The sequence below is a fragment of the Sminthopsis crassicaudata genome, chromosome 6, assembly GCF_048593235.1.
Source record: "Sminthopsis crassicaudata isolate SCR6 chromosome 6, ASM4859323v1, whole genome shotgun sequence".
In the NCBI taxonomy this organism is placed as follows: Eukaryota; Metazoa; Chordata; class Mammalia; order Dasyuromorphia; family Dasyuridae; genus Sminthopsis; species Sminthopsis crassicaudata.
In genome coordinates, this window is record NC_133622.1 from 167,285,131 (window position 1) to 167,777,845 (window position 492,715).

General features: G+C 36.0%; 6 protein-coding genes, 1 long non-coding RNA gene and 1 pseudogene across 16 annotated transcripts; 3 read left to right on the forward strand and 5 right to left on the reverse strand.

Annotated features, from left to right (window-relative positions):
• Positions 1-22,798: 22,798 nt before the first annotated feature.
• Positions 22,799-76,211, reverse strand: ABHD18 (abhydrolase domain containing 18). Of its 4 annotated transcripts, none has more exons than XM_074274825.1 (13): positions 75,994-76,211; positions 57,096-57,197; positions 56,256-56,340; positions 49,276-49,376; positions 46,246-46,324; positions 46,050-46,136; positions 45,413-45,438; positions 44,014-44,152; positions 39,170-39,259; positions 38,970-39,071; positions 31,400-31,787; positions 30,098-30,260; positions 22,799-24,418 (listed from the first exon to the last, which is right to left on the reverse strand). In XM_074274825.1, the coding sequence occupies exons 2-13, from the start codon at positions 57,185-57,187 to the stop codon at positions 24,367-24,369; spliced, it is 1,404 nt and encodes a 467-aa protein (XP_074130926.1). In that variant the 5' UTR covers positions 57,188-57,197; positions 75,994-76,211; the 3' UTR covers positions 22,799-24,366. The 4 variants fall into 4 exon arrangements, with proteins under 4 accessions (XP_074130926.1, XP_074130927.1, XP_074130929.1 ...); XM_074274826.1 differs by lacking the exon at positions 75,994-76,211 and adding an exon at positions 75,751-75,889; XM_074274827.1 differs by lacking the exon at positions 22,799-24,418 and having other exon boundaries at positions 30,094-30,260.
• MFSD8 (major facilitator superfamily domain containing 8) lies at positions 74,747-113,282 on the forward strand. Of its 2 annotated transcripts, none has more exons than XM_074274824.1 (12): positions 74,747-74,812; positions 83,565-83,656; positions 85,315-85,358; positions 86,521-86,761; positions 88,040-88,153; positions 89,645-89,789; positions 104,065-104,120; positions 106,201-106,309; positions 108,179-108,313; positions 111,457-111,560; positions 111,642-111,889; positions 112,923-113,282. In XM_074274824.1, exons 1-12 carry the CDS (start codon positions 74,781-74,783, stop codon positions 113,127-113,129), a joined length of 1,527 nt encoding a protein of 508 aa, XP_074130925.1. In that variant the 5' UTR covers positions 74,747-74,780; the 3' UTR covers positions 113,130-113,282. The 2 variants fall into 2 exon arrangements, with proteins under 2 accessions (XP_074130925.1, XP_074130924.1); XM_074274823.1 differs by lacking the exon at positions 74,747-74,812 and adding an exon at positions 75,960-76,555.
• A 13,008-nt stretch (positions 113,283-126,290) lies between these two features.
• Positions 126,291-146,123, reverse strand: PLK4 (polo like kinase 4). Of its 2 annotated transcripts, none has more exons than XM_074276766.1 (16): positions 145,866-146,123; positions 145,050-145,145; positions 143,566-143,661; positions 143,352-143,466; positions 141,413-142,436; positions 139,588-139,682; positions 137,353-137,720; positions 134,764-134,868; positions 134,086-134,188; positions 132,486-132,635; positions 130,527-130,660; positions 130,348-130,439; positions 130,074-130,221; positions 128,894-129,034; positions 128,234-128,340; positions 126,291-126,449 (listed from the first exon to the last, which is right to left on the reverse strand). In XM_074276766.1, the coding sequence occupies exons 1-16, from the start codon at positions 145,893-145,895 to the stop codon at positions 126,347-126,349; spliced, it is 2,907 nt and encodes a 968-aa protein (XP_074132867.1). In that variant the 5' UTR covers positions 145,896-146,123; the 3' UTR covers positions 126,291-126,346. The 2 variants fall into 2 exon arrangements, with proteins under 2 accessions (XP_074132867.1, XP_074132866.1); XM_074276765.1 differs by lacking the exon at positions 145,866-146,123 and adding an exon at positions 145,352-145,561.
• Positions 146,124-163,334: 17,211 nt separating this feature from the next.
• HSPA4L (heat shock protein family A (Hsp70) member 4 like) lies at positions 163,335-222,307 on the reverse strand. Of its 3 annotated transcripts, XM_074276768.1 has the most exons (20): positions 222,140-222,307; positions 221,183-221,349; positions 207,258-207,315; positions 205,153-205,293; positions 203,989-204,111; positions 200,289-200,388; positions 199,779-199,912; positions 193,851-194,095; positions 193,637-193,713; positions 192,441-192,592; positions 189,918-190,024; positions 182,530-182,663; positions 179,746-179,945; positions 173,572-173,667; positions 172,604-172,741; positions 169,406-169,531; positions 168,598-168,705; positions 166,900-167,019; positions 165,955-166,116; positions 163,335-164,045 (listed from the first exon to the last, which is right to left on the reverse strand). In XM_074276768.1, the coding sequence occupies exons 2-20, from the start codon at positions 221,287-221,289 to the stop codon at positions 163,851-163,853; spliced, it is 2,523 nt and encodes an 840-aa protein (XP_074132869.1). In that variant the 5' UTR covers positions 221,290-221,349; positions 222,140-222,307; the 3' UTR covers positions 163,335-163,850. The 3 variants fall into 3 exon arrangements, with proteins under 3 accessions (XP_074132869.1, XP_074132870.1, XP_074132871.1); XM_074276769.1 differs by lacking the exon at positions 222,140-222,307 and having other exon boundaries at positions 221,183-222,118; XM_074276770.1 differs by lacking the exon at positions 222,140-222,307 and having other exon boundaries at positions 203,989-204,107; positions 205,149-205,293; positions 221,183-221,532.
• LOC141546062 (synaptosomal-associated protein 23 pseudogene) lies at positions 185,280-186,007 on the forward strand (annotated as a pseudogene).
• A 22,942-nt stretch (positions 222,308-245,249) lies between the features above and the next one.
• Positions 245,250-272,165, reverse strand: SLC25A31 (solute carrier family 25 member 31). The gene is made up of 6 exons (XM_074276597.1): positions 271,739-272,165; positions 254,778-254,905; positions 253,155-253,272; positions 251,019-251,173; positions 249,659-249,784; positions 245,250-245,728 (listed from the first exon to the last, which is right to left on the reverse strand). Exons 1-6 carry the CDS (start codon positions 271,962-271,964, stop codon positions 245,531-245,533), a joined length of 951 nt encoding a protein of 316 aa, XP_074132698.1. The 5' UTR covers positions 271,965-272,165; the 3' UTR covers positions 245,250-245,530.
• A 9,472-nt stretch (positions 272,166-281,637) lies between these two features.
• On the reverse strand, positions 281,638-386,788 carry INTU (inturned planar cell polarity protein). Of its 2 annotated transcripts, none has more exons than XM_074275550.1 (16): positions 386,491-386,788; positions 353,356-353,873; positions 344,511-344,596; positions 330,905-331,108; positions 325,593-325,711; positions 320,062-320,151; positions 315,371-315,448; positions 314,807-314,990; positions 311,836-311,889; positions 309,506-309,568; positions 306,723-306,944; positions 296,253-296,741; positions 294,637-294,734; positions 291,754-291,943; positions 284,033-284,190; positions 281,638-283,421 (listed from the first exon to the last, which is right to left on the reverse strand). In XM_074275550.1, the coding sequence occupies exons 1-16, from the start codon at positions 386,580-386,582 to the stop codon at positions 283,310-283,312; spliced, it is 2,757 nt and encodes a 918-aa protein (XP_074131651.1). In that variant the 5' UTR covers positions 386,583-386,788; the 3' UTR covers positions 281,638-283,309. The 2 variants fall into 2 exon arrangements, with proteins under 2 accessions (XP_074131651.1, XP_074131650.1); XM_074275549.1 differs by lacking the exon at positions 386,491-386,788 and adding an exon at positions 369,961-370,240.
• Positions 386,789-396,772: 9,984 nt separating this feature from the next.
• Positions 396,773-419,258, forward strand: LOC141546801 (uncharacterized). 2 transcript variants are annotated; one of them, XR_012483422.1, is made up of 3 exons: positions 396,773-396,858; positions 417,783-417,891; positions 418,904-419,258. It is a non-coding gene; the product is annotated as an uncharacterized LOC141546801 (long non-coding RNA). The 2 variants fall into 2 exon arrangements; XR_012483423.1 differs by lacking the exon at positions 396,773-396,858 and adding an exon at positions 416,770-416,887.
• The last annotated feature ends 73,457 nt before the right edge of the window (positions 419,259-492,715 follow it).

Consider the following 492,715-nt stretch of genomic DNA (forward strand, 5'->3'; position numbering starts at 1 on the left):
AAGCCAAGGAATTCTAGGAATCAGTTACTTCATGTTTAAAATTAGGAAACACACACACTCTTTCAGGATATGAGGGCATAAAAAGATGTTGTCTAGGCTCTTTTTTTCATTAAGGGTTTTAAGAAATCCAAGAATTCTTAGATTCTCTCTCCTGGATCTGTTTTCCAGGCCAGTTGTTTTCCCAATAAAATATTTTACACTTTCTTCTATTTTTTCATTTTTTTTCTTCTATTTTTTTCATTTTTTTCAAATTTTGTTTGATTCTTTATTTTGATTTGATTTCACTTCCATTTGTCCAATTCTAATTGTTAATGAGTTCTTTTCTTCAGTGAACTTTTTTTGCCTCCTTTTACATTTGACCAATTGTACTTTTAAAAGAGTTGTTTTGTTCAGTGAATTTTTTTTCCATTTCACCAATTCTATTTTTTAAGAAGTTGGTTTCTTCAGTCAATTTCTGTGCTTCCTTATCCAAGGTATTAGCTTTTTTCTCAAAATTTTTATGACTCTCCTGCAATGCTCTCATTTCTTTTCGTCATTTTTCTTATATCTCTTTTAAGCTCCCTTTTGAACTCTTCCAAGAGTCTTTTGAACTGGAGACTAGTTCATACTCCTCTTTGAGTCTTTATTTGCAGACATTCTACTGTTGCTGTCCTATTCTGGATTTCTGTTCTGGTCTTCCCTGTCTTCATAGTAGCTCTCTATGATCAGAGATTTTTTGCTTTTTTTGCTCATTGTTAAAGGTCGAGATCCCTTAAGGAGTAGAAGAGATTGTCACAAGCTTCTTCTGCAGGATGACAGGGCTTGTGCTATAGGCTTCCTCACCGTGCTGAGTGATCTGGCTAAATCTTACCTATTACCTGGGGTTTAAGGGCTCACAACTTGCCTTCTGTGGTTGCATTGGAGGTCTCACAGCTAATCTGACCTTCTGAATCAGGACAGAACAACCAACACTGCTGGATTTTGGCTGAGACCCTCCAGCTAGATTCCCTACACTGGGCTTCCCCTGTGCCAGACCTCCCCATGCTCTGCCTTCGTTGGTCGACATTCCCCCCTACTCAGATGACACAGACCTTTCCTGATATCCTTCCAAGATATCTTAAGCTGGAAAATTATTACACTATGAATATTTGTGAGTTCTGTAACTCCACAATCCATTCAAAGGCTTGATATACTGTTGATTCTGAGGGAAGCCAGAAAAAGGTCAGGTAATGTTCTGTCTACTCTCTGCCATCTTGGCTCTACTCCTCTAAGGTTCCTTCTACCTTCAAATCTATGATCCTATAATTTTGGAAAACATATTACTGTCTTCTATGTATCTTTACCTTCTAGTAAAAATGATTTTTTAAACAAAATTTGTTGATGGAATGAATTTTTATAAATAAAAATAGATGTATTTCAAGAAGGAATAAAAATAGAGAAAGCTGAGGATTTAGTACTGAATTTCCCTAATTTTCATATCTAATCATAGAGAAAATAAAAGAAGCTAGAAAGGATTAAAACAAAACAAACAAACAAAAAAAAAAAACAGGGGGGTAGCTAGGTGGCACAGTGGATAAAGCACCAGCCTTGAATTCAGGAGGACCCAAGTTCAAATCTAGTCTCAGACACTTAACACTTCCTAGCTGTGTGACCCTGGGCAAGTCACTTAACCCCAGCCTCAGGAAAAAACAAAAACAAAACAAAACAAAAACAAAAAAAAAAAAAAAAAAAAAAAAAAACAGGAGAACCAAGATTAACATCATGTAAGCCAAAAAATGGAAAAGTTGACCTTCATCAAAGATAGTTGAAATATCAGGAAATGTGAGAATTGAGAAAAAGCCATTCAATTCAGCCATAAATAGATTTCCAAATAAACTCTCATTTGCAGAACTGTGAAGTGCTTTCAACAATCCCAAACCACTCCCATAGTATGAAAGCAGGTTTTCTTAAATTCATTGTTCTTCCAGTGACAATTGCAGATCATGGAATATTATAATTCCAGAAAATTCAAAATTGTAGGTGATACAAAAGGCAATGAATGGAAAGATACATGCCTGTTAGACTTGGGTTTCAGGATATTGCTAACAATTATTTTGGCATAAGAGGGGCCACAAAAACATGTACTCAGGAATAATTATAACTCCAAAAGGAAGAGGTATAGTTAAGTAGAAAGAATGAGAGATAACAGCCCAAGGTCTATGTTGGAATACAAGAAGTATTAAAACAAAACAATAAAAACAGTAATAATCAAAGATGAATCTCCAGTGCCCTGGAGGCAACTGGATGATTTACTGCATAGTTTGCTAGTATATACAGTCAGTATATGAATTAAACCTCAAACACCTACTAGATATGTGAGTGGGCAATTCCTTTAAGTTTTCAATCACTTTTCTTCATCTGTAAAATAAGGATACAAATAGCACTTGTTGTGCCACAGTTCCCTTTCATTATCCTGCCTCAGTTTCCCTAAATTGTTCTGCCTCAGTTTCCCTAAATTGTTCTGCCTCAGTTTCCTTGAATTGTTCTGCCTCAGTACCCCTGGTTGCAACCCCCCTTTTCTGCTCATTAGAACTGAGATAATTAGGGCTGTGGAGATCTGACATTCTAAAAGATCAGACTCCAGATGTCTTATCTCAGATATCTAATTGGCATTGTCTACATCTCTATGTTTCAGACTTCCTGGCTCTAGTTGGACACCTCCTAAGTCCTCCCAGTTTGTAAGAATTTATGGTTCTACCCCAATCTGTCCGAACCGGATTGATGGTCCTTGCCTGGAGATTCTTGCTCACCAGAGTTTGGACTCCAACCCCCCTTTGTCTACCTGAACTTAGAGCCATATATATGTCATTGAGAACTCACATTTGCTGCTGGATGCTTTGGACATCAGCCCTGGGGGCAACATGCCCCCAGCACAATCTCTTCCTCTCAGAAATCCAAATAAAATATTAAAACTCTCTAATCTCTACCTTGCCTCAGTTTCTCTGGCATTACACACTTAATTCACAGAGTTTTTGTTAGAGCTAAATGAGATAAATATATAAAGTGCTTTGCACACAACAATTTAGTGCTAATCATAAAAATAGATCATCAGTGGAACAGATTGGATGTGTAGAAGCAAAAAAAAACCTTGTAGTTTAGTATTAGATAAAACCAAAAATTTCATTCTTTCACTTTTCACCTGACAGACCTATTTTGACATCTTCATCATGCCTCCCAAAGACCTTTCCTCTTTCTTCCATCTACTCCCTTTTAAATTTCCTTTTGTATGCTGCCTTCCTCCTGTTAAACTCTAAGCTTCTTGAGAGCAAGAACAATTTGTTTGTTTGTTTTTCATATTTATATTCCCAGTACTTAGCACTGTGCCTGGGACATAGTAGGTGCTTAATGGTTATCAACTAAATGACTTAATCTAGTGGGATAAGTAATCATATTCTGACAAAAACAGAGGAAAACTTGATAACGGTTTGGCAGCAATTAGATTAAGACCAGCATCCACACTACATATCAGGATAAACTTTAAGTGACTTATATATAAGGTAAAATCACATACCAATTATAGGAGCAAGGAAGAAATAACCTTTTAGACCTATGGATAGAGGAAGAGCTTCATTATCAAATAAGGAATATAGAGGATAACAAAAGATAAAATGGATAATATTTTTATTATATAAAATTTTAAAAATTGTGTGCCAAAAAATCTAATACAACCAAGATTAGAAGGGAAACAGTAAACTAGGAATTAATCCTTGAATCATTCCTCTTATAATGGTACAATTTCTAAGCTACATAAGGAACTGATGCAAAATCATAAGATTGTCAAAAGACATGAACAGGCAATTCTCTTGAAAGGAAATCTAAGCTAAACATATGAAAAATGTTTCAAATAACTAATAATTAGAGAAAAACAAATTAGTTACTTTGAAGTTTTACCTTATACCTATCAGATTTGCAAAATGGACAAAAAAGGAAAATGACAAACATTGAAGAGGAAGAAGAAAGAACATTTTTAAGCACCTACCATTTGCTAGGCACTGCAGTAAGAACTTTACAAGTATCTCATATGAGAGGCTGTGGGGGGGAATTGCATTGTTGGTAGAACTTTGAATTGGTCGTTTTTTTCTTTCTTTGTGTGTATGAGGCAATTGGATTAAGTGACTTGTCCAGGGTCATACATCTAGGAAGTGTTAAATATCTGACCCCAGATTTGAACTTAAGTCCTCCTACTGTTAGAGCCAGTGCTCTATTCACTTCACCATTTAGTTGTCCTTGGTCAAGCTATTCTAGAAAAAAATTTTAGATCATACCCAAAAGTCACTAAATTGTACATATTCTTTGTCCTACCAATACTACCTATAGGCCCATACCTCTGAAAAAAGACTTCCCCAAAGAGAGCAAAGAAGAAAAAGACCCAAATGTATCAAAACAAACAAACAAACAAAAAACACAGTAGATTTGTTTTGAAAACTAAGGAGATACTCATCAATTGGGAAATTGCTAAACAAATTATGATATATAATGTATAGAAGACCATTGTGCTATAAGAAATGAGGAAACACTTTCAGAAAAACATAGGAAGACTTGTGTGAGTTGATACAGAATGAAATGAACAGGATCAGGAGAATACTATATAATAATATATAAATACTACAACAATCATATTGTAAAAATAAACACTTTTTTTATTTTTTATTTATTTTCTTAAAGCTTTTTATTTTTCAAAACATATGCATGGACAATTCTTCAACATTAGCCCTTGCAAACCCAGTGTTCCAATTCCTCCCTGCCCCCATTTACCCGATGCCTTCCCCTAGATGGCAAGTAGTTCTATATATGTTAAACATGGTAGAAATATATGTGAAATTCAATATATACATACAAATTTATACAGTTATTGTGCAGCAGCATTGTAGAGGGCTGGAACTCTGAGAGAAGTATGCTTTAAACAAGGTGTTAATTCAGTGGAATTGATGAGATGATGGTCCTTTAGTATACATATACTTAGTACTTAGCATGGTGATATAATGGTTCTCTAATTCACACATAATCAGTATGCTATAATGATGTAATTACAATAAGGTGTTTAAAGGCTGAGAGAACTGGAAATGAGACATTCCATCTCTGATCATCTTCCTGATGGCTCTCTTGCCTCCTGCAAGAGATCCACTAAGATCAAGGCTGGTCCTGAGATCCTCCAGAGAGTTAGTCGGGACATTACACTGCATAAGAAAAAAAGAAAAGCAAAATAAAATGCAAACAAACAACAAAAAGAGTGAAGATGTTATGTTGTGATCCACACTCAGTTTCCACAGTCCTCTCTATAGATGTAGGTAGCTCTCTTCATCACAAGACCATTGGAACTAGTCTAAAGCATCTCATTGTTGAAGAGAGCAACATCCATCAAAATTGATCATTGTATAGTTATACTTGTTGCTGTGTATAATGATCTCCTGGTTTTGCTCATTTCACTTAGCATCAGTCCATGTAAGTCTCTATAGGCCTCTCTGAAATTATCCTGCTGGTCATGTTTTACAGATCAATAATATTCCATAACCTTCATATACCACAATTTACCCAATCATTCTCCAATTGATGGGCATCCATTCAGTTTCCAGTTTGCAGCCACTACAAAAAGGGCTGCCACAAACATTCTTGCACGTGTGGGTCCCTTTCCCTCCTTTAAGATCTCTTTGGGATATAATCCCAGTAAAAACACTGCTGGATCAAAGGGAATGCACAATTTTATAGCCCTTAGGTCATAGTTCCAAATTGCTCTCCAGAATGGTTGGATCCATTCACAACTCCACCAACAATGCATCAGTGTCCCATTTTTCCCACATCCCCTCTAACATTCCTCATTATCTTTTCCTGTCATTCTAGCCAATCTGACAGGTGTGTAGTGGTTCTCAGAGTTGTCTTAATTTGCATTTCCCTGATCAATAGTGATTTAGAACACCTTTTCATATGACTAGAAATAGTTTCCATTTCTTCATCTGAAAATTCTTCATATCTTTTGACCATTTATCAATTGGAGAATGGCTTGAATTCTTATAAATTTGAGTCAATTCTCTATATATTTTAGAAGTGAGACCTTTATCAGAACTTTTGAATGTTTTACCAATTTCTTGCTTCCCTTCTAATCTTTTCTGCATTAGTTTTGTTTGTGCAAAAACTTTTAAACTTAATATAATCAAAATTATTTATTTTGTGAAAATGAACACTTTTTAAAAACTTTGAAACTCTGATTAATGCAATGACCAACCATGATTCCAAAAGATTACAGTTAGACAAAGAATGATACCTAGATCCTTGACAGAAAAGGGATATACTAATATGCATAATGTATACACATCTTTGAGTATGACTAGTGTAGGAATTTATTGGGGTTTTTTGACTATTTATCTATTATAAGGGTTTTGTTTTGCCTTTTTTTTTTTTGAGTGCTGAGTTAAGAAGTAGAAGAAGAAAAACAAATACTTGATTATTGAAAAGATAATTTTAAAACCAAAATGCTAGTAAAACTCTGATGCTAATTCAGTTGTCCCTAACACTTGCTGCAGATTTGCTGGGATATGACCTGTGCTGTAGGAGGACCTTAGTGAGACACAGACCTTTCCTACCAACCTCCTGTGTTGTCTGGTGCTTTATTCTTTAGTTGGTTCTGCCACTCCAGAATTCTTTTTGAGGGGTTATTTTAAAGTTGCTGGTAGGGAATTTGACAGAGTTCAGGCAAGTCCCTGTCTTTTATCATTTACTTTTCTAAAAGTTTATTAAATTTCTTAACATCATCTTCTTTTCTACTATATTTCTCCTACCTCCCCCCCACAGAGGGCCATTCCTTGTAATGAACAAAAAAGAGAGGGAAATCAGTTCAGCAAAACCAATGAACACATCAACTGAATCTAACAATATAACACATTCAGTGTTCCACAACCATAATCCCTCAGCCTGTGCAAAGAAGGAAGTGAATATTTATATTCTTCTCTAGAGAGGCTTAAGCTAAGGGAAATAATAAACTTGAGAAAACAGAGATTGATTTTGTTGATTTTCTATATTTTATAAAATGAATAAAAAGAATTCTCAGGATTTGAATGTTTCAGAAACATTCTGATAGTGCCATTCATTTAAAAAATTAATTATTTTGCTTATCTGAGGACTTAAGTAATTTGACATATTCATTGCTATAGAAACTCATTCAATATTACTCATTGAACAAATATTTCTGAAAATCAAAACGCTGTGCTGTGCTATGTACTATGAGGGATATATGAGTGATTACCTAAGTTATATTGTTTGTTAAATAAGTTTTTATTGAAATCTTTTTTTTTATATTATCATGGTTTTATCCCAGCATTCTTGCCTTCCAAGAGAGCCATTTTATATATCAAATAGTAGTTTTAAAAATAAAGAAAAACAAAAAGAAAAGATCAATACAACTTATAAATACATTACAGTGAAAGACTGAGAATAAACATATACAATGTACACCACCTGTGGACCTCCCACTTCCTCCAACAGAGGAGTTGGGAGAATCTTTTCATGTTTCCTTTTGACACAAATTTGTTCTTTATAATTTTGTAACTTTTTTTTTATTTGTGAGTTTATGTATTTCTTTCCATTGTTGTAAACGTTGTATATGTTGTTTTCTTTCCTCTGCTCATTTCATTTTACATCAGTTCATTTAGATCTTTCCATGATGAGATTCATTATTTCTTATAGTCCAGTAAAGTATATGTACTATAATACTACTATAAATATTTTGGTGTATACAGGGATTTTCTTCTTATCGACAGTCATCTTAAAGTATAAACCCAGTAATTGAATCTAGAAAGGCTATGAACACTTTAGTCCCTTCATTTGCTGAATACCAAATTACATTACAAAATGGTTATGCTATTCTGCAGTTCCTCAAACAAATGCTTATCATTCCACAATCCCTCCAACACTGTTGTCATTTTTAAAATCATTTGCCCCTTTTGAAGCATGTAAAGTTAAAAAAAAAAAAAAAAGGTTTGTTTTGTTTTGTCTCTTCTTAGTGCTTTAGAGTATTCTTTCATGTGGTTGTGAATGTTTTGCAATTCTTTTGAGAGTTATTTGTTCATATTCTTTCACCACTTATTTATTGGGAATTGGCTATTGGTTGCTTGAGTGTGAATGTCCAAGTGTTAATTGTTTATTTAGCTTGGATACCAAATGGGGAAATTTGATTCAAAGATTTTTTTTTTTCCCTTTTGAATTTTTCCTTTATTCTCCAAGATGCATTAATGTTATCTGTACAGAAACTTCAATTTCAAATAATTAAAGTTATTTATTTCATCTATTGCATCTATTGCAATTGCCTCTATATGAGAAGCTAGATGACTTAGAATGCCAGGTCTGGAGGCATTAAGCCTCTTCTTCCTGAGTTCAAATCTAGTCTGAAATTAGCTATATGACCCTGGGAAGTCACTTAATCCTGTTTGCTGCAATTTCTTCATCTATAAACTGATCTGGAGAAGGAAATGGCACACCATTCCTATAACTTTACCAAGAAAATTTCAACTGGGTCACAAAGAAATACAAATAAAATAACCGAATCACCACCAATTGCCTATATTCCCTTGTCTGGTTGAAAGTTAATCTCCTACTTATAGCTGTAAGACACAAGTGATCTGATTCTCTTTTAATTTTATATTTATATTTTATATTAAGGTCACATGTTTATTTAGTATGTGTTGTAGATACAGTGTAGGTATTGGTCTAAATTAATTTCTATCAAACTGCTTTATAGTTTTTCCAGTGGTTTTGTTTCTTGTTTGTTTGTTTTTATCAAACAGGGAATTCTTTCCTAAGTAATCTATATTTTCTTCTTCATTAAACTTTGAGTTATTAAGTTTCATTGTTTCTGATTGTCCCTTTTCTAATACATTTGATTGTTCTACCTATTTTTTAATCAATTCCAGATGGTTTTAATGACTGCTGATCTTTAATATAGTTTAAGATCTGGAAGTACTATAATCCCCTTCATTCCTGCTTCTTTTCATCATTTTTTTTAATATTCTAAATACTTTGTTTTTTCCAAATCAGTTTTATTATTATTTCATCATCCCTTTGATAATTAGATTAGAATAGATTTAGAAAATAGTCATTTTTATTATATTGCTATGGCCTACCCAGACCATTGAATATGCTTCTAGCATATTTAAATTGTTTTAATTTGTTCTTTAAAGAGTGCATTATAATTGAATCTATACATGTCTTTTATGTGCTTTGGTAGATTTATACTTCACACATTTTGTAATTACTTGGAATGGATTTCCTTTCCTATTAATTAATTAATCAGACTGTTCATTTATTTGTTACATAGGATTGCAGTTGACTTTTGAAGCCTTAAATTTTGCTGATGATATTTTCTCAATTATCTTTGCTAATTCTCCAGAATTTACCAAGGATATTATTATCAAATTGTAAAAATTATATTTTATCTCTACCCATCTTCAGGTCTTTCATTTTCTTTTCATTTTACTTCTACTTATAGTCTTCCAGAACTATATAAAAAAATAGTGGGAAGGATGCGCATCCTTGCTTTATTCCTGTCTACATATCACCATTGCTGATGTATGATGCTTGCTTGCTTTTGATTTTATAAAGATGCTTTTTATGAGATTTTTAAAAGGTCCCTCTATGCTTATACTTAGTAAAGTTTTTAGTATAAATGCTGTTTTGTCAAAGGCTTTTTCTCTATTGAAATAATCATGTAATTTTGGATGTCTTTGTTTTTAATATGACTGATTATGCTGATTGTTTCCTAATGCTAAATCATACTTGCATCCTTGATATAAATCTATCTTGGTCATAATGAATGATTACTTAGAAATCACTATAGTCATTTTAACAGCAATTTGTCTAATTTTAAAAAATTAATATTCATTAATGATATTGATCTTTAATTTTTTTACTGGACAACCTTGAATTGCCATGAGCAGCTCTTAGGGAAGAACTTAGTGCAGAAAAAAATGGGGAGAGGGGGGTGGTGTTAAGGGGAAAAGGGAGAAGGGGGAAGGCAACAAATATTTTTGAAAATGACAAAATATTGTAGAAAAATTTGGACAGAAATTCCAATTGTAGTAGACTACAGCTGATCAGGTTAGGCTGGTAGCTAAAATTCAAGATTGAATTGAAATGAGATGCTTATAATCCACTTAAAAGTTAACAAAATGATATTTACTTGGCAGTTGAAGGACATTTGGAGTGGAGAAAAGACATTCAGCTGAAGACACAGCAACAATCTAGCTGAATGCTACGTCCTTAATGGCTATGATTAGTCTGATGGTCTAGGCCTTTCTCTTTGTTTCTTTGTTTCTTTCTTCCTTTCTTCCTCCCTCCTTCCCTCCCTCTTTCCTTCTTTATTTCTTTTTCTTTTTTGTACTTGGCTATATCAACAGCTTGAGTTTTAATACCCTCAGCCAATTGTGTCTCAAGGATGATTTCAATACCTTTTAATAAATGAACTACTCCAGCCAACGTAGCTGGGGTATGGGAGGGTGGGGAGGAGGAGGAGGCAGCTAATATTTTTCCTACAACCCAAAGCTAACAATCTGTTCCATATGGTGAATGATTCCAAATCTTTGCAATTCAGAGTAGGTCTTCTAATGTAAAGAGGTGATAATGAAAACCAATAGCACCAGGGACATCAAGACTCCAGTACAGCTGATGACATTTCCTTGTTAAGAGCCAGGGTCATTTGTAGCAAGGTAGTTAAGAAGTCATTATTCCTTTGAGTACAGCCTGTCGTGCACAAAAATTAATAGCAAAGATTACTCATTACCACCACTACTCAATGTTCCTTAATTTCTTAGTCTCCATAAAAGTCTCATGAAATAGGAATTCGGAAGACACACTGAATCTTTTTCCCTTGTAAAGGGGATTGATAAAGGATTGTCCCTTTTAATTCTACAGAGAATGAGTAGAGAAATTTCCCCCAATTACCAGAATATGACAGTTCTCAAAATTTTGATTACTTCGTCCTTCAAACTCTTTCAAAGATAGAGTTGTTGGATGATCATTAGATGGTATAAATGAGGAGAGGTGTTATGAGTTTCAGATACTAAACAAATACTATTGACTTATCATGGTATACTACATTGAGACACATGATACTGCTCATTCCACTGCTGACTCAATGTTGCCTCCCATACCATAGCTTGAGAGTTGCAACTATCCCCTTTTCTAGGGCATGAGATAAATAATTTATTACACATTTACTATGTGCCAGATACTAGCCACTTGCCCCTCTGTGTTGCAAAAGCCTTCTATTCTGCCTTTCTCAGTAGCAGGGCTGAATGCTGCTCCTTGTGCCAGAGTAAGGGCTTCTATGGGCATCGACAATGACTTCTTTCACTTTAGCAAAAGGGTTGCTGCTGTCCTTTTGTCCAAGGGCCCAAGTAATGTCCCCATTTGCTGGGGCCAAGCACTCACTCACCTCTCAGCCCCTTAGAGGGACTGTGCCAGGGCTTCTGGAGCTTGAGGGTAATGTGCTGCCATTGCTGTATTCTACTGCAGTGATGAAGTCAGGATGAGACACATGAGATTACTTAGGCAATACCAACAGTGATGATTTGCTAGACTATGGCATAGACTTCAATTGTCAGTTCTCATTATTTCCAATATCCCCTCTCCCCTCCAAAAAAATCTGTTGACAATCAATTCCAACTTTTGGCTTCATGATTCTGGCTCCAACATCAAAAATGGAAATGTATTACACAGGATCAGTGCTCTCATGCTTAAAGAGATAGAAACAAAACAATAGAGGCAGTTCATCTAGGCCAGTGCATATGATATAGGTGCTATATATCAGTGACAACCATTAATATTTGTCATTTGGGGATCGATGACGAAGACCTATACTGGAATTTCATTGGATCCTTCACCTACTTGACACTAAAAGTCTCAGTGAGAAAGAGTCACAAATCACAATATTGTTTTCTTTTGCAAAATTATTTCTATGATTTGTTTTTTGAGTTGCTCAATGATTTATTATTTATAACTATTTATGATTCATTGTCTCCTTTTGAAACTCTTTTTTGATGTGTCCTGAACTAATTTTTATTACATTATTATCTGCAAAGAATGTGTTTATTTCCCCCTTATCATATTTATTTGCAATATATTTGTATCCTAGTCCATGTTCAGTTTTTGTAAACATTCCATATTTCATTCCAGAAATGCATGTATTTTTTATTTGTCCCATTTAGAGATATCAAAAGTCTTTCAGCTTTAGTTTTTCCATCAATTTGTTTAGTTCCATATTTTCCTTTTTGTTACCTCTCAGTATATTTGTTCAAAACCGAGAGGAACAATTCCCTTAAGACATTAGTCTTTATGTCTAAATCATATACCCACTTTAAAATTATGTCGGTATATGATATAAGGTGTTAGTCTATACCTAATTTCTGCCAGACCACTTTCCAATTTTCCCAACAGTTTTTGTAAAATAATGAGTTCTTGTCCTAAGAGTTGGGATCAAAAATTTTTTTTTAAATCAAATAACAGGTCAGTGTGTTCTTTTTTCCATATATTATGAGCCTAATCTACTCCAATGATCAACTTTTCTATTTTTTATTCAGTATCAAATTGTTTTGATTACAGATTTGTTGTATAGGTTGAGATCTGGAATGGCGAGGCCCCTTTACTTCACATTTTTTCATTGACTCCCTTGATATTTTTAACCTTTTGTTCCTCTGGATGAAGTCTGTTATTATTTTTTGATATCTATAAAGGAATTCTTTGATAGTTTCATCACTATGGCCCTGAATTAATAATTCAGCAATTAATATTTCTCCAGTAATTTAGATCTATATTTATAAAAAAGTGTTTTGTAATTGTGTATGGCTTGATAGGTTTTCAGATATTTTATATTCTCCATAGTTATTTTAAATATAATTTCTCTATCTCTTTCTGCTAGATTTTATTGGTCATAGACAAGAAATACTGACAATTTCTACAGGGATATTTTATATTCTGAAATTTTGCTGAAGTTTTTTAGTTAATTTTTGAGGGGTCTCTAGGAAACTATCTTATCAATTGCAAACAGTGATAGCTTTGTTTCCTCTTTTTCTAAACTTATTCCTTCAATTTCTTTTTATCTCCTGCCTTATCAAGTATTTCTAATACAATACTGAATGGTGATAATGGATATTCTTGTTTCATACCTGCTCTTATTGGAAAAAAATCTAGCTTGTTCCTACTACAGAGGATACTGCCTCTTGGTTTTAGGTAGATACTACTTATCATTTGAAAGAAAAGTCCATTAATTTTCATGCTTTCTAGTGTTTTTAAACTTTTTTTTTTTTTTTTTTTTTTTGCAGAGGCAATTGGGGTTAAGTGACTTGCCCAGGGTCACACAACTAGGAAGTGTTAAGTATCTGAGTTTAGATTTGAACTCAGGTCCTCCTGACTTCAGGGCTGGTGCTCTAGCCACTGCACCACCTAGCTGCCCTCTATTTTCTAGCTTTTCAAATTAGAAGAAAGGAATAGAAAAGTCTCATACCCTTCTCACTGAGTTCTAATAAAAATAGAAGGTCTCAGGTCAGGGAGATCCCAAATGATCATGAATTACAGGATCAGTCTTCTATAGAAATGAACATAGCAGGAGGCCCAGGATTTAAAATGATTTATTCTTTTGGAAAGTGGCCTTCACTTCTACTGATATCCACAACTAATAGAGGTAAGAATGTATCTGTCACCTTTTTTCCACTAATTTCATCATTATTATTATTTTACCTTTTCTTCCTTTAGATGAATCCTAGTATTACTTCTTCCTCCCTCCTCCCCCAAGGCTGGAGTTAAGTGACTTGCCCAGGGTCACACAGCTAGGAAGTATTAAGTGTCTGAGATCACATTTGAACTCTGGTCCTCCTGAAATCAGGGCTAGTGCTCTGATAGGGCTAGTGAAATAAAGCACTGTGCCACCTAGCTGCCCCCCAGTATTACTTTTTTATTTCTGTAGATTAATCCTTTGGTAATTTGTTTGATATGGCACTGGAATCACTAAATTAATTTAGGTAGTATTGTCACTTTTAGTATATTTCCTTAACTCAGCCTACTCAAAAACAATGAATTTTTCTCTAATAATTGAGATTTCTTTTTATTCCAAAAGTGTTTTGTAATTGCATTTATATACTTCCAGTGTACGACTTGGCAGGTGGTCTCTCAGGTAGTTTATGTTTTCTGTAGTTATTTTAAATGGAATTTCTCTTTGTATTTTTCCCTGCTGGATTTTGTTGGTCACATAGAGAAATGCTAATGATTTCTGCAGTTTTATTTTATATCCTGTGACTTTGCTGCATTGTCCATTATTGAATTAATCAAATTATTAAACTGGACTTTAGAGGGTTTAAGCAGCAGACTTGGATCCTAGGAACATGAGAAGAAGCATATGAATTGACTTGATTAGAAGTAGGGGAGGCTTCTAGACATGGGTCTTTTGGGGTCTTTTCACCTCATACTTCTTCAATCTGGGTGAGCAGAGAAACATTTTGTCTTGACTTTTCACTTCTGCCTTTCTTCTTTTTTTGAAGTATGGAGTAGTAGAGAGCAGAGTGATTTTTTAACTATGGGACAAAGGTAGATAGAAGACTCCTTTTCTGATGGACAAAGAAACAACCAGAAATCTTTTTCTTTCTACTTTTTTTTGCTGATATTTGGGAAATCTACATATCCTTGTTTAAAGAGAACAAATTGGACTCTAGAAATATAATACTCGGCTTTATATTATTTTGCTTAATCTTCATACCACTGTGTGGATATGTTTTTGTTGGTGGTATTCAGTTACTTAGTTATATTCTACTCCTTGTGACTTTGTGAACCTTAACATGTCAGTGCCATCTGGGATTTTCTTGGCAAAGATACTAGAGAGTTTTGCCATTTCCTTCTCCAGTGGATGAAGGAAAACAGAAATTAAGTGATTTGCTTAGGATCATACAACTAATTGTTATGTTATTGAGGGATTGTTGGGGGTGAACCCTGAGAGTGTTTCCCTTGACTTTTTGGGGTAATGGGAGTAAACTCTGAAATTGTGTTCCCTTTGATCTGTAAAAGAAGAGAGATGTGGAATTTCAGACTCCAAAAAGCATATGTTCCCAGACAAGTTAAGTGGCTTCATTCAGTTGGAGATCTTGGTCATCTTGGAGAGTTGGTGATCTTTTGGGGATAGCCCGGATCCTCTTCAGGAAATTCCAGGCTCTGGGAAAAAGCCTTCAAAATGATTTTATTCAGTGTCTTGAAACTCTAAGATAAGTATCTAGGCCTGGAGGTGTTGACTCTCTTTTCAATGGGAACCAAGTCTCAGACTGCCAATAAAAGATAATTTTAAACTCCTAATCTCTGCAGAAGTCCGAAGTTGGATTATGCTTTGCCAAGGGATCTGTCTTCTTGGCACAGTTGCCTGCCAGGATTCTTGTCTGCTGTGAAGACATTCTCTTCTCAGTGATAACCTTTGTTATTTCTCTAACAGGACCTTGCCACTGAGGAGTCTGTCTTGCTAGCAAAGTTGGCTTCTCAATACCAATGAAAAAATCCCTTTTGCCATTCAGACTTTTCAGTTCATGAATTCTTTCACACTGAACCTCCGCTGACCAGAGGGGATTCTCACACCTCAATTCTCTACCACTAGACCCGCATTAAGATGCCTTCCTGCATTGTTTCCTCTCTCAAAGTCTCATATGGAAGTGACCCTACAAGGCAAACCCCTCTATGCTCCCATAACCCTATTCCATCCCATCTTCTCCAATAGATTTTCCTTTAATATCCCCATTTTTCATTTATCTTCGGTCTTTCCCAGTCTCCTGCTTCCCTGCCTATAAACATACCCATATTGTTCTCTTCTCTCCCCCCAAAAACCCTATCTTTAATCTGTCCCCGCCAAATCTATCTAATCTCTCTTCTCTTTCAGGGATAAACTTCAGAATGCCATCCAAAATTATTGCATCTATTTTCCTCTCATTCTCTTAATTCTCTGCAGTCTGGCTTCCAATTTCACTTTCCAAAGTTATCAGGGATCTAACTGCCAAATTTAACGGCCCTTTCTAAATCTTCTTAATCTCTTTGTAGTCTTTGACACCATTGATTACTCTTTTCTCTTTAGTTTTTTTTTTGAAACAAACTCCTCCCTCTAGGGTCATCTGAGTCTAGGATCCTAGTGGCAGTGGAAAGACCTGGGCTTTTTTAAGCAAAAGTTTTTCTCATGTCTCAATGTGTCTGAGACCAACACCAATTCAATGATTTAAGGCTAGGTAAGAAATGAGACAAGAGGGGCAGTGAGGTGGCACAGTGGATAGAGCACCAGGGCTGAAGTCAGGAGGACCCAAGTTCAAATCTGGTCTCAGACACTTAACACTTCCTAGCTGTATGACCCTGAGTGTAATGCTAGAGAAACTGAAGCAAGATAGATTTGAGAGGTTTTATATATATATATATATATATATATATATATATATATATATATATATATATATATATATATATATATTATAATATTTTATTGAAAGAGAGAGATTTACTGGGATCAAATAGATCCATGGTTTGGGTCCTACGGCTGAATGAGACTATCTACAAATTAAGCAAATTAAACAAAGGCAGGGGGATGGAGTCCAAACTGTGGAGCATGGGAATCTCCAGACAGGAACTATCAACTCGGCTCTGACAGGCTGGACCATAAATTCTAACAAGCTGGGAGTTAAGAAAGTGTCTGGAAAGAGAAGAATGTCTGGAGTCCCCCTTTCTGAGTTTACACATTGACAATTTATAATCTCTGAGTTATACCAGTCTTAATGAACCAGAGCGGGGTGTTGCAACTAAGGGGATTGAGGTAGAATTAAGGAAACTGAGGCAGAACCAATTTAGGGAAACTGAGTCAGAACAATAAAAGAGAACTGTGGCACAACATAGGCAGGACACTTAATCCGAATTGCCTCAGCAAAAAAAGAAAGAAATGAGGCAAGAGATGGTCTACTTTTGAATAGAAACATTTGCAATTTGCACTCAGTCATCAAAATCCAAACAATGACCAAGGTAGGACGGGGCTGGGACCTATTATTGGCCAATCAGTGAGAGCCAGAGTGATTTGGGTTTAAAGGCATGGTCAAGTGGCTCCACTTGAATCCTAAAGGGCTTTATCAAACAATGTCTGGTTTTCTAGAATTCTATTTTAAAACATTATAAATAAAACTATATAGGAACTCATACCCTACATGTGGGTGCTCTGTCCAAAGGAATATAAATTTTGAGTACTGAAACCTCACGATGTCTTAGTTTTTGGATCCTAGATTTTTTTTCTCTTCCTACTTCTTTAATCTACCACTGTTTTAAAAACTGGGACAATTAACTTCTTTGAAGCATGTAGTTTCATTTGTGATTTCTTGAAATAGAACTTTGGAAAACCAGGTTTTGATACAGCCCATTGTATCCAAGTGGAGACACCAGACCATGCCACAAACAGAGATCACTCAGGTTCTCACAGATGATTGACCAATAATAGGTCCAGCCCAAGGCTCAAGTAGTCTTAGTTTGGGTTTTGAATGGCTCAGAAGAAGTGTAAATAACAATTGCTACAGTTCCGGCCAGAACCCCTAAGGGTCTTCCCCTCCCAGTTTTGTTTTGTTTTTGAATAGGCAGAGCAGGCTCTCTCTAGCCTCATTTTTAACTTAGCCTTATGTCACGGAATGGGTGTTGCTTTAGACAAATGGTGTGGAAAAGATCCTTAGCTTAAAAAGGTCAAGGTCTCCTGTTAGAAATGTTGATGTTGGGAAAGGAGACCCCAAAGATCTGGAGTCACAGACCAGTGTCACAAGGTGTCTCAAAAGAATTTGCAGGCTTGAACCCATCTCCTAGTCAAGGGGCAAAGTTTATTGTAATGCCATTACAAAAGCTAGCTGAATTTCTAAAAGAAATTTGCTGTGGAAACAAGCAAGGTGACACAGTTATCCAACTTTAAGTCATTGACATGCTAATTCTGTGGCCCACAGGTAGGAGGAAGAGTCTCTGGAATTTGGTTGTCCTTGACCAGATTATCAATCAGCAATGAATTGAGGAGTGGGCTATTCACTATCCTCTTAGAAGTTTGATCTATGGGACGGTCCTGAGACCAGAAACTATCAGATTTAATCAAATTGATTGTTATTTTTAGACTGGGAGTATGGGAAATCCCTGAGGCAGACTCCAAAGTCACAAGATTTAGGATTACTGACTTATTGTTAAAACAGAAACCCCCCTAAAATCAGGGGACCACAAAAATCATATTATACCAGAAGTACACTGAAAATCAAATATCAAGAAAAACTCATTTTTTTTTAAGGAATTTAAAAAGACAATTAAGGAATTGTCTTAAGGTTTCTGGCCAGAAGTGGACCCCATTCCTCTTCGAGAAGAGGGGTACCTGAGCACAGAAATGGGAGCTTTACACTTCCTTAATTTGGCACAGTCCCTCCCTTTAATGAGGGAAAGGAAAGGGGGAACCCCGTTGTCAGCGCATAAATAATAAGATAATCCCATGAGGCGCAGTGTCCCCTGTAAATGAATTTACAGGCCTAAAAACCTAGATTGATAAATAAAAAGGTTTATTGTAGGAATTTGGAAGTAAAGTTCAGTTAGAAAGACGCCAGGGCCAGAGGTGGCCGCTGGGCGGGCAGGAACCCCTACATGGTCTGAAGGATACCATGTGTTGGTGGGGAGGGCTCCCGCAAAGAGAAAACTCTGCTTGGCTCTTTTATACCTAAAAGATGATGGGCGGTACCCCCAAGTTCTTGGTGGGCTTTTCCATTAGCTCAGGTCAGGTGAGGGCTGGGGGAAGCTGAGCTGATGGTGGGGCTGGGCCTGGATATTCAAAAGGATGCTTTTGACTAGGATTTGTGAATCAAGGTCAGCCATGGGGGTTGGGCAATTAGAAAGGAATCTTAATGTATTCTGATGGAAGTGGGTATCTTCAACATAAAGAAGATCCAACTCACTTCCAGTTGATCAATGATGGACAGAAATAACTACACCCAGAGAAGGAACACTGGGAAGCGAATGTAAATTGTTAGCACTGCTGTCTATCTACCCAGGTTACTTATACCATTGGAATCTAATACTTAATGTGCAACAAGAAAATGATATTTACACACATATATTGTATCTGGGTTATATTGTAACACATGTAAAATGTATGGGATTGCCTGTCATGGGGGGGAGAGAGTGGAGGGAGGGGGGGATAATTTGGAAAAATGAATATAAGGGATAATATTATAAAAAAAAATTCTAAATAAATTTAAAAAAAAAGAGAAAAAAAAAAAAAAAAGAAAGGAATCTTAAAGGGACCTCAATCCCTTTCACCTTCACAGACCAGCTTGGTCCTTTCCCTTCAGGGTTGCTGTTGTGTCCTGCTTTCTAGAGCCCCCAAGTAGAAGTGATTACATATTCTGTCCCAGTGGAGAAGTGATGACAGGGGACTCCCAAGGATGGTGGAAAAATGGAGTCCATTTATTACAAAGTGTTTTCCCCTTTTATCCCTCATATCTTTATGTAACCAAAACAACACTGGGCATGCACCCAGTATATATTGTGCCCGTGGAACCACATGAACAACTTGCTGTTGTACACAGTTTGCTACCTGGTATCACTTTGCTCCAATCACAGCACAGGTTGTCACCGCCCCCTGACTTCTCAGGAAGGCCGAGAGCCCACAAAGGAGATGGGGAGCCATAGCATACACTGTCAGCAGATTCCCTCTGGGCTGATTTTCCCCATTGTCTGTGACCCTCTACAGGTTACAATCTTTCTGATATACCTGTTTTCCTTAAATATGCATAAACATGTTCCTCCTTCCTCATCATATATCTCATGTTCAAACACCTCCAATGGGGCATGTTGTTTAATTAACCTATTAAGCAGGGATAATTTGGTTGTCAGGTCACTGACCCCAATTAATTTGGGATGGGTCGGTTATAATCTTAAAGTTACTTAAAACCACAGGACTCTGGCTAAATCAAATTGTGCCCCCCCCCTTGTTTACTCACAGCTTCAATTGAGCACTTCATTTTTCTGTGGAATCTTAACCTTTCTTAGCCTCTCATTCTGAAAGCCTCTTGGTCAGTGGTCCCCACTGTCCCACACTACCAGACACTTGCAACTCTGTGGAAACCCAACTGTTCCGCATTTCTCACAACTCTCACAGTAAACGGTCACCAGCTGTCCTGATTTATGCCTTCCACTGGATTCAGATAAAACTGGCTGAAGACTGAAGCTGATGACTGCACAGCTCTACCTCACTTAAATCCAATTGTCACTCTCCTGATGTCCTTGGCTCTCCTCCAGAAGGGGTGCAAGCATGATGGTGTTCTCTCCCGATTCTGCTCCTACCTGGTTGACCATTTAGGCTACTTTGCTAACCATGGTGTCCCTAAGACCCTGTCCTGGCTCTTTCTCTTTCAATGCTATTTCACTTGATAATCTCATCAGAACTCATGGATTCAACTGTCATCCTCTATACTTATGATTCTGATTTGCCAAGCCTTAATCTTTCTTCTGGCCTTATTATCTCCAACTACTTACTGAATATACAGCTGTCTGTCTCATAGACATCTTCTGATTAAAATGTCCCAAAATTGAACTTGTTTTTTTCCCTAAACCTTCTCCTTTTCCTGCTGAGGATACTACCATTCTGCCAAGACACCAAGGCTCACACTTCTTAACACCCCACCAGTTCCCCAGTTGCAGCCAACAGCCAAATCCTCTTGGGAATGGCTGGAGTGGAACAGAGCCAGCTAGTCAGGAGAGTCAGGACACAAACAAGTTCTAATTAATTTCAAAGCCAGAGAAGGACTTGTAAGCAAAGACATCCTCATAAAAAGGTGGGATTAACATACTGGAGGCAAGGCAGTGCTTTATACACATAAAAAACCACAAGTGGGCTGGGCAGTGATACACTATTATTCTCAGTCTTGAGTAACATTTCCCTCAACAGCCTCCTAATTGGTTGTCTACAGAGGGTCACAGAACCAATGGGAATAGGAATGGAGTATCTGGTTTGGTTCATTCGGCATTTACGAAGGACAAGAACTGTGAACATGTCAAGAGATGTACTTACCACATTGGCTCTCAGGTCTCTGGGAAACAGGAAACTAAAAATCTTAAATCCCTCAGTGAACACTTGGTGCTCCATCAAAGAAATATCCTTTGCCAGAGAGTAAGATCATAATGCAAAGGATTATTGTTCTGCCATGCTCAGGGCTTGCTGGGTCTTAACTCTGGGAAACAGGGCATTTTAAAAATATTTTGATGCTGGACCATATCCTCACAGAGAAACTTGCAAAAGCCTTCTGGTGGTACCTCAAATCTGTCCCCTCTCTAGTCCATTTTCCACCAACCTGATGAACTGATCTTCCTAAAGAACCTCTCTGGCCAAGTCACATTGTCCCCCACCCCTCCAAACCAATTAACACTAGTGGCTTGAAATTATACCCAGGATCAAATATAAAATCCTTTTTGGTTCTTCTTTTTTTTTTTTTTTAAACAACTTACTTTGCAGTTAATGACACTGAGTTCCTTGCTGTTCTATGCTCTCCATCTCCCAAGCTGGGTTCTATCATCCCAACCCTTTCCCTTCCTCCTATTTTCTAATTTCCCTGTCTCATCTAAGTCCCTCCTTCTGTCAGACTCTTTCCCTCTAAGATGACTTCTGATATTACCTTGTTTGTACATGACTGTCTCTCCTCCCATCCAAGTGGGAGCTGAGAGTAGGGGAGTTTTCCCTTCAGCAGTCTTCCTTTTCTTTGTACACCAAGCACTTAGCATAGTACTTGGCCCACAATAACTGCTTATTGACTTGACTCTGTGAAATTGCTCTCCTTCAGTTAAACTGCTCACAATTTGACTTTGGCTTTCCCAAATCCAGCCTACTCCTTTACTAACTAGTTCTAAATATCTCCTAAATTTTTTTTTTTTCTTTAAAAGACCACGTTTCTAAGAAAGTCTCATTGTTTTCTCAGGTCACACATTACCAAGAATACTGGTACTGCTAAATCTTCTAATCCTGGCATAGGTAAATAGGGGAAAATTGTTTGGTTTTTTGGGAGTGGTAGTGGTGGTGATGGCATTATAGGGACACTTCTAGTTTTTCTAGATGAAGTCTTTTTGGTTCCTGCCCTTTCTTTATTGAGGGTTCAATGTAATACTTGCTTTTTGTTAAGTAAAATCCCAACAAAGAAACAAAACCATACTTTTAAATAGACTTTTATTATACAGTATAAACAGTTAGGAAAATCATATCAATTTGAAAATTACAGTATTAAATTCATATCCCAAATAAGAATGTACCAAATTTAAAAATTTCAGAATAAGAAATAATTGTAAACTATATTCATTAAAAAGGTCTATTCCCTGATAATCATGAAACACAGGACATTTTTCTTTACGAACAGTCTAAATGTGAATTTCTAGTATTATATTATTTATAAAGATGATCATCATTGTAGACAAGGATAAAATGGCATGGTGGCAGAAAAAGATAAGCCAAGACTTCCATGGTTAATTAAAAGGTAAAGGTTAACACTGGTTTCTTTGCATTCATTTGTCTAGTTATAAATATGGGAATATTTTTATAACTTCAGTTTAATGTTTTTTTCAAGTAAAAAATCCCATTAACACTGCTCTAAAAAAGTAATGTGTTTATATAACGCCCAGAGAAATCTTAAAAAAAAGGGATTATTTAATTACATGGAAATTCTGTTAAGACTTCTCTTTATTTGAGTAATAAAAACCTGAAATTTAAGTTTTCATGCAAAAAGCCATTAGAAAAGCACATTAAAACTTTTTTTTTTTTTTAAATGGCTGGGGAATAAATTTTATTTCATAAATGAGGAAATGAAGTAAACTCATTTTGGCAATCAGAAAGAATAAAAAACTTTGAATTTATATTTCACTAAAGCCAATCTTCCAAAAGAACTAAATTATTGGGTAACACCAGATGTAAAAATGAGATAATAAAATAATGATAACCACTTGATAGTAAATACCACCGTATCTCCAAAAGATATTTCTGTGGAAGAACTATAATTAACACACTGCTGCAGTAGGACAAACTCCAGTTTTTTCCTAAAAACTGACTGGTAATTAAGTTTTCAAAGTAATTTCATATTTGTTTATTGGCATTTTGGAGAATTCAAAATGAAGATATTTTTAAATTGTAAAGGCACATAGTTATTCAAATATTCTTGCAAGGCTTAGAGCTTCTGTTTTAAAAATTCCAAAACAAAGACAAATCCTAGGAAATTAGTAAATTTCCTAAATATCCCCAAAACTAAACAATATTTCTTAGAAGTTCTCTAGTCTAGTTTTATGTTTATTAAACTCAAACTATGTACTAATGTATATTACATTAGCACATACATATTAATGTACATACATTAAGAACCATTTATCCTACAACTTTAAAAGTTATTATTTTGATCACACTGATCACAAAACTATATTAAAATTCAAACTCTGAACTTTACAAATTACCTAATTTCAGGCATTTTCTATAAAATAAGTCAACAAAACAAAATCTCATGACAATTAAAAGTTGAAATTATAAAATCACAACATAAAAAATAAAGTTTAATGTGAAAATTTGGCTTAAATTACAGGCATTGTGGAAATCAAGTACAGTTTTTCAGTTAATTATATATTATATAATTAAAATATTTGGCAACAACTAAAAAGTCATTCAGGAAAAGAAAATACCAATGTCACAGTACATGGGGATAAAATAGAGATACTGTACCAAATTTCCTATTACCTTCTAAGTTTTGGAGTAGAGAAAGGTTTAATAATCATCATTATCAGGGTGACATCTGAAAAAATACTTGGTTGAAATCTAAGGGTGGAGACATTATCTGGCTTTTTTTCTCCCCATATTGGCTTAAGTTTCTGAGTATTAAAGTACTATTAACTGAGATTCAGTTTCTTATGGAATTTGAAGGTATTTTTGATAAGTCACAGGTATTGTTCAAAGATAAAAATCCTAAAAACGAGCTTACTAACTTTAACACAGGACAAAAGACGAATTCAAATGCTTTTGTGAAAATTTATACAATAAGCAGGAGTATTAAATTGAAAATTTTAATTTCATTTGTTCTTTTTACAATTGTAACTGGATATTCTATGAATTAATTCATTTAATTAGAATTAAACTTATATAAACACTTAAGAAAGCTATTTGTATTTGTTAATTTTTAACAAGTTTCCCATTAAAAATGATTCAAATATATTAAAAACATGTAAAAATGGAAATGCTGCTTAATTACAGATGCTGTAGTTCCCTGATTTTGCACACCAAAGAATACTGGATGAAAATTCCTGGTAAACCCTTAAACATGGTAATCATTCCAGTTATGCTCAATAAGCATATTTATGGAGAAAACGTTCAAATGCATCATAAATGGCTTGCCTAAAACAGAGTAAATGAAAAAAAAAAACAAACAAAAAAAAAAAACAAGCAATTAACATAAAATTAAGCTGTATAAACAAAGAAGCTCAAACGATTCCCACATAAAGCAAGGTTCATCAACTCCCTCCTATATAGTGAGTCAACCAAAACCACGAAGAGTACAGGGTCATAGAACCCTGGAAATGTACCACTATAATTGCAAGGAAAATTCAAAAAGTAAAATTGCAATAGACTATGTAGTAGCATCATTGTATGTTAAGTCATGACAGGAGGTGATTTAGTTCTACTATCATTCTTGCAACATTCTTTAGAGGTTGTACCCAAATGATAATTATGGTTATGTGTCCTCTACAAAGTGATCAATCCACATATACACATGTACATGTGTGTGTGTGTGTGTGTATAATAAACATGTGATTCTACACTCTTTAATGCTAAGAGTTTGAAGATTTGTTTCCAAAGGGGATGCTCAACCAATGGAAAATGGCTGAAGAAGTTATGGTATATAAATCTGATGGAATACTATTGTATGGTAAGAAAAATGAAAGGGATAGTTTCAGAGAAACAGAAAAGACCTTTATGAACTAAGACAAAGCAAAATGAGCAGAATCAGTAACATCAATATTGTAAAGATAATCAACTATAGATCAACACAATGACCCAGTAACATTTCAAATAACTCATGATAAAACATACTAGCCAGCCACCTCTAGCTGGAGAACTGAGGTATTCAGAGTGCATAATGAAACTTTTTCCCTCTCTTTTTTGCAATAAAGCTAATATGGAAATTTCCTTCACATAACTTCATAGTGGTAATGGGTTTTATATTTCTTGCCTTTTCAATGGGAAAAGGAGAGAAAGAATTTTGAAATAAAAAAAGAATAAAAAAGATTTGTTTCCTGATATATATATATATATATATATATATATATATATATATATATATATATATATATATATATAATATTTCCTGTTATAGATATATCAGGAAACACTACACACACACACACACACACACACGTTTGAATACTTGCTTTTGTTGATAACTTAATGAGAAAAAAAAATTTGTTTAAAAAAGATCCATCCTCTCAGAAGAGGATACACTGACATACTTTAGTAAAAACATGGAGGTAATGCACTGGCAGTAAGCTCCTCCCTCTATATACCCTTTGCAAGCACACTTGTCTTTTCCTTCTCCAGAAAGCAAGCTTTTTTGTTTGTTTGTTTGTGTTTGCTGAGGACAATTGAAGTTAAGTGACTTGCCCAGGTTCACACAGCTAAGACGTATTAAGTGTCTGAGGCCAGATTTGAACTGAGGTCCTCCTGATATCAGGGCTAGTGCTCTACCCACTGCACCACCTAGCTGCCCTCTAGAATGGAAGCTCTTAAAGATAGGGGCGGTCACATTATTTTCCTTATATACGCAGTGCCTGGTATCTGATGCCTATTTCACTTTTCTCAATATACACAACAAAATCTCCAATTACATTTCAATTATGCATTTGTCATTCAACTTTAGGTGATTCTATATCACACTGTAAATATCTTAAAATGGCATCATGACTTAAAAAAAAAAAAAAAGTACAAAAACCAGTAAGGCAAAACCATGAAAATCCACAAAATGTTCTCTTAATTTTTCAGTCTTTCTGAAGTGAGTCCATACCACCTCAACATTTTGCTGCTTTTGAATTCACAGTTCTGTTCACTCCAGGTTGACTGTCTAAATGTCATAAACATTGTACCTTCTGCTAAATGTACTCCTATAGCTTAGCAGTTTACAAGTGAACAAGCCTGCCATCTACTGGTAGAAGGAAGGAAATGGAGATGATTTTTAAAAAAGAGACAGCAAATTAGAATATAATGAATGAATGAATTTGAATAAGCACATGCTAACCACTGGCAATATTGATATAAAAGTGAGAAAGAAGCTTAAACTTGAGTATAAAAAGACAACACAAATGAGGGGAGATGAAGCTAGAATGAGCAAGGGGCCATGCCAGGGCAGAGGGAACTGGGGCCTATGGCTTCACTCAGTGTTTTTGTTTTTTTTTTTTCCCCCCCATCACTGACTTCTTCTGAGGAAGACTTCTGGTCAAGTCCCCACTCCCCTCCTTCACCTCTCCTTAATTCCAACTTCCAGATGTCTCAGGAAGGGCCCCAGGGAGGCTTCTCTATACACAACTCCATTCTGGGGAATTCTTTTAGCCAGATGTTCCACAAGCAGGAGCCTTATCTGCTACTGCCCCACCTGGCTGCCTTCCCAATTCCCTTTGTGTCTTCCTCAGGAGAATATAAGTTCCTTGAAGATAAAGATGATCTTACACATAGGCTAGAGCAAGTAAGCTTTTTCTGAGTCGGTCTTTCCTGATTCCATCCCCTCTTGTCTCCTTCCTACCCCCAGGGTTACTTACTGCCATTGCTTACAAATAGATCTACATCCCCTTCTTAAAAATTCTTCTATTTTACCCTGACTCCAGCTGTCTTCCCTTTTGCTTCCACACTTCAATAATACTTCTCTATCTATTACAACCTGGCTTAGACCTCATCATCCTGACACTAATACTTTTTCATTCCTTCTTCCTTGCTAGCATCTGTGCAGCTTTCATTCTTTAACTCTCCTTCCCAGCCCCCCAATATCTCCTCTGGGCTTCCATGACTTTCTTCTCTCAGTTTTCTTCCTGTCAGTCCTTCTGCAAGTGGTTCATCTCTATCAACAAGCATTTATTAAAAGTACTTACTATGTTATGTGTCAGACAGAGGATATAAAATGGAACATTTTTAAATACTTGTACTTGCTATCAACATAATTGTTTAGACCTTAGGTAAACTTTTATTTATAAACTTGTGTTCATAGATCCCAGACATGAGGAATCACAAAAATACATGGTACCACTTGCAATTGTTTAACATTTTAAAATTAAAATAAAACAATGTCAGTTCCAGCACAACACTGAAGGATCTCCACAATCAATCTAGTTCCAAACTACCTTTCTGGTGCTGTTTTATGCCACTCTCTTTCAAAGTTCTATTCCAGCCAACAGTAACACTCTAGTCCTAAATTTCCCTGTTCTATTTTCATTCCTTTATAAAATATACTCCCTCAATTCTACCTAACAATGTTCTCATTCTCCAAGACTGTTGTTTGTCCTTCATTTCTGAAGAGAGCCAGTGGCCCACAGGTGATACCCAATGAAGCACGAATAGGAATCAAGCGAAGCAGAGTTGCCCAAGGCTGTCAGTCCCTCTTTTTCTTCCAGAACCACCCAAGTCCAGCGGCAGGACAAAAGATAGGACTGCTGGCAATGGCCTAGGAGACAGCAGATAATGGCTCCACTGAATTTACTGCAGTCACTTCCATGGCCCTTGGAACAGATTGCTCTCGTCTGCTGGGGAAATCTTCCCTTGATTGGGTAGACATCCCCTAATTCACTGGTGGATTTGAGGTCTGTCAATTACTCAGTTTGGTTTAACCCACCTGCCAAAATGGTTTTAAAGGTGTGTGGTCACTGCACATGGTACAACTTCTTGGAGGCACAGGGGAGAGCAGAGTGACAAATGAACACCAAAGGGGAGCCCCAAACTGGGCTTAGCAGGTCCTCACACTAGAGGTGCTAGGCCTTCCTTAATACCTCCTCCAAGGCTAATCATGGGTGCTGGCCCCTCAAATTTCTCTCACATGTTCTATTATCCATTAGATTTTTTTTTTTGTGCCATACCCATCCTAGGGGCTGTAAATGACCTATAAATGCAGGACTGTGCCATATTGTGAAAATGTATCTTCTCCAGAACAACAACTCTCATTTAAAAAAACAAACAAACAAAAAAAAACATTTCTCATGACAATTTCCAGTTTTCCTAATGGCTAGCTACTGGTCATTTTCGATGTCAGAGATTCACATTATTTTTTGTGTTCAAGACCCCTAAGGCAGCTTGTTGAAGTCTTTGAAAAATATGCTCAGAATACACAGATTATAAAGGAAGCTAATTACATACACAATTGTAAAAATATTGAAAAAGCAAGTTTTTAGATCCTCTTACTAGAATTTCTTGAAGTTAACTCCTGAAATGGAGTGCTGGACCTGTTTACAATATTCCAGGTTGGCCTGACCAGCAAGCACAAAGCATAGGATGGATTACTACTTCCTATGTTCTGGAGAAGATACTTCACTCATCTAATTTAAGGTCACATTCATTTGTCATATAATGACAAAATACAACCACATCTTAGTAGGTGAATAACTGAATCTAAATAAAATGAATATTTTCTCTTAACTGAACTTCCACTTTCATTCCTCTCATTACAACATCATTCAATTGATAGCGCTCTCTGAATCTTATACCTAATTGCCAAATCTGGTGTTCTTTTCTCAATCCTTATCCTTTTGGCTGCCCTCTCTATACTCTTTGGCACTGATGACCACTCTCCCGGCTACTTTCTCTTCTGTAGGTTTTCAAACAGCCTTCCTTAGTTCTCTTCCTACTTGTCTGATGATGCCCTCCTCAGTCTACTTTGCTGGAACTTCCTCCAAATACTGCCTTTAAAGGCTATTTCATTTAACCTCCTCTATAGGTCAATACTCATCTCTATGTAAATGATCCTTGAATCAACACACGCAACTTTGACCTCTCTCCTTGTCCGAAATCTAGGACCATTCACCTGTTGGACATCTTGAACGGAACATCCCATAAGTGTCTCAAACTCATCATGTTTAAAACAGAATCTCTATCTTCATCTTTCAATTCCTGCCATCTTTCTGTTTTTATTATTGTTACAGGCTTCTTCCAAACCTGGATCCCCTTAATATCTTTCTTGTATTCAGCCCTGTCATTTTTACTTTATAGGAGAGCCCTCATGTCATCCTCACCAAGCTGTCACCCTGTTGCAGTAGGCTCCTATCACCGCTGGCTAAAACTTCCACAATAGCCTTCAGTTTGGTTTCCCTCTTTTAATCAGCCACCAAAATCATTGCTTTAAAATGTAGATCTGACCTTGTCACCAAGATCAAACATAAAAATGCCCGGCACTTCCTGATCCTCCTCGGACTCCTGCCTTCTCACAGGGCTTACTTGGACTGTGATGTGGCTATGCAAGCATGGCCACCTCTGCTGTTCCTACAATATGACAGTTCATTTTCTCTATCTCCATACTCTGGGATTTATTCACAACTGATAATCTCCCTGCTCATTTTTTACCTTTTGGTTATCCTGTCCTTTCTTGATACATGGCAGAAATCCCATTGCCTCCAAGTGGCCTCTATTAGGCCCTGGTGCTAATGTCTTTCCTCTAGTCTAGTCAATGTGCCCATAGACATTCACGATGTCTCCACATTAGAACATGTATTACTGGAAGCAGGGTACTGCACTTTTGCTTCTCTTTCAATCTCTCACACTTAGTACTATGCCTACACATAAGTGTTAATTTTCTCATCCAATATATGCTATTTCTACAAACATGCTATACTTTATGTCTTTGTTTAAATCACTGAAAAGTCTGAAGGTAAGGTGCCAGAGATTTGCCACTTGAAACCTTATCTTCTAAGAGTTAAAGAAAAATGTAAAAAAAAGAAGGGACAAAAAAGAATGGGAAGGAATAAGCCCTACAGAGACAGGATTAAGAAAAGAGTACTTTTATTTATACTAATTAAGGAAAAAAAAACTTATTTAGACTAAGGACCTCACCTGAAAAGTCCTTGTTTGAAAAGGTAAGCACTAATATGTCCCCCTTCTAGGTATCGAATTTCACATCCAGGCCAAATTTCTTGAAGGCTTCGAACTCCTGTTCGTGGAATATAGGCATCTTCTTTGGCTTGAACCACTATAATTAGACTTGGATCAACTGGGACTATGTATAGGGAAAAAAAAAAAATTTTTTTTAAATCGCTTCAAATACCTTTGATAAAAATCAGATATCCAAGATATCCAAGCAACTAACAGAATTCATTCTCCAAAGGAAAAATAGTTAAAGAACATAAACAGTTCCCAAAAGAAGAACTGCAAACTTTTTACAAAGGCATGAAAAAAAAAAAAAGTTACAATTAGGAACAGGAAGAATATAAACCAATACAAAACCTGAAATCTCACTGGTTAATTAATTAGCAAAGAGGACAAAAAGCCAATACTGAGATCCTGAAATCCTACTAGGCTAGAGTATCTGAGATATCGAAGCTAAGGAGCAGAGTAGGTCATAGCCTGAACTAGGAATCAGGAATATCCAAGTTCAAATTGGATTTAAGTATGTGATCCTGGGCAAGTGCCTCCACATCTCAGTTCACTTTCTCCATCTGTAAAATGGGAATAATAATACCTATCTCCCAGGGATGTTGTGAAGAACAAATGAAATATACATAGAAATTCACAAACCTTAAAGACTTGCCCAGAGTCATTCAATTAATAAATGTGTGAGGCCAAATCTGAACTAGGGTCTTGACTCTACCCACACCGTGCCACCCCCAACAGCCTCATAACAAGACCTACCAATAAATTTTTATCTTTAAGAGTCTCCTCTACATTCCTACTAATGGTCATTCAACCTCTCCTTAAGACATTTCTAGTGAAGAGGAATTCATAATCTGCTCATATATCATAATCCTGTTTTATGACAACTCTAATATTCAGGAATTTTTATTTTTTACATCAATCAATCATAAGTACGTGTTAAACAGAGTGTTTTCAATTCTGTAAAACTTACTCACTGGCCATAGTTTTTGCTTTTTAAGGCTAAGAACAAGTTGGATGTATATTCTTCACAAAGGTTTTTCAAATACCCGAACAGTTTCATCTTTTTAGACCATTACCCCCTTAATAACATTTAACATGTTATTACATACATGCTTATCAGATTCTGATATTTTCCTGAGTAAATGAAATATTTCCCAAACTAATTAATTTAAATTATAGAATATTTTGAGGTTTCTGATAAATTGTGTTATAAAAAAAAATAAAAAAACTACACACACAGATTTCAAAGAAAAAAATTAGTACCTGAGAAATTTGCTACATGAGTACATTCATCCATGACACCTTTCATAAACATTAAAGATTCCTTTTGTAGAGTGCTTCTTCTTTTTTCTTCTTTGCTTTTTTCTTCATTGAATTGATCTGAATGACTCATGGAGCTCCCATCTCTGCTTTCCTTAGTGGACAGTGTCTGACTCAGAGACTGAATCTTAGAAACATCTTGCAACACAAGACCTTCTGATGTGGCATTGAGAGAGGATTGATCCGTGTTGTGACACTGAGCAGATTTCATGCATAATGATTCATTAATATCTAGGTTTAAAGTTCTGGAAGCCAGATCAAAATCAGTCAGGTTGTCCACACTATTAGGGAAATGTTTCACAAAATCTCGTCCCATTTTAAAAGAATCTGTCTGAAGAGTTGAAATGGGAAGAGAAAAATAGGAGAAGTGAGAATATATCCTTAAGGAAGAGACCATTATTAACATGTCTTATTTATAACATTACTTAAAAAAAAAAGTATGAGGCTAAAGGAATTCATTAAAATCACACACTTTCTAAATAGAGCCATTGAAAATAAAGATTGAAATTTTATACCATTTATTCAAAAAACTACATGAACTCATACCATGCTTACTACATTACTACATTTCAAAAAACAAGAGGCAGAAACATCCTTCTAGACCCAGATGCAACTTAAGCAAAAAATAGAGTCATTTCTACCACAAATGTTTGTAAACACATTAATTCTTACAATAAAGCATATTCACAAATTGAAATACCTAGGAAGAATTGACAATAGCAAGTTTTCAAGTATAATTAATAATTATGGATCTGAAAATATCAAATTTTTGTATTTATAATTTTTGTATTTCCAGCAATAGAGGAACTAAAATTACAGCAAATAATGGCCATTGAGACATGTTGACTGGATCGTCTGTGGTGACATTCTGGGAAAACTTGGACGAGAAATGCACAGAAAAGGTAGGCATAGATGAAATGCAGTCTGCACCATAAGTGAGAACACATCAATAAGATTATAGATCAAGTATTTTTAAACAAAAAAGTTTCCACCTATTGTAAATCACCAGAAAAAAGTTAATGATGATGATAATATGTAGTACCTACTTGTGTATCAGTTAATATACTAAACATTTTACAAATATTTTCATTTAATTCACATAACAACTTTGGGAGGAAGGTGCTACTATCATATTTTAAAGTTGGGGGAAACTGAAGCAACCAGAGGTCAAATGACTTGCTCAGGGTCACAAAGCTAATAAATGTCTGAGACTATTTTAAACTCTGGTCTTTCTAACATTAGGCCCAGCATCCTATCCACTGTTACCTTATAAGAGTTTTAAAATTAAAAAACTTTTGATTGGGATTTAATTGTTCTTCAAACTCAGAGTCCAGTATACCTTAATTTACTTTACAATACCATACTCCCCAGAGTAACTCATATATAATGCTACTAAGCATCAAGTGCAACAGAAACAGGCTTAAAAAAGCTGGATACAACTTAATTCCCATTTAATATAAGAACAAGTTCTTTTTTAGGTATCAGATTTAAAGACAAGGCCATCGTTTTTGAAGTTGAGATGATTTTAGTGACTCAGTTCTTATCCCCTGTGCAGAAGAAGAAGGTCTTGGTATGGTAGAAAAGAAGAAGCAGTAGAATCTGGGGTCTGAGGATCTGCTATTTAATTCCAGCTGGGTTATATCCCAACAAGTGGAATTTAAACATGTTATTCTTTGTTTAACAGAAATCATTGAATTTTGTTGTTTTTTTTCCCAAACTTGATAGATAAGTCTATCTCTGATAATTAGTATCTAATTATAATTTCTTGCACAAACCACTTCATCTCCCTTCTTATAGGAATTTCCACTAGCTGTCTCCATGCCAATCTCTTTCCTTCTTCATCCCCAGCTCCTGCCTTTCTTAACTTTCTTCAAATTTCAGCTAAAACCTCCCTTTTAAAGGAGAAATTTCCCCAAACTTCCTTAATATTAATGTCTTCTCACTGGTGATTATCTCAATTCATCCTGCAAACACTTATCTTGTTTGCATGTTCCCTCTTTCATCTGATTAATAATTCCTTAAGAGCAAAGAAAACTTTGGTTTTACTTGTTTTTTTAATACCCAAACAGTGTCTGACACATAGTAAATGCTTAATAAATGCTTGCTGATAATGAGTTAAGAAAATTATAAGTTTCCAGGATACTAAGTAAAAATAATATTTATTAAAGTAATGAAAAAGAAACTGCATTTAGAATTAAAAATGTATACCAAGTTACCATGTCAACCACATCTGACAGCTGCTTTTAAATTCTCTGTAATTTGGAAACTAAACATAGGCTATATTTTAGGAAATTTCTAATATCTTTTAGAATATGCAACTATGGAGGAAAAATGTAAGATTCTGTGTTTATTTCACCAATGTCTCTTAAAAAAACAATTCATTCCTTCTCTCCAAACATAAACTCTAAAAGAGGGAGACTAAAGAAAGGGTGGAGTTTGGCATTTTCTCTGACTCAAGACACTTCCACTTACAATTTTATAATATTCAGGAATAAAGGAAAGAGCTATCTGTACCAAGAGAGATGCAAGCTGTTGCATTTTGTTTTCTTTCTCATTTTTTCTCTTTTTGATCTGTTTTTTCTTGAAAAGCAAGATAATTGTGGAAATAGATAATGAACATGTTTAACATACATTGAATTACTTGCCATCTAGAAGAGGGGATGGAGGAAAGGAAGAGAAGGAGAAAAAAACAAGGTTTTGCAAGAATGAATGGTGAAAATTATTTATGCATCCATTTTGAAAATAAAAAACCTTAATAAAAAATACTTAGCAATAAAGAAAAAATGGAAGTTCCCTTTAGGGAAAAAAAAAAATTAGGATTTTCATAAGAAACCATAGTGTAGAACAGTGTATTTCTGAGAATTTGACTGAATATTGATAAAGTTTTTCTATCCCAGGTGAGACAGAGAACAATGAGAAAATATTTCTTTTTTCTTTTTTTTTTTTTTTCTGAAGCTGGGGTTAAGTGACTTTCCCAGGGTCACACAGCTAGGAAGTGTTAAGTGTCTGAGACCAGATTTGAACTCGGGTCCTCCTGAATTCAAGGCTGGTGCTCTATCCACTGTGCTACCCTGCTGTCCCTGAGAAATTATTTCTTAATATCTTTTTTCTTCTTTAAAGAAAAGAGATAATATGCTTCCACATTTTTTATACAAAATTTTGTCATAAAAACGTCCACAACTGACTTAGGACATTCATACTATGTTGCCACACAGGGACCCACAGATACCTGAAGAGCATAAATTAGAAACTTCACTGCAATAGTTCTGTTTCTTCCTTTTGGAAAGCACAGGCCACATGGTACTGGGAAATTTATGACTCAGAATCGATTTATGAGAAAATTAAACATGTTTAAGGCAAGTTAGTAAGATATTTGCCTTTGTTGTAGTAAGAATAGAGGCATTTGTCTATCATTGTTTCTTTTCATAAAATCTAGGTGTAGCAGTAATGAAAAACAGAAGGATCAAATATAAATTTACTCTCACAAGTAAGAGAAAAAACCAATCCATACAAGAAAATGTGATAGCTTTCAGTGAGTAAAAGATTATTACAGAAATTTCCCAAAAGATCTTTACAAACATATTAGTTCATGAAATTCATTTATTTATAATCCTATATTATACATACCAAGACAAGTTCTTAATCCAATTTCTGGGTTCTTAGGTGGCAGCAACAATCAGAGAGTTCCTTTTCCTATTTTTAAAACCTTATTTAAAGGATTTCTCCAAGGCCTGACTGTATGTCTGTTGGCAGAAAACAAGCTAAGACAGGTCCTGTCAAATTAAGGATCAGTGATAATGGGGGCAGCTAGATGGCGCAGTGGATAGAGCACCAGTCTTGAATTCAGGAGGACCCAAGTTCAAATCTGGTCTCAGACACTTCCTAGCTGTGTGACCCTGGGCAAGTCATTTAACCCCAGCCTCAGGGGAAAAAAAAAAAAAAAAAAAAGGATCAATGATAAAAGTCTATGATAATATGTTCAATGATAAAAGCAGGTCAGCTAATGGCAAGGAGGCTTGTCGCCAGGTCAAAATCAGGATAATGAATTTTCCAGCTACAGTAACTCTGTAAGATGACCTAAGTTAGAAGGCTTTAGTCAGTCTAACATATACATGCCCTCAAAATGGCAGACTGACATAGTGTCCTCATCTATAAAATAAGTGGAAGGAAATGACCATACTAGTATTTTCACCAAGAAAACCTCAGTGTCACAAAGAATCAGAAACAACTGAAAATGACTAAACATCATTACATACAGGTATGTATATCAATTAGGAAGCACTATGCTAATATATATATTATAAGATACTCTAAAGTTACCTAAAGCAGTAAACTGCTTTGGCAGAGTTATTCTTCACTGGGATTTAATAAATTAGTTATTTACATATGATTAAAAGTATCACAGTATTATTTTACTTTACTATTCGTGGAATAGTCATGGTTAAGAGGACATTCTATAACCAAGTGGGGGAGGCAAAATGAAGCTGGCAGAATAGGAATAGAGCTTAATATAACAACCTTTTCCAAATAAAAAGACCTAAAAAATGCCACAAATTGATTTCCAATCAGGAAATCCACCAAATCATTCTTCTAGCCCCAGGAAACTTTCTGTACACAATAGGGATGGGACTTGGTCAAGAGCAACTATGTAGAATGTTTGAGCAACCAAGGACTCAAAGAGCTATGATCAGGTAGGCATGAGTGGATGCTACCAACTGGAATGGTGGAAGCAGCATAAGGATCTAAGTGGACTAAAGCTCAGGCCAGACATTCCTGAGAAGCACACAAAACCCAGCAACAACACAAAGCCCAAAGTCAGAAAGCAGACTAGCAGAATGAGCAAACAAAAAAGAATCCCACTCAAAAGGCTTATTATTAGCACAAGAAGTTCAAGGTACAAACTCAATTAATCAAATAGAAGAAGCTAATGAGACATTAAGAAAATTTTAAGACAAAGTCAAAAGTCTTAAAAAAAAATAGAAGAGCAGGCAAAGTAAATATATACAAATCAAAACAAAATTTTAAAAATACATTTTAAAAGTTCTAATTCATTGCATACCCTTTGATCCAACAATGTTACTACTAGGCTTATATCCCAAAAAGGCCTGGAGTGACATACATAAAATGATGTTGAGTGAAATAAGCAGGACCAAGAGATCATTATTTTTCTTCAACAACAATACTGTATGAGGATCAATTCTGATTGGCGTGGCTCTCTTCAACAATAACATGAAACAAATCAGTTCCAATTTCACAGTATTGAATTGAACCAGCTCCACCCAGTGAAAGAACTCTGGGAGTTGACTATGAACCACTACATAGAATTCCCAAACCTTCTATTTTTGTCCACCTCCATTTTTTATTTACTTCACAGGTTAATGGTACACTATATATATATTTTGTATTTAACATATACTTTAACATATTTAACATGTATTGATCTACCTGCCATCTGGGGGAGGGGAAAATTGGAATAAAAGGTTTTGCAACTGTCAATGCTGAAAAATTATCCATGCATATATCTTGTAAATTAAAAAAAAATTTAAAGGAAGAAAGTTGCCTTGATTTCACCTTCTCTTCAGCATATACAAAATTTAATTTTTAATTTACAGAGATTATTATGCTTACTATGTTTTAAGCTGAAACCATGGAATTTTTTTTTCTCCTAAAAAGGTTATTTTTAATGCTTCAATCAGTTTAAAGTGGTTCCTGGAAATAGGAATAACTTACTGAATATCGGAAGAATTTTCCTATAAAAGAAAAATCCATTCTATTTTTTAAAAATTAATTTTATAATTATATATAGACAATAGATATGCATGGGTATTTTTTTTTTTTAATAACATTATCCCTTGCATTCACTTTTCCAAATTTTCCCCTCCTTCCCTCTACTCCCTCCCCTAGATGACAGGCAATCCCAGACATGTTAAATGTGTTACAGAATATCCTAGATACAATATATGTGTGTAAAAACAAATTTCTTGTTGCATGGTAAGAATTGAATTCCGAAGATATAAGTAACCTGGGTAGAAAGACAATAGTGCAAACATTTTACACTCAATTCCCAGTATTTCTTCTCTGGGTGTAGCTGCTTCTGTCCATCATTGATCAACTGGAACTGAATTAGATCTTCTGTATGTTGAAGATATCCACTTCAATCAGAATATATCTTCATATAGTATCGTTGTTGAAGTGTACAATGATCTCCTGGTTCTGCTCATTTCACTCAGCATCAGTTGATGTAAGTATCTCCAAGCCTCTCTGTATTCCTCCTGCTGGTCATTTCTTACAGAGCAATAATATTCCATAACATACATATACCATAATTTAGCCAACCATTCTCCAATTGATGGGCATCCATTCATCTTCCAGCTTCTAGCCACTATGAAAAGGGCTGCCACAAACATTTTGGCACATACAGGTCCCTTTCCCTTCTTTAGTATTTCTTTGGAATATAAGCCCAGTAGTAGCACTGCTGGATCACAGGGTATGCACAGTTTGATAACTTTTTGGGTATAGTTCCAAATTGCTCTCCAGAATGGTTGGATTCTTTCACAACTCCACCAACAATGCATCAGTGTCCCAGTTTTCCCAAATCCCCTCCAACATTCATCATTATTTTTTCCTGTTATCTTAGCCAATCTGACAGGTGTGTAGTGGTATCTCAGAGTTGTCTTAATTTGCATTTCTCTGATCAGTAGTGATTTGGAACACTCTTTCATATGAGTGGTCTTAATTTGCATTTCTCTAATCAATAGTGATTTGGAACACTCTTTCATATGAGTGGAAATAGTTTCAATTTCATCATCTGAAAATTGTCTGTTCATATCCTTTGACCATTTATCAATTGGAGAATGGTTTGATTTCTTATAAATTAGGGTCAGTTCTCTATATGTTTTGGAAATGAGTCCTTTATCAGAAACTTTAACTATAAAAATATTTCCCCAGTTTGTTACTTCCCTTCTAATCTTGTTTGCATTAGTTTTGTTTGTACAAAAGCTTTAATTAAAAAAAAAAAATTTTAAAGTTCTATTTCCCATTAAAAAAAAACCAAAACAAAACAGAAATGCTTATTTTTCAAAGACAGGGAAGACATTATTAGCAAGAGGCAGTTTCTTGATAAACAGGATATGTCTTTCCTCACTACTCTGCTTCTTCCCACCCCTTCATTCTTTGCTTACGTATTAATTTTAGGTGGAATCATAGGATTGAGAGATGGAAAGACCCTGAGGATTACCTACTTCATCTTTTTCATATAGCTGATGTTGAGTGAGGCCCAGAGAGGTCAAGACATTTGCCTTACCTGTGTGAACTCAAGATCATACAAGCAGTAACCAAGTCAAAATCCAATCCCCTCTGCCCCAATTTAGGGTTATTGCTATTACATGAATGATTACCAGTTGACTGATTCTTTCAAAAAGAAATATCAACTTCATTTTCCCATTAAGAATTTCTAAATTTGACTAGGTCAAAAGTGAAGAAAGTTACATTTCATAAAAATCTGAACACTTACCCCACAATATTCAAGCATGTGAAAAATTTCTTCTTCATAAACTGTCTGTGTATAGTATTGTTTCTCCAACTCCCTCCAATTAATTGATTTACTTAGCACACCCTAAAAGAACAGTCAAAATTCATTATGCAAAAACCACTTCATTCATTATTATTTTTATATATTCAAAGTTGACTAAATATCATATGCGGTAACATTACCGTTGTAAAGACTCCAGAAGCAGTTGACCAAGAAAGACAAGGAATTAGTGGTAAAGGTTTAGGCCAATTGGTTACAGCTAATGAAGCCATCTGTAATAAGAATTACACAGTTATAGAATGTTTTAAAAAGGAAATCCTGCAATGAAAAAAGAAAAGAAACTATTTTAAATAAATATTAATAGTTCACTTTTAGTATTATATTCTTCCCCAAAATGTTTTCTTATGAAGATAATTTTCAGGGGTTATGTATTTGAGCCTTGTTCATTAATCCATTCACATATTTATTGAATATCTACAAATTGTATATTATTCTGTTATGTGGAACTTTTTCTACTTGTGACCTCTTTTAGCCCAAGAAATTTTTACACAACTTTTACTATTGGTATATAAATATATGCAATAGGTATACAAATCAAACATTTATTGGTAATGTCATAATTTTACAACCCTACATTTAGTTATGTCATCCCCTGTGGGCTTGCAATCCACAATTTAAAAAGCTTTGGAATAGGCAATGTTCTAAAACTACAAGTTGAAGAGAAGGTGCCAACTTGCTTTGGTAGAGTCAGGTTCTTCACTGGGGAGTTTTCTCCCTAGGTACTATATTTCCAAATGCCTCTTCATGATGTCGAGTTCATTCTGGGTTCTTGAAGGCTGTCACAGTACCTGAGAGCCTTCTCAGTGCCATTCATAGACTATATCTTCTCTTTCAATGAAGTGAGAAAGGTAGATTAGAAGTCAAAGTGAAAATTCTAAGCTGAGGTGTAAAGATTTAATTTAGTAGGTAATGGAATCACTGACACTTTTGAGTATAGAAAGGAAAGCAGAAAAAGAGGTCTATTTTAGAAAAATGCCTGGCAAAAGCACATAAAATGGAATGGAAAGAGGTAGGAGGAGATTTATTAGTAGGTTACTGCAGTAGTTTAAGTGATGAATCATGGCTTCAGAGGAGGACTGATTATAAAGTACTCTTTCTGCCTCTCAGCTGAGAGGCCATGGACTACAGGTCTAATATTTCCAGTTTGGGCCAATATATTGAATTGTTTTTTAAGTGACAGTTATGTTTAAAATGCATCAATTAAAAAAAAAACCTTTTAAAAAGTCCATCTCATACCTATTAGATTATTTAAAATAATAAAAGTGGAAAATCACCAATGCTAGGGAAGTGATGAGAACTGATCCAACCATTTTGGAAAGCAATCTTGAATTATATCCAAAGAGTTATAAAAAATTTGACCTAGCATTGACCTAGCATTAGGTCTATTAGCCAAGGTAATAAGAGAAAAAAGAAAAGAACCTATGTGCTCTAAAATATTAATAGCAGCTTTCTTTAGGGTGGCAAAGAATGAAAATTTAAGGGGATGCCCAATTGGTGAATGGGCCCAACAGGTTATATGACTGTGCTCTAAGAAATGATGAAAAGGTTGATTTTGGAAAATTCCTGCATAAAATAATTAAAAGTGAAATGAGCAGAACCAAGAGAATTTTGTAAATAGTAACAACAATACTGATAGACTGAAGAATAATTGCAAACAACTAAGTTATTCTGAATATGATAAATACTCAAATCAACTACAAAGGACCTATGAAGGAAGATGCTATCCACCTCAAAAATAAAAGTATGCATGGTATGGTTTTACAAACACACATCCCTGTGCCAAATGATGGTCCCCTCTAGTATGGTATAGGGAGGGGAGACAGTTCAGAACTTAAAATATAACAATAAATTTGATTTTTTAAAAAGTCCTGGTGAAGGGTAAAAATGTCATTAATTAGAGTGTATGCACTAACTAAATAGCAAACCTTATATAAAATATTTCTTAGCTCCAATAATTCTCTCCTCTCTAATGTCAATGTAACAGTCTAAAGAAGAGTTTCAATTGGGGTATGTGAACTTTAAGAAAAATGAGCCACAGCTATTTCAATAAAAATTGTTTCCTTCATATTCCTATTTGTCCTACTTTATGTATTTAAAAATATTATTCTGAGAAGAAATAATAGGATTTGCCAGACTGCTCCCCCCCTCCAAAAAGGCCCAAAGAAAATTAAGAATTTTTTTAAAGTTGTTTCCCCCATTTACATGTAAAACAATTTAAAAAAAAAAATCATTTCTTTTTTTAAGTTCTAAACTCCAAATTCTATTCCTCTTTCCCCTTCTTCTTGAGAGAAAGCACACTAATATAGGTTATACATGTGGAATCATGTAAAACATTTTTGTATTAATCATTTTTGTGCAAGACTCAAAGGAACAAAGAAAAATGGGAAGGGAAGGAAGGGGGGAAAAAGAAATAAAAAAAATAGCATGCTTCATTCTGTATTCAGACACCATCTCAGAGGGAGATAGCATTTTTAATGAGTACTTTGGGACTTTCTTGGATTAACTGTATTGCTGAGACGAACTAAGTCATCCATAATTCTTCATTATACAATACTGCTGTTACTGCATACAACAGAATTGTCTGTTCCAAAGGGAACATCTCTAACACATTTTTGATCTTACTATAAAGAGATACAGAAAGAACTCACACTTTAGATAACAGATTTTTGAAGTCAGTTTCAACGTCACATATCAAAGTATGACTATAAATCAATGAAAATAATTTATGTAAGGACAAAAATAGTCTATTTAATAGATAGTATAAGAGAAAAGACCAAAGAGTTTACAATCTGTTTCAAACAATGTTAAACAAGCCATACAAATCTGGGGATTAATGAGAAAACCAATGGACTGAGAATATAAGACTTGGCTTTTTCTAGATAAATAGGTATTAGTTAAAAATGAAAATCTTTGATCTTTAATTTTTTTTTAAATGAGTTTATTTAGAGGAGCAGCTAAATGGCATGGTGGATAGAATGCAGAGCCTAGAGACAGGAAGACTCATTTTTCCTGACTTCAAATCTGGCCTCAGAGACTTAAAAGCTGTGTTTCCTAGGGCAAGGCATCTAATCCTGTTTGCCTCAGTTTCCTCATCTGTAAAATGAGATGGAGAAGGAAATGACTAATTATGCTAGTATCTTTGCCAAGAAAATCTCAAATGGATCACAAAGAATACAATATGACTAAAATGAAACTGAAAAGTATTTTAGAGCATGAATGAAACATGCTGGATAAAGAGATACATCCAAAATATAGAATGAGACACACACTTTTTTTGGACTTAGAGCAAGAATTTGTTTTGCTCGAGTATGCATATTTATTGTGAGATTGCCCCTTTCCCCCTTTTTGGGAGAAGGAAAAGTTATACATTCATCTTGTAACTGGAGATTTCCTTAAAATTTTCATATGCTGTGTTAATAAATTATTTTGATATTGCTGTAGCTTTATTTTGACTACATAACAGGTGGGAAAAGCGTTTTTGCTGTATTACTTTTAAAAAATACTGCATTAACTCTTACTACCTGGATTTGTTATTCTAAATTATATTAATTACCAATAAGAAAAAGACCAAGGTCTCTCACTACATCAGAGGCCTTTGCCAGTCATGCTGATCTATGACTTGTCACTAGAGTTCAATAAATGGAGGATAGAATGAGGCTGATGACTTTGCAGTACTATTCTGCTTCACCTAAATCCAATTTACTTACAAATATAGACATCACCTTTCTAATGTTTTTGGTTCTCTTCAAAAATAGAGTATGAAACAACTACCACCAAGATGAAAAGATGATGTGCTAGATGATACTATGTCACTATCTATCAAACATAACTAAAATAGAATTTATTTGGTACTTTAAACAGATCTCATAACTTTGTAAATTAGATGCTACTCTTCTTCCTAATTTACAGATGAGGATACAGAAACTAAGTGACTTATTGAGGATCATGCAACTGTAAGAAGTATATCCCTAAGGAGGGATATAGACTGAGGCCTTCCTAACTCCCATGCCCACCACCTTCCCCTGCCCAATATAAAAAAGTAGTAGTGGAAGAAAAAGACATAGGTAACTTTTAAGTTGTTTCATTTCGTGTTAAATTTAAATGGGAATTATGCTCTACTTATAAGTTTTGTTACTTTTCTTGGAAAAATAGTCTCATAAAATGAGAAAATGTTTGATGTAAATTATTTTGACTCTTCACAATCTCTAATGCTTTATATTCAAAGCATTTCTCCATGTATTATCTCATTTGAGTCCTGCAATAGCCCAGTCACACAGGTACAACAAGTATTACTAAGGAATCCCCTTTTACAGATGAGGAAATAAAGTATAATCAAGGAGTTGAAAGACTGGTTCACTGTGTCAAAGAATGGATGAACTGGATGAGTTAATAGAATACCGAGGTTTCCTGCTTTATAGGCCAGTATTTTAATAATGCACTATAATACATGCAGTGCCTTTTAGGAGAAAAATCCAATAATGTTCATTTTTTCCATTTTTCTATATAACTTCACTCTTTAAAAATTATAATCTTGAATTTTATCTATATGGATACTTCCTTTACCCATGCAAATTACAGCTCCCCTATGACTTAATAATCTTTGTAAAAACAATCAGCAAATTATCAAGAACCATTTAAAGAGATATTTTCTTTACTAAGTTAGCAATGTATTTGGTGACCATTTTTTCATCCTGAAATAAATCTATTTTTCTAGACAAAATCTCAACCCTCAAACTTTAGCATATGAGGTAAATTTCCCTTTAAGAATTTTAACTTACATACACAATGAATGTCTTTATTGTTAATTATTATCAATTTTCCTTTGGGGAATAAGAAAACAACAATTCAAAGGGACTTCTTAGTGTAAAGTTAAGACTAGCTTTACCTAATCAATTACAATAATAATTGAATAAGGCCATTAAGTTTATAACATAATGAAATAAATGAAAACAACATAAAGGCTTACATGTCCTCCCATGGATATTCCAGTCATCCCCAGAGGTCCATAACCCTCCCTCTCTAGCCAATGCAAGAGAGCTGCAGACTCTAGAACAAGAGCCCCTCCCATCACAAAGAGGTCAGACACATTTTTCAAGCTTGACCTTCTATTCTCAAAAAGAGAGAGAAAGAGAGAAGAATGGGCTTATTTCACAAAATTATATTTCTAAATATAGCATTTAATTAATTAAATGTTAAGTAGATTAATCAAATGAGATAATATATGTAAAAGGCTTTGCCAGCTTTAAAGTACTCTATGTTAGCTATTGCTATTTTTAAAGTCATGTATAGCATGCAGCCAGAAAAACCATGGTTCCATTCCTGAGTCTGACATTAGCCTGTCTCATAAAACAGCTCTGGTAGCAGGGACATGTATTAAGGACTGTTACATTATAAGGGCTGTTTTTTTTTTGATTGCTATTGTTTGTTTAAATGTCAATTCTTTTAAATAAGAGAAATCAAACTAAAAGTAAGTTTTTAATTTTTGTTTTATTTTGAACAAGGATAAAATAACACTATACACAAAAGAGCTCTGACTATAGTGACTCAAGAGCTTACATTTTAAACGATTTCTCATATAATTTTTTGACCTGATTTATTTTAAAAGCCAAACTTGTAAAAGGAGATACATTGGAGTGTTAAGAAATCCTTGGTTCTATGCAATAAAAAAGTGTCTTTCTGGTTTATCTATAGCCAAAACCCCATATTTCAAATAATTTAGTAATTTTCATTTTTACATGGTTTCAAATCTCAGATCCTCTATGATGAGCTCCACAAAATACAAATTCTTCAACCTCTAATGTATTCATTTCCCATTCTTTTTTAATAATGAAGATTTTGAATGTAAAAATATTCAGTTAAAATTTGAATATTACTCTAAGAATAATTATTTAACCATTCCTATGACATCTGTCTAAAACAATGCTTTCTGGCAATACTACCTACATATGCTTTCTTCCCTCATGAAAAAATAGGCTACTTAAGTGCTTTTGTTTTCCTAGCACCTAACACAATGTCTAGTATGTGGTAGGTACCCTCTTAAGAAATATTTTTTCATTTACTCATAAATTCTCACTACAGATAAAATAAAATCCAGAACAAGCTTAAGACTTTAAATTCACAAAAAAGTCTTAACCTAAACACTTTAACAGGAAGGGTCCATTACTGCTTTAATTATAGTTTGCTAAAGTAAAAAAATTTCTTGCACTGTCTTTCTGCCCTTCTAGCACATAAAACTTTTAAACTATTCTACTGTTCTTTACTAACTATAAAGTGCTAGTGTTTTTTACCATGCAATCTTGTAGCAAGATAGACTTTACAATTGATGAAACTAGACAAAGAGCAACAAAGTGGAGCATTATACTTACACTTGATCTTTGGGTTTTCTACAGCCATTTAAGAATGTATGTCAAAGAAAAAGCTTACAGAGGATATAAACTCAATACCCTTAAAAAGAAAAAAATAGATCCATAAGCACAGTGGCTCATCTACTATTAAGAATCAAGAATTTTATCTTCAATTTGGGCATTATTACTTACTGGTTGCTGTCTAGAAACTCAATTTTATTAAGTTAAATACATCAAAGTTATGAACGTACCATTAAGCGCCTCCCCCTCCCCCCCATAAATGTTAAGGTAAGTACACTAATAAAAAAATAGCAGAGTAAGATTTAAACACTTCTTTTAGCATAACATAACACTTTCAGACATGTAGAAGGCCTTTTATGACAACTAAGAGAGCAGAACCATAAAAATTGGGCACATAATAAAAATAAAACTGAATATAATGAAACATGGTAGAAATTTAGGAATGATTAAAAAGTTATGATATACTATGTGTTGAAACTAATTTCTTCATGTATCCAAAAAAATTTCCAATAATTTTTTAAAAATCTCTTCGCACATGAAATTTATCCTATTTACTTTTTTTAAAGGGGCAGCTTTTTATGTACATTCTAGCAGATAGTCATGAAGAAAAAAAGATTCTTGATTATTGCAAAAGGATATAATAAGGGTTTTCTAACAACAAAGAAGCCATACATGCTTCTTTGATCATTGGGCGGGCCATAAGTGTTCGTCGTCTCCAATAATACTAGAGAAAGAAAATATAATATACTTATAAGAAAAAAAAAATCACATTACTGAGGTAGGATCAATTAGAAAATTATTGTGGGCTTGCTTATGATTTTTTTTAGTCTTACATGATCTCCTGTTCCAGCAAGATGAATGCACACTGGTCTGTATTTGCTGTTCCATTCTTTAGGTACAATGAATTGAAACCTATTTCAAAGATAATTGATAGTTACATTCAAGATACTTCCAGAAAAACATTTGAAATATCTTAAAAATAATAACTTGCTTATAAATGTAAAAGCCAAAGGCCAGATTTTGGATTTTAGAAACTTTCAGAGACATCAAGAACATCAACAAGATACCCTCCATCTTTCATTAAAAAGCATCCAATGAAGAGATAGCCATTCTCATTAGGCAGCCTATTTAGCTCTTGGAAAGCTTTAATGGTTAACAAGTTTCTTCTTAAATCAAGCTCAAATCTGCCTCACTACAGGTCACCCATTCAAGTGATTACGTGAAACTTTGACACATGGCTTAAAACAAGAAGACTGTAAAAGAAGACTCAGGTATAGTGAATAAGAAAACTAAATTTGTAGTCAAGCTTCAGTTCAAATCCAGCTATGCCACATAGGAAAAAAAATGTGTATGACCTTGGGTCTCAGTTTCTTGATCTGTAAAACAAGGGAACTGGACTAATTCTAATATTGCCTTGCAAATAGCAAAAAGTTTCAAAGCATTCATTAGGCACTTGGGGTGGGAAGGCAAAAGTCAAATCTCTCTTGCTTTATTAATCAACCCTTTTCTTTTTTCCTACTAGCATAAAACATGTAAATATATTTTCACTAAATATTCACAGGTTGTATCTAACTTATAGTATGGTATGATGCAAATGTTATGCCAAGCTAGAGCAGATATCACTAAATTGTTACATGATTTTTAGTAAACTCCAATAGTTCTCTATTGCCTTTAGAATCAAATAAAAACTCCATTATTTGTTATTTCAAACTCATTATAATTTAGACAAAATCTCCCTTTCAAACATGAGTCACCTATTCAAATGCTACAGCAAGGCTTCTTAATCTTTGGATTGTGACTTCACATGGGGTTACAAAATTATGATTTATTATCAGTAAATGTTTGATTTGCATAGCTATTTTATATGCCTACATACCTGGGGTCAAGTAAAAAAAGAGTTGCCAGTAGAAAAAGACTAAAAAAAACCTTGCGCTATAATGCAGCTCAATGAGCCTCCCTTGGCCTATTAAGTCCTAGCAGACAGGGACAAAAATTTATCTCTCGAGATGAATTAACTAAGAACACTGTGAATGGCTTAACTGCCCAAATCTCTCTCTCTCCTCTATTTCACAGCCTGACTTAGAAAAGTTGGTTACATTCAATGCCTCCATTCCACCTTCCATCATCCACTTCTTAACACCTAGCAATTTCTTCTAGGAAATCTTGCTGGATCTCTATGGGCTTAAAAATTTTCCCTCTTCCCCTAATTACCATGCATAAACTCACCAACTTATATATGATATCCTATTAGAATATCGAATTTAGGGAATGTTTTGCCTTTTAGCTTCCCAAAATTTAAAGCTTTATGTAAGCCTGAATTATTAATAATGGAAATCGAATAGAAAAAGTTGCCCCCATCTGCCTCTTCTGTTTTCACACTTTCTCTTTTCTCATAACCCATTTCTTTCCAGAACTTTGGGGCACTATCCTTTCCGTATCATATAAAACCTCTATAAATACCTCTAGAACTTATTACTTACTATTCTCTACGCCAATCCCTCTCTTGACATCATTATCACTTCAGTACAATGAACTAGGTAGAGGAGGAAATAAGAAGTCACAGAAGATAAAGCAAGTAAATATTGGTCACTGACTAAGTCAGACTATAATGACAATGCTGATATAAAGTTTCAATTTGAAGGGATGATCACCAAATTAATTTCTGGACAATTTAGTTTCTTCCTCTTTATCGTGAAACAGAGGAATCAATGACCTCTCAGATTAAATAAAGTTTCTCAAAAGAATAGTACTCAGAATAAAGGTTTATATCAAATTACCATAATCAAATATATAGGGGTTGTGTTATACACAAATACATGGTTTTTGCATTTTGCTACTTTCAAAATTGTTTACAGCAAGATTTCATTCTAACTGTGCAAATAAAACATTTTACAAAAACCACTAATACTAGAATCAAAATATTTTAAGAAAAAATAACATGAGCCAAATGAATCAAAATTTCTATGATGAGATAGGACGTTAAAATTTTTTAATGTATTTTTATTTGTTCTGCTAAATATTTCTCAGTTACATGTAAAAAAAAATTTAACATTCATTTTTAAAAAAATCTTGAGTTCCAAAATATCTCCCTCTCTTCTACCCCCCAGTGAAAAGACAAACAATTTGATATTGATTATATATGTAAAGGATGACATTTTAAATTCTGGAAACCCTTCATGCTACCACCACCTTATTTTCTACCCCATTCTATGCCTGCTTCCACTTTACAGGGCAGAAGCAGCCATAGAATCCTTTCTGAATTAAAGGGAGAAGTGACATCTTTCTCTTTGTCTAGCTCCTCATTAGCTACATCAATTCCCTGCTACAGCAACAGAGGTGGCAGCTAGGTAGTGGACAGAACCTGGAGTCAGGCAGACTCCTGTTTCTGAATCCTAATCCAGTCTCAAGACAGTTAATAGCTGCAGGACCCTGTGCAAATCACTTCACCCTGTTTGCCTCAGTTTTCTCATCTGTAAAAGTAAGCTGGAGAAATACACAAGACTACTACCTTTACCAAGAAAATCCCAAATGGGGTCCACAAAGAGTTGGGAACAATTCAAATGACTGAGTAGCAATGAGATAGTGATAATTTAGTCAAGGTCAGCCAAGCATTTCTAATTATATTATGTAAAAAGCATAATCAAGCAAATTAATGATAAAGAAATAGGACTATGGAGGAACGAGAATGAAACTTTTTAATTTCAGGACTCATTTCAGCTGTTATACTGGTTACAAATTACTCATCCATTCATGTAAGCAGCTCCTTAAGGATCTGTACCTGAAAACATGTTAGCCTATTCAAAGTGAGTCTATGTACTAATACTGCTAATATCTTTAATTCAGACCAGAATGAAATCTCTTACCTAGCAATAACAGATTCAATTGGCATGAGATCAGGAACATAATGAGCCATAGGAGAAACAAAATGTCCTTCAAGTATCTTACAGTCAGTTTCTTCTTCAACCTGGTAAAGGAGGAAAGAAATTAAAATGTGTGCTCCATCTTTATACAAGAAACCAATTACTAAAAAAAGTTCATTCAACAGGAACTCGCTTTGGCTGTGAGATATTAAAAAAATAATCTGTATTATGAATCTTTTCATTATTTTTTTTTAAATCAAATTTGATGAGGAATAAGGTATAGCATTCAGCTCACCAGTTCTTTCAGAGTTCTACAGAAAGGAACTTCATGGCAATAAGTAAGGGAAAGCTGCATTCCAGTTACAACCATGTAACTTCTGACTCAAGGGGGCACAAAGCAGGTTCATACAAACATAAGGGTTATAGCTGTACTACTCCAAACAGCCACCAACAACTACGTCACACAATTTCACTATAATATTTACCTCAATTAGTGTCAACCGAAGAAGAGGTATCTATTGGGGGAGGGAGGGAGTTGTGTGTGATATGATCTAATCATACTAAATCATCTACTGTAGTAACAGTAGAGAATGACCAATTCAATAGGGACCCTCATTAGACTTTGTCCTCTCTATACCCATCCTTTAGGCAAGGGTTCTCTAGACTAATAAAGAGAGGTGACCTGAATGGAATGAAATTTAAGTATTTATTTACTCTGTGCCAAACACAGGAAGATAAATACAAAAAATAACCCTTGCCTTCAATAAGCTTATATTACAACAGGAAACACTATAGGCAGAGGAGAGCTGACCAGGTACTTTCAGACCTTTATAACCATTCCCAGTCTTTTTATTTGGTGAGCTCCAGAACTACATTATCAGTGGCCCAGGCATACTTCACTAGATTTAGGCGCCTAAATCCCAAAACAAAACTCATTATCTTTCCCTTAAAACCTATCCCTCTTCTGAATAGAGACCATCTTACTAGTCATTCAGGTTTACAACCTTGATATGATCCATGATTGGTCTCCTTCACCCAGCAATTGTTGTCAAATCTTGTTTCTACCTCTCCTACACCCTTTGTACATATTCCCCTCCTTTTCATTTATATAATTAATACCCACATTCAGGCCCTTTTACCCTTCCTGTGGACAGCCTTGAAGTTGATTTCCTCACCTCCACTATTATTATTTCACTGTAATATATTCTATACATGGCTGGCACAGTAATGGGAAAATGATCATTTTAATGAGATGATTCAAAGCAATTTCAATAAACTTATAATGGAAAGAAAGAACTGCATTCAGAAAGAACTATGGAGACTGAATGTGAATCAAAGCATAGTATTTTCACATTTTTTGTTGTTGCTGTTTGCTTGATTTTTTCCCCTTTTTCTTGCACAGCATGATGAATATGGAAATATGTTTAGAAGAATTGTACATCTTTAACCTATATCAGATTGCTTGCTGTCTAGGGGAAGAGGAAGAGAGAGAGAAAAATTTGCAACAAGATTCTGCAAAGATTCTGCAAAAAAAAAAAAAATACTGAAAACTATCTTTGCATGTATTTGGAAAAATAAAATACTATTTAAAAAACAAAAGAAAAAAGATAATGATTGCTTTGAGTTTTCTTTTATATCAGTATCAATTTGGCTATATCAATAACTAATTATTGGTATAGTTTTTCCTCTTTTTATTGTCTCATTCAAAACCCAGCCCTAAAGAAGGAAAAGGCTGACAATGAGATTCACCCAAATGGGAGAACTTATTCCTAATTAAAGAGTAAAGAGAATCTAATCTAGGTGAATTCTGGCCCATTATCCAATTATTTAAGTGGTCTGGATGGAGATGATCAGCCACTATCAGAATAAGGTCTATCAGAACCCATTTCTCATTACATTAATTCTTTCATTGTTCACTAATCAGAACTGATTTTCACCTTCAGGGATGCCCCTTTTTCCAAGGATATTTAAACAGTCAGGGACCTCCATATTGAATCATAGGTTCCTGAGAGATCCACTGACCTCTACTTATTATATGCTAGTTCAATTAAAAAACTGATGATTAGTTATCAAGAAACTACATCTCTGACTTTTCATTTGTTTCAATTGTTGTCCTAACAGAGATCTGGCCATATTATTTCTCTTCTCAATAAATTATACTGGCTCCCTTTTAATTCTATGATCAAATTTAAATTGCTCTTTTTGCCATTTAAAAATCTTCATATTAGTCCAAATTCACTTTTTCAGACTAATTACAAATAGCTCCTCATTAGACATTCTCTGGTCCAATCACACTAGTTTTCTGATTGCTTCTCATACAATCAAACATTTATTAAGCATTGTCTATATTCCAGCCACTGTGCTAATAGGTACATCTCTCCATCTCGACATCACCGTAATGGAAATTCCCTCTCTCCTCATCTTTGTCGTTATGAATCCTCAGTCTTCTTTATCTTAAAAAGAACTCAAGGAACATGAGTCTTTTTCCTGCTTTCAAAAACCTTGGGCAAATTGCCTCATATTTCTGTAGAATGAGGATGAATTAGATGACCTCTAAGGTCCCTTTCAACTCTCATTCTATAAAGACTTCTGTTCAGTAAAAAGAAGCATATCACCTTCTTTGCAATAATACAACTTCAAGAAAGCTCTTGTTTTATTGCTTTTCTTTCACTGCTTTCTGACACCCTCCTTCACAATCTCCTCACCAAAAAAACCCTGAAGGAGGAAAACCAAAACAAACAAAAACCCTTCCTGCTGGATGGATCACAACTCTCTATTTTTTTCTCCCCACCCTCCCCCCTCTATTCTGGAATTATGAACTATGATCAGATTAGCTCTGTAATTGTACATGGAATGAGTGTCTTTGGCCTCATTCACTATCCTCTAACTTTCACAACCACTTGGATGTATCCTAAATCAAGTCCCTATTCTAAACAGCACTATCCCAAATTATTCAAATGTTGCAGTAATTTGGAAAATTCATCTGGAGGAACAAGAGGTTAAGAAACTTAAAATGGAAAATAGTACCAACTCTCAAATTGTACATTACAAAGAGGTAATTATCAAAACTATTTGGAATTGGTTAAAAAAAATAAAAGAGTTGATCAGGTGAACAGATTAAGAACACAAGATCAAAAGGCAATTAAATGTAGCATTAGTGTTCAATATACCCAAGAACTACAACTACTATAAGAAGAATTCACTACAAAAATTGGAAAGCAGGATGTAGAAATCAGATTTAGACCTACATTTCACACCACTATACTCAAGAAATTCCAAATTCCTCAGTTTTCTGCTTTCCTCCTAATTTTGGTTGCACTATTGAGCAAAACCCTTTTTAAATTAATATAATCAAAATCACCCATTTTATATTTCATAATGCTACTTCTTGTATGAGCCTAACTTTTTCCTTATCCATAGATCTTACAGGTAAACTATTCTATGCTCACCTAATTTGTTTATGGTGTCACCTTTATGTATTAATCCTGCACACATTTTAACTTTATCTTGGTACATGGTATATAAAATGTTGGTCTATACTGGTTTTTTCCATACTGTTTTCCAATACTCTACTTCTTAGTCAATACCAGATTGTTTTGATCATTATCACTTTAAAATATAATTTGGGGCCTGGTGTGCCAAGACCATCTTCTTTCACTTTTTTTTAAAAACTGATCCCCTTGATGAAGGAGTCCTACCAAACTCCTTTTATGACACAGACATGGTACTGATACCTAAACCTGGTAGATCGAAAACTGAGAAAGAAAATTATAGACCAATCTCCTTAATGAATATTGATGCTAAAATCTTAAATAAGATATTAGCAAAAAGACTTCAGAAAATCATCTCCAAGATAATACACTATGATCAAGTAGGATTTATTCCAGGAATGCAGGGCTGGTTTAATATTAGGAAAACTATTAATATAATTGACCATATTAATAATCAAATTAATAAGAACCATATGATCATCTCAATAGATGCAGAAAAAGCATTTGACAAAATCCAACATCCATTCCTACTAAAAACTCTTGAGAGTATAGGAATAAATGGATTATTCCTTAGAATAATCAGGAGTATATATTTAAGACCGTCAGTAAGCATAACATGCAATAGAAATAAACTGCAACCTTTCCCAGTAAGATCAGGAGTGAAACAAGGTTGCCCACTATCACCATTACTATTCAATATAGTACTAGAAACGCTAGCCTCGGCAATAAGAGCCGAGAAAGAGATTCAAGGAATTAGAGTAGGAAATGAGGAAATTAAACTATCACTTTTTGCAGATGACATGATGGTATACTTAGAGAACCCCAAAGACTCTGCTAAAAAGCTACTAGAAATAATTCAAAATTTCAGCAAAGTGGCAGGATACAAAATAAATCCACATAAATCCTCGGCATTTTTATATATCACTAACAAAATGCAACAGCAAGAGATACAAAGAGAAATTCCATTCCAAACAAATGTTGAGAGTATAAAATATTTGGGAATCCATCTACCAAAGAAAAGTCAGGAATTATATGAGAAAAATTACAAAACACTTGCCACAAAAATAAAATCAGATTTAAATAATTGGAAAGACATTCAGTGCTCTTGGATAGGCCGAGCGAATATAATAAAGATGACAATACTCCCCAAACTAATCTATTTATTTAGTGCTATACCAATCAGACTCCCAAGAAACTATTTTAATGACCTAGAAAAAATAACAACAAAATTCATATGGAAGAATAAAAGGTCAAGAATTGCAAGGGAACTAATGAAAAAAAACTCAGAGGAAGGTGGTCTAAGTGTACCTGATCTAAAGCTATATTATATAGCAGCAGTCACCAAAACCATTTGGTATTGGCTACGAAATAGACCGGTAGATCAGTGGAACAGATTAGATACAAAGGACAAAAAAGGGTACATCTATAACAATCTAATCTTTGACAAACCCAAAGATTCCAACATTAGGGATAAAAATTCATTATTCGGAAAAAACTGTTGGGAAAACTGGAAATTAGTATGGCAGAAATTAGATATGGATCCACACTTAACACCATATACCAAGATAAGATCAAAATGGGTCCATGATTTAGGCATAAAGAGGGAGATAATAAATAGATTAGAGGAACAGAGGATAATCTACCTCTCAGACTTGTGGAGGAGGAAGGAATTTATGACCAGAGGAGAACTAGAGATCATTATTGATCACAAAATAGAAGATTTTGATTACATCAAACTAAAAAGTTTCTGTACAAATAATACTAATGCAAACAAGATTAGAAGGGAAGTAACAAATTGGGAAAATATTTTTAAAAACAAAGGTTCTGACAAAGGTCTCATTTCCAAAATATATAGAGAACTGACCATAATTTATAAGAAACCGAACCATTCTCCAATTGATAAATGGTCAAAGGATATGAACAGACAATTCTCAGAGGAAGAAATTGAAACTATATCCACTCACATGAAAGAGTGTTCCAAATCACTACTGATCAGAGAAATGCAAATTAAGACCACTCTGAGATACCACTACACACCTGTCAGATTGGCTAAGATGACAGGAACAAATAATGACAAATGTTGGAGGGGATGTGGGGAAATTGGGACACTAATACATTGCTGGTGGAGTTGTGAAAGAATCCAGCCATTCTGGAGAGCAATCTGGAATTATGCCCAAAAAGTTATCAAACTGTGCATACCCTTTGACCCAGCAGCGCTACTACTGGGATTATATCCCAAAGAAATACTAAAGAGCAGAAAGAGACATATATGTGCGAAAATGTTTGTGGCAGCTCTTTTTGTTGTAGCTAGAAACTGGAAGATGAATGGATGTCCATCGGTTGGAGAATGGTTGGGTAAATTGTGGTATATGAAGGTTATGGAATATTATTGCTCGGTAAGAAATGACCAGCAGGAGGAATATAGAGAGGCCTGGAGAGACTTAAATCAACTGATGCTGAGTGAAATGAGCAGAACCAGAAGATCACTGTACACTTCAACAACAATACTGTATGAGGATGTATTCTGATGGAAGTGGAAATCTTCAACATAAAGAAGATCCAACTCACTTCCAGTTGATCAATGATGGACAGAGGTAGCTACACCCAGAGAAGAAACACTGGGAGGGGAATGAAAATTGTTAGCACTAATATCTGTCTGCCCAGGTTGCATGTACCTTCGGATTCTAATGTTTATTGTGCAACAAGAAAATGATATTCGCACACATGTATTGTACCTAGACTATATTGTAACACATGTAAAATGTATGGTATTGCCTGTCGTCGGGGGGAGGGAATAGAGGGAGGGGGGGTAATTTGGAAAAATGAATACAAGGGATAATATTATAATATATATATATATATATATATATATATATATATATATATATATATAAAAAAAAAACTGATCCCCTTGATATTCTTCATCTTTTGTTTTTCCATATGATTTGTCACTATTTTTTCCTGGCTCTATAAAATTTTTTTTTTAATTAACGTGGGACTGAATAAGCAGGCTAATTTAGAAAGAATTATCATTTTTATTATATTGTTTTGGCCTACTCCTTTCCAATTTTTAAAATCTGATTGTATTTTTGTGAAAAATATTTTATAATTGATTTCAAGTAGTTCTGGGGATTGTCTAGGCAGGTAGATTCCCAAGTATTTTATACTGTCTACAATTATTTTAAATTGAATTTTTCTCTCTTATTACTGGACTTTGTTGGTAATATATAAAAATCTTGATGACTTATTGTCCTGCAACTTTGCCAAAGCTGTTAATTATTTCAGCTAGCTTTTTAGTTGGCTCTCTAGGTTTCTCTAAGTATTATATAATAAACATCTAATGATTGATCAACAAATGAATTTAATATGCAAATACTATCCCATATAATATAAATCAGACTTATTCCTATGTTTTAATACTTATTATAGCTTAACATTCAATTTAACCTTTATATATATTTTCATTAAAATTCAGATTTTTATTTTGAATACCTTGTCAATGTATACTGGATAATCTCTCGAAACCATATTCTGGCATTTTTCCCGATTACCAATTATCTTTCTGAATTCAAATAGTCTATTATGGAACAAAAAAAAAAAAAAAGAGAGAGAGAGAGAGAGAGAGAAAGAGTTCAACTTTCCATCCATTATAAAAAGAACCACAAATATGATAAATAGTAAATAAAAAATAATTTCAAAATAGTTGAAACTGGGTCAAGATAAGCTTTTTATAAAAAACGTATTCCAAAAATTCCAATTTAGAGTTCTAAAAGTATTCTTAATTTTTAATTTCTAAATGCTTTCTAATAAACATAATTTACAATTTTGTGTTAACATTTAGAAAAGATAAATAAGAAATTTTTTGATTTGAAGGAGAATCACAACTATTCATGCTCTATTTTAATAATATATTACTTAAAAATATGTAACATTGGTTAAGCCACTTAGCCTTTGTTTTTGCCTCAGTCTCTTCAACTGTAACATAGGAATAATAAAGAGCAAGTCATTAGTAGGATTGTTGTAAGGTTCAAATGAGATAACTTACATAAATTACTTTTGCTAAGAAGTAAATGCCAGGTATAAGTAACTGATGGTGTTAAGACCCAAGCATTCATTTATAAGTACCCATTCCAACAAATAAATGACCTGATGTCATTAAATAGATGATCAGAGAAAATAGTCCTGGCCAAAAATATTATCTCCGAAGCCACCCTGAAGATGAAAGGACCAAATAATTCAAATTAAATTCAAATTAAATATTTACTCAGACTGGAACTTTATGCAAAATGACATTTCCAAATCTAGTCTGAACACCCATGGCAAGATTCTCACCGTTTCAGATCTTCAGGTCTTCCCCATCCTCTAATGAAAAGCTTGGTGAGGAATAGTCTTCGGTAAAAAACATCTAACTTGCTCACACCCATTAGGATAGATCTAAAAAGCAAACACAAACATCATTGTGAATTGATTTTATTTATGACACTTTTGAACATGTGAATCTTCTACTAACAAGTAAAAATTTTAAAGTTTTAAATTTCTCCTTGAGAACAAATTGGAAAAAATGCCATATGATGAGGAAAAGGAGAAAATAAAGAGACAACAATAGAAGAAAAATTAACAGATGACATCAATTTAAAAAATATTTGCTTTCATGGAATTTTGAAAGTTTATGCTGTTTAATCATCGAGCTTTCAACCCACAGAATTTTTGGTAAGTGTTGGAAATAATTCATCTTTTAGGTTTATTCCACTCAGTTAAGGATAATTTAAGGATACAAAAAGAATTAAAACCCTGCATTTCTAACAAAATGCTCTAGAAGGAATTGTAGATAGTATTTTTCTGGAGTTAGAAAGACCTGAGTTTAATTTGTACCTCTGACACATGCTGTAAGAATCTGGGCAAGTTAGCTAACCCCCCTCATCTCCTCTCGAAAAGTGAGAGAATAATAAGAACATCTCCCTCCTAAGGCTCTTATGAGGATGAAATAAAATGACAAATCTTAGTACTATAAGAAATGCTAATTTCTTAAAAAATCATTTTGTTTTTCCTTCCAATTTAAATTAACATTAAAGTAACTAGCATGTATAAGGCATTGAAGATAAAAGGATGAAAAATTACATGTCTTTGTCAATCAATCAATAAAGATTTATTAAGCACCTAGTATTGTGAGAATTAGATGAGGGTTTAGTTTCCACTTACAAAACTTAAGAGTACTGAAACTGAAACCTAAGAAGTGAAACTTAAAGAGAAAAATCATAATAAATTAGAATAAGAAACACTGTACCAGAGGTCATGGGGTGGTGATTCAGGGAATTGTGCTTTCTTGATAACCTGAATATGTAACCTCTATAGTACAGAACCAGTGGGGAAGAAGGGAAAGGACTTGCAATTCAGGGACAGGGAATAAGAGACTATTACTTTGGCCCTTCAAAGGTATCCCTTCTGGCTTAGAAACTTGATCTTGCAAGAAAGTAAAATAAGCAGAGGTAAATATTGAAAACTGTCTTTGCACATATTTAAAAAAAAGAAAGTAAAATTAAATATTTTCCTGGCTTTATCACCAGGCAATGTACTTAAGTGCTAAGGATTTAAAAGAGAGAGAGAGAGAGAGAGAGAGAGAGAGAGAGAGAGAGAGAGAGAGAGAGAGAGAGAGAGAGAGAGAGAGAGAAAAGAAGTCCTTTCCTTCAAAGGGAAGCTTAAGGGAGCCACCATGCAAACAAATATATACAAAGAAAACTAGAAGCAGGATAAAAAGGAAACAAGTAAAACACTAGAAATAAGAGGAGTTGAGGTTTCCTAATAAAAGGTGGGATTTTATTCCTTCAAAGGTCAGTAGACAGAGTTAGAAAGAGAGCATGGGTAATTTTTCAACATTGACTCTTATAAAACCTTCAATTCCAACTTTTCCTCTCCTTCCCCTCCCCTAGATGGCAGGTAGTCCAATATACGTTAAATATGTTAAAGTATATGTTAAATACAATATATGTATACACATTTATACAGTTATCTTGCTATACAAGAGAAATCTGATCTAGAAAGGAGGTAAAAAAACCTGAGAAGGAAAACAAAAATGCAAACAAACATTAACAGGAAGAGTGGAAATGCTATGTCGTGGTCCACACTCATTTCCCATAGTTCTCTCTCTGGGTGTAGATGATTCTCTTCATTACTGAACAATTGGAATTGGTTTGAATTATCTCATTGTTGAAGAGAGCCATGTCCATCAGAATTGATTATCATATGGTATTGTTGTTGAGGTGTATAATGATCTTCTGATGCTGCTCACTTCATTTAGCATCAACTTATGTAAGTCTCTCCAGACCTTTCTGAAATCATCCTGTTGGTCATTTCTTACAAAACATAATATTCCATAACATTCATATACCACAATTAATTCAGCCATTCTCCAATTGATGAGCATCCATTCAGTTTCCAGTTTACTGCCACTGCAAAAAGGGCTGCCACAAATATTCTTGCACATATGGGTCCCTTTCCCTTCTTTAGTATTTCTTTGAGATATAAGCCTAGTAATAACACTGCTGGATCAAAAGGTATGCTCAGTTTGATAACTTTTTGATCATAGTTCGAAATTGCTCTTCGGAATAGTTGGATTCATTCACAATTCCACCAACATTGTATAAGTGTCCCAGTTCTCCCACATCCCCTCCAACATTCGTCATTATTTTTTCCTCTCATTTTAGCCAATCTGAGAGTATGTTGTAATATCTCAGAGTTGTCTTAATTTGCATTTCTCTGACAGATAATTATTTAGAGCACCTTTTCATATGACTAGAAATAGAGAAAGAGAATTCTTAGACATCTATCACTGGTTAAAATTTTGCTATTATGTGATTTAACACACAGGAGTTAGCAAAGTTTTTCCCCCCCCCCCCCAAACAATTAACAAGTTCCCTAGTTGAACTCACAATTAACTAGAAGATGCCATTAAAGGCCATACACCATGATCCATTTATCAGCAGGCTAAATCTATGGAGAAGTTTGGCAGACTAATCCCAAAAGAGAGTTAGTAAGAAAAAGATTACACCATTGACTGGTGGGCTAACCTTAAAAGAAATTTAGCAAAGATCTACAACATGGGCGGACGTTTTATATGGGGAATATAACTGGGGGTTTGACAATGGCTTACTCTCACCTCATGGCCTATTCCCTAATGGCACCTTCCATTTGGTTAATTATGAGTTCTACTTGTCTCTCCCCTTGTTAACTGTTAAGCCCTTTCCTTCCAAACTCTTTGATAAATCTCATAATAAACAGCATAAGTATGTAATCTGTAATGAATGTCTGGCCATAGTTGCTCTATGTTGCTTATATGATACTATTTTTCAATTTATTGCTCTCTCAAATCTATTTCTATTTACTACTCGTGGTGCCTACTTTACCTCTTCAGAAGGAAAGGATAGTCCACCCTCAACTACCTTAAGTAGAGATAAAGCTGTGAGAGAGTGCTATTAGGTCAGGGGATGGATGCTATCTGCTCTCACCATGTCCCTGCTTAGGAAAGTTGGGAGGCATGATAAAAAGATAAGGCAATCACTGGTCACAATGGATAAATTAGAAACAGCATCCACTCCACAAATTTTTATAATACAAAGAACATCAAAACTGGATGGAACTAGAAGAATCTAATTTAACTCCATTTTATAGAATCTTAGCAAAGCAAAGTCCAAGATCACACTATTCACCTATGGTAGAAGCAGAACTAGATCTCCGATTTCCTAATATTCAGGCCAATTTTTCCAAAGTAACAACACCCTGATTCCTTTTAACAAGCAGAAATAATTGGCAAAGGAAAGGCACTAGAAAAGATGAAGAGGGAGGATAATCCAGATATAGGGAACAGCTAGAGAAAATGCCCGGAGCTAGGACACGGAGTCTTGTTCACAGAACATCAAAGAGGCCAATGTAATTAGGTCAAAGAGTATTGATGGGTATAATATTCTCCCTTCTTCACTATTTACACAGCTACCACCTACTCTCTATATCTACTCTTCCTACATTCTATTCTGCTGCAAAAGTAGTTTTTCCCAAATGCAATCAATGTCCTTTCACATCTCTCTCTGACCCCTTCCCTCTATTCCCCCTAATCTCTCTCCCATGTTCAATAAATTCAAGTGACTACGACTTCCAGGACCAAACAAAGTTCTCTGCCATTTAAAGCTTTTCACAACCTAGTTCCCTTGTACCTTTTCAGATTCCTTACTGTGTGGTACGGAAATGGTGAGGGGTCACCATTTAATAAAAAAAGCTGGAGAGAGCTCTAGAGAAAAGCAAAGTTTATTGTACATTCTCGCGAGAAGGGCGTCCCACTCCTCGAGTAGACTATCGAAGAGAGGAAGCGCCTCCTGTGGGCAGGACAGCACCTTTAATCCCTAACGCAAAACGCCCCCTCCCACCACTGACCCTCATCCTCATTGGCTGAGAGTCTTACATTCTAAACGCGAGATCTACCCATGAAATTGAACTTGACCAATAAGTACATAGTTGCCCATATTTGGATGAAATAGGGAGATGATATCATAGGAGGCCTACTCGAACTCTGAAGTAGATGAAGCCTTACTCGATTTTCACAACTTGTTTTGAGATCTCACCTCATCTCATTCATTACACTCTGTATATAGCCTTGTATGTAAATAACCTAGTTATTTACATGTTGTTTCCCTTATTAGAATGTGAGATCTTTGAAGGCAGGGACTTAAAAAAAAAAAAAAAAAAGAATTAGAAGAAGAAAAAAAACAACTCACTACTGTAACCTGGTGATATTTCAACTAGTTAGGAGAGGCAATTCTAAATTTAATGTTCCTTCACAGTATCATTCTAGGAATAAATATCAATTATTGATTTTCAAATGGAGTGTAGAAATGCTTCTTGAAATTTCATTTTCCAGATATACATTAATTTTTTTTAAATGCTATAAATGATCCATATTGGCCTTCAATCAGCACAAATTCAATTCCCTTTGAGCTGGTAGATGTCATCAACCACTAGAAATCAAACAATGTAAGATGCTGTTTGCTACCTCTTCCCAGCTCAGCACCCAGAAAGTTACATAGATGAGAGTGAAACCAGACAGCCCAGTAATCAGCAACAAACTTAAAAGGATTTATATTCTCTGAAGAACTCCTTTCTTATACAAATTTAAATGGCCCACATCCTCCGGAAGCAGGAAGACCTTTTCAGATACAAGTATTCTTGCCTATCCCGTTCTATTATTCTGTTTCTGTATAAAGTTTTCAGATTATGTTTCTTTGCAATATTACTTCTCTCTAGAAGCTGATATTGCCCGCCAAGACACTGTGGTATCTTTTCCTAATCAATAAAGCCTTTCTTATCACAGCTTTGAGTAGGTGAAATTCTTTAGCTAGGGACCCACCATAGAACTTTGGAAAGAGAAGGACTGCAGACCCATCCCTGGCCTAGATCACACCCTCATCAACATCAACAATTCTAACTACAGAAGCACAAAGACAATTATAATTGCTTCTCAGTCCAAGGAAGCAAGGAAAGACAGTGAAAGTATGGAAGAAAGGCAGGAAAAGCAGAGGAATCCCAAGACCTAGAGAACAGATTTGGAGGCTTGATTAAATCTGATCCTTCTTTGTTGCAAATGAATAATGTGCTCTGATTATTGTATCTTTAGAAGTTTGAGGACCAGATCTTAAGAGGCTAGAATGCTAGTTTAATTAAGGGGGACCTTGAAAGATTGTTTCTAATCTACTTCCAGACTTCAAAATTCCAGTAGTTGAGCATTCTTTTTAAAAATATGTCCCAGAGGGGCGGCTAGGTGGTGCAACAGATAGAGCACCAGCCCTGAAGTCAGGAGGACCAGAGTTCAAATTTGACCTCAGACACTTATGATTCCTAGCTGTGGGACCCTAGGCAAGTAACTTAATCTCAATTGCCTGGGGCAAGGAAGTCAGAGAATACAATTCTTCCACTTTAAAAGAAAAATACTTTTCTCTCGTTGTTATCACTTTCATTTCCCAAGAAGTCCCTTATCCATACTCTCCCTAACATTTTAGAAAACTGCAAGATAAATTACCTAACTCATCAGCAAATCCAACATAATGACCCAGGTAGTTTCCTGCATATCTGCAAAGAAGGAATATGCAATTCCCTCTCTTTTTTGGGGTCAAACTTGGTCATACAATTTCATAGCATTTGAGGTTAACTATTTGTAGTCACTTTCTTGGTTCTTCCCACTTATACTGTTTTAATTTGTAAGGTTTTATTGGTTCTGCTTACTTCATTCTGCATAATTTCATGTATGTAAATCTTCCCATGTTTCTTTGTATTCTTCATATTCACTATTTCTTTCAGTGCCATGCTACTGCACTAGTATACTAGATTCACATACCACAATCTGTTTAGCCATTTCCCACCTAATGGACACCTAGTTGTTTCCAGTTTTTTGCTACTTCAAAAATGTTACTCTATTGTGGTATATATGGGACTGTTTTATTTTTGACATCTTTTGGGTATATGCTTAACCCAGATCAAACAGTATGGCATATTAGTCACTTTCTTGATATAATTCCAAATTATGGAGTAATTTGGAATTACTTCCTTTAAGGGTAGCTAACAGCTCAACCAAGAGTGAAGCAACAGTGACTGCTGTCATCTTTGTCCAAGCCAAATACTGTGCTAAATTTCTTTTCTTTTTTATTTTATTTTATTATATATTTTTCATAATATTATCCCTTGTATTCATTTTTCCAAATTATCCCCCCCTCCCTTTACTCCCTCCCCCCCCCATGACAGGCAATCCTATACATTTTACATGTGTTACAATATAACCTAGATACAATACATGTGTGTAAATACCATTTTCTTGTTATGTGCTAAATTTCTTAATGCCTCGTCTCTCACTCAACACAGAGCTTAACTGCATCCATATAGAGGAGCACCTTCTACTAGATGTAAAAGGTGCCTAAAACTGATGTCAGAAACGCACTGAAAAAGGCAGACTGAAACACAACACTTCTCTATCTAATGGGGCCATCTGCCTTAGGGAACAGACCCCAAAGGTCATAACAAAGGCTGGATTATGTTATTATAGAGGACCATTAGAGATGTAGATTTCAGGGAAGGGGTTGCACTACATCAGGAATGGGGAATGTCTGGCCTATTAAGACCTGTAAAATTATGAGTTAAATGTTAAGCACAACAACCTCCCACTGCTTGAGTTTTAGAAGTTATTAATTTTGTATTGCCCAAGAATGGTTTTACATGTCCAAGTGGCTCTTGGTAAAAAAAAAAAAAAAAAGTTTCCCACCTCTGCACTACATGATCAGTGAGAAGTCTGTGGTTCTAAAAAAGAAAAGAAAAGCAAGACAGTCTTTCCCCTCACAGAATCCACCAGGGTGTGATTAAAATTTGTAAGATAAGCTACAAAAGTCCTGACTGCCACAGATGCACTCTAGACTTAATTTGCAGAAGGGAAAAATCTATACATAAACTTTTATTTTGCATTACAGTACCAGGCATTTGCTAAGAGCTGGGGATGAATATATAACCATAAGAATCAGTCAGTCAATATTTGTTAACTGCCTACTCCGTGCCAGACACCATACTAACTATTTAAGATATCTCAAGTGCCGGAACTCTGTCTTCCCAGAAATCAGCTGAAATCAGGATCACTAAACGTCTTTATTCTGGATCTTTTACAGTCAAGTTCAGGGAGTTAGGCCTAGCTGCCTCACACACACCTTCCTCTCTCAAAAGCCAGGAGAGACTGAGTCAGCTTCCTCGTCTCAGTTCCTCTTCCTCCTCCTCCTACACACATCACTTCCCCCTCTTTGTCCCACCAATCAAGTCAGCACAGAACAGCTGGGGAGGGTCAACCTTCAAACAAGTTAATAGGGAACTGTCCAATTGGCAATTAGTCTCACTGCTTCATTAATCAAGTGCATTGCTCAGATCTAGCCCTTTACACTCAAGGAGTGTACATTAAAAAAATGCTGAAACAGAGAAATGGCACTCAGTGTAGAGGCACACGTGGGAAATGTTAAGGTGAATGCCCTGAGGATGTTCCTTAAGATAGAATATCTGAGAGGAGTTTTACATGCTTACCAACTACCTTCTCCAACCAGAGAAGGAAAGGGGAGGGCAGGGGTATTGAGGAACTGTGTGTTTCAGAACTGAAGTCAATAAGCAGGATAATGAGTTTTTGGAGATCATAAAGTCCAATGGAAGAGAAGGGTAGATAAGCAAGACAGCCTTCCTTAATCCTCAAAGTGTTTACATACATTCTCCTGGAGGGAAAATAATATTTAAAAGGAAGCTAGAACACAACATTTTTCAGCACACTGAGTTTCTTACTGGTCTTTGAGTACTCATGATAAGAAACAAAATGTCCACTATAATTCCACTAAATCACTGATGAATGCAGGAAAGATTTATTTTACATTCTTGCAACAATGGGAGTCTAGCTTAGTAGACACACCTTTTAAAAAAATAATAGCTTTTAATTTTCAATATATACAAAGATAAGTTTTCAACATTCATTCACCCTGGCAAAACCTTGTGTTCCAATTTTTTTCTCCCTCCCTTCTCCACACACCCCCTTCCCTAGGCAGCAAGTAATCCAATATAGATTAAGCATGTGCAATTCTACATATATATTTCCACAATTATCATGCTGCACAGGAAAAATCAGATCAGAAAGGAAAAAAATAACCAAGCAAGCAACAACAAAAAAGATGAAAATACTATGCTTTGATCCACAGATTCCATAGTCCTCTCTCTGTATGCAGATGGCTTTCTCCATCACAACTCTATTGGAATTGGCTTGAATCACCTCATTGTTGAGAAGAGCCACATCCATCAGAATTGATCACCATGTAATATTGTTGTTGCTGTGTACAGTATTCTCTTGGTTCTGTTCACTCCACATAGTATCAGTTCATCTAAGTCTCTCTAGTCTCTCTGAAATCATGCCGCTGATCGTTTCTTATAGAACAATAATATATAGAACAAAATACATTCATATACCATAACTACTTCAGCTATTCTCCAGTTGATAGGCATCTGCTCAGTTTCTAGTTCTTTGCCACTACAAAAAGGGCTGTCACAAACATTTTTTTGCACATGTGGGTCCTTTTCCCTTTTTTGTGATCTCTGGCACTTTGATAAGATTTTGGACATAGTTCTATATTGCTCTCCAGAATGTAATTACATAGTTAGTCCCTGACTCAAAGGAGCAAAGAAGGGGGAAGGTAATAGAGCATCCTTGATTATTCCTTGATTGTTCCATTTATCCAATTTAATTTTCATAACTATGGAAAGCAAATAAGTGATCATCTATTTCTCACATCATGGTCTAGCCTATTTGGCCTAATTTGATAAGTTTTCTAGCCTAGGGATTTTTGAGGACAGAAATGGTATTAATGTGTTTCAAAGCACATAAAACTGAACAGTAAGAAGTGGACATAGAGCCTGAAGGCAAAGATCCAGTCTGATATTTCATTTTCTACATGATTGAAGCCAAGAAAATAGAAATATTGGTTCATCATTAATTTGTGTAAAACCTCTCATTATAGTATCTTGAAACATTTCAAATAAGAATGTTCCATAGTGTAACAAAAAAGAAATCTTGATTTAACTATGCATGGGGGAAAGGATTGTGAATTTTAAAATAAAAACATGAAGAATCAAAACATTTACTAAATAGTCATAAACGAGATGAGGTGAGATCTTTCAAGACAGTTGTGAAAATCGAGTAAGTTTTCATCTACTTCAGAGTTTTGAGTCCTTCAGACTTTGAAGTTTGAGTCAAGGGCATACTTAAGCCCCCTTCCTGCTATCCTCCCATGACATCATTTTCTCCCAATTTCAGTCAAATATGGGCAACTATGTACTTATTGTTCAAGTTCAATTTCTTTCGTAGTTCTCCAGTTTAGAATGTAAGATCCTCAGCCAATGAGGATGAGGGTCAGTGATGGGAGAGGGTATTTGTGTTAGGGATTAAAAGTGTAAACCTTCCCCACAAGGTGCTTTCTCCCTTCCATTGTCTTCAGGAGGGGTGGGACACCTTTCTCCAAGAATGTATAGTAAACTTTGCTTTGCTTCTAGAGATTTCTCCAGTTTTTTAATTAAATGGTGACCCCTCATCATTTCTGAATCACAGTCACAAAAAAAAAAAAAAAAAAAAAAAAAAGTAGCTACAATAAGATAGCTTAGCTTTTATAAAGCATTAGGGATATATGTATTATCTCATTTGATTCTCATTACAATCTAGAGATTCATACCATAGAGATACATACCATCATCATCTCCACTTTACAGATTAAGAAACTGAGACAGGTAGAATGACCTGCCCCAGGGGGGTTAAGCAGCTAGTAAATAGCTGGGGCAGGATTCAAACTTAGGTCTTCCAGACCCTCAAATCCAGCAGCATTCTTCTACCCACATCAACCACCAGCCTAGCTGTGTTACTAAAGTGATGCAAGTTTCTGGCCACGAAATACAAAGATCTTGTATCACTGCTCTTTAGACATTTAAGTATCAGACCTTTGATTTAGAAGGGTCATGTTACAAGTTAACCAAGACATGAATCTCTACCCCTCATTTCATAGCTAGTCCCTGCCCCAAGGGAGCTTTCATTCTAGAAGGGGGGAAGGTAATAGAAAAGTGGTTCTGGCTAGTTTTATCAGCCATCTTATGTTAATGACCTGGTATTCCAGCATACAAATCAGCCTCTGGTGTTAAACTAGACTTGCAGAAACAATTATATGGCTAACAATCAGACTATAAATAACCTACCTTTGTAGCCCACCAACCTCTACAAAGCTATAAATTAGGTGTCAAGAAAATAATAATCTTAATATTTAAATGATCATGAGCATGTAGTTTGTAAGAACAAACACCAAAATCTGAAATAGGTTTTAGAAAGAAATTTACTGGATTATTTAGTAGAATAGAGTGAGCTGGAAAGGAAAGTTTTATATCCAAGCTCTGGATGGCTTATACGATATAGAATTTAAATAAGGGGCCCAAACATGAACCACATAATTAAGCAATTTTGCTGGGAGGGAAACTTGAATTCAGAGAAATCCAAAACACAAGCCTGGGTAAATTCAAAACAAATTCTTGTTTGGATCCAAAACTTGAGGGAATTCAAAATAGTAATCTCCAGAATTCCTAGAGTTATCAGAGTCAAGTGACATTCTGGGCACAGATAATTTTTAATCATACACAAGGCTGGATTAATAAATTAATAATTTTTTGTGAATAATATAATTAATCATCTTTCCTAAAGGCAGTTTCCAAGACTGAAAGTTTCTACTTGCCCCCATCACACCTGTCTTAAAATCCTATTGGGTTCAGTTTTGGTTGCCAATTTTAAGGAGGGAATTATTAAGTTGAAGAATGTCTAGAGAAATGCTACCAGGTTAATGAAGACCACTGAGTCCATATCATAAAAAGGAATTGAAGGAATTAGTCACATTTAGCTTACAGAAAAGATATCTCATTACTTTGAAGAGGGAATCCCAAAACTCTGAAAAATCCTTAAAGGAGAAAACTTTCTTCTACTCTGCCTCAGTGAGGGGACTCCACCCCAAGCACCAACAGTTTCATCTTTGTTTGAAGTGAAGAATTCCAATAACTAGAGGTGTCCAAAATTAGAATGGGTTTGTCTTAAAACTAAGTAGGTTCCTTCCTCAGAAGGCTGTAACAAAAGCAAAAGAAGGACAATTTCTTTATTACTTATATTAGGGAACCCACTCCCATATGGAATATGCACTGGTCCACTGCTGAAGTCCCTCCCTTCCAACCATCAAATTCTATGAATTTTTCTATTAATCACATAAACCAGTAGTTCTGGGAATTGTGAAACTTATTTAGTACAAATATTATTTTTTGGGAAAAGCAGAAAGAAGCACAGTTCTACTTTATAAATTCAAAAACACTAAGTTAGATTGATAGATGGAACTTTTGTTTATCCCACTCAAAGCAGAAATGAAGCCACTCTGAATATGCAAATATGTAAACAACTAAAGAATTTATTTAGCTAGAACTTTTTCCTGAAGTTTAAGCATTCAAATCAAGCCTGAATCACTAATTTCTTGGGTTAGTAATAAATCTACATATACACTTGTAAAATCATCTTAGGCCAATGGTATCAAACTCGAAATTCCAATGGGCTGGCTGCATAATGACTTCCTATTACCTATAATTTACTATATTTTTATTTTATCAAATATTTCACAATTATATTTTAATCTAGTTGCAATGGCACTATGAATGTTATGGTTCCCATGCATAATTATTTCTGACATCTTGATCTTAGACTAAATTAATGCCATATGAATTAACAAGCCACTTCTTCCCCATATCAATTCTTTATAATCTAGCTTCTAATTCCACTCACTGTGTTTTTTCAAGATGACAATGTATTTTCAAAAAAAATATTTCCCCTCAATTACAACAAAACAATTTTTTAAAACATTTTTGCGAGTTCCAAATTATCTCTCTCCTTCCTCCCTGAAACTGTAAGAAATCTGATATAGTTTACACATGTGCAATCATGTAAAACACATTTGTAATACTGGTGATTTTATATAAAAAAACGACTCAAATAAAATGGAAGAAGAAAAACAGCAGGCTTCAGAATGTATTCATAGAGTATCACATTTTGTGATATCTTAATAGCGAAATCCTCAGACTTAAATTTTTTTTTCTCAATCTGTTTCAGACACTATTCATCACCCATTCTTCCCAATTTCTTCCTTTAACATCCACATAACTTTTGTCTTGTGAGTCTCCTCCTACTGGTCTGATCACTCTCAGTCTATCCTGTCTAATTAAGTGTGGATGTCCTACAATTTCTGTTCAGTACCCTTTTCTTACTTCTTATAATCAATAATATTCCATTACTATAATTTATTTAACCAATCCCCAATTGATCTGTAACTTTCTAATTCATTCCTACAACAAAAAATGCTGCCATCCATTTTTTTATCCACATGGGTTTTTTCCTTGTTTTTAATCTTTTTGGGGTATATATTATACCTGGTATTGGTATCAGTAAAGAACAGGAAGCTGGAAAAAAAATGGAGAACATATGACTCTACCTTGAACAATGATAAGTAGAAGAATCCCTCACTAAACAAGGGATAGAGTTTTGATAAAAACATCAATGAAACTATGGAGAAGTGGTTAATGGGGAAAATATTTACAGCAATTTCTCTGATAAAGTATATGTAAACACACACATATATAACTGATAGAAATATAAGAGAATGTTGGAGGGGATGTGGGAAAACTGATACACTGTATTTAGAGTTGTGAACTAATTCAACCATTCTGGAGAGCAATTTGGAACTTTGTTCAAAGGGCTATCAAACTGTGCATAATCTTTGATTTTGCAGTGTTTCTATTGGGCTTGTATCCTAAAGAGATCATAAAGGAGGGAAAGGGACCTACATGTACAAAAATGTTTGGGGCAGCCCTTTTTATTGTGAAAGAAACTGGAAACTGAGTGGATGTCCGTCACTTGGAGAATGGCTGAGTAAGTTGTGGTATATGAATATTATGAAGTATTAGTTGTTCTATAAGAAATGACCAGCAGGATGATTTCACTAAGACCTAGAAAGACTTACATGAACTGATGCTGAGTGAAATGAGCAGAATCAGGAAACCAAAGCAACAGCAAAATTATATGATGATAAATTTTGATGGACCTGGCTCTTTTCAACAAAACGATTCAGGCCAGTTCCAGGGCAGTAGGAATTGAATGTGGATCACAACATAGTTTAACATATATAATATATAATGGCTAGGGGAGGTGATGGGGAGAAGGGAGGGGAAAAAAATTAGAACACAAAGTTTTGTAGGGGTAAATGCTAAAAATTGTCCATTTATATATTTTGAAAATAAAAAGCTTCAATTAAAAAAAAAAAAAGACTGATTAAGGGGGGAAAAAAAAGAAATATAATAAGAACCATTTCTCAAAAATGACCAGAGTTTTCCAAAAGATTCAACTTACACTCATGAAAAAAACCTCCAAATTATTAAGAAAAAAATACAACTTAAAACTGAGGTGTTACTTCACATTCCAAAGATTGGCAAAGTCTAAAACAATGTTTTACTACTATGAGAAGACAAACCAATCACTAATAAATTGTTGGTAAAGCTATGAACTGGTCCTACCATTCTGGAAAACAACTTAGAAAAAATCTTATATGCAATAACATTTATAGCAGCATTTTTTGTAGCAACAAAAAAACTAGAAGGAAAATGAACATTTTGATTGCAGAATGATTGATAAATTACAGTGTATGAATACAATGGAATATTGCTGTACAATTAGAAATGAACTTAAGAATTCATAGAATTTGGAAAGTCTGTAACATTTATCAACCACAATCATAATAATGGAAAACAATCCAAAAAGACTTCAGAATTCTTAAGTTTGGCAGTGTTGACCAATCCTATAGTTTCAAAGATAGCTTTAAGTGTGAAATATCTCCCAATCTTCACTGAAGAATCAAATTTTCTTCCATCAAGAATCTTTTCATCTCCTCTAAAAGGCTATACTCATCAAAAGATTCCTTGAGTTTTCTCAGGATCCAAAACAATAGGGCTTCGGAATTGAATTAAGGAAATTTGATAATGTAAATTAAAAGGCAAAATGCCCAGCTTAAAGTCAATAGCAGAGAGAAAAGTTTAGCTCCCTTAAAAAAAAAAAAAAAATGCTTCAGTGCCAAGGAGTAAGCTCTTTCCTAGAACTGCATTTCATTAAGCTGAGCTGTGTTACTAAAATGATCCAAGTATTTGGCCATCAAGTATAAAGATCTTGTGTCACTGCTCTCTAGACATATTAAGTATTATAACCTTTGATTTAGAAGAGCCATGTTTTTGTGGAGATTTTTAACCTCATTTTAATACTATGCTTCATTTTTATTCACTTCTCACTTTTCCTCAATAGGCATCATCAAATTTTGGGGCTAAAGTCTTAATTCCAAATGGCAAACTCTTCAACAGTCCCAATTTCCTCATATGTCAAAACAGGATTGTAATAGACAACCTCCCCATTTGATTGTTGAAAGAAATGCACTGTGTAAATCTTAAAGTGTTATTAAAATTTGAGTTGTCTTCTTATGGGGAGTTGCAAAAGCAATAGAGACTCCCAGCAAATCAGAATTTTAAAATTATCTTTTTAAAACATAAAGGGGCAGCAACAAATTCCTTCCAGTACCTGTTTTTAGAGGCAACTTTTCCCATCAGCTACTAAGATTCCCCCCAGATAAGCTCATCACCTGAAATCTCAACTTGGAGACAGAGTTTGCTTTGATATTCAACACCTAAATTGCCTCTCCCCTCTGATTGGGGGGCTGGAGGGTGGAGCAATGAACTCCTCCCTTTAAGGAGGGCCCCACATTTTCCATTCGCCACTAGGCTAGGTTTCTCCAGGAACATTATTCTCTTTCCCTTTCCCCATCAGCTTTTTTTGGAGTATATATTTCCCTTGAGGGTTCTTTTCTGCATTTATAGCTCCAAGTTTAACATAGGGTCAACCAGTAAAGTTGTTCGGTATTTTTTGGTTTTTATTTTGTATTCTTTTTTTTTTTTTTTTGGCTGGGGTTAAGTGACTTAACCAGGGTCACACAGCTAGGAAGTGTTAAATGTCTGAGACCATATTTGAACTCGGGTCCTCTTGCATTCAAGGCTGGTGCTCTATCCACTGCACCACCTAGCTGCCCCTTTTTATTTTGTATTCTTGACAGAAAACAAGACAAATCAGGTTATGAAGGTTATTCCCAGGATTATGCAGTTAAGTGTCAGAGGCTAAATTTGAATTCAGGTCTTCCAGACTTCAGGTCTTTGCATTATCCATTGTATCACCCAATTACATGCAACACTTAAGCATATAGTAGGCACTTAATAAATGTTTATTGCTAGGTGATGCAATGGCTAGACCACCAGCTCGAGTCAGGAGGACCTGAGTTCAAATCTGGTCTCAGACACTTAATGCTTCCTAGCTGTGTAACCCTGGGCAAGTCATTTAACACTGACTACCTCATCAAAAAGAAAAGATAAAAAAGAAAATCATAAAAAAAAATTCATAAGTGTTTATTGACTAAGAGAACACGTCAAGGATAAAAAGGAGCTTGAGTTTTCAGTAAAATTATAGTACAAATTTATGGCCTCAAAGAAAACATTTAACAGAATCCTCTTTTCCATATTCTTTTGATTCCTGTATCTTTTGTGGCCATCACAATAAAGTGAAAAAACACAGCACTTAAACTTTCTAATGAAACAACTGAGAGATTGTTTCAACTTATTTTTTTGAACCACCAGCACTATGACTTCATTAATATAGAAAACTAGGAAAACTGTATCAACCAAACTTAGCACTAGCAAACAATCTAGATCAGGGATGAAGCAGCACAGGTAAAGCAGTCTCCTCCACTACAGAAAGGAGGAAGAAAGATAAGCACTTCTTTGTTCCCTGACTACAAATTAAAAAGGATAATTTCCAAAGCTAAGTCTGAAAACAAAAAACACTCTACTTTCTGTGCATCTCCGGCAGAGAACGACCTCTAAAACAATCTTGTGGACTGGCCAAGTTTATTTGTAAGACATCCTACAATAAATAGCTGGATAGGAGGAGCTTACCAGAAAGGATGAGGTCTTCAATGTTAGGTGTGGTTAGCAGAGGAATTGATAAAATCCCTGAGGCTGTCAGGGAGAAGGCACAGATAGAGATCAGTTTAGCTCCAAGGTCCGACTCTTTGGAAGGTCAGAAATCCAAGTTATGTCAAATTCCTGAGACCCACCCTAGCAATAGGTCTCAGGCAGAGTCACCGGACCATGTCCAGTCTATTTATTGGCCATTCCACGGCTGCTGCCTTCCTTTGGTCAGTCTACTGTGGCACTCCACCTTTTGGTGACTTTCTCCTTACCTGACCCATGGCATGTGGTATCTGTCCTAACTCCAATATGCTTACCAACCCCAGCTAACTAACTTTTTTAGGGTGCTAAGTCCTTTTCAGGATTTAGCCTGCCAGCTAAAAATAGGTCCCAACCTCATAGCTTCCTTTAGAATTCATTTTGTCTGGAATCTGTTCCTCAATTAAATCTGCTTTTTGCCAAAGAGAATTGTGAATTGTGAATTCTCCACATTAATGATCCTCAACTTTTGGTGTTTACCATCATCTCCTCACCTCAAATCACAATCATAAAGAACAAATCACTTAGAAATAAAACCCATTAAAATTTTATTTTGACATTAATTTTTAAGTATACATATAATTTTACTATCTAATAAAGAAAGCAAACTTGCTTACTAATGAGATGGATATGCTTGTTTAATTTTTACATAAAGAATTAAATCTATACATCTTTACATAAAGAATTAAATCTGCAGCTAGGTGGCGCAATGGATAGAGCACCAGCCCTGAATTCAGGAAGACCCAAGTTCAAATCTGGTCTCAGACACTTAACACTTCCTAGCTGTGTGACCCTGGGCAAGTCACTTAACCCCAGCCTCAGGGGGAAAAAAAAAAAGAATTAAATCTTCACCAGCCCTGAGGTTAGGAAGGAGGACCTGAGTTCAAATTTGACCTCAGACACCTAACACTTCGTAGCTGTGTAGCTGTGTAGCTGTGTAGCTGTGTAGCTGTGTAGCTGTGTAGCTGTGTAGCTGTGTAGCTGTGTAGCTGTGTAGCTGTGTAGCTGTGTGATGGGGGCAAGTCACTTAACTCCAATTGTCTCAGGGGAACAATTTTTGTGTGTGTGTGATTTCTAACACCTTTAATGGTTGCTTGTTTTTTTTTCGACTCCCCCCACATTCAGTGGCCCTCATCTGGAGTTGAGACTCAGTTTCAGATTTGATTTATATACCGGGTCCAGCACTAAGGCCGTTGCATCTAGCATCTGCCTGGCTTTCACAGGCAGGGCTCCTGGTTCTGAGAACTTTGCATGAATAGTGAGATCAACAATCTGGGGTTCTCAAACTACAGCCCGGTAGAGGACGTTTATGCAGCCCAGGTTATGGCAAATGAGCTGAGGGGCGGAGACAGAGGGTGAGTTTTTGTTTTTACTGTAGTCCGGCCCTCCCACAGTCTGAGGGACAGTGAACTGGCCCCCTATTTAAAAAGTTTGAGGATCGCTGAAAGATATACTACTGTGGGGATTAATCTCATTAAAACTCCTCCGGGGGGAAATCCATTTTAATTTCAATGAACAGATCAAAAAGAAACACCTATGGAGCACTTTTTATGGGCCAGGGAGAGTGCAGCCCCAACCTTTAAAGAACTTACAACCTGGGGGGGAGGGGAAGGAGAGTCAGTAGGCAGACAACTGAATACAAAGGAAGGCATATGCAGAATAGGAAATGATTATGAGAAGGAGCCAGAATTAACGAGGGATGGCGGAAGGCTTACGGTAGAAGGTGAGGTTTCAGTTGGGACGAAAAAGAAGCCAAAAAGACCAGTCACGGAGCATGAAGATTAATCTCTAAAGCGGCTGTAGAATTTATCTTTGCGCCGCACAAATGTGAGCGCCCTCTCTCCAGCTCAGGAAGATGCAGCGGCTCCCTATTGCCTGTAAAGGAATGCAGACCCTCGGCTCCCCGGCCGTCGCCCTCTCTCTATCGCAGATACTCGAGCTTCCCCAAGGCCAACTTGGGGGTTCCGTCCCACCTGAAGCCTCCATCCGCTCCCCCCCCGCACCCCGGGAACGCAGGAAGACCCCGAAGGAGGAGAGGCCTCCTCTCGTTCGGACAAGCCCACGGCGCGTGGACAGAGCGGGAGAGGAAGCCACGCACGGGGCTTCCCCTTTTCTGGGGCGAGAGCGCTCCCCAGGTAACAAAAGTAACACCGGGCGCTCAGATCCGCTTCCGACGAACTCAGTCCGGGTCCGAGCGCACGGCTGAGACTGGCCGCTGGAGGAAGCTCCGGAGACTCGCTCCCCTCCCCGTCTCCCACAGGAGCGAACTGAGAGCCAGAAAGAAGTGACTTACCCAAGGTCACCTAAGTGGCGAGAAGTGGAGCGTGGCCTCGGAGCCTCGGGATGCAGGGGAAGCCCCTTCCTCTTTCTCTCGCGGGCTCAGTTTCCAGCCCAGTGCAAGGACAGCGCGCGCCGTCCGGCACGTACCCTTCTCCCCATCCTGCCCCAGGCGCGCGCTCGCTCTTCTCCTCCCCTCCTGCCCCGCGCGCGTGCCCGTACTTCGCCCCTTCCCCCACAGACCCCTCGCGCCACTCACCTAGGGCCGGAAGCCTGGGGCCCCCTAAACAGCCCTCAGGCCGTCTAGGTCCCCAGTCTGGGACTCCTCCTTTCAGGCCCACCTGCCGCACCCGCCCACCACGGTGGGAGGAGACTGCGGTCCAGGCCGGGGGTGGGGCGAGTGTCCGTTTGGACCCTGCCGATTTTCCATCTAGGATCTGGCGGCGCCGCCATCTGGCGGGCTGCCAAGAAAGAGTCACGGGGTGGATGGAGGGGGTGGGGAGAAGCCTGGCTCTAAAGCCGGGCCCATCCTCGTGCGCACGCGCCCTAAGCCCCTGGCAAGACTAGTTTCGGCTGCCTACTTCACCCCGCTGCGCACGCGCCCCGGCGTCGCGGAAAAAAAAAAAAGCGATGAGCGCCGGCTGAAGGAGGGGCTCCAAGTGTCGCGAGAATCGGGCCCGAACCTGCGCTTTCTCCGTCTCCTCTTTAGCCTCAGAGTAGGGGGTCAAGCTCCGAGTTTGGGGTCCGGAGTTGGTCATGGCCGCCTGCGGAACCCCCGAGGAACAGCAGCCTTTGCTGGGCGAGCAGGGCCCGGGGAGCAGGTGAACCAGGGCCCAAGGGTTGGGGGTGGCGGCGCCTTCTGTCTCTCTGCTCTTTTTACACGCGGGGAAACCGAGTCAGGGCATGTAGTGCCTGGACTTTCTCTACTTTCAGGACGAGTCGGGCTTGGCCTGGGGGCAGCTTCGGTCTTCCAAGTTTAAGTTAACATTTTCCACGAACAAGATTTAGTTTTCTCTTACAACAAGGATGGGCAATCGCACAGAGCCGGCCTGTGTTGTGACGTTCGGAAAGCGTTATGTAGCGATCGGCACCCGCCGGCCACCACCTGCATCAGAGCAGCCTGGCCTTAGATCCCGAGTCAGACCCTGCACCTTCCCTCAGTTTCCTAATCTGTAAAGTGAGGACACTTCCCCTTTTAACTAATGAGATAATTTCCCAAATCTTAGCGGACGATACACATGTATTTTTGTCACATACACAATAGTAATATACAAGCATGCTAGGCGTAGCATGTAACAATGTAATATGTAATATACAAATATAAATGCTAGCTACAGTTTCTAATTAGTCTTCTGGAATCATAGTTGGAATCAGTGAACAGAATTTTTCTCTTTTTTTTTTCTGGTTCATTCCGTAGTTTTCCCCTATTTCTTAGTTTTGCAGAAATTATTTACTTTACATACATTCAGATATTCAGCTATTGCCCCGTAGATGGGGGCAGTTTCGAATTTTTGTCACCAGCAGTGTTGCTATAAATAAATATTCTGGGCTCTTTCCTCTTTTGTTTGCTGCCTCTGTATGAGAAAGAGGAGGAGGAGGAAGCTGATGGAAACCAATTCACCAACCCCAACTTCAGGAAGCCAATAGTCAAAGCCCAAGTAGAACCTTAGCAGTTTCCAGCTGAAAAAGGCCACATTAAAAGATGAAAACTTGGCAATTGTGCATCACTCACATTTTGATTTATTAAATTCAAAGCATGTTTAAACAGAGATTGTCGAAGTTCAAAGGAGACACCAAAAAGTTTGGGGTTCCTGACAGTTGTGTGAGGTGTCTCAAAAGAATTTGCAGGCTTAGGCCCATCTGAAAGTGAAGGGGCAAAGTTTGTTATGAATGTTAGGACTACTAAAGTGAACTTAGCTAGGAATCTAGAAGGTGAAGATAAATTTTTAGAACCTAGATCCGGTGCTTCTAGTCACTGATATGCTAATTTCATGGCTTAGAGGTAGAATTGAAGAGTGGACTGGTATTGAAGAGGGGACCCCGAAACTCTAAAAATCCTTAAAGGAGAAAAATCTCCTTCAGTATGTACTGCATTATTGAATTCTGTGACTTAGGTAGTATGAGACTATTGTCTCAAACTTTTGTTATTACTGACCAACAAATTGTCATGTGACTGCCACCAATGTTTATAGAAGTACTGTGACTCCCTTGGCTAAGGGACCTTAGGGTTATTGCTACATTCTCTGTAGGTGCTACACCCCATCTCAATGGTTGCTGTTTATTAGGATGAACCAACCTAGCATATTGTTTTTTGAATTTTAGCCATCAGAATCCCAGCACATAAAACAGCTGATAGAAATGGCAAAATGTTGGTTTTTTACACTTTACTGAATCTCCCTGGAAAAGGCCATTTCTCTGGATGCAATGAAGACTAGTAGTTTTACATATTTGAACCTGTATCTAGTCACACTGCTTACTGTTATACTGTGAAAATGATTTTTCCTTGAGTTATTTATAATCATATCACATTTAAATCGGTATGTGTTACTTTAAATAATATATTAGCATAATCACATCCTCACATATCTGGAACAAATATAGTGAAGCATTTAAATCGAATTAAGACTTTACCCATCTCAGGATTTTGGAAAATGCTTTTCAAGTTAGAGACAGCTAGGTGGCACAGTGGATTGAGTGCCTGGCCTGGAGGCCGGAAGCCCTGAGTACAAATCCAACTTCAGACACTTAGTAATTGTGTGACTCTGGGCAAGTCACTTACCTCTTCTCCCCCCCTCCCCCATTTGCCTTCAGATTCCTCATCTGTAAAATTGGAGGAGATAGCAAATCACTTCAGCCATCTGCCAAGAAAACTAAATGGGATCATGAAGAGTCATGTGAATGAAAGCTCATTGAACAATTCTAGATATGTGAGTTTTCTTGACTGTGGAAGGCTTTTAAGCACGGTATTTAAATTTTTTAAAAACCACTTTGCATTAAAAGATTTCCAAAACAGATTATACTGCACAGCCTTCTTAAACTGAAAAGTACTATTTTACCTTTTCCTTTAATGACCCCTTCTCATCTTTTGTGATTTTGATTCTGTTCTTTGTAACACAATTATGCCCTCGGGATCTATTAAGATATTTTCTCTTCACAATAACCTCAGATTCTTACTGATTTTTATTTGAATCTGGTTTTTTATGTGGGTGTTTTGTGTTTTTTTTTTCCTGGGGGTTTTTCCTTTTCAGCTCTCAGTGCTGTCGATGTGGAGTTTTTATGTCTTCCTGATTTTTTTTTTTTTTAAATCTGAAGATGGGAAGATCTCTCCTTACTTAAAATGTTTATCAGAGTCATTTGAGATTTTCTGTATACTACCATAAGCACAGGAATATGCAGTTAAATGTAATCGATTGGACAACGGTTATATTGAACACCAACAGAGAATGGATTGAGAACTAGCCAGAGCTAAGGGAGAATATAGCAGATTGGATTACATTTGAGGAATTGAATAGCATTTTGTGTTCCCAGGCTGTTCTCCAAACCAAAACTCACCTTTTTATTTTCCTATTCATTCTCTATACCTGTGACTCATTTAATAGTACAATTTGGATTCTTCACCGGTTGTATTGTTCAATGAAGGCAGTGGGAACCATGTGAGGGTCACAAATAAGATTTGCATGCAAAAAGTGGCACCAAGGAAATCATTAAAGATCTGTGGTCAGGAAAGGTATTGAACCAGGAAATTCAGTGGAAAAGAGAAGTCAGGTGGAAAGCCCTAAGGTTAAAAGATCTGTAGAGGGGAGGGGATTTCTCCCTCCATCCACCCAATATATCCCTTCCTTCTAGGAGTTTTTACTCTAATATAGAGATGAAACATAGAGAAGTGGGGGGCCTGGAGAAGAGAATTCGGGGAATAAGGGTGGAGACCAATGCTAAGCATCATATACAAGAAGTGGGGCAAAAAATAATTAAAAGATCTCACATGAATGAGAAGAACCATAGGGCAGACATTTGTTTCCATTCCAGGAGCTTGCAGTTGAATTGATTTGGTCACTACCCAGAGAGAGCAAGAAATGATTGTAGCTGTCAGAGGGTAGGATGCTTACTGAACTCCAATTTCATAGTAATGGTCATGTGAAGTCTGGGACTGGCTAGATACAATGTATATGGGAATTTTTACTCTCTTCCCACCAGTTTAGGTAAGGTTTACTCTAGGAACAAGTTCTGAAATCCACTGGATTAACCATCCTTGTAGGTTGTAGGGAATGGAGGCTTGGCCATTGGAGATCTTAGCTAGACTAGGAGTACCTCTGATCCTGATGGGAAGAATAGGGGCAGCAACTGTAATGCTGGAGAAACTGAGGCAAGATAGAGGTTAGAGAGTTTTTAATATTACATTTGAAAGGGAGAGATTGTGCTGGGGATGATGAGGTTTAGATATGGAGTACCCAAATGAAATTAGGGTTTAATTGAGGTCTAGTGGCAGGTTCGGGGTACAGGGAGTCAAATAGAGCTCCCCTGCAATCCCTTTGGATTTGGCGCAAGGATATGGAGTTAAATGAGGTCTAGTGGCAGCACAAGAGTCCCCTGTAAAGAAATTTATGGGCTGACAACCTAGATTGATAAAAGAGGTTTATTATGGGGTGTGGAAGTAAAGTTAAAGTCTAGTTATTAAAGTTGATGTAGAGATAAGAGGGCACTGGAAATAATGTTCCAGTGGGCAGAGATCCTTGGCATGCCAAGTGGAAGGCTGCCAGCTTTGGGACCTCTGCAAAGAGAGGACTCCAGCTTGGCTCTTTTATAAGGAAACATTTAATTAAAGGGGCCTGTGGGTTAGGAGAGAGTATATATCTCCTATTGGAATTCAAAGGGATGCTTTTGACCAGAATTTGTGAATCAAAGGTCCTAGCTTCTTGAATTGATAATGCATCAGCTAGGAGGGGTTGGGAATCAGAAAGGAATAAATCAATCTGAAAGGACTAGTTTCTTAAAGGGAACACAACCCGAATTAGGGGCATGCTGCCTCCAGGGCTGATGTCCAAAACATCCAGCAGCTAATGTGTGCTTCCCATGAAGTATACATGCTCGTGACTCCAAGCTACCAGGGAGTAGACTGAGGCAGGGGCAGATTCAGAGCACTGAGAGCAGGATCAGCGTTCTGACAGGATGAGGAGGAGCACCAACATTCTGATTAGTTGGGATAAAAAAGAACAATGACAGAATGGGGGGAGGCACTGGACATTCTGATAACTAGGGAAGGGCTAGGGTCATGATGTCTAAAATAGAAGATCTTTCTCCTTATCTGGATCATGATGATTAGGAGGGAGCTGTGGTGTTGCAGGATTGAGCAGAACAATTAGGAACTGAGGCAGAACAATTCAGGGAAACTGAGTGAGGACAATAAAAGGGAACTGTAGCACAACACAACAAAAGCAGAGGCCAGCTTACTATTTGTTAGAAGACCTGGAGAAAGGCAGCTTTTATTTTTCTGCTCCTCTTCCACTAAGGATTTATGGACAAAGATTACATAGGATGAAAAGTTTTTGTATGGATTGTGATCTGTGTTACAGTATTATGGGCATCCTAGATTAAATTTGGAAAGGACCATAACTTTTCATTTAGATTATTTTGTGTCATGGAGTCCTTTTGGAAGTCTGGTGACTTTCTTGGAATGATATTTTTAAGTTCATAAAATATAAGGAAGGGAAGGGGAACAAATATTTATTAACCACCCTTATGTGCCAAGCTCTGTGAGGAACATTACAAATATTATTTCATGTGGTCCTCACAAACTCTACATGCTATTGTTATCCCTATTTTATAGATGAGGAGACTGAAGCAGACAGGGATGAAGTTGACGGGGAGAGCCCTGAAACTCTTATTCTCTCACTCTGACTTTGGGGGGAAAGCTTGAGAAACTCCCTCAGAGAAGCTCTCCCCTGAGAGACCCACCCCAGGGAATCAAGATAAAGTGGTTTCATTCTATTATCTGGGTGGGACTAGTTGAATCCAGGACCACTCCTCCTGGAGATGGAGATTTCTGTCCAACTCTATTGAGTTGGAGATTAGTCCGGGGACACTCATTCAGTTCGAAGATTATTCTGATTTCATTCTGATTTCAACTCAAACAGCTCCCAGCCCCACCAAGAGCTACCCATCTAACAAGCTTCAATTCCTTCCAGAGGACCTAAATGCAGGAATCATGCCAAGGAACCTCTTTCTCTCCTTAGCAGTGTTGCTACCCCCTACCCCCTGAAAAGATTTTCTTTTCAACATTACTCCCTCTTTATCTCTCTCACCTATTTCCCTAACAGGACCTTATTTACCTCCCTGTCTGGATTTCTCTGCTAGAAATTTTCTCTTTCTCTGTTAGAGGATTTCTCTGCTAGATCTTTATTTCTCTGTCAGGACTTTGCCACTTGGAAGTCAGTTTTCCTAGCAAAGGCTAACTTCCCAATGCCAAATGCTAATAAAAACTTCTTTTGCCAGTCTAACTGCCCATAAGTACATAAGATAAAAGGAAGGGAAGGGAAACAAATATTTATTAACCACCATTAAGGTTAGAGATGGGGGTAAAGGGCTTAGAAGCCATGCAGGAGTTTGATTTTGATCCTACAGGCAATTCTGGGAGAAAGATTTACTGTCAGACCTGTACTTTAGGAAATTCACTTCCTGCCTGGGAGGATGGATTAGAGAGAAGAGAGTAGAGCCTGTACTCGAGGCTGCTTGCAATGGCTCCCAGACAGGGAATGAGGCCCACCACTTATTGTGGTGGACAGAAGAAGAGGTAAAATCCATGAGACTTGGCTACTAGTGTATTATTTGTTTGTTTATTTGTTTATTGCCTACTATTTCTTTGAATCTGCTTGACATTAGATCAGATGTCACCTGTAGAAATCCTATCCTAATATTCTCATGTTACAAAGCAGGTGAACAGAAAGAAACCCAAAGAGTAAGCTCAAATGAGATGACCTAGGTGGGGAGAAGTGAGCCAGATTCAAACCCAGGTGTTCTGACTCCAGATCTGGGGCCCTGTCATACTGGGTTTAATGATAAAACCACAGAGATCACCAAGTCCATCTCATATCTGAGAAAAAAATTATGCAATGCACCAGCTCATTTACCTCCCCTACAATTTATCCAGTGTTTATTGTATTTAGTTATTTTTATACAAATTGTTTCCCTTAACAAAATCTTAAGTTACTGTTTCATTTATTTCTTTGTATCTCTAGTGCTTACTTTAGGGCCCCACTCATAGTAGGCCTTTAATACATTGGCTAACTTTTGTGATGTTTGTCCCTGGCTTCAAACTCCGTCCTGATTCTAAATAGAAATTCCTTTTTCCCTCCTCCCATTTTCTCCTCTGATTTATTTAACCATGCCTTCTGCTACGGTTCTGAGACTCCTCACCAGTTATTGTTCTCTATTAGTGACAACTTCCATTGTGATATAGTTTGAGTTTGAATCCCACCTCAGATTTGGTCATAAATCAGACTTTTCTAGATAACACTTTGCCTGGGTCATTTAAGAGCCAGCCCTGGAGACTCTTAAGTTGAAGAGTAGTAGCTGATCTCGTAAATTAAATTAATCTATAGAGGAAATTTCCTCAGTTAGTGGTCTTTCACAAATTTGTGATTTCCTCCTGTCCCTACTTTCTATGGACCTGGAATGGGCTATCAAGAACATCTAATCTATATTCCCTTTGTTGACAGATAGACTTTTTCCCCTCATTGTTTCTCCTATGTTTAAATTTTATATCACTACCCCCCCATTCATGTCCACATGTGGTGGTTACATAAATATTATTTTCTCATTTTTCTACAAATCTAGCCAGTGGGATGTTATAGAAACTGAAGAGCATTATAGGAGTCGATGGCGTTCCATTCGCATCCTGTATCTCACTATGTTTTTCATTAGTGTAGGTAAGTATTGGGATGGGAAAGAAGGAAACAAATCAAGTCCTGTAATCTTTCTACTGTGTTTTAAGTGATGAATAATTTTTTTTCTTATCAAATTACTGATTAGGAGTAGTGCCAATATATAACTATAAAGTTAAATAGTTATACATGAAAATGAAAGGGCAGTATTTGGAGTGACTATTTTTAAAGTGATGTGTTTTTTCCCCATGTACTCTCTTGAGTTGACATGTACTAATTCTGATGGCTTCACTTGAAACTGGCTTAGAGAATCAATCAATAAAATATTTGTTACATAAAATAAAATATAGAAAATGCTGTGCAAAACTTAAAATGCTACATAATTGCTGTGATAATTAAGCTAAAGGAAATGGTTTCTGACTTCAAGGAGCTGATATTATGATGAGAGAGATAACATGTACATACCTAAGTCAGCAATAATGGAATGAATACAGGGTACTTTTGGCAGAAAAGACTTGGGAAGGAAAGGATGCAGAAAGAATCAGGAAAAGCATAGAAGGAGGCACTTGAGTTGAGTTCAGAGAAAGCCAGTTTTCCACAAGCAATAGTAAGGTGAGAAGGAAGAGCTTTTCATGCCTGGGGAACCACTAGTGTCAGCTCAATGCTGCCTATTCGTTTTTCTATTCAGGAGGAATGAATCTCTTCTGTCTTCTTAATCTCTTTTATGTTCCAAACAGTAATGTGTGAAAATCAGATTTCAAATAAAATTAAAAGTGAAGAAAATGACCAATAGCCTCCAAAATTCTGGTTTTTTTGTTTGTTTGTTTGTTTTTTGCTGAGGCAATTGGGTTTAAGGGACTTGCCCAGGGTCACATAGCTAGTAATTGTTAAGTATCTGAGTTCAGATTTGAATGCAGGACCTCCTGACTTCAGGACTGGGGCTCTATCCATTATACCATCTAGTTGCCCCTTTTGCATTTGTTTTATACTATCTTATGTCTTTTCTATTTTTGTTAGTTTGCAACTCAAACCCTTTTTATAGATATTTGATATAAAGTTGTTGGGCTTTTTCCTGTTAAATGCTTCCCTTCCCTTAGATGAGTTAGATGAGTTCTTTATCTAGATAAACTTTTCAATTTCACATGATTAAAATAATCTCTTATCTTTTGTAACTATTTCTATCCCATATTTGATTAAAAATTCATCTCCAACCCATGGCTATGAGATGCTTATATGACCTACTTCTAATTTTTTTAATGGTATGATCATTAATAACTAAGACATGTAGCCTTTTTGAAATTGTTGTAAGATACGATTTAAGAATGTTGATCTAAGACTAATTTCTGTTACACTGTGCTCCACAAAAATGAACAGCATTTCTGTATCAAAATTCTACAAAATAAATGCACAAAAAGCATTTCCAGCAGTATATTACACTTAAATTTTTAAGATCTACATAACATTGGGGATGTTTCCTCTGTTGTTTTCTCTTTTGTTTGTTGTACATCTTCTTGTCTGCCACTGGCATAGCTTTTGTGAATCCCCCTTAGTTCACTCAATGCCATGATCAGATATAAGAACAGAAGTCAAGTAGAGAAGGTTCATAATAATATTTCAAGTCTGTAGTACTGTGTACTGTGTTTGAAGGAACATGTTGAAAACTAGAACTATAAAATGACATGATTTTTGTTCACCTTTCACAGGATTTTCGATTGTAATTATGTCAATATGGCCATTCCTCCAAAAGGTTTGTAAGTCTCTACTTGCTTTTTGCTGATACGTGGATCGTTAAAATAAGCATATCAATGATTGGAAGAAATCATTTTTATATCTCCAGTGCCTTCCTCAATGCACAGAGTTGGCATTTAATAAATGTGTTGAATTAATCAATGTTTGTAAAATTGTATTGTCATTATATAAGGGAACTTCAGTGATCTTACTCTTTTAAATGTTTTTTTTTTCTCTTTTAATTGTTCTAGTGTTTAAGATTTAGAAAGTTCTAATTATGTAACCTAAATCCCTCAGTTTCTGTAATGTTTTGCTTTTGTATATATTCTCTCTTTATGGTATGTATTGTGTTTTTGAAGGCTACCATTGACTTTAAACCCCCAGTCTCTCAGGTTAAATTTTCCACACCATTCTAGATAGTGACCATTTCCTAAGCTCTTAACATTTCCTCTTTTTTCCTTCTCTAACCTAATCAAACTATCCATAGAGCCAGATTGTATATGTAAGGGTTGCAGAGTGAGAAGTTTCTATATTTATGTATATCACCATAAAGCTTGCTTATTTTAAAAATATAAATCTCTGAAAACTGCTTTACTATCTGAAATTCTATCAACTGCATTAATTTATCTCTGGTCTTACTCATTATGTATCTTTTTTATTTGGCTTCTTATGTTGCTGGAAATTACTGTGTGTACTAGAAAAGACCAGAATTAGTGACTATTATTTTTTTATGCACAATAATATGTTGAAAAGTAAATCTAATTTTATTCTTATGGATTTTAGAGATCCTTGAAGTCAGAAAGCTCAGCATCCTATTGTTACACAGTGACCTTCCATTAAAAAAAAAAAATTATTTCCTGATCAGAAAATAGTAAGGGTAATCAACATTTATATAGCACTTTGTAGTTTTTAAAGCAATTTATGAACATCATCCCCTTTGCTTTCCACCCACCCTATGAGGTAAGTATGATGGGACTATTATTCTCATTTTATAGATGGAAAGCTCAGTCAGAAAAGTAATACACGATTTTCTTAGGGTCATACATATATGTGACTGAGTTTAGATTTGGATCCCAGTCTTTCTGACTTCTAAGTCTAGCTCTTTATGCTGAGGTTTATGTTTTACACTTGAGTTTTAAAACAAAGCAAAACTTTATAATGGGTTGTATTTCTATTTGCAGATTGATCCCACAGCAGATACAAGCTTTTTGGGTTGGATTATTGCTTCTTATAGTCTTGGCCAGATGGTAGCTTCACCTATATTTGGCTTGTGGTCTAATTTTAGACCAAGGAAAGAACCTCTTGTGATCTCACTCTTCATTTCAGTGGCAGCCAATTGCCTCTATGCCTATGTCCATGTACCTTCCTCCCACAATAAATACTACATGTTGGTAGCTCGTGGACTTGTGGGATTTGGAGCAGGTAATATACTTATTGATATGTTATCTTTCTATTTATGTCGAATCTACATTTACTTTGACATTCGAAACTCTTCATAATTTGTCCCTGTCTAACCCATCAGATCTTAATTCCTATATGTCTTCAACATAGAGCTTTTCCTCTAGTCAGGGAAATCAACTTGCCTATTCCTATCTCTATGGCTGTTCTTTCTTCTTGGAATTGTCTTTACTCTTTTTCTTCATTCTTCAGGGACCAAGTTCAGTTTTTAGTCCTTCTTTTTAGTCCTTCTTCCACCTTTTCCATGCTACTCAATCTAGCAGTTTTATATAGTTTCTGTTTTATATGCATACCTTTTTTCTAAATTTTTTTTTCTTAGTTTTTAACATTTACAAAATTTTTATTTCCTTTTGTCTTTTTCTCCTCCTTCTTCCCTAAGATGGCAGTCTGATGTAGATTATACATGTACAATCATATTAGACATATTTCCACATTAGTCATAATGTCAAAAAAGAATCAAAACAAAAGAGAAAAGCCATGAGAAAGAATAAACACAACAAAAAGTGAAAATAGTATGCTTCAATCTGCTTTCAGGTCTTCATAGTTCTTTCACTGCATCTAGATAGCATTTTCCATCATAGATCTTTTGTAATTATTTTAGATCATTGTATGGCTGAGAGGATTTATCTATCTATCAAATTTTATCATCTTTGCCTTTTTTCTTCTGATTAGATTATAACTTCCTAGAGGTAAAATCTTATGCTGATTTTGTATCCCACACTAGCCCAGTGTTGAAGCATATGGTAGACACTTAAACAGTGCTGGTTGGAATTGTATGTTTTTTCTGTTACTTAGGGCATCTAGAGTATATAATAGAATTGATGTAAATTTGTGGGTTTGTGTGAGGTTCACATATTTGGGCATTTGTTGTAAAATTAGCTATAGCAGCTAGTGCCTTACCCATCATATAGTATGGTCAGTAAATATTAGATGAGCAGAAAAAGGTTTTTTTGGTGTTAGTATAATGACTTTTAAATATTTAATCTTTTTCTAGAATTCTGCCTTCACATTATTGAAAAGGAATGAATTAATAGTAACGTTTTAAATCTTAACCTCAGTGATATAGTAGTGCATTATAATATGCATCTAAAGCAGTTTTTGTGGACATAATTAGGGAACATGAACAGTTTTTTATAATTACTTCCCTTTTTATATAATGCTTAGTTAAAATGAATTTTATCAAGTAGAAACTACTTTCTTTTCATTTACATTTGTTTTTTTCCCTTTTTTTTTTTTTTAAAGGAAATGTAGCAGTAATTAGATCTTATATTGCTGGTGCTACTTCCCTTCAAGAAAGAACCAGTGCTATGGCCAACACTAGCGCTTCTCAGGCTTTTGGCTTTATCCTGGGTCCAGGTAGGCATCTGGTCTTTATTTATTTATTTTATTTTATTTTTTATTTTATTTAGAATTTTTTTTCCCACAGTATATATGCATGAGTAATTTTTTTTATAATATTATCCCTTGTATTCATTTTTCCAAATTATCCCCCCCCCTCCCTCCACACCGTTCCCCCGATGACAGGCAATCCCATACATTTTACATATGTTACAATATAACCCAGACACAATATATGTGTGTAAATACCATTTTCTTGTTGCACATTAAGTATTAGATTCCGAAGGTATAAGTAACCTGGCTAGATAGACAGTAGTGCTGACAATTTACATTCACTTCCCAGTGTTCCTTCTCTGGGTGTAGTTATTTCTGTCCATCATTGATCAACTGGAAGTGAGTTGGATTTTCTTTATGTTGAAGATTTCCACTTCCATCAGAATACATCTTCATACAACATTGAAGTGTACAGAGATCTTCTGGTTCTATTCATTTCACTCAGCATCAGTTGATGTAAGTCTCTCCAGGCCTCTCTGTATTCCTCTTGCTGGTCATTTCTTACAGAGCAATAATATTCCATAACCTTCATATACCATAATTTACCCAACCATTCTCCAATTGATGGACATCCATTCATCTTCCAGTTTCTAGCTACAACAAAAAGAGCTGCCACAAACATTTTGGCACATACAGGTCCCTTTCCGCTCTTTAGTATTTCTTTGGGATATAAGCCCAATAATAGCAATGCTGGGTCAAAGGATATGCACAGTTTGATAACTTTTGGGGCATAGTTCCAAATTGCTCTCCAGAATGGCTGGATTCTTTCACAACTCCACCAACAATGTATCAGTGTCCCAGTTTTCCCACATCCCCTGCAACATTCATCATTATTTGTTCCTGTCATCTTAGCAATCTGACAGGTGTGTGGCATCTGGTCTTTATTTAGAGAAAGGAGGAGTAACCAAGTCTTTATCTGCCTTAAGTTGTTAGGATGACCTCTGCATCTGTCAGTTGTGTTAAATGAAATCCAGTAGCTGACTGACTAGAAATTAGATTAAAAAAAAAAAACAAACATATTATCTAAAGTAAACAACCATTCAGCATCCCAAACCTTCTCATTTTTATTATTTTTATATGTTCATTAGAAACTTAATGTCTTCATTGTATTGCCTTGACTTCCTTTGTTTTTTGACCTTGTTTATCACTTCCTTTCTGCTGGTTACCTTATTTGATAGAGTTAAAACAGAAAACAGAAATTCCCTCAGAAATTCCTGTGTGTCACACATTATGACTGCAAAGCTAGTGTTCTTTGCAATGTTCTGGTCAGGGAGTCACAAAGAAAATGGCTCAGGAGCAATGTAGTCACTGGATTGCAGAGGATCTTAGAGGCTGTGTGCTTTAGCTTGGGAAAATGCTGAAAAATCTGATCTTTTTGACCCTCTCCCTTTTTACTTTTTAGCAGCCTAGCATGCATAAATCATCATCTATTAGCATAATTTTTACTGTGCTAAGTTTTTCAGACATGTTTTGCCGTGATTGGAGAAAAAGGAGTAACATGGAAAGCCATTGATCTTCAGGTGAACATGTATACAGCCCCAGCTCTACTTGGTGCCTTTTTGGGAGTTATCAATATTATCTTGATCTTTGCTATATTAAGGTAATTGAATAGAAATACAATTATGTTTTGTATTAGTGATGTTCTTTGTCCTTGTTCAGGGGGTGTGTTCTTTGTGGCTTTCAGCTCCACTGAGTCCATGGTTCTTTTCTTCACTTTTATCTAACATACATGCAGCCTCTTATAGCTTCCATTATCAAGTACTTTACACACCTTCTCTCATTTGCTTCTTATGACATCCCTGTAAAGTTAGTACCCAGATAGTGTTTGGCATAATAAGAAGTAAATTCAACTTGGAATTGAGATTTGGGCTCAAGTGCTGCTTCAGGTATGTGTTAATAGTATGACTGGGAACAAGTTATTTTATTTCTCATTTGTAGTTTGCCAATGTGCATAATTAACATGCCTCTTAGAGTCATCATAAGGAAAATACTCCCCCTATTATATAGTTGTTAATTGTTGTAAATAGCTGCCAGTATATAAATAGGGAAATGACCTGCCCTCAGTCACACAGTAAGTCAGTGTTCTTTGTAATGCTCTACTCAGGGGCTCACAAATAAAATGGCTCAGGAGCAATGTAGTCACTGGATTGGAGAGGATCCTAGAGGCTGTGTGCTTTAGTGTAGAGGGCTGGAGCTCTGGAGAAGTATACTTGAAAGAAGGTGTTAACTCAGTGGAATTGATGAGATAATGATTCTCTAATTCACATATATCTAGTATGATATAATGATATAATCACTTATACTCAGTATACTGTAATGATATAATTGTAATAGGGCATTTAAGGGCTGAGAGAACTAGGGACAAAGTCAGACTCAGACTGAGACTGGCAGACTGTTGGAGGAGATTGAGTCAGACTATGACAGACACAAACTGTGAAGGAGACAATAAAGTCTGTTAATAAATAAATTATTTTTATTTATTACAATAAAGTATTTTAAATATAAAAATATTCTTGTCCTTCCTCATGGTGACTATCTATCCTTTTGAGACCAAGGCCCTTCCAGAGGACCTCCAGAAAGCTAGCTCAAACATTACACTTTAGCTTGGGAAAATGCTGAAAAATCTGATATTTACTTCTGTCTTTTCTTTTTTTTAGTGTTTTTTGTTTGGTTTTTTTTGTTTGTTTTTTAAAACAGTTGAGTTTAAGTGACTTGACTTGCCCAAAGTCACACAGCTAGTAAGTTTGTAAGTGTCCTGAGTACAGAATTGAACTCAGGTACGTCTGACTTCACAACCATTGCTTCATCCACTGCATCATCTAGCTGCGCTTTTATTTTTTTCCCCTTTTCTGTCTTTTCTAACCACTGTTTGGCTATGTCTTCTGGGGCCAAATGACACACATTTAATCTTCTACATCAGAAAACTTCAGATACCTGAAGGTAACTGTCATAATTCTCCTTCATCTTCTCTTCTCCAAACTTAAGTGTCTCAGGTTCCTAAATCTCATCCACAAGTGACAAAAGTTTGAGATTCTTTAGTATCATGGTTACCCTTCCCTGCTTATGTTTTTTTGTTTTGTTTTGTTTTTAATATGTCATCTAGAGCTAAACATAGTACCCTAACTGTATCTGACTAATGCAGAGGACAACGTGGTTCTCACCTCATTTTTCCTGGACACTGGCTTTCTCAAGGTAGCATGAGATTATTTGACCTTTTAGATCCTATTGCTTGTAGTGCAGTAAGATCTCCAAATCTTTTTCAGATGAAGTGCTCCTCTATCCTGGAGTTGGAAAGATGATTCTTACAATTTAACTTTTTTAAAATTTGAAATAAAAAAGGAATATTTCTATATATACAACAGAATACTCAAAAAAGCTACCTCCTACTACTTGCTCTTTTTTTTTTTAAGTCTCTTGGTAAATTCCTCACATTAATTTCATAACCATCCCACTTACTTGTATTTCCTTCTGAATTCTGCTCTCATGCATTTTTATAAACAAAATGGACATTTTTGATCTCTAATTTTTTTTTCCTACCTCTGACCTGGAAATCTTTTATTTATTTATAATAGCTTTGTATTTTTCAAAATACATGCAAAGATAGTTTTCTTTTTTTTTTTTTTTAATTTTTCTTTAAATTTTATAATTATAAACTTTTTTTGACAGTATATATGCATGAGTAATTTTTTTTATAACATTATCCCTTGTATTGATTTTTCCAAATTTTCCCCTCCCTCCTTCTACTCCCTCCCCTAGATGACAGGCAATCCCATCGATTTTACATGTGTTACAGTATAATCTAGATACAATATATGTGTGCAATCCAATTTTCTTGTTGCACGTTGAGTATTAGATTCCGAAGGTATAAGTAACCTGGGTAGATAGACAGTAGTGCTAACAATTTACATTCACTTCCCAGTGTTCCTTCTCTGGGGATAGTTGTTTCTGTCCATCATTGATCAACTGGAAGTGAGTTGGATCTTCTTTATGTTGAAGATATCCACTTCCATCAGAATACATCTTCATACAGCATTGTTGTTGAAGTGTTGAAGTTCTGGTTCTGTTCATTTCACTCAGCATCAGTTCATGTAAGTCCCTCCAAACCTTTCTGAATTCATCCTGCTGGTCATTTCTTACAGAGCAATAATATTCCATAACCTTCATATACCGTAATTTACCCAACCATTCTCCAATTGATGGACATCCATTCATTTTCCAGTTTCTAGCCACTACGAAAAGAGCTGCCACAAACATTTTGGCACATACAGATCCCTTTCCCCTCTTTAGTATTCAAAGATAGTTTTCAACATTCACCTTTGTAAACCTTATTCTAAATTTTTCTCCTTCCTTCCCTACCCTTTCTCCTCTAGACAAGTAATCCAATATAAGTTAAACACTTGCAATTCTTCTAAACATATTTCCACATTTATTGTGTTGTATAAGAAAAACAGATCAAAAGGAGAAAAAAATGAGGGGCGAAAAAACAAGCAAATAATAACAACTACCAAAAAAAGTGAAAATGCTATTTTGTGATCCAAATCAATCTCCATAGCCCTCTCTCTTGATGAGAATGGTTCCTTTACAAATCTTGGAATTCTCTTAAATCACCTCATTGTTGAAAAAAGGTCAAGTCCATCATAGTTAATTATCACATAATCTTGTTGTTGCTGTGTTCTCTTGGTTCTACTAACTTCACTTAGTATGAGTTCATGTAAAACTTTCCAGGCTTTTCTGAAATCACTCTGCTCATTGTTTCTTGAAGAACAATAATAATCCATAACATTCATATACCATAATTTATTCAGCCATTCCCTAACTGATGGGCATCCACTCAGTTTCTAGTTCTTTGCCACTTCAAAAAGGGCTGCCACAGGGGTAGCTAGGTGGCACAATGCATAGAGCACCAGCCTTGAATTCAGGAGGACCTGAGTTCAAATCTGGTCTCAGACACTTAACACTTCCTAGCTGTGTGACCCTGGGCAAGTCACTTAACCCCAGCCGGGGGGGGGGGGGGGGAGGGGGGAAGGGCTGCCACAGACATTTTTGTACATTGTGAGTTCTTTTCCTTTTTGATAATCTCTTTAGGATACAGACCCATTACAGACACTGCTAGATCAAAGGATATGCACAGTTTGATAGCCACTATGCCCTTTGGGCATCGTTCCAAATTGATCCAATAGATCCAAATGATTGGATCAGTTCACAACAACATCAGCAATGTATTAGTGTTTCAATTTTCCCACATTCCCTCCATTTATCATTATTTTTTCCTGTCATGTTAGCCATGGTATAGAGTGGTACCTTAGAGTTGTCCTTATTTGTATTTCTCTGATAAATATTGATTTAGAACATTTTTTTCATATACCTAGAAATAACTTTAATTCTTCATCTGAAAATTATCTGTTCCTATCTTTTGATCCATTTATTAATTGGGGAATGAGTGTATTCTTATAAATTTGAGTCAATATATAGAGAATATTTTAGAAATGAGGCCTTTGTTAGAAACACTGGATGTAAAAAATTTTCCCCAATTTTTTACTTCCCTTTTAATCTTGGCAGTATTGGTTTTATTTGTACAAAAACTTTTAATAGAACCAAAATTACCCACTTTGCATTTCATAATGTTCACTGGTTATTCTTTGACCATAAATTCCTTCTCCACAGATTTGAGAGGTAGACTATGCCTTGTTATCCTAATTTGCTTATAGTATCATCCTTTATATCTAAGCCATTTTGACATAATCTTAGTATAGGATATTAGGTATTGGTCAGCACCTAGTTTCTGCCAGAAATTTTTATCTAATAGTGAGCTTATTCCAGAAGCTGGGGTCTTTGGGTTTACCAAACATTAGATTACTATAGTTGAGTGTTGTATCTTGTGAACATAACCTATTCCACTGATCCAGTTGCCCAGTTTCTTAGGCAGTACCAAATGGTTTTGATGACAGCTGTTTTATAATAAAATTTTAGGTGTGGCAGTGGTAGGCCATCTTTCTTGCACTTTTTTTCCTCATTAATTCCCTTGAGATTCTTGACTTTTTGTTCTTCCAGAAGAATTTTGTTATTATTTTTTCTAGCTCTATAAAGTAATTTCTTTTTTTTTTTTTTTTTAATTTTTTTTATTTTATTTTATAATTATAACATTTTTTGACAGTACATATGCATGGGTAATTTTTTACAACATTATCCCTTGCACTTACTTCTATTCAGATTTTTTCCCTTCCTCCCCCAACCCCCTCCCCCAGATGGCAAGCAGTCTTATATATGTTAAATATATTACAGTATAATTTAGATACAATATATGTGTGTAGAACCGAATTTTTTGTTGCACAGGAAGAATTGGATTCAGAAGGTAAAAATAACAGTTTACATTCATTTCCCAGTGTTCCTTCTCTGGGTGTAGCTGATTCTGTCCATCATTAATCAATTGGAATTGGATTAGCTCTTCTCTATGTTGAAGAAATCCACTTCCATCAGCATACATCCTCCTACAGTATCATTGTTGAAGTGTATAATGATCTTCTGGTTCTGCTCATTTCACTCAGCATCAGTTGATGTAAGTCTCTCCAAGCTTCTCTGCATTTCTCCTGTTGGTCATTTCTTATAGAACAATAATATTCCATAACATTCATATACCATAGTTTACCCAACCATTCTCCAATTGATGGACATCCATTCATCTTCCAGGTTCTAGCCACTATGAAAAGGGCTGCCACAAACATTTTGGCACATACAGGACCCTTTCCCTTCTCTAGTAGTTCCTTGGGGTATAAGCCCAGTAGTAGTATGGCTGGGTCAAAGGGTATGCACATTTTGATAACTTTTTGGGCATAATTCCAGATTGCTCTCCAGAATGGTTGGATTCTTTCACAACTCCACCAACAATGCATCAGTGTCCCAGTTTTCCCACAGCCCCTCCAACATTCATTGTTATTTGTTCCTGTCATCTTAGCCAATCTGACAGGTGTGTAATGATACCTCAGAGTTGTCTTAATTTGCATTTCTCTGATCAATAGTGATTTGGAACACTCTTTCATATGAGTGGAAATAGTTTTAATTTCATCATCTGAAAATTGTCTGTTCATATCCTTTGACCATTTATCAATTGGAGAATGGCTTGATTTCTTATAAATTTAAGTCAATTCTCTGTATATTTTGGAGATGAGGCCTTTATCAGAACCTTTAACTGTAAAAATTTTTTCCCAATTTGTTACTTCCCTTCTAATCTTGTTTGCATTAGTTTTGTTTGTGCAGAAACTTTTTAATTTGGTGTAATCAAAATGTTCTATTTTGTGATCAATAATGGTCTCTAGTTCTCCCTTGGACACAAACTCCTTCCTCCTCCACAAGTCTGAGAGGTAAACCATCCCATGTTCCTCCAATTTATTTATGATTTCGTTCTTTATGCCTAAATCTTGGACCCATTTTGATCTAATCTTAGTATGTGGTGTTAAATGTGGGTCCATGTCTAGTTTCTGCCATACTAATTTCCAGTTTTCCCAGCAGTTTTTGTCAAATAATGAATTCTTATCCCAAAATTTGGGATCTTTGGGTTTGTCAAAGATTAGATTGCTATTTTTATTCACTATCTTGTCCTGTGAACCTAACCTATGCCACTGATCAACTAGTCTATTTCTTAGCCAATACCAAATGGTTTTGGTGACTGTTGCTTTATAATATAGCTTTAAATCAGGTACACTTAGACCACCTTCCTCTGACTTTTTTTTCATTAGTTCCCTTGCAATTCTCGACCTTTTATTCTTCCATATGAATTTTGTTGTTATTTTTTCTAGGTCAAGTTTCTTGGGAGTCTGATTGGTATAGCACTAAATAAATAGATTAGTTTGGGGAGTATTGTCATCTTTATTATATTCGCTCGGCCTATCCAAGAACACTGAATGTCTTTCCAATTATTTAAATCTGACTTTATTTTTGTGGCAAGTGTTTTGTAATTTTGCTCATATAATTCCTGACTCTCCTTTGGTAGATATATTCCCAAATATTTGATACTATCGACTGTTATTTTGAATGGAATTTCTCTTTGTATCTCTTGCTGCTGGATTGTGTTGGTAATGTATAAAAATCCTGAGGATTTATGTGGATTTATTTTGTATCCTGCGACTTTGCTAAAATTCTGAATTATTTCTAATAGCTTTTTAGCAGAGTCTTTGGGGTTCTCTAAGTATACCATCATGTCATCTGTGAAAAGTGACAATTTGATTTCTTCATTTCCTACTCTAATTCCTTGGATCTCTTTCTCGGCTCTTATTGCCAAGGCTAGAGTTTCTAGTACTATATTGAATAGTAATGGTGATAGTGGGCAACCTTGTTTCACTCCTGATCTTACAGGGAAAGGTTCTAGTTTATCACCATTACATATGATGTTTACTGAAGGTTTTAAATATATGCTCCTTATTATTTTAAGGAATAGTCCATTTATTCCTATACTCTCAAGCGTTTTTAGTAGGAATGGATGTTGGATTTTATCAAATGCCTTTTCTGCATCTATTGAGATGATCATATGGTTTTTATTAATTTGATTATTAATATGGTCAATTATACTAATAGTTTTCCTAATATTAAACCAGCCCTGCATTCCTGGTATAAATCCCACTTGGTCATAGTGTATTATCCTGGGGATGATTTTCTGAAGTCTATTTGCTAATATCTTATTTAAGATTTTAGCATCAATATTCATTAAGGAAATTGGTCTATAGTTTTCTTTCTCAGTCTTCGATCTACCTGGTTTAGGTATCAGTACCATGTCTGTGTCATAGAAGGAATTTGGTAGGACTCCTTCAATCCCTATTTTTTCAAATAGTTTACATAGCATTGGAGTTAGTTGTTCTTTAAATGTTTGGTAGAATTCACCTGTAAATCCATCTGGTCCTGGGGACTTTTTCTTAGGAAGTTGGTTAATAGCTTGGTCTATTTCTTTTTCTGAGATGGGACTATTTAGACTACTTACTTCTTCCTCTGTTAATCTGGGCAAGCTATATTTTTGAAGGTATTCTTCCATTTCATTTAAGTTATCGAATTTATCGGCATAAAGTTGAGCAAAGTAGCTCCTAACTATTGTTCTAATTTCCTCTTCATTAGTGGTGAGTTCACCCTTTTCATTTTCAAGACTATCAATTTGCTTTTTCTCTTTCCTTTTTTTAATCAGGTTTACTAAGGGTTTGTCTATTTTGTTGGTTTTTTCATAAAACCAACTCTTAGTTTTATTAATTAATTCAATAGTTTTTTTTACTTTCAATTTTATTAATCTCACCTTTTATTTTTTGAATTTCAAGTTTTGTGTTTGTCTGGGGGTTTTTAATTAGTTCCTTTTCTAGCAATTTTAGTTGTAAACCCAATTCGTTGGCCCTCTCTTTCTCTATTTTATGCAGGTAGGCCTGTAGAGATATAAAACTTCCCCTAATTACTGCTTTGGCTGTATCCCACACATTTTGGTATGATGTCTCATTATTGTCATTTTCTTGGGTGAAGTTATTATGTCTATGATTTGCTGTTTTACCCAATCATTCTTTAGTATAAGATTATTTAGTTTCCAATTATTTTTTGGTCTATTTTCCCCTGGCTTTTTATTAAATGTTATTTTGATTGCATTATGGTCTGAAAAGGATGCATTTACTATTTCTGCCTTACTGCATTTGAGTTTGAGGTTTTTATGCCCTAGTATATGATCAATTTTTGTATAGGTTCCATGAACTGCTGAGAAGAAAGTATATTCCTTTCTGTCTCCATTTAGCTTTCGCCAAAGATCTATCATATCAAACTTTTCTAGTATTCTATTTACCTCTTTGACTTCTTTCTTATTTATTTTGTGGTTTGATTTATCTAATTCTGATAGTGCAAGGTTGAGATCTCCCGCTATTATAGTTTTGCTATCTATTTCCTCTTGCAGCTCTCTTAATTTCTCTTTTAAGAATTTAGATGCTGCACCACTTGGTGCATACATGTTTAATATTGATACTGCTTCACTATTGATGCTTCCCTTTAGCAGGATATAATGCCCTTCTTATCTCTTTTAATTAGATCAATTTTTGTTTTTGCTTGATCTGAGATGAGGATGGCTACTCCTGCTTTTTTGGTTTTGCCTGAAGCATAATAGATTCTGCTCCACCCTTTTACTTTTAGTTTGAATGTCTCATCCTGTTTCAGGTGTGTTTCCTGTAAACAACATATAGTAGGATTCTGACTTTTAATCCAGTCTGCTAACTGCTTCCTCTTTAAGAGGCAGTTTGCCCCATTCACATTTATGGTTAGAAGGACTAATTCTATATTGCTTGCCATCCTATTAACCCCTGCTTATGCTTTTCCCCTTTCCTTCCCTTTTACCCTCCTATCCAGTATTAAACTGGTAAACACCACTTGCTTTTCACAGCCCTCCCTTTTTAGGATCCCTCCCCCACCTTAAAGATCCTCCCCTTATTTTACCCCTTTTCCTCGAAATTACTGTATTCCCTTCCCCTTAGCTTACTCCTTCCCTTTCACTTTTCAATGAAGTGGAAGAAGTTTCACCATAAATCGAATATGTCTATTGATACACGCTATGTTCATCTCCCTCCTTTCTTTCTCTCAGATATAATAGGTTACCTTTGCCTCTTCATGAGATGTAGTACCACCACTTTATACTTTTTTATGATATAATCTCCTTTCCACCTCTAGTTTCTAAGACAAATTGTACATATGTTCTTTACATATTTTTTTGACAGAAGTATAGTTCTCAAGATTTCTTTTTACCTTTTTTAGAAGTCTCTTGAGTTCTGTATTTGAAGATCAAACCTCTTATGTAGGTCTGGTTTTTTCATCAAAAATAGATGGAATTCATTTATTTCGTTAAATGTCCATCTTCTTCCCTGGAAAACGATGCTCATTCTTGCTGGGTAAGTTATTCTTGGCTGCATACCAAGTTCCTTAGCCTTTCGGAATATCATGTTCCAGGCCCTGCGTTCTTTTAATGTGGATGCTGCTAGATCCTGTGTTATTCTTATTGTGGATCCTCCATATCTGAATTGTTTTTTTCTAGCAGCTTCCAATATCTTTTCCTTTGTCTGATGGTTCTTGAACTTGGCCACTATATTTCTTGGTGTTTTGATTTTAGGGTCCCTTTCAGTAGGTGATCGATGAATTTTCTCAATGTCTATTTTACCCTCTGTTTCCAAAACGTCTGGGCAGTTCTCTTTGATAATTTCCTGGAAAATGGTGTCCAAGCTCTTTTTTTCCTCCCATTTTTCAGGGAGTCCGATTATTCTCAAATTGTCTCTCCTGGATCTGTTTTCCAGGTCTGTTGTCTTTCTGGTAAGGTACTTGACAGTCTTTTCAATTGTTTCATTTCTCTGGTTTTGCTTGACTCCCTCTTGGTTTCTCCTTGAGTCATTCATTTCTACTTGTTCCAGTCTAATTTTCAATGATGTATTTTCTTCACTCACTTTTTTAATATCTCTTTGTAATTGTCCAATTGAGTTTTTATCTTCTATGGAATTTTTTTCCATTTTATCCATTTTATTTTTTAGAGAGCTGATTTCTTTTTCCAGCTCTCTAATCCTGTTTTCCTTGGAGTTGTTTACCTTTTCCAGCTCACTAATCCTGTTTTCCTTGGAGTTGTTTACCTTTTCCAGCTCACTAATCTTGTTTCTCAATGATTTGATTTCGTTATCCATTCTGTCTTTGAATGCATGGGATGACTTCTCCAGGCTCTCTTGCCAAGCTTCCCTTTCCTTTTCCCATTTCTCTTCCAGCTCTCTTGTGAGAGCCTTTTTGATTTCCTCTATGAGGTTCTTTTGTATTGAGGAGCAGCTTATATCCCTCCCAGGGGATACATCTGGGGACAGTCTGTTCCTAGTCTCCTCAGCATTTGAAGTCTGCTCCCTCTCCACACAGAAGCTGTCAATGGTTAGAGCCCTTTTGAATTTTTTGTTCATTTTGTCAGAGTAGGAATCAAAGAAAACAAACTGACAAGAGAAACAATTGGTCTGTTTTGTGGGGGATGGGGCTGGATGGTATTAATGGGCTTCCTCTACAGACTGGGGGTAGGGCAGCAGAGAGCCACTAACAGAACAGCAATGACTGTACTGAGTCTGCGCTCTGAGTCTCTGAGAACGCACCGAGTCAGTCCAGGTGGGGGTTGGGGGTGGCCGGGCTCTGAGAGACTCTGGCTTTCTGGGGTTTTAATCTTCACCTCCGGTGTTTACACCCTCTCTGCTGCTCCTGGCTTGCTGCCAAGACGGAGCATCCACACTGGGGCAAAAGCCCTTTCGCAGAAACGGCAGAGATCACACCCCTCCCCCTCTGGTCTGAGCTGTGTGAGCTGCCTGTCTTGCTCTGGCTGTCTGCCCTCAGTCTGCGCCCAGTCTGATTGACCCTCCCCCGAACAAACACAGACCTTTTCTGGCGACTTTCAAGGATGTCTTCTCTTGGTGATAATTTGTGGATTTCTTTCTGGGTCAAGCATTAAGTCAGAGGCTTGTCATGAAGTAAGTTCTGAGAGAAAACGAGGAGCTCAAGCAGCTGTCTGCCTCCACGCCGCCATCTTGGCCGGAAGTCCCTATAAAGTAATTTCTTGTCAATTTGATTAATATGGCACCGAACAAATAGATTAATTTGGGTAGGATTGTCATTTTTATTATATTAGCTCAGCCTACCCATGAGCACTTTATATTCTTCAAATTGTAATTTTGTTCATTTGATCTATACTTTAAAAATATTTTTCTCCAAAACATTTTATCTCTTTAGGTTTGACCCAGCATTCTAATCTTTTTTTTCTAAGATCTTTTTTGGCTCTTGATGCTGATATCCATTATGAATGGTGCCCTCCCAGCTTTGTTATGCCATTAGCAAATCTAATAAGTATGCTATCTCTGCCTTTAGCTCATTTATTGATTTTTTTAAAAAAATGTTAAATAATAAAAGCAAGGGCAAGTTCCCTCACCACATTGCTACAAGTTAGTGATTCATCTATGACCATTCAGCTAATTCCCAGGATACATAAATCACCTGAGTCACATTTATACATTTAACATTAACTCAAGAAATTTGTTAGATGATTTCTTAAACTTGGGTACATTGTATCTACCTCATTTTTGTAATCTATTGGTAACCATGGTCTGACGTTTTCTTGATGAAACCTCATTGATTGGCTGTGCTTTTGTTGCTATATTGAATTTTGACAAGAATTGAAAATCAGGCTCCCTGGACTTTGCTCTTTAGTTCTGAATCAGCTCTGCAATAATAATCTTTCTCTGTTATCTTCTAAGAATATTTGTGTCAGTTCAGTTCTGTGTCTAATAAGTTCAGTTCTTTAAATGTAGCTAGATACTCTTTTTATCTCCTTACTCCTCTTTTATTCCAGTCCCATATTTTCCATTTTTAGTCTTCAGGGTCCAGTGATCAGTATCCTAAACAGAGATAATAAGAATTTAATCATTCCTAAACATTATTCCTATTTAGTTTTTGATCCTCTGATTTTCTGTGTGTGTGTGCACATATACATTCATGCCTTGAGGGCAGCTAGGTGGCACACTGATCCTAAAGTCAGGTAGACCTCCCTTACTTGAGTTCAAGTCAAATTCAAATCCAGCTTCAGACATTTACTAGCTGTGTGATCTTAGGCAAGTCATTTAATCCTGCTTGCCTCAGTTCTTTATCTGTAAAATGAGTTGAAGAAGGAAATGGCAAATCACTTCAGGGTTTTTGTCAAGAAAATCATACAACTAGAGGCAGCCAAGTGATGCAGTGGATAGTGTACCAGCCCTGAAGTCAGGAGAACCTGAGTTTAAATCTGCCCTCAGACTCTTAACACGTCACGCTTCCTAGCTGTGTGATCCTGGGCAAGTCACTTAACCCCAATTGCCTTAGCAAAAAAAAAGAAAAAGAAAACCACACAACTGAAATGATTGAATAACAATAAATAGGTTTTTCAAATGAACAAGTTCTTACTACAAACTAAAAATCTTAACACTCACCAGCCTCTCAGCTTATTCTGAGTTTTGGCAGACTCAACATCACTTTTATAGGACAATGACACATTTTTATATTTGACCTCCTGTTTATGCTTTCTTATGTGTTCTTCTCTATAGCCCTTTTAAAAATCTAAATTGGTCAGTGAGGAGTCTGTATGTAACATGTAACATATATATCTTTATATTTGTTCATGAACTCAAAAAATCATTTATAGTCTCTTTTAAAAGACATCAGTAAACACAAAAGTTAATTCTGCTTTATGAATTGAGTGTGCTAGGGTCTTAACGTGGGATCCATGAATTTTTAATAATAACTACATTTCAGTATAATTGGTTTCCTTTATAATCCTTATTTTTTTTTTTCAATAAATTTTAACAGATTATTTTATATGAGGTTTATGGTATTGCCTAGCCTGCCAAAGAGATCCATGAGACAAGAAAGATTGAGAATCCTTGCAGTGTGCTTTATTAAAGGGAGGGGAGGGGAGAATATCATATGGAAGAGAAATCAGATTTGCAACTTATCAGTTATCAATTACTTATCAGTAATTGAACTTTTATTGACTAGACTTAATTGGTAGTGGTTTACAAACAATTATATCCATGTTCTCTACACACCTACAAGAAACTTGGACCATTTCCCAACTGTTCATATTGTCATGATTTTTCCCCCCCATTTTCCCCCATTTACATGTAAAACTTTTTTTTTTTTTTTTGGTTATACATCTACATTCATTTTTTGACACATGACATTCATATTTTCATATGAATCATGTTGAGAGAGAAAATTCAAAACAAAGGGAAAAACCAGGAGAGGAGAAAAAAACCAGTGTGTATTGATTTTATATTCAGTTTTCATAATTCTCTTTTTGGATGCAAATGGGATTTTCCATCCAAATTTTATTAGGGTTGCCTTGGATCACTGAACCACTGAGAAGAAGGACATCTATCCTAATGAATCATTGCACAATTTTGCTATTGCTATGTAGAATGCTGTCTTGATTTTGTTCCTTTCACTCAGCATCAGCCTATATAAATCTTTCTAGGTCTTTCTGAAGTCAGTCTCATCATCACTTTATTGAACAATAACTTTCCATTACTTTCATATACCATAACTTATTCAGCTATTCCCCAATTGATGGACATCTACTCATATTTCAATTCTTTGCCATGATTAAAAAAAAAAAAAAAAAAAAGGAGCTGCTACAAACATTTTTGCACATGTGGCTCCTTTTCACTCTTCTATGATTTCTTTAGGATACAGACCAAGTAGTGACATTGCTAGATCAAAATTTTATACACAGTTCTATATAGGGCTCTCCAGAAATTGGATCATTTTACAGCTCTACTCCCAATTTTTTCACATCCCTTCCAATATTTTTGTTATCTTTCCTATCATCTTAGCCAATCTGAAAGGAGTGAGGTACCCCAGAGTTGTTTTAATTTGCATTTCTTTTCTATTCTTGAAGTCTGGAAGACTCCCCTTCTTGAGTTCAAATTCAGCTTCAAACAGTTACTAGCAAATTACTTACCCAGTAATGATTTAGAGCATTTTTATGTCTTCATTTGAAAATTGTTCATATCCTTTGAAAGTTGATAAATTGGGGAATTACTTGCATTCTTATAAATTTGACTCCATTCTTTTTATATTTTAGATTTGAGGCCTTTTTCAGAAACTGTAAACATTATTTCCCTACTTTCTGCTTCCTTTCTAATCTTGGCTGCCTTGGTTTTGTTTGTGCAAAACCTTTTTAATTTAATGTAATCAAAGTTTTCAGTATTATATTTTCTGTACTAGTGAAATAACAGGCTAGGATTGTAAAGCAATTTACTTGATCCACACCAAGAAATGAATGTTAAAGTAATTGTGCTTTATAATAAAATGTTTTTTTTCTTTTAACTTTTTTTAAGTGAACATCGTGTGGATGATTCAGGAAGACAGTGTAAAAGCGTAAATTTTGACAAAGGTATTATTTAATTCCTTTAAGAATTTATTGAATTACAGCTCCCAAAATGTTGCTAATGATTCTGGTTGCCTGGAAGTCATTTATATTTTGCTTTCAGGGGCAGCTAGATGGTGCGGTGGATAGAGCAACAGTTCTGAAGTCAGGAGGACCTGACTTCAAATCTGGCCTCAGACACTTTTTTTTTTTTTTTTTTAATAGTTTTTATTTACCAGATATATGCATGGGTAATTTTATAGCATTGACAATTGCCGAACCTTTTGTTCCAATTTTTCCCCTCCTTCTCCCATCCCCCCCCCCCAGATGGCAGGTTGACCAATACATGTTACATATGTTAAAGTATAAATTAAATACAATATATGTATACATGTCCAAACAGTTGTTTTGCTGTACAAAAAGAATCAGACTTTGAAATAGTGTACGGTTAGCCTGTGAAGGAAATCAAAAATGCAGGCGGACAAAATTAGAGGGATTGAGAATTCTATGTAGCGTTCATAATCATCTCCTAGAGTTCTTTCTCTGGGTGTAGTTGGTTCAGTTCATTACTGTTCATTTGGAACTGATTTGGTTCATTTCATTGTTAAAGATGGCCATGTCCATCAGAATTGATCATCATATAGTATTGTTGTTGAAGCATACAATGATCTCCTGGTTCTGCTCATTTCACTCAGCATCAGTTCATGTAAGTTTCTCCAGGCCTCTCTGAAATCATCCTGTTGGTCATTTCTTACAGAACAATAATATTCCATAATATTCATATACCACATTTTATTCAGCCATTCTCCAATTGATGGGCATCCACTCAGTTTCCAGTTTCTGGACACTACAAAGAGGGCAGCCACAAACATTCTTGCACATACAGGTCCTTTTCCCTTCTTTAAGATCTCCTTGGGATGTAAGCCCAGTAGTAGCCCTGCTGGATCAAAGGGCATGCAAAGCTCGACAACTTTTTGAGCACAGTTCCAGATTGCTCTCCAGAATGGGATGTATTCACAATTCCACCAACCATGTATCAATGTCCGTGTTTTCCCACATCCCCTCCAACAATGCGCATTATCTTTCCCTGTCATTCTAGTCAATCTGACAGGTGTGTAGTGGTATCTCAGCGTTGTCTTAATTTGCATTTTTCTTTCTGATTAATAATGACTTGGAGCATCTTTTCATATGGCTGGAAATACTTTCAATTTCTTCATCTGAGAATTGTCTGTTCATATCTTTTGACCATTTATCAATTGGAGAATGGCTTGATTTCTTATAAATTAGAGTCTATTCTCTATATATTTTGGAAATGAGGCCTTTATCAGAATCATTGACTGTAAAATTTTCCCAGTTTATTGTTTCCCTTCTAATCTTATCTGCATTAGTTTTGTTTGTACAAAAACTTTTCAATTTGATATAATCAAAGTTTTCTATTTTGTGATCAATAATGATCTCTAGTTCTTCTTTCTGGCCTCAGACACTTAACAGTTCCTTTGTGACCTGAGCACACTTAACCCCAATTGCCTCATTAAAAAAAAAGAAAAAGTATTTTGCTTCTAATTAAAATATATTGGATCACTGAGGAAGAACCTTTGCAACACTATCATTGAAAAAGTTGCGGTTGACAATCTAGGCATGTAAACTTATTGCTGTTCCCAATTGAAAAGGGCCAGATTGTCCCTTTTCCTCAATTCCCAACTCCTTTTAAAACTCAGGGAAGGTATCAAGTATTCAGGGCCGTGTGGATAGGTGGATAGTAGTTTTGCAGATATTAATAATTTTAAAGTAAGTAAATTATTAAGTTAATGATAGGGAATTTTCTTAATCATTATAGTCTATGTCATAAAGTTCTTGAGTTCTAATCTTTAGTAGTATATGGAATTATATGTGATGGTAACATTTTAAAAGTTTAAAAAACATGGCTTACAATGATCTTTTCAGGATCATTTTTCCAGTTTTCAGAATTATTTTCAAGGTAGTTTAAGGATAGAATTTTATTGGGTTTTCTGTTTGTGGTTTCTGACATGTAATGATATAAATAAAAGAAAACTTTTTAAAATGTGGGAACTCTGAATAACTGAGTTATTCTTATATTTTGATGTAGCAAGCACAGATGCAATTCATGATACCCAAGGAAGCATTGATCAAGTTGCTGTTGTCACCACCAACATTCTTTTCTTCATCATCCTGTTTATATTTGCTCTTTTTGAAACGTGAGTTTTATTATTTGAAATTATAATATCCTATTTTGTTAGCAAAGCATTAATTCCCTTTAAAAGACAGTTTTTCTGATCATAGAACCAAAAATAAGTAAATAATAACAGGCACCAAAAATATTATTCAGTAAGAAAAACTTTGTTATTGTCTTGCCACATTTAGGAGGATAGGGGAACCTATCATATTATCTTCCCTCTTTATTCATTTTTCTTTTAGTATCTAATATTTAGATTCTTAAGCATTGGGATTAATGACTTGTAGTTTAATGCCACAACCTATAGGACAGGACTATTAGATCTAATATAATTGTACACCATATATTCAAAGAATAATTTTTCAGTATCACAATTCTCTGGGACACTGTAAACTGGGATAGGGATATTTCATAAACTTTGTATGTCAGCTGAATACCAACCTGGCCAAGCTGGAGAGCTTCATCACCAGAGTGGCTAATGGGGACATGAAATTTTAGGTCCCATCAAGTCAAAGATGGATTTCAATCTATTCCCCATACTTCAAGAATCTTAGGTCTTTCAAGTGTTCAGGGCACTTTCACAAAGAATATTGTTTTAGTCTCCAAAATCTTATGCTGATTGGATAGAAATATTAAAAGTGTTATGTTGTCTATCACCTTAATATTTCCTTCCTTTTGGGAGAGAGGAAGAGGACTGTAGGGAATGTTTTCAACATGGGCACTTTGCCTTTTGGCACACTTCATTAAATTTGATTCTTCTTCAAATACCCTAACCCTTAGTACCTCAGCCTACTTACCTCCCATGAGCTACTCCACTTCAGCCAGAAGATGATCATCCCATTGATCTTGCTATCACCTCCATATTCAAGAATTCTGAAATCCTCATATTGACCATAATTGCTTGGTTTTCCACTACTGGGTACCTTTCCTTAACCAATTCCTTGACCCTTATAAATGTTTCATTAAATGGTCAGCTTCTTCAGAACAAAAACTATATTTTGCCCTTTTATTTATCCACAGCACTTGACATAGTATTTCACACAATAGGTTTTTAATTAATGTTTATTGATTGATGTTGCTTACCTATCTTAAAAGAAAGGATTCTATGAGGTGAAGGGTTTGTTTGTGTTTTTTTTGGGGGGGTGACTAGTATAAATATCAAAAATCTAGTAATTAAACCTTTAAAAGTTTTTTTTTAAAGATGTAGGAAAAAAAGTTAAGCCCATTTGCATTTAGAAAATTCACTTAGGAAGAATAATTTTTCAGAAATACCTAAATAAATAATAAATGACCAGAATATATGAACAGGCAGTTTTCAGAAGAAATTAAAGCCATCTATAGAAATGTGAAAAAATGTCCTTGGGGATGCAGCTGGTTAATACAACCTGGACAGAAACAGTGCTGAAGTGGATTTCATGGCTGGCTCTGTAGCACAAGATGTAATGTTTGCCTGTAAACCAACTGAATTTACTTTAGGTCTTCATGAGAGACAGTGCTTTAGGTCAGATACACCAGATTTTCAAGTCAAGACAGAAAACTAAATCTGTATCATGTTATGTCCAACTAAAGGAAAAGTAAGAAAAGATAAATGAGAAGAAAATGGAAGAATCTCTATAGATTCTGAGGCAAAACAGTGAAATTATTTCTAACTCTAAAGTAACAAAAATCCATATTGATGCTGTTGAATGTGTAAAAAATAAGAAACAGGCTGAGGAAGATTGGCCAAATGATTAAGGTTGCTTGTTGGTCATGTTATCACTTAAGAAAGTTGAAATTCAAATGTACACGTCTTGATTCAGTTTTACACTGTCAGTTGTTTTCATTAATATTAAGTCTTTTAAATATTTTCTCTACTTCCTATAATATTATTGTCTTTATTTGGTCTTTCTAGCATTGCTACTCCACTAACAATGGATATGTATGCTTGGACCCGTGAACAAGCAGTTTTATATAATGGAATTATACTAGCTATTGTTGGAGTTGAAGCAGTGATTGTTTTCATGGGAATGAAAGCACTTTCCAAAAAGTAAGTTACCATATTTTTTGATTTCCATTCTAACCATTCAAACAAAAATATAAAACAATGATTCTCAATCAAATACATGTTGCTAAAGTATTTAGATTATATTTTATTTATACCTCTTTATACAAGTTTTTTAAATGTTATATTAACATTTATTTCTTTGAAATAAGACAAATTTTTTTTGTGAAATATTTACCTCATTGTCCTGTTGAATAAGTCTAAATCAGATATTGTACTTGTTTAAACTGCATGGGTATATGCCCATATAGTTTGAGAAACACCAGCATAAATTATTGGTATTGTGATTTAAATTTATGGCTTTTTTTTTTTAAAGGGGGAAAATTAATTGATTTTTTTTTAATATTGCATTTTATAAATAATTGGAGAACTATTTGAAACCTGCACATGACCTTGATGTCTAGGTATTTACAGATCATTTGAAGAGGAAATAATCACATCATATCAATAATGTAGTAAAAAATTGTATATAATGAAATGCTAAATATGTATATTAGTGAGTGCTACCTCAAACAGTTAAGTGCCTGGAGTTCAGAGAATATGAACTGGGGTGATAAGATGAAGATTGACCAGGGCTCTATAATAGTCCTCCAGAGGTCAGTAGTCCCCAAGAGAAACTACCTTTCCAATCAGAGAAAGCTGTGGTACAGCCACCATTTAGACGGTGAAAAAATACATGCAGTAACCAGTGGAGCTCATCTCTCCAGCCCAACCCTTTGCTCCTTTACCCATAATTGCTCAACAGTCTGTGTGTGCTAACCTTCCATGACTATGGCTGTGAAAGCTGTCAGTTTCCCCCTCCTTGTCACTCCCAGCCCCTATAACTAGAATCTGTGCAAGCAGAGTCCTCCCAGCTACCCTTCATATACTCATGTCTGCAGCCAGGCTGCCCCTTAGTGTGCACTCAGTACTACCACCCCACCCCATTTTTGTTTTTAATAAGAAAAGAGAGCCACAGAGGAGTTGAAATTTGCATTGCAGATGTCTCGTATTATATCTTAAGCAGATGAAATATTTGTAAAGCATTTAGCCTGGCACAAAGTAGGTGCCTAATATATGTGTATTTCCTTCCATAAGCCTATCTCCCTTCCTCTTTCTGTGGAGGTTGTCACCATCCTTTTAGCCTTCTGCGTTCAAAATCATCTCCTCAGCTCCTATCTTTCACTTCTGCTGCCTCTCCCATAGCTTGCCAAACCTTGTCCTTTCTACCTTCACAGCATATCTCACATCTCTTCCCTTCTTTCTACTCAGACACCACCACTACCAGCCAAGCTCAGGCACTTATTGCTGCCTCTCACCTGCACTGTTGCCACAGCCTTCTAATGGTCCCCCTGCCTCATCTTTCCCTGTTCCAGTTCATTCTTCGCTCAGCTCTTAAAATGTTTTCCTAAACATCAGACCGTATTACTGCCCAGCTCAGTAAATTTCAGTAGCTTCCTACTGACTTTAGGATCAAACATTATTTCTTATTTCATCCTTAAAGTTTTTTTTCTTTTACTTTTATAATATGCATACTTATCAATGTACTAGCATATCTATATAACATATATAATTACATATGCACAAACTCACAGTGTATCTTCAAAGATATGTTACTGGTAGGTTAAATGTGTAATCACAAAAGTTTGGAGATCACTAGTATAGGCAACAGTGGTGAAGGAGGGTGTTCTAGCAGAAGGAGCAGTATGAGTAGATTGGGAACCTCGCTGGCCCAAGTGTGAGTTTACCAGAAGTTGGGATGGCAAGTCATTTTTGGAGAAAAAGTTTTACTGTAAGTATATTAGTTTTGAGATAATATTAGAATATCCAAGAATAGACCTGTAATGACCAATCACTCTGAAAAATCCAGATGTCTTGGAATATCAGTTAAAAAAGTAAATCATGCTCAGAATAATTTACTTACCAATGCAAAAAGTACATGGATTATTTCTGGGAAAAATTTTTAGAGATGGAAGCATAAATAAAAAGTATGTTAGTTGGAGTTATCTTGATTCCTCAATCTCTTGTCCTCACACCTCATATAATGTGCATTCAGTTTTCCTTTTAAGTCTTTTGAATGTCTTTTCCATGTCCACCCACTGCCACAATCTTAGTTCCCATCGTTTTTCACTTTGTGCCTGGATGACTCCCTGTCTTCTTTTCCCCCGTTAGCCCATGTAAGTCACCTGCAAATGGGAACTGACAGTGTAGAATCAGAAGAGAAGAGAGCCCAGGATAGCCATGGGCAATGACCCCCACTTACAGCGAGACTGAGAAGGACCCGTCTGTCATGTAGGTGAGGAATCAAAAGATGTCAGATTGTCCTAACAGCCCAGAGGGGGAAGGTGGCAGGAGAGAGTAGTCACAGCACCTCCAGAGAGGTGGATGATGAAGGATGAAAGGGAAGAGATGGTTGTGAACTTTGGAGAGAGCAGTTTCAATTCAATTGAATCAAGAATAAGAAGGTTGAGAACCTAGAGGCTGAAAGAAGGCTAGTGTTAATGAAAATATGAAAGTTCAGAAAAGGGGGGATGATGTTAGGGAAAATTGTGGCAACTGATAAATGCTTGTTCATTCTGTGCCACTCACTCTTCACTGCCAAAAATGAATAATTTGTATTGTATTGTATTGAAAGGGGGATGTTTACTACTAAATGCAATGATAATCAGGTTAAGTTATGATGACTTGGAGGTAAAAATGGGAATGGAAATTTGTGCATCTACTGGTTCCAGTTATGTTAGGTCTCTTCTGCCTTATGGGGCTTTCTGCTGCAAAAGTCAGTTTTGGGCGGGGGAAAGTGGAAGAAGTGGCTGATTGAGGTGGCAAAATTATGTAAGCATCAAGTCTTTTGATTACATACTCTTATCCTACCAATAACACATTTTTGAGGACACATCCTGATAAGGTGCAACCCATGTTGCCACTTTTACATTTATTATTCACTTAAACTTGGGGTCCAACCAAGGCCACTTGGCACCTTTCCTCAGTTCCTATTTGTAGAACACTAGCCTAGATGAGAAAAATAGACAAAAATTTAGGTAGCCCAAACACATTGATGATCACAATTCACTCATTTTCCATTGGCTGGTATTTTTACTGTAAATTATCAAAATTGTTTAAATTAACGAATGTCTATTTTTCTTTCCTAGAACTGGAGAGCGTATACTTCTGCTTGGAGGATTCATAATTATTTTAATTGGATTCTTTATCTTGTTACCTTGGGGAAATCAGTTTCCAAAGATACAGTGGGAAGGTATTCTCTTGATTGTGAAAACTTATTTTTTCTACTTAAGCTACTTTTGTCTCAAAATAATGTCCTCTGCTTCCTTTTTAGATTTACATAATAATTCAATTCCTAATAAATCATCTGGAGAAAAGGTTATGTATTTTTGGAAGTTATCAACAGGAAATTCTAGTGAAGCTCCAACTGGCTGCCCAGTGAAGCAGTCCTGGTGTTTTTATACTCCAGTGATTCACTTGTCCCAGTTTGCCGTTGCTACTGCGCTAATAGGGATAGGCTATCCAGCCTGCAGTGTTATGTCCTACACTTTATACTCAAAAATTTTGGGACCAAAACCTCAGGTAAGAGAATTACAGAGAGACTACAGTTAAGAAGTCTTTTAAAACTTGTGATTTTTGCTACATTATTTCAAAATGGTCTGATTTACAAATTTCTAATATTATTTTACATTTTCAATCAAGAGAATAAACATTATTTAAAAGTTTTATCTCATGCTGCAGTTTTGCAAAATGTTTCTTGAAACTTCTGAAGTCAAAATCTAGTTTATTTGGCAAGAATGGTATAGCAAAAGCACTGTGTCCAAAGATCATTCTTTAGAGTTGATCTGGAAGGGAGCTTTGGGCCCCAGTTGTGCTAACAGTGAACTTATATATTCACTTGACTGTGAAAATGCATCCTTGTTTTTTAGTAACTACTACAAAAGACCACTAGATGGGAATGTTTCTCCCCGAAAGCATGGCATTTGTGTGCTTTTCTCCTGTGAAAGGAAAAGATAGTATTTGAAGAAAACTAGATTGTAGAATTTAAGATAAAATTAAGATATCATTTCATAACAAAATTTGGCGATATTTATCATCTTTAAAAAAAAAAGTCTAGAAGGTTATGCTTTTCTTTTTCTTCTTCTCCAACTCAATTTACAGGTGAGGAACATTTAACAGTGTTAAGTGACTTGCCCTAGGATCACATAGCTAGTAAGTGTGAAACCAAATTTGAATCCAGGAAGATAATTTTCTTTGTAGTCTGTCCTTTTTTTTTTTTTTTTTTTGTGAATTCAAGTGAATTATGAATAGTAAATATTATTTAAATAAACAATAATGATTTATCAAACTGAAGTGACATTGCTGAACTAATTAAAGCTAGTCTTTCATTCTGATGTATACCTGATGTATCTGTAAACTTGGTTAAATCATGTCAAAGGGAGAAAAAAGAAAATAATGGGGAAGAATTTGTTGCCTTAATGGAGAAGATATGTCTAGAAAAAAGAAGGAAGGAGGAAGACTTGACTCTTAATTGAATCTTATACTGCTGATATTTTTATTGTCCCCCCATTTTGTTAACAGAAACTAAATACTTTTCAACCTTTTTTCTTTTTAGGGTGTCTACATGGGCTGGTTAACAGCTTCTGGAAGTGGAGCAAGGATTCTCGGACCAGTGTTTGTTAGCCAAACATATATTTACCTAGGGCCTCGATGGTCATTTGGCATAGTCTGTGGAATCATTATATTAGCTATCATACTTGTGGGAGTGATTTATAAGAGACTGATTGCTTTTTCTATACGACATGGGAGGGTTCAAGAGTAAACTTAGGATGCTTAAGTTGAAAAGATGAAGAGCTTCATATCAAGATTGTATAAGTCTGGGATATTTATTTACAGAAAAAGAGGTGATTTTTATGAAAGCTCATGCTAATATTCTAAGTCTTATAATAGGTATTAAAAACAGGCTAAGTTTTGTTTTTCTTTGTATCATAGGGCAAGTTAATTCTTCTTAGATTGTATCAAACTTCCATATATGCAAGGTGAAACAGATTTATTTTACATCGCCCAAACTAATGATCAAACAGCAATATTTAAAGATTAGCAACATTCTTTTTTTTTCCCCCCTGAGGAAATTGGAATTAAGTGACTTGCCCAGGATTACCCAACTGCCAACATTCTTATAAGATAAAGCTGCACTTGCTTTAATAAATTAGTTTTGAATCAGGTTTATAATAATTTTGATTATATCAGTTTATTGATTTATATCAATTATTGATTATATTTTTTAAAAGACCACAAAGAAAATCATCTTCCTGGGTTCAAATAATTGATTATTTATAATAAGAGAGCTAGAACAAAAATGTAGAAACTACTAATTATAGTGTGGGTTAGAGAGACCAGCTCCAAATGTTCATACCACAAAAAATTTAGAAATGTATATTACTATAGATCATATTGTTGTTAACTTGTTTTAGTCATGTCCAACATGAATCCATTTGGGGTTTTCTTGGCAAAGATATTAGAGTGGTTTGCCATTTTCTTTCTCTAGCTTTTTTTTTTTTTTTTTTTTTTTAAACAAATGAAAAAACTGAAACAAGCTTAAGTGACTTGCACAGGGGTATATATATAGTAAATGTCAGAGCCCAGAGATGAACTCATAAAGATAAGTCTTTCTGACTCCAGTCCAGGCACTCTATCTACTGTACTACCTAGTTATACTGTAGGCCTTTTTCTTGTAGGACCACTCTTGGGTCTAGGTGACCTTAAGTTCACCTTAATTCAAGTCCCATCTCTGGTGCATACTAGCTGTGCTCTGGGCAGGTCTCTTCACTCTTAGGACCCCAGACAACTCTCTTAAGAGTATAAACACAGAATAAGTACCATCTGCCCCAGCAAAGGAAGTTTCCTTGCTGTTAATTCCTTAAGTCAATAAATGGCCCCCTGCCTCCAATAATACAAATATATTACATTACAAAATTAGTACTTTATTTTTTATCTCCCAATCCCTTTTTTGAATTCTGAACAGTGTATAAAAAGTATTAGGCTTTAGGCTAGTTACTAAGAGAGGCAGATTCCGGAAAAGCACCCTACCCTCCAGGCTCTTCCTTAGTAGAAGAGATAACACAAATAACTCCACATAGAGTTAAGTGCTAGAGAGAGAAAGAATCTTAAAAAAAGGCTTCTATGGGCCAGTCACTTCTGATTGAGTAAAATCCGAGTAGCATTTGATTTCATTTGGAGAATGGTCAGGATTTCAACTCAAGGCAGAGAAGGGGGGACTCCAAGAAAAAAAAAAAAAGTTTGAGAATAGTGGGGAATTCACAGAAGAGCAGGGCTCTGATTGGGCCAAAGGAGAGCATCAGCATTAAGAAAATTTCATGATGGTCTTTCCTTCTAAACAGTTTGGGGAGGAGGAGGGAAAAAGAAAGAGAATTTAAGACTGGAAATAAAATATGATTGAATTTTTTTGAAAAGAAAATGAGATGAAGAATAGTGAGGTTACTTTGGAACAAAGTTGTAGAAAGGTATAATTGCCAAGCTAATTAGTTTAGAATTTACCTGGTAAACAAAGGTTTGTCCAAGGTCTCATTAAATGATTCTTTAATTGAAATGTTGTCATAGGGGGCAGCTAGGTGGCACAGTAGTTAGAGCAACAGCCCAAAGTCAGGAGGACCGGAGTTCAAATTTTACCTCAGACACTTAACACTTCCTAGCTTTATGATCCTGGGCATGTCACTTAACCCCAATTGCCTCAGCAAAAAAAAAAAAAAAATAATGATAAAACTTGAGTTCAACTCTCTGAGCTTTATGTAAAAGTGAAAAGATGTTAATATTTTAACCCTTGCATCTCTCAGTAATAGCAAAGGGAAGAGAATTGTGGTCAGGTTATTCTTCCACATCAAAATGTGAGACATTTAGGAAAAGTCCTAAAAGTTCTTAGAGATTCAGACTAATAGTTTTAATTGCTGTCCTAATTTTATAGGTTTTACTATGTTTGCCCTGGATTTTACTGAATTGCAATACCTATGTAAGCATTTCTACCTCTACAGTAAATGGATATTTTAAAAGGATCTGAACAGCAAGTGTTAGCTTAAAAAGAACTCTGTGTATTGGCAGTCTAGGTTCATTGACAAAATGCAAAATCTTCAAATGGCTTTCCTAAACCAGTTTTCTACTATAAGCTCTGATTGTTTTTACTTCTAACTGTGATACTATAATTTGTCCTTAAATTGCACTAAGTTTAACTTTATTTCTTGTAGCTAATTCCCTCATCTTTTAAGTGAAGTTGTTAGAATCTTGGCTTAATTTGCAATTTTACTCAGGGAGCTATTTTTATCATCCATTGTGCTTCCCACATCAGAATTTCCCTTCAGTTAGGTAGATAGACCAGGTTGTGGTGACTCAGTTGGATTCTCTCACCAATTCCTTCTGGCATACTTATTATGCCATAATCCTCATTTTGGGCAGTGACTAATTCTAGAAGAAAAATTTGCCCCTTAGTGCTTAAAGGTGGGCACAAAGAACAAGGAGGCTTCAGGAAGAGCAATTAGTATAATTGTAATGATTAAACTAGATCTTAACTATGACACAAGTGTATCTAATTTGGGGTTTGGAAAACATACAGTCCTGCATTGAAGGGTATCAATTATTCAGATGTATCTCAAACTGATACAAAAGAAGCATAATTTTGATCCTCAAAAAATTTACATTCTACTGAGTATATTCTCACCAGTTATAAAAAGATAAACTGGAGTGTTTTTTGGAGTAAAAACAAAAATTGAAATATCTTGTGAATTTCAAACTAAAAGTCATGCATAAGTTCATTAGTTATTTACCAAAAGAAAGTAAGTGGCTTTGAGCTGGCCTTTTCTGGTACATGTCTCGTTTTATTCTTCATTATTAGATATATCTGATTCTTCATGATTCCATTTGGGATTTTCCTGGGAGACACTAGAGTGGTTTGCCATTTCCTTCTCCAGCTCATTTTATAGCTGTGCAAACAGAGTGAAGTGATTTGCCCAGGATCACTCAGCTAATGTCTGAGATCAGATTTGAATCAGATCTTCTTGTCACCAGGCCTGGAGATTTATCTACTGAGCCATGTAGCTTCCCAATACTATCAGTTTTAAGATTAAGGGTAAAAATTGAATTTGTTATTTTCATACTATTTGTAACATAGGGACAGACAACTTCTATGACAACTTTTTAAAATCTAAGGAACACTAACTTGTGAATTGTTTTGTTTTTTATCTTACTCACTGGGAATGTAAAAGCCCCTAACTAACATTGAGAGAAAAGGAAATGTCAGCACCTTTACTATTGTAGGCCATTCTGGAGAATCACATGATTTTCTTTGGCCAAGGAAATAAGTTGACAAGCCTGATGAGTTTCAAGGGGGACACATTCAGGACAAGTTGAAAAAAAGATGGTAGAAATTTATGGTGTTAAAAACTATTTCCAAAAGTAGATTAAATTATTTGAAAGAAAAGAATACTACTATTTTTTGATTTAATGTCTTAAATTATGAATTCTTATTATGTCTAGTTTGGATATATGTGTATATATTTATATGCAGTGATTTTTAAAGTCAGTGATGCCTCTTGTAAGTATATACTTATAATGTAATTATTCCAGAGCACCCTGGGCAGATATTTGTGTTCTGTTCATTCAAGGTGTTTTTGAGCATCTCTTTGAGTTTTTTAATTTGATCTGAGGAGCTGATGAAGATTTTTGAGCAGAGGAATGACATTTGCATTATGACAACAGAATGGATTGGCAATAGATATCACGGTTGAATGAAGAGTGAAAGCATATGAGTAAAAGCCATCAGAACTCTGGCTAATAAGGACTTCCAAAGAAGGGCAATGAAGGTTTGAGCCCTCTGAAGGGAGGATGCAAACTATAGATGCTATATTCCTTCTGCTGTTGATTTGTTTTGTCTAACTGTATTGTTCAATAAGGGAAGATCATTGAGAAGTGACAATAATATAAAAATATCAATAAAACTTTATTTTTTTTATTACAAAAGACTTCATTTTGGATCCTATTTGCTTGTTGTATATTAAGTTATTTAACCTCTTCTGCCTTCACTTTCCCCATCTCTAAAATGGAAATGGTAACATTTTTGACAAACCTTATTTCACAGGAAGTAAGGTATTTATCCATTTCAGATCATGTAAAAATGTGAACAATTAATAGGGATTCATTTTCACCTGTTACCTCTCCTGGTACTTGGCAGCAATGTGCCTTATCTCCTTCTCTCCACAGTCCCATGTTTTGTTTTCCCATCCCATTGAGCCTTCTGTAATCTCTCTGCTTCATAACTGACAAATTCTCTTACTCTTATTTAATCTCCCACTTTTTCCATTTTCTGGCACAAAAAGCTGAATACTTGTAAAAAGATTCCCAGCCAACCATCTCTGCTTGTCCTGAGTTATCCTTATGTCATTTGTTCAGAAGGAGACAGCATATTATTATTGCCATTTTTTATTTTTAAGGAACTATTTCTCAGTGAGCTATTGTATCTCCTTTCCCATTTGGCCAATTTTACCTCTTAAAGCATTCTTTTCATTAGACTTTTGCATTTCTTTTTGCATCACTCTCATTTCAGTTTTTTTCCTACCCTCTCTTATTTGATTTTCAAAATCGCTTTAGAGTTCTTCCATGCTGAGACCAATTTGTATTTTTCTTGAAGGCTTTGGATTAACTTTGCTATCTTCTGAATGTGTTTTAATCTGCCTTGGCACCATAGTAACTTTCTGTGGTCAGAATCTTTTTCAGTTGTTTGCTCATTTTCCCAGCCTATCAAGTGGCTTTTAACTCTTATCTAGGGTGGATGGCATGATGTCCCAAGCTTCAGGATTTTGTGCAATTGTTTTCAGAGATTTTTTTTTTTTTAATTAAAGCTTTTTGTTTATAAAACATATGCATGGGTAATTTTTCAATGCTGACCCTTGCAAGAAAATTTCCCCTCCTTCCCCCTCACTCCCTCCTATAGCTGGGAGGTAATCCAATACATGTTAAATATGTTAAATCCAATATATTTATGCAGTTATCTTTCTGCACAAGAAAAATCAGCTCAAGAAGAGAAGAAAAAAAAAAACCTGGGAAAGAAAACAAAACACAACCAAACAACAGAGTGAGAATGCTATGTTATGGTCCACATTCAGTTCCCACAGGCCTATCTCTGGGTGTAGATGGCTCTCTTCATCACTGAACAATTGGAACTGGTTTGAATCATCTCGTCATTGAAGAAAGTCACGTCCATCAGAATTGATGCTCATATTGTTGTTAAAGTGTATAATGATCTCCTGGTTCTGCTCATTTCACTCAGCATCAGTTCCTGTAAGTCTCTCCAAGCCTTTCTGAAATCATCCTGTTGGTCATTTCTTACAGAACAATAATATTCTATAATATTCATATACCACAACTTATTCAGCCAATCTCCACCTGATGGGCATCCACTCAGTTTCCAGTTTCTGGCCACCACAAAGAGGGCTGCCACACACATTCTTGCACATGTGGGTCCCTTTCCCTTCTTTAAAATCTCTTCGGGATATAAGCCCAGTAGTAACGCTGCTGGATCAAAGGGTATGCACAGTTTGATAACTCTTTGATCTCCAGATTGCTCTCCAGAATGGTTGGATGCATTCACAATTCCACCAACAATGTATCAGTGTCCCTGCTTTCCCACATCCCCTCCAACATTTATCATTATCTTTTCCTTTTAGCTAATCTGACAGGTGTGTAGTGGTATCCCAGTATTGTCTTAATTTGCATTTCTCTGATCAATAGTGATTTAGAGCACCTTTTCATATGACTAGAAATGGTTTTAATTTCTTCAACTAAAAATTGTCTTCATGTCCTTTGAACATTTATCAATTGGAGAATGGCATGAATTATAAATTTGAGTTAATTATATATTTTAGTTTTTGTTTTTGTTTTGAGGCTGAGGTTAAGTGACTTGCCCAGGGTCACACAGCTAGGAAGTGTTAAGTGTCTGAGGCCACATTTGAACTTGGGTCCTCCTGAATTCAAAGCTAGTGCTCTGTCCACTGCGCCACCTAGCTGCCCCCTATATATTATAGAAATGAGGCTTTCATCAGAGTCCTCAGATGCAAAAATATTTTCCCAGTTTATTGTTTCCCTTCCAATCTTGTCTGCATTGGTTTTGTTTGTACAAAAACTTTAACAATATAATCAAAATTGTCTATTTGGTGTTCAATAATGAGTTCCAGTTCTTTGGTCACAAATTCCTTCATTCTCCACACAGAGATCTTTCTGGGGACCTGTAGGTTTTCAGTTCTTCCGAGGTATGATCCAAGGAGAAGTATGTTTGAGCACTCTCTTCTGCTCTGGAATTGTGAGGAGGGTCTCTGTTCCATTGTAGCTTTAAGTTCTAATGTGCTAAAAAGCAAGGGAGTCCTTCCTCAGAGCTAGGAACTTCTGACCAGTTTGCCCTGCTTGAAGTCTATGGGCTGAGAACTCCTGCTGCAGCAGCACGCTGTCATTCCTACTAGTGCCCTTGCAGTGGCTCCCCAGGCCAGCTCCTTACTCTGCTGGTTTCCTAAGTCCCATTCACCCTAATGAACAAACCTTTCCTGCCAACCTAACAAGATGTCTTCTGTGTTTCTGGGCTGAGAGGTCTGGCAATGGCCAGTTGTGCTGTTGATTCAGAGGCCCAAAGCCTGGGGTTGGGGCTGTGCTGGATTTCCACTCTTGTGCAACTGACCTTTTCTTGCTGACTTCCTAAGTTGTCTTTGGCTGGAAACTAGTTCTGCTCTATCTTTTTGTAAGTTCTAATGCTGTAAAATTCAGACTATCCCTTTGGATTTGGGGGGCCACTATTTATAAGGTTAGAGTCCTTCCGGGAACAATCCCACTTCTGAACTGAGAAGAATTATCAAATGGGAGAGGCTAGACTTTCCCAGCTCTTATCTGGAAGTGATAGACCTCCCAACAGAGATCTTGACAAGATTTGAGGAGAATCTTCTCCCAGTACTGCTCCAGGATTTGCTGTCTTTTCGGAAAGAGCCAACCAGACAAACCTGAGGAAAGACTCATCCAAACCAGACAAGAAGTAAATGTACCAGAATTAGGACCCAGATCCCCAGACTCTAAAGAGAGGCTTCTTATTCCAACACTCTGCCTAGATTAGAAAAGGCATTGATAGCCAACCCCACTTCCATTCTTTCCTGCCTTGGAAAAGATGGTGTGAAAGTTGGAGAATGAGATTCAGATGGAGAAAAATAACAGAAAATGTCAGTCTTGGATTATATCTGTCATTAGCCTTTCAAAAACTGACTCCCAAATTGGGAAATTGAAGGAGTTAAAAAAAATTTTTTTTTTCAATATGTACACAGGCCATATAGGATCTCCTTTGCCATGGAAACAGCACATGGAGAGAAGTGTCCTAAGAAAGCCAGAATGATACCACTTTTAAAGGCCTAAAATAGTTATTTTTTGCTTTTTGTTTGTTTTTCAATTTGAAGAATGCAGCAGAAAAATCTACATTTGGCCTGTTCCTTTCTAGGTACATGGCTTCCTCTGATGCCAGGGGAGCCTACAGTGTGCTGAGTTTGCTATTTTAATGTTTGAGAATTGCAGACAGTTTCTATGGCCCTGGCCACCCAGTGGATTGATTACAGTTAATCAAAATGGATTTTATATGCAATTAATTCTTTGTTAACTTGTTTAAATATTAAAATGTATTCTTAAAAAATCCATGCAATATAACCTCAACCTCTGGTACTTTTGCCAAGCATAGTGCCATTATTTCCCAATGAACGCAGACACATCTATATTCAGGTTCCCCTTGAAAATGACTGGACAGGACAGGGAAGAAAGACATTATTGTATTAGCACATTTATCTCCAAACTGACATGGAAGAGACAAATGAGGGAAATAGGATCATAGATTCAAAGTTAAAAAGGACCTTAGAGTTCTTTTAGTTCAATTCCTTTATTGTAAAAATAAGGAAAATTTCCTGAAGACTTACATCTAATAAATAGCAGATTTGGAATTTGAAAACAAAACAAAAGCAATACAAATTGTGCTTTTGTCACCATCATTCTGAAGCTTCTTCTATTAATACTGCCTGTTCGAGTCTTTGTCATAGTCACTTCGTGGACTTGATACCTTGCTGCTGAATTTCTTACCTTTCTTATTGGAGACTTCAATGTCTCTGAGGCCTGTTGACCCCAACTCTCCTGACCTGCATCATCACCTCCCTCAGCCATTATTAGGGATGCTCATGAAGATTTTCACCCTGCCATTCTCCAATTTTCACATTGTCTTTTCCAAGGCAGGAAAGAATGGAAGTGGAGTTGGGTATCAATGTCTTTTCTAATCCAGGCAGAGTGCTGGAATAAGAAGCCTCTCTTTACAGTCTGGGGATACTTCCCTCCTCCCCAAGGTAGAAAACAAAAGGGAAAACCTCGAGAAAGAAAAAGCAAACAAATGAAAATAGTGTGCTTTAATCCCCATTCAATCTCCATAATTCTCTCTGGATGCATAAGACAAGGCTCATGGATGTGGATCAAAGCATAGTGTTTTCATCTTTTTTTTTTTTTTTTTTTTTTTTTTCATGTTTTTTTCCATTGTGATCTGATTTTCCTTACATAGCATGACAAATGCAGAAATATGTCTAGAAGAGCACTTGTTTAACCTTTATCAAATTGCTTGCTGTTTTGGGGAAGAAGGAGGTGGGGAAGGGAGAAAAAATTGGAACAGAAGGTTTAACAAAGATGAATGTTGAAAACTGCATGTGTTTGGGAAAATAAAATACAATTAAGGTTGAGGAAACAAACTAAAAGAACATTGTCTCATTTTACAGAAAACAGGCCCTTTATCAAAATCTCCCTCTTCTCTCTTCATCTGTCATTAAGGTGCTCCTTCACCCATCTGTCTCACATGAGGAAGGGGCCATACATTTTTCAAGTGATTATTTTCTATCCTGACTCCCTCAGTACATCACTTGCTCTGTTGCTTCTTTTCAATCTCCCTGTCAACTAATTTCCTCCCACCTACCAACATGCTTATATCTTTTCCAAACTGAAAACTTAATCCATCCCCACTAATTCTATATCTCTTAGCTAAAAGATCTTCAAAAGACCTTCAACATAAGATACCTCCACATTCCCTCTCCTCTCTCTCTTCTCCAACCTTCGTCATGCCAGTGAAATCACTTATGATCCCTTAGTTGGCAAATCTGATGGTCTTTTCTCAGTCCTCATTCTGGACCTCATTCTCTGGTTGTTCACTACTGACCCTTGATTTCTCTTCTCTTTCTCCTGCTTTTCCTCCTACCTTTTTGATGGATCCTCTTTCTCCTTTGCTGGATACCCCTCCATTTAATCCTAGGGGTCCATTGTGGGCTGTCCAGTCTCTTCTATAGTACTTGATGATCTCATCAGCTTGCATAAATTTAATCACCATGACCCCCACTCTCCTGTTTCCAAGTGCCTTTCAAACATCTCCAACTGGCTGTCCAGTGGACGTCTTAAACTCAGTATGTCCAAGTGGAACTCATTATCTTTCCCCCTAAAACTCCCTTCCCTCTTAAGGCAGTATCATCCCTCTAGTCCCTCAGGAGAATAACCTAGAAGTCTTTCTGGATTCCTCATCTCTCAGCCTCATATACAAGGCCTATTTTACCTCAGCAGCTTCCCTTCTTTCTTCTGACCTTGCTCCCATCATGTCACCCTGTTACTAAACTCCCTTGGCTCCCTATAGCCCCTAGGAGCAAATACAATGGCATTTAAAAAATAACCTGCCCCCTCCCCCTTTCCCATATTCTTATATCTTACTCCCCAACATGTTCTCTGATCCAATGATCCTCCATTTTTTGGCTCTGGGCTTTTTTTCTGGCTGTTTCCCATGCCAGGAACACTATTCCTCAATTTCATCTGCCTTCCTTCAAATTGTACCTTAAATCCAACTTATAGGAAGACTTCCTCAACCTTAATTCCAGTGCCTTCTTTATTTCCCACTTATCTTGCACATAGCCTTGTCTATACATATGTATTTGATTATAGTCTCCTCAATTGAGAGCTCCTTCAGTGTCTTTTGCCTCTTTGTATCCTCTGTGCTCATTATAATGCATGAAACATATTAGGCACTTAATATTTATTGACTGTCTCTTTCTCTACATTAAAATAGGACCATTTAAATTTTTTTTCACCTTACTAAAATTTTTTGAATAGTATTTAATTTTTCCAATCACATATGATTGTTTTCAGTATTCATTTTTGTAAGGTTTTGAGTTCTAAATTTTTTTTTCTCCCTTACTTCCCTCCTCTCCAAGGTAGAGAACAAAAGGGAAAATCTCAAGAAAGAAAAAACAAATAAATGGAAATAGTGCGCTTTAATCCACACTCAATCTCCATAGTTCTCTCTGGATGCATCCCGAGTCTGTTGGAATTGCCTTGGATTGTCTAACCCTAACCTCTGTTGATCTCCACACTCGTACTTTCTACTGCCTAACAGACATCTTGAACTAAATGTCTCAGACACCTCAAACCAATATGTTCCAAACAGCAAAAAAAAAAAAAAAAAAAAAAAAAAAAAAAAAAAAAAATTCAACCCTTCTTCCCTAATTTCTCTATTACTTTGGAGGGTATCACCAATCTCCCAGTCACCTAGGCTGGCTTATAATTTAGGTATTCCCCTGGAGTCCTCCCTTTAAATCACATTATTAGTTGCCGAGCTCTGTCAGTTCTATTGGGGGTGCTGGCTTGTGTCCATGTGTTAGCTTTGGAAAAATTCAAGCCAACAGTCTCCAACTCAATCAAGGGCATAGGTGCACAGAGATGATGTACCCTGCCAGTTATTCCTCTTAAGGGAGTTCTCCTGAAGTACAAATGAATGAAATAAACTCCCCTTTCATGGTAGAGAAGTGACTTTTTTTTTTTTTTTTTTTTTTTTGAGGCTGGGGTTAAGTGACTTGCCTAGGGTCACACAGCTAGTGTCTGAGACCACATTTGAACTCGGGTCCTCCTGAATTCAAGGCTGGTGCTCTATCCACGGCGCCACCTAGCTGCCCCTGAGAAGTGACTATTAAGTGTAAAATGATGTATTTTCTATAGGAAATAGTCACTCTCTTGGTGGGTTTTGTTTCTTTTTAAGTGGAAAATATTCTAAGGGATGTGTATTATGAAATGGCAGTGCTATAGAAAAGATACTAGGTAAACCTTTAAAACAAACTCCTCATAAATCCATATTTTTCTAGTTGAGGACTTTTAATTCAAATCCAACTTCAGAAACTTCTAGTTGTGGGATCCTTGGGCAAGTCACTTAATCATTCTTCAATTTCCTCATCTGTAAAATTAGCCAGATGGTAAACCACTCTAGTTATCTTTCCCAAGAAAATCCCAAATGAGATAACAAAGAATTAGACATGACTGAAAAACAAAACACCAAAGTGGAATTAGTAAAAATTATCAACTCCATTAGGATTCATTGTATATTTTCAGATTTACTTCTCAAATGATTAGCAGTTAAGTCCTGTTAATTCCTTATGTCCTTGCAATTCCTTCAAGTGTTATGATTCACAGTTGTGGGGGCTTTCTGCACTTAGGTGTGGTCCTTAACATAGTCCTATCAAAGAGAGACTAGAAGTGACTGGTTTCCCAAATTTAAGTTCCCACCCAATTTAAATTCTATTCCTTTTTAGAATTCTATTTTTGTCACTTTAGTGATTATTTTTTTCATCCTATGTGAGCCTTTCCAGGAAAATACTGCCCAATAAGGTTCCTCCCCATCCTTGTCTTGGAGAATGCTGTGTAAACCCAGCGATGCAATGACAATGAGAAGATTCAAAGGAAAAAATTCAAGGTATTTATCTTCTACTTGGTGTGTTAAGCTAACGGAGAAGATTAATAAGAGTTGCCATCTCTGGGGTATGATAGTTGAAGAAAGCTTCACAGAGAAAATGGGATTTGAAAATGAGGTCCAGAGGGCACTTTAGGAAAGGGCAAAGCAGTAGCAGAAGGGAGGCAACTGTCAGGCAATCAGGAGAAACACAGAACACTGTTCCTATTAAACACACAGAATTCAGAACTTTACAAATCCTTACAGCAGGAAGCAATTCTCTCTCTAAATTCTACTCTTCCAGTTGAGTTCCACAAATGATTTGAGATGTTATTGAGAAGAACAACAAAGTGGAACTCAATATTTTTCCTCCTAAACCTCCCTTCCCTCTTCCTGTTAAGGAAGCATCATCCCTCTAGTCCCTCAGGAGACTAAGAGAATTGTTTTCTTCTCTTTTTACTAAGAGAAAAAGTGCAAAGAACAGTATTCTAAACATCTTTTGTATTTCTATTTTCATAGTTTTCATGTAGTCTATAAAATTCTTTAAAAAAGAAAATACACATAAAACCATCATTAAAATATACTGCTTTATAGACATGGTTTTAAAAAAATGTACAAATCACTTTACTTTAAATGCCTACAAGAAAATTACAATAACCTAGTTATTTTTTTTTTTGACATGTCAAACTAAATGAACCAGGGCTAGAGTGTTCTTAACCACTGCATTTATTTGTTTCTTTTCTTTTAAAACAAAACACTTTTTGTAGGAATGTTTCATTAGAAACTTGGTGCTACAAAAATAAAGCTATACAAGTATACAATTTTACATTAGTTGTAACATATATACAGATTATGTACACGGTTAAAAATCTTTAAAACTACATTTTCCATGATTCTCAACATGCCTGAAAAAAAAAAACAATAAAAGCAAGGAAGCACCCACCCACCACACATACACTATACATACTTCCACTTCACAACACATACATAAATATAGACATAAATGGTGAGGGCATCAGGGAATTGTCTAAGAAATGGATACGTTGCCTTCTGACTTTGCAGCCTTGTTAAAATACATGTATTGCAGTCATATTAAAATCTTCTTCTGGAAAGGTCTGCTGGAGCAGCTGTACTAACATGAATAAAAGTACTAACATGAATAAAAGCACTTCCTTTCAAGCCAACAAAAACTCATTTATTTAATATATATCGTCCAAAAGAACTCTTAATCAGTGGGAACCAGAAGCTGGATTAGCAAACATCAACAGGATGGAAGACAGACACTGTAATTTCTCTTTGATGAATTCTGGTAATTTTTCACTTTCCCCATACCTAGTAAGGTAAGAAAGTTGAAGAAAAGATTGCTTACTACAATTATACTATATACTGAAAACCATCATATTTTTGCCATAATTCAATTACAAAAGGTCATTATAGGATACACTAATGATTAAAAAACAAAAACTAATTTTATGCAGTAAATCAGAATAGAGTACAAATAACCCCAGTCATGTTTCTGTTTCTATAGACCTGATACATTTAAATGATATTTCAAAGTTCCATTCTTTTCTTAGCATAATTCTTCCTTTGACCAACACAGAAACCCAATAGCCTTTTCTCAAAAATAGTCTGGGAATTGTTGTGAGTCCTTATAAATGTAACAAGGCTGGTCCTCAGAAAACACACATTCTCATCAATGAGTCCTATTTAGTTTGAAAGGATCTGTTTAAAATCTCTTTTGAGAAACTGAGATCATCTCTAAATCATGAAGAGATTCTGCAACAAGACTTTAGTACTGTTTACTAAGGAGGGAAAAAAAATCTTAAAGAATTTTTGCTGTTTCAAAAATAGACTGAATATCTTGTTTTCTTCTACAAAATTCTGTTAAATCCAATTTTTCTGTGGTACCAGGATTTATGTATTTCACTAAAATTCACTTAAAATTTCTTAGAAAGGGAAGCTAATCATATTACATATGCATATGTATAATATGTACACCTGTATAACAAAATCTGGAAAATCTCTCACTCCCCAAGCCACAGATCTTTTACAAGTATGGCTCAACAAAAATGTGATGGAATACTATTGTGCTGACCCCTCATCAGCATAATGACCCATAAGGATTTCAAAGAAAATAGGTTATTCTCCCTCCTGAGAGAAGTTCTGGAAAAGGCTCATGATACACAATGAATATATTTTGATTGATTATACATGTTTGTGATGGGTTTTGTATTTCTCATGTTCTCAAATGGGGTGAGAATCAGGAGTACAGTCTACAGAGTTAGGAATGGAGGATAAGAGGGCAGATCTTAATTGAACAAACAATTAAAATCCCACAGGTTTGGGGCCATAAATGTGATTATAGTACCAGGTAAACATAAGATGCCACATATCTACTAGTCATCCAGAAAGACTCATATGATTGCCTCCCTCTAGTCTATGTAATGGACTAATTAGCTAATGAGGTATTACTTCTTATTTGTCATTTAGTACAAAATCTCGAAATTATTTTCTAGCAATGATGACTTACAAAGCACACATTTGCTTACCACCAAAATACAATTTTCTTTTATTGAACAATACAGTTTAAGACATGAAAAAAGGAACAGATTGTTGTTTGCAATTTCTATATTCTCAAATGTAATGGGTAGAACTCCAACAAAGATGGAAACTATATAAGTCCTTTTAACTACTTTCTCTCATGGAAAAGAGCACATTTATCTAAATCTTTATGCTCAACTAGAGAGTTACAATATTAGCAATCAAGTCAACTCCTAAATGAAAGAGTTATTTTATTTTCAGCCTCTCAAGCATAAAATTTTAAACCTGGTCTATCAATTATTGGTATACAGTTGTATATTCAAGGATATATAGAAATAGCACAACAAAAAACAAAACAAAACCCACAAACCAAAATAATGAGGAGCAGAAAAGCCATCTCATCACATCAATGTTTGAGATAATATGTAAAATGAGAAAAGACTACATTATACTGATGTAGAATTTCTTAGTGAATGACATGCTATCAAAATTAAAATGACAATTTTATTCAATGTAACGGGGATTAGAAAACATTAAGAAAAATCTAGAAATTAGCAGAAACTCAAATGACTCACCTAGTTGTCTGGCCATTTGGTGATGTGTAACTGATAGAGTGCACTCCAGCCTGAACCACCAACTGGGATCCATCATTAAATTGAACCCACACAGCTCCACTGGTTAACTGGAAACAACATGTGTTTAGTATTATTCATAGACCATTAGGATTGTATTTACATCTCTGATAATGGTGTTTAGCAGTATAATATATATATTGCTAGAATACAGCAGGAAAAAACCCCAGCACCCAGGGTGACAAAAAAAGAGAAAACCCACAAAGGTATCTATGCTGAGTGTTCTTGTCTCTTAAAAAGGTTTACTCCTTTAAAACCCTCAAATTGGGGCACTTTAAATTTTAGAAAGTCAAAGTTAAAGACTAATCAATATTTAGGTTCCTTAGAATTCTAGAAGAATGAAAATGATAGGGAAAAGACCTCTTTTTCACCCTCTTCTTTTACACTTAATATTCCATGTGCTATTTAAAAACAAAAACTACTGAAATATTTCTAATTTTAAAAAAAAGTATCATTTCTCATGAAGAAAATATCATAAGGACTTAATTTTAGAGGGAAAAAGTATTTTTCAGTAGAGTATATAAGTATGATATAAAGCCAAAAAGAAATTTCTACGACTAAGAAATATTTTTAAAAATAAATTTTGTATTGGCTAATGCTCACCTGTGTAGCCCAACCAACATTTTTCACAAAAACAGACTTCAGAAGTTGGGCTGATTTTGGAAGATAATCTTTTGGGCTAGTAGAAGACCCTTCTGTTTCATGCACAGCTGCTGTTAATCCAGATCCTTCATATGGAACAATCTAGAAACAGGTAAAAAAGATTGCTATTTGACCACTGGAAACTGTAGCAAATGGCATGGTGTTCATGATAAGTATGATTACCCAAGGAACAAGACATTCAAATGCCACATTTTAATTTCAGGATAAGTTCTCCAAATTGGTAGTGTTTTGACATATCAGATATATTACTAATAACGTTTATTCCAGAACACTTAAGCATTTGGTATAGAGGCAAATGTGAATATTTTAAATTCGATGTTCAATAAATCTATCAGAAGATCTACATTTATATATATATATATATATATATATATATATATATATATTTTTTTTTTGGAGGCTGGGGCTAAGTGACTTGCCCAGGGTCACACAGCTAGGAAGTGTTAAGTGTCTGAGATCAGATTTGAACTCGGGTCCTCCTGAATTCAAGGCTGGTGCTCTATCCACTGCGCCACCTAGCTTCCCCAGATCTACATTTATAAAACAAAAATGTACCTGATTTTTAAAAGCATAATTATTTGTGTATGTGTGTATGTACATTACACACATATCCAATTAACTGAGAACCAAATAATTTGAAATATTGTAATGTTAATATTTTTCTTTCTTTCAGACCCAATTATCCAATAAATATTTAAACAAAACAGTTATCAAACTTATATAATATTATCTCTTGCTACAAAATAGAAGTCTTTTGTAAGAAATTGTCATTTCATTTTCATATGATATGCTAAGTAAATTCTTAGCTTTCCAGAAAAAAAATTGTGCATATAAGCTTAATCTGCATTATTTCCATTTTTTCTGACACTTTCTTAAGTGTAAACAATCAACAATACAATAAATTAAGCTCATTTGCAATGTCTTTGGATTTCTGAGGTGTAAATGCACACACTGGAAATATCTCAAATTAGTTTTTGTGACCAGTATGAGCCGGTTTCAGCACAGCCTTGATGGTAGCCAACTATTGTTATTTTAAAAGATAATCAGTCACATTGACTATATACTGTCAATAAGTATGTCACACTTGTACTTATACTGTACATTAGGTATATTAACTTACTGAAGGGCTAATGTTAGGTGCTTGGTTTGAAGATGCTGAGCTGTTCATCATCATCCTATTTAATAAAGCTGAATCTTTCACTGAAGAATTTGAATCCACACAACTTGGAGGGGTCATGGGCTGTGGGGAACTAGGATTGCCTGGCTTTCTGAAAAGAAAAAAAAAGTTTTCCAAATAGATTGCCCCCCCCAAAAGAAACCATATTGCTCACCTGAAAAGTTCAATTGTCAGTTACTTTTCTGAGATGTGGACCAGTTTTGCTCAGTTAACTTACCTTCCAATAATTATAGGAAAGAAGGGAACACTTCCACTTTTTGTTTCTTCTACTGAAATAACAGACTCCAGTGCAAGGCAAAGTCGATGTCCCTGTTTAAAAACAAACAACTTTTGTCACTACTTCACCAATGCTAAGACTGGAGCTATAAAAATGTATATGTACATATAGATTTGTACCTCATTAGCATGATCTACATATATTTTTATTTCTTCTTTCAAACTCTCAATTTCAGTTTCTCCTTTTAAAGTATATGATTTCCCAGATTTTTCAATCACATTAATTAAGTCTTCTGTTTTGTGTATTTTTGCTCCTAAAAGAATAAACATTTTAAAGCCTACTTTACAAAGAATTACAAGATTTTTTCATTGAAAGATCACATACAATTTTACCCCCAGGTAAATACAACGTTTATTTTCTGCTGGTCAGATTGTTAAAGCCCTCTATATCTTACTATCTATTTTTTTTGGACAGACTCCTCAAGTCATATTTGTTCCAAGGTAGTGTGCAGGTGAATCTGAGTTCTCAAGAACCATGCCAGTGGAGTAAAAATTCTGCCAAGTTTTACTAAACAGGAAATCTTCTTCAGGACAGGTCCACTGAAGTAACATGTTTATGTTGTCCAAAAACTGCATTATCCTGGGGAAGTGTAGGGACAAAACCTGTGAATTCTTTTGTTAGGGTACTCCCAAGTGAGGAAACTCCCTTTAGAATGGCAACTTCATTTTTAAGAGTAGTCTAAACCAGTAGTCCTCAAACTTTTAAAATAGTGGGCCAGCTCACAGTCCCTCAGACTGTTGGAAGGCTGGACTGTAGTAAAAACAAAACTTCACACTCTTCTCCGCCCCTCAGCCCATTTGCCATAACCTGGCGGGCCGCATAAACATCCTCAGCGGGCCGCATCTGGCCCGCTGGCCGTAGTTTGAGAATCCCTGGTCTAGACTATTAGACTGAATATAAAGGTACATAAAATTGTATATAATTCAAACATTTACTGATAATTTCACAATCCCACATTTAGTTACAAGACCTCATATAGGGTGTGTCCCACAATTTAAGAAGCTGGGGTATGCAAGAGTGGTATCAAATTAAAATAGAAAGATCTACTTGACTTCTAAAACCATGAATTAACATTATATATACACTGTGCTGTATTTTTTATTTGTTTTGTTAAATATTTTAAAATTACATTTTCATTTGACTCCTGTTGCACTGAGTTCTAAAGGAGTTGTGCAGCTTTGATATCTCCCATCTGGGGAACACATAGAGTTGCCCAGGGCCACATAGTCATGGGAATAGTCCTTACTAAAATAGAGGCAAGGAGATCAATTTTTCCGGCCCATCAACTCTCCCAAATTACTAGTCCTCTTTAGAGGGTCTGCTATCTGCATCAATGGATCAATAAAACTGTATCTTCTAAGCATTGCTGTCTTCCAGTGATCTGTTCCTACTCTGTATGAAACAGATAATCTCAAATAATGGACTTAGTCTGTGAAAAATAGCTGTTAAGATCCCTGACTCAATTCTTTTTACATAGAAATTAAGGAAATTTTGAAATGTATTTTAATAACATCTTACTTTGACTACCTCTTCCATATTGAGGGGATTAATGGTACAGCACCCCTGTAATCCACATCAAAACTTTTGGCCCTCTCTTAGTACCAGAATGGCAGTCTGAATTTTTTTCTTTCCTTTAATGGAGTGTGTACAGTACCTTACTGTGAAATCATACAATATACATACAGCTTATGCATTTCTGAGTTTCTAAACTTTTTTTAATGTCATCTACTGGCCTTTGAGTATTGTCTGAAGCGTCTGTAAAACTCCTCCCAAATTCCCATTTTAATTTCTCATGCCAACCTGTGATACATAGAAACTGCAATGGGAAAAATCATGATGTGAAAGGGATAATTGTACTTTTATATCACAAGCAAAAAAAAAAAATAAATAAATTAAAAAAAAAAAAAAGGAACTTCATTTACCTTACACATTTCAAATGTCAATAAATACTAACACATGACTTGAGACATGTTTGGTATGACCTGTATATAAAGTAAAATAGGATTCTATTTCATAATATAATAACTAGGTATAATCCTTGAAGGAAACAATAGTATTATTTTGAAGTTAATACTTACCATCATAAAACCAAACTTCAAAATCAGCATGAGGGGAATTCTCCATCAAAATGCATTTAGCATATTTTGAAAAAAAAGTGATTTTAGGTGTTTTAGATCTTACGAGTTGTACAAATCTGGAAGCATACTGATACTTTCTCCAGTATTTTTCTGCAGGAATAAAGGAAATAGAAAGAAATATTGATACTATATATTGATTACTGGGAAAAATATTACTGGAATTAAAAATAATACCTACAAAAGTCTTGGTAATTTCAAAATCATTACTGCTATTTCTATCAAAATATTCCTAGGTCCACTATTTTTTTGAAATATCGCATAATGCACTAAAATTCCAAAGCAGCTAATAAATTGGCAGTGGAATCTGTATTATAAAATTTTACTTTTTTTTTTTTTTTTTTTTTTAAGAACTTAGGTTTAAAGATTTATTTTTTAAATCAATTTTTATATTGCAAATAAAGAGGTACTGAGCTGAGAATCATTTTAACAATTCACTTTATGTGATTCTTTCATTTTTTTTTTTTAAATAGGATCCTCCTTTTACTCCTCCAATAACCAGCACATTTTACTATCAACATCAAGGCAACATTCTCCTTCCATCTGGACCAGGTCTAATTATTAGGAACTTCCTTCTCTGAATTGACATACCTTTCTATAACTTCTACCCATAAATCTCAGTTCTGCTCTCTGAGATCAAGGAAATAGACTTAATCCCTAACCACAGATAACAAACACACGTTCTCAAGTCTCTTCTTTTTTGGGTTAAATATTCCCTAGTTCCCCCAACTGAACTTTATGTGGTAGTTTCCAGTTTTTTCAATAATTCTACTTGTCAGTTTTGTGAAGTTAACCTTTCTGATAAAATCTGATAATTGAGTAGTGAAAAGGCACATTATTCAAATACTGAAATTGGGAACCTAATATCAGTAAATAATTAAGTGATCTTCACATAAAAAATTACTGAGTATCAGAAACATTGTATGAGGCAAATTTCTTCAAATCACTTCACCTAGTTATGATAAAAGTTGGCCAGAGATACACACAACATGACAATATGGGTGCACATAATCAATGTAAATGTAAAACTTATTTTATAAATATGTATAAGTATATGCCCACATATGTTTTAAAAATAAGGTTTTTTTTGAAACCTTTTATTTTTAAGCTGGTCATTTTCAGATTTACTATATACACATACACATTCTCTCACCCTCTCTCCCTTCTTCTCCCCCTCCCCTTTTCTCCTCACCCTTCTCTTCCCTTTAGTCTCCTCTCCTCCTCCACCCTCCTCCCCCAGCATTATATAAGCAGAAAGCTTCCTGAACCTGGCAGTCTTGACAAACCCAAGTTCAAATTCTACTAGGCACAAGAGTGAGACCTTGGGGGCTACTCCCTGACCCTGCTCCCTCACTTATAAAATGGGGTATTACCACTTACACCCACCTTACAGAACTACTATGATGACCTAATGAGATAATTTAACTAAATAAATGCAAGCAACTATTATTATTACTAATTTTCCTTTATTAAACAATGTAACCTTCCATATCTATACAGCAAAGATCTTTTAGGAAAAAAAAAAAAAAAAAAAAAAACATACCTGGTAAAGAATCAAAGTTATACCTAATCATGTCTTTGGGAGGAGGGAGTGGTCTATTATCAAGAGGGAAACCTTTTCCATCATTTGGATAATAAATTGTGATCTATGAAAATAAAACCAGAATTTCACAGTTGAGATTATAAATATATAAATATAAGGCCATAAAACTGACACAACCATTAGTTTCCCTACTAAAACTACAAATAAGTGTTTTTATTTGTAAACCGATTCAATAAATTATGCAAAAATAAATAAGTCAGTTAATCCTACATAATTAACCATCTTTGAATACAGATACAATAGCTTAAGGGTAACTACAGCAGATACTACAGGCAAATTTAATTCTTAAAAGTAGTTTATTATTTGTTAAAAAGATAATAAGGATGTGTGACCCATTTGTAATAAGTACCATCTTGAACCACTGAGGTAGTTCAGAGTTTAGCTGTTGAACTTTATCTTCAATATATATTAAGTCAAACTTAGAATTTACTCAAATATATCATATAAAGATTTAATCAAATTATAAAATAAATATATTTCTGAAACCTCAGGATCCTACAGAACAAATCAAGTGAGAAAATCTGAGAAGTGTTGAAGACATACCCTAGTTTTCCACTGAAAAGTGTTCCCCCCCCCCCCCCTTAAATGATTAAATGGCTAAGTAATAAAGACAGCTACCGAATTTCCATCACTGGAAACTTGAAGAACTTCTTTCACATATTCTTGGGAGGCAAATTCCTTTAGCAGCTCCACACATACTTCTTCTGTATCAAGTATACTCACCTAAAAACAATAATCAAAAGCATTTCTTTATGGCTTATTGGAGTGCCTTATCTACTTTACAAAGAAATTTACATAAAAGAGAAATTAAACCACAGCTTTATCTTACCATGGGAGACGTTAACATTGATGCTAGACTCATCTCTATGTGTAGCTGCTTCCTTGTTCTCTGTAGTAGCTAGAGAACCAACCTTTAAAAGAGGCAGCAGGAATGAACAACTGCACTCAGGTGTGAAACAGCCCATGAGAAAAAAGATGACAGAAGGAGAGGTGGAGCAAAGAGAACAAAAAAAAGAATAGCAAGCCCAACAAAGCAACAGAAAACAAAGAGCGTAGATGAGAAGTTGAAATAGAAAAAACAAGTGGATCCTGGACATATATTACTAATTAGAAAAAGAAAAAAAGTATTTAGAATTGTAATAGCCAAAATTACAGAATGAAGTTTAAGTTCATCTAAGATGACTTGTTTAAATTTTTATATTTAATATATATATATATATTTTTTGCTGAGGCAATTAGGGTTAAGTGACTTGCCCAGGGTCACACAGCTAGGAAGTGTTACGTGTATGAGACCAGATTTGAACTCAGGTTTTCCTGACTTCAGGGTTGGTGCTCCATCCACTGTGCCACCTAGCTGCCCCTACTTATTATTATTATTTTTTTATACTTATAAATTTTAAAAAGTTTACTTTGAAAAATTTACTTTTAAGTTTATTTTTCTGAGGGGAATCAAGTAAAAAATATGCAAGTCCCCCAAAAGATAAGTGGTCCAAAGATATGAATGATTTTCAAAAGAAATGAAAATTGTTACTACTCTAAGGGGGAAAAAGTCAAAATCATTAAAATAAAATATAAATGAAAATAACTGAAGTATCACATTACACCAAAGCAAACTGGCAATGATAAAAGACTGAAATGGTCAACATTGAAGAATCCACAGAAAGTGCATTAATATACCGTTAGTGAAGTTAAAAATTGATCCAGCTCTTCTGGAAATCAATTTGTAATTATTAAAGTGACTAAAATGTCCATAATCTGACATAGACACAGCACTATTTGGTAAATAATCTAAGGAAGCTAAAGAAAGAGGAAAAGTTTCCATTTCTAGCAAAATGTTCATAGCAATACTTCTTGAGCTGGAAAATGAAGTAAATGCCCATTGACTTGGTACTAGTGAAGCATATTGTAATATGATGATTATAGTAGCATCCAGCATTTATAATAATAGTAAGAGCTAACATTTATATAGCACTTCCTATGGGCCAAGGACTGGGCTAAATACTCTTACAATTTTGGGAAGTGGGCACTATTACAATCTCCATTTTATATGAACATCATGAAATAAAGTATGAAAAATTTGGAGACATTTATAAAAGACTATATAAAATATACTGATGCTGAACAAAGAAAGCAACACCGATGATGTGCACAATGACCACTAAAAAGACATCAGCATTCAGATAACCTAATGACCAATCTTGATGCTAAAGAACTGATTCTGAAACTTTTAGAAGCACCGATTTGTAACTGGGAACAGCCTTAGACATCATTCAAGTTCTATTGGAAGTTCTAAAATTTTTCAGATGAGGAAACTGAGGCTGGCTCAGGAAGGGTAAGTGATTTCCCCAAAGTCATATAAATCATAAATGGCAGAAATAGTATTGAAATTCAGGTCCTTTGATTCTAAATCCAATACTTTCTACTGCATGATAATGGAACACTGTGACCAGCTATATGAACTTCAAGTATAGGATGCCATAGACATGCTTATTGGTCACGGATCCATGGTTTGCTTTATTATTATTATTATTTTGTTAGAAGGAAGAATTCTAGGGGGGAATGGATTAGAAAATGAAATTGATATTTAACAAATAATTTCAACTCAAAAGTCTGATAAAATGAAACAGGTCTTTTGATTTAAAAAATATATTAACACCCAGCATATAATCGCTAATATTTCAGAAGCTGTTCACTGTGATCATAGTCATCTCTATGTCTTCAACGATTAGGACAAAGTAGGTGCTTCATACACATTTGAAGTGAATTTGAAAATTTTACATTTCCCATCACCAGCTGACAACCCAAGTCAAAAATACTCAAGACACAAAACCACTATTTCATTAAATATCTCCTTCATAACCACCATACCTTCATGTGGTGGTAGAGTAGCAATGACTATGACCTAAGACCTAGAATAAGAGAAGGGTAGAGCTATCAGAGACAAGCATCTTCAAGAGGTAAGAAAGTACTTTCTTACCTCTTGAAGATGCTTGTCTCTGACAGCTCTGGCCTCAGACACTTAATACTTCCTAGCTGTGTGACCCTGGGCAAGTCATTTAACCCCAATTGCCTCCGCAAAAGAAAAAAGAGATAAGAAAGTATCACCAGCATTGTGCTTTACTATGTGTTCAATGAGACATTGTGTCAATCTTTGACCATCTCTTCCAATCAATGGAAACAAATTTAAAACATGGAAAACAAACATACCACTGCTTTTTTCGTTTTTTGCCGGATGGGCTTTAGCCGATGGGCATTCAAAGGAGAGGTCATGCTTCGCAACGTACACTTCTGGTGGCCTATCTGGGGCTCCCTGCCCCTAGATCTGCTTGGGTCAGAAAGGGGATGTGAGCCAAATACAGTTGCAGGCTGGATGGTTTCAGGTTCATGGCGAAATGCAGGAATACATTTCATGGCATTTGGCTGTTTGACACAACAGGCACTGTCAGAAGCATCTATATCCCTGTTAATCATCCTGTCAGTCCATGCATTTCTCCTTGTGTCCTGCATATCTGGATAATCCTGGACATTTCTACTTGAGGTAATGTTGATGTGAGCAATGGGATCTCTTAACTGGGCTTAGAAAAAAACACACACACACACACACAAAAAGTTAAAATAAAACTGTTTTAGCTGTACAGTATGTGCACTGTAGGGAGTTAAATGTGGCAATCAATGGAATTTTAAAAATAAAAATAATTCTTATACAAGAACTTGATAATTTTTGAAATGCAAATTGTTTTTCTCTTCCCTTTTCTTTTAGTAACATTAAATAATGTATTTTTAAAATGCAGAATTGTACTACTACTGAATAAAGTGTTTTGTTCTTGCATTGCAAATGATGTTGATAAAAATTGTATTTCAAAAGGCTAAGATAAATGATAGCTACACAATTATGTAAATCTGCATTCCCCTCCCCAACAGCTGCACATGGACAAATTAATTCCCTTTTGGGATACTGATATGTATATGTATATTTATAAAGAAAAGGAATGGATTCAAAAAAACCACCACTGAAATTACATGCTCATTATATAGTATTTCTAATAGGTAATATAATACCCAGCAAGATCTCCTTCTTTCCTTCTGCTTCTTTTTTAATCACTATATCATCAGATTTCTTCCCATCCCACCCTTCTGGATATCTGTCCCTTTCTCAAGTAAAAAATACTCAGATCCCAGCTACCTTTCAGTCATTAATAACTGAATAGCAGATGCTTAAATATATGGTTAGATTACAGCAGAACCCATGACTACTTAGTGTACAGTTGTACCATCTGGGGATTAAGATGGTTATAGCTACTTGAAAAATATAATTGGGGACCCTATATATAAGTAGTAGACTCAATCTCTTTCCATATGTTGGGCAAAAAAAAGGGACACATCTTAACACTCTCTTCTATTCCCATTCTTGCCATTTACACATGTAGATTTTCCCTCTGTGCCCTGCCTTACCTATCCTGCCTTGGTATCCACTTCCATTAGGTATCTGCAATTGTTTTCTTCACACAACATCCTGGCTATAAGCTTTGAGCTGTATCCTCCTGTCTTTAAATTCCCTTTCTATTGGTTCATTAGACTAAAAAAATAGAACATTAGAGTTGGAAGAGACCTTAGAATCTAGTCCAACTCATTTTACATAAAAGGAAGTTAAGATTTAAGGAGGATAAGTTACTTCTCTTAAGTTGAAATGCTGCTAAATAGCGGAGCTGGGATGCTAACAATTTTTGGGGTTCCAAGTATAGGGTCTTTCTACATATATTCTCACCCCCAAATACAAGGCAAGGCAGGGTTTAGCAAGATGACATTTCACATCAAGAGTTTTGGGAACTTTAATGAATTCCAAATTCTATGTGAGTCACAGTTGGCCAAAAAAGGTCATGTAATTTTAGGGTGCATCTAGCGAACCAGTGTCCAAAATAGGGAGAAGATAGTTCTGTTGAGATTTGTCCTGCTCAAATAATATGCAATGCTGGTATGCACGGTAATTGCTAGATCTTGGGAAAGACACTGGTTGGATGATGATGGGGCTAGAGACAATGCCCTACATGAACTGGCCAAAGAAAATGAATAGTATTCAACTGAAGAGGAAAAAAACTTAGAACAAATATTTGAAGGACTATCAGGTGAAAGGGAGCATATACTTGCTTAATTCCTGAGGGCAGAATTAAAACTAATGGAACCATAGTACAGAGAGGTTACTTTACTTCCACATAAGGGAAATTTTTCTAATAACCAGAGCTGCTCCAAAGTGGAATGGCAGGCAGTGAGTTCATCTTTATGGGAGACAATAAAGCAAAGGCTGAATGGAGGCCTAATCAGGGATGCTACAGAATAGTGTTCTATGAGGCATGGGTTGGATTAGATGAATTCTGGTCCCTCCCAATTCAATTTTATGATTATAATTCATCGTTCTGCTAATGAAAATATTCCACAAATATTTACCATTTGCTTGCAAGTTTCCAAACCATTGCTGAACTGTTTCAGATTGAGATGTCTGCTCTGAAAGTGGAAAAGTAGATTTTCCTGGATGGAGAGGACTAGAGTGGAATAAAACAATGTTTGATAATTCAGCAAAAATTAATATTAAAATGTTTCATTTGAAAGAAAAATAATCTGCACAAGAGAATTTTTCTCCATTTCAATAAGCACTTATTTTATGTGTAATGTGAGGCACTGGGAAAGTAAAGAACAAATTGCAACAGAACCCACTTTCAGTGAGTTTATAATTTACTAAAGGGAACAAGAGACATTAATAACCACAAGGAATCAGGAAAATATATTTTGAAATTATATTGATTCTCAATAAAGAAAAGGACATAAAAATAAGGCTAAAAATAGGTTTTGGGGTTTTTTTTTTTTTTTTTGGTATGTCAAAAAAATTCTAACAAGAATGTGGAATATTTAGTAAATAATGTAAGGAAGTAGAAAACACTAAGAATTGGAGCAGAAAGGCCTTTGGTAGGAGGCACAAACTCAAAAAAAACCCAAGGTTATTTTGGTGTCTTTTTTTTTTTCCCCCCTGTGACACCTAGGAGTGAATGGAGAATAAAGGAACTCATTACCCTAAGGAACTGAAAGGATCAGGCAGCTTCTTGTCTGAGCTACTCCATGAACTGCTCACTTCCCAAAAGCATAGATGTTCCACTAAAATCTCATATTCTACAAATTCAAAATGGAACTTATTATCTTTCCCCATAAAGCCCTCCCCCCTTCTTCCTAATTCCTAACTTCTGTCAAGTTGACTATCATTTTTTCAGTCACTCAGGATGTCAACCTTGAAATCATCCTTCTCTCTCAATCCGCCCCCTATATACTTAATTATCACATCCTATTACTTTTAATGCTATACAATCTTTTGCGTCTGTCCCTTTTTCAGTGACATAGCCACTACATTTGGGGACATTCCAATTATATATTTAGCTGTTTGCTCTAACTTCAAATTCTTCTTTTTTGCTACCAAAAATGGTATTTCTAAATCATGGATCCGAACATGTGACTGAAGCGGCTGTGATTTCTTTCTATCTCTAAGACAAATACAATCTCCTTTGGAATTTAAAGTTCTTCGCAATCTGGATTCAATCTCTCTTTCCAAGTCACTCACAAAATACTTTCCTTCATGAACTCTACCTTCCAGCAAAAAATGTCCCCCTACACGACATTCCATCTTTTACTTCTATGCTATTATGGGCTTTCCCCTCATTCTTGAAATACTTTTCCTCTCATTTTTGTCTTTTATCTAGCCAACAATTGTATTAAGAGCCTATTATTTGTTGGGTACCCTGCTACAAAAACAATAGCTGTCCACAAGAAGTTCATATTCTAATTGAGGGATACAACATACAAACTAATAATATAAAAATCAGATATATACAGGATAAGTTGGAGATAATTTCAGAAAAAAGGCACCCACATTCAATAGGAACAGGCAGGTCTCTCTGAAAATGACTTCTTACAATCTGGTGGATCTATTGAAGGTCTACTTCAAGTGCCACCAAGAGCTACAATGGCTTTTCAGACCCATTTCTTAGTGCTTCCCATCTCCTCAAAATACTTAAGTATTGATTTTATGTGCATTTTATCTTTAATTATCAGTCTACAGGCTGTGCAATTCCCTCCAATAGCATATAAGCTCCTGAAGGGAAGAGGCAGCTATGATTTTTGGTTTTTGTACCTTTGAGTTCAGAACATAGACAGATTGAACAAATAAGCTTGTTGAAAAGGAATTATTGTATAATAATTACAAGAGAATTGAAAGAACTAATCTTACTGTGCTTGATCTTTATCAGGTCTTTCAAAAGAACCAGGAATATTTGAAGTATTTTCTTTAAATACTTGAAACATATTGACATTGCTGTCTGTAGGTGAAAACCTCTCCTCGTTTTCAGGCCACCCCCTTCTGTTGGGCTTTGAGAGGATATCTGCTGAGTGACAGCGTTCCATAGCAGGTGGTTTGGCTTGAGAATGACCACTAGAAATACCCGATCTATCAGAAGAATGGGCTCTGCGTAGGTATCGAGAATGTGGCCTTTCTTCAGCATCTTGTAGCAGTCTTCCTCGGCCACTATGATTGGTCTCTTGTCCCTGAATTCCCCATTGAGGACAAAAACTACTTCCATCACCAGATGAAAAATTACTCACATTCTTAGTCTTTGGAAATATAGTCATTTTATTTGGAAGTGGCTGACCAAACAACAGTCTTTTCTTGTCTGGTAAACAACCACTTATACTGGCACTGGAAGAACCGGTAAGTGCTGTAGAAATGGTAGCATGTCCACTATCTATGGAATCTTCCACAGTTCCCAAATCTTTAATTCTCACTGAAGAACTTCGACACATAAAAGGATGATCCAACACTGATGACAGACTTAAACGTTCTGCTGGATTTCTACGAAGCAACTGATGAATAAGGTCCTTGGCCTCTAGTGACAAAAAGGTTGGCATTTCATAATCTGCCAATACCACTTTATTTAATGTGTTTTTGACTGTGTCGGTGTCAAAAGGTGGTCTACCAATAAGTAATGTATAAAACATACACCCTAGGGACCAAACATCAGATTCAAGTCCATGCGCACTTCTTGTGGCAACTTCTGGTGAAATATAATTAGGAGTTCCACATAATGTATAGTGTTTTTCATTAGGCATTTTCAATTGAGTTGCTAGACCAAAATCAGCAATCTTGATATTCATATTACGTGTCAGTAAGAGATTGGAAAGTGTGAGGTCCCGATGTAATATACCGTGAGAATGAAGATACAACATTCCTGTGGTGATCTGGTGCATGAATTGTCGAACTATTCAGACACAAAAAAAACAATTATTACCAGAAAAATCCCTATTTATATAATAATACAGTAAAATAGTACTACAATAATACTAGTGTACAACACAGCATTACAGCTTTGTCATTGCTAACAATATCATACAAACATAAATTCTATTACTTTGTCAAAATGGCAACAAGAAATGAGGGAATTATGAGATCAAGAAATCAATTGTTCTCTCTTAAGGGATGCTGTTTTGGATAGAAATCACAAAACATAAATTTTATTTCCAACTTTCCTATTTATTAGTCATGTGTCCTTAAACCAGTCATTTATGAAAATAATATCTACCCTACTTTAGTGGATTGTGAGGTTCAAATGAGATATGAATATTACTAGCCTTAAAGCAGAGCAGATTTTTAAAAAAGTTGTGATGAGGATTACCTTCACATGATATAATCAGGGGACATTTTCTACATTTTCCTCCCTCCACCTGCATGACAGATCACACAGTGATAGGGTACTTTAAGCACTAAACCAGGTACTATTATGGTTTTCATGAACAGACCATGAAACTGGTTTAGAATATTTCTTATAAGAACATAGTCTTGTAAACATTTGTCTTATTGTCTTATGACAATAAAGCCCTCTAAAAAGTCCTTTTACTGATCCAAACAAGAAAATGAAATTGTTTTATTATCATGACTTTTGCAAAAATAACAACTCAAGATCAGTTAAAATGTATATTAGTCTTTAAGAAAGGTTACTTTAATATTTATTTTCTTTCTATGGTTAAATTTTCTCAGGGAATATATTCTTAAAGAAGATGTACTGGAAAATAACTATTGTCTCAAAACGAAACATATATATAAAATCTATTCTGTCTTCATAATAACACCCAAAATTAGTTGTGCTACATTACGTTCAATTTTATGAAAAACATACCTTCACTTTCAGAGAAAGGTTTCATTTTATTTTTCAGATATCTATTCATTTCTCCATTGTGACATATTTCCAATACCAGATACACGTAATTGCTATCTTCAAAATAGTTATAAAGCTGAAATACAGAAAAAAGAAAAGATAAGCTAATAAATTATTCCTGGAAGAAATATAATCCTCACTGGAAATTACTACCTTCATTCTGGCATCCTCTCACCTCCAGAATAGAAGGATGTTTCAGCTGACAGTGTATCTTCACTTCATTCTGGACCCTCTGGACCATTCCAGCTTTGTGCATAGCCTTTTTATCAATCTAAAAAAAGTTTTAACAAATGACAATGTTAAATTTAAGTTTTACACTGTCAGTAAAAATTGCTACTTTAAAAATGAAATATTCTGTTAATAGCACTGCAGTGATTGGAGTCAAAGACTTATCTTCTTGAGTTCAAACCTGACTTCAGACCCTTATTAGCTATGTGACCCTAAGCAAGTCATTTAAACGGTTTAACTCAGTTTCTTTATCTGTAAAATGAGCTAGAGAAGGAAATGACAAATCACTCCAGTATCTTTGTCAAGAGAACCTCAAATGAGGGCACGAGGAGTTGGACATGACTGAAACGACTCAATAACATTATATTAGATATATGTCACTGAAAGGTAAGTTCAGGCAAGTCAGTTTTAAATTTAGCTATCAGGTTAAAAAAAGGGAAATAACATTTTAGATAAAAATTAGAACTTGGTTTTAAAATAGGTTTTTCATTATTTTTGTTTTTGCTTGTGTTCTGGCTCTACCTTTTATGATCTTAATTTAACCAGCTGCTTTTCTCATCCCTGACCCACAAAAACTCTCCTTCAAACATAAGAATTCTAAATCCTATTAAAGATGTAAAAAGAAAACAAAAATCCCTCACTTTCATTTAGGAAAAAGATGACTCCAGATTTTATATAATATATATATATATATATATATATGTATGTATTTCTTGTTCACTGATGACAAGAGATTACTATTTTACTTGTTTCACCATAGCAAGAAAATAATTTCTTTGGCCTCAGTGTCCTCATCTGTATAATGCAAGTGCAGTACTAGATAATCTGTAAGGTTCCTTCAGCCTAAAGTCCTATATATGATTCTATGTTATCAGATCCAACACATCATTGTAAACAAGTGGACACTTAAATCAGCACTACGAATCATACACTGTAAAAAATGTCACTGAAACACTGGGAATACCAAAGACAGCAGAAAGAAGTTTAAAAGAGGACACAGATGGGGCCGCTAGGTGGCGCAGTGGATAGAGCTCCAGCCCTGAAGTCAGGAGGACCCGAGTTCAAATCTAGACTCAGACACTAACATGTCCTGACAGTGTGATTCTGGACAGGTCACTTAACCCCAATTGCCTCGGAGGGGGGAGCAAGGAAGAATTAGTAGTGCCATGTTAAATTTTAAATAAAATAGCAATTAATATAGGAGATAATAGAGATTCACAGTTTCACAGACAACCCTCTTCGCTCAGTTCTTTGGGCACGGAAACATTCATAATTGTCAGTAAACAATAGTAAAAATTAGAAACTAGGTCCTTAAAACAAACAATAGGTTTGCCACATAACAGCTACTTCTATCTGCACACAGAATGAACATTTTTGACACAAGCCAGGTTCATAGACTCCTTCCTCTGCGCCAAGTGCGCCGGCACTTACCATTTTGATCGCCACTTCTAGACCTGTGTGAATGGACTCCGCTCTGTAGACACCAGCAAAAGACCCCTTTCCAAGGAGGTTTCCAACTCTGAAATCCTTAAAAATTAGAGGAACAATTACAAAGAGTTGTCTACCAAGGAGAAGGAAGCTTCTCTGGAGTGATGGGGTGTCGGGTTAAAAGGACGCTCTTCTGGAGTCTGTAGAGGGAGAGGGGCACAGGGGCTCAAACACGGAGGAGAGGAGGGAAAGGGGAAGAGTTTCTGGGAGTGCCGGGCTCTTAACGCGACGCGATGGGGGCTCACCTCGATGGCGGAGGCATCCCGGGGGCAGGGCATGGTGCCGCGTAAAGCTGGGGCTCCTTCGACTGAAGACGACTAAGCACCCCTCGCCCCCCGCGGCGGACCAAGGGCCCGGGCCCCTGCTCCCGCCGCAGCTGCCGCCCAGGAAACCGCCATCCCCAGGGACGGGGGCGGGGGCCCCGCAGTCTAGGCTCATCCCAGGGCGGCAGCTGCGGCGGGAGCAGGGGCGGAAGTCCCGGGAGACTAGGAGCGCCCCGCTGGCCCACCCCGCGCTCCTGAAGTGGTCTGGTCCAAATAACATCCCCCCCCCGTCAGGTGGTCCGGGCCACATAATCTCCCCCGCCTCCATGAAAGTGGAAGGGTCCACGCTCCCCCTACCTCCTCCGAAGTGGTCTCGCCTGAAGCCTCCCCTTGCCTCACTTAATTGAACCCTCCCTACGCTAGTCCTCGGGTCTACCCAGGCCCTCGGACTCTGTCCGCCCGGCTCTTTCGAATCCTCCCTTTCCAAAGCTCTCACCTCTATCTTCTCTCCTATGTAAGCGGCCATGTTTCCGGGCTGTCACTGCCGTTAGTCGGGCTCGCTTCTTCCCGCAGTCCCTCGGAAGCGGCGCTTCAGGCAGCCGGCCGCCTTCGGCGCCCATCAGGCTCGGCTGTCTAGGCCGCCGCCCCGCGCAGCGGCGGCGGCGGCGGCGGGGCGGCCACCTCCGAGGTCCTGCCTGGACTTGGGCGGCACAACCTCAGAACCATTTTGAAAAATTCCGCCCGTTGAGAGAATGGGTGCGTACGTGCCGACGTATGCGCGCGCAGGGCGTGCCCGGGTGGAAGACCCGGAATGCGCACGCGCTTGGAGTCTCGCTGCCGGCCCCTTTCAGCTTTCGGCGCGTCGCTTCGGTGACCCCGAAAGCCGGAGTGATCTGGGCGATCCTTGGCGAAGCACCTCACTGGATTCCAGCAGAGGAGTCTTCTTTAGATTGTAAATTCACATGAGGGCACAGACTGCCACTCTGTCTTCCCAGCACTTAGCCCAATCCCTGGCACGCGGTAGGCTCCTAATCAGTATTTATGGATGCATTGACCGGACTTCTGGGACTGGAAAGTTCCTCAAGGACCTTGGCCCTTAGGACGCGTTTAATATTAGTTTTCTGATTATTTCTTGCGCCCTTCACATTTACGGAGGAGGAAATTGAGGCCCAGAATGGCATGGGGATGTGCCTGAGGTCACTCTGGTCAGGGGCAGGGGTAACATGGCTGCGAACCCAAACCCGAGAAACCTCTCCGAGCAGTGGAAGGGCCTAGCTCCCTTTGCGTCTCCAGCACCACGTGTCCAAAAAGCAGCCGCGTCGCACGACCCGTTGCCGCTGGCCCCTTAAATTCCCTTTACAGCGGTACGTTTACCTCGTTGCTCCCTCTGGCCGGCAGTTACGTCACTCAATAAACATTTATAAAGGGCGACTGTCAGGCACCGCCCCGGGCTCTAAAGACACAAAAAGACCCTGTAGTCCTGCACCTTAGTATCTTAAAGAGGCCTGCAGACATATCCAAAGTTCTAGACAACTCAAATCCCACTTTCGGCGGGAGGGACCTTTCCTGTTTACTCGGGATGCTCGCGGAATGGGCCTACTTGTTGCACAGGGTCTCCCTCTTTAGGGGAACTCCATGGCGTCTAAGGTTGGTGAGTTGGTTTTGCCTTTCTTTTCCCTGGAGCAGAGAACGTAAGCCCTCAATAAGCCCTTGTTAATGATATCTGTAAAGCATAAGCTTCTTGAGGGGTCCATATAGTAGGAATCTAAGAAATGCTTGGTAATTGACTCACATAAGTTGAAGAAACGAAAATTTTTTTTCAATGTATTATTTTCAAAATACTTGCAAAGGAGAGTTTTCAACATTCACCCTTGGAAAACCTTGTGTTTCAAATTTTTTTCCTCCCCTAGACAGCAATCCAAAATAAATTAAACATGTGCAGTTCTATACATATTTGCACATTTATCATGCTGCACAAGAAAGATCAAAAAGCAAATTAAAAAGTGAAAATACTATGTTGTGATCCAAAATTCAGTCCCCATAATCCTCTCTCTGGCTGTTGATGGTCATCTCCTATCACAAGTACATTGGAATTGGCTTGAATCGGCTCACTGTTGAAAAAACTTGATCATCACAACGGATCGTTACATAATCTTGCTGTGTACAATGTTCTCTTCTGCTCACTTCACTCAGCATCAGTTCATGTAAGTCTCTCCAGGCCTTTCTGAAATCAACCTGCTGGTCATTTCTTACAGAGCAATAATATTCCATAATATTCATATACCACAATTTATTCAGCCATTCTCCAATTGATGGGCATTCATTCAACTTCCAGTTTCTAGCTACAACAAAAAGAGCTGCCACAAACATTTTGCACACGTGGGTCCCTTTCCTTTAATTTCTCTTTAGGACATAAGCCCAGTAGAGACACTGCTGGGTCAAAGGGTATTCAGAGTTTGATAACTCTTTGGGCTTAGTTCCAAATTGCTCTCCAGAATGGTTGGAGTAACTGTATGAAGTATGAAGTAACTGTAATAAGTTTTAGAAAGTAGCCTTGGGGCTTAAGGATTAAGTGACTTGTCAGGTTCTCTGGCATTTCGGAGGACTACCTGAACTTGCTTCAGGCAATAAAATTGGCAAAGATTAAAAAAAAATTTAAAGGCATTAAGTTGCTAAGAAAAGTAGGTATGCAGAGAGCATTTCAAGAAAAAGGTGTGCAACAGCCAATATCCTTAAGTTTGCCTTTCATTATTAGGTTGTGCTTCAGCATACCTACAATTTCTTGGATTTACTGCCTTGAAATTTATATGGTGGCTTTAAGCCACTATATAAATGGCTTTAGGATTATAGGATTTGTAACTAGAGCAGTTTCATTTACATCATTTTACAGTAAGTTCACTATTTTTCCACAAAGGAAAAATGATTTGCTGAAGGTGGGAGCTGGCTTTGCTGTTCCTTAGGCGTCACCATTCCCCCTCCCATCCCCGAACTTGGCCCACCCTCCTTGACCCTTTACCCCATCCCTCCCCAAAACCTGGTTTCACTTCATTCAGTCCACAGCCCATCTTCTGCTTTCCCAGATCCCCAGCTGCTAGAATTTCATTACTTTTAGTTATTCCACCTATTTTGGCTGATAAATTTCTTGAGGTTGAGAACTTTGAATATGTCCTTGCATTTTTAGTGCCTGACACAAGGTGGGCTCTTAAATGGTTGTTCAAGATGTCTAGTTATTAGTAAATTTCAGTTCATACCTTTTGCCTTTTAGTCTAGAGATACTTATTTTATGGAACTTTTGCCATATGCCAGTGTCTGAATCCAGGTTTTCCTGAACTATTTTCTTTCCTTTAAAATTTTTACATGGAAGGTTTTTCAGATATGAAAATACTAGTAGTTACTGATACTACCTGAATCACTACCCATAGATCCTCTGAAGGATATTTCATTGAAGGAAAAATTTTTCTCAGTGCCTTTGGTCTCTATAGGAGTGTGCTCCTTGGAAAGTATATTTATTGACCTTCCCCTCTGTCAAGATCACCCCCACAAAAATTGTCCATAGCATGTTTCATAATCATGAAATAATAATCAGGTAGCTAGGAATAGCAAAAACAGCCCTGGCTTTGGATGCAGGACACACCAAGTTTGGTCTGAGAATTGGTGAACATGTGATTATGAGGGCAGAAACTAGACTTGTATTTGTAGTCTATCCCTCAGTGCCTAGTCTAGTGACTCAGATGTCTAGATTTTTCTGGATGGATGTTAAGATTCTAGCTCAAATTCTGGGTGTTTCCCTATTACTTTTGGGATAAAATGCAAATTCCCTATCCTATCGTAGTCCTGAAGATTCTCCTTGGTTTAGCTCTTCCCCACACTCCCTGTTTCATCCCCAGGTCATCTCAAGTTTTGACTTTTGCCTTTCCACTGGACCACAGAAAACTGGGAAACTTGACTTTTCTAGGCTCTGCCTTACTTAAATCCAATTCATTCAAAAGTCAAGACAAGACCCTCCTGGGTCACTGGTTCTCTGAGAGAACAGGGAAAAACAGGTGAACTGATTCAGAATAAGGTAAGCAGAATTAAATATTATAGCAATGTAAAATTATTTTAAAAGATAAACTCCAGTGGGAGGGGGAAGGGAATGAGTATTAAGTGCCTGTTTTGTACATACACTGCCCAAATGCTTTACAGATATCTCATTTGTTTTTTTCAGTTGAAGAAACTGGCAGATACATTATTCTTAAGTGATTTGTCCAGGGTCATGGCCAGATTTGGATTCATGTCTTCCTGACCTTAAGCCTACCATTCTATCCAATGTGTCACCTCAATGTCTATTACTTCTTGTAATGCTCAAGACAATCTTCAAAAATTTAATTGTTGTTCACATTCTGTGCAGTGAATTTCCACAAAGGGAATTTTTATTCCAATAGAATTCTAAGCTGATGCTGTCTCAGGCCAGTTATTTGGTAACTTTTGTTCAATATGGAAATGAAAAACTTCTAAGTCATTCAACAATCAAAAAGCAACTATTTTCATTAGCCATAGAAGGAGAAAAATATTAAGCATAGGTACATACTGAGGATACCCTAAATTGTAATCTGACAAGCAGCTCCTCTTCCTGAGTTACCCATTATGGTACTCTAGCCAACCATCGGAGAATCCTTTGAAACTCTCCATGGCTGCTTTATATATAGGAAGGTGAAATGTGGCTGGGATCAGCTATGTCAATCTACTCTCTTTGGTCACTGCTTCTGGGGCCCTCAACTCTACCTATTCTACCAGGGTCAACTGATAACCTATCTCCTGTCAGGTGCTGCAACCATTCCCGTTCTGGCATTCATTCATTACTGGGTCCTGATTTCTGCCAACCTGTTCTGGGCCAAGTGCTGCCATAGACAAGTATTTGTGCACTGCAACTGCAGAGAGCTGACCCTGGACCCCTAAGCTGCATATAGGGCAAAGATGCCATTGCCTCCTTGTGAGTATAACTGCTGCCAGAGCCTAACCTACTATTATCAGGAACTACTCCAGTTGCCTTCCTGTCAGTGGTCAGTTATACAGGAAATTAGTCCTTCCAAAAGTTGACACTGAAGAACCTAGGAGGCAAGATCTTAATTCTCAGATGTCGCATAAAGTTCCCTTTTTAACAAGCAGACTCACTTAAAAACCAATTTTACTGACAGTGTGAAGGATATAAGACTTGAATCTAAGATTAATGAGCCGAAACAGTACCTCCCTCCTTTAACAGACCAGGTGAAGTTTTGCCAGAAAGGGAGGACTTGGGAGTGGGGGTGGGTTTGTTTCATGTTTCAGGTCCTTCCAGCTTGTTGCCCTTTTAAAGGCTGTTTCTTTCTCTGCTATCAGCTGTCACTGGCCTTTATACTCTTTTCAGCTTCATGTTTTCCGAACTAAAATTCTCCATGTCCTACTCTCCTGTTCTTCTGCCCCATTTTACCATTTTAAAGCTGTAAGATTAAGATTAAGGTCAGCGGCTAAGCCTGCTCTTATTCTCTGAGATCACTTTAACACAGGACAAAGGGTAGAGTTAGGGGGAAGAAATCCTTTTTTATAAGGATCTTTCAATTTAAAAGATGAACGTTCATGGAGGCAAAGGATGTTGGGGGAAGATCCCAGTTCATGTCCAACATTTGTACAAGTTAGCACGAAAATCATTCTGCAAAAGCTAAGGGGCTTTCTCAAAATTATATTAGTTATTGAAAAGTCCAAGATGTCAGTCATTTGTTTCCAATCTGATTTTCAGCCTCATTAATCGATCAAAATTGGTCTCTTCAAAGTTACCAAGGGTCTCAAAGGCTCATTCTCATTGACTTCTCTGCAGCTTTTGATCCTTATTGGTCACTCCTTGATACTTCTCTCGGTTCTTTTCCCTATCTGACTACTCTTCAACCCCCTTGGTTGTTTATCTTCCAGTTCAAGCCCATTAAGGATGGGTGTCCCCTAAGGCTCTGTTCTGGATTCTAAATTCTTCTACCTGTATGGATTTAGTAACTAATCTCTAAGGTAATGATTCTCACATCTATTCCCTTCCAACCTCTTCACAGACCCTTAGTCTTGCTTTTCCAGCAGTCTTTCACACACATCTATAACTGTATGTCCCATAGACATAAATAAAAAATAGGACTACTTCTCTTTGCACCTAAATCCCACCCTCAGAGGGAAATGGAGAAACCACCACCATTCTCGATCCTTTAGGCTTTCCAAGGCCTGTTTTCATCGCTGCAGCATCTCTTAAACATGCTTTCTACCCTTTGATACTGACAAGTCTAATGCAGAACCTCATTACTTCATACCTGAACTGTGGCAGCAATGGATGGTGGTTGAGCTTTCCTCAAGTCTCTTTCTACTCTACAGCCGTGTACCACTCAATAATAAAATGATTGGTCCCTATGGCTGAAATATTCCCCCCTCCCATTTCTTGTCTTTTGCCATATATCTTATTATCTGCAGGAGACCTTTCCCAATTCCTACAAATTCTAGTTCTTTCCTATTTATCTTCCATATAGCTTGTTTGTACAGTTTCCCCAATGAGACTGAGTTTGAGAGCAAGTGACTGGGCATATAATAAACACTTAATAAATTTTTATTGACTATGTCAAATGTGATTTTCCAGAAAAATTTGGAGTATTTCATTAAAAAAAAAAAATCACTAAAATGTAAACCAAATTAAATAATTGAAACATAAACCAAAGTTAGTAGGGACTGATAAAAGTAAAAGTTTCATTCAGGAACTGACCAGAACCACTACAATAGCCATCAGGGCTGGTGATGAGTTAATTTTTTTTTTTTTTTTTTTTTGAGGCTGGGGTTAAGTGACTTGCCTAGGGTCACATAACTATTAAGTGTTAAATGTCTTGGAGACCACATTTGAACTCGGGTCCTCCTGAATTCAAGGCTGGTGCTCTATCCATTGCGCCACCTCACTGCCTCTGTGATGAGTTAATTTTAAGTGTGACTTTGATGAACTTGTAATGTTAAAAAACACACACACACACACAGTACTATAACAATCATACAATTTTAGAACTGGAAGGGATCTTAGGCTAACTTCCATTTTACTATTAAGAAAAATAGTCTTATTTTAAGACTTGTCTTAAATCACAAAAAGTTGAATTGTAACAAGAATCCCATTTGTTTTTTAGACCATTATACCATATTAATTCCTTCCTCTGTCTTAGATGTTGGGTGGAAAACCATGAGGGGTCCTATCAGAATAGAGTAGGGGTTTTTTACCTGAAGAATTCTAGAAGTTCTAGAAGAAGCAAGTACTTTAACCTAGCATATAAGCAGGCACTTGACATATTCTTATTAGAGAATCAATAGGTTTACATAGGGAGAGAATTCAACTGAAAGCTGTTTTAAACCCACATTCATATTTTATTCTTTTAAATTTAAAGTGTGTATATGTAGTTAAGTCTTTCAACAGCTTTTGTCTAAAACAAGAGCATTTTAGTGTCATAAATTATTCTGACGGGTTTATTATCACTCTGGATATTTGAGAAAGTCTGGAATCTGCTTCATGTTGGAAAACATTTTGTTGTTCATGAAAAGAATTTATTCATCTCCATCCCCATTTAATGACTTTGTTGGCTCTAATTTTGACATCTTGTTCCAAAAAAAAAAACAAAAACAACAACAACAAAAAAACTAGATATGGATGATAAAGCTAAGTTCTCTAAAATATTCAACTTACTGTTACTTTTGATGTCTTTTAATAGAATAAAGTTCTTAGAACTTAAGATTTTTGCCTTTTGCTACACATAATTTTAATGTTAATAAAATTCTTTCCTAAAAAGATGTCAAAATGGAATTCTGATACCTAGTGAAAACATTTTCTATGTTGTATAGGCCTTTTGCAAAAAATGTTTCTTATGAGACTGAAAAATTAGGAAAAATATGCAGGGAAAAGATGAGAATTTAAAAGCAAAAAGGGTCACAAATAGAGGAATATGGTTTAAAAAAAAAAACACCCAAACTTTTTTTTGGCCTTTATAATTGTTCAAACTAAGGATTACTTTTTTTTTTCCCCCCAGACTCAAACTTTTTTTGAAGGTAGAAACTTCTTTTCACTTCCCCCTTACTTCTCCTCTTATATCATCATCAAGCACCTGCCCATCTTACATTTTGCTAGCATCTATTAAAGATTCATTCAGGATGAATAGGATTTGGGAAAAAAGTACACATTATATTACAAAAATTAGTATGTGCATGTCTGGAATAGTGAAGAAATCATTGTATTGGAATATGTTCATGAGTTGCAAAAATGTGGTCTTTTAAGTGAAATCCATACCAATGTTATGATAGAAGGGCTAGAAAAAGCATGAATGGGGAGAACCTGAATGTGGTAGTGAAGAACTACTATTGCAACTTAAGGGACTGACATGACCAAAGAGATATTTTAGAAAGATCAGTTTGGCAATAATATACAAAATGAATTCAAGGAGAACCTGAAATTTGCTACATTAACTTATCAGAGGTTCTAAAATGTGAGGTGAAAGCAAGCAGAAACCAAACTTAGATATGGAAAAATGGAATGAGAATTTTATAAGCATCAAAGCTTTGTTAAGGATTCAATAATGAGAAAAGATTCCTAACATAGAAACCTAGATTAACAGCAAAGTTATTTTTGGTTAGAGCAGAGAAAAATACAAAATTGATGTGTTTAGTTTGGTACTTATTCAACATATGGTTACTAGCAATACAACTGGAGAAACTCTCACTATAGTTAGAAATAAAACATTTCAGTTCAGTTGGTCAGGAGATATGTTTGAGTATCTTCAGAATGAAGGGGACAAATGAAATTGTGATTAAATGATCTTTTCTGTGTAGTTAAAGATAGAGGGAAGGAGAAAGGACTAAAAATGAAACCAAATCTAACATAAGAATCATCCAATTTTATTTATATTAAAGTAGCAGGATGGAGTAGGGAATGCTTTTGTGAAAATTTTTGTGAGATTTCTTTCAACAAAACACAATTCCTGATCTGTGATCTTCAGTGCCTTGGTATATATAAACAATAAACTATCCAATGAAGAATTCCTAGGGAATTCAGACCCTCTCTGAGTTTAGTGTGGCTGGTCCCTGTTGCCCAATGTGAAGACTTTCCAGCTTGGCAAAAAGTGCTTGTATTCTAGAAGAGTCTTTAAAAATTGAGGATTATTGGGGCAGCTAGATGGTGCAGTAGAGAGCATCAGCCCAGAAGTCAGGAGGACCTGAATTCAATTCTGGCCTCAGACACTTAACACTTCCTACCTGTGTGACCCTGGGCAAGTCACTTAACCCCAGCCTCAGCCAAAAAAAAAAAAGGATCATTTTTACAGCATGATAAAACATCAGAATAGGATTTCTCTCTCTCTCTCTTTTGGCTGAGGCAGTTGGGATTAAGTGACTTAACCAGGGTTCACACAGCTAGGAAGTGTTAAGTATCTGAGACCACATTTGAACTCGGGTCCTCTTGAAATCAGGGCTGGTGCTCTATCCACTGCGCCACCTAGCTGCCCCAAGAAGAGAATTTTTAAAATGGTTAGTTACCATGCTACATAATGTAAGAAAACAATATATGTGAATTACTCAAGTAGACCATATTTCATTCTTCCTTGTCAGGACTCCCAAATAAAATCAATGAACATATAGAACATTATTAAAGGATAAAACCATAAAAACTCTACCTATCAACCTTTTATTTCTAAGCTCTCTCTTTTTTTAAACCTAATTTTTTTGATTGTGTGAGGCAGTTGGGGTCAAGTGACTTGCCCAGATAGGGAGTTTAAGTGTCTGAGGATATATTTGAACTCAGTTTCTCCTGATTTCAGGGCCAGTGCCCTACCAATTGCACTATTTAGTTGCTCCCACCATTTTATTTCTTATTATCATACAATATAACAAAGTGATTAAAGGGCTAGATTTGAGACGATTGAGACAATTCTCACACAGTTACAGTGTAATTGTTGGATATGAATCCTTTCTTGGCTTCAGAGTTCTTCTTGGGAAAAGGATCATTATACATGCACTACCTACTTTGTAGATGATTTGTAATTTTAAAGAACGATTAACATAATTTTTAAAATAAGTTTTTATAAATTTGAGTTATAATTGTCTCTACTACAAATTTATATCTGTAATATGTGTGTTATACATGTATGTGTGACTCCATTGAACTGAAATCAAAGTTTACCATGGTGGTCTATTAAAGACTATAGTAAACAATGGCCACTAAAGTGGTATTGAAAGGCAGTGTAGTAATTAATTCGTCTTCTGTTAAAAGTCTTACACTGACCAGGGCCTTTGGGAAAGAAAGAAATTTTTATTTTTCTTTCCCAATTAACAAAAAAGTACTTACTAATTTTGATTAACTTGTTATTCTTTGTCTATGAGATATATACTATGAAACCTAGAAAATTATTAAATACTATAAATAAAATTTTATACTTTTAACTTTCCAGTTAACAGCAGGTAAATGAAGCACCAAAATAGCAAAATACATACTGGGGATTGATTTTATCTTGAATTCATTTCTATGATGAAATGATAAATACATCCAAAGAAGATAAGAACTTACCTACTGGTCCAATAAACCAGGGTGATAGGTTGAAATAAGCATCCTAATTGGTTAGTTTTGGAATGAAGTTTGATTCAGAAACCAAATATTCATTGGCAATCAAATATAAACTTTTTGCAATAAAACTTAATATTAAAAAAAAAGTTAATAGTAAACTATCCTTTTGAACTTGGCCTATAAGAGTTTTAAAGATCAGATTAACAAAGAGGGAAAAAAGAATTTTTAGTAACTTGGAGATATTTTTATGAATTTGTAAAACAAAGCTTTTATATTTTTACTAATCAAATTAGTAACATACATACTTAGGAATTAAGTCAAGCAAGTACAAAATTACACATGAGATAATGAAGAAATGGCAGATGTTTCAAGATGGAGACTAAATGACTAAATAAGGAGTAGCAAAGAAGAAAGCTAAGAATTAAAGCAATGAGTTAAAAAGCTAAAATAATAATAATAAATTTTAATACTTCAAGGTAGCTGACATTCATCACTATAGATTTCCTCCTCCTATCTCCAGGCCCAAATGGTTAGGACTAACAGGTTCTTTGATAAAGTTTACAGTATTTATTGAGAACTCCCAGGAGGTGTTTTTGGCACTTACTATGAAATGTTAAGAAAATAGGACATGTTCCAAAAGCACCCAAAGATGTGCTCATTGCTGGATTCACAGTCCAACTAATGGACAAGCTACCTGTTCTGGGCTTCCTGAGCCCTTGTTTGTAAAGGGAAGGAGTGAAGTATGGGCACCTATATGTAAGCCCCCTTTTCAACTCTAAAGTTACAGCAACACCAAACTAAAAACAATTCAGGTTTTTTTAGTTAGGGATTTCACATCTAAACAAGTCCAAGGCAAAAAAGAGAATGAATGCAGAATTGTTTAAAAAAAAAAAAAATGGATAGGGAAGTTTAAGGAAATTTCACATTTTTCAAGACAAAACGTTATTTAAAATGAGAAGATGACCAGTTCCTTTTCCATCTTCATCAAGGGGTTCTCATGACAGATTCCCTTAACATTAACCACCTATCAACTTTTAGGAGGAGGTATATGAAGTCAGGGTAAACAGTCATGACTCTTTGGCTTCAAGAAGAGCAAGCTGGGCCAGAGAGCTATGCTAGAGATAAGACCCTAAATACCACACCCAAGTTTTTTTTTTTTTTTTTTTTTTTTTACTGTTAAAAAAAAATGTATATAAAGTGTATACAAGTGTATAAAAAGCACTCCAAAATCGTATTTGGTTGTTGTATCCTCACTAATTCAAACAACAATTTATTGTAAGCACAGCAGTTTGTTAACAAGATGATGATAATACCAATATGGAGAAATATTTTTCAAATATAAATAGCAGCAGCAAGGTTGAGATATAACATTGAGAGCACCTCTGCACATCCTTGAGTCCCTCTATCTCAATCCCAAAGAATATGTATGTTTTCAATGTAGAAAGGAAAACACCTAAAAACACTATTAAAAATTTAAAAAATTCATTGGCTTATGAATAATCAATCCTGAAGTACAGCCATAATCCTACAATTTACACACAAACAAAAAACAAGTAGAATTCACAAATGCATCATGTATATTCTAAGAACAGACAGAAAATATGACTGGGCAGATAGAGTATAATCTTTACTATGCACATCAATGTTTAATAGTTTGCTACCCTATTAGTCAACTACCAAAAGTTTAAGAACTCATTTATTCTTTTAGTTTTTAGAAGCACAAGTTTTATTTTGCCAATATTACTGACAAAAAAATAAATAGCCTCATATAGAATGGGGTGCATTTACCATCAAAATCTTCCAAACAAATCTGGTTGGTACTCAACATCTATAAGAAATAAGAGATGGAGTGTGTACCTTTCACAGTAAGGTTATAGTTAATTGCATAAAAATGACATGTCAAGTAGGCAAAATTAATAGTTTACATACTGGTTTCCCTCCATTATTATTAATTACACAAGCTTGACAGTGTGTGTGTTCTCACTTCTGTAAGGTAAAGACACAGCAAATTTTCAAACTTTGACACTGCTACCGTCATCAGGCTATTCAAGTTTTATCACAAAATTTTCCACGGGAAGGTTCTTAACATAGGTTTTCCAATAGATAGCACCTCAGGTACTTTACCAAGTTGTCATAGTAAGAAAACCATTCTCATACAAGTGCTTTCAAATGAGATGTCTTCTTACAAAATTTGGGCAAGGCATATAAAAAAATGCTCCCCATATTTACCCAATTGCTGGATGATTCATACTCCAGAAAGAATCAAGAACAACATTGCTGTCTTCCTTTTTCACAGGGGCAAAAAACCCCATATGAATAGAAATTAAGCTGCCAAGAACTATAGAACAATTGTAATTGCAATTAACAATGTAAAGTAAACAACCCCTTCCCACCATGTGATGCTGAATAAAAAAAATTATTTTCTCTTGCAGTTGGGTCATAAAGAAAAATATTGAATATCAACTATTTGGGGGGAAATGTTTTTCAAGTTCATTTATATCCATCTCTATTTCTAATAAATTTCTGCCTTCTATATTCTAGATTCTAAAATAGCGCTTAAATTTAGGAAAAAATGAAGCTAATAGAGTCCTTTTAAGAAGCAAAAACAAGTTTTAAAAATGCAGTTTCTTAGTGAATAGCAAAACAATCAGCATTTACAATACCTATGCAGAAGAAATGCAGGCTAATGTTTAAATGACTTATTGAGTTTTGGCTTCTAAATTTTCTTTTCTTTCTTTCTTTTTTTTTTTTTTTTTTTTTTTTTTTTTTAAGAAAAAAGATTCATATAATGGGTACAGAAAATTTATTCTTCTCAGTTCAAAGAAACTTTAAAGCATTTAAAAGAGATTATGAAAGAAAAAACCCTGTACACTTCTATTATTTATCTTAGTATATTTTAGGAATATTACATACACTCTGAACATGAGCAAAAAAAAGCAACATTAGAAACCTAAAGAAAGGGTCAATAGAAAAGTAGTTAAAAAGAAAAAAGTGATACTAAAATTAAGCAAATTATTCATGAGTAATTGAATATTAATATATTAACTAGTGTCTGAAAGAAAGGGAATTGGGAGATAATAAAAGCAAAAAAAATGCAGATAAGACTAAAAAATGCAAACAAAATTCTTTAAAAATGAAAATTATTCTTAACAAATAAAATCGTGAAGTATGTAAGAACTAAAAAAAGCTATAAAGGCAGAAGTATAAATTTCTAAGGAAGCCCAATTGCATTCAAGAACCCACAAAATGGTTTGGGTTGGGTATAATAGGATCTGTTCAAAGAATAAGTAGCGTGAAAGAGAAAAAAGATATCATACAAATAATCTTGTCTTTTTTATGGACTGATTAGTTGGTATAATAAGTTCAAAGAAGCAAATACATAAGACCTCAAAGATTTACTGACTATTTTACCTTCTACTACTCTTTGATTTTTTTTCTTTAAATAGAAATAAGTCAAAATCCTTCTTTTAAACTTTGGTGAGCCAATGAAAATTCTATTTATATTTAAATTTGTCAAATGTCTACAAATTGCCATTACTGACCTTCAGGTACAGATTCCTTGCAAAAATGGGCAAAACAGTATTTCTCTTACCCCACACTTCATAAAGTTGCTTGCTGCAAGCTTTTCTACCAACTTATAGCTTCAAGATGTACCCATAATTTGAAGGAATTAATAGAGAAGAAAACCAGAATTTCCAAGGTAGGAAATGTATCCTTCTTCTAACTATAGTTGCAAAAGAAAAAGCTCATTGTAAGTGAAAACTTGTGAATACTTAAGAGCAGCTCTTTTGGACTTGTTGATTTGGGGGCAATAAAGGCAGTATTTTCCATTTATTTTGCTGAGCTACCCCTTTTTTGTGAAAAAAATTTTTTTTGGATATTTATTGGTATTATAGTTATTATCCTGTACATTAGACTAAAAATAACTATAGTGGTTGCAGAATGAATTCTTAATCTACTTATTGTCCAGAAAAGAAGATAATTTTTTGAAATTTACTAAGTTTTATAAGCAATTTTCTAAATTATAATTATGATAAAACTAATATAATCTAAGAAGGCAAAATGCATTAGAACTGAAATTCTTTTAAAGGTTTTAAAAATCACTTTCAAAAGTGATCAATGATTTAAATTGTATCAAGTCACCAAAATTAAGAAACAAAAATATTCTGGAAAGTACAGTGATTGAATATTAAAAAGTAAATGGGCTGAAAAAGGGTAATACCTATGCAGCTTTCTAGTTAAATGCCTCATAAGCGAATTTCATAAATATTGAATTTTGAAACACTACCGACAACTTCAAATGTAAAGTATTAATATACTGTTTCTGCTAACAATGAGACACACCTTTTCCTAGTAATTTCATAAAATGTTCAAAATCTATTCTACCACAGTATAACATAATGTTTTTAATATTTGTAGAATGAGCAGAATCATAACTGTATATACCCTGACTATAACTACACAAATGCATGTATGCATACAAGTAATTCCAAACACACAAAACAAAAAACAAGGAAAGCCAAAGGTAGAATTACTTTTGACAGAGGTAGAAGGGGAGATAAAACAATTTTTTTTAAATTTTTTTTTTTACTGCCTATTAATATTCATTAGGTTCTACTTTAGGAAATAATGTGGGTTTTATTTAGGGATTTATTCCTTACATGCAAGGAAACATGTTAAGTTTATCATTAAAAATATACAAGTATTTTTCAACTACCAACACCAACAAGATAAGCCCAGAAAACATTCTAATAGAATGTAGGTCTTTAAAATAATTTAAATTGATTAGGGAAGGCACACAAAGTAGGATGGCCATGTCTAAAAAGAGCTAAGTGGAAACAATACAAATTTATACAATATCTTACTTTATCTTTCTCTTGGGTGTTTTAATGCTTTAGTTTTATATTACTGATAACTGGGTCCCTAGGGTTTTCTAATAAAGAACATTTTCCTCCTCTGGAGGTTTGATCCCTCACAAATTAAACACTGTTGTCTTCCCCCAAGGGGTGTTCCCTTAATCATCTACATTAAAATGAAAATTAACCTAGAATGTCTATTGCTTTGCCTTTTTGGTTTTCCTTTAAACCAACCAAAGGGAAATCAATCTTCTCTCCTTTTCCTCATAGGGAAGTCTTATCCTTCAATTTTAAAAACTGGTTGTCTGTTGCTCAGCATGCCCAGTTCTCCATGTCACTTATTTTGGGGGTGTTCTCAAAATACAGTCATTTAAGATCTGTTCTCATCTTTTCCTGTTCCATTTTAGCCTCATTTCTCTTCTTACCCCCAATTAATAACCACTAGGTAATTAGCTATCAGTTGTGTTTTTTAAAAACCAAAATAACCCCCAAAATAAGTTTTATCATTAATTCTAGTTTTAAGTTTACTAGACTAATGGCTTTAAAATTTTTAAATCTGACAATTTTGCTTTCCATTTTTTATTAACTAAAACAATTTGTATGATAGGTTCATTTTTATTTTGACAATCTTCTCTAGCACAGAAATAAAAAAGCATATTGGATTATTTGTCTTGAACTCCATATGGACCTATCTTACTATGTATTACAAATATCTCTATATTATAATTTAAAAAAAATCCCCAAGCATCTTACTATGTGCCAACAAAATTACATGAAAAGAAAAAGGGCCCATATAGTAATAAACTTTTGGGTAAATCAGAAGTATTGGTTACTGGTGGTATAGTGCTCCATCATCCTCCAGGATTTCTCTAGGAGAAATGATTTTATGTTTAACTTAATACATTCTTAACTACCAAGAGTGACTCTTTCTCAGTCTCTATTCCCAAGATCCAGATTTATTCAATATGAAGGTTACAGGCTGGGATGGTAAAGGGGGGGAAAGGAAAGCCTTGCTCTCTTCATATATGTATAAGGTGCCATTTACTCATAGGAATGAAACATGTTTATAAGTGCACACATATATTTAACATATGGACATACAACACACCGTAAGTCTAAGAGTAGCTGTCTGGTCCCTAGGATTAACCCCATACTCCTACTCTGACCTGGCAGTTTTGATTATCTTTTGAAGACTAAATTCTCCATGGTCCTTAGGTACTACTTTACAATAGTTCTTAAGTTCAAACCAAAACAAACAAATGGAAAATACAAGTGATTTTATCTGTTTCAAATATATAGTTTCATAGTTAAATAACTTTAAAAGGATTAAAATGAGATAGGTGGAAGGTGTTCTGAGATGTCAAAAACTCAGTGTAGACTTCTTAATAGTAAAAGAAGTCTGAGTTAAAATCCTCACATAAAATACCATGGCTAAAAATACTTCTTTTAGCCCAGACTACACTATAATAATAAAATAATCCTATTTTAGAGAACTAATTTTGAGAAATACTGAATATTTCCATAAAGACACTGTGCTCAGAACTTTTGATTTGCATAGGTATGGAAAAAAATTAAACATAGGAATATCTAAAACTAGATCCTATCACCCTAATGTAAATATCTACAATTACCTCAAACAGTTAAAGATTTTTTTCTGCATTTTTCCTATGGTATTAAAATCATTTCATTATGTGTTCACACTGAATTTGACGGCTTAGGTTTTGGGGCAGTACTGGGCTACTGGGGATTATCAGATGGTTAAAAGCACAGATATGTTCATAGAAATACTGGTATTTATTGGTAAATATTGGTAACTTACAGCCTCCTTCACAATTAATTTAAATTAGAAGCATCAAATTGGAGGGCCCAATTTTGAATGAATCGCATAATGGTAAAAATTATAAAGAAAGCTTAATTAATATTGCCAGTTTATATTATACAACAGTCTATACTACATACTAGTCACAAGACTTTCCAAAGACTGTAGCAGAAGGGCTTCCTTGTGCAGTGTAACAACATGAATCATCATGTTAAAGAGCAGTGGGTGAAGGATATGCCAAGAGTAGTTGCATTACTTCTCCCTCCCTTGGAAATATAAGCTCACTAGACATTTTTAAAAAGCTAAGTACCGTTTAAATCTAAAGAAAATTGCCAAGACCAGAGCAGCAAGCCTGACTAAGTTAGCAATGCTTTTTTCTCTTAACAAGGAAGTTGGAAGTTATTTTCTCTGGAAATTCTCATAGTCATTAAGCTAACATATTTTAGCAGCAGCAGCAGCATTATCTTGTCTTCAGCCAAAGCAGGTCAGCTTGTCTTCAGCCAAAGCAGATCATCTCTTGCAAAGTAAAAGTAAAATGACGAGCAAGAAATCAAAGCCATGTTTTTGGTAAAGGAAATATTATTGCTGGTGTCACCACAACTCAAAATTGTGTTTTCTTTTTGAAATTTGAGTTTTCTTTTTGAAATTCATGTTTTTGTTCATCTGTGTGACAATGACAAGAAAACCTTGAATTTCTCACAATACATCAATGAGATGGACTAGTTTTGTCAGCTAACCTCTTATTTGTTTTAATATTTAAATTATAACAATACAATAACTAGAAAAAGGTCAGTGCTTCAATGGCTTTAAACCATTTCAATTCCAATTTTTTTTTTCAAAAAATAACGATGCAATTAAATCTACACTTCTGCATCAGTAGTGCAATACAGTGTCCTTTCCTGAATAAAGGAGCTGAGGTTTATCCACAAGAGAAGCTTTAAATAAGGTAGATTGTTGCCATCTTTCTATCAATTCTGCAAGTCTGACATAAGATACATTGGGAAAGCTTAAACTGACTTATACAATCTATTCAGCTAAAGCTTCACCTAAGCAGCATTAATCATTGGAAATGAACATCAGAGGTGCACTCAATATAAAACACTTTTCAAAACTACTGCAAAGAACAAATGACAAAAATGGCTAAGAACAACAGAACATCTGTTGGGTGTCCCAGATGCAAAGAAGAATGGGCCCTGCAATTACTTGCACTGTCTGAATATGTGATGGAGACCCAACGCCTTAGTCCACTTCCATCTCTCCAGTAGAAGGTTTAGTATGTGGGGAACTTTCCTTGGCTGCATCAGGCTTACTTTCAGGCCCACTCTGTCCATTCATTGGTCCATTGTGTTCACCATTCGCTTTTGCTTGGTCTTCAGATACCTCCACTTTGGGTTTGGCCTTGTAAATGATGGGGTTACAAAAATTATCCAGCTCCTAATGGCATTAAATTAAGAGAAATGATTACATTTAATACTGAATATTTCATTAAAATGCTCTTAAATGCACTTGTGTGCTTTCCTTTTTTTAAACTTCTAACACTAAGTATTCACTACATGAGATGATATGTAACTGACACGTATAACAAGGTTATTTAGTTGTATTTTCATTATGCTTCTTCCCAATCCCATTCCCTTAAAAATTTTAAGAGTTGCAATAACATAAGTTTATAAGTTCTAGGGCATGGAGTAAGTTTTGCTTTAAATTTTTTATTCTGAACTTAAACACCAAATAAAGCAGAAGCTTCCATATACAGAGAATACAAAAAACAATTGGACACAGAACTGAGGTTCTTCATTATGTACAGCTTCATCTTTAAATATATAATGACCTCACCACATCACTTTCCTCTAGTGTGATCCCTTCTAGGCCTTCTTTCTGTTCTGCAGTTAAAAAAAAAAAGCTTCAACAATCATCCTCTCTTTATCTGTGAACAACTGATCCTTTACCACCTCCCCCCAAGTGAAGGGAAAAAACCAAACCCTTGAGTATTATCTGTATAATTTGTGACCAAATCCAAAATTAGGAGGCAGAATGGTACAATATATAGAGCAATGACTGATAGAGCCAAAGAACCTAGTTTCAAATACTATCTCATCTGCTCAAACAATCACTTAAAACCTCTTGGTTTTCAGCTTCCTCAATTGTAAAATGAGGAAATTGGGTTAGCTAGTATCTAAAGTCACTTCCAGATATTATATTACTCCATGTTTTTTCACTCTTCACCCTATTAATAAAGCTCCTGGTTTCTTATGCTCTCTTAGGTTTCTTTTCTCATTCCTAATTTCCAAATTTCTTTTGTGTTCCTCAAGCATATACTGTTTATGGGAAACATTTTTTTTTTCTCTTCATCAACCCATAAGAATTAGCTAACTTTTAAAAATTCCTTCTATGATATTTCTCGGGTAGTTTTTTCCAGGTCATTGTTAAAACTTTAGAAGGCAAGGAGGGGATGGAATTGTCTAATCTTGAAATATGAATTTTACACTTACCTTTCCCAATGTTCTTCCACAAATATGCTCCCTATTAATTTAGAGAACTTATATGTCATTTTAAGATTTTACTTCTTGGATATGAAGTGCCTTATACTTGATTAAAAAATGAGAAAATTCCAATGGGGAGGAAATGAAGGCACTTTCTCAAGAGACCAACATAGATACAGAGAGGTAATGACCAAATGAGTTTTTAAAAAACACCTAAAATCAGGGACAGGTAATAAAGAAATTAAAAAGCATGGCACAATCCTCTAAGAATGGTGAAAGGAATGCCAAAGCTGAAAATAAGTGGGAGGATGGCAAGGAATGCTAAGGAGAGCAAAAAAAAAAAAAAAAAAAAAAAAAAAAAAAAAAAAGCTTTGCTGGATTCTTAAAACTACATTGAGAAAAAACAGCTATATCTAAGAAGTCAAAGGACTGTCATTTTGAGTAGGTGAGGGAGAAAAGGCATCATTAGTCAATCTTGATTTTGTTTCATTGCCAGGGAGACTCATTTTTGAGCTGGGCAGAGCACAAGTGCAGGTTAGTAGTACTCTGGACCATAGGAAAAAAGCCCTTGATAACCAATGAGAAAGGAGTGCTTAGAGGCATTCTGCTGGGATGATAGTAGGGCTGTGAACCCTCTGACCCAAGATCCTTCAATGGACATTGCTTCCATTCCCCAGCTCTGTAGATACTATGTCTACTTTCTTTGATGGTCAAGACTGAACACCCAGTAAACGTACATGCCAAACCACTATACATAAACATAATTCCTCTGCTCCAAGCAAGTAAGAGAAGCACAGGGACTTGGGTACAGTAGTTTGAGACTTGAGGGCCCCACGTTACCTCCCTCCCTGCCAGGATCTTACCTTGGACTTCGTGACTATTTCTGCTACTTTCACCACAGGGTCTTGAGTGAGGCTTAATTTGTTCTGTGCATTCATCTTACTGTTCAACCAATTCATAGCCTCATTAATAAATTTTTCCACCTTTTCCATGTCAGCTGCATCTAAGTGATCATATTTTTCATCCTAATTAAAAAAAAAGACTATTTAAAGTACGAGGCAATCCTCAAAAATATATGTATTCCGATCATATTAATGGGCTTTGTGAGAAGACATGTGACAATTTAGGTGTGGGTGCACACATTTAAAAAAACAGTACTTATATTTTACAAAATAATATACAAATAAACACAAGTTGACAGTATCAATGTTTGCAGTGTTTGCAGCAACTGGAAGAGACAAATGAACAGGATGGGCTGGGACTAATTAATTAGGAAAGGCTTCCTGAGGAAAGCATGAATTGTTCCAAGTTTCTGAAAGGTTGGAAAATGGTGGGATTCTCTCTCTATGAAGGAAGATGTAGATCAGTAAGGAACACAAACTAACAAAGACATTAAAAAAAATAGTACGAGAAACCAGGTGATCAAGATACATGATATACTGAAATGACATTGTCCCATGAAGTCAAAATTGGTCTCAGCATTTTTTTAAAAAGGCTCTACACTCAAAAAACCTGCCGGTCATCTCTAAATCCAAAGAGAAAAATGTCATTGGCATTATGATGATGCTTGGCGTGCTAGGATTTATCAGTTTTACATGTACTATGCCAATACAAGAAGCCTAGCTTTAAAATTTCAGTTTGGCTTAAAGTAGAATCTTCTCTGGAAAATCTGTATAGGATCTTCTCTGGCAAATCTGTAACAATTTAGAGCTAATTTATAGATATTTGCCTTGAAAATTAATATGCAGGCTTACAAATAAAAATGTGATATCCCCCTGCCCTCTCCCTTTTCTTCACAAATGTGGTACCTTATTCTTAAATGCTTCTACCACTTTCATGAGTAGTTGGATCTTCTTTCCCAAGTCATTTAAAGCTTTTGGTCTCTCTTCATGTTCTATGTACCTAATTTGAATAGGCTGACCATATTTCTGTAAGCAATAGAGAAAGAAAAAAATTAAGTACATTTGAGGCTTTAAAAATAACAAAAAAATGAAGCACAATGTTGTGGCTTGGTTACCCAAGGGTAGCATTAACTTTCAAGATAAATAATAAAACCTCTTCATATAAGATAATTATTTCATTTAGTCTTAAGAGATCTCTCAATATTCCCTAGAATCAAGAAGGAAGGCCTTGGCAAAATATTAAGACATCCCTTTCTTTAGTTTCCTAGAAGGAACATAATTAGTAACTTTTGGTTCTAAGAAATCATCCCATTAATCAACTCAGAAGGCAGAGTCCAGAAAATTAACTGCCTAGAATTTCTGTATTAACATGCCATGTGCTTTTGAACAGAAGTCTAGGAAACTTTACTGGATAAGAGCAATGCTAAGTGTGCAAACTGCTTTTAAAACAACAACAAAAATCCCAACCTAGAGAACTTAAAAGTTAATCTATCTTATTGCACTCAAGACATAAATGGACCTTGCTTCTTACTGATTATATAACAAATTGTACTAGAAAGAAAGATTAACCACGGCTCTATCCTTGGCTAAAAAGTAAGCAAATACAATATAAAATTAAAAAAAAAAACCCAACTAAATATTCCTTCCAGAGTTTTATGCCCCCATGTAAAGGCCAAGAAGCCATAACAAATTTTATGTTAAGTAGCCTGTAATTCTTATTCAAACTTTTTTTAATGGAAAGAAGGTAAACTTAGAAGTTTAACCAAAATATATAAAGAAAAGGCTAATAGATGGCAAAATTACTCTAGATTTGTCATAGCAAAGTTGTGAAACACTGAACTACTACAATTTTTCCAATGTGTTCTACTTAACGACAAAGATCCCATTAAAAATAAATTTATTAATTTTTTTAAAAAGGCAGCTGGCTCTATTAAGATCCCAAGAGAAAGGTACCAGAAAAATATTGTTGATTAATAAAAAGATCCTGACTGGAATAACCTGAAATATCAAGATTCTATACTTTCTAACCAGAAATTTTTAGAGATGTGTTCTCTCTGCTTCCCTTCTATAATGCAAAGAAGCTGCCAAAAAAATCTGTCTACAATACAGGTCTGATCCATGTCCTCCTTTGGCTGGAAATTCTGCAGGAGTCCTTCCTTAGTATCATCCCAGAATAAATAATAAACTCCTTAATCTAACACTTAATAACCTACACAAGCTATCTCCCACCTGTAAAGTGTTTCACAAGTGGAATACCTCATTGCCGTTGGATACTAGGTCAGAGCACTGGCCTGAGAGTCAAGAAGACCCAAGTTCAAACTCCAACCCCACCTCATATTCTCTCATTTGTCTGCCTCTCTTGTCCTACGCACTTCCACAATTCCGATTTTGACTCAAGGATATGGACCTTTATCTCAGTCCAAACACTGACTAAAAGTCAAGTGTGTTGTTCAATTCTATTAAAAAACAAAAGATCAACACCAAACGTCACTCAGCCAGGATGGGTCAGGGATAGAACTTAAATCCAGGCTACCCTGATCCCAAAGCTAGTGTTCTATCTACTTTGTGTCTGTCTTCTAATGACCTAATAACAAACATTATTACCTTTAATTCATGAAGTTTATCCACATAAATTTGTTTTGGTTGATCTTCTCCATCTTCATAAAGCCAATTTTCGGTATCTTCCAACACTGAAGACAGTTTATTTGAATCCTAGGTCCAAAGTTTTTAAAAAATTGATTGAAAATGTTTCCTTGGAAAATCCTTGCAATTGCACTTCCACCCATAAATGATACAGAAGGCATGTTGCGTATGCCATTTTTAAGGTTTTAAGAATGGTGCTTTAGCATATCCCCCACCATTAATAAAGAAAACGGTTGATAGCTGTGGGGGGTCTAACAGCTATGGGGCAGTTATGATTTATGTCACATTATGGACAGATCCTATCTGCAGAAAGTTTGGAGAGAAAGAGGAGACATTATATTTTCTCTTAGAAGAAAAGAGTTGCTCTTTCCACTCTCTCAGACTCTTAATTCTGTCTCATCCTGGACTCACAACAAATCTTTGAATTTCTTCTTCTAAATAAGTTGCCTCTATAGAAATGGACCAAATTACTTGGCTAGCTGGCCTGAGACTCCGACTCCATCTGGAGGCACTTCTCTGGGCTTGTCATTCTTTGTTTTCTCTTGAGAAGAGACTCATTCTCAAACTCCTTAGCTAGCTTGTTGCCCAGACCCCTTAAATAGCCTACCAATCCTACAGTAATTTGGATTTGGCATCTTAATTTAAATATGAAGGTAATCATAAGTTTATTAAAATAATGATTTGTTTATAAATATGTACTGTTTAAAAACTTAAAACAAGTAAAAGAAAAAAAAAGAGGATAAAGAAACTCAAAAGGCTGTATTCTTACTTCTGCAGTGACAAATTTTTCATAGACATTGCACAGCTTGTCTCTGAAATCATACACATACTCTTCAACAGCATTCTTGGCATCATTTCTTTCTTTCTCTAACTTGTCCTGCATGATCATTTTTCCCTAGACAAAAAAAAAAATCCAGACTAGTTCCCAACATAAGTTCCATTTCAGTATTTAATTAACAAAATATAAATATTAAAAAAAAATAAAAACAAAATCTCCTCTCAAAGTTTATCATTTCTCTCTATGGAGAAGGGGAATAACATTTTTCATCATGAGTCCTTGGAAATTTTCTTGGATCATTGTATTATTATGTTTTAATTAATTAATTTTTGATAACACATTGCTTTATGAATCATGTTGGGGAAGAAAAATCAGGACAAAAGGGGAAAACCATGGAAGAGATAAAAAAAAAAAACAACAAAAAAGAAGTGAACATAGCATGTATTGATTTATATTCTATCTCCATAGTTCTTTGGAAGCATTTGAAATTCAGCATTTTCTGTCCAAAGTCTATTGGGATTGCTTTTGTATTATTTTGGATTAAGAAACCAAGTCTTTCATAGTTGAATATCACACATTCTTGCTGTTATTGTGTAGAATAATAGTTCTGCTTGTTTCGGTAAGCATTAGTAATATGATGTAATCATACTAATTATATTAGTATATCTTCTTACCTTCACATACCACAGCTTATTCAGCCATTCCCAAAATGATGGGTACCTACTCATTTTCCAATTCTTTGCTATCACACAAAGGACTGCGACTGCTACATTTTTGCACATGTGGGTCCCTTTCCCTCCTTTATGATTTCCTTGGGATACAGGCCCAGTAGAGACTCTACTGGATATGGGTATGCACAGTTTGATAGCCCTTTGGGCATAATTCCAAATTGCTCTCCACAATGGTTGGATTATTTCACAATCCACCCCAGTCTTCACACATCTCCTCCAACATTTGTCATTATCTTTTCTGTCATTTTAGTTAATCTGAGAGGTATGAGGTAAGGATCATTTTATTATTGATCAAAGTAGCCAAGGTTTTCATGGTTTCATGGTTAATCTCTACAAAATAGTTGTTACTATGTACAATGCTCTCCTGCTTCTGCTCATGTTAATTTATATCAGTTATTACAAACCTTCCTAGATTTTTCTAAAAGCATTCGAATTCATCATTTCTTATAGCACACTAGTGTTCCATCACAATCATATACCACAACTTGTTTGGTTCAACAATTTTCAATTTGTTGGGAATCCTTTCAATTTCTAATTATTTGACACTACAAAATAAGTTTCTATCCATATCCACCAACAATTCATTAATGCCCCTATTTTTTCCCACAGGGATTGTTTTCTTTTTTTCTTTTTATTGATTATATCCCCAATGTTCAGCATAGTATCAGGTATATTAACAGGCACTTAACAGATGCTTACTAGATTGGTTTCTTAGATATAATTACTGTAATTTTTAGAGGTTTTTTTTTTTTTTAATTTTGCTTTATTAGAGGCAAAGAGTCTCTCGAAAAATACGTACATGGTTCAAAAAACAACCCTGAAAAACAAATCCCTCAAAACATATTTACATAGTCCAGTAGAATAAATTTCCACATTAGCCATATCCAAAGTTCTAGGTCTTTCCATTTTAAGTTCCATACTTCTCCGGCAAGAGTTGAGTGAGTGGTGTATAAAACATACGTATGGTTAGCAGAAGTAGCAGAACAATGACTTTGCAGTCAGGAGACCTGAGTTCAAGTGTTATCTCTGGCATATATTGGTTGTATAATCCCAGGCAAGTATCTTAACTACTAGGTGGTCTGGTGACTCTTCCAGATTATAAACTGCAGACGGAGCAAAACTGAAGTAACATTGTTAAGAGAATTTCATAGATTCATACATTGATCTGAATTTGAAGAGGCCTCTTTAGAGGTCACTGAGCTCAACCTCTTCATTTTGTAAAGGAGAAAAAGCCCAGAGAGTTTTAAGTTACTTGCCCAAGGTCACACTAATAAGTATAAGAGGCAGGGTTTGAACCTAGGTTTTCCTGACTCCTGAGTCCATCCTCTTATCTGAATGTTCCTTTTTCAAATGAAATCACAGGTCCCTGTCCCTTTCTCTGAACATTATGGTGGTCACTCCCAGCTTCTCAATGGACCATGCTATCAAAGTCCATGGTTGGGAATTCAGAATGTAATGTTCCATAATCACCAAGCTATAGGTGGTAAGTGATGCTCCTTGTTTCAGTCTTTTCTACCTATTATGTATTTACAATTGTTCAATGTATTAATACTATTGAATCTATCCACTATGTAGGAGTACTTCTATGAGACACCACATTCAAAGGTCCAGCCCAGGGTATTCCACAGCCTTATTTCTCCATTAGTTTTGTGACTAGCAATTCCCCTGGCTATACACCCATAAGAGAGGAGAAGGCTATAGATAGTAAGAGAGCAAGAATGGTGGCTCCAAAGTGGGAAGTACTGGAGGGCACCCCACTCCCCCTCCCAACATCATTTCAGAGGCAGTTCCACATCTATCCAGCATCTTTCTCTACCCCCACTACTCCTCACTCACCCACGTCCCAGAAATTGATGGTTTCTTTACTCACCATTTGTTACTGTTAACTAGGGGTGATTTTCTTTCATAGTTTGATCATATCGTTCTACATAAAGGATTATGTCTTCCCCTATTAGATAGTCCCTGCCTTCAAGAAGTTTACAATCTTTTTTTTTGGGGGGGGTATTTGTATCTTAGCACTTACTTAGAACAGTGCCCAGTGCATAGAAGACACTTAATAAATCTTTATTAACTTGACAAACATGACAGTTATCAAGTCATGGAAGAATTGTTTCACTAGGAAGTCAGGGAGGTTAGAATCTAAATCCAGTGTAAATCTTGAAAATAACTAAGAAAATATTTAGTGTGTGTGTCTATATATATACATATATATATATACACATATAATCTTAAATAAATATTATAAATAATATAAACAAATAAATATAAATAATATAAATAAATAAAAACATTATTAGTAGCTAAATTTTCTTCTTAAAAATTGAAATCTAAGCAGTTAAGCTATGTTAAATATTTTTTACATATGGGGCAGTATAAACAAATTTCATAAAAAAAATTTCCAAGTTGAAATTTCATAAAGAAGACTAACAACTCTAATACTAATCTCAAGAGTACCTACCTCATTTTCTATATAACTGTTGATGAGATCTTGGCCCAACTGTCTGTACAGGGTACTCTGGATAGGCAAATCAATACTCTTGACTTTTCCTTTTTTAACACTCTGGGTTGCTCGATCTTGCTTGTCTGGATGCACTGGCTGTGAAGAGCAAAGTCAGATGAAAGAATATCTACTTGAGTCATTCCTGTCTAAACAAAGGAATAACCCTTAGGCAAAGAAAAAAAAGTAGATAAGATTTCCTTTAAACTGGAAAATTCTGCATCACTTAAAGCACCCTCCACAATACTGTAGCATCTATTTTTAAGAAATTTGTTTCTTTGTACATAGGTTACACTGAAATATACAAACAAAAAAAAATCTCCTTTTCTCACTATATCTTTCAGTTAACTTTCTCAGTTTCCAAATTACAGACAAGGTGTCAATAATCTATTTGGGTAAAAAATGTTCCTTATTGGGTGCTCCCTACATCAAAGAAATAAGATAGATGTATGAATTTGAGCTGTGCAGCAGTACCACCCTACCCTATCCATCGCCCCACAATAATCCAAACATTTACTTGACATTATATTAAATAAACTACACAGGTTATTCAAATAATAACAACAACAAATAAACACAAACATTTTGGAAATGTATGCCCAAATTTTACATTGCAAAGGGGACTTCCATTTTAAGCTTTAAAATTTTACTATAAAATATCTCAGATAAAACCAGACAGGACATGATCATAAAACACGATCCTATTTCCTTTTATTTTATCATCACTGAAAATTTTTGTTATTAAAACTTTAATACTAGAAAATTTTAATTATATCATTTCTTTTTCTTAATGTATTTATAAAAATAAAAGGTTATGCTATTGTCTTAATTCAGTCTCAATTTAACTGAATGAAAAGTAAGTTATTGGTTCATAATTCTCAATGTTCACTTACTGTATACACAGAGGAAAGAGAAAATGAAATACAAACCTTTGCCTTGGCACCCGTGTGATCAATTTCCTCTTCTGGGGTATGCTCAGCATGGCTTTTTTGATGGCCCTCTTCTTGGTCAACTTGCATTTTGTCCTAGGAAGGGGGTATATAAAAACGGACAGTACATATTGTTGCAAGAATGATTTTCCTTAAAGCAACATAATTATAAGTCCTTATGACATTCAAAAAGACTTCAAGAAGATTGACATATAGATACTATACTTTAATATGTATTTTTTTTTAAATAACTACAGCTACAGAAAAAGCAAATGACAAAGCCTATCTACAATGGTGCAATGACTTGATGACCCTATCATTTAAGAACACATTAAAAAAGAAAAAAGCTACACCACAGCCAAATTTCCAAATCAGAATTCACCGACTAGAGTAAAAAGCTGACAGGTACCATAACTATTCAGGTTTTATTTTACACTTGGAAATATGCAATATGGAAAATTAATATTTTTTTCAACAAATCCTAACATGGTCCAAATAGAAATGAAGCACGACAAAACTGCTTCTCTCTGGTGAGGAGGCCAACATTGATTGATGTAATTTGCCAATAATTTGAATATATTCTCTTATCATTCTCCTTGGGGACAAGTATAGTAATAGCAGGAAAACAATTAAAATGATATTAAAGAGAATAATTAAAAATTAACATGAAAGGGGTGCAGTTTATGTAGCCATATTAAAAATCTGAGTGATACTGCCTACTATCTAAGGGAGGGGGTGGAGGGAGGGAGGGAAAAAAGTTGGAACAGAAATGAGTGCAAGGGACAATGTTGAAAAATTACCCATGCATATCTTCTGTCAATAAAAATCTATAATAATAATTAAAAAAAAAAAGAAAATGATGGAGGTGAAAAAAAATTTGAGTCATAATACTACTATATAGCCCTTAACATTTACAACTGGTTGTACAAGAATTTCAAGGTCTTAAGTGTCTCTAGTGAAGCACTTAAGTTTTAATAACATAAAAATTGGCTGTGTCAAAGAACTGTTTCCAACACTCTTCATTAGATGAGATTATTTTGGAGATAATCTCACACACCAAAATGTGTGTGTGGTGTATATGTGTGTATTTAAGATGACACCACAATTATCAAAAAGTCATGGAAGAATTGTTTCACTACGAAGTCAGGGAGGTTGGAATCTAAATCCAGTGTTAATTACTAACCAACAAACCACTAACCCTCACCTACGAATTGAGAAGTGAGTCCTCAATTCACTATAAATTATATCAATTCTGTAAAAATCCAATAAAATTCAAATGTCAAGAATTCATGAATCTCAGATTCAATTTGTCCTTCTTAATATTTTTATGGCAAATTTTGGTTCCCAAATGGGTTTTTCTTTTTGCGTGTATTCATTGTTTCCCTCTAGCTGTGGTACTGTCACCTACAAGTCACTCTTAAAGTCACTCTTTTTCGTTAGTGCTTTCTAGTTTGACTCTGGTTCCCATCTTCATCCTTTGTTTTGGAGACATCATCCTCTACTCTTTTTCTCCACCTACTTCTCAAATCACACCTTTGTCTCTTTTGCTGCCAAGTATTTCCTTCTATCAGCTAACCATCTTTCTCTGTGCCCTGTTGCTTTCATCAATCTTATTCACTCCTTCATGCACCATTCTCCTAAATGGGATCACTATTTCTTATCTCATCTACCCACCATTAGCATTAATATGAGATTTATATTGGACTCTTCCTGGTCCTTCATTTAATATATTCTTTGTTATTAAATTTTGTTAATTTTAATCTTGTTTTTAATCTGCCAACACCCTAGTCATGGCCACCACTGCCTCTTGCCTGGACTTTTGAGTAATTCACAGGTCTTTCCACCTACACATTCTCTTCTAACTAATTTTCCTCACCGTTGCCAGTCTAATTTCCCTTATCTTTTTGGACCATGTTATGCAGTTCTAATGGCTTTCTACTCAGGCCACTTTCTTTGCCTAGTATTTAAAGCATTCCATTAACCTGGCACTAACTGACCTTCCATATTATTTCCTGATACACTCTTATAGTTTCTGCCAAACTCTATCACTTTCCCTTAAGAGTAACTTTTTAGCTCTCTTTAGAATTCAAATAGCCTCTAATCTGATTACTTCATGATATGAAAATTATCTACTCTAGTGAAGGAAATCCACCAGCAGATTTATGTGGCATACAGTTATTTTGATTAAAACAACAACAACAACAACAACAAGCAAAACCTGATGCATATTTGTACTTCATCTTGAATTAAAATGTACATAACACTTCTTACATTTTTAATGTCTGTATTTCTGTTTGCTCTGCTGTTATCACTGAGAGGAAAACTATTCCAAAATTGTTGCCATCCTTCCCTTGTACTATTATCTAGATGCCACCAGCCATCAAAAAGGACTATTTCAAATTCTATTCTTATAAAACTCCCTGACTCCAAATCCCTTTCATATTATGTACACAAAAAAGACATGCCATCATGAAGACTTATTCAGAATAGCAAGCTCTTATATATGTGACAGGCACTATGCTAAGAACTTTACAAATATTTCCTCATCTGATTCTCACAACAGTCCTTGGAAGTGTAAAACATAAAATACAATAATTTCGTCTTATAATTGAACTGAGGCAGAGGTTAAATAACTTGCCAAGAGTCACTCAGCTAGTAAATAGCCGAGGCCCTATTTGAACTCAGGTCTTTCTTGACTCGTGAGTCCAATGAGCTATACACTTATTTGCAATCACTTAATTGCCTTGAAATCTCTTAAGCCTTTATTTTATTCATATAAAATTTCACTCATTTGCTTTTGCATCAGGCATTTCCTTAAGTATTTTTCAAGTAGGAATCCTGAATTTGAGAGTAAAGGTCCTAATAAGGAGGGAGCTATTCTATTTTTTTCCCCATCTATTCAACAGTGCTTCATAAAGAAAGTCACTCAACATTCCTCTAAAAGCAATGCCAGTTAAAAGAATTTTTTTTTAAAAGATCACTGAGGCAGAAATTGCCCTTACTTGGTATATAAAGGAAACCAATTTAATATCTAGCTGAATCTAGTCAAATCAAGTCAACAAACAATTATTAAGCACCAACGATATTCCAGACATTGTATTAAACACTAGGGATATAAAGTAAGGTTAAAAATAGCTCCTGTTTTCAGTCTATGGGGAAGATAACTTGCAAACCAACCATGTACAAAACAAGATAAGATGGGATAAATTAGGAGAGAAGGCATTAAGGAGAATGAGAAAGGCTTTCTGCAGAAGGTGGGGCATTCTAGGCAGGGGGGACAGCCACAGAAAATGCTTAAGATTTTGGAGACAGAGTGTCCTGTACAAGCAGCAGTCAGGCGGCCAGGATCACTGGATCCAAGGGACCCCTGCTTTGAAAGGTTACTCCCAATATATAGTTTGTGTGAAAGGCCTCTCGTCCAGATGTCAGTTTAAGCAAACTACAATGTAGTACAGGGAGTGACTCTAAAGAAAGGAAAAAATGCAGGTACCCTGTGTACACGTCACGAATAGTACAATCTCTCAGGCCATTCTCATTTTAGAAGTCATTTGGACAAGCCTGGTTATCCTGCTTTTACATGGGGAGGCATTAGGGTAGAGGAATGCAAAGAGGACTGGTGTTCACAGAGAAGACACCTGAGCATTAATTATTAAAGGCTAAGTTACAAGCTATGCCCTCTGTTTAAGAAGCAAAGCAAAAAAAAATGCTGAAAAGGATAAATATTATCTGGAAAAAAGTCACTTTGGAATCCTACCACCTTCATTCATCCCTTGGCAATGCTGAAAAAAATGATTCTAATGCCTAAGAGTTTTTAATTGTTTCATACAGTCTTGTATATACATGTTTTCTTTTTGTGGACATTCTAGGCAAACAAAAACATTTCCACATATCAAGAAAAAGGGAGAGCTGTATATACATGGAATTCAAGTACTCATTATTTGTAACTTTTTTTTCTAACCTCAACATGATACTTGACATGACCGTGCTAAAACAGCCCTGACGTTCTGTGAATCTCCTTCAGGACTAACTAGCTTTCCTTTCTTTTTGCCCCAAACTACAATTTTAAGTTAAGGGACATCACAGTGTGTAAAGAATGGAGAAGGTCCAGAATGTAGACAAGGGAATAATTTTAAAAATGGATAGTGTTGTCATTTTATAACAATATTCTGTGATATATCTGCATCAGAACTGCTCTTTTTTCTCCAAATAAAATATGAATTTAAATAATAGTGGGTAGAAGCCTTCCATTATATGGAAGGAAGAATAATAAAAAGGAGTTTTCAAGAATTTAAAAACAAAAACCCCAAAACAAAAATCCTACAAAACAGACACACTACTTCTGTCTTCTGTGTATGTATATTTGAGTACTATTCACAACAGTTCCAGTAGCCTGAGGTTGTACTCTTCTGATTGCCAAGAGCTCATCACAGATAAATTGGCCATAATACACACATCTTAGTCACTATTCCTCCCCTTCTTGTTCACCACTTATTCAGGCAACAACAACCAAATCCACTTAAGATTCTTAAACTCTTATCTCCATCAAATTGCTTCTAATCACCATCTTTGTGATTTCCCAGGCAGGTAGTCAGGCTGCCACTTTCCTTTCCCATATATGTTATCTTTGTCTGTATAATTTCTAAGGTGACAGGTTGTCTCTTAGATGTTTTCTGCCCATGTATGTATCTCTCCAGTGCTTGGGACAAGACTTGGCATATATAGAAAAACCTGAAAAATGCTTTTCCATTCCTTCCAGGTCAAAGATGAATGTAACACAGGTCTATGATCCTTATTATAAGCATTCTAAGTTCTAATTAAGATTTATTTTTTGCTAAAATTTAACAGACTATTTTGCTAAAAAGTTCGTGGACAATTTTAATAGTGTAAAACCATAACATAATTTCCTTTTGGATTAGCAGGATCATAGGTACGTTTTTAAACTGTGCTAGTCAATTCTGATTTGTCATTTTTGGTGTCTATTTCAATTCTAGGCCTCAAATTTGTTTTTTAAAAAGGAAACCAAGCATATCTTAAGTAGTAAAAACATTTTAACAAATCAAAGGAGTGTGATTATAGTGGAGAAATGATTATAAAAGTTTCTGAATGGAAGTAGTTTTTATTTTAAAATAAGTCTAATATTACATAGGATACATGTCAGAATAAAATAATTAAATTCAGAAAGTCATTCTTGAGTCAAAAGTAAGTTAACATAACTTGGGACCCCCCCCTCCACATAACACTATAATATAGGCCTACTAAGAGGATGACATACAAACAAGTTACAACTTAAGTAAATCACATTAAATTTAGTACTTTAGTTTAGCCTAAGTGATGAGAAAAGCAAGAGATGGCAACATTATGTACAACAGCTGTCTCTGAAGGAAGACACTGCTTCTTGGGTTAGAATTCCCTTTTAATAGTTTTGTATATAGTACTTTGTATCAAGTGCTTAGCATACATTTGTTGGATTGACCACTTTTAGAAGTATTTTATGTTAATAAAAGCAAAATAAACCAAAATATCTTTAAAATGGAAGGCCCATTCTAAGCATTTACATTCAAGATGAAATACAAATGAACAAGTCCAAAAACCCCCTGAATTTTACTCTTAGTAATTACACATAGTGAAAAATCCCAAAACTATTTCCTCTTTGCCAAATGCTGCAACAATTGTTCTAAATGAGGAATAACAAAAAAAGGCATAGTTTATTTAGCACAAATCTAGAAAGTATGGATATATCAAATTCTAGTTTAAATATATCTACATATGTACTTCAGCATTAGTCATTTTGAATGAACTACATTTATTATGGAAGCTAAAAAGATAGCTCATTGTAAACTACATTGTTTTAACTGTTGTCCTTAGAAAGAAAAACTAGCTATGGTCACTATATATGGGATATAGGGTGAACAATCTAGAACTTTAAAAGAAAAATACATTATCCCATAAAAAAGTCTTAAAATTTTGAAGAAGAGAGATTTAAATGAATTGCTTCTTTGATACTGTTACATGGTAATTCTTATAAGCAGAGAAATTCTGCAAACTTTTAGCTCAATACTTCAAAATTCAGACTCTAAATAATGTTATCTCAAATGGATTGCTTTTAAAAGACTAAAGTATTGATACTAGAAATATTGTTTAATATAGGAGTGTTGAAAGGGCATTTTTACATACCATCTCATCTTTGCCTTCATTCTTAAATGATGATTCTGTTTCCATGGGTATATCACTGTGATCCCCTTCCAAACTTTGCTTCTCAATTACCGATGCACTAGCCACACTGAAGATACCATGGATATTAACACGTACTTTAACCTTCACTTTGGAACTGTCACCATCAGACTGGGGAAAAACATTCTGAATAGTGAAGTTCCCTTCAGGGAAAAGAAGGTTATAAAAGCTTTGGTCATAATGTGTTTAAAATTCTAGCATGTCTTAGGCTGACTCTGCAATCAACACAACACAGTCTGAGTTATTATTATTCAAAAACAACGCCGTGAAGATGGTAAATATCACAATCCTGGTATCCCACAAAGGCTTACAGATTCTAAAACTGACACTGTAAGGCATGAAAAAATCAAAAGAAGCCATCCCCAATTCTTAACATCTCTACTATGTTATAGGACAGCTAGAATTCAGAAACAACCCTTTTTCCATTTTTAAATTCATTCATTTTCCATTCAAAATTAAAATAGGATCAGACAACAGCCTAGCTAGCCAACTTAGTTATAAAAAGGCTTTGGGGTAGTCTTCAGTCAGGTCCACTGTTCCAAACCCTCCTTTTTAAGGAAAAATAACATTTCTCATGTTGCTCCCTTAAAATTTTCTACCCAAAGTACTAAGAAAAACTCAAGGGTTTTTCTATATTTTGTGGCATAATTTAAGATAACATTATTTCAAAGCAGCAAGCAATGAGCACATCTTAGATATGTAATTATATTAATATTAATTCTGTAATGAGATCGTTTGTACTAAATTCTCTCCAGTGAAAATCATTATGATAGCCATTTCAAATAGTTTTTAGTCTATTGCTTATATAAGTTAATTGAAATTCACTGACAGTTGACTTTTTTTGCTTTGACCAAATATTTCCTAAATGCCAAACAAACCTCCTTAAAATGAAGATTTCTTCTGTCTATAATTTTACAGAAAGGAAGTTTATTGAGACCTTCACCTCTACCCATATGTTTACAACAGTGACCACAGTATTTGACCAGAGTTTTGTTTTGTTTTTCCCCACTCTTGATTTTTTGTTGTTGTTGTTGTTTTTTCCTCTGACTTTGCTTTTTCATTCAGGCATTTTCTTTCTTTATCCCACAGAAACAAACATTTCCCCCCTTTCCCTCAGTTCTCTAACATTTTTTTTTTTTTGGTGTAACAGTATTCCATGACACTCATGGATCATGATTTGAAGGCACATTTTATCTCCAGCAAAATAATCATGCTATGAAAATGTCTGTACATTAATTTCTTATTGTATCTGTTAATCTCTTTGGGACAGTCTCAATATTGGAATATTGGCAATGAACAATTTAGCTATGGGCATGAATAACTTAGTGACTTTTGTGGAATGATCTCTAATTATTTTACAGAATTGCTGAACCATTTCATAGCTCTACCAATAATGAATTATAGTAAGAATTAGCAGCAACCTGGATAGATTCATGGACCTGAGATGACTCAGGTTTTAAAAGTCATATTCCTATGTTTATTGACAACCTAAAACATCTTTTTCAGGTAGTTGTTGATAAGTTTGTATATTTTCAAAAGAAAACTTTTTAATTATCTTTTAGTCTAACAGAAAAATGGTTTAATCATTTATTTTGTGTCAATTATTGATTTTGGAAGTCATACTTTATAAAAAAAATATGAAATTCTGTTAAGATTTTTCTCAAACCATGTTTCCTTCTAATTCTATCTGTATTGATTTCATTTGGTCAGAAACTTAATCTTCAATTCTCCTTTTTTACTATGACTTTTTAATATTCAGATTATCTATATAGAATTTACCTTGTTATATGTTCTAAGATGTTGTTTTAAAAGCTATTTTAAATCCTATCTAAAGTTTATATAATTTGAAAAATTTAAACTATTACGGTTCTCAAATACTATCTGTGAAGTAATACTGGAGGGGGGTTTCCTCTAGTCACAGAAGAGCAAAGCTGAAAAATATGGTGACAGGTTCTCAAGCTCACTAACATGAACTACAGGGTAATATTTTTATACTAATCAAACAGTACTTACCCCAGTTACTGCTAATCACAAAGTTGAAGTGAGGGGGAGAGGGGAAAAGTGTTAAAAATGCCAAAATTATAAGAAAGCAAATTCTGATCATAGGTAAAACAGCAATATATAACTATCTGACTACAGAACCTCAATTACTTTTTAGATGAATGGTTTCTTAAACTGAGGACATTTAAATAGGACATTCATAAAAAGGATGAAGATAACCTAAACTCAACACATGGAAGTAGGTGATATTTTACATATGAGTATCTACTCTCTCAAAAATAGTAAATAAAACAGAAATGCCCAGTGAACTTTATGTAAAAAAATCATCACTAAGACACTTTATTTTGTAAAAGGAGATGGTATGTGAAACCTTGCATACGCTATCAGCTATCAGGTTCCACTAAAGAGTTAAATTTTTTAAAAAAATTGTTTTTTCACCCCTTTTAACTTTTTTTGTGGCAGGGGTTAGATTTGGGCATTAAGGTAAAGTAAAGGTATACTTCTGAGTATATCAGAAGTAAAGGTGATGTAAAATCAGAACTTATCATCAATATATTTTTTAAGGGACATAAAATCTTCTTAAAGGCAGAAAGGACTTAAATTAAATATTGAAGGTTCAAATTTTATAGTCTTGCAGTCTTGAACCAGATCAATTTCAAACTATCAGTAATGATGTAAAAAATGTTGTCTTTTTCATAAATACCATCCTCTTGAATTCTCTCTTACCAATTCGGGGATCAGGATAAGGCACTTCATGTGGATTCGTATAATATGCTTCTAGTTCAAATGGTTCCTTCTTATGAAAGGTAATAACTTTTGAGAATGGAGCAGGATGGTTCTTACAGAATACTTCACATTCCCTAAAGAAAAAAAAAAGTTTTTTTTTTCTTTATTTTAAATGACAGATGCCCACAATCATAATTAACTATAGAAACCACTTACATTTTAAACTTTAAAGTGTTCAGCCATTGCAAATACCTGGTTATAATGATCAAAAACTGAAAGACTATACTAAATAACTGATATCAATGAATGTATATCTGAATGTTGATATTCATCATATATAAGATGAAAAAAGCCATAAACTTATCAATAGGAAATTCTTTATTACTACCAATCCCTTCTTCTTTCTCCACTTCCACATGCTAAGAAACAAACTAGTACCCAAAGTATTAGTTTTATATCTTTTAAATTTTTTTTCCTTTATTATGCAATGTTCTATAATTGGGAAATAATATTTCCAAATACAAAACAGATAAAGAATACATATAAAAGTATGAATCACCTCTACTCTGCACAGCTATTTTCTCTAAATAGCAAGCATTTGTATTGAGCTTTAATGTTTGAAAAGCACTTTACACATGTGTTATATCTCACAAAATATCTTGCTGAAACAGGTGTATTTTTTATTATTTCTGTCTTTTAGATAAGGAAAGTGAGGTAGGCAGAACTGAAATAACAGGGTTATACAGCTAACATCTGAAGAAAGATTCAAATTCAAGTCTTCCCTTCTCTAAATCTAACACTCCACCATCTTATGCTACCTTAAAGAATATATCAACATGTATGTAATACATATATTGTATTTAACATATACTTTAACATATTTAACATGTAATGATCTACCTGCCATTAGGGGGGCTGAGGGGAAAGAGGGGAAAAATTGGAATAAAAGGTTTTGCAAGTGTCAGTGCTGAAAAATTACCCATACATATATCTTGTAAATAAAAAGCTATAATAATAACAATAATAAAAAGAATATATCAACATGTTACTATCAAGATTACCTTAGATGACTGTATTTTTTCACCTTCTACATTCTCTTTATAATTTTTTAAAATTTATTTTATTTAAAGAAACATAATAAGAAAAAAGAAAAACAGAAAAGGAATATACCAAAAAAATGATACAAAAGAGAATACTATCATGTTCCCAATAGAACATCAGGGAGGATTCAAAATATGTAACAACAAATTATCAGTTCAAGAAAGTACATATAGGAAAGCACAAAGCAAGCTTATGTAGAAGACATATTCAGGAGTGTCCATCTTTTCTTTACTTTCTTGTATAAATTGTTCTTTTGTTCTATTGTATACCTTTTTTACTTTATTTTTTTCCTCTTTCATCTCCTTATCACCTCTAAGAAGGTTATAGTTTTAAGAAAGCATATACTTTTATATACCTATGTAGATATACACATACACATTGCTCACCCCTACCCCCACATACACATATTTTTCCTAAGTCTTTTGACTCTTAATTCTGCTCCTTGGTATTAACTTAATCTCTCTCCACCCATGAGTCCCTCCTGTCTTCTTCCCTCACCCTTTGCTTCCCTATCTGCCCATCCCTCCTCCATAATTTGTTTATAGATTTTAACATCAGACTGGAAAAATGAACAGATAAAAAAAAATCCCAATTTGTCATAGAAAACTATTATGATGCCAGAGACATTCAAGACACAAACCCAGAAGAGAATGATTCCTAAATATCTTCAAGCAAAGTTTCAAAGAATAACAGCTTGGGTACAAATTCAATTAGAATTTTTGGAAGATGTGATGGCAGAGTTTTTAAATGTTTTTAATCAATCAAATGAAAGCTATTGAGGAAAGCATTGGAAAGGAAATAACAGCTTAGCACAAGAAGTACAAAATTTTGCCCAAGCAATAAACCTCCTGAAAATTGGAATGGATCGAATAGAAGCCAACGACTCCTAAGAGACAAAAAAAAAAAAAAAAAAAAAAAAACAAAAACAAAAAAACACTGATACAAGTTCAAGAAAATGTAAAGTTATCTCATAGCAAAAACAACTGACCTGTAAACAAAAAAGAAAGAATTTAAGAATCTCTGTACATCTGAAAGTCATGAATTTTTTTTTTAAAAGAGCCTAGATATTTTATTTCAAGAAATTCTAAAAGAAAACTGCCCAAATCTCTTAGAAACAAAGAGAAAAGTGAAAATACATCAATCATCTTCTGAAAGAAACCTCTCAAAAACATCATAGCCAAAATCCAGAGTTCCAAGTCAAGGAAATAATGCTATAAGCATTCAGGGAAAAAAAAAAAAAAGATTTCAAGTGCCAAGGAGCCACAGTAAGGTTCACAAAAGACATAGCAGCCACTTCTCTAAAGTAACAGAGCTTGGAATATGGCATTGCAGAAGGTAAAGGATCTAAGTTTAATAACCAAAAATAACTTATTTAGCAAAATTGAACATAAACTTACAGGGGAAAAGAATGGACTTTTAAAAATAGGTAAATGCTAAGCATTCCTGATGAAGACCAGAGCTATGAAAAACCTCTGCAGTGTAAACACGGAGAATCTACAAGCAGTAAACAAAGAAAAAGAACTAATTGGGGGAAGTACGCAGGTGCCTGTTGGGAGCGGGATAAAAGGGGAAATGTGGAGGGTTCTGAATACGCATGTGTCAGGGGGACGCAGCCCAGAAGCTTATCTTTGACCAAGTCCGGTTTGAAGAGGATTGGAAGGGGAAAGGCGAAGTTCTCTTTATATCTCAGTAACTGTTTCTTTGTTTATCAAGAATTTTGATTCATTATGGATGATCTGTCAGCAGAAGAAATTCAGCTAAGGGCTCACAGGTGACTGATGAGTCCCTGGAAAGCACAAGGAGAATCTTGGGTTTAGCCATTGAGTCTCAAGATGAAGGAATTAAAACCATCACTATGCTGGATGAACAAGGAGAAAAACTGAATTGCATAGAAGGAGGCATGGACCAAATAAAGTCATGAGAGAGACAGAGAAACCCTAACAGAACTCAACAAGTGTTGTGGCCTTTGTGTTTGCCCTTGGAATAGGTCAGCAAATTTTGAGTCTGGCAAAGCTTACAAGGCAACATGGTCTGAAGGTGGAGACAATTCACCTGGTAATGTGGTTTCTAAATAGCCAGGTCGTATGACAAATGGTCAACCTCAGCAAACAGCTGCAGGAGCAACCAGTGGTGAATACATTAAACGGATAACTAATGATGCTAGAGAAGATGAAATGGAAGAAAATTTGTTTCAGGTGGGCAGTGTCCTGGGAAATTTGAAAACCATGGCTATAGACATGGGCAATGAGATTGATTTTCAGAACAAGCAAATAGAAAGAATCACTGAGAAGGCTGATACTAACAAAGATCGTATTGATAATGCCAATGCCAGAGCAAAGAAACTCACTGACAGTTAAAGATGTTGTTGCTGCCTTTATCTGGAAATTCTTTCATCTGCTACATCCTCCAGTTCTTCTGAATCAATCAATACTACCTTTCAGTGTTTGAAATTTCTTTGCCCCAACAACCTACTCTAAACAAAGAGAAGGCAAGGGACAGAGAAGTGAAACAGATTCTTGTCATTTGGTTTCAAGTTCTTGCTCTTTTCCTTTGTGAAGCAGATTGATATAAACAATTAAGTCTTCCCTTTGGGGTTCTTCTCCTTGGTACACAGGCTGAGGTTGCATTGTAAAACCCTTAAAATTGTTATACATTCTTCTTGCTCCATTCAAGCAGACTTCTGCTTTCAGGATTTTTAAGCATTGCCAAAGACAGCAATGGATGAGAGAGAGTATCTATATACTCTGGGGTAGGATAGGGAGGGTTAGAGTTTGGGACGATTATTTGTTTTTGCTTCTGTTATTCCAGTAAAAGTTCTATAGAAAAAGTTACATAGAAATGTCTAGTCATAACCCATTCCTCTGGGCAGGTGGCCCAACCTCTCAAAGCTCTCAGGGCAACTGCCTGATACTCTTGAAGTTGCAGAGCATGTGCCTATCTGCATCAGATGAAATCACAGGGCAGGATCAAAAACAAAATCCTTAAAGTAAGGGTAGTGATAAATAACTTTTTGGCTTCTTTTTGCTTTGGGAGATTATGATTCTTAAAACATTTTTTTTAATGAACAGAGTTAACTTTTTTCTCTTTTAGATAAAAGAACTTAATTTTTGTCCAAATGATTGCTATACAGAGATATGCTTTGTAGTCCCAGTTCATGCTGCATTTTCCAGAAACACTTTGTATAAGTTTATAGTTTAAAATTTAAAAAAAATTGTAGCATTAAAAAAAAGGACTAATTAAGAAGAAACTGCTTACATTCTAATTTGGGGAAAGGACATGTGTCATCATCGGGTCCATAGAGGGAATCTAATCACATAAAGCAAAGGATTAGTTCTGTTATATCTTCATGATTTTAATGTAAAGAGAAGGGAAAAAGAATGGAGAAGGAAAGGGGCAGGGAAGAATGTGAGAGAGATGAATGTTGGGGGAAATTGTCTCACATTTTCAGAATGCCCAAGACAAATGCCATACAAACAAGAGTATGAAGTGGGGGACACTTCTTGAACTGCCCTTTCATCTGAATTGGTCAAAGCAGAGAAGCATATATATATGTTTAATATATAAAGACATGTGACTCAATAGGAAAAATAAAAGAGAAAATGAAAAGGATGATAAATTGAGGGATTAGTTCTAAATAAAACAAACTAAAAATGTATCAAAAAAGTTTAAAGTAACTCTTTTTAATGTGGCAAAGAACTAGAAACAAAAGGAGTGCCCATCAACTAAGAATGGCTGAACAAGTAATGGATGGCTGTAACTGTAGTAGAAGATTGCTGTGCTATCAGAGAAGATAAAAGGGATGGTTTCAGAGAAACCAGAGACTTTTATATATTGATTCAGAATAAAAAGGAGCAGAACCAAGATAATTCATAAATTGATAACAATATGTATAGACAACTAACTTCTGAAATCTGATTTGGGTAATAAGCAACTATAATTCAGAGAACCATGATAAAGCATGCTTATCCACCTCCTGGTGAGAGGTGATATATTCACAGTGCAGACTGCAATATATTTTTTGGTACATGATCAATGTAGAAGTTTGTTTGGCTTAACTATATATATCTTAAAGGTTTTTTTTTTTCTTTTTCAATATGGAGGGGAAAGCAAGAAGGACAAGGAGCAACAGTGAGGCAAAGAAGCTGGATTTTTTAATTGTTTGGAAAAAAAGAAAATTTAGTTTAAAAAGACGATGTGTGATCTGCTAGTTATTTGAACTTCATTTTTCCAATCTATCAAAGGAAAGAATAGGACTAAATGTAAAAATTTTTCGAACATGAGCCTTTAGTATGTTCATATTTATTTATAAATCATAGATTTATACTGCTGTATAAATAATGTATTCTGTTGATTATCTCTAATTTATTCTAAATGCTTTGTTTTTTTGAACGAGATCTCCCCCATGAAAACTTCTAGAGGGAAAAAAACCCCTGTTTTTGTCTTTGCTCATATTCCCAGTGTTTAGGATAGTGGCTAACAAGAACAGGTGCTTCATAAATGCTAGTTGACTAATTGGATAAATTGGATTATCAAACTTAAAAAAAATTCTGAAAGTTAAAAAGAATGAAATGAAGAGGAAATAATATCTGATCCTAGATTTAATGGAGAACAGATGATGTTTAACTTAGTAGTGAAGTAATATTGCTCAAACCTGAGCAGCTGGGTGGATGATGAATGAGACAAGAGAAAGGCTTGAGAAAGATAAATTAAGTGGCCCTTGAAACAGTCTAAGTGAGAAGTGATGAGAATCTGAATTGGTAACTCTAAAGAACAAAAACAGAAATGAGACATGGAGAGGGAAACAAAACAAAACTTGGCAATGAATTGATTATACGGGGTGAGAGAGAATTAGGAATTGAAGACATTTAAGTTATAATCTAGAGAAAGGAAAAACTGGAAGGATAGTATTACTTTAGATGTAAAGTAGTCTGGAGAAGGAATAAAAGTAAAGATATAAAGATGATATAATATATTGCTTCAATCTATCCATGCCTGCTGATAAAATGCAACTTACTCTGTACTACTCAAAACCACTGCACTGCTCCAGAATTAAGAATCTGATTTCTGAGGGGCATTTTCCATAGCCATGCAAAGTGTATGCTGAAGATAGGGAGCATTTTTCCCAATGGGAGCTGCTGCTACAGGTATTTGAGTTGGGGTTACATTATAATGGCCACGAGAGATCAACACTCAGCTAAGAAGAGTAGGGTCCATAACTTGTATAGGAGAAACAGTGGACAAAGTAGAGAAGTGTTATAGAAAAGTATATTTTGTGGATATTAGTTTTGCTGAAGACAAATTTCAACTTTCCCATTTTCTGATTTGTTGATCACATAACACTTGGGAGGCCACAGACTAAGATGATTTCTCTGAGGGCTTATGACATACAGTCCTATAAAAGAAATTTGATGGGATTTTGCCAAAACTAGGACAGGTATATTTAAGCTGTCCTTAACAAATTATATTCTAAAAATGTTTATGAATGAAATTAAAAAACACTTTCCCTCAGAAACATTATATTAACCAGTCAATAACTACTAATTAAATGTTAATTATGTACTAGGCATTTGGGGACTAAAATAGAAGTCACTAATCAGAAGGAAGTCAAAAACCCAAAGAGAACTGATAACATAGTTGAGAGTAGAAACATTAAATAAAATACTATCCTCTCTCCAAAACAAAAAAACTTGGGTAAGGAAACTTTTTTTTTTTTTTTTTTGGAGGGGTCAACCAAGGAATTAAAGAAATGGCTCTTTAGTAAACTTGAAAAAATTTTAAATATTAAAATTTCACTTTTTTTTTAACTTTACACAGATGTAACTCATTTTGCACAATAGGAAATGTAATTTTTGTAAAATTTAAGTTAAAATTTAAACTATTAAAGTTTTAAGTTGGAAAACTTGCTACTTAAAATTTTTAAAAACCTGGGAGAAGGCCTATTTTGATAAGAAAAAAGTTTAAATTCAAATGTAACTTATTTAACTGTTTGAGAAATATAAAAATATAAAATTAGAATAATTAATTCACTTTTATGAGGTTAAACTTCTTTTCTTAAAATAGAACATATATATATATATATAATTAGAATAGATTTGACAACTTACATTTTGCCATTTTCTTATTTAGTCCTAAAACTCAAAACTTCTAAGTTACCAATGTCATTATTTTCTATTTTGTTTAACCCTTTTTCTGAATGGTCTGATTTCCTGATGTCTTAGAACTTAGGCTTAATTAATTTATCTAACCAATTTGTTAGTTGCTAAACACGAGTTTAAAGGCAGACTTACCCAGTTCCATCCTCAAAAGATGACTTCCATCTTAATGTTATTGAATAAGGAACAACATCTGTGATGGAAAATTCACGAACTTTAAAGGCTGGTGATAGAATTGCACACTGAAAAATAAAGCATTAATATAAGTCACAAGGAAAAAATACTACTTATGACTGAGTTATTTACAAAAAATTGCTTCAATAAAATCTAACATGTATTTTCCTTTTTTTTAAATTTAAAATTAAAAAAATTTTAGGTGGTACACATTAATATTAATTTTTTATATTATTTCCATGAGTCAAGTAGAGAAAAATTGGAAAAGGGAAAAACCATGAGAAAAAAAAAAAAAAGAAAAAAGGGTGAAAATAGTTTGTTTCAATCTGCATTCAGTCTTCACAGCTCGCTCTCTCTGGATGCAGATGGCATGTTCCATTTTTATTGGAATTGCTTTGGATCATTGACTTGCTGAGAAGAGCCAAGTTATTTGATCATCATACAATCCTGAAGTGTATTTTTTCCAAGTTACTTCTGATAAAAATTAGTCCTCTGTAAGAGGACAAGAAGGTCAATTTGTCTTCTTTCAAAACCAATATAATAAGTATTTTGGAATTTCTTAAAGGGAGAACCTGAATTTGACCAAGTCTTTGCTGTTAAACACTTGGAAACCTAGTAACTGAGGCTCAGAGAGATTAGTAAATTGTCAAGTAATAGTGTATTTCATGATGAGGATTCATCTTGACTCCAAGGCCAGTCCTCTGCACACTCTTATCACAAGACTTCTCAAAATGAGAATGTGACAATGGAGACTGAGAAACATGAAATCAGAGATCACTCCTACTAATTTTTAAGATATGACAAAGTCTAATAGGCATGAGATTTGAAGGAACACTTATAGTTGGAAAAATGACCAACCATTAATCATAACTCTTGAATTATACTGAAATAAATTAGTGAATTAAATAAATTAGTGGGCTCCAAAGCCCACTTGTCACTTTCCAAGTTAGTTAACTTTTGTCACCCTTCTAATGAGCTCCACTGGTATTTCCTCCTGAATGAAATATAAAAACTTCCTCTGCCTTCAATAAAACTGGCCCTTTCTAACTTCTCCGTTTTTTTATTCCTTGTCTCCCTCCCCACCTCCAGGTACTCTCCCCTCTTCTTTGTCTTCCATCTTTGCATCTTATATGTCACTAGCCTGCTTTTGTTGGTTCTCTCCCCATCCCACCCAGCTACTAGTCCCCTCCTTTTAAATTACCTTTAATCTATTCTGTACAAACTCTTTACCTGCTGAGTTAAGTATGAGAGTTTGCTCCTAATAGAGAAATGGTCCAAACTCTTGGCTATCATAACATGTCCTTGATTTGTCTCTATGTAATAAACAGGCTGGAGAGGAATTGGTAACTAGCTATCTGAACACTTATCTCCTCTTTTAGAATGCCTTTCATATTCTTCCAGTGCTTATACAATGCCTGGCACATAGCAAGTTCTTAATAAATGTTTGCTGACTGATTGGAATGTCATCTTCATCTCTTGGAATTTTATCCCTTTCTTTGCAAAATGGAAACAATAATCCATGTGTAGAAGCTGCTGAGAAAAATGTTTTGTAAACTTTAAAGTATTATATAAATTGGGATACTGCTCAAAATAAATTCTAGGAAAAATGTTCTGGAAGAACCATATGGATTAGTGATGAAACCAATGAAAAGTTAAGAAATATGCCCCAAGTCCACCAAGATCTGGCCTGCCTAACTCTGGAGTCACACTTTAGTGGCCTGCTATAGTGAGATTGCTCTAGTAATAATATCTATTTTGACTCTCAAAAGATTGGTTATTTCTTTGACCCTTTTCCATTGTAAAGATCCATTGTCAAGATGGATCACAATGCCTGATGGCCACCATAGGGATTAGTGTTTCTAATCTAGGGTCCAGGAACATTTTAAAACAACAGCTACCACACAACATTCTGATTACTTTACAGTGTGTAATCTTGAAAAACATAATACTTTGAGAAGGAAGCCAAAGGCCAAAAGGGTGACACAAATAGGGGGACTCAGCCTGTGCTGCCAACCTGGCAATCAATGGCTCTACCCCGGCATGGTTCATCTTCACAAGGGATACACAGACAGACATCCACTCACAGAGAATGCCTGTTCACAGGCATGCTTCCAGGCCCAGCAGATTGGCACCTGTTTGCAAACCCTGAAGAGAACCCTGAAGTGCCTTTCAGCAAGCAGCATCCTGGGAGAAGACCAGTACTTAAAAACATTCATATCTCTAGGCTTTTCAAGGTTTACAAAGTACCTTACATCATATCAACTCCCTGAAACAAACAAGTTATGCAGATATTATTAGCCCCATTTTACAGATCAGTAAATGAAGTTCAGACAGGGTGATGTTACCATGTTGGCACTAGGGTGTGAACTTGGGTCTCTAGTTTCAAACCAAGATCTACTAAGCCAGCACTGCAGGGAGCGAGGCAAGACCAATACCTATTTTACCAGAAATAATAGAAGAGGCCCCAGCTCCAAGCCCCTATACCTGCAATGCACATCCTCTTGCAACAGCTTCATCAGCATTTAATGTGGTGCTTATATCTTTAAGAAAGAACTTGGTGATCTGCTCCTTCACTGCAGGGATTCGGGTCGCACCTCCCACAATTTCTATACTATTTATCTCATCACGGCTCAAGTCTAGAAAAGAAAAGAACATTTTTTTTGGTTAGATTCTCATTACCTTAAAATATTTTTTTCTAGCATATAAAGGCAAACAATATGTGTATATATATCTACATGTATGCATCAGTTGGCAACAAATTATTCTTTAAAAATAAACAAAATACACTAATGATCTGCTAGACAAAGACCAAAGAGGAATAAAGGTGTCAAATGTGTAAACCAAAAATGTGGGCACACAGGACATTGCCTGGGATTTAAAAAGGATTACAAAACAGACTTGACTCCAATAAGAAAAGTCACAATTTACTATAATAAAACCTTGGAGAGGTCAGGTCACTTCTTGAAGACAGTCGTTATGCTAAACCCAATCCACAGGCAACTTACATTTGTACTCACAAAGAATGATGAATCAGAAGACCTGTAATATCATACAACCAAAATGCAAATAGATTTTAGTCATGAGAATTAGGGGGCCTGTGACAGAAAAGCACTGTGAATAAAAGATGACAACAAAGGAAGAGAAGAGTCATTGTTCAAATTATGATTTGTAGTTGGACTGGAGAGGACTAGATGAGGGAAGGAGAGACCACCATTTAAAATTATTTTGTTTTTTAACTAAAAAAATGTTACATTTACATATAAACTATTGTGGATGTCTGGCATTGAAGGCAACAATAATTTTATATGAAAAAATTTCAGAAATGTTTTAAAATAAAGGTGATGGTTAGTGACCATAGAAGTTCTTTTTAATATTATTTTCAAACAATTAGAAAAAATATTCAAGTTTTAATTCACAAATGTCATGCCTTTGTAATGTTGATTTGTTACCAAAACCATTAAAATTATTTACTATGAAATAATGCTTTTGGACATTATATTTACTTTCATAGATTAGAAAACTGAATCACAGCCTGTCCTATTCCACTCCCTACTACTCTCCTTAGAAGGAATAGAAATCTACCAAATTTTCATCACATATTTCTCTTTTTTTCTACCTACAAGTACTCACACTATAATAAGACAAATCTTAACATGACAATCAGAGTATTTCCAACCTACTTGCTTGTTCCATTACAGCTTTTAAAGGTGGTTCCACTCTGGCCAAGAGAGAAACAGAAAGCTGTTCAAATTGACCCCTGTAAAAAAAAAATTAAGAGTATTAGGCAAAAATAAAAGAATAAAAAGAAAAGAATAAGAATATGGTATTTTACAGTTTTAGAATGAAGAAATCAAGTGACCTAAATATCAAATTAGCAAATACTTTGAAAAGTACCTGTTCATTTTACTAGAAACATCAAGATCATTCATGAAACACTCAATGTTCAGTGGAAGGTCAGATGCATTAGCACTCATCAGTTTCTTTAGCTTTTCACATTCTTGGTATAAGCGCAATAAGGCTCGAGAATTATCTTTCACATTCAGTTTATACTTTGCCTTGAACTCGTCACAGAAGTAATCTACTAAAGCATCATCAAAGTTCCTGCCACCCAGATATGGATCAAAAGTAGTAGCCAAGACCTGGTTAATTTAAAAAAAGAAAATTAAATGTAAATTCAAGTAGCTTTGATTGTATTTGCCATGTGAAGAACAGTATCATTTAAAAATATTTTACAAATGTTCTCAAAGCGGCCATGTAAAACATAATTAGATATACACACAGACACATACACACATATGTGCATACATAAAAGTATATGAAAATAAGATATTAGGCTTAGATCAACATCTTAGAACATATTCCATAATAAATATGCAATTTGCATATTAAATGTCATATTATAAAAATGCTAGTAGATATCACATATATTTCATATAAAAGATGAATTTTTAACCATACAAGAAACAAAGTTTATTCCTGGAGAGATAATTCTGATTACATGAAATTTCTAACATCAACAAAATTAATGCATCCCCAGGATAAGGCATACAGTCCCCTGGGGAAAAAACATCTTTAAATCAAATTCCTCTAATAAGGATTTGGTATCTAAGATTCACAAATCAAAAGCCATTTTTCTAATAGTGGTCAAATGATATGAATCAAAATTTTTCATAATAAGAGATATGCTAATCAAAATTAAATTAATCAAAATCAAAATCACCTCACACTAACCAAAGATAACAAAAGAGAAGGAAATGGTCAGTGTTGGATGAGTTCTGGAAAGACAGGGCCACCAATTCATTGTTGGTAGAGCTGGATGTTAGTACATCTATTCTGGAAAGCAATTTATAATTATGTAAATAAATCCACACTCTTTGATCCAGGGATTCTTCTATTACTGTGACCAACTCCTTTATTCATGACTCCATTTGGGGTGTTCTTGACAAAGATACCTGAATCAATGTGCCACTTCCTTTTTTTGAGCTCATTTTATAGATGAGAAAACACTAAAGTAAAAAGGGTTAAATGACTTGCTCAGGGTCACAGAGTTTATAAATGCCTGAGGTTAGACTTGACCTCATGTCTCTTCCTCATTCCAGGCCTAGCATTCTGTTCACCACATCACTTACCTGCCCTGAGAGATTCTACAGCAACATAAAGAGGTCACTGACAAAAAGAATGGCTCCAAATGTGTGCCAAAATATTTACAGCAGCACTTTTTATTGTAGAAAAGAATAGGAAAAAAAGTAGATGCCTGTGGATTGAGAAGTTGAATTGCAGTACATAAATAGAATGGGATATTACTATGCTATATATAAGAGAATTGACTGGTATGAACTAATGCAGAACCAAAAAAACATGTAAAATGATTACAGTAACATAACTGGAAATAACTATCACACCAAACAACTGAAACAAATTCTGAAAAATTAGTAAGAACAAAATGGCTCCAAAAAACAGAACAAGAGGATACCATTTCTTTTTCTTTTTTTTTGAAGAACCAATTGGGGTTAAGTCATTTGCCCAGGGTGTCACATAGTTAGAAAGTGTTAAATGTCTGAAGACAGATTTGAACTCAGGTCCTCCTGACTTCAGGGCTGGTGCTCTATCCACTGAGCCATCTCACTGCCCCAGGAAGATATTTTCTTGCCCCAAATTCCTTTGCATAAGCAGAGACTATGAATGTGGAATATGATTATCTAATAATATCACATTTTAAGATGTATTAATTACTTTGCAGGTCTTTTCCCTCTTTATAAAAAATTGTTACAAAAGGTATTTATCTGAGAGGAAAAAGAAGGAATACAGGAGAAAATTTAGTTGATATAAAAACAAGATCCTAGCAAAAATTTATTTTTCTAAAAGCTTTTTGGCACAGGTTAAAATATAAAAAAGCTAATCAGTGAAACAAATTATTAACAAAACATACAGAGGAAAATTAATATAAGTAGCACAAAGACTGCTCAATTAGGGTGGTAAAGACTCACCAACAAAAAACTACAGAAAATCTTTGAAGTCTGGCAAAAAAAAAAATCAACTCAGACCAAATTCTTATACCATATAAGTTCTAAAAGAATAAACATTATATCATAAAAACAATTAGAGGAGGAAGAAATTACTTCTCACAGACTAGCAGCTTTTCAATAAATGAACCAAATCAAGAAAAATGCAGATCAAAATATTTCTGGGTAAAGATGACAAATGAGATAAATTGTTGTAGGGGCTCTGGATGGACAAGTAGGAGCACTGCTAGTGGAACTGTGAATAAGCATAAATAATCTGGAAACATCAGAATTCTCTCTCCAATATCTGTGCATTATGAACCTTCAACTCCACAATATGATCAGTAGGTATATAAATCAAAGAGATCAAAAATGGAAAAGTATCCATAAGTACTTTTTATTGTAGTAAATGTAAACAAAGGGGAATAATTGTCAAATTGGGAAATGATTTATGCTCTAAAAATGTGATATAATCTTACTGCACCATTAGAAAAACCTGTTAAGATTTCTGTAACTAATCAAAGCAAAGAGAACACAAAATCAGGAAAACAATTTATACAGTGACTACAAAAGCATCAAAAGATAAAACAAGGCTTTAGAACTGATTAACCATAGGAACAATCTAGACTCAGTAGGCTGATGTAAAACAGGCTTCCCTACCTCTGGTCAGACATGGATTATTTTCAGACATAGCTAGTATAGAACCATATTTGTCATTCAGGAAGGCTTTCATTTGGAAGAAGGCTAAGCCATATGAGGAAAGTGGTGATGGGGAGGAAGATATACACAGAAGAGTTCCAAAGAGGACACAGACAAGTATGGGAAGGGTGATATTATTCTGTTAAGCTAAATAGATCTTTTAAAAAAATTTAAAGAGAGATTCAGTTTCATATGTAACCTTTTCCCCAGTTCTTTATGCATAGAAAAGTTCTTGTTAAATAAATGTTTATTAACTTCATAATGAAAAAAAATGGGAGGGAAAAATGATGACATTCTACATGTTTAGATATCAGTTTTAAATCTATTCTTTTGACTCATGAGATTCAAAAGTACACACCACTGTTACTTTCACTACATCTTCAATGCATATCAAAACTACTCTGAGCAAAGATAACAAATGAGATAAATTTTTGTAGGGGTCTCTGAATAGACACAGATCATTTTTTAATTCATCCATTACTGATGCTAAAGAATGTATGCAAGTGGTTATTCTCATAATAAGAATTACAATTTTTGAGGAAAATTTTCTGGAAAGACTTATATGAATTGATGCTGAGTTAAGTCAGCAGAACCAGGAGAATACTGTATACAGTAACAACAAAATTATGTAAGGATCAATTGTGGTGGACTAGACTCTTCTCAATAATGTAATGATTCAAGGAAATCCTAATAGACTTGGGATAAAAATGCCATCCACATCCAGAGAGGGAACTATAAAGACTAAATGTGGATCAAAACATAGTATTTCTACTTTTTTCTTTTCTTTTTGGGGGCTTTTTTCCCTTTTGGCCTTTTTTTTAAAACATAAGATGACAAATATAGAAATATGTTTTAAAAGACTCGACATATTTAACCTATTATCAGGATTGCTTGCTAAACTGGGGAGGGAGCAGGGAAGGCAAAAAATATGGAATACTAAATTTTACAAAAATGACTTTTGAAAACTTTATTTTTACATATATTTGGAAAAGTAAAATACTATTAAGGAAAAAAATCTGTTTTCAAGAGTACTTATTAGAAAAAGACAAATAATTTATCTTGTCTTAAAAAAGGGTACAAAAACTAGGTTTCAAAAAGCAAGTCCTTATTTTCATGTCTTTCTCAACTAAATGTATATTTGTATAATATGTATACATAAACAAAAAACTACCTTTTGACAAAGGTCAAAGAAATCTTTCAATTTCAAGATAATCTTACTAAGATATTACTGTATTAATCTGGTATGCAATCTCCTTTCTGGAAGAATTAAAATTTCTAAAAGAGCTCTGAGATGGGAATGAATGATGATGAGAACAACACAAAAATATTTAGTGCCAGAGAAGCAACTTTCTATCTAGCAATAATGAAAACAATAGACACATGAGAATGGCAAAGGGGGAAGGAGAGGAAAGAGGAGTTTAAGCAAGAGGGAGAGAAGTTACAGTTTGTTCTCCCCATCCTCCTTCTCTACTCCATCTTACAAAAAGATAAGAGAACAGAAACCCAGAAGATCTGGGATCATAAGCAAGAGAGCTTTAAAAGTTTCATGTTGTATTGAAACATACTATCCAAATCCAGAGTATGAACTAATGGGACTTTAAATGCAGATTGAACCTCCTTTTTAAAGCTTTCAAAAGTCAAACATTTAAAAAAATTAATGTTAAAAATATATTTACATGTAACTGGAAAAAATAAAATATTTGAAAAAATTACATTTGAATTTTTAATACTTTTTTTAAAAGGAAGGTCTATATAAAACATTCAGTTTCATATACAAATTCCTTTGTCCTCTTCACAATGTGAAAATATTCATTTTATTCAGGATTTGTTAAAATTCAGGTAAAAATAAAGTAGCCAAGTATTGAAAAGTAAAAAATACAGTTAGGGATAAAGACATAGGAGACTATTACAGTAGCATGAAAACAATAATATAATAAGAAAAGCATGAGAAGTAGAATGAGGAGATAGACAGGAACTTAAGCTTTTAGATTCCTCATCTAAACGAATGCAGTAAAAATTGTTTCCTCTATTAAGAATGAACACGCTCCCAGGGCAAGAACTGTTTTGGCCCTATTTTGCATTTCCAATCCAAAGCACAGTGCAGTGCCTGGCACATAATGTTAAGTGCTTGATAAATCCTTCTTGTCTGACTTGAAGTACTTTCCAAAGAAATGTAAAGCATGTGAAAAAGCCTAAGCCCGAGCACAACAAAACTGCAGAAATTATAATGTATAAAAGTATTAAAGACATCCAGAAAATGATATTCATTAACTCCCACCCAAAATATGGCACCAGTGGATAGAGTAAACCCTGAAGTTAAAAAACAAAGAAACAAACAAACAAAAAACCCATTGGGGTTTAGGTTATTACTTACATCAATAGGAAATTTATATATAGCAGAGAAGACTCTTAACTTGAACTAGCAAAGAAGCATCTTGACTGTAGGGAGCTCCCTATGCCAATAAAGGCAAAGGTCTAATTTCAAGGCAAAATATATAGGAAACTCACCTTCAAATTCAAATTCAAAAGAATTTGCTTCAATTTAGATTTCCAAAATCTCCAGATTTTGTGAATATCATCAAGTGGGATTTGACCCCTCAGTGGCCTAAGCTATTCGCTAATATACCACAAGTTACAGAGGAAGTGTCACCTGCACTAGCCAAGAGATTTCCTCCTCTAGAAATTCTCTATCAGTGAAATTATAAGTCCACTTCCTAACATTATTATAAAAAGGCACATTCTTATTTTATCCTATTAGAAAACTACTTCCTATCCCTATTGATGCCCAACTTTGGACTCTGGCCCTGAAGTGCTAGGTTCTGAGGGATGAACCCTCTACCAGGGTATCAGAAATCATCTCATTCTCATCCCTCCTTGACCTTCCCTTAGTCTTAGTATCATCTTAATTCCCTTGTCTTTATGTGCTGTGTTTCCATACTTGAATGTAAGCTCCTAGAAGGCAAGTCTGAATCACCTGCATCTGCAGCCAGTATTTAACAGGTGCCACATGAAGTAAATGCATAAGAATATTTTACATATATATTACCTTTATTAAACCAATTACATGAATTCCTTTTTACTAAGAGATTAATAGTCAAATATAGAAATTTTTTTTACTTACCTTAAGTTTTCCCTTGTTAAAAGCACAAACTGAGACTTGGTAGGCAGAATGTCCCATATCAATAAATACTACATTTCTTGGTTTCTCCTCTAAAGGTGGAAGATCTTGCTTATAAATTCCATATGCTAATGCAACTGTAAAAACAAAAAAAATTCCTATGATTTCAGCCATTTTGGAGCTCAATTACCACTAAATTATTTTATTTAAAGTTTAATGCAATAAGAAAACATTATTATTTATGAAGGAATTGAATTTATTTTTGGTTATCTGCCAACTCATTTCCCTTTCATTCTATATTTTGACCAATGCACATCTTAACATTAAAAACAAACAAACAAAAAAAACCATTGAAGCATCCAAAAGCTTTTTGCTTAAATTAAGAGTTAACCACTTCCAAACTAAAATCCTTACAAAATTAGCACATCAGAGGTAAGTTTCAAGGCTATTGAAATTCATTGCACTCACTAGAAAAAAAAAATCAATGGCACATTTTTGCAAGTGAGCATTTACCTGCAGTGGTTTCGTTCATCAGCCTTAAACAATTTAAGCCAGCAACTTGTGCAGCTGCCATCACGGACCTTCTCTCAGCATCAGTGAAGAAACTAGGAATCTAGTATTTGAGAAACAGTGAGTTCAGTACAATAGTTCTATATAACATAATTTACCTTTAAGGTTTCAATTTGAAAAGGGCAAAATATTAAGTAAGGTGATTATACATTTTAAGGCAACATTCAAGAATCCACGAGACTCATTAAATGAGGAAAAAGAATAATCAAATCTTGTTAAAATTGTGAAATGTACATTCTATGATTTGGATAGAACTCGAAAACAGAACATTAGTTTGATTTAATTTCCAAACAAACATAATACACATTAAACAAGGTTCAAAGGAGCTAAAGAATGAAATCTTATCACTATGTATCTTATTTAAATTAATAATAACAATGATGATGATGATGATAACATAAAGTCCTTACTATGTTGCAGGCACTGTACTCAAGTTCCTTACAATTATCTCATTTGATCCTCACAACAATGCTGGGAAGTAGGCACTATTATTCATATTTTATAGATGCAGAAACTGAGGCAAATAAGATTGAGTGACTTGCTTAAAGTTATAGTTAGCAATTGTCTGAAGGCAAATCTGAACTAAGTTCTTCCTCTTTTCAGATCTGGAGTTCTATCCATTGTACCATTTAGATCTGAGTATTCCAATTTTCTTAAAAATAAGTGTGTAACAGCAATATTATAACAACAATCAAGTGTAAAAATCTTAACTACTAAGTTCAATACAATTATCTAAGACATTTCCAAAGGACCCAAGAACTATGCTATACACCTCCAGAGATAGAACAGATAAACTAAGCAAAGGCTGAAAGTATACTTCTTAAAACTTTTATATTTCTTGCTTTTCATGGCTAATACATAAATATGTTTTGCATAAAAGAAGTGTGGAGTTTATATAATTTTATTTTTAAAATTTTTGTTTCTTATTGTTGTTGGTTTCTAATAATACAATAAAATATTTTAAAATTTAATTTAAATTAACAAAGCCTACCCTAACACTGAAAATTAGAACACTGATCTATTCAATTATCAATGAATTTTACTCAATAATAAGCACCACTGAAAATTCAGATTTAATAAATGACATTTTACAAATACCTTAAGGGAACTAATTTATAAAAAGTAAACAGTTTAATATGTTTATATTGTATTATTATATTTTGGAACTTCACTTTTTATTTTTGTATTTACTTAAAATTAAGGTAGATCTATTCAATATTTTGATGTGAATCTATCAATTAATTTAAATTAATATGAAGTACATGTCCACAAATTCTCATATGAAGCTAGAACAACACTATGGTGTTAAAATATTTAGGGCCTGTTAGCAATTTTCTTTAGTGAAGACTGGCACGTAATATTAAACCTTTATCCACAAAACTTTAACGCATATTCCCCTAGTGAAAGAGAAAATATTTTAGTATTGCTATGACTTCTGAGCCTTAGTACTTAAGTATTATAGCAAAAAGAACAGGTACTTAAGTATTATAGCACAAAAACAGGGACACTATTTAAGTGACAACACATCCTTTCTTTAAAAAAAACTAAACATTTTATTAAGCCACAAAATTTGAGAAGGATTTCAATAATAAGAGCAAACTAAATCATAGTTATTTAGGAAAGCTCTGATTTAAGGGCACTAAAGCTAGCGACTAAGCTTCTTTGAAAAGAAACTAGCTATCCCATGAGAAAATGAAATACCCCTGGACGATTTCTCTTGTAGCCCTCCCCTCCTGAGCCTTTTTTGTTTAAAGAAAAGAAGAGGCTGAGCTGGTGGGCTATTTATTCTCATTCTCAAGTACAGTGAAGGAAAAGAAACATCTTTCAGAATGTTTTATAACACAGGACCATCCCTGACAGTTACCACCTGCATGGCCTTGGAACAAAGCACTTAACCTTCCAGAGACTCTCAGTTTCATCATCATCTTTAAACAGGAAAGAGCATATTTCCATTGTGAGAGACATTTCATTGATTCATTCCTTCATTTATTTTATGCCAGGCAATTAGGGGTGACTTACACAGGGTTCCATAGCTAGGAAGTTCAAGTGTCTGACAGAAGATTTGAACTCAGGTCCTCTTGAATTCAGGGCTGGTGCTTTTTCACTGTGTCATCTAGCTACCCCTTGTGACAGATTTTTATTAAGTCACCAAGCTCTGGGACAGTGCTGGGAAAATACAGGAAGGCGAAGCTACTTGCTGTGCCCCATGAGCACAAGGATGTTAGTAGGCTCTTCCTGGCATTCTCCTCTGCTCCAATCAAGGCCTCACCACCCCTTTATGAATTTTACTTCCCTCCCAAAAAACCTGGGATACTGCTACAAGACTGAAACTGGTTCCCAGCGCTCCCAACTGCACACAAGTCTCTAAATCAGAAAATGGAAAACCATTTGGCAGAATGGCATAATCATGAAGATATATCTCTTGTAATCCATCTGCTGTGAATATGGTACTGAACTCTTAAATTGGGCTGCAATGATAAATAGAATCAATATCTCCCCACCCCTACTCTGAAGGACTCATCATAGAATCAGACAGAAACAGAAGGAATCTTGAAGGTCATCTAATTCCACTCATTTTATAGTAGAAACAACTGAGGCCCTAACAAGTAAAGTGACTTCCCCAACTCAGGGCTTGAACCTCAGCACCCTGCCTACATTCAACCCTCTTTTTACTGAACATATTATGATTCTTTTAGAACAAGGTTCTCCTAATAAGTCAGCTACTCTCAGGAAGAAAGTCAGATACTTAACAGAAAAAAAAATTATGACACTAGGGTAGCATTCAATAAATCTGCTTCAAAGAGCACCTTGTGGTCTTTAAAGCACAAATGAAAATTTCTGACATCTCAGACTTTCTTTAAAAGGAATTCAGCATAGGAGGCATGCCACAATGATCATGATAGCTTATAAATTACAAAGTGACTCAGCTTCTAAAAAGAGCACAGAATTAATGTTTCAATGGGTATATTTTATGAAAATCTCAATTTCTCTTGCACATCATCTCCCACTTTAAAAAAGAAAGACAGACCCACTTTTGCTGATAACTTCTGGGGCAAATGGATTAGGGACATATCTGGTGGTGTAAAGGTTTCAGAAAAGGGTGGTAGTTATGCTGAACATACTCTTGGGAATTCAGCCACTAAAATAACCAATATAGACTGGCTAATTGTAACTGACAAGTTGAAAAATTTTAAGCTATAACAAAAATGAAAATTTTTTTCTTACTTTTATTAACATAAGAAGGACTAGACACATAACCCAATGGAAAAAATTTTATCACCATTTTCCTTTGAAATAAAACATTTCATTTTATCTCTATTTTCTTTGCCTTATGAACAAAAAAAAAAAAAAAAAAAAAGAAATGTTCTACATTAATGGACACAGCTTGTTCTTTCAAGATATTCTTACATTCCAGCTCTTCTCATGTTGAAAAAAGAAGTTAATTGGATTTAGCAGAAATTTACTGAATAAAGAATGAAAACAAAGAAAAAAAGAACCAGGTTCTTACAACATGCAGGACACTAATACAATAAAAAGTAATATTAAATAAAACTAGCACTTTACATAAGCTATCTCATTGGAACCTTACAGCAATCCTCCAAAATGGTGTTGATTCAAGAATATTTGATCAAAGTAAACTTACTGAAATCACACAATCTGCCACAGGCTTCTTCAAAGCATTTTCTGAAGTCTCCTTAAGCTTGGCCAATAGCATTCCAGTGACCTGCTCGATTGCAAAAGGCCTATCTTCTTCTAGGTACCGTACCTGAAAACAAAGGAAAATGTCATTGAGCAAAACAAATAAATATTTAATGAAGCTATCAAGTTAATTCCAGAAAATTAAAAAATAAATGAATAAGCTATTTTGAAATACAAAAACGATCTTTAAAATATTCAACATAAATGATTTTTAAAAATGCATTATCATTCATTCCTTATTTTTCTTCCAATTTCACAATAAGTTGCTTTTATTTTTTAATAACAAAGGCAAGAAAAATATAAATATAAACTCTACTAGACGAGTCTTAGCTAAATTTACTATATCTGCATGATTTCAAAGTACTTTTCCTCATAAAATATTCATTTATAATATGAATTTCAATAAAAAATTAAGAAACTAATCTTAGTTTAAAAGGAGCCAAGAGAAGGTATTTTAGTCTCAAGGCTACATTATGAAAACATAAATAACTTACATGTACAATTGCTTTAAACATAAAAGTTTCTTTTTTTTTTTTTTAAGCAAAGTAAACACTTATGCTTGCTTTTAAAAAATCTTAACAGTAGCACCAGGCCTGAAGTCAGGAGGACTTGAGGTTCAAATGTGGCCTCAGACACTTAACACTTCCTAGCTACGTGACACCCTGGACAAGTCACTTAACCCCAATTGCCTCTGGAAAAAAAAATCTTAACAGTTTAGATGCCATTCAAAAATGTTTTCCTTTATTTAATACTTTTAACATATCTCAAGATATTTCTGCAATAATTACAAAATTTTTTTTTCAAATACAAACCTCAAACCAGTTCGGTCCTTTCCACAATTAGCAATAGCTTTAATTCTCCCTACCCTCTGCAATTTCTAAAAGTCAGTTTTATTATCGAATTAAGCAAAATAATCAAATATTTTTGTCTTTTCAAAAAACTTGATACAAAAAAATGTTGATATGCCTTTTTACATTTGAATAGAAAGAAACTGAAATCTAGGTGAAACTATTTTAGCTGCCAAGAAAATGTGACTAAGCAGAACAACGTCCTCATAATTGGATTTTTTAGCGATCGATTCTATCAAGTTATTGTACTGGATAGGTACCTTAACTCCTGTACTTCCATTTGGCATTTTCTGAAGTTCATAAGGAAGCTTAACTCTTTCAGTTTGCACAATGGGATCATCAAAAGACCGTCCATGAAGTTTTTTGAAGCCATGCAATGTATTTCTTACATTTGTAACAATCTGTTAAAAAATAATATTTTTATTAATCAAAGTATATCACCAGACTTTTGCCCTTTACAAGTAAAAAACAAAACCTGTATTTCCTGCATATCTAAATTTAAGATAAAACATATGCATAAAACAATACACACTTAATATCCATTCTCAAAAAACTGTATTATATGTAACAATGGTGCAAATATTTTTTTTCATCCCACAATTCCTTTAAAGCTTTTGCTCCTACTTTGATAAAATATAGAAAAAGTTCAAAGTAAATGTATTTTTCAGAAAGAAAAGAAGATAATCTATATGTCAACCCTTCTTGTCAGTTATTTCTCATCTTTTCTTCTTTTATTACTTATAAAAAACAATGTTTGGGAAAGTGAATAAAGTACTGGATCTGGAGGGACTTGGGAGTACTGATTTATCAGATCCATGACTAAATAACAATCTCAATGACTTTGGAACAATTTAGACTCTTAAGTTAGACCTGTGGTCATTAAACTAAGAAATCCATAGGTTGGTTCTATTATTCCCACAAGCACACTCCTCCAATCTTTGCTAAATTCTATATTCCCTCAAAGTTAGTTTGAATTTATGACTAAGCTTCTCATGTTCAGCACATAATTCCTTACTTCTAAGGTCCCATTAAGAGAGCAACAAATCCTACATCTATGACCCATGAGACTTTCTGGAAGTCAGATTTCTTTTAACTAAATATATTCCCTATGAGGGATGCACCAGACTTTAAAAAAAAAAACTAATGAGTAACAAATCAAAATACAAATTACAATGATTTTCAAAGAAAGCAGTCATAACTTTAAATCTAAAAAGGATGAATTTTGGTTTCTAAATACAATTTATCATTATATGGCTAATGTTATTTTGTCCAATGTCAAGTCAGCCTGCTGTTCTATAAAGATGATATGACTGCTTTCCTCAGAAAGTGTAACAATGAATTTTGGGATGTATCCAGAAATTCAATTGAACTATCATGCCCACACTTTATTAGAGTTGAGTGAACTCATAGCCCAATTCTGGAATAGAATAACTAAGAGTTAGCCTAATTTTCGTCCAAATTGAAGTATTTACAGAAAACAAATTTATTGGGAACCCCCCCCCAAAATGATTAGAGATACAAAGAAAGGAAGGGAGCGAAAAATATTTAAACAGAAACCACACCTACAAATATAAGTAGAGCTTCAGGCTAATAAAGTTATATTGGTGATAGAGAAAGGGAAAAAAGATTCAGGCAGGTACACATCAAAATTCAAAAGAAGTCAAGAGATATTAAAACTGAAGAAAATAAGATTGAAAGGAAAATTAGTTGTTATATTAAAACACAAAATGTTTTATTACTGGTGAATATACACAACTCAAAAATGTTAAAAAATACATTCTACATAAATTAGTGACAACTTCAATTATCCTCATCTCTTATAAAGATTCTCTAATTTTTTATTTTACTTTTTCCTAATATTCTCCCCATAGATGATGTTTCTTGTCAGGACATCCTTTTAGGTATGTAGATATGGTCTTAGTACCAAAGCATAAAATACATAGATCTTAACATTTAATTATGTTTTAACACATTAACAGCATCACAATCACAATTATTTTGGAAAAACAACTGTAAACTATTCTGACTAATGTTAAAATGACATATACTATAATGAATAAATGGAAAAATAGCTAGGTTAACAGTAGCTTCAGGCTATGTTTATGCTTTATTCAAGCTAAAGGTTTTTTGGGAGGAATGTGTACAAAATACAAATAATTAAATTATGGTCAAAAACCAAATGTAACACAAAATTATAATTATAGTTTTTGTTTTATGCATACCCTTTTCCCCCTCCTTTTCCTACTGAGCATGATTAATAAGGATTCCCCCTTGTTAATCTAAGTAAGATTTTTCCTTAATTTGTATTATGGCATATTTAATCCAAAATTTAATCCCCAATCCACCAAGATTAAATTTAATTTACCTGACTTTTGGCTGCATTCCCAATGGTTCGAGTTTTGGATCCTAAAGATATACAAGCCCTAGGAAAGAATAAATAGTCAGATTCTACAAAAAGTAATGTTAACTCTGGAGGGAAAGAGGGTTAACAGGTTAAAACAACCCAAAATAAATCCTCTAGTATGTTTGTAATTTATTCTTATGCATGTGACTATAAAAACCAACTCTTTAAGGATTAATATACAATCATGCAATTAATGCAACTTATAAAACATTTTAAGATGGCTAATCAGTTCTTTTACTTCTAACAAACTTCATTCCTAAACAAGGGATTACAAAATATATAATGAAGATGATTTATAGGAGAATATGAATCTAAAAGAATCTAAAATATATATGCTACTATTTGTAGCATAAATCTTTATTATAAAGTATTCTGCCAGCATATAGTAATTCTGACTGAAAAACTGATTAAACCCATTACATTTTACAAAAAAACCTTCCCATCTGAGCCAAGAAAAAGTTTATTTGGTAACAATTTTGAATAGATTCAACATTTTTCACATACTAACTACCCACAATCTACAAACCACTCAAATGAATTAATATATGGGTGTACTAAATCGAATCCCTAATTTCAAGGAGATTGTCATCTACTTGATAGGGGAAGAGATATGTACAAACACCTAAAGTATGAGGCAGTCTACTCTAAAAGGTACAAATTAAATGCCCAGAGGAATACAGAATAAAAGTTGGACAATAGTCAGACTGAAGACTGAAAGCCAAAGTAGTACTGAGGTTTTAAAAAATGGGTGGGGTTTATTTTTAACATTTTCATAAGAGGATCATAAAAATACATCACACAGTAATAAACTTCCATAAAACCTTAACTTTTAACAACAACACGATGATAGCTAGTAACAATTAATATAGCCTTTTATAATTATCACTTTTGATCCTCATGACAACATGGGAGATTGCCATAATTATCTCCATTTTACAAATGAGGAAACTGAGGCAAAAAGACTGTTAAATGATTTGCTCAGGGTCATATACCTAGGAACAAAGCATGATAAAATGGCTTAACAGACCAGCACTTTCTCCCCTCCCAACCCATCAGGATATATATTTGATTCTTTGGCTCCACATGTATCTATAGATTTGCTAATTTTCACTTTGTTCTTGTGAGGGGGTGTGTGTGTGTGGGTGAGAATAGCTCCCATGCACATGCAGGTATTTCCATTTTTGCAAATTAGTTTTGCTTCATGTCATATATTTTTCCATGTTCTAGAGTATGTTCAATATTCACCTTTTATGACATCTTGATATCACAACTCATCTTCCTGAGTTCAAGCCTCACTTCCTAGCTGTGTGACCCTGGGCATGTCACTTAACCCTGTTTGTTTCAGTTTCCTCATCTGTAAAATGAGCTAGAGAAGGAAATGGCAAATCACTCCACTATCTTTGATAAGAAAATTCCAAATAGGGTCACAAAGAGTCAGGATGATTGATAATTGAACAAATACCACAACACTTTAATTGCTTGTTTTGACTAGTCTGTAATTTTTGTATACATGGATTGTAGTTTTTTTATATTATAAACAAGGAAATCATTAATATTTTATATTTTTGATGTTCTTAATATTCTTAAGATGTCAGTTAATCAATCAACATTTACTAAGCACATACTATTTGCTAGATACTAAATGGTAGGAACACAAAGAAAGGTCAAAGACAGTCCTGCTTTCAGGAAGCTCATATTCATTTTACCAAGGAAATGTGATTAATTTTGTGACTTTTACTGTGTATTTCCAAGTTGCTTTACAAAATATTTGGACCAGACTATAGTGGTGAATAAGTAAAGGAGTAGGGGGAGGAGAAGGCATTTCAGAAAAAGGAAACTGTATGAACAAAGCTGTGAGGCAAGAATGTTTGAATAATATTTGGGTTATACAAAGTAGTCACTGGGGCAAAAGTGGGATATAAGATTTGAAAAGGCATGTTAAGGCCAGATTTGATGCTGGCTGCTATGAATGCTAGAATTTTGGCATTACTCAGTAAACAATTCAAGGTTTTCTTATTAAGGCAGTACTCTAGAGTTTAATAATGTTACTTTAGGACAATTAACCTTTGTTAAGAGTGAAAAAAACACATTAATGAAAGAGCCTCTTGCAAAATCCTTTATTTACCTGTTAAACAGAATTTAAAAAAAATTTCAAGATATACATTATCTGTTTTAATAATTCCAAAAAACACTTTTGTTCATGACTACTCCCAATGGAGTACTCAAAAGTTTCTGCATCCAAAAGAAAATGGAAATAATTGGAAGATACACACACACACACACACACACACACACACACACACATACACATATATATCAACCAATCTATCTAATACACATTTTTCAGCTTTTCTAAATGCCATGAGTGGCTGAATATTGAGCTCCAGGTGTTTTTAAAATACAATTTATCTGATGAAATGTTAAAAATAAAAGTTTATTGCTGGCATGTTAAAACCATGAAAAACTTCATGAAAATTATTTTTTTTTCTTGTACCTTGCAACACTTTTATAAAAACAGAAAATTTAAAAGCATGAATCCACTAGCCCTGAAGTCAGGAGGACCTCAATTCAAGTCTGGCCTCAAACATTTAACATTTCCCAGCTCTGTGACCCTTGGGCAAATCAATTATAACAACAAAAGACTCAGGGGGAAAAAAAAGCATGAATCAAATTATTCTAAAATTTCCTTTGTCCATAGCTTTTAACAGCTCACAAAAATATAAAATTTCTAATGGGGAAAAATTTAGATGTATCAGAGTGCTTTAGGTCTGATAAGAACTGATAAGAAATCACCTAGGCTGAACTTTCATTTTGCAGATAAGGAAAATGAGACCCAGAGTAACTGGAACCAAAGTACAGATCCTAACTCAAAATTCAGGTAATTTTCAGGAAAGAAAAAATAAAACTTAGCCAAGTTATCAAGGCATAATTAATGTATAATGAGAATCAGTTCATTTTAAAAAGTTTTGCTCTGAACTTAATTAAATAACCCTAGCCTCATCCCCATTCCTACATAAAAGGGAACACAAAAGAAGACTCAAGGAAAATATGAATCTCCATTTCATGTACCTTGGTACTGCAAGGATATACAATACATTCTACAAGTTACTTTAAAAACTGGCTCTGCTTATTCATGCTTCCTTTGGTTCTCTTCTGTGCATTTTCCCTTCATTCAATTTTATCTTTTTAGTTCCAGATTCTCTCCTTCCATCTACTTCACCCTCTTCCCCACCCAATTAAGAATACAAAATCCAGTACCAATATGAAGTCATGAAAATTAAATTTCCGCATTCACAATTTTATGAAAGAAAAAGGAAAAAAACAAGAAAAAATGATTCCACTGATATTCAGAGTCCATCTCCAGCCATCTCTGCAATTGTCTAAGCATTCTAAGGCATTCCCTCATATTCTAGCTCTTTGTGGTTTTCTTTTTCCCCTTTTACTTCTTAAAGAGTCAGATTCATAAAATTTGTTTTCCTTATAACTATCCTATCCTTACTATTACTTTCCCTCTGGAGGTAGGCAGCATGTCACCTCATGACTCCTTTGGAATTGTGGTGGATCATTGTGTTGATCAGAGTTACTGAGTTTCTATATGTTGATTATCTTGAAAATATTGCTGTTATTATATAAACTGTTCTCCTGGTTCTCTCACTTCATTTTGAATCAATTCATAAAAATCTTTTCAGGTTTCCCTGAAACAATTCCTCTTCATTATTTCTTATAGTACAATTGAGATTATATATCATATATATATCACAATCATATATTATGACTAGCCACATTCCAACTGATGGGCATCTTTCCCCCTAAGTTGCTAATTTTTTGCCAACACAAAAAGAGCTGATATATATATATATATATATTTATACATATGAATCACTTTCCTTTTATTTATTTGGGGGTATAAATTACCTTCTATGCCTTTTCAAATTAAAATTTAAAATTTTTTTAAAAAAGGAAAAACTAAATCTATTACAAACATATACTCAAGCAAAACTTTCCAAATTGTATTTTCAATAACCCTCCTTTCTTTAGGTGTTATGGCTAGCCACCCTTTGTGGTTTGACCCTTCCTCCTCCATTAATCAAGAAGGGGTAAGGGTGGAGGAGAAATAGATGTAACCCAACAGCCATAAACAGTCAACCTACACAGTATCTGTCTTTTTTTTGCACCTTGTCTCCAATACCACTCTTTGAGAAGAGATGGGCAACAAGCTTTATTTTATGTCCTCTAAAGGCAAACTTAGTTATTGCATTGATCGGTTTTTCCACCTTTCAAAATTACTTGTTACAATATTGCTATGCCTAAATAAACTGTTACCTTGGTTCAGAGATACTGTACTCTACATCTCTTCATATTCTCCATTATTCTCTGTAATAGCCTTTCACCATCTCTTCCTGAGCAGGAATATTCTATTGTCCATATATTGTCCATATTGTCACCATTTATTCCGCCATCCCCCCAGTTGTCTAATTAGTCTAAGGCATTCCCTCATATTCTACCTTTGTGGAAAAAAAACCACCTTTTACCTTCTAAAAAGTCAGATTCATAAAGTTTGTTTTCCTTGTAGCTATTCTATTCTTAGTATTACTTTGCCTCATAATCTACCTGTTTTATATCCCCATATTGAGTCTGATGCCTTTCCATAGTAAAGGCTTTTTGCATGTTGTGTTCAAAACTCCTTTGTTTTCATTTTACAGTGAGTTCATCTAATGTTCACTGCTGCCACTGCTCCTCTTCATGTCTGTTTTTCTCAAATTTCCTTGATTTATGAAAAACAGCAAGCATACACACACACACACACACACACACACACACACACACACACACACACACACAATTCCTCCTTTACCCTCAATTTTCTTTCCCTTATAAAGCTCATAAAAGAAGCAACTTGCCCAATAGGATCCATTTTTCTTATTTAAATCTTTCAACATAATTGATATCATAAGTGATATTCCTTCATTTTAGTTCTGAAAAGGTACTATTTTCTTCTTCAATTAGAATGTTATCATTACATCATCATGTGGCTTCTTTCTAACAGCTTAAAAAACTTTACCTTTCTAGGTTTCTCTGGAATTTGGGGGTTTTATTTCAAAGCTCCTACTCAGATCTCATCTTTTCATTATAAATGTTTGAAAATCCTCTTTTCCATGAATGACACATTTTTTTTCTTCTTCTATGAAATAAAGTTTTGCAAGGTAAGATATTTATTATTATAAGCATCTCTTTAGTCTTTCTGAATATCATATTCCCAGATATTTCATGGTACAAATTCCCAGATCTTGTGTGATATCATGGTCTTAATATCTGAACTGCTTCTTTGTAGTTATTCATAATTTTTTCTTTGATGTGACCTCTGAATTTTTTCTAACAGTCCTGGGACTTTTCCTTTCAAGAAGTGACTCCTGAATTCTATATTTTGCCCTCTGGCTCTTAATCCTTAATTTGGGGAGTTTTCATTGAACACTTCCTAGAATATAGTGTTGTCCAGCCTTTTTAATTTATGACAATTACCAGAGAGTCCAATTATTCTCAGATATTCTCTTATTGGTCTGCTTTTCAGATCTGTTTTTTCTTGATATCTGACCTCAGATTAATATCCTCTCTTGTGTGCCCCTCTCCATTTTGATTTTGTTTTAATTTTTTATTGTAGTCTCATGTTTAGTCTATTCTAATTTTCAGATAGTCTATTACTTGGGTAGGATTTACTTAGTTCTCTTCTAAGCTAAAAGTTCTTCTAAATTCTTCCCTTCAGAATTTATATTTCGTTTTTATCTCCCCCCTCCCAAATACCTTCATTTCTGAGGTTAGACTCTCCTGAATCTTGGGATTCAAGCAATGATTCTGAGCTTCCAGAACTTCCAATATTTTTCCCTTGGGTCTCTATAGATAGCTCTCTATTCTTGCTGCCTCTGAATACTGAGCCTTAAAAATTACATATGTATCAAGATCTCTCATAGAGCTGAGGTGTCTTCTATTAACCTGGATGGCTACCCCCAGGCTTCTTGTTTTCTATGAAATTCTACAGTGGAAAACTGTTGCTTATTCTAGTTTCTCACTGCATTTCTTGATCACTGTTTGCTCATGCCAAGTACAGGATTTTGCTAAAGTATTATTAAGTGGAAGCTGGTCCATTTAGCTTATTCAGGCAACCCTCCTGGTCAAAAGGAACCAGATTTTTCTTAAATGATAACATGGAAGAAAGGACACTTTTCTTCACTGACTCCAAGTTTTGATTATATGTCAGGTCAGGTCAAGCTTTACTACCTAAATAAAGGTTTCTAAGTCACGACTCTTATGAAATATACTAAATGAAGGATTAGTGTGACCTAAATATAGGAAATTTGGTTCTTTCAGTCTCTTAATGTACACGTATATTCTTATATGTATGTATGCCTATGTCCCCACAGTTACATAATATAGGTTCCTAAAATGTATAAATTGCTTTTAAAGAAATAAAAAGCTACTGCTAATTTTTAAAGTATTTTAAAGCAATACATTGCTAATTTTAACAACCTTCTTTATCCAAAAGTTAGATCTTAAACAGTACTTTCCAAGTTTAAGATCAAAAGCATTTTTTAAGACAAGGAGTCAATGTTCTTTGTGTTATGGACTTTTGGGGCACTAAAGTTTTATGAACTTTTCTTCTCAGAATAATGTTTAAATGAACAAAGTAAAATATATAGGGTTATAAAGGAAATTAATTATATTTAAAGTTATAAAAATAATTTTAAAACAAGTTCCTAAAGAACCTCCATTAAGAACTCCTGTAGGTTGGGCTTTTTTTTTTATATTAAGATATTGACCAACACAAACAAAAATGAGGGAAATTTTAAAGTTTAATACCAAATTGTATTCAAAATCCACTGGAAAATCTCATCAAACCTCAATATCTACTGTACAACTACAGTACATAAGCTAGGAGAGGTTTCTAAAAACACTTCCATAAAGCATCTTAGAATTCTAATTTGTTACTTAGAAATAAAGCTAGGAGGCATAGTGGTTAAGAATGATGGCCTTACTTAGACCATCAAGTTCAAATCCTATTTGAGATACTTGCTATGCTGTGACCCTGAGCAAGTTAAAATCATTTTTTGCTGTTTTTCTTATTGGTAAAAATAAGGATAGTAAAACAGCAGCTGCCCTATTTCATTATTGTGAGGATAAAGTAATATATATACACAAAATGATCTGCAATCTTAAAAGTACTTTATAAATGCCAGCTATTATCATCATTATTGAGAATTGGATGTAAAACATTAACTGGTCAACAATATTTATTATTAATAATTAGTACTTTCATTAGAAAATCCATAACATTTGTCAGGAAAACAGGTGAGGAAAAGTAAAGAAGATACATTAGAACTCATATACTTGAATTAATGAAGGCAGAGACCCGGCCTTAAGCCATCCTACTTGTGAGTCCTCTGCTCAAAAGCCAGATATGCTGCCCCATTTCCTCCAAAAAGAAGGAGGAATAAAAAATTTACATGTATTAAGTGCTGACTAGGTGGCTCAGCTCCTCTGCTTGGCACCTGAAGCTTGTAGCCTGTCTAGTTAACCCTAACCCATAATATTTATTCCCCCCAAGACCTCTTAGTTTCAAACCCAACTGAAAAAAATCAGTCTCTAACATCAGAATAGGAAGTACTCAAACAATATTTTTCCTGATTCAACAATTATTAAATGCTTACAATCTACAAGTCACTAGTGATTCAAAGAGAAACAGTTCTGTTCCCCAAGGAGATAAATTCTGCTGAACAGTCAACAATATCAATGACACCAGGGGCCCTAGTTATCTACCTCTTATAGGATTACACACCATATCCCCAGGCTAAATACAAATTGCAGGAGAGCAAAGGCTGGCTGGTTCTGGGATTTTTCATCTGTGGATTCCCATTGCCTAAATACAATTTGTTTAATAAATACAGGTTGGATTTTTTTTTTAAATGACAGAGACAAGACACAATCTTTGGATCATTATAATCAGGATGCATTAACATTTATGGAAAAAAATGAGGTAATACAAATAAGACAAAAAGTTTACTCCCTCCATTTTATCCCCCCCTCTAATTTTTCGGATGGTCCATCTTGACCATAACCATCAACCCATTGATCACCCCCATTTCCACTTGCTCAAAACCCTGGACAATTATCTCCCCTAATTCTCACTACCAATGGGATGCAGGTGCTATTATCATCCCCATTTTACAGATAATGAAACTGTGAGAAGTTCCTTGTTCAGGGTTCACATTGCTCCTAGATGGCAGAAATCTTCCTGACTCCAGGCCCCAATCTTGGAGTTCAGGAAACCTTATCTTGTTTTCTAACTTCTTTTTTTCCCCTCCATCACCATCTGCCTTTAGTTGGAACAAAAACTGCCACTCCCCTTTTCTCCAAAATGCATCTCACATTATTACCTCTTCTCCTTTCTCTTAAACTTTTAAGGTCAACAAAATATTTCCGTGCACTTAAATAATTTCCTATCTTGAGTTACACTATAGCAGTGTGATTTAAAGTTCTTTTCAGGGTATTTTTCTCCTAAAACTAAATTAGCACCTAGCATACTGCTCCACATAGAAGAACTCAATCAATGTTTGTGTCTGAAACGAATTAGGAAAAGTACAAAATTTTTTAACAAAAGCTTAATTTAGAAATGTTCTTGAACCAGGCAATTTTGTTGTTGTCCAGTTGTAGCTGACTCTTTAGTGACCCTATTCGTGGTTTTCATATCAGAAATACTAAACTGGTTTTTCTACTTCCTTTTCCAGATCATTTTACAGATGAAGAAATTGAGGCAAACAGGGTTAAGTAACTTCTCCAGGGAACACAGCCATAAAGTGGCTGAGGCCGGAATAGAATTCAAGTTTTTGTTCCTTGACTTCAGTGTTTTTTTTTTCTAGATGTATACTATTACTGATACATAAAAATGCCTGAAGAGTCTGTATTATACTGTTGGCCACTCTCCCTTCTTGAAGTCTTCTTTCTATGAAGTAATAACTTCTGTTTTTATCAACTTCTTTCCCAGCAACTTAGGGTAGCTGGATTTTGTGCAGATACATATTAAGATGCAATGAGTTTTCAGAAAGCATTTATTTGTCTTCCTGTCCAGAAAGCTGGGGTAAGACTAGAAAGTTTACAGCCTTTCTTTCTGCAGGCTGTAAGCACGAAATAAGAGTTGGGGGGAATTCTACTTAATCTTTATAGAATAGAGGCTGATTGTGACCGAAATTCATTCATTCTCATACTCAAAATACTTCTAGTAGATACATAGAGTACAATAGTTTCATAAAGACTGGGCTTGAAGATTTGCATTATTTCATTTTAACCCTGCAAAACCAGCTTTTATTCTCTGTAGCCATGATGCAGCAAAGGTTACAAATGACAAACATTGACTTTGGATCAAATTCCTTAGACCAAGAGCTCTTTGAGGGCAGCTACTATCTTTTGCTGTTTCTACCTCCACTTTTTTATTTCCAACATTTAGCACAGTGTCTGGGTACTTGAGAAATCCTTGCTGATTGATTGAAATCTTTCCAAAGTTACTACTTGAGGATCTTTGAACAAGTCAAGAAAAATTCTGAGCCCCATTGTAGTCTGTGATTTGGAGGGGAATGGACTTGATGGCCTCTATGAACTGAATGAGAGAATTTAAAAAGAGATTTATATTGTGAGAAAGGGAACCCAAATAGTAAAGAAAATTAAACTAAGAAATATGAATTGTTAAATTTATATAGCATTTGAAATTACAAAGCACTTTATAATACATGATCTCATTTGATACAAACTTCAGGTCCTACACTCTATGCATTATGGCGCCACCTAGCATCCCCCAAATAAGCAAAAGTTTTAATTTTCCTCTTAGGTTAATTACAGCAGTTCTAACTGATACCTACCTGGACATAGATATTGCAGGTCACAATACTTAAAGAGAACACCTTGTTTCAAAGGATTATGTGCAAGGCACTGGGTTTAGGACAAAAAGCAAAACAGTTGTATTCTCAAAGGAGGTAGAGGAGGGTAGGAGCACAAAAATCCCAATTTTATTGAAAGGCTAAGAAATAATTATTATAACTTGTCCATGTTCCCACAGTAATATGTCCAAAACTAAAACCTAAGAACTCTGATAACAATTTATCTCCTAAGTTTACCCTACTGGACCTCTTTATTTAATGAGAATGAATTGTCTATATAGAACAGATGCCAAATGAGTTATGGAAGACCTCAAAGTATAATGGATAAAATTTTAGACCTTTAGTTATAATACCTGGGTTTAATGATAACTCTAATACATATTACATATATATATATATATATGTATACACACAGAGATCTATCTTGTCTCCCCTATTAGAATTAGCTCCCTGAGAATGGCACACTTTTGCTTTTTCTTTGTATTTCTGAGTTTTGCATAGCACTTGGCATTTAGTAAGCACTTATTTGTTGCAACATAATAAACTCCAGTCCTTATATGTATCTTTCTTAATATTTGCATCTTGAAAAACTGAAATACTGCTGGATACAAATAATCAATAGTTTCTTTCATTTTTACAAACTTATTAGATTTTTTTTTCCCCTCAGAAGATAGCTAATTCAAAATCTGTGGTGAAACTTCTGGATGTTTTTAGACAATAATGGCCCCCTATCAAATTCTGCCTTTCAGATAGTAAACATTCAAGGAATGTTTGTGGAAAGAATGAGTGTCCAAAGATAGAAAGATAGATAGACAGATGGTATAAGTTCTGAAATAGATACTGTTTAGAGGTACAATTACAGGCAGAGATTAGTGAACAACCACAATATCCTCTCCAAACTTAAAGGCTTCCATTTTTGTCATGATGGAAGGAATTAAGTTCTGGCCTTGGAGTACAAATAAAAAACCTGAGTTTGAATAATGCCTCAGATACTTGCTAGGTAAGTGGAAAATCACCACCTTTCTGAGCTATTTTTTTCATCAGTAAAATAAAAACATCTGCTTCACAGGGAAGTTTTTATCAAATGAGATCATGTATTATTATTATAAAGTGCTTTGTAATTTCAAATGATATATAAATTTATCAATTTAATATTTCTTAGTTTAATTTTCTTTACTATTTGGGCTTCCTTTCTCACAAAATATAAATCTTTTTAAATCCTTATTCAATTCATAGAGGCCATCAAGCCATTGCCCTCTAATTCACAGATGACAATGGGGCTCAGAATTTTGCTTGACTTGCTCAAACATCCTCAAGTGGTAACTATTGGAAAGATTTCAATCAATCAGAAAGGATTTATCAAGTACCCAGACACTCTGCTAAGTGTTGGGAATAAAAAAAAAAGGGGGGGGGCAGCAAAAGATAGTAGCTGCCCTCAACAAGCTCCCAGTCTAAGGAATTTGATCCAAAGCCAATGTTTGTCATTTATAACCTTTACACCATGGCTACAGAGAATAAAAGCTGGTTTTGCAAGGTTAAAATGAAATAATGCAAATCTTCAAGTCCAGTCTCTATGAAGACTAGTGCACTCTATCTACTAGAAGTATTTTGAGTATGAGAATGGATGAATTTCTGTCACTTCAGCCTCTATTCTGTAAAGATTAGGTAGTATACCTACCTCAATTTTCTATTTCAGACTTGGAGCTTGCAGAAAGAAGGATGTAAACTTCCTAGTCCTATCCCAGCTTTTTGGACAGGAAGACAATACATGTCTGAAAACCTACAGACTCTTAATATGTTATCTGTACAAAGTCCAATTATCCTGCTGTTAATGAGCTGCTAGGAAAGGAGTTTATAAAAACAGAAATTGCTGCTTCATAGAAAGAGAAACTCCAAGAAGGGAGAGTGGCCAACAATACAATACAGACTCTTCAGGCATGCATATATATCAATAGTACACATCTAGAAAAAACACCGAAACCAAAGGACAAAAAACTTGAATTAGGTAAATTATTGTGCTTCAAACTCAAAACTAATATAGAATTTAAGTTATATAAAGACTTTATGACTAACATGACCAAAGAGAACCATGATCTGAATGAAATTATAACCTGTAGGTAAGAACTAGTTTCTCTGGGATAAATAGCTCTGAGTAAATTGCTCCATAATACAAATTTACAAATAAATGAATTATGTATCAATCTGTGGTTTTCTTTTAGGAACTTAAATGATAGTTATTTTTATACTGCACAATATTCTTTAATAATTAATAAGCAATCTACACCTCTATGACACATCTTTCCTCACCCACATAAACCTCTGTCAACAAACTTCCCAAGCAAACAGTGAAACTTGTGGAAACACTTTCATCAATCTTTATGGAGTCACTGCACAAGCATGAATATATAACAAGATGACACACATCCCCACTGCCTGGTCTACATAAAAAGCCTTATGCTAATTCGAATAGTCAGTGTATGAGGAATAGATTTCTACTATCGCCATCACCAAAAATTGAGAAACTAACTCCTGCCTTAGCAACTCCATTAAAATAGGTGCCATCACTTTGGATTCCCAAGGTCACAGGACAGCAAACACAAAACTCCCCATTAGATCCCGATATACTTCCTTTCTGGCATAGGTTGGGAGGCAGTTTTATGTGACTCCAAAATAGGAATGCTCCTTCTAGGAGGGAAGTCTGCTGCCCCACAGGCAAAGAGAGGCTGAAGAGATGACACTAAAGGGACATGATGCTGTAATAACATTTAGAATGGATGCCTAGCATCTTCTCCCTCTGGCTTACTTCAAGTACCACCTTTTTTTCCCTTCCTTTCCTCATCAACCTTCCTACCCTTGTTTACCGGTCACACAGAGGTGTCTATGCTTGTATTGACTCAGCTATGAACCATCTGCCTTGGGGAGACTATAAGCTCCTTGAGAACAGGACTGGACTCCTTTTTGTGTATTTTCTGAGTACATACGGAAATGCTCCATACATAATTTCGGAGGGCATTATAACAGGCACCAGCAGGCAGACCCCGAGACCAGAATCCTCTAGTGACACAATCTGGGTTCCACTATATCACCCTCCCACCCCCACACTGGCTTCATGAGGATGGGCAGGAGATTGCAGAGGAGTGAAGACCAAGCTATGGATGCCAACCAGCTAGAGGGCAGTGGGAGGAGGGGCAGCTTCCTTAAGCGCAGCTCCCTCTCACCTCCCCAACCAGGGAGGCAGGGACAGTGAGGGGTGGTAAGTAGGGGAGAAGCAGTAAGTTGAGGAGGCCCTTTGTAAGGGAAAAGACTGGGATGGGGAGCAGGTCACCAGCTGAGGAGAGATGAGACATCCCGATATGTGGAGATGGAGGGAAGGGTGAGAGCCTGGGCAACATAATGGGGGTACATAGAAGCGTCGGGCAGGCCGGGACCCGGGGAAGATGGGGGATGGGCAAAGGAATGTCGAGAGATCAAGGGCAGTATCAGGGAGAAGGGACCGTACCGGAGGGGGTCCTGTTTTGACATAGCCGGGACTGTACCCGAGGGAGATGGGGGGGGCGGGGTTTGCAGCGGGCCAGTGCAGTATCCCAGGGATGATGAGGACGATATCCCCGCAATAGACGAAGTGTGCGCAGGGAGCTGGGGTGCAGTGGGGCGGAGGTCTGGGAGCACTCAAAGACCTCTGAGGGGGAGGCAGGAGCTGGGGAGGGGCGGGGGGATGTTCGGGAGCACTGAGGGAGGCCGAGGAGGGGATCCCGGAAGAGAGGAGTCACGGCGGGGTGGACTGTCGGAGAGCAAGAAAGGGGGAGACTCATAGGAGCACGAGGAGGGGGTTCCCGGCAGCACTAGGAGGGAGGCCCAGAGGACAGCTTCTGGGGGGAGCCCGCCAAGAACACTGAGGGGGGGGTGTCGGCCTCCCGCGGCAGGGGAAGGGAGACGTCGGGACAGGAGTGTCTGGGCGGTACTCACGGGGTACACCGGTCGCTGTACTCATTGGCGATGGTCTCGATGCCGCCGCTTCGCGCCACGGCGATGTAGCAGTTGAGGAAGCCGAGGTCGATGCCGACCACAGACATGCTGCCGCTGCCGCTACCGCCGAGCTGGGAGGGGCGCCTGCTGCAGGTTCGCCGTCTGGGCTGCGAGGGGCAAGGAGGGGGCGGTGAGCCGGGGCCGGGACGGGAGCCGGGGGCCGGAGCCGGGGCCGGGACCGAGCTGGGAGGGAGCAGGGGCCGGGCCTGGGTCGCCGCTGCTTGCCTCGAAGCGTCTCTCCCCCACTGCGGTTCAGCAGCCACCAACCGGCAGTTACTGGGCTCTGCGCCTGCGTGCTCAGTCACCGGGGAGGCGCGCGCGCCGCCGCTCCGAGTCTTCCCTCCCACCCCACCCCCAGCCCTACGGCCACCCGCCTCGGTTTCGGCAGCTTTCGTCAGCTCTCGGGCAACGGCGACTGCTGGGTTCGAGAAGGATCTCGAAGATGTAGGCGACCGGGTTGGGGCGGAGGGGGGAGAGGAGAGGGGCGGGGGAAAAGGGAGGAGCTGGGCTCCTCGGGATCGCTCCCTCGCCTGGGCCCAAGGTCCCGACAGGCACAGAGGCCCTAAAAGAGACGGCTTTCCGCAGCCGCCACCAGTCAGCTGTGGGTGCGTAGGGCCAACCGAGGAGGCGGCCCGAGCGGCGAGCCCGGGGCTCCTGGGGACGGCCGTCTGGAGCCACTCCCTTAAATCCTTCGGGGCTCAGTTTCCCTATCTGTAAAATGTGACTCTAAGGATCCCCAGCTTTGGTAACCCCATGAGGGGCATCGAGGGCGCAAGACATCTCCACTCCCCCGTAAAATGGGCAAAAGAGAGCAAAGACCAAGGGGACTTGGGGTTCCAGCCCTCTCCCCCTCTCCCCAGCCTAACCCACAACCCAGGGAAGCCCACCGGCACCCACCAGCCAAAGGGGGGCCTCCTTGTCCCCTGCGAGCCCATGCACCCCCTGATGCTGTGGCCCTCTTCCCCAGGAGGGGAATTTTCAGCCGGTGCCAAACATGGCAGTTTTTCCTAATTCCATCTCTCTCTCTTTTGCACTGCTGGGGTCGTGTGAGCCAAGACTTGTGTGATGAGGGCCTTGTCATGGGGGCTCTGTGAGGTAATCACCCCCATTATCTCGAGCGGTGGTCAGGACTATCTAATTTGGGGTTCACCCAACTTCCTGGAGCTACGGGGACCGGGAGGAGGGCCATGAAGGAAGGAGGAGGGGAGAGAAAGGAAGAAGGAATGGAGGTTATGGGGTGTAAGAAGGAGGATAAAGGGTACAGGTGGCTGTAAGAAAGCAACCATATTGTATTCCGTGAATATCAAAAAGCCATTACGAAGTTCTGCCTTTAGAGGCACTTTTTTTTTTTTTTTTTTTCCGTCTGAAAAACTGCAACTTGAGATGGCCCCTGTAACCCACAAGAAACTCTTTCTCCCTCCTCTGGCGATAAGAACAGTGATTTAAAAGCAAATTCAGGCTGGCTAAATGTCTTCCTTCCACAGCAGCCTTTCTGTATGTTACCAACAAAACCTGGCAGGAATAAATTGAAAGAAAAATTACAATTCAAGCTAATGATAAAATGTATACATATTTAGGAATCTAGTTATCAAGACCTACAAAGGAATAATATGACCATAACTCCTGAAACAGACAGACTTAAATGATTAGAGAGTGTTAATTGCTTGTGGTTGGACCATGCCAAAATAATAAAAATGGCAATACCAAGTTATTCAATGCTCTGTCAATCATGCTTTACAACTTAACAAAATAAGTTTATCCAGAGAAAATTGTCAAGAATCTCACAAGAAATAATGAAAAAAGCAGTAAAATGATCTAGTAGTACAATACCAGATCGTTTTGAAAATGTTCCTCTTAATAGGAACTCTTAGCTTTTAATTCTTGGTATGGTGTGATAGAATGAACATCTACCAAGGATTCCCTCTGTCCTAACTTCCCCAACATTTAGTCAGAATTTAATATTCACACAACTATTTAAAAGTTCTTTTGAGTTCTTAGGTTAAAAAAATGCAGTTTATGCTACCATCCTATTCCAAATACCATAATGCCTTTTGTTGTTTTTAAATTTATTTTTTATTTTTTTATTTTTTTTGAGGCTGGGGTTAAGAGACTTGCCCAGGGTCACACAGCTAGGAAGTGTTAAGTGTCTGAGATCAAATTTAAACTCGGGTCCTCCTGAATTCAGGGCTGGTGCTCTATCCACTGTGCTGCCTAGCTGCCCCAGTCTTTAAATTTAAACTTAATTACAAAATAGGAAAAGGAAAAAAATATTGCTATGTGCACAGCAGGACATGAAAAATTAAAAAAAAAACCCCAATAAATTTCCATTTCAAGAAAGCTTACATAATCAATACTACATATTGTGTTGAGAACTATCTTTGCTTCCTTGTAGTTTGATTTTGTTCTCTGATGTGCACTTTTTATTTTTTTCCTTTCTTCCCACAAAGAAGGCTACAATTAAGCACATATGTATATATACATGTGTGTGTGCATATATGTATATATGCATGCAAAATAATACACATAGATATAATCATACTCATTTACATCCATATATATGTAATATATACTGTTATTCTTTTGACATTATTGACATAATTGAAATTATTCTTTGTCCTGTTTCTCTGAAGGTGGATGACATGATCCTGCATAAGTCCCAAGTCTTTTCCTAGTTTTCTAATTCTACCATTTCATTTCCTACACAGCATTGTTTCACCTTTATACTGTCAAGTTATTTTAAATAGTTTAAAACAATATTGATTATATAACTAACACATAATGTAAGTTTCCCTTTTTTCTTTTGATTAAATCTATTTTAGCTTTAACTTTGAAATTATGATTACTATCCCTGCTTTTCTTAAATTTTACATCCTACTCCTGATTTTTTATGTTTGTGCATATCTCTTAAAGAAAATATTATAGATTTAAACACTAGGATACAAAACTATACAAACTATACAAAGATATTTGGCATTGTTTAAAAAGTAGAAAAGTTGATTAGTGATATTAGATTAGGAAAATAAAGCCCAGAAGCAGAAAACAAAACATAGTAGCATTGTGTTAGTCCAAGACTCCAATTAATGTGATGAGGATTCATTGTTTGCCAAAACCACAAGGAAAACTGGAAAATAATCTAACAGAAATTAAGTTCAGAGTGCTATCTCACACCCTATACTGCAATAAACACCAAATGCCTCTATGGCATAGATGTAAAAGGTCATATATATACATATATATATATTAGAATGGAAAGGGCTACTTTTCAGAACTATAGAAAGGGGAAAACATTGTTCAAACAAAGAAAATAGAGGATCAAAGAAGATATGATATAAAAGCTTTTTTATGGAGCTAAGATTAGATAATATACATGTGATATCTAAGATATACAAAATAATGATTCAAATATATAAAAATTATCTCTAATGAGTAAAAAAAACAGGCAGTTTTTGAAAGTTCTTTAATAACTATATGAAAATACTCTGGTAATTAGAGAAATGCAAATGAAGACAATTCTGAGGTTGGCAAAAATGACAAAATGAGAAAAAGACAATTGTATTGCATATCTGTATACATATACACATAAGATTCATTTACAATACTCTTCTTTTTTTTTTTTTAATTTCCAATTTCAGTATTGGAAATGTTCATGTTTCTCAAGTTCAGAATTACACAATGTCTAAAAGAAGTAAGGGACCTTCAAAGGATATGAACAATTTTCAGATGAAGAAATTGAAACTATTTCTAGTCATATGAAAAGGTGCTCTATATCACTATTGATCAGAGAAATGCAAATTAAGACAACTCGGAGATACACCTGACCTACCTGACAGATTGGCTAATATGACAGGAAAAGATGACAAATGTTGGAGAGAATGTGGGAAAACTGGGACACTGATGCATTGTTGGTGGAGTTGTGAATACATCCAGCCATTCTGGAGAGTAATTTGGAACTGTGCTCAAAAAGTTATCAAACTGTGCATACCTTTTGACCCAGCAGTGTTACTACTGGGCTTATATCCCAAAGAGATATTGGAGAAGGGAAAGGGACCTGTATGTGCAAGAATGTTTGTGGCAGCCCTTTTTTTCATAGTGGCTAGAAACTTGAAATTGAATGGATGCCCACTAATTGGAGAATAGCTAAATAAATTGTGGTGTATGAATGTTATGGAATATTGTTCTTTAAGAAATGACCAGCAGGATGAATACAGAGAGGCTTGGAGAGACTTTCATGAATTGATGTTAAATGAAATGAGCAGAACCAGGAGATCATTATACACTTCAACACTACTACATGATGATCAGTTCTGATGGATGTGGCTCTCCTCAACAATGAGAGGATCCAAATCAGTTCCAATTGATCTGTAATGAACAGAACCAGCTACACCCAGAGCAAGAGCACTGGGAAAGGAGTATGAACCACAACATAGCATTTCCACTCTTTCTGTTATTGTTTACTTGCATTTTTGTTTTTTCTTCTCAGGTTATTTTTACCTTCTTTCTAATCCGAACTTTCTTGTAGCAAGACAACTGTATAAATATGTATATATATATATACATATATTGTATTTAACATATATTTTAACATATTTAACATGAATGGGACTACCTGCCATCTAGGGGAGGGGGTGGAGGGAAAGAGGGGAAAAGTTGAAACAAGTTTTTGCAAAGGTCAATGTTGAAAAATTACCCATGCATATGTTTTGTATATAAAAAAGCTATAATTAAAAAGAAAAAAAAAGTGAGGGACCTTACTAATTATCTTTACCATGGTTATTAATGTCAAAAGAATAGCAATTATTTAAAATCTGTGCCAGTCACTGTATTAAGTAAAAGATAACCTCTTAGAGACAATTTTTGGGTTCCATCTCCAAACAATAGGAAAAAAAAAACCCTGAGACCTACAAGCATCCAGAGTGTAGGCACTATGCCTTGTATAAACTCTTATCTATGCCCAAGATGTTCCATCCTCACCCTCATGCCTCCATTCTTCTGTTTCTTAGTTTCCCTGGCTTTCTCTAAGACTCAGTTCTAATGCCACCTTCTGTAGGAAGCCTTTCCCAGGCCCCTCAGCTACTTGTGCCTTCCCCTCTCATATATTTTCATGTTTTGTTAGAATGTGAGCTCAATACCACTATAAGATCTGTACCCCAAAGAGATCACAAAAAGGGAAAAGGATCTACATGTACAAAATATTCATAGTAGGTCTTTTTAAGATGGCAAAAAATTAGAAATTGAGGGAATGCCCAATAATTGGGGAATGGCTAAATAAGTTGTAATATATGAATGTAATAGAATACTATTGTGCCATATGAAATGATTAGCATTATTCTCTCAGAATAAAACTTGGAAAGACACGAACTGATGCAAAGCAAAAATGAGCAGAACCAGGATGAATACTTTACACAGTAATAGCAATGTTGTGCAATGTTTATTTATGAATAACATCTCCTAGCAGTATGACCGAGTGACAATTCTTGACATCCAAAAATTTATCTTAAATTGCTGTCACTAATACACATGGGGGTAAGAAACTAACTCCATAAACTTTCTATTTTATGAAAAAAAGGCTTGGTGTTTTGGAGGGGTTAGGGTTTTGTTTTGTTTTTTTAGTTCCCAATCAGAATCTTTTTGAGTTTCCAGAAAGGTCTCTGTTCTGCTCATTTCACAATCTATTTCTCCTCCTTCTCCAAGGAGCTTAAGCTTTTTCAGGTCATCCAAATAGATTTCCTGGGAGAAGTCTAGTTCTTAAGTCAGTTATATAAGAGTTCAGAAGCCTATGGCCAAGATGCTTCTCAGGTAATAGCTTTTAGCATTAAACCAAGTCTCAGAGAGCCAAAGCTCAGTCATGTGCTCCTGAATCCCATCCCTGAAGAAAAGTTATCAGCACACTTTTCCCATAGATGTGCATATTTGTGGGACGTACCCACCATGTGATTGATGAGAATGTTTTGTTATAACTCTTTTTGCTATGTCATCTGAGTAACTGCCTTTGCTAAAAAGTAAGGGGGAAAAATGTGAGCATTTTGTATCTGCTACCCTGTCTGGTCTCAACTCCCTATGGAACAAGATTCCCCTTGGTGTAGAGAACTCCTTGATAATTCCATTCCCCTTTAGATTATAAATTCTTTTGAGGGTAGGGACTGTATTTTTGTTAATTGTATCCCCATCAATTAGCATAGTGCCTGGCACATCATTGGCACTTAATACATGTTTATTTGATTGTATTAGATTGGTTGAGATTGGATCAAATAGGGTCTGTTTTTACCTTTTCTAAATCCCTAGAATTTAGCACCATTATTGACACATAGTAAGTGCTAAATAAATAAATGACATGACAGTTGCACAATGGAAAGAAGCATTGCTAGGCTTGATATTATGGAGAATTAGGGTTTAAATGCTGATTCTGCCATCCATGTGATTTTGAGTGAGTTATGCTGTTTTTGGGGTCTCCCCTTCAAAATAAGAGGCTAGACAAGATGACTTCTTAGACCTCTTTCAGGACTAAATCTATGACATTATCATCAACAAGAGAAAACAATCTTAACCTCAGAAATGTTGTTTGGCTTTCACAAACCAAGGAACACATTTTGTATTTAAAACAGGGAGGTAGTCCAGTGGATAGAGTAATGGCCCTGGGGTCAGGAAGATTGAGTTCAAATTTGACTTTAGGAGCCTTCTAGCTGGGTAATTCTTGGGCAAGTCATTTCATGACTATAGTTTCTTTAACTGTAAAATGGGGACAATAGCATTTATCTCACAGAGTTACTGTGAGGATCAAATGAGATAATATTTGTAAAAAGCAGTTGGCACAGGGCCAGACACATAATAGGAACTATATCAATGCTTCTTTCCTTACCTTCCCCTCATGTCAAACTGATAGAGCTTAGTGATTCTTCCTGGTGTTCTGTCCACCCTTAGTTCTTAGGCTTCTAATCTCAAGTCATGTGGGTTGGTAGGAACAGATGGTAGATCCTGAAAAGAAGTCAACCTTGCCAAGGCATCACAATTGGTGTCCCCAATGCTGGCATCTGTGGCTGCAGAGGCTGACTGTAATTATATTGCTATGTCAGAGAGGATGTTGAGCCATGTATGTCCCTGCACTACCCTCAATTCCCTTCTACATTTTGAGGCCCTCTCCTGGGCCCTGCTTTTCTTTTCTTTTTCTTTTTCTTTTTTTGCTGAGGCAATTGGGATTAAGTGATTTGCCCAGGGGCACAGCTAGGAAAGTGTTAAGTTTCTGAAATCATATTTGAACTCAGGTCCTCCTGACTTCAGGGCTGTTGTTTTATCCACCAGCCTTGCTTTTTTATCTCCCAAAAAGACACTAGAGCAGAGTCTTCCCATGACATATTCTCCTTACAGACAGTAGATTGAATATGTCAGTTTTTGTCCAAGTCATTGTGTCTCCCAAAGAGCAAACAAGAATAGTGCCATTGGATCCCTAGGTCATTGTTACTTCCATTCTGCTGCCTACAATTCAGGCAGTAATTATCATCAACCCACTTGGTCACTTATGTGGCCACTCAGCAAAGTAATCCTTCTGGATCCTCCAGCATTAAAGATATAATAATAACAGTAACGACAATAATAAATAGTAATAAATAATGAAACAGGCTCCCTCCTTAAAAGTGAGGGATTATGAATGTGGAATGTTGCCACTGTTCAGTGTAGCCATTGATTCTACCCCAGTGTTTCTCCCTCAACCCCTTCACCTCAAAAATTACTTTATATCTGTTTTGTAATCATTTATCTGTATGTAGATTAGTTTCTCCCTTGTAGAATCTAAGTATCTATGGATGGTTTTAGGTTTTTTTTTTTTTTTGTCTCTGTAGGGCATATAGGTTTTTTAATACTCGCTATGGCATATAGCCCTAGCTATATCTTTATAAATGTTGGTTGAGTTGAAAAGATGGTTTTTATCTTACTCAACTGGAACACCCATGTTTTTCTTGGCATTCTTCTCCAGCCCTGAAAGTTTCATTAATATTTGAAGTCCAAATTTGAGAAAGTGAGTTATAAAGTCAATGAAAAGATTTCTGTAATTCATATTCATATCTTTCTAAGCTAAAAAAATTTCTTCCTCTCTACTAATCCTTTGAGCTTAAGCAAATATCTTATTACTCACTCTTATTTTTCACTGACAGACTTATCTGAAGAGTAGTTTACCATCGTAAACCACTCACTCCTTCTTCAATATTATGCAATGTAGCTGCAACCTCTATTTTAGCAGGACTACTCTTCCAATATCACCCATCATCATCTAATTATCATGAAATTTAATGATTTTTATTAAGTCCTCATTTTTATTGACTTTTGTTAAGCCTTTGGAGCTTTTAATTAACCAAATGAGACTCTTATCCCATGGCTTTCATGATACTATATGGTCATGGTTCTTCTTCCATTTCTCAGATCATCCTTGGTCTCTTTGGATAGTTCCTCTTGCTCTTCCTAACTCTTACACATCATTGTTTCCGGGAACACTATCTTTGGCCTTTTCTCTGTCCTTTGGTATTTTCCCCCATCTGATGAAGTAGATGACTCCCAAATCTCTAACCAATTCTGACCCTTCTCCCCAGGTCTAGTCCTGCTTTTCAAGATGGCTGTTATGTAATTCCCTATCCTGGAACATGTCCCAAATCACCAGATATACTTATTCCTCTTCTAATGATCTGTTTCTACTGGGTCATACTGATTTTCCAGTGAAGTAAATTCTAATCATATAATTATAAATCCTATAGCATATAACTATAAATCTTATAAATCAGAGGTCATCTAGTTCAAACCCTTCATTTTATAGATGAAACTGAACTTGAGAGGAGTGTGACTTGTGTTACACAGCAAATTATTTGCAGAGGTAGGGCCTGAACCCAAGCCTTCTGTGTCCAAATCTGGAACTCCTTCCATTGTACATTGCTATCTCCTTCTCAGTTTTGCTTGTCTCCACATAATCAGTTTGCCATGTCCTGCCAATTTCACTTCTGAGATGATTCTTTTATCTATTTTCTCCTTTTCATCCACATTGCTACTAATCTCTCATCCTTGACTGCAGGGACTATTTGATTGTTCTATCTGTAATCCTCAGTGTTTCACATATAGTGTGAATGAAAAATATTTCATTCATTCATTTCTCCTTTCAACCCATTTTATTCAATATGCCAAATTCATATTCTTATAACTATTTCCATCATGTAAATTTCCTGCTCAAGACCACTCAGTGTCTCCAACTTCAGCTTAAGTATTCTGGGAATTTCCCTGCCCTGGCCCAAATCTACACATCCTTTAATCCCCTTCAAACACCTTGTGTTCTGACTAAATTGTTCCACTAATACTATTAAAATTGGACCCAATAATTTGGAACTATGCCCAAAAGGCCATTAAATAGTGCATACCCTTTGATCCAGTAATACTATTACTGTCTGTATCCCAAAGAGGTCATTAAAAATGGAAAAGAATCTACCTGTACAAAAATATTTATAGATGACAAATTGGAAATTTAGGGGATGACCATCAATTGGGGAATGACTGAAAAAGTTGTGGTATATGAATGTAATGGAATACTATTGTTCTATAAGAAATGATGAGCAGGTTTATTTCAGAAAAACCTTAAAAGACTTACATGAACTGATGCTGAATGAAATAAACAGAACCAGGAGAACATTATACATAGTAATAACAACAAAATGTAATGAACAGCTATGATAGATTTAAACTCTTCTCAGCAATGGAATGACCCAAAACAATAAAAGAGAATTGATAATGCAAAATCCTGAGCCACAACCAGAGAAAGAACTGGAAAGGCAAACTTTGTTTTCTTTCACATAGGTTTTCCTTTTTGTTTTGATTCTTTTTTTCACAATACAATTAATATGGAAATATGTTTAACATGATTGTACATGTATATCAGATAGCTTGCTGTTTTGAGAAAGTGGGAGAGAAGGAAGGGAGGGAGAAAAATTTGGAACTTTGTCAAAATTTTACAAAGATGAATGTTGATAACTATATAATTAGTAAAAATAAGATACTATTAAGTATTTAAAAAAGAAAAGAAAATACTGTTTATGTAAAACTGTCTTATTCCTTCCTCTTTATTGCATCCTGCCATGCTTTTTAAGCAGAATTCCTCTTTCCTTTCTTCTTCTCCCATTGACTTCTCAGTTCCTTGTAATCTGGTTTCCATTTTAATGACTATATTAAAACTGCTCCTTCTGTGGCTGCTGCTGATTTTGTAGTCCAAAGACCTTTTCCAGTTCCCTCCTTTGCCTGTCTTGAATCTGTGAGCCCCCATTTTCCTGGAAACTCTTTTCTCCCTGGGTTTTCCTGATAATTCCTAGTTGTTTGACTATATCTCCATACAGATGACTCCTAAATCTCTATGACCAGCGTTCATCCATCTCCCAAACTCCCAGTCCTGTATTACCAATTGGCTGTTGGGACATCTTTACCTGGTTGTCCCACAATCATCCCAAACTCAAATTGTCATTCAACGTGGATTTAGTGAGTGACAACATGAACCATGCTAAGCTCTAAGGAAGCAAAGAAAGGCAAAAATAAGCCTTTCCCTGTCCTCTTTAATCTTAGTGCCTTCTCTTTGAAACTATCCCTAATTTATCCTATATTATCTTGTTTGTACATAGTTGGGTTGCTTTTTAAAATGTATTGTTTCCCTCATTAGATTGTAAATTCCTTGAGAGTAGGGGCTTTTACCTTTCTTTTTATCCTTTGCACTTAGAACAGTGTCTGGCACATAATATGTGCTTTATAAATGCTTATTGACTGACTGACTGATAATCCTTGCCCTCAAGGAAATTATATTCTATTGGAAGAGATAAAATGTAAGTAAATATGTAATATGTGTGGGTAAAATCATCAGGTGTTGCCACAAAATCTTAAACCCAAAACCATGACTCAAACCCAATACTATAGGTTTAGGAACCAATGAGGGATTATTGAATTTGCCATCCAACTATGCAGAACAAAAGAACCAAAAAAACAAAGTTTATATAGGTTTCTATTTAGGCAGGTAATTGATTAAGAGACACTTCAGGATTGGGCAAGACTGTTTCTGGAGGACTCAGATAGGAATAAGGGAAGTGGTATTCTTGAATTGGATAGGCATTTTGGTGGACTAGTGATAGGAGGGGCTTCTTCAGGTTAGCTATCTATACAAGCAGGTCAGAGGCAAGATAGAAGAACTGGGGACAAAATGCAGTTGTTTTTAGCTTTCTTAGCCACCCATACATCCATATAGGGTAAATGAAAGTTGGGGATAGAATTAATAGCCACAGAGGCATTTCCTTCAAGAAATGATATTTGAGCTAAATCTTGAAGGGAGCCCAGGGGATTCTAAGAGGCAGAAGTGAGGAAGAAGAACATTTCAGGCCCTGGGGACAGCTCATGAAAATGCCTTGAGTTGGGAAATTAAGTGACTCATTCAAGGAATATCAGGAAGGCTAGTATCACTAGATCAGAGTATGTAAAGGGGTATAAGATATAAAAAAGGTAGGTGAGGAGAGGTTCTAAAGGGCTTTGAACTTCAGGCAGGATTTTATATTTGGTCCTGAAGGTAATAGGAAGCCATTGGAATTTATTGAGTAGGGGAATGACATGGTCAGACCTATGTTTGGAGAAGATCGCCTAGACAGCTGAATGGGGGGAATGGATTGTATGGTGGAGAGACTTATGGGTGGGAAACTAGCCAGCAACTATTGAGATAGTCTAGGTATGAGATGGAGGGCAGAAAAGTGTTGCAAAGGTGACAAGTCTTGGATTTGGAGTCTATTTGAATCATTAGCATAGTGATGATTATTGAATCCATGGGAGTTGAAATTACCAAGTGAAATAGTATAGAGGAAGAAGAAAAGAGGCCCCAAGGCAGAGCCTGGTGAGATACCTGCTTTTAGGAAAGATCCAGCAATGAAGACTAAGGAAAATAGTCAGGGAGGAGAACCAGTGTTAGAAATAACACTCAACACTGAAAATCAGATATCAAGAAAGAGTCATAAGGAATCATTTGAACATTTCTGACCAGAAGCAGGCCCTACTCCTCTTTGAGAAGAGGGAGCCCTGAGTACAGAAGTGGGAGAACCTTTATACTTGCTAGTGTGATGCAGTTCCTGCCTTCAGAGAACAGATTGGTCTGTTTTATCTGGGTTACAGTATTTCTGATACACCCATGTAAAGGACCATGGCTAAGTGTGAAGGGGAGGTCAATTCTCCAACAGCCCCCACAGCTGTGAATCATAATACACTTGAAGGAATTGCAAATCAGCCTTTATTGATGCAGATGTTACTTGTGAATTGTGTATGAAATAAATTGGAGGCCAGAGGGAAGAGGAGGGAGATCAGAGAACGACTGCTTCTCAGTCTCCTTGTATCGTTATCATCCTCTCACATGAAAGGATCTATTCTGCTGGTCAGAATTAGATCTCCAGCAGCCTCCACTCTAGCAGGTGGCTCCTGTAACACACCCACTACATGTTTCCCCTTAATGTGCATAAAACATCTTCCCCCCTCACACACCCCATGTTCAAAAATGGTGGAAAACTCCTCCTGTGGGGTATGTTATTTAATATTCAATTAACCTATGAAGCAGGCAGTAGTGATTTGGTCAAATCCTCTTATTGACCCCAATTAGTTTGGGCTGGATTGGCTATTAAGTTTGTGGTTTTCTTAACCTTCCTTAACCTCTCACTTTCTGAAAGCCTCTTGGCCAGTGGTACTTCTTATCCCCCACTACTTCAAAGCTTGAAACTGTGGAAACCCAACTCTTCAGCATTTCTCAAATCAGGAGAGAGTAGTGTCCTGAAAACCTAGAAGAAACTATCAAAGAGAAGGTGACTGAGAGGTCAAGAAGAAGGAGGATAAAGAAAATGCCCTTGGATTTGGCAACTTAGAGAAAAATGGTAACTTTGGAGAGGGAAGTTTCAGTTGAATCATGAGGTCAGAAGTCAGGTGGAGGAGAATTAAGGAGAGTGAGAGAAAAGGAAGTGGAGGCTCCAATTATAGATGGCCTCAAGCAATTTATCAACAAAATGAAGAGAAATGGGAAAAAGGCTGTGGAAGATGACTGGATCAAGTGAAGGCTTTTTATGGATGGTAGGGAGGAAAACAATCAGTAGATAGGGAGATAGTGAAGATCAGTGAGAGAGTAGATGATAAAGGGGGTAATTTTGCTTCCTTAAAAATTGGAGGAAAAGATGGAATAGGATCACTTGTGCAGGAAGAAGAGTTAGCTTTGGTAAGGAATTAAGATCATCTTTTCATGTGAGGCCTTTGAGTGATGTGAAATGGAAGAGAAGAGAGAACTTTCAATAAATAGCTTCAGTTTTTTCTATAAAAGAGGAGGCATGTTTCTCAGAAGGAGGGAAGTCTGGAAGGCTTGAGGAAAAATGAACAGCATGCAGATCAGTGAAGCTGAATTAAAGAATCAAGGATATAAAGTATGGAAAAATAGACAATTGGTGGCTATTTGTGAAGGGCTTTTCCCCTCCCTTTTAAAAAATTAATATTTTATTTCCTCTAGGTTGCACATACAACAAATTTTAACTTTCATTTGAACATTTTTTCTTGAGTTCCTATCACCACTCATGCCTGTGGTGTTCATACCATCTGCTTCCTTTGTTCCAACCACATGCTACTAAAAAGGCTGAAAAAAAAATCATGACACTGTATATAGATGTGGATCCACTACAAATTCTTTAAAAAATTTTTATTATAGCTTTTTATTTACCAGATATATGCATGGATAATTTTACAACACCGACAATTGCCAAGCCTTTTGTTCCAACTTTTCCCCTCCTTCCTCCCACCCCCCTCCCCCAGATGGTAGGTTGACCAATACATGTTACATATGTTAAAGTATAAATTAAATGCCATATATGTATACATGTCTAAACACTTGTTTTGCTGTACAAAAAGAATCGGATTTAGAAATAGTGTACAATTAGCCTGTGAAGGAAATAAAAAATGCAGGCAGACAAAAATAGAGGAATTGGGAATTCCATGTTGTGGTTCATAGTCATGTCCCAGAGTTCTTTTGCTGGCCATAACTGGTTCAGTTCATTACTGCTCTATTGGGACTGATTTGTTTCATCTCATTGTTGAAGAGGGCCATGTCCATCAGAATTGATCATCATATAAGTATTGTTATTGAAGTATATAATGATCTCCTGGTCCTGCTCATTTCACTCAGCATCAGTTCATTTAAGTCTCTCCAGGCCTTTCTGAAATCATCCTGTTGGTCATTTCTAACAGAACAATAATATTCCATAACATTCATATACCACAATTTATTAAGCCATTCTCCAATTGATGGGCATCCACTCATTTTCCAGTTTCTGGCCATTACAAAGAGGGCTGCCACAAACATTCTTGTACATACAGGTCCCTTGCCCTTCTTTAAGATCTTTGGGATATAAGCCCAGAAACACTGCTGGATCAAAGGGTATGCACAGTTGGATAACTTTTTGAGTATAGTTCCAAACCATTCTCCAGAATGGCTGCATGTATTCACAATTCCACCAACAATGTATCAGTGTCCCAGTTTTCCCATATCCCCTTCAACATTCTGCATTATCTTTCCCTGTCATTCTAGCCAATTTGTCAGGTGTGTATCCACTACAAATTCTTACTAATCTCAGCGGTGTCTTCATTGCAACATAATTGATTTCCTGCCCTAGTCACTGAAGCAGCTGGTTGTTCCATACTCTCTTCTTTCTTGCTATTTTTCTTCCCCTTCTAGGCTGAGAACCATAAACCAGATTTCACTGAAAAAATATGAGGCCATTCTCTGAGAATCTCCTTTTCTTCTTTCCTACTCCACTCATGCACCTTGACATTAATCTCCTCTCCTTAATGATATGGCCTTTTCACTTTTTATGGCCAATCCCTTATTGTTCTCTTGATCCCCATCCTTTAATATCCTCCCTAACTGATGATCACTCTCATCATCATCCCCATTCTCAAATTTTTTTGTAATCTTATCTCTAGAAAGAGTTGGTGGATAATTCTTGAAGGATAGTTCTGTGATACTTGGTATGTATTGGGAAACATGACTCCTGATTGCCCGAGAGACTTTTGGGTGAGAGAAAAGAAGTGATGGGAAGCAAGATCCGGACTATGAATGGCTAAGGAGAGTCCTTGGAATCACAAATGTGTGAGGAAAAGTTGGCTCTTCACTATAGCCATCAACTCTCAGTGCTTGCAATCTAGGGAACTGCTAATAGTAGTCGCACAAAGTGAGATTATTTTTTCCTCAGTTGAGGTGAGATTTCATCTTCCTACCAACTGGCAGACCCTGTGTGACAACAGCTTTGGAAATAGCCATAGAGATTCCCCACAGAGACCTGCAAAACAGCCCTTTTACATATTCAGGGATTCTCAGATACAATTCAATGTAGATTTTTCCCTCTCTAAAACAGAAGGTACCCAGTCAGTCACATGTTCAAGGAATAAGCAACCCCTTCAGAGTGAGCTTCTTTCCTGACTTTAGTCTTTTTTTTTTTTTTTTTTTGAGGCTGGGGTTAAGTGACTTGCCCAGGGTCACACAGCTGACTTTAGTCTTGATGGAGACTTAGGAGGTCTGTAAAATAGCACACACAAGACAGTAAATCCAGCCAGCTATATTGAGGGACACTTAAATTATCAAGGCCAGCAGGAAGGACAGTGGAAACAACAGGTCAGTTCTGCTGGAGCACACTTGAAATTGGGTACACCCTGCTGGGGCCCTGCAGGGTGAGGGCACCCTAACCAGTCAGGCAAGTCTTGTGGGTTTTTCTGAGGTTATTATCTAACAAGACCAGGCATTAAGGGAAGGGAACAGAATGGCCTACACCTGAGCACTGGTGGTGATTCATGCTAGTAGGGGGAGGGAAGACTCCTGGGCATTTGGCAGCTAGTTGATATTGAAACTCCCCAAGTTGGGAAAAGGACTTTGGGGCCATTATTACTGGTCTTACTTGGATTGGGTGATTTAGGACTTTTTTGTTTTTTCAACCCCAGGACTTCTTCATTTATGGGGCTGGGAAGTTGCTGGAATCATTATACTTGATGACCTAATTCTCATGGGTGCATTAGCTTTTTTATACAGATGATTCCAAGATGTTCATATCCAGTCCTGGTCTCTCTCTTGAACTCTAGTCCTAGAACAGCAATTGAGGATTGAACCAGACTTCCTATAGGTATCAGAAATCCAATATAGCAGGAAGACATGAGTTTAAATCCTTTCTCAGATGCTTATTAGCTTTGTACCTTGGGCCAACCATTTAATTTCTCTCAGGCTCATTTTCCTCATTTGTAAAGTGAGGAATTTGGACCCCATGACTTTTCTAATGATCTTAGGATCTCATGTCCAAAACATAATTTATATTTCCTCCAAATTCAGAAGTCCTTCCCCAATAGTCCATGATACTCATCATCCCAACTCATCTCACCTTAGTTCTTTTATCCACTGCAAGTGTACCATTATTTGTCAAATATTGTTGTTTCTTTTCATACAAAGTCTCTCAAGGCAAATATGAGTGTCTTGCACCTGCTATTATTACCACTCTTAGAATGCTTTTTCTTTCAAACTCCCTCAGAAACTCTGGTTCTCTTTAAAACCCATCTTAAGATGCCTCACTTATGGGAGGCCTCTCCTGCTCCTCCCAACTGCTGCAGCTTTCTCCATCAAACTCTTGTACTTATTAATTGAGATTATATATATATGTATATATATACACACATATATATGTATATATGTTATCTCCCCTATTATCATGTAAGGTCCTTGAAGGGACTGGTCCCCCATTTCTTTTTTATCTTTTCTTTGTGTCCTGATTTTTTTTAACTGCTTAATATGCAGTAAAAACTTAAGGAATGCTTGCTGACTGGCTGGGTTGCATGATCTATTCTTGTAAGGAAAGTGCTTGTAGGAATGTGACTTACTTATCCTTTTAAATCCTAGCTTACTGTAGGGTGCCAAAAGGTCACTCTCAGTGGAGATCTCCTTTAAATACTGTGCCTGGTACCTTGGCTGTCTCTGCTATTTTAAATTCAGTAGCTTCCCTAGAAAGCCCTTTTAACCACCATGCAATCAATACTCCAGCTCATTGCCTGCACTTTTGAGTTCAGCTGTGACCGACTTCCAGTGGCCTAATTCCAGGATTTTAGCCCTCCCTCATTCTTCTCCCCCCAAGTTGTACTAATACTCACTTAACACAAGTGGAGCTGATTACCACAGGGGCTCAGTCAAGATGTATTTGCATCAATTTCCATTCAGTACACGCTGAATTGAGGATCTACAACATGCTAGGACCCATGCTTATTTGAGGCCCTGGGGGGGAAACGAAGGTAAATAGGATTGTTTCTCATCATACATTATCCATATATTAATTAAATTTGGGGGTCAGATCTCAGGTCTGTCATTAATGAGCTTCATGATCTTGGGCAAATCACAACTCCTCTGGACTTTGACTTCTTCATTCACACAATATAGAGGTTGAGCCAGGTCTCTACTAATTATAAGTATGATTCCATATGCAAGGCATTGAGAGAAATAAAAATAATCCTTTAAGAAACTTATAATCTAGTAGGAGAGATGAACCACACAAATGTGACTCTTTTTATTAAAATCACATAATGCACTTATTAAAATGATGCATATGTAACAGAAGTGTATTCAAAGTCCATTTGCATGTGACTTTTTCTCAATAATAGAGACTGATTTTTCAGTTCTCCCTGAAAGCTTAAGGGAAAAGAAATCCTGGTCTTATTTCTGGCTTCCAGCTTTGAGAGAGAAGACATGTGAGAGAGAAGACCTCCTCAGGTCCCTGAAGGCAAAGAAAGACTGAGAAGAAGCCATTGTGCAGCAGAGCCAGCACTTCGAACATGGCCCTAGTATATTGTAGATGTTCAATTAAGTGGAAACTGATACAATTGGAGAAGGAGAATTATGGCTGAGGGCTGAGATTTCCCCCAAACTCAGGCTGTTTTGACTCACAGCAGGACCACAGTAGATGATTGATTGGCCATATGCTAAAGGTGTCTTAACCTTACTTTCTGTCTAATGGATCTCTTTAGCACTCTGGTGAATCCTAGGGACCCTTTCTTGGAATGTTTTTAAATGTATAAGAATTACAAAGAAAAACAATTATAGTGAATATCAGAATAGCATTTTAAAAATTCAAATAAACAAATTCATAAACCCCAGGTAAAGAACCTGTACCTATAATAGCTAACACACATGTGTGGTTTTTAATTTGGGAAGGAGTTTGGCAGACTTTTTTCTTTTTTTATTATTGAAGTTTTCTTTTTCTCCTAAACATATGCATAGATAATTTTCAACATTTATCCTTGCAAAACCTTATGTACCAAATTTTTCCCTTCCTTCCTCTACCCTTTCCCTAAATAGCAAGTAATCCAATATATATTAAACATTGCAATTCTTTTATACATATTACCACAATTATGTTGCACAAGAAAAATCAAATCAAAAAGAAAATGAGAAAGAAAACAAAATGCAAGCAAATTAACAAAAGTGTAAAAATACTTTGTTGTGATTCATACTCAGCTCCCACAGGCCTCTCTCTGGGTGCAGATGGCTCTCTTCATCACTAACCAATTGGAACTGGTTTAGATCATCTTATTGTTGAAGAGAGCCCCGTCCATCAGAATTGATCATCATATATTCTTCTTGTTTCTGTGTACAATGATCTCCTGGTCCTGCTCATTTCACTCAGCATCAGTTCCTGTAAGTCTCTCCAGGCCTTTCTGAAATCATCCTGATGGTCATTTCTTATAGAACAATAGTATAACATTCATATATCATAACTTATTCAGCTATTCTCCAATTGACAGGTATACATTCATTTTCCAGTTCCTTGCCATAAACATTTTTGCATATATGGGTCCCTTTCCCTTCTTTAAGATCTCTTTGGGATATAAGCCCAGTTAAAACACTGATGGGTTACAGTTTGATAACTTTTTGAGCATAGTTCCAAATTGCTCTCTAGACTAGTTGGATCCGTTCATAACTCCACCAACAATGTATCGGTGTCCCAGTTTTCCCGTAACTCCTCCAACATTTGTCATTATCTTTTCCTGTTATCTTAGCCCATCTGTCAGATGTGTAGTGGTATCTCAGAGTTGTCTTAATTTGCATTTCTCTGATCATTTGTGAATTAGAGCACCTTTTCATAAATGATTAGAAATGGGTTTTAATTTCATCTGAAATTGTTCATATTCTTTGACCATTAATCAATTGGAGACTGGCTTGAATTCTTATAAATTTGAGTTAATTCTCTCTATAGAAATGAGGCCTTTATCAGAAGCTTTGAATATAAATTCCCCCCCCCCAAGTTTATTGCTTTCCTTCTAATCTTGTATGCATTGGTTTTGTCTAAAAACTTAAATTAATATAATCAGAATTATCCATTTTGCATTCCATAATGTACTCTAGTTCTTCTTTGGCCACAAATTCCTTCCTTCTCTACTGATCTGAGAGGCAAATTATCCTTTATTCTCCTAATTTGTTTATATTATCATTCTTTATGTCTAAATCATGAACCTATTTCTACCTTATCTTGGTATAAGGTGTTAGGTATGGATCCATGCCTAGTTTCTGCCATACTAGGTTCCACTTTTCCCAGCATTTTATCAGATAGTGAGTTCTTATCCCAAAAGCAGGGGTCTTTGGCTTTGTCAAATACTAGATTGATATAACTATTGACTATTTTTTCCTGTGAACCTAACCTATTCCGCTGATCAAATACTATTTCTTAGCTGATACCAAATGGTTTTGATGACCACTGCTTTATAATATAGTTTTAGATCAGGCAGATAGGCCACCTTTATTTGCATTTTTTCCATTAATTCCCTTTAAATTCTTGACCTTTTGTTCTTTCAGATGAACTTTGTTAATTTTTTTGGCATACTTTTATCACCCCAAACTTCTCCTCCCAAACTTTTCCGCACCCCTCTGTTGTCTCCTTTCATTAGAATGTAAGCTTATTGAGGGCAGGGCTGTTTTGTATTTGTATCTCCAGCACTTGGCACATAGTAAGTGCTTAATAAATGCTTTATCTGTCTAGACTGAAGGGAACCCATACAATAACCAAGAGTCAGAAATAAAGGATCTTTTTTTGAAAGGGGGATAGGAAGATAAATGACAAAGACCCTGTATTCAAATATACAATTTTAATGTAATCAGAACAATTCCTTGGAGACCCCTTCACCATCTAACATTGGAAGATAAAGGGAATTATCATAGAATCATTGGCTCTTAAAGAGTTTGAGAAGACCTGAAAACTCTACGGACTATGAAAGTGAGTCCTAGAGAAGTGAGCTAACTTGGGCAGAGCTCAAGCCTAGTTCTCTTCTTTTTGTTTTCTTTTAAAATTTTTTTTTCTTTTGATAATAGCCTTTTATTTTGAAAACATATGCAAAGATAGTTTTCAGCATTCACCCTTGCAAAACTTTGTGTTCCAAATTTTTCTCTTTCCCTTTTCCCACCACTCCCTTAAACGAGCAATCCAATATATATTAAACATGTGCAATTCTTTTGAACTCATCTCCACATTTATCATGCTGCACAAGAAAATTCAAATCAAAAAGGAAAAAAAATGAGAAAGGCAAGCAAACAACAAAAAGGTGAAAATACTGTTATGATCCATAGTCTCCATAGCTTTCTCTCTCTGGATGCAGAATTGGCCTGAATCACCTCATTGTTGAAAAGTCCCGTCCATCAGTTGATCATCACATAATCATCTTGTTGCTGTATACAAGCCTGGGTCTCTTATTAAGATTGTGATCTTTGCTTTGTAGTTAGCCTCCTAAAAATATATCTGTTCTACAAAAGCAGCAAGGCACATTCCAGAGAGCCATGCTTGTGGAAGATCTGGATTCCTCTTTAAATCCATGTATTTTAAATTACTCAACATTTATTTAGCTCATAGAGTGCTGAGGTTCAAATGAGATGTGTGAGAAAACAATTTGAAATATAAACCACATAAGCTATTGTGCAGTGTTTAGGGTATCCATGAAACATAAAAAGAACTAGAGGAATTAGATTTTGAATTTTGCTGCAGCATTATGAATAGAGGGACAGGTTAGGGTCGTTGAAGGAGACACCTTGGCCCAGATTTGAGATGGAATTACATAAACATTTCTTGGATGAAATGGGGTTGTGTTTAAGAAGTTAAGAAGGCTTCCTCTCTCCTGCATCCCCCCTCCCTTCTCCAACAGGTGTGTAGGAACCTTTCATCATCATCACTGTCACCTCTGCTTTCTTATCGCCCCATTCTTTATTCAGCCTTCCAAGGATTATACTGAAGCTTCTGCTGTGTTCCAGCTTTGGGGGAGTTGACTTTCTTCAGCTGACTGAAACCCTCTGTTAATTCGCACTCAGGTGCCACAATCCAAACCTCTATGCAAAGACCCTCTTTAGATAACTATGCAAATCCCTTGGATCAAATTGATCTGTTGTATTAGGTTATCTGTACTGCAGTTTCTCTACTGGGACCTTTCCCTTGTCAGCTTTCCTTTAGGATTCTAAATGGCAATTCCTATCACTGGCCAGGATTATATAAATGACTAGGAACTACGTCTCAGATCTTCAAAAAGGAGGGCATCAAGACTGAAGCTGGTGACTCAGGAAGGGCAGCTCCACTTTATTCAGAAGTTAGATCTGCTATCAACTGATCAGTCAATTCTGTTAACAGTTTTATTTGACTGAATGAAGCTGACCCAAGATTAGCAGCACAGATGAACACTTTAAAAGGAAACTGCAAATAGAATATTGTTATAGATAAAAGTCATTGAAAATAACAAAACACCAGTAAGGCTGCAATTGGGCACCCAGGATGTTCCCCTGGTGTGTCCCTGGGTGCTTGGCAAGCAGAGTCCAGATGTCCCCAGGCTAAGGACCACTGGGAAGATTGCTATGAGAAGGCATCTTCCCCAAGTTCCCCACTTCCCAGAGGCAGACCTTGGACACAGCCATGCTTCTGTTCTCGACCTTTCTTGGAGAGCTCTCCAGCAGACAGGCAGCAAGGCACACAGGGAGGAGATGCTACAAGACAAAGCCCTTGGCTCACGCTGTCCCCTTGAGCAAGGGGCTCTGTTCTCCATCACTTTTTGACCCTGTTGCATTAGAGAGGTCAGAAGGGCTCCTGCAGATTCCTTCCTTGGAGATTCCTCATCCCAAGGAAATCGCAGGTCCTGTCCCCAGCCATCATTGTTTTTATGACTGCTCCTTTCGATTTCTGTCTTGAGTAGGTTTTGACCTAATTGTTTACCGCTGTCCTCGTAATGTCCATCTGGTAGCATGACTTCCTTGGCAGCCATTGTCAAATCAGACAAATGCTTGGTAAACATCAAGAAATTTGTATTATCATTACATGTACAAAAACCTTAGGGGGAAAAAAAGTGTCTGGTGCAAAAGTGAATTTCTTTTGATGGGGATTGAGGTCTCTTTAAGATTCCTGACTGTCCATGGCTGACCTCAATTCACAAATCCTGGTCAAAAGCATCCTTTTGAATATCTGGGCCCAGCCCCACTATCAGCTCAGCTTCTCCCAGCCCTCACCTGATCTGAGCTAACTGAAAAGCCTGCCAAGAACTTGGGAGTACCGCCCATCTTCTAGGTATAAAAGAGGTGAGCCGGAACTCCCTCTTTGCAGGAGCCCTCCCCGCCAACACATGGTATTCTTCCAGCCATATAAGTGTTCCTGCCCGCCTAGTGGCCACCTCTGGCCCTGTTGTCTAACTGAGCTTTACTTCCAAATTTCTACAATAAACCTTTATCAATCTAGGTTTTCGGGCCTGTAAATTCATTTACAGGGGACACTGTGCTGTAAAGGGACTATCTTACTATCTATGCGTCGGCAAACGGGGTTCCCCCTTTCCTTTCCCTCATTACTTTCACCTAAACCTTTCTGTCTAGTTCAACAAGGTCATCTTCTGTCTTAATTCTTACCAAGTCCGCAGTCACTGAATGGTATTGCTTCAGACAAAATGAATTTAGAATAGCGCATCTTGCGCCATTGCCAGTTTTGACCTTTGTCTCACCACTGGCCTGAGGTGACTAGAGGAGTGAGGTCAACAACTTTGGGCAGCTCTGCTTCACTTATAGCCAGTTTATTCACAAGACACTGTTCTGAGAACAAAGGGCCAATGACAAAAATGGTGGCTTGCTCTGGCAGTACTCATGGCTCCTGGGAAACCCCTTTTGTCTTCTTGGGATTTGGCTTCCTCATCTGTGCATCTATAGTGACTCCTCTCTGACCTTTATCTGGCTTTTAACTCAGAGGCTAAATGTTATTTTGCATTGTTTCTCTCTGCTTATAACTGTACTTGTTTACAATGAAACTCATTTTCCACCATTTCTGCCCATTCAAAGTTTATTTTCCTGTATTTTATTACCTCTCCTTTAGCATCCCTCATACAATCTCTGAGGGATCTCATTTGTCCTTGCATTTTGTTTTTTTGCTTCAAGTACTTCCCCTATAATCAAATATTTCCTCAACCTGACCGACATGATGTAATCCAACCTCACAATTTTGGAGATGAAGAAAAGATCTCTGGGAGGAATGGGTCCAAGACCACAGTTCTTTGGTTTTTTGTTTTTGTGACATGCCATGTTGCCTCATAGCTTTTTAAAAGTTAGCAAATCAAAAACTGATTTATAATTGTTTTTTAAACTTTATGTCAGTCAATAAAGTACAGAAATTCAGTGTCCCAAGATGTAACACAGCAACAAGGCTCTTAAAGGCGACAGACTAAGAGACAAGTCTTAGAGCTTCTGAAGCCAGAGAATTGAGAGAAGTTTGCCTTCAAAGTGATTCTTGGACTTCATTAAACTATTGATGCTTTATTTAAGGGATAAATAAAGAAAGCTTGGACAAACAGAGCTAAATGATGACATTGTTGGATGAACTTTTAAAGAAATGTTTAATCAGCGTATAAGATTTTATGATTGTGAAGGACATGTTAAAAGAACATAAAATTTGAAAGGAAAATAATACCACTGATCAGATTCTAAACATACATTTTAATTTTTTATAATAAAAATAAAATATTTTATATCGATAGAAACCGCAATATACTACTGGTGGGGAAAATGCAAATTGTTTCATGAGAGTGAAGAAGCATATAACTATCTGACTGACAGTATTTAAATCCTTGTAAATAGAGCTTTATTACAGAATTAGCAATTTGAGAAAATACTGATATATGTAATAACAAGCTAACAATTATACAAATGATAGTTCTATAATGTGTACATAACACAAGGAAGCTCTGTACTTGTGCCTATTATTCTGATGAACTGCTTCCAATGTCAATATTGAACAGCTCTTTGATTTTATCATACAAGACCAGCACTAAAGCACCACCAGTGCCTCTCAGGACATTGGAGAAGGCTCCACGGAAGAAAGCCTTTGGACCTTCATCCTGGTAGATTTTCATGAAGCAGTCAATAGTCCCCTGGTATTGGCGCTCAATCTCACCACTCTGCAGCAAAATAAAGACTGATCAACATTTTTTTTTTGTCAAAACTTAAAATCTGTCTCAAAACATTATCTCTGTAGTAACAAACACTGGTTACAAGAATTATTTGGTTTTTAGTAAGTCATGTTAAGTCTAATAAGCATTTTTCTTCCTAAAATATCATTTAATTGAAGTTGTTTGTCCCACATACAATTTGAACTTTTAAGGGGAATCAGTATCTCTATTCTTTCCTGTTATAAAGTCATGCCCTTTTGCAAAGACTTTTAGACTCTGGTAACAAATGCTTATATTATCCCAGGCTTGAAAAAAGCAAGCAGAAACAAAGGAAGTTTGAACCAAGCTCCATTTGGATTCAACTTGTTGCTGTTCCCCAGTATGGAGATCTGACATTTAAATACTCTATGCCTTACCTCCTTAGTGAACCAAGAACCTACAGCACAGGAAGGCCAAGATGTATCTGTTTCTTCCCATTCCAAAGAGGAAACTACATGGAACTGGGGCTAGATAGTTCTCTATGAATAGTTGGTCAAGGCCTTCAGAGCCAGTATTGTGAGAATAAGATGGGTTTAGTTTTAGGGGTAACCACTATTGCCTCCCTAAGCCTGAAGGGAGGTAAATGGATGTTGAGCTTCTAAAAGTTATTTTTGATACAGAATTCCAGTGGAGACCTTCAAACAAAGCCCACTCACTGGCACATTGCTGATTATCAGATGATAATGATTCAAAATACCAAAAAAAGGAGCAGCTTGGTGGCAGTCTAGACAAATAAGCTGGGCTTGAAACCAGGAAGACTCATTTTTATTGGTTCAATTCTGGCCTCAGACACTAGTTGTATGATCTTGGGCAAGCCACCTTACCCTTTGCCTCAGTGGAGAAGGAAATGGCAAAGTACCCTAGTATCTTGCCAAGAAAACCCTAAATGGTGGAGTGAAGAGTTGGATTGGAGGTGACTGAGATTCCCGCTGCATGTTTTAGCACTTTTTGTATCACTATTTTCTCAGTCACGCTAATGTCCTTTCCCTCAAGTCTCCTCAGTCCCTGTGTTTCTTTCACTTGCTGCTATGTCTCTGTTCCCAGGCTTTCTTCCCTGTATTATATAAAGTCTCCTCAGTGTTCTCCCTCCTTTCCCTCTCCCCTTTGCTACAATGCTCCCCTCTGAACACACAAGTCTGACCCCTGCTCAGAATGACGAGGGAGGACCCCGAAACTCTCTGAAAATTCTTTTAAGGAGAAAGTGTCCTGACCTTTTAAAAGACCCCACCTGAGGGAAACAGGACAAACAGCTTCATTTTGTTATCTAGTTGAAGCTAGTTGAGTCTGGAGTTGGAGATTCTAACTCCATTGAATTGGAATTAATCCAAAGACACTCATTCAATTCCAAGATTTTCTCTGATTCCAGCTCAAACTATACCTGGCCCCCATCAAGAGCTGCTAGCCTAGGCTTCTATTATAAAATGAGCCAACCTGGGACTCATTCCTTGAAGAAGACCTAACATGCCAAGGAACCTCTGTCTCCCTGGCATAGCAACCTCTGCCCACTGAAATGATATCCTCTTTCAGCATTACCCCCTCTTTATCTTTCTTACCTATTTCCCTAACAAGACTGTATAACTCTGTTGGATTTCTCTGCTAGAAACTTTACTTCTCTGCCAGGACTCCTCCACTAGAAACTTTACTTCTCTGCTGGGACCTTGCCACCAAGGAATTCAATCTTTCTATTCATGCATAGCAAAGGCTTTCTTCCCAAAGTCAATAATAAACGTCTTTTGCCAGTCTAGCTTTTTGAGTTTGTAAATTCCTTTACCAAGGACCTCTGCGCCTCCAGAAAGGGTTCCCAAAACTCCCTACTCTGTGCCATATCCTAGGGGGAATCTAGGGGAGCCAAACTTCTTCATTTGGTTCCTTGAACCCCCAAATCTAGGCCTCAGCAAGAAGCCCTTAGTGGTTTCCCTCATTCTTTAGTCAATCAACACAAATCCCTCGGGCTCCAACTTTCCCAGCCTTCTCTTCTCTTTTGTACCCCGCGCTCCTACCTTGACCATGTCTTCCTTTTAGCTCTGAGCACCTGGGCAGGCCCCATGACACCCCCTATTCCCAGAATGAATTTCCCATTAACCCAGACCTCATGAAGTCTGTGATCTTTCACAGATGAACATCATTTTCCCTTCTTCACACTGGTTCTTTACCTGTACTGCTCTCACACATTTAATCTAAACAGTGTGGTATCCAGAAGACCTGAATGTAAAGCAGATAAATACAAGATACTTCTTGCTTTATATAAGTGGGCTGGACCCTCCGTTGATTTTCCCATAAAAAGTGAATTTGCCTGCAGCCGTGGGGAAGAGAGGGGTGGCAGGATTAGAGAGGTGGGGGGAAGGCTGAGGCAGAGAAGTAAGAAGAAGAGGAGCAACAAGCAGGGGGAAGACAGGTGGGGCTGCACATGTGGGAGGGGGGCTTCTCTGTGAAGCTCTCAAGCCAAGTTCCCCAGTTTGCCTTGAACAGCCTTCTGTTTTCACCTGGAGGGGAAAAATGTGGGAGAAGGCCAAACAAACAGTAAGGGGCAGGAACTGGGGGAAAAGCACAGTACTGTATACTATAGTAAAATTAACAGAGGATTGATTTTGGGGAGCAATTTGAATTTCTTTCAGAATTCTTTCCCTAAAGTTGAATTTGCAAAATGTGAATTTATATAAAGTGAGAACTTTCTATAATATAAATCAAAATATAAATCTGGCATTTACTAGCTGGGTGACTCCTGAACCTCAGTTTAATTTACAAAATCACTATTATAATAGCCTTTGTACTATCTTACAGAGTGTGTCTCCTAAGAGTAAAACTCCTTGAGGGCAGGTATTTTCATTGCTTTTGTCTTTGTAATCCCAATAGTTAATCCAGTCTGAGTCCAGAAGCCAAAGACCTGTAGCTTTCTCTGCTTTCCTCTTTTTATTAGCAGGTCAAACCCCTGATGTTACTTTGACTTCTTTGTCTTCTTCCTTGGCTAGTATAGGATCAAGCATCAAGCCTAAGCCTTTTGTGTACCGGATAAAGCTTCTTTCCCATCCAGGCAGCCATTATTCCAGCTTCTCATTACCTAATACACCTCATTTCAGGCTGTTCAGCTTGTCTCTGCCTCTGAACACTGTTCCACCCACTGCCTATTTGTATTCTGGTCACATTGTGACCTGGAGAGTGGATATTTCCATGTAGATCACAATTCTCACCTTCTTATTCTGGCACTTTTTGTTCATTAATGTCCTACAGAAATTTCACTGAGGCCATTTTCACATTTTTTTCATATATTTGGGGCACCAGCATAGGATCCCAGTTTATTCTCTCACTGCATGCCTAGCCTGCCATCTTTACAATCCAACATGTCCCAACGGCCAGTTTTTACCCCATCTCTCAAGTACAAGCCACTGCTATAAATATGCTATGTCTATTTATGGTTTATCGTGTGTCACACCATTTGGGTCATTTGTAATTGTGCTTCTTCCTTTTAAGGAGCCCTGGGCTTGGCTTCTAAGGACCTGAACTCAGGTCACCTTCTGTAAGTCTCATCAACAAAGGGAAGAAAACAATGTTTGCATTGCCTACATCAGAGACTTGAGTCAAGTGCCTTGTAAATTTTAAAATATTCTATAGGTGTGAATTAACAGTAATTTTACAAGATCAGAGACTGTTTCTTTCTTTTTTTTTTTTTTTGGTCTTAGATGAACAACACTTTCCTGCTCTCAATCCCTCTACTATGGCTAAGTAAAACTCCATTAACAGATAGATTATAAATGCCTTGTTTTGGTTCAGTTTTGGACCTAAACTACCAGGAAACTATCCTGAGTCAAGCCTACCTGATTAATGTGTGCTGTAGTGTGTATAACATTTAAGAAAGTCTCATTTGTTTAAATTCTTGACAACCACAAAATTAAAGTCAAATACCTGCATCATCATACGCCTCCTGACTGTGTCAAAGGGATAAGACAGTATTCCAGAGCAAGTAGTCACCACTTGAGCAATCAAAAATGACAGAAGGAATGGGGTTTCCTTTGGATTTGGCAATAAGCCCTAATGAAAAAAGAAGGCTATAATCAGTGATTGTGTAATTTTTGAAATATCCTAAATTGCATATCAAAGGACAAAATATTATAAAATATATAGGTAAAAAAAGACAGCTCATACGAACTGCTGAAACTGTGAATCTTATAAATCAAGAGAAAACAACGGGAGCTTGGAGGCCAGGGCAATTTGGGTACACATTTGTTATGGATTAGGATCACTGTAAATAAATTGCTGAGAACCAACTGAAGACTGGCTGGTAGCAGTAGCAGGTCACTACCACTGTCCTTGGTGAAGGGTGGCCCTGAGTTTGCTCACAGTTTGAATGGCGCTTGGATCCAGATGTAGCAGGAGTCAGTTTTCAGGGAGCCGCTGCCACCACTATTGTCAGAAGCAAAGCTCTGAGATGGCACAAAGTAGGCCCATGCAAACAAAGACCAGATGCCCCCATGCCTATGGGATTAGGGAGTAGAGTCAGGAAAGCCTGACATCAAATCTAGTCTCGGATAATGACTAGTTGTGGGAGCATGGGCAACTGACTTCACTTCTGTATGCTTTGGTTTCCTTATCTGCAAAATGGGGATCATTATAGCATTTACCTCCTAAGGTTCTTATGAGGATAAAATAAAATAATATTTATGAAGAGCTTTGCAAACTTTTTTGTCTGTACATATTAAGAAAGAAAACAATGCTAATTAATAAATAAGTTCCTGGCTTAACACAATGCATCAAAAAGCCAAAATAAATAGGTTCAAATCACATAAAAGACAAATCAATTAATTTTAACTATGCAAAGAGAGGATAGCATACACAAAATAAACAATGAGATAAAATGGAGGAAAAAAAAACTTTGCAGACAGCTTCCTCTACACTTGATTTATTCTGATAAATACAAGCCTTTGGAGATGAAGTTAGGAAAGGAAAACAAGAAAACAGCGAACTTATGATATGTTTTATATATATATATATATATATATATATATATATATGTATTTTTTTTGGTTAAACATTTGCAAATTACCTTTCATCTGGTTTGGCTCTCACTCAGAAAGTCTGCCACCCTGATTTAGAGCAACTTGAAAATGCCAGTGAACCACTTTCATCCTCAACTTTCTTTTGAGTACACTGTTTTGTCTCATTGCAGCATTTATTGTTATTCTAACCAAGCAGACCCAATGAAAGTTCTTAAATTTAAGCCAATTTACAAAAATGAAATTATTTCAGGAAAAAATAAGAAAATTACCTTAATTGTGTCATAAGACCCAAAATAAGAGGCTCGATATACAATGATACCCTGCACGGAAACACCAAACCCTTGGTATAAGCCAGTGATACCATCAGATTTTGCTATCTTGATAATGCAGTCACCTAAACCTTTGAACTGTCGTTCTTCAGGACCTAAAAAGAAACACATTTCCAATTAAACAACACATAATCTGTAATAAGAATTAGGAAAATTTTTTTTTTAATCTTAATCTATGTTGTAAAAGTTATTATCTTTAATTTTAAAACTATAGCTTAATAAGCAACTTAATGAATAAAGAAAATGAAAAGATTAACCTAAGATTTCTAACAGTACACTTAAATTATTTTTATTTAAAATGTTAATATGTAATAACGTATTTTAATTTTAGATAGGAGAATCAAAAAATTAATGTATTCTCTAACAAAATACAGTGTTATAGAGTACACATTCAGTAGTCATTGAATGGGAAGTCTATTCTTGACTTCAAAGAAGGAGTTCACCTAAGTCTATTCACAAATTAAACAAAAGTAAGGAATCACAGAACTAGAGCTGGAAGGGATCTTAGGAGTAGCAAGCTAATCTAGTTTCTTTTTACAGATTAATTTTTTTTTAACAGATAAAAATGAGAGATGAAGGGGTGGTGTCAGGGAGGCTAAGTGACTTGTCCAAGGTCATCCAAGTCATAAGAGGAATTTGAACCCAGATCCTCAGACTCCAGGCTTAAATACTACCACATTGTACTCCAAGTGCAAATAAATACAAATGAGCAAAAGCCCCTGCTCATTATGGATATCTTTTTTGTTAAATTAGAGCTACCTGACATACAAATCACTTTACCAAAAACCCAAAATGGATTATTACAAAACAAACCCAGAAATATACTCCACTTTCTGAAAGCAGGAAACCTTAACAAAAAGGTTTTTTTTTTTTTTTTTTTTTTTTTTTGAGGTGGGGGTTAAGTGACTTGCCCAGGGTCACACAGTTAGGAAGTGTTAAGTGTCTGAGATCACATTTGAACTCGGGTCCTCCTGACTTCAGGGTTGGTGCTCTATCCACTGCGCCACCTAGCTGTCCCCAACAAAAAGGTTTCAATAAAATTTGGGGAACTCATTTATTTATCAGTTCTAATATTTAAAAGGTAAGAAACTTTATTTCCCAAACATATATTTACAGCAAAAGTTAGTATAAAAGAGTCAATAATACAAAAGTTAGAACTCTCCCCAAACACCTGTTAATTACAAAGGGGATTTTAATTTATATGTCTTTTTTACTAAACAAAGAACATATTAAAATTAGTAAGTTCAATTCACTTTAACAGGCTTTAATGTTTATATTTTAAAGAATAATCTAAAATTTATCCACATAACATTTATTTGAGGTCAAAATTTAAAAATTATTGTTTACTTGGGTATTGACTTTCTGCCAAATTCATTAATATAGTCATATATTTGCAAGTCAAAATATAGGAAACCAAATTGGAATGAGGATTTATGATTTAATATATTGCAAATTCAGAGAATTTTAAAGATGTTTATATAAAAGCACTTTACTTTTTTGATGCCAAAAATTGAAAACTTTCATAACATTTTAATTACTAAATATTAGCTTAACTGGAATATAATTCTAATTCTATCTGTAATATATTATTTTACTTTTACATTAAATATATTTGTATGTGTGTATATATTATATATGTCATATAAAAATAAACTGAATTAGTGTTTTAATATATTCTATAAGTATCTCTGGCCTCTACTGACAATTCTATTCCCTAATAAATAATAAAATAAATAAATAAATAAAGAAAAGGCTTGCTTTTCATATGGCTACTGGCTTCACAAGACAGAGTTGGAACATCAAAAGAATGTTAAGCCTGGCAAAATGGTACCTTCATTAATATTTATTTGATTTAGATCACAGTCAACGTAAATTTTTAAGGGAAAAAAGTCAACTTACGTGGTGGCATACTAATAACTCCTAATAGGGAAATCAGTTCAGTAAAAAGTTGAGAAGAGAAATGTCAAGAAATATATGTAATTTTACCTCTACTATAATTCCTGTATAGCTGTAATATTCTTCCCCCTACCAAGACTCCCCTCCCCCACCCAACTGCAATTTTCCAAAATATCTTACCTTTTCCAATATCAGCCCCTAATCGAGTTCGAGCAAAATCTAAAGGATAGACTACACACAGGGACGTTGCCCCAGCAGCTCCACCTGAAGCTAGATTAGCCAAAAACCATCTCCAGAACTGAAATATATATTAATAATAAAATTTTAAAACAAGCATTATGAGAAAATTATTAAAGTGTTTATGTATATGTACTTAGATTCATAAAATAACCAATTTTAACAATTCTAATTTTTCATATAAATGATATTAAGTACTGATACAACAATAAGTACTGATAACAATAATAATTATGATAACATTTATCCAGAGCTTTATGGTTCACAAAGTGCTGTATATGTTATCTCCTTTAGTCTCACCATTTCTGTGATTCATTTTCAGAGTAGTAAGAGAATTGGTGCCAGAGTCTAGACTTTCCTTATTTCCAGATCTATGTTAATGACATCACAATCATAGTGCTTTTACCAGTTTGCAAAGCCTTTTTCATATATTAATTTAAATTTGACAAAGATAATATATTTGAAGCAGGATTTGAACTCAGTTGTTTCTGACTTCAAGGTCTTGTGCTCGTTCTACTACCCTACCTAAATACTGTTATGTATCTTTGTGTGTGTCAAGACGAAGTTCTATCTCCATGGAGTTCTTTTCACAGGCCTATTACTTTAAGACTCCCAAATGTGGACACTAGCAGATTTTTAATTAAAAGTGGTTATCTGGACAGAGAGATGGATATGTGCTAGAAGTGGAGTTAGAAAAAGGTCTCAATTGGACAAATGACCTGCCTAAGTAATCAACCTCACTCTAGGCTTTGGTTCCTTCTCTAAAATTGGAGGTTGGACTAGAGAAGATCTTAAAGGCTCCTCCTCTTTTGAATCTAAATCTATGAAATCAATGTTTCAAACCATGTTTCACCCTCATTGCACCAACTTCTTATTACTATTTATAATCCTACTTTTTAACTAGGTAAGTCTGAAAGAAGTTAATATATTTTTCATTATAGTAATTTTCATTAGCTTTAATATTCTGATGGATAATTATGTATAATATATTTAAGTCTAGAAAGAACAATAGGGTAATCTATAATATGAAAATTTATAAAATATATAATGCTATGTGTAAAACAAAATATGCCTACTTGGTTCTAACAATTTCTCTTTGAAAATTTAAAAATCCAAAGCCAGGATGGCTTTATAAATCAAATTACTGTAATTTTAACTCAATCAAAGAGGTGTTCCTGCCTCCATGACAAGAGTGCTATCTTGTTAGTTGCAATAATTGGGAAACCTCTACTCCTCATGAAAAGAGGTTTTTAAAAAACATTTTCACAATATAAAAAACTCTTATTGATTTTATTTAAACATTTTAACTATGAAAGCATTGTATTTAGGCTTTAAAAATGCATGAAATTATGCTGAGACTGAAGACTTGAAATATTGAATCTATAAATACTGGCATAACATTAAGATATAATAATGTTAGCTATTATATATAACAGAGATAGGGACAAGACTTTAAACTATATGTTCTTTTGCAAGGCTAGCTAAAAAGGTCCTGAATGAAATCTCAACATCTACCAAACACATGAAGTATTTTAAAGAATATTAGGGATAATAAAGTAGAATTACCTGTTTATCTTTGTTAACTCCTGACATGAATATCTGTTTGTATTTGTCCTTAAAAGCAAAGTTTAGAGCTTGTGTTGGAAAATATCGAATAACATTTGCCAAATTGCCACGCCAATAACTGAAAAAACCTATGAAGAAAATTAATTCTAATTATAAATTTATATTATTAATCTCAAAACCTTGAAAGTATTCTACATGGAGCAGCTTAAATGTAACTGAGCAACTCTCAAACAAAAATGAAAAATATATTACTAAATTATATTGAGAAATATAGAATATCTAGTCATTTGAATTAAGATTTTTTCCATAGCCAACCCAAAACTATCATTTACAATTCCCAAGTACGTTAAACTTCTGGAACAATTGGATCCCAGAAGTAATTTACAGACCCAATATTTCATAGAAGGGGGCCTATGGCACAAAAGTATGGCCTTACATCAGTTATTGATGTACATGATGAAAGGAACTGAACTTTTTTTTTTTTTATTTACAAAACATGCATGGGTAATTTTTCAGCATTGACCCTTGCAAAACTTTCTGTTCCAATTTTTCCCTCCTCCCCACCCCCTCTCCTAGATGGCAGGTAATCTAAAACATGTTAAATGTGTTAAAATATGTTAAACCCAATATCTATATGTACATATTTATTATAGTTATCTTGCTGCACAAGAAAAATCAGGTAAAGAAGGAAAAAAACAAAATGCAAGCAAACAACAACTGTTGTGTATAATGATCCCTTGGTTCTACTCATTTCACTCAGCATCAGTTCATTTAAGTCTCTCCAGGCCTCTCCAGGCCTCTGGTCATTTCTTAGAGAACAATAATATTCCATAACATTCATATACCACAACTTATTCAGCCATTCTCCACTTGATGGGCATCCATTCAGTTTCCAGTTTCTGGCCACTACAAAGAGGGCTGCCACAAACATTTTTACACACATGGGTCCCTTTCCCTTCTTTAAAATCTCTTTGGGATATAAGCCAGTAACACTGCTGGATCAAAGGGTATGCACAGTTTGATAACATTTTGAGCATAGTTCCAAACTGCTCTCCAGAATAGTTGGATCTGAGGTACTGAACTTTCAAAGAGAGAGGACACTAAGATAAATTGAATGTGTTGAGAATAACTCTGATCATGGATTATAAAAACTTATCCTATTCTTCTCTTGGGGGGAGAAGAAAGTGAGAAAGGAAAAAAATTAAAGACTTTTAAAAATGGTTATTGTATTTTTTGTTTTTATATCACCTTCATATTCCAATAAATGCCTTTCCTCTCTATTCCTCCTCCAAGAGGGTCATCCCTTATGCCAAGAAAAAAAAGTTCAGTAATCAAGGAGTGTGCAAGACTAGGAATCCCTTTGCCCCTCTAAAAGATCAAGGTCTATTTTTTCTCATCTCTCTGTTTTGGACCAATCTTAGGCATTATTATTTCATAGCATTCAGTTTGGGCTTTTCTTCTTATTGTTTTTTTTCTTCTTCTATTTTCATGAGTATAGTCACTATGCAATGTTGTGTATCTTGGTTCTGCTTATAGTATAAAAGTATACTTATAGTATATATAAGTCTCCTTATATATACTCTTAGTATTTGTAGTTCATGTACCACAATTTATTTAACCATTCTCTAATCAAGGGATATTTAATTTGTTCCCAGTTCTTTGCAACTACAAAAAGTGCTTGAGAGCTATTTTTATGTATACAAGATCTTTTGGTAATGGGATCATCGGATGAATACTATCTGCTGAACTCCCTTGAAATTAATCATGTGTTTCAACCCCATCAAAAAAAATTCCTCATTTTAAAAATTCTGAATTTAAATACCAAATAAAGTGAGCATTCCCATATACAAAGTATAACAGAAAAATAGACATAAAATTGTGAATCTTCATTCAGCTTGCTTTTCTTTTTTGAACCCTATTGCTATATTTTCTCTTCCCCCATCCAATAAAAAAAGAAAAGAAAAAGAAAATCCCTCTAAGAAATATTCTTTCCTTTGCTCAGATGATTACAGCAACTTCTGATTAGACCTTGTGAATCAGCCAACAGATGAAAGCACTTATTAAGAATTTAATCTATGTATAATGGCATACAGTCTATGAAGACAAACATTCCACAATACTGTTCTTGGTGGGGGAGACGCAACCTGAAGAACGCTGCCCAGGAGCCATTCTTTGGTTTGGGAAGGTCCTAGGAGAGCAGGTCAACAGGACATCAGGGGGCCCTTCTTAGAATTAGGTAATCAGCAAGGTTTACTAATAAGCAAGGGCCAGCTTCCTGATGTCCCGGACACATATGACAGGGGTCCATGTGTCTGGATCACAGACCATGCTTTTCTTCTTGGTGCATCCTTCCAAGAAGAACACTCTAAGCACACAATAGCAGAACCAGGATTCTGCCTGGGCTAGGTCTGAGCCACTTCCTTCAGCCTTTTGGTTTCCCTTCCCTGACCAAAGAGAAACCCAAAAGGGAAACTGAGAATCACAATAACTACAAGCCAAGTCTCACAGGAGAAAAAAAGGCTTAGTTCCAGTTGGAAAAAACAAATAAAATTAAAAATAAATTTAAGAGTTCAAGAAGAAAAATGGAAAGAATAACAAATAAATCACTTAGGAAAGAAGGTGGAACAACTTAACAATGTAATAGACACCTTGAAAAAGAGAAAGGATCAAAAAGAACTTGATGACTCCATTAGATAAGAAATATTTGCACAAAATCCAAAAATTGAAGGAACCCCCATCCCCATCACCAAAACAGAATAAACTCACTAACAACAACAACAACAAAAAGGACTTTAAAAAACGTGTTGAGAAAAGAAAATTTAAGAATCCATCAGACTCCCTGAAATGCATGACCAAACAAAATTCTGGGACAGTATGGTTAAAAAAAAATATGAAAGAAGACATCTGGATTGATAGAGGACTATGGAGATATGGAGAGAAAGACTCACCAGCTGAAAAGAATCTCAAACTGAAAATACCCAGGATATCACAGTTAAGATCCAGAATTTTCAAGTCAAATTAAAAATATTTAAAGAGAATCTTAACAGCATCCACTGAGGAGAAAAAATACTTCACTAACACCTGAACATTAACCACCCTGAAAAAAATAATATAATCCCACAGAGGAAAAGAAACAAATTATAAGACGCAGAAATTATTTTTCATGTATTCCTAAGGAACAGGAGATAGAAATTCTGAAATGCAAACATAGAGATCAAGAAAAACGCAAATAATTTAATCTGCTATTACGTCTATTTATGGAGATGATTAGAGAAAGAGGAAAAGAACCTTTGTAACATTTACAGCAGTTCTCTTTGTGATGGCAAAGAAATGGAAATTGCAGGATACCTGTCAATTGGGGAATAGCTGAACAAGTTATGGTATATGATTGTGATGGAATACTACTGTGCTGTAAGAAATAAGGAGCTTCACAACAAATTGGGAAAACATTTTTACATTCAAAGGTTCTGATAAAGGCCTCATTTATAAATATAGAGAACTGACTCAAATTTATAAGAATTCAAGCCATTCTCCAATTGATAAATGGTCAAAGGATATGGAACAGATAATCCTTTCCCTTGCTGAGATAACAACAATTTCTGATTAGGCCTTGTGAATCAGCCAACAAATGAAAGCATCTTCTTCAGATGAAGAAATTGAAACTATTTATACTCATAAGATGCTGCAAATCACTACTGATCATGACAGGAAGATAAAGACAATGTACATAGATAAATAAAAACAATAAAGACAAACTCTGAGATACTATTATACACCTCTCAGATTGGCTAAGATGACAGAAAAAGATAATGACAAATGTTGGAGGGGATATGGGAAAACTGGGACACTGATACATTGTTGGTAGTCCAGCCATTCTGGAGAGCAATTTGGAACTATGCTCAAAAAGCTTATCAAACTGTGCATAACCTTTTGATCCAGCAGTGTTTCTACTGGTTTTATATCCCAAAGAGATCTTAAAAGAGGGAAAGGGACCCACATGTACAAAAATGTTTGTGGCAGCTCTTTTTGTACTGACAAGAAACTGGAAACTGAATGGATGCCCATCAATTGGAAAATGGCTGAATACATTATGGTAAGTAAATGTTATGGAATGTTATGGTTCAGAATGTAAGAAACAGCCAGCAGGATGATTTCAGAGAGGCCTGGAGAGACTTACATGAACTGATGCCAAGTGAAATGAGCAGAACCAGGAGATCATTATACACAGCAACAAGATTATATGATGATCCATTTTGATGGATGTGGCTCTCTTCAACAATGAAATGATTCAGGCCAGTTCTAATTATCTTGTGATGAAGAGAGCCATCTACACCAGAGAGAACCATGGGAACAAAGTGTAGAATACAACATAGCATTGTCACTCTTTCTGTTGTTTGCTTGCATTTTATTTTGTTTCTCTTTTTTTCTTGTGCAGCACGATAACTGTATAAATATGTATGCACATATTGGACTTAACATATTTCTACCATGTTTAACATATATTAGAGTACTTGCCATCTAGGGGAGGGCGTGGGGAAGGGGGGAAATTGTTTTGCAAGGTTTTGCAAGGGCTAATGCTGAAGAATTATCCACACATATGTTTTGAAAAATAAAAAAGCTTTAATAATAATAAAAAAAGAAATGAGGAGCTTAAAAAAAACATGGATAGACTTTCATTAAATAATAAAGAGTGAAATGAGCAGAATCACAAGAAATCTGTACACAGTATCAGCAGTGTTATTTTAGGAACAACTCTGAATAAGTAATTTTGGCTATTACAAATGCCTAAATTAATGACAAAGTCCAGATATTCAGAGAAAAAATTGATAAAGAGAAGTACATACATAATGATTTTACACATATGTATATATTTATGTTTAATGGTAACCATTGGTAGGGAAGGGAGAAGGGAAGAAAAAAGGAAAAAAAAGTAATTTACATGATGACTTTATTATATATTTAAAAGAAATAGCAAGTTCTACATAATAGATTTGCATTTTCATTTGCAATCATCTATTATGTTATGGAAATACTTATTTTATTCCACAAATTTAAAAGTAAATACAAATTTTAAAAATTGATGGATCAAAGAACAACAACAAAAAATTAGAGAAACAGATTAGAGAAAATGACAACAATGAGACAACAAATTTCAACTTGAGTATTCCTAACAACTCCAAGACTGACACTATCTTCTGTACCATCTACCTACCCAACCCTAGCTACTGACCATCATTAACAACACAAAAACACCAAATAAAATATTAATAAAGGGGCTATAGCAAGATAAAGGCTTATGACCTGGTCATTTTTCATTAAGAATACAGGGTTGATTCTGGAGAGTGATTTGGAACTATGCTTAAAAAATTATCCAACTCTGCGTACCCTTTGATCCAGCAGTGTTACTACTGGGCTTATATCCCAAAGAGATCTTAAAGAAGGAAAAGGGACCTGTATGTGCAAGAATGTTTGTGGCAGCCCTCTTTGTAGTGGCTAGAAACTGGAAACAGTGAATGCCCATCAATTGGAGAATAGCTGAATAAATTATGGTAAGTGAATGTTATTGTTCTGAATATAAGAAACAACCAGTTGGTGATTTCAGAAAGGCCTAGAGAGACTTGCATGAACTGATGCTAAGTGAAATGAGCAGGACCAGGAGATCATTATATACTTCAACAATAATACTGTATGAGGATGTATTCTGATGGATGTGGCTCTCTTCAACGATGAGATGAGCCAAATCAGTTCCAATAGAGCAGTAATGAACTGAACCAGCTACACCCAGTGAAAGAACTCTGGGAAATGAGTAGGAACCACTACATAGAATTCCCAATCCCTCTATTTTTGTCTGCCTGCATTTTTTATTTCCTTCACAGATTAATTGTACACTATCTCAAGGTCCGATTCTTTTTGTACAGCAAAATAACTGTATGGACATGTATACATATATTGTATTTAACATATACTTTAACATATTTAACATGTATTAGTCAACTTGTCATCTGGGGGAGGGGGTGGAGGGGAAGGAGGGGAAAAATTGGAACAAAAGGTTTTGCAATTGTCAATGCTGAAAAATTACCCATGCATATATCTTATAAATAAAAAAACTATTAAAAAAGTCAATAATGGTATAGTGGAAAAATGGTGGATTTGGAATAAGAGGACATGTCTTTAATATTAGAATAATAATTAAATTTTTTTTACTATATCATTGACTTTTAAAAAATTATTCAATTCTTATGTAAAAAAAATTGTCCATGTTGAATTCCTTGAAATTGGTCTTTGATAATGACTCATTAAATTTTCTATTAAGTTTGGGTTTGGTTGATCTAAAGTTCTGAAAATCTGCAAGCTCATTGAATGTCCTTTTTTCCCATTCATTATTATAATTTTGCTGGATATTTTATTTTTAGCCACAGGCTTAGTTCTTTTGATTGCCAATATATTCCAGGATCTGCAGTCTTTTATTGTGACAACTGCTAAGTCCTGTACAATTCCAATTGTAGCTCCATATTATTTGAATTGTTTTATTATTTTGTTTCTTGCAAAATTTCCTCTTTGATCTGGGGGTTTCAAAATTTGGCAATAATATTTCTATGTGTCTTCCACAAAGGATCTTTCTTGAGGTGATAATAAGTGATTTTTTCTATTTCTACTTTCCCCTCCTGTTCTATCACTCCAGGACAATTTTCTTGGATTATTTCTTGCATTATTATGTCAAAGTTCTTTTTTTGGTCACAACTTTCAGGCAGTCTTAATTTATATTTTCTCTTGATCTGTCAAATATGTTATTTATGTTATGTATAAATCTGTTTTTTATTATGTATAATACATAATATAAATGTTATTTATTATGTATAAATATGTTAAACATATTTATACAGTTATCTTGCTACACAAGAAAGATTGAATCTAGAGGAAAAAAAAACCTGAGAAAGAAAACAAAATGCAAGCAAACATCAACAAAAAGGGTGATAATGTTATGCTGTGGTCTAACAATTTCAAATTGTTGTTTTACCACAGTGTAAAGTGTAATGACTCTCTTCAGCACTAAACAATTGGAACTTGTCTGAATTGATTCATTATTGAAGAGATCCACGTTCCTCAGAATTGATCATCATATAATCTTGTTGCTGTGTATAATGATCTCCTGGTTCTGTTCAGTTCACTTAGCATCAGTTCATGTAAGTCTCTCCAGGCCTCTCTGTATTCATCCTGCTGGTCATTTATTATAGTCATTTCATAACATTCACATACCATAACTTATTCAGCAAAAGAACAGTTTACAAGTAAAGATAGATTCTCATGAATATAATTTCTTCTATTAATATACACACATACTTTCTTGAACTGGTAATTTGTTATATATTTTGAATTCTCCCTGATGTTCTGCTGGGCACATGACAGTGTTCTCTTTTGTTTCATTTTGTTTTGCATTTTTTCCTATTTTTCTTTTTCTGTTTTAAAAAATAAAATACATTTTAAAAAAACCAATAAAATTCATTTGGGAAAACAAAAGAGCTAGAATGTCGGGTGAAAGTGAGGACAAAGGGGTTTCAATAGTACTTGTAGACCTCAAAGTATTTTACAAAATAAAAGTCATCAAAACCATCTGGGTATTGGTTAAACAGAAAGATCAATCAATGGAACAGATTAGATGAGTAGGTCTGAATAACAATAGAACTCAATAAACCAGTGTTTAGTAAAATGAAAAACACAAACTACCTAAGAAAAAATCTTCAAGAAAAATTTTTAAGAAAAGCAGTCTGGCAGAAATCAAGCTCAGACGACTAGCATCTCATTCTACATCCTACAACCCATTCTAAATGAATATATGACCTTAACGTTATAGATTATATAAAAAATTAGAAGAGAGGCAGATGATACATTTCTATTATGGATAGGAGATTATTTATTTATTTATTTTTCCCTGAGGCAACTGGGGTTAAGTGACTTGCCCAGGATCACATAGCTAGGAAATGTTAAGTGTCTGAGACCAAATTTGAACTCAGGTCCTGACTTCCCTGCTGGTGCTTTATTCACTGAGTCACTTAGCTGCCCCTAAAGCCTTTTATTTTCAAAACATATGCATAATTTTCAATATTCGCCTTTAGAAAACCTTGTGTTCCATATTTCCCCCCTCCCCTCTTCCCTAGAAGGCAAGTATTCCAACATATGTTAAACATGCGTAATTCTTCCATATATATTTCCACAAATCTTATGCTACGCAAGAAAAAAATCAGATCAAAAACAACAACAACAAGAGAGAAAGAGAAAGAAAACAAAATGCAAGCAAACAACAAAAAAATGAAAATACTATGCTGTGATCCACATTCAGTTCCCACCATCTCTCTCTGGATGCAGATGGCTCTCTCCATCATAAGTCCATTAGAACTGGCCTGAATCACCTCACTATTAAAAAGAGCCACATCCATCAGAGCTGATCATCACATAATCTTGTTATTGCTGTGTACAAAGATCACCTGATTCTATTCACTTCACTCACATCAGTTCATGTAAGCCTCTCCAGGCCTTTCTGAAATCATCCTGCTGGTCATTTCTTATAGAACATTAATATTTCATAACATTCATATACCATAACTTATTTAGCCATTTTCCAAATGATGGGCATCCACTCAAGTTTCCAGTTAGGAGATGTATTTTTAACCAAACATGTGATAGAGGCAATTACAATAAAGAAAAAAATTAATGTAGATTAGATAAAAAGGGGAAAAATTAATTCAAATTTCTTTGATAAAGACTAGATATTTAAGATACACAATTTCTGTACATACATATTTGCATGTACATATGTGTGTATACATACATGTATGACTAATAGTCATTATCCAACAGAAAAGTGGTCAAAGGATATTAATAAACAGTTCCCAAAAGGATTGAAAAGTATTCACAAACAATGAAAGAATGCTCCAAATAACTAATAAGAACTTAAATGCAAAATGATCCTGAAATTTTTCTTCATACTCCAAACTAGAAAAAAATAACTTTAAAAAATGGCAATAGTCAAATATAGGGTTATGGAATGTCAAGTGGCCTAATATACCATTTGTGGAACTGGGAAATAACAGTAAAATTTTTGTGGAAACCAATGGTCATGCTCTTTGAACCAGTAACTATTACTGGGCTTATACCCTAAGGAACTATTGATAGTCCCCACATACTACAAAACAGCTAAGAACTGGAGTAAAGCACATGCCTGTAAATTAGAGAATAGTTAAAACAGTGGTAAAATGTTATGGAATATTATTGTGTTTTAAGAATGATGTGTGTATGATGAATACAAAGAAGCATGGAGAGAGCTATATAAATTTATGCAGAGAAAAACAGAGCCAAGAAAATATTATATACAGTAGCCAAAACAATGTAAATGGAAAAAATTATACACAAAAAATTAATACAGCAAAATTATATTCACCAGAATTTGAATGAAGAGGTATGAGAGGATATATCCACCCCAACCCTCATTCTTAATGGAAATTGTTGATTTTACAAGTGTTTACAATCTACTTGTTTTCATACTTTCACAATGTTACTGATTAGTTGTACTGATTTATTTTTCTGTCTAGAAATACTATGTCATATGAAACAGCTTTCTTGGAATGATTGGAAAAAGGATAATAGGGATTATGATGATGATGTAAGAAACAAAAAACATAATAAAAATTTACCCCCCCCCAAATCTAAGTACTAACATTATGTGCAAAGGGGATAAATTAGAGATCTTTCCAGTAACATCAGTTATACAAGGATGTCCATTTTTACCATTATTGTAAATAATCAACTTTTTGGTATAATATCAACAAAACTCATCAAGAAGTGATAGAAAAAGAAATTCCATTTACAGTAACTATCAAACATACACAATATTTGAGAATTTAAATCATAGGCTCTTTTTTTTTAAACAGTTTTAATGATCTATTCTAGAACAATGTCTACAATGTAGAAAGAAAATGTGTTGTGAACAGCTAGCACAGAGGACAGAAAATGCAAGAGTCATGCCTTTTGCTCAAAGCAGTCACTCAGGTTCTTCATCTCAGAGCCATTTTACTTTTGTTTTACACAAAGTGCAAACTTGTGCAATTACTTAAAAGCAAATCCAGCAGTGAATCAACATGTGGGGAGAGGCTACTAGAAAAGCACATTTATAGTAACAAGGGAAAGCAGAGATAGAAGATAAAGAAAGTATGGGATATAATATTCTTAAGAATGGCTCTTAATCACCCAGAAAAGGTTAACATGTTCCACAAACTGATTAAAGAAGCACATCACATTTTAATAAGTTTTCAATGATAATAATAATAAGCTATAAGTCAATTTTCAAAAATTAAGAAAATTCACCCAGCTACTTATATCAGATGAATGCACAAATCTCTAACTTAACTTAAGCACCTAAGTAACAAGGGTGCAGGCCATGAATTATTTCAATGAGCATTCAACTAGCTCCTGGTCAACCTGTGGCTGGCTCAGGACTCATGCTTCCTGGGTCTTTCACTTTAGGCCTCAGAGACCTGGCAAATCATGCCCATGGCAACTTTCTTCTGGTTGGGGGCTGGAGCAAAAGCTTGGCACTAGTAGTAATACTGTGATCTGAATAGTGTGCTACAACCAACAGCAGTAGAGAGATGTTGTCCTTTCTTCTTCAATGGGGAGCTGAGTAACATGCACATGGCCTGGTGAAAAGAGGGATGAGTGCAGTTTTACCCTTTTTAGATTTAGACTAATATAACTAAAAGAGAAACAGCAAAGGTATTTGGGAGTTCAAAGAATTTTTTTTTTTAAAGGAGAGCACAGATCTACAATAATTACTGAATGTAAATTAAAAAATACCTATTCCTTAACTGTTACCAAATCTTTACAAAAATTGACCATGTGTGAGGGCATAAAAATCTCATAAACAAATACAGAAAAATTAAACTTCTAACTATGATGTAATAAAATTACATTCAACAAAAGGCCTTTGAAGCATAGATGAAAAACTAATTAGAAACTAAACAAGCTTAAATAATGAATCAGTCAGAAAATAAATCATAAAAATAATCACAAATTTCATTAAAGATAATGACAACAATGAGACAACTTATCAAAATTTGTGGAATACAAGCAAAGCAGTACTTCATACGAGGATATTTTATTTCTCTAAATGCTTATATTAGACAGAAGAGGCAAAGAGAAGATCAATGAATTGGACAGGCAACTTAGGGTTTAGCTTTTTTAGCTAACCTAACCCAACAAGTCAAATACTACTAATTAAACATTAAAATAGAAATACTAAAAAAATTAGAGAAGATCAATAACATTCAAAGTTAAGAAGGAAACAAACAAATCACTGAACTAAAAAATAAAACTAGGAGTTGTTTGAAAATAAACAAACCATTGGCTATTTGACTCTAAAAAAAGAAAATGAAGTTACTGACCAGTGTCAAAAATGAAAAAAGGGTGACTTCACAACGAATGAAGATAAAACAAAAGCAATTATTAGGAGCCATTTTGCACAACTACATGCAAACAATTCAGATTCAATATTATCAAGTAGCTATAGCAACATAAAAGAAAAATTATATATTATGACTAGGATTGAGGTACACCAGGAATATAGAATAAGTTGAACATAATGATGATTAAAATACATAAACCATGTTAACACAAGTAATAAAAACCATATGATATGAATAGATGCTGAAAAGTATCCTAATGAAATCCAACATTCATTTTTATTAGAAATTCTAGAAATTATAGGATCTTTCCTTTATATAGTAAAAAGTATCTGAATCCAATCACAAACATTCTACATAATGGACAACACAAAGGAGGTCCTCTTATTAAGATTAGGGGAAAGCAAGTATGCTCATCATAGCAATAAGACAACAAAAAGAAATGGAGTAAATAAACATGGGTAAGGATGAAATAGAATGATCACTTTTGCTGATGATATATATATATATGTATATATATATATATGATAATATGTTTAAGAGAACTTGAGTCAATTAAAATTAGTTGAAATAATTAATAACTTGAGCAAAGTTGCAGAGATGAATCCATATAAATTATCAGCAGCAGAAAATCAACAAAACTATTGAAGCTATAAAATACTTGGGAGTGTATGTACCAAGATTACCCAGAAACTATATGAATCTAACTACAAAATTTTCTTTGCAGAAATTAAAATGGAATTAAATAATTAGAGAAACATTAATTAAATTAATAAATTAAATTAAACATTAATACATGAGTAGCTGTTATAATAAAAACAACAATAATACAAAAATTAATTTACTCAGTGCTGTGCCAAATCAAACCCCCAGATATTTTATAGATGTAGAAAACACAATTATCAAATTGATATGAAGGAGCAAAATGTCTAGAATCTCAAAGAAAAAATTTTTAAAATTGGAGGACCTCAAATCACCAGTACCAAACCTCAAATCACATTAAAAAGCAGTTTTCATTAAAATAATTTGGTGCTAGTAAAGTAAACAAACAATATGTCAGGTCAATCTCTCTAATAGTTTGGGTACACAACCTTAACAGGCACACAAACACATGATGTTAATAAGTTCAAAGATCCCAATCAAAGAAGGATAAGTCTTAATCTTTGACCAAAACTGCTAGAAAAACTGGAGAAACACTTCTCCATCCCACAAAGTTACCAGATCTTGTGATCAAGCTGTATCACTACTAGGCCCATGCTCTAAAGCAATCAGAGAAAGGAAAATAAGTTATTTGTATATGTAAAAAAAAAAGTAAAGCAGCTCTTTTGTTGGGGAAGAGCTAACCTAACTGTGGTATGTGAAAACAATAAAATATTATGTCCTGAGAAATAAATGAAATGGACAAATCATAGGAAACTGAGGAAACATTTATAAACTGATAAAGAGCAAAGTGAACACAAGTAAGAGAAAAATTTGGGTAAGAACATTTAGAAAAAATAACTGACTTTATAACTGATCAGTAAAATGAAAAAAGTCAAAAAGAACAAAATGAAACATCACTTCCTTACAGATGAATAATTTAAAACTTAAATAAATCATACATTTTTGGATATTGCAAGAGAATGTTTTGCCAGACTATGCTAAGTGTAGAGAGTTTTATTTTTTTATTTACTGAATAGTGGCTGGGGAAAATAAAAAGAATCAACCAAAAAAACTTTTAACAAATTAAATGTATATAGCACACAGGAGACAAAATATACTGAAATAGTAATACAATATCCTAAATGTTCATATCAATAAAAAACAGAAAGACCAATTAATTAGGTATGCAATGAAAAAAAAAAAAACTAAAAAAAGAACAAAATAAATCCCCAATTAAGCACTAAATTGGATATTCTAAAAAAATTAAGGGTGAAATTAATAAAATTGAAGGTTAAGAAAATCATTGAAATAAAATTAGCTATTATGAAAAAAAAATCAATAAAATAGCTCAACCATTGGTTAATATGATTTTTTAAAAAGAGAGAAGAAAACCAAACTACTAGCATCAAAAATGAAAAGTGAAAACAATTATAAGAATTATTTTGCCCAATTATATGCCAATAAATTTAACAACTTAAGTGAAATAGAAGAATATCTACAAAAATATAAACTGTCCAGTTTAGTAGAAGAAATAGAATATCTAAACAGACCCATTTTGGAAAAAGAACTTGAGCAGGCCATAAAAGAAAAAAGCACCAGGACCAGATGGATTTACAAGTGAATTTTATCAAACATTTAAAGACCAACTAATAGGTAAAGAAGGGGTCCTATCAAACTCTTTTCATGAAACAAATGTGATACTGAATACCTAACGAAGAAAACAAAGAAAATATAGATGGTAAAATTCTAAATAAAATATTAGCTAAAAGATTACAACATATTACAAAGATTATACATTATAACCAAGTGGGTTCATTCATATCAGGAATTCAAGGATGGTTTAATATAAGGAAAACTACTAAAATAATTGATTAGATAATCATAAAAATAACAAAAGGTGTATTATATAGGGTTTTTTTTGAAATACAAATTTATTATTTTAAATTGAATCATCTTAGGGTCTGTGATGTACATTCTATTTTTCCCTTTTCTCATTCTGTGTAAAATTAAAAAAAACTTACAAAAATAAATTATGTTAAAAATCCTATGAAGAAAAAAGAAACATTAATGCAATTTAAAAGAACAAATTTACTGACTCCAGAATAAGAACCATGGCCTTATACATTATTTAATCTAACCCAATAAAATTAACTGTCTCTAGACTACACAAATGAATAAGCAGCGGAAGTCAGGTCTTCTAATACCAAATCAGGCTGTTTTTTCAGTACACTGTGCTATTTATTTTTTTGTCTTTATTTCTATAAAAATGAAAGGATTTTTTTTTAAGGGACAGCTAGTTGGTGTAGTGGCTAGAAAAGGAAAAGAAGAGATTGGTCTAGTTGGCTTTGAAAGCCCTTTTAGGAAAAAAAAAGAGTGCTTGGTTTGGAATCTGAGGATTTGAGTTTGAATCCTAGCTTTGCCACAGTGAGATCCTGGGCAAGTCACCATTCCTCCTGCTCCCTCTAGTTTTGGGGCATTACCTGCAAAAGAAGGGAGCTGGATGAGATGATATGAAAGGTCCCTTCCAGCTTCCTCTTTGGAAGACCTGGGTTGGAAAACTGGAGCTACTACTTAGCACACACCTCCTCTTTTCCCCTCAAACTTCCTATGCAACAGCCTTGAACCCACCTTCTTAGCTGAGAACTTCAGTTAATCTCCTACTTTACTGAGAAAATTAAGGCCATTCCCCAAGAACTTTTCTCCCCCTTTTCTCTTTTAAAAAAAGCCTTCCTTCTGCACCTCCCCTTCCATTACCCCCCACTCTCCTTCACTCCAGTGTGATGATGAGGTAGCCCTTCTGATTGACAAACCCCACCCTCAAACATGTACTTTTTTTTTTAATTATTGCTTTTTATTTATCAGATATGCATGGGTAATTTTACAGCATTGATAATTGCCAAACCTTTTGTTCCAACTTCCCCCCCCCCCCATGGCAGATTAACTAATACATCAAACATGTACTCTTGATCCCAGGCCCTCCAACAGCCTGCCCCATCATCCCCTTTATATCTCTGCAATTTTCATCCTCTCCCTTATCTATTTGCTGGTTCCTTCCCTGCTGCCTTCAAATACACCACTCAAAAAACCTGCTAGGATCCCATCAGACCCAAGAGCTACTTTTATCCATCTTCCTCTTCTCAGGTAAACTTGCAAATCATCCACGATCAGTCTTGTCTCTGCTTCCAACCTCCTCATTCGACTGAAACTGCTCTCCTTGAAAGTCACCAGTCAGCCCTACAATGGACAAGGGGAAGGCGGCTTCTCCCTCCTGGGCCTTTGCACCCCTCTCCCCTTTCTGGGACAAAGGCTGCTCTCGGTTCCTTCTGAGCACTTCTCCTCCCTCTGGGCCCTCCTTACATTCATGTGAGCTTCTATAGAGTCAATTACTCTTTCTAATCACATGAGTTTTGATCACAATTCTGAGCTCCCTCCCAGCACTTAGGACAACGGACATTGTGCTGTCTTGGAGTCATTGAAATTCAGTGTGTCCAAAGCAGACTTTCTCATCGCCCCCCGGAACACCTCTCTTCCAAACACTGGCCAGAGCCACCTCTTGCTCCGAGAGTCACTGCCTCTAGCAGGCAGTTAGGTGGCAAAGTAAACAATGCAGAACTCTCAGTCCTTCTAGGACCTTCTCTTCAGAGCTGAGCTGGCTAACCCTGAAGGTCCATTACTGCTCTAGAAGTAATTGTGGTGGCGTTTTTTCAATCATTATGACCCTATGTTAGGGTTTTCTTGGCAGTGCTTGGAATGGTTTGCCATTTCCATATCTAGGTCACAGGACAGATAAAGGAACGGAGTTAAACAGGGCTGGCTTGTCCAGGATCACACGAGGGGCGCTCTAGGTGCTATGGCAGCCCGAGTGCCCTCTTACTCAGGCTTGAGGATCCCAATTTGCTCCTCCCTCGCCCACCTGGGTGAAGGGCTTGGGCTGGAGGACTCAAAAGATCCGGTTCAGCTGTAACTATGATCTGTTACTGTTCTTTCTCCCAAAGTGCCTTGTATTTAAATCCTTTGCACCTGTTTCATTTACTTTTGTGGTTGATTTCATACCCTTTGCCTAAAGGGTCACACAACTGGGTCCCGGTGTCCCATGATGGCCGGAGAGAGGAAAAAAAAAAAAGACTCCATAAACACCAAAATACGGATAGTGCCCTGTGCACGCACACGTGCCATGGATTTGGGTCTGCGGGTAAAAACGGAGAGGAGCGGTGGGCGTCACCCTCTAGGGGAAACTGGACCTGAACGTTGTGATTATTGCCATACAACAAAGAACTACTATGAGAATTCGGGGAAGCACGAAAACACCTGAATGAGCCAAGGCAGTGATATAAGCAGAACCAATGGAAAAAAAAAAAAAAAAAAACACATGCACGCCCTCCCACACCCACTCCTCCTGATCTGGAGCAGCGGTCCTCAAACTTTTTAGATAGGGGCCAGCTCACTGTCCTCAGACTGTGGAGGGCCGGACTACAGTAAACACAAAAGCTCACCCTCTGTCTCCGCCCCTCAGCCCATCTGCCATAACCCGGCGGGCCGCAAAAACGTCCTCAGCGCTGCATCTGGCCCCGGGCCCTAGTTTGAGAACCCCCCTGGTAGACCCCTAGCATGCTGGCTCTGAGACCCTTTCCCCACAAAGCACGAGGCAAGAAGCTCTCTCCTTTGGTCTGCACTACGCAAACCCCGAAAGTCCCTTCCAGCTCCACCTCTGGAGGACGCCTCTGGTCGCCTCATCACCCATCAGTGAACAAGTCCCTGTCTTGCTGTCTCCTCTCTGAGATGAAGGGGCTGAGCTCAGGCCCGCCCGACCTTCCGCCTGCCCCGAGGCTGCCTTTCCCCCCAGCCCTCCCTCTCCGTCCGCCGTACCCTGCTCGCGTGGGATGCGCAAGAAGCAGTCCACGATGCCCTTGTACTGCGCCTCGGGACTGATCTGCTTGGACGACGCCTGCACCTGCAGCAACAGCTTCACGCGCTCGATGGGCGCCACCGCTGTCTTGGACACGGCGGCCGCGATGCCGCCCGCCAGGAGGTCCTTGCCGAAGGATGCTAAGTCCAGCAGCTGCTGCTTCTCGGGCTTGCTCTTGGTCACCATGGCTCGAAGGGGCTACGGAGTTCTGCGGGTCGGGACGGGTGGCGGGGGTTGGCGGAGTGGGCCGGGAGGCGGAGTCGCGGAAGAAAACGGCCTCTACTCTCGCTTCGCACTGGCGGGAAGGAGGTGCGTGCTGCGGCGGGAGAGAGCCGCGCAGGCGTATAGGATGGCTTGGCCGCGTCGCGCAAGCGCTTCCAACGGCCTGCTTGGCCTGGGCGTCGTGGGAGCCACGTGGCCCTCAGTTCCGTACGCACGCAGGTGCGCGAGTCGTGAAGAGGGGCCCCCGAGGGACCCTTACTTGCAGCCGAGCGCGCTTGCAAACGAACTCCGCCGGTTTACCAGTGGTGGGAGGGGGAAATTTTTTTTTTGGGGGGGCAAATTGCCACTTCCTAGGAATAGAGACGCAGCCCTAGTCCCTCTTTTTACAGAGAACCGAAGTTAGCAGTAAGGGCGCCTAACGCGCCCAGGTCGCGTGTGAGAGGTGCAAGGCCTGGAGGCAGGCCCGGAGCGCACTTGCCGGGGTTTGCCTCTAGAGCTGCGGCAGGAGGCAGGGCTACGGCTCCCAGAGCGATCCCCGCCCTGCTTCACCTGGCTTTGGAAGCGTTTAGCCTCAGGCCGTGCCCGGAACCTCGGTAAAACCAAAAAAAAAAAAAAAAAAAAAAAAAAAAAAAAAAAAAAAAAAAAAAAACACCCAAAACAAAACCCGTTGAATGACGAGATTCCAGCATGGAACACTTTAGCACAGATTCAAAGGCTAGAGAAATAAGCCTGAACAAAGATTAGGGGTTTTCAAGGCTTTTTATAGAGAAAATTATGTCAGAAAGAAATAATTCTTTCGTATGTTGCAATTTTCAAATGCTGTTAGGCCACAAACGTTAGAATACGCCCCTTAAGGAAGCACATTCAACAGACTCTCTAGGAAAGTAAATCAGGTTCAATTATACTTAGAGGAGTCACAATGGGGTGATTGAGAAGGGAGATTTCTGTGAGAATCCTTGTTGGGAACCTCAAATTCCCCACTGGCTCGCCATCTCAGCAGTGTCAAAAAGTCTTCCATTAGTTCTATCATTCCGCGAGTCAGGCTTTATCGAAATAAGGGTAAAATGAGCAGGACACAGCCCACCAAATATCTGTGGAAAATGCCATACTAAGATGTAAATAAAAGACAAATAAAAGATTTCCATCCCAACAGGGATACATGGCAGCAAGGACATAGGCTTGTCTGAGGGAATCTGGGCCTGGACCACAGCTGCCTGGTTGCCAGTTTATGTGAAACTTTCCCTGATCCTGGGTCACCAAACAGTTATCCTAAGACAAAGAGATGACCTCTTTTTATTATTATTAATATATAATATATTTAATCATTAATTAATTTCACTATTAAGTAATATTATTTTATTATTAATTACGATTAATATAATTCTATTATTAATCATTAATTGACACTTTTTTATTTTTAAAACATATATAAAGATAATTTTTCAACAATGACTTGAAAAACATTGTGTTCCAATTATTACCCCCTTCCCCACACTCCCTTCCCCTAGATGGCAAGTAATCCAATATATGCTAAACATGGTAAAATATATGGAAATCCAATATATGCATACATATTTATATAATTATCTTGCTGCACAAGAAAAATCAGATCAAAAAGGAGGAAAAATGAGAAAATAAAATTCAAGCAAACAACAACAAAAAGAGTGAAAATACTTTGTGGTGATCCGTCTTCAGTTGCCACAGTCCTCTCTGGGTGTAGATGGCTCTCTTCATCACAAGGTCATGGGAACTAGTCTAAATCAACTCTTTGTTTGAAAGCCACGTCCATCAGAATTGATCATTGTATAATCTTGTTGTTGCCTTGTACAATGATCTCCTGGTTCTGCTCACTTAGCATCAGTTCATGTAAATCTCTCCAGGCCTTTCTGAAATCATCCTATAACATCACTCTTTAAGGACATTATGACCTCTTAAAAATATATTTTATTGATTTTTTTTAAATCACCAAAATTTCTCTTAGTATCCCTCTCCTCTTTTCTCCTAAAGAGCTGTCCCATATAATGTTTTTTTAAAATAAAAGAGGAAAAGCCAGAAAAACTGATTAATATATCAAAAAAAGTCTGAATATATGTGCAATATACCACAGCTGTGGACCTATTTTCTCTTCAAAGTAGCAGGGAAGAGATGTCTTCTTCTATATCTTCTTTGGACATATACTAATTCTTCACAGTTTCTTAGGATTCACTTTTGATTGTTTTTATGTTTTTTCCCCATTTACATTGTTGTAGTAATTTTTTGTGCTGTTTTCTTGACTGCTTACTTCATTTTATATTAGATTATGAAATTCTTTTCATTCTCTTTATTATATTCAGTTTTTTTTAGTGTGGCAATATTCTATTACATTCATGTGCCACATTCTTTTTACTTGTTCCCTAAACAATGGGCATCTACTTTGTTTTACAATCACAAAAAAGTGTTATTATACATTTCATATATACTTTTTCATCAATGACCTTTTTGGATTATAATCTCATAATGGAATCTTTGAATCAAGCATTATATACATTTTAATAATTTTATTTGTGTAATTCTAAATTGTTTTCCAAAATGGTTGTACTAATTTACAGCTCCACCAATGATTCATTAGTGTTCCTATCTCCCCACAATCCCTTCAACATTAATTATCTTTAATTTTTGTCCTTTTTGCCAATGGGGAAGGTGTAAGATAGAAATTTCTGGTTGTTTTGATGTACATTTCTCTTATCAAAAATATGGAGCACATTTCATATGGTTGTGTATTAGTGCATCTGTAAATGAGTATACCAACTACCTGGACTTGCTTGAGTTCCCCAATTATCTAGGTACTTGGGAAGAGCTGTATGAGGACTAGCTGTATTAAACATAATTGCTTGACATACCAACAATCCTTTGCAGGGACCAAGAGCAAGCCTTGCTAAACATGCAGAAAAAGAGCAACTCTGAAGTCAATTAAGGTCATATCCATTTTGAAGCATATTCTAAGGCATTGTTTTGGTAGTTTATGAACCTTCTCCTGACTGTGAGTTATGAGATGATGAAGTGACCCTTCTAAGTACTGACCAACTAGGATCCCAAAGGACTAATGATAAAATATCCTGCCTATCTCCTTTTGATAGAAAGATAAAGCACTCAATGCAGCATGAGACAAATTTTATTTTTTTGACATGTCTAATGTGGACAATTGTTTTGACTATATATGTTTGTAATTGTAATGGATTTAGGTTTTTTTTTTTGCTGTTGTTTTTGTTTTTTGTATTCTCAAGTGTGCATAGGATTAGAATGAGAGGGAGAGGAGGATTTTGCCTGATTAAAAGAAAATATATTTTAAATAAATTTTGAAAAATTCAATAAAAACTAATATATAAGACAAATATAGATAATAATAAAACATGAATAGATTATTCATTAGAGCTCTGTTATTTAATTACATTCAGCTTAATTCAACAAGCATTTATTAAGTGCCTATTATTTGCCAGGCACATTACTATGTGCTAGGGATAAGGTACAATAAAAGGAACAGTACATTCTCTTCATGATGGTAGAATTCAGAGAGTACATATGTATCTTCTCTTTTTATATGAATGTAAGAGGTTTATCCTTGTTTATTCCTTTTATCATTGTTCATTCAAATGTATCTTTTTATGTTTCTCTTCACTCATGTGTTTGAACTTTAAAAATTTCTATACAGTTCTGATCTTTTCATCGGTGCTCAGAATTCTCCTATTTCATTAAATTTTTTCCCTCTATAGGAATATACTCAGTTTTGCTGAGCAAGCTATTTTTGTTCTATTGTAATATTATATCAAACCTCTCTATGACTTAGTTTCTGCATGAAGATGTTGGACTAAAAGGCCTTTAAAGTTCTTTTGAACCTCGATCCTATTATGCCCCGTTAGTCCTAAATAAATACAAAATATATTAAAAAATACAAACTAATTCTGATGGAAAGGGTACTATCCTTTGGGCTAATCTGGAAAGGTCTTATATAGAAGGTAGCATTGAAGACTGTAGGGATTCTTTTTTATTATTTTATTTTTTATGTATCTTTTTAAAATAAAGCTTTTTATTTTCAAAATATATGCAAGGATAATTTGACAATTTTGATCCTTGAATAGCCTTGTGTTTCAGATTCTCTCCTCCTTCTCCCCACATATTTATACAATTCTCTTGCTGCACAAGAAAAATCAGATCAAAAAAGAAAGTAAATGAGTAAGAAAACAAAATGCAAGCCAACAACAAAAAGAATGAGTGCTATGTCCATACTCATTTCCCATAGTTCTCTCTCTGGGTATATAGATGGCTCTCTTCATTACTGAACAATTGGAACTGGTTTGAACCATCTCAATGCTGAAGATGGCCATGTCCATCAGAATTGATCATCGAATAGTATTGTTGTTGAAGTATGTAATGATCTCCTGGTCCTGCTCATTTCACTCAGCTTCAGTTCATGTAAGTCTCTCCAAGCCTCTTTGAAATCATCCTGCTGGTCATTTCTTACAGAGCAATAATATTCCATGGCATTCTTATACCACAATTTATTCAGCCAATCTCCAATTGATGGGCATCCCCTCAATTTTCAGTTTCTAGCCACTACAAAGAGAGCTGTCACAAACATTCTTGCACATACAAGTCCCCTTTCCCTTCTTTAAGATCTCTTTGGGATATAACTCTTTAGGCATAGTTCCAAATTGCTCTCCAGAATGGTTGGATCAGTTCAGAGTTCCACCAATAATGTATCAGTGTCCCAGTTTTCCCACAGTCCCTCCAACATTCATCGTTATTTGTTCCTGTCATCTTAGCCAATCTGACAGGTGTGTAGTGGTATCTCAGAGTTGTCTTAATTTGCATTTCTCTGATCAACAGTGATTTGGAACACTCTTTTATATGACTAGAAATGGTTTTAATTTCTTCATCTGAAAATTGTCTTCATATCCTTTTGACCATTTTTCAATTGGAGAATGGCTTGAATTCTTATAAATTTGAGTCAATTATATTTTAGAAATGAGGCCTTTATCAGAACCCTTAAATGTAAAAATGATTCCCCAATTTATTGCTTCCCTTCTGACCTTATCTGCATTAGTTTTGTTTGTACAAAAACTTTTAAACTTAATATAATCAAAAGTATCTATCTGGTGTTCAATTATGAATTCCAGTTCTTCTTTGGACACCAATTCCTTCCTTCTCCATAAATCTGAGAGGTAAATTATCCTATGTTCTAGGTAAACTATCCTATGTTCTTCTAATTCTAATAAAATATCATTCTTTATGTCTAAATCATGAACCCATTTAGATCCTATCTTGGTATGTGGTGTTAGATGTGGGTCGAGCCCTAATTTCTTCCATACTAGTTCCTGGAAGTTTTTGTCAAATAAATGAGTTTGTCAAACACTAGATTGCTATAGTCATTAACTGTTTTGTTTTGTGAATCTAACCTATTCCACTGATAAACTAGTCTATTTCTTAGCCAATACCAAATGGTTTTGGTGACTGCTGCTTTATAATATAGTTTTAGGTCTGGCACAGCTAATCCACCTTCATTAGCATTTTTCATTAGTTCCCTTGAAACTCTCTCTTTTATCTTCCAGATAAACTTTGTTACTATTTTTTATAAACCTGTAAAATGATTTTCTTGGGATTTTGATTGGTATGGCATTAAATAAGCATATTAGTTTAGGTAGTGTTGTCATTTTTATTATATTTGCTCAGCCTACCGATGAGCACTTGATGTTTTTCCAACTGATTAGATGACTTTATTTATGTGGAAAGTGTTTTGTAGTTGTGTTCATATAGTTCCTGACTTTTCCTTTGCAGATAGAGTGACAAATATTTTATACTATTGACAGTTATTTTGAATAGAATTTTTGTATCCCTTGTTGCTGGACATTGTTGGAAATATATAATAATGCTGATTTATGTGGATTTATTTTGTATCCTGTAATTTTGCTAAAGTTGTGAATTATTTCTAGTAGTTTTTTAGTCGATTCTCTAGGGTTCTCTAAGTATACCATCATATTATCTGCAAAGAGTGATAATTTGATTACCTCATGACCTATTCTAATTCCTTTAATCTCTTTTTCTTCTCTTATTGCCAAAGCTAGCATTTCTAATACAATATTGAATAGTAATGGTGATAGTGGGAAGCCTTGTTTCACTCTTGATCTTATTGGGAATGGTTCTAGTTTGTCCCCATTATACATGCTTGCTGATGATTTTAAATAGATGCTACTGATCATTTTAAGGAAAAATCCATTTCTTCCTATACTCTCTAGTGTTTTTAATAGGAATGGGTGTTGGATTTTATCAAATGCTTTTTCTGCATCTATTGAGATAATGATTTTTGTTACTTTGGTTATTGATATAGTTGATTATACTGATAGTTTTCCTAATATTGGAGCAGCTCTCTATTCCTGGTATAAATCCTATTTGGTTATAGTATATTATCCTGGGTATGACTTTCTGTAATCTTGTTACTAATATTTTATTTAAGATTTTTGGATCAATATTCATTAGGGAAATTGGTCTATAATTTTCTTTCTGTTTTCACTCTACTTGGCTTAGTACTGTATTTGTGTCATAAAAGGAATTTGGTAGGACTCCTTCTTTCCCTATTTTTAAAAAAATAGTTTATATAGTATTGGAATTAATTATTCTTTGAATGTTTGGTAGAATGTACATGTAAATCCATCTGGCCCTGGAGATTTTTTCTTAGGGAGTTGATTAATAGCTTGTTCTATTTTTCTAAAATGGGACTATTTAAATAATTTATTTTCTCTTCTGTTAACCTGAGAAATCTATATTTTGTAGATATTCCTCCATTTCATTTAGATTATCAAATTTATTGGCATATAGTTGGGTAAAATAACTTATAACTATTGCTCTAATTTCTTCTTCCTTGGTAGAAAGTTCTCCCTTCATTTTTGAGACTAACAATTTGATTATATTTTTTCCTTTTTCTAATCAAATGAACTAAAGGTTTAACTATTTTGTTGTTTTTTTCATAAAACCAACTCTTAGTTTTATTTAATTCAATAGTATTCTTATTTTCAATTTTATTAATTTTCCTTTTTATTTTCAGAATTTCAAATTCAGTATTTGAGGGTTTTTGATTTATTTTTTTCTAGCTTTTTTAGTTGTAAGCCCAATCCATTGATCTTCTCTTTCTCTATTTTATGCAAGTAAGCATCTAGAGATATAAAATTTCCCCTTATAACTGCTTTGGCTGTATCCCATAAATTTTGGTATGTTGTCTCATTATTGTCATTTCCTTGGATGAAATTAATGGTTTATGATTTGCTGTTTCATCCATTCATTCTTTTGGATTAGAGTATTTAATGTCCAATTCATTTTTGGTCTATTTTCTCTTGGCCTTGTATTGCATGTGATTTTTATTGCATCATGATCTGAAAAAAAATGCATTTACTATTTCTGCCTTTCATTTTGAGGTTTTTATGCCTTAAGACACGGACAATTTTTGTATATGTTGTATGAGATGGTAGGGATTCTAAAATACATAGATAAGAAGAAAGCATATTCCAGACATGGGGGATTATTTATACAAAAGTACTTAGACATGAGTAGTGATTATGAGGAATTACAAGGAAACCAATTTGGCTAAGACATAGATGGTAAGAAGGATAACTCCAGGGAACAGTGGATAGAGTGCTGGGCCAGAAGTCAAGAAGACTCATCCTCTTGAGTTCAAATCCAGCCTCAGACACTTACTAGTTGTGTGACCTTGGACAAGTTACTTAACCCTGTTTACCTTTGTTTCCTTACCTATAAAATGTGCTGGAGAACTTTGTTAAGAAAATCTGAAATGGGATCAGAAAGTATGAAGCATAATTGAAAAACGACTCAACAACAACAAATAGAGTACAAGAAGGGGAAAAAATACCACAGAACCTAGATAATGTTAATATATGGTTTTCTAAATCAATATGTCACCATAGGGATCCCATAATAATGTTTAGTGGCTCCCCTCCCCCAATTTTTATATGCATTTGAAATCACTGGCCTAGGACTCTCTCTACTAATGCCTCATTTGTATATAAACACACATCAGGTGAATTCTGAATCCAGAGCAGGCACTACAACTACAAGACATATCTTATTTCAGCAGACAGTGCACACTAAAAACGTGGGAAGGCAGTGGAAAGAAAAGCATGAAAGTTTATATTTAAAAATACAGGAAGTTAACTATTTATCATGTATTAAGGTTTACAAAATTGTTTCACAAATAGAATCTCATTTGTACCCCTGGAGTTTAAGAGTAATATTATCTTCCCTTTACAGTTGAAGAAATTGAGGCAGCCAGAGGTAAAGTAACTTGCCCAGAGTTGCAGTGCTACCATAGGCCTGAGGCTACATTGGAACTCAGGTCTTCCTTTTTCCAGGAGCATCTGTCTGTCCCCTGACAGCTTCAGATCAATTAGTTTTTATTATTTGTAGAAATGTGTCTAAACTGTTGCCTTGCAAACTATAAAAAATTGTAGTGAAGAAAACTGAATATACCATTTTGATTAAGAAGACATAAAATGAAATTCAAACCAGCATATTTTTTGGGTGAACAAATCTCCAACTTATCTTTATTAAAACATTTGAGAAAATATAAAAATAGCTTTTCATATAGTTTAGAGAAATAGAACTATGCAAAATTAAATTCTTTCACACACAAAGACATGTTTAGAGGCAACAATTTATAATAGTGTCTTCAAAATGCCACTTTTCTATTAAATATACATGAAAATATCAAAATTGACATTTTTTATTTTTAAAAAAGTTGACCTGATGGTCAAATTCCATGTCATTTTTACGTTCTAAGGTAAAAGAGAAACAGTCTTTCACTAGTTCACATTTTTTGGTGTGAAATCCAAGAACTAGTCGCTTTGATTCCTTGAATTTTAACCAGGGTACCTGGAGCCAAAGACCCTTAAATTCGTGACAAACAAATGAAACACACGAGTCCCTTCTGTAACTGCCAAAGAAATGGAACCAACTTGTAAGTGCAGCCTTGTTCCCCTTCTACTTTGTTCTAGGAGGGAAAAATACTGATGCTAGGCTCATTTCTGGGCGCCTACATATTTATCAGTTTTCCCAAAGCCCAAATGAAACACAAGAACCCGCATGGTTCAGGGCTGATCACTTTCCAGGGAAAGTTCAGAGACATAGGGTAAAGATGTAAATAAACTGCAATTCTTAGATGGAAAAATCCTAATCTATGCTCTGAAGTACCTGATACAGAAAGCTGTGGGTTAAAAAAAAGAATCCTGTGCGGTGCCTTTATATGCAGGCACCTCCTTGGAGGTCCAAGGACCTGCTGGGATATCTAATATCTCAGTCTGAGAATGTTTTCTCATTTTTCCCGTGCTGGAGCCTGGCTGTGACTGCCAGAAAGCTCTTGGTTTCAGAGGTAAATACAGGCAGACATCTTCAGTGCAGGGATCCTCGGGGAATACTCCTTTCATTGGCCATTTGGGAATCAAAAACCAAGATGCTGTTGCTTTTGTTTTTCAAGGCTGCACCTGGATACAAATGGGGATAAGGTTTTTTTTTTTTTGTTTGTTTGTTTCCCAACTCCATTGTAAAAAACAAAATTTTGTTAAATTTTTTAAAAAAAGTATTCTCATAGGTAAAATTAGAATGATTATAATTGCTGACCTTTATTTAGATCTCTGCAGTTATAAAACCCTTTACAAATATTATTTCATTTGATGCTTATGATTTTACCCAGAGGGATCATTATCCCTTTTTTAGAGAAGAGGAAACGAGCTCAAAGTAAAGTTGCCCACAGTCATATGCAGCTTATGGATGTGTGTAATTCAAATATTTCTTCTGCCTCTAAATAACATCTTCCCCTGGTCCAAATGCTGTAGTGAGTCTGATAAGCCCAGTGAAGCTCTCAGCACTGGGGAATGAGGATTCTGAGGCTCCAACATGTCTCCATGGCACACAGTGTGACGCAGATTCATTTGAACCCTGGCCCGGACACTTACCAGTGGCCTGAGAAAACTTGTTTAAACCTCTATGGGAGTTGACCTTTATCAGTCAGCCCATTGACAAGCACGTATAAGCTTGTGCCAGGCACAGAGCCTACAAATACAAAACATGAAATGATCTTGATACATGAATAACTGGATAATCTCTAGCTTTATTTCCAGCACAACCTTCCAGAGAGGTGGAGCAGATGGAGCTGGGGTTGCTAGAGACAGAGTCCAGCCTGGTGGTCTTGGTGGCTCCTGTCCTGGGCTGGAGGAAGTCCCTGCAGGTCCTCTTGAAGGCTCCACACGGGTCACACGCCATGCAGGCTGACAACCTTGTCAGGCCCCCACGGCCCCACACAAGGCATTCTCATTTGGTGGGAATTTTCCTAGCATCAAGATTTCTTGCTAAGAGGAATCCTAAAATAATCTTAAGAATGCAAATTTGCCATCAAATGAATCAAGGGCTGATGATTTCACCCTCATGGTTAACTTTACCAATGAAATTCAATAAAGAGTTTCTATAAATGGAATCATATTTCTGAAATAAAGAATTTGGTTTTCAAGAAGATGATTTATATGTGGCATTTAAAGAATGTGTCTATTGAGTAAAAAGAGGATAGATCTATGTTAGATCTCAAGAAACAAACTATCCTGCTTCTGAGCAGCTGGATGTTTAAGACCAGTGCTTGAAGAAGTGAGTGCTATATGGCTTTCATTTTATTTCCTGACTGCAGTGGGAAGGAGATTTGAATTGGTGAGGTTTCAATACTTGCATTATGAAGAATATTGGAGAGAAATGACCAATATTTAAGATGATGGGAAACAGAGGTATGTAGAACACTAAAGCTGGAAGGCACATTAGAATCCATGTAAGACAATACTGTGATTTATTCTCCTAAGTAACGTTCTCCTAAGTAAATTCTCCTGCAGGACCTACTACTGTTGGTGGCAAAGCCAGGAGCAGAGCACAGGGCACCCTTCCCACCAATATTAGCCACAAAGTAAATATGATTTTGGATATTTTCCATGAAATGCTGTTCCTGAAGGCAATCTGATATTAAATATTATACATGTTATTTCATAAAATACAACAAACCAACACATATGCCATACAATATAATGACAATAAATTAACGATTCCATCTTTCTGTACACATAAAATATCTTAAGAGTCCTGCCAGACCAAGAAGGGTATGATGAATTTAATGAGAGAGGGACCATTTAAAGCTGTTTCCAGGATGCATTAAAGAGACCTGTCATCTCAGAGTGGGTTTCAGTGTTTTTGATGATGGATGCTCCCTGGTGTCCCAGGATGACAAGGAAGGTGCATCATGTGGCCAAGCTAAAGGAAAGTTTAAATGCCAGTTCAATGGCAATTTCAGTGACCGAGTCATGAAAACACACATAGAGTTCTTGTGGCTTGGGCTCCAAGAAGAGTCTCCTGTGAGGAAAAAAGAAACCCACACTAAATTCAGAAAAGACAATTTGATTTCCTTTTCACTCAACTCAGTTTGTATCACAGCTCAAAAAGGCACTATAAAATGAGAGGAAGGGGCAGAGACCAGGATACTTTTTTGGGACTATTCACTTCTATGCCAGCTCAATTCTCTTCATCATTCTAGAGGGCAAAAGGACCGTCTTTATTGACATTCCTTACTAAGCAACTTGGTTTTCCTTAAAGTATTAAGCCTGCAGCATGGTTTCACTTGTGATAAAAGTGACCTTTGAGATGTTAATTAGGGAAGAAGCTTGATGCTCCCTTGCTTAGTGAGGGCTGTGTTCTTGACCTTAACTGTACCATATCTGCCAAGCTCAATAATGAGATCAGTTTGTTCTCAGTTTTATGGTAGGAGTAAGGTCAAAATTTTATTTGGATTTCTTTAAAGACTGCCCATTTTCTCTCTGTGTTAGGGCCTTGCTCAAAAATTTTTACTGGTTCCTCAATGCCGACAGGAGAGTGTCAGGACCAAGGGCTCTGCAGGGGGAGAATCTCTTTCCACCAAAGTTTGGCAGAACATTTTCTGAACAGTCTAGAGTCTTGTTTCCACTTACCCTACAACCCAGTAAGCCATAACTGGAGGTGCTTTTTTCTGATCTGTCCAGTTTTCAGGGGAACATTCAAATAACACACCATGTTCTTTCACAGGACTAAGGGAGGATGCAGCATGAGGAGACTCTGAATTCCCTTCAACATTAAGGGCTTTCTTCTTCTGTAAGTTAATGGGAGAAGCATTTATTCATAAAAAGCAAATTATCCACCCACTTATAGAGATGATTAATGAATGAATAGGACACAAGTAGGCCAAGTATCTTGTAGAAATAATTTCAATGGCTGATTTTATAACACATCTAGTCTTAGCACTTTTTCTCTTCTGGACTCTATTTTCAAATTTCACTTTTTAGAGCCTATTTGAAATAACACCTCATTCCAACCTTGCCATGAATGCATAGTTTTAAATCTAACTTTCCTCTAAAATATATAGCAGAAATGGAAGTTAGGGGAGGGAGAGGATGAGAGAATCAGTTATTTAATTGTGTATAGTCAAGCAACAAAATGGATAAATCTGGTGAATTATCACGAAACCAGGGATGAGCCAAGGACATGTATATCCTTCAAGGCTCTGTGTCTCGAAGCAGAGAGAGTGGAGTGAAAAGCTGCCCATGACACTCAAAAGCAGAACCGAAGACAGAGGGCATGCTGGCCCTGGAACAAACCCTCAATTTGGAGGAGAGAAGGAAGAAGGGAACTAGCATTTATTGAATACCAACTCCATGCTAAGTTCTATGCTATGTGCTTTATAAATATTATTTCATTTGATTCTCACAACAACGTGGCAAGAAAATGCTTTTGTTATCTCCATGTTACAGTTGAGGAAACCAAAGCAGACAGAAAGTAATTTGCTAGGAATCACACAGGTACTTACCATCTGAGATTGGGTTTGAAGATTTTCCTGACTCAGAGCCTAGTGCTCTATCCACAGTGTCCCTCCCCTAGCTGCTTTAAATGTTAAATAAATCTAAGAAAATACTAACCAGTATCAAAAATTGTTGCAAATAAAGAGCTTCCTTAACAATAATTCTTAAATAAATGTAAGTAGATTTATTTACCACAAAGACTACATGAATACAATACCTAGGATAAATGAAGACATAAAAATGAAATAAAAGTGCTGGAAGGAGAATAAAAATCAAAGAAGAAAGGGATAAATCTTGCTCAATGGACTCTGACAATTAGACTAGACCAAATAAAAATCAAAGGTTTCATGAGACAATAAAAGCTATTTGAATAAAATAAAAAAGTTGAAAAAATAAAGAAAATATTATAGCTGACATAAAAAACTGATCTACACACAAAACATGACAGAGAGAGATGATTTATGAATGACTGGATTCTTTTGAAACTATGATTTTAAAGAAGCCTATTCCCTATATTTCAAGAAATTATAAAGAAACTTAAATCTATTAGAACCAGAGAGCACCTCCTGAAAGAAAACCCCAAAAGGCAAAGTACCAGGAATACTGTAACTAAAATCTAGAGCTCCTGTGTTTTTAAAATACTGTAAGCATCCTGAAACAAGCAGTTTTAATATCTAGGAAATATAATCAGGGTCACAAAATTTTAAATGCTTCTAATAAAAACCAAAAGAGAGCTTGGAAAGGTAAAAGTGATAGAATTATTTTTCCCTTACTTTAAAAAAAACCAACTTTTTTTAATTTAGTATTTTATTTTTCCCCAGTTACATGTAAAAATAATTTTTAATATTTGTTTTTAGAGTTTTCAGGTCCAGATTCTCCCCCTTCCTCCCTTCTCACCCTATCATTGATAAAATAAACAATTTGATATGTTACACATATATTGTCATTTCCATAACAGTCATATTTCCCCTGCTTTTTTTGCTTTTCTTGTTACAATATGGCTATTGTGAAAATGTTTTGCATAAACTTCATTTGTATAATGGGTATTATATTTCTTGCTTTTTTAGTGGATAGGAGAGGGGGTAGAGGAAGAGAAAGAATTTAGAACTGAAAATAAAAAGAAAAATGTGATAAGCTTAGAAAGAATACTAACTTAACTGGCAAAGCTAAACAAAATCTTAGTGAGAAAAGTGGATTTTAAATGCAATAGAGTTCAATTTCAAACTTTCCTGATAAAACTGCTAGCTCTGAATAAAAATTTTGAAATCCAAACACGAGTCAATGGAAACCGAGAAGGATGAATTTATTTGAGTACCTGGAAGATGTGTGATGATGTGGTGCTAATACTGTAATGAGGAAAGAAGAAACAAGTATCCTATCATAACTTTCATGTCTTCAAAGGATATTGAGGGAGTTAAATAAGGAAACAGGGTGGGGGGAAGATTAATTCTGAGAGTTTGAAAATGGGAAAAAGAAGGGAGAATAAAAGAAGTATACTAATGTAGATAGAAGAAGGTGGTAGAACTTGACTATTTCTCATAATTGGGATGGAGAAGGACGAGGGGATTGGAAATTTGATCACTCTTATCTAAAGTGATCAAATAGACACACAAGTACCCACATACAATGTTTAGTGTAGAAATATACAAAACTCAGCAGGGAGACAAGCAGGAGGTATGGAAGAGGGGGTGATGATTAAAGAGGAAGATAAAATTGGAGCGGGAACAGTCACAATCAGAACATATTTCTTTCTTTTTTTTTGTGGACAACTCAAGCATTTTATTTAACTTTTTTTTTTTTTTTTTTGGTGAAAACGCCAGAGGTTAGTGCTAACCAACAGTAATTTTAATTTGTAGCCCTCCCTCTTCAAAGGCTTTCTTAATGCTTCTAGTAAGCTGCTTATCTTTTTTTCCCTTGCCTTATGGGAATTTTTAATGCATGAGGAACACTGGAATCTAAATTGATCTTTCTCCCTTTATGAAACATATACATCAGAAATGTACATACATTAAGATACTTTACATATACAAAAGTGAATTTACCAATTCCAAACTCATCAGTTGTTGAGAACCAACACTAAACGAATGGATATACATCTTTACAAACTACATGAAAGAAATGAGACCTGAGTTTCAGATCAAAACTTTGCAGAAACATCTCCCCATCAATTATGCTTAATGCAATAAACTTCTCATTTACTCTAAATTCCTTTTTTTCTGAACCCAAACAAATCCTTGTATTCCTTAAATACCATTATAAACTTCATGATCTTCAATAATCAGTATATTTGTTTCCATGAGAAACCAGAAGCTCCTATTTAATTTCTTTCTCCCTTTATACTGTACAATTTTTTGACATGTGCTAGACCCCCAATCTTACTCTAAAAATGACATAAAAAACCTTCCAGCCACAGGTTTAAGGTTTTTTCATTAAGTTTTCTACTGTAGTTACTGACCACATGCAGCACCCAACAGTGGCCTTGACAAGAGTGAATTTCAGACCTCTGGCTCTTTGAGCAATGAGTGTTACCAACTGCTTAGCAAAAGCGTGACTTTTCAGGGCATTCTGTGCTAATAATGGTGGCGCTTGTCCAGGGCTGGTACACAGAACATATTTTTTGATCCTGAAAGAATCTCTTTCTGGGAAAGAGCCATGATCTAAGGGAGATACTTTAGGTTATCTTTTCAAGACCTGGGAACAGCTGAGCAAAATTTTACAAATAGAATATCATTATTTAGTAAGAAAGGATGAAGGAGGCAATTTCAGGAAATCATGGATGTCAGGAACTGATGCATAACAAAGTGAGTAAAACAAGGAGAACAATTAATACAAAGAAAACAACAAGGTAAATAAAATCATTTTGACTATCTTGGAATCTTTGACCAAAGCGATGGCCAACCCTTCTCTTCAGAGCACCTTTGGTGAAATATGTTATCTATCTCTTGGCAGAGAGGGATGGACACAGGGTGCAGGAAGGGACACTTTGTGGACTGTTTTTGCTTGACTATGGTCATATGTTACAAGGGTTTTTATTTGTCTTCCTTTCTCTTGGTTTATAATTGAAGAGGAGTCAGGGATGGGGTTTGTATGAATAGTGATGTCAAAAAAAGGAGGTTCAATGACTGAATGCATAGAATAGAAGGAAATTCAGAAGGAAGTACAAATGAGCAGCACAGCTTTGAAGCTAACATGTGGAATTAATTATCTATTAAAATAGCAAGAGGCAGGAAATAGAGATTTATAGTATTACATAGAGTCCTCTTTTGTGTTCAGCCTGTATAACCTATCTGAGGTATTTATGTTTGGAATTTAAAACATTAAAGAATACTAAAACCCAACAAAGTATTTCTGTAATAACAGTGAAATTCTATGTACTGACCTTAGAGTATTTGTTTAAAATATTTATTATATTCTTGCTAAATAGAAGCAGTGCATGTGAATAATAATGGGAATAATGTAATTTTAGAATTGTAAAGGAGGTTAGAGATGAGGATGTTGAAGCCCATTAATTGCCTTGCCCAAAATCACACAATATGTTAGGGACAAAAACCCAAGTCCAGTGCCAAAAGTCTCCTTAATTCTCAGGATCTAGGAATTAGGACCAGGCAGCCTTATCAAAAGGGAAGTATTTCAGGTGAGCCAATGAGCTCACCAGCACAGCACTGCTTGCACACACACATACGCGCACACAGATGCAGATAGGTTTAATTTTCCTTCTTAGGAGACCAGAGTTATTGTTTGAACATATCCAGTCACTAAAGGACCTTTGGCTATTATCCTTTGGAAGCAACAGACATCTTTTCTTGGCCTGTTCTCTGTTATTTAATAGTACTGTAAACAGCATTACAATTGCAGAGATGGCCTAGAAACTGCTCACACCCAGAGGAGCCAGAGACTTGAGCTTCAATGTGAATTTGTATTTAAAGGAGTTTTCTTTGAACTTTGTGATTGTAGGTGAATTTTTTAAACTCTTTCCTTTTCTGACTCTGTGTTGTAAAATGAGGGGGTTGACTTAGATGACCTCTGAGGTCACTTATAGCTCTAAAGCCTCTGATGATCCTGTGAAAAGCCAGCTTAAAAAAAAAATCACATCCTCCTGCCAAACAAGCAGCAACTCTTTCCAGCTGGCTGGGGCCTCAGTCTTGGTCAGGGACTCTCCTCCACTGTGGATCAGACAGTGTATTTATTTAATACAACTTATCTGATGCATGTTGTGGGTGCAGTCTGTTACTGCCCAGCACGCACAGGCCTTTCTATCAAACTTGGGGTTATTTGTAATTTTTCCGGAAATGTGCCCAGGATGTTTCTTTTATTGATTGCCCTGAAAACATCCTTCCAGCCTGTCGCTGGCCTTGCTATTTAGAAGTCAAGTGTGCAGGGACAATACGTCCACAACTCCTAGTGAAGTGATTCCAATGGGAGCATATGGAATTATCCACAAAAATAGTACATAAGAGATGAAATTTTTTGGTTTTGTTTTATTTTTGCAGTGACTTATCCAGGATCCCTAGAGGGATTGTGCCATTTTTCAGATGCCATCTTGCTTATCTCTTTCTCAGGAGTAGCTGGAGCCAGATTGAATGATTATGAAATTTTTAGCATAAGCATTCACACCTTAGAAATCATTGGAAAATTAGGGAAGCTAGGCGACACAGTGGATGGAGCGCTGGGCCTGGAGTCCGGAGACTCACCTTCCTGAGTTCAAATCCAGCCTCAGACGCTCACTGGCTGTATGAACCCGAGCCAAGTCACTTAAACTCTATTTGCCCCAGTTTCCTCCCCTGTAAAATAAGCTGGAGGAGGAAATGGAAAACTGCTCCAATATCTTGCCAAGAAAACCCCAAATGGGATCACAAAGAGTCGGACATAACTGAATAGCAGCAAAACAAATTAGGGCTTGGTTTATTATTAATTGATTGTCTAGACTTAAGAAAGTGATGAGAAACATGTTAATGATGCTGATTATACTTAAAAGCGTATTATGCATATATTTTCTTATCTGGAAAGCTGGTTGTTAAACATTTGCCAACACAACACTACTCCTTTTTCCTACTTATTTCTGGACCCAATTTATTACCCAGCCACCATGCCTATCTAAGATATAGACTGTTGCATTAATGTGATGGACTAGTGTTTCATGCTTGGTGACATGTCTTTTTAAATTTCCTTTATTCTTAGTATATCTTGGATGGTTAAACCAATCTTTTTGGCACTGCCGTAGAAAAAGTTTTGTAGCATCCAGGGTCAGTACAATTTATACAAAATAATCTGAGAAAAAAAAAGAATTCATACTTTTGTTTGTATAGTGGATTCCTTTTGTAGTCTAGGGAAGGCTGGGGACCTCTTCTCAAGAATTTTTTTAATGAACAAAAATATAGAATTACAAAGGAAATTAATTATATTGAAATAAAGATGTGATTTTTTTTTTGTTCAAGTTCACAGGAATTTGTGGACTTAGGGTTAAAAACTCCTGGAACAAAGACATTCTCACCATTAATAAGGAATCCTTTTGTTTGTTTGGATATTACCTCGGATACCTCAGCGACAGTGGTAAATAATTGTGGCCATGGCCACACTGAACAAAGTGATCTGTAGTCCCATCTGTCACTGGAGTCATATATATCCGTACGTTTACATATGTATACACATACACATATACATATATAAAACATAGGTATGGGAGTCTAATACTATTCTAAAATCAGTGTGTAAACCTGCCTGACTTATACTCTCTACACATCTCTTCCTCAGGCACCTGCAGATACATCTCAGTCACTTCTATGAATAGAAAGATGGAGTTGATTAGGAAATTACCTGTGGAAGTCTGCCTGCCTCATATTTCTTTAAGGTTTTACAGAAATAAAGGGAAAAAAAAGGGAAATGCAATGGAAATTGCTGAATTCTTCTCCACTGTGTTTTTGGGCAAAAGTATCAATTATGATCCTTTTCATTCTTCTGACATATATTTTGGTACCATTTTGAGAACTGATCCCCCGCTACCTTTAAAAGATTGTGTTGCCCCCAGCAGGGCTTACTTCTGCATATAGGCGGACTTAGGGTCTAGCTCTCTTCAAAGCCTCCTTTTAAATGTGACTTTCTGATGCCTCCCTTGATTGTTCTGGACTTTCTTGAACATGCCTTCAAGCAGGGCACCCCCCCCATCTCTTCCCCTCCCCTACCTGCAACTTTTTTTAATGAGTTGTTTTTCTCCCAGAGAATATAAGCTCCATGAGGAAAGGGCTGCCTTTCTATCTATGGGCATTTATACTTTTAGCACCTAGCACAGGGCCTGACTCAAAAGTAAATGCCTAATAAAAGCTTGTATTGTTGACCTTCCTCAGGTACTGAGGGTGATGGGTCCATCTATGGAGGTTGTAGCATTCCTACAAATGATGAAAGATCACTATCAAAATTTCAGCAGATCTGTTCCATTTCAGGTCTGTTTGCTGTACACTTTTTGTTTTAGCTACAAACATTCTTGGTTTAATTGTCTTGGTTTAGCCCATTTGAGACTCATTTTCTCCTCAACTGCCTTTCACTATTTAGTAATATGATTTTATTTCTAGCTTTTTTTGTACAGAAGGATGATAGAGACATTTGTAATTGGAAGATCACCGATAATCAAGAGAGTATTTTCTGTGCAGATGAAGATAAAGATTCCAGACTATAAAGCCAGATTGTGTCTATATCACTTTTTCAAAGAATTTGGTAGTAAGAGTGGGACTGGGGGAAGGGGAAATGAAAGGGGGGTGAGGAAAGGGAGAGTGAGGCTTGTTCTTAGAACATTTTAACTAGAGAAAATTTTGTGAAGTGTGAGAATTAAAGGTTACCTATGGTCACAATAAATATTAACATACCTCATACATCAAGGACTGCTGGAAGATTGCACGAATAGAAAGGCAGCAGCGATGGAAATTCTTAATCAGTTGAGGATGGATAGAACCATTGAGCTGTGCTACCTCTTCATGAGTTGGAGTAATGAAGATTCCTTGCACTGTTTCTAAGGCAACATAGTGAAAAAGTGTGTTCTCAGTGCCAGATGTCAATCTTGGAAAACAAAAAAAGAGAAAACAAGTAAATTTCTTTCAATTAGACAGTTAATTTTCTCTTCCCCTTTAATCAACATTATCAGACTGTTTTAACCATGCAAGAGACTAAAGTTTAGTCTATACTAGAGGAAAACATATTGGTGTCATTTCAACTTATTTAACAATGAATAATTTAATCTCTCCATCAAATAATATATGATGATTAAATACTTTTTTTCCTACCAAGTTTTTTAATTAGAGACTCATTTGAGCCATTTACCTTTATGACATATGAGACTACAGTGACTAAAACAAGAAAAAAACAATAAGCATATGAAAGTACCAAATATGTGCCATGTACTATACTGGTGTCTGAAATACTAGACAAAAACAAAAGACTTTACTCTTAAGCTACTTAAATTCTATTGGAAAAAACAATAAGTAAACATATATATATATATATATATATATATATATATATATATATATATATATATATATATATATACATATATACATGTGTATATATGTATATATGTGAAAGAAACAGGAGGTAAATATAAATGCAATCTATGTATATATGTGCATGTTCTTAAATATATATATATATATATACACAAAGAATGCGATTCTTACTGTGCTTTTTTGGTACTTGGGCTCTTTTTATTTAAGACCACTTCCAGCATTTTCTCTTTGATCTAGAAGCTCTGAATTTTGGTTATGATGTTTCCTAAATATTTTCAGTCTGTGATTTCTTCCTGGATTTTTTTCTTCTATTTTTCATTTTGCCTTCTGACACTAATAGCTTTGAAATAGTTTTATTTTTTAATTTTCTAAAATATGATATTTAGGTTTCTTGTTTAGTCCATGATTTTCAGGAAGTCTGATTATTCTTAAATTATGTTTCCTTGACTTGTTTTTCAGATGAGTTTTTGATAATAGAAAGCTTATATTTTTTTCTGTCCTCATGAGTCATTAAACTCAGTTCCATTCTTATTTTCAGAAAGTTCATTGCTTGCATTTACATATTTTATTCTAAGTTCTTTATTACTTTCCATTTTTTTCTCTAGAATTCTTATTTCCATTTCATCACTGAGATCCTATTTTATTTTTTTCTAGCCATTTTTTGTAGTCATTGAGGCTAAGCCATGTTTTTCCTCTGAAATGATTGTCTTTGTCTGACCTCATGGGCTTTTTTTCAGCTCCTATTTTTCCTTCATGGACTTTCCTAGTGTATGTAGGCCATTTACTGAGGTCTCAACTAGCTTCCCTGGTGCACCCTATTTCCCAATCTCCTTTTTTTCTGGCCATCTTTTAGTATAATTCTGGACTTGATGGCAGGGGTGTGTGTGTGTGTGTGTGTGTGTGTGTGTGTGTGTGTGTGTGTGTGTGTATGTGACAGTTGGTCTGCTCCAGAGCTTTTTGATCATCATCTTTTTTTTTGGAAATATGAGAATAGTTATTGTTAACATTCTACACAGTGAGTGCATCAGGAGAAAAGGCAATGCATGTGAACTTTGGTCATCTGATTGAACCTCTAGGGATGTTTGGAATAGAGCAGGTGATGGATTAGAAGGAGGGTCCAACAGGGCTGGTTCCTCTGGGCTGGATGTCGGGTCAGAGTAGGGAAGGGTGGGCACCTGCCACTGATCCTTCCTCTGGGCTCAGCCACAACTTCTCCTAAGAAAAATGAAAATCTGGAGTCTTGCTACCCTCAGCACACAACAAAGCACTAAGTAGTCTCTCTAGGGCTTATCTTCCCTAGCTAGGTCTTACCCTGTTTCTATGGCTTCACATTGATTTTTTTAAAAAAAGGTCCTGAAGGCCTGTTGTTTAATGCCAAACTTGGTGTGGACACCCGATCAGTATATCCCTGCACTGTATCAGCTCAGACAGCTCAGAACTCCCAAGATCTAGAAACTGTCCAGCCTCAGCCTCCTCTACAGACTATGTGACCCCTGCCCCAGGCTAAAGTGATCCCTCCAACCGCTTATTTTGTCCCTGTCCCTTCAGTGGCTCCCTATTGCCTCTCTAAAAAAATACACCCTGTTCTCTTTGGATTTTTAACTCCTTCAGAATTGGTCCCAGTCTTTCACAAAGATTTAGGTCTCATGATCTCCTTGTATTCTGTCTATTGGACTATTTGCTGTTCCCTGTCCATGACACTCTCTCTCCAGATGTCTGAACAAATGGTCTCCTGGCTCTGGAATCCCCTTCCCTCTTCCTTTCTGATTCACAGATTCCCTGGCTTCAGCTCAAGGGCTACCTATTATAAGAAGCCCATCCTGATTCTCTCAACTGGCAGTGCCTTCTCCTCACAAATATGTTGCATCTGCTCTGCATATATTATGGATGTGCTTTTCTTTTTACAACCCCATAGAATATAAGCTTTTTGAAGGCAAGGACCATTTTGTTTTTTATTTTGTATTCGAAGCACCTCATAAAGGAATACATACTTGTCAAGTACTTAACAGACTTAATAGATACTTGTTGAAGGAATGAATGAATAAGTATTATTGATAAGACAATATGCTTAGTGATGGGGAAACAAAATTATTTCTTAAAAATAATATTATTTGCTATTATCAGTCATACCAAATTTAAATTCTGAAAAAAGCTAGATATCCTTCTGAATTCTGCTTTCTCAGGAAATATTTCAGTCAAAAGAAAGCTAAAAGTTTAATGAAAATGAATATTAAACATGTTTCTTACTTTGTGGCCTCAAATAGTTCCATTTCTTTGTCTGAAAGGTCCTTTTTTTGTCTTCCTAAATGAAAAGGATTTGGAAGAGTAGCTTTCTTTTTAGTGACCTGGAAAACAAACAATATTCTCAAATCTAATTATTTCTTCTCTTGAACAACATCAAATAGCATTAAAAATCACAAAGACAACACAACATGGTTGGAAACACTGGCTAATTTTTGACAAGTATTTGAAATTGAAAGAGGTTTTTTTGTTTGTTTGTTTTTAAAGACCACAATTTAAAATTAAGAGCCTTACTAATGAGCCTAAGCTAAAATAATTAGAGAAGAGTTTATAGAGAGAAAGAAATAGGAGGTCAATTAAATCCACTGTATATCAGCTCAGTATTTGACTGCCAAGTAAGAAACTATGGAATAGGTTTAAGTACCAAGCTATGGTAAGTCAACCCTAAAGGTTAGCTGTAGCTTTTCTTACTTTATAACTTTGAATTTGTCCAAATCTTTTCTGAACCCATTCAATTTCCTTCCATACTAATTTTTGTAATGAGTTCCACAAGTTTGTTATTTATTACGTGAAGGAGTTTACCAAATCTGGATGAGAATGGGAGTGGTGGGAAGGGAGGAGAATGATGATACTGAGACTCAGAATCCCAAAATTTAGAAAAAGATGTATCCTTACTTTGGAAAAATGGGAAAAGAATCCACTGGCCTTAAGGCTGGATGACCTTTCCAAGTAAAAAAAAACAAACTGGACTTTTAAAGATACCTCCTTATTCTAGTCTTCTGAGATTTGGTGAAGAAGTTCATATTCACTTTATGTCTATGATATGTGGTTTTCTGACGCTCTTCCTATGTCCTAACTAAAACATTTCTGACTCTGTCTTTGTATGACACAACCTAGGAGGCCCTCAGTTTTGGACCTTTCCTAATGCCTGAGGCATCGTCTTTGCCATCCCTTTTTTCGTCCTTCAATTAACCTCTCCCACAGTGTGGAGGAGCCTGAATTATATAAGGTTAAGTCAAACCTTGGACTTTGGAGTCCAATTTGGAAAATTAGCAAATTTGGAAAAACAATTCCAAAATGGAAAGATTTCAATAGGGGCACGGGTGATAAAAGACCACTTATCCATGGACAATGCACATGGGAACCAAATGCTACCTGGACTCTTTTCATGGTGAGAAACTGGAAGTTTTACCTATTCTGTCAGTCCTTCAGAATTTCAGTGTTGGCAAAACACCCGTGGCCGGGTCTAGTCTGGGTGCATGGAAGAGTTACAGACGCCATGCTGGCTTAAGTCTGAAGGACTGGCTCTGTTCTGAATTTTTCTGTGCAGACCACCTAACCCAGTCCTCTCCTCACCTGTTTCACAATGCAGAGCTGCCAGCAAAGACTGAATACATCAAAGAACAGGTTCACTAAATATTGCTGTTCCTGGACCACCAGGAATGACAAGGGCCCTCTGAATTGCTAACCTTTTTAGGTAAAAATACATTACAAATCTCTAGTCTGTTAACTATGGTGAACAATTCCAGCTTAAATAAGATGTGCTCTACTTTAAAATCCTCTGGTTTCAATGGAAAGGTAAGCTCAGGAGGGAATGGAGAGCCTTGAGTGAAGAGACGTACCTTTAGCAAGGTGCTGCTGGCTTGTGGAACTCCAGGACTCTGAGCTTCCTTCGCTCCCTGCTTGGGCAGTAGATCCGGGGTTGTGTGGGGGCTGGGGCCACCCCCTTCCCCAGCTTCAACTCCATTCTCGGAGCCCCCGTTGCTTCTGGAAGGACTGAGCTTACGTGTCTTTAGAGAGTAGTCACTAAACAGTCTTCGTCTGCTGGAAGGAGAGGTGATGGCCCTAGAGGTGTACTGGAGCTTGGTGAGGAGAGGGGAGGAGGTCAGACTTTCGAGTTTATCTCGGGATGAGGGAAGGAACCAGTCTGCACAAGACAAACAGGGGTTTGAAGGAGAGGCCAGTCTCTCATCGAGGCTGGCCTCTACTCCCTCCAGCTGAAGGAGAGCGGCTTTGACCTGGTCCACATAGATGCAGTCTGGTCCTGGATGCCCAACAGCTTTGGATGTGCATCCTCCAGCCTCTAGCAGCACACACAACAAGTAATGCTTCTGTAAGAAAACAATTATTGAGGTGGGTTATACTAAAGTGTGAGGGATTCTTGGAAAAACATCTTTAATAGAGTAGTTTTATCTTATATATAGGACTTCTTAAACTTTTCCTACTCCCTGTTTACCTGAGAAATTTTTTATATGACCCTGAGTATATAGGTATATAAAATAGATAAACAAATCAAACGTTTACTGATAATAAATCATAATTTTACAATCTCCCACATTTAGTTATGAGACCCCACATGATGTTGCAAACCATAGTTTAAGAAACTTGGGTTTAAAATCACAAAATCTTGAGAAGTAACCTCAGCCATCATCTAGTCTATCAGCTATTGTTACTACCAGTTTTTTCATTTCCAGGCTAACATCCCTCAATTTCTTCAAACAGTCCTCCCGGGGAATCATCTCCAGGCTTTCCTCCTGCCATCTTGGTGACACTTTCCATACATGCTGCAACCTGTCTTCAACCTTCATAAACTGGGATCACCCTTAAGCTTGGCAGATGCCCATATTCCTATTTCAATTCCTCTCAAGGCAGGACTGGTTTCTTCCAGATGCCTTATCATGCTGTTGGCTCATGCCGAGTTTGCAGATTATTGTCTGGTCACACACACAAATCCCCCATTCTGTCCTCAGAAGCTGATGCTTTGGATTCAAGTCCAAATTCTGTATTCTTTTCCAATAAATTTCATTTTCTTAGATTTCATTCCACTAGACTGGGATTCTGAAACATTTTTTACAGAATGAGAGAATTTTAGGACTGGAAGATTTAATCCACCTTATATCCCACCTTGTTCCCCCCAATCCTTAATCTAACAGATCTGATATATGTTTATCCAATCTCCCTTTGAAGCCATCTAGGTTCTGAAAGTAACAACACCTTCCATTTTGGGACAGGTCCCTTGTTAGGACGGTTTCCCCGACTAATATTGAACCTAAATTTTCCATTGTGAAATTTTAGTTCTGCTCTCTGGGACTAAGAAAATTAAGGTCAGTTCCTATTCCCATGCCAGTCTTTCAAATACTTGAGGCCAGATTTCCTCCTAGCTTCCCTGAGTATTTCTTTTTTCCAGCTTAAATGTCTGTAGTTCCTTCAACTGCTCCTTTTATGGCACAGACTTAAGGTCTTTCTCCTTCCTAGTTGGCGTCTTCTGGATACTCTTAAGAGGTTATGGATGAATGAATGAATTTATTAAGACAATGCATACAAAGCACTGTCCTTGGAAAGTGGAGAGTTCCTGCTTTCAAGGAGTTCTATTTTAATTTCTTCAACCAGGGTACTTGGGACTGAACACAAAGATATAGAAGAGGCCTTCCCAGTTCTGGAAGATATGCCCTTCTTCCTGCAGCCTGAGCTTGCATTAACTTTTTGGTGACTGAGAGCTGACCCTCTGCTAAAACCCCCAGAGGCTCCAGCCACCCTCGTCTCTTGTACTCAAACTGAAGTTGATTTCTTTGTACACAAGGGAACATTTTGCATGTGTTTCTACTGAATTTTATCAGGTCTAATGCTTAACACAAGGCACAGCATAGAGAAGGTGTTTAATAAATGCTTAATGATCGGTGGATTGATTCTGTCCACTGCTCTACCCCAGGAATATCAAACTCAAAAAAAAAATGGGGGCTGTTACCCGATAGATGAGATCCTTGCTGGCTGCATACCGATTTACCAAACCACATATATTTCTATGATTTCTTTTTTATGAATACATCGACACATTAAAATCAAAGAAGGCTGTACTCAGGAGTATTGTAGGTCTTGCGTTTGACCCCTCTGCTCTAACCCACTGCTTGCATCTTGACTTTGTCATCAAGCATGTTGGTTACCCCCCCTAGCTTGGGTCACCTGCAAGATGGCTGAGGGGACATCAATTATCCAAGTCACTGATGAAAACAAAATTCCCTGGAGACCTCTTGCCCTGTGACAGTCAGCCATTAATGATGATTCTTCATACTCTCTAGTTCACATCTCTCCATGTTCTCCACAAGTACAGGAGATGCTACTTATCCAAAGCTTTGCTAAAACAAATTCTAGCCTCATTCTATCCACAGCATTCTCCTCACCTACTACTTTAGTAATCCTGCCAAAAAAGGAACCCATCTCAGTGTTTGTCAATCATCTCATCTCTTTTATAATCCATTCCAGGACTTGTACAGGAACAGACCTCTACTTTTCTGACTCAATTTTCTTCCCTTTTTTTTGTACATAAAGAAAATAAAGACTTTTCTAAACTATTTTCTTCCATATTTCACCTATCCAGTCTTAGTAATTGAATGTGCCAATACTCTTAGTATCTGAAGATAGAGATCACTGGGGCCTATTCATCTCTAGAATCAAATATAAAATCCTTTTGGGGTAGTTGGAAGTTTTTCTATAACCAGGCCCCTTCTTAACTTTCCAATCTTCTTCCATGCTACTGGTTTCCAAATATTTTACACAACAGCCACACAGGCCTACCTGGTGTTCCACATTCACGCCATGCCATCTCCAGTCTCCATCCCTTTGTATTGACTAGTCTCTCTTCACTTCTGCCCTACAGAATCCATGACTTCCATCAAGACTCAGCTTAAATGACATGTCCTAAAGGATGCCTTTCCTGGTCCTCCCTGGTATAAGCTATGTTTTGATATTCCAAGTACACTTTGCAGTACACTTAGCATGTGATGTTGTAGAATTATTATTAATAGTACTGTATTGAGGAGGAGGATGGGCAATGTGTACGTACTCTATTGCCAATTTCAATTAAGCTTTCTATTCTCAATTTATGACTATTTCTTTAATGTCTTTATTTCATGAGATGCTCCATTATTTTCTAGTTTAGAAAATGTAGCCCATTATTTTCCCCTTCATATGCTACACCTTGAACTAATGTTTTTATGGTTTGTGGTTCTGCTTATTTTGAGTCCTTGTTGGGGTGAGCTGACAATAACAATATATAGGTTGTACTGGCAAGAAGGGATAAAGTAAATTAGGATTTATCCAGTATAGAACAGACTTCTCTAGTGGGGTTTAAGACACTACCAAGTCCTTTGGGTTTTAAGTACTTACTAGTAGTTCTCTGGTGGGTAATCTTGTTATTTAATTACCTAAATTTATGGGTAGGTACAATGGAGTATCTAATCCCAGTTTGTGCCAGATATTGTGCTAGAGCCTTCTCCTGTGAAGTTGTTTTCTACTTACTCTGAATGCACTTTGTATTTACCAATTCTTTATTGTGTAAGTACAATGTCTCCCCCACTGGAGTTTAAGCTTCTTGAGGGTAAGGACTGTTTTGACCTTTCTCTGCCTGTCTAGCCCTTAGCACAGTGTGCTTGGCAGTGTACCCTGTGTTTAATAATAAATGCTTATTGACTATCTTCTTTCTTATTTTGAGTACCTAATTGCTATCCATTCAATTGGGATATAAGGTCATAGGTATGGCAGAGAAAACAAATAAGGAGTTGGGGAGCTCTGTGTTTTCCCATTGTCCATTACTGCTGTCTTGCCCACACCAAGCACTGGTCCTGCCCCTTCTTCATATTCTTTTCTATGCCCACAGAGATGATGATCTTTTTCTGTCCTCCTGATGCTTTAGCATTACCCTGACACTATTTTTATGGTGCTGACATGCTCTTGAACTCTGTTTCTGGTCTTATTTGTGGCTCTTGTGCCTTCTTTTTGAAAACTTGAGTTAGATGGTTAGTTTCCTGTGCATTCTCCTGGTCTTTTCAGGCAAATTCCATTCCTCCTCCCCTTCATTTGGAAGCTTTTCTTTCAGAACTTGAGAAATTTAATCCATGGAATCCTATTCCAGCTCCAGATTCTTTGAAATCTGCTTTCCCAAATGGGCAAGTAGGTCTGACTACATTCAGCTTTTCTCCTTTTCTGTCACAAATTCTAGAATGGAATAGTCGTTTTCTTCCAAGGTGACCATCATTTCTTCCCCAGATTCCAACTCCTCCCTGGGAGTGAGAATTGAATCCAGAACTAGAATTTCTCCTTGTTGGCTTTTTCATCTTTTCAAGGATAAAATAGTTGAAATTAAAAAAAATTGGTTATTTACCTAAATAAAAAAAGTTATTTGCTACATCTTGCTTCCATCTCAGGCTTGTCATTTGTTTCCCAAACTCATCCATTTTCTTTCTTTGGTGAGGTGGGCAGGCTAGGTACTTTAAAGACATCACTTCTGTCTGACTTTCAATAATGCTCTCCCTTATGCTAACTTCCCATCGCTAGCCCCAGCATTTATTCACATCATCCTGCTTTCTGAATAGGTGGTAGTGCCCCCTGTGGCCAGCTTGCATTTTTTAAACACAGTACATAGCCCAATTATAGGTTTCATTCCACCACATCTCACAGATTGATTGAGGAAGTCTATTTTGCTGCTTGTTTCACCCTCTTGCCTCAACTTTGGACATTTGTGCACAGGTATTTTACTTATTTTTAAAATTTATAATTAATGATGTTTTATTTTTTCTAATTATATGTAAAGATAATTTTCAACATTCACTTATATAAGATTTTGGGTTCCAATTTTTTTCTTCCTTCCTCTCTTTCTTCCCTTCTCTCCAAGATAGCAAACAATCTAATAGAGGTTATAGATATACAATCAAATTAAATATATTTCTATATCATTCTTGTCATATATTTTAGAACAGGGATTTATTCTTGATTCTTTTCTTATCTTTTTCTCCTGATTTTCTCCTTTTTTTTTGAGTAGATAAGAATAACCCTTTTTCCCCTTATTTCTTACTCTTTTTTAAAAATTATAGCTTTTTATAGCAGAACATATGCATGGATGATTTTTTACAACATTGTCCCTTGTATGCACTTCTGTTCCGACTTTTCCCTTCCCTACCTCCAACCCCTCCCCTAGATGGCAGGCAGTCTTACACATGCTAAATATGTTAAAGTCTTACTTAGTCTTAATCACTGAGTGATGCGCTTAGAGAAGCTGAGATCTGGGAAAGAGCTTAGCTTAAGAAGGCCAAGGCCTCCCACTCCATTGGAGCCATTTCTGGGCCTCCTGATCTACAGCTTGCCACTGACCCAGATGACTGCAGAGGATAGAGTGAGACTGGTGACTTTGCACAATTCTCTCTCACTTCAATCCAATTCACTTGCAAGTCAAGACATCACCTTCCTGATGTCACTGGTCATATTCGAGAACAAAGGACAAAAACAACTTCCTAGGAACTTTTAGGTGTCTTCACTGCAGTTTGTCTTTTTTACATTGTGACTGTGGTATCTAATTTGGTGGTGAGAGGTAAATAAGCAGTTTTCCCCTCCCCTCATCTTTTTTTAGAATATAGACCTTTACATTACATTTCCAAGACTCATCAGACAAAGACGGTCTTGGCCACCTTTGTAAAGGGCACTCCATAATCAGGTCAGGAATAATTTGTACTCTCTCCTTTATGATCAGGTTAGGAATAAGCTATTATTCCTATTTTATAAGTACTCCATATTTAGGTCAGAGAATAACCTGTAATCCCTATTTTATAAGCCTCAGACCAGAAGTCCAAATCCCATTCTCTCATATTAATTTATATAACTTTTGGATCTTAACTATTATAATGATATATTTTGTTCCAGCTTTGTATCATCTGAAAAAATCTACAAGTATCTTCTTTAGTTTTGTCCAACTCATTGATAGAAATGTCAAAAAACCCTAGGGTCAAGGACAGGTCTGTGAGATACTTCACTAAAAAATTCCATCCATTTGGAATTACTCTTTGGGACTGATCATTTATTCAGTTCCAAATCGGTTTACCCACTTTTATCTCCATGTTGTCCAGGACAATTAATTAATTAATTAATTGTTTTGCTGAAATTTGGGAATGTCTACAGCATTCCCTTAATCCACCAGTGTAGAAACTGTAAGAAAAATGGATGGATACAGCCTGGCATATTTGATCTTGACCTGGTCATACTTGCTTTTAGAAGCCACTTTTTTAATGTTTAGAATCCATCTGTTTAATGAGTTCTATGATTTTAATAACTTCAAATCCCTGTGTTCAGAGGCTTCAACAATAGAGAGTTCCCTTGAAGAAACTCCAGAATGGTAAGACTTTGGAAGTGATAACGAATGGTGGTAATGACCTGATTATGATCACACTGGGACATCTCAGGCCCAGATGTTTCTTGACATTTCAGTCCTGAGAGTCCAGCACTCTCCAATTTGAAGGTCCAGGGCAGCTAAGTTTGGAAGGTGGAGGTCAGTGAAAAAATCCAGATGTCTTCAGGAAATATTAAGCAGTGCCAAACATCCACATTTATAAGTGTAACAGGGGAAGAGGCTGGCCTTTGAAGTAAGCCCCGATTCAGGGGCTAACATAAGAGCAAGGAGTGAATCAGAAGATAAATGAACAAAATCAAAGAAATCTTCAACTGCATCAAAAAATTATGGCATACATGAACATCTCCTAAAGGCAGGAAAGAACTATAACAATTGCAAGGAGAGACTTAAAAGGAGAAAAAGAGTGAGTTTTTCAAAAGACCACAAAAATAACCATAAGTGAAGCAAGAGGTAAAGAAGGAAACTGAAGTTCTGTAGAAAAGAAATGGAAGGAGAATAAATGGATTAGAGGAGAAAAGGATAAATCTTACCCTAAAAATGAGCTTCCTGAATATTAGAAAAGGCTAAAGAAAAATCAAAGACTCCATGAGACATTAAGAATTATTAGAACAAAATCAAAAGATTGAAAAAAAAGAAGAAAATGTAAGATATTTGTGATTAAAATGTGGCCTAGAAAAGAGATCAAAGATAGAGAAATTAAAAATTGCTAGACTTATTGAAAAGTATTATTTTTTTTAAAAGCCTGGACATTATATTTTAAGAAATCACAAATGAAAACTACTCAGATCTTTGGAACCCAGAGGAAAAGTGAAGATATAAAGGTCTACTGATTATATCCTGAGCGAAATCTCCAAAAGAAAAGTGCCCGGAAAATGATAGCTTAAATTCAGAGCTTCCATGTCAAAGAAAAAATGTTGCAAGCATCCAGAAAGAAGTATCTCACCATAGTGAGAGTCACACAAAACTTGGCACCTTCTAACCTAAACAAGAAGAGATGCCACAAAGAAAGAGATAGGCTTACAACAAAGAATATTTTACTCTTGACTCCAGGTCCAGGGTTCTATTCATTGTGCCAAAAGCTGTCTTGGTTAAGATCTTTTGCTTTTTCTTTAATTTTTTGGGGGTATAGCTGGGCCAAAGAATAAGAACAAAATAATTTGGGGGGCATAGATTCAAATAGCTTCCCAGAATGACTGGACCAATCCATTGGTCAACCAACAGTGCAATAATAAGGCTGTTTTCCCTCAGCCACTTCAAATTTGATCCAATCTAATGGTTGTGGTAGAACCTCAGGATGGATTTAATTTGCATTTTTCTAATTAAAAATGATTTGGTATCTTTTTTACCACATGACTATTAGTTTGAAATTCTTTCTTTGAAAACTGGCTGTTCATAATCTTTGACTATTTATCAAGTGGGGTTCTTTACAGCTTTTCAAATATCAAAGAAGGCACTCCAGCATCACATCTGCTAGGATGTGATGTTCAAGTGATGTGACTTGAACTCATGGGAGAGCTAGGTACCTTGTTGCCATCTCCTCAGTCATATTCTGATTCAACTCTGGTAAACAACTTTTAGTCTATATTCTAGTTGAAGGCAACTAAGGACTCACTTTCTTCACACTCAAGCACTATCTTCTATATGAAGATTTTCCCGTTGCCCTCAAGCACTAATTAGTGCCCTCTGTGACAAACTGCCTTGTATTGAATTATCTTCTATTTATTTATTCTGTGCTTAGACATCTATTCTTGTATATTTATCTATGTCTGGGTTGGCTCTTCTGATAGAACGTGATTTCTGTGAGAGAAGAAACCGTTTCCTTTCTTTTCTGCATACTCAGTGCCTAGCACATAGTAGGTGCTAATTCAATGCATGTTGGCTGATGGATTCTGTTTCTTGCTACTGAACTTGCCCCCATACTTCCTAGCTGGGAATCCTGGATTTCCCACATGAATATTTTGCTGGCTCCACAGCCCTCCAGAGTAGCTTTTGTTCTTTCTGAATAAGGTATGGACTTCCAGAGCCATCTTCCAGTCTTAAGTCTCATCCCTCTAACGCTCGGCAGTGATGATGAGGTGGAATTTATCACCTTCTGGGACAATCTCTGTCACAGTCTCCTTTTTGTTGTCTGTTCTTGTGGTTTATGGAGAGAGGTTTCAGTTGTTGCATGGGGCTGTCTGTCACTGGTCCCCATGACTTGTGTCTCCTTTTTCTGTTCCTTCCTGAAGACTGGCCCACTTGTGGGCCAGCAGCACCAGGAGCGTCTCTCCTCTTCAGTGCTCTAGTTCTCAGAGGCAGCTTTTGGCTCTGAACCACGAGCGGTCCTTCCTCAAGATCCCTTCCTTGCCTTCTCTGGGTCTCATTGTTCCTCCTCCAGCTTTGTGTTCCAAGCCACAATGCTCATTTAGCTTCTTCCTTTTCTTCTTTAATTCTTGCTCCTTTCTTTTAAGGAACACTTCATGCTCCCTGATCAGCTCAGAGAGGGCCCCGAGTCTTGGTCCCATCCCTACCACCTCCTTCCAGGCCATACCCTGGACTTGGTTCACACACCAGTACTGGGCACTCATAGAAACACAAAGACAGTGCGTTCTTGTTACAATGTTCCTTGCCTTCCATATTTGAAGGGAGATTCTCTACTCATGGACTCCTTTTAGGAAGCTGCTGAGCTCCAGGGGAAGGAGGGATGCTTCTTGCCATTGTTTCTCTTTTCTCTGATGTTTATAGTGGGCAGAAAACACACCTCTCTAATACTGGAGGGCAGAAAGAAGCAAGGAAGAACACTTCATAGGCAGAAAAGGTAGAAAACCTATCCTCTAACCCCTAAACTTCTATTGGTGGTAGCTGGAGATGCTGTGAATGATATTGAGCTTTTAGGGTGACCCTGAGCAAATCACTTAACTTCAATTTCCTCATCTGTAAAATGGGGATAAGAACAGCACTTACAACCCAGGGTTATCATGAGGTTCTGAGATAGTAACAAATACAAGGTTCTTTGTAACCATAAATGCATAAATAACAACAATAACACTACTACTATTATTAATTATCATTATTGTCACTTTGTATGACTGAGCTATGGATATAGCTCCCTGAACTTCCTTTCCCAGCCAGTTTTAAAAGTGTCCTACCCATGTGCATAATAATCACTTTTCTTCCCTATCCCCTCTAAACCACACCTTAGGTCTTATTAGAAACTGGTTCCAACATAACCCTGCCCTGATAATGCTATTGGTTACTCAGCAAGATAACATGGCACATGGACAAAAGCCTATGGTTTATGATCCAGTGACGTGGCTCTGGGATTTACCACCTGGTTGACCCTGAGAAAGTCCCATAACTCTGAAACATCTTAATCAGTAAAATGAGGAGATTGGAAAAGATGAATCTATGGCCATTTTAGGACCCTTGAAGCCAGGGCTCCTTTGGCAGCCTAGTGAAAGACCTATGAACCCTTTCTCAACCTAATGTCTTAGAAAAGTAATTGAAGGAAATGTTAAATTTAAATAATTAGTGAATGTAAATTTTTATTCTTAAAAAACTCTACACAAATCTATCCAGAATTCTGAACTCCTTCAAGCATTTTCTAAATTCCTTACTTTTTTTGGTGACAGTTCCCTTTTTCTGCTCTCACGATTCCACTCTTGACACATATTTCTCTATTGCCCAAAGAGAAAATAGAGTCTGAACCTGGCGTAGTCAGGAGGAAAACTTCTAAATGGAACCCTGAAGTGTTTTTCTCTTAATTTCACCAGAGCTCCCATTAGGGAACTTCAACCATTATGGTTTCCAATACTGAAAATATTCCTTTGGTTTGATGAATGTTTTGCATTTCTCTTTTTGCTTAAAAATCTATTCAGAAAATCAGATATGGAGAGGGGTGAGGAAGGTGATTCTAAGAATGATTAGAGGGATAACTTACCAAGCCAACAATTAATAAAAAATATCTTCCCTCAGGCTCCTGAAAGGCTTGAGCATCTGGTTCAGAAGCAGGTTGAAGATGGTGTCGTGGGAACACTTCTCTCCATATGACTAAGTGACTGATCCTTTGTTCAGAAACTAATGGGAGCAGGCAATAATGCCGACAATACAAGGCGATGTCAATCAGGTCATCCTTTGGCAAATGACTACAAATCAAATAGCCCTTGAAAAGGAAGCAAAGAGGGAGAAAGTCACTTCTAATGGTATCTCTTGAACTTTTTTCTAGGTTGTAAGCAATACAATTCAATCTTTAAAAGTTGAACCATAACTTATGTTAAATGCCTAACACTGCAGGATGCCATAAAGAGTAATCTTGACCGATGTCCTTGAGGAGCTCTACTGGAGAAGGGAAGATGAAACATACACAGATAATCAATAACTAGGATGAATGTACACAATGGGCTAGAGGAAGGATGACTTCTGACTGGGCAGGGGGAGAATTCATCGCTGCTCTACTGAGGGGAGGAAAACATTTTGACAGGCAAAGTTGGGGGAGAAAGGAAGTCACCAAGGTGTTTTGTGGAAAAGCAATGGTTCTATTTTGTCTGGAATGGAGGAAGATCAAAGGCAAGACATTTGGATGGGTAGTCTGTGGTCAGATTGTGGAGGGTCTTAAATGCTGCACCAAGGATTTCAGGTTTCATTTGAAGGTGAATAGAACAGAGGATAGAGAGCTAAGTCTGAAGTCAAAAGGACCTGAGTTCAAATCTGACCTCAGAAACTTACTAGTTGTGTGACCCTGGGCAAGTCACTCACTCCTGTTTACCTCAGTTCCCTCATCTCTAAAATGAGTTGGAGAAGGAAATGGGAAACCATTTTAGTGTCTTTGCCAAGAAAACCCCAAATGGGGCCATGGGGAATGAAATGCCACTAAAAATGACTGAACCACCACAAAAAGGGTTTGGCAGCCTTTGAAGACCAGCAGGAACATAAGGCTTTGTGAAAGTCTAGCTTAAGGAGCTTGGACCTGGGCACAGTGTTAGGATGAAAAGAAAAAGATATATGCTAGGAAAGTGGAAATGACTATATACGGGATCTGAAGAAGGAAGAAAAGTGACCCTGAGATTTTAAGGCTAGAAGATGAGAAGGGAGGAAAGGAAGGACGCTATAACAGACATTTTTTAAAAAAGCACCTTACAAGATTTCATTTATTAGGTTAATAAAGGGGAGCCAATGTGGCAAAGTGGATAGAACACTGGGGCTGTTCTTGGACACTACCTGGCTGTGTCTCTATCAAAGAAACAAGTCTCATGTTATATTCAGAACAGGAACTACCATGGGAACCTTTTATTTATTAATTAGAAACAGGACGCAGGGAGAGTTCCAACCTTGGCATCCTTAGGAACTCTGGGACAGAGCAGACTAAATGGCTGTTACATAATCAGACTTCTCTAGGGGATTACACTAGGTTGAACAGTTACATAAAGTAAGTTAATGGAATAGGAGTTAAGTTTTCTCAGAGTTTCTTAGGCTATTTTGTGGGAAAAGCCCCACTTGCTGGAGGTTTGCTACCTGTACAATCTTCCAACAATGACTTAAGAACAGGCAGAGCTTTGGGATGTTGGGGCAGTGAGGTGCAACCTTTCCCATCTCTATTGTACAAACTTCAGGGAGTTTAGAGACTTGTTTCATCTTGCTTCCTATGGTGACTCAGGCCAAATCATTTAATGTGCCCTACCCTCAGTTTCCTCACCTGCAAGATGAGACCAGTAAGAGAGGTTGTTGTTTGGTTCAGAACCTTAAATGGTAATATAAATGGTGACTATTGTGATAATTAATATTACATTAAAAAGATATGTTATTTCTCTAGAATCAAAAACAAGGGCAGGTACATGCCTGAAGGCCCCCACCTGGCAAAGATGAAAAAAAAAACAAAACCTCACATATTGTCTTGGGAATCAAGAAGCAGTTTCCTCACAATGTTTTGAGACAGATAGTACACCATTACAGATGAGGAACTGAGGGTCCAAGGGATGGAACAGATTGCCCACCATTACACAATTATTAAGTGTGGGAAGCTTTCTGGACAGATTGACCAAAACCAAAGTAGCTCTAGGCAAACAGTTTATTAAGAGAATCTAACAAAGTTACAAACTAAACATATTGTTGTTCAGTTGTTCCCAATTCTCTGTGATCCCATTTGGGGTTTTCTCAGTAAAGATACTAGAGTGATTTGCCATTTCCTTCTTCAGCTCTTTTTACAGATGAAGAAACTGAGGCAAAAAGGGTTAAGTGACTTGTCCAGGGTCACACAGCCAGGAAGTGTGAAGGGCTGGTTTTGAACTAGTCCAAGACTGAGTTCTGTATACTGGGCCACTAAATATATCTTAATTATTCCTTAATTTGCTTTCTTTACAATATTACTACTTTATCCTAGTTTAATTAATTAATTTTTTCAATTTAAAAAGACAATAATGAATAACAGCACTGTATCCTATCATGCTAGGCAAGCTTTTGCACATACTCAACTCTTTCAAATCATATACCTTTTCCTTCTTCTACTTATCGATTTTTCAGTATAAGAAAAAATAAATCATTGATTAATATTTACATGTATTAAGCTACAATATTTTGTTTTACTGAAATTGTATCTCATATTAAATGAAAAGATTACAGTTTTACAATTATGACTAATTTTGATAAAAGTTATTTTTAGACTCATCTTAAAACAAATAGATGACATAGTTACAAATATTTCAGGTTTGAATCCATCAGTTTTCTCACCTTAAAAAACAGAGAACACCCCAATATTGTGTACAGACGCCTCATGTTGTAGTAATCTTCAGACTGAAAAAAAGACAGCATACCAATACAGTCAGTTTAAAATTCTTAGTATTTCTTTGTCCTTTCATTGATGCCTCAATATGGTGTAGAGATACTTCTGACCTTTAAATGTCTACTATGTGCTAAGCCCAGGTAGACTTATTGAGGCTAAAATAAATAAGGCTAAATAAGGAGGGGGTACGGAGGAGGGGGTTGGAAGGTGTAGTCTAGAACTGGGGTTTAGCAAAGGATGAATGGTAATAAGAGGAGGGGGTGTGAGATTTCAGATGAGAGGAAGCCTGATGGGTAGAGAGGCTGAGCACACTCACAATCGGGGGGAAATTACATTCAGAAGAAGTGAGCCTGGGGACCCGGGCCTGACAGGGGAATATGAGTGGGATCCACGGCACAGCAAACAGATGAATGTGGAATGGAGTGTGTGGAGTCTGAGGTCCTGGGAGGGGACGTCAGCATGGGTGGTAAAGTTCCTGGAGCAAGTGCAGGAGACGGGATGAGGGGAAGAGAGGTGGCCGGACGCTGGATGAGCCTGCCTGACTGTAGAGGCCATGCATTTCTCCAAAGCCCTCACATATCCTAATTCACACTGGCTCGTACATGGTTTCTCCTCTCAGAGTGCAAAGGCTAGGAAGGAGAAGCGTGTTTTATCTATCTGGACCCCAAGTGTTAGCAACAAGTAGTTATTTCCTGGGTCAGTCTTAGCAGGCTACTCAGAACAGAGGTTAGATGATATGTCATCTAACCTGTCAGAGGATAGATGCATGTCAGAAATGGGATTTGAAACCTGTCTTCCTGATTCTGAGATCAGTTTTATGTCCAATCTCATTCTGTCCAGCTGACTTTCATCCAGACTGTTTATGGTTGCTGTTAAGTCAATTTATCAGGTCTGACTCTTTGTGAGCCCATTTGGGGATTTTCTCAGCAGAGTTAATAGAGCAGTTGGCCATTTCCTTTTCTGGCTCATTTTACACATGTGGAAACTGAGGCAAACATGGTGAAGTGACTTCCCGAGGGTCTCATAGCTAGGAAGTATCTGAGACTGTATTTGAATTCAGGTTCTCCTATTTCCAGCCCTAACACTCTAATCACTGTGACAACTACGCTAGATACTTAAGCAAAGTGAGAGGGAAAGAGGAGGGTCCCTCTGTGACACAGGTAATTAAGGAAGTCATCCTAAATTCATGGAAGTGTTCAATGTTCACCTGAACTGCCCCATCCCGACTGCTGCAGAGTTCCTCTATGCAGCTGGGGAGAGCTGGCTTCTTTTAGAGACTCGGGTTCAAATCCTGTTACACCTGAGATGGGCTCAACCTCACTGGGGCTCCCATTTTCCTTATCCGTAACACGAAGATGATGAGAAGATGGCCTCTCTACCTCACAGGGCTGTTAGGAGGATTCAGCGAGGCAAATACAAGGAGTGCTGGATTGCTGTTTTTCCAGGACAAGGAAAACCTTCATGAATCCTGAAGAGCTCTTGTTCTCATTGCCACTCAGCAGGTCTGCCCTGCCAGGCTTCATGCCCAGGCAAGGGAGTTTGGGCCTGGGCCCTCCTGCCCAGCTGCAGAGACTCCACCCAAACTCCATCCACCCCTTGAAAGGCTGGAGCCCTGGCTGTCCAGGCCTGCCCAGGAGGAGAAAGCCATCCATCATCCCAATGGGGAAAAAGTCTTTGGAGAACCTTTCTCTTAAAGATCTAATTTCTAAAGCCAAAAGTCATTCTCTGGTTGATGAATGGTTAGGGATCAGGCCTGGAGTCAGGAAGAGACTCACCTTCCTTTCTTTGAATATACCAGGGATGACTTCAGAGAAACCTGGGAAGACTTGTACAAACTGAGGGGAAGGAAGGAAGCGGAACCAGGAGAACAACTTGTTTAATAACTGCACTAAGATTAATATAGTGACCAGCCATAATTCTGGAAGACTCAGGATTGAGACATGAATCCCACCTTTTAGCAGAGAGGAGAGAAATTTAGGGTGCACACACATACATGCACACAATGCATATTTATATAAGTATGTATAGGTAAGCATATACATATATGTATATACATATATATATATATGATGGTCAATGTAGAAGCTTGTTTTGCTTGAAAATATACATTTTCATGCACATACATTCACATATATGTTTTTTTCTTTTTCAATGGAGATAGGAAAGGTAGGAGGGAAAAGAGGTGGGTTTTAATGAATTGGAAAAAATATAATAAAAATTTTAAAATCCCATCAAATCAGTCATCACCATTAAGCTGGTTAAAACTTTCTTCTCTTACCAGTTCTGCAAAATCTGCTGCCTCCAAATCATTTAATACCATGTCGATTTCCATCTAAAAAAAGAACATAATACAAACAGAATCCAAAATTATTAAGAACTATTCACTGGCAAATTGCTGAGGAGGCAGGTAATTTATATGTATTAATCAGAATGAATTGGTATTTCTTGTTAGGAAATATGCCTTTTTCTTTTTGCAATTACAAAACAATTACTGGGTAGTTTTTAAAATACAGGCACCATCAATAACACTAATTAAGAGTAATAGGTTTCAACTTTTATTTAATGAAAAGCTCATGTAGCAATTCTGTTGCTCCTGGAGTTCTAAATAAGCCCATTAAAATTTTTTTAAACAATGTTCTTAAAAGCAAACAACCATTCAACCTGAATATACTCAAAGGCCAAATAAAACTTCTTTAAATTTCCTTATAGTTCTCTGTCATTGAGGTTTTTTAAAAGGTGCAATATCAATGTTCTCTTGGCCTGCCCCTTTAGCAGAGTTTTTATACAAAAACCACGCTGATCTTACTGCTTGAATGGATGAAGAAGAGAATGGGACCCCAGCCCTGGGATCTGGCATAAGATGACTAACCAAGTGAACCACTGGGAACTCTACCGTTATGAGGATTTAGATTTTGTTGCTATAGAAATGTCTCAGAGTGTCTGACTCATTCTCAGAGGTGTCCAAACTGTAAGAAGAGCTCAGGAGGAGTTTTATTTTTATTACATAAATTTAAACTGACCAAGAGGCTGGGAGCGAGATTGGTTGACAAATGTGCTGCTTCTTGGGAGGCAACATTTTTTAAAAAGCAAAGATGTTCCCTACAGGGCTGAAGCAAACATAACATTGGCCAAGATTATGGAACTTTCTGAAACATTAGTCATGCCTCTTGACATGTCCATACCCATTTGATGACCCATATTTTTCACAATATAATATAAACTCTTAGTTTCTTTTGTGTTTGAGTGTGTGTTTGTGTTATGATGGAAATTCCCATTGGCTAGTGGATGCCTCCACTGTTATGGCATTTAATGCCCCAGTATTTCTCTGGTTGGTCCCATATCCTTTAAGAAAAAAATATACTCCAATACATACCCAAAAAAATAAAATCAAAGTAAAACCTTTAAATGTTTGGTCAAAAGTGCCCATACCCCATTCTTACTGTGAGAGTAACAGGTCTAAAGGTAAGACCATAAAGGCCAGACACCACACAAATACAAACGTTTATCCAGAATTCTTTTTTTTTTAAATAGGGAGAAACTGAGCCAGCATACCCCTGCTATCTAGAACACACAGGAAGAAAATGGAAAACATAAAAGGCTCTGCAGGACTGTTGAGTAAAATAAATAAATAAAAATCAGGGACAGGTATGTATGTTCTTTAACTTTTAACTTCTTCAAGACAATGTATCAGAAGATAAATAAGAGTCACTCTTTAAAAAAGAAGTTGCTATATTTGCTTATTCCTTTTTTTTTTGTATTCTAACAGTCTATCACACAATTGAAGACTTTGCCTCCTTTATTTTTTGCCGTAAGATCAATTTAATCCAATAAACATTTATTAAGCACCAGATGATACCTGTGCTGATCACTGAGGATACAACTAGTAAAAAAGTCAGAGGGGAAGGATTCATAGAGACCTTTAAGTCTTAGAGATAAGGAAACTGGGCCCATTGGAGTCATGCAGATTGTAAATCTAAGGCCTCCAGGATTCCATCTACTGCACTACCTAGTTACCATTTTTTTTTTCTGATGCATTTATCTTGCCTCCCTAACTAGATTTAGAACCCTCTAGCAGGCAAGCTCCTATTTCTTTCCCCACCTGAAATCTGATATAGTTCTGAACATATGTCACAGTAATTTTGCTATATAGCCAGATCAAACAGGCCCATGATAAATTAGCAAGATGCGCAGTTGGAATTAAGCAATTTCCAACGTGTGGTCCTGTTGATGCATAACTCTCAAAGTATGAAAAGTTATATCTTCTTATAGGGAAAGACCAGTCAAATGTTATAATGATGAAACTTGTTAAATGCAATAAAATTTGTTATGAATTAGCTTGGCACTGAGTGCCTATAGACAGAACTAAACTGTGAGTTTGCATGGGAGCATTCATCCAGACACAGGATCATGGAATGGTGACTGTCTTTCGGAGGACAGACTTTTGACAAAGTGTCAGGACTGCTGTTAGTGGCCCTGCCACACTCTGGCCATCGGGGGGTGGAAGGACAAGGTCTGAGTCACACAAGGTGTTTGATGCTTGGGCAGATACTAGTAAACCTCCCCCTTCAAGAGAAAGACCACTAAATCAACCCCATAGTGTGGTGTTAAACAGTGTGATGGCAAAGGTTTTTACTGAACATCTTCAATCAAGTAAAGCATGGCCTGTTTTCATTTCCTCCTTCTTAGCAAAGTTTGTACTTTAAGTAAGGACCTTCCTTCTTGAGTCATCTTCTTTTTCCTATGTAAGCCTGATCTAACAGCCCAAACCTCATAAACCCAAAACTTTTGGGTGCTTTACTGCCCAGTAATGTGTTCTGCATGAACAGAAATACCACCCCATTTTTTAAAAAGTCTATATGACAATCTAGAATGACAAAGCCCGAGTTATTTTTTCTTTTTAAAAAGAGTATTTCTATCTTTCTTCAATGGATGACTTTTTTATTCATTCTTCTTCCCTGACAGAATTGCTTTTTTCCTTAAACTAATATTCCCTAGCTCCCAGCTCAATGGCCAGTACAGAGGAGCGTAAGAAATGCTTCCTGATCAAACGATCTCACCCCAAGAGCAGAGCACAAGCCAGGAGAGTGGTAAACATACCTCTCCTTAGATCATACCATCTTGGAAGAACTGAAAACTTACAGGTCCCTAGGAAGGATTTCTGATCTCCTCCCAAACCCATAACCAACTGAGGAGAGAAGGTAGACTTGTCAAGAAAGCCATTCTTGGCTATTTGGAGAGCCCGAGGTTACCTGGGTCTCTTGTGGTAGTGTGAGCCATTGAACGCCAGGCAGAGTGTCGATGAATAGTGAGCTGGAAGCATCATGGGACTGAGTACAGGTACTGGAGTAAAGCTTTTCAGGCTGAATTGCTCTTTGGAAGAACAAGTTGAAAAAATGATCCAATCGAGCAACATTTTCTGCTTCACAGAATGCACTGCAAAAATGTGAATATGAAGTCAGAACAACATCATCTGTTTGACACTGAAGCTATTAACCATAATATTTCATCTGAATTTCCCCTATGATACACATGACCCTTGGACTTTCCAGAATAGTGGAGGTAAAACACATGTGCTTGCCACTATCCCCTTTTAAAAATGCCAGTATAAAATTCAATTGGAAGGAGACTCATGATATGTAGGCTACCATGATGGGGTGGGAATAGAAATCATTCAACCTTGGGAAGAAACAAAGAAAGATGGTAAGTCTAATCATATAATTCCAGTCTTATCTCCAAAAATACCTTGTTGCCTCTCAAGGGCATTGAATGATTTGGTAAAAATGTCATAAAATTAATACATATATAATATTTACCTGTTTAAAGAACCATACATAAATTTTAAGGTTTGGGCAACATCTTCTATCAAACTCCTTAGCTGAGGAAGAGGAACTCTAAAAAGCAAACAGTATCTATTAATTCACAACCACATTGGTAAAATAGCAAAATTTACATCAAAAGGAGGCAAAACAGATTTAAATTTTAGATAAAGAACAAGCATATTTTTATCTAGAATTAGTACAGCTATAGATGGTGCCTATTTTAAATTTTATTTTAATATTGTTTTAATAAGTAATATCTTATTACCTAATTCTAGGAATAAATGAACAATCTGGGTTCCTGTGTAGTACCTGGACTGGAAATGAAGTCTTAGTGCCACTGGGATCGGCATGGGGAAAGATGGCAAAGGAAGCTCAAAACTAATGTATGATCCTGTGTACTAGGACTCACCTGACTTTAAATCTGTGATGGAATGAGGAACCCCTAAAAAGAAGTCCTTCCTTCTCTACCAGGTTCTTAATCAGAAGTTGGCTAATTAGGATTTGCTACAGGTATGGGGCTGAGGGGTATATAAGTAAAGGATATATATAATATCCCTCTGGATATCCAAATCAATACATCTGGGGGAGAGGTGGAGAGGAGGAGCATAAGACAGAGACACCATTTAGTGATAAAGCTTATTTATCTAATTAGCTAGGACAGGAATTACCAAACTATGGTCCAGGGACCAAATTAAGTCCTCCATCTATTTTTGGATAGCCAGAGAACTAAGAATATTTTTCACTTTATTAAAAAAAGTTCTTGTTAGAACGTAGCTGTGTAAACAGTTTATCTATTTTCCACGATTACTTTTGCTCTAAAATGACGAAAGAGACACTTCCATCATTTGCCACACTTGCTCAGGGCCCTACAAATTGCAGTAAGGCAATTACAAACTCAAGAGCACTGTGAGTGCCATAGTGTACCTGACATTTTATTTTTTTCTTACTACCAGTACATACCCATCATGTTAAAACAACAAGAAGAAAAAAAGACTTCCATTACAATTTTTTGAACTCAGGCTGTGATTTGAGTTTTTCTGAACAAGCAGAAACACCCTCAACTACTATTCTCCAACAATGAATGAATTTGGAAATTAGCTTTTTCTGCAGACCTGATGTTTCTTAATAACTTCAACCTAAAATTACAAGGCAAATCACTGTTTAAATTTTGTAATTGTAAAATTATGAGGTTTACAAGTAAAAGTAAAACATACTGATGTAAAGTCAATTTAGTGACAATAAATTTTGTTTAAATTACGAGTAATGTCAAGCTGCTTTATATATTTCATGTAGTGTCAGAAGTTAAAATGGGAAGTGAGACCTCCATTACAACACAAATTTATAGTGCATCTATTTTCTGAGCATAAACTCCAGCTCTAGGAGCATTTTTCAGAACTCGATGCAAGTGCAATGGCTCACACTTCCACAAGAGACCCAGGTAACCTTAGGCTCCCCAAATAGCTAAGAATGGCTTTCTTGACAAGTCCATCTTCTCTTCTCAGTTGGCTATAGGTTTGGGGGTGAGATCAGAAATCCTTCCTAGAAACCTTTAAGTTTTCAGTTCTTCCAAGATGGTATGATCTAAGGAGAGGTATGTTTACTATTCTCTTGACTTGCATGTTGCAAAATTAATTTATTTAACTGTGCAGTTGGGGGATTTCTACCTATGGAAAATATCAAGAGAAGAATCTAACAGAATTTTCTAAATGCCTTTTCTAAGTGATGAATACATTCAATGAAAATCACATGCTTTAGGACTGATATAGGCATTTGGCAGCACCTATCTGTATGAAAAGTCATTTCAAGGATGAAATACATAAAATCTCATGACAAATCAGAATTAACAAAAGGATGTTTGCAATCCATTTTGATGATAGGTTACACAAATTATGAACCCCAATTAATAAAAATGTCACCAAGAAATGCCCTCTTCTAATCAATAAAACTATATTATAAAATTTGCATTCAATTATTATTAATTTTAATTTTACCAGTAAAAATATAGAAAACTTCTCTCTTGTATATATAGCTATCCAACACAATCAATTTTGCCTCTTGGTTCACAAAGCTTACAATATTTATTTTTTGGCTCCTTCCAGAAAGTTTCTTGACCCTGGGACAAAATTTCTCTGATGCTGTGTTGCTAAGAGGGGGAACAGGGAATATGAAACACTCCAGTATTCCCTTCCTTTGTTTGTCGAACCTGTCCTTAGAGTCTGTTTTGGCTGATCTCCCAGTGGTGTATGCCCAAGTTTTTCTTTAAGTCCTTGAGATTCCCGAGGGAACAGGATCTTTATTTGTATATGCTGGAGGACTTTTGCTCTTTCCTCTGGTTATTTGCACTTGACATGACTGAGCTCTGTGAGGGTCGGTCTATATCTGATGTAATCTTTGTTATCTCCCCAAGACACAGACTTCTGCACAAAGCCTATGCTTAATTAATCTGGGCTGCAGCCAGCTGACCATCAGCTTGGCTTTTGCTTAGTACACATAAACCCTTTAGAATCCTCTACTCAATTTTTGAGTAGAGTCCCTCTTCTAAGATCTGCTCTTGCGATATTTCCTTCCTTTAGACTCTACTTTATATCCTCTTATTGCCTTTGCTCTTTCTCAGTGGGCTATTTACCCCAGTCCATTCACTCTGGACTATTTCATTTTGGGTTTTATTCACTTCTCTCTGAATCCACAAACTCACTAAAAAGCACTTTGCTTTTTCAGTTTCACCAACTGAAACCCATCTGGGATGGCCAGGGAAATGGCCAGGCCTGACCTAATCCCTGTGTTTGCTCCCCAAGCCTCTGCCCTTGTCCAAGGTGCTGAACTGCCCCAGTGCTTGGATGAGATGGGAGTTTGGGGGGATGGAGACCCACCAAGCCTACCAGCTGTCTTGCCTCTATTCCCTCCAGAACTCTCAGCACTATCATCTGACCAGCTAATGTAATTTAAGCACCCCTGGGCCTTGCCATTCACCCTAAAGTTAAACCTGAAGGACTCTCAGATCTGAACTTTCTTTTATGTGTTATATCCTCAACTTAAGAGTGTAAACTCTTGGAAAGCAGGGGCCATCTTGATTTTTCTATTTGTATCTCCAGCGCTCAGTATAGTGTTTGGCAAAAAGTAAATGTTTAATAAATGTTTTTTCTTTCTTTTAGCCATTTCATTCATTCATTCATTTTTCCAACGAGGAGGCCAAACTTGAGGTTGCCACACTCTCCAGAACATCACCATATCCTCCCTTCAAGGAGAAAAACTAGGAAACTAATAACAGGAAAAAGGAAGGAAACATTTATTAAGTGTTTATTAAGTGCTAGGCTCTTTTTACAAATACTATCTCATCTGAGCCTCAAAAACTCAAAAACTACTATTTCCCCCAGTGGAAGAATGAAGCAGACAAGTGAAATGGCTTGCCTAGAGTTATATATAGGACATGACTGAGACTGGATCTGAACTCAGGTCTTTCTGATTTCAGGCTGCACTGGCATTAACATAATCATGACAGAGTAAGCCACCATCTTTTCTTGGGAGGTTTCAGCAAGACCTTTCCTCAAAAATATTTGAAATATTTCTTCCCTCCCCCACATACTTATATTTCATCACATCAGTTTGTTGTTTTCCCTCTCTTGGGTTACTTCTTGATCACTTTTATCCAGAAGGGGTGCTTTCCTCAAAGCCTCCTTTGAAAATCCTGCTATGTAATGAAAGCTTTGTGATCAACAAGGTATTTATCATCATTAAAAAAAGAACTCTGCTCCTTCCTGCATTATTAAAACGAGGCTAAAAAATACAATCACCAGTTTGTCCCTGGATACTTGATAGAGTCCAGAGTAGAACATGTACCTGTTGATTGGGTTCTCTAAAACTCTTTTACTCTTATAAAATCCTCACTTCCATGTGTCTTTGATCTTCCTTTGGAAGATAAGAAGTAATCAGATTTCTAAGGCTGGGCTACTAGAGGGAAGTTGAGATCAACATAAGCAGGGGTGGCTAAACCCTCTTCTCTGGGATTATTCTCAACATCCCAACTAATCTGGCTTTCTACTTTCAATGCTGTTGTAAATTATATCACAGAAATACAAAATAGGTTAATTAAGCACAAAAGGGCACATCCCCAAATATTAAGGAATATTTTTGATTTGTAAGGAAGGGAAGAGATGATGTGAAGATACACAGTATTGTTGCTGTTGATACACAATTGGACAAGTCAGTCTTGCCAAAAAGAGTTTTTATACTTCTAAGATGTTGAAGTCATAACATGATATGGCCTTTGCACTTTACTCCTAAATATGGAAGAGAATTTAAAGAGGAAAGAATTAGGGAAGAATACAGTAGAATTAGGACTTGTCAGGATACTGGATTCACCAAATAAATATATGTGACAAAAGTAGGGATCTGGGTTATTGCTGGAAAAGTCTCTGAAATAAGGTTGTCTCTGAAGAAAAAAAATCTCAACAGACTTAATAATTAATAACTAAAACATGGATTTGTTTACTAGGAGTATACCTAATATATTCTAACAAAACCAAACATAATCTCATGCCCTCTCTGGCATCTGTACATTAGTTTTGAACATCAGGCAATTTATCTTTAGACTAAAAATTAAACATTTGAAATTAAAATATACCTTATGAAAAGTGTAATTTATGACTGATTTCAAAGCATAAAAGAAAAAAAAACATTCAACTTACTGTTCTGCAGGAAGTCCAATCAATAACAATTTGTCATCTTCTTTCCAGTAAGCCACATGTACTAGTTTTTCATTTAAAGAAAGCGATGAGCTAGAAAAATCATGTCAGAAAGTCAATATATTCATAAAGATTATGAAATTACAAATAAGGGGTCTTATTCATATAATATTACATATGGTGTGTTTTATGGATAGCAGATTCCCCGAAATATGACTATGACACAGAGGAGGTAAGACATTATATGTAAATAAAATATGTATTTAAGTACATTATACATTTTTTCAGAACTATAATTTAATAATAGTCAATGACCAACAACATATAGATATCAAATAAAATTGTACCATGGAAGTTTTCTACTAAGAATTATGCAAAACATTTCTATACAGAGAACTTTCAGACAAGTTAACAATATTAAAATGTTTTAATGCTCCTGCTCACACATAAATAATACATTTATATGACATAATTAACCTTAAAAATCAATAGGAAAATCAGATCATATTTACTGAGCTTCGCCTTGGTGCAGAGGATTAGATAGACTTGGTCCATAGAATTTCCAGCTAGCAGGGACTAAATTAACTCCCTCATTTTAGGCTTTTGGAAACTGAAGTCCAGAGAAGTCCATGATTGCAGACAGATGGGTGTGTGTTTTAGTGTATTCTGGAATTAATTAATAGCCCAGCATACTGTAGTGTCTGTTTGTTGGATACTCGAGCTCTATAATACATTGTCACCCTTTGATACTGATGGCATTACTATTGCTCTAATTCTCCAAGTTCAATGTCTGGGAATTCTCCTTGGCTCTTCCCCTAATGCCCATCAGCTACAAGCTGACGTAGCTCCCCAACATCTCTCACGTCTGTCCCCTTCGCTCAGCTCACACACAGCCTTTAATCTTGTTCACACCTCTTGGTGGGACAAATGCTTTGTAGTTTTGTGTCCCCACTTCTGGTCTCTCCTTTCTTTATTCTCTCCTCCACACAGCTGCCAAACTGAAATGTTGACTACACAGAGCTGATTAAATATTCTCCTCCCTACATGAAAATTTGCTGGCTCTGTGCCAAGATAAGAATGAAATACAAAATCTTAAGATTGGCATGTAAATCCTATTGCAATCTAGCCTCAGTTGTCCTTTCTAATCTCACTTCATGATTTCCCTTTGTAGACTCTCAATACTAGTCAAACTAGCCTGTTAAATGTGTGTTATATGTGGTATCGGCTAAGAGCCAACTCAAAATGTAGTAGTTGGAGACTTCCCCCCCCGCCCCATTCTTTCCATTGCTCCTTTCCCTTTGACATGTCACCATGCTGGCAAGTTGGGGCTTTCCTAGAGGGAAATATTTTCAAGATCCGAGTTAAAATTTGTGAGTAACTTTAAGAGTCCTTACCTGTTTAGTTCCTACAAATAGAGCTCTCAGTAATACTTAATAAACAACAACCAAAAAACTAACCCAAACCAGCAACCAAACAACACATAATATTTATATAACATTCTGCCTATAAACCTGAATCACATCCTCCTTCCAATGTTGTCTATGTTGAGAGTGGTCATCATACTTAAAAGTCCTAGAGTAATAAATCATACATGTGGCCAAGACAACTCACAACTTGTGAACTGCAGCCTTCAATAACATCCCTAAGCAACTGCCCATAAAAGTTCCTTGATGACAATAGCTTCTCATTTATGGAAAAAATGCTTTTATTATAAGCTGAGCTCAACGATCAATTATCAAGTATTTATTAAGTACTTCCTATTGCCAGAGCACTATGAATACAAGTACAAAGAATGAAATAATATCTACTTGGAATGAACTTTCATTCTAGCGTGGGGAGATTTGGGGGAAGATGACTTGTGTTGTGGATCAGAACACTTTGTCACACATGGCATTTTAACTGATGCACTGATCTGCTGGTCTGAGCCTTCTCTGATGTTCTGATTTTATACTATTCTGCTTCTCAGCTGGGCTTGCTCCTAGAGAGCAATTCTATCACTGCTAGTTTCATACTTAGATGGTGCCTTTGGCTGAAACAGTGTTACAAACTTTAAGGAAAGGCAGCCTGCATCATATTGACACTGGCAAAGACCTCTCTAATTCAATTCCTGTGGCAGGGTTCTCCTCCTGCACTTCTCAGCCACAACAGGCACAATGGAGAAGAGTATCTTCTGGCTTTCCTTCTTCTCTCTTTCTCTCAGCAGCAAATTGGCAACAGAAAACAAAGCATATTTTCTGAATGTTCTTCTTAGTAAGTAATGCCAGGGAGCAAAGGACAGACTCCAGAATGTTACAGGCAAACAAGCCACCATTCTGTCAGAACGCTCAACAACTGTTTTTTCACAACACTGAAGATGACTTAGGCTCCAGAAAGATGAGCATCAAAAGTCACCACATCATCCCTCTCCCCGACTTCCATATAAGTGGTCCCCTGTCTCCTACATATAGAACCCTGCATAAGGTTACCCCCATGTGGGATGCTTCTCTCTCTCCCCTCTGCCTCAAGGACCCTCACTCAAGCTTCTCTCGAAGCTTCCTTCATGAACCTTTTCCTGGGTCCTTCCAGTTTTTAAGATTTTCTCATTGATGCTGACATTACTCTGAGTAAATAAATTGCTTCTTCTCCTAAATTCCTGGAGGGCAGAGATTGCTTAACTTTTGTCTTGCATCTTTAGTGCCCACCACAAGGCTCTTAGTTGCACTTAGTTGTTTACATGTTTTTCCACTTAAAAGATTTAACTCAATGGAGTGTTTACTAAGCACCAGTCCAATACCAGAAATAAACACATCATTTGTAACCGAAGCTCAGAGTGAACCATTTCAGTCAGCTATGAAGTCAAAAGGAAGGCTCCACGAGGTTACTAAGTTAGTGTGAGAGGAGAGAACAGAGGCTATGTGGAAAGCTTTAAGGGAGGAGAGATTAGTTTGAAGGGGGTGGTAGTTAGAGATAAAAAGCATTTCTTAAGAGAAGGCACTGTGCTGAGCACTAGAGACACAAATAGAAGCAAGCAAGACAATTTCTGCCCTCTAGGAACTCATAATTGAATGTGGTAAGACAACACACAAAGGGACTACAAAAGGGAGAAGGGAATGTACCCTCATAGTGACATGGAACAGTAACCTAGGAAATGGCAGGGAGGTCTGGTTCTGGGAGGAAAAGTCGAAATTTGACCTACTGGAGCCTGGTTTTCCAGGAACAGAGCCAAAATTCTGGGGGGGGGGCCAGGCATGAGGATGATGGCATGAGTATGGGTAGCATGGTATAGAGATGGTCAAATCATGAACTTAAAATAAGACTAATGTCAAACACTTTTTCTAAATTTTTTTCTAGATTCTAAAGAATGACACATAATTTTGAAAATGGTTTCTATTCTTAATGAGAGCAAGGGCTAGTGGCTCACCATGGAGATGAGGAGTCACATAAACAGAATAATACTCAAACTATGCTTCCCTACAATGACTCATATTCCTATGATAATTTAAAGATATGAAGTCAATATAATTTTATTAAAAATGAAATTTTCTTTTTTATTGTAAACCTGATAATCATGTATAAACATTTTCATATTTAAGAAAATAATGGAAAAAGTGCTTTTATGTGAAATAATGTACCTCTACTATGTACAACTTTTTAATAATAATAGCTGCTAACATTTGTATTGCACTTACTTTGTGATAAGTCCCAATTATTATTTCATTTGATCCTCATAACAATCCTGAGGAAGGTGCTATTATTGTTTTCATTTTACAGATGAGGAGATGTTACACAGAGATTAAGTGACTTGCCCCATGTTATAAAGCTAATAACTGTTTAGATTTGAATTCAAATTTTCCTGATTCTAGACCCAACATTCTGTCTACTGTGCCACCCTGTGCCTCTTGAAAATTATGTATTACATTTAACTTGGCAATAACAACACTACACTCCTTGTTTGTCATTGTTCCCTTCTTGACTTCCTATTATTCTCTTTGGTGTTTTAAAATGTTCCAATGTTATTTTCTTTCTTTTTTTGGCATTACCATCTTTATTCTGTCACTTCCTCAGTCATTACTGCCTTCCCACCTTCTGTCCCGAGATGCCTTCCCTTGTTAAAAAAAAAAAAGTATAATAAAGGAATACAAATAGATACATTGGTCATGCTTGAAGATATATGACTCATTCTGCCACCCATAGGCCATTATCTCTCTAAGAAGGGGTGAAAAGTATGATTTAATCACCAGTTTTCTGAGGTGATTTGGTAAATAAAATAACCTGACTTCATGAGATCTTTCAAGGTTGTTTTTCTTCCTAGCCAGAAACATGTACCTTCTCAATAGTAAATGCCAGGAGGTGGGCTTCTAGACCCCTTCTAAGATCCAGTAGAGGAGTTTATAATGTTATCCTAAAGGCAATAGGAGCCACAGGAGCTTTTTAGTCATTCAGAGAGGTGATGGATTCAATATGCAAAATGAAACATTTTTGAATACAGATCATGTGGGAATTTGGTTTTACTAAGCATAGATTACAAGGATTTGGGTTTTCTTTTGAATTGGGGGAGTTAGAAAGAGAGAAAGAAAAGCTTTTTAATAAAAAAATAAAATGAAAACTTAGAATATTGTATTCAATGTATAAACTGCTGATTTGGTTTGATTTACTTCATTGCCTCAGTTCATTTAAGTCTTTCTGGTTTTCTCTGAATCTTCCCCTTTCATCATTTCTTATGGAGCAATAATATTCCACTGCATTCTACAGCTACACTAATATCAAGCTTGTTTCCAATTCAGACCTGTGATACAGCAGATTTCTAGCCAGGGACATATACCTTCTCAACAGTGAATGCCAAGAGGTGGGCTTCCAGACCCCTCCTAAGATCCAATAGAGGAGTCAATATATTTTCCTAAAGGAAACAAAAGTCACAGGTGCTTCTGAAGAAGGAGGATGGCAGACCAGTGCATTAGGAATAACAATATGGCAGCTGTCTAGAAAAAGCATCGGTGATGAGGCTAGTTGAGAGTAGTTTGTTGGGTATGCTGGTACTCAGAAGGTGTGAGGAGTCAGTGTCTGTAGTAAATAGAAAGTCCTAGATCTGAGGGCTCAGGATTGAATCTCATCTTTGATGTTTACTACTGATGTGAACTTTGTCAAATCACTTACATTCCTTAGGTCTGAAAAGAGGAGCTTGCAAAAGGTAACCTTAGAGATCCACATAAACGCTACATCCTATGATCCTAATGTGATGAATCTGAAAAATCCTGGATTTCAATGAACTGGAAATAAATAGTGGAGAAAACACTAGACCTGAGTTTAAATTGGACAGTTCAGTTTTTTTCTCTGCAAAATGAAGACAGCTTCTGAAGTTCCTTTTGGCTGTAAATCACATAACTCGTTAATATTTAAAAGGTCTTCACAATGAAAGCTTCTTTCATGAAAAGACATTTGCAGGTATTTTTGTTAATGTGAGTGTTCTTTTATTGGCATTTTTTCCTCTGATCAAGACTAAGACAGACAATTTGCAAAGCAGAAAAAAATTTGCATGAAATATAAATTGATATTACCTGGTAACATGTGTTCCAGCTACATTTTCCAGCATGTCACAGAGGGTTAGAAATATTCCTCTTACACTTTTAAGTTTCTGAGATGCTTCAGATATTGGATAATGGTAAATAATTTCCTGCTGTATAATTAACAAGAATTAAAGACATAATCAGTAAGATTCAAAATTGGTAAGTCAGTATTTCCAAATAATTTTAATAGTCCCATATAAAACAGCTAAATGGTTACTTAATGCCAACAACTATTTTTATTCACATTAGACTGAAATTTCAGACTTGGAAATTCAATCTTTGTTTTTTATTATATTTCACTTAACACTTGGGCTCTCAAAAGGTAGGACAGGTATCTAACCTGGAATGGATGACCTGTGTGAGGGGTGTGTGTGTGTGTGTGTGTGTGAATCAGCTTGGTTTCTTTAGGAGAATGCCATTAACAGGTTGGCAGAAGGACCAAATTAATTCTTCATGAACTATTACTGAGTAGTAGAAGGCGCAGGACTGGTAGAGGGAATACCATACAATGAAATCACATGTATTTTAAGTATTTCAAACATACAAAAAAAAATTGACTTGAAAATTAAGTTATAGGCAACAAAACTGTATTATAATGAAAATGTGTTTACTAATTAGTGATAACTATATGGAAAGAATTCTAAATGAATTTTCAACTCTTTTTCAAGTCTAGAAAACATTCCTGATAAACATTTTACTTTTGTTTCTATATACATGCATTCTCATGGATTTGGCAAGAGGGGATTTGTCCCAGAAGCAGAAGGACCCAGGGGCATGATTTCCTACTTACAAAGCTGAATGGCTCACTTCTTAATAAGGACATGGAGTTGCCATAGCTCAGCCATCTTCTGAACATGGCAGTGTTATATACATCTTTCTCAGCTGAGATGAATATTAAAGGTGATATGACTACTATTTGCTGGCCTTCCTCCCTCCCTCTTATAGTAAAGTTAGTCCTAGTCTTCTCTTGTCACTATTCTCCCCTGCTCTCTCTTTCTATTGTACTCTGTGAAGAATTGCCTTCATTTGTAGTATGAAAATCTGGAAAAATTGTCAGATTTCTTGTGAAAAGACCTAATATTCACCTTGTCAATTCTCTGACCTATGCAATCTTTCCAGGCCTTAGGCTCTCCATTGTCATTGGCTAGATGCCCTTTGGGGTTCATTCCAGGTTTAATCCATGACTTTAGGATTTTATTCCTTCTACCTTCTGGGGCTCATGGAAACCCAGCTCTTCTCCTAAAGAACCCATATTTCTTGGTGCTCTTTCAAAGGCTGTGATACCCTTGACATTTAAGTGCCTCCCAATGCCAACTGCAGACCCTTCTGCTGCTACCCGCACTCAGCCACCATCTTTTCTTTAAGTTCACCAGATCCCTACTGTATTCATCTGAGGAACTATAGATCACATTTTCTCCCTCTTCCTCCCTAATAAGTATCTGGCAAGCTCTCAGTCTTCTCTTCTTCCCTCACATCTCTACACCCTCTAAATAGCCTTGCCTTCTAGGTCTTCATCCTTAGCTCTCATCTCCTCAATCTCTAACATGCCAGAACCATAGATGGGAACAGTCCTACCTTGGATACCATCCTGGAGCTCAAATAATTTTGTCCCAGACACTAGAATTCCTGGTAACACCTTGGATGTTCATATGTGACTCTTAGAAATCTTTCTGAGGATGAATTGATTCCAGGCGTTCCAGGGCTTCCTGATTCCAGGCCCAGTGTTCTAATCATTGCCCACCTAGTTGCTAAATGTGAGAAGTACAGGCACATGACAAATATGTTGCTGAATCTAAACACCCAGAATTTGGAAAACTAGGTTCAAAATCCCTCCTTAAACACTTAACTGGTTGTGTGGCAATGGACAAGTCATTAAACCTTAGAGAGCCTCAGTTTCAGTGTAAAATGGGGACAGTTCAATTCAGTTAGCACTGATGCAAAGTCTACTGTATGCCAAATAGTGTACAAAGGGGTACAAAGGAAAAAACAAGTGAATCACTTTCATGGAGTCCACGTCCTGCACCATCACTGTGGAAAAGTGGTTTGCCCACCTGGGAGTGGTACAGAATCTGACTGTTCCTGATACTCATCACAAGTAGAAGTGATGATACTGTGCAGGGATACAACACTTTATGTGTTTCAAAAGCACAAGTACTTTTTATGGAATCAAGGGACAACAAATCACAAATTTATTGATTCAGTGACATCCTGGTTGAGTGAGCAAGGATACCTGGAGAATACCTTTCTTTTGTGACAACAATAAAAATAAAAATAAATAAAACCCTTTCAGACACTCACAGAAAATTCATTTTGCAACATAACTTCTTCTTTCTTGTTTAGACTTGATCTGAGATTTTCTAGCTTTAAGGAACTCCTGGGTGAGGAAATTTCCTCTACCAATACAGCTTGGTTCCTTCTCTGCAATTCCTAGTCTTAGAGAGTTGCCTAGAATACTGAGAAGTCATTTGCCCAGGATTCCCCAGCCAGTGTGCATCCAAGGGAGGTCTGAACCCAAAGACTTCTTGGCTCAGAGGTCTGTTCCCTAACCACTCCATCACACTGCCTTTCATTTCTACCTGAAGCTTAAATAACATTATTAAATCCAGAAAGAAAATTATCGTGCTCTTCATAAAGAACAAAATAACCTTTTGTAGGTCACAATTTCCTTCAGTTTCCTTCAAGTTTCACTGGTTTTCTATTTCTTGGTTTGGTCTCTATGCACTAGATGTCATTGTGAGCACAGTATGCCAGCTCTTACATATTTATAAAGATAATAATGTATTTGAAACACATTTGTTTTAACATGTATTAAGTATTCTCACAATGTGCTATATTTTGGATGCACATAACCAAGTTCTGCTTAATAAATGATTTCTTGGAATGCTACTAGAATTTAAACCAGAATTATAAATCATCTTAAATGAGATTTTTTTTAACAGATGAATGTCACCCATGTAATGCTTGACTGAGAAAGAAGGATATGTCACCATTATCCAAAATGCTGAAAACTGATAAAACAGGAAAGCTACTATCTCCTCAAATTAGCGATGAGGAACACCTGCTGCAGACTAGTGGCCAAAGAATTTCATGTTAAAAAGGCAAAAAATATTATGAAAATTTTCATTAGTAACTAAAACGACCCTGCTATATTCTTTAGTAAATAAGTAATGCCAAAGCTTAGCAAAGGTAACAAAGACTTTTAGGATAATTCCTTCTTTCAAATGGATTAAAAGTCTCCTCATTAAAAGACTTGGCAAGTTCCACAGCCTTTAGCTCTTAGCCAATTTAATTAGCTGGGTTTTGAATTGCTTGTTAGTAGGGTGACAATTAGCAGATTTTCCACATTTGCCAATCTCAACAATGAAAATGCACCTCTACTAAACTTTGCTGTTGTGCCAGAGCCAAGAAGAATCTTTTCTTGATCTACAAATAAAATCTTCATGCTGTTCCTCTGAGAAACATCTATAGACTTTCCCATGGAAAGACATTCAAAGATGACAAAAGATCCTGGTCACATTTTACCTACCAATGAGTTAGAAAGTTTAAGGCTGTGCTTGCCAATCCCAGCTAGAAAATGTCTATCCCGCCTTGTATGTCTTACAATGAGAACTTTAGGTTCTGAGGCCCTCTCATTTCCAGAACACAAAAAAAGCCTAGTGAAAAGCAAGCATGAACAAATCCCTCCTTTATCATTTCAGTGATTAACTTCATCAGGATACAAAAAACAGACAAAATGAAGAAACCTTTCCTTCTGACCAACCTAATACTTCTGGCAAAGAAACATTAGTTACTCTCTCAGCCTTTCAATCTGGCAGGAGCAAAGAGGTGTCATTGAACTCAAATTGGACCATTCCAGTGGTTTGCTAAATAGCCCTTTGATGAAAAAATAAGATATGTGATATTTGTATAATAGTTATGAGATCAATACTATTATTTAATAAACAATAAGCAAATCAATTACTTGAAAGGATGAAATTGATTTTTATTAGTTAATGCTTCAAGCAGATAGGATTGACATTTATTTATGTCTCTGTTATGCCATATTGATAAAGTAAGACCTCGAGTTCCCTTTAATAGTTTACTCTTGCTGAAGGGGACCCTGGGTTTTCTAAGGCTATGCAAATTGAGCACTTATTTGGATGGCAGGTCAGGAATGGACTGTCATTCTAGGACGATCTAACTTCCCTAGTTCAGAGACTTATTACTAAGGTTGGCAACCAGGGAATGGATATTTTTGGTCACAGTATCTCATGCATCCATCTCCTAAGGCACAGAAAAGCTGTGATATGAGCTGGTAAGGACCCCTACACCAAGAAATTGTGGTTCCTTTAAGTAATGACTTGAGATGTGATGTGCTAAAAGGCTGCCTAGGCAACTAAATGTAGAGTTAAAAAATACAGGAAAATTCATGTCACCCTGAAGATAATTACAACCCAGAACTATCTAATTATTCACCTAGGACTGAAGATAAATGAAGATACCTTAGAATCTAAGCACTTAAATTTTATTATTGTTCTTAAGAATTAAGAACTCTGTTATACTTTAGGCTTTCTAAATTATCTATTTATACTATATCTGACCTTTTGTATTAAGGAGCCACTAAAAGAGAGATGAATAATCATGCCATCACTCATTAAGAAGGAGAGCAGATCATTGACATTATTAACCAATTTAAATTCCAAAGTTCATGTGGACCCTAATTCTCAGTTATTATATACTGTCTGGGTTCATTTTCTAGGCTTACAGGCTAGATGCTATTTTTCACCTTATGTGTTTTATTGGTTAGGAAAAAAAAATCCAACCATTCTCTCCAAATGTATATAAAGGCAGAATTCTGATTTATTCCTTTCTGAAAAGAACTCATCTTTGGGCCTTAGAGCTCAGGGCTCAATGCTGACCAGGCCCTCCCTTCTCCTGCAGGAGGTCCCTTAAGCCAGGCTTCCAATGAGACACCCAGTGGACAAAGAAGGTATTTATGCAATTAAGAAAATAAGAGTTCTGAATTTATTATGTATCTAAGAAGACAAAAAGGGCCAACGTAACAGAAGATTTGCAATTTCATGTACAATCTCTTCCTTCTGTTGCACAGTGTATTTGAAACACGGTTTATTTGGTATTTGTTAAGTCCAGAATGAATAAACTAAAGTAAAATGAAAAAAAATTTGTTCTCTGTGTCCTCCTGGTCTGTTACTGAAAGAGATAAAAAAGTCAATCTATTTCCAATGATTACTAATTTGCACTCTAGAAAATGCCTCTTGGAAAACTAATTCTTTTGTCCCTGGTACCTGGTCCAGTACACTTACCTCATCCTTCAGTGTCTCAGAGTCCATCTGGAGAGTGAGATACATGATGATGTGAGGGACGCTTTGGAGGTTCTGCTGAAGTTCCTGGACCTCTTCACCCCAGAGGAGTCTGACTAAGTCACTAGTGGTAGTTTGGGCCTTCTTCTGTTTGGGCTGACTGGCTTCTTTTTGCCTGGTCTTTGCTATTTCAAATGTCAGTTTCACCTATTAATCAAAATAACATTTTGATTTTTCAGCAGTTGTAGTTTCTATGAACATATGGTGTACAGATATGCATGACATGTATGCTGTTTGTATAATACACACAGGATGCATATAATTGATCATTCAGGAGCAGAAATTATCTGCTCTTAAAAGGCCCCATGCATAGGTCCATATTTCCCTACTATCAGGTATACTTTGCCTACAAAGTACAAGAACTAACAAAAGTTAACACTGGATTTGCATTTGAATCCAATTTTTCTGGGCCTTGCTTTCCTTTCTGGACCTTTGTTTCCTCAAATCTGGAGGTTAGACCAAAAGATTTTTAGGCTCCCATCTAGCTTTTTAATTGTAGTTTTATCCAACTTCATTCAAAAAATAAACAAAATAATCAGGGATCAAAACTAATAATGAACACTTTTCAGCTCTCCAGGCATCTTTTTAAAACTTATCGTTGGTAAAAGGTAGGTGAGGAAGAGGGAGTTGCCTTACCTGAGGGTTATATCAGGGAAATCAAGAATCCAGTCCCTATCCCTAATAAATTATATGTGATTCAGTAGTTTTATAACCACAAAACAATCAAAAACTAAAACAATTTCTACTAAAATAAAATATCTGGGAATAATGAGAGATTGTAATGCTTTCATTAAAACTCTGAAAGACTTAACAACTGTGATCAATATAATGACCCACCACAATTCTAAAAGACTCATGATGAAATACTCAGGATGAACTCTGATCAGTGCAATGACCAAATCCTCTAGAGAAACAATGCTAACCATTTTCTGACAAGAAGTAGTGACAGACTCAAGATGCAGAAAGAGACATACATTTTTGGACTTCACCAAAGTAGGAATTTATTTTGTTTGATAATTCATATTTGTTATAAGGATTTGGTTTTGTTTTGTTTTGTTTTTTTTAATTGGCAGGGAAGTGGGAGAGAAAGACGGTTAGGGATAGCTTTCTCTCTGCCCCTCTAACTCCACAAAATGAGTAGGGAACAGAAGGAAGGACAGAAGGAATCAAAAGCAAGCAGGACAGCTTAAAAGTTACATGCTGAATCTATTATGTATCTAAGAAGACAAAAAGGACCAATGTAACAGAAGATTTGCAATTTCATGTACAATCTCTTCCTTCTGTTGCACAGTGTATTTGAAACACGTTTTGTTTGGTGTTTGTTAAGTCCAGAATGAATAAATTAAAGTAAAATTTAAAAAAAGGCAATACCTTACGTAGAGTAAGAGGGGGCAAGTAGATTTTCTTAGAGTTCAGGATTAGGATGATTACAATAAAAGAAAGAAGGGAAAAAGCCAACTAGAGTAATAGCTTGGCTCTACTTCTGTGGTAAAAAGGTGTCAGAATGCCAGTGATTTCTGAACTAGGAATTCCCAGGTCTGTCTCAGTTTCTCTGCTCAGTTTTTCAGGTTCAAACTTAAAGTGGGGGCACACAGGGATGTTGGTGATAAAGTAGGGTGAGCCTTGTCTTGAAACAGGGAACTAGCAAAGGAAGGAAAGCATTCCAATTCTGGTGGCAAAAACTCAGATGAGGAAAAACAGTATATATGCTAGGTACTGGTAACTCTGAGAACAAAAGACAAGAGGCTGTGGGCATGGAAACAGAAGAGAGGAATTCCATTGGCTGGAGGAAGATCTGTGACTAAATTGATCACAAAAATCTCCTAAAAATCCTTAAGAAAAATAAAGTAGTTTTTTTATTTAAAGTTTTTTTTTTAATTTTATTAAATATTTTTATTTCATTAAATATTTTGAACAATTTAAAATTCATTCATTTTTTTCTCTCATTTTTAAATTAAAGCTTTTTATTTACAAAACATATGCCTGGTTAATTTTTCAACATTGATCCTTGCAAAACCTTCTGTTCCAAATTTTCCCCTCCTTCCCCCACCTCCTCCCCTAGATAGCAGGTAGTCCAATACATTAAATATGTTAAAATATATGTTAAAACCAATATATGTATACACAGTTATACAGTTATCTTGCTGCACAAGAAAAATCAGGTCAAGAAGGAAGGAAAAAAATTTGCGAAAGAAAATAAAATGCAAGCAAACAACAACAAAGAGAGTGAGAACACTATGTTGTGAACCACACTTAGCTCCCACAATACTCTCTCTGGGTGTAATTGACTCTCTTTATCACTAAACAACTGGAACTGGTTTGAATCATCTCATTGTTGAAGAGAGTCACGTCTGCCAGAATTGATCATTGTATAATTTTGCTGTTGCTGTGTATAATGATCTCCTGGTTCTGCTCAATTCACTCAGCATCATCATGTAAGTCTCTTCAGGCCTTTCTGAAATCATCCTGTTGGTCATTTCTTACAGAACAATAATATTCCATAATATTCATATACCACAATTTATTCAGCCATTCTCCAATTGATGGGCATCCACTCAGTTTCCACTTTCTAACCACAACAAAAAGGGCTGCCACAAACATTTTTGCACATGTGGGTCCCTTTCCCTCCTTTAAGATCTCTTTGGGATACAAGGTCAATAGAAACACTGCTGAGTCACAGTTTGATAACTTTTGGGGCATAGTTCCAGATTGCTCTCCAAAATGTTTGGATTCTTTCACAACTCCACCAACAATGCATCAGTGTCCCAGTTTTCCCACATCCCCTCCAACATTCATCATTATTTGTTCCTGTCATCTTAGCCAATATGACAGGTGTGTAGTGGTATCTCAGCTGCTCATCATTTCTTTTAATATAACAGTATTCTATAATAATCACATACCACAATTTATTTAGCCATCCCCCACTTGATGGGAATCTCCTCAATTCCAAATTCTTTGCTCTCCAGAAAAGAGGTGCTATCAATATTTTTGTACACATAGGTCCCTTCATTTTTTGTTTTTTAGCTTTTTTGAGACCTGATTTGGTATTGCTACATCAAAGGGAATTCATGGTTTTAAAGCCCCTTGGGTGTGGTTACAAATTGCTCTACAGAATGACTGAATCAGTTCATAACTTCACCAAAAGTGTATTAATGTCACATTTTCCTCACATCCCCTCCACCATTTGTAAAATTTCTTCTTTCTGTCCTATAAATCAATCTAATAAGTGTGAGGTAGTACCTCAGAATTGTTTTAATTTGCATTTCTCCAATCAATAGTGAGTTAGAACATTTTTTCATATGGCTATGAAGAGCTTTGATTATTTCATCTAAAAACCATTCTTACCTCTTTATCACTTAACAGTTGGGGAATGACTTATTTTTATAAATCTGACTCAGTTTTCTACATAGTTGGAAAAAAAAAGCCTTTATCAAAAAAATTTGCTTCAAATTTTTTTCAAGTTACTTTTGTTAATTGTATTCTCCGCCATACTATTTCTCCACCTCATCATTTATTTTGTTCTTTTCTTTCACCTTGTCCCTTTCAAAATATTTTGCTTCTGAGTACCTTAAATTCTGAAATTAGAGGGCAGATTGAAGGAGGGATAGTTCAGTTCTTCCAAGGTAATATGACCTAAGGAAAAGTGTTTACTACTTTCTTAGTCTGTGCTCTGGTCTGTTTGGAAATCACCACTGCTGCCAGTATTCAGTTGCCTTGAGGTCTGCTTCTGGTTTGCTGGGACCCATGCTGGTGGAGCCTGTGCTGGACTGGGCTCCACTCTCATCCTGCTGCAGCAGAATTTTCCTGATGACCTACTAAGTTGTTTTGGGTGGAAAATTGTTTCACTCTGCCTTTTTGTGGGTTCTGTCACAAATGATTATTTAGTCATTATTTAAAGATATTTGGTGAGGTTTAGGAGAAAGCTCAGGTAGGGTCCTTTTCTTTATTCTGCTATCTTGGCAAAGTTGTCTTTCTGGTAGGGTTTTTGGGTGAGGGATTTAGATAGGGAAGGTTTTACTAAATGGGGACAGACACAGAACCTAGATTTGCAGATTAATGACAAAAACAAAAACAAAAAACCAAAACAAAGTAATGATTTCTTAAGGTGCTACAATCCTAAAATGAATATCAACCTTCTTTAACTGCAGCCTTCACAAACCACTCAACCTCCTTTCTGCCTCAAAAGAGCCCCTTTTTTCTTAGCTGAATGGTGGGGTACAAAATGCCCTAATTTAGATTTGGGGAACCTAGGTTCAGAAACTTATTCCATGAGTTGGTCTTCCTCTTAGGGTCTCTGTTTCTTCCTCTGAAAAATCAGGAGACTGGACCAGAAGATCTCTAAAGGTCCTTCTGAGCTCTGAATCTATGATTTTGTGATTTCTCCTCATCCATCCAATACCATGAGCCCCAAACACAACAGAATCTTGATTAAGAATCTTCAAAGAATCATTCAAATAGCACTCCCTTTCTAGCTTGGGCAAAGTGGGTTCAGCAACCCAAGAATGTTGAAGTTTTGGGTGATTGGTTATATATAAACAGAAATTAGTGAATTGATTTCAAGTATAATTAAAACTTTTTTAAAAATCATTTGACAATGTGGCAGATATATGTATATTATGTGAAATGTATATATACCTCTCTATATACATACATTGTTATTTCTATATATACACATACACATACACGCACACACATATACACAGACATATTAAAAAAAAAAAGCTACGTATGGAGTCAGTAGATTTATATTTAAGATCCAAGTCTATCCTTTCTACTTGCATGATCTCAGTCCATCACAAAATCTCTCTGGGTCTCAGTTTCCTCAATAACTCAGATCGTAATAATCTCTTCATTTGCAGTGTAAAGTCACTCTACATGCTGTTCTGTTCTGTCAGTTTTTGCAATGGCTCTTATAAATCTCTCCACGCTTCTCTGAATTCCTTAAATTAAGGATTCTAACTATGATAAGGCCATGAGGGGCCCATCACACCACTTCCTTCCTCTTTCCTAGGTTTATAGAAGCCCCAAGAGTCACAACACAGTCAGCTGAAGCAGTAACTTAGGGAATCAGAGAAAATTAATTTGTTTTTTCCCCTGAGGCTGGGGTTAAGTGACTTGCCAAGGGTCACACAGCTAAGAAGTGTTAAGTATCCGAGACCAAATTTGAACTCAGGTCCTCCTAAATTCAGGGCTGGTGCTCTATCTACTGTGCCACCTAGCTGCCCCCCAGAGAAAATTAATGAAATTAACTGAATTAGCTTCAGCTAAGTAGCAGGATATAAAATGAGCCCACACAAATCATCAGCCTTCCTACATACTATCAATAAAATCCAGCCAGAAGAAACAGCAAACTATGAAAATGTATAAAATAAACACACAGGTGGAAGTCCAGCTATCAAAGGCACATAAGAATATGAATGAATATAATTATAAAGCATTCTTTAAAGAAAAAATAGGCGTGAATAATTGGAGAGATTTTAATTGTCATAGTTGGGTTGGGCTAATGTTAAAAATGACAATATTGCCCAAGTTACTTTGCTTCTCTAGAACTATTTAATATCTAACACAACTATGGCTGGAGCAAGAGTTCATGACCACACAAGGGATAGAGAGGATCTTAGAAGGATAAAATGGATAATTCGATTACACAAAATTGAAAAGCTTTTATCCAAACAAAATTAATACAAATGAAATTAGAAGGGATGCAATTATCTGGGGAAAAAGTCATTTCAGCAAGTTTCTCTGAAAAAGGTCTAATCTCCAAAGTTATATAAAAACCTGATTCAGTTATATAAAAACAAGAGCTAGCCTTCATTTGAAAAATGCTCCAGATCACTAGTAATTAGAAAAAGGCAAATAAAAAATAACTCTGAGGGCATACCTTATGCATAGCAAATTGACCAAAAAAACCTATAAAAAAGGAAAGGAAGGAAGGAAGAAGGGAGGGAGAAAAAGGACAAAGAAAGGAAGGAAGTAGGGAAGGAGGGAGGGTAGAAGGGCATGGAAAAATAGGCACCCTAATAATGTAGTGGAACTTTGAAGTAGTCCAAGCCTTCTAGAAAACAATCTGATTCTATACCCCTAAAGTCACTGAACTATACACAAAGACCACTGCAAGAACTAATCTAAGAAGATTAAAGAAAGAGGAAAGGATATATTGCGTACCAAAACATTTATAACTGGGTTGTTGGGTGATTTTTTTTTTTAGAGTGACAAGGAACAGAGTGGGTCCCATGCCCTCTGTCCCACTTTTTTGCTAGGCTTCTGGGATAGAGTCTTTTTCCTTTCTCCCTTGGTTTCTGGACTGGTTAGGAACACTCCTGCCTGCCTATCTGCTTGGATTCCAGATGTCCTAAAAACAACAAGGTCATCAATTGGCAGATACACACCATCTTTGGTTTTCTGAGGTTAATGGGCCATAACCTACCAAACTCTGCTCATGATTGGTAACAGGAAGGTAGGGGCCAGAACATACCCTGCCTCCTCTGTCCTAGGCGACCTTTCCTATTTCCTCATTAAGTTCTGCCCTGAGCCTCCACCACCACTAGGCTTATTCTAAGCTTGTCTTGGGAAATAGCACCTCCTTGCTTATATATGTCACAAAATGGAATGCTAGATACCTCCTCTGACACAGCAATGCAGCAGGTTGGGCAGGTAAAGCCTGTGCTGAAAACTCCCTGGTGGACTTCACAGTTATTTCGGCTAGTTTTATTCCGTAAGGATCAGCATACTTCCACCTCACTTACTCTAATTATCCTTGTGATCTCCATGTGCTCCTTCTTCACTTCAATCCATCTACTACACTAGTGTCAGTGATTTGCTCTTTCTTGGGTTAAGATAAAAATTTCCCCCTAAGAACTACTTTGACTGTATCTTGAAAGTTTCTCTATGTTATCTTATTGTCATTTTCTTTTCTTTAAATACATTAATTTATTATTTATTTCAAATACTCTTTTCTTTTTTAAATTTTGAGTTCCAAATTCTCTCCCTCCTTCCCATACCTTCCCATATCCACTGAGAAAGTAATATGATATTGATTACCCATATAAAATATATTTCCCTAATAGCCATATTTTTTAAAAGCAAAAAAAGAAAAAGAAAGAAAGGAAGTCATATTTCAATTTGCATCCAGAGTTCATTTGTTCTCTTTTTTTAGAAAAAGAGAGAATTTTTTCATCATGAAACCTTTGGAATTGTCTTGAATCATTATATTAATCAGAGTAGCCAAGTCTTTCACTCGATCATAATTTCAACATTGTTTTTACTGTGTATAATGATCTTTCATTGTTTTTACTGTGAATAATGATCTTTCAGTTCTTCTTACTCATATAAGTCTTGTCAGGTTTTTCTGAAACCCCCCTTGTCATTTCTCATAGCACTAATAGTATTCTATAATAATCACATGCTAGAACTTGTTCAGCCATTTCCCAATTGATGAATATCCCCTCAATTTCCAAGTTTTTGCTACCACAAAAAGCTGCTATAAATGTTTTTGTTCATATAGTTCCTTTTTTTCCCTTTGATCTTTTTGAGATACAAATCTCAAATGTTATTGCTGAATCAAAGAGTATACATAGGTTCACAGCCCTTTGGGTTTAGTCCCAAATTGCTCTCCAGACTGTTTGGACCAATTAACTTCTTCACCAGTGGTTCATTAGTGTACTTATTTTTCTCCTATTCTCTCTAGAATTTGTCATTCTGAAAGCATTTACCTCAAAACTGTTTTAATTTTAATTTCTCTGGTCAACAGTAATTTGGAGCATTTTTTTTTTCATATGGCTAGATAATTTTGATTTCTTCTTCGAAAACTGCCTGTTTATATCCTTTGACCATTTACAATTGGAGAATGATTCTCATTTTTAGGAATTTGACTCAGTTCTGCACTCAGTATATATTTAAAAGATGAGGCCTTTAGGAGAAACTTGATGTAAAATTTTTTGATATTACTTCATAGTCTATATTAACTTTTAGTATAATGTAGTTTCCCTAATCTTTTAATTAGATATATCTTTGCTTTGCTATGTTTGAGATTATTGTTACCCCTGCCTTTTTCATTTCAGCTGTAGCATATCAAATTTACTCCAATTCTTTATTTTTAACTCTTTGTGTTTTTCTGTTTCAAGTATGTCTCTTGTAAACAACACATTGTTGGATTCTGGTTCCTAATCCAGTCTATCTGCTTCTATTTTATGAGTGACCTCAATCATTATTTCTGTGTATTTCCCTCCATACCATTTTCTTCTTTCCTCTCTCTCTCTCTTTTTTTTTTTTTACTCCTATCTCTCCTTAAAAGTCTATTTTGCTTCTAAACACTGTCTCTCTTAACTTCACCCTCCCTCTTATCATCCCTACTTGTTCTTATTTTCTTTTCTCCTATTTTCCTATGGGGTAAATTACATTTCTTTATACAACCGAGTGTGTATATAGTTTTCCCTCTTTGAACCAATTCTAGTAAGAGTAGGTTCAAGCATTGCCCCACTCCAAATTTCCCCCATTACTGTGAAAGTTCTTCTTTGTGTGTTTTTTTATGTGAGAAAAGTTTCCTCATTCTATTTCTCCTTTCTCCTTTCTTATCCCTTCATCTTTTGGGGAGAGAATTCCAACATAATCAGTTCATACCTATGCCCTCTATCAGCATAAACTCCTTATAATTGCCCCAATAATGATAAAGTTCTTAGAAATTATATATATATATATGTATATACAGTTTAACTTTATTAATTCCTTTATGATTAATCTCTCATGTTCATCTTTTTATGCTTCTTTGTTTTGTTTTTGAATGTCAAATTTCCTATTCAGCTGGCCTTTTACTCAGAAAAGCTTGAAAGTTTTCTATTTCATTTTTAGACACATTCTTTTCCCTCGAAGGATTATATTGGTTTTTCTAGATAAATTATTCTTGGTTTTAATCCTAGTTCCTTTGCTTTTTAAAGTGTATATTCTAAGTTCTCAGATCTTTTAATTTGAAAGTCACTAAATCTTGTGTGATCTGGATTATGGCTTCATAAAATTTGATGTGTTTCTTTCTGACTTTAAAATACTGTCAGCTCTGGAATTTGTTTATGATGTTTCTGGGAGTTTTCATTTTGGGATTTTTCAATTTCTTTTTTATTCTCTGTATCTAAGATACCAAAACAGTTTTCCTTGATAATTTTTTTGATATATGATGTCTAAGATTTTTCTCTTTTCATAGATTTTAGATAGTCTAATATTCTTAAAAATATTTTTCCTAAATCTATTTTCCAGGTCAAATGTTTTTTCCCCCCAACGGGATGTCACATTTCTTTTATTTTTTCAACCTTTTGACTTTGTTTTATTAGTTTTTTTTTTTTTTTTTTTTGATATATCATGGAATCATTAGCCTCTATTTGTTTTAGGTGCTAACTTTTAAGGAATTATTTTTTTCAGTGAGATTTTGTACTTCAATTCTCCTTCTGAAGGTGTTTTTTTCTCTTTGGTGGATTTTTGTGCCTTATTTATCATCGATCAATTCTATTTTTAAGGTATCATTTTCATTTTTTTTACCTTGTTTACTATGACATTAATTCTCTTCATAATTTTTTTGCATCACTCCCATTTCTTTCTCTAACTTTTCTTTTATCATATTTTCTTTAACTTTTCCAAGAATTTTTTTTGGGGGTTGGATCCAAATAGCATTTTTCTATGAGTTTTTTTTTTTTTTTTTTTGGTAGCTGTTCTCATATGGCTATAGTCTTCTGAGTTTATATCTTGTTCTTCCCTGCCACCATATTATCTTTTTATGGTCAAATTCTCTCATTTGTTGTTGTTTGCACATTTTTGTTTCTTGAGGTTAAAGTTGAGCTCTGTTTGCCTGAGTGGACATCATGCCAAACTTTAGGCTTTTTCTTGCTGTTGTTTTCAAAGCTATTTCTGAGGGTCTGCAGGTTTCTGGTGCTTCCAAGTCGGTGTGATCCTGGGACAGGTATAGTCACTAGTCTTTTAGTCTCTGCTCTGGTTTTTATAGAAGTCATAGAGACTAGCACTTCTCTCTGCTTTGGAACTGTGACCAGGGTCTCTGCTCATGGGACTTACCCACCAGTGCTCCTCTCTGACCTGGTATTGTTGTGACCAGAACTGCATATGGGCAATTGAGTTGCCAATCAGCAGTGGCTATGTCCAGTGAAAGCAGAGTAATCTCTTTATGACCAACTGTCCTCCCTCCTTACCGTCTCTGGCCTGAGAGCTCCCAAAGCTTCTGCTGTGACCACTGTGGCTGCCATCATGTGTGTAGGCTCCAAATAGGCCTCCATGCTGGTGCCACAGATTTCTCCTTCCAACCTCTTAAGTTTTCTTAAATGGAAAAATGTCTCATCCTGACTTTTTGTTGGGTTGGCCACTTCAGAATTTGATTTGAGATGTTATTTTAAAGTTATTTGGAATGGAATGTTTGGAGAATTCAGCTGGGTGGCTGTCATCTTGGATTTCTCACTGTCATTTTAAAAAATAAAATTATTGGGTTTTTTTGCTCCACTAATTCTTTAGGATTAAAGTATTTAGTCTCCATTTAAGTTTAAATTCATTCTTTAAATGTGTTTTATTGATAATAATTTTCTTTGTGTTGTGGTAAATAAAAATATGTTGAATATTTATGGTTTTTTGCATCTGCTTATAAGCATGTGGTTATTTTTTTTTTTTGTAAGGATGCCATGCAGAAATGGAAAAGATATATGCTCTTTTTGATTCCATTTCAGTATTGTTAAGGTAAATCATAACCAACTTTTCAAAAATTCTTAATTTCTTTGTATCTTTCTATTAGACTTACATAAGTCTGAAAGGCATAAAATGAAGTCCCCAACTATCTGTTATTTTTCCTACAATTCAATTAAAATTTCTTTTAAATATATGCTGGCAGTTAATGCATATGTATATTACTAATCTCTCTCCCTCTCTCTATGTATATATATATATATATATATATATATATATACTGATATTATTTCATTGTCTTTGGTATCTTTAAGCACATTGTGATTGCCTGTTTATTTCTTTTAACCCTATTTTTATTTTTGTCATGTCAAGATCATGATTTCTACCTGTATTTTTCTGAGTTCACCCAAGGCATAATACATTTTTCTTATTTTAACTCTATGTGAATGTTTCAAGTGTGTTTCTTGTTAGGTTCTGGTTTCTAGTTCATTTTGCCACCCTTTTTTATTTTATTGATGAATTCATCCCATTATTAATTGTGTATTTTTTTGTTATACTATTTACTTATGTATTTTTCTTTCTTTGTTTCTCACTTCTCGTCACAAAGAAGATGCTGATTAAAGAGGAATGATTTGTTTCTGTTCCACTGTTTCTTTGACCAGATTCTGATCCTTAACTTTTAAAAGATTGTTTTTATTCTTTTTTCTTGTTATACATGTACATTAATTTTAATACACTTTTTTTATGAATCCTGTTAGGAGAGAAAAATCAGAACAAAAGGGGAAAATCACGAGAGGAAAAAAAACAGAAAAGAAAAAAAGTGAACATAGCATTATTGATTTACATTCAGTCTTCAGAATTCTCTTTCTGGATGAAGATAGTGTTTTCTATTCAAAGTTCTTCATAGTTGATTATCACACAATCCTATTGTTACTATGTATAATGTATTCCTGGTTCTGCTTCTTTTTTTTTTTAAAATCAGCTTCAGTTCATGTAAATCTTTCTTTCCAGGCCTTTATAAAATCAGCGTGCTCATCATTTTTAAAAATAGAATAATAATATTCCATTATCTTCATATACCATAACTTAGTCAACCATTCCCCAATTGTTGGGCATCCACTTGCTACAAATATTTTTGTACATGTGAATCCCTTTCCCTCCTTTATGATTTTCTTGGGGTACAGATCCAGTAAAGACACTGCTGGGTCAAAAGGTATGCACAGTTTTATAGCCCTTTGGCCATACGTAGTTCCAAATTACTCTCCAGAATGGTTGGATTGATCCTCAACTCTTTATCTTTTACCTTTCTAGGTGGCACAGTGGATAGGGGGATGGACTTAAGATCAGGAAGAACTGACTTCAACTGTGTAACTCTAGGCCAATCACTTAGCCTCAATTTCCTTATTTGTAATGTGAGGATAAAATGAGGCAATAACTATAATACTACTTTCCTCTCCTGTCCCTGTTTGTTCCCTTTTGAATTCACAAAATTTATATACAAAATTCTGTAAGTGTGTTGTCTTCAATTTTCTTGGGTCTTAATTCAAGAAGTGAAAATGGTATTGAACTTACTTCTTTCTCCATATCTAAATAGTCTTCTAGAGTGCTTGATTATAAAAAATAAGCCACCTTCCCCCACCCTCTTCCTTCAAGATCACTGAAGACACTAAGATTCTAAAATGAACTTTGATTCTAAAATGAACTTTGATTTTTTTACTTTTATGAGAAGAGAATTACTGCACCACTATAAAGCCCTTTCCATTTGTTCACTTAGCAAGGTTTCTCTTGTTCCTGTGTTTGCATCTCACAGTTTCTTCTTAGCATAGGCTTTTAAATTAAGAATGCTTACAAGTTCTCTCTTTCTTATAAAGATCCATCATTCCCCGGTAAGATTATACTCAAGTTTTGCAGGGCAAATTGTTCTTGGTTGTAATAATTTATCTTTAGCTTTCTGCATATTATATTCTCTGTTCTCCTATCTTTTAAATGAACTGCTAAGATTTGTATGAGTATAATTCTTTCTTGGTATCTGAATTTGAATTCTTTCTTCAGCTGATCCCTCTGTACTCTCAATACCACCTGTGTTGAGGCCTCATTAACACTGCGTTGTTGTTTAAAGATTTTTTCATCGCTGTCTGACTAATTGTGATCTCTTTTGGGTTTTCTTGGCAAAGATACTGGAGTGGTTTTGCCATTTGTTTCTCCAGTTCATTTCTACAGAAGAGGATCTGAGGCAGATAGGGTTAAGTGATTTGTCCAGAGTCACACATTAAGTGTCTGAGGTTGGATTTGAACTCAGGTCTTCCTGACTCCAGGCCTAGCACTCTGTCCACTGCACCACTACCCCCTCCCTAAATTATTCAATAACCTCCTACTTGTTATCTCATGGCCATTTGCTTCCCACTACAATCCATCCATCATATAACTGCCACCATACATAAGAAACATTGTGGGGGGTAAGGAGGCAAGAAGGGTTAAGTGACTTTCCTAAGGATCAAACAACTAGTAGGTATCAAGTGTTTAAGGCTGAATTTGAACTCAGGTACTTCTGACTCCAGAGCCTATGCTCTATCCACTGCATCACCTAAGGGAACAGAAGGAAGCCTGGAGGGAAAGTGACATAGAGAATCTAGAAGAATTCTATTTGTATAAATAATGTCCCATTTCTTTTTCTACTACCTCCAACAAAAAGGGAATCATATTATTCAAATTGGAAATTTAGTTAAATTAAATATTAAAACTTCTAGAGCACAAAAGATCAGAATGTGAAGGGAATAAATCAGGCTTTTTGGTCTCCATATATCTTTAAAGTAAAAGTCCAAATATAGAATGTATCACTTGTTAAACATTCAGAATAAGACAATGGACAGAAGGATGGTACCTGCATAGGGCCTGGAATGCAAGATAAGACTCTCTCTATGTTCTCTGTGGTCACATCCACATCGTTTACAGCAGCAAGGATATCACCTAAAAGAAGAATGTGAAACAAAGTGAGGAGCTGTGATTTTAAATCTAGAAACCACTCTGGAAATAATGTAGTTCAATCCTCACAGAATGTAACATGTAACAGAGAAGTTCAGTGACTCACGAGTCCCTCACCTCAGTATCATTTTATCACTTCCCATGACCTCTTTTTCCATCACCCACAAATGCACCAATTCTGTTTACAATCCCTGAAATTCTCTTATTTGATGACAATCTCTTTGCCATTCCCCCTCTTCCCTCTCCAAAACCTGCTCCTCCTCACCAGGACCTCCACTGCCTTCCAGCCTTCCATTCTTTCCCAGGTCACCACTGCTTCAGTGGCTATCCTCTCCTTATTTCATTTTGGCCCCTTGGTGAACTAAAACTCCTCACTGTCCCCTTCTCTTGAGCTCCTTGTTCCCTTATCGGATCACCAAGTTTACCCTCCTAAGCCTCAGCCTTGGATCACTCCATCACACACATGTACTGCTGAAGAAAGCTGGAGAAAATCAGAAAGCCATGCACTTGGATCCACTGCAAATGTGTTACAGTTTCTGTGGGTTCTCACTGCTGCTAGGCAATCCTAAGCACTCTCCCACTTTCCAAACCTTTTTGGAAATGAACTTTCCAAAAGTTCTGTTGCTTCTGGGTTGTGAATGACTCTTCGTGACCCCATTTGGGTTTTCTTGGGTGGTTTGCCATTTCCTTCTCCACCTCATTTTACACATGAGAAAATGGAGGCGAACAGAGATAAGTGACTTGTCCAGGGCCACGCAGCTAGTAAGAATCCGGGCCTGATTTGAATCTATGAGTCTCACTGATCCAGGTTCAATGCTTTATTCACTGGGCCATCTAGCCACTTAATTCCTCAAACCTCCCATGGCTCCCCCTACCAAAATCCTCATAGCAGAGAACCTTGCCTCATAGTTCATTTAAAAATGGAGGCCATTGGCCTGGAGCTCCCTTCTCTCTTGCCTCCTCCATCTCCCATCACTCAGATGCCTCTGTCACTTTTTTCTTCCCCTGTCTCATATGATGAAATGGCATTGATGAATTGTTTCTCCTTCACTTCTAAACTCTCTTCAGTGGCTTCTGACCTTCTCATTCCATTGCAACTGCTTTTTCCAAAGTTAACAATCTCTCTAATTGCCAAATCCAGCGGCCTGTTCTCCTTCTTGACCTTTCTATGGCTTTTGATACTTCAATCACCATCTTCTCCTTGCTATCTCTTCTGCTAAGTTTTTGGGACATCCCTCTTTCTCTCCTTATTTTTCTCTTCTGTGACTATTCCTTCTCTGCCTCTTTTGCTGGATGCTGCTCCAGATCACCCCTCAGGGCTCCAAACTGAGCTCCCTTCTCTTTTCCCTCTATTCTAAGTTAATTGGTCATTTCATCAACTCCCATGGATTCAACTATTATTTCTTGACTGATGATGCTCTCATTTATTTATCTACTGTCTCTCCAAACTTCATATATGGAATCCCATGCTCTGACAGTGAAAGATCTGAGAAATTTCCTTCGTATATGTGTGGCCATATGTATAAAGACTAAAAGGAAGACTTTCCTCAGAAATTTTCTATCATATAAGGCAAACAACAGAAGAGTTGCTGATCCACATTGGAGATTTCCACACACTGTCAGTCCCCTACACTAATGAAACCACAGATATAAGCATTTTTAAAGCAAGAACATAAAATAAATTTTAAATCACTGTTGTACATAAGTACTATATATGTACTTATATTCCAAGATCATTTTTTTCTTGTAGAAACTCTTTAGACTTTGCAAAAAAAATCCTTCCTCACTGTTATTTCTACATTCACCCCCAATAAATGTCTTCAAAGAACATCAAAAAAGCTGAACAAAAATTGGCTGATGAAGCAAGTTGGCAGGTTTTCAGATTACTTTAGGAGGCTGCTGGCTCCTTGTTCAATAACTTTCTTCACAAATATAAGCAGAATCACGTCCCAGCCTATCTCATGGAGTGAGAGACCTGACTGTACAGAAATAGAAAGAATCTAAGGGTTGCTGACAAGGTGGGAAGGCTACTGGCAAGAATAACCAGAAGTTCTATTTAAAGCATTAGCTATTAAAGCATTATTAGATGGCTTTGTGCCATCACTAAACTAAATAATGTGTCAATTTAGGCACTGTTTCAAAACTTTTGTGTCTCTAAAACTTCGATAGTGCTTAATATAGATTCTAAAAACAAATTCTTGTCAATTGACAAATATTTATTGTCTTCTGTGTCCTAATTCTTGCAATAGGTTTTAGATTCCCTCTTTTTCCCATTCTCTTCATCTCAAAATCATTTGACATCATCTCTTATTCATGCAATTTTCCCTCCCAAAGCTAATACCTAATACTTGTACATGGGCCTATGATCCCATTTTTTCTTGTCTCTTCCAGACTGTCCCTTTGGTCACCCTCCCCCCAAATTCCTAGTCTTTCATCTTTCTCTATTGACTGGTTCTTCCCCTAATGCCTTTAAATATATTCATTTCCCTTATGTTCCCTTAAAACTTTTATGAACCCCTGCAATCTGTTCAAGCTATCTTTTTTCCCTTTCTCAGAAAAATTCCTATGTACTTTTGTAGTCTCTTTCTCCTTCCTTTTTTTCCTCCTCTCTCCTTCCTTTCCCTTTACTTTTCCTGCTACACTCTCTCTTTCCTGGAAACCTCATCAATTCTCCTGAAGTTAATATAATTTCTATTCATATAATAATAATAATAATAATAAATATAACTAATATTTATAAAATATTTATTACATAACAGACACTGTGTTAAATTAGCACTACAGTTTTCTCATTCAATCCTTCCAACAATGCTGAGAGACAGGTACTATTATTATCCTCATTTACAGATCACATACACACACAGAGGTGTTTTATATGTCCTTATGTATATGTGTGTGTGGCTCTTTTCTCTTGTGATTTTCGGTCCTGTGCCATCATTACCACCTATGCCTTATAGACATATTAAATTCAGTATGACCAGCTATCCCAAACAACACAGGGTCTTCCCCACCAAGATCCTCCTCTTCTACACCACACTGTTTTTGTGGAAGGCCCCACCATCCTTCAAGTATCTCAAGTTCATCCCCTTGACATCATCCTGGACACTTCATACTCTTCTCACTCTACTTATACAATCAATTGCCACATATCGTCTTGTTTTTGCTTTTAGGACATCTCTGATGTCTGATGTCTTCTCTCCACTCACATATATGGCTACCATTTTATTTTTTGTGGGAGGTATAATTTGTTATATCTAACAGATAACATAATCAACTATATAATATTGTGTTCTAACCAAATAAAGGACAGAATAGGCTTATGTCATTAACTACTAGGTGAGAATAAAATTCTGATCTCATACTTGAATACTATCCTTCCAATTAATTTTTTAATTTTTAATATTTTTTATTTTATAATTATAACTTTTTTTGACAATACATATGCATGGGTAACTTTTTTTTTTTTTTTTACAACATTATCCTTTGCATTCACTTCTGTTCTAATTTTTCCCTTCTTTCCCTCCACCCCTTCCCCTAGATGGCAGGCAGTCTTATACATGTTAGATATGTTATATCCTAGATACAATATATGTGTGCAGAACCAGATTTCTTGTTGCACAGGAAGAATTGGATTCAGAAGGTAAAAATAACCTGGGAAGAAAAACAAAAATACAAACAGTTTACATTCATTTCCCAGTGTTACTTCTCTGGGTGTAGCTGATTCTGTCCATCATTGATCAAATGGAACTGAATTAGATCCACTTCCATCAGAATACATCCTCATACAGTATTGTTGTTGAAGTGTACAATGATCTCCTGGTTCTGCTCATTTCACTCAGCATCAGTTGATGTAAGTCTCTCCAAGCCTCTCTGTATTTCTCCTGTTGGTCATTTCTTACAGAACAATAATATTCCATAACCTTCATATACCATAATTTACCCAACCATTTCAATTGATGGACATCCATTCATTTTCCAGTTTCTAGCCACTACAAAAAGGGCTGCCACAAACATTTTGGTACCTACAGGTCCATTTCCCTTCTTTAGTATTTCTTTGGGCCAATTAATTTTTTTTATTAAAGCTTTTTATTTTCAAAATATATGCATGGATAATTTTTCAACATTGATCCTTGCAGAACTTTATTTACAAATTTCCCCCTCTTTCCCCATCCCTTCCTCTAAATGGTAATCCAATATATGTTAAATACAATATATGTATACATATTTATAAAATTAATTTATACAATACATGTAAAATATTTATACAGATATAAAAAAGATATTAAAAACAGATCAAAAAGGAAAAAAAAGTGAGAAAGAAAATAAAATGCAAGCAACCAACAACAAAAAGAGTGAAAATGCTATGTTGTGATCCACACTCAGTTCCCACAATCCTCTCTTTGGGTGTAGATGGCTCTCTTCATAAGATCATTGGAACTGAGAGTTGCCATTTTAGTTCAAAGCTTTATCACCTGTCAACTACATGACGATAGCAGAATTCTGTATCAAGTTTCCTACCATCCACTGACAAAATAACTCATACCCTTCTGATAAAATAATCTTCCTTAAGGAAAGAGTTCTGATCCTGTCTTCCATGTGCTAATCCTTGTGATAGGCATCAAACTCCCTCCTTCTTCCTCAAATCCATCCACTATTTATTATCTCTAAAATATCAAAGCATCATGCTAAGCCTTCCATTGTATTCTCAGAGCTTAATATGGCACTTGGTACATAGTAGAACTTAATAAATGCGCACTGATTAAAATCATTTAAACTCTTTAGTTTAGTTTTTAAAACCCAATGCAACTTGTTCCCAATTTATCTTTCTAACTTCCAAGGGTACGACTTCTCCTGTGCTCTGGGATCCAGACAAAATGGTGTTTTCCTTTTCTGTTTCTCACAGAGGACATTTCCTATCTTTGTGTCTCTGTACTGATAATCCCACGTTACTAAAACACCTCCCTCTTTACCTCCAACTTAGCAAGTTCAGGATACAGTTCAAGTATCACCCCTGTTAGGCCAGAATGGGAATGTGATCTATGACTCCACGGAAAAACGGATATACCGTAAATAAAAGTATCGAGCAAAAGAAGCTCCAACTATCCCAGAGGAAACTTCCTTGTGAGCCCATGCCTTCTTTGTTCTGTTTCTATATGATAACTTATGTGGCTTGGTGTTGGTGTGGTGATCCATGAGGTTACTTTGTCCTGTTGCCACCCAGGACAACTGACCACTTCTGAGTAAAATCCTAATTTACCCAAATAAAATTTATTAGTGCCTAAGCTTTCTTTGACGTCTCAGTATTCTCTGGAAGAAATGACTCCGTACGACTGGCATAATCTGGGCAGGGCAGTCTGCCCCTTACAACCTTCTCTGTGAATCACTCCAACTCTAGGGGTCTTTCCTTGCAGATGAATTTGTATTTCCTAACTCCTGCACACGGGGATGTGTATCTGTTCATCTTATACTGAATCTGCTACATATAAGCATTCCTTCCCTGTTACATGCAGGGGCTCCTTCTTCATACTTGTATTCCAAGTGCCTAGCACGGTGCCTGATGCAAGGCAGGCACTTAATAAAGGCTTACTGATTGACTGAGAGAGAATCATAATAGGGTTTCTGTCCTCAGGGACCTCACATAATAGTACAGGGAGTAGGTAAATGTGTCCTCTGATCAATATAATACAAATTAGAATATGATTGTGACTACAGGTATAAAAATAGAAGGTGGTTTCAGATAAGATGAAGGAGAAATCAGATTAAGAGAATTACAAACTTCTGGAGGCCAACAGGATGGGAGCACCCAAAAGAATCAGGTGATGTTTTAAAATAATACCTCTCACTTGTCACTGTTCTCCTACCACTTTGTGGTTCTGAAGAACTTCACAGTCACCCTTTAAATTTAGCTTTTAATCTAATCTTCACCTCAGCTTTATAAGAAGAAGGAAAGGAGAGAAAGGAATAAAGCTCAGTTTTGCAGGGAGGACATGAATCATAACAAATGGATCGTCCAAGGTTACACAAGTAGTCTTATACCACAAAAATGTTCCTTGCACTGTTCATCCATCTGGGGCATGTGGATAGGGCAGTAGATCTAGAGTGAGGAGGACCTGAGTTTAACTATGATCTTAGATACTAGCTATGTGACCTTGGACAAGTCACTTAACCCTTTGCCTCAGTTTCCTTACCTGTGAAATAAGCTGGAGAAGGAAAATGGCCAACTATTCCAATAACTTTGCCAAGAAAATCCCAAATGGGGTCAGGAAGAGTCAGACATGACTGAAAAATCACTGAACAACCGTTTCATTCATTTATTCAGAGCACATTTCTTAAGCCTGGAGAAGGTGTAAAACCTATTCCTGGAGTTCTACCCAAGGCCAGTCTGCAATTGTGTTATCTAGACCAAAACCAGGATCTGGATCCTGGAAACAAAACGAGGACAATAGTCATTCTGCTTCTAACATAAGACTACTTAGTGCCCACTGAACATTTGTAGCAGCACCCCTATGATGCTTGAAGAAAGACACCAATAGCCACAGAACTTAGCAGCAGAATCCAATACAACACAGACCCAAACAATTTAAGACTGTGAAGTTCTCTCTAAAATTGCAGAGTTCCTAGTCCAACAACTAAGTTGTAAGGGTAGAAGGAGGAAATGAGAAAAGACTCCCATGAAAAGGAACTAAGGTTACCAGGGATAAACAAGACATATATCCCCCAAATGAGAATTATAAAACTCCTCTAAATTATATCTCAAGAACAAAGAAGAGCCTGGCCCAGAGGAAACGAAGAAAACTCATGCTTACAAATGACATGAGGGCAGAGAGAAAAGAACCAGAAAAGAAATGAAAGCATGAAAAACATTTGAAAAATGAGCAGATTAATGAATATGCTGCTAGGTGACAGTCTGGAGACTTACTTAGAAAATTTACTCGAAAAGCCTATTTATGGCAGAATTCTAACTTCATACAGAAGGCCAAAATACAAATATGGTAATGGCAGTTCCTGTTCTCCACTGATGGTGATATTGGTCAGAAGGAACTTCATGTTCACATAGAAAAGAAACAAAAGCCAGAAACCACTGCAGATACACTGTCGTAAGTACTTTTAAATGTCAGGTTTTCCTCCCCACTGTCCATCTCTGAGGCTGAGTCAATCTGCAAAATTCTTTGCCTTCTTCCTTTCACCAATCTAGAAAAGGCCTCCTACCTTACACAAACTGATGCTGAGTGAAATGAACAGAACCCAAAGAACATTGTATACAGTAACAACAAAATTATATGATGATCAACTCTGATGAACTTGGCTCTTTTCAACAATGTGGTGATTCACAGCAATTCCAACAGACTTGGGATGGAAAATGCCATCTGCACCCAAGAGAGAACTATGGAGATTAAATATGCATTAAAGCATAGTATTTTCACCTTTTTATTATTTGCTTATTTTTCTTGTATTTTTTCCTTTTGATCTGATTTTTCTTGAACAGCTTAATGAACATGGAAATATGTTTAGAAGAACTGTACATGTTTAACCTATATTGGATTGCTTGTTATACTGGGGACAGGGGAGAGGGTAGAGAGGGAGAAAAAAATTTGGAACACAGGGTTTTGCAAAGGTTAATGTTGATAACTATCTTTGCATGTATTTGGAAAAATAAAATACTATTTAATAAAAGAAAAGAAAAAGCCTCCTTCCACTTCAGGTGAGCAATGTGGCTTCTGCTGGATGCAGAAGCATCCAGGAGGCACCTATGATTCTCAATCCATCAAACAAGACAAAAAGACAACCATCACATGCATTCCAAAAAAGATGTGGATTTTTTCTTTGACTTTGTGATTGGTAGGCTTTTTCCCTCCAGGATGAGCATCCTAAAAGCTAACCTGTGGATTACACTGCTGCTATGTAGGTTGTATGAAACCACTCTGAAATCTCACTATTTATTCTTTCAAGGACAGATGTCTAATTTAGAATATTTCTATTCACAAATTATATATTTTCTATTATCTGGTTTTGGGCAAATCTTAAACTTTTCCTGGCTATTAGTGGGTTCGGCTTGTTGTGGTGTTAGTTTTAGCCAGGCTAAGATTAAGGCATCTCCGGACTCAGAGAAATGCATTCCTAGTTAAATGATTCCTGGCATGACAAATCACATGGAGATAAGCCCACGTGAACCTCACATGTCACAGATATGCAGTGAATATACACATGTGTACATACGCATGTATATGTATGCATAGATACAATGCATGTATAAACATACACACAGACATACACGCATGTGTGCATAGGCAGGGTTCCGAATGCTCAGTATTGTGGCTCACCATAGTGTAGTGGGGATCTGGATTCTTAAAGCCTTTACCAGAAAAGCTTGACCCTTGGTTCCCTGCAGAGTAACAGCCCTTTTGCAGTCTCTGCACCCAGCCTAGTTGAGTTCAAAGAGGTATTTACATTAGATGACAAAAATGTTGGCTAAACACAGCTTCTCAAAAACCAAGTATTAAGATATAGAGGAGTTTGGGCTCTACACTGGCGGAAGCGTGAGTGAAAGCCCAGATCTTCTGAATTACTGAAGCATGGAAACATAACTCATTTCACCCATGTACTCTCTCTGCCATACTTGCCAGCTGCTCATTTCTATGTGTTTATTTCAGAAACTAGAGCTCACACTTGGAAACATTCATGCATGTTGCCCAGGGAGTCCAAGATCACCATTTTGCTCAACATCTGCAAAGAGGGATACTTACCAATTAACACTCGTCCACTCTTCATGGCTGGGCCTCCTGGGAGTAAGCCGTGTACTACTAGTTTGGTGCCTTCCATTCTTTTCTTCCATTTAGTCTGGTGAATAATCCCCAGCAACACTTCCAGAAGCTTGAGATGCTCTTTTGCTTTCAGGACCACTGCATTTTTGGGGTTTACAAAGACAGACACATCTTTGTACCGTTGCTGAAGGATGATGCCCATTTTCTGAGTAGGCTGATGCTTTAGGATTGATACTGGTCCATTGCTGTTCTTTTTCTTGTAACGTTTTGGCAAAAGTCTTCGACTTTTCAAAATTTTGGAAAACTTCTTGAGTCTGGGTTCATATTTTCTTCCTTCTCGGAGATAATCCTCATCAAAAATGATTTCATTTTCACTGAATCTGACATGGTTCACAACTGGTATTTCGCAAATGAGGCTTTCTTCTTCGTTGTCACTCAGCTCTAGATAAAAAAGCTCCCCGTATTTCTGCACACTGTCTGACCATTCTGCCTCAAGGTCACTGTGAAAAAGAAGAAAAAAATTATACTTGGAGAACAGCCACAAACAAGGGAAACAACTTTTCCAAGATGTGTCTCAGAATCTTTAGGATTCCACTGCCCCCCAGAATTCTAATTTATTGTGAACATATCTAGAATCCCCTTAGAAAGTTTTGTGTGGAACCAGGGGAAAGTTTAAGTGGGGGAAGAAAACACTCTTGTCTAGGATGTCAAACAGCCCTTTTTAATGTCTTAATATTCACCATTTTATTGAACCACAGATGAGTAAGGATCTCTATCTGTCCATCCAGAGATAGCTGCTGTCACAATATACAGATCACTGGGCCTAGAGTAAAGAGGACTTGCGTTTAAATCCTGTCTCAGACATTTTACAAGCTGTGTAACACTGGGCATGTCACTTAATATGGATGCCTCAGTTTCCTCAACTGCAAAATGGGAATAATTAACAGGAGAAAGTTGTTGGGAAAATCAAATGAAATAATATTTGTAAAGTTTTAGCATAGTGGTTGGCACAAAATAGGTGCTATTTAAATAGTTATGTTAAATTATATACAATGCAATTTTCTTATTTTCTACTTCTCTCCTTCCCCTCATAGAAGTAAGGAGGTCTCTTTTTTTTTTGGACATCAAAAATGCATTTGGATACATGTCTCCCTTATACTATTCAGCAATACTGCTAATTTGATTGTTTCAGGCACACAAAACAATGACCATTTGAACTCTATGAACATTAAGAAATGGCTTTTATTTATGAGGTGACAAGATGATATAGTGGACCTGTGAATGGATACTATCTCAATCTCTGTTCCCTCATCTACCTCACCAGGTTGTTTGTGAGGATCAAATGGGATAGTACATGTTAATTTGCTTTACAAACCTTAAAATTTGCATTCTGTAAATACTCTCTGAACACCAGTTTCCTCATCCATAAAATGTAGTGGTTGAACTAAATGACTTCTAATGTCCCTTCCAACATTAAATCTATGGTTCTATGAGCCAATTTGCATTCACAAGCACAAAACCTATAATTTGTTAGACAATTCTCATAGATGATGGTAGGAGAACAGTAAACCACACATTTCATAATTTAACATGTGAATCAAAATATCTTTCTGAGAAGTAAGGCAATGAAAAAACCTAAATTCTAAAAATGCAGGAAAAAATACTGATTTTATAGCATCAGCTTAACATGGAATCAATCTACCCAAAGCAAAATTTATAAACCACTTTCCTTTTAATAAAAACTGGGGTATAATCATCCAGGCAGAGTTCTTTCAGAAATGCAGGCATAAAATGGTATAATTTGTATTCTGATCATTCAACCAGACAGAAATATAGCTACTTTCTTCATTAGCAATTCTATTCAAGCCCAAAGAGAAGTCAGAAATTAAAGGGGAAAAAAAACCCTATTAAAGAAATCTGAGGAAGTGATAGTTCAGCCATATTTGCCAGTCACATACCAGTTCAGTGCAGAGTAGTTTTGTTTTGATGTAGCAAAAATGCAAGTTCTAACCTTCCAAGGCCAAAGAGTCCTTGTCATTTCCCCTCGTCATCACCAACAAATCTTCAGCCAAAGAATCTCAGTAGCAGGAGGGAAGGCTCAGTGACTATCAGCCTAGACCATATCTAATCATAATTCTCTCAACAACACCTGGACAAGAATTCCTCCCGCTTCTGTTGGGACCCCTACAGGATGGCAACTCTAATCCCTCCAAGGGGAGCTTATCCAGCATTGGTAGAACTCAAATTATTCATGAACTTTTTTTTTTAATATACTAAGCTTTGCTACTCTGTGGCTTCTTTTCATTTCTATAGTTCTGCCCTCTTAGGCCAGGCAAAACAAATCTAACCCTTCTTCTCCATAATAATTTGAAGACCAATATCTTATCGTCCCAACACTTCCCTTTATCAGATTGGCTCAACCAATCCTTATGTGGCACAATTTTGAGGCCATTCACCACCCTGCTTGGTATTCTTGTGCAGGGTTCAGTTTATCAATATCCTCCCGAAAATGTAGAGCAAAGCATTAAATACAATATTCTAAGCAACTACCATTTATATAGCATGTTGAGGTTTGTGAAATGTTTTACAAATAATGATCTTTCTTTCTTTCTTTCTTTCTTTCTTTCTTTCTTTCTTTCTTTCTTTCTTTCTTTCTTTCTTTCTTTCTTTCTTTCTTTCTTTCTTTCTTTCTTTCTTTCTTTCTTTCTTTCTTTCTTTCTTTCTTTCTTTCTTTCTTTTTTTTTTTTTCCTGAGGCAAGTGACTTGCCCAGGTCACATAACTAGGAAGTGTTAAGTGTCTGTGAGACCAAACTTGAACTCAGGTCCTCCAGACTTCAGGGCTGGTGCTCTATCCATTGCACCACCTAGCTACCCCTAAAATTATTATCTCATTAAGGAGGAATTTATGAACAAGAAATAAGAAAAGATTATGAAATGCAATGGATAATTTTGATTATATTAAATTAAAAAGGGTTTGCACAAACGAAAACAATGCAACCAAGATTAGAAGAAAAGCAGAAAGATAGGAAATTTTTACAGGTGTTTTTGATAAAGGCCTTATTTTTAGAATATATAGAGAATTGAATCAAATTTATAAGAACACAAGTCATTCCCCAATTGGTAAAGGGTCAAAGGATATGAATAGATAGCTTTCAGATGAAGAAATTAAAGTTATCTATAGTCACATTAAAAATGCTCCAAATCGCTATTGATTAAGAAATGTAAATTAAAACAATTCTGAGGTATCAGCTAACACTTATCAGATTGGCTAATATTAGCAAAGAGATTACAGCAATCTATCACCAGGATAATACACTATGGGATTTATACCAGGAATGCAGGGTTGGTTCAATATTAGGAAAACTATTGGCATAATTGACTACATCAATAACAAAATTAACAGTAATCATATGGTTATCTCAGCAGATGCAGAAAAAGCTTTGGACAAAATACAACATCAATTCCTATTAAAAACACTAGAGAACAAAGGAATAAATGGAGTTTTCCTTAAAATGATAATGTCCATCTAAAACTATCAGCAAGCATTATATGTAATAAGGATAAGCTAGAAGCAAAAGATCAGGAGTGAAACAAGGATGTCCATTATCACTACTATTATTTAATATTGCACCATAAATGTTAGCTATAGCAATAAGAGAAGAAAAGGAAATTGAAGGAATTAGAGTAGGCATTGAGGAAATAAAACTATTACTCTTTGCAGATGATATAATAGTATGCTTAGAGAATCCTAAAGAATCAAATAAAAAACTAGTTGAAACAATTAACTTTATCAAAGTTTCAGGATGTAAAAAAAACCCCACACATAAACCATTAACATTTCTACATTTTATCAACAAAGCCCAGCAGCAAGAAATAGAAAGAGAAATCCCATTTAAAATAACTATAGACAATATATAATATTTTGAATTCTACATGCCCAGACAAACTCAGGAACTATATGAACACAATTACAAAATGCTTTGCACATAAATAAAGTTAGATCTAAACAACTGGGAAAATATTAGTTCCTCATGGGTAGGTCAAGCTACTATAATAAAAGTGACAATTCTACCTAAATTAGTTTCTTTATCCAGTGCCATACCAATCAAACTGCCAAAAAATTCATTTATACAGCTAGGAAAAATATTTACAAAATTTATCAAGAAAAACAAAAGGTCAAAAATATCAAGGGAATTAATGGGAAAAATATAAAGGATGGCAGCCTAATCATACCAGACCTCAAACTGCATTATAAAGTGGAAATCATCAAAACCATTTGGTGCTGACTAAGAATTAGAATGATGGATCATTGGAATAGGTTATATATACAAGACACAATAGTTACTAATTTTATTAATCTACTCTTTGATAAACGCAAAGATTCTAGCTTCTAGGATAATAACTCACTATATTTTTACAAGATCAGCTAAGGAAACTGGAAAATAATGATGGTAGAAACTAGTGATAGACTAACATCTCATACACTATACTAAATTAAGGTTGAAAAAGGTACATGATTTAGATATAAAGGGTGATATAAAGGTATAAAGCAAATTAGGAAAGCAACAGATAGTTATTGTCAGATCTTTGGAGAAGGAAGAAATTTATGACCAAACTAGAAATGCAGAACATTATGAAATGCAAATTGGACAATTTTGATTAAATTAAAAAGGTTTTGCATGAATAAAATCAATGGAACCAAGATTTGAAGGGAAGCAGAAAATTGGGAAACAATTTTTCTAGCCAGTATTTCTGATAAAGGTATCATTTCTAAAATATATGGAGAACTGAATCAAATTTGTAAGACTACAAGCAAGTCATTCCCCATTTGATAAGTAGTCAAAGGATATGAACAGATAATTTTCAGATGAAAAAATTAAAGCCATTTCTATAATCAGGAAAAAAATGCTCTATAACACTATTGATTGGAGAAATGCAAAATAAAACAACTTTGAGGTACCACTTCACACCTCTCAAATTGGTTAAGAAGACAGGAAAAGATAATGATAAATGTTGGTGGGGATGTGGGAAAACTAGGACACTAATGCATTATTGGTGAAGCTGTGAACTGATCCAGCCATTCTGGAGAACAATTTGCAACTATGCCTAAAGGGCCGTAAAACTATCATACCCTTTTACCTGGCAATACTACTACTAGGTCTATATATCAGAGAGATCATAAAAGAAGGAAAAGAACCCAAACGTACAAAAATATTTATAGCAGCTCTTTTTTGAGGTAACATGATATTGGATGTTGAGGGGATGCCCATAAATTGGGGAATGGTTGAATAAGTTGTGGAATACTATTGTGTATATAAGAAATGATGAGCAGGTGGATTTCTGAAAAACCTAGAAAGACTTACACGAACTGATGCTGAGGGAAGTGAGCAGAACCAGGGGGACGTTGTACATATTATCAGCAACATTGTACAATGTAATACAGTGATCCAAGACAATTCCAAAAGACTTGTGATGGAAAATGACATTAACATCTAGAGAAAGGACTATGAAGCAAAGTATTTTCATTTTTTATGTTTTTTTTTTTCTTTCCATGGTATTTCCCTTTTGTTCTGATTCTTCTTTCATAGTAAGACTAATATGGAAATATGTTTAACATGTTTGTACATGTATAGTGGATATATAGTGTATATCAGATTGCTTGCTATTTTGGGAAGAGGGGGAAGAAAGGGAGGGAGGGAGAAAAATTTGGAACTCAAAATCTTACAAAAATGAATGTTGAAAACTATCTAATGTAATTGGAAAAAATAAAAATACTATTAAATAAAACAAACATTCTTTTATTGGGTCTTTGAAACAACCCCAGGAAGAAGGTGTTATTATCCCCCATTTTATAGATGATGAAATTGAGGCTGACCACAATTAAGTGATTAGCTCTAGGTCATATAGCTAGTAAGTATGTAAGGCTGGTTTTGAACTCAAATGTTTTTGATTCCAAGTCTGGTGTTCTATTATCCACTGAGCCAGCTAGATATGATTTGATCATGACAGAATACACCAGGTCAAGCACCTCTCTGGTCTAAAACACACATAATAAAGATTTCAATTTTTCTTGTTTTCTTACTGTAGAAAAAAAACAGGTGGGAGGGAAGGAAGGATCTTTGTTTGAATGTAAAATAAGATCTAACTTAAAAATAATAGAAAATTAAGGAGCCACAGGAAGACGATGACAGTAACAAAAGAGACTTTTATGAATGCTCATAATGTACTTGAAGTCATTCCTCAAAAGATAAGAATCTCCCTCCCCCAAACATTCCCCATCTCAGTGACTTAACTCCTTATCTCAGCAATACCCCCCCACACTGTAATCATTCAAATCCCATTCTCTGTCTCTGTCCCCATTTACCCATCCCTTATTCCTATCCTCCTTAACCCAATCCCCTCCCAATTGGCAAGCACCCCTTCGGTTTCTTGGTCTTTGCACCACAAATTCTTTTTTCTATAAATATTTTTGTTCATCCTTGGTTAGAGTTTGTTTTATTTAAGACTAATCCCTTCCTTACTCTATTCTCCTTTTTATTATCCCCCCTCTCTCCTATTTTCCTTTTCAGTGAAATATATTTTTAATATCCAACTCTTATCTATTTTCCTTTCTTCCTAGTTTAGAGGAGAGAGGTTCAAGTGTCAGCTGCTTGACCCACTCTCCCCTTACATTGATACAATTCTTGTATATTTGGATCACATGAGATAATTTCTCCTATCCTCCTTCCCTTTCTTCTCTTCTTTCACGATCATCAAAATGAAACAACCACTATCCTCAGCCATCTGTCTAATGAGATTTCCTCCATGACCCCTGATGACAACCGAGTTCCAAAGAGACACATGAATCAGCCCTTCACATTAGTATATAAACAATTATTCTTGGGTAGCCCCTTAAGTGTAGGCTTATGTTTGTTCCGGGATCCCTGCCCAAGTTATCCCACTGTAAGCTTTGGATTGAGTTGGAGACTGCAACTGAAGATTCTTGGGGTCAGAACCATGTAACTATTGCTTGGTTGTGCATTTTCTTCCTTCTCCTTGCACAGGTTAGAAGATCACTGTCCTGAAACGAAAGTCTTCTGCTTGGTCTACTCTAGATTTGGGACCTGAAACTGCATAGTGAGCCACAGAAAGGCTGGTTTACATTTCCACTTTTTGCTCTGATGCCAGACTTTTCCCAGATCTGTGAAGCTTGTCTTGGCTCAACCCCCCTTCTCAGGGTCTACAGATCTCTTCATCTGTTTCCTTATGCTGATCTGGGCTGGAAAAATGACTCTCTGTGATTTTCCTTTTTTTTTTTTTTTTAATTTTGATAAGAGGTGACCCTTTTTCTAACCAAGTTGAACATCTCTACATGGGCCTTCAACTCTATGTCCTCCTGGTCTTCTTCAGCAGATTCACTCCTCAATCATACCTCTTATCCATCTTCGATTTCCTCCCATCTATCTGTTTCTTCTCTATTGCTCTCAACTATTCCTAAGTCAATTGTATCCTTTAAAAAAACCCAAATCTTTCACTAAACTCAACCGTACCTTCACGTCATTGTTCTTCACTGTCTTCCAATTTCAGTCAAAATCCTGTCTACACTTGTTTCCTCTAATTTTCCTTTCACTCACTACAAAATCTTTGAATTCTGGTCTCCAATTCTTTTGAAACTGCTCTCTCCAGAGTCAATCTCTAATAGTTGTAAGAATCTCATTTTTAAGATTTATGGAATAAAACAAGTATTTCCATTACACAGTATAATTTTAAAAAGATGATTGCATATGGAACTGCAAATCTATTATGTACAATTTGCTATTCCTTTTAAATGTATAAAAAAGTTTTCAAGTAAATTTCTTTCTTCCCTTTTTTTTCTTCACCTTTGCCCTGCCTCAGAGATGGTTAACATTAGACACAGATAAGTGTATATATATATATATGTGTATGTGTATATATATATATATATATATATATATATATATATAACATATGTAAAATTATCCTGTTATCCTGCACATACTTCTATTTATCAGTTCTTTCTCTGGATACAGACAGCATCTTCCTTCCTCTGTCCTTTATAGTTAATTGGGTATTTATGATAGTCGAAATAGCTTAGTCTCTCAAAATTGTTCTTAAAACAATACTGCTGTTACTATATACAATGTTCTCTTGGCTATGCTCATTTTATTCTCATGCTCATTTTACTCTTTACTATTTTACAGTACATTTCATAAGTCTTTCCATGCTTTTCTAAGATCATTGAGATCAATAATAATTTTTTATTGACATCCAACAGTCTTTTTCTGAGTCCCCATTCTTCTTGAACTTTCTGCTGACCTGTCTTCCCCTGGATATCTCACTTCTCTTGGATTTTAATGGCACTTTTCTCTCCTGGATCTCCTCTCTCTCTCACCACTTTCACCTTTTCTGTCTCCTTGGCTGGCTTACCATGCATAGTATGAGGTTGCCATATCCTTGATGCATCACTAAAACTCAAAAAGACACCAAGAGCAGACCATAAGTGTGCCAGGAAGATTCTACAGCTGTCTGAGAACTGCTTAACCAACACATTTTTATCAAGCTAGCAGTTTCGTATAGCTATTTTTAACCTGTAGTTTTCTACCACTCGTGCTTCTACTTTTTTCTTTTTACATAAAAAAGTCTTTTCCTTCTTAACCAGAGAGACTCAGCCTACTGGCTACTGGCTTTCTACACACACACACACACACACACACACACACACACACACACACACACACACACACACACACACATATTTCTAATACAGTTATTTGTGCTCTTTAACAGTTCTTCACTTTGTGGCACAGTTCCAAGAAACTTCCCTAATTGTGGATTTTATCCAAGGCTTTGTCCTAGGCCCACTTTTCTTTCATTGACTCCATCAGTTCCCCAGGTTTTAATTAGTATGCAGATAACTCACTGATTCATATATCCATTTTAGCCCATTTCATCAGTTGCCTCTAGGACATTTCCAAATGGATCTCCCATAAGTATCTCAAACTCAGCATGGACAATACAGAACTTCCTTGCTTTCCTTTTGCCAAACGCCTCTACTTCTGTGGGAACCACACCATTTTTCTAGGCTCCAAGACCTACAACTTCAGGGTTACCTCAACTTCTCACTTTCCCTCAGCCCAATCAGCTGCCAAATCTTGGCATCTCTACCTTCCCAACAGCTTTGGCAATGGACCCCTGCTATATTCTCACATAGCCACTGTCTTAGTTCAGGCACCCAATGACTCTCACCTAGACAACTTCTACAGTCTCTTCTCCCTCCAATCTATCCTTCACAGTTGGCAAATTTACTTAAGTGGAAATCTCACCAAGATAGTCCCCTATTCAAAAAATTCTAGTAGTACGTATTGTTGCTAACATAAAATATAAATTCCTGTTGGTTTTTAAACCCTGTAAAACTTGATCTCAATTTATTTTTCCAGCCTCATTATATACTATTTCCCTTAATTAATAATCCAAGCCCACTTGACTTTGTTACACAGAACAGTCCATCTCTCATCTCTAGGCCTTTGTACTAGTTGTCCCTGATGTCCTCCTCATCTCCCACCTCTCGGTATATCCCATTTTCTTCATGACAAAGCCTTTCTTCATCCCTCTTCTACAACTGTCCTCCATTTTTACTTTATGTCTACATTTTATGTATTTTTTTTGCACATACTTATAATTTTATGTTATCTTCTTTTATGGATTAGAACTGTTTCATTTTTTTTGTCTTTGTATCCCTTAGTACCTGGCCTAGTACTGACATGCAGTAGATACTTAATTGCTTGCTAAGCAATTGCCTGCCTGACATTGTCTTTTCTACTCATGTATTTCCCTGCTGAGATCTCTCATTCAGGATGTTAAAATCCAGGTATGTCCTTCAAATCAAAATACTATGAACTACAAAACTTCTTTTCTACCCATGCCCTTAGCTTTGATGTGAAGCTGTGAAGACCAAGTTATCACCCTGGATGCCTTGGAATCAGCCAGAGTCAGAATAAGCAAAAATCCTTGGTCTTTATTCTTGGTCTTTAGGGGTAGAAGTGAAGGGGAATGGATCCAGGATCTCCATGACCTCCCTTCTCCTCGTCTACTGCTAAAGTGACCCTGGCTTGTCTTACTTCACCTAATCCCTCCTACAATTATCTGTATACATCAAAAGATCTCGCCAGCACAGAATAGTGGGAAGGGCCATTTTATAAGCATATACTAATAGAGTATTGTCCAATCCCCAATTAGCCTTAAGTGCTCAGATTCCAGTGCTTTAACTCAGAGTTTCAGCCCTTTACAATTGACCACTTTCACTTCCTGGGTACTAGGTAGAACACTGCATGTGAAATCAGAAAAACCAAGTTTGAATCCTGTCTCGGATACATTAGCTCTGTGGCCACAGGCAAGATACTTAACCCTTTTCAGTTTTAGTTTCTTCATTTGTAAAATAGGGCTAATTATAGCAATTTCTTCAAAAGGATCAAATATGATGCTTGTTTTGCAAAACTTAAACATATAAACATCAGGATTTGTTGTTACTGCTATTACACAGCTGGGTTAGTTTGTTAGTCTATAAATCTAGAAGGGATGTTTAGTGATCTTGTCATCACACGCCTGTTTACCTATCAACTGCTCTGAGAACTGATCCCATTATCAAGACACTTAGTCCTCTGAACTTTAATCTAGATGTCACTAAAGACACATTGATAACAAGAAGAAAGGCATTCTGAGCTCATCTTAAAATAATTTAAAATTTTTTATACTTGTCTCTGTAGGGAGTACCCAAAAGGGCATAAAGACATAGTCTGTGTTTTTAAACACAGGGAAGGGAAAACCAAAAAAAAAGTCTGCTCTTCTACTTAGTTTGCAAAATAGAAACAAAAACATGGCTTGATTTGAACCTGCAAGACGTGGAAAAGTCCAATGATATTATCGAGAAGTTGTCATCCACAATTCATGTGCTTGATTAAAATGCACAATAACCTAGACTAGATAAGGCAAAAACAAAATCCATTACAATGGTCATCCAATGCCTTGGCAAATGAAGGAGCCTCAATTCCTAAAGGTGGAACTTCTTTGTTGAGAGGAACTATTGGAAAAAAAACCCAGAAAGCAGTAGGGTAGAGATTAGGCTTGACCACATACCTTTCACTATTACAACCAAGGAAAGAATTTTTATCCAAACAAGAATGAAGGAAATAAAAAAAGATAAAAAGATAGTTTTGAGTACAGAAAACTGGAAAATCATTTGCATGATAAAAATCAAAAAACTGAGTTAGAATTGAAATGTTAATAGGAGAAAATATGTTTATCAATTAATACCACGAAAAGTCTAATGTTCAAAATAATGGGAATTCACACAAATTTAGGATATCAAGAGCCATTCAAAGGAAATGCACAGTCAAAAAAATAAGTTTCAAATTATAAATGACTTTGTGAGAACTTGTTCTAAATCACTGACAGGAACACCAAAAAGAACAGCTAGAACAAGTCAGAGTACTCTAATTGATAGGAAGAGAAATGCACAATTAAAACTCAGATTTCATGGTATCCTGCCAACTGGTAACGATGAAAAAAGATGGCAGCAGTCAATGATAGACAATAATTAAAAAAAAAAAATCCAAGAGGAAAAAAAAAAGGCACTCTAAGAAATTTTATAGATATACCTGTTTCTTGGATTGCAGACAGTTCTGGTGTCCTGAGAAATCTGGGCAAGGTATCAGAATTAGGCTACTTTTGTCCAAAAAAGCTAGTAAACCACAATGTAAGGCCATTTGGCTGAGGTTGCAAATCACAGTAATCGGAATTTCTGGGCTTTAGTAACCGCTGGCACAATGATAAAAATGAAGGTGGAGCAAGCTTAAAGGTCAGGCTAACACTTATACCCCTTATACTGATTTTCTAGAGGTGACAATAGAGTGGGAGAACCTGAATTCAAATACTGCTTTTGCTAGTTATGATCCTATACAGATCACTGGCAAGTGCCTTGGCCTCCATAGGCCTCAGACTCCTCATCACAAAATGAGAACTTTGAACAAGAGGAAGATCCTTTGTTGACCCTTGCTAGCTCTAACTCTATGATCTCTGATTCTAAAGGCATTAGAAGATGTGGAGCCAGAACCATTACTATAAATTTCAATTATTAACACAATTAAAATGATTGTAAAATAGACTACCATAAAATTTAAAACAATATTCAAGTCAACACAATAAGCATTTAGTAAATGCTTTCCTTATGTAAGCACTCAGAATACAAAACCTCCACCAATTAGTGCATAAAAAAGCCATCAAAAATGTTTTAAACAGATCTTGTGATTCCACTGATAAAAGGATTCTTCTATAGGAACACTCACAGTGCCAATACAGATTTGCAATTTATTAAGTTAGAGAATTGCCTGGGATAGTGCTAGCATAAGGGACTTGGTCTAGGTCACAGTGGACCTGTATGGAGGCAGCATTTGAATCCAGGCCTTCCTGACCCCGGGGCCACTGTAATAATATGAAACTTGCATGTCTATCTAGTTCCCATAATACTTTGAGGTTTATAAAGTGATTTACAAATATCTTTCCATTTGATCCTTACAACAACTCTGTAATATGTGTACTATCATGATCCTCATTTTATGAATGAGGAAACTGAGACAAACAGGATTAAATGTCTTGCTCAGGGTCACATACCTAATAAAGTATCCAAGGCTGGATCTGAACTTGGATAGTTGCGATTCCAGACTCTACCAAGTACTCAGTGCACTGTTCCACCAGCTGCCTAATGATGATGGAATTTCCTGACCATGCAATCATCTGTGGCTGAAAAAGTCTTTCTGTGATTTAACATTAGTTCCTGACATGAAATATCTTCTTGCAATAACTTTGGTCACCCACAAGGGCTGTCATTTCAGTGCCTCAGGGTCACCCTCAAAAAGTTAATTCAGGAAGCAACCAAAACACCAATTATCAGTTTATTACTACTTAAAATATAAGGAAGATTCTTAAACCACTTAAGACTAGACCAGCCAACAAAATGTGCATGCAGTCAATGCAGGGCTTAGAAGTATCTTTCTTCATCAATTCGTTCTTTAGTGTTCGTTGATCCAACTTCAGTTCTGGACCAATCCCAGAATTCTCTGCCTTTGCTCCTATATGCACTTGACTGGGTCCCATGCTAACTGAGTCTGAGACTCTTACATTTCTCTTTCTGAGATTTCTCTTACATAGCTTTGGCTGGACCCTTACTGAAACAAGGAAATCCTTTTTACATTTTTTACACTTTTACGCCATTCCATTCATCAAAGCAGATCTTTTCATTCCTTTTCCCAAACTCCCATGGTTCCCCTTTGAATATTCTCTGAGAGACCTTGTCTCCTATTTTACTGAACAAATGGAGGCCATTCACATAAAGGAAACCTCCTCCTCTCACCTCATCTTTTGCCTCTATCTCCTTCCTATCTCACAGAATGAAGTGCTTCTCCCAAGCAAGGCAAACCCCCCTCTCTTTATATATATATATGAGTGATCTCATCCCATCCTGTACTCTCCAGCAAATTATCCTATCATATTCATTCTCACTAATCTTCAATCTTTCTCTTGTCTATGGCTGTTTCCCCACTGCTTACAAACACACCCCAAACTCCCCCATCTTCAAAAACCCATCACTTGATTTATCCATTGCTGCAGTTCTCTCCACCTTCCATGGCTAAACTCCTTGAGAAAGCTGTCTACAATGGGGTCCCCACTTCCCTTCCCATCATTCTCTACAGTTTGGCTTCCAACCTCATCGTTCAACTGCAACCGCTCTCTTCAAAATTATTAACAACTCTTAACTGTGAAATCCAATGGCCTTTTTTCAATCCTCTTCTTTCTTGACCTTTCTGACATGTCAATCACTTTTTTCTCTCCACGTTTTCAAGTCATCTCTCTCTCTTGATTCTTTATCCAGGTCATATCCACTAACAGTAGGTGTCCCTTAAGGACGTCCTGGGCCTTTTTCTCTTCTCCATACAGTACATACTGTTTCCTTTGGTTATTCTATCAGTTCCCATCCATTCAATTATCTCTTTGCTTATGATCCTCTGATCTACTTATTCGGCTATAACCTCTCTGCTGATTTCTAGTCTTACATTTCCAAAGCTTTTTGGAAGTCTCAAACTGGACATCCTGTAGACAAATTAAACACATCCTAAATTGAGCTCATTTTCTACCACTCCTTCCCTGTTTCCTAATTTCTTTATTACTGATGACACCCCATCCTTCTAGGCTCACAATCAAGTGTCATCCTTAACTCCTGACTCTCTCTCATCCCCCATATTCAACCTATTGCCAAGATCTGTGGATTTTTCCTTTGTAGATTTCTTGCCTTTGCCCTCTTCTCTAGGCACTGCTCTGGTGCAGACTCTTATCCCCTGGACAATCACAATAGCTAAGCATGGGTCTCTCTACCTCAAGTCTCTACCACCTTCCATTAAGCCATCAAAGTGATTTTTCCTGAAGTGTAGGTCTGATCATGTCAGCCCTTTGCTTAATAAGCTCTAGTAGCTCCCTATGGCTTCCAGGATCAAATATAAAATCCTCTCTGTTTGGCATTCAAAGCCCTTGATAATCTGGCCCCTTCTATCACTCCAGTCTTATACCTTATACCACCCACACATTCGTGATCTAATGACATTGGCATCCTTGCTATTCCTGGAATAAGACTCTACTTCAGAAACAGAATTGAGTTTCAGCGTTGGCAAGAACTTCAGCTATAATCTAGTCCAGTGGTCCTCAAACTTTTTAAATAAGGGGCACAGTTCACTGTCCCTCAGACTGTTGGAGGGCTGGACTATAGTAAAAACAAAAACTCACACTCTGTCTCAGGCCCTCAGTCCATTTGCCATAACCCGGAGGGCCGCATAAACGTCCTCAATGGCGGCATCTGGCCTGCGGGCCATAGCTTGAGAATCCCAATCTAGTCCAATGCACTCAGAAGAGGAATCCCCATCCCTTACAAGCGACCATCCAGCAGCTGCTTGGAGACATCTAAGCAGGGGGAGCCCACTACTTTGCTAGGCAGTCCATTCCACTCTAAGTTTTAGGAAGCTTTCTCTGACATCAGGACTGAATTGGCCTCTAGGAACATCATTCCTTGCTCATGGTACTGCCCTCTGGGACCTAAATAAGTGTGTCTAATTCCTTCTCCACAACAAGGCAGTCCTTCAAATAATAGAAAACAGCTAGCATGCCCTCTCTAGTATTCTCTTCAACAGTCTGACTCTTTCCAGTTCCCTCAATTCACATTAAGGCCCACGGGCCCTTCCTCTTCCTGGTGGCTCTAAGTGGACACACTTCCATTAATCAAGGCCCTTCCTAAATCACACCCCTGGGAATGAAGAGGAAACTCAGACCGGGACAGGGGACAGAGAACAGTGGAACTATCACCTTCCCACTCCTGAGCCCCATTTAACACAGCCCAGATTTGCATTTGATGCTTTGGATGATATATCACTCTACCTATTTATTGAGCACATACCACGAAGCCTACCCCCAAATCTCTTCCAGAACAACTGTTGTCTTGATCCACCCCTCCCCTGTTTTGTATCTATGAAATTATCTTTATGTAGTTTCCAGCAAGATTTCAAGTTTATTTATTGAATTTATTTAGAAAATTAAGGGTAGAGTGACAAGCTATGGAGGCTGGGTTGTAGGGAGACTCCCTGCTCAGTATGGCCTGCGCTAGGTTCTCTAAGGTTTCTTTCAAAGATGAGATCCTGAACTTCCTTTTTCTGTGAAAGTCTTCCCTTCAAAAAAAGCATTTTGTTTTGTGCTCTTCCACATGGCTCATCATATAATGATGTTTGCGATGTTTTCCATAATAGCTTATTTTAGCCCCCTACAAGACTGGGAGTATTTGAACACCAGGAACCAATCTTATCTAAACTTTTTCTTCCGCTCCTCAGGCACCCTGCTCGTGCTACATACACACAGTAGGTACTTTTGTTCGGTGAATCAGGAATGTTGTAAATTACAGCAGATATTACACTGACATTCTACTTATGCACGTGGCCCAGGAAGCCTCCCACTGGACGGAGCTCCACGAGGGCGTGGCCTTCGGTTCCAAATCTTTGATCCTGTGCTGGAAACTTTGTATCTTACTCAAAACCCAGCACGGGAACCGCAAACGCGCTCTACGATACGTGATTGACAGCAATCACGGATTAAGAAATTGATGACATTGAAATTCATAATTCCCGGGGAGGGGCCGGCTGCGAACCCTCCACTACGGAGAGTCTTTTAGGAGGCATATAAAGTGGAAGGGGCGCTGGCTTGGGACGTGTCCGCCCTCGGTTCGAATCCAGCCCGAACCCCTGGGTGTGACCTGGGGGAGCATCTTACTATGGACCTCCGCTTGCTCAGATGGAAAATAGGCTGGAGGCAGCTGCCAGCTCCGGGGTCCTTCAGGGCCTCGGTGTCACCCTCCCCCAGACCACCCACAGCCGAGGTGGAACGAACAGCCACCCAAGAAGGACCAGCTAGGTCCCGCTCCCTCACTCCCCGCCCCCATCACGTGGTCCTCGTTAGGGCGCTCAGTAAATACACAGAAATGTCCCTCTTCGCGACTCTTACTCATTGTCGCTGCCGCTGCCGGAGAAATACGATGGACTGCGGCTTCGGTTGTCGCCGCTCTCCCCGCTCTCGGCCGCCTCCTCCTCCTCCTTCGAGGCGGGGGCGCCACTCAGCCGGGCCGTGGCCGCCACATCCGCCTCCGTCTTCCCTGCGGGCAGTGGAGAGGTCTGCCTGTGCAGCCTTTCCCGCCAGGCCCGGGAGGTGTTCTCGCCCGACATGTCTGGGAACTTAGGCCAAGAATCAGGGCTGGGGGCGGGGCGTTGGGCCACGTGAGCACTCTCTGCTATTTTTATTGGCCGCTGTTGAGGTCACCTAGGAGACGGTGAAGCTTCTGGGCTCGGGAGGGAAAGAGGGGAAAGGAGAAAGGAGGGGAAAGAAAGGAAGGAAATAGAAGCCAAGGGAAGGAGGAAAAGAAGAAAGAGGGATGGCGAAGGGAGGAAAAAGAGGAAGAGTGAGGGAACAAGAAACGGAAGGGAGAAGATAAAAAGCAGGAAAGGGGGAAAGGAGGAGAGGAAAGAAAAAGGGAGGAAAGAGAAGAAATTAAGGAGGAAGAGGGGAAAGGAGGATGAGTGCAAAATGTAAGAAGGCAGGGGGAAAGGGGAAGAGGAAAAAAGCCAGGGAAGGAAAAATGAAAAGGGTAGAGAACGAAGAGGATAGGAAGAAGGAGAGAGAAGAAAAGAGGGGAGGAAGGTGAAGGAGAAGAGAGATAAAAAGGGGGAAAGGAGGGAGAGGAAGAGGAGGAGAAAAAGGGCAGAGAAAAGAATAGAGGAAGAAGGGAATGGGTGATGTAATGCAATATGATGCAACTGAAGAGGCACAGCTGGAAGTCTAGATTCATTTTCTTCCCGCCTGCTATTTACAGCTTCTAAGTATGTGGGCAATTCTCTTTACCTGGCAGTGCCTCAGTTTCCTCACCTGTAAAACGAGGAGATTAGACTAGAAGAGGAAAAACAAAAAAGAGTACTCCTTTCTGCAGAACCTCATGGATGCTGCTCATTTCTCCTGAGAAAGAATAGGGCTTATGCCAAGTGGTTCGCCTGTTTTGGCTTGAAAGGGCCCTCCAAGCTCCTGTCCCCCTGGATTCCTGAGCTGCAGGGAGTGGATGTAGAATAGTGGGAAAAAACACTGGACAAATCCACCATCATCATCAAGGATAATTGCTCACATTTCTCTAACACTTAACAATTTACAAAGTGCTAGCTCTCCTTACAACTACTTTGTGACATAGAAGATCCATTTTTCACATCCTGGGCTTGCCTTTTGCATTCAGCAACTATTAAACACCTACTGTGTGCTATGCACCTTGCTAGGTGAGAGATATATAAAGATAGACAGAATAATAGCCTTCAGAGTGGGAGAGGGGAGAGAGAAGTAACATGGACACACATACAAATAGAAAATATATATACTAAGTAAATAGAAATTCTCAGGTTTTAGGTCCCCCCTTTAGCTATTTGAGCACAGGCAGTTCACAGCCTAAGATCACAGGATTTAGGCCTTAGGGGGTATTTATTAGTATGATATGGAAAGGTTGCAATGTCTTTTGGGAGCACAGGCAGTTCATAGCCTAAGATCATAGGATTTAGGCCCTAGGAGGTGTTTGTTAGTATGGGTATTATGGAAAGGTTGCAATGCCTCCCATGGAGATTATTCTGCTTTCACTGTTCTCCTGACATTTCCCTCCTAAACCCAAGAGTAGGATCATAGTGGGATACCCTGGGGAGTCCCTCTCCCCTGATTGGCAATCTCATGAATCAGGCTCCTTAGAAGATGATTATAGTTCACAATATCTCACCCAATGGGGTTTATATTTCAATAATCAGAGGATAAAATTAGGATGAAACAAAGGCATTTACTGGAATAGTAAAGCAAGATTTGTAATAGAACACACCTCCGAATTTAGAGCATGCTTTCCCACAAGTATACACATTGTTATGTCCTAGGTAGAGTAAGCAAGTACTTATGGAAAAAAGGAGCACACAGAAGGGGAATGCTTGTTAACTCTCTTGACACCGTGGGGTCCCTGTTATCTCTCTTGCTATCCCTGCCCTGCTTCTCCACTGAATGCCTTGATCTGCTGGCGGTGTGGCTTCAATGGTATGCATTGTCTCCAGCTTCTGGCTCAGCAGAAGTCCTTCCCTCAGACACTTCTGTGGTCTTTCGGAATCCCTATCGAAGGACAATCAAGAAGCTCTGCTCTTTTGGAGTCTCAGCTCTGAGGTCTGTCACCTCTTGATCTACTGCTCCTGGGGCTTAGAAAGAGTGGAGTCCAGGAAAAGTTCCATCCTCAAGCTATATGTAAGCCCATGTCTTCTATGGCCATCTATGAAAAAACTATGCCAATGGGAGGAGAAGGGAAGTAGGAGGAATAGAAAGAACTATTTTTCCCTCACCCCATATAATTGTAGTCCTCTGTAAGAAAGAGAGACTCCAAAACTGACTCCAGAAGAACTGATTGGTTTTTCAATGGACTCAAGGGGTGATTTCTCCGTTTAAAATAATCTGTCTCTCTTATTCCCCCAAGTCTATGAATAGACAAAGAAAAGCAAACAATGTCAACTACAACCAGTACCAATGGTCATTTGCCCAATTATTACCAAATATATTTTGGGGTTCAGAGTTATCTAATTTTTTTAAACTAAGGTTTTTCTCCCAATTTTTGCAAATAAGTTTAGAAAGAACTGGTAGAGATATAATCTGTGCTCTGAAAATAAGTTTATTGTCTCTGCTAGCCTTTACATATACTTTGCCCTATTTTTCATTAAACCTAATCCTTTCCCAGGTGAGAACACTATCCCAGGAACCAATCTTGAACTTTAATAGACCCAGGGCATTAATGTTCAATCTACTGATACAGCTTCCTGATGGTCTAAGTACAAGGACAGGAAGAAAACTCAGGAGCTCCTATCCCAAGCTTTTGACTGTCAGACCAGCATGGCCAACACAGAGGCAATAAAAGCGCTCTTGACTGCATCAATGCTGTGTTTTTGCTGGTTATTCTTTTCATGCTCTAATTACCTTTTTTTTTTTTTTTTTGTTAAGCATTAGATAAACTGAGTTTATTTCATCCCAACTTGGACTTGAAAAACATATGGGCCTAAATCAAGGCCTGTCCTACAACACATGTCCTTGATCTCATCCCCTCTTGTATCCTCCATGTTCTGGCTCTAGTAGGCATCCTTTCCCCCTCACAGATTTTTATTCAGTCTTTCCCTTTCTACTGGCTCCTATCCATTTGTTTAAAAACCTGTCCTTTTCATTCTCTGTCTTCCTTCTTTCCTTTCCTTTCGTTATTCATTCACTCATGTTCATACTTTTTTAGCCATTTGTTCACTCATTCCCAGTTCTAAAAAGGCTTGCCCTTTCCCTTTCTGAAACCATTAAACCACTGTTTCATCTTTCTTATCCCCCTTTTTTGAAAAAAATTAGCTATACCCATGACTCTGTTTATTAACTCTTTACAATCTTCTCAATTCTTTGTAACCTGATTGAATGAACTCTCATTCATTGTCTTATTGAAATTGACCTCTAAGGTATTATAGCTATAAAAATAGAGGATAGCTTAAGAGACATGGACTAAGGGATTGCTGAACACTTCAGTGACTCAGGTGGCTGGCTGGCACAGATGGGGAAACTGACTTCCATTCTTTAAAGATCAACTCATAAATGATTCCTCCTCCCCTAAGTCTTCCCTGATTATTTCTGATCAATAACAATCTTCCCTAAATACCTGTCTGCACATAGCACTGTGTTTTACAGTTCTTTAACGTTCTGAAATGCAAAACTAAATATATAATCTCTGTATTTGTATTTTATCTTTCTGCTAACCTTGTAACTTCCATGAGGACAGGGTCTATTTAATTTATAAACTTTTTATTTCCCACAGTAATCTATATAAAATAGATGCTTAATAAATATTTGCTGAATGAATGCATGAAGGAGCATAAAGTACAAAAGAAAGGACAAAGAGGTAAAACAAAAATCTGTATTGGTCCACTGCTAAAATCTGGTTTGATGTTAGTCTTTGACGACTTGGAAGATCTTTCATAGTTATTGTCATAGTTAGCTGAAGTACCTGTAGATTATTACTAGGAAGCTAATGTCTCTTATTCATTCTTTCTTACTCTCATTCTCTATTTTTCTTTCTCTCCTTTCCTCTTTTCATTAATCAATTCATTCATACTCATATTTATTTACTTAGCTTTTTAACCATTTGTTCATTCATTCACTCATTAACTAATAATCCATTAATTCACTCATTTATTAAATCAGTTCTCTTCCAATGCTTCCTGGTGGTATGAAGGTGCCCTTGGGTGCACAAGAAAGGATGTCAGTTTTGATTCTACCAAGCTGGAAGGACTTCAAGCATGAGCTTTTTTTGGACTTTATGTCTCTTGTTTCCAAAAGAACTGCCAACAAAAAAGATAAAAAGACTGAGGATAGAAGATCTCACTTCTTGCAAGTTTGGAGGGCAAGGGAAATTTTGTAGTCATTTACAGAGAATGTACAATGTTTGCCATTTTCCCGTGACTTGTAGTGCAGAGTAGGTAAACAGGAGTTTTCTTCCCCTCTCCAGTTTATCAGGAAAGTTTAAGTGTTTCTTTAACAATGGAGGGATGGCTTCAAGGTAATAAAAGAGAGAAAATGGATCTGAAAATATTGGAGGTACAATATAACAAGAAACCAAAAAGAAGAAAAGACATTGAACAGAGAAAATTATATCATGGATATTGAGCACTTCTGGTACAGGAGAATTCTGGGTACTCTGAAAAAGATAAAGTTGCTTATGTTCCAAGGAAGGAAGATCTGAACCCCAGAGGAGAGGAGAGGAATAGTATTGGTTGCTGTCTGCCAACTGTCAATCTACTATTCATATTAGAGAGATCTGCCATCTTTCTAGAAAGTGTATGAATCCAGGCAAGCTGGAGAAACTTTTATACTATGCACTTCTGGGGATTCATTTGGGCTCAAATGACATGTCAAAAAGATCTTTGCATGGTACTTGATGTCATCCATAGGAATATGGCTGAAAAATGACGACATGAGAATATAATGGGATATTATTATACTATAAGAAATGATAAAAGACAATTTCAGAGAAATCTCAGAAGACTTGCAGGATGAAGTGAGCAGAATCAGGACAACAAAGTATAACATCACCACTATAAGAGACAAACATCTTTTGAAGACATAAGAACTCTGAATGATGTAGTGATCAACCATGATTTTAAAATATAAATGATGAAACATACCATCTATCTCTAGACAGAGAAATGAAGGATGCAAGATGCAAAGTAAGCCATATGTTTTTGGACATGGCAAATGAGGGGATTCATTTTGCTAGATTGTGTATATTTTTAGAAAAGGTTTTGTTTTTTCCTTTTTTATCATCTGGAGAGAGGGAATTTGGAAGAGAGAGAAAATATACATTTGTTAATTGGAAAAAAAAATTGGTCAAAAAGGCCTTGAATTTGGAACCAGAGGCCTGAGTTCAAATCCTTTCTCTTACATTCCCTGTTAGTCTGAATTTGGTTGTGTTTCTTAAAGACAGTTTCTAAAGACAATGTCTCCTTCACATCATTTGAAGCAAAGACATTTTTGGTTACTTTCCTGTGAATGTTCGTTCACTTATTAACATCCTTCTGAAATGTGTGACAGTGGACAAGTAACCTAAACTGTCTGGGTCTTAGTTTCCACATTTATAAAATAAGGGGACTGAAAAAGAAAGCCATAACTATATACTATGATACTTATAACCCATTATAACTAAGTAATTCAAGACTTTCTTTGTAACAGCAAATGTTTTAATCATTTCTTCCTCTGCTAAAAGAATCTTTGGAGGAATTTAAAAAAAAAATTACAAATTTAATAGAGATACATAACAAAGCTATTCCCATTTGTATAATATTTTTCATATTTGTTTTCCTTAAAGCAAGGAATAATACATGGAAAAATTTCTCACACAACTTAGTCCTTTATATCAGTTATTTCCATATATTATGTCAAATTTCCTGGAAGTTAAATACAGGTTAACTATTTCCACTAACTAGTTTATTAAGTGATGGAATAGGCCTTATTTGACCTAACATAAATGCATCATGAAAGGGAAAAAAAACCTGATAAGAAATTGATTATTCTGTTTTTAATTTTTTAATGATAATCCTACTATATGTGTAATGTTTGAACTAATTATATCTTAATATTTATAAGTCCTCAAAAAGAAGTAAACATTTAAATACTTTAAATAAATAATAAATTTTTTCTTTTGTTTTTCTTCAAAGATTATTCACTTCTATATAATTAGCTAGTAGAAAAAGGTCTAAAAGATTTATACTGAGCAAGGATCATCTTCCATTTTCCACTACTTAAGAAGTATCCACCTCATCTTCAGAAGCCCAGTGATGTGCTGAGTGGAACTGAATGAAACATAAGTTCCTTACTTCCATGGATTACAATCTAAATTAGGCAAACAATACAATTCTGATATAAAATACACTAGATAAACATAATTAAATATTTACTATCTTTAGCAAGTCCAAAGAATCCTTCTGTGGTAAGAGAAACTAGCAATAATAAGTGAGACTTGGATCCACAGAGGTAATTTTCATTTTATAATTTTAAAAAGGGACATAAAATGCATGTTATTCAGTTCATCAGGAACTAATATGACCTTAGATATTTGCTGGCTATGTGATTCTGGGCAAGTCACTTAATCTTGTTTGCCTCAGTTTCTTCATCAATAAAATGAGCTGGATTATCCTTGCCAAGAAAACCCCAAATATGATCACGAAGAGTTGCATAGCATGTATTATTTTTAAAAAAGGATTGGGGTCTTGCCTCATGAAATTTAAGAGAAAAATCAGGATTAAGGACAACAATATAGCAATCATTTTTTTGGTACCTTTCCAGGTTGCAGAATGACCTTACTATGTAATCATCTACTTTAAAAAAGGTTTGTAATGAATGCCTCACTTATTTAGCAGTTTTAACTATCTGAAATATAGCAGACAGCCTAGAATTATGCAAAAGGCCTTTGAACAGCCAAAAATATGGACAGGACAACCAAGCTAATATATGATATTCAGATCAGATCTCCTCAGCTCCTCATTCAGGCAGAATCTAATTTACTCTTAAATATACAGTCCTAAAAATCTTCCTTATCTTGTTAACCAGTCCATAATCATTTAGAAGCAGCAAATTAGAAAGAAAAACTCTTTTAAAAATGTCTTTAAAAAGAGATTATATATATGCAAATATATATTTTTTACATTTCCTAAATTTTTCCCTGTATCATTATAACAAAAACTTTTTTTTGCTTATTATTAGCTAATATTTTTGTTAACTAATTAGGTAAATTGCTTAATTTCTCTTTCCTTAGTTTCTTCATCTATGAAACAGGGGTAATGATCTTTAATTCACAAAATTTCCGCATACACATAAAATGGGGAATTGGCCAATAATGCAATAATGTGTTATTTAGCCTGCTTATCTGATGCATTTTTCTAAGTTCAAGAAGCTAGCAAACTTGCTTCCAAATATTAATGGAAGTTTCTTAGAAAGGCTTTGGAGTAGGTATCAACATTCTGTAGCTGATTCCATTTTGCCATACACACAGTGAATGGAAACCTCTTTTATTGATTATAGTTGAAGAAGCGAGATTAATCTGTAAAGTTTAGGAGAACAAAGTGTTCAAGAGCCTGGGGAATCCAGGTGAGTGAGTTTAGTCTTGCGTTTTTCAGCCAGTGCAGCAGCCATGCTCTAAGGAACATCTTCCAGGTATAGTCCATTAGTAGTAGTTGTGAATCATATTTTAATCATGCTGCATTTGGAAGTGAATTTGGTGGGATCACAGGTATAGAGAAACTGAGCTCACACTTTAGGGTTTTAGGGGGAAATGTTTCTACTTCTGTTCTTGCTATATCTTCAAAGTTTATTCCTTCATAAAAGTAGACTGATTTTTAATTGATAGAATTGATTACTTAATTGAATGGAAATGAGATACTAGTCACAAATGGCTAATAATGGTAGGAAAGTATCTGGAAAGATGGCTTTAGCCAAAGGTATTACATTACCCCCCCTCCCCAATATCTCCAGTTCCTCAGCACAGTCCCTGGTTTATTTATAATAGACACTTAATAAATGCTTATTAACTAAGTACAATGAGAATCCTGAATCATCAAGAAAAAATTACACTTTTCCCCATATATTCCAAGAAGGAAAAGTTTCCCCAAAGTTGTTAAAACTTTTTTTTTTTTTTTTTAAAGTATGAGAGCCTTAAGTGGGGTGAGGAGGTGAGCTTCAGTTTTCTGGAAAATATACTTTTGTAAATGACCAAATTCTCAGATGATGCCCCCTAAATGTGGGGTTACATGCATTTCACTTGGTATACATTTGTGATTTGGGCCAACAAGGAAAATCTTGCAGGGGGGCCTTTTCTGCAAGTCTGCTCACATTGGATTCAGAGAGCACCTTTCTTTTCCTGGACTTGGAACACTGTAGGAGCAGCTCAGGAATTATTTTTGCACAAACTTTCCCTATTAGGAAGTTCTGAGGACTAATTTACATTTGTTTGATAGCCTTAAAGACAAAAGCACATAGAGTTTTAAAACAGCAACAGAAAAGATTAATTATTGTTATGGCAGGTTATTCAACAAACACTCCATCCTTGACTCTCCCCTCTCTTTCATCCCCAATCCTTAACCAATTGCTAAATCTTCTGCCTCTAAATTTATTTTATCCATTTGCTCTCATTCCATTTACATGAGAGCCATCCTACTTCAGGTCCTCATTATCCTTTACCAGTTAAAAACTCTTAATTAGTCACCCAACCTTCAGTTTCTTGTCTCTTAAGTTGCTGATGAATTCATTTTTCTAAGGCCCATTGGTCTAATTGTGATCATTTTTGATTCAGATAACTGTAGGGATTTTTTATTACTTCTAGGAAAAAAGACAAATTCACTGATGTAACACTTAACCCAAAGAACAAAACTAAGGACAGACTCTTTTGATATGACTTCACAGTTTGGACCCTGCCTGTCCAGCTATCCTTAATTCACTTTACTTCTTTTTACCTATTCTATGTTCAGAACAAGTTTCTTAAACTTAATCTGCTATCTCTAGTCTCTTCACATTCAAACAAGTAATTCTTATGTTGTTTTAAAAGTTCAAGAGACAGTTTCGGGGTAATTAGTCATTTTTATTAACAATGCTAGTATTTTATTAATAAAATAGCTCACTGATGCTCTTGAATGATAAAGATCCCTCATGGATCCTACTCAATACCTAGATGTCCTTGGAAGGATAGGTATTCCCGAGGGTGGCAATTTTGGATTGGTTAACAATAAGCGAATGAATATTATGAGATGTGGGCTCATTCTAATGAAAGTCCTGGATATCCATGACTTGGGTTACCCAAAAGAAGCATCAATTTTCATATCACCATCTGACAAAAGGGAGAGTCCACATTTTCCCAGACCTGAGTAAACACAATGGGCAGTATCCATCCATTCACCTAAACTTAGAACTTTTTTTTTTAATTGTTTTTGATCAGCTCTTAGCCTGAGTAAGTCTTTGCCCAAGATTTCCCACACTTGTTGGTTTCTGGATGAGGAAGTAGAAAAGAAGAAAAAACCTCGGTCCTAATTCAATACTTAGTTATTAAATATAAGAGACATAACTTCCCCTCTCCATCCATAAAATGTGAGCTCTCTGAGGACAGGGATAAAGATCTGTCATTGGCACTTAGTATTTGGCTTTGCCCAGAATATAAACAGAAAAAAGGGATGGATTTAGGATTTCATTGATAAAGGGGACTCTTACTTGGGGAAATGCCTTTTTAGCAACCTCTGCAACTCATGTTTTTAGAAAATTGTCTAGAAAACTGGGAGATTTAGTGACTTATCCAGAATCATACAGAAATGCACTTGAATCCAGGTTTCTCAGCTTCCAGACCAGTTCTCTACCCACTATGCCATGGTACTCACAGAGTAGGAACTTTTAACAAATATTGGTTGAATTTGAATTTGACTTTAATAAGTAGCTGGTAAATACTGAGTAGTAGATGGTATCTAGAGCATTGCCCTTGAAGGCAAGTACAATTAAATCTGGACCTCAGATACATACTAGCTGTGTGATCCTAGACAGGTCACTTAATATCTTAGTCTCATTTATAAAATATACTTATCCTTTCCACATTGTAGGGGTTAGTAGTGTTGGAGTTTATGCAGTTTGGAAAACCATCCCCTTGTACCAGAGAAGTCTGTTTTTTTATTTTTTAATAAAATGGGGGTCTTTTTATCAAATGGGGGTCATTTTAATAAAAACGGGGTCTTTATAGCATTGAAAAATAAAATATGTTGGTTGGTATTATACAAAAGCAAACATACTTTTTATACATTTCTGAGTTTCTAAATTTTTTCTGTATTGCCTACTGACCTTGGTGTCTTGTCTGCAGTTTTCACAAAATTCCCATTTAATTTCTTATATTGACCTGATATATCATGCCTCTTTGTGTAAGGGATAATTGTATTCATTTGTAAAATGGGGAAAATAGCACCTCCCTCCCAGGGTTGCTGTGAGAATCAAATGAGGTTCATTTATAGTACTTTGTAAACCTTAAGGAGCTTTATAAATGCTAATTAATATTGGCTATTGTTATTATGCATGCTGGGGGAAAAAGAATGAAAAGTAATAACAGTCCTCGTGCAAAAAGTATATAAAAGATGTCAAAAAAGGCATGAGATATTGGTAAAGAAGGAGTCTCCTCTGGTCAGAAGAATCAGGAAAAGACCTCAAGAAGATGAAAGCATCCAACCTTGAAGGAAGGGAAGGATTTCAACAGGGAGATTTCTTGAGTCTTTTCGAGGTGAAACAGGATGTCTCATGAAAAGTGCTTGGGACTGTTCTTCCTGGTTTGGGGGAGCTTTGGAGCCTATTTTGGGATTCGCCCTTTTGGCATGATGGAGAAGTCTTGAATAGCCTCATTCCTCCTCCATATCACTCCAGCGACCAGTTAAAAGGAGAGAGAGCTTCTTGCTTGCTTTCTTGCCTTAATTTCTCTCAGTGGTTCTGGGTTCAATGAGTAGGGACGACTGATGTAGAAGGATGCAGAAGGAAATCTTCTATATTGGAAAAGTCAGCCAGTGATGAGGAAAGGAGCCAAAACCAAGCCTGATCATGAGAGGTCAGCCTGGATTTCCAGGAAGCGGAGGCAGACAATCTAGCACCAAGCAGTTGTACTGCAAAATGCTGCATGTTAACGTAGTTTTAAGGATCAGCTTCCAGATGAGTAAACCTAAAGTTATCACTGTCATTTGGTCTGCCTTCCAATCAAGTACATACTTATGGATCTTTTGTATTTTAGCATTTCTCTTGTGTGGAGAAAATAAATAACCATCCTATACCTAATTACATTGAATACATTTCTACTCTCCTCTTTTGGAGAAAACTTGCTTTATAAATATTTGTTTTATATTTAACATGTATTGGACTACCTGTCAGCTAGGGGAGGGGGTGGGAGAAGGAAGGGAAAAGTTGGAACAGAAGGTTTTGTGAGGGTCAGTGTTGGAAAAATTACCCATGCATATGTTGTGTAAATAAAAACCTATAATAATAAAAAATAGTTTGTTTTCAGTAATATCAGAGCAAGGGATTTAACAAGCTGAAGCATGTGAATAAAGGGAGTCTAGTCTTCTTGTCCTTAAAGTTCCTGTGGCATTGAATCTAGTACGCAACTGGTGCCTGGATCCAGAACAGAGGAGCTCCTTGTGGAAAGGGTATGGGCTAGTGCCCCAGCCTTCTTGGTCCAGCAGTGGTTTCTTTATTATTAGGTAGGATAATACCCACAAGTAAACAGAAGAGGGAAAAGAGAAAAAAAAGGGAAGAAAAAGTATCTTATGGTTCAATTTGATTGTAAAACAAGATGAGTAGCATGAAAAGGAAAGAGCAAACTAGAGCATCTTGGATGCCAGAATAAGGAGTCTGTGTTTTATATCACAGGAAATGGAGAACCATTCAAGATGTGATCAGACTTGGTATTAGGAAGATTACTTTAAAAAAGATTATTTTGGAAGCAAGACATTCACTTGGAGATGTCCATCAGGCAGTTGGAGATAAAGGACTGGAGTCCCAGAGAGATTAGGGCTGGATAAAACATTTGGAAGTCATTTCCCCACTGTGATTGCAGATTTTTTAAGATTAGGAATTCTGTCTCTGACTTTCTCTTTATCTCTCTCTTTTCTCTCATTCTCTCTCTCTCTCTCTATTGTTCTGTTTCAGTCTCTCAATTTTTCCCAGTCTCTCTCTCTTTCTTACTTTCCCAATACACTAGTGAATATATAATAGACACTTAATAAATGCTTTATCCATCTCTCTGCAAAAAGGTAAGGCCACAAAAAGGAATGATGCATATAGAGAAAGGAAGAGAATCTGGGACAGATCCTTAGATAGTTGTGTCCAGTGTGACCCCATGGATCATATTGTCCATGGGGTTTTCTTGGGAAACATACTGGAGTGGTTTGCTATTTCCTTCTTCTCCAGTGGATTAAAGCCAGCAGGGATTAAGTGATTTGTCCAAGATCACATACTGAGTAAGTGTCTGAGGTTGGATTTGAATTTAGGGCTTTTTGACTCAGTGCATTCTTCAGTGAGCCACCTAGCTGCCAGAGCTGAAGTGATTTGGCCAGTCACACAGCTAATAAGTATCTGAGGCCAGATTTGAACACTGATCGTCTGGCTCCAGGCTTAAGCTCTATTCATTGAGCCACCTAACTGTTGGAAACTCATGAATGGTGTGGAATTAGTGGGGAAGAGAAAATGGATGATGAAATTGCAAAGGAAAAAGGAGTGATAATATAAGAAAGAAGATTTGAAATAGCCATTATGGAGACTTAGATGGAGACTCAATTAGAGATTAATAAAAAAACTGCAGGCAATAGTGAGACCCTAGTTGAGGTTAGAGATCATGAATTTGTAGGAATTACTTTAGTTTAAAAAATAAAGAGCAAGATCCTATTTTTAAAGTGGTATTTTAACCTTGAATTTGCCCCAAAGGAAAGTGTTAAGTATAGGAGCACAAAGAGAAAAAGGCAAAAACATAAGGAGCTCATAGTTTAATGTGTGTGGGAGGAAACATCATGGAAATACCTATATACATACAAGATCCATATAGACTTGAGTAGAAGTCATTCTGTTGCAATAGCAATAATAGCAGTGGAGAGATTGGGACAGGAATTAAGAAAGGCCTCTTAAAGAAGGTGGGACATGAGTTATTATTATTATTTTTTTCTGAGGCTGGGGTTAAGTGACTTGCCCAGGGTCACACAGGAAGTGTTAAGTGTCTGAGATCAGATTTGAACTCCGGTCCTCCTGAATTCAGGGCTAGTGCTCTATCCACTTCGCCATCTAGCTGCCCCCGACATGAGTTATTTTGAAGGAAGTAATGAGTAGAATTGAAACCTTATTTTTGAAATTTTGGCTATTTATTTATTAAAGCTTTTTATTTTCAAAACATATGCATGGATAATTTTTCAACATTGACCCTTGCATAACCTTGTATTCCAAATTTTCCTCTCCTTTCCCCCACCCCCTCCCCTAGATGGCAAGCAATCTAACATATGTTAAACATGCTAAAATAGATTGGACACTGACTTATAAAGATTTGGTTGTGTACCAGAACAAATATTTATTCAGTGATTTTTCTTTTGTTTCAATTCATGTATATCATGTAAGGCAATATAGAGAAACTGAGGTTGGGATTAAATCCCAAGGTCACATAACTAGTAAATGAAAGGATGAGACTTTGAATCTCAATATGTGGGTTTCCAGCACAATATGCTACAAATCTTTAATAAGATTCTTCTCTCTAAATAACTTTCCCCCAATATTTAAAAGAATCTTTGCAATGTCTTGGGAAATCGTAATCCAATTTGCTTAATCACCTAAATTAAGATGATGGAATATTAAAGACTATCTCAAATTAAAATAGGTAAGCAAACAGGACTGAATTTTCCCAATTTCTTCCTCCACAATACATGCCCAGGAAATAGACCAACATTTTTCCAAAGCATTTTAGTTGAGTTTTCTGCTTTGCCATTGTTATGTTAAAAGAGACATATTTTTGAAGTTAAAACTTCATGCAGAAAAGAGCTTGCAACTTTGGTTCAATTATGGTTTGGCTCAACTAGTTTTCTACAAAGTTCAGCAACTTACTGCTTTGCATTTTGAAATCTATACTAACAAAATATACAAATATAAAAAAATAAATACCCAGAAGTTTTAGACTTGGAAATTAAGAAATAAAATAAAATAGGATTTTATTCCATTTTCTAATGCCTGTGATTTCCCATTGCTTGACGCTGTTGGTCTTTTTTAATGTAGTTACCAAAAAGTCTGTGGAGGGCTGATGAGGGCCTTTTCAAAGAGAAACATAATGTTGGAAAAGTTATATAAAAAATAGACCAGACACTTTGACTCTCAAGAAAATGGGTTTGTTTAGATTAGCTTCTGGGCCTTCTAATCTTAAAAAAAAAAAGATTCAGGATTTTTCTTTGTAAAGTTATTGCAAACCAATAACTAAACGGCAAATAAATGTCAAAGTAAATGGCAGAGAAACCTGAAGAGATGGCATTTACCATGTCCCCAATTTTCAAAAAGAAGGGAAGAAACTACATGAAATGTGTTCAAATTTATTCTCCTCTCCCCCCAAATCCCCACAGCATTGGTTTTTAAAATGTAACAAGAGAACGTATATTACTCTGAGTTTCTTGGACGAAATACATTTTAGTTTCTCAGGTTCCAAGGGACCCTAAAGCATCTGAGAGCATTTATTTATAACTCAGATAAAGAAGGTTTGCAAGCCTGATACTGGGCAGGTTTGCTCCAGAAATAATGTGCTGCCATTGAAGTCACCATTACAGCCTGAATTTGCTACTGGAGTTAAAGCCCACTCACTTCCATCTCCTGGCTTTAGTAGGAGGTATTCTTTGGATAAAACCCTCTCTAGGCTAATCATGAGAGTGGATGCTTCTGGTGATTGACACTTATTCCATGAAGAATTTCTGTTAAGAAGTGTGTGTATCCCAGAGAAGGAACACTGGGAAGTGAATGTAAATTGTTAGCACTACTGTCTATCTACCCAGGTTACTTATACCTTCGGAATCTAATACTTAATATGCAACAAGAAAATGGTATTTGCACACATATATTGTATCTAGGTTATATTGTAACACATGCAAAATGTATGGGATTGCCTGTCATCGGGGGGAGGGAGTAGAGGGAGGGGAGGGATAATTTGGAAAAATGAATACAAGGGATAATATTATAAAAAAAATTACTCATGCATATATACTGTGGGAAAAATTCTAAAAAAAAAAAGAAGTGTGTGTATGTGTGTGAATAGTGAATACTGGAATTACACAGCTCTTACTTTACAGAATGTGTTTTGCTCTGAGTTTGTGTCTGATGTTCACATCCATACTGTAAGAGGGGGTCCTTCTGAATAAAGGCCAGGGAAATTTCAGAGCCCCCTTTGGTGGCTCATCTGACAGCATTTTATAGGGCACAGCAGGCCCTCTTCTTTGGAAGAAAACTGCCAAATTGCATCTTTCACAGGGATGCTGGAAAGAGAGCGATTGTTTCTGCTCTGCCCACTATCTTTCAGTCACACATCTAGGGCAAGAAAACTCTGTTCTTTCCTTGTGTTTTTGCACAAAGGCTTAAAAAGGGTCACTTGAAATATATACAGATGAGAGGATTCCTATAAACTTCTCAAAAGACCCTTTGGGCCCATACTCTCCCTCTCTACAGACTACTCAACAATTTAGGACAGATCCCCAAGGGAGCTCCTGCCCCCTCCTCCGCCAGACAGCAACGCTTCTTAGCACTAAAGAGCCCAGCGGGAGGACTTCGGGGTCAGACACTCTCATTGGGATCCAAGATGAAGAAGCAGACTTGTTCAGCCCAGCTCTATGGCGCTACATTCTTTATTCACCAGGAGACGTTCCCTGATTCCTGGCAAGTCCAGGTCCCTAAATTTGCTCTTAGCAGGGATGGGCAAACGCCCTAGTGCAGCTAACGCTGAGATAGCAGGCTCGCCCCAGGGGCCTGTAAACTTGTACTGTCCTTCTATTTAATGAACTTCCAAATGTGGCTCTTTGAAGGTTTCCTGGGTAGATTAAGAGCAAGTGTAAATAATTTTTTAACAGTTACTTTATGGAATCGCTACCACAATCCTTTTTTTTTTTTTTTTTTTTTTTTTTTTTGGGGGGGGGATTGAGGGAGTTGCTTTTCTTTCTGAAGGGAAATTAAAGTTAGCGGGCAGCTTCCTTCTAGATTGCTGAATTATCGAGATGAGGGTTGGGAAGCAGGATGCGAGGATTGGGGTTACGCTACTTGCTGGGGTACCGAGGGGTATAGCGAAGGCAAATCCTAGAGCCCCCAGCCGGGACGCAGAACCAGGTGCCGACCCTGCGGGTGTGCAGAGGGGAGCACTCCATCCCCCACGCCTCTTTCCCAGCGCACCCCGACTCTTACCTGTGCATCAGGACGCTCTGCACTGAGTCCAGGTCCTCCAGGTTGCGTGGAGCAGGTTTGGGCATGACGCTGGACCTCCCTGTTTGGAACATAATGCCGACAGGGCGAAGGAGGAACAGCCCAGGGCGCTGGCCCTTTTCTCGGCAAACTTTTCTCAGGAGAGGAAAAAGAATGAGGCACGGGGGCGGCAGAGTCGGCCCCAGCTTTCTCAGTCTTCCTTGCCCCCGGGGTGCTGCGGGAAAGGGGAGCTTTAGAACCGGCTCCCACGTCCCCCTGCTTTTCCCGCGCTGCCCACTCTCCTAATCGGCCGCGGCGATCCTCGCCAGTGGGTGAGTGGTGAGAGGGGCTGCAGGTGGAAGCGGTGGCGGCGTTATATCCCTCCGGGGGCGAGCTCGCCCCCACGGCTCCCTGGGCCTCGGCTGTGTTTGCCCGGGGCGCTGCGGGTCCGCTGCGCCAAGGGGCATCGCCCGCTGCCTGGCAGCCCCGGGACCGCGGGTGGTGGGTGGCCCTTTTCCGCCGCCTAGTGCAAGGTCCGTCTCCCAACACCATCTCTCTGCCAAGGGGGAGGAGGCTGCCTGCCGGGGCCCGAGAGGCCGACTTCCAGCTGCTGCTCCGTGCCAGGGAAGGTGCCTCACCTGAGGGCTTCGGGATGGTCTAGGATAAAGAGAAAGTACCCAATGAGACGTGCCGTACCAACAAAAACTCGCGCTGGTGGGACCCTTCTGCGCCTCGGTTTCCTTTTTTGTAAAATGACCAGAAGGTGAATGAACCTATGGGAAGCTCTTTTTATGGATGTTAAAAGAAAATAAAAAGAAATGCAGGGGAGGGGAGATGAGAACTTTTCTAAAGAACCTTACAGGTTTTTTTTAGGGAGTTCTGTTAGTAGTACAAGACCTGTTTGTGCCTCAGTTTAAACGCCCACCTCCCTCCTAGTGAGGCTTTCTCTGCCCTTACTGCTTCCTCCACAACCTTGCTTTTACTTTGTATGTGGACATTTCAAGAGGAACCCCAAAATGAGTTTAACAAATAGCAAGACAGCTGAAGATATAAGATTATTTGGACCTGATTTGGATAACTGACTCCTAGGCATGATGAGATTTCTGTTACATTAAAAAAAAATCATTGTTTTCTCAAAAGGGGGAATAATTGATATCTTTTCAAAATTCTGCTCTAAATCAAGCTATTTGGAAAGGTAATGTGGTGCAGTAGAAAATATACTGATTGATTCTTGCCTCAGTGGAGCTGGATTCAAAAATTTCCCACATATTACTTAATCTCTCTGTCCCTTCAATTCTTCACCTTCAAATGGGGAGATAGTGGGAGGGGTGGGCAGTGGGGGAGGGGTGATTGGGCCAGCAGGTCTCTAGGGTCCAGTTCGAAATACATAATTTTAAGACTGGTTTTAAGTCCTATTCAACTGATGCCAAAATTTACAGTGATTAAAAAGCCATATCCCTCTGCCTACCTTTCCTTAGACTCATCCATTGCTCTGGGACAGGTACTATATCAGACTGGGCATAGATCCTTGTGTGCATCAGTAAAACATGAGTACAACAAAAAGAGAAAATTCTTTTTGGTCCTTGGAGATTTATTGCTTATCTCATATTAAAATTCTGCAGCCTGACTCTGAGCATGATTTGGCTCAGTTCTGGCACTCCGTTCTTGATCTTGATCCCACTTTTGATTCCAGACACTGCTTTTCACGTCTGGCTTTCATGCTCCATGTCCCTTATCTTGGATTCTGGCTAATTGTATGAGTACTTCTGCCTCTGAACTGTGCAGAACTTTTCTAGCCATGACTTTTACTTCTTTCCCCAGATAAAAGGACTAACTTCGATTGTGGGCAGAGTCATAACTAGAAATATCAGTGTCCAGGGAAAGCAGCATGAAACTGACTCTTTCTCCTCTTATTATTTTATACTCCACGATGTGAATATAAAATAATTAACGAAGACAATTTAAGTTGAATGAGAGGGATAATGAGTAAATATGGAGGCTTAGGGGTCAGGATTAAAAGGGACCTTGGAGTTCCCATGTGATGTAGTGTTCTATGCTCTTTCTTCTCTACAAAAAAAAAAAAAAAAAAAAAAAAAAAAAAGTGGCAAGGAAACTTCTCAACACAGCATTTCAGTGGCGCAGTGGATAGAGCAGATAGTGGATATGAAGTCAGAAAGACCTGAATTCAAATCCTACTTAAGAAACTTATGTTATGTGATGTTTCTATGCCTCAGTTTTCTCACCTGTAAAATGGGGAAATACAGGAAATCAGTCTGTAGATAGAGGGAGATTAAAGATTCGTGAAAGAGTAGGGATTATAGAGAGGAAATATGCTGAAAAAAAAGCAGAATTGAATCAAAAGTGCCATTGATAAGAAGGGCCACTTCTTCATGTGAGACTTTACATAGTAGGGAAAGACATCTGGATGAAGAGCGCTAAGGAGGGAGAAGAGAGTTTTCAGTGAGTAGCTTCATTTTTCAGATTAAGTATGAAGTAAAACCCTTAGCTGAGGGGATGAGGGGAAGGATTTGTATGGGAAACTTGAGGAGGGATGAAAAGCTGTGGTGAATAGGGTAGTGAATCAGTTAAGGAGGTCTAAAGAGGATTGCCTTGCTTCAGTGAGAGCCCAGTTGAAATTATATAACATAAATTTGTAGTGGATCCAGTCAACAAGATTTTGGGATTTCCTCTAGCTTCATTCAGTAGCCCATGAGTACAAGTGAAGATAGTGAATGGACAACAGGTCGACATAGGGGAGGCAGAAAGTAGTAGTCTGATCAAAGTTGATAACTTAGGAAAAATTAAGAAGGGAAGTCACTGTGTTGTTGAAGGATCATATATATCATCCTATCCTTATACAGATGAACACTGTCACTTCATTATTTGATACCAACCTAACTTTCGAGGCTTTTTATACATCATTTTCCTTTACACATATTATGATCTGGCCAAACTAGTTTTCTTGCTGTATCTTACATATTCCATTCCAACATCTGTTTCTTTTTCTTTGTACATGAGGGTTCCCTGATATTTTGGGGTACATCAACAAAAACAAAAGTGACAAACAAAAGTCAGTGAAGTCTAGATTATTTAAATCATTGAGTTTAGGAAACATTAAATCTAAAAAAGGGTTATACTCTTTTTGTGAAATTTTTTTCTTTTCTTTTAAGACAGTTGGTGTTGAATGACTTGTTCAGGCTCACACAGCTAGTATCTGAGATTGGACTTGAACTCAGTTCCTCCCAACTCTAGGGGCAGGGCTTTATCCACTGTACCAGCTAGATGCCTCGCTTTTATTTTCAAATGAAAATCCACCCTCTCTTTCTCACATCTCCTCCCACAGTTGAGAGAGTAAGAAAAGCAAAATCCTGGTAACAAACGAATAATCAAGGAAAACAAATTCCTGTGTTGGCCATGTTCAACTGCAATGGTACTTTAGGCAAGAAGGGACAAAATTGGTCTTCCTCTTCTCTCATCCATTAGTATTTTGTAAATTATTGCTTTTTATTTACAAGATTTATGCATGGGTAACTTCTCAGCATTGACCCTTGCAAAACCTTTTGTTCCAATTTTTCCCCTCCTTCTCCCCACCTCCTCCCCCAGATGGCAGGTACATGTTAAATATGTTAAAGTATATGCTAAATAAAATATATGTTTACATGTCCATACTGTTATTTTGCTGCACAAGAAGAATAAGACTTTGAAATAATGTACAATTAACCTGTGAAGGAAATAAAAAATGCAGGCGGACAAAAACAAGAGGGTTTGGAAATGCTATGTAGTGGTTCATACTCATTTCCCAGAGTTCTTTCACTGGGTGTAGCTGGTTCTATTCATTATTGAACAAATGGAACTGATTTGGTTCATGTCATTGTTGAAGAGGGCCACGTCCATCAGAATTACTCATCATACAGTATTGTTGTTGAAGTATATAATGATCTCCTGATTCTGCTCATTTCACTCAGCATCAATTCATGTAAGTCTCTCTAGGCCTCTCTGAAATCCTCCTACTGGTCATTTCTTACAGAACAAAAATATTCCATAACATTCATGTAACACAATTTATTCAGCCATTCTTTATTTGATGGAGAATTTAATTTCCAGTTTCTAGCCACTAAAAAAGGGCTGCCACAAGCATTCTTGCACATGTGGGTCCCTTTCCCTTCTTTAAAATTTCTTTGGAATATAAGCCCAGTAGTAGCACTGCTGTATCAAAGGGTATTCACAGTTTGGTAACTTTTTGAGCATAGTTCCAATTTGCTCTCCAGAATTACTGGATTTGTTCATCCTACCAACAATGCATCATTGTCCCAGTTTTCCCACATCCTCTCCAACATTCAGCATTATCTTTCCCTGTCATTCTAGCCAATCTGATAGGTGTGTAGTGGTATCTCAGAGTTGTCTTAATTTGCATTTCTCTGATTAATAATGACTTGGAACATCTTTTCATATGGCTAGAAATAGTTTCAATTTCTTCATCTGAAAATTGTCTGTTCATATCCTTTGACCATTTATCAATTTCATCCATTAGTAGTGGAAAAAGCAAAAGGAATTAGTTATTTGATTAGTTTGGAGGGCAATTTCTCTGCAACAGAAGCAGAGGGAGAGAGCGAAAGGTGCTAGGGAACAGATCAATACATTGTCATTGGCTCTCCGCAAATCTGCTGGCTCTGGTCCTCCCTTCTCTGATCTGTTCTCAGTTCTTGTTTGTACTGAACTCCACATTTTTTTTTTTTAGCCTTTGTCTATTAGCTGGTCAAGGCCTTTGGCTAGTATTTAATTCCCTGCTTGGGCAGTCTAGAATGGAGACTCCAGTTGAGGTTCTGTCCAAATTTCCTGTCTCTTGAACATAGGTGGTCTCCACATCTCAGAAATTTAATCAAGGTTGGAAACAGCGACAGAATCTTGGGAAACATCGATTAACATCTTCCCAGACACATTTGCTCACCAAATCTCCATAGTAATAACTGAGGAAAGAAAGAATCCAAGATTATGTAAGATTTTAGAAAAATGGATTTCAAAGCATTTGAAATCTATTCATTCAAAGCATGTTTACTCTGTAGCAGATCATAAAACTTTTCCCATTTGCCTCTGAATCTACCCATTTCATCATTTCTTATAACACAACAATATTCCATTATATTCATATGCCATAATTAGCTCGTCTATTCTCCAATAAGTGGGACTCCAATTTGGAGCTACTTATTTTCCAGTTTGGAACTATTATGAAAAGAGCTTCTATCTATATCTATGTCTATGTCTATGTCTATGTCTATGTCTATGTCTATGTCTATGTCTATGTCTATGTCTATGTCTATGTCTATGTCTATATCTATATCTATATCTATATCTATATCTATATCTATATCTATCTATCTATAGGGAAATATAGGTCTCTTTCCTCTTTCTTTGATTTTTTTGGGGTCATGGCATAAGATTACACAAATGAAGTCTACTTTAGGTACAGTGTGAAACTCTCAAGAAGAAATTCTAAAGACAGAAAGAGAAACACGGCTTTACAAGAGACTAATGTGGTTCATAGAAACATTACCAACAAACTTAAATTTCTAAAATTTTTTTGAGGATGCGGCATAATGTGTCACAGGAATATAGAAAGAGAGGCAGTGTGGTATAGTGAGTAGAGAGCTTGTCTTGAAATGAGAAAGACATGGATTCAAATTCCATCTCTGACATTTGCTGGCTGTAAAACTCCAGACAATTTTAAAACTTCTCAGTGTCTTAGACAACTCTCCAAGACTAGTAAGTTACAAAGAAGGGGCCTACCTCCATTTGTAAGAAAGATTGTGGGAACTAGAGAAGTACTATCAAATTATGTAGGGACAAATCTATTTATTAGACTTGTGATTTTTGCTGCAATTTAAGGTCAAACTCACCTAGTTTCCAGATTTCTCTCTTTCCTGTTTTGAATAAGTATATGTTTGCTCTGTAGCTCTGTAGTTCTGAAGAAATGTATATATGAATGAAAAAAGCATTTATTAAGGGTTTATATGTGTCAAGCACTAAGAATACCATCTTGGTCCTTAAAGAGTAGTTATGTTTAGTTTTTGTATTTTTTTGAAAATATAATGGTTAAATGATTTGCCCATGTCTGTATCTAATAGCTAATTTGAACTTAGGTCTTCCTGACTCTAGAACTGGTGTTCTATGCATTGTGATACCTAACTAACCCCCAAAAGTCTTCCTTAATGAAGGAAGAGTACCCTCAGATGAAGGGGAGCTAGAACTAGGAGAAGGTAGTACGCTTAGTTTAGACATGGTAGAGAAATGGTCTATTGACATAGTAGCCAACCAATCTTTTTTTTTTTTAATTAAAGCCTTTTATTTTCAAAACATATGCAAGGATAATTTTTCAACATTAATCCTTGCACAACCTTGTGTTCCAATTTTCCCTCTTCCCCCACTCCCTCCTCTAGATGGAAAGTAATCCAATATATGTTAAACATGGTAGAAATATATGTTAAATCTAATATATGCATACATATTTATACAATTATAGTGCCGCACAAGAAAAATCAAAGAGGAAAAGAAATGAGAAAGAAAATAAAATGCAAGCAAGTAACAATAAAAAGGGTAGAAATGCTATAATGTGGTCCACACTCAGTTCCTACAGCTCTCTCTCTGGGAGTAGATGGCTCTCTTCATCACAAAATCATTGGAACTGGCCTGAGTCATCTCAATGTTGAAGAGAATCAATTTATCATAACTGATCATCATATAGTCTTGTTGTTGCCGTATATGATGATCTCCTGGTTCTGCTCACTTCACTTAGCATCCATTCAGTTTCCAGTTTCTTGACACTTCAAAAAGGGCTGCCACACAGCCCTCTTTGTAGTGGCCAGAAACTGGAAACTGAGTGGATGCCCATCAATTGGAGATTGGCTGAATAAATTGTGGTATATGAATGTTAGGGAATATTATTGTTCTGTAAGAAATGACCTGCAGGATGATTTCAGAAAGGCCTGGAGAGACTTACATGGACTGATGCTGAGTGAAATGAGCAGGACCAGGAGATCATTGTATACTTCAACAACAATACTGTATGATGATCAATTCTGATGGACATGGCTCTCTTCAATAATGAGATGATTCAGACCAATTGGAACTTGTGATGAAGAGAGCCATCTTTACCCAGAGGGAGGACTATGGGAACTGAGTGTGGACCACAACATAGCACTTTCACTCTCTCTGTTATTTGCTTACATTTTGTAAGTCTCTCCACGCCTCTCAGAAATCATCCTGTTGGTCATTTCTTACAGAACAATAATATTCCATAGCATTTATATACCATAATTTATTCAGCCATTCCTCAATTGATGGGCATCCATTTAATTTCCAGTTTCTAGCCAATACAAAAAGGGCTGCCATAAACATTTTTACACATATGGGTCCCTTTCCCTTCTTTAAGATCTCTTTGCAATATAAGCCCAGTAGTAACACTGCTGGATCAAAGGGTATGAACATTTTGATAACTTTTTGAGCATAGTTCCAATTTGCTCTCCAGAATTGATGGATTTATTCACAATTTCACCATCAATGTATCAGTGTCCCAGTTTCCCCACATTTCCTCCAACATTTGATTTGACCATTTATCAATTGGACTCTAGCCAACCTTTGGAGAAAAACTCACTTGTGAGAGTTAGAGTCCCAGGGACAGAGCCTGAATTCTTGGGCCAGGGGGATGAGGATTCAGAGTACAGACTGCATAGTTTAGAAATAGTTGGACAGTATTTTGGTGGTTTGGTTCTGAGTAAGATAAGATGAGGTTACCTAGCATGTTCTTCTCATTTAAAAATTATGTCAGTGTCCTGTGAAATAGTTTGCCTAGACTAAATTTTCCTTTATTGTATCTATGGTCATCTTGAGTTTCAACTCATTAATAATTTTTGCTTGGTTCTTTCCATTTTTCTTTGCAGAAAAAAAGGAAGCAAAATCAAGGTCGAGTGGTTCACTTTTCCCTATTATATATATGTGTGTGTGTATACATATATATATATATATATATATATATATATATATATATATATATATTTTTTTTTTTTTTTTTTTAAAGCCCTTCTTTTTTTGTGTGTGCTATACTTAGCATTCCTTGCCAGTCTCTGTCCATTCTCAGATTTAACATCTCCTGACATTATTCTTACTGGAGTGTGCCAAGCTTTTGTATTTATCCCAATTTATTTGCCCTTGGATTTATTCTCTGTAGAAGTTTTCAAAAACTAGATGGGTTGACAAGTTTCCTGATCATCCTCATTAATCTCTTCAGACAATTCACTTTTTGCCTCTGTTAGGAATTTTCTGTTTGTTTGTTTTGACATTTATCCTTCAGAACATCCCACCTGTCTCCAGTTGATTTCCCTTGTTTAAGGCTATGGGAATCTGCCCTGTGTGATCCTTTTGAAATCAGCACTTTTTAAATGGACGCCTTACCCCCTAAAGATAACGTGGTTATGTTTCTCCCAGGCATCTTAGCAATTTCATTGGTTAGAATTGGGTCCAAAATGACAGTTCCTCTTATGACTTTTCAGTTTTTGAAGAATAAAGACTTGCCCAGGGATACACAGCTAAGAAGTATTGTCTTAATCGAGATTTGAACTCAGGTCCTCCTAACTTCAGAGGACTCCTATCCACTGAGCCACCTAGGTGTCTCAGAAGGATGAAATTATTAAGACAAGTCAGGCATTTATTAACTGCTTTGCTTTTGGCAAGGATAACCTTTCAGTAAATGCCCAGATAATTGAAGTCTTCCAACACTATTATATCATGATTCCACACCAGGCTGATTATATCTTTCCTGAAGACTTCATCTCTTTCTTCCTTTTGTCTAGATGGTCTGTAGTTTACTCCTAAAATGATGTTTCTGCTTTTTTTTTCTTTTGTTTATCTTCCTATAAATGCTCTACACTATAAATTTCTTCAGTCAAACCTTTTTTTACTAGTCCTCTTTCTTCTTAATAAGACAAACACTTCCAGAACCATATTTCTAATCATGAGTTCCCACCCTACCAGATCTCAGAGGTATTGTTTTAGTTTGATATGTTTATTAACAACACTGTGCTTTGCAATCTGTATGTAAAGACAGCTGAAATAATGGTGGTTTTTCTTTTTAAATTGCTATTGGCTTTAGTTTCTTTTCTATTGCTGCCCTCAGTCCTCAGAGTACCCTTATATATTCTTTGAACATTGAAGTTTCTCTCTGTGATAACTGCCTTAGCTAATGTCCTCCCACTTATTTCTTTTTAATTTAAGGACCTTTCGGTTAGATTTGCAAGGCTTCAGGGAAGTTATTTTATAAGCCCTCATTACATGCATTTGCATTGTATAGACCAACTGTATTTTCAGACCACCTGGACAAGAATTTCCGGAGAACTTATGGTTTAAAAACCTGGTACAGGTGCATGATATTGTATGATGGCAGACTTCAATTACCAGACATCTGTTTAGGGTTTTACTTACTGCCTAATGAACTGGAATCACTCATTATCAGATCCTTGTGGAAAAGTAACCTTTCAATTTTCGAATTTGTGGCTGAAAAGACATAGTTTGAAGTACATCCTATATTAATGAAGAATAGATTTCAAGGGGGTTCAGAGAATGAATAAATAGGATATAAGGCTCTATTATTTTATTGGGGGTGAAGAATAAATGTAAAATTTGCATTTGGATTGAAAAAAAATTCTCAAATATCTAATATAAAAATCAGGTTAGAGCTGGAAGAGACATAAGATGCCATCAGGTACAAGCCCCCTTATTTTATAGCTAAGGAAACAACTGGGATAATAACATTCTCAAGGTCACCCAGCTAATAAGTGCCCAAGGCTGAATTTGAACTGAGGTTTTCAAGCTTTCTAAACTCCACAGAACTCTATCCATTGGTCACTTAGCTGCATGTAGTAGCTGACACTAGGATATATAGTTCCCCCCCCCCCAAATGGTAATGCTGTCCTCAGGTACATGAAGAGAGTCATGTACAATAATAGAGGTGATAAATCTGGAAGTACGCTCTCTCGCCTGTCTGTAGCTAGAGTACTGGGTTCAGGAATGGGAATCACATTTAGGAAAGACAAAGAAAAGCTGGTATCCAAGAATCAAGTAGAATGTCAAAGGACATGATCATAGGGAGAATTGGTTAAAGGAGAGGGCAAGGTTAGTCTGGAGAAGAGAAAACTTGTAGGGAACATGATAGCTATATTTAAATATAGGGGATAAAACTTGTTCTGTTTGCACCTGGAAGGAGGAGCTAGGAAAAACTGGAGGAAGTCACAGATGTTGTCAATTTAGGGATAATATAAGTTTGTTTGGGTTGGGAATGGACAGGAGAGACTTGACTAATTAAGTTCCCCCCAGGAAATGAAGGTAAGCAAGAGTTAAGGTTCTGACCCTTTTAGACTTTGAGCATTATTATTCTGAGCTTGTTTAGGGTCAGACTCTAAACATCAGGGTGTTGAACTTTTAGGGGGGCTAGACAATAACTGTCTGAAGCCATACTCCTGGTGGCCTTAATTAAACCAGGCAGCTAGCTCTAAATTCAAAACAGTCTGTAAAGATCCAGCTGGGAACGGAGGAACTCGGGGCAGCTAGGTGGCACAGTGGATAGAGCACCAGCCCTGAATTCAGGAGGACCCGAGTTCAAATCTGATCTCAGACACTTAACACTTCCTAGCTGTGTGACCCTGGGCAAGTCACTTAACCCCAGCCTCAGGGAAAAAAAAAAAAGAGAACAGAGGAACTCTCTCAAAGAGAGAGAGAGAGTTATCTCTGACAATTGAAAAGGAGCTAGCCTTCTATGGAGGAAGAAGGAAGAAGAGAAGGAAGAAATTAAGATTAAATAATAGATGGAAAAAAAGGGAGAGTAAAGGAAGTAATGAAAGATTGAAGGAAAAAGAATGGAAGAAAGGAAAGAGGAAACTAAAGGAAGGAAGAAAGGGCATAAGTATTTATTATGTGCTCACTATGTGTAAGGCACAATGCTTTACAAATATTATCTCATTTGATACTCACAATAAACCTGAGAGGTTCCTTGATCAATTATCTTTCCTTCCTTCCCTCCCACATCCCTTACCACATAAGGAAAAACTTCATCATGGTATCTAATCAAAAGTGACAGTCTACCTTGGGAGATGTTTTTCCTTGAAATTTTATTCCTTATAATCTTCCAAATAAATTTCATTTAATTTTGCCTAAACTAGGGGGCAGCTAAGTGGTTCAGTGGATAAGAGCACCAGCCCTGAAGTCAGGAGGACCTGAGTTCAAATTTGATCTCAGACACTTAACACTTACTGGCTGTGTGATTCTGGACAAGACATTTAACCCTAATTGCCTTAGCAAAAAAAAAAAGCCTAAAATATAAAATTTAGACATATATGATAGATATCTTAGGCATAGAAAGTACTTTTATTAGCTTAATTAGCATAGTCACTAAATCTATATTAATTTATGTAACACCTTCATTTTATTATATTGTCATGGCTCAGTTATGAGCAAATAATTTAAATTATCCACATAATTTAAATTATTCTTTCTTTAAAGAATTTTTGTAACTATATTTTTGTGTTTTGAGAGTGCCTTGGTATATTGACTCAGATATTTTATTCATTTTGTAATTATTTTAATTGAGGATTTCCCTTTCTTTTGGGGGTTTGCTACTGCTATGTAGAAATTTATTTTTTCATTGCTTCATAGAAGCAATTATCTAAATTAGCTTCATTGCTAATTTTTTGGAGTTTCTAAGTAGACCCTTGTGTCATCAAACAAATATAGCTTTGACCTTTGCCTACATTTACTCTATCAACAATATTTTTAAACATTCTGCTTGTGCTTTTTAAATTTCTTTTCAAAATATTGTCTCACATATTTAATCTGATCACCACATTAACTCAATGAGGGAGGTGTTATTATCCTCATTTTACATGTAAGGAACCGAGGTGAGGAAAAGTTAAATATTCTTGTACATCAGAGCAAAAACATGAATTTAAATCTAGGAAACATCAGGGAAGCATCTTGGAGTAGTGAAAAGAACAGTGGATTTTGAATCATAACATTTGAGTTTATATTTTAACTCTAACTTACAGAAAGTCTGTGTAGCCTTTCTAGGCAACTGAAAACAAATTGATCAATATTCAAACGGAATAGAAGTCTTTGGGGGCAGGTCACTGGGCTATATCCTTTGCTTGGTCCTATTTAACATTTTTATCAATGACTTAAGTGAAGACAGAAATCAAATTAAAATTTGTAAGTGATCAGGAACAGAAAAAAAAGCTAGAATAACAACAAGGGCAACAACCGAAAGGTGACATTGCAAGTTTGATTGCAGACCATTGCAATAAGGCGAATCACATGGATTTTTTAGCTTCTCAGTGCATATAAAAGTTATATTTATATTGCAGTCTATTGAAAGTATAATAGTATTATGTCTAAAAAAACTCTCAATGTATATTGCTTAATTAAAAATACTTTATTACTTAAAAAATGCTAACCATCATCTTTGGCAAGTGGTAATCTTTTTCTTGGTAGAAGATCTTGCCTTGATGTTGATGGCTGCTGACTGATAAAGGTGGTGGTTGCTGAAGGTTGGGGTAGCTGTCACAATTTCTTAAAATAAGACAATAATGGATTTTTCTGCATTGACCTTTTATTTTATAAAGATTTCTCTGTTTCATTTTACTCACAGTAAAATTTCCCTCAAAATTGTGCCAAACCCCTCAAATCCTGCTGCTGCTGTATCAAGTGATTTTATATAATATTCTTCAATATATTTTTTTTTTGTATTGGGGAATAGGGAAGCCTCAGGCAATAGGGAGAGAAAAGAAAGGACCAATCAGAAAACAGACATTTATCAATTAAATTTTCCCTCTTATATGGATGTAGTTTTAAATAAAATTACAATAATAACATCAAAGATCACAGATCATAGATCACTATAACAAATATAATAAAAATAAAAATGAAGAAGTTTGAAATATGACACAGATACAAGATGTGAGCACATGCTGTTGGAAAAATGGCACTGATGATAGACTTAACCCAAGGATTCCACAAGCTTTAATTTAAAAAAAAAATCAGCATCTATGAAGTGCAGCAAAATGAAATATGCCTTTATAGAACTTACTATGTTAGACATGAGGAAACTGAGGTAAGTGGAAGTTAAGTGACTTGCCCAGGATAATACAACTATGTGTCTGAGGCTGCATTTAAACTTAAGTCCTCCTAATTCTAGACCAATAGTCTTTCCACTTTGCCACAACTAAGATAAAAATCTAACAAAGCTGTTTGAAACCTCTTTAGTTATATAAATTATAGCTTTGATTTATGGCCTTTTAATATTAGACTCATTGTTCAATGGGTGCACTTCTGTCCCCATAAAATAAATCCAGGTAATAACTGGTATTTTTGCTTTTTTCCCCTAAATATTTATTTAAAATTAAATAAAAATAAGAAAAAACAAAATATAAAAGGAAAGATTAAAGGTAAATAAACAAAAAATATTGTCATGTGCCTAGCAATATATCAGGGAGGATTCAAAATATGTAATAATAAATTTCCATTTTGAGAAAGCATATATAAATATTTTTGTTTTTTTAAAAAAAATTAGGATCATCTCCCAATGTATATATAGAGCTTTCCTCCCATTAAATCCTTTTGTATAGCAGAGACAAATTTGAACAAACCCCAAAACTTCCAGTTTTAATATACTAAATTGGAGTTTTACTTTTGTTGAAATGATTATTCCTTTCCTTTGTCAGTCAAATGGCCACACTATACAAGGAAAGGCAAAAGACAGTTTCTGTTCTCATGGAGTTTAATTAAGATTTTATAGAAGTTTTAAAGAAAACATTTTAAATTATTTTCCTGCATTTTGGTAGTTTGCTGTTGTTGTTATTAAGTTGTCTTCAGTTGTTTCTGACAATGTGTGACCCCATTTGGGATTTTCCTGGAAAAAATACCGGAGTGTTTTGCCATTTCCTTTTCCAGCTCATTTTACAGATGAGGAAACTGAGGCAAATAAAGTTAAGTGATTTTGCAACTAATCTTTTATAGCATCATGTAGAAAAAGATGAGATTTTTATGTTGTATCTCACGTGGAATGAAGACATATCATTGGAATTTACTAAAAGTAACAAAAACTATGAAATAACCAGTCTGAAATGGGGTCAGAAAAGATATTTTTTCTAATTTTAGACCTTTTTTATGAAGCAAAAGATCGCCACCTGGTGTTAAATATGATGCACAATTTTGATTCACCTGTTTAGAATTGTTGATGCTTTGATCCTGATTCAGATTTTTTCTTCTTTACTCCAGCTATTCCAAAACAGGACCATTAACAATCTTCAAAAGAAATAGATAGAGATTTAAAAATCTCTGTCCTTTATATTTATCTGAAGTTTTTGTTCCCTAGATTATTTTTTCTTAAACATGTACATACTTATATGTAATGTATGCTTTGAATATAAATAGAGGGATTGGCAACTTATTTGTAAATTATAGTCTTAGAGATTTACCTGGATCTCTGAGAGGCAGAATTATTTCACAGGGTCACACAACTCGTATGTGTTAAAGGAAATTTGTGAATCTAGGTCTGTCTGACTACATGTGCAATGTAGTATATAGTTTGATGTATAGAATGCAAGACAAAGTTGAGAAAGTCTTGGGTTCAATTCTTTATAAACATATAAAATATATGGCCAAATGGCTATTATGATGGACTGCAAGTTAGGAAGAGTGTGCCTTAAAGCAAGTCATATAATTACCAGTAGTTTATAGGATTAAACTACTAGATCATAGATGGGATTGTAATCTGCATTAGTGGAGGGAGTTCCCATCCTAAGGGAAATCCCAGTTTCTTCATATTTATCTATTCATCTATCAATCAACTTTTTTCTCACTATCACGAACTGCCCACTTATTTATATAATTTATCTATCCATATATCTAGGATCTCTATGTATATGTATGTGAATTGATAAAACGGTTTTATAAGAAAATAAATGTAGAAACAATGTCATGGAAACAAAACAAATCAATTTGATTTCATTTTTATAATGTTCAGATTGTTCCTGATTGTAAACAAAATTATAAACTTTTTGAATGTGCAGATTTTCTTCTCTGAATCTTCTTATATCTCTCCTTTGGGGCCAAATTTTGTCACCTGTTCTTGGCCTTGAACTCTTTGACCACCTTGGTCTCCACTGCCTAACAGTGTATTTTTATATATGTTATATTTGTGAAATATTTTATATTTGACAAATTTTCCAGGGTTCTGTGACCTAGACACTCCGCACTTTGTTCCAGTCCCTTTTGATGGTATTCCTTCGATTTTAAAGGATTCTCTACATCCAATTCTATTTGACCATTTATCTTTTTCAAAGAAATATTTACTTCAAAGGAAAGACAATAAACAAATAACCCTCTCCCAGCCTTGGTGGTGGGACATAATCTCCCCCTCATTTTCTGGAGAGAAGAAGAGATTAGACTCCTTCACAGTTTAGTTCAGTTTCTAAATAACACAATCCCTTCAAGTTCAAAGTCCAAAGTCCTTTCTCCATTTTCCCTTGGGTTTTAGTCTCAGTTCTCTAGAGAATTAGGCTTATATCTACAGTTTCCATAAAAGGAACAATAGAAAAATATTCAATGAACAAAATACGCCTAGGCTCTGGGTTAGCCAGTTACATTTCTGGACTGGAATCCTGCTCCCAAAGTAGCCATGGCTTGAGCATCCAGGTCTAATGGGGATGGAACTATTTTTACCCCAAATTTAAAATGACAAATAAAATAGGACAAATTAAAAAAATCCTCGAATTTCAACCTGATGAGAAAAAAGCATGAAAGAAGAGGCAGATATTCCTTCCCCAATTCATTCAATTCTTGGTACCAGAGCTGTTGTGGAATATGACCTTTCTGGCTAAGTGAAAAGTAGGAGAAAGATCTATCACTACAATTTAGTCTGTGTGTTGGTCTGAGGTTGTGTCTCCTGGGAGGTTTTTGTATATGAACAACATATTCATGTAATTTAGCATCCCATGTTTATATTAATTGAAGATGCTGGTACACATGTACTTCAATATTTCAATCAACTTGTCAACTCCTCAAAGTAATTATTCCCTCTATCAGAGCAGATTGCCATTTCTATTGGGTGCCTTTTCTACCTCAAAACTCTTGATCAGCTCCCCAGAAATGGATTCACTGGTCTTGGGCTTTATATTCAGACAGTGCACAGCTAAGGTGAAATGTTGACTCAGAACTCTCACAAAACATCTCAGGTTTTAATGTTTTTAAGTATTAACCTCTTGGAAGAATATTATAGTAGCTATAAATTGCAGTTTCATGTTTGTCAATATGTGCTTGCATATCTTTTGTGTTTTAGGTAGTTTTTTGTATGTGGAAGAAATAAATAGCTGTCTTAAGCCTGATGTATTTTCTTCATTGAGTACTTTTCTGTTGTCCCTTTTAAGCCTAATTCAAGCTTTAAATGATTCTTCCATAACTTACTCTATAATGGGGGAAAAAGGCAGACTTTATAGAACTAATTCAAGTGAGCTATAGGCCCCTTTAAAGGAAGAGGATTAACACTCTAGCTCCTCAGGGCCCAGTAGTGATTCTGTGTTGTTAAACCAGAATATTTAGTATCTAACTATGTTTATTATTTCTTTCCTTAGCACTTGAAGAAATCTAATATTTATGTTGAACTTTCTTATAGAAACCTTCATTAAAAATTAGCTGAAAATGTTATTAGCATAATAAAATATAGTAGACATATTGGTAGTATACAATAAAAATATGATTCATACCATTGAACTTTTTGTTTCAAGTTTTTTATAATGTTATTGTGATAAGATTTTAATAATATGAGGTAATTTAAGCAATTAACTTCCAGCTTATATGTATAAAAGAATGTATGTGTATATATTTACATAGGTATATAACCAAAATATAATCAGAAAACAATTGAATTATTCACTGCACATATGCACATATAAGGAAAAGAGAATAATTCTACTGTTTTCTGTTATACACAAATATACATAGTTACATATTTTATTTTTTTGTGGAGGTAATTGGGATTAAATGACTTATCCAGGGTCACACAGCTAGGAAGTATTGAGTGTCTGAGATCATATTTGAACTCAGACCCTCCTGCTCTATCTACTGTGCCACCTAGCTGCCCTGTGGTTACATATTTTAAAGAAAAATGAATAATGCTACTATTTTCTGGTTATATTCTCTAAGAAGTATCTCTAGAGTAAGAAGGGAAATCTAGAGATTATCTAGGCCAATGATTCTTAGTTTTTTTTTTTTTGCCTTTGTAAATCTTTGCTGAAGTCCTTGGACGCTCTTCTCAGAATAATATTTTTAAATGCATAAAATAAAATTTATAAGATTATAGAGAAACCAGAGGTTATGAAGGTTAGTGAAAATAAAAGGGTAATTTTTCCTCATCCAAGTTTTCATATCCCCTGAAATCCATCAGTGGACCCCAGGTTATAAACCGTTGATTTAGTTTCAGCTTTAATGTTTGCAGATGAGGGAGAGTAAACTTTTAGGAATGAAGTGATTTGCCTGAAGTTTTATAAACAGTTCATACTAAAGTGGGAATCGGACAAAGGATCTTTGCCTTCAGAGGCTGAACTTTTCCCACTGTACACTGCTGTTTTACAATCTTTTCTGTAAGATTGTAAATGTCTTACATATGCTTATTTCACTTTGCTCACAATGACTTTATCTTTAAAATACATAGGATGAATTAATGAATGACTAAGGCATTTAATAAGCATCTACTTTGTGTAAAACACAAAAGGACTCACATAATGGGGAGACAAAACATATGGAAACAGAATTTTAAAGACAAAACCATGAAAAGGATTATTTTGGTTTCCTTTAATTTCTGGTTTAAAACACTGGAGGGCAGTCATTGTTCTGTTCAAATACATTTTTTGTTCTTCATGTTGCTGCTTCTTATCCTTGGGGAAAAAATTAGAAAATTCCCACTTTCATTTTTTGCAGGGCTGAAATTCATGGAGGTTATCCAGTAATCAAAGTCACTAGAATGATTAGTAAAAGATCATAAAGAAAATTCTATTTTTTTTTAATGCTAAAAATTCTGTTTTTTTCTGACTCTTATAGTTCTCTTAGTTCACTGAATAGGTTCATTTATGACTATAATTATTACAAGCAAATATGTAAAATATTCATATGTTTGCATTCCTTTGATATTTGTCATAAGCATTAATTTTCAAAAATTAAATTTAAAACAATGCAGAGGGACTGGTCTTTCAATCTTAAGATGCTGTTTATTTATTTATTGTTAAAGAGAATAGTGATAGGGATTGGATCTATGATTTCTTTGATCCCAAACAAACAAATTCTCTGCAAATGCAGTTCAATACCTTTCCTGCAATTTAGATTTTAAAGAGCTTCCTCTGAGAGGAATACTGAGAGATTAAGAGATGTAAATGATACTTTCAATGGATTTCTTTCTCCATCATTCCTTCCCTCTCTAATCTCCAATCTTATCTTTTTTTTTTTTTCTAGATTGATAAAAAGGCTTATTATGGGGTTTGGAAGTAAAGTTAAAGTCTAGTTAGTAAAAGGTGAAGGTAGAGACAAAGGGGCACCGGAAATAGGATTCCAGTGGACAGAGATCCTTGGCAGCCAGGCGTAAGGCTGCCATGTTAGGAACCTCTGGCCTCCAACCTTATTTTACTTGTTTTTTTTCCCTTGCACCATTGCCTTTAAACATTTCCTAGTCCATTCCATAGTTAAAAAAATCTCCATTAAACTCTACCACCATATATTCTCCAGTCAGTCCGGTATATCTCTCTTCTCTTAGACACACTCCTCAGGGGGAAAATATTGTCTGTACACGTTCCCTCTCTTTTTACCTCTCAACTTTTTACAAGTCGACTTCCAGTATCATTAATCAATGGATTCTGTTCCTCCCATAGTTGGTAGTCAATCAAATCGCCAAATTAAATGTTCTTTTCTCAGTCCTCATACTTCTTGCCCTTTCCACTGCATTTGGCACTATTGACCACCATTTTGGGGGCCCTATTTACAGCAGTGATGTAGCACAGGAATGATGTAAACTTTAACTAGTCTGTCTGGTTTCCATTCAAGAATAATGTGAACTTTAAACGAGCCCATCCTGTTCCCATATAACCATATAACACATATAAAGGAAGGTCAGATTTCTTATTATCGTATCTAAGGCATAGTTAACTGTCACATCATGCAGTTGCTCACTTAGACATAACATGTGTGTGAGTTTGTTTTCCAGTAGGACCCAACTCTTCCCTAATTCTCTAGATCCTGCCCTTACTTCCCCTTCTCTTTGATCTTTAGAAAGTCCTCTTCACTCATAGCTGGCTGCTAAATAAATCACTTTTGATTTTTGGCTATGAGCCTTTTCATGTCAGTAAAGGGCACCTTTTGACTATGATGACTCTTGTTGGGAATTTTTCATATTTCGAACTGCCCTCCCATAACCTGCTACTTCTTCAGGAGTAAGTATATGCTTTCATTAAGCTCAGTTTAAGGAATATAGACCCATACCATCCTATCATCTCCTCATACTATCAACCATCTGAAATACAGAAAGCTCAGTGGACAACAAAAGAGCTACATTCATGTGATCTATCTTCAGCTGAGGTAGGATGCTGCAGGGGAAATAGGAGAAGTAGATGTGAATGTAGGGGATGGCAACATCTCTGCTCACTTGGGGAATGAATGTCTCATGTCATGTTGATAATGATATCAACATATATCAACATATATTGAAATACATATTAATTACTGAATGTTTCTATTTTATTATTTGTGTGGAAGTATAATATTGGCAACCTAAATTTACAAGTGAAGTTAAGGAATGTATAATGTTTAACGTGAAACTTACCAGACCTCTAAGTTTTAAATGCAGCTTGCTGGTAATCAAAACAAAATAGCCCGAATGCAGATGATATCAGAAGACTTTAACGTTTTTATGTGTGAGATAAAGTAGGAGTTAGTTTATTCTCATAAAAGTACTATTATTTGAAATCTTTGTGATTTGTTATATCTTTCTTTTCACTTAGAAGTCCTTGAAGCTATAATTCTGTTAAGATTTGACATCATAAAATATAACTTTGACTTATTTCCCTTTTTTGTTTGATCAACAATCTCTCTCCCTAAGTCATAAGTTTAATGTAAAAACCCTCCAAAATGAAATAATTTTTAGAATAGTGCTCTTCAAACTTTTTTGGTCTCAGGACTCTTTTTATATTTCTTAAAAATTATTGAATACTCCCAAGAGTGGTGTGTGAGCGATTGTATATTCTATCTATGTATCTATCCATCATCCATCTATCTGTCTAGTGTGTTTGGCTATCTACTAATATCTATTTATTTACACACACACACACACACACACACACACACACACACACACACACCCATACAGGTACGTGTGTGTGTGTGTATATATATATATATATATATATATATATATATATATATATATACACACACACACACACACACACATATCTATTTATGTGTTTACTCAGCTATGTATATATTTTGATTTTACTGAAATAAAAAATCCCTTAGGATTATTATAAAAATAGTTTTAACTTCACAGACATCCTGAAATGATCTCAGGAACTCAGGAACTCCTGTAATACTTTTCTCCCATATTTTTTTTCTTCAATTACATGTTAAAACAATTAGAATTTTTAAAAGTTTTGAGTTGCAAATTCTATCTTTCTTTTCTCCATCACACTTTGAGAACCTTGGTTTTAGAGATTTCTGGAAATTTTCATGAGGGTTTTTATAAGAGTATATAAGACAAACAATCACATGAGGCACTTGGTTCATATAAAATGCATTGTGCAACCCATCCTCTAAAAAAGCTGTTTGATATGACAATAAAAATATTGTTTTTAATAGTTCCAATGACCATTGAATACGAGTGAACTTTAATTTACTTGCTTTGAGATTTTTGTACTGCTGTTATGCATGTAAATGTAATTTTTTTCTGTTTAGTAATACATTGTTTTGCTGTTTGTTTGCATGAATAATAATGATCATACAAGCTTGCTAGAGAATATAGACCAATAGTTTTAGTTCCTGCTAGATTTGCATTTTTTCTTGCACTTTGTAATTATTTGCTTATGTTCTATGTATCTGCACTATTGTAAAATGAAACTAATATTGCCTAACACCTTTCTCATGGAGTTGTTATGAGACTCAGGTGAGGGATTCCATGCTTAATACTTGGCCAATGCTAAAATATTACATAGATATCAGCTTCTTTACTCCAGCTTCCTCATTTTCTTGTGTTAAAAACAGTTAAGAGTTTCTGTGTTAAAGAGGAAAACTGCAATCCTAAGAGAATTAGAGAACCACCTTATAGAATACACCGGACCTCTGGTGAGGAAACGTGACCCAAAATTGAGGTGACTTATCTAAGATGACACTGTTAGTGAATGGTAGAGATTGGGTTGACCTCATTCATCTTCATGATGAATCATACAACTGTGATTTCATCAGTCTGAGAATTCCTTCCATTGTCTTGGATCACATGTCCTCTAACAAATAGTCGTTGGTCTTTGTGACTGAAAATTCACCAGTTTGTGATCCCTGGAGAAGAGCTTCCCTTACAAACTTATCTGGGTTGTTTCTTGGGAAGCTGATTTAGATAGGAAGAATGTCTCTGGGCTTGCACTCAATTTGTTTGAGCCTTTGGGACCCTTTACCCCCTAAGCTTATGCTTTACTGCCACAATTTTAAGGAGCCTAGCAACACCTCCATACCAACATGAAGAAGTGCTGGACATGTTTGTACCCTTGTTAATATGTCCTTAATTACAATGAAATAAGATTGCTTCCAAATTGGATTACTGAGAGATTAAGGAGAGTATTTCTATCAGTAAAAGACATCCACTTACAAATTATTAGTCAGTATAGGTCCCAGAGAAAAGACAGATGACAGCTAATTATGCACATTGAGTTGTTTTGCTAGGAATTCTCCCTAGCTTTACATTCCTCCCTTTTTTTCCAGATGTGACATTTGAAAGCTAATTCTGAAGAAGGACTTCAAGGGACAAATTCTTTGGGGAGAAAAAAAATCTAAGCAAAATAATCTGAGCTATTAATACTCAACATAATATGTAACCCACAATCCTAAAATACAATAAGATGCACTTATGGTGTTTCATAGTTTTCTTGGAAAGTTTTGTACTTTGTTTTAATTTTCATTAGGTAAAAGACCATTTTATATATTTGTTTATAATGAAAACCACTCACTACCCATGACAGATTACCACCAAAAATACTTACTATTGTGGACAGATTATTTCATCTCTCACAGGCTCAGTTTTCTCATTTGTAAAATTGGTAGGAAGAAAGAAAGGCTGAACTAGATGATTCCTAAAGAACCTTTTAATTTAAATCCTATGGTCTTTCCTCCCAAGTGTTAAGAGGATAGTACCTAGATGTAGTTACTGGAAAGGGCAAAGTGCTACCTTTCCATCATTAAGCATAATTCCAGGAAGATTGTTATGATCCTGGTGACAGCTGCTGGGAGAATGATGGAGACTGAAAGATATCAAACTCTCTAATTGAAATATCAGGTGGGTTCCAGAGGTGTTCTTACAAAGGGGGAACCAGGTTAGTAAAAGAAAAAAAGGAAGAAAAAATAATTGAATTAAAGAAAAATAAATAAAGAAAAAAGGAAGGAAAAAAGAAATAAGAAAAGAAGAAACGTGTTTTCCTATAATTGGATGCTGCTATGGACCTGATTAACGAAATTGCTGGAATGGCAAAGTTGGGATATAGTGTTAGGTTTGACTCTTTCCTTTCCTTTCTGTGGCTCAGTGTTTTCATCTGTGAAATGGGAATAATAGCACCTACCTGGCAGGATTATTGGTAAGGGTCAAAACAAAGAATATATAAAATGATTTGTAAACCTCCAAACCTTGCTTTAGGATTGGTGAACTCTCAATGGAATGATAATAATCCCTTTGATAAAGAACCCTAGCAGGTGAGAAAGTTTTCCAGCAGATGGCAGCAGCAGCTCAGCAGACAATTAGCCCAGCTTATAAAGTGATGGATTTGGAGGCATGGCGGATAAGCAGCTAGACACGATGTGCTGTTAGGAGGATGAGCTGATGGACCTGTTGTGACAGGTTACCTAGCTGGGATGCATCCTCTGGAGTGTTAGTTTGTAAACCTTAAAATACAAGCTATTTCCCTATAAGGGAAAAATTTCCTCTCCCACTGTTCCTGGGGGAACCCACTGAAGGTTGTGCTCCTTTTGTCAATTTCCTTGTAATTTACTTAACTATTCTTCTTAATTAAAAGGAGAAAGACAAGTTATTAATAACCATATTAAATGCTACAAATGACTAAGACAAATTTTAATTTACTTTGCAATTCTTTCTAATTAAGTTATTATTTTTGAAGATGTGTCATTTGGCTTGATCCTGTGAAATTCATTGGAAATGAGAGCTTGAGAAATTAGATTTAGAGCAATATTTCATACCATATACTACAATAAGCTCCAAATGAGCTCATGGTATGTTATAGAAGGTTATATCATCCAAAGATCAGGGAAGCAAGGAAAAAGAAGACACCTTGGATTGAGGGAAGAATTCCTGATCCAACAAGAAATAGAGGATTGAAGGAGATAACATGGATATTTTTGATTACATAAAAATAAGTTTTTGGATAAACAACATCAATGTAGTTAGGATCAGAAGGGAAAAAGTCAATTAGGGGAAATCTTTGCAGTGAAGTTATTTGATAAATATATGATATCCCAGATATATAGAAAACTGATAAAAAATGTCATTCCTCAATAGCTGTGATTGAAAAATAGGAGCAGGTAGTTTTTATAATACATACATGCATTATATAATACATATATATACATACATCTATTTGAAATTTAAATGGAAGGTTCCAATGGTACTTATTATTTGTGTCCTCTTTATTATTTTTAATGACTTATTGATGTTCTTTTCTTTCTAAGCATCTCTATACATTCATACATATATATGTATACAGTCATGCAAAACGAGTTTCAAAATTGGTCATGTCAAAAAAAAAGAAAAGGAGAAAAATATGCTTTTATATGTTCTCTGAATCCATCAGTTTTCTATCTGGAAGTAAATCATATCTTTCATTATGGATCTATCTGTTGGTATTATGGTTGGGCATTGTGTTAATCACAGTTACTAAGTCTTTCAAATATTACTATTATTTAATATTGACAATATTACTATTATTGCATAGATTGTTCTCCTAGTTCTACTTCCTTCACTCTGTATCAATTTATTTGTCTTCCCAGATTTTTCTAAAACCATCCTCTTCATAATTTCTTACAGCGTAATAATATTCCATTATATTCATATGCTTTGACTTGTTTAGCTATCCCCCAATTGATAGAAAACTCCTCAGTTTCTAATTCTTTGCTTCCACTAAAAGAGTTATTATAAATATTTTTGTACATATGGGTCCTTTTCATTATCCTTTGATCTTTTGGCATATGGCCTTAGTTGTGCTGAGTAAAAGGTATGTACAGTATTATGCTTTTTGATTGATTTCCAGAATGGTTGGACCAATTCACAGCTCCACTAATCGTGCATCAAAGTACTTGTTTTTCTACAACTCCTCCTGCATCTGTCTTCTTCCTTTTTTTGTCATCTTAGCTAATCTGATAGATGTACTTCAATTGTTTTAATTGACATTTATTTAATTATTAGTGATTTAGAGCAATGGTGTCAAACTCAAATAGAAACAGGAGCCATTAAACCATATAGAGAGATTCCTGTGAGCTGCATAGTGCTTTAGAAAATCACATTGTGTGTGTGTGTGTGTGTGCACATGTGTATAATTAAAACATCAAAATCAGGTAGGAACCACATTTTTAATGTTAATCCCTCAAGATTGCTCTGTATTTGATTCCTCTGATTTAGAGAATTTTTTTCATATAGCCATTGATAGCCTGGAATTCTTCCTCTGAAAACTTCCTGTTCATAGCCTTTGACCATTTATCAAGTGGGGAAGGATGCTTTTTCTTGTATATTTGACTTAGTTCACTAAATATATTAGAAATGAGATCTTTATCAGAGTGACATTGCAAATATCCATCCCTCCACATTCTGTTGCATTAGTTTTGTTTGTGTAAAAGCTTTTAAATTTTATGTAATCAAAATTATTTATCTCTTGTGAATCTTTATTATCTCTTATTCAGCCATTAATTTTTCCATAATCTTAGATATGACATTTAATTTCTTCCATGTTCCATTAATTTGCTTGTTATTACCCTTTGTAGCTAAATCATTTATTCATTTTGAGCTTATCATTTGAGCTTATTTGATATAAGATGATGATAAACATGAAGGTTTATTTTGTGTGACTATATTATTAAGGACTTTTACTTCTTTCGATGGAGAGAGATAGCTGAGAGGAAAGGGTGTAGTGATAGAAAAGCTTAGAAAGAAAGGCGCATCAATGAGTCATTAAAATAATAAAGGGGACATAAAATAATAGGGTAATATTAGAACCATCAAGTTAAATTTCAAATAGACCAACTCTTGCTCCCCCCAAACAATAACAAAAAACAACCCCAAACCAATAGCCAACTATATGTAGTGAAGATTCAAAGCTTCAAATGCAATCCTCTTTTTCTATTCTTTGTACAGAAAAATGTTCACGTTTGTCAGTTTTATAACAATTTAATGTAGGAGGCTTTGGAATGTGTAACACATTTTCTGCCTGGTACCGTTCTACAAGGAGACTTGTCAAGTTTGCTTCCAACACTGTATGATGGAAGAAGATGTATCCTCCCCATTTGTAAACAACAGAAGACCCTATACTGTAGGGGTGATGACAAGTCTCAATTGACTGCTTAGCTGGAACTGAGTATTCATGAAAAAGCCTGGAGTGTCTCTGTCTGTCTATCTGTCTTTGTCTCTCTCTCTCTTTCTTTCTCTGTCTGATGGTGAGTTAGGCAAAAATTACTGTAGGTCTCTGAATAGCCTCTGAAATAGTCTGAATAGTCTCTGAATAGGCTCTCAAAAGCCTTTTCTCACTTGGCTGCCATGTTCTTTGATTTTATTCTTTCCATGTCTTAGGTGAATGAGACAGAATAGACTGGATTTTGACTTTGTAAGTTTCAAAAGGTCAGAAGAGCCATTAAAAATTCTCTTAGCAACCCAAACTGGTGACAACAGTGGCTGAGTTTGGTCAGGAACCAACCCTGAAGAAACGTCTGCTTGATCCAGCTCAGGGTCAGAAGTAAATGAACACATCTGTACCCGTCCAGCTGAGATATGTTATTTATCAGCCATTTCACATCCAAAAGTGAGAGAGCTTAGTAAGGTCTTCTTTAAGGAAGAAAAGAACTCTCAGAGGCAAGAATGATCTCCCCCTCATTCCACTGTTCCCAGGGACTGAGCATTTGCACTTCAGCTCTTGCTATCACTTTATAGCAAAAATATTTCTTTGTAAAAGCTAATTGATATTAAGTGGTTAATTGATACTGGCAATATAGTAACTATTGGATTCATAGCAGGAGAAACACACTAAGGCATCTCCAACCCTTTAGGATTACTCCCATAATTCTGAGGAGAGCAATATTCAGCTTCTTGCTGGAGTCCAATCTTGTTGTTTGAGTATGAGTTGGGTTAGTGAGCCCAGAGCCTAAACCATATTAATAAAAAAGGAAAAAAAAAATAGAAAGGGAATGGGGGCTTGAAGCTATCAATTTGAATAGATGATGGATCCTAACTAAATCAAGATTGTAAGTGGAGCTTCTAGGAGCCCCACATAGAAGGGGTTTAACTTACAAACAAAATACTAAGTAAGTATGCTTGTTGGTTCTTTCCCTGCTCAAATGTTGGTGACATTACAAGGCTTAGAAAATTCTTAGAGTTTGTGACTGTGACAAAAGGAGGCAATCTGCCCTCTGGTGCAGAGAGTCCAGGTGCCCAACATTTTAAAGAGTCACTGACGAATGGAGGTGGTGTTGAAAGCTATGTATGTTTTAAAAAATGGATTCCCACTGGGAAGGGATTTTTCAATTGGCCCCTTTTGGCTAAGCTAAGATGTTTTTATTGTGAAGATATTGCATGTTTTAGATATGTGCTTTTGTACTTAAGACAAGTGTTCTGTAAGAGGCTTTATTAGTGTAAAGTAATAATAATTCACTTTTATATGGTGCATAAAGTTTTTACATTTGCCCAGAAGCAGTCATTTTATGAAAAGTGTATATTGTTAAAAAACTGAAGGTGGGATTAACATATTCCAAAGGTGTTTGACGGATTGATGCCCTGATTAAAATAAACCACCAAACTCAAGTTCTGGGAAATTGAAAAACTATCCATTTTTACAATGTCTTAGAATTTGATTTTGTGAGACGTACATTCATTTCACTCAGAGCTCAACTGCCAAAGGAGTGATAAAATTTTCATTAGAAATGGCTGTTCTGAATCACCATAATTAGAAAACTCATGGCTGAATCTGATGAATCATTGACCCTTCTGATAGTTATGTCTTGTTTAAACTAACCTACAAGGTGAAACTAGTTACTCTGGGTAATTTTGTTAGCTTCCTCTATTTGCCCTGGTGCCCTCATGATTGTGACCTCTTGGGTACAGAGCACCTTGGACTCTTTATTATATAGATTTTGCTACAGTCTTATTCACCACTTGGTGAGAAAGCATGATATGTACCCAATTCAGATTGTTGGGCATGTTTGAACACCACACTCGGCCATTTTCATTTATTGTTTTCATTTGTATTCATTTCATTATAATAATAATGATAAATCCAACATTTACATAGTTGCATATGATTGGATTCACATAACACATAACTTGAGAGGCATTTGTATAATGGTTAGGACATTAAACGTGGAATCAGAAAGACAGATTTGAAATCTGCCTCAGTCACCTGTATGGCTCTGGCCAAACCCCTTTCCATGCCTCAGTTTCCCCACATGTCAAATGAGGTGTATTAGATTCCCGTGGTCTCTAAGATCTTTCCCAGCTCTCAATCAATGATCTAACTTATTCCCTGGTTTATATATCCAGTCCTGATCTCTCTCCTGAGCTCCAGTCAAACTGTCTAATGGACATTTCCACTACATGTCCTATAATAATTTCAAACTCAACATATCTAAAACAGAATTCATTAAATTCACTCTTTTGCTACACCTCTTCTCCAAATTTCCCTCCTTCTGGGGAAGGCACCATCATTTTTTCAGTCACCAAGGTTTGCTGTCTCAAAATTATCTTCGACTTCGATCATCAATTCCTGTTTTCCTGGAGCTTACTCAGGCAGGTAGTTAGGCAATCCATCAACAAGTAGTCACCCACTCTCCATTCTAGGCAAACCAGCTTGTCTCCCTGCTTGTGATGTCCACCTCCTGGCTCCATGCCTTTGGACATTATCCCGCATACCTGGACTATTCTCTCTCTCCTGCTTTCCATCCTGTAGAATCCCTAGGTTCCTTCCAGCCTTTAGTAAGAGGTTCTTCTACAACTCTTCAGATAGTGGTGCTTCCTCTCTCAAAGTACATCTTATGTAATTACAGGTATGGAAGTTGTTTGCATCCATGGAATTAAAATCCCTTGACATTACATTTTTCACTTTGCATCCCTAGCACCTAGCATACCAGCATACATAGTAGATGTTTAATAAATTCCAACTAATTGATTGACTAATAGTGGTTTCAGATTTGCCAAGCTCTTAATATAGATTAGATGAGTGGTTTTCAAAAGTGTGTTCTGGAGACTTATGCCCTACTTTCTTATAAAAGATATCTTTTACTTAATTTATTTACTTATTTATTTAATTCATTATATTAACACATATAGTTATATAAATAAATTATGGTTAGCATTTTACTATCCTAATTTTGCAGATGTGGAAACTGAAGTGCAGAGAAGTTAGGTGAGGAAGGGAAGAAGAAAGGAATAAATATTTATATAGCCCCTCCATGTGCTAGGTACTCTGCTATGTACTTGCTTAAGTCTCCGGCCCAGAATTTTCCAACCAGGGAGTGTCTGAGGCAGAATTAGAATTCAGATTTTCCTGATTCTGAGAGCTGCACTTTATTCACCCAAATGCTTCTATTATGCCCAGAGAACTTTATTTGGGTACTTAAATGAAGGGTGCCTGACACAGGGAGGAGTTAGTGTGGAGGGCTGATACACCTGGCTAAGAACGCCAGATTCATGGGGTCATGAGATAAGTCGGAACCATCAAAAGCAAAGTAGAGAGAGATTTGGATATGAACATCACTCTGGAATTTAGCCTAGGAGGGGCCTTTGGGACAAGTCCTCAGCTAAGAATCAGGAGATCAAATTGAGAGAGTGTCAATTAGAAAATTGCTTCAAAATCACAATGGTACTAAAAAAAATGAAACCTGTACATGAATAACTGGGTATTTTCTATTGTGTTTTGGATAGAATCTCCACCAGTTTCCAGAGCCCCGATTTGTGCCTCCCAAAGAGAAATCTTTTGCCTGCATAGGGATGTTCCAGGAGAGTGGGGATCGTTAAATGCTGCAGGTGAAGAAGGAGTGAACTCCAGACATGGAGGAGGATGGCTTAGGAAAGGGTCAGGATGGCCCAGGAAAGGGATGATGGTATAGGAAGGTTGTATGTGATGAATATCAGGAAAATTAGTTGGCTGGATTTTTGGAATGAATGAAAAAGAATAACACATAATAAGCTTTGAAAGATAGCCTGCAGCCAGGTTGTAAAAGACTTTAAATGCCAAACAGAGAAGCCTCAATTTTTATCCTAGAGGAGAATGGCAATTTCATGAGCAAGGCATTCAATGGCCAGACCTATGCATTAGGAAAGTCACTTTGGCAACTGGATGGGAGATGGATTGGAGGGACTTGGAGATGGCAGGTTCATTAGGAGCTATTTCAATGGTTTAGGTGAAGGTGATGAGGAACTGAACCAGTGTGGTGAGATGTAGGTGGAGAGAGGTGGAGGGAAGAGAGAGACATTTCCAAGGCTTAGCCACTTGTTAGATTTGTGGGTTGAGGGACTATGAAATGGTGGTTGTTTTGAGGTTGGGAACCGGGTTACTGGATGGATGATGGTTTCCACAACAGAAATAGGGAAGTTTAGGATGAACTTTGGAGGAAAGAGAAAGGAATCCTTTTCATTTTTATTTTTTGCTGAGGCAATTGGGGTTAAGTGACTTGCCCAAGGTCACACAGCTAGGAAGTGTTAAGTGTCTGAGATCAGGTTTGAACTCAAGTCCTCCTGACTCCAGGGCTGGAGCTCTATCCACTGTACTACCTAGATGCCCTCAAATGAATCCTTTTTAAAGACAGATTGAGTTTGAGATGCTTGCAAGACATCCGGATGGAGATTCCCAGTAGATTGAAGGTAAGGAGAGAGACTGGGGCTGCATGTGTAGATTTGGGAATTATCTGCATAAAGATGAACATTGAACTTGTGATAAGGAATTCTAAGCAGGGCAAAGCTCACAATCAGAACCTTCCACCCTTCCTCAAGGTTTTGCCTCCTTTTCATCCTCCAATTCATACTCCTCACAGTGATTTTCCTAAAGTGTAGATCTGATCATGTCATATTCATTACTCAATAAATTCAATAAACTCCCTGTTACCTCCAGGATCAAAAATAAAAAATAAAAAGAAGTAGACACTCCTTACCATTCCAGGTTCCCTACTTGTTAGTCTTCTCCATATCCTTTATGGTCCAGGTATATAGATTTACTTGTTGTCCCTTGCCCACAAGGGCATTTCCTATCTATACACCTTTACATTGACCTATTCATCATGCCCAGAATGCTCTCGTTGGCTTCCTTCTAGAGTAAGTTCAAATATCACCATCTGCAGGAGCCTTTCTAGGCTTCCCCTTGCCCTTATTTTCTTTCTTTTTTCTATATACCTTTTTTACCATACCATATACCTTATTCCATTAGTATGTCTGTTCTTTGATAGCAGGTATTGTTAATTGCCTTTTAAAAAATATTCCTGGCAGCCTAGTAGAGGTAGTCCTTAATAAATTCTCTTTGACTTATTGATCACTGTATAAAGTTTTACTCCATTGGTGATTAGGAAAGCATGAGAGCATTGTCCAGAACGTAGTCAAGTATGCAGCCCTGAAATTGACTTATAATATTGATAAACTTCTCTGGACAACAACATTTTGACATGATTTTTCATAAGTCCTTGTGACTGACAGTATTAAAGGCCTTGTTTACATTTATAACCTTTATGTACAGACTTCTTTTCTGCTTTTGGCATTTCTTCTGCAGTTGTCCGGCAGCACACATCCTATTGACCATTCGATGGCCTTTCCTGAAGCTGCACTGGCTGTCAGGTAGATGATCACTTTCCAGATGAAGGTCTACTACTACACAAATTGTAAGTTCTTCAACTTGGAAAGATTTCAAGCCAAAACTAAAGTGGAGGGAGATTTGGAGCATGATTTTTTTGTTTGCAGATGATTGGGAACTCCATGTAGTCCCCAAAGTTGAGATGCAACAAAATATGGATCAATTCTCTGCTATTTGTACTAATTTTGGCCTTATAATTAACATCAAGAAAACACAGGTGCTCCATCAACCAATACCATGCCATTCATATGTGGAATCATCAATTATAACTAATGGAGAAGTTTTGAATGCTGTGGATAAGTTCACTTATCTTGGCAATATATTTTTCATAGATGTACACGTCGACACACACATTGCCTGAGCTATTTTAATGTTTGGGAGACTCTGAAGGAAAGTGTGGGAGAGAAGAGGTATTAGACTATCAAACTGAAAGTCTACAGAACTGTTATGCTGACTTGATTCCTATATGCCTGTGAAACTTGGACAATATATCAGCTGCATGCCAGAAAACTGAATTGTTTCCATTTGAGTTGTCTCAGGAAGATTCTGGAGATCACCTGGCAGGATAAGGTACCGGACACAAGGTCCTTTCTCAAATTAACTGCTAAACATTCAAATTCTTCTGTAGAGATACAAGTCTGATGGGTTAGTCACATTGTTTGAATGCCAAATGTACGCTTGCCAAAAAGATTATTTTATGAGAAACACTCACATAGTGGTCAGAAAAACCATACAAGGACACTTTCAAGGTCTCTTTTAACTTTTAATTGGATGATATCAGAGACTTTGGCACAAGACTGCCCATCTCAGAATGTCCTTATCAGAGCAGGAGTTGTGCTCTATGAGCAAAACAGAATTGAACTAGCTCAAAAGAAATGTCAGATGTGCAAATTTAAAGAATTCATGCTTATTACTTTGATTGGCCACAGTATCTTGACTCTATATCTTGATTCTAATATAATGATGTCATTTTCGTCCACTTTGGAAAAAAAAGGACAATAACCAAATATATAAGCCAGTGTAACCTATTAATTTTACAGATGGAGAAACTGAGGCTCAGGAAGATGCAATGATTTGCAAGACACCAGTTTCACCAGTCTCCTTTCTGATGAAAGTTCTACTTAATGGAGAAGACAAGTTTTACAAAGGTTTTATTGGAGGTCACTGGATTCCATGTTGCCATACTAGTATTGTTATTGCTGAGTTAATCTGGCCTGATTCTTCATGATCTCAAGCACCATAGCATACCTGGCCCTTCTGTCTTTCAGTATCTCTTGAAGTCCATCCAAATTCATATTCATTGTTTTCATGATAATATTTATCAGTCTTATCTTCTGCTGTCCCCTTTTCCTTTTGTTTTTAGTCTTTTCCAATAAATTTTTGTCTTCTCATTATGTGGCCAAAGTATTTAAACTTCAGCTTCTGTATTTGACCTTCCAGTGAATAGCCTGAATTAATTTCTTTAAGGATTGACTAATTTGATCTCCTTGCTATGCAAGGGACTCTCAAAAGGCTTCTCCAGCATCACAATTCAAAAGCATCAATTCTGTGGCACTCGGTTTTCCTTATAATTCAATTCTCACAGTGAAATATTATTACTGGTGCTTATTTAGTGGGGCTAACCTCTAAATTTAGGAAGGTTACATTTTCTGAAGGTCAATGACAAGTTTATTAAGGCTTAATTCTTTAGCATGGGAAAGCAAAAAAGAGAGGGAGTCTATTATTTGTCTCCTTTTTCTTCTTTCACCAGGATTGAAAACTTCTCATTTGAGCAAAGAATTGAAGATGTATTTTTTCCCTCATGGGATAAGGAGACCCTTCAGATCACCTTTCATTTGGGGTTTACACACTTTTATATTTTACACTCACTATTTCCCTATAGATTCATAAGAATTCTCAAATCATAGAGTCATGAGGTCATAGGTTTTGACTTCTCATTTTGGCTGCAAAGATACTTAAAAAAAAAAGTGTGTGTGTGTGTGTGTGTGTGTGTGTGTGTGTGTGTGTGTGTGTGTGTGTGTGTGTGTGTAAAGCAAGTTTTCATCAAATTGAACTCATAAATATTCATGTTTCCTTGCCCACAGCCCAGTGCTTCAAAGCCCGGTTTGATTTGGCAGGGCTTCAAGAAGAATGGATATTTAGCCACTCTGGGACAATAGAGCCTCTGGCTGACCTGACTTTCCTAGCTCTGTCCTGATCCAAGCAGAAGAAAAGACAGAAGAAATTAGGGCAGAAGGAAGGAGACAAGGAAAGGACACAGGGGAGGGGATGCTTCACTATGCTCATCACATCATAGCTTGGGGTTTAGGTCAGACCTCATCTCTGACCCAGGAGTGAACATCCTGGACTGGCTTTTTTTTTTTAAATGGAACTTTCCTTTTCCGGTGAAATAACTGAGAACAAGTCTTCCTCACCCTCACCCCCCCCCAAATCCAACCAATGCAGCAAAAATATAACTAAGGCACGGCAGTCGGGCTTTGCCCAGAAAGTAGAAATTTAGTTGCTTTGACATCATTTCCAGTTCTTTGGTATTGATGCTGATGCTGATGTTCTTTTTTGGTTATTTCAGTTGTCTTGGGTTCTTTCTGATCCCCATTTGAGATTTTCTTGGCAAAGCTACTGGAGTGGTCTGCCATTTCCTTCTCCAGCTCATTTTACAAATGAGGAAATCAAGTTAAGTGACTTGCTCAGTGTCACATAGTTAGTGAGTATTTGAGGCTGGATTTGAATGTAAGAAGATGAATTTTCCTGACTCCTGACTCCAGGCTGGGTGCTCTATCAATTATGTCATCTTGTTACCTCCTATCATTTAAATAACACTCTATAAATATTATCTCATTTCAATGTCACAATAAGCCAAGAGAAAAACTATTATTCTCCTTCTTTTCCATTTTTTCCTTTATACTGAGACTTGCCCAAAATAACACAACTAAGTATCTGAAGCAAGATTCAAATTCAGGTCTTCCACTCTCAAACTCCAGTAGCCCCTTAACTGTCTAGTTGCCCTGTTGAAATGAATTGGAAGTGAACAAATCTGGCCCTCTATCTAGTGTTCTTCGCTATAGATCAGGTTGTCTTCAGCGTTGCTTCCAGCTTCCTCCTACAAGTGCTTCCCCAAGAGCATCTGGACATCTTTGGGAAGAGGTGAAAGGCTGTCTAGAAGTGGTGAGTTTTAGTTACTTAATAAGCATTTGTTAAGTGCCTACTGTGTGTCAGGTATTGTGCTATGTTCTTGGGACATAAAGACAAGACAGTCCTTTTTCTCAAGGAGTACATTATCTAACGGAGGAGACAACATGTAAGCAATTAGGTATGAAGAAAATATATGCAAGATAAATTGGAAATATTCAACAGAAGAAAGGCAATGGAATTAAGGAGGATCAGGAAAAAATTAAATCAAATAGAATTAAGGAAGACCTGTCTTATTGAAGAAGATAGGATTATTGCCAAAGGCATTCAGGGAGGTTTAATAATGTAAGTAATTGGGAGGAAAGGAGAGCACTCCAGGCAAGAGACATAGCCAGAGAAATTGGCTGAGAGATGGGGGGTTTTGTTCATGGAACAGCCAGGAGCCTGCGTCTTTGGCTTAAATCATATGTGGTGGTGAGTAAATTGTAAGAAGACTAGAAGAGGATAGTATATGAAGCTTCTCCAGAAAGGTTGGATCATTTTACAACTCCATCAGCAATGCATTAGTGTCCCAGTTTTCCCTTATCCTCTCCAACATTTATTAGTATTTTTTCCTGTTATCTTAGACAATCTGAGAGGTGGAAAATGTAAAATAAAACTTTTAAAACTGTGGGTTGGTTGCATAACTGAATGTGGGGGTTGAGAAAAATTTGGCAACACTAAAAGGCATCAAATATTCTGCCAAGGTTTAATTCTTTATTTAAAAATTAAACAAGCAGGACAGCTACATACCTCAGTGGATAGAGCACTGGCCTTGAATTCAGGAGGACCTGAGTTCAAATATAGCTTTAGACACCTACCACTTCCTATCTGTGTGACCCTAGGCAATTCACTTAACCCCAATTGCCTAAAAAAAAACCCCAAAAAACAAACCAAACAAAAATTAAATAAGCGTATCCATCTTATTAGTATACAAATTTGCCTTTGTCTTTAACAAATAGTAAAATTATATGTATGCCAAAGAATTGTTTTAAAATAATTTTTATGATTTATTATCAGTAAACATTTGGATTGTATATCTGTTATATATCTATGTATCTGGAGTCACAAAATTTTCTCAATTGAAAAGGGGTCAAGACTGGAAAATGTTTAAGAAGTTCTGCTCTAAAAGATAAGAAGTTATGCTCTCAAAGAGCTAAGTGACTTGCCAATAGTGGAGGAAGGGGAAAGTAATGTGTACTTATACAGCACTTAATATATGCCAGATCTTATACTAAGTGCTTTAATATAATCACAAAGCTAATATTAGAAGTATAGTTCAAACTCCTTTTTCTCACTCCTTAATTAATTATCTTTCTAATATAGCATGCTATCTTTTAAACTAATTTGCTAGTATCATGTTTTCTGGGTATTGTCTATTTTTCCTTTATAAATTTTTAACTATTAGTTTTTGTTTTCTCATTACCTTTGTTTCCAAATATATCTTTTCTCTCCCCAGAAAGCCATCCCTCATAACAATTAATTTTTTGAAGGTGAATTTTTAAATTTAGTCACATTATAAGAAATATCGTCCCCCATGAGTAGCAGTCTGTAAAACTAAGTATAATTGATATTGTCATAAATATAATTTTTAAAATATCATATTACTCACATATACGAGATAGTATGATCATTGGCTTATAACAATGGATTTTTAAAAGTGAGGAAAAACAATTTAGCAAGATTAAATGAGATATCATTTGAGTTTGACAAAGTAATATTCCACATATATGACTTTACTTCTATGAAAAAGGAAGAAAGGCAAATTTTAAAAATCTCTCTTCTAAAGCTGAGCTTTGTTATTATAATTCAACTTTTTTTGGGGGGGGTCATTATATTTACATAGCTGTAATTATTGTATCCTTTTTCTGCTGATGCTTTTCTTACTGAATGAAAAAAAGCATTTATTACATATTTTTAAAGTACAAAGCATTATGCTAAGGGCTGGAGCTACAAATACAAAAGCAAGAGTCCTTCCTCTTGAGGAGCTCACAGTATTAGAAAGAGATAATAAATCAATAACAGATCAGAGGCAAAGGTCCCATGACCCTTGGAGGGCAGCAGCAAAGCAGAAGGGACCGCATCTTTTCCAATGTTATTTCCATCAGTAAAACCATATCCATTTCTGAATCATTAAGCAGTGATAAGGACTTTAGGGCTGACTTTCTTTTCTGTTTTCATTAGCTATGATTACTAAGCAGGCAGGGGCAGCTGCCCAGTCACATTTCCACAGATGGGCTGTGGTGGGGCTAGAAGCAAGCTCAGTGACCTGGGGGACCACTGTTATTCCCTGGGCTCTTGGGTTCAAGATCCTGGGCTGTTCCCATCAGGATGTCAAGGGAGTTGGTGGGCAAGGTAGTGCTCTGAGTTGTCTGGCTTGTCCTAAGTGCTTTAATATAATCCCAAAGCTAATATTAGAAGTGTAATTCAAATTCTTTCCCCCTTCACTTCTTAATTAATTACTTTTCTAATAAACCATGCCATCTTTTAAACTAGTTTGATAGCATCATTTATCCACTTCCCATCTCTTTCCACAGTCCCATCTTTTTCACGGTATATTTATTATTATAATTAATTTGTTACATAGCATAATTAATTAATTAATTGTTACAGGGTCTATTTGGTTTAGTGGACTTCATATCTATTTAATTTAAACATAGCCTTTTAAATGATTAGTAGGATTTTTTCTCTTCTCAACAGAGCAGATTGGAAAAACTGGCTATGTCCCAATGAAAGGACAGATCTCAGTGAGCTCAATAGAACTGTCAAAGCAAATAAACTGAATGATTTCAATGTTGTTTAATGATCACATCTGATAGTAACAATATTTATTAGTTGCATCACTTATCTATGATTGCTGGACGCACAAATCTCTTTCTATTAACCAAGAGTCCCAGAATGTCACAAGAAATGTGGGGTTTAGTTACATTTCCAAGGACCTCCAAAGAATTCTAAATAATTACCTTAGACCACAAATTTTCATTTAAGTTGCAAATCAGAAACAGAGGGTGTAGCGGAGAGAAATGGAAAACAAGTTCAAGATAGAGTTGTGATATTAGATCATGATAGCCACATACAATTTCAAGGACTGCAGGATGAGATAAGAATATAGCACACTGCAAAGATTTCAATAAAAGTAAGTTATGGGGGCAAGTCTTAACAGATCTGGCCACATAACAAAAATCGCTAGTAGCTTCTTATATGGTGTAGTGTCTGCTGTTTTTAGCATGCAAGCTGTTCGCTTTGAACAACAACCAGAAGTATAGCATTAAAGGCCCATTAAATTTAACTCAGCATTAGTTCTTTCTTAAATTTTAATTTACCTATAAATTTGAGACCCTTATTCTGTTTCTACAAAGATATGCAGGAAAAATTATGAGAGTGCAAGAATATAAATGCATGTGGGTAGATGTTGTAGGTATATCTTCATGTGCTAATCTCTGAAAGGAGACTTCTGTAGGTAAGGGGAAATAGAGTTTTGAGGTAATTATTTAAATAAGTTGACTTAAAATTATTTTTATCTAAGTAATTGCCTTATTTTGGAGAGAAGGGATAATTTGTAGCTCAATTTTTTTCCAGTTGACTCTTTTTGCCCTTCTTTAGGATTTTCTTTGCAGAGATATTAGAATGGTTTGCCATCACAGATGAGGAAATGGAGGCAAATAAGGTTAAATGCCTTGGCCAGCTTCAACAGGTAGTAAATATCTATGGCCAGATTTGAATTTAGAAAGTTGAATCTTCCTGACTTCAGGCTCGGTGATCCATCTACTGAGCCACCTAGATACCCATCTCGATGGAGGATTTCGTACATATTCTTTGCAAATTCCTAACCAGATGACTAGGGATGACACTGGCTTCTTTCTATGCTAAGAGAGTTCAAACTCTGCCAGGTATGACCATATTGGAAAGGTCTCCAGTGTGGTCCTGTCAACAGGTGATGTCTGCTTTTGAAGGAAGAAAAGTTTTTAAATACAGAGTAGTTGCTTGGTGATTAATTTTTCTAGCAATGGCAATATGTCAGCCAAAGAAGTGGAGATAATTCTTGGCTTTATTTATTTATTTTGCCAGGGTAGGTATACTCTGCGTTCATGATTAAAGAATCCTTTTGCCAAAGAAATAAAGATCGTGGGGGGAAAAAGGAAAATTTGGATGGAAAACTTTACTGGTGTAGTATGTAGCTATAGAACTGAAATTGGCATGGTTTAGCAAACCAATCAGAAAACACCTCAAATAAAGGTTCCATTCATAAATGGTTTATTGATATTTGTTAAATGACCCCCAGATGTGGTCACATTTTTTCATAACATATTACAACCCATGTTATAATAGGCATAAATAATATAGAAAATTCTTAAGAGATGAGGCTATATCATGAGTTGATCTAGACCAGATGGCCTTAGGGAACAAGCTGCTGGAGTAAAAGTACTGCAAATGTCTGTTTTGTTTAGGGTTTCAAATAATTCACAAGCATTTCATAAAACCCGTGGTTCCCACAATGAGGAACAACAACATCATTTCTAAATGAAAGTGTGCCGTAAAGTTTTAATTAAATTCTTTTATTCTACATATGAGTCAGACTTTTGTGGTTGCAGTCAGGAAATGCTACTGTAATTGTGGCCTTACTGTTTACTAATAGGTTTAATAATTTAAGATCCATTTCAACAAACATTTATTAACCATATACTACATTATGTTCAAGGAAGTGGGGAAAAAAGACAAGAACTAAGCAATCTCTGTCCTAAGGAGTTCAAATTCTATTTGTGGCTTGGGGAAGATGCCATATAAATGCAGATAAACAAAAGGCATATAATGGGAGGGAATGTGTCCTACTAACTGCAGGTATTAGGGAAGGCCTGGTGCAGAACATAATATTTTAGTTGTGTTTTGAGGGAAGATTCTGAGAAGCAGAAGTGGGATGGAGTGCATTTTGGAATGGAGGTTTAACTTTACAAAAGGGACTAGGATATCAGGAAGTCACTTGAGTTCACAAAATTTCTTTTCCTAATTCTCTAGACTAAATGTTCATCAGAATAAAAGGATGGAGGGACTTCTAGTAAATATGGCTTTTGTGAAAGATATCAGCCAAACCCACCCTCCTGAGGAACAGCCTAGTAAATGGGTAGCAAATGAAGTAAAGATTAATTAAAACAAAAGAGAAACACCACAAGCTCTTCCATTCAGTACATGACTGAACAAGAGAATATCTAGAAGTCTCTGCTATTCTGGGTGAGAGACATGAAATAAGGGCCAGAAGCCAATGGGATTTCAGAGATGTAATAAGGGACAATAGGTGTTTGGCAGAGGAACTGAGACTGCAGACATAAGCAAAAAGAAGGGAATTGCAAACATGGAAAACCACTTGGGTGAAAAAACCCAAGTGGTGAACCCAGAAGATGAGAGTAACTTCACTATAAGTACAAGTAGAATCTCAAGGGAAAGAACAATAACTTGATTATAAGAACCCCACGAGTGAATGGAAAGAATGAAATAAGAGAGAAACATATTAAACCCTTAAAATGACTAAAAGACAATTGGTGATTTGGGGCTGGGCTGGGACTCAGGAGAGAGATGTATGACTCTGGGAGTCAACTGAGTAAAAATGATAGTTAAATTAATGGAGCTTGATGAGATTAATGAGAGAGACAGACAGAATCAGAGAAAGAGACAGACAGGCAAAGAGACAGAGAGACAGAAAGAGAGAACTCTATCATAGAAGACAAATTTATTTATAATCCATAAGGGAGACTTAAAGAAAAGGCTCAAATTTGTATAGAACATAAAGGATATAATCCAAAATTCTATTTAGGAATAGATTATAGAAATTATAACAAATTATAGAAATAGTAACTAATTTTACTAAAAATTTTGTGATGTATGAAAAGCAGTTAATCAGGAGAGTTATAATCTCTCCTGATTATATATTTAAACACTTTAATAAAAGACAAGATGACAACTTTGAATGGCATGTAGCAAAAGATTAGAAAAATTATAAATCAAAAATTCCAACTACAGAACAATAGGAAAATAAAGAAAGAATAATCAAATTAAAAAACACACTGAATTGACAAATAGGATTTTTAAAAAAGCTTAGTAAAGTAGACATTCTATAATTTGGTTAAAAGACTAAAAATAAAATAGTCAAAATAAAAACATGAAAAAATTCATAATAGATTATAAGAACACATCCATTTAATAGAAACAATTTTGCTTTATTAAGTGCCTAAAATAGATAACTAAAATAAACTACTACATCTCTAAAACCAAGACCTTGAATTAGACCTCTAATATTCATTCATTGTCCTTCATTCTTGAATGAGGACCAAAATGACTTCACTATGTTAGGATCAAGTACAGTGAGTGTGATCAGATCAATGTGAACTCATAATGTTCTACCACAGGTCAGGCACAAACATTTGGAGTGGAGATGTCTTTAAATCTGTGCAATTCACATTTCTCTTAAGCTACTGCAATTCTGCTTTGATCATAGAGCACAATACCTTCTTTAATGCCGGCACACCATACTAGACAGTCTTGTACCAGAGTCTCCCATGTCTCACAATTAATTCCAGAGCTTTTCAGAATGACCTTGAGGGTGTCCTTGGTATTGTTTCTTCTGACCTCCATAGGAGTGCTTGCATGTGAGTTCTCAAAAAATAGTCTTTTAGGCAACAAAATTGCTCAAATTACACTATGTCAATTGTCTATAATAGAACCTTTTCCAATATGATCAAAGCTAATGGGCAATGTTCACTGTGATACAATTCTAGAAATGCTAAATCTAGAAATAACAAGAAAAAGAACTTGAGGAATAAATGTAGTCAAAGAAGAAATAAAATAATCTCTTGTAAATGATAGAGATTCAGCTAAAAATGAATTGAAAAAATTGATAGAAAATAAACCCTGTTTATTACCATAAAATCTAGCAGGTAGAGAAATTATTTTCAGAATAGCTATAGAATGCATAAAATATCTGCAGCTTTATCTATCAAAACATACATAGAGAGACAAAACACATAATTTTATGACAAAACACATAATTGCAAAAAACTTTATTGAAGTACATGAATACTTAAAAAATGAAGAGACGTAGATTGTTCTTGGTTGGGCTACGTCAATGTGATAAAAACAACATTATTATCTAAATTGATGTATAGATTGAATATCATAATAATCAAGTTATCTAAGTATTCCTTTATAGAACTACAAAGATAAAAACAAAATTCATCTAGGGGAATAGAAAATCAAGGATCTTAAGAGAAATAATGAAAAAAATCTCCTTATTCTCAGTGAATTACCTTCTTTTCCTCTAATTTGTTTATGATAGGCCTGTTTATATTTAGGTTATGCATCCATTTGGACCTTATTGTAGAGTGTGGTACAAGATGTTGCCTTTGACCTAATTTCTTCCAGATGGTTTTTTAGTTTTCCCAGCAGTTTTTGTTAGCTAGGAAGTCAGTCCTAACATTAGCTACTGATGTCCTTGGGTTATCATTGTTACTATATTTAATAGAATCTGGGTCTTGTTGGCCTAATATGTTCCATTGATTGGTTTTCCTATTTCCTAAATATTACTAAACAGTTTGCGTCATTACTGCTGTCAGGTATAGTGTGAGACCTGGCACTTCTAAGACCCTCTTTATTCCCAGTTTTTTCAAGCATGCTACCCCTCTTGGCAGAGAAGTAATGAAAAGACATACACATATAGACATAGCCAATGTGTTGATTTATTATGCTTTACTATACTTCTTGGTTACAAGAGAGGGCTTCTATGTCAGGGTGTGTGCTTGTAAATGTATACACATGGGAATTTATTATATAGTATTATTGAATTGTTTCATTTGTGTCCAACTCTTTATGACCCCGTTTTCTTAGCAAAGACACTGGAATGGTTTGCCATTTCCTTCTCCAGCTCATTTTACAGATGAGGAAACTGAGGCAAACAGGGTTGAGTGATGTAACCAGGGTCACACAGCTAGTGTCTGAGACCAGATTTGAACCAAGGAAAATGAGTTTTCTTGACTCTCATCTTGGTACTTTATTCCTTTTGCCACCTATCTGCCCCATTAGATAGTGATAATAATTTAGAAAAAAAAAGAAAAAGGAAAAAAAAACCTGTGTAATTGTGTCATTGAAATCATCCCATTTCATTTTAGTCCTAATACCTTAACTGAGAACTTGTTTTAATCCATCATCCCTAATAATCTCTGAATGAGTACTCAACTAAGAAGGGGGAAAAAGGATTTTTAAGTACTTATTATGTGCCAGGTACTGTGCTAAAATGACTTTGCATAAGGATTGTGCTTGGATAGACTGAAAAAACTTTGCTATACCCCAAAGAACATGCTAATGCCACTTCATTAATTATGAAGTGAATCAAGAAGAGATTCATTTGAGGCATTGAAGCAAATATGGGTTTCCAGGACATCCTTGAGGGGGAACTACCTGGGGGAGAAGATGGCTTTTTACTGCCATCCTCCCATCTTCCCACTGACTGAAGTAGGATCTTGAAAGGACAGGAGGATGCTGATCCTTTTATCTTCTTTATCAGTGTTCTAGCATCATCCCCTCCAGCATCAACAGTTCCCATCTTCCCAATAATATCCTAGATGGACCCTTGGATTAATTGATACCAAGGATCTGCATCTGGAGCTAAGGACACTTTGTGAAACTTGGCTAACTCAATTGATCATTTTGGAGTGAAGCACAGTGATAAAGGACTTGAGCCAATAGCATTAATTATCCCTGACCCTTCAGGAATTCTTTGAGAACCCTTTGGGAAAGATGCAGTCAACCTCTGGAGATCTGACTCATAAATGAGAGTGAGAGTTGTGATAAAGATCTTCAGAGCTGAAATAGATTACAACATTTAAACATTTTCAAATGCATAGAAGAAAGCAGAAATAACTTCAGAATGGCACATTGAAAAATAAAGCAGTTTTGTTAGTATCATGTGAATTTTGATATACATATAAAAACTATAACAAAATTTAATAGTTTCATATGTAATACTTTCTTTTTTTGTACATTGAAATATTATTGTTGTTTGTTAACTTCATAATAAAAAGAGTTTAAAGAAAAGAAAAACATGATGGATTGGTATTTTTGGACTTGCTTTCTGGGAAGGTTTTGTTTAAAGCTTTCTAGAGTTACATATATAAGTTTTTGAAAAAAAAAGCATGATAAATCATATAGAGAATGATATGAAGGTTGTGAAGAGAGTTCGATTGAGAACTTATAAATATAATTATCTTATGTAAAAAGAACTAATTGGAACTTAAAAATATCAAACGATTAAATTCAAACATTCTGAGAAATACTGGCAAATGTTGTCTAGAGAAATGAGAGAGATGGAATTTTTTTCTTTTGGAGTCCATTACATTGGATCGACATGAAAGAACTTTATTGTTTCTCCTTATTCTCTATAATATTCAATGCTAGGTCAATCTCTCTGGGTCAACTATTTGTTGTTTATTTTTTCCCATGAGACCATTCTCATTGGAAACTATGAATCTATAATTCATAAGATTATAGATTTAGATACGGGAAGGAATTTAGAGGTCATCTAATACAATCTCCTTTTTTTTTTATAAATAGATGATGAAACTGAGGATTTAATTTACCCAAAGGGATTTTAACCTAGGTCCTCTGATCCAAAATTCCCTGCTCTTTCTACTAAGCTATTCAAATGCAGGTTTGTCATACTGTTAAAGTATGATGTTGTGTAGTCATTTTTCAGTCATGTCCAACTCTGTATAATTCCTTTTTTTCTTTTTTGAAGGAGGGAAGGGGTTTCTTGGCAAAGATATTGGAGAGTTCTGCCATTTCTTTCTTGAGTTTTATACATGAGGAAACTGAGGCAAACAGGGTCATATGATTTGCCTAGTCACACAGCTAATAAGTAGTTAAGTCTTCCTGAATCCAAGCTTAGCATTCTATCCATTGCGTCAACTAACTGCTCCAATTATAAAGTATACACTTTCTAAAATAAGTGAATTGGTTTTTATACCTATGATATGCAGCTGTAAGGTATACTTTTTCTAAAATAAGTGTGTTGGCTTAGTGCCAAAAGGGGGTAGAAAAAGTATTTTTGTGCAAAGAAAAAATATGCATGTATATATATGTATATATATATGCACACACATACATATATATGTGTATATACATATTTGTTAAATATATGTATATATATATGTGTGTTTATATGTGTGTATGGCATGTATGAAGAAACTGTTTTCATTTGGGATCTGAGCAGTTTTGAGGCAAATGTATCATGATGTAAATATAAAAACTCAAATCCCCTTGTGAATTACATAAATTGATGCTTTGCTTATATATGAACAGTTTATTGTTTTAAAAGCCAAAGAAAGAACTTTTATTTATTGCAAACTGGAAAAATGTGAGTTTTAGAAACAAGGTTCCTTCCCATAACTCAGTATATGGCAAACAGCACATAACTGGCTGAGCAAGTTTGAGATTTGATCTCAAAGCTCTAGTTGCCTTTTTTGTTTTATATTCCTTTGGTGACCAAATTCTGAGATGGACATTTGCAGTTTAAGAGGCAACCTTGTGACTCTAGGAAATCAGGATATTCTGGAACCCTAAGTTAGTATCTCCAACACTTCAAGAAATGCTCCACTTCTTAGAGGCAAAGATGACAACCAAGAGGAGGAGGAAACTTCCTGGCTGGCTTAGCAGAAATTAAGGACTTTAAGAGAAATAGGGCAGATCTGAGAGGAATGTGAAATGCCTATTTAGTAATTTTGTAAAATGATTCTTATTTTCATGTTTTAAGTATTAATTTTTTTGAGAGAGCATAACAGTAATTAAGTTATTGTTTAAATCTTTGTCAGTGTCTGTTTGTGAGTGTTTTGTGTTGTTTCTTTTGAAACTTCTTTTGAAGTTTTGACGACTAGTAATTCTGGGAAGAGCTCACCTTTCTAATCAATTCTAATCAATTATTCTTATTATCCAATTATGAAATTTAGTTGTTACTATGCTTATAGTTAAGGGCTATCTGCAAATTTTGGCCTTCTGGATAAAGTCTTGTTGGCCCCATTCTTGTTATGACTTTGATTTTGCTTACTTAGTGGAATTCATTTAAACAACATCCTTCAGTAGGGTCTATGCTATTTTCCATCATCTTTGTAGCCCCAGTATCTGGCACAGTACTCAGTTCATAATAAATGCTTAAATATTTGTTGAATTAAATTTCTTAGCTGATGATGGACAATCATATGGTGCTTTACAATTTGCAAAGTATTTAATACTTCATCTCATTTAGCTTCAAAACTACAAAGAAGAAATAAGTGTTATTATTGCCTTTTTACATATGAGCGGGCTGAGAGAATTTGAATACTTTAATCATGGTCATTCAGCTCGTAGTTGTCAGAGGCAGGATTAAAACTCAGGTTTTTTAGAATTAAGTCTGCTATGATCCACTATGTAATGTTGTCTCTCAATTGCTAAAGCAGAGCTCTAGAAATCTTTGAGTATCTAAGTGAATTATTGGAGCATCAGAAGTAAACGAGAGATATACTCTTTAAATAATGATGGCTTTTTTAGATATGAGCTCTCTGATGGCTCTGAATAATATTGATTCTAAAGAAGAAATGCCCCAAAGAAGCATTTGAAGAAATAAGAGGACATTCAGTTCAGTAAAATTTAGCAACTGGAGACTGTGAGGTGTGTGAAGAACATGGCAGAGACAAAGGTGATTGAAGTTGGAAGCTAGGCTAACTGGGAACAGGTATCACCTGCAGGGCAAAGTTTTCGAGTTGGAAGGCATTTATTCTCTAAGTGAATAAACAGTCCTATGTTTTCTAACAATTATATCTGCTTCTTTGTATCCCTAGATTCATGGTGTTTAGAGAAATAAGAGTGGAGGTTGGCAACATCAGTGAGAATACAGTATGAGTTCTGCTGAAGGTGGAAAATAAGGGACTTGATGGCAACTAAACCATGGCAGCCCCCTTGCCATAATGGTGTGCTCAGTGACAAGGAGAAAGGACAATGAATGTCTTGTTCCTCCTTGTATTTTGCTTATACTTTTATTTCTTGTTCTTAATCTTTCTCCCGAAGGGAGCTTAGTTCAAAACTCCTTTTTCCTTGGCTGCCTCATTCCTAAGGGCTGTCATCTTCCTAAAAGCCATCCTGACCTCAAAGCTGCCACAGAACAAGATGTTAATAACTCCTCCTTCATTTACCAATTTTTCTTAGCTTCTGGAAAGAGTATTATGTATGGATATACATAATACTGCATGTATTATTATTATATTATTATATATTATTATTATATATTATATATTATTATTATAGGAATAGATCAGAGCTTATTGGAGTTTTGGGTTCCAAAGGACTGTGGCAATGGCAGAGGATAAAGTTGCATCTTGCTGAACTGAGGAGAAGCTTCCATCCCTAGCCTTGGGAATGTGGATGACTAGTTCTGCTTTTGGGAGATGTCACTGAGAGCTAAAGTTCCTATATTTCATCAATGAGAAGCAAATTCACAAATAGAGGCAATGAGTCAAAAGTTCTGAGGGAAAAATCTCAGTGGGTTCCTGTAGGGAGCAGCTGGAGGTGGAGGGATGAGTGGCTATTATAATCTCTATTTTCAGATGAGATGACTGAAGTCCAGGGAGGTTACATGTTTTTTTTTTTTTTTTTTTTTTTTTTTTTTTTTTTTTGTCAGATTATAGAGCATGATTATGAGAGAAGAGAACTGAGTTTGGAACTAGAAAAATTATGTAACTTAGTTTTAAGAAAAGCAATGGATGCTCCAACTGGTGAAACATTTGACTAAACCTAGCTCATTTAGAAGATGAACTTTGAAGTGAAATAATAAACATTTCATCAACTTTTCTAAGCATATTTACGTAAGAATTTTTTTTAGCTTGCTGCACTACACATTAGTTTCAGAGGGATCCTCTGAATCTCTTAGTTTGTTTAGCCTTGCCCTTCATTTGGCATTTTTTCTAGGCAGACAAACTGGCAGCTGTCTCTTTTGACCTTTGCCAGGCCAGCAGAGTAGGAAAAGTGAAAATGATATTTTTGTCAGAAAGGGAAACCACATTATCTTTTCCTCCTGGAACAATTGTGTTTCCTTTGAAAAATAGAGAAAATAAATGTGGTTTGACCTTTAGTTTCTATCATCAGAGCTCAGATGCCTTGGAGTTTAAATTCTTTTTCTACACCAGAATTTGGCTTTCCATTTTAGGACCACTAATGACTAGTTATGCAATGGGATCTTAATGCAGTGAACCCCACTTGGCTTGGCATGGGTTTGGTTCAATGGCATGTTTTTCTGGTGATGGATTCCTCTAGAGCTTTTCACTTTAAGAAAGCCGAAATTTCTAAAGAACAGTCTTTTTGATTTTATTTTTAAAAATTTGGTCTCTGACATTTTTGACAACACGTGGATCATGTCTGATCATGACTGAAATCTCCTTATCTCCAAATTTATCATTATTGATGTTTAGATCTCTTGCAATGAAAAAGGAGTAGTTTACCAATTTGAAACATTAAAAGGTTTCGACTTTTTTTTAAAAAATAGTACAAAATTTATGTAGTAGCAGGAAGCTTGAGCAGTGACTAAAAACTTTCATTTCTTTCACTACCAAGTTTCACTCTCCCTTTGCAGACATTAGAACTAAGAAAAGTTTTCAACAAGTAACTCAATTATTCTGAAAAGAAAATGATTCCTACAATTGCTTGGGCTTTCTGCTCTCTTGGGGTGTCATGGAAGGACTATGGGGATCAATTGTTGAGTTTTGTAGATGAAGAGACTGAATACAGGAGATGTATCTGAGGTTACACAGTATGAAATGGGAAGTAGTACCACACCCAAGTCTTTTAATGTTTAGTTCAGTGAGGTTTTCACTAACCTTTGTTTCTATTTTGTATAAACGGCTCTTTCATACTGCATTAACTTTAAAAATCACTACAGCCCACTATCATTCCATAAGAGTCATTTTTGAGAATTTGGGTGCAAAAATTCCGAACACCGATCCACAGCTGTATTAGCTGAGCTACTATGGTTAAAGTGGTGAAAATGTTATTTGTAATATACTCAAAAGGTTAATTTGTGAATCCTTTAAGGATCTGGAGTTGGTTGGAAGTATATGTTACATAGCCTTGGAGGTTGGAAGCTGATGTTGTAAGCTAATCTAGCTCCTTTTGTGAGTCAGACTCATAACTATAGTAATTCAGCCAGTAAAAGGCAGCTGAAGCACTATAACTTAGATTACATTGATCTTGTAAAATATGTCTTTGTCTCTAACTCTTGCTCTTTGAACTGTCTTTTTTTTTGGATAGTGGGAAGAAGATTTCTTTCAAGAGGAGTAGAAAGCTGGTTCTGTGGTTCTGACCTGTGTTCAAGTGCTACCTCTGTTACACACTAGTTGTATGACCCTAGGCAAGTTGATTTTTAAAGTCATAAAACTATAAGTTGCAAAGGTATTGACTGGCATTATAAGAGGAAATTTCCTCACCCAGTAGTTCCATATATCAATGAATTCATAAATTTAGTCCCTGTTCTTATTCTATCACATCACGTTTTAAACCTCTGTACAACTGCCAACTCCTACTAGATACTCCCAGGGAATATTACCTTCTTATTCTTGTAATGCCTTTGTATATACTTCATATTTGCTTATCTGCTAACATGTTGTCTTCATGAAATAAAATGTAAGCTCCTTGAGGGCAGAAACTGTTCTATTTTAATCTTTGCTTTGTCCCTGTGACTTTTGCCTAATACACAGTTAATAAATGCTTGTTAAATCTCATTGAAATGTTATATACTGTTAATACAAAAGCTAAGAATAAAAGGGGAAAGAAGACTTTTTGGGGTACTTTTACAGAAGAGAAGAGGACAGCAATATTTATATATAGCATTACCACTGGATATCACTGATATTTCCTTTATCATTAAAAACTAGAGAACATATTAGTTCAAAGCAGAAAATACATAATTAAACAGTATAGTAAAGCAAATGCAAATGACAAGGAAAATTCATCCCTTTATGCATTGGATTATTTTCTCCACAGTCTCAAACCACTGATAGGAGAAAAATAACATGGCTAGGATGTGTGTATGTGAGAGGGCAGATATGTAGGGGACCCAGGTAGCCAGGAGAATTCACACTTTGGGGGCTCTGTCCTCTGCCTTTGATTTTTCCTTCTGGGCTTCTTTCCCTTCCTTCTCTGTCCCCGGCTGCTGATGCTCTCTGATGTTCTGATCATGCTATCCAGCTGCAGACTATTAGACTGAGAGCTGGTCATGTCCACTCCTGAGCTATTCCTTCTGTTATACTGCCACACAGTGGTTCTTCAATGCATTGTCCTCTGTAGGGATCACCACTGAGCTTCTTTATCAGATCTTTAACTCCTCCCTGCTGGTCAGTTGCTCCTCTATAGGGAAGGGAATTGCAAACATTTAAACTTGACATATCTAAAATTGAGCTTATTCTCTTTCCCCCCAAACTCTCCTCTCTTCCAAACTTCCCTGTTTCTATTGAAGGTTTTTTCTAAGTGACCTAGGCTTACAACCTGGGCTGAACCCCCATATCTGAATCCCCATATTTATTCTGTTGCTCAGTATTGTCAGTTTTACCTTTGTTAGAGCTCTTTTATATGCTCTATTCAATTTTCTGATTCCTGATTAGTTTACATAGTTAAATTCTCTGCTTCAAGTTCATTTCCCCATTCTGGCCCATAGTCTACTCAGTTGTCAAATAGATTTTCTAAAAATGCAAATCTGACCATTTCATCTGCTTATTCAATAAGCTCTTGTAGGTCTCTGGTACATCTAAGATCAAATATTAAAACCTCTCTGGCTTTTAAAACACCTCATTACCTGGTCCCTTCCTATCTTTCCATTTTTCTGATACCTCATTCACCCCCATGCACTCTGAAATCCAGTGATACTAGCTAGCTTCTTTAATATTCCTTGTATGAGACACTTTGTTAAAGACCTTAGCTTTCCCACTGCATCCAAGTTTTTCTCCAGTTGTCCAGATTTATATCTGGTTGCTGGACCTAGATGGCTCCATCGCATCGCTTTTCTGATGCCATGGTTCTCTTCAAGAACGAAGATACAAATAACAACTGACTCTTGGCTCTAGGATTTTCTAAATTTTCCTCATATCTAGAATTCTCTCCTTTCTTATCTCTGCCTCTTGAATTCCCTGGCTTCCTTCATATCCCAGATAAAATCTCATCTTTTACAAGAATTGACTGAAAAATACAGGGGATAATGAGAACAAAATTGAAATGGATAGAAGTTTAGATCCGCTGTTTAAATTGTTGGCATTCTGTCTTGATTTGGGCTCAGGAGATCTTGTTGTTATATTTTGTAAACTTTCCTAAAGCAGAAAAATATCAAATCAGTGGATCTGGTCCTTTCTGTAGTAAGCTAAAAACATGCTTTAAAATAGCAGTGAGGCTATATAAAAATAACAGTCTGGTGGGGCTTGGTTACCATGTTGTTTATATTACCTTTTTACATAGTTTCTTTCTATGCATATACAAGATTCTCCAGCTAGGGGTAGAACTGAGACTATGCTTGGTGAAAGAAGAAAGGGAGTGGCTAGATACAATCATCAGTTCCCACATTCTAAGGGTTAGGTTGTAGAAGTTGGACTTTCCGTTTTACCTTATCCAATCAACTCTCACAGTTATCTAGCTACACTGAGGAGTCTCTTACTAATTTTAAAATAATTTCACTCTCTTAGCCTACTTTTCCCCTGGAGGGGTAGAACCTACTGGTCCCTTAAAGATACACTAATTCAGAACCTCTTAGACTTCAAGCATTCTAATTCATCTTTCACCCATTGCTACTGCTCTCTGGAATCCCCAATCAATTGACCACTTCCTCTTTAGATTTCTTACAACTACTTGCAATCATAGACACTCAGCTTTTCCAGAAAATTTTGCCCTTGATCATCATGGTTGCATCTCCCATTTCCTATTTACTGGTCTGAGAAGAGGAGTCAGATTATTCTTTGATCATTTGCAAACTTTCCTTTTGCCATTGTTACTAAGTAGCCTCTTTTTTAAAGGTCCTTCTATTGAAATTCATTATTCAATCAGATCAAGGTGGCTAATACCTAATAGGACCCAGTCATTCCCTTTCCTTTCTCAAGAAGATGAGTACATTTCTCATTTGTCTTTTTCCTTTTCTTCAACCTGTGGACTTCAACATTCATGTTGTTGCTCCTTCAAATACTCTAAATTTCCAGTTTCTTGGTCTCCTCAGATCTCATAATCTGCTTTTCATACACAAGGTTCTGGCTCTCATTCCCAAGTGTTCTACTTTCATGATCAAAACATCTGATGTTCCTCTATTTGTTTATAACTTCTCATCTTTCCACTCCCTCCTTTGCTGTACACTTAAGCCTATTCTTCACCCTTCAGTTCCTCTACCTCTTAGTAATTTCTTGGGCTATTACACCTGCTCTTACTTTCCTTTCCTTCATTTTTTGTCTTGGCTCTAAAATTATACAGTTCAACAATTCAAGTCCTTTGCTTTTGAATTCCTTTCCCTCTTGTCTTAAAACCGTTCATCCTTTACCAAACCCAATCCTTTATTACTTCTACCATCTGCCTTCTCTCCTATTCATATGCTGTTGAATGGAGTTGGAATAAGCCATTAAACTTAACTGATTGGGTTCACTACAATTTCCCTTCCTTTCACTCAACTGGGTCCTCACTGAAGCAAACAATCCTTTTACTACTCCCTAATTGATTGCCTATCCCCTTTCCCAAAGAGTGCTTCTAAATCTCTTCTTTTCTAATGTATCTCACAACTCCATACCCCCTGCCTTTTCAGCTAGACATTTCTCCCTTTGCAGAGAGAAGTTGAGGCCATTTTCTTTTCTTCCTTCTCTTCATGACACCTGACATCACCCACCATTTTCTTCTTCTTTCTTCTAGTCTCTTATAATGAGATTCTTCCTCCTTATAGAAGTGTCTTTGATCTAATTCTCTTTCTCTCTCCAATCTTTGATTTTTATCTCTTGGTTCCTTCCTGGATGTCTTAAATCCAAATTTCCCTTCTCCTAGGCAACTTTCACTAGATTCTCTTATTCTTTCAAGTTACAGTCTTGAATCTTTTCTCCCTTTCATAACATTGCCTCCATTTTTCTCTCTTCTCACTTCTTAGCCTTTGCAATGTGTCTTTCAACCATTTCATTCAAGTGAAATCACTTTCTAAAGTTATCGATAATATTTAAATTACAAAATTTGATGTCTTTTTTCTCAATATCCCTCCTTCTCAACCAGTGTTGCTTTTAACTTTGGTAAGCATGCTTTCCTCCTGAATATTCTCTCTTCTCTGGATTTTTGTGCCACTATTCTCTCTTGATTTTTTTTAATTTTAAAAGGACCACTTATTAAACTTTTTTCTTCAAATGTAATCATTTTCTTGGATACTTTTGAGCTCTGTATGTAACATACATATGAAACAACATTGTGTGGGTTTATTAAAATGAATTTAAACTAGAGCATTTCTGAATGTTTCATCTAACAAGTTGTCTATTGCCATTAAATGCCATTTTGGAGAACGCAACCAAACCAAAAAAATATTGTTTTGTATGACTCTACATTATTTGTAGTAGATTCTATTTTTTTTACCTTCTCAATTTGGGAAGGCAGGGGTAGGAAATTTGAAGCTGAAAACAAAATTAAATTAAATTTAAGAAAGGGAGAAAAAAAGAGAAAAAAAGTACTTTGCACAGTGCATAACACATAATGGGGATTTAAATGCTTGTTCCCTTTTGCTTCCTTTTATTTTCAGCATTATCATATATTAATCTCCTTCATGAACTTTCCAGCCTAACCAATTTTTTTTTTGCCTTTCACTGCAAGCCTTCTCTTTCTGAGTTTGCCTCAGACATTCTGCATGCTTAGAATAGGAATTCCTTAATTTTGCCTCCCAGATTCTTTAGATTCTTTTAGGATGCAATTTAAGCACCATCTTCTACTTGAAGCTTTTCCTGAATTCTGAAACTGCTATTGCCTTCCTTCTGTAGCCATCTAGTATTTATACTTCTTTATATATGTACATGCTGTCTCCTTTGATAGATTGTAAGCTCCCTGAAAGCAGAGATTTTTTCCCCTGTCTTTGTATCCCTGGAACCTAGTATAATATTTGGCACCCAGTACATGCTTAATAAATTCTTGATTAATAGATTGATTCTAAGAAGTAAAATTGACCTCTTTAAACTAATTAGAGCCAATTAAATAATGAATTATATATTAGTCTTTCCTAGTATGGAGATTCAAGTAAAGAGAGATTAGCATCAAGTAATTAATCAATAAACCTTTATTTTTATTTTTCAATTTTGTTTTCATTTCCATATTCTCTTCTTCCCTTTACTCCTTCCTTCCATCGAGAAGACAAGAAATATAAAAGCCATCATAAATTTGAAGTCATGCAAAACAAATTTCTGCATTAGCCATGTTCCAGAATTCCTCTTTCTCATATATATGTATGTATGTGTGTATGTATGTGTATATTTCAATTATATTTCAATATATATTTCAATTTATACTGAATCCATCAGTTCTCCTTCTGGAGGTGGGTAGTGTGTTTCATCATAAGTCTCTTGGAACTATGGTAGGTCAATGTGGTGTTCAGTGATACTAAAACTTTTATAGTTGATTATCTCTCCAATATTGCTATTATTGTGTAAATTGTTTTTCTGGTTCTGTTCACTTTACTTTGTCTCAGTTCATATGAGTCTTCCAGAGTAAACCAATATTTTTAAAGTGCCTACTATGTGCCAGCAACTATTAGATGCAATCTCTAATATTCCCATTTTTTTTTTTTTGCCTTTGAAAAGAACTGTACTTATTTTTGTATATTATTGGACTAATCCTTCACTTAATCTAATCTCTTTTAAGGAGCCTCTACCTTTTCCTTTCCCTTTCCCATAAAGGGTGAAATGTATTTCTCTATTATAATGTAAAGGGACAGCTAGGTGGTACAGTGGATAGAGGACTGAGTTTGGAGTCAGGAAGTATACTCTTTCTGAGTTCAAATCTGACTTCAGATACTTACTAGCTCAGTGATCCTGGGCAAGAAGTCACTTAACCTTATTTGCCTTAGTTCTTCCTCTGTAAAATGAACTGGAGAAGGAAAAGGCAAATCAGTCTAGTAATATTGCCCTAAAAAACCCCAAACGGGGTCACAGAGCTCTTTAGGCACTCTAATTATGTGAGTTAATTCTCTTAATCTTCCTTCCCCTTCTTCCTCTTTCCTTTTCCTTTTTTCCTTTTTTTTTTTTTTGAGGGGGGGAGTCAATTAGTCTTCAATGCTCTATTCACTGTGCTATTTAGCTGCCCCTTTCCATTCTTTTCATAAGATCATCAAGATATAATAGAATTACTTCAAGCCTAGTTTAATTGGCTTTCTTGTATGATTCCTGATGATGATGGGGAAAAGAGGGGAGATTATATATATATATATATATATATATATATATATATATATGTATATATATAAATAAAAATATATATACATATATATATATATATAAAATCTCCCCACTTTTGAATGTAAACAGTTTTTCTTGATTAGTCCCTTATCATGATTCAATCATATGTACCTTTTAATGTTTTTCTTCATTCCTATGTTTGTACTTCATAGTTTTTTGATAGCTCTGATGTTTTCATCAGGAATGTTTGAAAGTCTTCTATTTCCTTAAAGAACATTAAAGATTTTGGCTATAATATTCCTAGGTGTCTTCACTTTAGAGGGATTTTTTTTTTCAGGAAGTAACTGATGGATGCTTTCTATTTTCATTTTGACCTCTGATTCTAAGAGCTCTGGGAAGTTTTCTTTTAAGATTTCTTGAAATATGATGTCTATGTAGTTTTTTCCCCTCATGGCATTTGGAATCTGATGATTCTTATCTTTTTTTCTCCTTGATCTGTGTTCTAGGTCATTTGTTATTATATTTTTTAATGATATACTTTTCTCTCCCCCACCCATTTTTCTACTTTTTACAAAATATTTCTTATTGTCTCCTGAAGTCATTGGCTTCTATTTGTTCCATTCTAATTTTCAAGAAGCTGGTTGGGCAAAACTGTATCTCTCTGCCAACCTTTTGATTCCCTTTCTAATTTTTCCTTCCACAGTTCTGGGTTTTGTTTTTGTTTTGCAATTTTTTCCTCAAATTCTCTCATTCAATTTATAAAAAACAGAACAAAACATTTTTTGGTCTTTTTTTTTTTTAAACTCTTGCTTTATTTATTTTAGGAATTATAATTGAGTTTATGCCCAATTTCTTTGAGACTTTGCTTGAAATTATTTTCTTCTCCTGGGTTTGTTTCTTGAGCTTTTTTGAATTATAAAGCATACTATGGTGGATTCCCTTTTAGATTTTCTATTCTTCCAGTGTATTTTCTTTGAACTTAATAGTAGGGTTGGGTTCTGCCACATTTCTAAAGGAAAGGTCTGGATTGGTCCTATTGGGGCTTTCTTGATATATGTTAATGTTGTATTCTTCCAGGATTTCAGGAGTAGGCAGGGGATCTTTTAGATTTTTGGTCCTCCCAGACCTAGAACAAAGTCTGGTTTATTTATTTATTTATTTTGGCCCTTTGCTCAGAACTCTGCAATTTCCTGGATTTGTGTCTGAGAGAGAGAAAACTGCTGCTAGACTTCACCCCTATCAGTCAGATGGGGAACTTTTTGGTTCAGTGGTAGTATTGTAGGCTCCCTTTTGGTTTGGGATTCCTACATTGATCATCTCTCAGCAGGCTGGTTTGGAAGCGAGACCCTGCTCTATTTCTTGGATCTGAGCCACAGCATTGCTCCTCCTGCTTCTTTTGAACCTTTTCCTTCCTTAGTACATAGTCCAGGGCTTCTCTATCTAGAAATACTAGTACCATGCTCAGGTTCCCTTTTCAGTCTTCCTTAGGTCTCTGACTCAGAACTGGGTAGTGGGTTACAAAGCTGTTAGTTTGCATGCATCTCCATTGCAGTATTCTGGTATGGGTGTGGGATATCCTTTGCCCTGATACAAACCTCTCCTTAGTGCTACATGGGCAGTATGTCTGCAAACTTCCCTATCTCCTTATGGCTAGTTGGGCTGGATCCACTGAGACTTTGTCTGGATTTCCTCAGAGAATGTTTCAAAGAGGAAGTAAGAGTTCTGTATGACTTGAAAGGATTTAGAAGAGGGACTATTTCCAGGTGACATGGAGATGGGAATGAAGACACGAGTATGGTATCTTCAGGGATAAGGATATTTTGGACTAGTGAAAATGAAGCTGGCTAGGAAAGGTGTATCCAAATCTTAGAGGATATTGAAAACCCAGCAGAGGAAGTTGAGATTTGCTCTCAGACAGTCAATCAGAATTTATTAAAAGCTTATCACATGCCAGATGCTTGATGGGGCAACAAGATAGAATTTAGTATGGTGAAAGGGCTGGTTAACTAATTAGCCAGATTGAATTGGACTCTTTAATCACACATTTACTAGCTGTGAGATTTTGAGCAAATCACATCCTTACTGAGCCCCAGTATCCTCATCTGCAAATTGGGGGGGGGTTAGAATAGATGATCTCAAAGTGCCCCTCTACTGGCAACACAATGGAACAATGTTATAGGAATGCTATGTTATTATTTTGTTTATATTACTCTGGAGTATAGTAAGACAAGATAACTAAATGTGATCACTAAGTGTCCTTTGAAATATTGTTTCTTCTTGCCTTTGGGCACATGATGAAACTAATTCCACTCAGCTCCTTTACTTGCCTTTCCAAGGAGAACTTGTGAGTCATCCTTCCATTTAGCTAAAACTTCCTCATGATTTCTGGTTTCACTTATAGTGAGAATTTCAGTATTGATGTGGTTCAATTTCTTAGTAGTATATCAAGTCATCAGTTGTTAGACAAATTTTTCACATTTACAGACAGTCTAAAAACTGTGAATATTAGTACTCTGCTTCTTTCCCACCATTCTGCTTCTATCGCTGTGGAAGCAGAAAAGGTACAAACAAGAATGAGGTTCATATTGTGTTTTGAAATATGAAACATTTCATATTAGCTCGGAGTTGGGCACTGATTATTGTTTATATTCTTCATATGTTTCTATAGTTTGTAAAACTGTAGTGCATATATCTCTAAAATTGTGAAGACCTAAAATAATTGCAAAGTTGTATATTGTTATTTTTGACTCATTAGGTCACTGCAATGTTCAAAAAACTTGGGGATATGAGTAGATATGATCATGTCTCTAGGACTTAGAAGAGGGTATTAATTTAGAGATTTATAGATCAAGAGGGAACTTTAGATATCATTCTAAAGTCTTACATTGGTGCATTTGGTAAATACAAGCCCAATCATGCTTCTGAACCCTTTCATAGATTATAATAAGCCTTTAATTATTTATTACTGTGTTTTTTTATCATACTGCTCCCATTACATCGTAGCCATTTATTCTTCTTGAAGTCTAGCTCCTATCCCTTTACATAATTAAAAGTGCTTTCTCTAAGATGACCTCATCATTATCCAATCAAATGCTCTTTTCCAGTTTTCATCATCTTTTATCTCTCAGTAGAACATATCTCCAATGACTACTCCATCTTTAGATTCACATTTTCCCTCTGGCTGCCAAGATACCTTTTACTTCTCTAATCACTCTGTGCCTCCTTCAATGCTTTTTCCACCTGATCTTCAGCGCTCTTTTTTCTCTATAATCTCTCCCTGAGTGATATCATTCATTATCACAGCTTTAACTATTACCTCTGTTAAGGGTACAATTTGTGATTAATCATCAACGTGGCCAAGAACCCCGCCGTTAGTGGAAGTGGAGGTAGATGACCAGACGTGCTCCATGAGTCACTTTCAGAGGGGATGGTGATGAGAGGTCCTCCAGGTGGGATCCTCCCTTCCCATCTCCCAGTTCTTGCCTCAGTTGCTACCTAGAAAGACAAAGAAATTGGGTCTGTCCAAACCTTTTGTATACACACTCCAAATCGACTCGGCAGCCAATTAAAAGGCTTTTTGTCACTGAACAATAAGCTAACAGGAAACAATGAGAATATTTGTATCTGAATTTATTCCGAAGTGGGGAGATCAAGGACCCTCTATCACATATTTCTGTTAGTGAGCTGCCTAAGCCTCCATATGGATTGGTCATTGGCAGTTCTCCCTCTTCCCCTCCTTGTGTGTAAATATGCTTCAATACCATTCTTTCTAAATCCCTTTACTTGTAATTCCATAATACAAGGATTACTATATATGGGCATTATGTCCTAATAATAATAATAGTTGATGTTTAACTTATAAACTTTAAGGATTATAAAATGCTTTATGTACATTCTGCAAGGCAGCATGGTACAGGGAATAGTTTCCTTGGACTCAAATCCTGCCTTTGACACATACTGTGTGACTCTAGGCAAATCTTTTAAGTTCTCAGTGCTCTAGGCAATTCCTACTAAGTTGTAGGGAAGGTACTGACCTACATTGGCAGGAGAAAAATTTCCTTATTGGTTTTTTTCCTATACCAATGAAGTCACAGGCCCCATTCCTAATATACATTATCTCATTTGGTTTTTGTTGTTGTTGTTCTGTGTTTCATTCACATATAACTTTTCATGACCCATTTGGAGTTTATGTGGCAAAAATACTGGGGTCTATATAGGGCTTTTTCCTTTCCCCCCCTTTTTTTTTTTAAATCTCTTTGGGATATTGACCTAGTTCTATTTCTAGATGAAAGAATATACATAGTTTTATAGTCCCTTGGGCATAGTTTCAAATTGTTCTCCAGAATGGTTGGATCAGTTTACAGCTCTACCAATAATGCATTAATATTCCAATTTTCTCATGTCCTCTTCAATATTTGTCATTCTTCTTTTCTGTCATGTTAGCCAATCTGATTTGTGTGAGGTAGTATCTCAGAGTTGTTTTAATTTGCATTTCTCTGATCAATAGTATTTTAGAACATTTTATATGACTATAGTTTTGTTTTCTCAATTTGAAAACTGCCTGTTCATATCCTTTGACCATTTGTCAGCTGAGGAATGACTTGTATTCTTATAAATTTAACTGAATTCTCTATATATTTGAAACACAAAGCCTTTATTGGACAAAGTTGCTATAACTTTCCCCCAGTTTTCTGCTTTCCATCTAATCTTGGCTGCATTGGTTTCATTTGTGCAAAAACTTTTAAATATAATATAATGAAAATGAACCAGCTTACATTTCGTAATGCTCTCTATCTCTTCTTTGGTTATAAATTCTTTCATTAGGGGCAACTAGATGATATAGTGGATGGAAAATTGGCCTTGGAATGAGAAGGCCCGAGTTCAAATTTAGCCTCAGACATTTAACACTTCCTAGCTGTGTGACCCTTCAAAAGTCACTTAGCCCCAATTACCTGGCCAAAAAAAAAAAAACCCTCCCAAAACACAAATAAATTCTTTCCTTATCCATACATCTGAGAAGTAGACTATTCCATGATCTCCAAATTTGCCTATGGTATCATGATTTATTTCTAAATCAGGTACTCATCTTGAACTTATATTAGCATATTTTCTTTTTAAAAAACTTTTCAGTATCAGCTCCCTTATTAGTTCAGATAATTTTTTCTTATAACAAGGAAGTATCTGATATCTTCCTAAACTAGCTATTCAAAGTGGGATTAACAGCTTTGAGAAGAAGTGGGCTTCCCCCATGCAGAGTCTAGATGACCATTTGTTGGATATGGTAGATTGACCATTCCTGTTCTGTATGGCTTGAATTCAGTGGCCACTGAGATTCTCTCAAATTCTGTAATGTTTATTTCCCTACTCCCTGACCCCTTTCACTGGACTTTGTCTTGAATCTCTGGTTATTTACAGAATAATCAGCCTTATTTGCTATCCTAATGATACCTCAAACCCAAAATATTCCAAACTAATTTTATTATCTTTTCTTCAAGATCTGACTCTCCTTTAACTTTTACTTCTTTTGTTAGTGGCACCCCCATTGGCCCTGTCTTGCTTGTTCCAGACATTGGGGTTCAATTTTATCTGTTCTATTTCTACAGGACTTCACATATTGAAAGTATCTGCTAGCCCTAATGGGGCTTATTCTGATTGGTTGGATTCTCTCAGAATTTCTCTTTTGAGGAAACTCTAAGGTCACCTCTGTCTTCATTCCTCTTCAGGTGGCATTCGCTTACTCTACAGAATATCAGGGAACTTTGTTTCCTCTTTCCCTTCCTCTCCTTTTTTAGCTTACTTTTATGTGTTTTTTCCTCTCATTAAAAGGTATGCTCCTTGAGATCCAGAACTTTCTTTCTGCTTTACTTGTATTTTCAGGATGTTCACAGTAAGTGTGTAATAAATGCTTGTTAACTTGCTTACTTAAGTTGACTAGAAAAAGTTTTATTTTCTTTAAAGATAGATTCATCAAGTGATTTTTCTCCAATCCCACTGGTGACAACTTTTGCCTACTGAGAAGAGTTCAAATTCTTTCCTCTGGCATTCAAGGCTTTCCACAATTGGACATTACCCAGCTTTCTCAAGTTTATTTTATACCACTCAATCTATGTAGTTTACATTTCCATCCAATAAGCCTAGTTACCATACTTTATACATGCCTAATTTTTTCTTGCTTCTAATTTTTTGTTCATGTTGTTCCCTTAATTAGAATGATTTTCTCACTTTCTTTCTATTTGTCTAAATCCTACCCAAAATATAAGATGCAGCTCAAGTTTCATTTCCTCTACAAAGTTATTTCCTCTATTACTCTAACCTGCTCATCCTATCTCTCTTTTCTGAATTCTTATTGTATATTTGTCTGTGACAAATGTCTTAGCACTTGGGAATTAACCGATTCATATAATTTCCAGATGCTACAATATGTACTAGTCTTTCTCTTCTATCTTGTTCCTGAGGACGTTCATCTTGTCTTAACCTTCTTTTTTTGCCTCCCTTCATGGCACCTGATGATCCAAGAGTTGATCAGTATTCACTTCATGGGGTGATCATGAACATTTTCCAGACTGACTCTAAAAAGGTTGCCTCATCATCAAGTGAGAAAGAAGAATGTGTTTCAGTAAATGAGAAAGAGATGGTAACTTTATCCAGATGTGGACTGGTTTAAGGTTTACAAAGTACTTTTCTTCCATGATCTCATTTGAGCCGCTCAACAAACCTTTGAAATAGGTTTTACAGGTATTATTAGTTGCATTTTGCAGATTAGAAAACTGAGGTCCAGAGCTATTCAGTGCTCCATGATCACACAATCAATAAGTATCAGAGGTGGAAAGCGAACTCAGGTTTTCTGAAACCTAAGCCCAATTCCTAGCATGTCAAAGTTGGGAGGGACCTGAGTGGTATTGATGTTCCTATCTATAAAATGAGAAAGTTGGATTAGATTGTCACTAAATCTCTCTTCCAGGTCTTTCTAGTCTATGAAACTAAGTGACCTTGAACAAATTACTTTGCTTTTATCTGCCTCAGTTTCTTCAACCATAAAATGGGGGAATCATAATAGCCCCTCTTTTTCAGGGTTGTTATGAAGATAAAATGAGATAATATTTGTAAACTCTTAGCACAGTGCCTGGCACATGGCAGATGCTTGATAAATGCTTGTTTCCTCCTTCTCTTTCTCCTTCCCTCTGTGTCATTCTTATTGAAAAGGGTTACTTTCCAGGCTAGCACAGTGTACCTACATGTAAGCCAAGTTGGACATGAACTGTGAGGCTCAAGACCTACTTGGCTCTCCAAAAAGCATTCTTAGTTAATGCCTCTTTAAATGGATCTAATCTCTCCTCCACTATCCCTCCCCACAATCTTAGCACAAGCTGTGCTTCCAAATGGGAATGGCTTACATGCGCATAGTAAGGTATTCATATTATGTATATATATATATTTAAAAAACAATAAGGGAAAAGATAACAAGAGAACATTTTTGTAAAATCCCAGTGCGGAAAGACTTGGGGCGTTTTCATGAAACCTAAGACTCTTGGATGATACTATCTCTTTTAAGTAATGGTACTCTTGTGAGTTGAATGGCTCACTGCCAAGGCTTCTCGCAGTGAAATATTTAGTTCTTAATAAAAGGGTAATTAATAATTGTAATAATACTAACTACAAGCATTTATATAGTGCTTTGTAGTGGGAGCTCAACATAGGAGATAAGAGGGCTGAACTTCAGTTCTGAAAGATCTGGTTTGGACACATTCTACAGGTGTCACCATGAACAATTCACTTAACCTCTTAGTGCCCAGGTAATTCTCTAGGACAGAAGTTGGAGTTACAAAGAGATAGATAGACACAGATCAGTGAAACATATATTATGTACTTGTAAGGTGCCAGTGACTGCTAGTCTCTTGGGAATACTGTTCTTACTATACAAGACAGTGTCTACCCTCAAAAAGCTTACATTCTAAAAACAATATATAAAGAGGAATTTGAAAAGGAGAGGGGGAAATGCAGAGGATGAAAAGATATCTGGACTTGTTGATAACAAAACAGAAAAGAAGTCTAGAGAGCAAGCACAGTTGAGAGGAGTAAACATGGCTGGGATCCTTTCTAAATGGTGGTCCAGATGAGGAGTTCATCAATCAGTAGCCCACAGTGGGAAAATTGCTAATAAGATGATAGTGAAATCTAGAGAATGATTGGATGATCTAGGAGGATTAAGGGCTTTCCCTAAATTTCCGTGGGAAGGAGTTTCAAAAAAAGGTCAATCCCAGGCAGCTTTACTTCACAAAAAATTTCTGACACCTACTTTTCAGTGGTATATATACTGGGTCCCGGAGAGCCTATGATTAAAATTTCAATATGAACATTTTAGTGTGAGGAAAGTAGTTCATTTTAATACAGTTGTAGTATAGATAGCAAGGGGCTCTCTTTCCATTATTAGCTTCCCTTTGGTTTTAGATTGATACAATAAGAGGGTAAAAGCTAATCCAATGCTGATAGCATTTGAATGACTCAATTTCATGACAAAATGGGGTTTGAGTAGAGACATGACAAAATTTCACAGCCATGAAATGACGACACTCCTCCACATCATTCAGGGGAGTCTTTGTGGTACTTTGCTGTGTGTGGAGTGTGAGAATCTGAATTCAAATCCTGCCTCTGACCACTTCCATCCTCTGACAGTTGCCTTAGTTTCTTTATCTAGCAAATGGAGAAGTTGGACCAGATAACTTCTGAGATCTCTTCCAGCTATAAATCTATGATCTTATGAATTTGACTGTTCCAATGTTTAGCTTTGTAAAGGAGGTTTAAAATTGTCCAAGTAATAATTTTAATCTCAAACCAATGTTATTTGTCTGTAATTTACTTATGTAGGAGCATGAAGTCAACTCAATAGCTGTCCATAAATTTCTCTAGTCCTTTTCCAATAATGCTGTGAGTGGAAACGGTCTACTTTTAACGACATGATGCTTCTCTTAAATAAATGCCATATTAAGTACACCAAATCCCTGAACTCAGAGATAAGTTCTATCCACCCAACTTGACAACCACATCTGTTCTGTCTGCACTTTCCCCTCCCTTATACCTTGCCAGAGGTGTTTAACCTTAGGGCAGAGCATACATTCATTTTTATTCCTTAAAGACCAGGTTGATTTTGGCCCAGAATAAGAGTAAGACTCACTTGGAAAGATTTTTTTTTCAGAGTTTTGCAAACATTGTCTCTTGGCTTTTATTTCTAGACTTCTTCGGTCTGGAAAAATAAAAGAAAATGTGTTTTATGACCATTTGTAAACATTTTTTTCAGTCTCTAAGAGCAGCATAGATGATCATCAGATGGGTTTGGACTGCAAGCATCTTCCGAAATATCCTCATGGATTTTATAAAATAAACTGGGTACTTATGGGTGCAGAGATTGAAAAGCATATAAATGTCTTCCAAGAAGGCAAGTACTCATATTTTTATATGCTGGCTGGCACTACTAAGCTGTTGATATTTTTATATCTGATGTGGCTCTCAACAGTTTCAAATTCCCTTATTTAAAAAAATCACATTCAGCTTGAGTGCTGGTTAACATCACTTGCTCTGAACCTTCTAGCTCCATGACCTTCATTAAGTCATTATTCTTTTCCAACTTTGTATTGGAAGAAACGATTCTGCACTTGATTTTCTGTGTGTTTGGAATGGGGTAGGGCTGGGGATGATGAGAGCCTTCATTTTTTTTTAAAGTGAGTATTACTCTTCTAACATCTTTTGCTTATCACTGGATGCCCAATGCATTCCATTAGCATTTCGAAAGTTGGATTGGAAGGGAAAGTATGATGTTGATTAAGAAACATGTTACTTCTGGCTACACATGGCCAAAGCTTGCATACAGTAAATGTGCCACATCTTACCATCTCTCCCAGAGACATTCCTTTTGAGATAATCCTATTGAGAAAAAAAGAGAGGTAGTTGACTTAGCTCCAAGGAGGTGCAGTTTTTTTTTTAAAATTTATCTCTATCTGTTCCTGTGGTAGTGGCAGACTGTTTTAGCCATGTGCTAATCCAGAGTTAGACAAAGGCAGGACGCATGGCCCAATAAGGGCCCTGTTAATTTTTTTCAAGGAAAAAAAATTGGTTTCTTTCATTCATTTGGCACCCAGTGTACCTTGATAAAGGATCCTAAACTGAGATGAAATTTACATGAGAAGAAATGGGGGTTACATGGAAGGGGATTCTAATATACATTTATCTTGGGTACCTCTTTTGTGATAGATTTTCCCACCAATCAATCAGTTAAGACGCATTTATTAAATAATTAACATGTGTTATGCATTATTTTAAGTATTGGGGATGCAGAGAAAAAACAAAAACTTTCTGCTTGCCTTCATGTCTCCAGAATTAGAGTCAAACTCAAAGTATTATTTTCCATGTGATTGTTCAATGTACCTAAAGGAATAAATGATGGGATGCTGATATCACCCTATTTGTCTTTCAGGGCCTCATGGCCATTATTACTTTTGAATTTATCTCTTCTCTAGGGGATTCTGTAATAATCATCATTGAGCTTTAAGATCTTGGTAATCAAGTTTGGGGTTGGGGGAAAGTACATACTGTTTATTAACTAGTCCATGGTGGTCTTGACCTTCTCAGCAACTAGTTCTTTCTTCTGTGATCCTTTCTATGGATGAGTCAACAAGCATTTATTATGTATCAGGTACCATGCTGAGTATGGGGAGGGGCCACAGGGGTGAAGGATCCTTTCTGATGCAAAGAATGCAGGAATATAGTGCAGAAGGTAGCTTCCAGGATGAGAAAGCTAGGATATATAATAGAAAAATATAAGGATAAATAACATTTTTAAATAATTTATGTACTTAATTCTGATGGAAGTGGATATCTTCAACAAAGAGAAGATCTAATTAAGTTCCAATTGATCAATGATGGACAGAATCAGCTACACCCAGAGAAATAACACTGGGAAATGAGTGTGAACTGTTTGCATTTTTGTTTTTCTTCTCATGTTATTTTTACCTTCTGAATCCAATTCTTCCTGTGCAACAAGAGAACTGTTTGGTTCTGCACACATATATTGTATTTAGGCTATACTACAACATATTTAACATGTATAAGACTGCTTGCCATATAGGGGAGGGGATGGAGGGAGGGAAAGGAAAAGTTGGAACAGAAGTGAGTGCAAGGGATAATGTAAAAAATTACCCATGCATATGTATTGTCAATAAAAAGTTATCAAAATTATTTATGTACTTAATATGACTAATTATGCAATTTAACAGTACATAATTTATCATAGAGGGGTAGTGGATCCAGAGCTCATCTTAAATCCAAGGAAATTTAAAGTTCTGTCATGGTCTTTTTTTTAGAGTCAAGTCCCTCCAAATCGAGATTTGTCTTTGTCTCTGTCTCTTTCTCCCTCCCTTCTTCCCTCTGCTCCCTTTCTCTTTTTTCCTCCCTTCCTCTGTCTCTCTGTTTCTGTTTTTGTTTCTGCCTTTCTCTCTCTCTATCTTTCCCCCCAGCTCCCTCTAAATACTCACATATCTTGCATATCAATAGTTTTTTGCCTTCCCCCCCCTTCTGTCTTTATAGTTTAGAATGAAACATGGCTCTTAATAAGCACTTAATAAAGGCTTGATGACTGACTGATTGCTTGGAGACAGCTTTGTCCAGCTCTGGTTCAAGCCTGAACTTTCCCATGGACTAGACTCACCCATTCAGTGACAACCCCTCAAACTTTTTAGATTCCATGATTTAGGGTTAATGTTAACACAAGCAGATAAGAGCAAAAGTTCAAACAAATGTTTAAAATAGTAGGCTACAATATATTCCTTTCTCTCTACTTCCTCCCTGTTTGAGAAGAAGAGAAAACAAAGAAAGGGAGAAGATTTTTAAAATTTTAGTTTCCTTAGCAAAGGATCCTAAGGAAGGAAGGAAAGAAATAAGTCACAGGCTGAATCTTATTCAGTCCCAGGCAGTCAATCAAAAAATATTTATTAAACACTTACAATGTTCTGGGCTTTGTGTTAAGCACAAGGGATACAAAAAGAGGTCAAAAACAGACAGTTCCTGCCCTAAAATTATTTACAATCTAATGGGGTGTGTGAGAGAGAAAACAAGTAAACAAATATACATATAAAATAAGCTACATATAAGAAAAATAAGAAATAATTAAGAGAGGGAAGGCATTAGAAGTAAGAGTGGTTAGGAAAGAATGGGAAAAGGATGTCATAAGAGAGATTTAGTAGAGACTTAAAGGAAGCCATGGAGGTCAGTGGTCAGAGCAGAGGAAGAAGAACATTCCATGACTGGAGAACAATTAGAAGAAAAATGCCCAGAGTCAAGAAAAGGAGGATCTTGTTTATGGAGCAGCCAAGAAGTTGGTCTCATTGGTTTGAAGAATATGTGGTGGGGAATAAGAAGCCTGAAAGGGTAGGAAGTTATAGAACTAACTGAGGGTCAAAGCTGGGCCTGGCTATCTGTCTGGTCAGCCGTGGAGTCACTCAGTGTATGGGGAAGCTGACTGGGTACTAGACATCAGTTAACATCTCCTCCATTAAAAATGTCATGGATCACACATTCCCTTTTTTGTGAGTTTTCTCATGACGGGTTGGATCACAGTTCATTTAGTTTCTAGGCTCTCTTTTTGAAAGTGAGTGTGGATGGGAGAGAAGGGGGGCTCTTTATGGACTGCAAAGAACTTTCCCCTCAATTACAGATGGTAATTAGTAGAACTAATGCTGGACTTGGAGAGAAGGGACCAGGAGTCAAGAGAGCCAAGATTCAATGGCTCTGATACTTGTTTTTTTAGTCACTTTTGCTTGTGTCCAACTTCTGTTTTGGAGTTTTCTCGGCAGAAATACTAAATTTCTCGGCAGAATTTCTCGGCAGAAATACTAAAATGGTTTGCTATTCCCTTCTCCAGGTCATTATATAGATGAGGAAGCTGAGGCAGACAGGGTTATGTGACTTGTCCAGCTACTAAGTGTCTGAGACTGGCTTTGGTAAGTCAATTCAATGTCTCTGCCTTAATTTCTTCATCTGCAAGATATAAGATAATAGGGCAGCTAGATGGTGCAGGGGATAGAGCACCTGCCCTGAAGTCAGGAGGACCTGAGTTGAAATGTGACCTCAGACACTTAACACTTCCTGGCTGTGTGACCCTGGGCAAGTCACTTAACCCCAATCGCCTTAGGGGGGGAAAAGATAAAAAATAATATTTGAATTACTTACCCCACAATATTATTTCATAAAATAAAAGTAAGATGTTATCATTGTTTTGCAAGTGTCATTCCTCTGGCCCCTCTCCCAATATTAACTGCTTCTCTGACTCTTTCCATTTCACAATGAAACACAAAATTTTCAGTTCCAGGACTATGTATTTAGGACTGAAAGTTTATTTTCCATTTCACTCCTCTCTTACCCCCAGTGTCTATACAGTGCTTGGCCCATAGTAGGTACTTAAAAATGTTCTTTAAATCAATGTGGCAAAAAAATTGACAAAACTTATGGGAAAAATTAGTTAAATCAGTCAACATGCATATTATAGTGTTACTAAACATGAAAAGGAGCAGTTAGAGGGTCTAGTGCATAGAGTGTTGTACCTGGAGTTGGGAAGACTTATCTTCCTGTGTTCAAATTCTGCCTCAGACATTTACCAGTTGGGTGACCCTGGGAAAGTCACTTAATCCTATTTGCCTCAATTTCCTCATCTGTAAAATAAGCTGAAGAAGGAAATGGCAAACTACTCCAGTGTTCAAACTGGAGTCACAAAGAGTTGGACACAATTGAAAAATTACTGAACAAAAAAAAAAGACAAAACAAAAATGAACAAAATGAGAAAGATCTGATAAATGATATATGTATAGAATAATTTAACATATATATACATATTTATGTCTATTGGTAGCCATCTCTGAGAGAAGAAAAAATTTACATGAGAACTTTATCATATTTAAAAAGGAATAGCAGAGTCTATATAATAGTTTTGTGTACAATCATCTTTTTAAAAATTATACTGTATTATGGAAGTGCTTTATTTCATAAATTAAAAACTAACATAAATACAAATTTAAAAAATGGTGTTTGAAACACTGCGCTAAGGTTAAAGGAAGGAAACCTCTGTTTATCCTGGGTTAGGTCAGACTTGGAAAGACAGGCAAAGATTTATTTTGAAATGAAGGAAGAATGGAATTATTTTTAACAGTCTACAGCTAGCCTGCCAGTTATAAATGCCATCCCCAAAAAAGGTTCCCTTATTTACCACAAACCAAGTTATAGCCATTTTTAAGTGTTTCAAAGGACTTCCCAGCACGTGACAACTCCTTTAATTTTTAATTCTTTGAAAATGATGCTTTTGCTCTTCCAGGCATTAACATGGAAGCATTACCTTGGGGGAAACTCATGAGTGCCGAATAACAAGCTGCTCTTGTGTCAGACTTTCTTAGCACAAAAGGCCCCAGTAGAACAAGCAATTTTTCTCACTATTTTGGCTCAGAGACTACTCAGAAAACTTGAGTGTATGCATAGTGTAGGTCTCCCTCCCCATTCTGCTCTTTCTTCCTCCCCCAAACTTGCAACACCAAGCATTACTGTAGGGCCAGAAGGGTTTGTGCTTCCCCTTCTCTGCTATGAAGGAGGTGGGGGTCTAGATCCTCCCACACCATTCCTATCTCTACTACTAGGGCCAGTTGGGGTGGACCTTCTCTTCTGGACCCTGCTCACTTTCCCCTTATTTCCTAAACTGTAGCCTCAGGCATGTTTTTTTTTTGCCCATGGACATTTAGCCACCTTTTAGTCTTAAGGAAGGGCAGCTAGGGGGTACATTGAAGACTCCTCTTCCTGAGTTCAAATTTGACCACAGATAGTCTGAGGATAATAGTGGCCACCCCCAGCAATAAACTACCTTTGCCCCTCCAGACATTTTGCTACTCTCTGCCCTCTCTCTGCTATGCAAACTACCAATCTCTCTTCTCCCATCCTCTATTCACTACTTCCCACCTTTCCCAGTTTAACCTTGACTCTTCAAAGTAGTTATTATTTAACTATTTCCTGGGGACCTACAGCAATAGTTTCCATTGGGAAAATCCCTGTCTTTACCTCCTATTTTTGCATATTTACCTTTCTTTTCTCCAGATCACCTTGGAGTGCCTATCAGAAGGAGAACTCTTCCTAAATTCAAATATAGTCACAGAAGCTGACTAACTGTGTGAGCCATTTAACACTGTTTGCCTCAGTTTCCTCATCTGTAAAATGAGCTGGAGAAGGAAATGCAAATGGTTTTTCTTGAGCTAGACAGATTGAACCAATTGAACAACAAAAAATACATCTCCCTCTTTCATTTTGGGTGTTACAGAATGAGTTTGACTGGATGAGGAGGAATAGATGGGTCTTGACCTATCATCCCATTACATTATCTTCCCACTTGCATCTGCCCCTCTTCTGAATGTTCTTTTTTTGTTGAGAGCATCTCCTTCTGTAAGAAAACTTTCTAGTTCTCCTGAATCTTTGTGTCTTCTCTCTGAGATTATCTCCAATTTATCCTAGGTATTTGTTGTCTGCACAAAGTTGTTTGTATGTTTTCTGGTGTTCAGGGAGTTCCAGCACCTTTTGTGTGAGAGCTGCAGAGCCCTTTTCAGGGCTGCTCATCCACCTTCCTGTAGCTCCAAGAAGCTACACTCCAGGAAAACCATTTTGGCAGACAGGCTGAAGAGGTTGAGGGTCACTGACAGGCTTCAAACTGCTTGGTGAGTTAGGGGAGTGTCTTCCCCAAGTATTGAAGACTTTTTCTGGTGGAATGGCTGGACGAGAATGTGTTCCAGTGGCCATGAAAGTGGCTGAAAGAGTGGAGCGCTGGAAGTTTGGTTAGACATCAAGGTGCCAAAGTCATCTACTGCATCCCCAGTTATCGCTTGATGTCCCGACTTTAATCCTGGGACTGTACTTCTGTGACTCAGGAAGGCTGATAACTGCACATCTGTCTCATATCCAATTCATGTGCAATGAATTCACCATTTGTGATGTCACTGATTCACTTTGAAAATGAAGGGCAAACGACAATTCCCTTTAGTTTGTGAGCTCTGGTATAACATGGACTTAAAAAAGTCCCAAGGTGGGGCAGCTGGGTGGTGCAGTGGATAGAGCACCAGCCTTGAAGTCAGGAAGACTTGAGTTCAAATATGACCTCAGACACTTAACACTTCCTAGCTGTGTGACCTGGGCAAGTCATTTAACTTCAATTGCCTCAGCAAAACAAACAAACAAAACAAACAAAAAACCTCCCAGAACATTCTCTATATCCACAAGGCTTAGTATAATGCTAGGCACATAGTAGACTCTTAATAAATGCTAGTTGACTGATTGGCTCCCGGATATCCAGGACCACAAACTTCTTGTTGTCCAGTCTCCTTCCTCTCTTCTCTCCACGTATCCAATCAGTGAATATCTCCTCTTTTCTCTACTCTCATAGCCACTATTCTAGCTCAGACTAGTTCAGCTCTTTACCTCTCACTTGGACTATTACAATGGCCTAATTGGTCTCACTGCTCCAAGTTTCTCCGTCCTCCACAGAGCTGCCAAAGTAATTTTTCTGAAGTTCAGCCCTAACTTTGTCACTTTCCTACTCAATAAACTCCAATAGCTCCCCTTTGACTTTCAAATCAAAAGTTATTCCAACTTTATATCATCCTTTTAAAGTTTTACAATGTGTATAATTTTTTTAGTATAGTAATATACATAGGATAATTTATAAGGGCAGGGATGGATCCTCTGATTTTTTTTTTTAATATTGAGAACTCCTGCGTGAAGAAATGCCCTCGACCAATGCAGGTTACATCTTTTTTGCAACTTGTGGTCTTAGAAAGTTGACTTGAGCACAGAAAGACGAAATGATTATCACTGGATAACACAAACATTGGACAACACTGTCTGAAGCAGGGCTTGAATCTAACTTTTTCTCTTTCTCCTTTTAAGGTCAGCTCTATCAACCAAGCTATTTCTCTCCCTCTCTTTCCTTTTCCCTTATCCCTTATCCCTCTCCCTCATTTCTCTTCCTCTCCTTCTTCCTCTTTCTCTCCCCTTTCCCTCTCTCTTTCTTTTTCTCTCCTTCCCTCACTTTCTCCTTCCCTCTCTTTCTCTCTCTCTTTCCCTCCCTCCCTTTTTCTCTCTCCTTCCCCCCCCCTTTCTCTGTCTTAATCTCTCTCCACAGAAACTTACTAGCTGTGTGATGCTAGGCAAGTCATTTAATCCTGTTTGCCTCAGTTTCCTCATCCCACTCTATCTCTCTCTGTTTTCCTATCTCTCTCTGTTCTTTCCCCCTCTCTGTTTATATCTCTGTTTATCTCTGTCTCTTTCTCTTCTCCTTTCCTCTCTGCTCCTCTCTTTTCCCCTCCCTTCCTTTCTCCCTTCTCCTCCATTTTCCTCTTCTCCCCTTTCCTCTCTTCTCTTTTCCTCTTCACTCCTTTTTTCCTCTTCTCTTTTCTCTCTCCTTCCCCTTTCTCCTCTCTCCATCTCTTTTCCCTCTTTCTGTCTCTCTCTTTCCTCTCCTTTTTTCTCTTCTTCCTTCTTTTTCTCTCCACCTCTCCCCACCACTTTATCTCTCCTGACTTTCTGTTTTTTATATGTTTCCCTTCTTCTCTTCTCTCTTTCTCCATCTTTCTCTTTTTTCTTTCTTTTCTCCTTCTCTTCCCTTACCTCTTTGTTTCTCTTTCTCTCTTCTTCCTTCCTTCCCTCTCTTCTCTCTCTTTCTGTCTCTTTCTGTTTTTTTCTCTTTCACACACATACCCCCGCCATGATATTGCAAAAGTTTTAGTGCCAGTTTTAGTTATTAAAGCTTAAAACTATGCTGAGATTTTGGGGATTTAATTATATATTGGGGGTATATTCTCAAAATTGTTTTCTCTCTGAGATACATGATTAAGAAAAAGCAACTGCTGCCTTAATAGGTATTGATTTTTTTGAGCAGGATTTTCCTGGTGACCAATTTCTGTCTTGTTTATAACTATAACAGTAGTTACACTATCTGTCCTCCCCTCCCCTTGTTCCACTCCTGAAGGACAAGTAGGTTACATTTTATTTCTCCCAACATTCTTCTATATTCTTGAGGGGGTTTAATAGATAGTCTGTCTCTCTTTTATTGGTTCTAATCACCCTTAAAGATGTTCCCTCAATCTTAGGGGTTTTCTGCATCCCAATTCCATTTAACTATTTAATTGTCTAATCAGCTCTTAACAAAGGAATATTTATTATTAAAGTTATAGCAAAAATAAGTTTACAAATATCTTTCCCCCCCCCAAACTCTGGGGGGCATATGCTTTCCCTATACTACCTTAGTTTCTAAATAAGGGAAGGAGATTAGGTTCACAGTTTAGTTCAGTTCCAATATAGCACAGTTTCACCAAATTCTAAGCCTTGCTTCTTTGCACGCTGGCTTTTCAGGGCTCCCTGATGGGGATGACTGGAATCCTGCCTCTAAGATCACTATGGTTCTTAATCAGATTCAATGAGAATTCCTTTATCCATACACAGAACTGAAAAGGACAAATGAAACAGACCAAAGCAAAACTCTAAGCTCATTTTGGAGGGCCACAGGATAAAATGGAGGGATAAGATCCTTTTTCACTAATTCAACTCATAGTGCCCATGCTTGGTGAGAAAAATCCTTTCTAGATAGTGGATGAAAAGAACTAGACTATCCCAGACTCATGGTTTTAAACAGTTTTTTGACAATTGAAAGTGATTGTGGCTACCTATGTGGTTGAGAAACATAGAATATCTTTATCCAGAAGTGAGACCACTCAATATTAGGTGATTTGGGCATGTGCACAACTCTTGTTACATAAGGAAAGCAATGTTAAGAGAACTGTTTCTTTCAGGAAGCCTTTTGTGATTGCCCTAATTGTTTTCCATTCACACTTAATCTAATACTTCCTTATTTACTTACATATCTACTTACATGTTGAATCCTAGCCTTCCCAGTAGAATGCATGGTCCTTAAGATCAGGATGTCTTTCTCATTTTGTCATTGTAATTCTACCTAGAGTAGTGCTTTAGTAGAAAGCAAATAAATGTTTATTAGGTCCAATGCCAATAACTATAGTGTATTATGGGAGAAATATCTCTTTCTAAATTCATCTGGTGAGTTTTTGTTGTTGTTCAGTTATTATTTAGTCATGTTCAACTCTTCATGACCTATTTTGGGTGTTCTTTGTAAAGATACTGGAATGGTTTGCCATTTCCTTCTCTTGCTAATTTTATAGATGAGGAAACTGAGGTGATCAGAATTAAGTGATATGCCCAGAATCACACAGCTGGCAAGTGTGTGAGTCCTAATTTGAACTCAGGAAGATTAATCTGTGCTTAACCTGAATTAGGGCCTTTGCTCTGATAGTTTACCATATAGTTATATAGAACTATGAGCTAATCTGAAATCATCCAACAGTTCACAAAAATAGATTTACTTTGCTATAGCAAGGAAAGATTATTTCATAAGGATATACAATGAGGAGATTTATATATTAATTAAGTGAAGCTCTCCTGCTTCTGAGATGTTCATTGTGGTCCACTAACTAAAGCATCAGAGAGTAGTTAAGTTTCCTCAGTATTCGTATTTGAAAATCCAGGAATCCACGTTAGCATCCTGAATCATTAGTCTTCTGAGTCAATTAAGTTTTAAGGATGGTTTCTTTACCTTTTAAGGAAAAATTAGGGTAACTCCCCTAGTAGTGGGAGGTTAAGATATTGCTCCCACTACAGCTGGCTTTAACCATTAAATTCAACATTGTAGGAAGTAAAAAAGGAACTGAGACTACTTGTCAGTAATTAATGGTCTTCTTTTAAGGACAAAAAGAAACTTGAAGGAAGTTTTTCCTTTCTTTCCCATCTTTACTTATTCATTATCAGATTTTTATTATTATTTGTTTCCAAACAATTCAGTTGTGTTTTCTCCTAATTTTCTCCTTTTCCTTATCTGATTAAACTTTTTAAACATTTATCAGCACATCCCTGGCCTTGGGGATCATGCTGATAGAGTTGGATTTGTATCCAGGTTCTCTGGTTCCAATCTGTCAATCACTCTACTGTATCTCATGTAATTTGACAACTCTATAAGTCTAGGATTCTGTATTTCTGTAAAGAAACTCTCTCTATTCCTAGCCTATAGTTTCCCAAGATCTGGAATCCAGGGAGGGAAAATATGACTTACTTTTTTTTGTTCAATTGTTTTTCTGTCATGTCTGACTCTTTGTGACCCTATTTTGGATTTTCTTGGCAAAGATCTTGGAATGGTTTGCTATTTCCTCATCCAATTCATTTTACAGATGAGGAAACTGAGGCAAACAGGGGTATGTGACTTGCCAAGAATTGTATAGCTAGTATCTGAGGTGAAATTTGAATTCAGGTCTTCCTGACTCTCTGTGAGACATTCTATCCACGGTGCCATCTAGCTGCTCATAAAACAATTTGAGTTTATCCTCATAAAAGCAACAAAACCCTCCAGAAAATAAATAAACAATCTGGTGGTAAAGGGGAGAATGGAGTGGAAACCTTTGGATTCAGACTCTCTTCCTATCATTTATAAAATAAGAGATAATAAAAATGTAATGGGCAGCACCAATAATTAAATAATTCCTAACTACCTTAGATACCATCATTGCTTTTGACTTTATATTAAAATTCAGAAATATAACAAAGACGACATTGATATTTAGTATAGGAGATAACACCTCACTCAATTCTCTGTTTTAAAAGACTACTACTATATAGATGATTTTATTATTATTTTATTATCTTTAGATAAATGGAAAACACCAAGGGGCATCATTTCATGCTGGTGTTAATAATTGGTTGCAAATAAGAAAGTAGAGTAAAAATCGAGTTTTCTGTAGGGAAAATCTAAAAGCCAAGGGGGAAAAAGGCTCAAAGAGGAAAAGAATCATTAAAAGAAGTGTTTTCATGCTATTTAATAGCTGCCATTAAATTACCCTGAAAATGAAAAATCAAAACTAAAAAAACAAATTACCCTTATAGTGGGGTTGAGTGTGGGTGGGAAGTTCTTTACAGAATCTTGGAGCTGGAACAGAGGGGAAGGGTTATCTAGTCTGTCCCTCCATCCAGTGCATGAATTCTGTCAATTAAGTTCCTGAGAAGTGGTTATTCAGTCTCTACTCTAAAAATTTCAATTAGTTGTCAAGAGACAGCTGGGTAGTGCAGTGGATAGAGTTCTAGGAAAGAGTCAGGAAGACTTGATTTTAAATCTACCAACAGTCACTTTTTTGCTGTGTAACTCTGGGAAAGTCAATTAATTTCTGTCTGCCTCAGTTTCCTCAATTGTAAAATGGGGATAATAATAATATCTATTTTCAGGGTTCTCGTAAGGATCAAATGAAGTAATTGTAATGTTTAGTACAATGCCTGGCATGTAGTAGCAATTTCATCAATGTTTCTTTTCTCCCTTCCTCCTAAGTGTGTTTCCTAAGATTTCTAGTATTTTCTCTCTTGAATCCATTCTTAATACTGTTGTTTAAGAAATGTCATTTAAGATGATGACACAGAAGATACCTAATCCAAGTCAATTCAGCTTCCTTGAATAAAAATCCCAACAAAAATCTCAAAGAACACCAGATAAGTAATGATCAGTAAAACCAAAGGAAAATACAACTAAGCTCATTCATCCAGGCTAAACACATAAAAAGATGGCACAAAATTTGCAGGACTTCTGAGCCTGGATGTTTCTATGAGATGAAAGTCTCATCCACTTGGCAAATTTCACTATAGGCAATTAACCCTTCTCCAGGCAGAATACAATAAATTGATTATACCAGTTGTAGTGGCAATCCAACAATAAGGTTGATGCTATGGTCTGTATCAATAGCAAGCAAGGAAAGAGTCTTACTAATGAATTTGCCCTTACTAGTATTTATTCAAAGGGGAAATGATGGATCTGTAACTTGGGGGCTCATTTCTCTGAATTCCTAAAATGTGGTAGATGAATGAATGAATAAATAAGCATTCATATTAAGTACTTACTATGTGCAAAGCATTCGAAACAAATAGAAAAGTAACACAATTCCTGTTTTCAAAGGGCTTACATTCTAACAAGAGAGAAAACACATATGGGAGTCTTATCTAAATAGAAGATGAAAAGTCCCATGATCCTGAAGGAACAGTAGCAAAGTAGATGAGCATGCTTTTTCTCTGAAAAAATTTCAACTGATGGAATCACATCACTTTCTGAAGTTGAACCATCTGATAGAGTCAAGGTCTTTGGAAACCAGCAATTTCCTTTATGGCTCTCCAGTAGCTGTGTCTGCAGTCCATGCAGAGGCAGTGGCCAAGCTGATTTCCCTAAAGAAAGCAAAAATATAGAGGGAATGGAAGGGAACAAAAGTTTATATAGTGCCCATTCTAAGCCAAGAACTGTGCTAAACACTTTACAATTATTTCTCATTTAATCCTCACAACAATCCTGAAAGGTGGATGCTATTAGTATTCACATTTTACAACTGAGGGAACGAGGCAAATACAGGTTTGTGACTGGATTAGAATCACACAGTTAATAAGTGTCTTAGACTAGATTTGAACTCAAAAAACCCTGAGTTATAACTGCCTCATATGCAAAAAAACCCAAATAGTAGCCATATGTATGAAAAATATATTAACTAGATACTGTTAACTGATCATGTTTCCAGATACTATGATTTTGATCATGATAACACTTTCCTCAAAAACCTTCTTTGGCCCCCTTTCACCTGGCTCCAGATTTTCCAATACCTTTCCAATACCACATTTCCTTCACTGACTCTTTATTGCAGTCAAAGTGGATTACTTTCTCTTTTTTGCTTGACCTCTGGATCTCTTCCATAATCTTGTTCTTGTTTAGGTAGCTATTATATTATTATTTTTTTTTTTGTTGACTACCCATATCAGACTCTCCATGACCCCATCTGGTGTTTTCTTGGCAGAAATAACTGGAATGGTTTGCCATTTCCTTCTCCAGCTCATTTTATAGCTGAATAAACTGTATTATTAAACTTGTATTATTATACCTATTGTATTATTCTACCCAACCCTCAAGGCCCCACTATCTCTATTAAAGTTCTTTTCTTCCTTCAAGCCCCAACTCAGATGCTGTTTTCTCCATAAATACTTTCCCTACACTCTCCTCCCCTCAGCCCTAGTAAAAGAGAAGTTTTCCAAAAGCCAAGTTGTTTTTGGAGATAGTGGATTACTTTTTTTTTTTTTATTAATGATCTCCAGACAGACCTCCTATGAGGTCTGTGTTCAAATCCTGAAGTATTTTATTGATGAATGATTTCTTACAACAAAAGTATTATCTTTCAGTGTCTTTTAGATGATGATATCATCATTAGGTATTTTAGTCACAATATACAAAAAAGGGAAGAGTCATCATTAATGCTTGTGGATATGAATCCAGGCTTCAAATATTTTTTTTTTTTGCTGAGTCAATTGGAGTTAAGTGACTTGCCCAGAGTCACACAGCTAGGGAGTATTAAGTATCTGAGGCCAAATTTGAACTCAAGTCCTCCTGACTATACTCTATCCACTGTACCATCTAGCAAAAAAAAAAAAATTGACAGAAGTAGCTTCTTGTTGGATTGGAGTAATATTGTTTTTAAGCTATGGAATGTGATTGTTGGAAAGCTACTACTAGCAGTAGTAACCTCAGTAATTATCTTGCTGCACCATCACCTTTGTAATTCTCCTGTTATTTGATTTGGCTCATGTTATTAGTATTATTTTCAATCTGCAGTTTCTTTACAGATTGAAATCCATCTTTCTATCCTTAGATGTTAAAATTAGGAAAAGCCAGATAAGTTTTAAGAACATTTCACTGAGCAAATGCAAACTGCAATATATTATAACATTCTGGAAAAGAATGAATAAATGAGTGCCTGTCCAAAACTCTGCAGTGTAAGATTCCTCCTCTTCTGTAAGAATGCCTCATGTGCCCTGTGATACACATGATCATCTGGAATAAAGACCTAGTGAGAACACTGATATCAATTCACATTTTAAATTCAAGAAAAGCAGTTTCTTGTTTTGGGAACAAAAATGAATAGAAGTGGGTCTAATTTTTTTCCTAAACCCCAATGGATCATATTGTATGTCTATACCTTACTGGACAAGGACATTAGGCTATGTCTAATAAAACGAAATTAAATTGAGATAGATGTAAAATAATACATTTGAGTTAAAAAAATCAGCTTCTCAAATGTGGGATGGTTGAAGATATGATTAGACATCTATCTGAAAAAATACCTGAGAGACTTAGAATACTACAAACTCAATATGTGTTATCAATGTGATGGCAATTCCAAAAGCAAATGTGATCCTGGCCTGCATTAAGAGGATCATAGCTTCCAGAAACAAGGAGGATCTAGTTTTTTTGTGAAACTGCAACTGGAGAGTTGTATTCAGTCTGGGGCATTTCAGTTTATGAAGGACATTTATAAGATGGACAATTTACAAAGGAGGTCAACCAGAATAGTGGAAGGCCTTTGTGTCCATATCATGTAAAAATCAGTTTGATGGAACTGGGAGAAAATCCTGTAGAAGAGGAGAATTGAGGTAAAGTTGATTACTTGGGGAAAGTATTCAAAGGGATTTTACATGAGGGATTATTAGGCTTCTTCTGTTTAACTCCAAAGAAAACTGGTAACAATGGGGTAGAAATGCAAAGAGGCAATTTCCCTGGCATCAGTCAGGGAAAACTTCCTAACAATTGGAGTTTTCCATGAGTTGAGTTGCTCTTGGAGATGGTGGAGTAGTCCTTACTAATGACCTTCAGACAGAGGTGGAATGATTTCTTGCCCCATTAGTTATTACAAGGTTTTCTTTTGGCTTGGACTACATAATTGCTGATATCCCTTTCAATTCTAAAATTCTGTAAGTCTGTGAAGATTGGTTCCTACACTTGAGGTCTATATAATTTACCAATCTAATTACTTTTTCTGTGATTTAAGAAGACACAGGGGGAAAATGAAGTTAATGCGTGACTGTGATTTTGACATTGGGCCAGGATAAAATTAATGGAAAAGTCATATTTTCTGTTAATTCTATTACTTATCTACTTGCTATAAAGATCATTAGTCTGCCTGTTCAAAGATCATCATTTTTTTTAATCAGAAAGTACATAAATTCACCAGCTGGTTTTTCCACAAGAAGCAATAGCAATCGTTTTCTCCATGGGGCTTTATAAATGTTGAGATAGTAGTCTGACACATGAAACACAGTCAGTGCAGTTATTCAAGTGTTCTTTCTTGAACATGTCTTAATGATTTGTTATTCTATTCCTTTTTATAAGTCATGAAGCAATTTTCCAACAAGTGAGAGGGCAGCTGTTTCTTCATGAGTGTAAAGTCACTGGACTTGAATGTGTTTGAGTATGTAAATCTCCACTTGGAAGTTAAGCGGCAGATTAATTATTTTGCAGATGGAAGGTAAATGAGATATCAAATTCTGTCTACCTTTAAATATTTTTATATTCAGTGAGTTAAGATGAAATTGATACAGCTTCAGAATTTTACCATGTCTTGAGAACTAGAAAGAAAAGCATTGAGAAAATATTGGCATGCTGAAATTTTTTTTGGTATGCTTAACCCAGAGCTCCCTCAAATTTTGCCTCCACAAAACTTACAATTCACTACCAAGTATGCTCTGGGTCAGCATCTATCTATAACTCACAAGATTTTATTTCATAATTTTTTTTGCAGATCAAATCAGAGAATACAGTAATTAAACTAACAAACAATTATTAAATAGAATTTCAAGATAAATAACAAGGAAGATTTCTCTCTTTATATATAATTACAAACTTCCATAGATTTTCATACCAGTGATGGGAGGAAAAAAAACATGCAGATAACTTATGTTCCCAGGGTTATGTCCCAGCTGGAACATCTCTTTATTGCTACTTCCTTAAAGAGCTATTGATATAATCTGCAGGACTGTTTTTTAAAAAAAGATTTTTTTTTCTATTGAGCAACTACTTCCATCTGCTGAGCTACTCCTGCTGTTACTTAACTGGATTGCAGGTGCCCTACAGACTCCTTGTTGCAAGGGATTGTTGACAATTTGTGCATTTAATGCAAAGTTTTAGGAGTATTTCAGCTCTATTGTGAGACCCACAGCTGCAGCTAGACAGCATACTGAGACTTCTTTAGGGTCAAGTCAGTCTTTTGAATGATTTTGCTTTCCTTTCTGTTCTAGTTTTACTTATATCTACTTATTTTCCCTTTTTGTTTTTGGTCTAAATGCGATTTTATTGGTATAGGAAACTCTCAGTTAAAAAAAAAAACTTTACTATTGCAGATCAATATCTGATATGCCATTTAGAAGCTTAAGTTGGTAACTGAGAGGGTTAAACAAACATATATCAGGGGCAAGACTTGAACCCAGGACTTTTTGACTTTGTGATCAGTTTCTTATCCACTATGATATTCTGCCTAATTTTTGGGTTGGAGGACAAAATCCATTCAACTCTCATGTCCCTAGCAGGCAACACTAAGGTCATACAAATTATCCTGTATCTTCCCTTATCACCTTTGGATGGACAACGTGGAGGTGGTCCCTTTGGTCCTGCCTTTCTACTGCTTACTCAACATTTTGTATTCTTTACACTACTACAGTTTCTCCAATCCATTTCCACATTGCTAATTTGTACAAATAACATGAAGCTTAATCGAATCTGAAAAATATTATATAAGGAATTACATTCTATCACTGGATTTCTAGGAGATGTTTTGTTTCTATTATTCCCTTAGACTTCTCAGGTAATGTTATATTAGTACCTTGATCTAGTTCACTTGTCCATAGCTGCTGCCTTTATCCTTGGTACCTTCCAGGAAACTCTTAACAAGCCCTGGATGCAGATCCCAACCTATAGCCTCAATTTTTGCTCTTGGGACTTCTCAGAGAATCTTATTTCATTCTGGGATACAGACCTGAGGCCTCTGTCCTCTGTTTTTTGTTCCAGAAACTTCCTCAGTATTTAGAAGACTGTTCCTGGATCAGATTCACCTCAAATGCAAGCTCCTATCACCTATCCTAAAGCTGTGTCTTCACCTGCTCCTGAGTGCTGTGAGTCAGGCTTCCTGGGCCTAACAGAACTCAACATTACCACCTGCCACAACATTGGTTAACAAGGAATGCCCTGAACAATTTATTTATAAGCCTCCCTCAATTCTCTCTAACCACTGATGATGTATCTGAACTCATTGATGTTCAGTAATTTTCAGATGTGTCTTTATGACTCTACTTGAGGTTTTCTTGGCACTCCATTCTCCAGCTCATTTTACAGGTGAGGAAACTGAGCAAGCAAGTTAAAGTGACTTGTTCAAGCTAGTAATTGTCTGAAGTCAGATTTGAAGTCAGGAAGTTGAGTTTCCTGACTCCAAGCCCAGCACTATATCCACAGTGCCTTCTTTGTAACTGATTTGAACATAGTACTCAGAATAACGTGGTTGTTCACAATTATTCTTTAAACAACATTGCTGTTACTATATACAATGTTCTCTTGGTTCTGATCACTTCACTTTTTATTATTTCATGCAAATCTTTTCATGTTTTTCTAAAATCAGCCAGTTCATCATTTCTTAAAATACAGTAGTATTATTCTATCACAATCATATAACTTACTCATTCCACAATTGATGGGCATCCCCTCAATTTTTATTTCTTTGACACTACAAAAAGAACTGCTATAAATATTTTAGATCATATAGGTTTTTTTTTCTTTCTTCCCTGATCACCTTGGGAAACATACATTAATAGCAGTATCTGTGGTCAAAGGGTGTTCAAAGTTTTCTAACCCTTGGACACAATTCCAAATTTTTCTTTAAAATAGTTGGATAGATTCACAGTTCCACCAACAAATATCCCAGTTTTCCCATACTCCCTCCGACATTTGTCATTTCTCCCTTCTATCATTTTAGCTAATTGATAGGTATCAGATGATACTTCAAAGTTGTTTTTAATGTCTTTCAATAGTGATGATTAATGATCAATAATGAATAATGATTTAGAACCTTTTTTACATATGGCTATATATAGTTTTGATGTCTTCATTAAAAAACTTTGCCTGTTATTATCCTTTGGCTATTTGTCAATTGGGGAATCTGCCCTCTTTTTTCCTGTTATATCTCCAATACCCTCAAGCAGATGGAGACTGCATTGAACTAAGACTATGTAAAAGTTTTGTTTATTTTATGATTTGCCATAGCTAAAAAAATTCATCACTAGGGAGTCCATTGATGGCTAGTATGATCCTCGCAAAATAGATTTATTTTGTTTCTGGGCCCTTTTCAGCAGAGAATAATTTAGCAGAGTTTAGACTGCTGGTATTGGCTTGAGAATAATTAGAGTTTTCATTGATTGAGGTTTTCTAAGTATATTGTCTTCAAATAAGAATTTCTAAAATTATATCAAATATCTATGCTTTCTTTATGCTTGTAGTGGGAAAATTTTCAAGTATTTCTCCACTGTAAACATTGGTAGTCTTTGGTTTTTTTGATTATCTAAAAGAGGGGGTTTTCCATGTCTTTTGATTTATTTTTAGGAATTTTAATGTGAGTGTAGTATATTGTTCAAAATTTTTTTCTAAAATACATAGTTCTTGTAATTTTTTTGTTTATATAATTAATTATGTAATGTAGAACCACCCTTACAATCCCAGTATAAATCCAATTTAATTAAAATAAATTATTTACTTGATATATTTCTGCTGTCATCTCCTTATAAGATTTTACTTAACATTTTTTCTTAGTCACACTGGCCTAAAGTTCTCTTTCTGTTATGTGTGTGCATTACACACACATATACACATGTATGTATACACACAAACATATACATATACATGTGTGTATATATACATGTACATATGATGCACATACACATATACATGAGTATATATTTCCAAGTTGTCTCATAAAAGGAAGGTAGAGTGTGATTTCTGTCTTTGAGAATGATTTTTGTAGTAGAGGCATTAATTGCTTTTTAAATGTTTGACATAATTTTCTTGTAAATTAATTTGTTCACGTCTCTTCACCTCCTTTTGGCAATTTATTTATAACTTTCTCATTTTTCTCATTTTGGAATTGAGTTGCTTAAATTCTTTAGTTTTTATTTTATTATTCCAAGTATTTTAGATTTAATTATCTATTCTCTAGTATCCTTTAAATTCTTAGTTTTGCTGTCATATAATTTTCTAGAAATTGATATTTATTTTATTTCCTGTTTATTTTTTGAAAATTTAAACAATTCATTTGAAAAATTCTTTTATTTTTGGATTGGGTTACAATAGCCTATTGATTTTGCTATTTTTTTCAAAAATTGCTTTTAGTTTTAATTGATTAATTCTGTAGTTTTTTCAGTTTTGTGTTTCTTCTCTGATTTTCCACGATTTCTTCTCATTTTAAAATTGTTAATTTGTTTTCTGGCTTTGTTTATTGATCTTCTCTTTTTCCACTTTGCTAACCTGCTTTCAAAGATATCAGATTTCATCAGAGGATTGCTACAGCTGTATTTCAAAAATTTTGGTATGTTGTTTCATTGTTATCTTTATGTGTAACATAATAATTTATGGTTCCTATGGTTTATTCTTTAACTCAATAGCTATTCATTATTCCATTACTTCATTTCCATTTTGATATGTATCTTTTGTTCTGATTTTCTTTATTTTATTGAATTATGGTCTGCAAATGAGGTGTTTATTATATCTGCTTTTTAGCTTTTGTTTATGATTCCTTTATCCCTAGCACATCATCAGTTTTTGTAAAGGCATTTTGATAAAAGAATTTCTGGCAGGTCCCATAACCAACTACAGTGGGTTGAATTTAGCTGAGACATCAAATTTTAACTCAGGCAATTAAATAGTTAGTGATGAGAGCATATCTGGCTCAGCTTTATTACCTCTATTTGGTTAGCACAAGCATGTCAGGTAACTAGCTTAGCTTCAGTATTAATGTTTAGTCCTTAAATTCCAGCTAGGGCAGGTAGGTGTAATGGATAGGGTGTCTGCCCTGGAGTCAGGAAAACTGAGTTTTTTGAGTTCAATCTGGTTTCAGATACTTCCTAGCTATGCAATTCTGGGCAAATCACTTAAGTCTGCCTCAATTTCCTCCTCTGTAAAATGAGCTGAAGAAGAAAATGGCCAACCACTATAGTATCTTTGCCAAGAAAATCCCAAATGGGGTTGCAGAGAGCTGGTCATAACTGAACCACACATTCCAGCTATCTTTTTGGTGTTTATTAATCAGTTTATTATTTTATTTGATGCAGATCTTTCCCTTCTGCTATCTCTTTTTTAATGTATATATTTTTACCTCTCCCTCTTGCCCTCTATAAAATTCCATTGGATCCCTCCTGCTTAGATAACTAAAATCTTGCTGGATTGTTTAGGAACCACTGATTTTTGTATTCTGTAGATTTATGCTCTGGACTTATGATAAATCAGTTTTTTTAAAAACATGTTTCTGTACATTGACAATATGATTTGTAGTCATATTCATCAAATCCGTGGACAATTTTTATATCCATGTAGGGGGATACTAAGAAATGTTTGTATTCTTTAGTATTTCCATTCAGAAATCCTCAGAGATCAGTCAAATGTAGCTTACTCTTCAATTCATTCCACCCTATATTTTCCATTATCTTTATGTTGTCTACATATTGAGCTATGAGAGATAAAGAATAGAAACTGGATCTGTGATTTCATTGATCTAGGTCACTCCAGGCTAAGAGAACTCTCTTTAGAGTGTCACCAAGGACACTGAAAGATTATGGTCAAGGGCACTGAAAGATTATGGCTTGCCACAGGGTCACAAAGCTGGTACATGCCAGATATGATCTTGAACAACTAAGTGATCTAGGCTTTGAGACTGGCTCTGTGAAAGAAGAATCTCTCACTAGTGTGGTGCTCTTAACAGTGCTTTTTGTAATTTGTTTTGATTTTCTAAAAAAAGTATCAAAAAATTTAGTGTTATTTTTCATTGTCTATAGTACTTTAATTAATTAATTGATTGATTTATTTTTGCAACTGACCTTCCAATACATTTGTCATTTGATGCAATGCATATCACGAGCCAATAGAAATATAAATCTTTTTAATAGTTAAGTAGATTTTGATTTTGATTTGATTTTAAAAGAATGTATTTTCATCTCAGAGTGAACTTGTCTAATTTCCTTTCTATTTCCCACCTCACACATGTGTGAGCCTTTTCATTAATTCTGCTTCAAAAGAAGAATACAGCTAGTATGATGGGCCACAAATCACAAAAAAAGACATGAGTTTTAATCCCATCCCAGAAACTTGCTGGTCAAGTCACAGGATCTCCGTTTGCCTCAGTTTCTTTATCTGAACAGAAACTCCTCAGACCTTTTTGGTCCAAGATCCATGGTGCTTCCCTTTACTCAAAATAGGAGATCACATCTTCTCTGGTAATTGGGAGCCCCAGGGAGAGTAGGTTCCAGGCATTCTCCAATATGACCTTTTGTGCAACTTCTTCTGATGATCCAAGAGGTCCCATTCTTCCTAGGTGAAGTCCACATCCCTGAAGTCACTCATGCCTGAGGAGGATGAGGAGGTCTAAGGCTCCCATAGCCCACTCTCTCTGGATCTGGGCACCCTGGGATCTGCATATAGAGTTTTTCCAGAAAACAAAGTGATCTCAGCTGCAGGGGAATGCAGAGCAGTTTCTGTGGCAGGGTAGGGAGAATGACCCTAAGGGCATGAAGGCAGAGTGACCTATGGTGCTATATATATGTTAAATATATGTTAAACATAGTAAAAATATATGTTAAATCCAATATATGTATACATATTTATACAATTATTGTGCTGTACAAGAAAAAAAGAGGAGCAAAATAAAATGCAAGCAAACAACAACAAAAAGAGTGAAAATGCTATGTTGTGAACCACACTCAGTTCCCCCCTATGGTACTTTTAAAAGTAGTTTTCTTATTTGTCTTTTTATTGTCTCCTGATTTGTCATGATGACTGAGTGTATGGCTTTTTTAGTCACCTGAAGCATAATAGATTTGTTCTTTCCCCTAATTTTTACTCTGTGTATGTCTATAATTAAATTTTTTGTTTGTTTGTTTAGTAAATAACTGGGTTTTACTTTTTTAACCTGTCTTGCCATTTTCTTTCTTTCTATGGGGAATTAAAATACAGTGATATTTAGGATAAAACTTTTGTTTTACATATATATGTATGTATATATATATATATATATATATACAATATTCATATAGACATACAAGTATATGTATATGTATGTGTCTCTCTTTGTAAGTATGCATGTATATATTAAATTATATTTCTGTTTTCTTCCACTGATTGCGCATATATTCACACATATGCATAACTATACAACTGTACCTAATAAATGAGAAAACATAAATTGAACAGTGACATGTTCAAATGGTCAAAATCGGTGATTTTATTGCTGAGGGAGCTTTTGATATTGAATCCCTTGGCCAGAGTAGTTAGAAAATTGTTTATGTCATGAAGAGATGAAAGAAGGAATGGAAGGAAACAAGCCTTTATTTAAAGCACTTATTATATACCAGCCACCGTGGCTAAGTATTGGGGATACAAATACAAGCAAAAAGACAGTCCTTGTCCTCAAGGAATTTACATTCTAATGGGAGAAGATAGCATATAACAGGGAGTTTAAAAGGTATGCATGTGCATTTATGTGTATGTGTATGTATGGATGAATGAATGATTGAACAGGGAATAATTCTAATGTTTATAAAATAAGGAATAGATCTGGGAAAATAATGAAGGCAGGCTAGTTCCAATAGAAACACATAAAAGGGAAATGGAAGGGCCAGCCTTGAAGAAGGTTAGAATCCCATAAGGGTAGTAGGGTGTTCCAGGATAAGGAGGCACCAGACTCTGAGAAAAGTGCCAGAATAGGAACAGGAACAGCATAGACATAATTTTGAAGATGATAAGGTCAGGAACAGACCATGAGGAGAATATAACTTGCCCAGGGTCAAACTATTTGTATTTTTTAATATTTAAAATATTAATATTTTATTTTCCCCAGTTACATGTAAAATAAAATTTAAACATTCATTTTTAAAAATTTTAAGTTTCAGATTTTCTTCCTTCTTCTATATCCTCCCCCCATGAGAAGGCAATCAATTTGATATAGATTATACATATGTGATCATGCAAAATATTTCCATATTAGTCATTGTTGTAAAAAAAACCCTCAAGAAAAATAAAGAAAAAAAAGGACACTTCAATTTGTATTCAGACACCATCACTTCTTTGTCTGGAGATGAATAGCATTTTTCATCCTGAGTCCTTCAGAGTTGTCTTGGATCATTATAGTGCTGAGAATAGTTATGTCATTCACAGCTGATCATCTTACAGTATTGCTGTTATTTTGTACATGATACATTTCACTTTGCTCATGTAAGTATTTTTAGTTTTTTTTCCCTGAGAGCATTCTGCTCATCATTTCTTATAATATGATAGTATTCTATCACATCACATACTATAATTTTTTTCAGTCATTCTCCAATTTCTCCTCAATTTTCAATTCTTTGCCTCAGAAAAGAGCTACTATAAATATTTTTATACATATGGGTCCTTTTCCTTTTTTTAAAGTCTCTTTTGAGATACAGACCCAGCAGTGGTATTGCTAGGTTATAGGGTATGCAAGATTTTATAGCATTTTGGGCATAGTTCTAAATTGCTCTGCAGAATGATTAAATCAATTCACAACTCCACCAATAATGCATTAATGTTTCATTTTTTCCCACACCCCTTCTAACACTTGTCATTTTCTTTACCTATTCTTTTAGCCAATGTAATATTTATGAGGTGGTACCTCAGAATTGTTTTAATTTGCATTCCTCCAATCAGTAGTGAGTTAGAGTATATTTTTCACATGCTATAGATAGCTTCGATTCCTTCATCTGAAAATTTTCATATCTATTGATATAAATGTATTTTATCAATTGAGAAATGGCTCTTATTTTTATAAATTTGACTTAATGTTTGAGAAATGAAGCCTTAATTAGAGAAACTTGTGTTAAAATTTTTTTCACAGCCATTATTGCTAACTGTACTTCCCTCCATCCTATTTTCCCCATTTATTCTATTCTTTCTGACTTCTCTCAAGTGTTTTGCTTCTGACTATTCTCTCCCCCAATCTGCCCTCCCTTCTATTATACCCTATCTTCTCTTAACCTTTCCCACTTTCCTGTAGAATAAGACAGATTTCTGTATCCAATTGACTGTGAAAATTATTCCCTCTTCAGCAAATTCTGATAAGATAAGGTTCACTCCCTCCCTCATATCACCCCCCTCTTCCCTTCCACTTACCTCTTTTATGTGAGATAATTTACCCTATTCTACTTCTCCTTTTCCCTTTCTTCCAGTAAAATATTCTCTCACCCTTTCATTTTTTTAGATATAATCATTTCATATTCAACTCACACCTATGCCTTCTGTTTACATATACTTCCTCTAATTACCCTATTAATGGGAATTATTATGAATTACAAGGTTCATCTTCCCATATAGGAATGCAAACATTCCAATCATATTAAGTCCCTTATGATTTCCTTTTACTGTTTACTTTTTTATGCTTTTCTAGAATCTGCTGTTTGAAAGTCAAGTCTTCTATTTATCTCTGGCCTTTTTTATCAAGAATACTTGAAAATCATTTATTTCACTGAATATCTATTTTTCCCCATGAAAGATCATATTCAGTTTTTCTGGGTAGATGATTCTTGGTTGTAATCCTAGTTCATTTGCCCTCCAGGACATTGTATTCCAGGTCCTCCAATCCTTTAATGTAAAAGCTGCTAAATATTGTGTTATCCTGACTACACAAAACTTGATTTTCTTCTCTCTGGTAGCTTGCAATATTTTATTTTTAACCTGGATGCTCTGGAATTTTGCTATGATATTCCTGTGAATTTTCATTTTGGAATCTCTTTCAGAAGGTGATTTTTTTTGGATTCTTTCCAATTCTACATTGCCCTCTCATTCTAGAATAGCAGGGCAGTTTTCCTTAATAATTTCTTGAAAGATAATTTCCAGACTCTTTTTTTTTTCATCATGGTTTTCAGGTAGACCAATAACTTTTTTATTTTAATAGTTTTTATTTACCTGATATATGCATGGGTAATTTTACAACATTGACAATTGCCAAACGTTTTGTTCTAATTTTTCCCCTCCTTCCCCCCACACCCCAGATGGTAGGTTGACCAATACATGTTAAATATGTTACAGTATAAATTAAATACAATATATGTATACATGTCCAAACAGTTTTGCTGTACAAAAAGAATCAGATTTGAAACAGTGTACAATTAGCCTGTGAAGGAAATCAGAAATGCAGGTGGACAAAAATAGAGGGATTGGAAATTCTATGTAGTGGTTCATAGTCATCTCCCAGAGTTCTTTCGCTGGGTGTAGTTGGTTCAGTTCATTACTGCTCTATTGGAACTGATCTGGTTCATCTTATTGTTGAAAATGGACACATCCATCAGAATTAATCATCATATAGTATTGTTGTTGAAGTATACAACGATCTCCTGGTCCTGCTCATTTCACCCAGCATCAGTTTATGTAAGTCTCTCCAGGCCTTTCTGAAATCATTCTGTTGGTCATTTCTTACAGAACAATAATATTCCATAACATTCATATACCACAATTTATTCAGCCAATCTGCAATTGATGGGTATCCACGTAGTTTCCAGTTTCTGGCCATCACAAAGAGGGCTGCCACATTCTTGCACATACAGGTCCCTTTCCCTTCTTTAAGATCTCTTTGGAATATAGGTCCAATAGTAACACTGCTGGATCAAAGGTTATGCAAAGTTTGATAACTTTTTGAGCATAGTTCCAAATTGCTCTCCAGAATGGCTGGATGTATTCACAATTCCACCAACAATGTATCAGTGTCCCTGTCTTCTCACATCCCTTCCAACATTCTGCATTATCTTTCCCTGTCATTCTAGCCAATCTGACAGGTGTGCAGTGATATCTCAGAGTTTAGACCAATAACTTTTAAATTTAATTTCCCTGGATCTGTTTTCCAATGAGATATTTCAAGTTGTCTTCAATTTGTTTTCATTCTTTTGCTTTTGTTTTATTATTTCTTGATTTCTCCTAAAGTTATTAGATTTTATTTGCTCATTTCTATTTTTTAAGGAATTATTTTTTTCAGTGAGCTTTTGACCCCTTTCTATTTTTGGGGTCTCTTTCCATTTAGTGCAATTTTGCTTTTTAAGCCATTCTTCTCATTTTTTGTACTTCCTTTACCATTTGATTTAGTCTGTTTTTAAGGTGTCATTTTTTCAGCATATCTATATCTATATCTGTGTATGTCCTAATCTGTTTTAAGGTGTTATTTTTTTCAGTATATATATACATAAATACATATATTTGTATGTGTCACCTTTACCAAGCTGTTGACTTGTTGACTATTTTCTTGTATCACTCTAAACTCTCTTCACAATTTTTCCTTTATTTTTCTTACTTGATTTTCAAAATCCTTTTTGAGTTATTCCATGACTTAAAGTCAAATTTACATTGTTCTTGGAGCCTTTGGATGTAGAAGCTTTGACTTTGTTAACTTCTTCTGAGTATGTGTTTTGATCTTGCTTGTCACTATAGTAACTTTCTTGGTCAGAAATTTTTTCTAATGTTTGTTTATTTTCCTAGCCTATTTCTTGACTTTTAAGTCTTTGTTAAAACAGGACTCTGCTTCCAGGTTAGAGGGCACACTGTCCCCACCTTTAGAGGTTTTGTGTAGCTGTTTTCAGAGATATTTCTAGGAACCTGTATGTTTTCAGTTCTTCCAAGACGGTATGATATAAGGACAGGTTGTTTAATTCTCTCCTAACCCTTGCTTTGATCTGTGAGTGACCATAAAAACTCTTTTCTGCGTTGGATCTGTGAGGAAGGTTCTTACTCCACTGTGGCCATAAATTTTGGGAGTGCCACTCAGGACTGCAACCTAGATCTGAATATGGGCAAAGGAATAGCATTTTGCTTCAATGCTAGCAAAGAGATCCCTGTAATCTCCATATTATCTGTGGACTGAGAGCTTTGGTAGCAATCACTGCTGTGGCTGATTCAGTGGTTTCCAAAGCCTGCTTCTAATTTGTTGGGGCCAGAGTTGCGCTGGTGCATCCTATGCTGGACTGTGCTCCACTCTCACCCAGGTATGACAAGCTTCCCCCCCTAACCTTCTAAGTTATTTTTGGCTAAGAACATATAATTAATATAAATATAACATAATATAACATAATATAATTAATATAATATAATATAATATAATATAATATAATATAATATAATATAATATAATATAATATAATATAATATAATATAATATAATAATAATGATAACAATAATATAATAACTATAATAATAAAAGATTCTAGCCTTTTTACGTCTACTCTGTATGTATACACTATGCTTTAAATGTGTTTCTTGTAAACAACATATTGTAAGATTCTGGCTTTTAATCTAGTTTGTGTATCTACTTCCATTTTATGGGAAAGTTCATCCTATTCCCATTTACAGTTAAATTGACTAATTCTGTATTTCCTGCCAATCTTATTTGCCCCAAGTTATGCTGTTCCCTTTCCTTTCCCTATTTCCCTCCACCCCAATATTTTTCTTCTGTCCACACCACCTCCCTCAAACAGCCCCATTCCCTTCTTCTTATGTCCTTTCCCCAATTACTTCTGTTTTCCCTTTTATATATTCTGCCCCTTCTCCTTTCCTCTTTCCCCTACCACTTCTCTATAGAATGAGGCAAGTATTTTCTGTGAAGCCAAATATGTCTAATATTCTCCCTTTGAGCCAAATCTGATGAGAATAAGATCCACACATTGTTCATTCCCGTCCCTTCCTTCCCTCAATTATAATAGGTCTTCTTTGCCTCTTCATGAGATATAATTTCCCTCATTTTACCTCCATTTTCCTCTTTTTTCCAGTACAACCCCATTTCTACCTTGTTTCTTTTTTATTTTATCACAATAAGATTAAATTATATCTGTACTCTTTAAGTATATCCATGACAGAGATACAGTTCTCAAGAGTTCTTTCCTTTTTTACTTTTTTATGCTTCTCTTGAATTCTGTATTTTGAGATCAAATTTTTTGTTCAGGTTAGGTCTTTTCATCAGAAATAAATGAAATTTACCTATTGAATTTCCATCTCCTTCCCTGAAAGATAATGCTCAATTTAACTGGATAGTTGATTCTTGCCTGTAATCCAATTTCCTTTGACTTTTGGAATATCAGATTCCAGGCCCTTTGATCCTATAAGGTGGAAGCTTCTAGGACCTGGACAATCTTAATTATGACCCCTTGATATATGAATTTTTCTTTCTGGCTGCTTGCAAATTTTTTACCTTAGTCCTATAATTCTGAAATTTAGCTATGCTATTCCTTGGAGTTTTAATTTTGATGTTTCTTTCAAGTGGTGATTGGTGAATTCTTTCAATGGCTATTTTACCTTTTGGTTCTAGGACATCAGGGCAGTTTTCCTAGATGATTTCCTGAAAGATAATGTCTAGGCTCTTTTTTCATCATGGTTTTCAAGAAGTCCAATAATTCTTAGGTTGTCTCTCTTAGATCTATTTTCTAGGTCAGTTGTTTTTCCAATGAGGCATTTTACATTTTCTTCTATTTTTTTTTCTTTTTGGGTTTTGTTTGACTCATTCTTGATGTCTCATTGAGTCACTCATTTCCATTTGTTTAGTTCTAATTTTTAGTGAATTATTGTCTTCAGTTATTTTTTTAGCTCCTTTTGTATTTGGCCAATCAAAAATTTAAATGAGTTGTTTTGTTCAATGGATTTTTTTTCTTTTCTTTTCTTCTTTTTTTTTTTTTTTACAAATTCTGTTTTTCAAGGAGTTGTTTTCTTTTTCCATTTTGTCAAATCTATTTTGTAAGGAGTTATTTGCTTTTTCCATTTCACTAAGTCTATTTTTAAGGAGTTTTCTTCAGATAATTTCTGTGTTTCCTTTTCCAAACCCTCTTGCAAATTTTAAATTTCTTTTCCCCATTTTTCTTCTAACTTTCTTTTAAGGTCCTTTTTGAATTCTTCCAAGAGAGTATTGTGAGATGGGGACCAATTCATATCACCCTTTGGGGCTTCTTCTGGAGATGATCTGCTTTTAGTGTCCTCAGGGTTTGAAATCTGTTTTTTCTCCATAAAACTTTCTATGATCAGAGTTCTTTTTGCTCATTTTTTAAAAAGTTGAGATATACTTTTAGGGCACAGGGGAGATTGTCCAAGCTTCCTTTATTGGCAATAATGACTGTGCTGGGTCAATGCTGACTAACTTCTGGTGCTGGGACTATGGCCAGGTCCTACATTATTCTAGGGCTTAGGGGCTCATTATTTGCCTTTTATATTTGTGTTAGATGTCTTATTGCTAATCTGTTGATCTACTGGCTTGCAACCAAGACAGAGTAGCCAACACTGCTTTAGATTCTTCTGGTTAAATTTGACTTGCTGGATGCCACACCATCCTGGGTCCCTAGCTCCCCTCTGCTGGTCCCCTTCACTGCTTTTGTCATTTGTTTAGTAATTATTTCAATCATGGCTTGGAGTATAATTAGTATTCTGTAGGCATGTAGTATTCTGTAAGCAAATTAGTATTCTGTACCTCAACTCCTATCTGGGACTATCACTCCAAGAATTTGTGTCCTCAGTAATTAGAATAGGTAGCCTTTTACAAATAAAAATGCCTATTAATTAATTACTCTCCCCTTCCACCAAAACATTCCTGATTGCAAAGTCAATTTTAGAGGTTAGAAATTGTTCTTAACAGTTCATTCTTGAGGTTCCTCCACAGGTCCTTCAAACCTGATGTTCTCAGCCTCCAGACTGCAGTCTCAATCATTACCAGATTACCTGGTAAGGTCCTTCTACTCTTCTTCCAGGATTTAGTAAGTGCCTAGTCTCTTGCTCCAAACTCCAAAGATATTATCTGGGTCAGCAATCCTTGTTTCATAAGGGCTAAAAAGAAATGAGGACATAGCCAGTATATAATTCCTTAAAAACTTATCCTTTGTTTCAGAAGAAGGTCTTTCCTTTTCTTTTCTCAGATAAAACAAACTAGTCTCATATAGGGAACTTGTTCCTAGGTCAATTCTGGGAACAGTTTTAATTCTTTAACAAAGCAATAGGCAAACATTTGGTCTGAGGAAATTTAGTCTCTAACATCAATTTAGTAATCCATTTCTTAAGAATCTTATTCGTTCTTTCCACTTTCCCTGATGAGGGCAGATGCCCAGATATATGGAGTTGCCACTCAATTTGCAGTCCTTCCCCATTATTTCTTATAAAACTTTAGAAGTGAATGAGATGAAGTGAGATCTTTCAAGACAGTTGTGAAAATCGAGTAAGGCTTCATCTACTTCAGAGTTTGAGTAGGCCTGAAGGACTGTGAACATCGATCGAGTCAAGGGCATAATTGCGTTCCCATCTCATGACATCTCCTCCTTATTTCAGCCAAATATGGGCAACTTTGTACTTATTGGTCAAGTTCAATTTCATGGGCAGATCTCCAGTTTAGAATGTAAGACTCTCAGCCAATGAGGATGAGGGTCAGTGGTGGGAGGGGGTGTTTTGCATTAGGGATTAAAGGGGCTGTCCTGCCCACAGGAGGCGCTTCTTCTCTTCGATTGTCTGCTCAAAGAGTGGGACGCCCTTCTCCTGAGAATGTACAATAAACTTTGCTTTTCTCTAGAGCTCTCTCCAGCTTTTTTATTAAATGGTGACCCCTCACCATTTCTGTACCACACAGAAGTAAAATATGTTCATTTATCAGAATTAATAGTCTTTGCCAATTCATACTTAGGTACAATTTGTTCCAATGTTATTCCACTAACCTCTCTTAAAGCAGCAGAGCCTAGGGGAAAGCTTTCACTCATCTCCACTATTTCTCAGTTTCCTTCTCTCGGTGCTATTTCATTAAAATTTAACCTGAATTTTTTGGAGCCATGTTCCTTTCCTCCAGAGGGAGACTTTTGCAATACCTTCTTATTCATCTTTAGACATATTATATACCTTTCACATACAATTTGTTTTATAGTTACATATATTCTTATATGCCAAATTTTCTTTTACTTTTTTGTTAAAGGGACAGAACAAGACAAACTTTAAGATTCAGAATATAGGTAATATCTAAATAACTCTGGACCAAATCTCCCAAAATTTATACCACATATCCAGCTGTGCTGACAAAATGTTAAAGCACAGCTCATACAATTTTCAATTATCCAATATACAATCTAGAAAGTATATAATAGCTTAAATATATTTCCTCTAATTAGGAGATACAAACATGTGACTTCTGTAGGTAAGTTACCAGAGAACCAAAGCTTTTAACTTAAAATCAAATACAAATTTAAATTTCTAGTAGCAATACTTCAATATTAGTGAACATATATTTTTAAAAGTCTCATGCCAGAATAAACAAGTTTATAATTTTAAAACTAATTAGTTAAAAGTGATTATCTTATACAATTTCAGAAACATAATTTCAATTTAAACACACACAGCCCCAAAATTTAAGGTGGCAGAAAACTGCTCTTTGAAATCCATTCACAGAGCTTTAAGAAATTGGCAAACAAGATCTTGGGGAAGAGAGTAAGAGAAATTTGGACCTTGGTGTCTGGCTACAAGTCTGTGGTCCAGTGAGTAAACCACTCTCTATGTAAAAAATGTCAAGGGCAGAGGTAGGGGCAAGGAAAGGAGAAGAAAAAAATAAAGTACATAGCAAGGAAAAAGAGAAAATCTACAAAGAAGCAAAGATGGACAGTTAGTTATGAATAGTGCCTTCCATTATATGTACTTTCTTGAAATGGAAATTTATTGTTCTATATTTTGAATTATTTTTTTTCTTTTTCTTTTTTTTTTTTAATTTTTCTTTTAAGTTTCAAGTAAACACATATTAAAAAATTCTGGTAGCATTATAGAGACACTTAAAACTTATCTACCATAGTATAATTTCAAATCAGTCTCATTCTTATAGATACCAACTTAGAAATATACAATAAACAATACAAAATAGCCATGCCCTTTAACTTAATTACATTGTAAATAATATGCTCTGAAAGTATTCAGTTTGGGTTTTTTTAAAGAGTTAATCTGTTCAAAGATTTTCATAGGAACACTATTTTTGTTGGATATATTTTACTGGAAATAATCTAGAAGTCCTGTGATTGATAAAAGAAAGAATGGTTTAATAAATTGGGCTACCTTAATATAATGGAGTTTTCTAATGTAAGACCAGTGAGTATGAGGAATGTAAAAAAAGTCTTGAAAGATTTTTATGAAATGATGCCAAGCTTAAAAAAAAAGCAACAATAACATTATATATATGACTAAATAAGAGGAAAATTGAATGAGAATAGACTTAGAGAAAATAACTAGAAAGTTGTTAGTTTTTTATTATACTGAAATATAAGTCACAAAGAACATGTAATTGTATTTGATGTGTAACAATTTCTTAATTTTTAACAACATAAAGTCATGAATACTTCAATGCTTTAGAACTGGAGGATGCTGATTTACTTAAATTTTCTGTTTATCTTAGGTTTGGCCAGAAAAGCATTTCAACCCAGTTATTCTAGACCTTTGTAAAAAGAATTGGAAATAAGCAAAACTTTCATAAATAAGTACAAAACTACACAATCTGTCTTTTCTTTGATTATTATTCATGGTCATTGTTACAAATTTAAGTGTAGAATGTTGGGCTTTAAATATGTGCCAATTCTGTGATATATTTTTAAAAATCTTTGTTATAATTTTTAATAAATACTTAATATGAAAAAATGTGATCAAGGGGCCATGTTGAAGATATTGGGGCACCAGCAAAACAACAGAAGAATTCAGGCCAGCAAGGGATGCCAGCCTAACCAGGATAAATTCCACAAACCTGAGAAGCTTGGAAAATCCCAATGAGGGCAGTTTTTTTTAAGTCTGCAATTTTTCTGTAACTTTCAAGTTACCTTAAGCCTTACCTGGGTTGTTGTATACAACTTACCTTTCTCAGTTGGCTATTTCCTAGGTTGAATTAATCCTTTATCTTTGCTAGCCTATTTCTCTTCTTGCTTTCTCTCTTTGGGAGTTTACCTGATCAGAGAGAGAGCTGAGTCCAAGAACCAGCAGAGAACTCTCTGGAGGGTGCTTGTCCAAAAATTAAGTATAGGAGAGACCGCTCATGAAAAGGAAATATCCCGGGCAAGCCCCCAAACTGTGTGAGCAGTAGCAATCATAAAAATAGTTAGACCCTCAGAGTAAGAAAGGCAAAAACAGGTTTATTAAGATCTTGCAAGTAAGGGCAATTCCCCTTTGACAAAGTGTTTTGTCTGTAAAGAAGTGCAAAGCACAAACTGCAAAGATTAAATAGAACAAAAGCCTCCTCCCCACTTTGACTTTTTCTTTCATTGTCTGGGGCAGTCCAGGCTTATATTCCAAACATGAAAATCTATCCCAGAAACAAAAGAATAAATTGCTTTTCAAAGAAGTAATTAAATACTAATTAAGAGATGGTGGGAAACAGGAGGGGAATATTCATTCAAGACAATTGAACACCTGCAGCCTTTAAGCTATAGATTAACTTGTTATTGCAAAGTGTCAAGTCATAATTAGGGCATAGGTCAAAATCACATCCTTTTGAATGAATCTTCACTCAGTTTATCCCTATATGTAGAAATAGAAGCAAAAAGAATGAACCCACTTTCATCTTGAGAAGGGAACTCTTGAATAATCATAATGGTTCTGAGTGAAAATGATAGTAATAATAATGTCTTAATAATTTTTTTTACTAGTCCTGTGGATGGTTTAAATTTTTATTTATTTTAAGCTCTATTTACTTATGTATGCATGTGTGCATATTTATATGTTTATTTGTTTTATTTGTTTTTCTCATGTGGAGAGGCAGGGGCCTTTTTCATCATACCATCTCAGCTATCAATCTTTTTCCCCCATGTTCAATCTAAGAAAAACAAACAAAATTTGTTTGTATCCATGAGTTTATTTCTCCTAAGAAGGCAGACATGCATGAGAGCACAGTTATAAATGAGCTAAGAGTGGACATGGGAAGCAAGGGTTATAAAGATAAAAACCATAAAGTCATGGGGTGGGGAATTGTGATCGCATTGTAGTCTTACTGGATCAGGCTGTTTCTTAGAAGACATATTATCACTTTTATCAGGTTTGTTCACTGGGCTAAGCTGTTTCTTGTGACATGTCCAAGTTCTTAGTTTGCCTTCTGCTTGACTGATTCTGATTCCCAGGTCAGCCTGGTCTCTTTTGAATAATAGGAGAACTCGAGGAAATCAAGATGGTTAGCAAAAATTATTAAGTGACTTAGTTCCACATAGTTTATATTGATCAAGAATATGATCCCTTGTGCCTTTAAAGGAAGAACAATTCTTCTACTCTTTTTCTCCATCTCTCTTATCTTGTCTCTTGATTTCTGTCTCAGTTTCTTCTCAGTTTATCCATCCTTTTCTTTCTCTTACTTTGAGGGAAATGAATTGTCTGTCCTTCACAAAAGCAAAATGACCTTCACCCAATTCTCTGTTATTATCATTAACCACACAATTCAAGATTTTGGCAGCCACTAACTTTTAAATTTTATTTATTTTTTACATTATAATTGGAATAGCATCAAAATCAAAAGAGTGGTAGTCAGAATAACAAAAGCCTGAGTTCTAGGCATTTTGGTGCTGATATCCTGGGGGGAGGGATGATCCATTCTGCTACTTCTCTCTCTTCTCTCCTTGAGCAAAAAAAAAGCCTATCTGAAAATCAGAGAAAGTCTTTAAACTAAGTACTTTTCTAGATAGAGGGAAGAATCAAAGCATTGAAGTGACTCTGATGCTGTTTGAGTGGTCTTGATTCCTAGTGGTCTAGAGGTTAGTGGCTATAAGAGAGTTGTTAAGAATTCCTTTTAAATAGGCAGCAGGTTTTAGGAATGAAAGAATTTACTCATTCCCGAAATATTAGTTGCAAAATAAAAGTTTATTGTTAAGTAGAAATCAGTTTACCAAGAGACTGACTTCTATAATGGCAGATCTATGGAAAATAGAGTTTTGCACTGAGAATGCAGTTCTCAGTGGACAGAAAGTCCTGGCAGCAAAGGGAGCTGCCAAGGTCCATCTGTAAAAGACCTTCCCTGATGGAAACAATTTTATGGAGTGTCTTGGTGGGGGCTGGGGCAGCTTGAACAGATCAGAACCAGCAGGGGCTGGGGCAGTCCAAGCAAGTCAGGCCTAGTGGGGGCTGGGACAGCCCGGATTTCCTATTGGAATTCAAAGGGATGCTTTTTGAACAGGATTTGTAATTGAATCAAAGGCTCTGGCCTTTTTGTCAGGAAAGACAACTTATCTAGGGAGGATATGCCTCAGGAAAAGGGGCTAAGAATTTGAAAGGGATCACAGATCAATAGGAAATATAATTTCTTTTTTTTTTTTTAAATTTTTTATTATATATATATATTTTTTATAATATTATCCCTTGTATTCATTTTTCCAAATTACCCCCCCTCCCTCTATTCCCTCCCCCCGATGACAGGCAAGCCCATACATTTTACATGTGTTACAATATAGTCTAGGTACAATACATGTGTGTGAATATCATTTTCTTGTTGCACAATAAACATTAGAATCCGAAGGTACATGCAACCTGGGCAGACAGATATTAGTGCTAACAATTTACATTCACTTCCCAGTGTTTCTTCTCTGGGTGTAGCTACCTCTGTCCATCATTGATCAACTGGAAGTGAGTTGGATCTTCTTTATGTTGAAGATTTCCACTTCCATCAGAATACATCCTCATACAGTATTGTTGTTGAAGTGTACAGTGATCTTCTGGTTCTGCTCATTTCACTCAGCATCAGTTGATTTAAGTCTCTCCAGGCCTCTCTGTATTCCTCCTGCTGGTCATTTCTTACAGAGCAATAATATTCCATAACCTTCATATACCACAATTTACCCAACCATTCTCCAACCGATGGACATCCATTCATCTTCCAGTTTCTAGCTACAACAAAAAGAGCTGCCACAAACATTTTGGCACATACAGGTCCCTTTCCGCTCTTTAGTAGGAAATATAATTTCTTAAAGAGACCACAACCCACTTCAACTCTAATCTTATTTAGTTTCATAAACACGATCAATTGTACTCAGTTATAATCATGACATGCTTTAAGGCTTCCAAGCACTTTACATATTATCTCCTTAGCTTCCCTACCCAAAAAAGGGAATTTAGCCCCCTGGAATGGAATATCTGTTAACTTCTTTAGGTATTTAACCTAAATTATGGCAGTTGCTAGTTCATTAAAAATTTAGTCCCACCTTATGGCTTCTTCCCCCTGTTAATCACTAAAACTTCCTTTTGGAAATTACTGCTGTTAGTAGAATAATAAAACTTTTGCCTCTTGATTTGTACATGTTTAAGCCTACAAGTTTTTTGAGATACTTTGCAACACTAGCCTGAAACCCCAGTATATTTTGGGGTCCAACTCTTGATCCTCTACTTTTGGTGGACTGTATGGGGAGAGTTCTCAAATCCCAATATATTTGTGGATTTAGCACTTCTGCATCCCCATACCCCATCAGAGAGATAGATAGTCACAAAGAGAAATAGGCAACAGATGTTAGAGAGTCAGACACACACACATATGGAAAGAGCAAAAGAGACAGACATGATGAGATTCTGAATGGTATTTTTATTTTTTGTTTTTATTTATTTATTTTTTAAATTAAAGCTTTTTGTTTTGAAAAAAATATATATATATATGGATAATTTTTGACATTCACCCCTACAAAACTTTTGTGTTCTAATTTTCCCCCTCTCTTCCCTCCCCAGTCAGCAAGTGATCCAATATATGTTAAACATGTACAATTCCTCTATACATATTTCCACAAATATCATGCTGCACAAGAAAAATAAGATCCAAAAGGAAAAAAAATGAGAAAAGAAACAAAATACAAGCAAATAACAACTCAAAGAGTAAAAATATTATGTTGTAATCCATATTCAGTTCTCACTGTCTTCTTTCTGGGTGTAGATGGCTTTCTTCGTCACGAGACTATTGGAATTGGTCTGAATCATCTCATTGCTGATGAGAGCCATGTCCATCAAAATTGATCATCATATAATCTTACTGTTGCCATATATAATAATCTCCTGGTTCTATTCATTTCTCTTAGCATCATTTCAAGTAAGTCTTTCCAGATCTCTCTGAAATCATCCTGCTGATCATTTACTATAGAACAATAATATTCCATAACATTCATATACCATAACTTGTTCAACCATTCTCCAATTGATGGGCATCCATTCATTTTCCAGTTTCTGGAAAAGGGCTGCCACATGTGGGTCCCTTCCTCCCTTTATGATCTCTTTAGAATACAAGCCCAATAGAAGCATTGCTGTATCAAAGGGTATGCATAGTTTGATAGTCCTTTGGTCATAGTTCCAAATTGCTCTCCAGACTAGTTGAATCAATTCACAATGTATTAGTGTTCCAGTTTTCCCACATGCCCTCTAGTGATTTAGAGTACCTTTTCATATGACTAGAAAGTGTTTCACATCTGAAAATTGCCTTTTTATATCCTTTGACCATTTATCAATTGGACAATGGCTTGAATTCTTATAAATTACATCTCATGAAGAGGCAAAGAAGATCTATTACAATTGAGGGAAAGAAGGGAAAGGGATGAGCATTGTGTGGATCTTATTTTCATCAGATTTGGCTCAAATAGAGAGAATATCAGACATATTTGCCTTCACAGAGAAACTTGTCTCACCTTATAGGGAAGTGGAAAGGGAAAGGGGAAAGGAAAGGGGGGAGGCTAATAGAAGGAAAAACATAAGTGTAGGGAAAGGAATAAGAAAGGGGAAGGATCTGTAAAGGGGGAGAGCTGTTTGAGGGAGGTGGTGGTCAGAAGCAAAATACTAGGAATGTGGGAAAGGGAAGAGAAAAACATAACTTGGAGTAAATAAGATGTTAGGAAATACAGCATTAATCATTTTTAACTGTAAATGTGAATGGGATGAACTCTTCCATAAAAAAGTGGATAGCAGACTGGATTAAAAGCTAGAATCCTACAATATGTTGTTTACAAGAAACACATTTAAAGTAGAGTGATACATATAGAGTATGTATATGGCACTGTATGCAGCGCCAAATTCCATTTCCCCAATAGGACTCTGCCACTACAGAAGTCAATCTCTTAGCAAACTGGTTTCTATGCAACAATAAACTTTCATTTTGCAATTAATAATTCAGGAATAAGTGAATTCTTTCACTTTAAACTTGTGGCCAACCAAAAGGGGGATTTTAGCAACTTTCTCATTGCCACTAACCTCATCACCACAAGGAATTGAGGAGATAGAAACTTCATAAGTATAGCATCCAAATTCTTACAGGAGAAGTTGAGAGAGCTGAAAGAAGAAGTAGTGGGGGATCTCAATCTTGGTCTCTCAGAATTAGATAAATCAAACCACAAAATAAATAAGAAAGACGTTAAGAAGGTAAATAGAATTTTAGAAAAATTAGGTATGATCTTTGGAGAAAATTGAATGAGAAAGAACGGAGTATACTTGTTTCTTGGTGGTTCATGGAACCTATACAAAAATTGACCATATGTTAGGACACAAACTCCTCAAAATCCAATGCAAAAAGGCAGAAATAGTAAATGCATCTTTTTCAGATCATGATGCAATAAGAATCACATGTAATACAGAACTGGGGAAAAATAAACCAAAAATTAATTGGAAACCAAATATCTTATCCTAAAGAATGAGTAGGTGAAACAACAAATCATAGGACTAATGGATAATTTCATCCAAAAGAATGACAACAATGAGACAACATACCAGAATTTATGGGATGCAGTCAAAGCAGTTCTTAGGAGTTTTATATCTCTAGATGCTTACATAAAACAGAGAAAGAGAAGATCAATGAATTGGATATACAACTAGAAAAAGCTAAAAAAAGAACAAATACTTCCTCCCCCCCAAAGTAAATACCAAATTTGAAAATCCGAATAGTGTTTTTGACAGAGAGAAACTAAAGAATTGATCCCTAAGGCAAACAGGGAGAATGCAGTGATAGAGATCAGTTTAGTTCCATGGTCTCATCCTCTGAGGAGGTTGTCCAGTCTGAAATCCAAATTATATCAAATTCCTGAGACCCACCTTCTGTGGAGGTCTTGAGCTATCTCACCTTGCCAATCCCTGTTAGAGAGACACTCCACACTTTCACAGACTTTCTCTCCTCTCCTCTCTCATACCAACATACAGACATAGAATCAGAGACAGAGATAGGAAGACAAGAGAAAGAGAGAAAACAGAGACATATACACTCACACACAGGGAGACAGACAGAATCAGGGACAGAAACAGAGAGAGATAGAGACAGAGACAGAAAGACCCAGATCTCACCCAAGAGAAAGTTCCTCCAAACTTGCAAACAGCAAATATGGTTATGATGAAGACTGACAGCTATACTTATATCAGTTTTTTTCTAGCATCTTTTTCTTCAGTAACCTGAAGTAGGGTTTGGTATTGTCTATGTCTCTTGAAGTTAGAAGCCAGAAGATCCTGAAGACCCTGAAGAGCCCAAAGAAATTTAGCAACCTGAAGAAAACTCAACAAACACTTATTAGACATCTACTACATGCTAGGCAGTGTGTTAGATACTGGGCATACAAAGAAAGGTCAGCTAAGGACAAATAAACTATAAGCAGGATAAAGTGGTAATAATCAGCAGAGAAAAGACAATAGAATTAAGAGAGATTGGGAAAAGCCTCCAGATGGAGGTGAGATTTTAGTTGGAATTTAAAAGAAGCCAAGGAGTCCAGGAGGTGGGAGGGAGGACATTCCAGGAAAGGAGGCAGCCAGAAAAAATACTGGAGTTGGGAGATGGAGGGTATTGTCACTAGATCACAGAGTACCTGGGGTTGAGTAGGGGAGATTTAAGGTATAAGAATCCAGGCAAAGTAGGAGTGGGGCAGGTAGCTGAGGATTTTGAACTTCAAACAGAGGATTTTATATGTGATCCTGCAAGTGACAGGGAACTACTGGACTTTACTAAATAGGGAGTGACCTGGTCAGATTTCCACTTTGGGAAGCTTAGTTTGCCAGCCAAATGTAGGATAAATGGGAGTGGAGGGAGATTTGTGGTAGGAAGACTACCAAATAGTCCATTCTGTTCAGTTGCCATAGACACTTCTGGCATCCTCAGTTTCTCTGGTAATTCTCACTTATTGGCAAGTCATCTAGAGCAGGTTATATGCATATAAAACTCTACCTCCTCTTTTATGTCAGCATTTGGTCCCTGCTGTTTGTTTTGCTTATGTAACAAGAAATTGCTCTGAGCCAAAGGAGCTGGAATACCCCTTTTCTTTCTCCACAAAAGGGCTCCTCTCAATTCTGAACCTATGTACTTGTGGACTAGGTTCAGTCTCTTGGGAGCCTGACCATCTAAAAGAATAAGTCTCTTGTCTTATTGATTCTTTAGCTCTTTAGAGCACTGCTCTATACCCTCTCCCTTTTCCCATCTGGGAGATTTAGGAGAATTAGTTAAAGCTTAAGTTTAGCTCATGACTAGGATCTCCCTATTGAGGGGACTTGAAAGATATTATAGAAATCAGAGACAAGACACCTATTTAATTCCACTACACAAAAGAAATGTTTAACACCCACAAAATTCCCAGGCATTCATTGGTAGAAGGAAAAAACCCCCACAACCTTAAACCTAGTAATAGTAACTTATAATCATTACCAAATTTTGCTGGGATGCTGACACTTGAAACAACAGTACATTTTTAGTTTGTAGGATTACTGAATACACATTTTTAAAATTTTACATTTCACCTTGGCTCTGCACTGCTTAAATAATTCCCTCCTTCTTCTGTCAAATCAGATAAAGCTCGAATTCATTCTTTGCTTGGTGTTCATCTCTCTTAAAAAGCACAGTAGGGGATATATAGAAGAGAATCTTACTCCCATTGACTGAAGAAGGACCCTTCTAATTCACAAGATGACTTCTAAGATTGGATTATAAATTTGTCTTCTCCTTTGATCATTCTTCCTTCGCCCCTTCCCCTCCCTTTCCTCTCTCCCCCTTTCATCCTTCCCCCCCCCTTTCTCTCATGCCTATCACATAGTAAACCCAAGCCCATATCCACTCACAGGAGCCCTCTCAGCACTCCTAACATCCGGACTA

Coding starts and splice junctions, on each gene's coding strand:
- INTU (XM_074275549.1), bottom strand. CDS start 370,178: ATGTCGGGCGAGAACACCTCCCGGGCCTGGCGGGAAAGGCTGCACAGG. Junction 309,569..311,835: donor CAGCAGATTTTGCAGAACTG/GTAAGAGAAGAA, acceptor TCTTTTTTTCAG/TCTGAAGATTACTACAACAT. Junction 296,742..306,722: donor TTTTATTAATTGTTGGCTTG/GTAAGTTATCCC, acceptor GTTTTCTTACAG/AAGCATTACTTGTTGTGTGT.
- ABHD18 (XM_074274825.1), bottom strand. CDS start 57,187: ATGGGTGTGAGCAAGTTAGATGTTTTTTACCGAAGACTATTCCTCACC. Junction 44,153..45,412: donor AGAAAACCCAAAGATCAAGT/GTAAGTATAATG, acceptor TTTTGAGAATAG/AAGGTCAAGCTTGAAAAATG. Junction 39,260..44,013: donor GAATATCCATGGGAGGACAT/GTAAGCCTTTAT, acceptor TTCTTATTACAG/ATGGCTTCATTAGCTGTAAC.
- MFSD8 (XM_074274823.1), top strand. CDS start 76,491: ATGGCCGCCTGCGGAACCCCCGAGGAACAGCAGCCTTTGCTGGGCGAG. Junction 76,556..83,564: donor GAGCAGGGCCCGGGGAGCAG/GTGAACCAGGGC, acceptor CTACAAATCTAG/CCAGTGGGATGTTATAGAAA. Junction 86,762..88,039: donor ACTTGTGGGATTTGGAGCAG/GTAATATACTTA, acceptor TTTTTTTTAAAG/GAAATGTAGCAGTAATTAGA.
- PLK4 (XM_074276765.1), bottom strand. CDS start 145,384: ATGCCCTGCCCCCGGGATGCCTCCGCCATCGAG. Junction 129,035..130,073: donor CACCTAACATTAGCCCTTCA/GTAAGTTAATAT, acceptor ACCTGTTTCTAG/ATTGTTCCATATGAAGGATC. Junction 126,450..128,233: donor CCAAATGGCCAGACAACTAG/GTGAGTCATTTG, acceptor TTACCTTACTAG/GTATGGGGAAAGTGAAAAAT.
- HSPA4L (XM_074276768.1), bottom strand. CDS start 221,289: ATGTCTGTGGTCGGCATCGACCTCGGCTTCCTCAACTGCTACATCGCC. Junction 194,096..199,778: donor TTAACAAGGGAAAACTTAAG/GTAAGTAAAAAA, acceptor TAAATTAACCAG/GTCTTGGCTACTACTTTTGA. Junction 173,668..179,745: donor ATGAAGGCAAAGATGAGATG/GTATGTAAAAAT, acceptor CCCCCTTCCTAG/GACAAAATGCAAGTTGACCA.
- SLC25A31 (XM_074276597.1), bottom strand. CDS start 271,964: ATGGTGACCAAGAGCAAGCCCGAGAAGCAGCAGCTGCTGGACTTAGCA. Junction 253,273..254,777: donor GAGTTAACAAAGATAAACAG/GTAATTCTACTT, acceptor TATATATTTCAG/TTCTGGAGATGGTTTTTGGC. Junction 249,785..251,018: donor GGTCTTATGACACAATTAAG/GTAATTTTCTTA, acceptor TTTTTTCATTAG/GGCTTATTGCCAAATCCAAA.